A 576,716-nucleotide genomic window follows, 5' to 3' on the forward strand; every position below is an offset into this window, starting at 1 on the left:
GTTCTAGCAATGCATTACACTGGTGCAGATAATGGAGGATAGGGCCTGCTGTTGCAAGTTATACTATCTGGGTTCTAGCAGTGCATTCTGTTGGTTCAGTTAATGCAGGCGCGGCCTGCCGTTACAGATTATAACATACATGTTCTAGCAATGCATCACACTGGTGCAGATAATGCAGGATAGCGCTTGCAGTTGCAGATTATAATATACGGGCTCTAGCAATGCATCACACTGGTGCAGATAATGCAGGACAGGGCCCGCCGTTGCAGATTATAATATACGGGTTCTAGCAAGGCGTTATATTGCTGTAGATAATGCAGGATAGCGCCTGCCGTTACAGATTATAACATACAGGTTCTAGCAATGCATTACACTGGTGCAGATAATGCAGGACAGGACTTGCTGTTACAGATTATAACATACAGCTTCTAGCAATGCATTACACTGGTGCAGATAATGGAGGACGTGGCCTGCTGTTGCAGGTTATAATATCTGGGTTCTAGCAGTGCATTCTGTTGGTTCAGTTAATGCAGGCGCGGCCTGCCGTTACAGATTATAACATACAGCTTCTAGCAATGCATCACACTGGTGCAGATAATGCAGGATAGCGCCTGCCGTTGCAGATTATAATATACGGGTTCTAGCAATGCATTATATTGCTGCAGATAATGCAGGACAGGACTTGCTGTTACAGATTATAACATACAGCTTCTAGCAATGCATCACACTGGTGCAGATAATGCAGGACAGGGCCCGCCGTTGCAGATTATAATATACGGGTTCTAGCAATGCATTACACTGCTGCAGATAATGCAGGATGGGGCCTGCCGTTACAGATTATAGCATACAGGTTCTAGCAATGCATTACACTGGTGCAGATAATGCAGGGCGGGGCCTGCTGTTGCAGGTTATAATATACAGGTTCTAAAAATGCATTATATATCGGTGCAGATAATGCAGGATAGCGCCTGCCGTTGCAGATTATAATATACGGGTTCTAGCAATGCATTACACTGCTGCAGATAATGCAGGATAGCGCCTGCCGTTGCAGATTATAATATACGGGTTCTAGCAATGCATTATATTGGTGCAGTTAATGCAGGACGGGGCTTGCCGTTGCAGGTTATAATATACGGGTTCTAACAAGGCATTACACTGCTGCAGATAATGCAGGATAGAGCTTGCAGTTGCAGATTATAATATACGGGCTCTAGCAATGCATTATATTGGTGCAGTTAATGCAGGACGGGGCCTGCCGTTGCAGATTATAATATACGGGCTCTAGCAATGCATTACACTGGTGCAGATAATGCAGGACGGGGCCTGCCGTTGCAGATTATGATATACGGGTTCTAGCAATGCATTACACTGCTGCAGATAATGCAGGATAGCGCCTGCCGTTGCAGATTATAATATACGGGTTCTAGCAATTCATTACACTGCTGCAGATAATGCAGGATAGCGGCTGCCGTTGCAGATTATAATATACGGGTTCTACCAATGCATTATATTGGTGCAGTTAATGCAGGACGGGGCTTGACGTTGCAGGTTATAATATACGGGTTCTAGCAATGCATTACACTGCTGCAGATAATGCAGGATAGCGCTTGCAGTTGCAGATTATGATATACGGGCTCTAGCAATGCATTATATTGGTGCAGTTAATGCAGGACGGGGCCTGCCGTTGCAGATTATAACATACAGGTTCTAAAAATGCATTATATTGCTGCAGTTAATGCAGGACGGGGCTTGCTGTTGCAAATTATGATATACGGGTTCTAGCAATGATTATATTGGTGCAGTTGATGCAGGATGGGGCCTGCTATTGCAGATTATAACATATGGGTTTTAGAAATGCATTATATTTATTTATTTATTTATTTTGAAAGTTTTATAGAGCGCGAACAAGATCCTTGCGGATATCAGAGAGCTTTACACACAAGTGGGATAAAAACAGATAAAAAGCTAGACAAGATATAAAACAAAGTTGAACAAAAACAAATTGATCAAATGTAAACAAGGTGGGGTGGCAACAGTGTAAAGGAGGGCAACTGTACAGTAATAAAGGAATGAAAGCTAAACAAAATATATCAAGCAAACATGACCAAACAAATTAGGCAAATGTAAAAACTGGTGAGGTAGCAACGTTGTAAAGGTGGGCCGACGTTCAGAAAATATGTCCAGCATAGATGCGCAAAACAAATTAAGCAGCTGAAACAAGGTGAGGGTTGCATCGGTGTATGGGAGATCAACTCTGCAAAGTTTTCTGGAGGAAACATAATGAGAACGAAGGTATATGAGACTAAATTCATGTGAATTTAGCTAAGAGTAGGGATTTTACTTCTTTCTTGAAGGAAGCCGTGGATGGGATAAGTCTGATTTCTGGAGGAAGGGAATTCCATATCCTGGGGGCCATCCCAGAGAAGGAGCGTTTATATGTCTTCATCTTGTGGAACCTTTGGGGTTTCAGAAGAAGGTTCTTTGCGCTTCTTGTATCTCTTGTGCCACCCGAGATTGTCAGTTTCTGAGCGAGATAACTGGGCGAGTTGTGGTATATGGCCTTGTGAGTCATGCACGCTATTTTCAGGTGTATTCTAGCTTCGTATGGTAGCCAGTGTAGGGATCTGAGGTCAGGAGAGATGTGAGACCGTTTTTTTGAGCCTGTGATAAGTCTGGCTGCAGCATCGATAGAGGCTTTTAGTGGTGCGGTAGTCGAAAGGGGGAGGCCACAGAGGGCAACGCTTCCATAGTCCACTTGAGGGATTACTAGGGCTTGGACTGCAGTTCTGAGGTCATTAGCGGGTAGGAAAGGTTTCAGCTTTCTTAATGTGTTGATTTGGAAATTAGCACCTTTCGTAGCATTGCTGATGTGGTGATGCATATTGAGATTGCAGTCGCGGGTAATGCCTAATGATTTTGCTGAATCCACGATAGTAGGTTGGACGTTAAGTGCAGTGAGATGATTAAGCCAGGACTGAGTGATGGGGACTTTGGAAGGAGGGGCAATAAAGAGGAATTCTGTTTTTAGGGCGTTAAGTTTGAGATGATTCTCTGCTAGCCAAGACTGTGTGTTTCTGAGCGTTGTGTTGAGAAGTTTGATGTCTTCAAGGGTGTGAATTTTAAGGTAGATCTGGGTATCTTCCGCGTACATGTGAAATTGTACATTAGATGCTTGAAGCAGTGTGGTGAGTGGTTCCATGACTAGATTGAACAAGGTAGGGGAAAGGGAGGATCCTTGAGGGACACCTAGAGTTACAGGAACTGGGGTAGACATATTGTTGTTGATCTTGAATTTCTGAGTCCGGTTATGTAGAAAAGAGGTGAACCATTTGAGTTCTGTCCCTGAAATACCCATTCTGAGATTTAGCAAGTCGAGTAAGTTCTCATGTTTGACAGTATCGAATGCTGATGAGAGGTCGAGAAGGATGAGGAGGCAGGTGCCATTCCGATCAAGAATTTGCAGTGCATCATCAATTATATGTGTCATAGCTGATTCCGTGCTGTGACCTGCTCGGAAGCCTGATTGGTGTGAATTGAGGAGTTGAAAGTGCTCGATGTGTTTTGTCAGTTGGAGATGTACACATTTTTCTAGGAGTTTGGCCAAAGTAGGAATATTGGTGATAGGACGATAGTTAGACAATTCGGAGGGGTTCGCTGAAGGTTTCTTCAGTATGGGCGAAACCTGTCCTATTTTGAGGGGGTCCGGGATGCATCCTTGTTGCAGAGAGCTGTTTATGGTGCAGATAATGATGGATAGGTCCTACGGTTGCAGATTACAACATACAGGTTCTAGTAATGCTTCATAGTAGTGCAGATAATGCAGGTTAGGGCCTACGGTTGCAGATTATAATATATGGGTTCTAGCAATGCATTACACTGGTGCAGTTAATGCAGGATAGGGCTTGCAGCTGCAGATTATAATATACGGGTTCTAGCAATGCATTATATTTTTGCAGTTAATTGCTTTTCGTGTTTCCAGTGTGTGTGGATTACAGTACATGAAGTCTCCATATGCAGTTTACCCCATATCCAACCTTTTGTTGTACTTAGTGCAAATGTATTTCTGTCTATGCATGTTATAATATATGAGACAACTAACTGCAACAAATGGTGCAGTTAAGGCAGTTTCATAATCTGTTTATGCAGATTACACTGCATGGAGCCTGTCTCTGCATTTTATAGCATTCCAGATGTATTGTTGCAGGTAATGCAGACCCAAACCTGCCTGAACAGATTTTAATATATATGATCTACTCATTCAACATATTACAGCAGTCAATGCAGTTTCATCTCTACTTGTGCAGATTATATATTGTACGAAGAATGCCTATGCAATCTGTGCGTTATCAGGCCTCTTGTTGATGTTAAAGCAGTAACAGGTCTGCCTTTGTAGATTATAAAACACAGGCTCTACCGATGACGTGTATTGGTGCAGTTCATGCAGTTTAATTTATACGTGTGCAGATTATAATGTATGGGGTTACCTATACAGTGTATACCATATCCGTTCTGTGGCTGATGTCAATGCAGTAACCGGCCTGTCTTTGTAGATTTTAATATAAGGGTTTTTCTACTGCAGTATATTTGTGCAGTTAATGCAGTTTTATTGAATGCTGTGTGGACTATAATGCATGGGGGTTACACAGCCTCCCCTCCAGAGTTGCCTTTTGTAGTTATATCATTCAGAACACCCTCATACAAATACATCATGCATGCTCTTCTGAATGTGCAGTGTGTGTGTGTGTGTGTGTGTGTGTGCATATTGTGCTGTGTGTGCACAGGCAGCCTGGCAACAGCCTCTCTGGGACTTTCAGGTGCTGTCTGTTTAATTAGGTCTGAGTGGCAGACAGCAGGTAGGGCTGAGACATAATAACCAGCAATTAAGGTGCCTGGCCTCCTGCCAGCCCGCCTCCACTGCTCCACAAAGCAGGGTTTGCACACAGGAGCTTGCCTTAGCCCAGGGGGGAGGCAGCAGCCCTGGGGAGCTTTCTGGGCCTGGAATGAAGTCTTCCCTCGCTTCTGAAGCTCAGACTCAGACATTTTCGGTTGCATTTTTCTCCCCGTGCATGCACAGTCAGGCATTCCCTCGGTGATTATGGAAAGTATTTTCATGTTACTCTTTACCCCACTGACCTCTTGACCCCCATGTCTGAGGGTGTGGCACAGACGGAAGATCTGCAGTGGCCATCTCAGGCTGTGACTGCAAGAAGGGAAAGGCATTGCAGCTCCTCGAAGCCAATGCGGATTTAGGCAGCAGGCTAGGGTCGAATGCAAAGTTCTTTTTTTGTTGTTGTAGGACTGGTAGGAAATGTATTCCAAGAGCCCACAAATTAATTTCAAAATGCCCGCAGGAGGGCGACCCTGTGTCTTTCGGTCACGAGCTCAAATTCAGCCAAGCCCCACCCAGCCTGTTATCTTCCCTAGGCAGATAAATGCATCGAGGGACATTAAACTGAACAATACAACAATTGTTGTTCACACAGAAAACTGTTGCATTGAGCTTTATAAAAACAATTTATTTTGAAAATTCTCAGTGCCAAAGCGCAGAGTTCCTCAGTGATGCCTCGCGCCAGATGTAAGGACACTACCCTTTAACAGCCTGGTGATTCCAAGAATGTCTAACCCTAGCCCTAGCATGGAGTACGGCATCTCATTGGGTATCCCAGATAACCGTCCTCCAGGCTTGGATTGGGATTAAAAATCGGCCCGGGCACGCTAAAAAAAAGTGGCCCACATTTGCATATTGCCTTTCCGCAAAACACTGCTTCGAGGAAATTTTATTAAAAAAAAGGGGGGTTGGAGGTTTAACCCCTTCGATGCTGATGACGAGCTCAGCTCGTCATCAGCCACGGTGGTCGTATGCGGATGACGAGCTGAGCTGAACATTGGAATATTGAGCGCTCCATTGAAGACAATGGAGTAGCTCCGGGCTTATAATGTCTGGTAGAAGCCCGGAACTCCAACATTCCAATGTTTATTTTTCTCCTTTTTTAATTTAGAAAATTCTACCTGTCGTGTCCACGCAGTGGGCACCATGCAGCACAATGACCAACAGGACACAGGTTGGTGCACTTACAAATCTTTATTGTTTTCTATACGCAGCTGGCTATACACACGTCCGTCCCCCGTGGTCAAGTCAAGTCAAGTCAAGGAATTTATATAGCGCACTACATACCCAGAGGGTTTCAAGGCGCTTAGGAAGGGGAGGAGGATTACTTGTCAAATATCCATGTTTTAAGTTGCTTTCTGAATGCTAGGTGGTTCTGGGTAAGGCGAAGGTGAGTGGGGAGTGAGTTCCATGTTCTAGCAGCCAGGTATGAGAAGGATCTGCCTCCCATGGTGGTCTTGTTGATGCGAGGTACAGTGGCGAGGGCTTGGCTGGAAGAACGTAGTTGGCGGGCGGGGGTGTAGAAGGACAGTCGTGAGTTGAGGCATTCTGGTCCGATGTCGTAGAGTGATTTGTGTGCGTGGGTTAGCAGTCGGAAAGTGATTCTCTTATTGACGGGTAGCCAGTGGAGGTCTTTCAGGTGACCAGAGATGTGTTCGTTGCGTGGGATGTCTAATATGATCCTGGCTGAGGCGTTTTGGATTCGTTGGAGTTTTTTCTGGAGTTTAGCGGTGGTACCTGCGTAGAGGGTGTTTCCGTAGTCCAGTCGGCTCGTGACCAGAGCATGGGTGACAGTTTTCCTGGTTTCGGTGGGGATCCAGCGAAATGTTTTTTTTGAGCATGCGAAGAATGTTGAAGCAGGATGAGGATACGGCGCTGACTTGTCTGTTCATTGAGAGTGAAGAATCCAGGATGACGCCTAGGTTCCGTGCGTGGTCTGTCGGGATGGGTGCTTTTCCAAGGGCTTCCGGCCACCAAGAGTCATCCCATGCAGAGGGGGATGTACCTAAGATGTACCTAAGATGTACCTAAGATGAGGACTTCTGTTTTTTGGTCGTCCTGGTCAGATCTGTCCTCTTCCTGTCCCCTGACCGGATGTGGTGTCCGGTGACCTGGTCACCTCCCTCATGACCCACAGGGTCCTGGTGTCCTCGGTCCCTACTTGTCAGGTCACCACACTACCCTTAGTGGGTGGAAAGTTCTAATAGCCTTATAGCCCTTCTGCCTTGGTCTATACCAGTTGTTAAAGGCCTTCTCCCTCATTATAGGCCTTCACTTGCGGCTAAGGCATATAACTCAGAATCAGGGCCTTTAACAACCAGTATAGCCCTTGTTAGTGGTGTACAAGGCTGTAGTGTAGCCCTCCACCGAGAGATGCCTAAGTGAGATCACTGTCTGACCAAGTGATGTAACAAAAAATTATGGGGCCATCCAGCAGTTTGTGATGAGGGGTCCCCTGAGTCTCCCATATCTCTCAAATATTAATTAGTCAGTGGGGGCCCCTGTAACATGGAGGTTGAAAGGGCCTGCGCTAGTGTTACACCATTGGCCTGACCTAGACCTGTAGAAAACATCAGAGGACGTCAGCATAAACATGTGACATGCTCACGCCAGAGGTATCAGCCATTTTGAGTATCAGGAACAAAGTAATCCATGACCTTTATGGCTGTGTCAGGAGACACTGAGAAACCAGCCTTATGCGCATAGCTGCCATCATTTCAGACTGCTTATGTGTGACATTTTCAAAATTGCTGTGTAATTATGAGTGACGTTTCAATGACTATGAGTGACACTTTCTTTTTTTTTTTTTCTTTTTTTTTTAAAACCTTTATTATAAAAGAGCACACAGCTATTCAGCCTAACATCCCGGAGGCAAGGCAGCATAGAGAATCAGGAGGACAAAAGTGCAAGGCGATTAACATCAGAGCATTGAAGGTTGTTTTTTATTTTTTATGAAAGATAACTAGAACCAAGAAAAGAAACGCCAAGAGGCGCGAAAGAGTGGCAATGGAAGCAAAAGAGCTGTCAGGGTGTCGGCAGCGGGCAGAGAAGGACAGGGAGAGAATCAATAAGTAAGGATAAATGAGAGGATGGAAGGAGGGAGGAGGAAAGACAGGAGCAGTACAAACATCATAAAGCAGTTGGTGTCACAGGTTATGGTGATAGGTGTTCATCCAGAGAGACCGGTTCTGGCGGTAGGCACACATCGCCCCTGTATGCATTCCATGCCCCCCACACTTTATTCCATGTCTGGGGTCTCCCCCTGGCTACATAGACCGTCTTTTCCCGGAACATACACCAATCCATGTTGGCTTTCCATTGTACCACCAGGGGGGCCGCAGCCGCACCCCACTTTTGAGCAATGTCCCGCTTGGCCACCATATTGCCCAGGGTCACCCAACGGGTTTGCGCCGTGTTGTGATCAGTCGGTTCCCAAACGTTGAGGAGACACCTTCGAGCCTCTGCAGCCAACACCACTCCAGTCACCTCTCCCATAATTCGGTGCACCCTCGCCCAGTAGGGGGAAATGACGGGGCACTCCCACAGAATGTGCAAAAAAGTAGCGAGGGCACCACAACCCCGACGGCAAAGTCCGTCGGGCGAGTATCCCATATGCAGGAGTCGAGGGCCGGTGACATATACCCGGTGCAGAATCTTGAATTGCACCAGGCGGAGACGGGAGGAGATAGCGACCTCTTTAGGGGAGGACACTGCACTCTGCCAATCCTCATCGTCAAGTTCCAGGCCGTCTGCCACCCACTGATCCCGCAAGCCGAGGAGGAGGTCAGTGCGAACATGATCAGTTTTTTATAAGACAGGGAAATAGCGCTGTCAGGCATATGGCCATCCAATATCCTGTCCTCCAAGGGGGAGCTTTCGGGGATCTCTCCCTCTGTTGGCCTGGCAGAAAGCAACGCATGTCTCAGCTGGGCGTAGCGGAAAAACTCTGATCCGCCCAGCTGATATTCGGCCCGCAACTGAGGGAAGGTCTTGACTTCACCCTTAGTAATCATATCGTCCACCCTGGAGATGCCTATGAGGTCCCATTTGTCGAAGCCCTTGGTGTGCCACAGCTTGCCCAAGATATCGGAATCATACAGTGGGGTAAACCTGGTCAATCTGCCCTGCCAACCCTGCGCTTTAGTGATCGACCGCCAAATGTGGACCGCTGTCTTGGTTGGACCCGACATCCGCCGATCGAGGGATCTTGAGTATAGGGCCCGATAATAATTACCACCGCCTAGGAGCCACCTGTCCACAGCGTAGCCGGGACTATCCACAGGGCCATAGAAGCCGTGGTTAAGAGCAGTGAGCTGGGAGGACCAGTAGTACCGACGCACATCCGGTAGGGCTATGCCTCCGTCGTACCATGGTAACGTGAGCTTCTGGATGGCGACGCGAGGGCGACCATCCCAAAGCAAGGCCCGTTGTAGACTCTCAACCTCCCGAAAATAGCGGGCCGGAACCGGGTCCTGAGTGTTCTGTAAGGCATACAGGAACCTGGGCAAGGACATCATTTTGAACAATGCCGCTCGGCCAAGAAGGGAGAGCGGGAGTCTGCGCCAGCTGTCCACATCTCTCCGCAACCGCTGGAGAGGGGGGAGCAGGTTGTGGTCGTAGCGCGCTTTAGGACTCCCAGAAATGTATATCCCCAAGTACCGAAAGCCCTGTCCGGCCAACTGGATATTGCAGCCTCTAGGGAGGCGCGGTGTGTCCCCTTTTAGGACGTACAGGGAAGACTTGGCCCAGTTGATGACCAGGCCAGAGTGGCGGCCAAAAAGCCTTAGTACGTCGCAGGCCACAATGAGCGACTTGCAGGGGGAAGTGAGATAGAGCAGAATATCATCTGCGTACAGGGAAACTCTGTCTTCAAAGCCGGGGGCCCAGGTAATGCCATGTAAGTCTGGGTGTGTACGCAGCATGGCCGCAAGCGGCTCAAGAGCCAGGGCAAACAGGAGAGGGGACAGGGGGCAACCCTGCCGGGTACCTCGGTGAAGGGCAAATGACGCTGATACGCGGCCATTGACTGTGACATTAGCCAACGGACAAGCGTAAAGAAGTTTCACCCAACCCACAAAGACCGGTCCAAACCCAAGCTTCGCAAGCACAGCCCAAAGGTAACTCCACTCAAGAGAGTCAAAGGCCATCGTGGCGTCGAGAGAAGCAAGTACTGCCGGTTCCTCGAGGGTGTGGGCCCTGGCCAGAACACCATGGAGCCGACGCAGATTAAGGGCAGTGTTACGACGGGGAATGAAGCCCGACTGGTCCGGATGCACCAAATCACTAATGACTCCAACCAGTCGATTAGCAAGTAGTTTGGCAAGGATCTTAGGCTCCACGTTAAGGAGAGAAATAGGGCGATAGGATCGACACACGTCTCTCGGTTTTCCCTCCTTGTGGATAACTACAATGGTGGCTAGCCTCTGGTCCGGGGGAAGCATGCCCTCTTCTAAGGCTTCCAAAAACATAGTCCGCAGGTACGGGGATACCACGTCCGGTCGAATTTTATATAACTCGACCGGGATGCCATTGGGACCAGTAGCCTTACACGACCTTAGAGCGCGGATTGCTAGGGCGATCTCGTCAGCGGACACGTCTCGATCCAAGTCGGTACGATCCTCTTCGGAAAGACAGGGATGGTCAATCGTCGAGAGGAACGCCGCCGAGTCAGCCTCGGAGCGGTCTGAGTTAGAAGTATAGACACCCCGGAAGTAATCAGCAAAGGACTCGGCAATGGCACTCGGGTCCGTGACGGTAACCCCGTCCTCGCCCAAGATCTCAGGCACAACGCGGATGGCCATGTCGCGCCTGTCCAGCCAAGCCAGTAGCTTCCCTGCTTTGTCACCAACGTCGTAAATGCGACCTTGCTGCTCCTTGGCCAGGGTCAGGACAGGATTCATGGCAAGATCATGGTATTCCGCTTGTTTAAGGGAGAGGGCATGTAAAAGCGAGGGGTCGGGCTTCGGCCCCAGTCGGGACTCGAGGCGCAAGACCTCCTCTTCGATACATGTGAGGTCGGCATCTCTGACTCGTCTGGACTCCGCTATGAGAGCAAGAGCCTCCCCCCTCAGCACAGTCTTAAATGCCTCCCACAAGGTAACAGCTGAACCAACCGAGCCCATATTCTCAGAGAAGTAGAGGTCGATGGCCTTAGCAAGGAGGGTACGAGTTTTAAGATTGCGGAAATACCATGGGTTAACCGCCACTGGCCGGTCCGATAGGACGATGTTAAAATCAAACGAGACCCACAACGGGGAGTGATCGGAAATGCCCCGTGCCAAAAAACGGGCCTCAGACACGGCAGGCGCGTATGCAGCTAAGGTGAGGACGTAGTCTATACGAGAAAGGCTACTGTGAGCACTTGAAAGGAAGGAGAAATGACGGAGCGTGGGATGGAGAAGTCGCCAGCTATCCACTAAACCCATGGATTCAAGAAAGGAGGGCAGCCACAGTTGGGAACTGCGGAGATCCCTCGGCGGATGGCGGTCCAGGGAGCCAGAGCAGACTGAGTTAAAGTCACCCCCCATTATCAATAAACCAGCAGGCAAAGACAAAATGGCGCCACCAAGGTCCTGAAAAGTACCAGATTGTAGGCCTGGGGGAACGTAAACCGAAAGTAGCGTGAGGGAACGCCCCTCCCATCTCCCCGCCACTGCAGCAAAGCGTCCCCTCTCATCAATCACGGTGACGTCTATCTCAAAGGGAAGGGACGCACGCACTAGGATTCCCGCCCCCCGGGAGCCCGAGGAGAACCCAGAGTGGGCCACCATCTTGTAGCCCTTACGATTAAGAGCTTTGCACGAGTTACCAATCAAATGTGTCTCTTGTAGGAGCACAACATCGGGCATGTGCCTTTTAAGCAGTTGAATCACCACTCCTCTCTTGACACGGTCACCCAACCCATTAACATTCCAACTGATCACTTTCAGTTTCCTACCCCCCATCTTCCCGTAGTCCGCCCCATCCAGCCCCAACAAACCCAAACAGCAAGTAAAACTCAGCAGCAAACATGACCCATTGCCTAAAGGAAAGAAAAGAGAAAAAACGAACACACAAAGAAACTTGCATAATTGCACCCCCCACCCTGCACCCCTGCATCAGACTAAAAAGCCCCCCCAACCAGCAGTGTGCCTGTCACCCCATTAACTAGTCTACAAAAAGTCCCCAGAGGAGTAAGGAATCTCCACGAACACTTCCCGCCACCCTCCATGGAACGACAGGAAAGTCAATAGATTCACTCAAGAACAATACCGACAGTCACTTGAAGCGGGGTCACCAAACGCCAAAGTCTTCCAACAGAGCCAAGTCTCATTGATCCGAGCCACCAGCCGCACCTCCATCTTGTCCATCTTGAGCGTCCTGACGTGGCGACAAAGTGTCCAACCATTCACTCACGTTCTCGGCAAAGTCAAAGAACAGGGCATGGCCCTTGTGTTCAATCCGGAGCTTGGCAGGGAACATCATAGAGTACTTGTAGCCCATGTCTCGGAGTCACCGTTTTACACCTGCGTAGCTCTGGCGCTGTCGCTGAACAGCCCTAGTGAAGTCAGGATAGAAATGAATATCAGCATTCTGGTGCTTAAGCGGCCCATGCCGTCTGGAAGCCTGCAGGACCGCGTCCCGGTCTCGGAAGTTGAGAAGCCGTGCCACGATGGGTCTAGGCGCCACGCCCGACTTCGGCGGGCCGCCCGGCACCCGGTGGGCACGCTCCACAGAGAAAAAGTTACTGAGACCGGAGGGCGCTAAGTGAGTCTTTATGAGGTCCTCCACAAAGAGGTCTGTCGCAGCTTCCTCGGAGCCCTCCGGAACACCGACAATGCAGACGTTCTGCCGCCTGGCGCGTCCCTCAAAGTCCTCCAATCGCCTGGAGAAGTGTTCCGTAGTCATCCTCAGGTTCCGACCTCAGTTTGTAGTTCCGAGACGTCGGCCGTTAGGCTGGAGGTCTTAATATCCAGTGTCTTTACACGATCATTGGTCTTGCCCAGATCGGCTCTAATAAGAGTGAGATCAACAGCCATAGTGTCCACCTTGTGTGTCAAGATCTCATGTTGTTGCTGCATGTCGGCCGAAAACTGGTAATGGCCCCCATAATGTCGCTAAGGGTAGGCTCGGAGCCGTCAGGCGAGCCCGTCGATGGAAGGCCTTTAGCAGGAGCCCCCGTGGCAGGCGGTGTCCTCGGCTGAACATACCGCTCAATCCTGTTCTGTTGCGTCTGTGCTTTTCCGCGAACACCTTTGCTCGATGTCTTGTCGGGGTCCCCTCTGCCCGCCATGATGGACCCGATGAGAACAAAGGGGCGCGCCAACCAAGCCGAACCCAGCGAGCCAGGGAGAGAGTGCGAGCCAGACAAGCAGTCCAGGCCGATGGAAGTGAGCACTGTGGACACTAGCACTCCGCCACCAGGGACATCAGGCAGTCACTACGCAGTCCAATCATGCGGAGTGGCGGAGACCGGAGAGACAATGGCACAGCCCTGGCACGGAGTTCAACTCGACGTAGCTCAGCGTAGGAACCACCGATTCGAAGGCGGAAGGCAGTTCCCGCCTCAGTAGACCACCAGCAGCAAGAATCCACCCTCGTGGATCAGGATTTCGAGCAGGATGTATGCGGAGGATCGGAAGGTCCGCGGAGCTCCGAGCTTACGCGGCCATCTTGGTTGCCCGCGAAGCTCCTCCCCCGAGTGACACTTTCTTGAGAGAAAAATCAAATAGTGAAGACGAGGGCAACAAATAAGTATCAGAAGATACACCCATTTGAGCAACGGGGACCTCTAAGATGAGTCACATCATACATAGGTCACAGGCTGTATTATTTAAAATATTCCTTAGTCCTTAACAAGTGGGTTTCTCTGCATCAGCCGTATTGGACAAAAAATATATTGTAAACATTATAGAACTTTGGAAGATTACATTCATGAAGGAATCATTTCCTAAAAGCAAAAGGACATTCTGGGAAACAATGGGTCACAATTCGAAATAGAAATCTAGTGCCATCACACCAGCCGCAGCCTGTTCTACCAGGGGCGGCTCCTCCGGTATGGCGGAGGAGTGACGCCCCACTGCTTTTATGCAGTGAGAAACATAAAATGACAATAATTGTTTTGTGTACTGCTGCTTTGCGGCGGGCGGGCGGGTGGGCTGGGCTGCTCTGCTCTCCGAGCATGGGAGGAGTGGTTTGCCCACTCATAAAGTGCGCAATGTCTGAAATTCGTTTTATTAATTAAATTGTTTACTTACCTTCAATTATCCATACTCCATTTTTTAGCACCCCCCCACCCTGCCCCTCCCCCGCCCCGTCTCTCCGCCCCACCGAAACGCTCTCCACGAGCCGTGGCTGCACTCAACCGCTGTCGGCAGAGGGCTTGTGCTGCGCGTGGCAGGACGGATCCCGCCTATTAAAGTATGTCTCACAAACTGATGTCATGATCTCACCTGGCGGGCACTGACGCTTGACGTAATGCTGCGCACAGTGTTGCGTGTCATTATGTGTGACACTGTAGTAGAGTGCAGCTAGATCTGCAAGCAGCTGCGCCAACCTCTTGCCGGGAGCAGCGTGCACCACCACAGCTTTCACAGTCAGCATGGTGCATTACAGCAGCGCGCTGGCTTGAGAGCTGAATAGGCGCTATAATACGTGACTTTGCATTTCGGTGCAGTGATGCGGACCACCACACTGAAATGCGTTAGTCTAACGCATGATGCATAATTCTTGGCCGGCCTTTGTGCTGTGAAATGAAGACTGTGCAAACTTCTGCAAACTCGTACAGCAATCAACACTGGTGTCGAGAGGAAGCCATTGACAGTAGATTTTAATCTCACAAGTACGACAGCTCCTTGAAAATGAAAACTGCTCTTTGGTGGGGCTTTACCTAAATTCAGCACTTGGCCTTCCCTCCCCTATTATTTATTGTCCTTCCTCTATTTAGGCTCCTCAGTTCCCTGTTCCTTCTGCCAAGGTAAGGAAGGACTTTTTGCACTGTACCATCTGTGCTTCCTCCTTTTGCAGGTACTGGCTCTTGCTTAGTCTCCATTAGCTCCTGCTTAATCAAATTGGCTCTTCCTATTCTCCAGTGGTTTTTTGCTTACTCTCCATTGGCTCTTGTTTTCTCTCCATTGGCTCTTGCGTACTCCCATTGGCTATTACTTACTCTCCATTGGATCTTGCTTACTCCCATTGGCTCTTGCTTACTCTCCATTGGCTGTTGCTTACTCTCTATTGACTCTTGCTTACTTCCATTGGCTCTTGCTTACTCTCCGTTGGTTCTTACATACTCTCCATTGGCTCTTGCTTACTCTCTATTGACTCTTGCTTACTCCCATTGGCTCTTGCTTACTCTCCATTGGCTCTTGCTTACTCTCTATTGGCTCTTGCTTACTCTCCGTTGGCTCTTGCTTACTCCCATTGGCTCTTGCTTACTCCGCATTGGCTCTTGCTTACTCTCCATTGGCTCTTGCTTACTCTCATTGGCTCTTGCTTACTCTCCATTGGCTCTTGCTTACTCTCTGTTGGCTCTTGCTTACTCTTCGTTGGCTCTTGCTTACTGTCTGTTGGCTCTTGCTTACTCCCATTGGCTCTTGCTTACTCTCCATTGGCTCTTGCTTACTCCCATGGGCTCTTGCTTACTCTCTATTGGCTCTTGCTTACTCTCCGTTGGCTCTTGCTTACTCTCCATTGGCTCTTACATACTCTCCATTGGCTCTTGTTTACTCTCTGTTTCTCTGGTTGTTAGGGCTGTCTCCTGGACTTTGGTAACAATCATCATAGCCTCAGTAGCGGAGAACAACCAAGTGGGAACTTGTGTTACTCTTATGACCTCATACTGTTTTGCATTTATCTGTGATTCCCGTCTGAGTTTTACGGTGCTGGCTTCTATCCAGTACAATCTTACCTCTTGAACGCCATTTACCACAAGGGAGGTATCCTCTTACTATCACGTCAGAAGCCAAGACCTGGAGAGATGATGGAGCAGCTGTGCTTTCTAGTTCTCTCCCTGCTCCGTTCCACCCTGGCTATCCACCGTGCTTTAGCTGTTGATAAGCAACACCTACGACAGAGAAGGGGTTGTAGGGTTCGTCGAATTCGCAGACCACATTCACGTAATCCCTTTTACATGCATTAATGCGTGGTTCTTGGCTCCCTTTGATGCTTCTCTATATATGTTAACCTTGGTGTCCCTTTCCTGGATCCCTGGATGTGGCACACGTGCTCCTTTGCTAGGTAATGCACTGTGGAGCCTTCTCAAGCCAGGTCTGTGCTTTGCAAACAAGCGCGATGAAAAGAAATGCATTAATGAAAAACAAAATTCAAAGGAGTGTAGGGTAAGGGTGGATGAAGCTTAAAGTCTTTATGGAGAGGAACCATTGGCTTCAGATCTAGGGCCTTAATATCTGTATAAGCCTTCCTGCTGCACTGCCGTGCATCAAAATAAAGACCAAGAATGAAACATATCTACAAGGTACGGTGCATTCTTGTCCTTCTCGCCAGCACACAAACAGCAGCCGTGCTCCAACGCAGAGACCCTTGCGCCATGGTGCAAGGGAGCCTGTGTTGGAGGGATGATAGTTGTTGTCCAGGAAGGGACACCTTCCTGCACATAAACACTAAATAATTGCATTTTGATCTTTCTATGTGTGCTGCAGAATGTTGCGCACACAGAAAGAACAAAAATATGAGGAGAAATAAAAGTATTTCTTCTTGTTGCACCACTGCTAGGCCTCCTCTGGTGAGGTGTAGGAGGCTGACCCATTCACATGTTTATGACACTTTGAAAATATGGGAATGTGTCCGATTCAATTGATGTTGCGTGGGAACACCCACAGCAAGACCCATGGAATGCCCTTGTAAATATGAGCCAGCACACTGTGCCGTTGGAGCGTCAGAAAAAGGGACGCGCTGACAATGTGATAGGCTTGCAAATTAGGCACCCAGTGGGAGCAACTTTGAAGAAACTCACTCAAGGCAGCGTAAGTAAGGCCCAGTATTGGTTCAAAAGATGGTGCCCATTCATCTGGGCAGAAGGGTCTCTATTCCTGTGATGAAATTCAGCTGGACCGTGCCAGTGCACAGTAAAATAGGCCTCTGCCCTGTCACCGGTGCACTAAGGGAGTACCAAATACTGTTATATACCTTCAGTCATCCAGGTCGCCCGTCACTGCCCAGATTTAAACAGGTCAAACAAACACAGAAACAGATAGGGACTTTAATGAGGTAGGGTTCAAATAGCCATTTATTTTCAAATGCTTATGGCAACGAGCACTCTCTAAGGTTCTGGGGATTGATATATCAAATATAACCTTATTCAACTTTACACTAAGTGGCTGATTTAGATCTTGGCAGACAGAGTAATTGGCCATGGCGAAGTATCTTACTCTCGCCATGGTGACGGTACTCCACCGGCCGTATTTAGAGATGTACACCGACCCACTCAAAAGGAAGTGGGTGGACGTTCAGGTTTGCGGAAAGGGTTCTCCGTTGCTGTCGCAAAAAAGTACCTGTGTAATCTTACAGGGTTTTTATGTTTTTTTAAACAGAGAAGAGATTTTTGTTCCATTTGTTGCAAGGTTTTGTTCCTTGTGTGCGTAAGCCACCATGTGTTGCACGTTAGCTTTTGTCATAGTGGATGCTTTTCACTACCTTTCAACAGGGTTTCGGCCCATAGGGTTCCATATTTGGGGCAGGTATTTAGGTTTTAGACCTTTCTTTCCACATTTTGCCTGTTTGTTCTCAGTACATGGCAAGTATACAGATTATTCTTCCGTTTTAGTTTCTTTATTCAAGGAGGAGGATGGGTATGTATCCTATCCTTCCTCCTGGTGTGGTTTGTTTCCCTCTCGTGATGTGGTTTCTCCTTTTCATCCCTGGGTTATGGACCATTTACTTTTGTGTATATTGTTGTTTATAGTTTTAAAATGGGTAATTCTTATGTATCTTTCCTCCTGGTGTGGTTCTGTACCCTTTCGTGATGTGGTTTCTATTTTTCATCCCTGGGTTATGGACCATTTGCTTTTGTGCATATTGTTGTTTATAGTTTTAAAGTTTAGTTTCATTATTCTTCTATTTTATAGGAAGGAGAGGATGTAGTATCTTCATGTTGTGTTCTTATGTACTCTGTTATCTTGTTCCTAGCTGCTCAGCCAGTGTGAGTGTTCTGTGTGGAATGTTGGTGTGTGGGCCATGAGTGGAAGTCTTGAGTGACTGGTGTGAGTGGTGAAAGTTGGTGGAAGGGTTGAGCAGCAGGGAGGCTGCTCTACAAAGCTTAACTACTACTTGTTATCTACTTGAATAAACCTAAATAATCTATATCCTACCAGTGTGGACTACGTTACTACAGTACCCTTTCCACCAACAAATAAATCAGGCCCTAATTCCCCTAAGTTTAACGCGGAGGAAATAAGGACATTTTGCCTAGGGCTAGCCGTAACAAGGACGATTGTTGGAGCCGATACCCCAGTTTATTTTAGTATTACATATAGTTTAAAATATAGCAAACAGTGTATTAGTAAATGGGAACTGGTGTCTGGTAAATCAGTTAGGGGCACATGCATAATTGCTTTTTGCGGTCGCAAAGGGGCAGATTCTCAGAATCTGCCCCTTTGCGACCGCAAATTTTGCATTTGGATGCATCATCCCAAATGCAAAAATCTCTATTTAAGTAATCACTAAATTTGCGATTTTCTTAAATTGCGTTTGCTTTTAGGGAATTGCAAATTGCGATCCCTTAAATGCAATGCAACAACAACAACAAAAATAGCGATTTCGCTATTAAGAAATGCAAATTACCATCAACTTAAAGTTGATGGTAATTTGCTAAAACTTTGAAAAATTCACAAAAGTGCAATTTTCAAAGTTCTATGTTGCACTCACACATGCCATTGGGGCATGTGTGTGCGCAACATGGTTTTTAATTGCACTTTCAGGGGTGCATCAGGGTGTCCTTTTGGCCCCCCTATCACCCTTGACATTGCATGCGCAATTTGCGAGTACCTATTTGGTACTCGCAAATTGCACTTGCAATTCTCATTGATTCTTTTGGGCCTAGGGCCCTTAGGAATCAATGGGGAGCCATTCCTTACTTGCGACTCGCAATTAAGGAATTTTAAGGAATCACGTTTTCTTTGCAAATCCTTCATACATTGCATTTTGCGATTTCTAAATAGCGAATCTGTAAAATTCGCTATTTAGAAATCGCAAAATGCAGGATTGAAGCATGTGCCCCTAAATCTATTAAGTGAACACTGCATCTGAAAATTTAAAAAAATGATAGTAGGTTTAGGAGCTCACATTCCCTCAAGAAACCGAAGACAGCATCTTACACTACTGATGCATACCAGCGCCATTTTCTCAAAGTAACCTTTACAGCCACCTCCTACACATATATTGGGATTTTAACTCTGCACCTAGGCAGAACTCGTGTGCTTTGTTCTAAATTGCATCTGCTCCCTGAAAGGAGCAATTTCAGTTAATTATCTGAGCAATTGTTTGTCATAGTTTCACATTTCTTCAATAGCTTTAATAAGTTGAGAAAACCTGATGAACAGGTTTTCGTCTGCAGTGCCCCACATTTCTCAGTGTGCACATCTCATTGGTGCACATTATGTACTTAAAACACACAAAAATCTGATTGTCTTTTGGCACTTAATTAGCACGTGTTAAAATACAGAATAGAGGGCCTTCTCCCTGGAAGGCTTGCCAAGTCATTTCTTAAATCAGATGAGTTCTGCTCTAGCAATGCTCTTGCATCACGAAGAAAGGTCACTAGTTACTTGCAATGAGATTACAGCGAACAAGTTACATCACACTGTTAAGAACCAATGATGGACAGCCAAGTCACAGACACTGCACATGTCTTGACATTTCTTTTTATGGGGAGAGCTCCAGCTGGCAAACTTATATTTTGCTGGTAATCCTGAAGATGCTTGCTCCATCCTGCTTCGTCAGCCTCATCCATTCTCTCGTGCACTAAAAGTGAGGTGAGGGGCAGGTCTGCTGAGAGGTGAGGCACATTGTTTCAATCAGGATTACACTCACAAATTCAAAAAGCATTGACAAAATCAAGGCATGCATAGACAGAGACAATGTTTCAGAAACACATACAGAACATATATAAGGTACACGTGCCATCCTTAGAGACACACATGTACAAACAGGAAATATACATCAAACCTTCCAGATCCCCTCCAGCAATAATGTCTGTGCCACCTTGAGAGCTTGGCTCAACTTCTAAAATAACTCAGTGAGGGTTCATGGTGAGAGGAAAAGGAGTTGATGGATTGGTGAGGTGAGGTGTCCCCCAGGTACTCTGGTTTGAGCATTCCAAATAGACCCCCTAGGGTTCCCCATTTAATGATGTAATGGAGTTGTCTTTTCCCTCGGATTTCTCCCAGCCTGCATACCTTGATGACAGGATAAGGTAAAGGCAGGGCTCGAGTCGGGGTACCACGCGGGTGGACGGCGTCTCCCCACTTATTTTACCGGGAGCTCGTTAACTGGAGCAAATGGAGCCACACATTCACTCTTTGGCCTCTCTGGGGCGAGATCGGAGCTCAATCAGAATTCTGCTCATGCGCTGGCTTCTCTGATGCATGGCATCTAAGGGGTGAGCGAGGGGAGGCAATGCGTCTGATGGTACAAGCCACCTTTCGTGACAACACTTCCTGTCGTGACGTCAGTGTCCCCCCACTTCTTTTTATAGGACTTGTGCCCTGGGTACAGGGACACCTCCCTGTGGCAAGAGCAGTGGCGGCCTTGACTACTTTAAAAGTTACTTTACCTTAAGTTTACTTTAAGTTATTTTACCTTAATCTTGACTCCACGATTAATGTCCCCAGCCCCCACGTGCATGTTTTCGTTGAAACAGTTTTTTGTGACTGCAAAGGTGGGTTTGAGGGGTGGGACTTCGCAGGAGTGTCTCTGATGTGTGCGCTTACCCATCAACATTCGAATTCTGTTTATTTTTGTCCCTGGAGGGCCTGTTCAGTAAAGTGGGGTTTAGCCCCTTTTTCTCGAGCAGAGCAGTTTGGTCCACGGGAGACTCTATGCAGTTCCAATATTTCCTGGCCAATCATGGTTCAGTTTTTTCTCTCCTTTGTAACACTCTCTTGAGTTACACAGCATGTATAAACTCGTGCTTCAATGATTTTATGACAGTTATCCAGGGCAGTGCAGCGTACCTTAATGAATCCCCTTCTGGGCTAGGGAACAAAAAGATGGCGTACAGGTGTTGCACTGTGCACTGTCCAGCCAAGCACCCCCTGTAAAACTTTCTTTGTCCTTTGTTGATTTTTTGACTCCTTTGAATAATGAAATAAAAAGCAGTTCTAACCATACTTTTAAGAAGATTTTGCACATTTTAATTATTTTAACTTGCATGTCACTGTATTTTCTGCTGTTTCTCAGTACTTTGTTCATGGCAATAAAAATAATTGCTACAAAAAAATTAAGCAACAGATCCATGCGGAATGAAATTCAAACAGCTCAATGCGTTTCGGCTGAACCTGAGTCTACATCAGGAGACCATGGATTTTTTTTATACTGACAGCAATAAAGAGACAAACATTTCAAAATTCAATTCCTACCTCGAAATTACAAATGCTAGTAGTCCATGTGAGTGCTGAACCAGCGCGCTCATTTCATCTCCCTGGTGTCTGTATTTAGAGTTCGCCGTTTCATATAGGCTTGAGAATTGCCCATGTATGAATGGCCATTACCTGAATTTTCTGTTCCCCTATTTTTTTCTACATCTTGACGCAAATATGTGTGATAATCCGGCAATCCACTGTAAACATCTTTGCTCATCTTGGGCCCTATTTATGAGGCCTTGCAACACTTTTGCACCGCTGTTGTGTCACTTTTTGTGACACTGCAGTGGTGTGAAATGCACCATGTTGCACCTTATATACAAAGTGACGCATCTAAGCAGATGCGTCACTTTGTAAGGCCCTGCATCAGGTATAATATATGCAGGGTGGGTGTTCCCCAGCAAAAATCCTCGTAGAAGTGGCGAAGTGAAATCTGATAGATTTCACTGCACCCCTTCTAGGACGCAAATGCGTCAATATCTTATGCCTGCCTCACGGCAGACGTAAGACTGACGCAGACACATTTAACAAGGTTCTTGCCCATATGTAAGGACCCCTTCCTGGAGGTGCGTCACTTTTGTGACACACTCCAGCAATGCGTCATTACTGCGTCTACAGATACATCAGAAATACCGACATATCTGTAACTCCTTGCCCCATGGGGCGCCGTACATTAAATACGGGGCATCCATCGTGTCGCAAGGAGGGCGCAGTGAAAACTGTTGCATTGCTGTTTTCAGCCAGCGATGCTACAGTTTTCATAAACGAGGCCCTTTGTGCATAACACAAGTAAACAAAAAACAAAGAAAAAGACACTCATCCCTCTATGGATCTCAGCTGCGTCAATGAAATGGCTGTGTGCCTTAGTTCGATGGGAAAACCAGTGACGTCATTAATGACCTTTAGAATTAACCAGTGATTGATGTATGTGATGAAAGACAAAAGTAGCACAGCATGAAGTGATGACACCATTGAAGCTGTCTCAGCCACACCTAAAAAAACACTGGAAACATAATTACCCCAATTGAGAGAACCTGTATTGTACAAGATGCAGTTGCATTAACCAACCACCCTCTGCAGCCATCTGTTCCTTGTAACACTCACGTTTCCAAATTGGGTTTGCCTGAAGATGTCCTCCTGGTACCCGGGGTGTAAATATTCGAAAATAATTGAAAACAGTTTACCAGCAACACAGGCACCTAAGGTTCAAACATACTTGCAGACACGATCGGGTATCAACTTCAGCAAGGGTAGTTCTAATGTAGCATTTGGCTCGAAAAGCCTGCTCCATATATGCAAATGATGTTGTGAGCAATGGGTGACATCTTGTGTCGCTCCATGTCTGTTTGGCAACTCTCTGAATCACCTGTGGCATGCCCAGGGCTTTAAGTGGGCCGGGTCCTGCCGGTCCTAAACAGCGAGTGTTGAGAGGGGTCCCTACCGGACTCTCCATTTTCGACCACTCCCTCAGGGTGAAAAACAAATGTTAACTCTGCAGCAGCACCACCCTTCACTGCCTTTGATCTAACTTACAAGAGTCTTCTTTCACAGTCTCATAATTTCAGAACTGAAGCATTTTCAATATTATATACAACGGAGCCATATTTTTTATTTATCTTGTGCAACTAACAACCATTGGCAAAGCAAATAATCCTGGCTTCTTGTGGGTGTAATGCTACTTGTTGTACTATATATCAGGATGCAATGACAGAAAGAGGAAGAAATACACCAGTCGAGCAGCACATAGATTTTTACCTTCCGTGTTTTTAATCCACGCCCTTAATTACGTTGACCACGCCCCTTTGAGAGAACTCCCATTTTTTTCCTCCCACTTAAAGCCATAGGCATGCCTCAAGGTTCGACCTGATCTTGGACCCTTTTTCATAAACACCTGGTGCTCTTGCAAGGACCCTCGACTGATGGACACAGACACCTTTGTCGCACGCAGGGATCCTTTTCCTGTTGCTTCTGACTCAATGTACCGCAAAGGTCCATGTGGTGGACCACCCTTGTCTGAATTATTGTAATAACCAGCTCCTTGGCAAAACCCCAACCAAGCTGCTGAGAGAGCAAAACCTATTTTTTAGTCTAAAGCAGGGGTCTTCAAACTGGGGCGCAGGCGGGCCCCTCCTAGGGGGGCATCAAGTGATTCTGGGGGTGAGTGGGCGAAATAAGCATTGTGCTGATAACAATGTTTTGTTTTCAGCAGGATGAATGTCAGCAAACGCTCTGTAATGGGCCATCACTAACATCTTTTGTCCTTTATATTCTGGCTGGGAGAAGGAGTCAAAAGGGAAGGGACTCCAAATATTCTTCAATCCGCCCCCCTCCTCCCATTTCTAGTAATCACACCGTGGATACTGTAGTAAGGCCTGCCTGACCGGAATAGTATGTTTGGCATCCATGTATTTGATGGCATTTTTAAAAGGGTAACAGAACTTAAATTCAATTTTTAAATAAGTCTAGACATATTTAAACATTGCCAGTTTTATAGAACATTTCTGGGGTGGGGCCCGATGATTTTCTTTTCACTGGAGGATGCGGCATTAAAATGTTTGAAATCTACTGGTCTAAAGAAATCCAGCTGTTATCCCCAGTTAGGGTTGCTCCGCACAGCAGCATATTAACTCTTTAAGTGCTCCCGTCGGCCAACGGTCGTCACGAGCACTACCTCCCCAGTGCTGCGCACGACCGTTGGCTGACGAGCCAGCATTCGTTATCTGAACGTTCAGCACTGGGCGCTGAACGTTCGACGCTCGGAAGGTGTTAACAGATTGGTATATGATGCGGTATGAGCTTTTCTCTAATGGGCGCCATAGATAGAAATGGGGCAACTCCAACCAGCACCTCAACAGCATGAAGAGTAATAAGTGAACGCCATGCTACACAAAAACTGTGCAACACAAAAACATAGTGCTCCCTACTATTAAAGAACATTGGGACCGCAAGGCCCTCCGCTGGGAGCACACACACTCGCATGATCAGGTGTACAGGTACTTGACAAACCTGTTCGTTCCTTAGAAAAATCAACCGGATCTAAGGGCTTCTTAAAAAAATAAAATAACATGCCGTCACACCCAGGCGCACAGGTTTTGGAGAAAAGATTCCGGGCAGGGCACTCTATGTACAGGGCCACAGCATCATTAAGGCCACTGTTCGGAGCAGCCTATTGACACCACCACAAATGACCACATGAGGGCGCCACATTACAAAAATGTAATCAAAAAGACCTTTTAAATAGGGGGAAAATAGTGTTCTTATGGCACACAAACAAAACATTGCCTGAGGATGCATTGGAGCTGTTTTTTTAGCTGTAGTCTACTGAAAAAACGTACAAGAAGTTCTAGGGACCTACCTTCTTTCTTCTCCAAGCCTTGCTTACCTCCACTGGGGCTTCTGGGTGACCCCAAGGAGGCCTGACTTCAGTAGAAAACACCTACAATAGCAAATATTGCCCCGTCATCACGTTTTTGCCTGTATACAACATATGACTTGCAGAGACGTTTTAAGGCATAGGCAAAGTGAGCTCTGGCCCAGGGCCCCAAACTTTCAGGGGGCCACCTGCCAGCTCTGTGCTGCAATGAGTCTTGCGCTGATGACCTTGAATAATTCCTATTTGTTTTAAATACAATTTTCCTTTAATTAATTTTAATGTGGGAGTCTGTTACAGACATTTTGCAGAGAAATGTTGTGTTTATGTTTCATGCAACATCCATAAAAAAAAGTGTCTTTTAAATACAAACAGGACCTCACACTTGAGAAATGGGAGGGTGTCTCAGACATTATTTGCAGTAATTTTAGTGAGCTGCTGCTGTGTTAAAAGATTGAAAACACACCTCTCTATCACTGACTAGTAAACATAAAAACATTGAGGGTTTGGAGGAGTGTTCCTGTGCACTGTCAGTGACCTGGCCAAAGAGGGCAAGAAAGAGGTGAAATTGGATTATACATTCAAAGCTGGTCTGAACAGGGGCCCCCAAAATACATTTGGCCCAGGGCCCCCAAAATCCTTAAAATGTCCCTGATTACTCAGTATCACCTTCAGCCCAAATGCTGCAGGCCCAACCTTCACACTAAAATCTTCTCTCTGCTTCCAACATATTTCATATAGTTAAACAAAGAAACCTTTATTGTTTGCTGAGGGGAGAGCAAAGGTAAGACTATGAAGGGGTATATGTTTGGGGGCTACGAGGTACATTCCTCAACATCTGGGCTTTTTGAGAGAAAACATGAAAAAGCCATAAACAATTTCCCTACTTGGCTGCTAGTATATCATATCGAACATTATACTGCAGTCTAATTAAGTTGATCTTGGATAAATCTCCCCAAACCATGGGGTCTATAAAATGAAAACAACAGCTGCCATGCTTGTAAACCCTGTGCCTTGCTATCTTTTCACATTTCTTCTGGTGCTTGTTAAATTTTTAGAGTTAAATCTCTGTTGACCCTGCGGATGTCAGGATGAGGCCAGCACATGCACAGATGCGCTCTGTCTTATTAACCCCTGGAAGTTTACCCGAGCACATGCAATGTATACCTTCCTGTACAATCTGTCTGATACTAGGCATAATTTGTCTTAAAATAGTCCTAAAAATGCATGTGAATAAGCTACTTATTTTAACCCCTTGCGCTATGCGCGGATTTGCGCATTGTGCGGGCGAATTAAAGAGTGGGAGGAGTCCGGATGGCCCCCGGCCGTCCTCTGCAAACGCCCACCATGACATCAGACGGCCGGGGGTGGTCCGCAGCACGCAAGGGGTTAAAATCATGATTGGACCATGACAAATCTGTGAAAATGTACTGGGAATGTCAGTTTTTGAAAAAGATGGACGTATTTGGAGGCGGGCGAAAAACTTTGTACAGTCAATCAATCAATCGGGGGGTTTGAGAGCGCAGCTACTCACCATGAGTATCTCGAGGCGCGGGGGGGGGGTTCCGTTGGGAGCTGGTCTGAAGAGCCAGGTCTTGAGGTCCTTTCTGAACTGGAGCAGTGTAGGGCTTTTCCGGAGGGGGAGGTCGTTCCAGGTCTTGGCTGCGAGGTAGGAGAAGGAGTTTCCACCCGTTCTGGTCTTGTAGGTGCGTGGGATAGTGGCCAGGGAGAGGTCGACTGATCAGAAGTTTCTCTTGGGGGCGTGGAAGGCGAGGCGGATGTTTAGGTATGCAGTCGCCCTCATAAATTGGAGGCTGGTTTTTAGTCTTTGCGCTGGAATAGCCGGGAGTATTTATGAGAGCAGTGAGAGGCACTGGCAAAGTTGATTGTAAGGGAAAGTGTAGGAGGTCAGGTAAGAGGAGCACTGGGAGGGCTTTGTGTGGGGCACCGCACTGGAATAGCAGGCCGGTCATATTGTATGTCAGGATTCTGGCGCACGGTCAGAGGGTAGGTGTGGTGTGGACAGGGCCAGTACTGGGCATGGTCGAGCCGGGTCCAGGCCCGGGGCGCCAATGTTTCGAGGGGCGCAGCAGGGAGCTGCCTGACTTAATGTCGAGCAAACACCAGCTCGTCCGTCCCACTTGGTCTCTCAATCGGGTCCCATTAAATACTTTGTAATCAACCCACTTTTCCTCTTAAATCTGGAAATGCATCTGGTTCCATGGGTGTTGCGTGGGAACACTCACAGCAACACCCAAGGAATGCCCCTTTCACGAAAAGTGCTGCGTGTAAAGGGGCCATATTTACAAGGACAGGAAAAGCATGTCCTTTAAATATGGAGCAGTGTAATATGCCACCAGTACGTTACAAAAAGTGGCACACTAGTGGCGCAAGGGGCTTGTAAATCTGCCCACTTGTGTTCATTCTATTTCAGGATTAAGGAACAAAGTAGCTCCTTTGAATTTTCCGTGCAGCTGATGTGTATTTTAAAAAGAATTGTATTTTAGTTGGTAAAGTAATTATATTTCTTTTTTTAGAAGGGCGTTATTAAGCCTTTAATGTCATGTAACTTTCACACTTTCCTGGCCCTAGGTTCTTGTTAGTTGACCAAGAAAGGGAAAGTACAGACCAGTCTACAAGCTGAAATAATTCACAACAAAGTGGCAGACGAAATGTCCTCATATGTCACAGCTTGTCTTTGAAGGCAAAGTGAATGCTTTAAGAAACAAGCATTTTCAATGCAATAGGTCTTGATAATGCCTTTTATTTATGTGTTTTTTAAAGTAACGCATATATAAAAGTTAAAACTCTCCGAAATGCGACACCACTTTTATGGTGGCTGGGCCCCTTTGTTGAGACGTTGCTCGCTGTATTCAGGTTACAGTGAGCAGCGTCTAAAGAAAGGAGCGCAGCCAACATTAAGGCAAAAGCGTTTATGAGGCGCTTTTACACAAAGTGTAAAAATAAATAAACATAGCTTTTGTAGGGCAGCCGCTAAAGTGAAAGCGGTTGCGCTGTAAATTTATAAAAAATTAATAAGCGTTGCAGCTAAAGTGAATTACAGCCTGTGCTGTAAATTAAATAAATAAGTAAGCGCGTCCGCTAAAGTAAAAGCGGACCGAGCCGTAAATTAAATAATGAAATAAGCGCGGCTGATATAGTTAAAGCGGACTGTGCTGGAAATTAAAAAATACATGAATGATAACAATATAAAAGCGGGCGGCGTGCTGCGATGTCGTGGGTGGAATAGGAGATGATCGTTAAAGAATATAGTGCTCACCGACTAGATAAAGCTGACCATGCAACAACACAAGTAAAAAGTCCAGTCGTTATCTGGGGTTTCAAATGCAGACAAGGCGGTACCAGGGAGGGATTGCTAAGCCTATTCACAAATGAAAAGCAAAGATTTCAAAAGGACAGGAGCGAATTGAAAAGATGGGTGGGAAATATCGACATCGCAGCACGCCGCCCGCTTTTATATTGTTATCATTCATGTATTTTTTTATTTCCAGCACAGTCCGCTTTAACTATATCAGCCGCGCTTATTTAATACCCTCGGTAGCCAGGGTATGCTTCGGGCTGCTGAGAATGTTGCGAAACTTTCTCCCTTTGCTGTCCATCCCTTATAGGAAGACAGTGGTTCAGGCCTTAATAATATCCAGACTAGATTATGTGAATTCCTTGTATCTCGGCCTGCCTGAATATCTTTTAGGCCGGCTACAAGTGATTCAGAATGCAGCAGCTAGAGCCATCTTTTTGGTAGGCTCTAGAACTCATACCCCCCTGCTCCTGTCGTCACTACACTGGCTTCCAGTACGGAAAAGAATCCAGTTCAAAGCCCTGGTCCTGGTTTTTAAAGCCTTTCATAAGATTGGAGCAACCTATCTCAGGGACAGATTTCAGCCCTATTTCCCGAAGCGCAACCTGAGATCCTCATCACAACTTTTGATTGTCACCCCTAGGGTGAGATCGTCTCGGATTGGTGGGAGATCTTTTCATGTGGTTGCTTCACAGCAGTGGAACAGCCTCCCACTCCCCTATAGACAGAGTTCAGACCTTCTGACTTTTAGGAAAAGTCTTAAAAGATGGGTTTTTCAGCAATAAGCTGTTCGATCCTGGTCGGTGTGATCGATGACAGGTGACGAATGTCCAGCTCTCAGCGCCGGGACACTCCAGGGAGTAGCCGTCGCTTTATAAATATGCACTAACATAACATAACAAATGGGCGGAGCTTCTATGCCATACCTCAATACAGCATGCCTCGCAGAGCAGTGCTTGCGCTGCCCAGGTTCGACCTAAAAAGACACGATGTCCTCTTTATTGCTAATTTTGTCTTCTCTACTACTTCAGGGTATGAGTGGGTTCTGTAGCTATTCCCACAGCCCTAGTTCCGGTTTCAAGCTGATAGCACATTTTCAAGTTGGTGGAGTTTTGATGTTTACAAGCTGTTTAATCATAAACTGCAAATATATATTATATATTTTCCCACTCTGCACTCTGTGTAGCGTACGGAGTTCAGAAAAACAGAGCAGAGTTTTTTCCTCGCTTGTGCTTGCAAATGTTACGTTGGCGAGCGCAAGCAAGGCAAATCTTACTCCAGACCACCTCCTGGTGAGATTTTTCAAAGCGGAAGGTCACGGTGGCCGCTACGAGTTGTTTTGAGGAAGCTGCGCCCTCTTGCGCTGAGCATGATGTTGTTCGTGCTGATTTTTCCAAAGTGGGACAAACACTGAGTGCTAAAAATCAGCACGAACAGCACGCCCCAACGCACTCCACCGCTTGCAGGACTACGCATGGCGCGGTGGAGTATTTAGGTCACTGCGCGGAGGTCCGAGTAGCAGAGAGAGAGAGAGAGAGAGAGGGAGAGAGAGAGAGAGAGAGAGAGAGAGAGAGAGAGAGAGAGAGAGAGAGAGAGAGAGAGAGAGAGAGAGAGAGACTGGCCCTCGACAGTGAGGTGGGGTGACACACTCCTTCCAGTGCCTTGAATAAATGCTTGCACTCAAAGACAGACTGGCCTGGCAGAACACTTGGCAATCCCCCAGGGGCTGGGCCAAGAGTTTCCTTTAACACCATGAATGCGGGCAAACCCTCAGCCCATAGATCCCCGGGAGGGCCTTTCTGGCTGCACTCTCTGTCCACCCCCCCCCCTCACTCTGCTCACTCCCTCTCCGCCTATCCACTGGCTGATGGTAAGGTTAGAACCATGAGACCTGGCTTTGTTCTGATGCCATGTGGGCATCTCAGAAGCGCTGTGAGATCCGGAGGAATCCTGCCCCCCCTGTGCCTGCGAATATCACATGTGTTAATTAATATGTGAGTGCAAGTGCATAACATGCATCATATATAATGCGTTTAATGCATCGTTCCTTCATCTATGCAACATTCCACCTCCTCTGGTTTGCATTAAGAGCTTGTTACTGTGTAAGGGATTTCTTTTTTTTTTAGTTCAGTAATTTTTTATTGAAAATAAGACATATATACAAGGTACAGAGTAAAACACATGGGGGATGGGAAAAATAAAGATAGGAGAAAGGAGAGGTGTAGAGATATAGAGAGTGCAGAGAGCAATTGTGTCGCTGAGTAGGTGATGCATGTGGATTGTGCAGTGTTGCCTAGTCTGGACATTCAGGGAGGCTTATGGGAGGACAGGTAACTGTCTAGCAACATCCACATCTCGCTTTTTTTTCCTGAGTTCGGTAGGCTGTTGGTTGTTATGGTGTCGGCTGCCCGTAGGAAAGTGACCCAGTTGAACCAGGCTTTAAAAGTTGCCTTTGCTGTGTCTTTCCAGTTGGTCAACACCATCTTGACCGCCGCTGTGAGCAGGAGGTCAATCAGGTCCCTGTCATTCCCAGATGTTATGGATGGGTCAGTGTACCCCAGTACTAGATAGTGAAAGTCCAGTGTTAGTGTGGCGCCTGTTACGTCATTGATTAAAGTGTTTATTGCGTCCCAGAATTTCCTGGTCTTAGTGCAGTGGAAGAGTAGGTGTGCCAGGTCCCCCTTCTGCTTGTTGCAGTTCCAGCAGGAATCATTCTCTCTGATTCCCATGGAGGCCAGGTGTGCTGGGGTCCAGAAGGCTTTGTGTAACAGACAGAATTTTGTCTGGTCTAGCGCCGTTGTCACCTTCCTTCTTGATGATGAAGACCAGAGGTCTGCTCTTTCCTCCTCACTGAGCACTTTCCCGGCCACTGCCTCCCAGTCGGCTATAGTTTTGTTATTTAGTTTAGACGCTTTGGGCCTCAGAGCTCTGTATACAAAAGTTTAGTGCACAAACAAATACATTTTTCTGATACAATTATTCTGGGCAAAGATAGCAAGTTCTCTGTGAAATAAAGCTATGCATACTTTGGCGCCTCTCTACATGTGTACGTTTTAAGAATAATTGTAAATTGTATTTAAATAGCGTTTACTACCCGTTTATATAGCGCTAACTACCCCTGAGGAGGTGTTGAAGGCCTTTGCGTCAGGTATGACTCTACTCCGGCTCACAAGGCTAGAGGTAAGCAGGTGATAGGTTAGTTATATGTGTTTACGTTTCCAGTAGAATGGGTTGTGTAAAGGTTGTTAGGTTTGTGCTCTGGAGACCTCATGCATTTTCTCCAGTGTTTTGAATAGGGCTAGATTAATGGAAGTTGATTAATAAAGGGAAGATGTGAGATGATATTGTGAGTGGTGCACATGTGTGCCTGTTTTTTAAAATAAAAGCCTCTTTACTCTGTGGCGGATGCTGGCTGGGCTTAGGAGTGGGCCACCAACTCTCGAAGAAGGGGAGAAGCATGAAGGGCTGGTGGGCGTCAGTCTGTCCAGTGCTTCTTCATCTCACCCACTGCTTGGCGCGTGGCGTGGGGTAGATGCTCCCAGTTGCACCATCTGCAACAAGACCATGCAGACCCTCTCGGCTGCAGGCTCTGGTGCATACAAAGGGGCTGCAGAAACCATAGAACCTGGCTTGGCACTGGTGCTTTACATGCTGTGGAGACTGGCATTCAGTGTGACTTTACATGGTGGGGTAATGTGTAAACTGGCACGGGATTGCTTGCTTTTTATTTTAGGGAAAGTGGATCAAGGGGCCATGGCAGTATCCTTAACCCAAATCATATATTTTTTTTTGCAGACATGTGCACACCTCCTTTAGAAGGAGGTAATGTTGCATTGTATTACTTTTAATCCTATTCCATATATATTTTGGCCAAAAACACATTGCAGGCTTGTCAAGGCCAGATGTATTGGCTTTGCCAATGCTTGTTTCCCATTGGCCCACACTCGCCCATGTGATTTGCATGTGATACAAATATTTGGATCCTGCAAATCTAGTTCTTTTTATCAATTTGCTCAACATTTTCTTATAGGGACATGCATGGTGTGGTGCTAGTAAGAACTGATGTTCCATTGTACTGTTGATAACCCGTGTATGAAGAAGTAGAACAGTGCAGCTTATGCCTAGCAACATTGAGGTTTAGATATGTGAGCAAAGTGATGCCTCTGTTTTTTAACCAGAGATTGTTAAAAATATTAGGCAGTGCCCTTGTAAGAGAGGGATGAAATATTCATCAAGCCATTTATTGTTGGATTGTGTATTCTTCATTGAGGCAAGGAAAAAGATTCATCGGCCTGTGTTTAACACCATCGGTGCGGCGCATTTTCCCGCTGTGCGCTAAAGATTCGCAAATCCCGCGGTTCATGACGAGCTCAGCTCGTCATGAGCGTATGAGAGGTGTACTTCATGACGGGCTGTGCTCGTCAACAGCGTCAAAGGGGTTAAAAAATACAGGATTCAAGCTAGGGATGCTGGGCGAGAGCTGATTTATAATCTTAGATTCCAAGATGTAGCTATCGCCATTGGTCAATATTTGTGTAAAATCATAAAGTCTCACCTGGCATTGTCTTCCCCATAGGGTTTAAGATCTAGGTCCGTATAAATGCAATTACACTCAGCAAGGTGATAAGTAAATTAGTGCACCCCCAAATAGGAAGGTTGTGAAAAGCTGCATTGCATATTGCACCTTGGAATCCCAATTGGGATAAACATATGACTTGATATTGGCTAAACGCACATTTCACATTAGAATGTACTCGGACAGAATGAATTGTTCTTATATTGATCATTTTCCTATAATTTTTAGTGATAGGTTTTACATATATGTAATTGCAAATTGTATTGAGTCGGGTAGAATTTTTTAAAATGTTTATTTAGTTGAACTTGCATGATCTACAAGTAGTTGTGAAGTAGGTTACAATCATGCACTGTTTTTTAGATTACTATAATTGTATTCTCTGTTATGTTTCTTTCTTTTATGGATTACAAATGTGTGTAATATTTCTATAGGAATATATTTCTTGGAAATAGAGTACTTTTGACTTTTTTTTTGCTCTAATGTCAGCGGGGCCGATTGACGAAAAAAATCTATGACTACCGAGAGTGGTAGTACAGGAATATTTGTGTATGTCCCCCTTACATGCCTTTGCGAATAGACCCATGGAAAGAAGGACTCCATTGAAAAATACATTTTGAAGCACTAAACGAATCCTATTTTAAGATGTGCTTGAAAGATGTGTTGGCTTGCTGTGACATCTCCTATTCATTGACCAACAAATGTTCTCAGCTCTTCCACAGCTGCCTCTAAACTCTTCTTGTGGTCTCCAATTCCAGCATTCCAATAACATTAGTTGTCTTACTGACGTAAGCATACTTCATTTAATTTCTTAAAGTGTGAAGTATTTTGATTTGCATACATTGTGGGTAAAGTTGTGCAGTGAAGCAAATTTTCTGCTGATTTTAGCAATGACTGGAATTTCTTGAGTAAATCACACATAAGGCTGGAGTAAGACACATTACCCCTTCGTCTGTCCCCCTTCCTCTAGTGCTTAGTGAGTAGTAGTGCCTCTCTGATGTTACCCAATACATTGAGTAGAGGAGTTGGCCTAACGGCTAGGGCGGTCGACCTCAAATCTGGGGAACCGGGGTTGAGTCTCGGCAATGACGCTGAACATCCTGTGATTCTGGGCAAATCACTTATTCTCCCCGTGCCTAACAAAAATGAATGTGTCCTCATGTAACGTAACCCCCTCCCGTCAGCTGCGATCCTCCAACCTAGCCCTTGCCACTGTACCTCGCATCAACAAAACCACCATGGGAGGTAGATTCTTCTCCTACTTGGCAGCTAAAACCTGGAACTCACTTCCCACTCACCTTCGCCTTACTCAGAACCACCTAGCATTCAGAAAACAACTTAAAACTTGGATATTTGAGAAGTAATTTCCCCACCCTTCCTCTAGCGCCTTGAGACCCTATGGGTATGTAGCGCGCTATATAAATATCTTGACTTGACTTGACTTAACTAGTGCTCGTGTTAAGCGCTCTGATACCCGATACCTTTGGGTTAAGTTTGTGCTATATAAAACGAAGGCTTTTCTTCTATATGTCTATATTGTAGCTTGTCTTCCCTTTCCATACTAACATATTGCCTTGCCTCTTCCGTGCAAGGCCAATTAGCTGGTGGTGATGGAAGTAGGAACATGAAGGAGCATACATACTGCAGTAAAATGATTCCCTTTAATAAGGTAATGGACCACGATCTGAGAGTTTATGGGCTGGATGCAGAAACCATATTTGTTTGTTTAGTTTGAGTTTGATGTGAGTCGTAGAGAGTAATTAGACGCAGACAGGTTCTAAACATGCTATTTGTTTCTACTCATGGACACGGCACTGGTTGCAGGCGTGTCTCTACTAATGTTGGGTGACGTTTTAAAGTCAGCAACCTCACAATTTAGGATAAAAGAAAGCACCAGCTCCCCTATGACCTCATGTCCCATTTGTTTTGGACTGGATGTCCGGTTGCTGGGATGACTGATATAAAACTGCTCCGACTTCCAGCAAATTTGGTATTTTTCCTACTCCTTTGTGAAGAATGTGTCCAAATGGCTATCACGGTCGACCTTAAGGCTGGGGAACGGAGTTCGAGTCTCGGCAGGGACACTCAACATCATGTGATTCTGGGCAAATCACTTAATCTCTCCGTGCCTAACAAAATGAATGCGTCTGTCTGTAACGCAACTGGTGCTCATGTAAAGCGCTCTGATACCTTCAGGTGTTAGAATAGAAAAATGTGCTTTTGTAGTGTTCATATAAAGTTAGCATTTGCAGCACCATTTTATGTACGGCCGCCATTTTAAGCCATAATCAAAACTATTCCTTTGCCATTTCCCAGAAATGGCCTCCTCTAGGTTATGTTTCTTCAGAGCTGAGTTCTGCTACACTAATGAATGCACTGTTCTTATTAGCGCATAACTTTCCTGTTAGACGTAGGCCTTCTCCCACTTGTCTAGCAATGGGCACAGGCAGAATGACCTTGAACAGCAGATAATGTGTGGCCGGACCCAGAATCGAAACATACTCCTTTGTAATTTACTGTCCAGCTGCATCTGCTTGGAAAATTCCATGATGGGCGTGCCTTCATTGGTTCTGAAATGTACATCATGTATCTTTATGCTTGCTGATGTCAGTCCCTCTGCAGCACTTCTAGCGACTGGGCCTACTGGGCTATACTCTGAGTGTAATTGAATAAACAGATATCGGTTTGTGTTCTCTACTGTCTGACCGATTCTTCATTTAGTATGGAAGGCTGAGAGGTGGTCGTGATTGCCCTCTGTGACCCTATTTGGGCCATTTCCTTCACAGGTCAAGATTGCGCTCGCACTATATATAACTCCAATCTTTTTTTAAAGTGCACATTTCTCTAAATTTCCTTGTCTATAGTTAAAATATAGGGGGCCACTATTTATTATTTATTTAAGTGTTTTTCTATAGCGCAAACTTGACCTGATGTTGTGAGAGCGCTTTACAATAGAACCAGTTACAGGGGCGTAACACAGGCCCCCGCAGCCCACGCGGTGCGGGGGGGGGGGGGCCCTAGCTCCAAGAGGCCCCCTCGGCACTGAACTCTGGCTGGGAGAGCTCTTAATTGAGCCCGGAGGGGGCCCCCTTAAGCACCGTGCAGGGAGGCCCCCTCACTTTTCGTTACACCAGTGACCAGTTACATTACAAAAGGACTTTAGAGTACATGAATAACATAAAAGATACAAACAGATAAACTCTAAAATCACATAAAAATCAGAGTAACAACTCAAGTCTAGTACTGATACTAGTGGTTAGAGTTACATATATACAAGTTGCAAATTCACTCAAGATTACATTTTACGAAGAGTTGAAGCATTTAGGGTTGTACAATAATAATGTATTACTTATTTAAAGAGCATGATCTTCTCGCCCTTGCTGGGGTTCTTTAGGTGCTCGTTCAGCCAGGCCGTCTGCTGCTGTAGCACTCACAGGCGGTGATCTTGGACATGGAGGTGTCGCCAAGCTGGTGATGGCCTAGGGTCAGGCGGATCCATGCCACAACAGCCTCCTGCCGAGCTCCAGCCCCCACAGCACCACTAGGTCCCGACCTCCACGCCGCGCGGTCTGTCCTCGAGGCACCCCTGGGGGGGCTCACTCGCTATACCATCACTCCTGCCGCGACTCTCAGGCTCTGGGCCGCTGTGGGCAGCCGGTTTCCGGAGCGATGGCTCTCCTAGTCACAGCCCTCCTTTGTTTTTACATGAATTGGCTTTGCAAATATGTCTCACCTTTTGGTCTATTGGACCTGTTGGCTTTGCCAATGCTGTTTACAAATATATAACACCAGCAAATACATTATCTTGGGAAGCTGTACTATACCAGGAAAAACATTTTTAAAAAGGGTGATGTTGCCCCTCTCCATGTCATGTCATAGGCGTTTGCATGCGTGATGACATATGCACATGCAGCAATCACCACACGTGAGTGCACCTACAAAATAACATGGTAACTATCGGCGGGGAGCGGATTGTATAGATGGAACGGTGTTGCAGCACTTCTGATGAATGTGTGCCTACGAAGGCTACCACCCCTCCCTTTGACCGAATATGAGGTATGCCTTCTATCATGGCACAAGATGAGATACACTTAATATCGTCTCAGGTAGGCCTTATTCGGGCACTCCTTCGGTGTACCCCCTTTTCCCTGGAACTGTAGGACATAAGGGACACCACCTTTAACTTACTTTAGGGATCTGACAGCCCTGACGAATGCCCCAGACCTAAGTGGCTCTTTGAAAGGGCAGAAACATGTTGGCCATGGAATGGATGGATCAGAGACATTATTCTCTATAAGGTCTCTATAAGGTTCATTAACTGTTTTTGGTTTTAACGTACTTCAGGTCCTCACTAATAAAGGTGATAACCGAGGAACCCGAAGGCACTTTTAATTGAACTGGATCCCGTCTTATCCTCTTATATTTATTTAAGAACTCCCTCCTACCGCCTAAAAGCCTTCAAAGAGGTTGAGTCTGCCCTGGTGGTACCATCTTACCAGGGTGGGGAGAGAATGTCTATGATGACGCATGACACAATATTGTGTGTGAGACCTCCTCTTCCATTAAGGATGACCTTCTAGACCCCCTTCTTAGTCTCAGAAAAGACATTTTCTTTGGATCTTGGGTGGAAATCGTTTTTCTCTCTCTCCTTTTCTTTAGATTCTTGGCTACCTACTCTTATTGTGTTTACAAGTATGTAGCATCTGCAAAAACATTATCTTGTTGAAGCTGTACTGTACTAGGATTTTTTTTTAAAAAGTGTGATGATGCCCCTCTCCATGTCATGTCATAGGCGTTTGCATGCGTGATGACATATGCACGTGCATGCATCACCACACATGAGTGCACCTACAAAATAACATGCTAACAATTTTTTATAGACTGGAAAATAGAAAAGTGAAATATTGCTAGCGTGAAAGTGCTATTTGTAAGACGGAGGGGCAAGCAGCAATTTTCAGCCCGTCTCTCGCAAAGAATGCAATTTATAAAAAGAAGGCAGCGGTCAAGTGGGCAACGAAAAATGAGCAGTGGAAGGATACAAGTCAGCCAATCAAAAAGAGGGTTTATGAAGCTATATTCCAGAGCAGAGACAAACACAAGAAGAGGAAGGCAAGCCATTGAATAAGATGAAAGCAAATCGGAGGGACAATATAGGAAACCAGTGGTGAGCAGCGGGTGGGCTGTAACCTCCTGTAAATTCTAGTTAAACCCATAATAGGACTCAGTCTAGGTAGATAAGACCTAAAAATCACCCAGGCTTATACATATACAAATTTACCGCAATCTTAAGTCACAATACCATGAATGTGGACTTGACCTGTTCAGCAGACCTTACTATCATGCATTTTTATGAATTTTACTGGCTTTACACGGTAGTGCACCACCTCAAGTTGAGCAGGAAGATTTATAATTCACTTGGTTGTTTACAGCACAAAGTTGGGAGTTTTATGAATACGACCCACTGAACGGCCCAGACAGTCTTCCAATTAGAACAAGGTAGGCACACAGCTGCCTCGAGACACACAGAGATGGTTAGAGTCACGTTTGAATTGCATTTTTTAGGGAATAATGCATGTCCACATCTGGTACAGTGGGAGCACTACATGACAACTTCACGCTGTTGCACGAACACAGGGTGTAATCAAACATGCACACAAATATGGTAATACAGTTATGAGTATAACTTTGGGTACATCCTCATGAGTGGTGGTATCACTTGGATCATATTGTCATTAAGTGTGGTAAGCATGGTTATGATACTAGGTATGAGCATCAGCAGTATGCACAAAAGTATTGGTTATTGGTTTTTGTTCTACCCTTGTACTTCTTGAAAATGGTTTAAAATTAATGTTTTTTGTTTTAGGATTTCCCCTGAAGAAGGGACGCAATTGTCCCGAAATGTATTGGGCATGAACCTACCAGGATGATTATATGTATGATGTATAATTGTATATAACTGTATAATTGTGATGTAAACAGACTTGTTGAAAATTCATGCTTATGAATGAATTGCTATAGATGGTATATTATGTATTGAAAATTACGCAAGTACATAAAAGCATAGATAAATAGAGATTAAAACGTAATGTTTAATAGAGTAATTTGAATATTGTGGTTAATAAGAATGATAAATTAATTGCACACTGCATTCGAGTTGAATGGCTTGATATATCATACATTTGTTGTGGCCTGTCACATCCTACCCCATACATTAAACTAATGTATCAGACAGTCAAAAAGATGCAGGTGCAAGTGTGTCTGTGGCAGTGGTTGGGTTGTATGTTCCTGTGGGGTGCTGAGGGTGGATAGGCTCGCAGAAGGATGCTTGGTGGAGGTGCTGGGTGATACACTTGATTCTGGAGAAGCATCCTCAGGGTTTTCTTAATCACCGGATCACTGACAGAATATCAGAAATAAAAATATTGTGTGGACTAAATATTGTGTCAAAAAAATCGAGGATCAAAACATTGAGATGGGAAGTGCAAATAGATACGCATAGATTTACTATTCTTAACTCCACATCTAAATACCTTGACGATATGGATATCATCAAGGTATGTGTCTGTGGAGTTATATATATAGTAATACTTTGTTTACCTATAGAAACTTAACTTCAAGGACATTTTTTTCTCGATATTCTTGACACAATACTTTGTCCCAAGATTTTTTGTTTCTGACCTTCTATCTTAACACTCCAATTATTGTCTTACCTGTAGTTTGTAAAGTTCCCAATTTTCAGGTGGGCAATGGAAACATGAGGGGGAGAAGGGCATGGGGGCCTGTGGTAAAGCCTGACCCGCTCTAGTTTGAATGTACACCCGTGCCCTTCCAGTGCTGGTGGAGCTCCCGTCCTGGCACCTTTTCTGTGTTATGCAAAGTATACACTGTTCAAACTTCTTAAGAACCCCAATCTGACATCCTCTATGGCCAAATCTGCATTGCATAAATAAAAGTAAAATAAAATAACTAAATCAGTACAAAGTCTATGAGAAAAAAAAGCATTTAAAAGAGTGCTAAGGATAAAACTCAACATCCAGAAAATAAAAAAAATAGTTAATTTAATTATACTAACTTACCTTTCCTTTTGTACGGCTCAAGACTTCATGAGACTTCTTAAATGACATCACAAATGCCATTAACAATAAGATCATAACTGACAGCCCTAATTACGTCGCCAATCAATCCATCGATAATGTCACCTCACGGAAAAGTTTTTGCACTTGTAAAATTTTGATTTGGCTGTTTTCAAGATATTTCCTGAACAAATATTTAAACACTGAACACTTACAATCAGTGGCGACAGCTGCAGAATGGGGTGCGGGCGAGGGGGGGATGAAAAATACAAATAAAGATCACTTACCTCGTCATGCCGCACGTTTCTTACTCTTCTTTCCTTTTCCTCGCTCCCGAAGCAGGAAGCACCCAGGCTCCCCTAAGCCAATCACAAAGCTACTGTCACCATGACAGCAGCATCATGATTGGTCTGAGCGCCTCGTTCGGCGCTCAGCTGGGGACTGCAAGCCTGTGCATGATCTCCACCCAGGCTGTGCATTACAGCCGGGAGGAGAACATGTTAAGTGCGCATGACTGTTTGGTTCATATACCACTCTTCATCCTCCACTGTGACAGAATCTCAGCCCTGCCCCGCCCAACCTGGCCCCGTAGAGAAAAATAAAATGTGAATTACATCCTATTATTCTTTTATTGTTCCTTTGTTGCACTGCTCAGAAGCAGTGGCGCGACGATCATCAGCCTTAGGGGAGGAACCGCTGCTTGTTGCGATATCTATAGCTTGGGGTTCTAAACCTTAAAACGATCTTTGTCTAAATGAAAGCAGCAGAAAATATTTTCAAAGACATTTACCTTGGGCACTTATGAATGTTTGTATTTGTTTAAGAGCAGTAACAATTCGAACAGAAGTATTTTAGAGAATAACAGTAATGGTCCAAAGCATCGTGGGCGGAGGCGGTGGGTGGTTAGCACTCAGGGGCCAGATTGAGAGCTTGCGGTGAGAATGACTGGTGCCACTTCGAGAGTGTGAACAGCAAGAACAGACACAGGGTGAGCAGCGAGCACAGGGAAACTATAACTAAAAGAACAACAAAAAAGAGATTGAAATGTCCATACATGGAGAGTTTGAAGGAAGAAAATGACTCTTTCTTCAGGGCTGTAAGAAACGTGGGGTTGTAAGGCTATCAATCAATCAATCAATCAATCAATCAATCAATCAATAAATCAGGATCCTTATAAAGTGCTAGTACTCACCCGTAAGGGTCTCAAGACGCTATGGTAAGCAGATGTCTGATCAGTGCAGAAGATGTATTCCAGAGGAGGGACCTGCTATCGAAAAAGACTCCTGGAAGGACCTCGAAACCTGACTCTTCAGATGATCCCAGCACTCAACGTAGCCGCCCACCCCCCGCCCCCAGCTCCTTGAGACCCTCATGGGTGAGTAATTGCACTTTACCAACCCTGTTTGATTGCCTAACTTCAATACAGATGAGTACAGGGCTGGTTGCATGAGAACAGATGACCCCACCTGGCACAGCATAGCTCATGTCAGGATGACAGAACAGGGGTCAGCAGGTAAGCATTGGACAGCTTTACAAGTAAGTGTCAATAACTTGTTGAGGGTCCTATTTTGGCACGACAACGGTGACAACATGATGGGGTGAGAAGGTTGAAAAATGGTTTTCAAGTGAAACTTACGGCCTTGTCTAAACGGCAGAGGAGACTAACGCTCCCTCCTATTTTTGGCAATATTAAATAACAGATGCTTGGCCCAAGAGCACGGGAATAATTTATATCAGAACAAGACCATGGGCTTGATTTTGAGTATCACAGGCGGGTTACTCCGTCAAACACATGACAAATATCCCTTCCCCCGTACTACAAGTGCATTGCATCCAATGGCACTTGTAAAATGGCAGTCGGCATATCAGTCGGCATATCCGTCACGTTTGTGATGGAGCCACCCATCTGCCAAACTCTAAATCCGGACGCGTCTTACAAATTTCGGGCCAGATGTACTAAGAATGCATTCGGTAAAGGGGTCAAAATCGGCACACCGACTTTTATCGAATGCATTTATATTTTCAAACCAACCTATGTACTAATAGGTCAGTTCACAAAATATCAAATCGTAATGGGTTGCAATTGGGCCTACCTCATGAATATTAACGAGGCAGATCGCAAACGGTGACCCGCTATGATTCGCAGCCCTCAAAGGGACGGTGACCTTCTAGAGTTAGCACACCACCATGACTGTGATTATTTTTAAATAAAGCAATAACTGTTTAAGTTTAATTGCAGCTTGTGTTCCTTACAGAAAACCAGGATGCGTTTAAAAAAAAGAAAATCTCAAATTGTTTTTAGGAGGAAGCAGTGATACCATGGACCACTGCTTACTCCTAAAAAGTTTTTTACAACATTCCTTTTGCAAATGGGCTACCACCTCCTTGGGGTGTCGGTAATATGTTCATGTTTTAAGACTGAATTTTGGTTGTAAAACTTTATTTCTACCATCAGGAATTGGTATTATTTGGAAAGGACGCCTCAAACATGTCCCTTCCAAATACCAATTTGGTATTGTTTCCTAAACCTATTTAGTGATTTGGAAAACCTTTTCTGAATTGTTAAATGGGCTTAGAACATTTGACAAAGGGTTTTAGTATTTGCAAACCTTCTGAGTTACCAAATCAGAGGACTTGCAAATGCTAAACCCTTTGTACATCTGGCCCTTTGTTGTTTTTGGCACAGGAGGATTCAGTGATTCGACAGTACAGATAGAATTATGTGCAGTTCTTAAAGATATGGCAGACAAGGTTACAGTTCCAGGGACAGGAATGTGCTCCAATAGGTGCACGGGCCCTCACACACCCACAAGGGTGTCATGCTTCATCACTGGGCATGACGACGCTGCAATGCCCAACGTGCAACCACTAGGGGGCTCTTTGCCAGAGATATTTTTATAAAAGCCGTCAGGTGAGGTGAGGGTGTGTGGGCAATGATGTTATGTGTAGGGTGGTGTAAAAGGTGTTTTAAAATAGGTGTAGCGAAACTCAGTGTCAGAACTATTTTAATGATCGAGCTGATTGACAAGGAGGAAGCCCAAAATTGAAGCATTTCACCCTTTTGGGTGTGTGACGGCCCGGGAGCCCATTGGAGCACATTCCTGTTCCTGGAATGGTGACCTTGTCTGTCATATCTTTAGGAACTGCACATCCTTCTATCTGTACTTTACATATTTCTGAACATATTTACTGGACCTGACAAGTTCCTGGTTCTCTCTATATAAGAGATTTAGGGCCAGATGTAGGTAAATCTGGAATACCGATTTCTTAATACTGAATTTTACCGATTCGGTATTAAGAAATCGTTATTTGCTATGTAGGTAAAGATTCGGTAAAAAATACCGAATCCTTAATATTACTTATTACCGAATCGGTAATTGAGATTCAGTAATAAGGAATACCTACCCATTCATTCCTATGGGCTTGGAGGCCCATAGGAATGAATGTGAAGACATTCAGTATTAGCAATTCGGTATTACAGAATCAGTAATACTGGTAGGTATTTCAAGGGTGCCGACACCCTGTTGCACCCCTGAAATGTTTATGTGTGAACATGTGGTGCACCTTCATGCCCTAAGGGCATGGATGTGTGCCACATGGCACTTTTAAAAAAGCAAAAAAGTGATTTTTTGAAGGAAATCGGTACTTACCACCAACTTGAAGTTGGTGGTAATTACCGATTTCTTAAGGCTCAAAAGCACTCGTTAATGTGCTTCCTACATTGTATTTAAGGAATCGGTATTACTGATTCCTTAAATGCAGGAGCAATAAGGAATCGGTATTAAGGAATCAGTAATTACCGATTACTAACCTACATTATGAATGGCTAAATACCGGTTGGTAACGCTGAAATTTACCGAATTTCGGCGTTACCGACTGGTATTTAGACACCTACATCTGGCCCTAAGTGATTTGCCCAGAGCCCCAGAATGTCGAGGGGAGGCCAGGATTTGAACCTGGTTTCCAAGTTCTAAGGTTGGCAGCTCTGGCTGCTATGCCACATGTCACTAATGAACTGTTGCATTCATTTAGTTTAATTTAAGGTATTCATCAATGGTTTGATAGTGTGTATTGGCAAGAATGGCTCTATATTTTGCATATTTAATAGTTGATACTGAGCTGAATAACACAGGAAGTGATGAAAGATTCCATCCGCATGGTAGGACTAAAGAGGACACAGAGAGTTCTGGCTTAGGGGGCAAGGGTCAGGATATCAGAAGGTAGGCTGATTGGTCACGCTAAAGAGAAGAGGTTAGTAGTGAAATATTAAAGCCCCGACTTTGATAAGTTCATCATGAGGAACTATTAGGGATGATTGAAATTGCAATTTATTTTCCTTTTGTGATTTTGCAAAAATTATAACACATTACACCAAATATGCCTGGGTGGTAGTTAGAGTAAAAACTCTGCCTGGGGTTAGCCCTCGTGCACAAAAATCACTTGAGATCCTTGGGCAATTGTTTTTTCAAACAGTTTCCAAAAAGATGTCCTGAATGTGGCGGGTGTTAGGCTTGTGTCAGGGTGGACATCCATTTCAACAGTTGTCACAAGACATTTTCTGCTTGAACCAGTCTCCCATGAGAGAGTTATGCAAAACCGGAAGGGGAAGAAAAACAAAAATGTAGCCATATACACAAAACCCAATAATCGGAATTTACACGTTAATGCCCTTTGGCTAAATAATTTCCAGCATTATTAATCGCAATGCCATGCAATGACCGTGAGAGAATCTTTCTGCGGGAGTGGAGGAGAGTTTGGAAGATGGAATTAGAGAAAAACATGTTTGTGTTGTCAGAGAATGGGTGGAAGGACAGACACAATGAGGGTTTGAGGGCACTAGGTGAGTTGATGTACAGAGTGAACTGCAATGCACTCAGAACTGAGCCCTGGGGGACTCCAACAAGTAGTGCAGTGAGAGGATGTGGCCTAATGGCTGGGGCGGTCAATCTCAAATCTGGGAAACCTGGTTTGAGTCTCGGCAATAACGCTCAACATCCTGTGATTCTGGGCAAATCACTTAATCTCCCCGTGCCAAACAAAAATGAATGTGTCCTTCCGTAATGCAACTGGTGCTATGTAAAGCGCTCTGATACCTGATACCTTTGGGTCAAGTTTGCGCTATAGAAAACTCAGAGGAAAAAGAAAATCACACATGCGCATGCATGGAGCACAAGAAGAAAATTAACCCATATTTGTAAGGTTCCGGAACCTGCTTCTGATTCACAAACCAGTCCAACTTGCAGGGTAGAAGGAGTAAGGCAAGATTCTGGAAGGGTATCCGGATGCACAAATTCAGATTCAGTAAGACATACAGTATTGTAATATTAGTTCCCCGTCCTCTGCCTTTGATGGTTCTCAGGGGCGGCTCCTCCGTTTGAGCGGAGGAGCATCGCCCCACTGGTTAAAATGCCCCAGAATTAAAAAATGAAATGGTAATAAAGTTTGTTTCTCACAATTTTATTTTTCAATATAATCCCGTCCTGACACTTGCGTCAGGACGGGTGTGGTGCCGCTGCTGAGTGACAGCAGCATGGAGGAGGGTGGGCTCCCTCTGCACTTTTCAAAGTGTGTATGTCTTGTTGGCTGGCCGTGTTGCTACGGCCAGCCAGACATGCGCACTTTGAAAACTCTAACCCAGCTGCCTTAAGACAGCTGGGTTAGAGTAAATGCAGGGCCCCAGTGTCCTTGGGGGCGGTGAGTGAGGCTTCTCCCTCCAATCAGGGTGCTGTTCTCACAGCATGAAAGTAGCACCAGGATTGGTTAAGGCACTCCTCAAGGGTTCGCGATGCAGGGGGAAGAGATGCAGCATGGAAGAGGTCGGAGTCGGATGTGCCACAGGCAGCGGCTGCTGGCTCAGGTAAGCGCGGTAAGGCAGGGCAGGGCGTGGCATGGGTTAAGCGGATGGACGACGACATAGGTATGATTAAATAAGTAAATAATACTTCTTACGTCGGCTCCCCCCCCGCCGTACCTTGTCCCGCACGACCGCCTCACTGCACTTACCTGAGCCGGCTGCCGCTGGCCGCAGGCCGCAGGTAAGTGTTTTTTTATTTCTATCCACCACTCATCTGCCCGCTTACCACCACCCATAAATGCCAGCCGCCACTGGTTCTCTTAGTATGCAGATAAGCATATATCATTGCAAAGCTCATGAAATTCCCTGGCATAACTTACACATATGGCCATTAAAGTTACAAAATCTGAATTGTCCCAAGAAGATCAGGTAACTTTATTCCTCCGTGGAATTTTGAATAGCACTGGAATTTTGGTTTACTGTGTGGTTTGCAACCATAAACGACTGTTTCAGGGTGTGTTCAGATCGATAGGTAGGTGGATAGAAATGGTTGCTGGAGAAGGATGGGGTTCAATATTTTGTTACGGCAGGGAGAAGTGGTTGTGAATGGTTTGTTGCTGGCTGGAAGAGAGTTCCATGCCTTTGGGGTAATCATAGAGATTCTCCTCCCATCAGCCATGGTTTTTTTCTTGGCAGTGCAAGCAACAAACTGATTAGTCAAGCTGGAACCAGTGCTTGATTTGAACCGGTGGTTGCAGGTGTGGCCCCCCACACTCATTTTTGAAGACCGGCTCTTATTTTTCATCGTCAGAGTTTGACCCAGAGCAAGAGAGAGAAAAACACAAAAGGGGGGAATGAAGAAGAAAGAGAAAGTCAGAAAAACAGCGATATAGAAAGTACGCCAGGAGGGAAAACAAAACATGAAAGAGCGAGATAAAGATTCAGTGAGTTTCTGGTGTGGGATTAACTAGCCATGAGGACCGGGATTAAGACTATGTGGCCTTATTTTCAGTACACCTACATCCGAAAGCACCAGCGCAGGCTTCTTGGCAAAACCTTGGGCTCCGGCACTTATTCTTTTATAAATGAAGCACCGGCTGGATCTCGAGGCCTTAGCTAGACTGTGTCACTGGAAGCGAGAACTTAGATAGGTGCGACCTTGTTCCAAATCTAGATGTCGGCTGATTAGAGCATCACAGCCTGTATCCAGGACTCAATAGCAAGCCAGTGGTTAGATGTGATCCCACAGTTTCAGGTCAAACACTGACCTGGTCACTCAATAGTAGATAATCTATACCTGTGGCCTTCACACTGTCGGGCACTCTCAACCGTGCTGCATGTGACCGGGCGACAAGACTGGCTGAGGGAGACAACAATGACGTCTCCATTGACCTCCTGCTTTTATGTGCTCTGTGAGGGACCGTGCCAGCCCACACTTTAGCTTTAAATGGAAACACAAGCAACCTGAGACCAGTTTTGGTCCTATAAGACCTCATCACTGAGGTTGAGATATGAAAAGGATATTGGGGGTTGGTAGACGCCCTGGATTTGTTGGGTAGCTGGTGTTGCCAGACTGTGTGTGTAGACCAGAAAAATCAGAAGACTGACAAGTCTCATGGCTCAGCGGAAGGGATTGTCATCTCTAGAAGGCGAAGAAGGTGCAGACGGACTCTGGCTGGATGAGTGATTATCTGGAAGACTGAGTGTTGGTCCTTGCTGAATTGGTTCACACCTGATCCTCAGTGGAGGCGGCCGCCGATCTAAAGTGGTAGTGTGGCCGTGGGGGGAAGGTGGGGAGTTGGGGAGGGAGAAGAAATAATACAAAAAAATATAAGACTGACCTGCTGCTCCGCTCTGCTCTGTTCCCACTGATGGCCGCCTCGCTGCTGCTTTCGTCCGGCCAGAAGGGGATGGACCCTCAGGGCACAGACTCCATACCCAATCCCAACACTGCTCTCAAGCACCAGGATTGGTCTGAGCAGACTATTTGCTGCTCAGACAGTGCATTGGAGCATGTTGTTTTTCTTCATGCAGGACGTGTAACACAGCTGGGTTGGAGAAACATAAGTGCGCATGTGTGTTTGGCCAGCCTCGGACGGACGGCCAAACACACATGTGCACTTATAAGTTCACACTCCTCCTCTTCCCTAACATGCCTGACCCACCCTATACTTCTTGCGGGGATCAGACAGCATAAATAAAATTATAATAACATTGGGTTATTACCTTTTTATCTATCACCTGTGGCATGGGTTGTGGGGCGATGCTCCTCCGCCATTACAGGGAGCCGCCCCTGCTGAGCCTAATTGAAGATAAGTATTTTGTAGTTTTGTTGTGATTTTAATCTTTTTTGCAGTGTGATCGTGCAACTGCTCATAATGTTTAAAAATGTGCATGCTTCTTGTATTCTAGGTTCTTAGATTTATAGCAATATTTCAACTGAAGTTATCCTTCTCAAATGTCTTGTATTAACACATTGGGTGAGTTGTATTCTAGTGTGGAGGGTAAAACAGGTTCATAAAGTGGACGGGACTGCGATATAGAATCTGTTCTTGTCGTTTGGCAGTTTCCCTCCTCGCAACAGATGCCATTTGCGCTCTGTAAATAAGTACCTCTGTGCACCTCCAGCTGATACCATTGGGTATCCATCCGCCAGCCAATAGACAACCATCCCAACATGGATTCCAGTATGAATGGTGTGGATACATTGATGAAAAAAGTCACATTACTTTTGTCCTCCTTCAGGGTACAGTTGAGTGTCGTCAGCATACATCTGGAGTGAAGGTGAAATTCTCTTGTAACTGGTCGGTGGTGCAGATGTCAAAGGTGGTAGAGCAGAGACAGGAATCTTTGAGGGATTCAGGAAGGTCAAATTTCAAGGACCAGAAGGGTTTCCTTTTTCCCTGTGGTGGTTGTCCCAAGAGGAAGGTGGTGACCCATTGAAGGTCTTTGCTGGAGGCTCTGGAGTTTTCATACAGACACTTCAGAGGGTCTTGGTCATCAATGGCATTCAAGTCCAATGAGCGCTTAATCAAAGCATGTGCTGCTGGTCTGTCAAAAGCTCTTGGAGTCACTTGTGGACGTCCAGGAGGGCACGTGGGTGTCAGCAAATGGCGCACATTATTGACAATGAATATTTTTGTAGATTTACCAGGGAAGAGAAAGGTAGAAGGTTGGAAATGGGGAAGAGAGAGCCAGGAGGTTGGAAATGGGGAAGGTCTGAAGGGTCTGGCGGGGAGAAGTCACCCTTTTTTTCTAGAGGTGATGAGCTCATCATCATGCATCAATACATGTCTATTTTCCTCTTGGGAGGAATTTTTGAATGGTAGTTGGAATGGCAGATATGATTGTTTAGGGTTTCTGATGATTTCAGCAGAAGAAGGGTGTATATAAGAAGAGGAGTGCAAAAAGAACTATTGATGGACAGATTGCAAAATAAAGCCATACATTCACCCCAGTACAGAGATCCGGGCCTAAATCCATCGTCTTTTTGCTCACCATTCCAGTTTGGACCCAGCCATTTACAAATCAGTCTTGACCCTGTGCCTTATGGGAACAGTCCAGCCCGAACTGCCAGGCCAGGTCCTCCCTGGACTGGAAACAAGCATCCCGGGACCGGTAGAAGAGGTGTGACCTGTGTTTATGGTGGCTATCACGGTGTTAGGTGCCAGAGTGGTAGTAGAAAGAAGAATGGAAAGGGGTTTGGACGTTTTCTTTCCTGTGTAATCCTGGGACAAGGTTGAATACTTTGGATTTTGCTGCAGGACTCCATGATTTTGTCAATGAAAGGCAGCTGAGTTTTCTCAGTCCGGTTTTGTGTCTTTGGGATCCCCACATTACGCACTGCGGTATGGTCAATCTCTTAAAAGCTTGCAAACTCTCTACTACATCACTGCTGGCCATTTTGTAGAGATTGGAGAAGTCGAAGAGTCTTAGCTCTAATGATTGCTCTGCCTTGGAGTGTCTTTTATGGTTTTATGGCTGACTATCATGTACAGAAATATGACCTGATATAAATATTGTTCGTTAAATATTATTTACGCTGCTGGGTGTTGATTTTCCGTTATTAAATGTAATCTGGCGATACATATTTTTATAACTGCACTGTGTGGTTCTTTTACACTTCATTTTTATTTATTTATTTATTTATTTAAACTTATAAGGCGCACGGCTACCCGCAGTGGGTTTCCCGGCGCCAAGGGATAGACTGAAGAAGAATGAACTACCAGGCATCTGTAAATGAAGCTACTGAAGAAGACTATACCTATAAGATTATGTTCTGGTAAAACAAGCTACTTTACTCTCCTTCTGGACTAAGCCTGAAGGCTGCCCTCCACAGCTACCACTTAAAGAGCTTTCTAACGTTGTCTAAGGTCACTAAAATAACCATAAGGGCTGTCTGGATTAGTGCAGGGTGCTGCACTTACGTAAGTGTGCACTATATACTAAGCCAGCCTCCTACAAAGAGTATCTTGAAATGTTAAAATAAGATAATATTTTATTTCTGTCAGGGTTTTAGACTGACCTCAAAGGTGATGGTGGGCAGCTTTGAAGCAGGGGCAAATGTGTGGTGCAAGCTGCAAAGGCCTCCTGACGTGCGCTCTTTCACTTTTGTTTTTCTACAAATTAAGCACTGGTCCTGCATATAACGATCTACCCGTCCTTTTATAGGACTTCTAACAAAGACCTTCATATATTCTACAAGAAGACATAGTTCTCAGGGTGTGCACCAATATGAGACGAGCAAAAGAAGCATTTCACTATATAATACACTGGAAGTTTCTCTCATAGTAGTAACACATTGGATAGGCCGGCATTCTCATAGTTTATTTAAGCCGCCCAATGATGCATTGTACAAGAGAAGACGGGGACAGCTGAAAATGTCCTTGTCTGGGTTCAGTGAGGGAAAGTTTCTGGAAAAGTTCACTGGTAGGATGGCCAGGTGTGCCGGATTGTCAGGACGGTCCCGGTTTTTCACCAACTGTCCCGGCAGATTTCAGGAAATTTAGCTCATGTCCCGGTTTTTAGAGAGTCGACTGAAAAGGTTATTTTTTCTGTTTTACAAAGCAGGGATAATTAGCAGTTTTTCAAAAAAAGCAATTTAATTAACAGGCAAGCTACTTGGTGTAAAATTTTTATTTTATTTATGTTCTTACTGCCTGTTCTGTAATTCTCTGCTGAGGAGCGCTGTCATTCTGTGCGCTCGCTTGAAGTAAAGTTGCAGTCCTTCTTCTATTTTGGTGAAATCTCCCGATTTTTGGCTTTAAAAATCTAGTCACCCTATTCTCTGGTTATTTGTGTGATTCCTTCATTCTTTTATCTAGAACAAGAAGACAGCAGTGGTAACACGTGATGTATGGTGACGTTGCTGTAAAATGGCGGACAGCGTAAACACAGCTTGAGTTTGCGTAGTCTCTATTTATTATGATTAAGGATCCCTGTTTTCCGTTTTTACAGATTTTTACAGATAAATACAGACAGAAAACAATGTGTTTTCTGTATGCATTTATTTTTAAAAGCAGATTAATACAAAAATGGTACTTCTTTTAAGTGACTCCCCGTGCTGTCTTTCATGAATTATAGTCCAGGAGCTGAGCAGGTGGACAGCATGGGAAATTAAAAACACAGGATGACATTTCTTTAAGTAACGGCATATGTCAACATACATTTACGGTATAATGCTAGTATGTATTAGTTGCTGTATTGTTATGTAATATTTGGCAGCTTAAATAGCTAAAACACGACAGACATCAAAGTATGAGTGAGTGTCTATCAGTTAAATAGATATGGAAATGTACAGTTTTACAACTTCGTTTATACGCAAAACGCACAATAAATATAGATAAATACAGATAAAATGGCCCAAAAATAAATATGGATAAATGCAGACAGAAATGGCCAAAAAGTAAATACCATAAAACCTGGAGCCCTATTTATGATGCATTTTTTTTTGTTTTAATGCACAGGAAAAGCAACTTTCCCCAGACACAGAGCTCTAAACGCACTGGGACCTATAGTTTCACTTTTCCCGGCATGTTTAATGATGAAAACTCATAACTGCCGCAAACTCCCCGTGATGACGCGTGGCCAGCAAGCAGCCGCAGCCTTTTCTCAGCAGGCATGGGAGGGGCCTGGCAGGGGGCTTAGATAAGGCTGCAGGCGCTAGCATTCTCCCAGACAGGCTCAGAGATGAAAGTGCGGCCCGTGGTTTGTGTCTGCCTGCGTGTTTATGCCTCGGGCGGCGAGTTTGGGCGGGAAAGCGCAGAACTGCCTGCCTTGCAAGGCGGGCTTTGTTTGCTGGAATGCCGGGGCCTGGTGGATGGATGCCTCGCCCTCTCTGCCAGCCATGCTCGGGACTGCAGACAGCTGCGGAGGCAGACGTGTTTCTGCAGCAACAAAACTTACCCAGGAGGGCAGGGGGAGGGGTGTTCCCTCTTCCTGGTCCAACCCTTTCTGCTCAGACTTCCCTTATCTCCCCGTCGTAGTACAGTTCACTTTACCAATAAGAAAGATTGGTGGGTTGGACAAGCGTTCCACAGCTTTGTGTGTGCCAGGCCTAGTTCACCATTTCATCATTTTAAGGCTGATAAAATTAGTGGCAGCGAGATGCAGGCAATATTAGCGCACTTGTGTTGTCTTCGCACAGGTGAAAAACAGAAACAAACGTCTGCTGCGCGTGTAATCTTCCAAGGAACGCACATATTTTGCTCAGGTATAGCTCACAGAAATATTTTGGCACTAGAGTTGACAGAAACAGAAAGCAGAACTGAAAAATATAAAGTGTGCAAGGGATACATTCCGTGCAATAGCTGTACATTACGGAGGTCTATGGACTCCTGAAAAAAACGCTGGCCATATTTACAAGAAACAGACGCATCTGTATAGATGCATCAGTTTCCCTGCACCTGCGTAAGAATCCCTTGCGCCAACACGGATGGCCGTATTTACAATACGGTGCACAATGGCGCAAGGATTGACAGATGCGTCAGAAATTCTGATGCATCTGTTGGCGGAAAAGTCACGCATTGCTGGAGTCGTGTCGCAAGCACGACGCAACTCCAGCAATGCATGCTGTGGCCTATTCCCAATACACTGCGTCACTCCTTACGTCTGCTTCAAACAGGCGTAAGGTTTTGATGCAGTGGCGTCCTAGAATTGATGCAGTGAAATCTTGTAGATTTCACAGCGTCACTTTTACGAGGTTTTCCTGCGTGGGAACGCCCACTCTGCCTATATTATACCTGACACAGGTATAATGTGACGCAGGGCTTTACAACATGACGCATTTCCGTAGAAGCGTCACGTTGTAATTTTGACGCATTTTTTATGCCGCCGTTGCATCACAAAAGTGACGCGACTGCAGCGCAAATGTGCCCCAAGGGGCTTGTAAATCTGTCCGCTGTGCTTAAATACATCTTGAAGCTAAGTGACCAGCTGGTTCACGTCTCCCCACTCTCTGCGCTGCCTATGTCACATCTGGATGGGTCCAAGGGCCACATGTACGACCATTTCCTTTTTGCGACTCGTCGTTTGCGAATTTTAGCGACTCACAATATGCGATCGCAGAAGGAAATGTGTAGCGATTCCCAAATGGGTCGCAAGGGACAAGCCTCATGAATATTCATGAGGCCGGTCGCAATTTGTGACCCAATGGGAATGGGCAATAACACAGTGACAGGGGCCCGCTGGGCACAGCAGAACCCCATGGCTGCGTTTGTTTAATAAATAAAAAGAAAAAAGCATCCACAACGTGACCTACGTGTCCTGAGAGGGCCGGTCAAACGGTTATATGCCCACTATAGAGTAGAGCAGCCACTCCTCCTCCTGGCCCCTGCTCGGGCAGTCCAGCCCCGCCCACTCCAGGAAACGGAAAACGAAAATGATAATAACGCTGGGCATTTTAGTTTTCCTTTAACTACGGCTGCTTAGGAGTGGTTGCTCTATTCTGTAGTGCGCATAACAGTTTGGCCGGCCTTCTCAGGGCGACCATGACAGTCATGCGCATTTTGCATGTTCTTCACCCGGCTGCATTACAGCCTGGTTGCAGAACATGCCCAGGACCTCATTCCCTGTCTGAGCACCGAACCATGGAGCTCAGACGAATCACAACGCTGCTTTGCATCTTTGTGATTAACTAAGGGAGTTAAGAGCCTGAGTGCTTCCTGGCTCCTGCTTCCGAGGAGAAGAGGCAGCTGGGTCCCCGGCCTGAAGGTAAGTGTTTTTTTTTAAAATTGTTATTTATTATTTTAATTTACAAACCCCCCTCACCTCCTCCACCCCCCTCACCACCCTAGGTAAATAGCACCCGCCACAGGTGAGAAAGTGGTTTCAGAAGACACAGTTGCCTACAGTTCCCTTTCTCTGATGATTGTATTTCCACAATCTGAAAAAAATAATATCACAGAGCCTCCTGGCATAACACGCCGGAACCACAGCCAAACTACAGAAAAAACTCCAACGCATCCAAAACGCCTCAGCCAGACTCATACTGGACATCCCCCGTCAAGCTCACATTTCCGGTCATCTGAAAGACCCCCACTGGCTTCCCGTCAACAAAAGAATAACGTTCCGTCTCCTCACCCACGCACACAAAGCCCTCTACGACCTAGGACCCGAATGCCTCAACACGCGACTGTCCTTCTACACCCCCACCCGCCAACTACGATCGTCCAATCAAGCCCTCGCCACAATTCCGCGCATCCACAAATCCACCATAGGGGGAAGATTCTTCTCCTACTTAGCGGCCAAAACCTGGAATTCTCTCCCTACCCACCTCTGCCTTGTACAGAACCACCTCTCCTTCAGAAAGCAGCGAAAAACTTGGATATTCGATAAGTAAAGTACCCCCCCCCCCCAAGCGCCTTGAGACCCTCTAGGTGAGTCGTGCGCTATACAAATCTCTGAACTTGAACTTGAACTCCTTGCAGCACTGTGTATCCCTACTGCGCGTGTCACTACAACACCAATACTAATTATTAATCATTTTATTTATCCGGCCTCTAGGCTCTGATAACATGTGTTAATTACTAACCAACTCAGTGGTACCCTGTGGCTCACAACGGTACCCCTATGATTATCTTAACTCTGCTCCTCAGCGTTGGATGTTCTTTTAAACCCCTCTGTCACTAAGGCACCACCATATTTATTGATTAAATGCATCCATGAGCAGTAGGAACATAATGTGGGCTCACAAGTGGGGTTTGTGTCTTTTCAAAGGGATTTTGTTGCGGTGTGCCTGTCAGAACTGTAAATGTTTGCCAATAACCAGCTAGGCAGTGGTTTTAGCCAATGGCAGAACAGGTTCTCCAACCATACTCTTCCAACCAACCTGTGCCATTCTTTCAACATTTCTGCCAAGATGGTTTGGGGAATTTATGCATATGGGGATAGATGTATGTGCACTCTTTTCTCACAGGCTTGAATCAATATAAAATAGCTTACAGGATCAATAGGGCCGCTGCTGATCATTATGTAGGCAGCAGAATTGCATTCAATTCAACAACCTTGAGTTGGTTAGTGAGTTTCTTGCACAGATCCTGTGTAATCTGCAGGTCATGAGTTTCAATCAAACAAAAAGAACTTGGGCTAGATGTTCGAGGAAATAGAGACTCGCAAATCGGTCGCAAAGTGGTTTGCGAATAGAAAAATGTATTTTAGTGATGTACGAAAGCCAGTCACCAACCAAAAATAGCGATGCAGCTGTTTTGTGACTCTGTATTTCTTGCAACCCAAAATAGCGAGTCGCAATTACAGAATCCCAAATTGTAATTCGTAAACGGTATGATTGAGGCTGTCGCAAATAGTGACTAGTCGCAAAATGGAAGCCTGTTGCCCCCCACACTCATCAACTGCTTCTCCACCCTAGCCTCTGCCCACTCCACCTTTGCTCCCCGCCCCTTGATTCTGACACCATACCACCGCCCTCCTAAAATAAAAGGAGATACAACAGTGCACATCACCCACACCAGGACTGTGATTGAGCAGACATTCGGCCTGCTGAAGTAGTTTCCAGTGCCTACATAAGAGTGAGGGTGCATTACAATATGTACCTGAAATGGCGTGCACGATAATACCAAAGTGCGGCATCCTACACAATAATGCCACCAGGAGAGGCGTACACACCGCTGATTCTGAATCGTATTCAGAGGATGAAGCCACCCCCTACATACGAGTGGGGGTGCCTTACAACATGTACCTGAAATGGCGTGCACGATAATAGCAAAGTGCGTCATCCTGCTCAATAATGCCACCAGGAGAGGCGTACACACCGCTGATTCTGAATCGTTTTCAGAGGCTGAAGATCAGAGCACCAGTTCAGCAGACCACAGATGAGAGTCGAGCAGCGGAGGGGAGAAGGCATCACCCTCCTCCACCAATGGTGGCTGTGGGGAGAAGCGGCTCTGCCAGAGTGGCCATGAGGTGTAGTCGTCTCATTCTCCAATGAGATTGGAACTTCTTCCTCCAACATTTGTGCCTGTTTTTCTCCCTCAACACTTGTGACATCATTGCCTTCCTCAGGTGCATCTGTTTGAGGAATGAACGTACTAGCAACGTTATTACATGGGTGACATATTTGTATTTAGTTGGTGCAATTTCTTGGATAAATGTCTGACACTGAGCCACTTCTAAACTACATGTCCCATAATGCACAATTAAGGGTGATTTTGCTAAGGAAATAACCCATACTAATATGTCTGTATTAGGTTACATTATGCATGCATGTAGAAGACAGTTTTAAATTAAGAAATGTTCACATTACAAACAATGTACACTTAGTTTGCTATGTTGACTCTTCTAAGGTGTCAATATTGGCAAAACCAACTACCGCCTCTGGCTCCAAAGCTGTCTCCACCATTACCTCCAGTGTACTGGGTGGGGGTACCTCCCGTTGCCTGGGACTCACTCAGGCATGTTTCGACTTTTTCTTTCATGCGTGACAGGAAGACAAAAAAGTATAAAGCTCGTTAATTTTTCAAATTCAAGATTTCTTGATTGTTATCAAGTTGCAATGCATTCTGAAAATAATAACCCGTGACACACAGTTGATATCACCAGTGAACCTATCCTTTTGTGACACTTTGGGGACTATTTACAAAGACATTTTGGAGTACCTAAAGTATTAAAACATGCTTTTGTGAATTGGCCCCAAGACATCTAAAATGTGAATATTCAGGGAAATGAAATACACAATTAGTACAAATAGAAGGGACTGTGCCCTCCTTGAACTTTTACTATTAGGGAGTTGGTTGTTTCAGGGCGATTCACATACGCAGTTGAGAGTACGTAAGTCAGTGATTCTTCTAGTTTTGGTGCACTGAAGGATGGAACTTTTCCCAAAATGGCGATGTTCTCTGTAGTTCTCCCAGGCATTGGCGTGGTCACTTTTCACACATTTTCTCCCAAAGAGGTGACCTCCTCCTCATAATCATGAATGTGCTCGTAATTTGCAGGGACCATCGACTCTGAAGGAAGACTCAACCTCAGTGGACATCTTGCTGCTGGCCGGGCCTCCAATGGCAAATGGTGACTTCCTGCTAAAGAACGACACAATGTCGATGACATGGAATATGGGGAAGGCAAAGAAAATGTGTTCCTACCTTTGAAATAGTTGGAGATGATGATTGTGAATGGGTATATGGCCTCTAGGCTCATGGCATTCATGTTGTCCCAAGAAAGGACATTGAAGATGGCCCTACTGCCAACAGCTCCAAGGTTTAAATAGTAAACCATGCCGCAACCAGAGCCGCTACCTATGCGGCATCATAGGTTTACAGAATGGTGCACCTTCTTTGGGCAGATAGTGCCAATAAATGGCTTTTGTTTTTATGGAGAATCCCCCTTACCACAGTTTAACCTTTGAATTTTCTTGTCCATTTTAATTTTTCCTTTGACTGAGCAGCTACCCATTAATAATTCTTAGCCAGTCTCATGCTTCGCCTTCGTCGGCGTATAGAGCTTAAAGTGGAATCCAGTCTGCCTGGTTTTGTAGAGCTGCTGGCAGCATAAAATCATAATTACTGGAAAGAAGCAGTGCACACGTCATGTGTGGTGTCCTTAGATAAACTTGGACATTTTCTTTGCCACTGGTGTCTTGTGACAATTTTAAATACACACTAGGGGGGCTGGAGGAGATTTAAGGACCTGCGTGGGCACCCCCCCCCCAGAATCGAGAAAGAGCTATCAATCTGTCAATCCTTTCCGTGTCCGGGCTGGGTGAGGTATCCCCCTAGAGCCCATGGTTGACAAGGTCCTCTTGCACTTCGGACTTCCACCCTGGACCCATGGACTCTTTTTGTGTTAGTCTTGTGACAACTGGCATAAAGGTTCCTCTTGTCTGCTGTAATGAATTGAACAGACTGAATGAGGGATATGTGTACTTAGTAAAAGTGGTACGCTGAGATACATTGGGGCTTCCTTGTGTCTGTAACTCTCCAGAATGTTCCAAAAAGCCACATACCCAGTTCAAGACACCCTACTGTCCCTTGATAATGTAAGCACTCTTATGATCAGGTCTGCATTTGTAGTGGGAATGGATAATAGCCAAAATGTTGTTGTAGCCTGTTGGGTTCTTCGCTGGAGGCCTTAGACAGAGAAACCACCCTGGCCAAATGCACGCACCTGTTGACAGGCCTGCACGCTCCACATAAACTGAACCAATCCAAGATGGCTACTCTAGTCAAAAGACACTCTGTTCATCACCACCCCCTTTTCTGAATCGTTTTTGGCCATTATAGGTGTGGCAGGGTATACTCAGACATGAGTCCCTTTCTCACTGCTCCATCAGGATTCAAGCAAGCCGGGCCGACGACGGCTGAAATGCCAGAAACCGGTCCCCGGAATCTTGTCTCCTTTCTGGTGAAGAATTGGCTTGGTAGTTTGGTCTGCCCTGTTCCCATGATGCACTGGGCCAGGGACAGACTAATTTGCATATAGCCAGGTTCTGAGCTGGGATGGTGCAGTGAGCTAAATAACAGTGATGGATCAAGCCCTGATCTTTGGACTGGGTAAGAGTGGTCCGCTTAATTCAGACACTCTGTTCATCACCACCCCCTTTTCTGAATCGTTTTTGGCCACTATAGGTGTGGCAGTGTATACTCAGACATGAGTCCCTTGCTCACTGCACCATCAGGATTCAAGCAAGCCGGGCCGACGACGGCTGAAATGCCAGAAACCGGTCCCCGGAAGCTTGTCTCCTTTCTGGTGAAGAATTGGCTTGGTAGTTTGGTCTTCCCTGTTCCCATGATGCACTGGGCCAGGGACAGACTAATTTGCATATAGCCAGGTTCTGAACTGGGATGGTGCAGTGAGCTAAATAACGGTGATGGATCAAGCCCTGATCTTTGGACTGGGTAAGAGTGGTCTGCTTAATTCAGACACTCTGTTCATCACCACCCCCTTTTCTGAATCGTACTCTAGTCAAAAGGCACGAATGGAAAGATTTGAGTACAAAACTATCACTTCCAGCGTGAACGTTTGGCAAAAGTGATGTCAGAATGGCCCAGGTTTTAAAGTGAAATAGAGAAAGGACTAGTTGTCTTCATAGCGGATTGAAGCTGCTAAGAAACACCAAGACAGTTTTGCTGTATTTTGCTTGTTTTCTCTTCCTCGTTAAGTGGTGACTTATAACGATTATCGGTGAAGTCCATCTACCATCAATATCCTAATTTGTGAACCAGTGATACCCTCCATCATATATCATTGGTGCCCTGCATTATGTACAAGTGATACCCGAAGTAACATACTTGTGATGTCCTGCTTCATGTCCAAGTTGCTTCAAATACTCTCACGTCCTCCGGTCCACTGGGCGTGTCAGATACGCTGAGTCTGTGTCAATGCTGTGGTGAGTTTGTGTGCGACATCTCTTGTTGGTGTCAAACCAGATTAGAATGGATGCAGTCTTGTAATTGGCCTTTGTGTGTAAGATGCTGTGTGATTTCTTGTCTCTTGGCAAACTCGCCAGTGGTTGGTGCCTCATAAGACGTAACAAGGAGCGGTCCAGACTATTCCAACCGCCTCCTCGAATTCCTGTGTGCACGGGGGTCTGAAGGATGAGGTGTACGTTATTTAACACAACCGGTAATTTCTCGGTGCATCAAGAACCACAACCTCAGTTAAATTCCAGCAGCTCAACCCTGCTAGAATTAAAAATGGGTTAAGTATATCATATTTACCATAAGATGGTGGTTTTGATGCAGTAAGCACTAAAATCCATGTTATTCTCAAAAAGCACAGAGGGGCATATTATCAATGGGGTTTATCTCCACTTTTTTGGCTTTAAAAGCCAAGAAAGCGGAGATAAAATGATCTCCCTATTATCTAGCTGTCGCAAACACAAGTTAGCGACAGCTAGTAGGAGATAGCGACCATCTTGGGCCCCACTTTGCATCTCAGTGATATTTATCACTAATGACATGCAAAGTGGCCGTGCCAAGATGTTAGCATCTCCTATTACCAACTTTTGGAGATATTCGCGCTAAGCGCGAATATCTCCAAAAGCCAACACCTGCCCTGAGCAGTTCTTAGCCATGTTATCCAATGGGAGGTAGATAACATGGCTAAGAGTATTAGCTCGCTAATGCATGAATATCGCAGACTTTTCAGCGATATTCATGCATTGCGGCCGATTTTTATCGCATTTGCGATAAAACTTGGTAATACCAAGGTTTATCTGCGATAAAAATCGCCGCAGCTTGGCGATAATTTTTTCACACTAACCAAGCAATAGCGATATTTATCGCTATTGCTTGGTAATATGCCCCAGAGTATGATATAATTTGCACATCTTAATAATTCCATTCACCCAAGGTTCTGGATTTTTACTGAATGTGATCATTATTGCATTCGAACGTGGACCACCCATAACCAGGTCCTTAGTGAGCTTATGTTCGCTTACGAGACTTCTTACCTTTGGAGGTAAGGGCCTTCATGTCCTCTCTGGAAGATGGACGAGTGCGAACCACATCCTAGTCCAATCCGACATCCCTTTTCTAGGCGCCCTCATATAATGTCTCCTTACCATAAACCGAAATGTTTGGCGACATCAGAGTCTACTATGCAATTCCATGTATTCTTCTAAGTGCCTAGAGACTTAGTTTCCAATACTTTGACTCAGATGATCAGTATGCAAAGAAGCATTTCCCCAATCATTCGAGCTACAGACTGCAGAGGGAACCCAGAGATGCAGGGGCCTCTTTGAGGGCGTGGGTTCTGAATATCAAGCAGGGAATATTTTTATATCTGAATCTCATAGACAAAATATTGTGGACCTAAACACCAACAGGTAAGTACGTATAGATTTTCTATATGTAACTATACCTAGCTATATACATTATCAAGTTAGACAGATGCGCAGTTACGCATTGTAAATCTTTATGTTCTTATCTTTCGATGCTTTAATCCTCGAAGTATTGGAGACAATAGTAAGGCATCACAATATTCTCCTACTCAATCTTCTAGACTACAAACCTCTCTAAACACTTGTGGCGCGTCGCAGCCGCGGTTGGAGCAGGTAGGTGTGAACCTGAAGCAGCACGTGGCCGGAGAACCGAATCGGCAGCTGGACATTGTTCATATTTTAGGTTTAATGCTTGAGGCATTCATTGTTAGTATTCAAGTGTATGGCACTTGTGACTTACTTTGTGAACATATTGTATTCTAAACCTACTCCAAGGGACATTGGCATAGCCTCTTTGAGGTCATTGGCTTCTTTGGCTCATTAACATTCAACCATTGGCTTGAGACGTTGTCAATCACACCCTGGATCAGCCCATATGAGTATTTTAGTCTCACATTTCTATTGGCTGTTTCAGTGTATCATTGCGCCTCCACTGGAACGCATGAAGGACTATTTGAAATATGTGTATCACACAACAGTATTCTTTATCTCATATATGCTTTGTATGCACAAAACAATGCTTAAGCCAAGGTCTTTTGAGAACAATAATTTAAAATACAAAACATACATATATACAGGCTCATGGGCTTTTAGTCAGTTCTTTTCACCCATAGGTCTGTTGTAGTGCCGTTCAAAATCTAAACCCACCAGCCTTCTATACAGCATGGACAGCCCCCCTCAGCACTTGGCCCCTTCCTGTCTGAGGTCATTCTGCTTAAGCATAATGTGTCACTAAGATAGAAAACTGTCCAATTCAATGCCAGGGAATGGTGGTCGAATGTCTCCTTTTTTTAAAAAAAAACCTCTATTTGATTTAAACTTTTTTATTATTTTCCTAGGGCCTATAATGAAGCAAGGGACACGTTTACCATTCTGTGCCGTTCCTGCACGGAGAAGCTTTACTCTGAATCTCTTGAACATAGCCGTCTTCAGGAGCAGAAAGGGGTATCACGGGGTGAACAGAGTGTGGTGCTGCCTGGAAAGAGGCTTCCTTTGCGTCTCCCAGGGATGTTCGATATAAAATGTAAATGTAGTGTATTTTGTAAAGCGCATAGCTGCCCCAACGGGGGGTCCCGGTGCTGTATAACGCTGTGGAACCCTTCCTGGCTCTCCCTGTGAGATGCCCCTCCTGGGCAGGCATCCCAGTGTTGTAGGGGCCATTGTGGAGATTAAGCAAGCTATTGCCCAGAGTTGCAGCATGGGACCCATGGTTAGAGTGGGCGCTGAGGCGAGAATTATCGAGTCGCGGACATTGAGCCCAAGACCCTGCCGAGTCAGGACTTGAACCCTGGTCCCAGGCCTGATCTCTGCTTCAGAATCTGCCGCTCTAACCAGTGAGCCACACTTCTCGATGCTAAATACATGCAGGAAAACAAGGAGCAATAGAACTCACAAGACTTGTAAAAGTGAGTATAAAAGCAAAACTAAAATTCACATCTTGTCTTCATATATAATCACGCATGCAGTGCAATCAAACCCAGCTGTACAACCAGGTAGTGTGACAATATCCAGTGTCTCTGTTTCTCTCTCTTGTCCCATTCCCCTTGCCACTGGTCCACTTCTAATCACGTTGTCAGTGTATGATTGGTAGTGGATTCAGTGAAGTGTGGAAGTACAATCGCACTTAGTGGATCAGGATTGGATGGTTAGTGACCCTCGATAAGGCCTGAAGCTCCCCAATCACAGCTCAAGGGCCATCACTGCTGCTTGTAGTGTGATGTATCTGTGCGGGCACTGCAAGCGGTGGCCATCTTTCAATGGGCTCTAAAACGATTAAAAGGTGGAGGTCCATGCAGATGCAAGCACTTGCAGCGCATCCATCTTTGATTGTTTTTTGCTATACTTTAGTAAACTCCTTCTAAAGATGGCCACCCATGGGTTCACATGCATGTTGACAACTGGGCTGCCATCTTTGAATGATTTTTGTTAAACTCTATTCCATAATACATTCCAAAATGGCTGCCATTACATGTGCAATGGTATGCACACATTATTAACCATATTGGAATGATTTTGTAATGCATTCTAAAAAGTGTTTCCAAAGATAACCTAGCACTGGCAGAGCCAAACAATCTTCAGCCAATGCCAGACGTATTGGCTTTAACAATGCACTTTTCACATGCTTTTTATTGGAATAGGACATTTTTTATACCAGACTGACAACACACATCCCTTGGCAGGGTGTTCTTTTACTCCCACATCCTGAACTCTGCAAGCATCTGGGTGCCTACAAGGGTTTTCTCAATGGCCCATTACCTACTTGTTCAACTTTTTGATCTGGTCCTTCCATTCTGAGGTTTGACGTGTTCCGCAGACAGAAAAACACAGCTAGCATTTGACTCGGAGTAATGTAGATTACTGGTAAGTAATGAGTTTGGTACTTTCTGTGCTAAAAAGATGGCAGGGCACAAGGGCTTAACAACAGGGAGTTCTTTGGTGCCCATGCAGTAGTACTGACTAAGCATCCTTTCTTTTTAGGGCTCGCCCCTTTCCTATTCCGCAGGAATATTCCTATTTCCTATTCCGTAGGAATAGGAAAAGAGCCATAATGCAGCCAAACCATACTTTCTGCCAAGGGGCTCTCCAGCGGATTTTGAGAAGTGCACGTCTCGTGCACGAGCTTGCCGCCTGCCTCCACATCAAAGCCATCTGTTGCTTTGCGCTCGGCCTCAGGCCGGCATTTCTCCTCCCCTAATTATTCACTGCATGGCCGGCCGGCACATCAAAGGCTGCTGCTCCCCATGTGTCTCGTCACCCTTCCTCCATTGTTTTCACTTCTTTCACGGCCGCTCTCTGCTTTGGGCTGGATTCATAACCCGATGTGATGCTGGCCCCGTGAAGAACCTCTCTTGCCCCCCTTAAAACTTGCTTCCATTGTGCTTGCATACCTATCAGTCACTGTGGTTATTACTGTTAAGAGCATCTTGCCCCAATTTAAACTTGCTTCTGTTGTGCTTGCATGCCTATCAGTATACAATAAACAATAATTCCTGATACATTAAAAACAACCTGCACTTCTAAAAGCACCTTAGAAACGGAAAACACTTTTTTATTTACACCGTATGCTGCCATAGCAAGAATTAGCTGCTGTCTGCTCCAACGGAGAACATACTTCAACCCACTTGAACAAACGTTATCTGCTAAATACCGAGTACCGTGCGCCCTGTGAGTTGAACCGCCCCCTGTTTCACTCCTGCCTCGAACACCTCGCAGCAAACCCTGCGTGCTGCTGGAGCCGTGCTCATCGTGTTCTGGTTACAACAATAATTCTTGATACATTAAAAACAACCTGCACTTCTAAAAGCAACTTAGATACGGAAAACACTTTTTTATTATCACTGTATGCTGCCATAGCAAGAATTAGCTGCTGTCTGCTCCAACTGAGAACGTACTTCAACCCACTTGAACAAACGTTATCTGCTAAATTACCGAGTACCGTGCGCCCTGTGAGTTGAACCGCCTCCTGTTTCACTGCTGCCTCGAACACCTCGCAGCAAACCCTGCGCGCTGCTGGAGCCGTGCTCATCATGTTCTGGTTACAACAATAAAAGCTTAGCTACAATTCTCCTGTGGCACTATGTAACATGCTACATCGCCCTTACTAGACAAGGGGTTGCCGCCTCCTATGGTGGCCGTTTTATTGGGGGAGGGGGAACTTTCAGCTGTTTTTAACTCAACTCCACTCTTACCCCCGCGGTGTCGCGAAAATTAACATAGCAGCGTGGCCTTTATGCTCAACTATCCACAAAGAGACTTTCGCAATGAAGACACTTCCAGACGTGGTGCGCCGATTGATCCCTTTGCAAATGGGGGTGCCTGTAATTAAATCCCCTTGCATGTAAAGCCATATTTGATTAAGCTACATTGCACCCCCACCCTCTGTCCGCCTATGCTACCAGCAACATTCTGGATCCCGACCCGAGGTCAGCTCTATTCTCACACATCCGCCGTATCGGGGCACCGCCGCCCACACCTATACCCGCTGTGGCGATTTTGAGATCACGAGGACTGTATTCCAGGTATGCAGAGAAATCAGGAAAACTCATGGAAACTACAAGTCCCAGACTGCCCTGGGATTTCCTAGTGGGATATAAGCACTTCCTTTCCAAGGGGAAAGTGCTTGTCAATTAACCTGGAGGAGAATCGGAAGGGCGGATGGTGTTCCCCGCCGGATCCCAGCGTGAAGATTACAGCCTTTTTGGGAAGCCTGTTTATCCTGGAACCGAGTGCTTGCATGCCGGCTGGTATTGTAACCACTTACTAAATGTTTGTGAGAAAAGCGCGGGCTCGCCTTTTCTCTCCGTGTATAGAAATCTTGGAACTTCTGATACTTTGTTGCAGATCTTTAGTAATTGTAGCCGCGGTACACTGAGAGGCGCGAGACGCTTCTAACTCAACTTCGAGTTTGTAGAAAGATACATTGTGTGTATTTAGCAGGTACTGAACCCAGAAGCCTATCGCCTGCTCTTTTTTCACCGAGACTTTTGTAGTACAATTGAGGATACAGTATCTTATCTTTGTGCCGGAGCCAATTAATCCGGTTGTGGATCTTTCAGCCCCTGCATTGTGAAGGAAACAATCTTAGGGAGCACGAGGGACAGGAAAGTGCCTTTCTTGAAGGGGACTAGTGCTGAGGAGAGGCACGTGTTATTGATATTTAGCCTCCGGACCTGGCATTGTTTGGAGTTCCTGATTTTGGCATAAGTGATAAAAGACTGGGATTACACTGGATAATAAAGGAAGGGAAAAGAGGAATTCTGGTGAGTGAAGGAAAGGCCCTGTCATATATAAGAGAAGGAGGGGTCATTGAGTATATTAGTAATTGTGTGTTTTGTCATCCCACCTACAGCGTTGAAGGTATCCTAGACCCAGCCCAGAGAGTAAAGCAAGTCCCTGTGAGAAAAGGAGGGAACACACCTTCATCCTCTTTCCCTTTTTTCCTCTGTGGCGCGGAGTCTGACAGAGTTGTTTATATTCTCTGTTGGGTTTTTGTGTTGTAAGGAAATAAGGGGCTTAGCATCAGATATCGTCTCTGCTTGGCTACAGGACAAGGTTAGTGGTGTTCATGGTTCTTACACTACTGCCAATCACGACAGATTGACAAGCCCAAGTGTATGAGCCCGGCCCAGACGATGAATATAGAAAGTGTGTTGAACTCTGTAGTAGAGAGCCTTGCTGCTCTGCAACAGGAGGTCGCTACTTCTAGAACGGAGAATCAGGTGTTATATAAGGAAGTGGGGGTGCTTCGGACAGAAGTGGCAGGGTTAGCACGTAAACAAACAGGAGGGGCGTCTTACATCAAGCCAGCCACATTCCAACCCCCTGCATCTACGGTCTCTCAGGGAGCTGAAGGGGGGGGGGGTTTCTCTGTCCTCCTCAGACACTTCCTCACCTCCTGACACTGTACCCACCGTGCATGTGATACAAAGCACGGGTATTCCTCTTGCGCCCCCTGAAAGGTTCTATGGGGATCCCCGTAAGTTCGAGACCTTCCTGAACCAGTGTAGGTTACACTTTTTGTGTAAACCAGGGGTGTTCCAGGAGGATGGAGCAAAAACGGCGTTCATGATGTCGTATATGGGAGGCAATGCATTTAGTTGGTCGATTCCCTTGGTGGAGAGAAACGATCCTGTGCTGCACAATTTCGAGGACTTTTGTTTAGAACTCCGAAGACTTTTTGATAGGAAGCTACACATGCTGTCCTTGGATAGAGAGCTATTAACATTGCGCCAAGGGTCTCAAGACTTGCTTTCTTACATCACTTTGTTTAATCGACTAGTGGTTGAAACAGAGTGGCCCACGGCGAAAAGAATATCTATCTTCTATCAAGGACTAAGAGGGGAGCTTAAAGACGTGTTGGCACAAGTAGTGCAGCTCCCTTCTACCTGTGAAGAGTTGATCGACCTGACAGTCCAATTGGACCACCGACTTCTGGAAAGAAGGGGTGATAGGAACAGAGGAGAAGGACGTTTCTTCTATCCCCGGTTCAAGAATACCACAGAGGAGCATCCGAAATCGCCTGATGGGGTAGAGCCTATGCAGATCGGAGGTATAAGGGGACCCCTCTCAAAGGAAGAGAAGGAGAAGAGAAGAAGACTGAAGCAATGCCTGTATTGTGGCAAGGGAGGCCATTTCATTAAGGACTGTAGGGCGAGGAATGCCTTGCCGGGAAGATTCCAAGGGCCAAATACCCAAGCGATGATTCAATCAGGACGACCGGCGGAAAACTAGAACGCCCAAATCAGGAAGAGGTCTCTGCCTTGGGTTGTAAATTACAAACGATCTCACCAATACTTGCAAACACCTTGCATCCCGCAGTAGCTCATATGAACCTGAAGGTCACCCTTTGGGTTAATTCTCGTGAAGCTATGGAAATCGATGCATTACTGGATTCAGGTGCTACAGGCAACTACATCGATCAAGAATATGCGATGAAGATCGGAATCGTCTGCGAGAAGAAGGACAAACCGGAGTTAGTGAAAGCAGTCGATGGGACTGTCTTGTCATCGGGCCCTGTGTCCTATCATACACGTGCGTTATTGATGCAGACGAACCAGAATCATCAGGAACATATACAATTCGATCTGATTGACGCGCCACAGTTCCGGCTCATCCTTGGAATGCCGTGGTTGACCCTTCACGATCCTAAGGTTAGTTGGGCGGCGCGAACCATCACTCTATCATCGGATTTTTGTAAAGAGAATTGTAGGCAAGCTTTGCCTGACCTGGAAAAGAATAACATCACGCCCTCTGTGTGTTTGGCAACAGAGTGTACCCGAGGACACTATTGTTGCGCCACGGTTCTTCCTGAAGAATACAAGGCTTACCGATCATTGTTCGACAAACAGAAGGCAACGGAGTTACCTCCACATCGAGTGTATGATTGCCGTATTGATCTCGTTCCGGGAGCAGACATACCGTGTAGTCGAGTATATGCCTTGACTGAAAAAGAGACGCAGTATCTGAGGAATTACCTCGATGAGAATTTGGCTACGGGATTCATTCGGCATTCTACATCGCCTGCCTCATCCCCCATGTTTTTCATCCCGAAGAAGGACTGCGACGAGTTACGACCATGCATCGATTACAGATCCATCAATAGAATGACCATCAAGAATCGATATCCGCTCCCTCTTATACAGGTGCTGTTGGATCAATTGAAGGGTGCCCGTTTCTTTACCAAGCTCGATCTTAGAGGGGCGTATCATCTGGTCAGAGTCCAGAAGGGAGATGAGTGGAAGACGGCGTTTCGAACAAAGTTCGGGTTGTTCGAATATAGAGTGATGCCATTCGGGCTCTGTAACGCCCCTGCCGCCTTCCAATATTTCATGGATGAAGTATTGAGAGGTTGTCTAGAAACCTTTTGTATTGTGTATATCGATGACATTTTGATCTATTCGTCGACCCTTCATGAACATGTGGAGCATGTGAAGATCGTTCTCAGGAAGTTGCAACATCATTCCTTGTATGCCAAGCTTGAAAAATGCCTGTTTCATGTCACGGAGGTCGCATTTCTTGGATATGTCATCAACGCCAATGGATTCCAAATGGATACTAGTAAGATCGAGGCGATCATCGGATGGAGTACGCCTACAAATGTGAAATCCGTTCAAAGTTTCCTTGGCTTTGCCAATTACTATAGACGGTTCATCAAGGATTTTTCAAAGATAATCCATCCCATCTCCAGCTTGTTGAGAAAAAACACACCGTTTGTATGGAACCAAGAAGCGGCTATCTCCTTCCAGTATCTGAAAGATCAGTTTACCCAAGCTCCCATCCTTCGCCATCCGGATCCTCAAATACCCTTCGTGTTGGAAACGGATGCTTCGCAATATGCAATAGGGGGTATACTATCACAACGCCATCCTGACACTGGTCAACTGCATCCTGTTGCCTTTTTCTCCAAGAAATTGACGCCTTGCGAGATCAACTATTCCATCTCGGATAAAGAACTCCTGGCTATTAAAAGGGCATGTGAAGAATGGCGTCACTACCTATTGGGAGCTGTTCACACAGTTGAAATTTACACAGACCATCGAAATCTTCTGTTCTTGAAAACCGCGAAGGCGCTTACGCCTCGGCAGTTGAGATGGACATTGTTCTTCTCGGATTATGATTTTATTATCAAGTACAGACCTGGACCCCAGAATGGTAAAGCGGATGCCCTGTCTCGCATAGGTGAAACTGAAGACCAACATGCGGGAACCACGGAAGAACCCCCACTAATCCTGAAAGAAGCAAGTGGTTGTCTACCCGCTATAGCCTTGTTAGCTACACAGGACTTTCTGGACGACGTGAAGATAGCCCTGGCAGAGTCAGATGTACAAGCATGGATACAAGAAGATCCGGCACATCGAATGGAAAAAGATGATCTTGCTTACCATGGGTCCGCTATCTATGTACCCACTGAGATCTTACAGCTGCAAGTCCTGAAATGGGTACATGACTCCCCCCTAGGAGGCCATTTGGGAATCTACAAGACCATAGTAGGTGTGGAACGTGAGTTCTGGTGGTCCAACCTTAGAGTTGATGTGAGACAGTATGTCAAAAACTGTACTGTCTGCATGCAAGGGAAATCCGTCCATGTCAAACCCATGGGACTTCTGAGGCCTCTGCCTATTCCTCCAAAACCCTGGCACACATTGTCTATGGACTTCATCGTTGAAATGCCACCCTGTAATGAAAAGACCGTGATCCTGGTGGTCGTCGACCATTTGACAAAAATGGGTCATTTCATTCCGTTGACGAGTCTTCCTACTTCCGCTGAACTGGCGCAGGTGTTTCTGCAACATATCGTTAGAGCACATGGCATTCCTTGCGTGCTCATTACGGATCGAGGAACCCAATTTACTTCCCGATTCTGGAAGGCTCTTTGTAAGACCATGGACGTCGATGCTCGTCTCTCTTCCTCCTATCACCCCCAGACTGATGGCAAAACTGAACGTCTGAACCAGACGTTGGAACAGTATCTACGCTGCTTTGCTCTGCAAAATGATATGGACTGGACGATGTTAATTTGGATGGCTGAGTTTTCATATAATAATGCCATACACTCCACCTTGGGTTGTTCTCCTTTCTTTTGTTTGTATGGTTATCATCCCAATGCCCTTCCCTTTGAGGTACCCGTGCATTCCCCTGTGCCCAGCATTCATGAACATCATGCCCATCTCAAGGCGGTGTTGGTGGCAGCCCGTAACAGCTTGGCGAGTGCTCAGTCTTCCCAGAAACGCTCTGCTGATAGGAAGAGATCACCAGCACCTGAATCTGGGGTGGGTGACATGGTGTGGCTTTCCACTTGGCACATACATTTGAAAGGGGAAAACAAGCTGAAACCTAAGTATGTGGGGCCTTACAGCATAGTGGAGGTTATTAACCCTATGGCTATGAGATTGTCCCTCCCTAATTCCTGGAAGATACATCCCGTATTTCATGTTTCCCTACTCCTTCCTTGTCCTGATGGTGCAAGAATACTGGATAGGCCACTTCCTATTGACATTGATGGGCAGGAGGAATATGAGGTGCAGGCTATCCTTGACTCCCGTATGGTTAGGGGTAGGATCCAATACTTGGTTGGGTGGAAGGGTTACGGACCTGAGGAAAGAACGTGGGAGCCTTTGGCCAATCTGAATTGTCCTGAGTTGGTCGCGCAATTCCATGAGAAGTATCCTGGGAAGCCGGGACGACCGCCGGGACGGCAGTCCTCGAGAGGGGGTTCTGTGGCGATTTTGAGATCACGAGGACTGTATTCCAGGTATGCAGAGAAATCAGGAAAACTCATGGAAACTACAAGTCCCAGACTGCCCTGGGATTTCCTAGTGGGATATAAGCACTTCCTTTCCAAGGGGAAAGTGCTTGTCAATTAACCTGGAGGAGAATCGGAAGGGCGGATGGTGTTCCCCGCCGGATCCCAGCGTGAAGATTACAGCCTTTTTGGGAAGCCTGTTTATCCTGGAACCGAGTGCTTGCATGCCGGCTGGTATTGTAACCCCTTACTAAATGTTTGTGAGAAAAGCGCGGGCTCGCCTTTTCTCTCCGTGTATAGAAATCTTGGAACTTCTGATACTTTGTTGCAGATCTTTAGTAATTGTAGCCGCGGTACACTGAGAGGCGCGAGACGCTTCTAACTCAACTTCGAGTTTGTAGAAAGATACATTGTGTGTATTTAGCAGGTACTGAACCCAGAAGCCTATCGCCTGCTCTTTTTTCACCGAGACTTTTGTAGTACAATTGAGGATACAGTATCTTATCTTTGTGCCGGAGCCAATTAATCCGGTTGTGGATCTTTCAGCCCCTGCATTGTGAAGGAAACAATCTTAGGGAGCACGAGGGACAGGAAAGTGCCTTTCTTGAAGGGGACTAGTGCTGAGGAGAGGCACGTGTTATTGATATTTAGCCTCCGGACCTGGCATTGTTTGGAGTTCCTGATTTTGGCATAAGTGATAAAAGACTGGGATTACACTGGATAATAAAGGAAGGGAAAAGAGGAATTCTGGTGAGTGAAGGAAAGGCCCTGTCATATATAAGAGAAGGAGGGGTCATTGAGTATATTAGTAATTGTGTGTTTTGTCATCCCACCTACAGCGTTGAAGGTATCCTAGACCCAGCCCAGAGAGTAAAGCAAGTCCCTGTGAGAAAAGGAGGGAACACACCTTCATCCTCTTTCCCTTTTTTCCTCTGTGGCGCGGAGTCTGACAGAGTTGTTTATATTCTCTGTTGGGTTTTTGTGTTGTGAGGAAATAAGGGGCTTAGCATCAGATATCGTCTCTGCTTGGCTACAGGACAAGGTTAGTGGTGTTCATGGTTCTTACACTACTGCCAATCACGACACCCGCCTTGCGATGCATGACTGGATCGCTGGTCCTCGTAACTCCAGGCTGGGCCTCCTGCCTCAACCCAAGGCACTGCTGTATTGACTTCAAGTGCCCCGTAAGTCCTGAAAACTCTTCAGGTTGTCCCCCCTTGGTCTTTGTGAATCGCTGCCCTTGCACCTCCGGTCCTTGCGAATCGCACTTGCTCTGCTCCAACTCGCTGCTCACGGTCAGGTTTCAGGTCTTGTCCTCAGGTCAGTTGTTCATCTTCCCGGCGATTCCTCATTCTTTCTTCTCATTGCAAGGGGGGGTGGTAACTCAGGGCTTTGTGCCCTTATTTAAACCCTCCCCAGCTGCTTGCCAACTCGCCCCCCCCCCCCCGATTGGAGGGGGGCGCCCAGACTTGCATGCAGAAGACAGCATTATACTGGCCTGGGTTCTCATCAAGTATTTTACCAGAAAAGTCCCAGCAATGGCTCCGTTTTTCACCCTAATCGTGTCCTTTGTGCACAACCCTCACCCACCCTCAAACACCCTCACTCACCCACACACCCTCACTCACCCTCTCCCACCCTCACACATCCCACTCTCACACACCCTCACACCCCCTCAACCTCACACCCCCTCAACCTCACACACCCTCGCCCTCACTCACCCTCTCACCCTCACACACCCTCACACACCATCACACACCCTCTCACCCTCACACCCTCTCACCCTCACACCCCCTCACCTCACCCTATCACCCTCACACATCCTCACTCACCCTCACACCTCATCCCCTCACTCTCACACACCCTCACTCACCATCACACCCTCACACCCACATCCTCACACACCCTCACTCACCCTCACACCCGTACGCCTCTCACAACACTCACACCCTCAATCACCCTCACACCCTCACCCTCAGTCACCCTCACACACCCTCACACCCCCTCACCCTCACACCCCTTCACCCACACATCCCCACACCTTCACACACCGTCACACCCTCATCCTTACACGCCCTCACTCACCCTCACACCCTCACACTCACAATACTCAAACTCCACCCTACAACTCAACCCTCCAACTCCACCCTCCAAATACAACATCCAAATACACCCTCCAACTACAACATCCAAATCCACCCTACAAATCCAACCTCCAACTACAACTCCAGCCTCCAAATCCAGCCTCCAAATCCACACGCAAGACAACTACAGAACCCAAGTCCACCCTCAAATCAAACTCCACCCTACAAGTCCAACATACAAGTCCAACATACAAGTCCACCCTCCAACTCCACCCTCCATCTCCACCCTCCAACTCCACTCTCAAACTCCACCCTCAAACTCCACCCTCAAACTCCACCCTCCAACTCAACGCTCCAACTCAACGCTTCAACTCAGCGCTCCAACTCCACATTCCAACTCCACATTCCAACTCCACATTCCAACGCCACCCTCCAACTGAAACCCTCCAACTCCACCCTCCAACTCCAACCTCCAACTTCACCTTTAAACTCAACTCCAACCTCCAAATCTACCCCTCAATGCCGCTTCACCAATCAATGCCACAACACCTCTTAATGCCACAGCACCACTCAATGCCAAAGAACCCCACAACACAACAACACCACTCAACGTCACAGCACCACTCAACGCCACAGCACCACTCAACGCCACATGCACCACTCAACACCACAGCACCACTCAACACCACAGCACCACTCAACGCAACAGCACCACTCAACGCCACAGCACCACTCAATGCCACAGCACCACTCAACGCCACAGCACCACTTAACGCCACACCACCACTCAACGCCACAGCTCCACTCAACACCACAGCACCACTCAACACCACCGCATCACTCAACGCCACCGCATCACTCAACGCCACTCAACGCCACAGCAACACTCAACGCCACAGCACCACTCAACGCAACAGCACCACTGAAGGCCACAGCATCAATCAGCACCACTAAAGGCCACAGCATCACTGAAGGCCACAGCATCACTGAACCCCACAGCATCACTCTTTGCAACCAATCAACAACAACTGGTTCTAATATGTTCTCTCAATGTTTTAAGCTTTATTAGAAATGTTACAAAATAATGTTAATATTTCACTTCTGTTCTTGGATTTTCATCACAGTAAAATACACTGAACATAATCTTCCCATAAGTTATTTACAAAAGTTTAAGCTATTGCCATTATACATTACAATACATTTTATTTAAGTATTAATTATTAAAACAAATAAAAGCCATTGTTATTTGTAATATTAATACTTCAAAGTCATGTAAATACAACACATATTGCATTAGAATGCTATAGGTGTCACGTTTGCAAAAGCTAAACATATTGGCATTGTAGATGACAAAGCTAGTAATTTCCCTACTTTCAATACCAACACATAAATAAAATATTTGTCATTTGCAATACCAATACCTCAAACTTTCCTAATGCGAGACCTATTGCATTGCAAATGCTTGTTTTTCTGTGTTAGTTCTCTTGCTTTCCAGTGCAGTAACAAGCACACTTGTTCTCTTCTGTGCTGCCCTCTTGTGGCGAAGATTGTTTTGTTTAACAATAGAATGCACATTCTCCCCCTGAGGGTCTGTGCTCTTGTTCCCAACTAGTCAATACAAGTGTGTCAGCAAACAGAACCAACCACAGCTCTCAAACATGGTTGACTTTGCTGCGGCTTGCTGCGCTTGCAGTGAGTTCATTTTCTGCCGGAAGCCTTCAAACATCGCTATCCACTTTTTTCTCTTTCCATATAGGTTTGTGTTGAATACGGTTAATTGTCTTTTGTATAGTTACGCAAGATTTTAGGAAAATTATGTGATGCGAATCCGTCATTTAGCGCTGTATTTTAGCGTGAAATACGTCCTTGCATCAATTTTTCATGCTGGGAGGTACTTTGTGCTAAAAACAAAATTCAAAAAAACACGTGCAACAAACAACAGCCACCCTGGTTTTGGTTAATTGTGTTTTTCCTGCGTGCCCACGTTATAAGTTGTCCGCGAAAGGGGCGTAATTACGCAACTTAACATTTCGTGTAACAAGCGTAACCTGAGACTCCCAACATGGCGCTAATTACAAAGGAGTCATTTAAATTTCGCCTGGGCCTTGTCTACATCCCCCTATCGCACTCTTTCTCTCCATATCACTTTCCTCTTCCCACTTGCTTTGTTTTGCCCGTTTTCTACATTTCTTTTTTTGATAGTTTTCCTATATATTTAATTTTCTCCATCGCCTCTCAGTTCTCTCTCGCCTCGTCAACCTTTCTCAGCTTTCATTTATTTCCTTAATTTCTTTCCTCCACTCCTCCTGGGTACCCGTCGTTCGCCATAAGAAATGTTCTGTGCTGGAGAATAAAACAGCCAGATGTGTCATTTTCCCGTCAGCTGCACCGTGTCTGGGTTCCCAGGAAAGCACACTCCACCCCTTCTAGGCGGGAGAATCACCTTCAGCCAAGAATATTATTTGTCCGCTTTCTTTTTGTTTCTTCCTCCTTTCCAACACGAGTCACCGGGAAAGTGCATCACCCTGAAAACTGAACCAATCGGACCCTCTGAAATAGTATTTTGTGCAGCCTCTGCGTGCCTGCCTGCGCCCCCTGGCTCCCGCCAAGGAGCACGGCGAGATGCGGATGGAGGGGAGGGGGAGGGTGGGGGGGGGGGGGCAGGTTATTAATGGGCAGCTCATGCGCGCGCTAAAAATAAATATTTCATTGCATTCGGCGGCCGTGGCATTGGTCTGCTGCGCCGCCTCTGGTAGGCCTCGGTTACTGCCACTGAAGGAAGCAGCCGCGGATACATTGTTGGGGAAAGGACGGTCCCCACCCACATCCCAAACTCCCTTTCATGTCCCCAGAAACTGGAGCCATCGACATATTTTACCATTTTTTTTACCATGCACATCGTGCGACAAATAACATGTACACCAATGTACTAACGAGTTGACTTATACCAATTGTGATCTACCATGCAACAGTATTAAGGATTATATACAGTATATACAATATATATGTGTTTAAATTTATACGTAAATTAAAATTACGAAAATTTCACAAGACACAGCCTACTAATAAATCAAAAAACAAGGGTACACAAGAAGATCCACTGGCAGACAATGTAAATTTGGCAGCGGGAGATTACGAGCTGTTAACATCTGTCCAAGGAATAATAAATACCCGAATTGTTTCCCCAAATAACATGGAGTCACAGAATGTAGAAAGTTCCCAAGATTTTCCAGTTCTCAATTCGCAACAAATAAGGAGTCTGGCAAATAAGAAACCGGATACACCGTTTAAAAGAAAATCTAAGTTTGTACCAATTACAACTAAAGACACAATTGATGTTTTCAATGATACAGTAGTTGCGCAAATCAAGAAACTACACACTAAGATTCAAATGACCAAGAAAAGAAGGACAAAGGAACAGATTCAATATGACAATCTAATGGATAAATTAAAAAATGAAAATCAGGTGGTAATAAGAAATTCGGACAAGGGAGGAAATATTGTGCTGTGGCCTCTTGCACAATACCTCTCTGAAGCAAACAAACAGCTCAGCGACGTCCAGTGTTACCACCATAGCTCACCCATTAAATACAAACAGATGCAAGATGAATTGGCTAGTAAACTACTGGCATGGAAAAGTTTGGGACTTTTGGACATGGAGGAGTTCAAGTTCCTAAAAAAAGAATATCCACGAACGCCAGTAATTTATTTCATAGCCAAAATACATAAGAACAAAGAAACACCCCCAGGAAGACCAATCATCGCGGCATGTGATGGACCCCTTGAAAATCTCTCACAGTATATAGACTTTTTTTTACAAGAACACGTGCACCAACTAAAGTCATATGTGAAAGATACAGGGGACTTCCTATCAAAAATAGCCAAGGTCAAATGGGAAACAGGGTATCTCTTAATAACCCTGGATGTTTCCTCACTTTACACTTGTATCTGCAACAAGGATGGGGTGAAAGCTATACAATATTTTTTATCCAAAAGATCTATTGAATTTACAATGCACAACAAAATGTTAATGGATATGCTTTTGTTTTGTTTGGAACACAACTTTTTCCTCTTCAACAAGCAAATGTACCGTCAGGTTCAGGGTGTCGCCATGGGGGCCAGCTTCTCCCCCAGTTATGCCTGTTTGTTTATGGGCTGGTGGGAGGAGTTGGTCCTCAAGGAGAAATATCATGACATCTGCACAAACAATATAGTATCTTACCTACGGTACATCGATGATTTGATCATTGTGTGGAAGGGCAGTAAACAGGAGGCGCAGACCTTCATAGACAACATCAATGTCAATGACATCAACTTATGTTTTACATCTGACATAAGTGATAAGCAAGTTTCCTTCCTGGATGTCCTAGTTAAAACTGATGAAGGCAAGATAAAGACCACCTTGTATAGAAAACAGACTGCAGGGAACACCCTTTTACACGCTAGTAGTGCACATCCCATCCATCTAATCCACAGCATCCCCTATGGGGAAATGCTGCGGTTACGCAGAATATGCAGTGATGAAGGGGAACTCAGGAGGCATCAACAGGAGAGTAAGTGTAGGTTCCTGGCAAGGGGCTACAGTGCCAAGGTAATTGATGCGGCAATGGCCAAATCAAGATTAAAATCGAGAGAGGAACTCCTACAAAACGCAGAAATGTTGACGGTAGAAAAGACTAGTAGCACAACAATGTCTGACGAGGCACCTAGACTTATTATGAGCTACAACCGCCAGCATAGGGAACTGCGAAAAATTATCCAACACAACTGGCATCTTGTAAAAGAAGATCCGGTTATTGGAGACTCTCTTCCAGAGTACCCCTCTATTACTTACAGAAAAGCAACATCGATGGGGGACGTACTAATAAGATGTAGTCCAGAATATAAGGACAGTACAGGCTTGTCCCTAGCGCGCAAAGGGTTTTATAAGTGCTCCAGCTGTAAAGCCTGTTCCTTTGGAGTGAATAAAACTTCCTTCTTAACAGCTTTCAGCTCTAAACCACAACACATCAAGTTTCACTTGACATGTAAAAGTGAATTTGTGGTATACATACTTGAGTGCACTTGTAATTTAAAATATGTAGGCAGTACTAAGCTTCCAAGCCACAAGAGGATATTACAACACATCAGGGCGATCACCAACAACGACCCCAATTATCCCGTGGCAAGACACTTCCACGAAGTCCATGGTGGAAATCTGAAAGACCTAAGATATTACATCATAGACACAGTCCCCGCACAGAGAAGAGGAGGGGATAGGGAAGGCATGCTTCGTAGGCTGGAGACACATTACATCCTGTCTTTAGATACTAAGCAGCCAAAAGGTCTTAACATGACGGAAGATTTGTACACATTTTTAGAATGAGTACTGGACAGTATTAGCTTATAAGAAACAGCGCATTCTTGCACATTTTTCACCAGTTCAACATATTAGGATGTATATAGTTTGATTTTCCATTGGTTTCGGGTTGTAAATATCCAATGAATTGATTTTGTATTATAAATAATGAATTTTACATGATGATAAAGGCAAATGTAAATATATATATTTTTGATACTCCGAAAGGGATTTTAACTATTTATGCAATTTTAATGAAACCATGAGTGGATTGATCAAACACCATTGTATATTAACTCGGTAATTGTGATCAATTGTGGGAAGCACTAGTATGGACATTTGTATTGAGTTGCATTTATCTATTAGGTTAGAACCCTTGGAGAGTGAAAGACGTATATATGATATTTACCTAGTATTTGTCTTGCAATAACATAAGAAACAACTAAAAATTTTTTTTTCTGAACTGCTTTTTGGAAAGGTATCTATATGTGTTTATAATAAGTTTTTGAAAAAATATTTCCGTTATGCACATGGGTTATCAGTTTTTGTTTATTGAAAAAGAGTTTTTTCTTTCTATCACATTTTTGAAAAATGTTTTAGCATAAATTCTCTTTAGTTAGATTCACGGTGATGCACTACAGTATTAAGTGAATGGACATTTGAAAAATAGTATATTTTATCTTACTGTATTATACAGGATACACTTTGTAAGAATGAATTTTCATTCTTTTCAGCAAATGTATTTTACAATTATTTTCTGCATTTTGTATTTTACGTACCACACTATGATAATGATGAAGAAAGATGCAAAATAGTACTTTTTCTATGTCCATCTTTGCGCACTGGCACTTTAAAAGGAGGTGTATTCCACGACACTGTTGTCATGTGATCAAGGCAGGGATCTGCCGAAACGCGTCGTGGCTGACATGGTTGCACTTTTAAGCTAAATAAAAGAAGAAAGCACGAAAACTGGGTCTACCTCGTCTTTGCTGGTGTGTGGCGGCTGTTCTCTTGTAGAGACGGAGGCGAGCTCTTGCAGTATATATATATATATATATATAGTGATAGACTTTTCAAAATAAAAAAAAGTATTTCTTTAAAATGTGGAAGAGTTTCTCTTTAGTATATGAGCTCATTGCACTGAATGACTTTATTAGATGTAATTAATTTTGAAAACAAGCATTGGCAAAGCCAATATGTTTTTTATAGGTCTTGCTTATACAGGAGCGATTGTCTTTAGCAAAGTTTTTAGCCATTATGTACACTAGTGTGTCTGCGGTTCAGCATGGCTAAAAGGTAGGGGCGTGGTGTGGGATGGGGTAGATTGGGGTAAAGTGGAAAGGGTAGGTTGGCAGATAGTGGAGTGGGGTAGAATTGAGTGTGGGGATTGGGGTAGATTGAAGCTGGTGGAGTGGGATAGATTGGAGTGGGTTATATTGGATTGGGGGAGTTGGGTAGATCAGTGTGGTAGATTGAAGTGGGGTATATTGAACTGGGGTAGATAGGGGTGGAGTGGGGTAGATTGGGGAGGACTACATTGGGGTAGATTGAAGTTGGAGAGATTGGAGTGGGAAAAAGTGGGTAGACTGGAGTGGAGGGTAGAATCAAAAGAGTGGAGTAGGATGGACTTGGGTAGATTGGAGTGTAGTTCAGCAGATTGGAGTCGGGCAGACTGGAGTGGAGGGAAATGGTGTGGATTGGGTGGATTATAGGGGGTAGAATGGAATGGAGTGGGATAGATTGCAGTGGGCTGGAGTGAGCTAGATTGGAGTAGAGTGAGGTTGATAGCAGATGAATAGATTGGAGTGGAAAATATTGGGGTAGATGGCAGTGGGGTAGATTGAAGTAGGGGAGTAAAGTTGATTGTGGTGAAGTGGAGTGCACTGGCGTAAGGTGGGATAAATTGGAGTTGGGTAGATTGAGTGGAGTGGGGTAGATTGGAGTGGGGTAGGCCGGGTGTATTGGGGTAGATTGGGGTCGAGTGTGGTAAATTGGGGATGAGTTGAACTCAGTGGATTGGGGTAGATTGGAGTGGAGTGGGGTAGATTAGCTGGAGTGGGGTAGAGTGGAATTATATAGATTGGGTAGATTATGGTAGGGTAGATTGGAGTGACGGGGGATAGATTAGAGTGGAGTGGGGTGGATTGGAGGGAGATAGATAAGAGTGGTGTAGATTGGAGTGAAGTAGATTGAAGTAGATTTGGATAAAGTGGTGTGGCTTAGAATGGGATGGAGTGGAGTAGATTAGTGGAGTTGATTGGGGTGGATTGAAGTGGGGTAGATTAGAGTGGGGCGATTGGATGGGGTAGATTGGAGTGGGGTAGGCCGGGTGTATTGGGGTAGATTGGAGTGGAGTGTGGTAAATTGGGGATGAGTTGGACTCAGTGGATTGGGGTAGATTGGAGTGGAGTGGGGTAGATTAGCTGGAGTGGGGTAGAGTGGAGTGGGGTAGATTGGAATCATATAGATTGGGTAGATTATAGTAGGGTAGATTGGAGTGACGTTGGATAGATTAGAGTGGAGTGGGGTGGATTGGAGGGAGGTAGATAAGAGTGGTGTAGGTTGGAGTGAAGTAGATTGAAGTAGATTTGGATAAAGTGGTGTGGCTTAGAATGGGATGGAGTGGAGTAGATTAGTGGAGTTGATTGGGGTGGATTGAAGTGGAGTAGATTAGAGTGGGGCGATTGGATGGGGTAGATTGGAGTAGGATAGTTTGGGGTAGGATAGATTGGAGTGGGATGGATTGGGGTGGAGTGAGTGGAGTGGGTTAGATTATGCTTGAGTGGGGTAGATTTGAGTGGCATGTGGTAGATTGGAGTGGAGTGCAGTAGATTGGTTGAGTGGAATGGAGTGTTGCAGATTGGGTGAATTGGAGTAGGTATATTGGAATGGGGTAGATTGGGGTAGGGTGGAGTGGGGTGGATTGGAGTGGAATGGAGTGGAGTGGAGAAGGATAGATTGGAGTGGAGTGAGATGGATTGAGGAAGAGTGGAGTGGAGTAGATTCAATTGTAGTGGGGTGTGGTGTTGTGGGGAGGAGTGGGGTAGATTGGAGTGGAGAAGACTGGAGTGGAGTAGATGGGGTGGATTGGAATGGGGTAGATCTGGGTGGGGAAAGATTAGATAGGGGTAGATTGGAGAGGGGTAGATTGGAGTAGGGTAGATTGGGGTGGGTAGAATGGAGTGGGGTGCATTGGGGTGGAGTCGGTTAGATTGGAACGGAGTGGGGTAGATTTGACAAGAGTGTGGTAGACTGGAGTGGAGTAGATTGGAAGAAGTGGAGTAGGGTGGATTTAGGTATAGTGCAGTAGAGTGTGGTAGAGTGTAGGTTGGCATATTAGAGTGGAGTTGAATGGGGTAGATTGTGTGGATTGGGATGTGGCAGACTGGAGTGGCATAGATTGTGGTATATTGAAGTGGGGTAGATTGTGGCAGACTAAAGTTGGGTAGATTTTGAGGAGTGGGATAGATTGGAGTGGAGTGAGGTAGATTGGAGTGGAGTGGGTAGATTAGAGTGGAGAGAAGTTTGACAGATTACAGTGGAGTTTGGAGTGGAGTGGGGTAAACTGAAATGGAGTGGGGCACATTTGACTCCGGTAGATTGGAGTGTGGTGGAGTAGAGGGGAGTGGGATCGTTTGGAGTGGAGTGCAGTAGATTGGGGTGGAATGGGGTTGTTTGGAGTGGGACGGGTTTGATTGGGTTAGATTGAGTTGAGTGGGGTAGATTGGAGTGGATTGGATCGAGGTGAATTGGAGTGGATTGGGGTAGACTGAGATAGAGTGGAGTGGGGTAGATTGGAGTGGAGTAGATTGTAGTGGAATGGGGTAGACTGGATCGTAGTGGAGTGGATTGTGGTAGGCTGGAGTGAGGTAGATTGGTTTAGAGTGAGATAGATTGAAGTGGGGTAGATTTGAGTGGTATAGGGTAGATTGGGATGGGTATATTGGGGTGGGGTAGATTGGAGTGGGGTAGAGTTGAGAGGGGTAGATTGGAGTGGAGCAGATTGGAGTGGAGTACATTGGGGTAGATTGTAGAGAAGTGGAGGCATGTGGAGTAGATCGGGGCACATTGGAGTGGATTCGGCTAGATTGGAGTGGGGTAGATTGTTGTGAAGTAGAGTGGAGTGGGGTGTATGGTGTGGAGTAGAGGGGCGTACAGTGGAGTGGCATGTTGTGTCGTGGAGTGAGTGGCAGGGATTCCAGAGTTGTGGAGTTGAGTGGTATAGCGTGTTGTAGAGTGTCTTAGAGTGGAGATGGGTAGAGTGGAGTGGAGTGTCATAGAATGGAGTGGTGTTGCCCAGAGTAGAAGAGAGTGGCATAGTGTGGACGGTGCATGGTGTGGTAGTGCACTGCCATTACAAACAACACATTTTAGAAATGACAAATTACATTTGCACCAAAACAGAGTTTTACTGCAGACACATGATAATGTGTGCAAATGTCATCACCTAGTGTACGGTTTCCACCACATTTCAGAATTACAAAAAATGTGCTTCATTTGAACTAATTCTGATATATTCTGAAACATTAGCAGTGTTCATTTTTTTGTTGTGGGCAACAACAAAAATCCTGCACCCTATCCTCTTAACCCTTTGAATGCTCATGATGAGCTGAGCTCGTCATGAGCCACGGCGCTCCGGTGCTCATGACGAGCTCAGCTCGTCATGAGCCGTGGAACGCTCGCATGCAGGGATAATTCCCCTGCTGTGCTGAGAGTTCCATGGGAACGGGTGTGGCAGTGACGAGCTGAGCTCGTCATGAGCACAGGAGCGCCATAGCTCATGACGAGCTCAGCTCATCATGAGCATGGGGGCGCTGCGCGCGCCCCCCTCCCCCCCAGCACAGCGGGGGAATATCCCCCGCAGTGAAGGGGTTAAACGGTTATTCAGGAGGATTGTCACATATATTCTCTCACTTTGAAGTCAGAGAAAGAAGAGTAAACCCGAAACTCCCTCAAAAGAGAGAGCTTAACATTTGACCACAGTCACAGCAAATGTGACGAGATAAGAACAAGATTTAAATGCATGTTTACAGAAAGCGAGTTAGTGGAAGAATACAGTACACAATGTGCAGGAAACAGGAGGAGCCAGCTCCTGCTGGAAAGCCTAAAGCAAATAAAGCCAGCAAATAGAAAGCCAGAAAATGTAAGTTACAAGCCACAAAGCAAATGGTAAGCAACGGAAGGAATGCATTCCTAGGTCAGCTTTCTGAAAGTCCCCAAGATTTCTTTAGCAAACCAGACAGTGGCACTATCTGGCAGGCTATGACCTAAAAAATAATTCACGAGGTCAACTTTTTTCCTGAATTACAAAACAAATCAATGTTTAATGTGTAACAACAGAAGAAGGCAAAATGAAGGCAAACTATGTGGGACCAGTCACTCTTTCCTAAGAATTAGGTAAAAATTGGATTCTTTATTCCAAATATCAAGATGAGAACAGAACAATCCTTGGATCAGCTGTCACTGTGATTATGCTAGGGAAATTGCGATTAATCTTTTACAAACACATACTGAGGGTCGAATTTTAATGACAGCAGTTCTCTCTCTAGTGGTGTGCTCTACCGCAATAAGCGTGTTTATGCAACAAGCACTACAAACATGACCTTTTGGATTGTAACTTTATCAGGTGGTCAGTGAAGCAGGAGAGGAAAGCATAGGGAAACCTGCCTTCTTTATCATGGTTTTCACATTCATAGACACCATATAAAATGGCGGCACTGGTCATTTTACCAACTGCGGTTAATTCAGTGCGTTACACCATTTGCATCATGTGTGCAATTAAAATATTCAATTTTTTAAATGGAGGAAATATAGGGATAAATATATTTTGAAAGTAATATATTCACTGTCCAGGTAAAATTTTGTTAATACACGATAAATATAAATCCCTGCAATACCAGAAAACAAGAAATAATTGGTTGTCTTGGATTACATATACACTACAATCTGTCAAAAAAAGTAGAAAAAGCAGGAAGGAAAATGCCAAAGTTCAAGCTGGCAGTGTTATCCTCAGATGCTTGTAAATCAGTGCAATATCTTGATTGTTTAAGTGAAGGTTAAGTACTATTAAAACATGAACATTTTTCAATAACTCTTGCAGTTTATGAGTAAAGATGTGGGAGTATAGCATGAAATGCATGGTGAGGTCACACACTGGTAAAATGTGAATGCATTTGCAAAATCTGAGGCCTACATTCAATAACCCGCAAAATGATAAGCACATTATGTTTTCTCCCAATAAAACTAACATTGGAAATGGCTCTATGCCAAATTTTGAATAATAAAAAAAAGGGCGGATGGAGCTTATTTCCCATTGCCAAGTCTGTTTAGGTTTTTGATGAAGAAGAGACATATTCTAAGAGGATAACAGAAGAAAGCTTTACATTTAAATGAAACATGATTACAGTACGGGTGCCTTGTTCATTTCAACTGTCAGACATCGTCAGATTGGTAACGTGGGCACTCGGGCAATGCCCGAGGGGCCAGTATCTGAATTCCTGCTGTGGGCTGCTTTTTTGAGCAGCCTGGGGCCCAATCTGGGCGGTTTCTGTGTTGCGGGATGCTGCCCGCGGCTGAGTGAGTGACTGAGTGGCCTTTCTGGGGGCAGATGGGCGTCGATTAACCTCCCTTTTATCAATGGCAGAGGTGTCATTCCCTTTTTCTCGCTGGGCCGGCCCATTAATATATGCATATTGAGCTGGGGCAGGGGGCCTGAGCAGAAGTGGCCTCACTTTTTGTCATGTGTGTTTCACCAATGTAAACGGGAAACAACACTTACAACGCAACTTTTACAATGCACTACCTTTACAACAAAACTTTTACAACGCAACATCCATTACAACACATGCCATTACAACGCAACCATTACAACGCATGTCACTACAACGCATACCACTACAACGCATGTCATTACAACACAGTCATTAGAACGCATACCATTACAACGCATACCTACACTATCCAACACTTACCCTACTGTTGCACCCCCTGGAGTTAGAATAGTAATTTTTACCCCAACACTATCTAATACTTACCCTACTGTTGCACCCCCTGGAGTTAGAATAGTATTTTTTATCCCTACACTATCCAATACTTACCAGACATGCAATGAAATGGTATGCGTTGTAATGGTATGCGTTGTAAATGTAGTATGCGTTGTAGTGGAATGCGTTGTAAAGGTAGTTTCAAATAATTAGTTGTAATGGCATGCGTTGTAATGGAATGCGTTTTAATGGATGTTGCGGTGTAAAAAATGCGTTGTAAAGGTATGCGTTGTAAAAGTATGCGTTGTAACGACATACATCCGTGTAAACTAATCCAGGCGTTTTTTTAAACCCCCTCCCCCCCTTTTTATAAAATCTCGCAGAAGCAGTGTTTTGGGGAAAGGCAATATGCAAATGTGGGCCACTTTTTTTTAGTGTGCCCGGGCCGATTTGTAATCCCAATCCAAACCTGCGCTCAGACAGTTGGTATCTATGGAATCCATTCTTTGCTCAAATATGATAACAGAGGCGGACCATATCATCCCAAAACCAAAGCTTGCCCAAACATTAAAAAAACCATAAAAAAACCAAACCAGTAGAATGAAAAGTAGGTAAGACTAAAATTTGTAGAAGCCAGTGACAGAGAATTTGAATGACGGCATTCACCGACACAAAAGAAGGACTGCTGTGACACATATCATGGGCTTATTAAACACTCCGAAAATCAGAAGGAAGCAGAGCAACATGTCCTTAACCCTATTACGACATACATGAAAACGTGCCTGCTATGAAAAAAACACAATGAAAGTTTCTATTGATTCTCCCATTCAAAATGATCTTTATAGAATGAACAAACTATTTTAAAATGCATTGCTAACCTACCAATGAACCAGCATATGTTTTGCACTTTTACGTACTTCGGTAAAAGGGCAGACAAAAGTCATATTTTGTCTACAGATGCATTTTAGGCCACCGCTAAAGAGAACTGTAAAAGTAATTGGCTCAGGAGCGTGGTACCTAGCACAAGTAAGTTTGTGCAGCAAGTTAGCGCTCTAGTTTTACTGAACTCGCTGTAGACAGGTTTGTGGCTGTATATTTATTAGCAAGCAACGATGGGGCAAGCAAAACTAAAACAAGCAAAAGAAAAACAACAGGGGCTGCAGGTGGGGGAAGCAATGGATGGGGAAAGAGAAGCAAAAAGAATGAGGGAGAACGGGTGGGTGTAAGTACATGAGCAAGAGAGGGTGGAAGGAACATGGAAGGGGGAGTACAAAGCAACCAGCTGAGAATACAAGGAAACCAGCAGCGAAGTAGTGATGAGCGAATTGGAGCGATGGGTGGAGGGGGTGGGAACATGGAACAGGCACCCTCTAAAACAGTGTCTGACATTTGATCTCAGTCATTGAGTGCTTAGCAAATCTCATCTGATAAGAACAAGGTTACAGGCCTGTTTACAAAAACAGAACAGAGCAGAGTGAGTGAGAAAACAAGACCGAACAAGTAAATTGCTTTCCAAGAAAGAAAAAAGTAATTAGCAAAACACATGCTAAAATGGTGACCAGTATATTTAGTACTTTGCCCTTGCTCTGAAGGAGGTCTACACACAGCAAGAGGCATGGCAAATACACGCTAACGACAAATAGGGGAGAAAGAATAGAAGAGCGACGCTGAAGCCAGCAAATAGGAAAACTATGGGCGGGCTGAGGCCCACAAAGTATATACAACACGTCTCGCAGAGACAGCGCAAGTGCTGTCTAGCCGAGGCCTAATGAACTGTAGTTCGCCCGCAGACAGGCTTTCATACACAGCCTGTGCATTTTTTTTACATTTTTTCATTATCCCCATTAGCAGGGGGAGCAATTTACATGAGCTGAGCATCAAAACCCTGTAGAGTGCTGTGAAAGCGCTAGGAGAAGATGTAGCCCTAATGTTCGTGATTTGTCAAACTTCTACTATTGGTCATACTTCACTGGGATAAACCCATGCTGCCACTGTCCACAGAAAGGCAAAGAATGGGTCTGCTGGGGGCAGCTGGGTACGACCAGGGCTTTAAATGGGCAGGGACTGTCCGTTGCTGAGTAGCTAAGCTTCTTTAATGTGAAAGGAAAGGGACCGGTGCTTCTCACCACTGCTGCAATACATTTAATGGTCGAGTACAGGCACGTCTCAGGAGCAAACAGGGACTCTAGCCAGTACCTGCAATTTTATATTTCTGTTCAAAGCGCTGGGTAAATCCAGGCTACTCCCTCCCTGCTTTCACCTCCACTCTTCATGTGAGAAAGGCTCTCCAAGTCCCTTAGCCACCCCTGCCTGTGGTCATGTTCTCTGTTTTAAAAATAGTTGCCTTATGCAGACAGTAGAAGGCAATACAGCTTGTGTAAACACACAGAAAACAGACAGAACACAGTATTGCATCGCATACACCCAATAGTTGCATCGCGTGCAGTGCTTTACCCACAAAAAAACTGCTAGAACCTTTGCAATCACAGTGCAAAATTCAGACACACAGTCACACAGAAACATGCAACATACACACACAAATGCATAACATGTGTAGTAGTGTAGGTAACAAGAGTGCAAGCTTTTGTCACACTAGAATAGATACAGCCATGCGGGAGCAGTGCGGGATTCAGATAGTAACAAACACACACACACACACACGCACACTTTGTGTACTATATGAAGAACTAGGGCAAGCTTTCCTCACAAAATGGAATATGGCCTGCTCAGTAGCAATGCAAGCCTCCTTGTAAACACAATCAGTAACAAATGTAGCAGGGAGTGGTGTGGAGTTACACTCGGCAGATGAGAGGTGTATGTCACATCCACAATGGCTCCTGGAGTGCCCAGGGAAGGTGATTGCAAGAGAGTTGCTGGCAGCCACAGACATCCGCCTGAGCCCTGGACTAGCAATGGCACAAAGTGGAACCTAGCCCTAGGTCAGAGGTCAACACGAGAAAGGACGGAGGGGGCTGTAGGTGGTGACACAGGTACAAGTCGAGTGGATTCCAGCTGCAGATCGCACCGTTGAAGCAACTACCATACGTCACCATCCTTCTCACCCGTGTCGAGGCGGTGTGCATTGGCGGGCCTCCTCTGGCTTGGCTTACCTCCTTCCTGATGGACCGCACCCAGGCTGTTCATCTAGAAGGGTTTCCTGCTTCCCCCTGCAAGGTGCAGTGCGGAGTCCCTCAAGGTTCCTCCCTCTCTCCCCTTTTATTTAACCTGTACATTTTCCCTCTTATTTTTGCTTTACAACAACTGGAGTTCACTGTCTTTAACTATGCAGATGACCTCCAGTTGATTTTTAACCTTTCCTATTCCCCTGAGTCTGTCCATAATTTTCAATCAGTTATGATTTTTATCAGGGACTGGATGAACTTCAACCACCTTAAACTTAACCCAGATAAAACTGAGTTTGTTCTAACAGTTGGTGCATCCAGTGCCTGGACCCCCACGTTTTGGCCCTCCTCACTTGGTCCCCCCTTACCTTCCCATTCAGTTAAAACACTTGGGATCACATTAAACCAACATCTTACCGATCGCTTCCAGATTAGTATGGTGGTGACCTCTTGTTTCTTTACCCCCCGTACTATCAGGAAAATTTCCAGATTCTTTTCCCCTTCTGCTTTAAAACTTATCATGATGGCAATGGTGTTATCACGGTTAGACTATGGTAGCACCTTGTACAATAGTGTCCCGGCTTATGCCCTTCGACGCCTTCAGCTGGTTCAGAACCAAGCTGCCCGCCTCATTCATGGTCTCCCTAAACTGCACCATGCTACCCCTTTATTGAAGAACTTGTATTGGTTGCCCATTAGGGAGCGGGCCCTCTTTAAACTTGGCTGCACCACGTTTCAGGCCCGAGCCGGAACCGCCCCAATCTTTATAAACTCTGCAATCAAAAGTTACACTCCGCTCCTCCACCCAGTCTCTCCTTTTCGTTCCAGGTTTCAGGAAGAAGAGGATGGGGGGGGGGCGAAATTTGCTGTTCTTGGTCCCGTCTTCTGGAACTCCCTCCCCCCCACCCTCAGATCTACTCCCTTGTACCCTGACTTTCGCAAGGCACTTAAAACTTATTTCTTGCTGCAAGCCTTCTCCTTTTAAAATCTTTTGACCCCCTACCTAGGTTTTATTGCTTCCCAGCGCCAAGAAACCGCTAGGTATATGTGCGCTTAATAAATATTTTTAAATTCAAATTCACCATCGCCTTCCGACGGCCAACATCCTAAATGCTAGCTCAGTGAAATGGACAAGGGCTGTCCTCAAATAAAAAAGTTGAATTTGTATGCTCCTGTCACTGAAGCCCAACCAGTGACTGAAGGTAGGACATGCACTAATGTAATACCTTGCCAGGTGCACATGCACTGCCCAGGACCTCAGGGCAATGCACTCTGGGCTAGAGGTGTGTCGAATTCACCAAATTTGCTTTTGCGTAATTAAGCAAAATTTTGCCAAAATATATGCAAGATTGCATGTAGTTACATGAAATGCAAAACTGGCTTTTGGTGCTGAATTTTAGCATGAAAAGCGTCTTTGCATCCACTTTGGATATGAGGATACATTTTTAGGTGAAAACTTGTGCAAAAATCAAAATCACCATTTTCCTTGTTCACATGTATTAGTAGTATATTTTTTACTCCATACGGAGAATTAGTAGCAAGTGTTTACAGTGAATAATCCTGTGATGTGGTGTAAGAGTGGAATTTCAGGCTTTTTGTAGAACAACAGTAACATAAAAATTTCTGAAATTATGCTAATTACATGCGAAAGACACATTTCAATCAACCAGGGGTTTAAATAGCACACTACTCACCCGAGAGGGTCTCAAGGCGCTGGCAGGAAAGCTCCGGATAAGTCGAAGAGCCAGGTCTTGAGGTCCTTCCTGAAGGTGTGCAGGGTTGGGGAGCGTACGATGTTCACACGGTGCTCATTCCAGGTCTTGGCAGCGATGTAGGAGAAGGCTCTCCCGCCTGTTCTTTTTCTGCGGATGCGGGGTACCTTGGCCAGGGCGAGGTTGGCGGAGCAGAGGTTCCTCTTGGGCACATGGAAGGATAATTCCTCGTTGAGGTATTTGGGTCCGATGTTGTAGAGGGATTTGTAGGCGTGGGTGAGGAGTTTGAAGGTGAACCTTTTCTCGACTGGAAGCCAGTAGAGGTCTCGTAGGTGTTGGGTCATGTGTTCGTGATGCGGCGTTCTGAGGACGAGTCTGGCATTGGCGCTCTGGATGGTCTGTAGTCTGTGTAGTAGAGTTCTGTTGATTCCTGCATACAGGGCGTTGCCGTAGTGCAGTCTGATGGTTACGAGTACGTGGGGGGGATCCACTTGAACGTTTTGCGGAGGATGCGCAGGCAGTTGAAGCTAGTGGAGGCAACGGCGTTGATCTGGTCGTTCATGGAGAGGGAAGAGTTGAGGATGATGCCGAGGTTGCATGCGTGGTCAGTAGGAGTCGGTGGGTTCCCGAGGGCGGAGGGCCACCAGGTGTTGTCCCAAGCGGAGTTGCAGGATCCGAGGATGAGGACCTCGGTCTTCTCTGAGTTGAGCTTCAAGCAGCTGTGTTTCATGCAGGTTGCCAAGTTCTTCATTCCTTCCTGGAAGCAGAGTCTGGTGTCTGAGGGATTCTTCGTGAGTGAGAGGATGAGCTGGGTTTAGCTGCGTAGGATATGATGCTGAGCCCATGCTGTCTGATGATGGCGGCAAGGGGGGCCATGTAGATGTTGAAGAGCGTGGGGCTGAGAGATGAGCCTTGGGGTATTCCGCTGTTGATATCAGTGGGTTCGGAGTCCGATCCTCAGGGTTCTGCCGCAGAGAAAGGATCGGATCCAATCAAGGGCGGTTCTTTGTATTCCTGAGTCGTGGAGTCTGGCTGCAAGGGTGCCATGAGAAACGCTGTCGAAGGATGCAGAGAGGTCTAGAAGGATGACGGCCGCGGTGTAACCCTGGTCGAGTAACAAGCCTATTTAATCCTAGAGTATCACAGGCTCCAAACCCAATCAGCAAATGGAAAAAACTCTCTCATCCAATCCCGGTATAACAGTTCCCCCAACGTATCAGAGGTCAGCACACTGTGACACAACTATTGTAGTATCTTGACATCCAGCTGATTGGTTGTGAGCAACTTGGTGAAAGAAGCTTTTGCCATGCATACCATATTTATAAACTAAGAGATACGATCTAAAGGAGTTCATCCTCATAAAATCTTTATTCGGTTGACAAAAAAACCCATAAAAGAACACAATAAATATAATATAGAATCATCTCAATATTGCAATCTCACATAAAATACAAACACCCATGACAGTAAAATAGAGAGCAAGAAAATCAGTCCTGTCTAGATCTCATAGACGTCAATGCAGCACATAAAAAAACACAACACAAAACACAAGTTGATTGGAAAGCATCTGCAGGTAAACAAGGGCAGGACGTTCTTGTGAAAAGTTCAGAGATTTCAACAACGGTACTAAAACTGTTTCCTGGGCCTGCTAAAATAATCACAAAGCAATACAAAATGTAGGGTGTCCTGGGGAGACCTAATGTCGCAGCTGGCTCTATACCCTGGACAGTCTTTAGAAGCATGTGACCCCACACCAAGGGTTTCTGCAGCTCGAGCTGTTCTCTTGCTAGCTGAGCCCACTCGAGGAACAATCTTTGGATACCATTCAGCTCTTGAGAGGACAAAGAATAGGGACGCCGTGAAATACCTGATCTCCAAAGAGAGGCAAAAGCTGCCTTAACATACGATAACCAAGGGATTCTATGCGCTTGGTCAACGGCCAAGCAATCCGAGAGAATCAATCGATCATGCTTCAGTTCCTCTCTGGACAAGATCTTACTCCAGTAGAATAGTGGACTAAGAGCCACTGTGCCTGCTATGTGACTAAACCCAAGCTCCGCATGCACTGAGAATGCAGGGGTGCTACGCGGGATCTCCGATTATCGTCGTAAAAGTAGCTTTCGGCTACTTGCAGTTTGCCAGTCTTTACAAACCCCCAGACCTCGCTTCCATACGTAACTCGGACATACATTTTGCCTGATAAAGTTTTGGGAGGACGCTCGGAGACCAAGAGCCCAGATGGGGAGGCAAAACTAAACACCAGTGGATTTAAGGCACTCAGAACTCTTCCCCTCTATAAGGGGGACTCCAGTTGTTCTTTGTGTCAAATAGAATATCCAAATAGGGGAAGACAGAGGCTTTGCCAAGGGTGTGACAGGCCACTTTAAAGGTCTTGGGACTAGTAGATCACTGGCCAACAACCACAACATGGGACTTTGAAAAGTTAACAGATAAGTCCAAGCTTCCCATGAAAGAGACAAACATGTCCAAAAGTAGGTCCAGACCCCTGGCTGTGCGAGCCATGAGGACCGCATTGTCGGTATATAACAATACGGGTAGGGGGTCTGGTTCCCATCTTCAGGCAATCAGCCTGAGCAAATAGAAGGGCAAGCTCAAACCCGTTCACATATATAGTGAACCAGAATTGCACGAGGATACACCCATGTCATACACCTCTTCTTATAAAAAATTACAGTGTGCGAGTTGCACCCTGTGAGAAACGCACTGAGGCAGTACTATCAGGGTGCAGATTAGCTAAGAGGGCCACAATGTTCAGATCCACCTCTGTCTGTATAAGCAGGGCCAAGACTTTAACACGGTTTACCCTATCGAACGTGGACATTAGGTTAAGAGCAGGGAGTCCGACCGTGCAACTGTGTATTTTTTTATAATAAGGTGGAGGTTTAAACGTAAACCTACCAGGCCTGAAGCCGTATTGAACGTCACTCAAACTGTTGTTTTCATCAGACCATTCTAAAAGCCTGTTAAGGATAATCCTCCCCATAACCTTCACTATTGCTTCTATTTATGAGGGGCACTATCTCTGCTGTGAATCACGAGGGACCCATCCCATGCGGCCACATTTAAAACCTGAGTCAAAAGTGGTCCCCAGATCTCCACGTCAGACCGGAATAGGTCTGTGGGAATTCCATCCGGACCCAGGGCTTTGTTGCGGGATAACGCCAAAATGCCCTGAGTGACTTTCTCTAGGGCGAAAATCAAGGGGAGCACCCTGGCACCACTAATGTACTGTCCACACCCTCACCGCCTGCCCTCTGAGTATAAACAGCTTCGAAATGGTCGACCCATTGTCGTTCGGATATATGGTGGCATATTGCAGGACCAGACATCTCCACAGAGTAGGGCCTATTTACCCCCTTCCAAAAAAGGGAACTATCCCCACTCTCACTGGTCTGACAAAGATCCTCCCAAGCCATCTCCTGCAGAGTAGATTTACGGTTAGCAAGGGCCTGGTTGTAGGCCTGTTTACAACTGGCAACAAAGTTCCTACCCCAAGGTGATTGTTTGAGGGCTGCCTTCAAGTACTGAAGACACCTCACACAATCCCTATCAAACCATTTTGGATCCTGAATGCCCGTATGAGGGGTCGATGTTAACAATAGGTTGAGTACTACATTAGAAACCCCTTAACGAAGGTTTGCAAGATATCCCACCAGCTGCGCCTATGTCTAGGAAGGTAGCAAACTCCTGGGCACCCTTAGCAAAGAGGGAGGCTTTGAGGAGTGTGGGGTCCATCAGCACCCATTTGAGTCTTCCACCCTGGTCCACCAAGGTGATTACCCTGTCAAACCCCTCCTGTTACCCACTAGGGGTGGTAGGAACATCAAGAGCTAAGGACATGGGATTAACAAGCAAACAATCATGTCAAATTTAGGAACAGAAGAGCAGAAAGAAAGATAGATAAAATGAATGATTGACGTGCCGTCCCTCCCCTTGAAATGGATGTATGACGTTACAACGCATACATTCACAACGCATACCATCACAACGCAACTTTTACAACGCAGGATCCATTACAACGCATGCCATTACAACGCATGCCATTACAATGCAGATGCTATTACAACGTAAGTATAGGTACGTATATAATTTTATTAATATTAATTTAATTTTAATTTAATTACATTTTTTTAAATTATTTATTTAAATTAATTTTAATTTTTATTTAATAAAATGTAATTTACTATTCTAAATCCAGGGGGGTGTAATAGTAGGGTAAGTGTTGGATGGTGTAGGGGTAAAATTACTATTCTAACTCCAGGGGGGTGTAATAGTAGGGTAAGTGCTGGATAGTGTAGGGGTAAAAATTACTATTCTAACTCCAGAGGGGTGTAATAGTAGGGTAAGTGTTGGATAGTGAAGGGGTATAAAATACTATTCTAACTCCAGGGGTGTGTAATAGTAGGGTAAGTGCTGGATAGTTTAGGGGTAAAAATTACTATTCTAACTCCAGGGGGGTGTAATAGTAGGGTAAGTGCTGAATAGTGTAGGGGTAAAAATTACTATTCTAACTCCAGGTGGGTGTAATAGTAGGGTAAGTGCTGGATAGCGTAGGGGTAAAAATTACAATTCTAACTCCAGGGGGGTGTAAAAGTAGGGTAAGAGCTGTATAGTGTAGGGGTAAAAAATACTATTCTAACTCCAGGGGTTTTTATTGAGATAAATTTAATTTAATTAAATATTAATTTTAATTACTTAATTTAAATAAAATTAAATTAAAATGTTCAAATTTATTATAATAAATTAAAATATAATTATTTTTAGAAAATTAATAAATAAATTGTAATTAAATTAAAATGAAATTAATATTAATAAAATTATATACTTACCTATCCTTACGTTCTAATAGCATGCGTTGTAATAGCATCTGCGTTGTAATGGCATGCGTTGTAATGGCATGCGTTGTAATGGATCCTGCGTTGTAAAAGTTGCGTTGTGATGGTAGTGCGTTGTAAAAGTTGTGTTGTGATGGCTGTTTCCCCTTGAAAGTGGGATGAATGCGGCGGTCAAGTGAATTTACATGTTTGTCGGGGCAAGAACAAGATTCTGGTAGGCAAAAATGACACCAAGCTTGATACCCTCCTTGGAGTGGACAAAATAAAGGCCCTCCAAGCGCGTACATTTTGGTTTTGGAGCATCAGATGTCATGGGGTGATCACAGAGAAGTGTGGCTCAATGGTTAGAGCGGCAGACCCTGATGCAGAGGTCTAGCCCAGGACCAGGGTTCAATTCCCCGCCTCGGCGGATCTTGGGCTCAAAATTCCACGGACCTGATAATTCTCGCCTCGGTGCCTATTCCAATCATGGAGTCCCACTCTGCAACTCTGGGCAATAGCTTGCTTAATCTCCACAACGGCCCCCACAACGCTAAGGATGCCTGGCAGTCACCCTGGGGGTGCCCAGGAGTGGACGCCTCACAGGGAAAGCAAGGATTGGTTCCACAGCGGTATTCGTATAAGCGCCTTGAGACCCTTGCGGGTGAGTAGTGCGCTATACAAGTATCAATTTACATTTACAGAGATGACAATTGAAGTCCCCCACAAGAACTAATAGTTCCTCTCCTATGTTAATCGCCCACTGGTCATTCAGGGCAGAATTAAGAAGTGAAAGACAGGATATGCCGTCTTGGCTCGCCCTGGTAATATAAAAACTAACTAGGGCTCTTGGGAGGGTACCCGGTACTGAGATCAAAAACCCTTGCAAAATCTGAGCTTCCCAGGGCATGTTGTGGACATACCCACTCCGATCTAATGCTCTAAAGGTAGTCAGACCCCCACAGGACCCCCGCAGCCACCGAGGGAACTGCGGGGAGAAAATAAGCTTATAGTTTTCCAGGAAGATGGTATTCTTTACCTCCCACGTTTCCTGAAGGCAAATTATCCAATAAGAGTTAACAAGCCGCCACCAGTTAGGGTCAATGAACTTCGCAGGAAGTCCCACAATGTTCCATGACAAGAGGGTCCAACCCTTGGAGAGCTTTGGGGGTGACCTCTAGATGTATAGGGGAAGCAGGAGTGGGGGATAGAGCCATGAAAAGGCAGTCAGTCGCATAACTCAAGACCGCTGAAAGGGACATATCTATTTTGGGGTACTCAAAAGGGCGGACTGCCCTTGATCCAAGTGAATACTACCAGAAAAACCCTCGCCCTGTCCTGCCGGACACAGGAGAGGACAATAGACCCTTTCAGGCTTATAAAAGAAACCCAAAGGAATGCTGACTATACCCGATAAATCAGATAGGCTCCTCAAAGGTAGAGAGGTGGTTTCTTCATAGGAGTGTGAGGGCATTCCCCCCTTGTTTGTTTTGTTGCCCTGTTTCCCACATGTCCCATATTAAATGCTTACTTAGTGTGCGGCATGGCCCGGGCAAGGTTTACAGGAGAGTGACTAAAGGCAGGCTGATGTGAGTGGGGGGAGGATCCTGCTTGAGTGACTGACATTGAACGCTGGGCCTCCTTGTGCGCATGTCGGGCTGGAGGGGTGCCTTGTTCCAACCAACCTGACATGCGCACTAGCACCCTCGCCTACCTTCTCAATTTAGGAGCCCGGGGATTGCTGTCACTGCCCCCAAGGCTCCTAAGGAGCTCTGGCAGCGCCTGACCAAGACAATCCTCGCTCTGGTCTCTAGCATAAACAGCAAGGGAGCAGCTCGAAGATTGGCTCATGGGTCGTGCGGATGAAGACAGGGACTGGAGAGCCGAGCTGGGCTGGTGGTCACAATGCACGAGGCTCAGCTGGAAGTTCTCTGAAAGGCGGGGACCAGCAGTGAGTATTTTACCAGCAGCAGGAGTCTGGGGCTAAGCAGAAGCCTCTTCCCCAGCAGCGGGGTGTTGAACCACCATGCCTTTTCTTGCTCTGCTGGGCAGTCTCCCATTCCCTCTGGTAGAGCCCTCCTCCCCACCTTGTTGTCTCATGGTCAGCGGAGGAGTATAGAGCAGCAGAATGCCCGGAAGCAACACGGTCATTGCAGTGGACCGGACCTACTCGCACCGCGAGAGGCACCAGCGACCCAAGAGCAGAGTAAGCAGCGGAGCCGGGATTTATGCTCACTTGTGCGGGAAAAGCCGCGAGCGGCTTCGACGTTGCTATGAGGTTTGAATGTGGTATGTTTTCCACTACATCAAGAATTCTCAAATGCAAACTGGGGGGCTGATTTACAAGCCTCTTCTGCCACCCGTACGTCACTTTTCCCATGTTAAAAATGACGCAAAAGTTGCGCCAGGGTCTTGTAAATAAGCCCCTGGGAATTAACCACAAAAAAAAAAGATCCACAGTAGGCTTATTTTTTCGAGGCCACATTCTCACCAGGTTATATGAATCCTTTGTTCCCAGACGACTACAAAATATTTTATGGAAGGAAGTAATTTGTCACTCAGATTCAATAAATAGTGTCTAAACTTTTTGTTAATAAAAATTATCAGTCAAGTTTCGTGTAATTCTAGGGCTTGGCTGTTTTTGTTTCCTCCAAAGCATTTGTGATCGGCTTATTGAAAGGTAACTAACTAAGGCAACAAAAGGGACCATGAAGTGGTGCGATACAAACCTTTATGCCAGGGGCGTAACACAAGCCCCCCCAGCCCCCATGATGCGGGGGCCCCAAGCTGCAGGGGACCCCCTCAGCACAGTACTGAGGCCCAATAGGTCCGGATTGAATCCGGAGCGGGGCCCCCCGTGTACGTGGCAGAGGGGCTCCCTCAACTTTCGTTACGCCACTGCTCTGTGCGAGCCACAAAATGGGTAGGCCTGCGCAGTAAATTCTGTTCTGCTTGCGGAATTTGGGTAATATGCGTTCCGCGGAGAAAGCAAAATTGCCAAAAATTCTGCAATCCGCGGCTTTGCAGAATTTTTTGCTTGTTTGACCTCTCAAAAAGCGTGTTCGCAAGATATTTCCCCCTGAGCACGCAAAGAGCATTTGCGAACGGGAAAAAAGCATCGCGAAGAGGCGGAACAAGCAATTCCGCGTGTTAGTGGAACTTTTGAGTGCTCGCAGAGATTTTTTACCGTTTTGCGTAGCTTTGCGTAGCACGACTACGCAAATTCCGCCCACCCCTAAAAGTGGGACAAACGCAAGCAGAAGTCGCCCACGCCCTCCTCGAAGTGCTATTGGGGATGCCGTGATGTGTGTTCACCAGGTATTTAAACTCAACTAGACCTCAAATGTGAGACCTCTGAATGGCGAGAACAACCTGCACTTACGCTACTTTCTGGCCTCTGGACAAAAGACGACGTAATTGCATTGGCTTGTGGGATTGAACGGCTGCTAATCTTTGTTTGGGCTGTGTTTCCATGGCAACCTGTGCACTTTCAATTAATTAGTCAGTTTATTTCCGGCATATTTCTGATACTTTCTTTTCTTTTTTTAACCACTGGAAATTAATTTCAGGTTGTCAAGAAGAAACTTGCAGAGAGCAGGAATGAAGACGTGAGCTGTCTTTTGAAAATACACTACAGTACAACCCACACTTCTTGCGCTGGACTTGCAGCTAAAGTCTGTCATTATTAATAACGCGCTCTTAATTTCCTTTGCCTTTTCGGCGTAGCGGTGGGATTCAGCTGTTATAAATGGAGGCATGCACACGTACAGCACCAGTTGTTAAGGAGTGACCCTATGAAGCTAGTTCTAATCGCCTAGTTTGAAGGCTGGCTTGTTATTACCCCAGTGTAACATTTCATTCGTGCCATATCAATGTTATATGTTATGTTATGTTAACAGGATTTGTATAGCGCATTATTCCCCAGAGGCGTCCCGGAGGCAAAATGTGAAACATGTTCTGAACATCAGGCTCCATGCTATACACACTGCCTAATGAGAAATCTACACTACTTTGGTTATACACACTACCCCTATTGATGGATAAAACTTAAAAAGAAATCACAACAGGACTATAAACATGTTTCCAGGGGACATAGCGGGTATTCCAAACATTGTAGACTGTATTTCGTAGCTTTGGGTCCTATTACGGACAAAGTCCGCCCACCACTGTAACAGTGAACGGTACCGTCTGCCAGAGGTGCGGCGGTCCGGCTGTCGCCATTAGGATGCCACCGACACTGTGGCGATGGCATCCTCCATTCACAACATTGTGGCGGGCGGTGCTCACAGCACCGCCCGCCACAATGCTGTGAATGCACGTTGTGCATTGGCATGCACAAGGTGACAGGCACCACATGGTGCCAGCCACCTTGTCCATGCCAATGTAGAAGGGTACCATAGGTAACCCCCATGTGCACCCCCCAACACTCTGGGGGCCCGCAACGGGCCCCCAAAAGCAGAAACTGCATGCCTTTCCAAGGCGGAAACGCCACCATGGAAAGGCACATCTCCGCAATCATCATAATATGGATGGCGGTGTCTTGCACACACCGCCACTGTTTCATGCCCGTTTTCCGCCCGTTCGACGAGTAGACCGGCGGAAAAATGGCGGAAGGTCTTTCCTTCCGCCTCGGACCCCCCCAGCCATGCTAATATGGCGGGGGGTCATTCATGCATGGATGGCGGGTGGATAGCCCCCGCCGGGCCAGCGGTAGCTACCGCCAGCCCGGCGGGGGTGATCCGCCGGCCATCCTAATGAGCCCCTTTGTTATTTTGATGTAGCATGAAATAAATTGTTGCTTTGTGGTTTTAGGAATGGTTGAGCTGGTGCAGCTTAATGCAGAGTGCCTATTTTTAGGCACCTGCAGAGGTCAAAGTGAATTCACCCAACCCATTATTTCTCCAAGGTAGAGCTTGATTTTGAGAGAGTACAGGTCCGACACCTGAGGAAGGTTCTGCGCTGAACCATTGCATGTGTTGATAATATGGTTCTTGATGTGCAAATGTGTGAGGTCCCTGTGGGTGACATTATTCTGTAATGCTAACATTCTTTCATAGGTGGGAAATGGAAGAACTGAATACTTCTTCACTAGTGCTAAATTGTTGCAGCTCCAAATTGCAAAAAACTCCCTTAAAATCTTGTTGAAAAAACATTTCTTAGGCAGGCTGCCCAAGCTGGGGTCAGGTGGGGGACCTCATGGATAGCTATGTGTTCTTTGTATGTGGTGAGGAGGCATTTTGTGGCGAAGAGCTGTGTCCCACCAGCCCCGGGGGTTAGGATTAATTTAGTAGGGTGTGACCCAGGGGCATTTACTGTGCCCAGTAAGATGAGGGTAACGCGCTTTGTGGAGTCTGTCAAACTTTTCCTACACTGATAGGAACTGCCTTGACGATGGTTCCTGCCAATGTATACAGATGTCTGTGGAGCTGGCAAGCAGAATATCGGAATGGGGATAGACCTTAAATACAGGGCTTTAAGCGCTGAGCACCGGCAGTTTTTTTAAGGCGGCCTCGAAACGGGTCTCTATCGGGCTCTGCTTTGTGCCCGGCACAGGTGCTCTGATTTTCTTCCGGACTACAGTGACCGCAGTCACATCGATGTGCGCGTGCTCACATGGCTCACTACTCACTAGTGGAGAAGTTACGGCATGACGTCACGCCAGGTGAGCGTTGTAGGGGAAGGGAAATCCTTTAAAGAGTCGTTTTCTCTCTGGATTTCCCTTTCCTTTTTGAAACTCAGGAGTAGCAACATTGTCGTGGTGTCACCAGGGCTTTAAGTGGAAGCTTTTTCAATATTATGTACAACAAGCCATAGTTGCTGCTTATTTATCTTATGCAACTAACAAGCATTGACAAAGCCAATAGTCCTGACTTGTTGTAGGTATGATGTTACTTGTTGTATCATATATCTGGATGCAATGATAGAAACAGCAAAATACAAGTCGGGCGGCACACTATGCTAAGTTTTTAGCTTATGTGTTTTTAAGCCACACCCTTAATTATATTGGCCACGCCCCTTTGAGAGACCCCTCAGTTTTTTCATCCCACTCAAAGCCCTGCCAAAATCCACCACTGTGTCTGTCGCTGGCACAGTGGGAGAAAAATGATGGTTCGGAATGCTACTCCGAGGGATTGCCAGCGGTAAGCCTTCCTCCTCTTACCTTCTAGGTGTTTGACGGCAAGTGTTATGCCTGCACACTTGAGACTGGTGCAGCCTTCCTTGCCTATTATTACCGCTAATGGTTGTGAATTCTAAAAGTAGTAAATGTGCACCTATTCAAGGAGCACTTCTATAGTGCTACTTTTTGATAAAACAGTCATTATACATTTAGCTTCATGCTCCAAAAAATTACCAAATTAAAAACCTCTTAGTGACATCAAGACCACAAGAAAAACTTATGCAACATAAGACCCCGGACTCAGGGCCCCCAGACTCAAGTACCAAGTCAAGAATGCCTTTATCTTTGGAGAGTTACACCCAAAACACCCCCCCACCCCCCACCCCACCACCAAAACTACATCCCTGGTTACCGTCGTGTGATCACATAACTCACTCTCACAGGTCAGTGCCTCTCCACCCTAAGAAAGGTCCTAGCAAGGCCCAACTTTGATCTCAAGCCTCACCGCTTCTAGAGAAACCCAACACAGGTGCATGCGGTAAATGAACATACAGACTAAATTGCAGTAGTGTCACCACTAGGCTTCGGACCTCTTTGCACGTAATTCAGAATAAATCCATTCGGTACGATGAAGCACCTTTGTGGTGGCACAAAACGCCATTTAGAAAAAAACAAGTAGATATGTGAAAATAACAATATACAAATCATTTAGGCCAGTGGTGGCTTTCTTATGATTGTTGTCAAAGATATGCTTCACCACAGACCTTACATATTGACACACTCACTCTTGCAAAGCTTTTAATACAGGATCAAACAAGAGACACTGAGCAGATGTATCTGCTGTAGAGAGGGCGCTCCTCTTCCTTTTATTAATGATGAAATTTGAGCTCCACAGGAAAGCCCTTTTTGCCCAGCTTAAAACATTGGCCTCCTTTCAACACGCTACACCAAACGTTACAACAAAGTTACTTACCTTCGGTAACAATATTTCTGGTGGATACCACACCCTCCTGTATGTTCATCTCATGAATATGCTGTGTGTTCCAGCCTGGATACAGAAACTTTTTTTGCCTAGCAATAGCTCTCCAGCACCACCATATGGTGCAATGCAGTGGTGGCCGGTGCAGGTGAGTGCGGTGAGGCGGGGGCGGGGATGGGCACGGCAGTAAAGTCAACAGATAACGGAACAGAGAAAAAAAATCCAATTCCGTTGTCTTTCGACTCCTCCCCCGCTCCATCGCCCTGCCCCACCGCGGTTACCTGCACCGGCCGCGACTGGTGACATACAACTTCAGTAGTGACTTCTTCCACCTAGTAAATGATGAAATCAGGAGACAAAGCAGCAGCAGTCCCACTGGCGTCAGTTCCTGTTATTCCGCACCTCAATTTTCAAGTTTCTTTTCATTCAAGTGCAAGTTAATTAAACCTTTTGTAGTAAAGCACGTTCACTCAAAACTTTAAAAAGAATAACAACATTGTGAAAATATTGATATATAAGTGTAAACAGGTGCAATTGTGCAAAATAGTGTCAATTGAAAATACTTGGTAATCATCGATAATTGACACAGGCTGAGGCTGTGGGGCTTCTCTCTATCTGCTTCACTTCAGCTTTTGACAGTTCAGATGTTTGCTCCTATGTTTCAGAGTTTCAATCCTGTAGAAGGTGCTTTAAAAAGATGTCTTGTCGGATCCACTGTACATTTGCACGTGGGTGTCTCAGCTCCGACAATGATCCATCCATCAGAGAATGGGAGGCCAAGTTATTTTTAGCCAAGGCCTGTAGGGGCACAGCAGAGTGGCACTTGACCCCTTTAACTTTGCCTCTTGAAAAGTAATGAACTTTCAAGAGGTCTTGACACAGAAAAACCACAAAAGACGCCAAATGATGAAAAGGTCTTCCTAACTCAACCTGAACCCTTACAGAGACTTGAAGCTGCTCCCTGACACTCGTCTCTTGCTTGTCATTGAAGTAGGTTCCAATATTACAAAAGTTTAAGCTGTAGTTGTAGGCCCCCATTTCTGATCCTCCAGAGGTTGTGACCTCCCACTGTCCATGCTGGGCATATTTAGGACATTCTCTCTACCTACTACACGCCTCACCAAGAGAGGGCCCATTCTTGGGTATTTGGCGACTTCAGGAGTTCTGATCACCGTGTCTCCATACTCCACACTACTAAAGGCGCTGGCCTCATCATCGTTTCCAGAGATTCACATACATGTAAAGGTACCGAGCCCCCTACCTTCACCACCACCTGGGGCACCTTCTCCGGCACTACCTGTTGATTCAAATTCAACGTTGTTTCCTCCCTCAGAGTCGACATACCTAAACGAAATGGTGTCAGACAAGGTTATGTCTGAAAAAAAAACCACTCAGGGTAGATATCTTGCTTCAGTTAAAGTTCATTTGTGTATATCAAATTTTCACTCAAAACTGAAAAGCCAAGGGGAAACATCTGTTTTGGACTGAAATAATTCTGTTCATAAAGGCATTAATGGCCCCATCATATGTAATGGCAACAATGTTGTCACCTATGACATGGCGTGCAATTTTTCCACTAACCCAAGAGTTCAACAAAATAATTTTATCAGCTTAAGAAAACTAGTGTAGAAAGAATAGTAAGTGTCAAAGTGGGCAACTGTCATCCTGCCTGTGCAAAAAAACAGATCATTATGGGTTGAGGCCAAAACCAAGTTGAGGTCCTTCTTAGGACTTTGGTCCAGCTGTGACTCCAGCCAACTAAGTGACTTCTAATTGTAATTTTAATTGTAATTGCATTTATATAGCGCTTATTACCCCTGACGAGGCTTCAAAGCTCTCTTTTGTTGAGTAGCACGCTACTCTGAAACCCATAAAGGATAATTGGTGAATTAGTTTAGTGAAAATATGAAAGTAATTTGAGTGGTGGATATGTTAGTCCGTTATTTGGATTGAGAAGGATAGTGGAGGGATAGAGAAGGGAAAACGGTCTGCATTTATACAGCGCTTGCTACCCCTGAAGGGGTGTTCAAGTGCTTTTTGGTGAGTAGCACGCTACTCTGGAACCTATACAGTGTTAGTGGTGAATTAGTATCGTGAAATACAAAAGTAATTTGAGTGGTGGATAGGTTGGCCAGTTATTTGGATTGAGAAAGATAGCAAAGGGGTGGAAAAGGTCATAAACACAGGGGCTTCTCAAGGACCCAAGACTGTCAGGTTGTCTTCCAGAGTATGCCATCTGTGCAGCAGGGAAGTTACTGTCTAAAGGCCAGGCAATCCCTTTGATGGCTATGGATTGGCTGCCTAGAAATGGGCAGCCAATGAGAAGGATTGCTTTAGGCTCACTCTCTTTGGTACTCACCTTACAGTTCACACAGATCACTGAGCTCTGAAGGGGTTGATGGCAATGAAAGGGGAGTGCTGCAAGTTACATGGGGGAACCATAAGTGGCCAGGCCTAGGCTGTGGTTGTCACACTGCCACCTGCACATAAAAATACTGATGGGGCTTGGCTATTTGTGATTGAAAGAGAAGACCGACAAGGGCGAAGCTGTGCTTAATTAGTAAAATAATAAGTGCCAGAGCTCTGTCATGAGGCCACTGCAGCTTGCACCACACCTTGCCCCTGGCATGCCGCCAATGATAGTAACAACACAACTACTAACCATCACATCCCCACAAGTTTGACAATTCAGACTATTGCAGGCCCCCTGTGCTATAAGATTGGCTTGGGCAGCAGAAAATAGAATTTAAAAAAATATATTGAATTAATAATTAAAGGTTGCTGTGGTCACCTCTGAATTAGCCATGCAGCGCCACCTTGTGGCCAACTGTAACAAGTGCTGGTGCTGACAGTGAACTGCTGGTGTTGAGCACCGGCAACCACCAGCTTAAATTAAGCACTGGTGAACAACAAACATCTTGTTTGGGTTGTGTGGTAATCTTTGCATTGCTGCTGTTCCTCAGAGATGCTAGTGGTTTTTTTTCAGAAAACACAGATTCTGAACTTGATCACGTTTGGGCCTTCAGGTGTGGCCAAACTTCCATCCTTTTGTTTTGTGATTGCTCCAGAATTTTAGGAAAAAATACAAGGCTGAATTATTTTTAACAAATTTCAAAATGAGAGAAGCATAGACTCTAAAAGAACTCAGCAGCACAGAAAGCATTTTTGGAGTTAAAATCTTATTGCTAAAACATTAATTCTGACTATTATCTGGAAGATCTGGAGGAAAGAGAGACTGTTTTGCCTGATGAATGGGAAGGTGTAGGTAATGCCTCTATGAAAAGACTATCCTAGTCTTAAAAACTTCAGAGGCTGCCAATGTACAGGGAATTCCACTCTGAGCATCCATGAAGGGTCCAGAAGTTATCTCTTCAGGCGGAAGGGGTTTTATGTGCCTCCTCACAGAGACGAAAGGTGCAGCTCCCAGCAGGCCTTTGAACCAAAATGGAGTTCAGAAGCTAGAAAATGCATCAAGGGCTCCTGAAGTCCTGACTCCTAACCAGAGCTCTCCACCAGACCCTGTAAGAGCTGGAAGAATACAGGAGGAGGCGGCCTGCAGACAAGGTTGGTAAAATGCAATTACAGGCAGCCATGTCAGAGTCTAGTGTCCAGTGCGCATTGCTTGCCAAAGGCCATCAGTTAGAAAGAAGTGAAGGGAAAGTCATAGGGTACCAGAGATAAAACTGAACATTCCAGTTATAGGGTCTGTGGAAGGGTCTTTCCTCTGCTATGTTCAAAAGGACCATCCTCCTCTGCAAGCCGGCTAGGTTTCAGCCCAATGTCTTGGTCTGCAAATGTTATTACTGCTGACTGCATTCTGGGTCCGAATCACAAAGGTAAACTTGGACCTGAAGTCTCAGTTTAGACCTAAAGTCTGAGGGCCCGATTCACAAAGGTAAAGTTAAAGTTCAAGTCTAAGTTTACCTTTGTGAATCAGGCCCTCAGACTTCAGGTCGAACGTTAGACTTCAGGTCTAAGTTTACTTTTGTGAATTGGGCCCTTAGACTTCAGGTCGAAAGTTAGACTTCAGGTCTAAGTTTACTTTTGTGAATTGGGCCCTTAGAGTTCAGGTAGAAAGTCAGACTTCAGGTCTAAGTTTTATTTATTTTATTTATTTATTTATAGTCTTATAGCGCGCGTGAATCAGCCCCGAAGGGGTATCTCCGCGCGTGGCTTCTGAGTGGGTTAAACAAACTATAGGTAAGGGGAGGCAGAGGGAGGGCTAAATTAATCTTGTGTGAATAAGAGGGTTTTTAATTTCTTCCTGAAGTTGAGGAGGTTGGCAGTTTGTCTTAGCTGGGGGGGGAGGGAATTCCACAGCAATGGACCTTTAAGGGAGGGGGCTCGGCCACCCTGTCTCGCTCTTTTTACTTTAGGTACATATAGCAGCATAGTGTTGCTGGAGCGTAGAGTGCGTCCGGGAGAGTAGGGAAAGAAGATATCTTTCAGATATTTGGGACCAGACCCATGGATGCATTTGTGCATGATGCAGCAGAGTTTAAAATTTATCCGCTGTTGTACTGGGAGCCAGTGAAGGTGGGAAAGGAGGGGACGGGAGGGGGTACGGGGAGGGGCATTCAGGATAAGTCTTGCCGCGGTGTTCTGTACCACCTGCAGTCTGCGCAGTTGTTCCTGGTTGGCGGAAATGAGTAGACTATTACAATAGTCCACCCGTCCAAGGACTAGTGCCTGAACCAGCGTTTTCCTATGGGTGTTTGGTAGGAAAGGGAAGATACGCCGTAAAAGACCAATTGTACGGAAACACGTTCCCGTGACCTGGCTGACGTGATCTTTCATGATCAGAGTTTGGTCTAGGCGTACCCCCAGATTTTTGATGGTTTGTTTGGGCGCTGGGACAGGTCCAAGCTCAGGTGGCCACCATTCCGGGGACCAGAGCAGGGTGGCCCCTCCAAACAACATGACCTCCGTTTTGGTCACGTTGCATTGGAGGAAGTTCTGGGCCATCCAACCTGCCACCGCTCTCATGCCGTCTTGGAAAGATTGTATGACTGCAGGTGTAATGGTTTGAAAAGGGAATAGCAGCTGAGTATTGTCAGCGTAAGAGATAGGTGAGAACCCGTGAGATCTAATAATCTCTGCCAGGGGGGCCACATATACGTTGAATAACGTGGGGCTCAAAAATGAGCCCTGTGGCACCCCCTTGGTAAGCTTCCTGCAGACAGATTTATGGGTGCCTAATTTGACACCTTGTTGTCTGTCCTCAAGAAAGCTTTCCAGCCACGCAAGAGCGGTCCCCTCTACTCCAACTCCCTTCAGACGGCCGAGAAGAATTTTGTGCGACACCGTGTCGAAGGCAGCGGACAAATCCAATAGCACCAAAATCACTGAGCTCCCTCTGTCAAGTGACATTCTGATGTTATCTGTCACTGACAGAAGGGCTGATTTGGTGCTATGGTTGGGCCTAAAACCAGATTGCGAGTGGTCTAGGCCGCCTGCTGCCTCGATGTAATTGGACAGGTGTGCGTTGACATGTTTCTCGGCCATCTTGCTGTAGTAAGGTAGAAGGGAGATGGGACGGAGGTTGGAAAGCTCCGTCCATGAGAGAGCCGCATTCTTGCGGATGGGGTTCACCACTGCTCTTTTCCATTCAGTTGGTACTTTTCCTTCTTTAAGAGACTGGTTGATAATATCTTGAATGTAGGGGGCTAACAGAGTACGAAGGGGAGTTAAGGTTTTAACAGGAATAAGGTCATCCGGAGATCCAGATTTAACTTGGGTAATTATTGTATCAAGCTCTTCAGTGTTAATAGGAGGGAATGTAGTTAAAGTAAGGTTGGTATTTTCATTGGGGGAGGAGACATTTAGGGAGTCACCATTTGGTTGGGATGTTAAGATTTTTCCATAGATGGATTCTATTTTGTTTTCAAAGTAAGATGACACTTCTTCACATAGACTTTGTGAGAAGTCATCTGGACATATACATGCCGTGGGTTTTACAAAGGTTTCAAGAATCCTGTACAGTTCTCTGGGAGAATTATCGGCTTCCATGAGCTGTTGGGCAATGTTATTTTTACGGGCAGCCTTGATATGTTTATAGTAATTGGCTTGGGCTGCACGATGTGCCTTTTTATTATCCTCAGAGTGTGATTTCCTCCATCTCTTCTCTATCCTTCTACATTCTTGCTTCTCTTTCCTTAGAGCCTGGGTATACCATTTTTCCTGTTTAGCCACAGGAAACTGTCTCAATGTTTTCAAGGGGGCAATTTTATCAATGGCTGCCGTCAAAGTTTGCTGAAGCATAATTAACTTTTGTTCTACTTCGTCGGTGTCTCTAATCTCGGGTTTTTCCCACGCCTTTTCTAGCGCATCCAGTGAAAGTTTGTGCCACTGTCTACGTGTAGTGGAGGGAAGGGAGTTTTTTGGGGGGCCTTTATTAACTTTAAAAATAGTAAATTGTAATAAAAAATGATCTGACCAGTAGACTTGAATAGGTTTATGACACCGTATATTGTCGAAGTTGGTATATATCAGGTCAATGCAATGTCCACCTTCATGGGAGGGATCCTGATTCTTTTGTGTAAGACCGATGGTTGTCATATCAGTCGACAAACTTTTAGTCCCTGTGGATTCACATTGGTCAGTGTGGATATTAAAATCTCCAAGGAGAAGGAAATCTTCTTTGGCCCGCATATAAGGGCCAAGCATCTCTAAAAGAGATGTGGAGAAGTTTACCTTTGTGAATTGGGCCCTCAGACTTCAGGTCGAAAGTCAGACTTCAGGTCTAAGTTCACCTTTGTGAATTGAGCCCTTAGACTTCAGGTCGAAAGTCAGACTTCAGGTCTAAGTTTACTTTTGTGAATTGGGCCCTTAGACTTCAGGTCGAAAGTTAGACTTCAGGTCTAAGTTTACTTTTGTGAATTGGGCCCTTAGAGTTCAGGTAGAAAGTCAGACTTCAGGTCTAAGTTCACCATTGTGAATTGAGCCCTTAGACTTCAGGTCGAAAGTCAGACTTCAGGTCTAAGTTTACTTTTGTGAATTGGGCCCTTAGAGTTCAGGTAGACAGTCAGACTTCAGGTCTAAGTTTACCTTTGTGAGTTGGGCCCTCAGACTTCAGGTCGAAAGTCAGACTTCAGGTCTAAGTTCACCTTTGTGAATTGAGCCCTTAGACTTCAGGTCGAAAGTCAGACTTCAAGTCTAAGTTTACTTTTGTGAATTGGGCCCTTAGAGTTCAGGTAGAAAGTTAGACTTCAGGTCTAAGTTTACTTTTGTGAATTGGGCCCTTAGAGTTCAGGTAGAAAGTCAGACTTCAGGTCTAAGTTCACCATTGTGAATTGAGCCCTTAGACTTCAGGTCGAAAGTCAGACTTCAGGTCTAAGTTTACTTTTGTGAATTGGGCCCTTAGAGTTCAGGTAGAAAGTCAGACTTCAGGTCTAAGTTTACCTTTGTGAATTGGGCCCTCAGACTTCAGGTCGAAAGTCAGACTTCAGGTCTAAGTTCACCTTTGTGAATTGAGCCCTTAGACTTCAGGTCGAAAGTCAGACTTCAGGTCTAAGTTTACTTTTGTGAATTGGGCCCTTAGACTTCAGGTCGAAAGTTAGACTTCAGGTCTAAGTTTACTTTTGTGAATTGGGCCCTTAGAGTTCAGGTAGAAAGTCAGACTTCAGGTCTAAGTTTACCTTTGTGAATTGGGCCCTCAGACTTCAGGTCGAAAGTCAGACTTCAGGTCTAAGTTCACCTTTGTGAATTGAGCCCTTAGACTTCAGGTCGAAAGTCAGACTTCAGGTCTAAGTTTACTTTTGTGAATTGGGCCCTTAGACTTCAGGTCGAAAGTTAGACTTCAGGTCTAAGTTTACTTTTGTGAATTGGGCCCTTAGAGTTCAGGTAGAAAGTCAGACTTCAGGTCTAAGTTCACCATTGTGAATTGAGCCCTTAGACTTCAGGTCGAAAGTCAGACTTCAGGTCTAAGTTTACTTTTGTGAATTGGGCCCTTAGAGTTCAGGTAGAAAGTCAGACTTCAGGTCTAAGTTTACCTTTGTGAATTGGGCCCTTAGACTTCAGGTCGAAAGTTAGACTTCAGGTCTAAGTTTACTTTTGTGAATTGGGCCCTTAGAGTTCAGGTAGAAAGTCAGACTTCAGGTCTAAGTTCACCATTGTGAATTGAGCCCTTAGACTTCAGGTCGAAAGTCAGACTTCAGGTCTAAGTTTACTTTTGTGAATTGGGCCCTTAGAGTTCAGGTCGAAAGTTAGACTTCAGGTCTAAGTTCACCTTGGTGAATCTGGCCCTTAGACTTCAGGTTTAAATTTACCTATGTGTATTCGGCCCTCTGTGTTGAGTGATAATTTCCACCCGAAAAAAAAGGAGTGAGTGATATTTGAAAACATCTTCCCCACAGAGAGAACAGAAAGAAAGGAAAAAAAACAACAATCCATTTGCATTAGCTTGGACGATTTCTGCATTGCATTAGCTATACATATGTATGTAAGTGAAAATGGAATTCACAAGATTTTCCAGTGGTGCATCTAGACATCTGTGGCTTTTGCAGGCTTTCAGGGACACATCTACTAAATTTAGAAATCCATGAAAGTTAAAAATCTGTACAAAGGTGGGGTTGATGACTAGAGTGCTCAGCAGTGGCGGCCACCACAAAACTCAAGTGAGGGGGCAGGGGGTGCAGGGGGGACTGGGGATTAAGGAAACAATAATAATGAAAAAGAAACGTACCTGTCCTGCCACCGATGCAGCTGGCCGCCTCGGTGCTCCTGATGGTGTAGCAGCAGTCCCTGGGACACCAGCACAGGCTCTCCACCCAATCCCAGTGCTGCTGTCAATAGCATGAGCGCAGCACCAGCATTGGTCTGAGTGCCTGTTTTACTGCTCAGACAGTGCCTGTGAGTCTATGCTGTTTCTCCAACCTGGCTGTGCAACACAGCTGGGTTGGAGAAACCTAAGTGTGCATGTCGGTTTGGCCGGCCTAAGACTGCCGGCCAAACCTGCATACATATTTTACAGTGCACCTACCACCACTCCTCCCTGCCATGACCCGGCCTCGCCCCACCCAAGACTCCCTGGCTCAGTCAGTCAGCAGAAAAAAATGATAATATTGTTTTATTATCACTTTATTATTTGCTGACTGATTCAGTGGGGCGAGGCTCCTCCGCCATTACGGAGGGGCCGCCCCTGGTGCTCAGAATAGCAAATGTTACGTTTCAACGTAAAAAATACGATATAGAGAAACAAGCATTGACCAAACAAAAAGATAAATACACAAATGATTAAATATTTTATTTAATTCACAAACAATTATGAAAAAAGTCAAAACGTCAATTTAAATAGGAAGTTTTAGATGTTCTAAATTCAACTGAGGCCACTCGTTGTCCATACTCTAGTCTGTTTGATGCATTTGCACTGCTCCCACAAATCAATTTGAGGACATAAACTTATTTTTCAGCTTCCAATTGCAAATTCCTCACATTTACTTAACGTTTTACATTTTTAATTTTGCTTCTTTATTTACATACACTTTAAGAATGTGTTAATATTTAATCTTCCGAACAGTTGCAGAACCCTTGTGTAGGCATTGTGGATCCTCCAGGGTTCTTGGACGACAGGCTAAAAACCACTGGACTAATGCATGTTCTCTAGTTATCTGTGTTTGATCTCATAGCCATGGGTCAAATCTCAGCAGGTCCACTCAGCCTGTCATCAGGTAAAATGAGGACCTTTCAGTTGAATAACAATAAACAGCCATTATCTCCCAATAAGGCAAAGCGTCTGCTCATGGATTAAGGTGCACATACACCTGTTACGTTATTTTTGTCTTCGATTATAAGAGTTGTCGTTGGTACTGGCCAGCTCATGCGAACAGATATGCGTCTACATTTCTGGAATATCTTGTTGTATTGGTCGGATCTCATAATTCGATCTGGATCCGTGGTAGCTGGGTCAGTCAACAGTAAAACCGACTTTGAATTTCTCATTGATAAATTGTGTACGCTTGATGTCGGCCCATAATGCACCATTGAGTGTAGCTATCATTGTCATTACAAGAAGTAGCAACTTCCAACAAAAATGAAAATACCACCTACATGTTTACCACTGACAAACTTCAATACCGCCAAACAGCTCCCACCATCTCAAGGGAAAAAGCCATGGTGTTTGTTGGCGGATGTGTCGGATGGAATGCGGTAACTGGCCCCTCATTCACCAGGATACAAAGTTTCTAGACCTGGCCTTTCACTTAATAAACCAATAGTGTCTGGGATTTGTATTCTTGATCCGCAGTTGGACCAGCGCACCAGATAACGGTTGATAATTAGAGAAAAGCCCACGTTGCAGTCTTAGTTTTGGGGTAACATGGAGCCATCTGGTAACCCTAAACAAAGATGATATTTGCGTTTTTAATCTGACCCTAAAACCAGGAGTCTGGGTAAGGATAATGTCTAACCGATCATATGGAAAGTGTGTGCAGTGGAGGCCAGGGTACCCCAAGGCTTGACTCAGACACAGGGGCTTCTGACTTTGCTGCTGGCTGAGGCACCCACCGGGGGCCACTAGAGAGGTCAGCACTCTAGTGTTGTCGGGCATCCCACCCCCCCGCCCCCTTCAGGGGCAGGGACTCTCGTTGGAGTCTCCCCTCTTCAGTCTGATTGCGGCGCACAAGGGGCGTCACTTCCTGGGCGCCCAGGACTTATATATCCCTCCCCCACCATTTTGGCGACCTCTTTTGATTTCCGCACACGCTGTCTCGCTCCCTACCGCTTACGAGGCGTGGTGGTGGCAGAGAATATTGTAATGTTTTCCTTTTTTCGTTGCAGGTGGAGTTACCGGGTGATCTGGAAGCAACAGGGGTACAGAAGGGTTCTTCTGCGCGGCACCATGGTGGGTGCCAGAGCCAAATCCTAGGAGCCTCGTGGGAGGTTCCTGGAAAATCATGTTGGCGCTCCGCTAGTCCTTTGGACGGTTGTGGGCCTGAACAACCGGGGGGTTTGCTATGCGACGCTCCGCCCTGAAAGTCATGTCATCCGGGGAGAGGATCACTAGTAAGGGCAGCACAGGCGGGGTTCGCCCCAGTGCTGCCTAGCTCATCAAGCGGGCAAGCGGCCAAGATGGTTGCCTGCCCTTGGATCGCCCGCAAGATAACCCACCTATTACATAACGATGTATGTAATAAACCTGCAGCAACTTTACCCGAACAAAAAATTGTGTTGTGTGTTTATTTATGGGAAATGTATATTATGTTGGAGGAGTGGAAAAGGTGCCAATGACAATACTATGGAAACAGAGCTCTGGACTCAGCGGCGTAGCTACCCCTTTGGACTCTGCGTTTGCCGCCCACAGCAGTGGCGTAACAAAGGCCCCCGCACGAGCTGCAGGGGGCCCCCCCAGCACAGTACACTGGGCTGCGAGATCCCTGGTAAATCCGGAGGGGGCCCCTCCTTGCACTTTGCAGGGAGGCCCCCTCAAGTTTTGTTACGCCACTGGCCCACAGATGCAGTGCAGAGTGGGGGGGGGGTTGTTGGCGCTATTCCGCCGATTGCCACCCCAACGGCCACAGTGTAGTGCGGGGTGGGGGAGTTCGATTGATGCCCCAAGACAGCAGGTACAAGCGGGATGAGGCCGCGCCACTCCCAAAACTTGTGCCTCCCGGGGTGGACCACCTACCTTTGCTACACCACTGCCTGGACATGAAGCGGTGCATGCAGCCTGTTGCAGCTCCTAAGAAGGCCATCTGGCCCAGGCAGGGTCGGGGTGTGTTCAGGGCTAGTAAAGTGCTGGGCCAGGAAACACAGAGTACAGCACATACCATAGGCATCAAGGGGTCCCATGTGTTACACTTCCAGGGGTGTAGCTTAGTCAGTGAGATTTGCATGGCATTCTGGAACTTGTAGTTTCAATTCTAACATTGAAAGTGTGATTGTAAATGCCCCAGCATGCAAAGTAGGGTTGACAAAAAACTCAGCACTGGCTTTAGGTAACATGCCTGGCATGAGTCCACTAGGCGGCCATGAGTTTTGCCTACGTCTTGCTGTTACCACTGTGCTTTGAGTTGTGATTTACACCCAATGTGCCATGAGTGTGAAATGGTGGGATTATTCACCAGTCTCTGGTGCCAGGAAATACCACACAGCTACTGACTCACCCAAATGTTACCAGAGTACTCCGTGTCACCATGGAAACACACCTCATATTCTGTGCTGGGGCATGTGGTGTTGACGTTCACCAATGAAACCATTTGGGTGAGAGTACATACCTGCCAACTCACACTGTGCCACTGTGTGACACACGATATCCTATCCCATCACACGGTCTGCTAGTGAGGAGTTGAAATCACACAGTGGCAGAGAAAATGAAATGAAAAACACTGTAAATAGAGGCCTTCCAGCTCCTTTTCAAAGGGGTTGAACTGCCAATTTCCACTAAGGGGTGGGAAAACACCCCAGGATATCGGCACCAACCTCAGCAAGCTTTATTTTTTTTTGGGAGGGGTGGTCTTGTGGGTGGGGTGGGGTTCAAACTTGTGTGCTTCTCAGCTACTTCTTGGCAGGAGGCACTGTTTCCTCCAAGGCCCCGCCCTCTTGCCACATGGTGAGATTGTTCTTCAAGTTGGACGTTATGAAGCTATCAGAATACCAGGGTTTGTGGAAGGAACTCAGGGGACTAAAGCTGCATGGATGTCCTTCAGCCTCTCCTGACTCTTAGCCAACAACACATTGCATTCTGGGACTTGAAGTTTTTTAGTTACAAAGAGCAACTATCAGATCATTAATATTGACTGCAAAATGTTGTGTTCTATTAATCGGGGGCTGACGAAAGATGATGACACATGCCATGTGGTCACTAGAGGAAGTTATCTTGGCTTCTAATTTTCCTACCACATATAGATCAGTTTCAGCAAGCATCTTTTTTTAAGTCAAGCCCCGGGGTGTCCTAGAGGCTCGGGTGTGATCTCCGCTCCCTGCTTCCCAACAATTCCCCTTTGAATTTCCGCAGAAAGGGAGTTTCCTGCCATGTTGCCCCTGGCGCCTCGTGCTGAAATGCGCTGTAAACAAAGTCGGTTGTGCGGCAGAAACAGGACGAACAAGTCCAGGAAAGCAAAGTGCCTTTCTATGTACAGATCAGTGCACCTGCGAAATGTAGCGCCTCGAACACGCCGCGGCTTTACGCTACTGAGCTACACCTTGGGAGACACAGGACGAGCAGGCTCAAACGTCACACAACAGAGCTATGCTGAAGCGACACATATTTGTAGATTTGAGCTTTGTGAGATAGCGCTAAGAAGCAGGTTGCACAGTTCCTGTGGGATTTATCTTTAGACAGCAGAATTATCTCTCAAGTTGCACATAAGTTAAAGTAGCGCTATATATCGTTTCACAAACCTTACAGGCAGAGTCCTCAGACAGCACCTCTATCCTTCGGTGGCACAGGGCATACAAGCTTTGCTTTATGAAGACGAGATATTGCACACAGCCTAGAGATATTTGTCTTTGACTCAAGACCTGTCTCTAAGGTCACGAGGGCTCGACAGGTTCAGATCTTAGGAGAAGGAAGTTTGCTTCATGTCTCAGACTTTATAACATTGAATCTCAAACCCAAGCAGAGGTCTGATCCTCAGAAAGTAAGCTTTCGCTAAGTTTACACAACTTTGATAACTGAGTCTTAAGTCTTCATATTGCACTGATTAATAAATACAAGTTAGATTTTAATTGTATTATATTGATATAGCGTTTACTACCTCTGACGAGGCGTTACAGTCTGGGAACCCAATGTTAGTGGTTAGTAAGTTTTTTTGGGTTATAATTGGTAATATGATTTTATCTTGTGCTCTCAAGGAAGCCATTCTATGCATTTACATAAGTTTCTTTAAGTTGGAAGATGACATTGATAGGACTTAGGTGCGCTCATTAGTAGAGGTTGTGTGAGTTCATGCCGATGGCTGGTGGGATTAATAAATGAACTAGAGAGGGTGATAACTTACAAAGGAGTTTGTTATGATCTTTGAAAAGAGGTGTGGGCAATGTGTAGAAATCCAGTAATAGTGATTAGGCATAAAAAATGGTGTAAAAGATTTTACACAGTGTTGGATGCGCGCGTCCTCCAATTTCGCTCCGTATTCGACATAGCTAAGGGGTTATGTAATGTTAAGTATTTTTGTAAAGCGCTGGCTCGCCCTAAAGGGCGTCATGGCGCTAGCTCAGAGAAAAAAAATGGTCTGATATCCTTTGGGATCAAGTTTGCGCTATATAAAACTTTATATATAAATACATAAATAAATAAATAAATGGAGAAAGTCAGGAAACAGTTGATGTGTGGCAAAAAGCCAAGTTTTAAGAGCCTTTCTAAAAGCCAGGAGATTAGGCGGGGCTTTAATATATAGAGGAAGGGCACTCCTAGCTGTAGAGGCTCTTTCTCAAAATGTCACGGCCTGGTGTTATGATTGTGTTCTGCCGTTTGAAATGTAACTAGGAGTCAGACGGGTGAGTCTATGGCTAGATTGTAATTTATCACAGATTTAGATGCACCTCAGCATTTTCCAGTTCATAGGTGTTACACATTTTTGTAATAGGATTTGAGTCCTCATAATCACGAATTCTGATAATTTGGTAACTCTTCCATAATGCATGCAAGCCATATGTAATAAGATGGTTCGCCAACATTTAGAATAATAATATGATATACACTTGTATTTTAATTCTTTTTGGATTTTTTCCTTGATCTCCATCTTGATCGCCGACACAATTTTCGCCGTGATCAGGTACAGGTAAGGCTATTGTCGGAAGTATTTATGCATGCGTTCACATGCATGGCCCAGTCTACATGTTGTCTTCCTATACTTCCTAGGCGAAGCTTTGAGGATGAATTCTACTCTTCTATCCCATGCATAAGTTACAGTTTGGTGGTATGCTGGCATGAAATCGACATCAGTTTTATGCGTTTCAGGTATGCGGTCACTATTAATGCGTCTTATGGTTTATTTAACACTTATGGATGAGGTCTAACTTGATTCCATCCTCCACATTAGTAAGTTGCGTGAGTCACCACTATGTCGTTCGTACCTCGGACGTTTCCAAGGATATCAGTTTAATCATGGCGGTTTCTCTGCTTATGGCACCTTTGAGCTCTGATTCTTTGTGTGTTTCTGGAATGCACCGATTAGTTGTTGTTTATTAACGCAAATGTTTTTGAGTTTGTGGATTTCACTTCAAGGGTTTTGGATCCTTTGTCTTCCAAGTCCTGCGGAGACCTGGAATAGATATCGGCTGAAACGTGTCGACGTTTTTTCAAGTGGAGCCACATAAGATATAGTGTTAGATAAGTATAATAGTCATTAGGAGCTAAGCAAAAGGGCCGGAGCTCCGGACTCCTCTGGGTCAGTGGCTACCTCTGGATGGATTAAGAAAAGCTGGACTTTCCCCATAACCACCATCAACTACACAAAAAAGAAGGAAAAGGGAACTGCAGGACAATGTGTTCCCTTGAGGCGTGCAGACTTATGGCACAGGTTCCATGTTCAAGGCGTACAATATGTTGTATATAGTAGGGTTTTTAATTGTACTTATTTTTGCAATTTTATGTTGTGCTTCAGAGATTTAAATTAATAACACAGAGTGCATTTGGATCCATAGACAGGTTTTCATAATTAGATATAAGATGGGTAAGGAGATTAAATTCATTACCCAGTAAAAATGATTTGTTTCATTGTGGATCAAACATGTTGTGCTTGTATTTGTTCCTAAGGTACACCTTTTTTTTATGCTTAATCTCCATCATGATATTTCTTTGTTTCGTTGCCCCCTGGGGTCGAAATCGGCACACCCCCTTTTACTTTGTGCATAATGGAGATTAAGGCAAACACACATGACAGAGTAGGCTGTGCTCCGAGAAAGGATGAGTGTGGGGATGGGAAGTTGGAAAATGTGATTGAAGGAAAAAAAAGAGAGGCGAAAACCAGAAGTTTTAAATCACGGTCCATTTACTTGCAGGGTGTAGAAATGACTGGGCATCGATTAGGACATATCAAGAGATTTATGCAGCATTTGACAGAAGCTGTAACCTCACGATCATAACAATGTGAGAAAATCTAAGGGTAAATAATGCAAACATTGAAACTCAGCACGTGTTAAAGCAGATTTCTTTTGATGTCCGCCCTTAAAGTTTGGTTTACAGTATTAAAAGGATCCCTTTGGATGACCCTGGTTTAGCATGGCATAACTCGGGGGCGAGAAGGGACTTCACAGACAATGTATTCCCTGCATTCCTGTGGGTGGGGAGTGGTGATCCAGACGGGGAATGTGGAAGGGGTGGAGACTGGACTACCTTTAGATATTTCTTGTGGATTAGTTCTCCCTGAACACTGCCCTTTGGCTGATGGTAGGGGTGGGGCTGTAATTCTTGTTATTCAGGTGCAGAACTTTCTTGTGCCGGCTCCTTCCTTGTCTGTTTCCACCTGCTGTGTCAGGAAGGTTGGAGTGAAGAGATTTCACTTCTCCTTGTGCCTCTGTTGTGGGCGCTCCTGCTTGGAAAAAGGACAATTGATGGACAGAATGCAGAACAATGTCATACACTCACCCCAGTAGAAAGATCTGGGACTAAATATATTGTTTTGTTGCTCACCATGGCATTCCAGTTTGAACCCATCCATATGCAAATCAGTCTTGACCCTGTTCCTTGTAGTAACAGTCCAGCCTGAACTGCCAAGCAAGGTCCTACCTGGACTGGATACAAGCATCCTAGGACTGGTTTCTGGTTATCAGCTGTCTTCAGCCAGGATAGCTTGATTCCAGTGGTGTGGAGAGCACTGGACTCACGTCTGAGCATACCCATCCCACTCGGGGTGACAAATGCAAAATGAACAGTTGATGGATAGAATGAGGAACAATGTCACACATTCACCCCAGCACAGAGATCTGGGCCTAAATCCATCGTTTTTTTGCTCACCGTGCCATTCCAGTTTGGACCCAGCCATATGCAAATCAGTCTTGACCCGGCTCCCAATGGGAACAGTCCAGCCCGAACTGCCAGGCCAGGTCCTCCCTGGACGGAAACAAGCATCCTAGGACCGCTTTTGGGGTTTCACCCCTCATCAGCCTGCTTGGAGCCAGGCCCAGTACTACCTGCTGTAAGAACTATTCTTTACACAAAGGCTGTGTCCAGGAAGAAGGGAAAGGGTGCTCCTAAGAATGACAAATATCTCTACTGTTCCGTTTGCAGGATTGAGCAAGCACACAAAATCAGGACTACTCAGAGGATGATGATTCAGCAGACTGCCCACTAAAACTAGATCAATTGATTAAGATCATAATGGGAGTCAACAAGGAGCTGGGATCTCTGTGCTTGAAGGCCCACCCCATATTGCCTCTCTTTGCCACTTTTCGGTACACTGCTGGTTGATGTCTCAGGGATGTCCAGTACTCTGAGGTTACTACTTATATTAGTTTCCTTCTTTAAGTTATGCAGCAACCCTGGTCTGGGGCGCAGCCAACGTAAGTGCAGCAAATGCAGGGTGACCTACTGTTCGCTTACAGTTTGCTTAGAGCCCAAACATTGCTGCCATTGGTTGGTTTAGTGGTTAATTTGTTAAAAAACAGAAAGCAAGCCCCAGGGCCCAGGTTAAACCCACACTGATACTAATGCAGAATTTTTCTGTATTCCAGACCACCTCAAGATGTAAAGTTGGAGCAGACATAACAGTTTCAATTCATGGAGATACGAAACACTCTTCTGGTCTTATAAAATAGAGACAGCACCACCGTGTGGTGGACTGTCATACTTACAGTCGCCGGTGTTTAAAAATAAGTGCAAGTGCCGAGCACCAGCAAACAACAGCACAAATTAAGCACTGGCGATGGCTTCATTGTCACTCTCATTTGCTTGCTTCTTATTCGCTAGCAGATGTGGGCTGTCCTTCCTCTCTAGTTTGTTTCCCTTGTATGGAGCATGGAGACACTTCTGTGTTGTGACAGTGCTCACTGTTTCGGGCGAAAACACATCTGTGTCTTTTTGCAAGCATGCATATGCGTGCTACAAGCCTACAAAATGACGCAAGGCACTTGATCTATTTAGCCATGGGACTCACCATCTTCTGTTCTGCATAGCTAAAACAATTGAAAAATCTGATAAGTCCCAAAGGCCTGATCTGTTGGCTTTACAGTGCTTGTTTACTTTGCATTCTGAGCTTGTAGTTCTGTTTTTGTAATGTGCCAAACAGGATTGCAAAAGAAAAACCTGAACTGAATGAGATATTTAAGAACCTGGGAAATTTGAGCGCTCCACTGCAGAACCCAAGGACATCTGTCTGTTGTTACCCAGTAAGGTGGGTAGGGAAACATTTTCCTTCCTTCTATTGAGGCCGTAGCCTCTTTTGCCACACCATGAATCTGCCTCAGCACTGGTAACCAGTAAAAAAGAGAATTTTGTTCAAGACGTTGGTCTTAGCCCCTTGTGCTTTTTACAGGCAGGGCTTTAAGTGGGCCGGGTCCTGCCGATGCTCAGCTCTGGCAGTTCTAAAAAGCAGGTGCTGAGAAGGGTCCCCATTGGGCTCTCCATTTTTGCCCTCACTCTCTGAATGAAAAACAAAATCTTACCTCTGCAGCAGTGCCACCCTTCACTGCCTTTGATGTAACTTCAAAGAGACTCGTTATAGTTCTTTCACAGTCTCATTATTTCAGAACTGAAGCATTTTCATTATTATATACAATAAATCCATAGTTGCTGCTTATTTATCTTATTTATCCTCAGCAACTAACAACCATTGACAATGCCAATAGTCCTGGCTTGTTTTAGGTGTAATGTTACTTGCATTATATATCTGGATGCAATGACAGAAGCAGCAAAATACCAGTCAGGTGGCACCCTATAAGCACACATTTTTAGCTTATGTGTTTTTAAGCTAAGCCCTTAATTATATTGGCCACTCCCCTTTGATAGACCCCCCCCCCCAGGGTTTTCATCCCACTTAAAGCCCTGGGCACAGGGCCACAGCATTTCTCTGCCAGACTGCAGCGGTACCGTCCAGCTAGGATACTTGGCTCAAGTGAGGCTCTGCTGATGGTCGTATCTCGCTTTAGGTGATCAGAATAGGTGGGTTATCTTTTACGGTGCCAGCTGTGAAAACCTAGAATAGTTTACTGTTTCATCTTAGGGCCCGGCAGGACGAAACAAGCTTTCGGGAAAGGCTTACAACGCATCTCTTTAGGACATAATGAATTTTCTCCTCCTGAAATTACCTGTTGAATCAAAGCTGGGAGCCTCTCTGGGCAGCTGTGTGCTATAGAAGTCTTTTCATTCATTCATTCATTCATTCGAGCAGCTGCTGTGCAGCGGGCCATGTTGCATGTAAAGAAAGCGGGCCACCCCTGACCACTGGTTGGATACTAAAATACAGCAATGAGGGTTTAGTGAGCCCCACTAGCCTCTCGGGTACGGTGCCACTGCACCTGCTGCACCACTGACAGCCACGCCCTTTCCTGGAACTTTCATAGTGCCTTAACGCTCACCCTAAAGGCGCTATTTCTCATTGTCCGTCCGAGTCTCTGATTTCCTCAGCTCTGTTTGCTCTCCTCTCCCTCTCTCCCACACACTCTCCCTCTCACACTCGTATCTTCTCTTGTAATCAGGGCCGGTCCTAGAACTCCTGGGGCCCCGGGCGAAAGAGAAGATGTGAGGCCCCTCTAATTTGCATATATCTTCCAGTCGCAGCCGGCATGACTCGTGGGTGGAGGATCTCGCGGGAGTTCGGAAGGGGGGGGTGGGGAACAAGAAGCAGGCAGCCTCCCTCCCCTCCCCTAAGCCAATCATAATGCTGCAATGGCAGCGTTGTGATTGATCAGGAGGCCGACCAGCCAGGCGCCTATGGGGAGGCCATTTTCCCCATGTAGGCTGCATTGCAGCCTACATAGAGGAAGGCCAGAGTGCGCATGACTGGATTGGCCGAACAGTCAGCGCCCTTAGCAGTTGGCAAGGCAATCCCCTCCTGCCCTAAAACAGACCCGCCCGCCCCCAACGAAACACTTCTGCTCTCTCGCAGTGCTAGAAGCAGAAACATAAAATGGACATTTTAGCATTTTGCGTTTCTGCTTTTGCGAGAAAGTAGTGGGGCGTCGCTTCTCTGCCCTAGTGAAGGAACCGCCCTTGGTAACATCACAAGAAGTGACATCATAGAAAGTGACATCGCAGGACTATTGATCTTATTTGGCATCCCTGAAGAGACCTAACATGAATATCAGTAACATGGACAAAAAGATAAATATACAAATGAAATAAGTCCATATATTTTAAAACTGTTAAATGGATTACATTTGTCTCATTAGATGGAAAAGCTAGGTGCAGGTCTCACAAAGATGTATATTATTGATCACCGGAGTTTCATGACATTTTTGTTGCTGCCGAAAATTCCTGGAGACCAGGAAGGAGGCAGCAAGTGCTTTTAGAAAGATAATATATTCGCAAACATGACCCAAAGTCAGCGCTCAATGCGATCTCACCGTTTGCACCGCCCTAGACCCTCCCTGCTCAGGGGTCCTGTGACCTCAATGACAGAGTCACTGTTGCTCTAGGGTGTGCTGCTTCGTAGGCCTCCCCAAAAGACTTGCAGTGGGCTTCAATAGGGATTGTGGTAGACAGGCCTTCAAGGTTAACCCACACTTGCCACTGCTAGGGTTCACCTGCTGGTGCTAAGACACCAGGGCTTCTAAGGTCGTGTGGGTCCTTGCAAGGTCTAGCATGGAAATGTGCTCCCTCTGGTGGACTGGTCATGAAGGCTGAACCTGTCTCCCCAGTTCCAAATTCGGCAGCTCTGACCATAGTGCCACATCCGCTCTCCACTGAACACCATACTACCCCACTGAGAGAAACTCGCACTGCCTTCAACTACAACCCAATTGTACCCCGCTACTAACACCTAGAGGCGACTCATTTCAAATTACGCACTAGACAAGAGCAATATGCTGCCTAAAAAAAAAAGTGACAACATTCTGGAAAAAGCAAACTCTCATAAGGAATGTAAGATTAATTAAAGCATGTGAAATATAAGCAGGAACAACATGGTTACCTTGACGCTTTAGCACTTATTCAGAAATGAATGAGTGCTTTTGCATGAAAAGTTAAGGCCATGACTACAGGGCCGGAACGGACCTGCTTCAATGCCCATTGAATATATCCTTACAAAACAAAAGCAATATGGTTTAAAAAGACCACATTTGTGAATACAGAGCAGTGGTATGCACTTTATTTTCCAGTCCGCCCATCAAGGAGGTATTGCAGTACATCCAGAAATGGTGCACTTCCCCACCTGGGGAAAACAATGCTGTTTAGAGAAAGACAAGAAAACAAAAGTAGCGCTTCACTGGTAAACTCAGTGTAGTGGCACTAATGTGATTTAGGTGTGAATAAAATCAATCTGGCCCCTTTTCGACCCACTCTGTCTTGCTTTAGTTATTTTTTACGTTTGAATTTTTTATTTCTCTCTTTCCCAAGGCTGCACTTTGGAAGTGAGAAATGTCACTAAAAAGATGACCTTTCCAGCAAAAAAGTTTTTCTTTTTTGGATTCATTTCACAGGGGAACAAATAAAGGAAAGGAAAAGAAAGAGGGAGTAGTGGCTACAAGGTGCTGGGAAGGGGGCCCCTCACACCCTGACCTTGCAGATTTCTATAGTGCTTAGAGGCCCAGGGAAAGGGGGCCCTACACCTGGACCTTGCAGCTTGTTCTAGTGCTTCGAGGCCCAGGGAAAGGGGGCCCCCTCCCCAGGGCCTGAAGCAGTAACAAGGCCTTTCTTAAAACACTGCCCCAGCACCAGTTTCTCTGGCTGCTCCCTCCTCCCCTCACCCACTGCTCCTTACCTGTGTCAGGCTGGTCCTGAAAACAAAGGGGCCTTCTGTCACCTAGCAACAAAATGCAGACAGGGAATGGCTGGTACTTAAGAGAGGTGTTGCCTCGCCCCTGACACTCTGAGCCCTAATTGCTGGCCCTGCCGCTTTGACTTCCCCACTCTGTTTGTCCCTCCCCCCCACCCCTGCACCCCCAGGAATGCCACCTCACAATGTGTATTGTAATGTGTGGGGAGGGGGCCCTGGTGGAGCAGGGGGGCCCCCTGCCTCTCACCTGAGCGTGAGGCCCTGGGCGGCTGCCCATGCTGCCCATGCCAAGCGCCGGCCCTGCTTGTAATGTTCTCTTTTTTTCTGTCTCATGGACTCTACCACTCTGAAACAGCGTGTGGGGGGCGGACGCTTCTTGGCTCCTACAAAGTCCTCAAAATGACGAGCCTGTTAGAAGAGCTTTTGTGACACTCATGAAAGGAGGCTGGCGTGTTTGTTTTAATCCTCAGTGGTGGAACGAGGCCGCCATGGCACGGACGCATCTCCTAACCGTCCGCTTGGCCCGAGGCTCCGAGGTTTGACAATAAACCCCAGTGAGCAAATATCAATTCTACACTGTGTACCCTGTCCCTGCCGGAGGTAGCGCATTTTTGTCTGTGTGTGTGCATCCCTGCGTGGTGTACGCACATCTGTATGTGCCTGCGCACACATGTGCATGTCAGGGCCGGCTTTAGGGCAATGGGACTGGTGCGGCCGCTCTGGGCACTGACCTGTGGAGGGGGCGCTGACTTCAGGGGGGGTGCTGTGTTTAGCAATAACATATGACTGGAGAGATGAGGGGCACTTTTGCTCGGTGGTAGTGAGAGAATCCGAGGAGGGCGCCTCTAGTGCTAAAGCCAGCCCGACTCTTACTGCCCTGATTTGATTAAAGCAAAAGACACACAATTGATGGATGGAATGCAGAACAAATCAAAACATTCCCCCCCAGTCAAGAGATCTGGGTTAAATCCATAATACTTTTGCTCACAATGCCACCCCAGTACTGAGGTGAATGTATGACATTGTTCTGCATTCTGTCCATCTACTGTTGTTTTTGCATTTGTCACCCCGAGTGGGACGGGTATGCTCAGATGTGAGTCCCGTGCTCTCCATGCCACTGGAATCAAGCTATCCTGGCTGATGAGGGCTGAAAGCCCGAAACCAGTCCTAGGATGCTTGTTTCCAGTCCAGGGAGGACCTAGCATGGCAGTTCGGTCTGGACTGTTCCCATGGGGCACTGGGTCAAGACTGATTTGCATATGGATGGGTTCAAACTGGAATGGCATGGTGATCAAAAAAACGATAGATTTAGGCCCGGATCTCTGTACTGGGGTGAATGTATGACATTGTTCGGCATTCTATCCATCAACTGTTGTTTTTGCGTTTCTGATTTGATTAAAGGCGCATGCCCTCTTTACGCGTGGCACGTCATCATTACAAGTTGTACGGGGAGGCCGCTTTTCTCCTCAGTGAAAACCTGCCGAACTGCTAGGTCGGAGTGTGTTAAAAAAAGTGGGAATCGGAGTGGAAACACCGACTCTCAAAATTATTCCCCATTCCTGACACTGAAAATTGTAATCGGGAGAACAATTCTGCGCCCCGCAATGACTGATCCCGTCAGTTCTTGCGGGTAGTCCACACTTGTGGAGGCACGGGCAAACAAAAAGGGAGGTATGTGCATAATAGCACATGGGGTTTCTTCATGTGTGTATCTGATGAGGGATTTATATAGCATGAGTGACATAATCCCTGCAGTAACTGGGAAGTTTTTTGTTTTTTTTATGGAGTTTTATATAGCGTGAACTAGACCCGGTATCGGAGTGCTTTACATAGCACCAGTTGTGTTACATGAGGACACATTCATTTTTGTTATTCACGGGGAGATTAAGTGATTTGCTCAGAATCACAGGAAGTTCAGCGTCATTGCCAAGACTCAAACCTGATTCCCCAGATTCTAGGATGACCGCCCTAGCCGATAGGCCAACTCCTCTCCCCTACAAGTTATATGAAGGAAGGAGACATTTAATCATAGAAAGACAGAAGTTAGATGAAAGAAGGTAAACTGCGGTCTGACATTCAACAGCAGCCAATGTGAAATGTGGACAGGCCGTAAGCCCCAACACCTCTATAGTGGGAGTGGACGCGCATGGTTGGGGGACGGAACCACACATGTGGTTACCACGCATGCCGGTTCCACTCAGTCTTAGCCACGCAAGTATTAACCACTATGCATTGCAAAGGCATGTATGGCAAAGATATATGAGTGCTTAAGACTTTTCTGGTAAGTGTAACCACCCCAACCCTTGGTCCCTGCCGTAAGCTCTAAAACTACCCCTCTCCCTCCTGAAAACCAACCCCTCTCCCACAAGCAATAAAAACTTCCCTGCCCCCAGCCCTAAAAAGTATCCTGGTTCCTGCCGCCTCCATGGCCCTTGAAACAGCTCCCCATGCCCCCACCCTGAGACCTAAAACAACCCCCTACCTCCTGAAAAACAACCTGAGCCAAAAAAACTACACCAACCCTCCCCTAACCCCAAAAACTACCCCAAGCCCTACAAATTGCCTGACTCCCCAAGCCCTAAAACTACCTAACACCTTGAACCCTATAAACGTCCCCAACCCCACATCAGAACCCTCAAAACTACCCAACACTCCCCAGCCCAAAAAACCTCCTCCACCCTCCCAGCCCTGAAAACATCCCCAACCCCCCCCCCTGAAATCTACCCCAACCCTTAAAAACCCAGCCCCACTTACCTAACCGCGTTCCTCCGGATCATTCCTCTTCCTTCTTCTTCAGCCCGCCCATTCCAGCAGCCAGACCGCGCACTGCCTTAACCACTCATATGCCTGGTTAAGGCACGCATGGTTGTGCTTGGGACACGCGTGGCTGAGCCGAGGCGTCCTGAACGTTCTCCATCTTCCGACTTCCACTGGTTTTGTAATGCAAGGAATGCCGGGAGAAAGTGCTAAGTTTTAAAACAACAAGGGGCCCAAAGTCAATCAGCAAAGGACCTCAGGGAACAATCTTATGAAAACAACAGTGGTCCCATGCAACACAAGATAAACCAAGTAAATAAATACAGACACAATGGATTCCATATTTAGGTGACTTGTCCAGCCGGACAGTGGTCAGCATGTATTTTTCATAACAGAATATTTGAAAGAATATCCTTCAACAGTATCACAGTGTGGGGCACAAGCCTGTACCTCAAATACACATTGAGACTTTAGTACACTCAAAGTGAACAGAAAGGGCTTCTAGGCAAAAGCTAAATTGTTATTTTAAATCACAGTGTGAACAGATATTATCAGATGCGCCATTACATAAACATTGCACATAGTATACAGACTGTATATGGCACATGAATATGGTCGATGGCATTTCGATCCCACATTTAATTCACAGGGATCATCATCAGGACACTTCATAAATGCCTAATAATAACAAGCCTCTCAAACCCTGTAGTAAGCATTGCTTGGTTCAGGGCGATTGGGTAGGTAGGCGGGGGTCACCCAAGTGGGGACCGGTAGGCGGGAATCGAGAGTCCGATTATGCTTGTCACCAGGGGGTACCGGGTCAGTCGGTGTCGTCTCCTCCTCGTCAGTGCGAGCTGGAATGGGCTGGTGGAGAAAGTGCTAAGACATAGCAGACAGAGTTAGAAAGAAACACAGCTCTGTCAAGGAGGCAAAGACGGGAGGCAATGGGTGAACGGCATGAACGTCTTGATAATTCCATGTCAACCCATTTCATACAAAAGTGAAGTACAAGTGATTTAAGCAATCACAGGGATATAAAAGGCGCCAAATGAGGTGTAGCTGTACACTCGGTTTTATTCTTCCATTCAGTATTCTAGACCCTTCCCTCTTCTATCACTTCACTATTCCTTTTCGATCCAAATAACAGACTAACCTATCCACCACTCCAATGACTATCATATTTCACTATATTAATTCGACACTAATCCTTTTTGGGTTCCGGAGTAGCGTGCTACTCGCAGAAAAAGCCCTTTGACGCCTCGTCAGGGGTATTAAGCGCTTTATAAATGCAATTACAATACAATAGCAAGTGATTCTTTTGTGGCTAGCACTTTGAAGTCAGCCATGGAAAAGGCCCGGATATTGAGAAAAAAACAAAGAAGGAAATAAATCTTAGGCTATTTCTAGATAAACCTTACTAAAAATCCAAGTTCTTCTATGAGATTTTATGTCCAATAAACATTCAGGAGAGTTTAGAGTAATTCATCACCCTAAATATTGAAGGACAAAATAGGAAAAGATGAAGTACGCATAGATTTTCTATACCTAACTTCACATATACGTACCTTATTGATATATATCTTCAAGGTACAAAGATGTGAAGTTAAGATTAGTAAATCTATACCTCCCTCTGTTCGCTTACCTTTTAATATGTTGTCCATGATATTAGTGTGCCACAAAATTCTTGTACTCATTATTCAAGAGTGCAGTCATCTATGGATGGTCATACAGCAGCAGGAAAGTTAGATAATGTGAGAGGAAAGGCTGGCCTAGCTTTCATGATGTTGCTGGTTCTCTTGGACCACTACCATCTACTAGGCTTTGCAATTTACCTTTGGCAGTTGTTCACCTGTGGATTTTCCATTCCCCTGCCACAAGTTCTAGTATTTCAACAAGTTCCCAGAACTGTGCTGCAAAAAAGTAAGTGGTTTCCAAGGGCTATTCAATAATTTGCTAAAATGTTGGCTTGTGAGCAGGAGCTGCAGTGATGGAATGCAGTAGAATCAATAATCTCTGTGCCCTCAACGCCCAAAAATGTACGGGGCCTACCCAGTGCTTAATTTGTAAAAAAGAAAAAGTGCCAGGGCTCTCGGCAAGTGGCCACTGCAGCTTGCACCACACATTGCCCCTGCCAGCGCAGCCAATGATAGTAACAACACAACTACAAACCATCACACTCCTACAAGTGTAACAATTCAGACTATTCCAGGCTCCCAAAGCTATAAGAACGGTTTAGACGGCAGGTAATATTGAGTTTTAATGTATATTGAATTAATAATTAACTGTTGTTGTGGTCATCTGCAAATTAGCTGGCAGCGCCACCATGTGGCAGACTCTCATAAGCGTCGTTTTTGACAATTAAGTGCCGGTGCCGAGCACCGGAAACAACCAGCTTAAATTAAGCACTGGGCCTACCACCTAATTTGCCTTTTTCTGATTGAAATCCATACAGTCAAATAGGAATCTAGGGTGTCATTTCAAAAGGAGTTTGTAGACACAAAGCCTGAGAATAACTTTTTGGGATGCACAAATCCCCTATTGAGAATCAGTGAAGCCGTTCCAGTTCGCAAAAGGAATTTCTGAGTTTGGGTAGAACGTGATTCGCAAAGGAGAAGCTGCCCTTGGGAAATGTTACTGTTTCTTTAAAAGTGGAACCTTACATTTATGGGAGAGCGGGTAATTAAAAAACTAAATACATTTCTCCTACCAGGAAGGAGAATACAGGGCTGAAGGTTTGCTGCTCCTTGCATGCACCATCCCATGTGTTTATAGCCAATCTCAGTGGCTCGCAATTAGTCACTTACCTGATTAATATTCATTAGGCAGGTCGTTTGTGACCTGTTCAAATGGCCAATTTGCGATATAGCCTATTTGTACATAGGTCACATTGCAAAAGGACGGACGGGTCACACAAAATTGGTGCACAGTGTGCATCAACTGTGACCAGCTGTTGTTTATGGAGAATGTGGTGGCTTTCAGTTCAGGAGTGACATTTTACATTTTTGCCAAAAAATGCACTCCAACCAGTGGTTAATTTGTAAAAAAAAAAAAAAAAAAAAAGAGCCAGGGTACTCGTCAGGAGGCAGCTTGCACCAGCGCATTTCTCCTGTTAGCGCTACCTAAATTAGAACCAACTACTAATCATGAAAGTAGGGAGAGGATGTGGCATATTGACCAGAGCTGCTGACTTTGGAGCTGGGGAACCAGGTTCGGGTCTCAACGTCAGCTCAACATCCTGTGATTCTGGGCCAATCACTTATTCTCTCTGTGAAGACTATAAATGAATGTGAAGGTTCTGAGCACCGGAAACCAGCAGCTCAAATTAAGCACTGATTCCAACAACTGCGGTCCCCCTAGGGTAAACCGCTTGTGCAATGAAGACGATACCCTTGGGAAGGGTGTTCATAAAGTTGCATAGTAAAGCAACAGAGGGATTGTGCTGTGGTTCACATTTCACGCGTCTCATGGAGGGCGCGTAACAAGACCTGGAAGTGAGCACTCTAAGGAAATGATACTGACATGCTTACAAAAGAAGGCAGCCTTCAAAGCCAAGTTTGATCAAGCCTCCAAAACCAATGAGTTTTGGGTTCCCAAATTCGAAGATCGGGCACGGAGATCGGTAGCTCCTGAAATGCTGGGTATGTATGTGGTAAGCAAGGGCGACCACCTCCCTTCAGGTCATTGCTGTTTTCAGCCCTGGACTTTTGTGTGATAGCCTAATGCATTCTGGGTGTTGTGGTCTTGTTTTGCATCCATTGAATTAACTGCATTCACACAACATAAAATGATGATTTGTAGGATGAAAGTTGAGGACTAGAGTCGGTGTTTGTATTTACCTGGGGTGAAGTGGGCACCGAGAAGTCCTGGGACTGACTGGCAGTTCACCACAGGTTTGAAAGAAAAACTACAAATACTTACCTTCTCTGGTGATTTCATGAGATCAATTAGAACATTGGAATGTTGGGAGATCCATCGAAGACGATGGAGTGGCACAGGGCCAAAAAGGCTGGTATAGGTGTGCGACTCCAGCAATCCAATGTTTGTCTTTCTATTTCTCTCTTTTTAATTTAGAACATTCTATCCTCAGGTGGTGGAATGCTCCGATAGCCTATTGCCCTTCTGCCGCAGGCTATACCGGTTGTTAAAGGCCCTCTCTCTCGTTATAGGCCCTCGCTGGCAGCTCAGGCTTATAGCTCAGTTTAATGGCCTTTAGGAATTGGTGTAGCCCTCGGCAGAAAGCTATAAGTCTTGAAAGACCTCAAGACCTGAATCTTCGGATGACCCCAGCCCTCAACTGAGCCGCCACTCCTCATATCCTTGAGACACTCATGGATGAGTAGTTGCGCTATACAAACCCCTGATTGATTGATTGATGATGAAACACGTAGCCTAGTTTTCGTGTTTGTAACAATGGCAGGGCAGATTATAGCCTTATAGCCCGCCTTAGAGGGCTGTATGGGCTATTAAAGGCCCTCCCCAGCGTTAAAGGCCCGAGCTGAAGGTGAGGGCCTTTAACAAGGGAGAGGGACTTTATTAGCCAGTATAGCCCATCTACAAAGGGCTATAAGGCTAATGGAACATTCTGCCACCAGAGGGTAGAATGTTCTAACAAAAAAAAAAGCCTTATGGGAGTGTGGGAGGGATTGGAATCCCCTCAGGCTCCCTGAAACCTTTGTTCACAGCCAGAGCTGTGAACAAAGAAACATTGGAATGTTGGAGCTCCAGGCTTCTACCAGCCATTATAAGCCCGGAGCACTCCATTGTTTTCAATGGAGCTCCCAACATTTCAATGTTCTAATTAGGGTTATGTGGTGATATAAAGATGATCACACATGACATAACGAAGCGTGTGCTTCCATAAGGAAAGGTGGCTATCTCGACATCAGTACTAGAGAGAATAGTCGGGTCCCTGCCACTTGAAGGCACTACGCACTTCGAGTGTCACCTTTTCTCGAGGCACTATTGATCAGTGAAATAGCAGTGGTCAGGACGAACAGTGATGACAGCGAGGTGATAAAATTCAAGGATGTTTGGTGGAAGATGGCAAGATGTGCATCAGGTTTTCTAAATCTAAAAACAATCCACCAGAGAAGGGTGAGTCAGTGGGGCTGACAGCTGAAGCAAGGCGAATTCGGTGCCCCAGTGTGATCATTAATATAACTCTGAGGGTGCAGTTATGTGGAATGATAGCAGTATTTTTGCAAAAGGATGGGTCCCCATTAAAAGTGCATCAATTCAGTATAATGAAAAGGTTGTACTCCTGTGGTTTGAGACATGGGCAGAATGGTATACACTCATTTTAGGTCTGCCTTAGTAACAGATTTAGTTTTTTTACCAGCCTCATGTTTTAAAAAAAAAATCACAATAAAAAAGAAACATGTATTCAAACATACACGTGCACTTGATCAGCTCTCTGCATCCACTGGCCTATTCAAGTAATATTCATGTGCTATTTCAGCCCATTACAGCACCAGGCTTGCAGCAAAGGGTCCGCCCATTTCCGCCATTGGTAGTATTCCAAGATGAGTGACAACAATTTTCCTAATCACACATGTACATCCCCCGGAAAAGTGGTGCACTTCACTGCCCGACCTGGCGTTCTTACGGTGCTAGGCCACACCTTTATTTGTATACTTTTGCCATTTTTAAATTGAAAAAATCCATATATTTGTAAAAACTAAATAAATAAGAAACATTATTGCATGCTTAATAAGGCCAGACCTATTGGCTTTGCCAATGCTTCTTTATTCATTTACAAGGACACCAGCCTCAGAAGGGGCAGCAGAAGATTTTCCTCAAAGAAGGACAGCGATGCATTCTGGTAGCCCAGATATAAGGGAGTTTTGAGGAGGCGGGGCTAAAGATGCTCCGACACTGCTGGTGGTGGACCAATGCAGATTGATAGGGGGGGTGACAAGAGGTACAGCCCCCACCAAAGGTTCTATCTCTTGGATCGCCTTCTCCGGTGCCTCAAATGTCAGTGTTGGAAGGGGGAGGGGTGGTAGGGGAGTTATCAAATTGTCCTTTTAACCCAATGTTTTTTTAGCATATGTGGGGGCAGATTTACAAGCCCCTTGTGACACATTTGCGCTGCCGTTGCATCACTTCTGTGGCGCAGCGGCGGCGTAAACCATGCATCACGTTGCAACTTATTTACAACGTGACGCATCTAGGGAGATGCGTCATGTTGTAAAGCCCTGCGCCACATTAAACCTGCGTCAGGTTTAATATATGCAGGGTGGGCGTTCCGTCATAAGGAACCCCGTAAAAATGACGCAGTGAAATCTACAAGATTTCATGGAGTCACTTTTATGTCCATGCTGCGGCAAAACCCTGCCCCTGCTTGAAGTAGGCGTAAAGAGTGACGCAGTATGTTAGGCATAGGGCGCCCCTGAGCATTGCTGGAGTTGTGTCGTGCTTGCGACACGAGTCCAGCAATGCGCCGCCCTTACGCCATCAGATGCGACACGCATCTGTCTATCCCTGTGCCACAGTGTGCCGCATTGTAAATGCGACACATCCCTATGTGGCGCAATGGTAGAATTGCTTGTCGCATCTTTACTGGCGCATCCCTGCTGATATGCAGGGATGCGCCAGTCCTTGTAAATCTGCCCCCTTGTCTTTAATGAAAGATAATTAATTAGCTTAATTTGAACAATTTGCATTTAATGTGGAACAGGACATGCAAATGCCTTTGTGGTCCAGCCTCTATATTTAGCTGCTCTCTGCAAGGACGCTGCCCTCACCATCACACGTGTAGTAAGACATATGTGTTTCGTCACAATTTACTGCTAATATTCACATGAAACATGTACAGTCTCTCCCTTCATTTCATATGTAGCGGTAAAAGGGGTCTGTGCTTTGGGACTTGTTCACAAAGGTATACGAATGCTTTTGGTGTAAGTTTACTATTTTTTTTGCTCTTCTCAAGCTACGAGTGTAGTTTTACGTGTAGTATTTTTTGCTACTGCAGATACTATCCTATCTTTTAATGCGTGGAGTTCTCCGCAGTCGTAACGTAAAACTACATTTGCAGATTGTGAAGAACAAAAAAACAGTAAACTTACACCAAACGTGCAAGTTTACCTTTGTGACTAAGGACCTGTATGTTCAAGCGTTTTGCATTCCTTTTACAAGAACTGGCCTCTCCCAGCCTCTGAAGCATTCGCCTCTCTCTGCCTCTGAAGCATTCGCCTCTCTCTGTCTCTTTTGGCCTTTGATGCACTGGCCTCTTTTGGCCTCTGAAGCACTGGCCTTTGTCTGCCTCAGGAGCACTGACCACTCTTTGTCTCTGATGCTCTGACCTTTGTCTGCCTTTGGAGGACTGGCCTTTGTTTGCCTTTGTAGCACTGGGCTTTGTCTGCCTCTGATGCACTGGCCTTTGTCTGCCTTTGTAGGACTGGCCTTTGTATGCCTTTGTAGCACTGGCTTTTGTCTGCCTTTGTAGCACTGGCCTTTGTCTGCCTTTGTAGCACTGGCCTTTGTCTGCCTCTGATGCACTGGCCTTTGTCTGGCCTTTGTCTGCCTTTGTAGGACTGGCTTTTGTCTGCCTTTGTAGCACTGGCCTTTTTCTGCCTCTGATGCACTGGCCTTTGTCTGCCTCTGATGCACTGGCCTTTGTCTGCCTCTGATGCACTGGCCTTTGTCTGCCTTGTAGCACTGGCCTTTGTCTGCCTTTGTAGGACTGGCCTTTGTCTGCCTCTGATGCACTGGCCTTTGTCTGCCTTTGTAGCACTGGCCTTGTCTGCCTGTGTAGCACTGGCCTTTGTCTGCCTTTGTAGCACTAGCCTTTGTCTGCCTTTGTAGCACTGGCCTTTGTCTGCCTTTGTAGCACTGGCCTTTGTCTGCATTTGTAGCACTGGCCTTTGTCTGCCTCTGATGCACTGGCCTTTGTCTGCCTCTGTAGCATTGGCCTTTGTCTCCCTTTGTAGCACTGGCATTTGTCTGCCTTTGTAGCACTGGCCTTTGCCTGCCTGTGACACACTGGCTTGCCTTTGTCTGCCCTTGTAGCACTGGCCTTTGTCTGCCTCTGACACACTGACCTTTGACTGCCTTTGTAGTACTGACCTTTCTCTGCCTCTGGCACACTAGCCTTTGTCTGCCTCCGACACACTGGCCTTTGTCTGCCTCTAACACACTGGCCTTTGTCTGCCTCTGTGGTACTGGCCTTTGTCTGCCCTTGTAGCACTGGCCTTTGCCTGCCTGTGACACACTGGCTTGCCTTTGTCTGCCCTTGTAGCACTGGCCTTTGTCTGCCTCTGACACACTGACCTTTGACTGCCTTTGTAGTACTGACCTTTCTCTGCCTCTGGCACACTAGCCTTTGTCTGCCTCCGACACACTGGCCTTTGTCTGCCTCTAACACACTGGCCTTTGTCTGCCTCTGTGGTACTGGCCTTTGTCTGCCCTTGTAGCACTGGCCTTTGTCTGCCTCTGACACACTGGCCTTTGTCTGCCTCTGACACAGTGACCTTGGTCTGCCTTTGTAGCACTGGCCTCTTTGTGCCTAAAAAGTTGAATCTTGGAACGTGTTGTAAGTCGATAGATCTGAGGATGATCCTGTCTGCTGACTTCTGTGATTGATTGATCGATTGATTGATTGACCTCTTTTCTTTGGGAATTCTACATTCCACCCTTTCTGATTTGCCAGTGACGGGTGAAGAATTATCTCAGCCGACAGCAGCCATGATTTATGAAAAGAAGGAAGAAAATGTATCTCAGTTGTCAGCAGCCTATGCTGAAACAGAAATCCTAAAGATCATAAAAAGAAAAAGTCGGCTTGATAGTGCACCGGGCCCGAATGGTGTTCCACAGGCAATTTACAAAGAGGACCCCAACTTCTGGGCATGCAAGATCAGTAGTCTGTTCCAGATGATCGGCACTACCAGTAGAATCCCAGAAAGTTGGAGAGGTGCGATTATTAACCCGATATATAAAGCTGGTGAGCGCACGGACCCTGCAAACTATCGCCTGATTGCGTTGATAGATGCAGAGGCTAAATATTATGCATCCCTGATTCTAGCAGGACAGAATGACCTGGTAGTGCCACGGACTAGGCTGGTTAACTGGGGAGACAGACGTTTCCTAGCTGCCGCCCCAAGACTATGGAATACGCTTCCACAAACCATAAGGTCAAGCCCAAATCTAATGTCCTTTAGGAAGAAATTGAAAACCTGGCTATTTAACCTTTGAATAATTGCCAAGATCACATAGGAGGGTAACACAGTACAGCGCCGAGACGCCTGCGGGCAATTGTTCGCGCTTAATAAATGCTAAAAATAAAATAAATAAAATAAATAACCGACTTGATAACTTGGTCCGATGAAAACAAAAAAATTCCTATGAATCAGTCGGGCTTCAGACTGGCACAGGTACAATATCCAATATATTAGCGATAGGGCTGATTGCCGATAAAAGCCTAAGACAGCGACAGGCACTCCATCTATGCTTTGTGGATTTTAAAGCAGCCTTTGACCGCGTTAATCGCAACACACTAAGGGTCAAACTTAAGCACCAGGGTTTACCGGACACACTTCTAAACCCAATCATTGATTTTTACACCAACACCTGGATGCAGGTTAAGATTGCCGATGGACAAAGGCTAACACGGAGGATCCACACTAAGGAAGGGCTAAAACAAGGCTGCGTATTGGCCCCGTACCTTTTCAATCTATGTATGGCTGATTTAACACCAAGGTTAGACGGGGTCAATTCTCATCCATGCGGCTGGGTACACTGCCACTAACGCATCTATCCTACGCAGATGACGTACTACTTCTAAGCCACATGAGAATAGGACTGCAACGAACAATTCATGCGTTAGCAGATTACACCAAAACAAACCTAATGGAAATAAACATAAAAAAAACAAAGGTTATGATTATAACGCACTGTCAACCTAAACAGCCAACATTTATAATCAATAACACCAAGCTGGAAATAGTCGATAGCTATAAATATTTGGGTATAAATTTGGACCGAAGGTTTGTTACGCATCATGAAGCAATTTAAAAGAAGGGAACTGCGCTACTGTTTGCCTTCTGTAGTATCCTAAAACGGCTAAAAGGTCCATCGTTCTGCCCACTTCTTGCAGTCATCAAGGCAAAACTTCTACCAACTATTGCATATGGAAGTGCGATTCACTACGGGAAAAGCGCGCTATTATTAGACAAAATTCAAACCCGAGTCTACAAAAGAGTATTCCACTTGCCATGCGATGCCTCGCCTGCCCAAGTACGTCTCGAGTTTGGATTACAACAATCAATCAATCAATCAAGCATTTATATAGCGCACTACACACCCAGAGGGTCTCAAGGCGCTGGGGAGGGGGGTCCGCTACTGCTCGAACAGCCAGGTCTTGAGCTGCTTCCTGAAGGCGAGGTGGTCCTGGGTCAGGCGGAGGAGGGTCGGGAGGGAGTTCCAAGTCTTGGCGGCGAGGTAGGAGAAGGACCGTCCTCCTGTTGTAGCTCTTCGGATTCGGGGGATGGTGGCGAGGGCGTGGGCGGTCGATCGAAGCTGGCGTTTGGGAGCGTAGAAGTTGAGGTGGCTGTTGAGATATCCTGGTCCTTGGTTGTGTAGGGCTTTGTGAGCATGGGTGAGGAGACAGAAGGTGATTCTCTTGTTGACCGGGAGCCAGTGCAGGTCTCTCAGGTGTTCGGAGATGTGGCTGCGGCGGGGGATGTCCAGGATGAGTCGTGCTGAGGCGTTCTGGATCCACTGAAGTCTCTTCTGGAGTTTGGCGGTGGTTCCTGCGTAGAGGGAGTTGCCGTAGTCCAGACGGCTGGTGACGAGGGCCTGGGTGACCATCTTCCTGGTCTCGGTGGGGATCCACCGGAAGATCTTGCGTAGCATGCGCAGGATGTTGAAGCACGACGAGGAGACGGAGTTGACTTGTCTGGTCATGGAGAGGGAGGAGTCCAGAATGAAGCCTTGGTTGCGTGCGTGGTCTGTTGGTTTGGGTGCGCTGCCTAGGGCGGGGGGCCACCATGAGTCATCCCAGGCGGAGGGTGAGGATCCCAGGATGAGGACTTCCGTCTTGTCAGAGTTCAGTTTCAGGCGACTGTTCTTCATCCATTCGGCTACCTCTTTCATCCCTTCGTGGAGGTTGGCTCTGGCGGTGGCGGGGTCGTTGGTGAGGGAGAGGATCAGCTGGGTGTCGTCAGCGTAGGAGATGATGTTGAGGTTGTGCTGGCGTGCGATGGCTGCGAGGGGGCTCATGTAGACAACAATTACACAAAAGATATGACACAATTAAATTTTGGTACAAAACATGGCTGAATCGGGATCTAGATATCAACTCTGCACTCTGGGAAGGTCTGCAAAATGATCCAAAATCACACTACGCAAAGTATTTTAATACCTCACTGAAAATTACTAAGATGGAGGCCCTCTGGCAACGGAACCTACCATGGACATCTTTTCAATAGCTCATGAAGAAAGCTGCAAAAGCTCACTCATTAATTGAAGACAAAGCAATTCTAAGCCGACGTGCGCATGCATGGATGGTTTTACAAGAACATAAGAGTTCTCAGCCAGCAGCATATCTGGCCCTAACATTCCCGCCTCATCTGAAAACTAAGTATTTGGAGTTGCGCATGGGGAAACTGCTGTCCAATGCCGATCAACCGATCTGGAGGACCCCAGGCCGAAAACATTGCGATCTATGTGGAGCAGCCGTACAGGACTTTATGCATTTGACATGTATCTGCCCGGGGCTAGGGCGCAGCCGTCAGGATTTGCTCAAGAGGAAGTTTAATGAAAAAGGCATTCGTACCTGCAGATCGGCAATATTAATGATTATGGATTCAAAGAACCCACAATTAATTTGTCAAATAATAACATTTTTAACCCACCTTGAGAAATTGAAGAAAGAATAATGTCTCAACATCTGCGGATCCTGTTAAATCGCAAATTAACTTTTAAATTTGATATTTACTGTATATATTTCTTTTTTATAGCATTTGAAAGTAATATGTATTATATTATGCCTTAGAATATTGTAATGGTTTTAATTAACTACACAATAAACTATTTACTTACTTTACTTACAGTGACGGGTGATCTGAAGACAGCTGCTCAGGTCTGTGTTTCCGTGGGATGAACCGCTGTAACCCCTCCTGCTCCCTGCTCCAGTCCTTGCCAGGCAGTCGCCCGTCCCTTCAGAGCATGGCAGCGTGCCCAGCTCTTGGTCTACCACAGGCCTGCGACGCCGGAGCGCCAAGAAGCCACCGCTTCTGAGGCGGGAGCTGTGACAAGTGGCGGAACACGTAATTCTGGAGGGGACAGCGAGGGGACTGGGCTAGGTGTCTGTGAGTCTGTGGGCGGCCGGTCAGCAGCGCTGATTGGCAGATGTGGAGACTTAAGGTGTATTTTACTTCCAGGTACCAGGGTATTTTCCCGGTTTCTCGAATCAATCACAGCTGCTAAGATCCTCTTTGGTTCACACATCAGTGGAATTAAATTGCCCCGAGCAGTGATTTCCATGGACAGAGTACTGTCCGGTACTGAGGGGCATATTAGCAAGGGCCATATCGCCGCTTTAGCTGCACTTTTTTCCGCTAAAGCAGCAATATTTTTATCGCCCTATTAGCAAGCTGTTGCTAACAGCAGTTAGCAACAGCTTTTAGGCGATAGCGACCGATTTGGGGCCCGCTTTGCATGTCAGCTATATTTATCGCTAATAACATGCAAAGTGGGCGTACCCAAACTGTTAGCAACTGAAAGCAGTCACTAACACAGCTATCGCCTATTAGCAAGGCAGGCGAAGCGATAAAAAAAATCGTGCTAAGCGCAATTTTCACTATAGTCTAACGCCTGCTAAAACATGACTTACCTGTTTATCCAATGGGAGGTGGATTTTCAGGTTAAGTCCCCATTGGCGTTAAAGCCTGAATATCGCTGGATTTCCAGCTATATTCTCGCATTTCGCCACTATCGCTGGATATTTTAGCACAATGGAGAAAAACGTTGCTAATAGCATGTTTTCTCCGCTAACATATCCAGCGATAGGCAGCGATAAAAAAAAACTGTGAAGCGCATTTTGCGATAAATATTGCTATTCCTTGCTAATATGTCCCTGAGTTCCTGCACTTCTTAGCACTGCTGCAATAAAGTACTAGCACTTGTGAGGAGCAAACAGGAGCTCTGGACAGTAAGTACCTGCACTTCTATATTTCCATATAAAGCACAGGCCCTGAGTTGCCACTTTTAACTCTCCCCACAAATGTTGTATCACTGCTGCCCTTAATGTTCATACAAACCTTTCTATAGATTATGAACCTCCCAAAGTACCTCCTTTTAATTTAACTCTTAAAACCTTACCCCCCACTTCCACACCACTCAAGTTTCCCAACGTTGTCACCGACATTAAATGCAGACCAATCAGTGACCACTCATGGCCTAATCAGACAAGAAAGGTTTTGATATTCTGGTGAACGGTAATTACGATATAATATTATTTATACATTACTGAGACTTGGCTAAAATATAGGCCAGACTGCCAGACCCTAGATCTTGTTCCACAAGATGACTCCATTTTAAAACATGATCATCACCCAGAAACTAACCCTGGGCGGTGAACTTTGCTCCACTTGCGGAGTTTGCAGAGTTTCCCGCACTTGGCGTTACGCGGTGCTGCGCGAGTGAGGAAAATCCACCCCCCAGTGAGATTTTTCCTCGTTCACGGTCAGCAACATCAAGTTGGCAAACGCAAGCGTGGACAATAAACCCCCCAGCAAGATTTCTCAACGCATGGGGTCAGGTTTCTCATTGCGAGAGGTAACGTATGCTTGCGACCGCTCGCGTTGAGAAACTGCCCGTTCGCGTAAAAATCTACTTGAGCATCAGCAAAGATAAGCTTGCACTGTGCATGGTGCTGTTCGCAATGATTGCACAGTGCGGACAAGCATCCAGCACTGTAGAATCACTGCGAACTGCTTTTTTCTACTGGACTTCGCCGCTTGCGGAGCTCCGCGTAGTGCGGCAGAGTTTTTTTTGCACTTCGCGTAGCTCCGCTTAGTGTAACTCCGCAAACTCCGCCCAGGGTTACCAGAAACAAAGAGGGGTGGAGGAGTCACCATCAGATACAAACAATGCTTAATAGTTTTTAACAAACAAAAAATCTGAAGCAGAAATGTTAACTACCTCTCTTTCCACTTCACCCATCCACAGCAGTAAACTGATGCCAATATACCACCCACCTTATTTACACCAGGATTTAATATTTTAATACCCTGTCTTGTCTCCAACAATTAACACTGTACTATATTAATACATATGAACTTACATTTCCAAAACTAAGAGGGCACTGCCACTATTGATTCGTACTAGAGATTGTGTTTTACCCCAGCTAGGCCGGATGCCTACTCACATTGGTGGTCTAGGAACTCTGCTTATTCTTTTGAGGGAGTGACTACCCACCTCAAGAAACAATCACAGCCCTTCTCAGGGTGAACCCTCAAAGTCAGTATATTAGCCTGAACTACCTTAAATCCCTACTATTTTTAGTTTATGTGTTTTCATCCTGCTCTCTTCTTTGCCTGGTTTTATCAGAGCAGGGCACTATCCACTTTTCTCAGTGTCCTTGGTGAATTCTTGATTACTTTTTCACTTAAAGTACATGGAGTGTCATCAATTGATTATGTTGTCATCAATTGATTATGTTATAGTTTTTAAAATGTTCCACAAGGACCCCTTAACCATGTGACCATGTATGATCAATACAAAATCTCACCCTTGACCAGGATCGATCAATTGCTTAGTGACACGCGGACCTCCTGCTCTCCAAGCAAAGCTAATGCAGTCATTTTTTCTCTAAGGACCTGGTTTTGAGTGACTTTCATGTTTATCTTTACTTTGCTCTTATCACAACATTGCAAAAATCAATTCTTTCTGTCATTGGAGGATGGGCAACATACAGAGCAAAAGAGGTTACATTTAATTGATAGCAGACTGTTTGGTTTTGTCTACATTTACCTGGTCCAGCTGACGTCATGACCTCATGCATGTCGACAGGTCATATTGTGATTACAGATTTGAGGATGGTTCTCTTTTGGTGCCATAGAAGGATGGTTGTGGTCACAATGACTGCCTCAAGTAGGTATTTACCAGGCATTATTTATAGTAGTATGTGTAGGCAAGATACATGGTGGAGTTAGGATTGGTGTGTTCTAGGCTTTGTTCCAAAACTGCATCAAAAACGGCCTTGATCAGCCTAAGCCTCTTAGCATTTAATTTGACATATCAATGGACTATGAGATTTGTACCCTGAGACCATTGGAAACAATGCTTTGCTACAGGGGAGTCCAGAACTGTATACGCAGTGTCGTGGAGTCATCTCATAATCATACTGGTGGGAGGGCTTATGGTACGCATACTGGCTTATATATAAAATGGTCATCTGATCAAGTAAAATGTATATCCCTAGGCAATTTTCAGATTTATACACGTCATAGATCTTTATATCTGAATGCTTTTCAAATGCAATACAATGAAAACAACTGGAGTGTAACAATTAAAACGATAATTAGTTGCATGAATTTTAAAACATTATTTTATTAAAATACAAACAAATGTAAAAGTTCATGGCACATATAAATCTATTATTCTTTGTCTCATGTATACAATTGTATAGACATCAGTACTTCTTTATACATTTCTAAAAACAATTCTAAATAATAACAATGGGCTAGATGTAGGTAAATAGTATTTACAGATTCGTCAATGCCGAATTTTACCGATTCGGTATTCACGAATCGGTAAATGCTATGTAGCAAAAAATTCGGTTAAAATTACCGAATCGTTAAGATTTGGTAATTACCGAACCGGTATTTACCGATTCGGTAATTGCCATTCATTCCTATGGGCCTGGAGGCCCATAGGGATGAATGTCAATTACCGATCCGGTAAAAGGGGGAAAACAGTGAAGGGTGGCAGGGTTCACTTTGACACCCTGTTGCACCCCTCAATTGTTTATGGGTGCACATGTTGCAAACATAGATGCCCTAAGGGTCTGCAACATGGCACTGAAGCAATTTACATCAAATTGCTTTATGTTTTTTTTCGTTATTTACCACCAACTTGTAGTTGATGGTAAATAACGAATCCTAACATGGGATAAGAACTCATTTAAGTGCTCCCTACATCAGGAATTTGGTAATTTACCGAATCGGTATTTAAGAAATCGGTAATTTACCGATTCCTTAAATTACCGCTTCGGTAAATTACTGAATCCTTAATTTGGGCCCCCTACATGAGAAAAGCCAATTACTGTCGGTAACGACCGAAATTCGTTACTTTCGCCCATTACCGACCAGTAATGGGCCACCAACATCTGGCCCATAGTTCCTTGTGGCAAGGAGAATAAAATTCTTCGACGGGCGTTTTGACGCAATCTCATGCTTCGTCAGGAAGGCCACACAATAACTTGGTATTCTCACTTTTCTTTTTATAATTATGGCTGTTTTTCTTATAGGTGGATGTCCGATGAATGAGCTCCCAAATAACTGTTAGATAATATTTTTAAGCGTGTCACCAACAATGGTGTACGTAGGGAGTTCCTGAGGGATAATTTTCCTAAACTTAAAATGGCTTCTCTATTCTCTTGTATACACGTTTCTTTAAAGGCAGCCAAATTAAGGGAAAACATCATCTGATTCCATGCCAATAAGGACACCTGCAGAGAGACCCATGGCATTTGTTGAACAACCCAGCACATTCTCAGAGGTGTAGTGACATTTCACTCCAATTGGACTAAGTTTCCAGATTAGAAGGGTTTGCAGGAAGTGAAACTGGGCTGGAATATGATGTCCCTAATGCCAGGTAGATGTCAGATGGCCTTTATTACATGTAATCCCTACAGCTATGAGTTTAAATCTGAGGTAAATAAATTCCTATTGACTTACCGTACACAATTGCAAATTGTTGATAATTTTTACTGAAGGGTAAGCAATTCTATGCTTGTTGGTTGGAGAAGGACACACATCTCCTGAAACATTTGGTGGAAAAGCAACCAGCACGAGGAATCAATGAAGTGAGGTAGAAGGGACTGATCAAAGCAGAGCTTGCAAATGCAACTTCACATAATTAAAAGATTCTGTCGCTGAACGCAGAAAGGATCTCCTGCCCTGGGCGCGGGTGGAGCTCTCTGTGTCAACAACAAGCTGACAGACTTGTTTCAGTGGCCTTGCTTGATTCAACACCGGAGAACACAAGTATAACAACTTCACTAGTTTTATTATATGTTTGCTCAAAAATGGATGCCATAGTGGATGGTACCCCCCTGTGGTGATTGTGGGTCCATCGCATCATAATATTATGTCATTGGAATGTAGAATGTCCTGTGTGGGTTTCTAGTTAAGTGATTCTATGTTAGACAGTTACTCTGGGGCTGCTGCAGCTGTGGCTAATAAATACACGTCTTGAAGTATTTCTGGCAACCCTGTGAAACGCACAGGACTAGTGAATGGTGGATATGCGGCTGACGTGACCCCACGCATGTCGCCGTTGTGCTTCCTGCCTCACTCTGGCTCCACCCACGATGATGTCCGGCGTTGTGGAGCTCCTCGCTGCCTGGTTCTCTGTTTAGCCTACCACCTCCGGCGCTAATTCCCCGGTACACCTGTGTCGTTACAGAAGATACGGAGGACGGGCGACGATGGAGGAAGGATTCCAAGCTTTAGACACTTGCGGCGCACTTCTGCGTACGGGGTTGTCCACTCCCCCAAAACGCCCGGCTGCCGCCGCCGAAGACGCACCGCTCAGCGCGCTCATCTGGAAAGGATTTGTTTGTTTCCCCCATTTGCTGTGCGAACAGGAGGGACTTGAGCGACTGAAGGGTCGCAGCGCTAAATGCTGTGCCCACTGTGGCCATTGCTGAATCGTGGCACCAGGAGCATTAGGAGCACGTTCTGGCAGGCAGCGCGGCGTGGCGGAGTCAGGCTGAGCTGGGAGGCGGGCTGAGAGGTGGGTTGAACTGAGGTGAGCACTCTGAAGCGAGAGATTATTCCCATAACTTATCCCTCCTCAGTTTTTCTGCCCCACTTGCTACCTTTATTATACCTCACCTAACGCCACCTAAAACGCCACCTAAAACGCCTAAACATCATCTATGTCTCCTGAGTAATATTTGGGCAATACAGGCACTACAGGCATTACAGGAGAGGCTATCAGCTGGCTATATAGGAATATATCACTGAAGTGGGCTTTGGTTTTGGCTCTGCAGGAACTATTCTCCCACTCTCAATTCTGCTATTAACAGGATTACACACTCAGCAGCCTTTAACCCTCGTTTTTGCAACTATGGCGGCCAGAGCTAGGGACAAACAGGTTAAAATGGACCTACCAAGGGATTTGTTTAAATCACCACCAGTGACCATACCTCTACCCACAGCTAAAGGCGGGGAGAAAAAAGGCAGAAGAAAGACGCAACAAAGGAGTGCTTTGAAGCTCAAGGCCCTGGAAGCAGCAGAGAAATATAGACAAAATAAATTCAGCGTCTTAAACAAGCAGGCTGAGGAAGCAGAGGAAGAGGACCTTGAGGAAGAGGAGGGGGATGAAGATGAAGAAACGCTATCGGAACTTTCAGCCTAGTTGAGTCTGCTGGCGGATGAAGAAAAGGGCAAGCGAAATGGGGGAGACAAAGTGGATAGGGTAGAAAAGGCGTATAAGATGGAGAGTACGGCCAACGCTATTAACATTGTCAAAACTTCAGCCAAGAGGGTTGACAGTCAATCAAGCCCAAAGCAGTATCCTCTCTTCTCTAAACCGCTCTTTCAGCAGGGTCATTTTACAAGTACACCTACGCAGGAAGAGGGAAGTCAAAGGGGCACAAATGGCACTGCGGAGCAAGTGGTCTCTAATGAAAAAAGGAATATATTGAATACATCATCACTTTTGGCGGGGTCAGAGCCAGGCTCAGACGGAACGCCAGCAGCAGTACCAAGTGTCAGCTTGCTCCCCCCTATAATCATTTCACAATCTATCCAAAATCAGGTTTCTCCAGCCCCCTGCCCAAATTTGTTGCAGACCTCACCTCAGACCCTTCCAGGTTCCAATCTGCAATCCCAACAGCACCATAGCCCTGCCACAACCGAAAAGACTTCCAATTCTATAACAAAAGCACCGCCTTTGAATATCGATTTTTCTTCACCATCTCCTTCAGCCTTGGCGGAAGGTACATGTCCACACGAGACTCAAGAAGACGATCTTTCCATACCCTCCAATGTCCCAAAAGTGAATTCCGATGAGGTCATGCTTGCCACTATACTCCGTGAACTAATGGATTTCAAAATCTCTCAAGCTCATGAAGTATCACAGCTGCATATTAGGCTCACGAAAATGGAGGAGTGGTTTGGAAATCTCCCCACGAGGGTCTCGGAGGCTGAAACTCGTATCTCGAGCCTAGAGGATACCCTAATAACAATGCAGAAAGATCTTCAAGCATCAAATAGAGAGAAATTCAACTGGCGGAAAAAATGCAAGACTTGGAAAATTACAACAGGCGGTCCAATTTACGTCTAGTGGGCATCTCCGAGGGCCTGGAAGATAAGGATGTGGTAAAATGGTCAGAGTCCCTCCTAAAGAAAAAGCCATACCTGACTTGCAAGGTGACTTAACGATTAAAAGGGCACACAGAGTCCCTGCACACAAACCCAACAATCAGAAATATCCTCACACAATATTGCTTAACCTTTCGGACTATAGGATAAAAGAGAGAATCCTCAATACTGCTTTTTCGAAGCGAACATTTAACGTGGATGGAGTGAACAACTTTCGGATTTTCTCAGACATGTCAGGGGCATCTGCCCACAGATGCAGGGACTTTGTCAAGATGATTGATCCCTTCTAGGCTAAGGGGGCTCAAGCCATGATTGTACAACAGTCTAAATTGAAGGTATTAGTAAAAGGGAGACTTTTTATCTTTACAGATCTACAAGAAGCCCAGTCATTTCTTGAAGGACTTAGCGCATAATCACAGCCATACGCTGGATCTCTAAATAATTTCTGTTTGAGCAAGGAAGGGTGGGTCCATGGGGGGGACAGGAAGCACACAAGGATGCAACAAAATGGTATCCAAAAAGAAGAAAAAGACACAGAGAAGGACGGTAGTGGGACACGGGGGTCACCGTCCACTCTAGGGGGGGTGGGAGGGGGGGGGATGAAGGGGGATGTTGCAGGGGGAAAAAAGAGAGTTCATACACTAAGAAATTGTCTGGTCAAATACTGACACAGCCATGGCATGGAAAACTTTAAGAATAGCCTTGCAGTAGGAGTTTGTTATATGCTAATTTATTTTTCAACACAAGAGGATTTTAACGGAGGTATCTTATTATCATTAGTCTTGATCGTAACAATGTTCAAATCATGGTAGCTTGTCTCAAAGGAGAAAAGGATGTAAGGTCTGAGTTCTTTCTCAATTGCACTTTAATTGCTTATTTTGCACAATGGTCAGTTACACAAGGTTATAAATTCTCTCTCTCTATTAGCATTATTTCCATACTTTTGCTCGTTCTGACCCTCTATTTTAGGGTTTGTATAACCGGTACGTATTTGCACTTTAAGTATTGAAGTTCAATACCTGTTTTTTGCACTTGGAATATGAGAATTGCGTATTTTGCACAAAAGGGCGTTTTAATTTTTGTCTGCTCTAATTTCTCATCTCAATTGCGCATTTCGCACTTAAGGGCGTTGTATCTTCGGAATTGCAACCTTGTATTTTGCACTTTGCACTTTAATTGCTGCTCCTCCCTAATTGTCTGCCGCTATCGAAGTACTGCTTTGCGTATTTGCACAAGTTTCCATACTTTTTGTTTGCTTTGTCCTCTCATCTCGATTGCGTACTGTGCACACTAGGGCGTTGTGTCCTTTAAATTACATCCTTGTATTTTGCACTTTATATGTTGCTCTTTTCTATCTGTTTGCTGCTATCGTAGTATTGCTTTCCTTATTTGCTTATTTGCACAAGGAGAGGCTTAAATCTTTCCTGAATACATTTCATATTTATTCTTCTTCCAAGCATTTTAATCATTGAGCAACAAATAATATGTTGAAGTTTGTCTCTTTTAATGCAAATGGTTTGAACAACGTCCGCAAAAAAAATGCCATTGAGTGTTGGTTAAAAAGCCTCAGCCCGGATGTCATTTATTTACAAGAAACGCACTACAAAACCCAGGCTGAATCGGACAAACTTTTTAAGGGCTGGGTTGGTCATAAAACCTCTTCAGTAGCCGGGTTGGCACAGAGGGGAGCATGCATCCTAATAGGTAGACATGTAGGCTTCTCCCTGGAAGGGGCACTTACAGACCCCAGTGGTAGATGGGCACTTGCACATGTTAAATTAAATCATGCAAATATAATCTTTGCCACAATCTATTCACCAGTCATAGACGACCCTCTCCCAATCCTACAATTAAAACAAGCTTTAACAGGTTTACCCGGGCAAATAATATGGGGGGGGGATTTTAATTTTTTACAAAATCCTTTAGTTGATTCCTTAAAAAAAGATCGGCACCAGAACAAACCCCAAGTTGCTATTGCCATACGTCTTGAAGTATTTCTGTCTGCTGCCATTACTACATTATACTTCATTACAATTTGGCAACGATTTAGGCTCAGCAAAGAATCCACCCAGTAGGAAGCACTGCTTTCAAAAAGCAACAGGAAAGAAGACACTCTAATGAAGAATACATCGCAATCATAGAGAAAAAACAGGCTTGTATATTTTCATTTATATGCTGCAGTTACGCGCTGGACTATTACTATCAGAAATTGAAAGACGTATTCTTTTTAAAGATATACAGTCATCGCTTTTCATCGCGCTACGCTCCATCTAAAAAAAAAAAAGGTGGTCTTCTAAATTGTCTCAGCGAATTTCAGCATTTGCTGCACTTGGATCCCCTCAGAGGCTATCTCTAATCCTGTGAGGTTCATGGCCTTTCCTATGGGATCCTGGGATCGATTGCTAAATGAGTTGAAGGACTTGTCAATCTTTGATTTACATTGACAACTCTTTAAGGACCAGCCACCACTTCCCCAACCTGCAAAGCAACACTTAACCCCTGATTACACGCCATTTCACATGCCCCTTAATAATTAGGTTACATCAAAACAGATCACTTGGATTAGTGTTTTGGTTTTCACATTGTAGAAAATAATCGTACTTTCCTATATACTCGTCCTGAACTCTACAGTTGAAAATGGCCTCTGTCTCCTTCAAGCTCGAATCATGACTCTTTCTGCTATCGGCCACTCAGACCATCATGGGCTACTTCATCTACCGGTTGCCAATCACCAGCCCATCATTCATCTTGAAGATATTACAACCGCACCCCAGCTCCACCAACTACAAGAAGAGCATCTTTCTTGACAACCACAGTCGCCCAATTGGAACATCAACCTCGACAATGAAGAACGTTTCCTCAGTCTTTTGGGCATAACTGGTATCGCTCCCGTATCAAGGAAAAGACGATTGACTTCTTCTGCGCCGGCATAAAAATCAATATCAGCTACCATTCACAATGGAAAAAGGTCACAATTTAGACCCACAGACATATCACAACCTAAGTATTGACTCCTGAAAAATCCTCAAGGTAAGTGTAGATTAATTTTGATTAACTCCAAGGTGACAATATTTTGGGAGTCAATATTATGGTCAGGATATAACTGTAGGTCAATATTTCGACTACAAAATTATGATACTACACCTCAACAACGCGTTGGCTGGACTGGCACGGTGTGTTCTTCTCCTTGTATCTCCCAACCACTGAGTTCAATCGAATTCAACAAGCAAAATGAGCAGAGCCATCAAACACCTCCAAAGAAATACCTCCAAATCATAATGACATCCATGTCAGTCACATCTGATCCCGCAGCATGGATGTTGAAGCCTTGCTTCAAGACTTCGACCTAATCCTTGAGAAGATGGCAGATGCACCCGGTCTGCTCAAGTCTTGTTCCTGATGGTTTTCGCCATTGTGGTCCCACTGAAAGCCCCTGCGGGTCCCTGAGTATCTTTGTTGGTGAACATGATGAAACCTATCACCAGACAGAAAAACAAGGGGGGAAACAGGGAAGGGAGTGAGAGAGAGAAAGTCTGGACAAGAACCCACTTTCCGAGGTTTAGTCTGTTTCAAGAGAAGGCACAACTCTGGCTGGATGCTACGATTATAAGTAGAGCCGACCAGCAGGAACACAAAGGGCATATCATAATATACCAGCTGGAGGGCAAGAACACATACCAACTGAAAGAAGGCTTACCTGTCTTATGAGTGGATGGTGCCAGGGACATCTTAAGGATTTTGGGGGCCCTGGCCAAATGCATTTTGGGGTCCCCTATTTGGAACAGCTTTGAATTTATGATCCAGTTTCAGCACATTCAAGCAAGCCGGGCCGAAGAGGCTGAAATGCCAGAAACCGGTCCCCGGTAGCTTGTCTCCTTTCTGGTAAAGAATTGGCTTGGTAGTTTAGTCTGCCCTGTTCCCATGATGCACTGGGCCAGGGACAGACTGATTTGCATATAGCCAGGTTCTGAGCTGGGATGGGGCAGTGAGATAAATAACGGTGATGGATCAAGCCCTGATCTTTGGACTGGGTAAGAGTGGTCTGCTCAATTCAGACACTCTGTTCATCACCACCCCCTTTTGTAAATCAGTTTCAGCACTTTCATGCCCTTTTTGGCCAGGTACCTGACAGTGCACAGGCACACTTGTCCAAATTCTTAATGTGTTTACATCTAATATTCAGTGTGTGTTCACTCTTGTAACACAGCTGTAGCTCACTAATATTCCTGCAAATAATCTCTGTGACACCCTCGCATTTCTCATATGTGAGGTCCTGTTTTGATCTAAAATAAACTATTTTTTTTACAGATGTTGCATGAAACATAAACACATTTTTCTGCAAAACGTCTGCAATAGACTTTCACGCATCATCCACATTAAAAATAAATTAAAGGAAAACAGTATTTAAAACAATCTGTTTAAGAAATATTAAAATTCATCAGGACAAGACTCTGTGCAGCACAGAGCTGGCTCTATCAAGGGTCCTCCTGAAAGGATGGTGCCCTGGGCCAGAGCCCACGTTCCCATGCCTAAAAACATCTCTGGATGGTGCTATGATGAGCCAGAAGGCAACACAGATTCTGGTCAAGACCTCTGGACACACACAGGTAAGACTCTACAAGAAATGGGACAAGGGACAGCACAACTAACAATACAAGGCAGGTATGGGACAAGGGGAACTGCGGGTACCGAAAAGGGAAAAACAACAGTGACGTAACGCCAAAATGGTTGTGAACTAAAGTGAGAATCGAAGAGCCAACGCAACAACAAAATACACTGACAGGCACAGGAATACATTCTTAAAAGGACTTAAGATGCCTCTAGTTTCCATGATCCTAACCAACAAATTGAGTACATGCAAGTCACCAACAGTTAGCTGTCTAGTCTACCCAAATTAGCCTCCATCGGCCCGCTGTCCAGCACCTCCAGCTGTCTTGCGTCTGTCACCTTGCCTGAATCCTGATAGATGACCAGACACTTCACACCATATACATCTAGAGGCTCGTCGACAGCAAACACAACAGTAGAATACAAGACAAAAAACTATGGAGCACACACATCTGACGACTCTAAAAGTTACTGATCTGCCTTCAGGCAGCTCATCAGAGACTCAAAGTTCCCCTTCAGAACAAAAAAAATCCATCATGAGAAAAATCTCCTGAAAGATGAAAGTGATCTTCAAGCCCTGTGTCCACTTGCACCCACTCAAGAGCAAATGTACAACAATCAACAACTTATTGAAACCTAGATCAATAAAATTGGACAACACATTAACAACACAAGTGCAGCCAACAACATCACGACAATTGCGTCATCACACTGAAATGGACTACTTCCAAAGCCTTCATCACTGATAACATGGATAAAATCTTCCAATTCCTAAGAATGAACTATACAATGATGATGTCATCCAATCAGCCATAGCGAAAGAAAGAGCTGTGGTGGAACACCCAAAATTGTCCCCCCTAAGCCATAAACCTCCTCTAGCTACCCTAACCCTACCTTGCAGTCTTGGACCTGCCTCTTTTTGAAACCCCTTCCTCTCATAGTGTTTCTAATACCTTCAACCTCCTCCATCAGCATCCTCTGACACTCTTTCACCCTGCGTTGAGTTGGTGAGCGCAAGTGAAGAAAATCTCACTCCAGACCACCATCCTGCGAGATTTCTCAATGCGGGCAGTCACAGATGGCCGCTACCGCTTGCGTTGTGAAACCATCTGTTCGCATTGAGGAAGCTGCTGCTCGAGTAAAACATTTACTCGAGCGGCAGAAAGAAGCAGCGCTCTCTTGCGCTGCCCATGATGCAGTTCGCACTGGTTTTCCAGCGCAAGACTAACACCCAGTGCTAAAAATCAGCGCGAACGGCGTGACCTAACACAGTCTGCCACTTCCAGATCTCCACCTATCACAGCAGAGCTTTTTGGTCACTTCGGGAGATCCGCGTAGCAGAACTCTGCGAACTCCACCCAGGCCTAGTTTGTAGTCCCACCTCATAATTAGAACAAAAGGCTTGCTGAGGGTATATAACACCTATTTGTGGCCTCGTTAGCTGAATCAACAAAGCATAGCTCAGCCTTGCTTTGTTTTCATTTAAAACATTTTGTAACATAATCTCAGGGCCCCACAAAGTGTTGGGTATGGGGGCAAAGAGCCCCGGCTACTTTCTCCTTGTGACAGTCCTGAGACAATTCAGAATAATTCCAAAACAGACACTCCTAATTTTAGAAGGAATTCCTCATACAGTAAAGAATAGGTTAGTTATTAGCCAGAAAGGTTTCCCATTTCTAGTATATCAAGAGCAAAATATTAGCTGGAATACTTCTACGTCCCTTGGCAGAAAGGAAATTTTTACGTAACCCATTTTTGTCTTTGTTACACCTTTCAAGTTGCAAAGTTTATTAATGTTAGATTTGGTCTGCTCAAAAAACAATTCAAAAGGTTTAGCAAAAAACATAACACAAACCGCATTATCCAGTCATAACAGTCTATTTTTAAGTGTGACATTTGTTTTAATGTCTATTTAAATTCTCAGTGTACCTTATTGTTTAAATCAGATAACTTTATGGTGCTACTTTCAATCATGTTCTAGTATTTCGCAAAGTAGGTATCCCTTGCCCCTTATCTACATTCCACCAAAATATATGTCTGCAGCAACTTCGTTTCCACATTAAGAGGTTTAAGAATATAACATAAATTATCTCAAGTCCTTTTTGTAAAAAACACTTGAATAGAGAACAAATATATTTTTGGAGCGATCCTGGTATCATGGCCTACAGGGATACCTCTCATATGTCTTTACAGAATAAGGTTCATGGATTTTCCCCAAAAAGTCTTTCAGTTAAAGATGATCTTTTTTTGTAATTACTCTTGTGGCATTATTACCTAAAACCACTTTTGAAAATAGTGCATCAGATCACTGCACCATACTAAAAACAAATGACATTTTCAACATCATAAAGAGAAAATTAATGTTGCCGCTAAATTTCATTCATTCATTCATTTATATGTATAGGTGGCAAATAGCATATGTCATGTGTGGCGCTATAAGCACCTTATGCATATTTAACCAGCATTAAAGTTTGAGTTACTGGCATTGTATGACAATGCTTTGCATTACATTTTTTTTTTAATTTGCAATTGGTATATAAACATTGTTTGTGGTATCTTGATTAGTACCAAACTTAATAAAACCGTACCTGCCAGCATTTAGGAGAACATGCTCTCTGCTGAAATGGAAGGCGAGGTGCCTCTCACTGAAAAGAAGCGTCTCTCTCTTGTGAAACACGCACCAGAGGAGCCTTGATGCATGGTGTGCGGCGCTGGAAGTGTTTGCCAACACTGCCCGAAAGTACAGCGCATACAAACAGAAAACAAGCTGAAAGAGACGACGTGATCGTGCGAGCGTAGACCTAAAAAGACTCCCCAGGTTGGGGACTTCAGGATCTAAAGCACAGGGTGAGGGCGCACCACCTTTAGGGGTGGAGCGTCAGAGCGACAGACTGTAAAGGGGAGGGCGGGGATTGGGCTGGGGCAGTCTAGAAAGATGCTTTACACGGCATATTGTGTATTTGTTATTGGAGTGTTCTGGCTTTATTGTGAAGCGCCCCGATGCCTCTGGGACATGTTTGCGCTACATAAAATCACAGAAATATATAAGTAACCCTTTGCCCCGTGCTCCTCAGAGGTGCTCTCCCTAACCCGAAAAGGGCAAATGATCTAAGACACAGTGCCCATATAAACTCCTCGCCCCTGTGCAAACTCCAGCGCTTGAAGCTGCTCACTATAACCAGGCGCTGCGGCTTCAAGGCAGTCTGCATTTCACACAGGGCCATTCCTGGCAAGCGCCAATGCTTCATGAGAGTGAAATCGCACAGACACCTTCCGAACAGAAGAAACCGTTCTAGACTAACTCCTCGGCTATCAAACACTGATATGAAGCGCTATATAGACGCAGCTATATTGCAGTGCAGCGCTTTGCCATGTATGTATATTGTTGCAATCAATACAGGTCTGGCGCACACAGCCCAGTCCGCTAACGTGCCTCGCTGCCTCGCCAGGGGAATAAAGCGCTATAAAAAGCAGCAACACAGTAGCATGCTTTGCCAAGGCAGTTTGGTGCTCACGATACAGGCCTGACTGTGCATACTGATGCTACCAGCAGCCCCAAAGGCCCCACCCCCCCAGGCCTACCTCTCGTTAAGAAGTCTGCTTTTGAACACACCCCGCACGAAACGTGTTATCTGATGCAGTCCGGAGCCCCCCTGGTGAAGAACCGGGTTTTTAGAACCCAGCGGTGCCAGGGACACGCCCAAAGTCTTCGGGTTCTCCTGTCTTGGCAAACAGAGACACGGAATACTTCTAAGTGGCGTCAGAGATCAAATTTATTAGCTGCAGCTAGTAACAGTAATCCCAGCAATACAACACGGTGTACAACTCAAGAAACTGTTCAATTTTGTAGAGCAAGACATCAGTATTTATACACAATATTCACATTACAAATGGACACCCACTGCAGCAAATTCTGACCAATAGAAGCATATTTCTATACATTATCACATTCCAAAAGGCTCACTTTACATTGTACCAACCCCACAAGTTAATTATTAGGATGTCCTAAATTCAATTTCCACAAGCCGGACAAACCCATAATTGAAAGCACAATGCATGTAACGAAGGAACATAAAAAGGAAACAATGATAGATAATGAGCAAGATAAGGCATGTGTAGAAAAGCTAAAATTAACGATGTCCTGAACTTTGACTTGCAATCTCAGATAGCAATCAACCAAGGAAATTGGCCTCGCAAAGGGTCAGTTTCAGATAAAGAGGTCAGTTCCTTACAATGCACCTTAGAGTCAAGAAAAGGCTTAGCTAATAAGTGCATGAACAACTAAGCCCATGCAACTTCGTTCGTCTAGTTACCTCCATGGGCCTACATGATGGCAACACCAAAATGGAGGCACGAACAAAATGGAACCCATATTCGAGACAAAGTCTCTGAATACGTAATGAACTTGCTAGTTAACATGACGAATTCACTCCATATTAGCCATACTTGCTAAATACGGTACAACATCACCAAGATCGTGACGGAACCATAACGTCACAGGACAAGGCACAATTTTACAGAACCTCACTGGAAGCCCCCTTTCTGCAGACCTTACATCTGCGGCTCCCCCGGGGAGCTGCCGCCGACTCCAATCTTCCCAGACACATTTTCAGTTTTTTCATTTAAGATGAGCAGTGTGTACTGTGTGCAAGCTTGTGATCTACACCCCGCAAGACATTTGCATGTAAAAACAAGCCGCGCGACGTGAGCTGTGTACGGTACAAGCTCACGCGCGCGACCAAATCCCAAGGCGTGCGTCGACGCGCGTGACCCAATCCCAAGGCGCGCGTCGGAATCTGACTCTGCTATGCTCCTCAATGTGCGCGTGCCCAGCTCTCATTTGCATGTAAAAACAAGCCGCGTGATGTGAGCTGTGTACGGTACAAGCTCACGCGTGCGACCAAATCCCAAGGCATGCGTCGACGCGCGCGACCCACTCCCAAGGCGCGCGTCGGAATCCGACTCTGCCAAGCTCCTCAATGTACGCATGGCCAGCTCTTGTCTCCCCTCGTTGTCGGCTGAGCCGACAGCTATAGTCTCGCGGCGAGTGCACGCTTTTGCGCTTTCGCCAGGGCGAGACCTAAAAATTAGAGGGATCATTGGTCGGGCATAATCAACCCCCCACTTTAGCAGCTAGAGCATGGGTAGGCTTTTTGATGAGACTTTTCTGTCTGCAACCCTGCAGACAAAGGTGCATAATTAACATGTAAAGGTGGGAAGGTGAGTAAAAGGATTGTTGGATATCTGATTGAGGGAAATGGTGGATGGGTGGGTGAGCAACGGGGGATGATTAGATGCATGGATGAATGAGCGAAAGGATGGATGGATGAGTCATAGGGAGAACCTATGGATGGATGAAAGGATGGATTGATGTGTAAAGGGGTAGATGTATGATGAGTGAAAGGTTGGATTATGAGTGAAAGGGTAAATGGATGGTGAATGAGTAGATGGCTGGATGTCTGATAGTTGGCTGGAGTGAAAGGATGGATGGACAGGTTGAAGAGTGGATGGATGAGTGAAAGGATGGATGTAAGGATGGATGAGTGAAAGAATCGATGAATGAGTGAAAAGGTTTATATATGGATGGCTGGATAAGTGGATTGATGAATAAAAGGATGGATGGATGAGTGAAAGGGTAAATAGATGGATGTATGGATGTGTGAGTGAAATGGTAGATGGATAAGTGAGTGAAAAGGTGGATGGATAGATGCATGGATGAGTGAGTGGAAGGATGGATGTAAGGGTCGATTAGTGTAAAGGAGAAAGGATGGATGTGTGGAGGAGTGAAAGGTGGATGGAGATGAGGAGAGAAAGGGTGGATGGATGAGTGAGTGAAAGGTTAAATGGGTGGATCAATGAACGGATGGAAAGACTGAGCGAACGGGGTGGATGGGTGAGTGAAAGGGTGGATGGATGAGTGAAAGCATGGATGAATGAAAGAATGGATGGATGAGTGAAAGGGAGGGTAGATGGATGGCTGGGTAAAAGGGTAAATGAATGGATGAAAGGGTGAATGGATGGATGGATGAGTGAAAGGGTGAATGGATGGACGAGTGAGTGAAAGAATGAATGGATAAGTGAAAGGGTAATTGGATGGATGGATGAGTGGATGGGTAGGTCAAAAGGTGAATGGATGAGTGAAAGGATGGATGGCTGAGTGAAAGGGTGGCTGGAGGAATGAGTGAAAGTGAGGATGGATGATGGAGTAAAAGGATGAATGAGTGAAAGGGTGGATAGATGAGCAACTGGATGGATGGATGACTGAAAGGATGGATGGATGGATGGAAGGGTTATTAATAAGAGAAAGGATGGATGACTGAGTGACATGATGCATATGTTTGATGGATGGGTTTGAAGACAGATGGATGGGTTTGTATATGGATAGGCTGACGGATGGAAGGAATGGTGTCAGACTGAATGTTGGATCAAAGACTGAATGGATGACAGAATGAAACGGTGAAATAGTGCTTAATAGCAGGTGGATGGAAGGATGAAAAGATAAATGGCTAGATGCTTGGATAGATGAGACAAGCAAGCTCTTCTGCGAAGGCTGCAATGACTTGCTTTACTTGCTTGATGCCATAAGAGCTTTGGTTCAAAGTGGTGGGTATTTTAATTTTCTGGCTACTCCCTTAGGTGTAGTGGCACACTGTTGTACACTTTGGTGTGAGAACCCTGATCACATGCAGCTAACAAAGGGGTGCTGAAAAGATGGAAACCCACCTCAGATCCGGTCAGTGGTGAGTTATTTTAAATGAGTGACGGATAGCACACTGAAAGCCAATACTGTATCAAATTGAGATCCTTAGTTTCACATTTCTCTGCAAATTCTCAATGTGCCTTACAGGCAAAGTCCCGGCTTCCAGACCTCTTTATCCCTATGCATTTTATGCTAATGCTTTAAGTGATTCACTACATTGCCTGCTCTTTATGGCCCCACATTATGTCATTGGATGGTCAGTGGGATTTACTTAGCGGTGGATAGAACTCGTAGAGTTGTACTCCGTGGAATTGTGCGGCGTGTCATAAAAACTCGGTGAGATTCTGCAGAGTTCCGCCCACCCAGAGACACTGCAACAAAACCAGCCTGAGCTTGATGAGGCGGATGGGCCACTTGTGATAGGTGAGTACACGTGATGGACAGTCAAAATGCAGTCTGCAGTGAACGCAGCATCGAAAACGAGGCTGAGCTAGAGGAACAGAGGAGGTGCACAGGTAAAACCGACTACAGGAAGACCACAGGTATGCCTCATGCCCGGGCCTCACTTTAATCCATTTGCATAAGTTTGGGAGCGTTTTAAAAATGATAGGGCTTTCCGGATGTTCAAGGCCAGTAAGAAGATTAAATTGGGCTTGGTCACTTCCTTGGATTTCACGCACGGCCACGAAGGTTGGGTGGGCTGTGGGGGTGCACCTGTGGTGACAGAAATTATGTGGTTTTAAATAATCCCCAAAGCTTCACTTCAATTCTTTTACCTTCCTTACTGTACTTTTAAATGCCTGTTTTTTTAACTCAATGGCGGGTGGTCTACGCACACCTGTTTTAACAAAAGTTTTTCTTAATTTTATGCACAAGAATTCGATCAGTGTGCTGTGGCTAATGGTGTGTAGCTAATCACACCTAAAATGAACTGAAAAGGGGGGTGGGCAGCCTGCTTCACTGCCTGCTGGACCCAGGCACGCAAAACTATTAATGATATACAATTGTTTACTAGAATCAACAATAACATAATCAAACATTAATTCTCTAGTCTTTAATCTTTTATCTGAGACATGTGTTGCTCAAAAAGTTTTTTTTCAAAAAATCATGAAACATCAACTTCTTGATACATATTAAACTAAACTCAAAATAGTAGCCTTCTATGAACATGTACAATTATTACAGCTTCTTGTTTAAACAATGTAGATGTCTGTAGCCCAATGCATTTCGGGCCATGTATTGTCCCTTCTTCAGGGGAAACACTGTAAAGCAATAAACAAATAAATATCTATCAGTAATGAACACAGGGGCATATTACCAAGCAATAGCGATAATTATCGCTGTTGCTTGGTTAGAGACAAAAATTTACCGCTAAGCTGCAGCAATTTTTATCGCAAATAAACCTTGGTATTACCAAGGCTTATCGTAAATGCAATAAAAATCGTCCGCAATGCATGAATATCGCTGAAAAGTCCGCGATATTCATGCATTAGCGAGCTAATGCTCTTAGCCATGTTATCCACCTCCCATTGGATAACATGGCTAAGAACTGCTCAGGGCAGGTGTTAGCTTTTGGAGATATTCGCGCTTAGCGCGAATATCTCCAAAAGTTGGTAATAGGAGATGCTAACATCTTGGCACGCCCACTTTGCATGTCATTAGTGATAAATATCACTGACATGCAAAGCGGGGCCCAAGATGGTCGCTATCTCCTACTAGCTGTCGCTAACTGTTGTTAGCGACAGATAGGTAATAGGGAGATAATTTTATCTCCGCTTTCTTGGCTTTTAAAGCCAAAAAAGCGGAGATAAACCCCCTTGATAATATGCCCCACAGTTTTTTTAACTCGCCATAGTAAGAACATTAGGGCGAATTATGCCTGTTATTAAGAACTTTCAAGGCATCTCCCGCATCGTTAAGCACCCTCCACCACCTTAACACCGTCACCCTTCTGGCCCCTGACAGCATGCCCCCTATGCAAGGTGATCGCTGTGCTCCATGGTCCTTGGCAGCACTTAGCCCACTTCCTCCACTCTCCGGGGCACTCACCAGGAGTACTTCTGCTCGGCCATGGTGGCTCCTATGAATGATGCTCTTCCCTGGGCCACAGCTCACATTGCCTCACCCTGTCACTGGTGAAGCTACAGCTCAGATCCATGGTGACTTTGAGGCAAACAAGAGGCTGTGGACCACGAAGGTAAGTGGCCTCTGCACCGGTGAACTCTGCTCCGCTGCGTAGGCGGAGTTTTGGAAAACTTCGCACTCCAAGCGGAGTGCGGAGTTACTAAACCTCCGCAAACTTCGCTGGTGGAGCGGAGTCCACCGCCCACCCTTATTTTACAACAGAATCTTCTCTAATACCACCTAAGACTATCTGACTATTTTTTGTACTGTGGGCCTCCAAACATTTCCGTAGACCCCCACAACAAGTCTTCATATAGTCCAGCATGCAGAATTGCAAACACACCTTCACAGGTATGGATGGCCACGAAATACAGTTTATAAATGTTAATTATTTTAAGAGCTTGTTTTATAAAAATATTTCACGTTTCCCCACTTTTAAAAAACTTTTATATGATGAAATATGTTGACTCTCTGCCACTGTGTACACATACATCGCTTGCAGACAGACTGCAAATTAGTGTACAGTACCGCGTGCTCAAGAGGATTGAAGATGTTTTTCTGGAGTGAAAAGGGGTGAACCTATACAGTCATGGCATGCTTACCACGCAGGCACGAACTGAGGGGCATATTACCAACCTTTAGCGATATATCACTAACGATGCTTAGCAACAAATTTTTTAACGCTAAGCATCGCCAGCAATTATCGCAGAGATAACTTGCTATTAGCAAGGTTTATCTCAGAAGTGATAAAAATCCTTGAGATAACTGCCAATTGAGAGATTATCGCTGGAAAACCAACGATAATCTCTCAAAGTTTGGCGTTAGCTTGATGATAGGGGCTCACAAACTTAGCCATGATATTCACCTTCCATAGGGTATCATGGCTAAGTCAGGAAAATATCAGGTGTAAAAAAAGCAGTGCTAACCGCGGTGAGCGCTGCTTTTTTTTATCACTAACAGGGTTAGCGAAATCCTTGATAATAGGAGAAATGTCGCTTAACAACATTTCTCCTGTCATTTTTCTCTGGAACGCCCCCTTTGCATCTCATTAGAGATGCAAGGGGAAGCGTAGAGAAAAAGGGGGCTAACATGCGAATTTGCGTGTTAGCACCCTGTTGCTGATAGGGAGATAGTTTTATCTCAGCTTTCTTGGCTTTTAAAGACAAAAAAGCGGAGATAAATCCCTTGATAATATGCCCCTTAGATTGGCTCCTAACAAAGGCCAGCCTGAACTGCAACCAGCCCTAGCAGGTTGCTTATCGACCGTCCCTGGGGGTGGGGGAGTGGTGCTAGAGAAAGGCATTGATCTCTCTTTTCTTACAGGGGGTCGATTTTGCAGCACTGATGCAAAACTGGCCCGCAGTAAGAAAAGCACCCCCGGCAGGAACAAAACCAACCCCCACCCCTTCGTCCCAGCAGGGAAATGCCCAGTGCCCGCTACGGCCAGTCCGGCCCTGCTCCTAGCTCAGCTTGTCTATTAGAGGGATGGGGGCATGAAAAAGGCTTTGCTGGGAATATTCAAATTCAGTATAGTTTGCACTCTCATGTTTCCCACTTCATCCTCTCCTCTCAGGACCACCTCTGGAAGCACCGGAGAATCATTAGAGCAAGAAACATGCCAACCTCCAATTAGAACCTACGGTCCATTATTCACCCCTTTGCTTCACATATCATTTCAATCTTGGCCTTGGCTACCACTGGTATTAAAAATTGGCATTAGGCAACCCAAAGCCACTTTTAACCACAGCACTTTCCCAGTCTGCTACACCCTTTCAGAATTTAGTGAAGGGCATGAATCTATTGTCTGGCCAATACCGGACATAAAGATTTGAAGATGTCCGGCAAAGAGCCCCGAAGAGTGGCCTGCTGGGTATTACAGCGCCCACCCAGCGAGGAGCACGACACAATGACGAAGCGTGCCACCTCCGTGGGTGAGGTTCTGTGCGTGCGTCCTATAAAGGATGCCCTCGTTGACTGCTCAGGATCCCATTGACCTCAGTCTAGTATTGGCGGGTCAGCAGAACGGCACACCAGTTGTTTATTGACATGGTCACATAACATGTAACATGTCATGGTATAGCGACATGAATTTGCAATATTGCCGAACAAGCCCAAATGTAGATTCAGTAGTTATACTAAACAGTCATTCCTTTCTTCCACAATTATATCTATAATGATACCTATCAGATCATCATAAATTAGGTGTTTGTATAACATATCTGGGTTTCCCAATTAGTGAAGGACCTGTAGTCTTTCTTCAGTGTGTTCCTGTTTTATTTCTTTCACTTCTGTTCCTTCCATGTACACAGGCAGACAACATGTTTGGTGGTATCTCATGGTTTCAGAGATAACAATGGAGTCATAGTTCTGTGGAAAAACAGAAATCAGATATAACACTGCTAAATTATATACAAATGGATATTAATTCATATTATTTACATCTGATTTAATCTTTTTCCATAGAGATTCTGAACAATACTCTTGACTTAGGGAGAAACCTCATGGATTTATTTTTGGAAGGATAAAGTTCCACTACAAGCAAGGTGCTTCCTGATGAAATCTAACTGGGAGGATGAGTGCGCTGTTTGACATTTGTAAAAAAAAATGGAGGTATTCGAAAACTATAATGAACATTAAGAGCTTGAAGAGAAGGGTATAAAACCATCAATTAACACACTAGGGTTCTAATAATCCACATTTGTATAGCGCACAATCACCCGTAAGGGTCTCTAGGCGCTGGGGGCCGTCGGGAAGATTAAGTAAGCTATTGCCCAGAGCCACAAGGTGCTGGGCTAATCTGCCGCCGGCCCCGGGGATCGAACCGTGATCCCCAGATTCCGGAGTCAGTCGCCCTAGGTGGAAAGTGGAAACCCTCCTGATTTCCAAAGGAAACATTAGATGAGCTGAGAATCTACCAGTGGAATTTCCTCAACCGTATTATCCATGCGGTGTCGGGAATTCCTTCCGTGGATTTCAAAGTCTAAACCTGGCCACTTGAGTCTCCAGAACAGACACTCTAGTCTTCTGCACACCGGTATCAAATCCAGGGTATAGCATATAACTCTTTCCAATTTGCATAGGCAACTAAACTACAGCATTTTTCCCAAACACTAAATTAAACACTATTTAAAATTAGAAAGAAGTTTGAATTGTTTGAGTACAAGATCTAGGAATTTCCACCAGTGGAAATTCCACCAATGGATTCTCCACCAGATTATAAGTTTCCTTCGGAAAGTGTTGGATATTTCATTACCACATGACTTTAAATCATGCCCCTGGACATTATAGTGGTATCAGAAACAGAGCTTTCAAAACCTATGCCATCTTTCTAAGTGTGGTAAATTAGAATGTATTTAAATACCAGGAGTGGTCACAAAGGTATGTTGGTGTACATAAAGCAGAACTCCTGTTGAGATATTTTACATTCTTTCACATGTCGAAATAAATTAACTCTCAAACATCTGAATTGGGAATAAAATGTGAATATCTTTACCTAAAGCACAAACAGAAAGAACTGTGCACTCTTTGTACTTTCACTAACAGGTATTTGGACATTTCGGGGTAATTTACAAAGGCATGTGAGAGTATGTAAAAAAGTATTCCTGTGGTATTACTTCCTGTACTCATAAATGACTTGTGTTTCCTCTCCCCTTCTCTCCAGGGAGCCCCCGAAAATAAAGTTCTATATACTTTACAATCTGCTCTTAGCGCCAGTTTCACTCCATTATTACTAGATGGCGGGGTATGGTTTCCAGGCTCTCTGGGGGGAGCCTGCGGCCAAATAAATAGATTTTCCAAACTATGAGAAATACAAGTAATGGACAAAAAATAACATACTAGGCCAGAATGGAAGAGCAGCAGAAACAACGTGGGATTTAGTATCTATTATTAGAAACTGTCTAATGACAGCCCGAGGTCAGCCCTGTCCCACACATTTCAGGGCTTTCCGAATGTCCTGATGAGAAAACCATGACTTCAGGATTTACTTGGAACAAATTGCTGTACAATTGCCCCTGAAGACTTTGCCAACATGCACCTTATACTCTTCTATTTAGGTATATTCATTTGTAAAGTATTTCTCTCTCTTGAAGGAACTAGATGACATTACATTTCTTCAGCTAATTTATCTGTTTCCTTATAGTTTAATCTTTGAGTTGTATTGTTGCTTGTGAATTTATCTGTTGTGTTGAGCCTTTGTATGATGCGCCTTGAAGCTGATTTGCTTTCTGTCATTGTCTGCACTTTATAAATGAAATATATACAAGTAAATAAGTGTGAAGTAAGGAAAAAGGGGGACAATAAATCTTCTCTGTTACATTAATAAATTCCTCTAATGACTATTTTTGCGCATATTTCTTATGAGATGTGTAGATTAATGTTTAGGTACCTTTACCTTTCTTCTGGGAGAGCTCCTCCCCCCCATGTCAGTTGGGAAGAGGGGGTGGGCTTATGGCTAGAGCAGCCGACCTCGAAACTGGGGAACCGAGTTCGAGTCTCGGCAGGGACGCTCAACATCCTGTGATTCTGGGCAAATAACTTAATCTTCCCGTGCCTAACAAAATGAATGTGTATCTGTGACGTAACTGGGGCTCAATTAAAGCGATCTGATACCTTCAGGTCGAGTTCGCACTACATAAAACTCCCTCCCCCCCCCCAAAAAAAAAAAATGTACTATCATGCTGCACCTTTCCCCACACCTTCTTTTTCTTCTCCGCCCACTGCCTGTCTGCAGGATCTTACAATGCCAAGGAAGGCTACACTGAGGCTGGAGGGGCTGGGTGATGGCACTCGCCACCATGTTAAGGGAACAAAACCAGCCATTGCCCAGTTGAATGGTTTTCACCCAACAGACCTTGTTCAGTTAGAAAGCTGTGATGAGACTGGGCTGGGGGGGGGGGGGGGAACTGACCAGGGTCATCAGATGCAGGGTGAGGGGCAGAGAAGTCACCATTCCCCAGGTCTGCAGTTTCAGAATAGAGTGTCCTGTGCTGGTGCAGACATATTTATACATATAGACGTTAACCCCTTAACTGCTGAGGTTCCCTGTCCACCTCTATCCCCCCCCCCCCTCTTGCCCTGTGCCAAATCATTTTTTTTATGTTTAGGAAACTTCAGACTTAAGTCTTTATAACTCCCCTCCCCCCCAAAAAAAAGTTATACAGACTAAACTTGCATCCATTTTCACAACTGATGGGGATTCTAAAGATATGCGGGGTTTGTGAATTTCCCTAGGGGGAGAAAGTAGCCAAAATGTTTGTTTTGGAAAAATGAAAAAAAGTGCTGAGCAAGAAAGCATGTGTTTGTTTTCTGAAAATGACATCAACAAAAGGTTTGCTGTGCTGAGATCACCATCTTCCCAGAACAAGCAGAATTGTAAAACATATATGTTTACCACAGATGTTGCGGTTTTCTAAGGAGTAGTTTATTTTTTCCAATTTCTGTGATTTCCACCTACTTGCAATTTATGCTGAAACAGGTGGGTGATCCTGGAAAGCCATACAGTTATGAAAAGTAGATACATTTTGCAATTTAGCATGGGGTCATTTGTGTAGATTGCTCGTCATTTTCCCAACAAAATTAATCATTGAATTAAAAAATATGTTTAAAAAAATAGGAAAAAATAGAAATAGGTGAAAACGTTGTCATCTGTAGGTTTTTGCCCAGATGGCCAATTTTCAAAAGTAATATGCCTTTACAGCTGTTAGATCTTTCTGGTTGCTTGGATATATAATGTTTGTATTTTGTGCAAAAACAAGAGATACCCAGAGCCAACAACTGAGCTGCAGCTTATAATGATTTTTCATTCTGTAACGACCATGCAGCAATTCATATGGTAAAATCAAATGAATGAAAAATGGGTAAGAAGGGAACATATGCATTTTTAATCTGTACAAGATACTCTGTTTAGGAAATTGGGTATTTGTATAACTTTGAATTAGGGGTTTTCCATACAGTCATGAGATTCAGAGGGAATTTTGCAAAACGTGCTTCTTTTTCACACTGGCTTACTTTTAGAATCCAAAAATGGGGAGAAATCAAATTGATATATCCAATTAATAATAACAAATGTTCTACCATTGTGGATTCCCACAGTTCTATTGATAAAAACAGCACATCAACTGTGTGGCTGGGGCTATTGTCAATAACGTGAAACGGTTCAAATCACAACCTGAGACATCAAAACTTTTGTCTTGTATATTGAACCATGTTTGTGATGTGGGTAGCTGTGGTATATGGGCCTAGGATTGGTGGACACCCTGGAAAACTCTGGGAAACATTTTCCAAAAAAACTAGAGACCCAGGGGAACCAAAGGTGGTGTGACTTGCGTGGATCCCACAATGTTTTCTTTGCCGTAATGCCCTGTAAACTTCAACTTTGTTTTTATCTAAATCCTGTCATTTGCAGTGCATTATAGGTGAGAAAACCAGGTGCGATCCATGCAAGCCAGGCTGCCCAGCATTTGCCTGAGTCTCCAGTTATCAGAAATGCCTTGTGTTCTTCAAGTACCCCGGTTGCCGGCCTGCTCAGAGCCACAATAATGTGGTGCTTCATAGGCCGGTGAGTGGATTAGGAGTTGAGGGGGCATAAAAACTGTGGCAGTTTAACGGATATAACTGTGGCCTGATGTCAGAATGGTCCACCGGCACCCATCCACTCCTTTTTTTTTTTACTATCCCTGGCATCCAGTAGGCTTTCTGGCAGCATGAGTTTTTGCGGGATGGCCCCCATCCTTATTCTTTCGAATAAAACATTCCTAGGTGTAGTAGGGTTGTCTGCGCCGAGTGGACAATTGAGGGAACTGCCACCCCCTGAATCAAGAGGCTGCAAGACTGTCGGGACCGTAATGAGGTTGGACCACGGTCCGATATCTGGGTGGGCAGACATACGGACACAGACACACTGCTGGAAATGGCCCATTCTGCAGGGTCACACCAAACGTTTTGCCATCCCTCTCCTCTTTTGCTGACTTCTCTTTTGCTGTCTTTAGGAATCTGCGGTACAAAAGGGGGTGGTGATGGACGGAGCATCTGAATCAATTAAACACTCACACCCAGTCAAAAGATCTGGGTTTAATCCATCACGGTTCTTTAGCCCACTCTGCCACCACAGTTCAGACATGGCTATATGCAAATCAGTCTGACCCTGTGCCTCATGGGAACAGTCCAGCCCGAACTGCCAAGCCATGTCTTCCCTGGACCGGAAACAAGCTTCCGAGGACCGATTTCTGGCATTCCAGCCGTCTTCAGTCCAGCTTGCTTGAATCCAGTGGCAAAGTGAGCAAGGGACTCACGTCTGAGCATACCCTGCCACACTTATGGCGGCCAAAAGCGGTACAAAAGGGGGTGGTGATGAACGGAACATCTGAATCAATCAAACACTCACCCCCAGTCAAAAGATCTGGGTTTAATCCATCACCGTTCTTTAGCCCACTCTGCCACCCCAGTTCAGACATGGCTATATGCAAATCAGTCTGACCCTGTGCCTCATGGGAACAGTCCAGCCCGAACTGCCAAGCCATGTCTTCCCTGGACCGGAAAAAAGCTTTCGAGGACCGGTTTCTGGGATTCCAGCCGTCTTCAGCCCAGCTTGCTTGAATCCAGTGGCAAAGTGGGCAAGGGACTCACGTCTGAGCATACCCTGCCACACTTATGGTGGGCAAAAGCGGTACAAAAGGGGGTGATGATGGACGGAGCATCTGAATCAATCAAACACTCACACCCAGTCAAAAGATCTGGGTTTAATCCATCGCCGTTCTTTAGCCCACTCTGCCACCCCAGTTCAAACATGGCTATATGCATCCAGTGGCAAAGTGAACAAGGGACTCACGTCTGAGCATACCCTGCCACACTTATGGCGGCCAAAAGCGGTACAAAAGGGGGTGGTGATGGACGGAGCATCTGAATCAATCAAACACTCACACCCAGTCAAAAGATCTGGGTTTAATCATCACTGTTCTTTAGCCCACTCTGCCACCCCAGTTCAGACATGGCTATATGCAAATCAGTCTGACCCTGTGCCTCATGGGAACAGTCCAGCCCGAACTGCCAAGCCATGTCTTCCCTGGACCGGAAACAAGCTTCCGAGGACCAGTTTCTGGCATTCCAGCCGTCTTCAGTCCGGCTTGCTTGAATCCAGTGGCAAAGTGAGCAAAGGACTCATGTCTGAGCATACCCTGCCACACTTATGGCGGCCAAAAGCGGTACAAAATGGGGTGGTGATGGATGGAGCATCTGAATCAATCAAACACTCATACCCAGTCAAAAGATCTAGGTTTAATCCATCACCGTTCTTTAGCCCACTCTGCCACCCCAGTTCAGACATGGCTATATGCAAATCATCCTTGACCCTGTGCCTCATGGGAACAGTCCAGCCCAAACTGCCAAGCCATGTCTTTCCTGAACCGGAATCAAGCATTCTACGACCAATTTCTGGCTATCAGCCGTCTTCAGCCAGGATAGCTTGACTCCAGTGGAGTGGAGAGCATGGGACTCACGTCTGAGCATACCCATCCCACTCGGGTGACAAATGCAAAAACAACAGTTGATGGACAGAAGGCAGAACAATACATTCACTCCAGTACAGAGATCTGAGCCTAAATCCATAGTTTTTTTGCACTCCACACCACCCCAGTTTAGACATGGCCATATGTAAATCAGCCTTGACCCTGTGCCTCATGGGAACAGTCCAGCCCGAACTGCCATGCCATGTCTTTCCTGGACTGGAATCAAGCATCCAAGACCAATTTCTGGCTATCAGCCGTCTTCAGCCTGGATAGCTTGACTCCAGTGGTGTGGAGAGCATGGGACTCATGTCTGAGCATACCCATCCCACTCAGGTTGACAAATGCAAAAACAACAGTTGATGGACAGAATGCAGAACAATGTCATACATTCACCCCAGTACAGAGATCTGGGCCTAAATCTATCGTTTTTTTGCACTCCACACCACCCCAGTTCAGACATGGCCATATGCAAATCAGCCTTGACCCTGTGCCTCATGGTAACAGTCCAGCCCGAACTGCCAAACCATGTCTTTCCTGGACCGGAATCAAGCATCCTAGGGCCGGTTTCTGGCTATCAGCCGTCTTCAGCCAGGATAGCTTGACTCCAGTGGTGTGGAGAGCATAGGACTCACGTGGTGGGTCTACAGCACTGATTTTGCCACTAACTTACATAGCCCATTAAACATGTCTCAGATCTGCCACTGCAGAGTCTGTGTGTGCCATGTCGACCTAGCAGGTTAGCCAACTTATCAGGTACAAACCTTCCTTTTTATTACATATAGGTCACCCTGGACTGCCCCATAGGCAGGGTGCAGAGTATTTATAATGTTGGATACAGGTTCAGGTAGTGAAAAACTCTTAAATTCCTTTATCACTACTGCAAGGCCTATCTCTCCCACCGGTTAACATATAGATTACCTTATTACATTTTATAAGTGAAATTTCCAATTGTGAAAGATAGACTTTTTGAGTTTGATGTCTCCGGACTCACAATTTAAAAACACAACATATGGCAAAGTCTGAAAATGCCACTTTTAAAAAGTTGGCATTTTCTTTATTTAACCATTCAGTGCCTTCTGCCTGTCTCTGAATACACATCTGAGGTGGGTGACAACTGGACTATGTGCATTCCCTCCAGACAGTGACACACAATAGGAACTTAGGTATGCCAGATGAGCCATTGTTGGCAGGATAGGAGGGATGAGCTGACACTTACACTTGAATACCTACCCTTCTGTACTGAGTCTGGAGCCAGGGCAGGAAAGAAAGGGACTTTGTGCACGTCAAAACATCTCTTTGAGTTGAGTTGAGAGTTGAGATAAAATTTGTAGAGCGCTACTTTGCCCATAGGCGTCAAGGCGCTGAAGATGGAAAAGCTGTGTGAGAGGTGAGCGAGGTGAACCGGTTAATGGTAGGCCTCCCTGAAGAGCCAGGTCTTCAAAGCCTTTCGGAAGAGGGAGTGGGTGGTAAGTCCCTTGATCTCAGCCGGAAGGGTGTTCCAGATTCTAGGAGCACAGGAGCAAAAAGCTCTATCGCCCCATCTGACTTTGTTGCTTTTCGGTACAGAAATGAGATATTTATTGGCTGAGCGGAGTGCCCTGCCGGGGACATAAGGGGTGACCAGGGGTTTGATATCTTCCGAACCAAGCCTGTGCAAAGCACGGTGGGTGAGACACAGGACCTTAAACTCTATTCTGGCCTGGATGGGGAGCCAATGCAGATCCTTCCTAATAGAGGTGTCTAATGCGAGCCTCGGGCATCAACAACAAACTGGGCTGCTGCGTTTTGTACTGTTTGTAAGCGTTGTATCTGTAATTTATTAATTCCAAGGTACAATGCGTTACAGTAGTCTAACCTTGAGGAAACTAGAGCCACCGTAATCAGTTTGCGGGCATCGGTGGATAGATAGTGTACTAATTTCCTCAGGGTTCTAAGGACACCACAGCAGGTGGAGGTCGTCCTACTGACTTGCTTTTTGAAGGAGAGCTTGGTATCAAAAATAACACCCAAGTTACGAGTGGACTGAGAGGGCGTGGGACAGGCTCCAAGGGCGGATGGCCACCAGTCCATAGACCAAATCTCCTCCTTGCCTCCGAAAATCAGCACCTCCGTTTTTTCCCCATTTAATTTGAGGAAGTTCCTCACCATCCAATCCAGTCTTCCTTACTTCAAAGATCCAACTGGGTATAAGTACTAGACCTCTGAAACCACCAAATCAAGCACTTCTGAAACTGAGAAACCAGGAAGAAGTACTGCCGTGCTGCTGGGAGGGACTTCCACTTTCATGACCTGCTCTGCTGGGTTTACCTGCTGCCTGCTACCTCTTGCCTGGGAGTGACAAGGACTGGACCTGCATCTCTGCATCCCAGGACTAAAGTATCTCAAAGGGCTGGTTGGCTTACCTACTGTTTCTGAAGTCTCAGGGATATCAAAGACTTCACCCTGCAACCAGCACCTGGACTCTGTCTGCTGTGAGTCTTGCTCTACCAAGTGGTGCCAATCCAGTCCTAGGCCCTTGGAAGTGAGTTTTCAGTGCTGCAACCCAGAAAATTCATGCATCAAAGACGTTGCACTGATCAGAACTGACACATTTCCTTTGACACCAACACATTGCTACTGCTGCACGAACTTCAGACACTGTATCGCCGACTGCGCAACGCATCGTCCCCTGTTTTTGACACATGTCTGACTTTGTGTGGCTCGGCATCAATGGATTTCTTTGTGCTTCATGCATTGCCTGCAGCCTAGCAGTGCAACGACCACGCATCGCCCTGATGTTCATTGCATTTTGACTCTCGACTCATCCTCGACGTTGTGCAGCTCTGAACTGATGCATCACCCCCTCTGCACGATCAACATCGCCTCCTTTTCTCCATGCATCGTCCTCAATGTCAACGCATCCAAGGCATTGTTCAGCGGGCCAAGGCTGTTCCCTGTATCTGACAGGTGCTCCATCACGGCTGGCCTGAACTTTTCGATTCTTCCCAGTCAAGTGCGACCAGATAGCCCCGGTTGGCGTTATTAGTTACTAAGCACTACAAAACAGTTTATTCTTTAAAAATAAATATCTTGACTTCTGCTTATTGGATTTTTGTCGTTTTGGTCTTGTTATACTCATAGAAATGTTCTCTATTTTTTAATGGACATGGAGTCCTTTTGTGGTCTTTTCATTATAATACTGTGTGCTGTGTGCACGAATGCTTTACACATTGCCTTTTAGTTAAGCTTGACCACTGTGCCAAGCTACCAGAGGGTGAGCACAGGTAAATTTAGAGTGTGTATGTGACTTACCCTGACTAGGATTGCGGTTCCTGCTTAGACTGGGTGCACACCTCTACCAACCAGAACCCCAATTTCAAACACACACAGAGAAACTTTTGGAGGCCAACCTTACCCACCCCAGGGCTCTGTAAATGCATCACTGCCACCTAGAGGTACAGCCGAGTTGCGAAGAGTATTCTGAGTCAGACACACCAGTGACCTGGCACCGCGCGCAAAGACCAATCAGACTCACGCCGTCTCTCACTGCCTATAGGAGCTTTACACGAGTATCATGTGTGCATGTACAACATGAAATCAAACCCAAGCGCAGGTGTAAATGTAGACAGCGAGAGTGTTAGGGACCTGCTCATGCAACAAGAGAACATGTCCAGCATTTCTACCTTCGGTCAACCTATGGCGAAAGGAGCGAGGTAAACATGATATAGGAAACGGGACACTGCACAGGCATTGCTCTGTTTCCAAGGCAAACAATGAGATTCTCGCGTTACCCTGTTTTGTCGCGCAACTTCCTGTACCGCTATTGGTCCACTGGATAATAGGACACCTTGAGATATGGAAAAGTAGAAAGTGATTGTAACACAGACAGTATCCTCAACCTGCACAAAGGAGTGAGGAAAGGAAACATCTTTTACTTGGTGGTGGGTAAGACAGCAAATTTTACAGTGAGAGTCGAGCAAAAAGTGTGGCTACATCTTTCGAGTTTGTGCACAAGCTGAGCCATGGAAATATTTGGCATCTAAATCATGCAACAAGCATCATGTAAAAATATCATAAAGTTAAAATCAAGAGTGTATTTCTTTAACATGCTGAAGTGTTTCAGCACATTGGATGTTATCACTGATTTGAGGAGCATTTATTAACAGTGATAGTTTTTAAACATACATTTAGAAAAAAATCCTGCACCCCCACACTGACCACAATGCCATTAGTGAACTAAGAGGCAATCAGTTGTCATGTGCACTCTATGTATGGCCTACATTCTTATTACGATGGACAAACAATATAGTCTAAAAAATCAAACACAAGAGCTTTTGTGTAACTCACATCTTCTCAGAGCATGTACCGCAGGTGGGTGTTCACAACCAAAGCTGTAGGCTGCTCGTCTAGCACTCCAAGGTCAGCTGTTAGAGCATGCACCATGTCTGCTTGTAAGATGCCCTTTCCTATGGGTTTCTCCTTGGCCGCTCCGGGGTGGACCCCTCAAAGCATATAAAGGCCACTGGAAGGGTTTGCTAATCTGTCCGAGTGTCCATAAACCTTGACGTAAGGGAAGTTGCAAGGTATTGTGCGCCTCTTCCTACATCTACTCTGCTAAAGCCAACTAGAGCTGAAATGTAATTGAAGTACTTACAGGAACTGGGCCACTGGCAAATCTGTTACTTACTGTCCTACTCTGTGTTTAATCTACATTACCCACAAGGTTGGAGGTGTAATTAACTTGCCTCATCTGAGCTGCCCGCACTATCTGCTGCATCTTACTGCTTTCCTATTACTTTGCCTACACTGTAAAGGCCAAGTAGAACTGAAACCATATCTAAGCTACTTTCACTAACCAGATCACCTTAAATGTGTAATTTACTAACTACTCTTGATAACTCTTATCTACTATACTCTCTGGAGGTGAAATATCCCGTTTCTGTCCACCCCGTGCCTGACTGGCCATCCTCACTTTTGTAATAAGGTGTAAAACTCTTACTATGGCTGCTGTGTTAAGACCAACTGGAAATAAAACGAAACTACTTGCTTTAACTGAGCTACTGGAAAATGTGTAACTGTCAACACTACTCTTACTATGGGTCGTCCACTAAACCCACTATTGCTGAAGGCAACTAATTGAGTATTTTCCGAACTGCCCAGGCTGTTTGCCGTAACTTACTATCCCTACCCTGCTTAAGGACAACTTCAGTGGACCACCGGAAAATTTGTAACTCACTGTACTACTCATACTCTACCTAATCTACTAACCCCACTAGAAATGAAGTGTAATCAAACTGCCCATGTCCTCTCTGATCTGCCTCTGTTCCTTGATGAACAGGGCTGTACCCAGGGCCGGACTGGGGAAACAGAAGCAGCCCTAGAAAAATGCTTGAACCAACCCTGCTTCCTTCGTCTCCACTCATGAGCTCTCGCTTTCCATCCATCCATCCATCCATCCATCCATCCATCCATCCATCCACCCACCCATCCATCCATCCATCCATCCATCCATTCATCCATTCATCCATCCATCCATCTATCCATCCATTCATTCATTCTCTCTCTTTCTGATTGCTTTCTCTCTTCTTTCCCTCCCTCTCTTTCTCTCTCTGTTGAAGCCCCCCTGTGCACACTGCAGTTAACCTCGGGAGCTACAGAAAGTGACAGAGGCCTCAGGGGGGGACGCTGGGCTTTCAAAGCCGGCCTACAAGGGCTCCAGCACACTGGGGAAATGCCCAGTGGAATAAAAGGCCTGTCCGGCCCAGGCAGTGCCACTGTGTCACGATTGTGTTAGCAAATGGCAGATGATCCCTTGAAAGACTACTTGGAAGACCAAATAATAGTTTGCTTTTTTTGCAGTTTTATATAGCATAAACTTGACCCAAAGGTATTGGAGCGCTTTACATGAGCACAGGTTACATTACACAAGAACACATTCATTTTATTTTTTGTCGGCACAGAGAGATTAAGTGATTTGCCCAGAATCACAGGATACTGAGCTGACGCCGAGTCTCGAACCCGGATCCCCAGCGCTAAAGCCGGCATCTCTGGTTGTTACACCACATCCTCTCCCCTTCTAGACTTTTCCCTCCTTTGACTCATCCCAAACCTTATTTTACTACGTTGATCTCCAAAATAACCCTTTCTAGACCCTTCTATTCCTCCTGGCTCACTTCAAACTTCATTTTACTGCTAAGATCTCCCTAACACCTTTCTAGTGGCGCTACCCTCCTCCATCTCTCCGTTTACTCATCCCAAGCAACTCATTTTACTACTATGATCTCCCAAATAACACTTTCTAGACTCTTCCCTTTTCTATCCCTCCTTTACCCTATTCAATCCAACTAACTGACTAGCAAGTCCACCTTTCGCATTAACAAATTAAACTTCCCTCTATTAGTCACCATAATCCATTTTGGGTTCCGGAGTAGCGTGCTACTGGCTGAAAAGCGCTTCAATGTCTCGCCAGAGATAGTAAGCGCTATATAAATACAATTACAGTATCTCTTAGACGTATACGCGTACAATCACAATGCAAACATGGCAGTCGAAGCAGCATCATTATTTCACCATAACTTGCCCGTCAAGGTGGCAGCGACGGAAGGCGGGTTCAGCTGCGGGCGCCCCCTGCCCACAGCCTGGCACTCGACTCGACGTTATTGGTTTGTTCCACAACAAAGCGCGCAGCACGCGCCTAAAAGGTATTAATCTTTGATGCGGCTGGCCGGCCATGCATTAATAATGGAGCGAGCCGCTTTCTCTGCGAGCTGCGAGTGAGTGCGCGGTGCCCATCAGATGCCCGCGCGCTCTCACTGCTCGCACAGAACACTAAAGCCAGACATTTATAATTCACATTATGAAAAGATTAAGAACACGTTGAACGCTGGCGGCTCGGGGCGGTACGCCACAACCAGGCGCACGCTGGCCTGTGGAGGAGGAAATGGTGTGAAATGTGGAAAGTGTAGCAGCCGGCGATTGCTTAAAAGTGTCCAGGCGTCGACCCGAAGCACGAGCCAGGGGCATCTTTTCCTGGCTACTGGCCACGCCCCCGTTCTGCCACACCCCACCCAGGGCGTCCTTGCCTCGCTGCAGCCACCTTGCAAGGCGTCTGTGCACCAGTCAACCTACAGGAAGTAACCTGGAAATAACCGTGTGAGTGGAACCAGGAACGTCTCAGAGCACACGGGGTGTCTTCTGCAGGTGTTTCTAGTGGCCACTTCTGCAGGCCAGACCTGTCTGAATCCTGGTCTTGGACCACGAGCACTGACGAGATTGAGCAACGACTGTCTGTGCACTGCCTCGCTTCAGAGCGCTACATCCATACCTCATCAGTGAGATGAGCAAAAACTTTTCAGCTGATAGCAACGAAGCTACGAAAGTGGGCTGGGCCTTATTTTCCAGCTAAAGATGGAACAAAGAAAATGAAAATGAACAGACAAAAAAATACACCAATGTTCGAAGTGGCCCGGGTCCAACCTGCATTCCGCCCCATAAAAGCCAAAGAAAAGAGGGGGTTAACATCACCTCACCCTCGCAGGCAGAAGGACACCCCCTGGACCGCTACAGGCCCCCGAAGTCCGTATCTGCATTTTTTAACCTACCTGCGCTTGAATGGAGTTTCAACATCAACTTATTTCCAGCAATTCTGTATTAATGTTTTAATCGAGAAAGCAGTGCTCGTGGCACGTGGAAAGACTGGTTATTAATGCAATAAATTCGGCGAGAGTCCGAAGCCACTCTAACAATAGTCAAAGCGATACCAATGATCAATGAAAGCAAGCATTCCTTTGTTGTAACCTTTGACAGCTCTGGCGACAGCTCCCTGCGAGCTGGGTCACCTCTAAAATCGACCCGCAGCCGCCCTGAGAAGCGCTGTGTCCCTTTCAAGTCAAGGACCCCGCAGGCAAAACCCGTCTGTGGTTGTTGAAGATCTTTGAGACATGTCTGCTCCTGGTTAGCATTTAAGTGATACTGTGAACTAGTAGCATTGGCATAGCGCCTTGTCATGTGCTGAACCGACTCAAGGCGCTGTGCTACAATAGAGAGGTAAAATCGAACCCTGTTTTGCTTTTCTGAATATGACATGCCCCAAACTACGACTAATAGATCAGGACAGCCATGGCTGTCTCATCCAGAACAGGGAAGCCAGACTCGCCCCTCCAGTGCTGTCAGTCAGTATACACTTTACTGGTGTTCACACCGATGCGGCCTTCCACGGGGGTTTGCACTTGTATTTTGACCCATGGTAGCGTTATTTATAGATAATGATGCACCTGGAGTGTGAAAAAACCCTCAGAATCAGTGCCTTGGTGTTGGTTTCCTGTGCAGAGACGTTGTGTCCAGGGGAACTATGCTAAAACATGCAGGAAAAAAGTCTGCATACATTCTTCCAGGTGGCAGCTGGGTTACAGGGAAAATTGGCTCCTATGGAGTGAAAATAATAGTGCCATGTAGGGAAAAACTTTGTACAGGCGAAGGCAAAGATAAACCAGGAAACTCAGCAAAGGACAAACATAAAGTATTTTGAAGGTGAGAAAAATGCCTATAAGTAAAAAAAAAAAATAAATAAAAGAAAAAGGCATATCTCTAGTAACAGCCCCCAGATTATAAAAAAAAGTCCAGTTCAAGTTCCACTCTGGGTGGAAGAATCTAAAAAAAGCCAGCTATTTTAAATGTGAGGATGACTCTCTGAAGCACTTTTAAGTGGCATGCAGATGTGGTTGAGAAGAGAGACGAATATCTTCTGGGGTTCTAGGAAATTTAGCATTTTAGGGCGATTGTCCATGATTGTTGCTGATTTTAACAATCCATATTGTAGAAGTCGCTGTTGTTACTGGATATGCATAGTCAGGGCTTTAAGTGGGATGAAAAAACGGGGGGTCTCTAAAAGGGGCGTGGCCAGTGTGATTAGGGGCGTGGCTTTAAAACACTTACGCAAAAAAATCTGTGTTTAGCGTAGTGTGCCGCCCGACATATATTTTGCTGTTTCTGTCATTGCATCCAGGTATGTGATACAACAAGTACAACAAGTAAGTACTATTGGCTTTGTCAATGGTTATTAGTTGCATAAGATAAATAAGCTGCAACTATGTTTTGTTACATATAATATTGAAAAAGCTTCCAATTAAAGCTCTGGTGACCCTACCACAATGTTGCTTCTCTTTCAAAAAGGGAAGGGAAATCCATAAAGAAAATGACTCTCTAAAGGATTTCCCTTCCCCCACAATGCTCACCTGGCATGATGTCATCCCGTAACTTCTCCGCTAGTGAGAAGTGAGCAGTGCACATCAATGTGCTTGCTGTCTCGAAATGGGTCTCTATCCGGCTGTTTTGCGCCCTGGCACTTTTTTCCAGACTAAAGTGACAGCAAACGGCTGTCACTGCAGTCCGGAAAAAACACGGACCGCCTGTGTCAGGGCTCAAAACAGAGCCTGATAGAGACCCGTTTCGAGGCCTCCATAAAAAAACTGGCGGTGCTCAGACCCCTCGAGACCCGGCCCACTTAAAGCCCTGTGCATAGTTGTCCTGACTGCTCAGTATTTTGGAACTGAGACCTATGCTTGGATGCAAATAACAAAGACCAACAAACTAAACAGTAAGGGGCCCATTACGATGTGGCCCATAAAGACTCCGACCGATTGTTGCAGCCTTCCGGGCCACATCGTAATCGGCCCCTCAGTTTACTTACCGACAGCCACATTACAATGCTGGCGGTTGGAAATTAAACTGGCCGGTCATTCCGGCTGGCTTTCAAGGAGCCCGTCGGCCAGTGGGAACCAGCTTGTAATCACAAAGAGCGGGCCTTTTTCCACGATTGGGATTACGATGCACAGTTTCCGATATGGTTTCTAGGCGTCCTGTCTGACATGGAACCAATGTCGGAAAGCGTGCTTGGGGGTCGCCAGCAGGGCACCGTTGTGCGTGCAGCCTACGGTAGGGGGCTGAGGGGCACCTATGGTGCCCCCCTGTTGATCCCTGCCTTGTGGTGCAGGGATGAACAACAACTCCCATTTCTCAATGGGAGCTTGTGTTACGTCCGGTTGTAATTAGGAGGTCGGGACTGCCGACCGTAGGTCGGTCGGTCTCAGGACCGAGACGGTGTCTGGCAGACTTGACTCCGCCCAACCCCGTAAGTAGGCCCTTAATGTTAATAATGTGAATGTATTGCTCTTCTTAGATTTCACAAATACCTTTTCTAATGCATTATTTCCAATGTCCTAGGATAAGGGTGCTCTGCATAAACATATATATCTTAACACTTGTTGACTTCAGTAATATTCTCTAAAGGGAGGAAGACTCTGCCTCTCTATTTTCCAAGTATTCAATTCTGTTTTTTATGCAATATTTTTTAGTACCTTGAGTCTAACGAAATGACTACTGCGGGAACTATGGGGCACATGCATCAATATTTCTTTTTGCGATTCCTTAATTGCGAAAAATAAGGAATCGCAATTAAGGAATTGCAAACTGCAATGCATCAAGAAATTGCATAAAAATAGTGATTTCTTAAAATTCCTTAATCGCGATTCTCTAATTGAGAATCGCAATTAAGGAATACCTCCCCATTCATTCCTATGGGCCTAGAAGCCGATATGAATGAATGGGAAGACATTCTCAATTTGCGATTCTCCATTAGAGAATCGCAAATTGAGAATGCAATTTCAAGGGTGCAGGGGTGTCCAAAAGACACCCTGTTGCACCCCTGAAATATGCCTATAAGTACATCTTGCACACACACATGCCAAAGGGCATGCGTGTGCGTAAAATGGAACTTTGAAAAATGCACTTTAGTGCATTTTTCAAAGTTCTCGCAAATTACCATGAAGGCCAACTTCATGGTAATTTGCTCCCCTTATTAGCGAAATCGCAAATTTTTAAAGTTTGATGCATTGCATTTAAGGAATCTCAATTTGAGATTCCTTAAATGCATTTGCAATTTAAGAAATTGCAATTTTGCGATTTCTTAAATTGCGAAAAGTACAAAAATTATGATGCATCCCAAAAGTTGAAATTGCATTTGTAAACAGCAGAATTTTGCGATTCGCACAATTTGCGAATGCAATTTACAATGATGCATGTGCCCGTATGTACCTGCTGTGACTGAGAATGTTGCATTACCTCACTCTACAAGTTTCGTCCACAGGATGACTCTACAGCCAACATATTTTGGTAGGGAGAGCATTGATGCCCCACCAACATTACTGTCACACACAGCCCCTGGCACCATCACATGCACAACATGGTTCCATGTCATAGAGTTGATAAGTATATGCCACCTCACAGATCATTCAAATCATATGGTTTGGGCAGAGGGTAATACACAGGATGGTTGTTGAATCCTCAAGCATCGCCTTGACTGTACGTACGATTTTCCTCTATTTTCAGAGTTTTATTCCAGTTATTAAGAAGAAGGTAGTTAACTTGGCATTTATTCAGATCGCCTTACTTTTGGCAAAATAGAGAAAGGCGCTTTTGTGGCTTCAATAAAATATAGATTTAGTCGCATTATCCGAGATCGGCCATTGAAGAAGTGGCTATTGATGGACAAAAATATATTGACAATGTCAGGCATAGTGTCAAGTTTTGTTTGCAATCCATGACTATTGACTCTGACTGAATGTTATTTTGCATGAGTAGTTTTGTTATTGTGTTCACCTATCATGTTGATATGAAAGTGTATATTGCTAATTGTAAAGCAGTGTCATTGATGGCCACCCACGCAGTGCTTAATTTAAGACGGTGGTTGCAGGTGGGGCCCACCAGCACTTATTTTTGGAGACCAGCACTTACTTTTCCTCATCAGACGTTGACCCAGAGCAAGAGATAAAAAAAAGAAAAAGAGGAAAGAAGGAAGAAGAGAAAGACGGACAATACTGACAAATGGAAGAAAGCAGGGATGAAAAGAACCAGTGGCAATGAAATAAAGGGGAAAGAAGCGACTGGTGGTGGATGGAAGAGGAATGCAGTGTAATCAAGTCTAAATGGCATTGGTATCCGGTACGCTGACATTCAGTAGTGCCGGTCGCAGTCTTCTGAGAAAAACCTTCGGCACCATCCCTTATTCTTTCACAAGACAATCACGGCAACCATGTGACTTATTCTAGTAACACAGGCTGTACTGTTTTTGTTTGAAATAATACAAGAAATAACACTATAAACAATACACTAGTCAGTTCTAACACCCACAACTTACTAGCATGACTTGCTTCTAAACAATATCAACAACCACTGAATACAACCACAGCAGTATAATGTGACCGCAGTCCATGAGTAGTCTAGAACTGGAAAGGCACCCCGATTTCAAGAGTACTACGAGACCTTCCAAGTGGTAGCAAATAAGAAAATAAGGCACGTTAACATACATTGTTAGCTAATATTCTTAGCTGACTATGCCTCTTATAAGAGAGCTTCTTGGATCACCCACTTTTTAAAGATGGCAAAGTCAGAAACTTTGTTGAAGAAGCTATCTATAGGATCCAACACGAGTTTAAAAAAACAAAGGTTCTATCAGAAGGGTCTATAAAGGAATGCTGTCATCAGCTATACTCCTCATTGGGACAAAATGATTTATAATATTTTTAGGTAGAGGTAAACATGGACACACTATATTTTGTATATAATAATATATTGTGTAGACTTTGTATAAGTGGTGAAGAGCATATTGTCCACCTCTTATGTATCTGTCCTGAACTCCGTAATGAAAGATGCACACTACTTAAATTGCAATTTAATATACGTGGAATAAGGACATGCAGGCAGGCACTGAAAAACTGTCTTCTTTCAAATGATATAATCATGAACGCTGCCTTTGTAAGGTTCTTAAAGATAGTAACTACAAAACTGGGTGAATACATTAGGAAGAAAAAAAATGATTTTAGTGAAATTTTAACGAACTTTTTATGATATAATTGTTTTTACTGTATTGTTAATAGGTATATGTTTTTGTACTGGAAATATTGTAAGATTTTAAATAATCAAACAATAAAGAATTACTTATTTATATATATAGTAATATGACTAATTGTCATTCCAATATCACGAAGACATGTTAGACATGTTCCTTCATATGTATGAAAAATGTACTATTAAGAACAATAATATTGTAAAACCATTGGGAAATTGGATTCTGCGTTAACATGTTTAGTCTGGATTAATTTCTAAAATGGATTTAGTTTATCTTGATTTGTTCTGTGATAGATTTTGATTAGTGGGAGACATCAATTTCTTTCGTGAAGAAGGTGGTTTGGATCATTAAGAACCCATCGAAATGCGTCGATGCTGAAATGTTCTAACACTAAATCGACTCAACAGTGCTTAAAATAAGAGAACTTTTTATACATAGCTGTGGTTTAATCAACGATTTATTGTTCGATTAGTGTGTCTTAAATGACAAAAATGAGTGTCTACGGTATTTTACCTCATTGTGAAAATAATTTTTAATGTTGTTTTCAACTAGGTTCTTCAATTAGTACATGAAATGATTTTGATGTGTCTTGGAAGTCTCATATAGTCTTCAAAGAATACAGGACCCTATGTATAGCATATTTTGCACATATTTATTGTTATAATGAATGTGTTTTAAATAATTTCCCCCCATTTTTAGAATAACAATGTAATTTTTACTACTCATACAGTTTCACAGTGCTACTTGGTGATATTGGTTTTATTTGGATGAATGGTTGTGTTGTTTTTAACCAGTTCAGTTTTGTATTCAAGTGTTGATATCCTTTTATATCCAAAGGGAAACCTTTGATTTTGACTGATGGTAAGAGTGTAAGTAGACAGTGGGCTTTGTTGAAAAGGGATTTGAAATCTGTCAAACCTGAATTTCTACATCTGTAAACATACCTTGGAAGTGTCCTCATTGAGAGCCTGGGATCATTCTTGTGCACATTGCAAGGAGCAAGAGGAACCAGGTTATTGGTGGCTTGAATGCCTTATAGAAAAACCTGTTAAACCCTTTGATTTGGACTTTCATCTTTCTATGGACAAAATGGCGAAGGTGGAATTACTCCTAAAATAGTGTCTCACACAATTAGAACATGGGCAAAATGTTTGAAACAATCAAGATCATCATGTTAACTTTATTCGGTTTTATACAAACCATCATAGTATACATTAACAATAAATAACAATCAAATATTACAAAATACGCTTTCATAGATTCCAGATAAATTCCAGCATAAACATAAAACCTCCTAAGAACAATCTCAGAGAACCAAAGACAATATCATTCTCAGAAATAATGAAAGTGCTCTATGCATTATGTGAACAATTAGTCATGTAGAGAGTTGTCTCACATGGCAAACATCTGGTATATACTTGGCTGTATTAAAACCCTGATAATAAATAAAAAGAAACCTCTTTGCCAATCTAGGTCACAAACGTCTGTCGCCTAAACCAGATATTCAATAAAAAGCTGCTCACAGCAAAGACAATAGGATTTGATAATTAAGGTATAATTTTCACACTGCTGTAAAGGCTTCTGAAAAACTAAGAATGGAAAAACAACACAGTGTATATTCAATTTAGGGGTCTTCTCCGCACCCGGCGAAAACCGATACCGACAATACCCTTATCTCCCACGAACTAAGTGCTAAAAACACCGCTGCCAACAGACACGGCATTACCCGCCGCCTGCGCAGCATTGGATTACTCCGGAAATCTTGATTTGTAAACTTAACACGCACCGTTGAGTGCGATCGTTTGCTGTGACAAACCCGACCAGGACCGGGTTGGAATTATCACCGGTCCCCGATTCCTCCCTTCACGACCCGTCCACAGCCCTGAAGAGTCACGGGTTATCACCCTTCTTGACGAAACACGTGTCGGCTGGTCTCATGTTCCAACTATATGCATTCCAATAAAACGACACAATAAGAACACATTTGTACGACTCCATCCTTGCTACATGTTTGTGATCAATCATATCATACATACTTTGTTGTGTGCATCGGACCTTGCTTACAATTAACTACAAGGCAGGAATTTCTCCACCTTTGTTTTCAGAGTTTAGGGTTCTCTCTGATCCAGTTGCACCAACCACAATTAACATTTCTTTTGACTCAACCATTACCTGTTGTGCGCCATTCCATTTCTGAATACTCACAAACCCCTCGCAGAATTTATATTCAATTTAATATTCACACCAAGTTCACAACCAAAAAATATGAAAATGTTGCTGTGGCTTTTCAGTTGTTCAATCTCGGTAGGACCAATAGGATGCCAGCAACACATCTTTTAATCATTTCTCCTCCATTACATGGACCTTTTCAACACTTAGGGGGTCATTACGATCGCGGACGGACTTGAGTCCGTCCGCGACCCCAGAGCATGAGGGAACGTCCGCATGGGCTGCGGCGTTTCCTCTGTGCAGATTAGGATGTGACCGCCTGGGTGGCGGTCACATCCTCTATTTTAACATTGCGGCGGGTGGAGCTTCAAGCTGCACCCGCAGCAATGTTAAAAATGCATGCACAGCATTTGCGTGCACAAAGCGGCAGGCACCGCGCGGTGCCTGCTGCATTGTGCACGCAAATGCAGGGGGTACCTATGGTACCCCCCCATGTGCACCCCCCACCCCCCACTACACCTAGGGGGCCCGCAACGGGCCCCCGCAGTGCAGTTACACATGCTTTTCCACGGCGGAAAACCCGCTGCGGAAAAGCATGTTCCCAAGCACATCCTAATCTGGCTGACGGTGTCTGAGAGACACCGTCACCATTTTAGTGCTTTTCCGCCGCGGTTGTAAGCCAGCCGCAGCGGAAAAGCTGCGGACCTAAACCATGACCCACCAGCCATCCTAATGTGGCGGTGGGTCCTGGTGGGTCCGCAGAGGATTTTCCGCATCCTCCGGGCCGGCGGTGGCTTCCGCCGGCCCGGAGGATGCGGAAAATCCTCCATCGTAATGACCCCCAAAATGTGGAGACATTTTTGGAGGAACTCATAGCAGCACAGTGGGTTTCAATTTGAGTTTATCTCAGCAGAAAATTGTTTTCAGACACTATTAGTACCCAGTTTAAATGTGTCTGAAACAACAAACCCGGTATTGTATATTATTTAATGAAGAACGTTAAAAAGCTGCAAGGGTTCTGGGAAGCTACAATCAATTACACTAATATGATTCTTGGTGTCACTTTGAAAAGATCTTAATTTTTAGTAATTCTATTTTTTATGATTTTATACTTATCAGATGTCATTATGTACAAATGAAAAAAGTTATTGTCTGTTTGTATCTGTTGTGGTTATAGAGTGAAGAATAGTCACACCAGTGACTATCTGTTTTAGTTGCCTCCCCATGTGTCACATTTTTAGTAAAGTGGGTATCAAGGCATTCAGGTAAGAAGATAGTCTACACAATGTAACATTTTTATTATACACATTCATGTCCAGATCTTTTACATCCTACTCTGGAGAATCCCCTTTCAATTTTTATTTTAGCTACATATAATATAAATATATCGAATATACAACTATAATTCAAAATGTGAAATTTGAATACAATAGTTTTCAGCTCATCTAAACTAATAAACAGTAACAAGCCCATAATTATTTCTCCTCTAAGGTACATTTTCATGTTTTCGTAATTGCCTTTTTCATTTTCACAATTTTAGTCATTTCAATAAACCATGTATCAAACTTTAGTGTCACTTTCATGTTCCCCATTTAAATATCTCTATTTGATCATTTTTATAATCCCATAATTAAACATACACTCAATAGTATCATTCAAGAGGCCAATTATTTTTTGTTTAACACGCAACTCATATTTTTCGTACACTACTTTTTAAACAATTTCACCCTTGCAACTCCACACCTTTCTTATTACTACATATTGAATGAATAACAAAGTGTCGGCCAGACAGGATCTGAGGTGGTGGGGGTGGGGCTAGGGGGTAAGGAGGTATAATTGTAAAAAAAAAGAAAAATTCACTTACTTCCTCGCCGCTCTGCCCCACGTCGTCTCTCTTCTGCCGAAAAGGAAGCAGCCAGGCACCCCATGGTCAATCACAATGCTGCAAAGCAGTGTTGTGATTGGCTCCCCTAAACCAATCACAAAGCTGCAATGCAGCACTGTAATTGGTCTGAGCGCTATAGTTCGGCGCTCAGATGTAGACTGGGGGCTTGGGCATGTTCTCCATGCAGGCTGTAATGCAGCTTGCATGGAGAACATGTTGAAGTGCGCATGACGGTTTGGCTGGCCCGGGAAGGCCGGTCAAATCATCATCCTCACTTTAGTGTGCCAACCACTCCTCCCCTGCTCTGTTAGCGGAGCAGCCCTGCCAGTATGACGCCGCAGCAGGGAAGAATAAAATGACATTATTATCATTTTCATTTTCCTTTCTTTTACTGCTGCACAGCAGAAGTGAGGCGACGCTCCTCCGCCTTAGTTGAGGAGCCGCCACTGGAATAACAGTGTCATGTATCCATCTTGAACACAAAGTTTTTGCATTCAATGCAATGCTCCTCATGTACTTAACATAATCAAGACAAGACTCCCTACAGAGTAGTGTGACAGCCATTTTAAGTACCCCAGGGTTCCAGGGCTCAAAACACAGAGAGTTCTGGTGAGAGGCATGCTTGTCAAAGTGCTCTCTGACTGCGTATTTGGCATTTAATGCAGAATGTACCACTTTGAGAGACATCTAAAATAGCAAACATTTAAACTATCTGTAATTATGATGGCCATAGCAGGGACTTCGAAATTAAATTGAGGACATTTAAAGCTTGCAAATATATGTAGCTTTTTCAATGAAATAATAAACATATTAGCAGAGGCAAAGCAAATATTCTTGGAAGAGGAAGTGAACGCATTCAATCTCATGGGCTGAACCATTTCGATGTTACATTGAGCTCATCTGCCAACATAGGAATCAATATAATGTACAAGGAAGGTGGACAGAAGTATTTGGAATTGTTACCTCTGATGATTTAACTTAAAAATCTATAAAAAAAAGTAGGCAACTAAAACAGTGCATTTTCTCAGAAGATAAACAATTTCACCACAACCAACTAAAATGAGAAGAATATTAGGGAATATTACTGTGAAATCCAAGCTTGTGATTTTGAGATGTAAATGTCTTTATGTGAAAATGCAATGACATCCAAAGTGTCAACAAATTTTAGACCTGGCCTACTTGTTCATGTAGGCTCTGATGTAAACATATCAAAGAAAGTTATCAAATGTGTCTGATTTGAAGCTTATTATGGTCCAGCTGTAAGTATGTGGGGAATGTTGAGTCCAATCTAGTATCTGAGTGACTGTGTGTGTGGGTTTCCTCTTCGATTGAACAGAGGTCCTATCCTGATCTGAAGGTGTTGCTTGATAAAAACACAAAATGAGCGTAACTCAGCCATTCCTCGGGACACCTTTCCCAAATTAGACAATATTATAACATAAAATATATTATTATAAAATAAAACTTTTAATGGTTGATTTGTCAAGTCTGCAACACAGAAGAAAGCTCAGGCCAAGGATTCCTGATGAATAGAGACAAATGGACCCGGATGAAGACAAATATTCCATAGATTCAGAAGACGACAGATTAGTAGAAGGGATTAATTCTTTCATTCTGTGGGGTATTTCCTTCGATAATCGAGGACATGTCAGAAATATGTGAGTTTTCAGGAAGGTAAAACAGCGAAAGCTGTACACTACTCTCTTGTGGCAACACAACAATATTACATTGGAATTCACCATTCAGCAATCCACTAAATTATTTTACCCTAGCACAATTCAGCATCAGGTACTACCCTTAAGCACAAGATAGGACAGAATTGATATTTCTTTTCCATCTCTCAAAGTTCTCACCAGTTATATTAGAGCATCATGGCCGGAAGAATGGAGATAAGATAGAAGAGAAACCTGAAACACAATACTCCACACTCTGCCTCATCACTTTGGGGGTCAATGTAGGCTGAAGGTTGTAGCGGAACTCTACAAGACAAAGAGACACCTTAAGTAACTTGTCATTGGAACACTGTACATATGTTGCGTGGTTGGAATGATATACCAAAGCAATATCTCTGTAGAACCAGCTCTGTATGTTTTGGAAGGATACTCGTAATCCCTGAAAGGTAGGGTGTGTTGTGGGGTTATCAGCATTGCTTCCGGTGTGTGAGGTATGGTTTGCAAGGCTTTTGTGCGTGTTATGAACAGTGCTTTAAACCATAACTTGGACTTTTTTTTTAATTCATAGCTATAACTGACGTGTCACTGTGTTTTAGGTGAATTTGTGAAGGTTTTTAAACACATGTTGGGGTACCAGAACTTTACTTTAAACTTTGTTTTTTCAGTGAAATTGTGTTTTTTAAAATAAGAATATAGCACATTAAAGAGTTCCATGCACCCAACCCTCAGGAGGTGGCCAACCCTCTTTGGCGGCTGCCTTTAGCCCTGCTCAGCGAGGTCCAAGCCTTATCGTAAGCACCAATCAAAAAGGGGATGGAAATATATGACTTCATTGATTCAAATGAAAGAAAGCGGAGCATGAATAAACTACAGGCCCATGTGCAAGTTTGCTTACTTTTCACTTTTGGCACTATTAGCCTTTGATGCAGGTGCAAAACGGAAGGTGAGACAGAATCAAAGTACAAAAGAGTACAAAAGAGAGAAATGTATGTATGTGTTTAAGCTTCTAAAGCACCCAGCTACCCCCGACGGAGGTGTCCCGGCGCTAGTGGAGACAGATCGAATCGAGGGCGAGTTGGAGGTATTGAGCCTCAGTGAGCTAAGGGAGGCTGAAGAGCCAGGTCTTCAAGGTCTTCCGGAAGATTGCTTCTGATGTTGCTTTCCTGATGTGTTCAGGCGTGGAATTCCACAAGGTTGCTGGTTTAACAGAAAAAGGCCGTCCTCCTATTCTGGACTTTGAAAAGCGGGGGGTGTCAAGGCGCTCCAGATAGTTGAATCTTAGGGTCCTTGACTGATGGTATTTACGGACTCTTTTCCTTAGATATCGTGGATCAATATCATTGAGTGCCCTGTAGGCCAGGGTCAGAGCTTTGAATTCTATTCTCCTTCTGACGGGCAGCCAGTTTAGGCTGCGCAGATGTTTCGAATAAGCCTGGCAGCCGCCTTCTGTACAGTTTGCAATTTCCTATATAAGTATGTTGGCAGAACCAAATACAGACGGTTAGCATAGTCTAGCTGTGATGTAATCGTCGCATGGACTATTGTTTTTCTGCAGTCCATGGGTAGGATGTACAGGAATCTCCGTAGGGCCTTCATCTTCCAAAAGCAAGACGAGGAAACATGGCCTATCTGGCTCTTGTTCGACAAGGTGGTATCCAGTTTAAAATCCAGATTTCTTGCTGATGGAACTGGAGTGGAGGATTGTGTTCTATGGGCCACTAGAGGTCGGGTGATGGGGGGGGGGAATTGATTGAAGAACAGTACCTCTGTTTTATCCGTATTCAGGTTTAGGCAGTTGGCTGTCATCCATGCTGAGATGTCCAAAAGACACTGCCTAAAGTTTGAAAAAGCGGCTTCAGAGGAATCTTGGAAAGAAAACACGAGCTGCGTGTCATCAGCATATGAGATTACATCCACACCGGGTTGCTTTACCAAAGGGGCTAATGGGGCAATGTAGACATTGTAAAGGGTCGGGATAAGAGCTGAACCCTGAGGCATTCTACAAATCAGAGAACGAGACTTGGAAGTATAGGGATATATCCGAATTCTCTGGGAGCGGCCTTCTAGAAAGGAGCTGAACCAAGCTAAATTGGTCCCTATCACTCCCAACTGTCTAAGCCTGCCTAGGAGGATCTTGTGTGACACGGTGTCGAATGCCGCCGAAAGGTCCAATAGCACCAACATAGCATGGTGCCCCTTATCCAATGTCTCCCGGACAGTTTCTGCTACTTCTAGTAGTGCTGTCTCGGTACTATATCCCGCTCTGAATCCAGACACTTAATCATGAAGTAATTTATTGGATTCAAGATACTTAGATAGTTTTTTCTGCATCTCTTTTTCAAGAATATTAGCAGGTGCTGGCAGGAGGGAAATATGTCTAAAGTTTTTTAGTAAAGTAGGATCTGCATTCTCCTTATTGAGGATCGGTTGAACAATGGCGATTTTCCAGATAGATGGATAGGTGCCAGATTCCAAAGAGGTGTTCCAGAGCTGAGTTAAAGTAGGGTTGAGCAGAGGTGCTAAACTTTTGAAAAACCTGTCCGGGCAAGGATCAAATGCAGACCCGGATTTCGTTTTTTCCAATTGCTCAAGGGACGTAACCAGGTCAAGAGAGCTAAATTCGGACCATGTTTTTGTTGGGGTGGAGAGAGACAGTGGTGTACTTAATTGTTCCATCCCGGAAAAAGTGTTGTAGATGTCTTGGATCATCTCCTGAAACAAGACCAAGAGAAACATAAAACAAAGTCATTGTCATAACCTACAGAACACAAAAAAATTTAAAGGAACTTAATATTATCTAACTAGAGGGTGATGGAATTCCATTTTTGGAGTAGGCAAGGGAAGATGGTTCATGGTGTAAGGCATGGAAACATGGTGGAAAGGGAAATATCCCGAAACAGTTCTTTAGATGAGTTTGTGTAAAGGGGTGGTTTGCCACAAGAAAGTGCAATTTTCCCCTCTCCACATTGCTTTCTTTCCCTGTTCTGATTACTCAACTTCTATGTCTCTTATTACAAGAAATAATTGGCCTTTTTTACAATTTCTCTTTGCCATGTAGAATAGCATTTGCAGCTATGCGGCCAGTCTTTATTTGACTGTAATGAATAGGGGACCATGCTTTGACTGTTGAGTTAAATTCGAGCCTAAGAGAGCACCAAATCGGTAATCTCAGACCTCCTGCATTAGGGTGATGCTGCTACACTGATGCTTATTTTGCACATTTTCTCAACTTTTAATAACCAAAATCACATCCGAAGGCTGTTGGGAATTGAGACACTGGTTGGGTGTCAGGATGGCAGATTCATTCAGCTCTTTCCTAGGGTGCAGGACGAATAAGGTCACAGTGATGGATGTTTCTTGCATGCCTTCCGCTTGGAGCATTCCAAAGGATTCCTGCATTCTCCTTCCGCTGCTTTATATCTGTCTAGATCTATGAAACGTCATGGCTTTAATATCTCTTTATATATCTCTAAGCTGTTGTTGTGTAAGTCTACTATTATCACATACTTTTAAAATACATGCAGCGCTCCTTCTGAAAGTCGTACAGAACTGTTATTATCAGGGACAATATTTGTGCGAAACAAGCCTCTACTGATTGGAACATTCAAGATGTCTAGTTGAACTCCATGGTATCCAGAACACTGGTGCACGAGCCGTGTTTAATCTACCTTTAAGGAAGCACTTACTTGTCTTACCAAACCAGCATGGATTGGAAGGCTTATACACTGACTAATAAGCTAATTTATGGTGGGCCTCCTGACTATTTAAGAGGTAATTGACTGTTAACTGCTACTCACTCTGCAGACCGAGGACCAAAATCCTTTGGCCGATGTAGAGGGAGATGGAGGATTGTGCCCTCTCGATTTGTCAACGTTAGTACAAAAATGATTTTCAAACGTTCTTTGATGGTTTTACATGCGTGGTCTATATTTTTTATTCCATACACGAAAAAGACAGCCGGCACGTGTTTCGCCCTAGTGGCCTATTGGCCGTGCGCTTTTTTCAAGGCAGAATTTAGTTATGTAGGCAGGTAAAGTTTGTGATTCTCTAAATGGAAGGTATTCAGTCTCTGCGGTCCTGAAACATCTTTTGTCATGGAGTCACATATTGTTGTGTCATGTTCTGCTCCAAAGAATGAAAAACTGTTTAAATAAAGCAAGCAGTTGAGGACATAAGAACTTTGACTCAAGTTTTTAAAAATCCTCAAGAATCTTGGATTGAATCCAGATTAAGATATAACTTGATTGACCTTGATTTTCATGAAATTCTTGCAACACAAAAAATATAGCAATACCAGACAAGATGTTCGTTACAGTCTTGTTACGCAAGTCAGTTCTTTACGGATGTCCTCTCCACTTAGTCTTTGGAGACTAAGCCCTCTTATAGTTAGGAAGGAGAAAAAAGTGTTACCAGTCTAGCCCTTTTTGTCCATTTCTTTATCAGTTTTTGTTTTTAGCCTGTCTCTCTTGTTATTCTTGTGTAGGTTTGTATACCCTATATACATTTTGTCATGGTGCTCATGAAATTTCCACTCCTCGTGTTACCTTTCAGTGCTTTCTTCAAAGTGAAGGCAAGTGATTGATGACCAGTTTAAGTTGATGCGCCCTTGTCTTAAATTCTTACCTTAAGAAGGCAGTCAATTTTATTTCAATTTCTGATTTCTGGTCACTTACAAGGGGGTGGTAGTTCCACCTGCCTTTCTTCTTTCTTTCTCTTTTGTGAGTAATTTCACCACCACCTTCCTTGTTTTGTGATGTGTGGGGTATAGGGCATCAAGGTGATGGTTAGAAAAGTAGTACAGTTCAATGAAGTTTAAAATGAAAAGAAAGGACAGCACATTTTCCAAACGCAAAATTAACAAGTATTTCATAAATGTAAGCCCCAACGAAGAAGGAAAATTATAGTATCTCAAGGATTTAAAAATGAAAAACCTTTGCAGGTTGTGGCAATTGACAAGGACGATCCACCGGAAGTAATGCAAGCATGAGAACACGGACATTGCGATCAGGCCTGAGTGACATTGCAATTACACTGGAGTAATCAGAGTATTTTCATGAATTCTATGTTACTCTTCGACATGGAATAAGCAATATTAAGGCAATTTCCCCCGGTCATGTGATTAAGGGTAATTTGGGGGGGAAAAAACCCTACTGCGGAGCCCATTTAGCAGGCACGAGGGTCTGCTTATGCTGATTTTTGTGTTCTGTTGAATTCAGTACTATTGTCTTGGTGCTAAATGCTTCCTTGTGCCAATTTTGGATGCGAGGGTTATGTTCGCACAAGGAAAATAGCGCTACATGCAGAATTACTCTTTTGGCGTAGCTACGCATAATCTTTTTGGTCAATTCTGCATGATTACACTACAGAGAATTACAGACACTATACCCACCCTTAATTGAGGTCAATTACATCTTAGGACCTGATTACGATCTTGGCTGATGGGATACTCCGTCACAAAAGTGATGGGTACCCCATCCCCATATCACAAGTTGCATAAGATATAATGGAAATGTAATAAGGAGGTTGGGATATCCGTCACATTTGTGAAGGAGCAACCGTGTGTGCAAGATCGTAATCCGACCCTTAGTCATGCTTACATTTTTCGATTGAGCATGAAACCTGGAAAATCAGAACTAATCTCCAAGTTGGAGTGTTAACGTTGTTTACGTGCAACAAGATTTATTTATTTAAAGATGATCTCTGTGTTTTCAAGGTTGTATGACTAACTCAATCAATGGGGTTGTATGATGTTAAGAGTTCTAGGAAATTAATAGCCGGGCCTTTTGGGTCTTGCCAAGACATCCGTAACTGTCAGAGAATTCACATTACCAATACAGTACAACATACATACATACTGAAAGTGGGCTTTTGATTAGGTCCCTTTAGTCATTGGCTGTTGCAATTTTTCTGTGAGTTGCATTGGCTGGGTGGGCTATCTTTTAAGCCAAGGAATGTTGTTGAATGTTACCTAGGACTTTAAATTGTCCTCTGTGTAGGCCCCTTGCCTCCCATTGTTCTGCCCAAAGACTGCTTTAATTGTCTCTGTCCCACTGCTTCTCCATCCCCAGTGGTGCAGAATGTGTACCTCGCAACCATTTGCTACCTGCCAGTACCTTGTGCCTCAACCACCTCTGTGGCAAAAAAAAGAAGTAATTGCAAAGCCGATAGATCAGTGCCGAGTAGCACAGGAGAGATCTATTGGCTCTGCCAATGTTGCTTGTTTCTGATGCTAAATGTATAATCATTTTTTGCCTGAAACTTTTTATTGATTTATAAGAAGAAGAAAAAACAAGTATTCCTGCATATGATGACATCTGTTTGATATTACTGGGACAATTAAAAAATCCCTATTACTTATCAAGAACAAAAGATTTGCAAATGGGGGAGATTTTACCCACATTGAAAACCATTTGGTTTAATGATTATATTTGACCAGGAGATGAATTAAAAAGTGCCCCAGAGACATAATGGACTTTTTTGCACCCACTGAATACTTTGATATTACTGAAGTGACCACAGGCGCTTGTGCAACCCCTTCTGCAATATCAAGGCATGATTTTAGAAGCAAATGCTATCAAGGAATCATGTAATGGAACCTATAGCATATTCTTTAGTGTCTTGTGGGGACGGTTTGGCTAGAAGACCCAAGCAATGCCATGCCTGGTAGAGTAATGTCCTATAGTTGAAATGCTCTCTAATGAATATTGATCTTTTACTAGCATAGCTTTATCCTAAAACAATTGAACAGTGCACGCACCAGGATGCCTGTGGTGGGTCATTGATGACAGTAAGTATCAGAGTCTGAAAAGCCAGTTTTTTAATCACTTTATTTATATGTTTTAGCTTGTTTTTTCCAAGGTACATTTCAATTTGCAGACTACATGTTTGGTTTGGTAGTCATGAGTTTTTTAAGAGGGTTCTAGGGGATATTACAGAGTAAAATATAATATACCTAGAATGACAACTGTAGGTAGCAATTTTTATTGGAAGGAGGATTTGAGGACCTTTAATTCAAACTATAATATCAATATCTAAATTCAGAACTAGTTCTGGGATCCAGTGGTTTGATTGTGCTTATTAAGGGAGCGGAAACAGGAATTGGTATTGATTGTGCACTTGTAGACAATGTGTAGCGTTTGATGCCAAGGAGTGTTGGGAGTTAGAATAGGACCTGTGTTGTGTGCGAAAATGTTGGTTTTCAGAAGAAACGTTTAAAAAAAAATAATAATAATGTTATTGAGTTTTCAAAGACAAAACATAAAAATAAAGACTAAAAGCAATACACATCTGAAAGAAATAGACAAGACAATAAGCAAAAAAAGGCATGTGCATATCACCAAAATCAGCGCTCTCGGATCAATTAAACAATACTGATAAAGAGGGGATGGCGGGCAATGAGCATACAGGTAGGGCAAAAACGACTTAGGGTGTAAAGAGATTCGAGGGAGTGAGAAGGCAAGCCAGCACATAGTTGTAATAGGGTGCAGATCGTAGCATAGGCCGCTTATAACAAGGTAAGGGGGTCAGCAACAACGGACAACACCCACCAGCTCTCGCATGGAATGAAATCAACTTTAGCAGCGATTAGGCTTCAGAAGCGCCAGCATCAGACAGTTGGCGTGCAGCATATTGAGCATAAAGACCCCAGAAACTCTTCGGGCGATTATTCGGTGGTCTCATCTCATTGTAAACCTCTGATTGTGTGTGACAATACAATATATCTCGCTCCCATTCCACCAATGTGGGCAAAGGTCCCTTCAGCCATCTCATCGCCAGTCTGCGCTTGGCTAAGAGGAGGTCTTAACTTGTAAGAGGTTTAGTGTATCCTAGCAAATCTAACAATGGATCAGGGGATAAGGTTGAACCAACAATGTAATTTAGTTTATGAAAGATAGAAACCCAATACTGCGCTACTGGGGGGCAGAGCCAAGCCAGATGAAAAAAAACACCCGGGGGGCGTCACACCGCTCACAGCTGTCAGTTAACCGTAATCCGAACCTGCACAGGCGCAGTAGGGAATGATACACCCTATTCAGAAACTTAAAATGGGCAAGGCGATGTCTACCATTTATTGAAATTTGACGAGTAACTGTGCAACAGTAGAGCCAGACGTCAGAGATAGGGGCATCGATATCGGATTGCCATGCTTGTCTGGCTTTGTTTAGGGAGGGTATCTTAGTAGCCAGGGCAGAGGTGTACAATTTGGAAATCAGCTTGCTCGAGCTCTGGGCGCCCAGAAGGAACGTTTTGGGTTCCGAAAACTGCACAATTCAATACAGAGTTCCAACTACAATTTAGCAAATGATAAGGCTTGGGTTGAATTAAAAAAGTCATTAATAAACAGTACACTGACCTATATTAAAGAGTTCAAGTTAGTTACAGAGGATCCATCGATTTTTATCCTTCTATTTCTCCCTAGTGGAATGTTGTAATATGCTTGAATTGAGTCTTCAATGAATTATCTATGATTATTAGTGTTTCCACGTCATGTACAATCTTTAATGTAGTTATTTATGTTTGGATAATAAAAAGGAGTACATGATTTTATTAGGCCTCCCTCTGTCGCTAGCCTCACTGTACAGATCCTACAGCAGATATTTTCTTAACTACAAAAGATTTTGGTCACTCAGAATAAAGCTTGGTAGTAGGTTACGAGTCTCATTCCACTGGACTCCATGTACAGCTTTTATTTGACATTATCTTATGAGGCTCTTAAACTGGCCATAGAAATGTAATATTTAGATAGTTTATGATCCTAAAAAAATTGTTGGGACTCTCTGTAGAAGCATGGGAGACATCTTTTTTTGTGAATTTGATCCTTCCCTATCATGTTAAAGATGTGGCTGAAAATGTTTCAATCATGCCTGTAATTTTTTTTCATTTTGTTTTCAGCATTGATGTTTTTGCTTTCCTCCATGTCAATGAAGGCAAGCCATAAATATTTGAGAAAAACATTTTGCCATTTTTGTACACTGTGTGCTTAACTACTGAACTCATGCATTGTATGTGTAAACCACAGGTACTTTTAGAAATGAATTCTAACAATTGCAAAATCACCCAGGTTTCAATTTGTGGGGGGTAATAATTAGAGGCTTCTTACACGCCAAAACCTGTTTGGATAAGGGAAACAGCCAGTTTTTGCCAAAAAACAGAAATGGGGAAATGTGGCTTATTGGTGACTCTTTGTGGAAGTGGTGTGGCGCAGCGGCCAGGGCGACTGACGCCGGACGCTGGGGATCACGGTTCGATCACCGGCAGCAGGGGTCTGCCCAGCACCATGTGACTCTAGGCAATAGCTTGCTTCATTTTCCTGATGGCCCCTAGTGCCGTGAAACCTACTACAGGTAGCTGTGCGCTTTACAAATACAGGATTATTATTATTATTTGTGATACATTAAAATCTGAAGCAGCCCCTGTTGAACAGTACCGGGGTGTAATGTCAGCTCATACAGCATTTAGATGCCTCCATCTTCCTAGCGGTCCCATTCCACCTAAGATCTCTGCATTTTTGCGAGGTATGGAAGTCCTAGGTAACCCTGGGCATAGTTTGCGAAGTAGCGCGACGCGTAGCTACACGAAGTGCACTTCGCACTACGCGAGCTACGCGAACTGCACAGTGCACTGTGCAAGATGCTGTTCGCACTGATTGCACAGTGCCGGATGCTTGTTCGCACTGTGCAATCAGTGCAAACTGCATCTTGCACACTGCAATCGGTCGTTTTCTGCCGGTCGAGTAGATTTCTACTCGAGCAGCAGCTTTCTCAATGCAGACTGGTAGTTTCTCATCGCGAGCGGTCGCAAGCATACTCGACCACTCACAATGAGAAACCTGACCTCTCCACGTTGAGAAGCTCGCCGGGAGGTTTCTTTTCCATGCTCGCGATCAGCAACTTGATGTTGCTGATCGCGAAAAAGGAAAAAGTCTCGCCGGGATGTCATTTTGCTTGCTTGCTTGCGGTCGCCAACTTGACGTTGAGGACCGCGAGCAAGCAAAAAATGACCGCTGCACTACACTACGCATGTTTGCTACGTGCAATTCGCGTAGTGCGAAGTAGCGCAAACTTCGCAAACTACGCGAGCGTAGCGTAGTGCTTTGCCCAGGCTTAGTCCTAGGGGAACCTCACCACATTCTACACAGGGCCTTCATCATCATTTTACATTACACCACTGAACAGTACCTGGTAGATTTCCATGAACCAGGCTTAGGTTAAAGGAGAGGGTGTCTCGCCTGGCGATAATAAAAGTCATTGTTCCATAAAACTTGGCCTGGGTGTAAATGTCATTATGTCGGAGTTACTGGAGTAATTAGGCATTACTGTTATTAAAAGATTACTGAAATTATGCGATTACCCCAGTTTCAGTAACTAAGAGTAATTTGGGGCAAAAGTCCTACTGCAGGAGCACAGAAACAACAAACTAAGAGAGACCGAGCAGATGCCGGCTACTGCTTATTCTTGTCCTGTAGTATTTAGTGCTGTTTTCTTAGAGCAAAATCAAACTTTGGGCCTATTTTGGATGAGAGGGTACATTTTGAACTAAAAAAATAGCAGAAAATGCTGAATTACACTTCTCACACAATTACGCATAATTATCAGCAATTTTGTGGCAATTACAAGTGATTAAGCTAGAATGAATTGCACCAGTAAGGCCCATCCCTACAAAAATCTTATATACAGGCTGCTACCGACAGCTGCATTCATCCTATCTCTAGACAAGTAGAATCACTAGCAAGGAGGCCCTAGATCACAGGATCCGAATAGAGTACAATATTCTATCTTAGTGAGGCATGCCAGCATACATCTGTGGAAGAATACAACAAATCAGCTCTGAAAATGTGTAAACCACAACACAAATATGGCTCAGAAAACATGTTATACAAAAATTGAAAGACTGTTTTGAAGACTATCAGAGCCAGGTATTTCACAGTTTGTGCTGTGGAGGTTAGTAGTTTTACAGAGAATACAGTTTGACTGCATACAGTAAAGAATCCCAACAAAGAGTAGTTTGGTAATGCACCCTAACAGGTGTGAAGATTATGAATGGTGCCGGCACAATGGAGAGCTTGTTTATTGTTAATAGCATAGATATCCTGCCCATTTACGTAGATGAGTTGCAATTGAGGTGTAGTTGATGAAGGAGCTCTTGTTGTACAGATAATTCCATTGCCAATGGAATGCATCTAAATGGTGAACCTCTGAGTTGCCATTGTCTGTATGGGGGATGAGTCAGTATATAAATAATAAAATCGATACATCACCCGTACTGACCTGCATTTCTATTAGTTATAGGACACCTTTGTGCCCTTATGTATGTTCCTGCAAAAACATTTTACACAACCATCCTCCTTAATACCAGTCAAGTGTGGCATACTCTTGGTGCCATACTTTTTAGGCTGATCATTCTCTACATTTTTTGTATTTTTCTTTATTCTCCAGATACCAAGCGCTCTTGTCATGATGAAGACCATTCATTAAACTAGGATGGAAATGCTGCCGCCAACAGACCTATATAGACTCCAAGCATACTGTTAAAATAAACAGGAGTCATAGGTCTTTTTAATTGTGATGCAATTTGTTTTTAGCCTTCTCACTCCACTGCAAGTTCCTTCACTACAAGCATGAGTACTGGATCTTCTATAAGAGTAAATGTTTTCGCCATTACAAATATGCAATGAATAAATGAATTGCAAAATAAACTTGCCATTTTGTATGCTTCCGTATTGTATAAAGTAAGATATATTCCCGGTCTTCTACCAGGACAATTAGTCCCTCTTTGATTAGGTCTCTCCTAGGCAGCGCGCATGTGCTGCACTAGGAGGGCCTTTAGCCATCTGTCTTCACTTTTCAAGCACTCGCAAGTGTGCTTGTGGTGGCATCCACCTTGCGGCAGTGAGCAGCGGCGCGGCCACGTTAATTACAAACTTATGGCCACTGCTTGCTCCCGCAAGGTGGATGCCGCCACAAGCATGAGTGCGAGTGCTTGAAAAATTAAGACAGTGAAGACCGCTTGTTTACGTTGTGAACGCTTCCTCCAATCACTGTCTTTCTTCCATAGCTGCTTTGTAAGGTTTATTAAACCAGCGCGACAGCTGCACTAGCTGCACTTGCTAAGCCGAATGCTTTGCTTTTCTTCAGCACTTGTTTGTTTCTAATATTCTGCCTCTTTCTGCTCTCCCATGTGCCCCCTTAGAGATCCTCCTCTCCTTCCTCATTCTGCCAGCACCCTCCTACCCAATAGTTGTCCACGACCACCACCACCATGTCCACCACCACGTCAGCCACCACCATTTCCACCACCACCACCACATCCACCACTGCGTCCACCATCACCACCATGTCCACCATCACCACCACATCCACCACCAAGTCCACCACCACCACCACGTCCACCACCATGTCCACCACCACGTCCACCACCACATCCACCATCACCACGTCTACCCCCATGTCCATCACCACCACATCCACCACCATGTCCACTACCACATCCACCATCACATCCACCACCACCATATCCACCACCACCACCATGTCCACCACCACTGCATTCACCACCACCGTGTCCACCACCACCATGTCCACCACTGCCACCACCACGTCCACCACCACCATGTCCACCACATCCACCACCACGTCCACACCACCATTTCCATCACCACAACCACCACCACATCCTCCACCACCACCACATCCTCCACCACCACCACCTCCACCTCCACCACCACCACGTCCTCCACCACCACCACCACGTCCTCCACCACCACATCCTCCACCACCATGTCCACCACCACATACACCACTACGTCCACCACCACCATGTCATCACCATATCCACCACGTCCACCACCACCATGTCTACCAGCACCACGTCCACCACCATGTCGACCACATCCACCACGTCCATCACTTCCACCACCCTCACGTCCACCACCATCACGTCCAACACCACCACATCCACCACCACCACATCCACCACCATTACCACATCCCCCACATCCACCACCACCACGTCAACCACCACCACCACGTCCACCACCACCACGTCATCCACCACCACGTCATCCACCACCACTGCATCCACCACCACTGCATCCACCACCACCGCATCCACCACCACTGCATCCACCACCACTGCATCCACCACCACCACGTTCACCACATCCACCACCACGCCCACCACCAACATGTCCACCACCACATTGTCCACCACCACTTCCACCACCACCACCACCATGTCCACCACCACCACGTCCACCACCACCGGTGACGAGTAAAGTGTCACTGGAGTGCAGGGGTAATAGGAGTGTCAGCCCCGGCTGTACATGGGACATTTAAGGATGTATTCGGTGCGGGAATAGGGGCTATAAGTATTACACCAGACCCAAGATACATTTTGAAGAGGCGCAATGTCACAGGGGCTCCTGTAAAAGCACTTGCAACATCTCTACCTCACAGTGGCATACCTGCACAAGCCACTCACTCAAAACAAGCATTGACAAAGCCAATAAGTCTCGCCTTTGGGCCCTTATAAGTGTTTAGCCATGCAACACTTTATGTTGTTGCACCAAGGATATTGTGCTGGATAACTAAACACTTATAAGGTCCCAAAGGCGAGACCCATTGGCTATGACAATGCTTGTTTACTTTTTGGTGTCACACAGCCAGGAGTACAAATACACACCAGGTAGACAACCAAGTTAATCAATCTCTGAGACTCCTTACCCCTCAGGGGTAATAAACTCAAGTAATCAATAATTACTCTAGCGGGTAGCAAGATATACAGGCTGAGCATATTTCTGTTACGGTCACCTGGTTGCCATTCTAGGCTTAGCACAATGCTGAAAAGAGAGAAGGAAGTATGTCAGGTGTACTGAGGAATCTCTTTTTTTTAACAGAAACAGGTAATTTTCCTCATTCCATCAACTGCCTTTGGTTATAGGGTAGAACCCAGGGACAAAGTACATGCAGGTTGTCTGTAGCTTGAAGAGAAACAATCATCTTGCACTTAACCACAGAGAATCCCATATCAGTTCAGTGTAATCTGCCCTTAAATTCCTGGTCACACAGCCAACATATATCACCACACACTACAGAATGGACAGCTTAGAAGAGTAAAGAAACCCACTAAAGGTAAATTGTGTAAATTTTGAAAAGAAACTAAAAGGTTGATAAACCCATCTGAAGTGCAGGCAAAAATATAGGCATCTCTTTATTTCAATAGGCTTTGAAGAGGCGCTGGTATAACTACATATGCAGGGGAAGGGATAACCCTAAACAATGAGTGAGGCATTCTTTAGGTGTAAGTGTTAACCAGCAAAACAGATGTGAAATGTTGAATGTCAAGGAAAATCATGGAGCACCGCCAGTAGATTTACAGATAATCAACAACTGGAGAAAATAATAAGGCACAGCAAAAACATTAACAATATAAGATGGCACCGCTTTTCCAAGACATTAGGACACCCCTAATGCCAATGGCTGCCTGTGTGTCACGCCACTCAGATTGCATATTGGACAGGTCTGGCAAAACATGTCTTTACTCCCATGTTGGGCCAGAAGGTGAGATATAGTTGAACGCTTGATTTCTTGACCTCACGCTGTCCTACCAATCCTATCTCATGGCCTAATTACATCAAATATTTCTTGCACATATGACAACTAACTTCTTCCTAGTATCAGGATAAATATAGTATGACATTGAGCAGCTCATTTTCTTAAAGCAGCCAGCAGTTTCACTTTTGGTCTGTGCCTGTCATCTCGCCAAACCTACTATACAAGGACATTCTTCCTGAGCCCAACAAAACTCCTCCATATTGGACGTAACTTGAGCAACCATGGAAGGCTCCCACACGCTATCACCTGGTACCTTGAGGGCACACAGGACTCTGTGGTTGGCCTCATAAACTATATCAGTTTATACTGTGATGGTATTAAATAAAATTTCTTCTATGAGCAAAAATACAGCCAGGCTATCTATTAATTTGTGGAACACGGAGAGATGTCACGGTTGTGGTCCTTCTTGCTATACACAAAACAACTCACACTGGGTGAGAGAAGGGCACCCTCGCTGCACTGGAGTTCTGGTCCTGATGCAAGTACTCATTGTCCTGGGGAATTTGTCTAGGATGGGATCACTCAAGATTGCAACAGCAGTACTGACTATTTATGATGACAGCGACTCTTCGTCTGCAGATTCACACAGCAGTTGACCCTGCCCCTCCTGACTTATCCTATTTGCTAAACAAAAAAAAACACTTAGTATCCAGCTAGGTTTTGTTAGTCACGAGAATGTTAGCAAAGGTCTTTTTTAGCATTACTAAACAAAAGACAGAGAGATCTTATTTCAATTGGGAGTTGTACGAACATGCATAATCTGTTGCCTTCCTCCCTAAATTGGGGTTGGGATATTGTTACATTTGCATAGGTGCTAAGATGATGCTTGCAGTCTTGAAATCACTGGGCACTGACAAGCATTTTCTACTCTAAGGCTCCGTCCCTCTCTGCTGTCCTTCTAACCAGGCCCATGCCATATTTGGCTACTAAATCTTGGGCTTTCACCTCTCAAACAGACCTTCTATTTTTCAGCCACCTTTACTTTAAGGCGCAATCTTCTTGAGAAGATTAAAAGATGGATCAATCAGATTTGTAGAACGCTTGTGGTCACCTGTGAGGGTATCCAGGTACTGTCAGGGTTCAGTTGATTAGCCAAATAGCCAAGTCTTCAGGGACTTTCAGAACTCTGGAAGAGATGGGGAGGTCTGCAGATCATAGGGTAGCTTGTTCCATGTCTTCGCTGCTAGGAAGAACCAGGAGCGACCTCAGCATCTGCTACATAGTTTGAGTTTTATTTTATCAGCATAATTAATTAAAACCATTGCAGCAAGGCACTGTGTTAACCCCTTAACTGCTCTGAATGTTCCGCGCCAGTGCGGAACGTTCTACTGAACGGGCGGGCCACGACAGCCAACGTGCATGCGCAGCACTACAAAGGTAGTGCACGCGTTGGCCGTCAGAAGCAGGCATGAGGTTAAAGTTTGTAAAAGATGATAAAATATTGTTAAAATAAGTTTGTAATCCATTTTCATTACGGGTTGCGTTTTTAAGTTTTGTTTTTGTGCAACTTTAGGGATGTTGCCATCGGTGGGGAGAAAGTTTCAGCCGCAGGTTTGTTTAGTGTTGCTGTACTGTGCCGCAACTGCGTGGGGTAACCGTAAGATGTGATGTGGGTTCAATTATACCATCAAAAAAGCTTTAGGTTTGCTCGGTTGTTCTGGTTAAACGTCTCTTCATCAGTGTGTTGGCATATTTGGCCACCAATCTCAGAACTTTTACAAAACTGCAGTTCAGCTGTGGGTCCTTGGATGCGAAGCAGGCCAGCCCGACTTCCCTCCTTGTACGGATCCCTCGTTGATTGAAGTGAGTTTTCAATAGCAGTTTCCGTTCCGTTCCTTCAGAAGATGTGCAACAGGCCCACCGGTGCTGTGCCGCATAAGAAGCAGGTGGAGCCTGCTTGATCCTCAGGCCAATGTGGGAGGTGCTGTGTGCAAGGTAGCAGACCTAGTCGATACTACAGGAATTGAGTTTTGACAGTTTTGGTAAATCCTAAATTGAAGTATTTTGGGGTAGCCTGGGCCGTGTAAGTGCTCAGGGTCATCCAGCTGTGGGCCCTCTTTGATAGTGCAGCTTTGTCTTTGGTCAACAATAAACATTTTACTGTTTTCTATACAAGTTTTTTAATGCTATAATGTTGGTGGATGTGTCCCAGAACTGAGATAGCCTTGAATGACTCAGGGATCTTTTGAGATAGGATAAAGCAGGTGGTGAATGTGGCTCTTGTAATTCTAACCATAGGTAATGATTAAGTTTCTGGTGTAGCTTTCCGAACTTCATCCCAGGTCACGATATATGCTCCTTGTCTTGCCAGGGCCTGTTTTTGTAGTCCAAACTCCAACCTAATCTGTCCTGGTGAGTAAGTATGGGCTGAAAATTTGTTCCGCTCGCGGAATTTGCGGATTTTCTGCAATTTCACGATCCACAAATTTGCTGCAAAATCCACGAATCCACAAGCAGGACGAATTTTGTTCAGGAAGCACTTACAGGGCACAGCAGGTGCCCAAGTTTAAGCTAATTTCTTTGTAACCATTTAAAAAATGGTTACAAAGAAATTAACTTCAATTTGGGCACATGCTGGAACCCTGTAAGTGCTTCCTGAGCGGCGCCTCCTTGCAACTATTCTCTGACCCTGCTCTGACCCTCGAAGCAGGGTCAGAGAATAGTTACAAGTATGGCACGAAGATCCTGCAACAGGAAGCACTTACAGATATAAAACAGGGCCTTTGCATCCATGAGTTTCGCATGCACAACCCCTGTATAGTTCATGTCACCAGGAGGCTGCTTTCTCGTCACCTGATGCCCTGCTCGCTCTCTGACCCTTTATACACAAGAGGCATGTGAACACACATAGAAGCCCCGCCCGTTTGGCCACGCAGCACACACTAGCGGTATCAAACGCCTTCCCACCCTTTCCCAACTGTGATGGACAGCTCAATCAAGGGACCTCGGCGCCTTTTGGCGCGGTGGCAAAGTTACAGGCAGTGGAGACAAATTTTCTGGCCCTTTACGCAGCTGCAGGGTAGGAAAAGTACTGTACATTTACCCAACGAAGTAGCACTTACTGATTAGCCAGTAAAAATACTCCAGTTGAGTAGAGGTATTGCACAACACAGTGGCATCTTCGTTGATATCTATGCAGGACAGGATTCATTCTGGCACGAGGCTCCTGTCACAAAAATTAAACCTCAACAGGAAGCACTTCATATAAATAAAGCAGGTGCCCGAGTTGAAGCTCAAATTCAGTAACGTTTTAATCAGCCCAAAACATTAGTGAGCACGGCCGAGGCTGGGCAAGTGTGCTTTAACCCCATATCTGCTGTCAAAAATTAGCTGTAATACTCGAGGGAGGTCTTTGCATCCATGAGTTTCTCGAGCGCAATCCCCTTGTAGTTCCTGTGACCAGGAGGCTGCTTTCTCCTCATCTGCTGCCCTGCTCGCCCTCTGACCCTTTATACACAAGAGGCATGTGAACACGCATAGAAGCCCTGCCCGTTTGGCCCCGCACCACACACTAGCAGTATAAAACGTCTTCCTGCCCTTTCCCAACTATGATGGACAGCTCACTGCAATGTTACAGGCACACATGGTCACTGGGGACAAATCATCTGGCCCTTTACGCAGCTGCAGTGTAGGCAAAGCACTATACATTTACCCAATGAGGTAGCACTTACTGATTAGCCACTAGCAAGTACTCCAGTTAAGTATGGTGCAAATCGCAAAAAAAATCAGCAAATTTGCGGATTTTTTTGCGATTTCGCGCACCGCAGATCCGCAAAATTCACCCATATTTACTGGTGAGGTGTACTTGGGCAGGAAAAAATAATTCTGTACACTATTATAACAGTGATTTCCAAGATTTTTTAACCACTGGCCATCTGTAGTTCACTGCCATAGGCTATTGTTGGTAAAAGCATTTGTAACCTGAATTAAGGGGCGGAACGATGGACCGCTCAATTTTGAACTGAGATTCTTTACTGAGACTGCCAGGGCAAGGCCCTTCCTTCTGATTGAGTTCTTCTGGGCGACGAAGTGGCGTTCCTTGTCTATAATCACACCTAGGTATTTGTATTCTGTCACAGGTTCAATGTGTGTTTTGTCCCAGTGCCAGACAGGAGATTTCTTTAGGTTTTTCCTGATCATCATTTACCTTGTTTTCTCCAGGTTGATGATTAGGCCGTTTGGTTTGGAGAATTCCTGTGGGACGGTGAGAAGGTGCTGATCGCCCAACTGCGTGTGGCTTATCATTTCTATATCATCTGCATAGAGAAGGCCTGGTAGTACTAATCCTCCTATTCTTGGAGTGTGTGAGTTGCAGGCATTCAGTGCTGGTACTAGGTCTGCTAGGAAGATGTTAAATGGGGTTGGAGCCAGAACACACGACTGTTTAAGTCCCTTCTTGGTTAGTATATGCCTTGACTGAGAGAAAACATGGCCCAGCTTTATCTGGACCTAAGTATCTAGGTGCAAGTTGATTACCAAGTTTAGCAGAGTCTGTGGAATACCACATTTTGCCAGTTTGACCTAGAGTATGTTACGGTTAACGCAGCCTTATAGTCAACAAAGCATAGGTGTAACAGCATTTATGTTGGTTCCGCATTATCAAACAGCAGTGCCAGGGCCAAGATGTTTTTTGTTGTTCCGACAGACTTTCCAAAGCCTGTCTGATTATGAGGGATGATTGATTTTTCTTTGGCCCAGGACTGGAACTCTTCTAGGAGTGTTCTTGCAAAGTTTTTTGCCTTGTTGTCTAGGAGAGCTACTAAACCGTTTTTTGGCAAAGATTTGTGTCTTTACTTGAATATTGGGGGGATTATTGAACCCCACCAGGAGGATAAAAGTGCACCAATTTGCCTTAATATGGTAAAGAGAGGTCCGAGGGCCTTGGCCCAGAGTTCTGCTTCTAGTTTGAACAATACTGGACGAATCCCATTTGGACCTGGGGCCCCTTCTCTCCTTACTTTTCCTTTTTGTCTATTGATTGCCATTTTGCAACTTGAGCATGCAGTAATCGTTTTATTTCCCCCCTGCTGCCAAAGATTCTGTTGGCTCCTTTCCACATGATGGATTTCCAGCTGGGCTCTTCCTGTGTATGTTGTAGTTTTTTATCTGGTGGTATAACCTTGGTGGAAATGGCCCCCGATGTATATTGCCCAATCTTCTTCTGAGATGTTGGATGAAACGCCCCTGTGTGTGGGGCGAGTGAATTTATTTTGTTCCCCAGAATCTTGCTCTGTCTTTCTGCTTGATGTTGGCATGCACTTTTGGCCAGACCTCATCCTCCTTATTTTCTGTTGTCAGCCTATTTTAGTCTCTTGAGCTGATCTTTTTGCTTTCATGGCAGTGCTATTAGGCTTTGTCAGTTGGATAGTGACAGAGAGATCTTAGCATGCGGTAGATTAGGTTTTTGATGTTCTTGATTTGGGTCCTTTGCGCTTTTGGGATGTGCTTCATCCCGTTGTAGCTGTGATGTGCCTCTGGTTTAATTGGATCCGCAAAGGACTCTGCAATATTGTTGGAGAAGCTCTCCCATTTCTTAGTTTTGCTTGTTCCAGACCGTGACTCAAAGAGAAGTGTGGTTGTTTACAAGAGGCTCCCACTTGATGCATGTACAAAGTTGACTATTCTATAATTGATTGAGAGATTTGTTTCTGAAAAGCCAGAGACCGTTCAAACGTCGGCATGTTCGTTCAAATGAGGTTTTTTGAGGGCAATGGTCACTGTCAGCTTTGTAACCCGGGTGAAATGAGCCTGTTTGATTGAAGAGGGATAGAGAGACATAGGTGTAGTCTAGTATTGAACTTATGGTTGAGGAGTAATAAGTGACTGGTGGAGGGTTATTGTCCGCAAATATCCCGTTAGTGGCTCTAAGAATAAGATGTTCAAGATTCTCTAATAGGGGCCAGCCAGTTTTGGTTATGTGACCCAGTGTGCTTTTCCCCTGCTTTGGAATGTTCCAAAGCGAGGTTTGGGTGGACACTTCATCAGCAGTCGAGGAGCCTAATAGGTAAAGATTTAGATCGCCAGTGAGGATAGTATCTGCTGTATCCCATTCACTTATGCATGCCTCAAGGTGGTCTATCAGTTGCCGGGATGCCTTGTTTTTTCTTTTTGATGTATATAAGCATTAATTAATATGATGTCCGAGCTCCTGTTTTTTAGTTTTTGACTAGCAAATGCATGCGTACGAAGTACGCATGCGCTAGGAAAAATCTTATGATCTGTGTGTGGAGTCGGGTAACAGCCCCCTCCTCCCATTGGCTAGCTCCATAAATGGAGGCTAGCCATTGGGAGAGGGCTCTGTCTGTCAATCTCGGACCAGATTCGGGGGCGTTCCCGAGAATTTTTGGCTTTTGGCTACATCAGCCGAAAGCCTGAGTTCTCGGGAACGCCCCCGAATCTGGTCCGGCATTGAAGGCACCCGGAAGAAGTCCAGGTGAGTGCTTGCTTTTTTTTTTGCCGGTTCCCACCCCCTCTCCCGCTCTCCGTGTCTCCGGACCCCGTTCCCGCCCCCCTACCGCTGCCTCGCTCTCCGTGTCTCCCCGGCCCCGTTCCCGCCCCCCTACCGCTGCCTCGGCTCCCGTTCCCGTCCCCCTACCGCTGCCTCGCTCTCTGTGTCTCTGACCCCGTTCCCGCCCCCCTACCGAGCGTGTGTTCACGTACGAGTGCCTCCCTCAGAAGCGACCACTTGGCAGGAAAAGGTGAACTCTTGCAGCGCTCACATAAATATCCTTGCAAATAGGGGGCTCCTACTGTTTATAGCGTTGTTGTTCTCAGACGACCGTGTCCCCTGCAAGTGCTCATACTTTTTCCAGTCTTTTTAATTTTACCTCGAGGAGCCGTCCCTCGGTGGGCGCAGCCTTCCTTCCACAGGCGACGGCATTGTTTGCATTCTTTAGAGTCGCCGTCTGCACCAAGAGGTTTAAAATCAAAGTGCACGAAAGGAAACGTGTTCTCTAATGGAACATTCAGCGAGCGCTGTACCTTGTTAAATAATTGATAAAAGGAAAGGCGTGGAGGGAAGCTTGACACTGTACGGTATCGCTCTCATGCGATGTTTTTGTGGGCGCCTCGCAGCAAGGAAGGGGTTGAACACGCTTTTCGCTCGGTCTAAGCACGGGCATGACGAGGGTGAAGTGCTCAGGGGAGCGGAGGTTCTTTGTCACATCGACCAGAGCATCTTTTTCAGACCGAACGGAGCTAAATCTGCCAGAGTGCGGTGTCAGCATCCGGGCATGATCACTCAGGCGCTGGGTTTGAAGGGGATGTATAAATCTCCCCTGGAAGGCTTGTGCAGTCAAACCCCAGAACAACACATTTTTGTCTGGCTGATTTACTTCCTTTAGGTCGAGAGCATAAACGTCGTGATGTGGGGAGCGTGGCTCCCTCCCCAGCGTCATCACTGGAGCGTTGACAGGCTTCGAGGCTCTGCTCGTCTGTGTTTCAAAATGTCACCCTTCCTGTCCTGTCTGGCAGCTTTTATTTATCGCGTGTCCCACTTTTCCTATTGCACGGTCGATAAGCAGCAGGAAAAAGTGGCTTCTGGACAGAGCCCGAACAGTAGTTTAAGGGCAGTCTGTTATTTATTAATGTCTCCAGAAAGATGGGGACAACACGCCAATGGTAGCAGTGTCTTTTTCGGGAGGTAGAGAGCTTTTTTTCCATATCTTTCAGTGGGCGGGATCGGCGGAACACGGTGTGACCCTACTTCTTAAATTAAATAGATTCCGTTCCTATGCGGGAAACATCACTGTTCCGAAAAAGAAAGGTGTCCACAACATAGCTTCAGGTAAAGCAGAACTGCTGCTCGGGAGTGAGGTGATGGGTGCAGCGGGGGATGGGCAAGGCCAGGGGGACACGAGAAAATGGGTGAAAAAAAGCTTAAAAGACAGGAAAAATGGCACCGCATTTACATCTTTACAGTAAATGAGCTCGATTAGTTATTGCCCCCTGCAGAGATCTGTGCAGAACCTGCGGGCCACTGTTTGGATCACTGCAGGGATGACTTAGACTTTCATTCTCCGAATGTCAATAACACGTATAACGTAAAGGTTGGAAAGAACAGGGAAAGGACGGTTACCTCACCTGAGAAAGACTTTCTCCTTAAACCTTAGAAGAATCTCCACTATTAGAAATACCATTGTTATAATTTTAAAACTCTCATTTTTCCAAACCACCCCTGCTGATATTCTTCCATTAGAAACTGTCAGGGGGTGGTTTTGGCTGCAGTGTGAATACATACATTATTCATTCACTCACTCCTTGGCCATGAAGTGTCGGCAGTGAGCAAAAGGTCAAACTACACGGACAATTAGCAGCAACCTTTAATTCTACAGTGTTCGATGGAAATTGCTGCAGCCTGTCCTCTCGCAGCCTGTCCTCTTGCAGCCTGTCCTCTCGCAGCCTGTCTTCTCGCAGCCTGTCCTCTCGCAGCCTGTCATCTCGCAGCCTGCCCACTCCCAGCCTGCCCTCTCGCAGCCTGTCCTCTCGCAGCCTGTCCTCTCGCAGCCTGTCCTCTCCCTGCCTGTTGTCGTGTCCTGGTGGCAGCAGCCAGCAGGCAAGAGCGTGCACTGCGTCCCCGAAGTAACAGCCCTAAAGCAAGCAAGAAGTACGCCCCCCTCCCACCAATCCCTGTTAGGTAGTGGAAACTGTCCAAACTGGGGTGCAGACAGCCCCTCTCACCTTTCGGCCTGGTACCACTGCACCAGCCGCACTACTTCCCTACTGACCGTTCTCCACTTCAGCCCCGTCTAAATTACAATTCCTGCTTGTGACCCTTTTGCCTGCTTGTGCTTGTTTTCGTGACCCTGTTGCCTACTTGTGCCTCCGTGTGCCCCTGTTGCCTGCTTGTGCCTCCGTGTGCCCCTGTTGCCTGCTTGTGCCTCCGTGTGCCCCTGTTGCCTGCTTGTGCCTCCGTGTGCCCCTGTTGCCTGCTTGTGCCTCCGTTTTCGTGCCCCTGTCGCCTGCTTGTGCCTCAGTTTTCGTGCCCCTGTCGCCTGCTTGTGCCTCAGTTTTCGTGCCCCTGTCGCCTGCTTGTGCCTCAGTTTTCGTCCCCCCGTCGCCTGCTTGTGCCTGTTTTCGTGCCCCTGTTGCCTGCTTGTGCCTCCGTGTGCCCCTGTTGCCTGCTTGTGCCTCCGTGTGCCCCTGTTGCCTGCTTGTGCCTCCGTATGCCCCTGTTGCCTGCTTGTGCCTCCGTTTTCGTGCCCCTGTTGCCTGCTTGTGCTTCTGTGTGCCCCTGTTGCCTGCTTGTGCCTCCGTGTGCCCCTGTTGCCTGCTTGTGCCTCCGTGTGCCCCTGTTGCCTGCTTGTGCTGTGTGGGTGTCTGTGGAAGGCTCTGTGTGGGTGTGTGGAGGGCTCTGTGTGGCTGTGTGTGTGGGGTGCTTTGTGTGGCTGTGTGTGTGGGGGGCTTTGTGTGGCTGTGTGTGTGGGGGGCTGTGTGTGGCTGTGTGTGTGGGTGTGTGTGGGGGGGGCTCTGTGTGTGTCATTTGCGAGAGATAAAGCTAGTGGCATTGTAAATGACAATGCCATTTATTTATGTTTAAAAAAACATAAATAAAAATAATGTCAAGAGCAATGCCAATAGCTCTAACTTTAACAAAGGCAAAACCATTGCATTGTAAATGCTTGTTGATGTTGCAAATGGCATGGATATTTTTATTGCGATGGTTGCAGTAGAGGCTAGCCCACTGCGCAAGCTGAGATAGTACTTGTGATGGAGACATATATTGTGAATCTGCCTTGTAAGTGGCCATATTTTGTCCGCCCCCCCCCCCCCCCCCGACGGCTGGCATGAAGAATTGCAGATATCCTTGGAAGAGAGGTGGGTCTGCCAACCTGGGTTCCTGCAGTGCGATGATGTCAAACGACTTTTAGTAAATGCCAAAATCTGAGCTTGACATCTTGTTGGCGAGTCCGTTGATGTTCCATGAGCATATCTTTAGTAGACTGATGACTCAAGTTGGTGGTGGTTGGAAACTTATCAATTGTTGCTTACTTGACTGTTGAGTATCCTTTAGATTCATCTCAGGTCCTCCTACAGATGCTGCAAATGGGCAGGCTCCAGTCGACTACTGTGTGTGTCGTTGGAGGACTCTTTCCTAGTCAGTGAGAGCCCTTTTGATCCTCTGAGCAAGGATCTTGAGGTGTTTTTGGGCCCATTGGTGTAGCACCCTTGCTCTCTTTTATCAGTGGGGCTGGGTAGCCAGGGTTGGAAAAGGGAATGATGTTTATCCCTTAGTTCTTGAATGGGGAACATTCTGAGAGGACTTTTTTGTGAGATGGTTGAAGTTCTCCATGTGGTCTTTGTGTCTTCTCCCTCCAGTGGGTCTTAGCGTCAAATAACTTTTATTGAATCCCAATCTGTTGTTGATAGGTCTGTCAGAGTTGGTATGTGCGACAACAAAACGGAATAGGTTTCCTTGGTTCAGGGTGTCATGTGGTCCTCTTGATGTGTATCCAGAGATGAAGATAAGAGTGTTGGCATACCCCCATGGATTTATTTGGCAGGGTGACCTACTGCATTGTTGGGTTCGGGTAGCGGAAGCCTTTACTTTGTACTTCAGATGATGCTGGGGGTTCAGCGTCTGCCCTGCATCCTTCCATGTGATGGTTGTTTGAGTTGGATTCAGTTTTGGTTGGTTGGCCCTTGTTTCCAGGAGGGAGAATGCCAGTTTTGTACCGGTCTTGCTTGAGTCTGGCCGTCCACGGCTGTTTGGTGGTGTGATGAATGTGGTTGAAGTTTGGCGCTCCCTTGTTTAGTTTGGCTTCTTGATGTCAGGGTGCAAAGTAATCGAACGGTTGACGCTTGCTGGGGCAGCCTCGAAGACGATAACTGTTTGGTGGTCTGGTGATGGTGGTGAGAGACTCGATAGCTGTTGAAATGTGTTTGCTTTGGCCGCTGTCCTATTGATGCTTTTTCTGGGGCCTCTACATTTTTGGGGAAATTATTGATATCAATCAATCAATCATTTGTGAGGCGCACTACATACCCACGAGGGTCTCAAGGCGCTGGGGGGGGCTACTGATCGAACAACCAGGTCTTGAGTAATCTCCTGAAGGTCAGCAGGTCTTGGGTCTGTCGTAGGCTCAGTGGGAGGGTGTTCCATGTCTTGGCGGCGAGGTGGGAGAAGGATCGCCCACCGGTGGTTGTTCTTCGGATGCGTGGGACGGTGGCAAGTGAGAGGTGTGCAGAGCGTAGCTGGCGGTTGGGGATGTAGAAGGAGAGCCACCTGTTGAGGTAGGCTGGGCCGGTCTTGTGGAGTGCCTTGTGTGCGTGGGTGAAGAGCTTGAAGGATATCCTCTTGTTGATGGGGAGCCAGTGCAGGTTTCTCAGGTGGGGGGTGATGTGGCCGTGGCGTGGTACGTCGAGGATCTGTTTTGCTGTTGAAGTTGGTTGGGTTTCTGTCATTCTCCTCGGCATGCCTCAGTGGCCTCGGTAGATCTTGGCATGTAGTTTCTTTGGCATGGTTTTGATTTACAGCCATTGCAGGATCTGAGGGATGTTTGTGCCTCACTTCCGATGGAGTTGTGGTTTGTTGTAATGTTTGGCCTGGTGTTTGGACCTTTGTTAACCTGAACGGAAAGAGGGCATCTTCCTGATTCGGGCCGAGCTTTTGATTCCGGCCTTTCCTCTTTTGCGCTCCTCTTTGTTTTGCTTTTGTTCTTGGTTCCGAAGGGCCAGTTTCCATCCTGGGATATGAGTTGGGCCCGGTGTCCGATTTTGATGTTGCTGCTTTTGGCATCCATCATTAATGGGCTTAAGTTTAGCTGTAGTTTGAAACTTTTGGTCCTCGCTTGTTCGGTGGTGGGTGCCCATGATTCTTTGTATTGCTGGAGGAGCTGCTGTTCTGAGGGTGGCATGTTTGATCTTTGGGGTGCCATTTTGAGCTGAGTGAATAAGTTACTCTGCATTGAGGGGAGATAGGCTAGTTTGTCAACTATTGGGCTGCACCCGCAGCTGGATTTGTTGTCTTGTAATTTTTGCTGTGTATTTTGGAGAAATGGATTTAGAACTCCCAGTTTTTCCATCAATGGCCACCACAATGACTGCCAGAGTGTTCAGTAGGGTGAGCTGCGTGTCCGTTTTGTCCGATTGGTAGTGGAGGGCCGTTACCAAGAGTGGTACTGTTTTTAGGAAGCTTGCTCGAGCGCTATCGGACTTTGGTTTGTTCTTTTCCTCTGTTGGTCCTGTGTGCTCTAAGCCTGCCCTTGCCGTGTCTGTCTCCTATTATCCTCTTGCTTCCAGACGCTCCTGTTCTTTGGGCTCTCCCGGGCTGTTGCATATGTAATTTTCTTATGTGTCCTGTGTGTAGGCGACCAACATGTTCTCCCATTCTTGCGTGCTGAGGTATGAAAGCTGCTCAGCGTCTTTGGGCTGATGTCTTAGCGTTATCTCCTGTGTGGTTGGAAGTGATGATGTTAGGTGATCTGCTCCAATACCCAACACCGTTAAGTGGTACGGTGGATTTGGGCTTTGGTTCATTGATAGAGGTCTCTGTTGTTTTGAGTGGCGCCAGGCTTCCTAGCTCCGTTATTGTTATGGGCTCGATTATGATGCAGTTTCTCCCCCTCACTGGGGGGGGGGGGGGGGGGGCGGTGGCTTGTCTGGCTCCGGTCCGTACTCTTGGGTTGCTATTACCTCAGTCATGACCAACTGGACCATATGCTTTGGTTCCTGCAGCGGGAGTGCAGCTGGGTGCTGTGGTACTGATCCTAGGACTGCTACAGTGGGCTGGTGGGCCTCAGATCCTAGATCATGTTCTAGATCAGATTTAATGCTGCAGGTCCGGGGGCTTAATTCTTCCCTGAAGCAGACTGCCTTCGCCCCTACAGGGTCCCACACTGTCTCTTGCCTTCATCCCTCCAGCTCCTGCAGCCCTAGTTGTCAGATCGTTGTCAGTCTGTGTTAGTGGTGGAGGGGGAAGGTCGAGGTTGGCTCAGCCTCTAGGACCTTTCTGTTGTGAGCCTGTGGGGAGGAGGGCCTGAAGGTTGTGGGCTGCAGTTTGAGCTAAGGTTGAGGCAAGGTCAGTGAGGTAGGTACAGCAGGGGTTCACATGCCTGTTCTCCAGAGCAGGCACCAGAGTGGGGATGGACTAAGGCAGAGTAACAGGGTGAAGCTCTGCCTGGTTCACTTGTTTTTTCCTGCCAGGTCCCCTCCCCTTACACTACAGCTGGCCCAGGATGCTAAGCAAGCAGACGGGCTCGCTCCTACGCCACTAAGGACCCCCCCTGACCCTGCTTTATGCCTCTCTTCATCCTGTACCAACCAGCTGCAGGAGGCCAGGCGCATCAGTGTGAAATCAAAAGCAGCGAGGGATGGACTGCGGGCTGCTATTGTGACACTAGGGGCGGCCCCCGCATTACCATAGTGTAGGCCGCATTCCACTCATGGTCTGCTTCTGGCTTCGCCTCATCCTATGTCCACCCACCCACTGCGCCGCCGCAGCCTCGCCTTACTCTCCGTTCTCCTGCCACGGCCCTTGCAGCACACCGCAATGCTGTGGAATCCCAAATCTATCACAGGAAGAAAGCAGCAGCCATTGTCTTGTTCATCTGAGACCAATGTCCACAAAGTAGCCTAGCTCCTAAGATGAAGTACTGGCTCTTTCCGGCTAGACTCATGGCAAGGTGGCATCCTCAAGTAACTCCCAGAGATGATGCTCCACTCAGATCATTCTGTCTGCAGTTCACGTGACACACACCTTTTTCAGCACCACTTAGAAAGGTTCAGATTTTCTTCTCCAGTCACAGACACACTCACCTGGGACATAGGATGCTGAAAAGTGAGGATTAAAGAAAAGGACGAGGAGCGGAATTGTCTGGTGAGCTGATGGAAGTTCAGGTGGTGATTCAAGTAGGTGGGCCAACAGTTGTGCAGGGCCTTGTATGCATGGGTCTGGAGCTTAAACTGGCAACTTTTCCTTATAGGGAGCCAATGGAGTTTTCGGAGGTAGGGGGTGATGTGGGATAGTCTAGGGAGACCCAAGACAAATCAGGCTGTGGTATTCTGCATGGTCTTTAGTCATCTAAGGTGAGCTGCAATCCCTGCGTAGAGTGCTGCCATAGTCCAGTCGGCTGAAGATAAGGACCTGGGTGATGTGCAGGAGAAGCAGAAGCACAGAGAAGCAACAGGAGAGCTACTGCTAGACCTACTTTCTTTTAAGGTAAGCAAAATACTACTATCTTCCACTGAAGTGCCCAGAATAGGACAGATCTTTGAATCTAAATAACTCTATCCATCTGCGTTTAAGACCAGATTAGGGCAAAAAGGTGTCTCCTTCAATTAAACATGTGGCCTTCAACACCCGACCCTGCATATATATTTACTGGCACCCATTCAGTGAAATCCATCTGTGCAAACTCCCTCTAGTCGTGTTTACCTATTAAAAATTGTTAAGTGGTATTCAACATCCTCTGCAGAATTGAAAGTAGAAATCCTATTCTGCCACCAATCTAAGGAATGATCCATGGTGGATGGTGTAATCAGATGTTACTGGACAAAATTAGTTGTTGGTACCGCTGTTTAAGTCTGATCTCTAAGGGCTAAACAAACTTCTAAATTCTAGCTTGCACATCGAAGTTACTCCCTTTACGCTTCTGACTCTCCATGGTCATAGCAGTTGAGCAATCAAGGCACACTCAGTATTTAGTATATAGGGCTCAGATACTCTCATCCAGAATCACCTAATTGCTAGGTTATGCTACACACAAAACAAATAAGGGTAATGGTATGTTTTAAAGCAAAGGGGGAGACTTACCTAATAGGAAATCATGTGTATCCATCTTCACCCCGAGTAGTTACAGTTTTGCATAATGGACACAGGAAGAAAGAGCATACAAGTCCATGTAGGACAAAAGTAACATGGAGGAAAAATACCAATGTATGCAGATCCACATGTAGAATGTATGCTACAGTCACCACGCTGTTTCCTAGTCTCACACACACACCAAACAAATATGTACCAGAGCACAACACAAAGACTATAGGTAAGCTAAGGACTGGCAAGAATTAGGACAATGTAGGTCAGTTTAAGTAAAAAAACATGTTTATTGAGACAAATTTGGCACAATGTAGATACACAAGAACAGGACTGATCAGCAAGAATGTACATCAAAATGCCTCTACCTCAGTATAATCAGTCAGCTGCTACCATTAACCACTCCACCGACTGAAAATGGGCAGCATGGTCAGCCTCAATGATGAGTGGAGGAAGAGACTGGTTGCAGCCCCTACCAGTAGAGTTTAAAGTCTACTGTTGAATGTCAAACAAAATAATGAAGCATCTACAATAAACTCAGATTGTGGAGTCTACTGGGAAAAAAATATATCATATATATAAGCCCAAAAAGCAGGGCAGCACATCTTTACAGCCTCTGCTAATGCATGTGTTCCCACAGCTGTTGTCCAGACTTCAAAAATACAAGTTGCCTCAATGATTGGGAGCTAAAAGTAAAAAAGGTCATGTCAACAGACCAGCAAAGCAGCCTGCTGGGGAAGACAAAACAAAGCTTAAGCTTCTTTTGAACCATTCAGGGACAGGTGAAGATGACTGACCAATGTAATCCTAGCAATGCTCCTGGTGTAGAACTCGGTAGACAGGTTACTCTGTCACAACGGTGACATACGTCATTGACCGAAATAAAAATCCAATAGGACAGAAGGAGATTTATATTTCAGCAAACTGGATATCCGTCACCGTTGTGATGGAGTAACCCATCCGCCAAGGTCTAAATCAGGCCCTATTTCTTTAGGATTGTGAATTACAGCACAGGCTGGGTATCACCAACATACATTTTTTTTCATGCCTGAGGATCTTTATGTTTTCAGCTTGTGGCCTTGAGTATATATGGATGAAAACAGCAGCTGTAGTACCCCCGGCTCAGGCTGCAAATTAAGATCACAACGGCAAGAAGCCCATATGATTTGTGCAACCGCTTAAAGAAAAAGAGCTTTGGTTCCGGGCATATTCTTGCACTTTGGAGCTTTTCCTGCGTCAGTCAATCCAGCTGGGAGCCTTCCCCACGTACCTCGAGAGTCCTTTTTGGGGCATCCTTTCTGAACAATGTGGTCCTGGCTAAGTTCAACAGTGCAGGCTCCAAGACTTATTAGAATCAAATCATACTTTCACTATCAGTATTTTTCCAACTGTAGCTTTCTGCTGTAGAGATCTTTATACTGTATTGTGAATGAATTAACATTCTTGGCTCATCTTTCAGTCAATCCTCTGCTATTTTCTCTTTCCTCCGTCAAATGTTCTGGGGAAGCACTGAGAAGCTCTCACAGGAAGACACTGAAAAAATAAAAACATTTTCTTAACAAATCATGCCAAAGGACAGCAGGAAAATAGTACAACTTTTACCCATATTCGTCACTTTGAACATAATAGAAATGTTCCCTCCAGCAATCCAACTCCACAAATAAATAGATGGAGTGTAGCAATGAAGCTTGGTTATGCCTTCTCCTGAGAACTCCAAAGAAACATTTACAAAACAAAAATAAAATGAAATTTCTATTACTGTTGACTAAAAAAAAATAGTATTTAAAAAAAAAAACACAGGAACTAGCCATGGAGAAGTAACCACTTAAATAGAGCGGGAAGAGCTTGCAATCATTACTTCTCACTATTTAAATTAATGCTTCAAACATCCGCAATTAAAAGTCAAATTTAACACTGAAAGAAAGAAAGAAAAATACGCAGACAGTTGAATTACAACACTAATCTGCTGCTTCAAAAAAACACGACAGTCTCGCTACATTCGTTGTTATCTAGTAAAAGGCGCTACCGACAGAAACTGCACAGCACTAACGCCGTCCAACTCTAAAGCTGCAGAGCCACTCCCGGTTTTCCCTCTCACAAACCGTCAGTTTGAGAGCCAAGACTGACAGCTACATTAACAAACCAACAGCCGCAAAGCGTCAATCTGGTGTTCGTTGAGAGAGCTCGGCCAATCCGAGCCGAGAAGAAGGCGTTGCCTCGATCCCAGCGAGGCCTTCTAGGCCAATAGCCCTCGTGCGTTGTACCTGACGTCATTCCTTTCGTCTTCGACCGGTAGCCATGACGAGTGTGGCAAGTGCGTCTCTCGAAATCCTTGCAAACTGTCGATATTTGATCAGTTTTACGCCAGAAAAGGAGTTCATATCCACGCTGTTGCATGCCCTTGTTTCGCCACGCCTCACCATGGCAGAGCGGAGTATTTTCCCCGTTGTGGTCGTCTGATAAACGGACAAATCCGAGGAGAGGGTACACTCGGCGCCATTTTGGCGGCTGGAACGTTCTCCGCGAGTTTCGAGATCCGCCATCTCACGGGCGAAAGTATTTAATAACAACCTCCACCTTTGAGACAAAAGTCGATCTTAAAAAACACCACCATGTCATGGAACGCCACTGTCATGGAAGCGAAAACGACGTTATATCTATACGAAGAGAATACTTGGATTTACCAAGCAACCACGGAGCTGCGCAGAAAGAAGTGCTAATCCGATAAATTAATGCATGGAAAACTTCTATTTTTAAATAAAAAAACACGCGTACACTAGTAGTATCAATAGCACTTGATTGCGTGTTGGTTTAAGGATAATTTCACACAATTAGGCGGAGCTTTTAAATGCGGATCCGATTACCGAGAACAAAGTGAAAAAAATAATAAAACATTTTAAACTAAAATCACATTGCGGAGGAGACGCGCGTTACTACAAAAAAACTAAATAAAACCAATCAAAAGTTTCGACGGGATCAATTCACACGAGTGAGCTTTTGTGTTGCTTGCGATTGTTAAAAAAAGTAAATATGTTATTCCGAGTTATTAATAAAAACGTGTCGAATGATGGAGGCGCAAGGAGATATATTTCTGCGAAAAAAACATGGCGCCTTATCGCCGCGGAAGGATACGTCATTCCACCTCGTCCTACGCAGTTACAGATTTACGAATAAAAAGCTGCGCAATTCATAATGTTCTCCAGTTTTAGCACTCTGTTCACGATCTTTTTATGTCTCGTGTTCGAAAACTGACTGATATCTGCAGTTTTGGCTTTAGATTCGTCTGAAAAACCGTCACATTTGTGCTGTCGTCGTCTGCGGCGGAAGGATATCATGGCAGACTGCCGATAACTGCGCAATTCCCGCTCACTTTTCGTAAACCATGTCTGTGCTATATTAGGAACAACAATCGAGTGCCTCTGTATTTTATTATCTGGGGGGTGGGGGAGAAACGTGTCTTTTTTTCAACAAGCCAGAGGGAAATAGTACCGAGTTTTAAATGCGCACATTTTGCGCTGCGCGAATACAGCCCGCAAAGATATTTTAAACTGCGCAATGGCGCTTCGTTTTTTTTCTCGGCTTTGCACACGTCCCCGCGTGTTTTTTTTTTCTGCTCTGCACACGGCCCTCCGTCCAGCTTCCCCCGCTGGCCCCCACCGCCTCCAATGTTTGCGTTGGCTTGCGCGCTGAAGTCCTGACGCAAACTCCTCACGCATGCGCAGAGGGCGCTCGCCTTCCCCCTCCCCCCTCGCAGCCCCCTCCCTACCAGCTACCCCCTCCTCCTTTCAAACGAGGAGGTGCGGGGGCTGAGGAGAGAGGGGGGGCGGTGGACGGGCGAAGGCAGACGGGCACGCGCGCGCGCCGACTTCAGCTAAGAACCCTGGAGGAGGGAGGGAAAAGGAGCGGGCCACTGGCTCTTCCCCCATTGTTTGACGCGCCTGCCCATCATGCACAGTCCGTAGGCGGGGTTTCTCTGTTTCGGACCAATCAGGGCTCGCCGCCCGGCAGCAGGCCCCGCCCGCCGTCTATATTAAAGGTTCTGGCGGCGCGAGCGCTCTACTGGCAGCACACAAGAAAAGCCTTCTTTCCATTGTTCCTGCACCAGCTGCTGCAACAGGCGAATTATTTTTTTCGAGCCGATCCATTATTTTTTATATATATTTGTATATATTTTATTGTAGCACCTTCCCGTCCATCATGTCCGAAGCAGCACTGGATGCCAGCGTGGAGAAGACCACCAAGGTAAGAGTCGCGCTTGTTGGGCACTTTGGGAGAAACTGACAGCTCCCCTCTATGCCATATTTTTGGTTGCTTTGTTACAGCACCTGCGTCGCATCTCCGCTCCTGCCAGTTTCTTTCATGGGGACTCAACCATGATTAATGGTTATTTCCTTATTGACTAACCCATTCACCCGTACCTTTGAAAAATTCGCATTTTGGGTGAAATGTTGTGCTGGCAGAACTTCAGAGTTGGTGTGTTGAGTTTTTGAGTGTGATTTCTGCGGTGATGGGTAAAGGTCAAATCTTGGCACCAGATTGCCACCTCCGGACGCGGTCTGTTTTTGGGCCGGTTCGGTGCGGGTGATGGGCAGAGCTGGGCATGAGCGGTGCCAGTGCGCGCAGCGCCGCGGGGGCTCTTTGTTTACTGAGATTGGAGGCACCACTCTTGCTCTGTGACCTCAGAGGGTGTGATGCCCTGACCTAGGGTACGGAGGGTAGGAGGGGGCTAAAGTGAGAGGTGGGGGCACTGATCTCAGCTGGAGCCCCCTCTGGGAGGCAGAGGGGACCCGACCTCAAAGGATAAGCTTGCTGATTTGACCTTGTGCTTAAGGGGTACATGGGGTTTTCGTCTGTGACCCCAAATAATGCTACCAAGGAGGTTAGAGCGCGCACTCCCACTCGATTGCTAGTGGGGCGGGCGAGGGTGGCATTTAATTGGTCATCAAAGCATGGCGGGATCTTTCTTATTTCTGTTGTTTATTTGGTTTCTGATAGTTTATTGCCCTCTGCCACTATGGGTACATGTGGTCGACTTTCTTTCCCTGCTGTTTTGGGGTCACGGGGGGCGTTCCTGATGTCTTCTTTTGGATTCGGGGCCAAGTGGTCTGTTTAGTAAAGTGGCTGTGCCGGGCAGGTGAGGGGGCACCGCGATCTAGGGCAGGAAGTGCGGTGCCCTCCCGCCGCTGCCCACCAGTGGTGCCAGGGGAGCGCCATTGTGAAGCCCACGCCTCCCTCCGAGTGAGTGCAGGCTGGCAGTGACAGGGGGCGGATGAGTGACAGCCATCGTCGCCCTGCCAGGGGAGAGGTCGGAGCGCATCCCCCTCGGGAGGATAACGGAGGATGCAGGCAGACCTGGTCGGGGGAGGGGTGAAGGAGTTAAAAAAAAAAGTGGGGGGGGGGGTGCTTTAGGGCAAGGCGCTGCCGGGAGCGGCCTCCAGGGGCCAAGATCCGTTTGATTGTTAATTAGAGCGTGGTCCCATGTACATGTAAATAAATACAACCCCTTCCACGCGCACACGGTGATGCCACGATCAGGGCAAGATGCTGGGACTGTGGCGGGCCGGGTGCTGGCACAGGGTACATTGTGGGAAGTCCCTTTGTATCGGAAGCGGAGCGGCCCGTGGCTCGGGGTGCACGGTGACAGGTCTTAAGAAGGGTAAAGTGAACCGTGTTCTATCGAGGATGCATTGTGTCCGGGCCGGGTCACAATGGGTACCGGGTCCATCGGTTGAGGGATACATTGTGGCTGGTTCTCGTGTGCAGCAAGTAACTGGGGTTCTACGGTGGGGTGGGCATACATAGTATCGTGTCTCCGTGTTTAAGGGCATCGTGTGCTGTTGATGGATACACAGTGGCGGGTCCGAGCGTATCGGGATACATAGTGGCGGAACAAGTGATGCGGTTCTACCTTGGGATACATAGTATCGTGTCTCCATGAGTGAGAAGGGGATCGTGTTCTGCTGGCGGACACATAGTGGGCAGTCCTGGTGGGCATCAAGTGAATGGGGGGGCGGGGGGGGAGTTCTACCGAGGGATAATTAGTATCATGTCTCCGTGTGCAGGAAGTGGATCGTGTTCGGCTGAGGGATACATAGTGGCGGATCTTAGTCTCCATGGAGTGTACGGGATACATTATACCCACCCTTATGCCCCTGGGGCGCCTGGCACACACGCCCCAGGTGCACGGGTGGGGTGCACTGGTGCCTGTACTTGGGCGCGCAGGTGAGGTGGGGGAGGGGCCGCGCCATCAATCTTTGATGCTTCTCCGGCGGGGGAGGGGGGTGCCAGGTGTTCCTCATAGCCGGGGGGCGTTTGCCTCTGACACCCCTGCATTCCGCTTCGCCTCCCCCCTACAAGGAGCAGCTCCTGTCCCTCCTCTCCAGGTGCCCTCTCCGCAGTCCCTCCCACCCCAGCCGCGGGAGCTCCGCCCCCCGCTCGTCACCAGGTGAAGAAAGGGAACATGGTCACGTGGGGCGGGACGACCAATCGGATGGCGTCCTCGCTGTGGCGCCAGCTTTGAACAGATGTTGGCAGCGTGCGGAGGTGTTGCACGCACGGGCAGTCCTAACTGCGCATGCGGGCTACGGCCCATCCCTCCAGGGCCGTCAATCAACTCCTGCGCCTCCTGTATAGGCCTGTTGTGTTACCGGGGGGGATAGCTAGTTGACCCTTGATTGTACACTTTAATGCCTGCTTTACACCACAGTCGCCAAAGATTATTATACCTTTTGAAGATTACCTTTTCAAGATTTTCTTTGGCTCGGTAACACAATATAGACAACTTAACTGGTAGACAGGTACACAATTACCTTTCTGTCTTTCGGTCTCATTATAGTAACTCAATTCTCACAGTGCACCTTCTTCATAGGGACTGTTGACTGCTTTTTTTTTTTTTTTTTTTTTACTACCACAGTTTTATTATTAAATGTTTATTTTTTGTTATTTTAAATTTTTCTTTACGTTAACCGAACTATCTTTTATTCCTCCAGGATTTAAAAGCAAAGGGCAAAGAAGTAGAAACAGAAGAAAAGGACAAGGCAGCAAACGGGAAGGCAGTGAGTATTTTCGCCATGTTTCCTTGGGAGCGTAGGTGGTTTTCAGGGTGGGCGCAGTGGCTTCCCCTGTATCCGCATCACTGCACCTGGTAGCAGGAATGGTGCCAGGTGACATCTTTATTCTTTTAGTCCTGCAATGCCCGTGCTTCCAAGCGCTGACTAAACCTTGCACGTTCACTAGTGTTCACTTTGCAATGCCCGTGCTTCCAGGCGCTGAATAAACCTTGCACGTTCACTAGTGTTCACTTGTGGCAGCCGTTACACAATCACTTCACTAGCAGTCGAAGGGCCCAGCAACTAGCATGTGCATTTATTTCACACTGTACACCCCGAGCAGGGTCCAATCATCGCATGCGGGCTGGAGGTCAAGGGTGCATCCTAACCTGTTTGCAGACTAGTTGCCCACTGGTGATCAGCGCTAATCCTATGCCCTTTCCACCCAGGAAAACGAGGAAAACGGTGAACAGGAAGCAGACGAGGTAGACGATGATGAGGAAGCTGGGGAAGAGGACGAGGAAGAAGACGAAGTAGAAGGTAAGCCTAATTTCCTCTCCATTTTACCTTGTTTCCACCTGGGCTCTCATGCGCACAAGGTCACACGTACGACAACAGCGCACACTACCGGAAACAGCAGGCGGCCCGTGGTCTGTTGCCGTGCCATTCAGATTAGTGCAGCAGGTGCATTGACACCGGGACTTGGTGCACCCTAATTAAATCTCCCCCTTTGCAAAGTCCGTGATGTGAACTTGCATTCACAAATCACCTCTAACAACCATGAACCAGTCACTAGTTGGAGTACACCTTGCCCGGGTGCAAAATGGGTGAGTTCTACTTTGAAGCTGCCAGTGTTGGGGGACTGGTGTTCGTTGAGGCCCCTGTTCTGCATTCTGAAGTCTCCCTCGCGCTCTTGTAGTGTCCGAGCGCTGCACTATTTGGTGCTAATGCACGTGTGAGGCAGGCCGTGTCATCCAGGTAAGTTTCGGGGGGTGGGGGGGGGGGGGGGGGCATCCTTCTTGCAGTCACGTGGACTGTCTTCTGGGTGATGCGCGGCAGAATAAACGGAAGGGATTGTCACTTGCACTTTGACACCCGTGCCTGTGTGAACGCGCCGACGCAGATCAGCCCCTGGGTGTGATCATTGAAGTGCCGATCTGGAGGTGAGAACAGTAAATGCCGGTGTATTCTTTGCCAGGCTCTGTGATGGCAGCATTATTAGGAGACCTCCTTACGGCTGCACTGAAGAGCACACGATCAAACTTAAAACCCCCGAATCTGCTGAATCTTCGAGTTGCTACCTGCAGCTGCCAGGGCAGGATTTTAGGGTTTTCATTCTCTGTAGTGCAGGGACTGGTGCACCCCGGCGGAGGCCCGTAATTTGGGAGCCTTTAATCGTCACTTTAGTGAGATCGTGGCGCCACGGGCATGTTTTGACAGTTGGGCTGCCCCTCCCACTGGGCCCCTCCCAGCCACACACCCTGCCAAGCCGCCCTGGCCTTCAGTCCGGGGTGAGGCGCCGAGTGGGCGTGGTCCTTTCCAAGTGCGTGGGCGGGGTCCGTGTGCCACTGATGCTGGCTTGTCGCGGGAAGGGTTTAATCTCTTGCACACGAGGATGTTTGGCGAGTAAATCTCTCCCTTTCCAGGGGTTGAATTGGGAAATGACTTTGCACGAAGTTCCTGCTTTCCTGGGTGAGCTTTGCCTGGCGCTGAGAGTCTGTACTTTAAGATCACACCAGGGCACACATGTTTAAGGGATGAGGCATATTCCCAAACCACCTATGTAGGACACCAGTACCATGCCCCTGGTACAAGGAGGACAAATATAAACAGGCAGCCATGAAGATATGCATGTGTGTGTGCGCGTGTGGATGTGTGCGCGTGTGGATGTGTGCGCGTGTGGATGCGTGTGCGTGTGGATGCGTGGGTATGTATGTGTGGATGTGTTGGGGTGTGTGGATGTGTTGGGGTGTGTGGATGTGTTGGGGTGTGTGGATGTGTTGGGGGGTGTGTGTGTGGATGTGTTGGGGGTGTGTGTGTGTGGATGTGTTGGGGGGTGTGTGTGTGGATGTGTTGGGGGTGTGTGTGTGGATGTGTTGGGGGTGTGTGTGTGGATGTGTTGGGGGGTGTGTGTGTGGATGTGTTGGGGGGTGTGGATGTGTTGGGGTGTGTGTGTGTGGATGTGTTGGGGGTGTGTGTGTGGATGTGTTGGGGGTGTGTGTGGATGTGTTGGGGGGTGTGTATGGGTGTATGTGTTGGGGGGTGTGTATGGGTGTGTTGGGGGTGTGTGTGTGGGGGATGGGTGTGTATGTATATGTGGTGTGTGGGATGTATGTATGGGGTGTGTTTAGGTATAATTTAGCGTCCATTCCTGGAGCCTTCTGCCCCTCGCTAGAACATTCCTTAAGCAGGATTTAGAGGTTAGTTTTAGTAGATGAGCTTCACTCCAGTGGTTTACCATGCAACTATTTTCAGGGGGAGGCGCTTGTATGTAATCTGATTTGCCACTGAACGCTACATGTTGGGTTTGAGCACACTTTGCCCCTTTGCCCTCTGGCAACCCTGGCCATGACCTGGTGATCCCTGCGTGGATTATGCAGGATCCCCCTTCAGTAGGTTTCCAGAGAAGCCATGTTTAGGGTGACCTAATCCAAGGCTTACGGTGGGGAAGGCCAGCACTGCATAAGGGATTAAAGTACATCTCTTCATGGCGGGATGTGTCCAAATCCCGGGTGATGGGTCCGGTCTTTATCCAGTCTGTCACCGTTCTGAAAGACCTCACTTGTAGGATGTCTGTCCATTTGCTGCCTGATCATTTTATTCAGAGGGGCTCTGATCTGGCCTTGAGGTGTCCCGGCCTTGGGGTGTCCCGTTTGTGAACCCACCTCAACTGTGCACACGTTTCTGATGTCCATCGATTGTCCCCACCAAAACTGACAATGCATCTTTTGAATTACAGGAGAAGATGAGGATGATGATGAAGACGATGAACCCACATGCAAGAGGGCGGCTGAAGATGATGAGGTGGGTCTTGTGGGCGACACGTTGTGGGTGGCTTATGGGTTAGCATCAGCTGGTCTTGTATGCAGCGCTCTGGTAGCTGGCAGCAGTTCTGGTGATACAGAGTTGGTTATGCCTGCCCCTGGGCTTGTCCTGTTATTAACTTGCCCCGAGCTGGCAGAATATTAGTTGTTTCCTGTGCCTTGCACCAATGATTGCACAGGCGTTAATGCACGGTGCTCGGGCACTAGCTACATAAAGCCTTTAGTTCAGGTCCTATGAGGGTTTATCAAGTGTTTCTGGCTTTTTAGGGTCCTGGTCTGGCAGTCAATGGCTACATTTTATGCAGTGATTACTTAAAAAAAAAAGTAGCAAGGCCTTGTAAGGAGGCGATAGCCATCAATCTCCTACATGTGTCAATTCAGACTATAGATATATATATATATATATATATATATATATTAAAATGACTAATACATGCCATCAACGCTATTATAGCTTTGGGCGGCAACTGTTTAACACATGTCAACTATTAAGCAGCTGTGGTGCTTCTCAAAAAATAAAGCCAACAGCGCCACCATGTGGCAGGCTGTCAGAAGACCCGGTATTGACAATAAAGTGACAGGGCCCAGCACTGGAAACTACTGGCACAAATTAAGGACTGATTTTATGGGAAGTTTACACCTTAATCTGCTGTCAAGACCTTTATGGTTTGGATTGGGGGGATCTTCTTCAGAACAATTGGTAATCTGAATAACATTGATTTTGTAAATATTATAAATAGTAAGATAGAACCTACTCGCCTGTAGCACTGTTTCTCAGAAAATGATTTAAACTGCCACACAATTCTATGCTGGAGAGTGGTTGCTTGAATTATAAAAAAAAGTTTTTTAGTGTGACTTGAACTAAAGTCTATCCTTTTTCCACCAGGATGATGAGGTTGAACACAAGAAAAAGAAGACGGCCGATGATGACTAGGCGACCCCCTTCTTATCCTGGCTGCTGTCCTTTTCACCCTCTTCCTGTCAAAAAGTGGTCACCCTTCTTCCTCCCCTGAAGTAGAGCAGCGAACCCATGCCTGTCCCCTTCGAGACCCCCCTAGTCCCTTTGTGGACATGGCTTCGCCGCACGCGCACACAGACCATAGCGGGTGCGAACATTTTTACAAAAAAAACGGAGCGGGAAGGGAAGTAGCGAAACTTCAAAGCTCCACTTTTCTTCTGAAAGTACTTAAAAAAAAGAATTTGTTTGTATTTTTTATTTACATTTTATATTTTTGTACATATTGTTAGGGGGTTGGGGGTCAGTCATTTTTAAGTGATCTCTAGGTGACCAAAAGTGAGCTTTGAAGTGTCTGTGTTGGGGGGCGGCAGGGTGGGCTATGAATAGGGGAGGGGGCTTTCCCTCCGCCCCTCCCGTCCCTGTTCTAGGTGTAACTATTATTCGTGGTGTGACCAGGTCGTGAGTTCTACACAAGGAAAAATAAACCGCGGAGGGGGAGGAGGGGAAACTTGTTAAAAAATATAAAAAATAAAAAAATCTATAAAATAAAATGCAAAAAGACCCGATCTGAGCATTCCAGTAACCTTTTTGTTTGTGTACGTACCTTGATGTACCATACGTAGTTTGGGTTGTATGAGCTGGCAAGGCCAAAGATGGACTTTTTTTGTTGTTTTTTTAAATTTTATTTGTGTATGAAGTTGCTGTTTTTTTTTTTTTTCATTTCTTGGCCGGTTTGATGTATGTGTGAACTGATGTCCAACAATAAAACAGGAATTTTATTTTGCCGAGTTGTTCTAAGGCGACTGACTCAGAGCTGTTCTTTTCCTGTGTTTCATGCAAATTAATACCCTGTTCCCCTTTGTAGTTCAGGGGAGGGGGCGTAGTGAGGGGGTAATTAAGATTTCAGCTCAGAAGTCCCTTCCCAAGCAAGTTAACCCCAAAGTTCTCTCCCCATCTGAAGGGCGGCCCTCGTGAGCATCCAGTAATCTCACTGTGCCTGTAATGCTACCCACAAAGATGCCCTCCAGATGCCAATGGATAGTACACCTTCAGAGCTCCGCTTTTTTTTTTTTACTACGGATGAATGCCAAGCTAAGGGAGTCCAAAGTACCAGTTCAATAAATCAAATGTGCTCTGATGCCCCTGCCCTGATCCACCGTGGCCCTGGGTCTAATGCCTGCCAATTACGAATCTGTTAAAAGTTCTATTCTGCTAAAGCACGATAAAGGTTTGAGACAAACGCTGTGTCGACAAGCATTGGTAAACACAATAGCTCTGGTGTTTGGAAGCGGTGTTCTTGCCTTGCAAAACAAGTTCTTGGAAGCCACTTACCTAAACACTTACAAATGACCAACTGTGCTATCAAAGTACAGACGGTTACATTGATAGTGTATGTATGTATGTATGTGTGTGTGTGTATATATATATATATATATATATATATATATATATATATATCGTTGTTGCAATAATACTTGAGATGGCCACCCGTGTATATGCACAGATAAGAACATGACCATAAGTAAAAAAAAAAAAAAAAAAAAATATATATATATATATATATATACTATTGCTTCGGTTTTTTTTAATAAACTTTTGGGATAAAGGTATACAATGCCTCTCAAATCCCTACTCTAGAGAGGACTACTTTCTGTGAGCGGCCATATTTTTTTTCGACTGAATGACGTCACTCGCTTAGGATAAAACCTATGGCTACAGTGGGCTTTCCCCCCCCCGTGTTGGTGGGTTGCTGCAAAACAAATGCAATCTAATGTTTAAAGAGGGCTGCTTGAAAGAATGTGTGCAGACTTTTAGTAAAAATCAATAGGTCTTTGCTAATGCCAGACATTGCCCACACATATCGACTGGTACAAAGTGCTATAGAAGTAACTGCTTCAGGGCGCTACTAGGTTCCGTCTGTTAGTGTCTAGGAAGCGCTGGGGGAACAGCAGTTGAGGAGAACCTTTCTGGAGAGCCCCAGGTGCCTAGTAACACTTTTAGGTGACAAGGGCACTCTGGTAGCAGTGCGTCACTTTACCCACTAGTAACCAGTCACGTTTAGGCAGCGCCATTGGGAGACAGGGCAGCACTAGATTATGCGGCAGAGCTGGCTACATTTTGCGGCATAAAAAGGTAAATTATTCGGCATAATGTATTAATTATTTTGTCATTTTTTACACCAGTAAATACTGTCTCCGCTAAGGTTTCACCTACTTAGTTTAACAACTCCATATAGAAGAAAGCCCATTAAAATGACAAGGTAACTGTTTCTAAAAGGGCCTTCCCCAGCGCTGCGTTTTTAGTAACGTTTGAGCGAGAAACTGTTTTTTTGTGTTAATCTGCAGATTGTGCAGCCAGCAGATGCTGGATTATGTGGCAAAAAGCCATAATTATGCGATAGAATCGGATAATTTCAGTGGCCCTGCCTGTAGGTTAAAAAAAGGAAACGCGGTGGCGGTGCCCATGATGCTGGTACACAGGGGCTACATAGAACCCAGGTGGATCTCGCCCCTTCGACTCGCCACACCCAGGACCATGGAATGTTTAGGGTTTGGTTCTGGCTAGCACGCCTCTTGGCTCCCGATCGTTTGCTCCCTGGACCTCCATGCAGGCTTCGATCCACCGCATCGTGCTGTTGTTCAGGCCAACAGTGCTGGCTTCTTGTGCCAAACTGCATTTATGCATGAAAGCAGTGTATGTGAATTGATGAGTTTACACCTCACATCAAAGTGAGGCCTGTTGGCTTTGCCAATGCTTGTTTTTATCTTGGCAGACCCAGAACATGTTTTCGGGTGGGGCGGCAGGCTGCTGCAGGTACTAGAGCTGTATGCATGGGCACCGGGTGTGGCATGTGGGTGTGTGCTGCATAGAGCATCGGCCACGCAACATCCGGTGTCAATGCATACAGCACGTGCAAGGGAGCATACATGACGCAAACATGCAACAGTCTCAGGTGTTGAGGTAGGTCTCACCCGAGGGTAGGTGTTTCCTAGGTCAAGCCGGCACTGGTGAAAATGCAACCAACGAGCACCGCACAATAACTAGGCTTGAGGGCAGGTCCCCCACCCTACACTGCGGGTAGAGCAGGCTTTGGGGGGCCCCTTGCTGCAGAACCTCGAGCTCTTCCGGATGGCACGAGGAATGGGTGTCTCGCCTTCAGTGGGTTCCAGGGTGTGCTCAAGGAGGTGCTGTGCGCGCACTCCTGGGTGCACGAGCATATGTGTTCTAGCACTTGACCCCCCCCCCCCTCTTGTGGGGTACCTGGCACAGTGATATTGGTTCCATGAGTGGGGGGCGGCAGGGGACAGGGACTGGCTCTGTTTAGACCACCACCATCTCTAGGGCCTGGAAGAATTAATTTAATTTGGAATACAGTCCCCAAAAAACTTCGTGCCATTTCCTTGTTTTGCCATCCACGAGATGGCCGGTGAAGTTCCCAGGGCAGAGACTTGTTGGGTCCTTCAAAATCAGTGGAAGTAAAGAGCGCGTCCACTGCGCTTCAGTCTCGCACAGATGGGTTTCCATGCGCTGTATTTCGGCTGAATGCCTCGCGTATGACTGGACCGTGTTTGTCACTGTCCAAGCACGTGGATACCTGGACAAAGATACCGACATAGGATGAGCGCCAACACTAGGGCAGTGACCCTGGACGGGGGGAGAGCGACTGAGGTGAGACTCTTACCACAGGCAAGAGATGCAAGCACCACACCGGGCAGACTCGGCCTGATATCACACTGGGACAGTGAGAATCTGGGGATACACTGACACTGGGGCACTGAGAGTGTGGGGATACACTGACACTGGGGCAGAGAGAGTGTGGGCATATACTGACACTGGGGCACTGAGAGTCTGGGTATACACTGACACTGGGGCAGTGAGAGCTGGCATATACTGACACTAGGGCAGTGAGAGTGTGGGGATACACTGACACTGGGGCAGTGAGAGTGGGCATATACCGACACTCGGGCAGAGAGAGTGGGCATACACAGACACTGGGGCAGTGAGAGTGTGGGCATATACTGACACTGGGGCAGAGAGAGGGGGCATACACTGACACTGGGGCAGTGAGAGTGGGCATACACTGACACTGGGGCAATGAGAGTCTGGGCATACACAGACACTGGGGCAGTGAGAGTGGGCATACACTGACACTGGGGCAGAGAGAGACCCTCTGGGTATGCAGTGCGCTATATAAATTCTTTGACTTGACTTGACACTGACACTGGGGCAGTGAGAGTGGGCATACACTGACACTGGGGCAGTGAGAGTGTGGGGATACACTGACACTGGGACGGTGAGAGTCTGGGGATACACTGACGCTGGGGCAGTGAGAGTGGGCATACACTGACACTGGGGCAGTGAGAGTCTGGGCATACACTGACACTGGGGCAGTGAGGGTGGGCATACACTGACACTGGGGCAGTGAGGGTGGGCATACACTGACACTGGGGCAGAGAGAGTGGGCATATACTGACACTGGGGCAGAGAGAGTGGGCATACACTCACACTGGGGCACTGAGAGTGTGGGGATACACTGACACTGGGGCAGAGAGAGTGTGGGCATATACTGACACTGGGGCACTGAGAGTCTGGGCATACACTGACACTGGGGCAGTGAGAGCTGGCATATACTGACACTAGGGCAGTGAGAGTGTGGGGATACACTGACACTGGGGCAGTGAGAGTGGGCATATACCGACACTCGGGCAGAGAGAGTGGGCATACACAGACACTGGGGCAGTGAGAGTGTGGGCATATACTGACACTGGGGCATTGAGAGTCTGGGCATACACTGACACTGGGGCAGTGAGAGTGGGCATACACTGACACTGGGGCAGAGAGAGTGGGCATACACTGACACTGAGGCAGTGAGAGTCTGGGCATACACAGACACTGGGGCAGTGAGAGTGTGGGCATAATCTGACATTGGGGCAGTGAGAGTGTGGGGATACACTGACACTGAGGCAGTGAGAGTGGGCATACACTGACACTGGGGCAGTGAGAGTCTGGGCATACACTGACACTGGGGCAGTGAGGGTGGGCATACACTGACACTGGGGCAGTGAGGGTGGGCATACACTGACACTGGGGCAGAGAGAGTGGGCATATACTGACACTGGGGCAGAGAGAGTGGGCATACACTCACACTGGGGCACAGAGTGTGGGGATACACTGACACTGGGGCAGAGAGAGTGTGGGCATATACTGACACTGGGGCACTGAGAGTCTGGGTATACACTGACACTGGGGCAGTGAGAGCTGGCATATACTGACACTAGGGCAGTGAGAGTGTGGGGATACACTGACACTGGGGCAGTGAGAGTGGGCATATACCGACACTCGGGCAGAGAGAGTGGGCATACACAGACACTGGGGCAGTGAGAGTGTGGGCATATACTGACACTGGGGCATTGAGAGTCTGGGCATACACTGACACTGGGGCAGTGAGAGTGGGCATATACCGGCACTGGGGCAGAGAGAGTGGGCATACACTGACACTGGGGCAGAGAGAGTGGGCATACACTGACACTGGGGCAGAGAGAGTGGGCATATACCGACACTGGGGCAGTGAGAGTGGGCATACACTGACACTGGGGCAGAGAGAGTGGGCATACACTGACACTGGGGCAGAGAGAGTGGGCATACACTGACACTGGGGCATTGAGAGTCTGGGCATACACTGACACTGGGGCAGTGAGAGTGGGCATATACCGGCACTGGGGCAGAGAGAGTGGGCATACACATCAAGCAGTGAGAGTCTGGGGATACACTGACACTGGGGCAGTGAGAGTGGACATGCACTGACACTAGGGCAGTGAGAGTGGGCATGCACTGACACTGGGGCAGTGAGAGTGGGCATATACCAACACTGGGGCAGTGAGAGTGGGCATACACTGACACTGGGGCAGAGAGAGTGGGCATACACTGACACTGAGGCAGTGAGAGTCTGGGCATACACAGACACTGGGGCAGTGAGAGTGTGGGCATACACTGACATTGGGGCAGTGAGAGTGTGGGGATACACTGACACTGGGACAGTGAGAGTCTGGGGATACACTGACGCTGGGGCAGTGAGAGTCTGGGCATACACTGACACTGGGGCAGTGAGGGTGGGCATATACCAACACTGGGGCAGAGAGAGTGGGCATACACTGACACTGGGGCAGAGAGAGTGGGCATACACTGACACTGGGGCAGAGAGAGTGGGCATACACTGACACTGGGGCAGAGAGAGTGGGCATACACTGACACTAGGGCAGTGAGAGTGGGCATGCACTCACACTGAGGCAGTGAGAGTGGGCATATCCTGACACTAAGGCTGTGAGAGTGGGCACACACTGACTGGGCAGTGACTCTGGAGATACATTAATCACCCGGGTGGCGAAAGTGGGCATACACTGACGCTGGGGCAGTGAGAGCTGGCATATACTGACACTAGGGCAGTGAGAGTCTGGGGATATACTGACACTGGGGCACTGAGAGTCTGGGCATACACTGACACTGGGGCAGTGAGAGCTGGCATATACTGACACTAGGGCAGTGAGAGTGTGGGGATACACTGACACTGGGGCAGTGAGAGTGGGCATATACCGACACTCGGGCAGAGAGAGTGGGCATACACAGACACTGGGGCAGTGAGAGTGTGGGCATATACTGACACTGGGGATTTGAGAGTCTGGGCATACACTGACACTGGGGCAGTGAGAGTGGGCATATACCGGCACTGGGGCAGAGAGAGTGGGCATACACTGACACTGGGGCAGAGAGAGTGGGCATACACTGACACTGGGGCAGAGAGAGTGGGCATATACCGACACTGGGGCAGTGAGTGGGCATACACTGACACTGGGGCAGAGAGAGTGGGCATACACTGACACTGGGGCAGAGAGAGTGGGCATACACTGACACTGGGGCAGAGAGAGTGGGCATACACTGACACTGGGGCATTGAGAGTCTGGGCATACACTGACACTGGGGCAGTGAGAGTGGGCATATACCGGCACTGGGGCAGAGAGAGTGGGCATACACATCAAGCAGTGAGAGTCTGGGGATACACTGACACTGGGGCAGTGAGAGTGGACATGCACTGACACTAGGGCAGTGAGAGTGGGCATGCACTGACACTGGGGCAGTGAGAGTGGGCATATACCGACACTGGGGCAGTGAGAGTGGGCATACACTGACACTGGGGCAGAGAGAGTGGGCATACACTGACACTGAGGCAGTGAGAGTCTGGGCATACACAGACACTGGGGCAGTGAGAGTGTGGGCATACACTGACATTGGGGCAGTGAGAGTGTGGGGATACACTGACACTGGGACAGTGAGAGTCTGGGTATACACTGACGCTGGGGCAGTGAGAGTCTGGGCATACACTGACACTGGGGCAGTGAGGGTGGGCATATACCAACACTGGGGCAGAGAGAGTGGGCATACACTGACACTGGGGCAGAGAGAGTGGGCATACACTCACACTGGGGCAGAGAGAGTGGGCATACACTGACACTGGGGCAGAGAGAGTGGGCATACACTGACACTAGGGCAGTGAGAGTGGGCATGCACTCACACTGAGGCAGTGAGAGTGGGCATATCCTGACACTAAGGCGGTGAGAGTGGGCACACACTGACTGGGCAGTGACTCTGGAGATACATTAATCACCCGGGTGGCGAAAGTGGGCATACACTGACGCTGGGGCAGTGAGAGCTGGCATATACTGACACTAGGGCAGTGAGAGTCTGGGGATATACTGACACTAGGGCAGTGAGAGTGGGCATGCACTGACACTGGGGCAGTGAGAGTGGGCATATACCCACACTGGAGCAGCAAGAGTGGGTATATCCTGACACTAGGGCAGTGAGAGTGGGCATATCCTGACACTGGGGCAGTGAGAGGGGGCATATACTGACACTAAAGCAGTGAGAGTGGGCATATCCTGAAACTAAGGCAGTGAGAGCTTGGATACACTGACACTAGGGCAGTGAGAGTCTGGGGATATACTGACGTTGGTGCAGTGTGAGTCTGGGGATATACTGACACTAGGGCAGTGAGAGTGGGCATACACTGACACTTGGGCAGTGAGAGTGGGCATATACGGGCACTAGGGCAGTCAGAGTGGGAATACACAGACACTAGGGCAGTGAGAGTGAAGAACCGGTGTTTAACCCAGCGGCGTCAGGGGCACGCCTAAGATCTTCGAGTTCACCTGTCTTGGTATACATAGACACGAAATACTTCTGGATGGCATCAGAGACCAAGTTTATTAGCTGCAGCTAGTAACAGTGATCCTAGAAATACATCACGGTGTAAATTCTCAGGAGACTGCTCATTTTACTAAGGCGAGACGTCTCCTTTTATACCCAATATTCACATTATAAATGTACACCCACAGCACAAAATTCTAGTCAATAAGGTACATTTTCAAACAAAGTATCACATATCAAAAACTCAATTTACAGTATCCCAACCCAAAAGTTAATTATTAGGAATGTCCCAAATTCAATCTCCACAAGCCGGACAAACCTATAATTGAAAGCATAACCCATGTAATGAAGAAACATAAAAAAGAAACAGTAACAGATGCTGAACAAGATAAGGCATGTGCAAGGAAACTAAAAGTTAACAATGTCCTGAACATTAATTGGCAATCTCAGACAAAGATCGATCAGGGAAATTGGCTTTGTGAGGTCAGTTTCAGGTGAAGATGTCAGTTTCTTATAGTTCATTTCAGAGTCAAAAAGAAACCTAGTTAATGTATACATGAACTAAGAAGGCCAGGCCACTTTGTTCGCCAGGTGACCTTCACAGGCCTACGTGAGGGCAACACAAAATGGTGGCACAAAACAAAATGGAGTCAGACTCGAGAATTACAAAACCTCAGACCCTCCTTTTGCCATTACGTAGGCAATAACTTAAGACTCATGTTAATCTGAATCTAGGTCTATATCGATATTCATTAGGTCATCAAGGTGTTGCTGTAGCATCATCTTATTATTCCCTACTTCTCTCGGGACAGACATAGTAGCACAAAGACTACAAATGGCGGGACCACACTGGATGCAAAGACAACAAGAGAAAAGGATGGTTAAAACCATACCAAGGAATGTCAGAGTCTTCCATCCCCATTTGGACAGCAGTCCCCAAAACCATCCCGTCAATAACCAGTCTCCTTCATCTACATGGATAGACTCAGAGATTTTATACAACCTAGAGATGGCTTGGTACACTGTAGGGGCATTATCTGGTATGTAAACACAGCAACTGGATCCAATCAATTTACATACTCCTCCTCGATATGCAAGTATGATGTCTAATACCATACGGTTCTGCAAAGTCATAAGGCGGTCCGCTTGAAGCTCAGCTGTAACATTACTAAGAGCACCTGCTGTCTCATTAATAGTAGCTTCAACAACGCGGACAAGCTGTCGAATATGCCTACTATTGATCATAGAACCCCAAAAGGGCAGGAAGCCCTTGAAGAAATCTCCTACTTCGTGTGCTGCAGTATCTTCCTGATTGAAGACACCTCTACCATATCTCGTTCTGATAGTCTGAAGCAGTAGTGTATGTAGCGGGAAGCAGAAACGCCACATAACACGTTCCTGAAAAATCAGGGTGCAACCATGTGTAGGCTCTGTCATGACAAACAAAATACGTGCCTTTAGCTGGCACAAACGGTGGAGAAGTCCGAGATGAATAGACATAGGTTTGAGCACACACACTCTTACCTAGCTGAGCTTTCGGATTCCGACCATTACCTTGCAAACAAAAATGGCCTCGGTAGGGTACAATCCAAATAGGGGGAGACCTTTTTCGTCCCTCCTTCTCTGTCAAGCTGGTACTATATCCAGTCACGTTCCAACCAATGTAAGCCTGCACCTCATCCTTAGGGATAGCATTATATACATCAATATCTCGGATCATAGCTACTATTCCCCTTATCAAGGCACTATTGCTCGAGTTATCTTTAAGGAAACGTAAGGGGCGTACCTCATTTGCATAGATAAACATGGTCTGAAAAGCCCACACAGACCCATTAAAAGAAAAAGGCAAAACCAAATATGGCATACCTTTATATGTCGTATGAGGCATAAGACCACAAACCCAACAAATAGTGATATTTACTACTAACTGATGCTGATGTAACAACTGTATGAACGAGTTGTTGACAAATTCTGATCTCCTTGTCTGTTCATGTTCAGGCAACGTATAAAACTGGTGCAAAGAAACAGTAGTGAGGTTGGGAGGTGGGTGCAGATGTCTGTTGTGTAGCATAGACAGTCCAACCCACACAAGCTAACGTGATACTTAAAAACGCACAATAACATTTGCTATGTATCAATGTACAAAATCTTGTCTTAAGATCTATTCTCTCAACCTCTCTTTCAGTTACAACAGACTCCATCCTTTAACGTGCTGCTCGCGGCAATTTTCCTTCTTCACTCAAGTGTGTGTCCTGGCGTCCTTGACGTCCCTAGAACCGCACACCTTTCGTCAATACGCGGGCCACCCCTTAAGTCTTATACTGCGACCCTGCAGCTGAACCCGAATGGTGGTTCGAAAAAGAAAAAAGAAAAACAGTCTCTTGTCTGAAAGAGTGTAATTCACAAAAAAATTCGGATTTTATTTGTCCTTTTTAGACCTTAATTTGTAGCGTTCTTTACCAGGCATAGTTCGGTCCTGAAAGAGTGTCTCTGGGTGCGTAGTATCAAGTCTCAAACACGGCGGCACAGCTTCTTGCAAGACTTCATCATCCGCACGTTCTGACTGAGTCCATTCCAGATGTCCATCGCTAAAAGGTACAAATCCCGGAACCCTTTCACTCTCTGAATCGGCAACACCTTCCCGGACCCACTTATCGTACGGTAAGGGCAAAGGTATCTTCTTGCAATGGGTACCATGTACCCAGTTTTTCTTGCCGAACAACTTAATAGCAGTCCGAGTTGATGACAGGACTTGGTTTGGACCGGTTCATCTTGGCTCCAAGTTCTTTGACCTCTGGAAATTCTTGGTTAGAATCCAGTCGCCAAGTCGAATCGTGTGGCCTGCGTCTGCATAAACTGAAGGCAGAGTATCATGGACCTGTTGGTGAAAAACACACAATTTAGCAGTCAAATCATGTAAGTCGTCAACCAACATAGGGTACTCAATATCACTGTACTTCTTAGGCCTCGGCACACCCAGACATTCTCCGGACGTCCAAAAACAATCTCGTATGGGCTAAGTCCCACGCGAGAATGTACTGTCGTTCTCGTGGACAAAAGTGCCAATGGTAAGGCATCGGGCCATGTAAGACCAGAGCTCGCTTGCACCATGGCCAACTTCAGCTTCAGAGTGCCATTATAGCACTCGACCAGACCTGCTGACTGGGGTGATTCGCAGCGTGAAATTTCTGTTTAATACCCAGACCCGCACATACTTTCTTCATAATCTGACCCACAAATTCACTTCCATTATCACTCCATACCATCCTCGGCAAGCCATATCTGGGAAAGAATTCTTTGAGCAAAACCGTGGCTGTAGACAAGGCAGTATTATCCTTTAGGGGGTAGGCCTCTATCCATCTGGAAAAGGCACAAACAACCACAAGGATATACTTCAAGTTATTGCATCTTTTCATATGAATGTAAAATATCTGCAGCACCTCGAACGCATACGTTGGAGGAGCAAAATGACCCGCTGGAGTTGGGGTTTCCTTTCCAGGATTATGCATCAAGCAAATCTTGCAGTGTTTAACCAAATTCTCAGCACACCTAGGAATTCCACCATTCTGCCATACCGGAGCCAAAAACTTACATATCCCTTTTGAACTAATGTGAGCCAACCCATGAGCCATAGTAACCACCGGAAGAACATATGCATCTGGCAACAACCATCGCTGGTGCTCTGACAACTCAACCCAACAGCCTGTTGAATCCAACATTCCCGTACTCTCTCTCCACATACTCAATTGTTTCTCAGTAGCTTCTGCCTGAATCATCATCACGCTTTCTGTTGTATCTTCACACATTTCTTCTTCCACAACCCATCTGGCAGGACCTGCAACATACATCCGACTCGTCACATCTTTCGCCGTTTCTCTCGCTACTTCATCTGCAAACGCATTCCCTCGACCCACATCATCCGTAACCTTCTTATGCGCACTACACTCCACTATCGCAATTTGGGTCGGCAAAGTAAGTGATTCAAGAAGTTCACTCACTAATTGTCCATGCTGAATTTTCGTACCATGGGAAGTAAGAAATCCTCTCTCTTTCCACAAGCGACCAAAACTGTGAACCACACCAAATGCGTATTGGCTATCAGTATAAACATTCACTCTCTTTCCTTTTGACAACACACGCGCTCTAGTCAATGCTATCAACTCTGCTGCTTGCGCTGAATTCTGTGCAATACGTGCTGTTTTAACAATCGTGTGCAAAGTTGTGACAGCATATGCTGCAGTCGTCTCTCCATTCGGAAGCTTAAAGCATGAACCATCTACCCATAGGGTACCATCAGGATTCGAAAAAGGAGTATCTTTCAGATCAACTCTACCCTTCGTTTCCTCCTCTGTCCGGAGAAAACAGTCATGCTGTTCCTGAGCATCTATCTCTACAAAAATAGGCAACAATGTAGCTGGATTCAATGTGTTGCACTGCTTGATGTGCACATGACTAGCCAAAAGCGTCAACTCATAACCTGACAAACGCGCACTGGTAAGATGTTGAGTCTTCGTTCTATTCAATAGGGTATCCACTGCATGTGGGACCATCACAATCAATGTATTATCGAATACCAAACCAGCAGACTGTCGGATAGAAACAGCCGCTGCCGCTGTAGCTCTTAGACAACCAGGCAACGCCCTAGCTACCGGATCTAAAGTGGCAGAAAAATACGCACATGGGCGCTGCTTGTCTCCAAATTGTTGCGTCAACACTGACAACGCACAACCTTCTCTCTCGTGTACATAAAGTGTAAAAGGTTTACTGTAGTCGGGGGTACCCAACACCGGAGCAGAACACAATGCATCACGCAATTCAGAAAAACTCTTCTGACATTCGTCAGACCAAGGAAGAGGGTGTGGTGTGTCCTTAAGAGTAAGTTCAACAAAGGTTTCGCTAGCAAAGAAAAATTCGGAATCCACTGTCTACAATACGAGGTGATACCTAAGAAGGCACGCACCTCTCTCTGTGTGCATGGCACAGTCATTTGGGCAATCGCCTTCCCTCCTTCGACAAGAGATGACCTAAGTAGGTCACTTCTTGGCGGCAATTCTGCAACTTAGAAGGTGACACTTTATGATGAAGGTCAGACAGATGTCGCAACAAAGAAAGAGTAACTTCTTTACAAATCTCTTCATCATCAGCAGCAACCAACAGATCATCAACATACTGGATAAGAGTAGCGCCAGAAGGCAATGTAAGAGTATCAAGTTGAGTTTTCAAAGCCTGACTATAAATGGAGGGACTCTCACAATAACCTTGAGGAGCGCGCTTAAACCGAAAACTGCGGCCTCCTAAAGAGAAGCCAAAAATATCCCTACTTTCCTCAGCAATCGGAATACTGAAGAAAGCGTTCTTCAGATCAATAACAGAAAACCAAGCAGCTGAGGCAGGGATCATAGTCAATAAAGCAGTAATGTCCGGGACAACAGGAAACTGTGGCACAACGATCTTATTGACCTCTCGAAGGTCGATCACAAACCGATAAACAGGTGGCTGAGAAGAGTCAGTACGCTTAAGGACAGGCAGAACAGGACTGTTACACACATTACCTCTCGTTTCTTCAACCACACCTTTCTCAACCAAATCATAGATAATCGCAAAAAGAGCTCTTTCCCCTTCACTGGAAATTTTGTACTGAGGAATGCGAGGTAATTTAGCATTCAACTTAAGGGTAACAACGTAGGGTGGAATTTGCAAGAGACCAACATCATTGGGACCTGTAGACCAAAGTGTATCAGGAAGAGAACGCAGTTCCAGTGGAAGGCGATCCTTAGACAGATACATCGAAGAAATCACTTTCTTACCCACCGTAAGATGTACTCCCGAAGGAGAACAATGTAATGTTGCATGCAATCTTTTCAACAAGTCCAAACCCAACAGATTCTCACCACAGCCAGTCGTTAGAATAAGGGGAGCCTCCAATTCATAGGGACCAATAGAAAGGGGCAACGGACAACAAACCGGGTTACGAACTGGGGCGCCAGAAAATCCTACTGAAATATTGGTCAAGCCAGACAAATGTGCGCCAGGGAGTTTAGAGTGCATGATAGAACTCTTTGCTGCACCAGTATCCAAAAGAAAAGGTTCTGCCACACCTGATGTAATCACTTTAACATACGGTCCACTCTGGTCTACTGTAACTGACACTACTCCCTCCCTTTGTCCATGGCTGTCCTAACTATCATTAAAACCAGCACTCTCACTTCCAACATAATATTCATCAGTGTAGTACTGAGCGGACTGGACGGTCGGAACATTCAATTGGTCAAAATAATTCATAGAATTCTGAGGGGAAAAGGAACGCTCATTCTGGGGAAACGTACCATGTCCCCTACCCCTAGTTACTTGTTGGGAACCACCACACATACCATTCGCACGCTGTAGCAAGATCGGGCAACTATTCTTGAAGTGACCTTCTTCTTTACAATAAGCACACTGATTAGGGCCTAGCGGGAGTCGCGAAGCAAAAGACTCTGACTTCTGCAACAGTTTCTGAAACTGTGGGTTTTCTGAAACTGGGAAGGTTGCTGAAACTGACGCTGATTAGGGCGAGGCGGATAAGCCTGCTGCAGAAGAACTTTCGTTTTTAATTTTCTAGTCTTCTTCTCTACTTTATCCTTCTCATCTTTATCTCTATTCTCATAGTATTGTGCACTAGCCAATATCTGGGCCGAAGAAGAAACAGCCCATGAACTCTCAGAGTCATTTAACTTATTAGAAAGTTCAGGAAGTAAATTAAAAACAAACTTTTCTACAAACAACCTCTGACCACCTTCTGTACTCATGTCCTGACCACTATGATCAATGAATGTTTCCTCAAACCTAGTGAAGAAATCAGACACACTCTTGTCTTTCTTTTGTTTGCATGCTGCTAACTTGTCCCAATTCACCCGCAGAGGAGGCATCATAGTTTTCCTTAAATTAATAATCCTACCAGGTAGTTCTGCAACTAAGGGTTCAGGTTTGGCACCTCCTACCTGCCGACCATCTGCAGCAGTAATATTAACCCACGTATCTCCTCACTCTGGCACGTGATCCTCGTGACGGATCTTCGCCCACAAGGGTTGAGGAACTACATTACCCATCAACATATCTATGTCAGCTAAATTCATAACACACGCATCAACTGTCTGAGAACCAGCAGAATTTTTACGGGGGTCAGGCAAGGTCTGCTTAAGAGCCAGGACCTTAGCTCTCTTCCAAGGGACATGCACCCACACTCGCTGAAAATGAGCCGGTACAGCCGCAATACCATGAGCGGCATCAGCCACAATTGCCTCTCTCCATACAGGGGGAACCTCTCTCATAGGATACTGCTTCACTTTTCTCCTAACAGAAGGGTCAGGTTCGAACAATGTCTGAGGTGGAAGTCTAGACCTAAAAGTGAGTAGTGTCTCTACCGCTTCCTCAACATCGGAACCCACTATCGTCCCTTTAGCAAATTCAGACTGAACATTAAGCAATTCCAATGGAATTGAACCCAACTCATTATCTTCCCACTCCTGATGAAGGAAGGTACACATGACATCAAAAACATACCTTTGTTTTGGTGCCTCCCACTGCGGACTGCACTTGGAGGTATTCGAAACCCATCTACGAGCAAGGAGATCTAACACTGCCCGCTCTTCGGGACCAGGGAGCTGACTACGTCTCTGCTTACGTTCAGAAACAGGGGTCATATTCAGTGACCCAAAGAAAGGAGACAAAAGACTAGTGACAGTCTCAGTCATTCGTTGCGGAGCAGAAGGAGAAGAAGTTGACATGAGGACAGGAGACAAAGTGTTTTGAGGCAACAGAGATGTAGGGGCAGAAATAAGAGAAGTCGAAGATAAAGGAGTGTAAGGCAAAGGAGTTTGAGGCAAGGCTGGTGGCAAGGCTGGCGGCCCTGGGGGGGCTGCGCCGGGGGAGGAAGAACCACCTGTGAAGCAACGGGTGGCTGAACAACAACAGGGGGTTGCACGACAACAAGGGGTGCAACAACTGGAGGTAACGGAGGTGCAGTAGCACCCTGCACATAAGGGGGTGGTAATCTCAGTAAATGTGACAACAAAGGATCCTTTTCAGGGTCTTCAGTCACATTTGAAAGGGGGGGTGGCAAAGCCGGATAACATATGTCAATGGCCATGCAATGTTGTCTATCTGACACTTCAATCGCACGATCTTCTTCATCTTCCTTAAACTGCCTAGCAGCTTGCATTACCGATATATTCCTTTCCTTCCTATCTCTCTTAACTTGCTTAATTTCTCGCTGTTTGGCTTCCTTACGCCAAAGGCGGAAAGAGTCAAACATTACCGGCCGGGCTGTCTTCTTAAATAGCGCAACTTCTAGGTTATCTAAAACATCTGATTCAAAACTACCATGTTGGGGCCATCGTAAAACACCATCTTTCCTTGTATAACGGACCCATACTTCATTAAAGGTAATGGGACCTACACCATGCTTTGAATAGAGTTCATAAGTTGGAGTTCCAACCGGAGGTATCGGACACGAGTCCTCCAATCGGGAATCCCTATTTCAACTACAACAAAACCATTTCCTAAATTTGCTAAAACCAGGCATCTTTTAGCTCACTAGTCTTGCTTCAAACTTCAAGGGGTTATCAAAAATGATACACTCGCAAATATACAAACCTCTCGGCTTCGACTATTGCAATGGCCGAATCAAAACCAAGAAACAAAACAAAGTCGTGGGAGCGACCCACTTATACTTAACCAAAATGTCTGTCACGCCACCAGAAGATCGTCTAACGTCTCGCCTTACAAATCATCACAAGAGGGTCCAAGACAGGGCCCCAGTCAGGGCAGCTGTCCTTCGCAGCCGTCGGAAAGGGGAAGCCTCGCAGAAAAAAAACCTTCGGTCCACGTCGACATGCAGGGGTCGATGAAGTGGCGGCCGTCCTCCAGAATTTCCCCACGGGGCTCCTCACAATCTTCAGGCTTGGACCAGTACCGCTGAAGTCGCCCCACTTTGGGCGCCAGTTGAAGAACCGGGGTTTAACCCAGCGGCGTCAGGGGCACGCCTAAGATCTTCGAGTTCACCTGTCTTGGTATACAGAGACACGGAATACTTCTGGATGGCATCAGAGACCAAGTTTATTAGCTGCAGCTAGTAACAGTGATCCTATAAATACATCACAGTGTAAATTCTCAGGAGACTGCTCAATTTTAAGCATGGGCGGAAAATCCGTTCCGCTCGCGGATTTTGCGGATTTTCGGTAAATTCGCGATCCGCGAACGCTCGCGAATTTACCAAAAATCCGCAAATTCGTTCGCAGCGGATTTTTTTTTCTTGGTGATGCAATTTTGCGGCGTGCGGCGTAAGTTCGCAATTGCGAACATGTAGGTGCGGCGGGCAGCAACAATCTCGCACTCGCGAAATTACAAAATTTGCAATTCTGCACAAGAAATCCACTAGGAAGCAGCATAGACCTTCTGAGAATGATAATTTTTATCAGAATAACTCCTCAGGTTGACATTTGCCTGCACTTTCTTGGATTTGAGGCCTTTTGACTTTCTTTGGATCACTTTTGGATTAGAAATCAACTTTCACAAGTAAGCTTGTTTGGGGCATTACAGTTGCTGTAATGCTGTTCTGCAGAAAACCGAGTTTTGCAAAAATGAAAGCATTCAGCAGGTGCAAAAGTTCAAACTCATCATTAGTAACCATTCCCTGTAGTGCTTCCTGACTGGGGCCCCTCCAGAGTTCAGTTGCTAGTTGCAACAATTGTATGACCCTGCTCTGACCCTCACAGCAGGCTCATAGAATAGCTACAAGTAGGCCACAAAGGTCCTGGAAAAAAATTTGCACTGCAACAGAAAGCAAATTACAGATAAGGAAGCAGGTGCCAGACTGGAATTTTAAAACAGTGACACATTAATAAATCAGCCCCAAATTAATTCATGTCAGTTGAAGCAGGGCAGGTGTGCTTGCTTTTTCCCCCCATAATCTACAGTGATGATGAACCAGAGGGTGGCATTGATGTACCAGAGGGTGGCATGGGTGAAACAGAGGGTGGCAGTGGTGAAACAGAGGGTGCTGGCAACCTGTGATGATGAACCAGACATAGAAACAACATAATCGCGACCGTTGCGAGCCGACATGTAAGTTCGCAATTGCGAACTGGTACAAAACCCTCGCGAACTGTCAGAAATCCCTGCGAACACAAAAAAAATCCGCAAATTCGCGAGAATTCGCGGATTTTGCGGATTGCGAGTTCGCAAATCCGCAAATTTGCGAATGCCAGATTCACAAAATTCACCCATGCTTACTCAATTTACTAAGGCGAGACGTCTCCTTTTATACCCAATATTCACTTTATAAATGTACACCCACTGCACAAAATTCTAGCCAATAAGGTACATTTTCAAACAAAGTATCACATAACAAAAACTCAATTTACAGTATCCCAACCCAAAAGTTAATTATTAGGAATGTCCCAAATTCAATCTCCACACGCCGGACAAACCTATAATTGAAAGCATAACCCTTGTAATGAAGAAACGTAAAAAAGAAACAGTAACAGATGCTGAACAAGATAAGGCATGTGCAAGGAAACTAAAAGTTAACGATGTTCTGAACATTGATTTGCAATCTCAAACAAAGATCGATCAGGGAAATTGGCTTTGCGAGGTCAGTTTCAGGTGAAGAGGTCAGTTTCTTACAGTTCATTTCAAAGTCAAAAAGAAATCTAGTTAATGTATACATGAACTAAGAAGGCCAGGTCACTTTGTTCGCCAGGCTACCTTCACAGGCCTACCTGAGGGCAACACAAAATGGTGGCACAGAACAAAATGGAGTCAGACTCGAGAATTACAAAACCTCAAGAGGGGGCATACACTGACACTGGGGCAGTGAGAGTGGGCATATACTGACACACATTGTGTCCAGTTTGTCAACTTATTGCTTCCTGATGACCTCTACGCAGCAATGAAGCAAGAAAAGGTACAACAGCTTTAGAAGGTCAGATCTGTCTCTTCACCAGTACCTGGGGTACTAAACCCCTAACGGCAAACACTGAGAAGAACAATACACACCGAACTCCCAAAGCACCAGAAGCAAGCACCCATCGAGAGACGTCAAAGACTAAGGGTGGGCGGGCGGCTACGCTCCGTGCACGGAGTGTGCGTAGTGCCGGCTTCTACGCATTTTGCGTAGCAGGCGTAGAATTCGGCACTACGCGCGCTCCGCAGACGGAGCGTAGCTGGCCGCCACCCGCCTCCCTCCCGCCCGCCCTAAATACTTTAAATTACATATGTAAATGAATTAAAAGGCACTTACCTTGCCCGCCGCTGCCCGCCGCGTCCCCGGGGCTCGCTCTCTTCGTCGCTTCCGTCTTGGGTAATAATGCGCATGCGCATTTCTCACGAGAAATGCGCATGTGCGGCCGCCCGCGCATGCGCATTATTACCCAAGACGGCGGCGATGAAGAGAGGGTGCCGAGGAGACGCGGCGGGCAGCGGCGGGCAAGGTAAGTGCCTTTTAATTCATTTACAGATGTAATTTAAAGTATTTAGGGAGGGCGGGAGGGAGGCCTGTGGTGCGTAGTGGGGCTACGCGGAGTGCGGAGGTGGGCGTAGTTTCTCGCCCACTTCCCGTAGCTCCGCGAAGCCCCACTACGCCCACTACGCCCAGGGTTAGTCAAGACACCCGACATCCACTTACAGAGTGGCCAGCTGTCCAGAGACAACCTCCCTAAGTTCCCTACTCATGACTGCAAGGACTTGAAGATGCACGATGCCCGTCTGACTTGTTTACTCTGCACCCAAACCCACTGGCCCCGGGGACTGACTAACCAGCTGTGCTCCCATGGTCCCCAAGCCATTGTGACGTCTTCCCTACAAGGAGATCCCCGGTACTTACCTGTAAGTCTGCCTGTGCAGTGTGTTTTCATGCGGCCCTCTTCGTCTTTGTGTACCAGCTTCCAAGACCCTCAGAACTCTGCTCCCGGCCAAACCAAGATGCTCCTGAACATCAGTGGATACACCAACCCTGGGCAAGGAAGAAGTATACAATCTTGAATTACACTGACAATGTGGCAGGGACAGTGAGAGTGATGGATGCACTGACCCTGGGGCAGGAACACGTACAGTGATAGTCAGGGAATACACTGACCCTGGGGCAGGAACAGTGAGAGTCAGGAAATACAATGACACTGGGGCAGGAAGAATGGCAGAGGATACACTGACAATGGGAAGGGACAGTGAGGACCAGGGAATACACTGACGCTGGGGCAGGAAGAATGTCAGAGGATACACTGACAATGGGCAGGGACAGTGAGGACCAGGGAATACACTGACTCTGGGGCAGGAAGAATGTCAGAGGATACACTGACAATGGGCAGGGACAGTGAGGACCAGGGAATACACTGACTCTGGGGTAGGGCAGGGACAGTCAGTTAATACACTGATACCGCGGCAGGATGAAGCACACAGTGAGTCTGGGAATGCACTGATATTCCGACAGGGGCAGGCACAGTGTGACTCAGGGTGTACACTGGCACTGTGGCAGGGACAGTATAAACCAGGGAATACGCTGACATTGGGGCACGAAGAAGCACAGAGTGAGTCTGGGATTACACTGAAACTGGGTCAGGGACAGTGAGAGTCAGGGAATGCACTGACCTGGGACAGTGACAGGAACTGGGATAGTCAGGGAATACACTGACACTGAGAAACTGATGACGCACGCACACGTACCTTGAACGCACCTCGGACGCCAAGCGCACTGCAGCTGCCTGCCGCTCCCTGTCCCCGGCCCAGCACCCAGCTCAGGGGTGTAACACAGGCCCCTGCAGCCCCCGTGGTGTGGGGGGATCCCCCAAGCTCCAGGGGGGCCCCTCAGCACACCACTCTGGCTGCAGAGCTCCTGATTGAGCCCAGAGGGGGCCCCTTCACGTGCCTTGCAGGGAGGCCCCCTCGAGTTTCGTTACGCCAGTGCCCCAGCTCCTCCAACATGATTGCAGATTGCCGGCAGTGATGCTGGAGACGACAAGGTGATTCCCTGGCAGCCGGTGGACAACCGAGTTCACGGCTCGTCACGACTCAAGGAGTGCACAGACTAGTTTCAACCAGGCTTGTGGAGGGCTCAGACGAGGACCAGGTTTCCAGGCATCCAGGCGGGAGAGTCCTGTGCGAACCCTAAGGGAGCAACCCGGTGGCCCCGGTGTCAGAGGATCTTTGCGGTGTCCTTTTGGGCCTGACAATCAGGCTGCGGAGTGACTGGGGACGGAAAGGGGTCGAGCGAGCCTAGTGGCCTTAGAGTGCTGCACTGAGTGCGTGCCCCAGTAAGCCCCACAAAGGCGGCCCAGATGGTCTGGGTGCGGCTTGTGGAGCCCAGAGTGTCCCAATTTGCTCCACCATGTACTCCACCTACATTTCCCTCTGGCTATCTCAAAGAGGCAGCAGGATCAGCCGGAAACATTGGAGGGAGTTTTTGGTCCTTTGCCTGAATTGGAAAACCTGCCTACCTCACTAGTCGCGGTACAGATGCCTAAAAGGCGCAAGTAACTACACAGCAGCCACCGTAGCCATCCCAAAGGTGTCTATTTTGCTGCACAGGCACGGGGGGGCATGAAGGCGGAAAGAATGAAGGAGGTGGACACAAGGAAGCAAAGATTGACCAGCAGGAGTGCCAAGGTGAGCCTTGTTGCCAATAACATCAAGAGCAATCTACTTTAGGCTCACATTTTAAAAGGCCAAGCGCTGCTCCTGCACCTGGTCACCACCCAATTTTTTACAACATTTCTCTGTTCCTTCCCCGATTAACAAGGCGCTTAAAAAGAAGACTTCTCGACCCAAAGGAATCGACACTGGCGATAACTAAATCACTGAGCACACACAAAAAAGGGTTACAAGGAGCACTGTCCTGTCATTCAAGCAAGAAGAACCCCCAGTGAATGCACCCCCAACAAGGGCTCATAACACAATACTTCAAAACACCTGGTAGTCAAGTAACAATCCTGGGTAGTCCCTTGGTGGGGGGTGAAGATGCAACAATACATACAATCTTAAGCCTAGGCTCTAGCCAAAGCATTGAGGACTCCCATTTTCTTAGCAATCCCGCCTCCAGACGCAGGCCACACTCATGCCCCAGGGAATGGGAATGGGATGCGCATGACCAGGACCAAGGGGCGAATGAGGGTAACAGCTGCATCACCCACCATGAAAAGGACGACTTGACACCACCCAGGAAGATCTCACCTAACCCAGAGATTACCAGGGAGACACCAAACAAGGTAAACGGTCTCCACTCCACTAAAGCTCTGATTCACTGGCGAAGCGAGCAAGACCCTAAAGTCTAAGTATGAGCGAAATTTGTGAATTCGCGGTCCGCGAATTTGTGCAAAATGGCAAAAAAAAGAAGTCCCAATTAAGGATTAAAAGCTATCTACCCCAAATTCCACTTTAACTACCTCTCCAGCAAACAGCCAAAAGGTCGATACCTAAGAGGCAGAAGATCTTACTTCCTCCTTTTTACAAACACTGGAATTAACAATCGAAAGAGCCCTAGAAATCACCCCAAAAGTATTTAGAAAGATCGAAGAAGCAAAGGAACCTAGTAGAGAGACTCGGCCAACTTAATCTGAAAGCCATAAGAGATGCTCAAAACTCATTAGCCAGGGCTCTGCTATGACAGTCAACAAAAAAGGAGGTGCCCATTGACCTTCTGCAATCAATCGCCCAGCGCCTCGCGAACCAGGGTAATAGGTTCGGAAATATGGAAGCAAACATCCTCAGCAATCAAGCCATGAAAGCCTGTTGTGCTCATGGGCACCCACCATATACAAGTGTCCCGAACTGCCAAAGGTGCTAGGCGATATGGTAGTGACATCTAGGGGCAAGGGGGAAGCATTGATAGCAACCAGTGAATTCTGCAGACCTACATTAGGGAGCAAACTCCCACCAGATCTAAAAGGCAAAGGCAAACCTGCCCCAAGTCATGAAATAAAGATAATAAAGGAATAGCAAAGAAGTGATATGATCAAGGAAATCCAGAGAAGCAGGGAAGGGACTGGAGTATTTGCTAGCCCACCAGTGGCTGGTACATATGAAGGGGAAGAGCTTAATAAGAACACCCAGGGGCAGCAGGATCGACAGAACTTTCTCTTGCAGAAGCCCCCTAAGAAGCCGAAAAAACAACTGAAATAAACGAAAGCCAAAAGAAGATCAATCTTGCCGGCAACATTGCACAGTCGCAGTCTTGCTCATAATGGCAAATTAAGGCCATTGTTGATGGGATACATCTTTACTGCCAAACTGCAGAATAAACCACGGGCACCAATGGAAGGAAACTCCGAAGGGAGCGAGACCCCGTTGCATCACAGCAAGCTTCCTGTTCTCCAGCCACTAACTGGGCCAACATTAGCCTCTGTACTTCAACAAAGAACTGGTGGTAAGCCCAGAGAAGTGGACGCTGGTACTCAGATTTGTGCATCTAACCAACCAAGTTCCGAGATGCAGAGTGGGCTGGAGGGGTGCAACACACTCTCCCAGAAGGAACAGCAGATAAAAGAAAGTCTAGCAAGCACCTCAAGAGGAGTACCCGGTCAACAGCAGCACAGAACTACTCACAACCCTCCCTTAAATCCAGGCCCCCAATCCTTCTTACAAGTAAAGGACAGGAGCACAATGAATGCACCAATCCTAAAAGATACGCCTTGAATTCAGGAGGTAGTGAGTCTGAGAATACACTGACACCGGGGCAGGGAGAGTAAACACTGATACCGGGGCAGGGAGATGCGGCTATAGATCAAAAAGACCGTGAAGCAGAAAGCAGAGGTATTCTTTGAATGCACAAAAAGGGTGAGACGCTCATGGTTTTAATCATGGAGGCACACAGAGTGGCAGTAGCACATTAACACTGGATCAAGAAGGCACACATTCAGGGTGTTCGCACAACACACACAACAGGACAGCAGCAACCCATCACCCATGTGTCTGAAATATGGGCCTAAATAAAAATCTGACAGAAACACTGAAACTGGGGCAACAAACTCCTGTCATGGTGCATGGGACAGGGTAACCGGATATGAGGTAAGAGAGTATTCACGTCTGGGTGATGAGCTTTTGATTTATTGTGATCGGTGGTCACTTGATTTCCAGATTGTATCCCCTCTTGCTGCAGCGTGTATCCAAGGCACGGCACCAGTTCTTCAGAGTTTGTGCCAGAGCTGTGGACTCTGGGGCTCTGTGGATGAAGGGTCCCCACTGCTAGGCTGAATAAAGGGTGGCACCAGAGAACTTCTTCCAATAGATAGGCCCCCAAAGCCAAACACGACGAGATGCTCACCACCAGAAATATTTAATATACCACTCTTCCCAGCCAACTAGTCCTGTCGCTGCGCTTTCCAACTCCCCGCTCACCAGCCCCCAAAGCCAATCAGGACTCTTGTTAGGCTTCTCTTCTTCCATGACGTAGGGGTCCCAATGCCTGGGCATTTTCAACAGAGGGTGGACAATGACATAGGTATCTTACTTTTGCCGTGAAGGCCAAACGTGCGCTATTAAAATCAATAAAAACATTTAAACGAGAAAAAAAAAGAATTCATCCTAACACAGGCATAGCGGTGTGCACACTCCTCGGGTTGATGCATTGTATATTCCTATCCCAAGATGGCCCTAGCACACTAGTGCTTCATGTCCATAGTCCTTTGTTCGTGTTAATCAGGCATTAACAAGTGTATTCTGGTATTGTGAATTTGTTAATTTGTTTACTAAAAAAATGCTGTTCATTATGGATATCTGCATGATTTTGAATGCATGACATAAAATATGTTGAGTACATTTTTGTTAGGTACACGAGCATGTGCCCAATATTGCATACCTCAATTTACACTCAAACCCCGCAAATGACATATAGAGAAACACTAATGTAAGTCAATAAAGACAGGTTTTCGCCCATGATGCTTTGACACAACATATAAGCGCAACTTTCACAATCCGGCCTCAATAATTGCTTTAACGTATTGAGAAGTTGTAAATTAATAATAAATAATACATTAAAAAAAAGAACCGGTGCTAGCATTCCTGCAGCTCAGCTTGCAGCATCGCCTGAGCCTGCAACCACCCCACTGCTGTGTCTGACTCCGCCCACGTTTCTATGCACCTCACCCTAACCAAGTCCGTCCGGCGTCTCTGTATCAATGCTGAGATGTGCACTTACCATGCTATGCTGCAGCGTACCTGCTGCTACAATTCATGCTCTCATGCTGACCTGCATTCTAAATCTGCTGAAGGTCCACTGATCCCAGCAAAGGACATGGTTGTCCCAGCATCCACTCTGGCGACCTTCTCCATCCTTCAGGCATGGCTCTCCCATCATGTCCAACAGAGGCTGTGAAAGACATGATGGCAGTGCTTAATTTGTAAAACAATAAGTGCCTGGGCCCTTATCAGAAGGGCAATGCAGTTTGCATCACCGCCCAGACCAGCGCGGCCAGTGACAGTACCAACACAATTACTAAGCATCATACTCCTAAGAGTGTGACAAATCAGAATATTCCAGTCCTCAAAAGCCATAAAAATGGCTTGGGTGACAGGTATTACTGTTTTTAATGTATATTAAGTTAATAAACAACTTTTCTTGTGTTCATCTGTAAATTAGACAAGCAGCGCCACCATATGGCAGACTTCCATAAGTGCTGGTGTTAGCTATTAATATGCAGGTGCTGAGCATCTGAAACCACTGGTTCAAATTAAGGACTGCATTCTGGATGGTCAACTCCAAAGGTAGAAAAGTAGGGAAGGCTAATTAGAATTATAGCAGTACTTCACATTCTGTCCTCAAACCCAGGTAATGCAAACCCACACCAATTGGCCAAACAAATACCAACAACCTCATGCACACACCGCTCACACACGCTCCACCAACACACTCCCTGAAAGACCTCAAACTCATGCTGATGAACACACACAATGCAGCCACCCACACTCCTGTCATTGCACAATTCCACCTCTATGCAATTCTTTATCTTGAAACTTTGTTCTCATCTACTTTCATAATCCTTTCATGTCCTCCTCACCTCTGCGGTGTAGGAACATCCAATGCACAATTCAATACGTGAGGGGGTCTAGCCAACATCAACTAGTCCACTAGGGCTTTGGGAGGGGCGGCCGACCAGCGGGAGGCCTGCCCCTCCCGGGGGGGGTTTTGGGCCGGGGGCAGCCAGTACCTCAGTTTGGGCTGGTTGGGCTATTTTGGGCTTCCTTTGGGCGCCTTGGGCTCCGGTTGGGCTGGCTTTGGGCCTTTATAACCGGCCATCTCAGGGAGCAAGCCACCATTTTGGTGGTAGTGACCCAACAGCCGGTTGCGGGGTGATCTCAGGGGTTTTTGCCTTTTGGTTTGCCTTTCCTGTGGTGGCCTGTATCGTGCTGTTAAGACCGTCCTGCTAGCGACGTTTGTGTTGTGGGTTGTGGTGAAATCTTACTGCTCCAGTGCCTTCACTGTGCTGATGGCGCATTTGGAGGATCTGCGAGTGTTGGAGGCCCTCTGCCTCCTCGAGGACGCTGGCCGTATGGATATTGTGCAGTCTGACGTGAAGGCGAGGCCGCCGCGGCACGCGGCAAGCGACGCCGCAGTGGCAGTGATTGTGGACCCGGCGGCGAGGGGGGAGGTGGGGAGCGGCTCCGAGGCCCACATTGTTGTTTAAGGAGGGTGCTGGGGGGGGCGACACAGGTGGGAGACAGGCCCACACTGCGGGAGTCGCAGCGGGAGGGGGACGGTGCACGGAGGTGGTGGCGGGTCCATAGAGGGCGCGAGGCAGTACTGAGGTGGGGGCAGATGGGGGGACGGCGACCAGGCTCGGGGGGGTTGCCGGACGGCCGGGGCAGCCGGGGGCCAGCCGGGAGGGTATTGGAGAGACTGTGAGAGTGCTTAGGGTGGGGGGGCCCGGGGGTTTTGGGGAAGGGGGAGAGGGCGGATCCGTGCACCGGTAGTTGGAGTCCCTAGTGTGGAGTGACAAGGAGGATGAGGTGGGCGGCTGTGGGGATAGAGGGTGGGGCTCTCTGGGCACGGGAGGGGAACTGGGGGCATGGCGGTCCACCCCGTCGCGTCAGGAGGGGTCATTCGTCAGGGGGGAGGGGTACTGGGGGAGCGCGATGGGACATGGGTGGATCTGGCGGAGTGGGGGGCCATTTTAACCCCGGCATGTTGGACTCCGCTTATTTCTTCCAACAGGAACGTATGGTGAGGTGCTCGGGGCGCAGCATGCGGCTCCAATCCACTGGGACGATGGGCCGGCTCTGCCTTATGCGGGCAGTCACGCTCCCATGAGGGACCAGACGATGGCGTCCTACGGGAGGTGGGCGGTAAGTCCCCGCCAGCCCCATCCTGAAGGGTCGAGACAGCCGCCGGGGGACGGGGGTGGAGGTCCGTCAGTGGAGATCAGGAACCCGAAGAGTACCATGCGGAGAGGAGGAGGGAGAGTGTGGATTAGAGGGAACTGCTTCATACTTGTAGGGAATGGGCAGGACTGAGCAGGCTGGAGCCCGCGGCAGTGCCGGATGGGTCTTGCAGGGTTGGACCATGAGGAGGGAGAGATGTCCCAGCTAGACTATGATGAAGACAGCACGGAGGAGGGGGAAATATGGGAGGAATGGGGGAGGGACTGGATGGGGGGATCGGAGTAATACTGTCCCTAGTCTTTTGCAGGCACAAGAGAGGTGCAGAGCAGATAGAGTGGTGGCCCCCCTGCTTCACTGGCTAGGCGGTGGGATCTGCTGAGGAAGTCGACCTTGACGCCAGGTAAGGAACGGTGCGAAGAAGGGAGCAGGTTGGGCCGGGACCAACGGGACAAGGTGTCGGTCGGCACAGATGCTAAAGGGGAGGAAGAAGGAGTGCGCCTAAATAAAGGAACGTATGTTCGGGACACGGGGGTGGGACCGGATGAGGCGTTTACCAGCGGGGGCGGGTCCACGGACACAAAGAAGGATGGGGGACGCCCAAGGAGGGGAAGCAGGGGAAGGAGAGTCATGATATACCGGTGCGCAAGCTGCCGTATATGGGAATCACGAAACCCCTGGGGGCGCACTTGTCGCTGGCCACCAAGGAGAAGATTTGGAAAGGGGAATATGTGGATATCTTAAAGCTCCTGCACCGTGAGCTGACGGCGAAGGAGGGGTTGAAGGAGGAGGAGCAGGAATTGTCCAAGCGGCCGAAGGTTCCTCTGAACATAGAAAATTGGTAAGCGGGTTTTTTGATTTTCACCAGCGTGTACTTCGAGAAGTACCCGGACCGGTCGGTCGCGCTTATTAAATATATTGATGTGATTTGGTGGGCGCAGGTCACATACGGGGGTTACGCGTGGTCGCATTATGATGAGGAGTTTTGAGCACGCTTGGCGGCGGACCCAAAGACGCAGTGTGGGGAACTTGACCCGGATCTGAATCAGCAGACCATATGGGGGGCGAAGTTTGGAAAAACGATCTACATGGCCAGTGGTTTACCGCTCATGCCCCACCCCTTTCCTACCCACCCACCCGTGCGGGGGTGGGGCAGGGAGAGAGCACCACTGGTGCCACAGTGGGAGCATGTTGGGATTGCAGCAAAGGCGCGTGTGCCAGACAGTTTTGTAGATTTCGACATGAGTGCTCTAAATTAGGGAAATGACACCCAGTGGTGCAATGCTGGAGAGTTGGGGGCGGCAGTCAGGGGCAACAGTCAGCGACGACAGGACCACAGACCGGGGGCAGGGGAGGAAAGGGGGTCAGGGGCATTGGGAAAAGGCTCATACACCAGTTAAACAGGACCGGCTGGAGACCCTTATAGCGTCTTATCCACGGACCGAAGATGCAGTTTTGTTACGACGGGGGTTTCGGGAGGGTTTCCGGCTTGGGTGCGAGGGTCGGAGAATTGCCAGGTGGGCCAAAAATCTAAAATCAGTCAATACGCACAAGACGGTGGTACGGGACAAATTGGGCAAGGAGGTGCGGGAAGGGCAGATGGCGGGCCCCTTTCGGGAGGCCCCCATTCGGGATCTGATTATCTCTTCTATCGGATTGGTGCCGAAGAAGGAGCCGGGTCAATATCGCCTGATTGAACATCTGTCGTGGCCGGAAGGGACATCGATAAATGACTATATATCGGCGGAAATATCATCGGTATCCTACCCTTCCGTAGATGTGGCACGACGGTTGGTGGCATCGGTGGGGGCGGGCGCCCTCATGGCAAAATGCGACATCAAGTCGGCCTTCCGGCTTCTACCAGTACACCAGGATGACTACCAGCTGTTGGGGATCCAGTTTGACGGTGCCATATTTGTAGACAAAGCATTGCCCATGGGGTGTTCGATCTCGTGTTCGTTGTTTAAGCGTTTTAGTACCTTCTTGCAGTGGGCTTTTTCCTGGCATACAAGCAAAGAGACGGTGACGCATTACCTGGATGACTTTTTCTTGGTGGGACGGCCTGGTTTGGCAGACTGCCAGCAGCAGCTGGACAGTTTTACGGAACTCATGGGCTACCTGGGTGTGCCCCTGGCACCAGAGAAGACGCAGGATCCCAGCACAGTGCTGTCATTTCTGGGAATACAGCTCGACTCCATGGCCATGGAAGCATGCCTGCCAGGGGACAAGAAGGTACACATGATATCGTTGGTGGACAGCATGTTGAGGAAACAGAAGGTGACAGTTCGTGAGGTGCAGATTCTTCTGGGGCATTTGAACTTTGCATGCCGAGTCCTACGGGCGGGTCGTACATTTTTCAGACGGCTGGGCCTGGCGCTGTCTGGACTGATGCTGCCACATCATCACCTGCGCTTGTGGGCGGGGACGAAGGAGGACCTGCGAATGTGGCAGGCCTTTTTGGAGCGCTTCAATGGTATACCCATAGTGCCTCCCGAGGACTGGGAATGGGACGTGACCATCTCATCGGATACGGCGGGTGTGGGCAGTTTCGGTTTGAACTGGCGGGGGAAGTGGTGCGTAGAGGCATGGCCGGCACAATGGCAGGGCGGGGGAAGAGCATTGCATTCTTGGAACTTTTCCCGCTGGTGGTGGCGGTAACTGTGTGGGCACGAGAGCTGGCACACAAACGGGTGATCTTCAAAGTGGACAACATGTCGGTAGTGCAGGTCGTCAAGAGGCAGTCGGCCAGGGACCCACAGGGCTCAAGTTGATGAGGGTGTTTATACTACGATGTTTGGAACACAACATTTTGTTTCAAGCCCAACATGTGCCAGGGGTGGACAATGACATTGCGGATGCTTTGTCTTGGGTCACAGTGGCAGAGGTTCTATGGGCTAGCCACGGAGGCGGACGAGCGCAAGACGCTGGTGCCGTTGGGACTGTTGTCAGTAGGAGAGACCGGGTCGTAAGAGCGTTGGTGGCCATTTCTACATGGAAAGTGTTCGAGCAGGCATGATTGAAATTTTTGGAAGGAGGGCAGTGCGGCAGGACAATCGCTGGATGCAGAGCGAATAGGTAGTACAGTTTATGCTGCAGATGATGGACAAGGGGATGTCGAAAGCAACGATTGCCAGCAAGTTGTCAGCCATCGCCTTCATGGGTAAGTATTGGTGGGGTTACGCGCTGTCAGCGGGGGAATTGGGCACGCGTCTATTGGAATGTTGGATGCGGGAGAGGGGTGCGAAGGTTAGTCAGCTCCGGCCCATCACGGCGGGTATGCTTGTCGGCTTAATACTGCTTTTGCCGACAATTTGCCGCATCCAGGAGGAGACCATTCTGTTTTCCACTCTCATGTCGTGGATGTATTTTGGGCCTTTCGAGTGTCAGAACTGGTATGGCCCAGAGGGAGGCCTGGGTCCGTTGGAGGGAGGTGGAATTGAGGTCTCGGGAGGTGGCGGTTCTGTTAAGGCGATCGAAGACCGACCAAAGGGGAGTGGGGAAGTGGGTCGTCATGGGTCATGTAGTGGACAGTACGGTGTGCCCAACAGGGTGGGGGGAGGTTTTGGCATCCGGCAGGAGAGCAGCCGCAGGGTAAGTTTTTTGCCAGGTCGATGGGGAAGGGTGACGGCGGCTCAGTTGCTATGGGTCCCTGCACGCCATGGGTGAGGACCCCAGGGTTTTTAGGACACATTCTTTCCGCATAGGTGCGGCGACGAATGCAGCAAGAAATGGGTGGGGGAGGGAGAAGCTCATGCGCTTGGGGTGTTTTAAATCGGACTGCTACAGGACATACATCAGGTTGAGGGGTGTCGGGATGGAGGATCAAGTTTGATTTGCGGTTCCCTTACCTTACATGTGTGTCTTTTCCGGTGCGGTGGTGGGCCGGACGAAGCAGTCCTGTCTATCCTCATTGTGGGACACTCCTTTGTGAAACGAGCGGAGCGTGCTGAGTGGGCTAAGAACAGGAGTCTTAATCTGGAATTGGACCCAAGGCTTTTCACATGTCATTGGCAGGGGAAAGGGGGCATGAGGTGGCATGAGCAAGTGCCAGCCTTGAATAAGGTGGTCAGGAGGAGAGTTTGTCCGGATGTTTTGGTCATTCACCTGGGTAGAACGATCTAGTACAATGCAAGGGCCTAGCGTTCGTGAAGCAAATGAAGCAGGATTTGCTGGAGGTCCGGCGGCAGTGGTCAGGTTGCCATATATTATGGTCGGAGTTTATACCCTGGAGAATTTGGAGAGGAGCGGAGGGGCCGGCAGCCATAGATAGGGCGCGTAGGAAGATCAATAGGGATATGAGTATTTTCTGCGATAAGGAAGGTTTTGGTAGGATGGAACACCCAGAACTGCGCTATGCGACAGTTTACTTTTTTTGAGAGGACGTGAAGAACCGGGTTTTAGAACCCAGCGGCGCCAGGGATAACGCCCGATGTCTTCGGATTCCCCTGCCTCGGCAAACAGAGACACGGGACACTTCTTGATGACGTCAAAGACCAAGTTTATTGGCTGCAACCAGGAACAGAGGTCTACGAAGCACAACACGGGTGGTTCGCTAGAGACTGCACGAATTCATAGAGAGGAGCATCGTCTTTTATGCCAAAAATCACATTCCAGGCTAGCATCAATTACATACAAACTGACCAATGGAGAAACGACATTTCAAACATATCGCATGACGACAATCCCACTTTCCGTTGTCCAGCTCACCAGAAATGACCAAGCAAAATCCAACATTCCTGTTCGAACAGGCCGGGCAAACCCATCATAAAGACCTTAACCCAAATCAATGATTAAGCCATAAAGGAAGGAACAGAAGCAGATGAGAAGCAAGATAGAAGGGTGTGTGCATGTACCATAAACTCAGCAATGTCCTGCTCTTTGATCTTTATCTGACCAGCTGCTTAACAAGGAACTGGCTCAACGAGGTCAGCCTCGGGCAAGGGAGTCAGTTCGGCCAGGTCACACAGAAGTCAGTTAAGGTGTACGTGTCCCAAAGACTCGTTCGGCCATAGTCATCGGCCTATGTGAGGGCAACCACACAAAATGGCTGCCGCACACAAAATGGAACCCAAGGGTTCAAACGAAATCCCTAAATACGTAGTGTTCTCATTGATCGGTTATGACAAAAACACTCGTACACACCGCACTCGTCATTTGCGGTCCGCTGATACCAAAATCGTCTATATCCGACGGCCTTCATTGAACGGGTTCAGAATCTCCGAACCACAAACCCTGAGAGTCACAGAACCACAGAACCACAGACGGGGTCCACCTCTCTCGGTATGGGATGAAATTGTACATAGTGCAACTGAAGGAGGCTCTGGACAAAGTCATAGGGGTACGCAGATATCCGAAACGTCAGGAGGTCTGGGGGGGGCGGGGGTGGAAAGTCGTCAGGATGACTTTCGAGTGGTGTTATTTCCTAGGTTCTCGGGATTTAGTGAGGTTGGTTTACAGTTGTGATAAATATAAGAAGTTACCTAGTTAGGTAGGTAGGAAAGTTAGGAATTGCAAGTTTGTGTTTATAATTGTTGCAGGGGGAAACATGTTTAGGGGGTATGTTAGGAGGACTATTTTTAGAGAGGTTTAGTTTTGTACGGCCCAGCCCAAGGGGAGGTATTTGTAAGGTGCACCTGTTTCCAATAAAGCAGCCTTTTTCACAGCAACAAGCTGGCCTGTGATCTGTGCTGCCCCCCCCTTGTGGACCCAAAGCAAACCACAAGCATCTAGCTATTCGAATGCCTCTCTACCGCGTACAACAACCACAGTGTCTCAGAAAGCCTCCTTCAATCAGATCCAAAGATCCCCTAGAACCTAAAAATATCTTTATACCATGCTCTCTTCATCAATAACAGAAACAATGCCTGTTTCTGATCCGTTCCACCTCTTGGCAGGTTTTGTTTCAATCGAACTCAAGCGTTGTTCCCTCAACTAGAAACTGATATGGTTTTCTCCGGCAAGTCATGATATGGTTCATCTCCTGCATTGTCCACCGCTACCTGCTCAGAAGGGTTGGATCTACAAGAACCCAGGAGCTCTGTACCTCCCCGAAGGAGGTGGGAATTGTTCAGGGGTTCTTTCTCTTCTGCGTCATCTTCAGCCTCCACTTGGAACCTCTCAGGTTCACAGCTAGCCCTCAATATGATGACCCCATTCAACTCTACCTTACAATCTCCGCATACAAGGACATTTTAAGTCCCAAAACCTTCTCCAAACTATTTCAGAATTAGGTGTCAATCCTACTTAAAGCTTAACTCTACAAAGGCCGATGTTTTCTTGCTCACCCATATCTCCAAACAAATTCAGATTCAATCTGGTAATCCTATCTGTGCTGAGACCGCGACACTGCCCCAACTGACAGCCAACACAAATCGTTCAACCAAGACACATTCCTCACCCTTAAGAATACATTTCCAGGAAAACCAAGACAGCATAATACCAGCTCTCCCTTTTGGAAAGAAAACCAATTTCAGAATGATAGTACAAGCTCTTGTCCTCTCGAATGTGGTTTTAGTCATTGTTCTCCTCAATGGGCTTCCCCAGTGCCACTCTGGGCCTGTCAAAGATGTCTTTCAAACTGCAGTCTTTCTTATAAAAGACTTGGCCACTTCACTCAAAGGCTGCCAGACTACTTTGACTTTCTTTCTAGACCTGTATCATCTTCAGGAGCAGAGCATCGCCTACAGGGCCATCAGAAAGAATACTCAGACATGCCTGGCCAAGAAACAAACTACATCAGCAAGACAGAGTCACTCCTGGAGCCAGGAGGAGAACCCCACACTGGAGATGAAGAAGTGCAGAAAAGGGAAAAACAGACGGTAGGTCGTCTAAATCTACTCCTAGGACATCAACATAACCCAACCCTCATATAATGCAGAAAGAAACTGAAGACGTATCTCTTTAAGGAGAAGCCTCCATCCCCTCAAAAAATTAATCCATTTGTTACTCGGTCATTTATAAAATTATTGTGTATTTTACCCCTGGGCTCTTGCCAACTGCTTAGTCCTCAGTTGCTTCCCAGCTAGGTTTGCCGTATACAAATGCCATTAAGCATATATACCATCACACATCCAATCCTTCCTCCGATGATCACAAGGCCGGCTTTTGCTCCTGCTCTTCTGTGCTGCGGCCATTCATAGCCCACCGAAAGAAGTTAGCTATTGCTTTCTCCTGCTCACGTCTCCCGCTCCCCGCACTACACCACCAAGGTCATGGGGAGCTAGTGGCGGCCTGAGAAATCGGGGTGAAAAGTAAAGGTGCAACTGTTTAGTCCAATTGTTAATTTGTAAAAAAGTAAGTGCCAGGGCCCTTCCCAGGAGGCCACTGCAGCCTTCACAACCCATTGCTTCTGGCAGCATTGCTGATGACAATGCCAATACATCTACCAACCATCGCACCCCTACAAATGCGACAGTTCAGACTATTCTAGGCCTACAAATATATAAGAATGATGTGAAGTTCTTAGAATTTTCATTTTTAATGTATATTGATTTATTAAGCACTGTTGTTGTGCTCACCTCAAAATTAGACAGACAGCACCACCATGTGGTAGACTGTCATTTATGTATTTATTTATTTATGCGATTTGTATAGCGCGCACAAATGCCCGAGGGCGTCTCGGCGCTGTGGACAGAGCAGAATATGAATTGAGAGGGAGGAGATTTATTGGTTGAAAAGCCAGGTTTTCACTTTTTTCCTAAAGATAGTCAAGGTAGGGGCTGATCTGATGTCGGGGTCAAAGGAGTTCCAGAGTTTAGCTGTTGATACTGTGAAACTGCGATCGCCCCAAGTGACAGTTCTGGTTCGAGGGACCGTCATGATGGATGCATTCATTGATCGAAGTGATCGTTTGGGGACGTGAAATACAAGGGGATTTAGAAGAAATTGCGAGCCCTGTTTTTGCGCGGCTTTAAAGGCGATGCAGAGGGCTTTGAATTTCATTCTGTTCTTTACTGCTAGCCAGTGAAAGCCTTTGATGATGTGGGCGATAGGTTGAAACTTGGGAGTGCCAGAGAGCATCCTGGGTGCAGCGTTTTGTCTGGACTGTAGTCTTTTGATGACTTTGCGTTGGGCGTTGACCAACAGTCCATTACAATGATCCATGGAGGAGATTACAAAAGCGGTGAACAGGGTCTTGCCAGAGTTGGGGGGAAGAAAAGAGAGAATCTTTTTTATGGTTTTTAGCTTGAAGAAAGAGGAGGAGACGATGGAGTTAACATGTGCGGAAAAAGTGAGTTTGTCGTCGATGAGAACACCCAGATTTTTTACCTTAGTGACTGGGAGGGGAGGAGGGCCTAGGTATGTGGGCCACCATGCATCAGGCCAGGTAGGGGTGAGCTTGCCGAATGTGATGACCTCCGTTTTGTTGGAGTTAAGTTTGAGACAGTTTATTGACATCCAGTTGCTGATGGCCAGCATGCCCACTTGGAAGTTGGCGGCAATTTTGTCTTCAATGTCTTTGATGGTGAGAACCAATTGGGTGTCGTCTGCGTAGGATGTTTGGCTCATCCCACAGTCCTTAATGACCTTAGACAAGTCTGTTACGTAGATATTAAAAAGGATTGGACTGAGGGATGAGCCTTGAGGGACACCACAGAGTAACGTAATTTGTTCAGATTGGAAGGTTCCTAGCTGGACCGTCTGAGGACGGTAAGCTAAAAAGGATGACAGAAGATATTTTGCTTTAGCTTGGATGCCTATGGAGTTGACACGGTCGATCAAGATTTTGTGATCAACCATGTCGAAGGCCGCAGTAAGGTCCAGAAGGATGAGCACCGCCGCTCCTCCTTGATCGAGGGCCGCTCTTATCTCATCTGTGGCTTTGATGAGGGCGGTTTCGGTGCTGTGGTATTTCCGGAAACCAAACTGGGTGTCATCGAGTAGGGAGTGCTCTTCAATAAATTGGGAGATTTGGTGATTCATCAGTTTTTCAACGATTTTGGCAGGGAACGGCAGACTGGCTATGGGTCGCTAGTTGTTGGAGTCGTCTGCATCAAGATGTTTTTTTTTTAAAAGAGGTTTGAGGAGGATGTCTTTCCAGATTCGGGTATATACCGGAATTAAGCATAGCATTGAAAATGTTGGTGAGTTGAGGTGCTATGATGTCTGAGATCGGGAGAAGTATGGCTGATGGGCAAGTGTCCTTGGCTGACCCTGATTTGATGGCGTTCATTGTTTTGGCAACCTGAGTGGGATTGGTGTTGTCACACTGCAGAAAAGTAGGGTGGTTTTTAGTGGTCGCAGTGGAAGGGGAGTCTGTGTTGGTTTTGTCAGAAAATTGGGTGTAGATGTTATTTACTTTATCGGAAAAAAATGTGGCTAGGTTGTTACAGAATGATTGGGAGGGTTTAGGGATGGATTGTGGGGGTAGGTGGGATAGTTTGGTTACAACCTGGTAGAGTTGTTTGTTAGAGTTTTTGGCTTGCTCAATTTGGGATGAGTAGTAACTACTTTTTGCTTGCAGGATTAAGAATTTGTATTGGGTAAGCTCTTTTTTGTATGTTTCCTTCTCTTCACTTCAGTTGGTCTTTCTCCAGTGTCTTTCTTTATTCCTGCATATTTGTTTCTGCTGTCTGAGAACCTCATTAAACCAGGGCGTTGAGGGTGTACTATGATTTTTAGATGTAGATTTGGTGGGGACTAATTTGTTCAAGGCCGTGGTGAGCCATTCGGAGTACTCTCCGGCTGCTATGTTAGGATTGTGGGAGAGCGCAGTTATTGAGGAGGGCAGTAGGTCGCTGAGTTGCTAGTAGTCCAGATTTTTCCATGACCTAAAAGTATGTGAAGAACGAGTGGTATGGTTGGGGTGTGGAGGAGAGTCGGATAAAATCGTGAACATGACCACATGGTGGTCTGTCCACCCTAAGGGGAAGATCTTAGTGATGTTTATATTTTTGTCATTTGTGAATAAGCCATCTAGGGTGTGACCTGCTTCATGAGTGCTACTAGGAACCAGTTGCTTGAGACCGAGGGTTTCTAGGTCAGTTATGAGGTTTTTGGTATTGTTATTTGCAAAATTTTCTAGGGGAAAGTTGAAGTCACCTAAGATGGTAGTGGAATTGTCTGTGGCAAGGGACTCCATCATTTCCGAAAAGGTGGCCAGAAATTGTGTTTTTCTGCCTGGTGGTCGGTATAAAACGATACCTTTAAAACGTTGGTAGGGACCTAGGGTGACAGAGAATTGCAGTGCTTCACATGTGGGAAGTGGAACTGAGCTAATGGTAGTTTTTAGTAGATTTCAGTTGATTATGGCGATTCCTCTCCCCGTTTTTAGCTTTCTGTCCTGTCTGAGTATGTTATAGCCTTCTGGGGTGGCTATCAGGAGGTCAGGTTCTGACGAGGGGTTAGTCTTAGTTTCGGTTATGAAAAGTAGGTCAAGTTTGTGAGCACTGATAAACTCAGCGATTTCATCCTTGTGTTTACTTAGGGATCGGGCGTTAATGAGTGCGGCTTGGATTTGTTTCATGCTCGTTAAAGGAGAGGGTGGGGTGCATGCATGTGTTCGTTGTGGGGCCCCTAGTTTGTAATGGCAGCTTTGGCAGATGTTATGGTAATAAAGAGGGTTTATAAGATTAAAACAGAAGTCAGGGCAATTGGTCGGTGGACGTAAGTTGAGGAGGGCTTGGCGATTGTAAACCAGGGTGGAGTCTGATGTGGAAGGACTATGAGTTGAAGCCCTGGGCCCGGTACAGGCGCGGACGGGCGCAGATGGGCTTGCCTTTGGCGCGCCGCTGGCACTCCCGCTGCGCGCGTCCGCTGCGCTTGTGCTTGCTCTCTGCCCTAAGTAGTCTGGGGCCTTCGAGAGACTGGAGCGCTGCTTGCGGCATCCGCCGGAAGTTGGGGTGTGTCTGCTCCCGGTGTAGCCCTCCAATCAAACGGCACAGGCCGGGCTGGAACGGGGCCTCGGGGTACAGAGGAGTACGTGGGTTGAAGTATGAGCAATTTGTGCACCACAATACAATTTTTAAAGTTAAAGTGCAAGTGACAGTTTTTTAAAACGTTATTTCAATAAAGCGGCACCTCATTCATCAGGCTGCACGCGTTCTGGCGAAGCGATACAATTTTAAAATCTAAAGTGCAAGTGACAGTTTTAAAAAACGCTAATTCAGCGAAGCGGCACCTCGTTCATCAGGCTGCACGCATCATTAGTGCTGGTGTTAAGAATTGAGTGCCGATACTGAGCACCGGAACCCACCTGCTCAAATTAAGCACTCATTTGGTCAACATTTCATAACAGAAAAAGTTATTGTCAGTGTAGAAATGTTGTAATCTAGTTTGTTGCTGCATAGTCAGCTCTCTGGTCTTTAGATCAACAATATTTTACCTGCTGATGTTTTTGCTGGTGAATCTGGGAACATACAAAATCCAAAACAGCCTCAGGGGATGCCATTTGTAAACATATACAACCAGTACAAAACCAGCCAGCTGACCATTCAAGGACATTTTTGTTTCTGGATATGTTGCTGCAACAATAAAGGCCAATGTATTGAATTTAAGATTCTCAGTTTGCCGTAGGCTCTTTATTAGCATAAATAGGTTACATTGCCAAGGATATGGAACATTGCCACCACTCTTAGGGCCCGATTCGCAGAACTAACTTAAGACAAAATCCTAAACTTCCTACTTTTGGTATTCACAGATGTTAGGATTTTGTCTTAAGTTTGTCTTCAGAAAAACTTAAGACAGACTTAAGACAGAATTTTGTCTTAAGTCTGTCTTAAGTTTGTCTTAAGACAAAATTAAGACAAAATCCTAACTTCTGTGAATACCAAAAGTAGTAAGTTTAGGATTTTGTCTTAATTTAGTTCTGTGAATCTGGCCCCTTCACACAGTCGTGATGCAAGGGCTAGTCTCAACATCGCACCCCATCAGCCAAGATTACCTCCTCGCCCGACCTCCCCGTCACAGTCATTACCCTTTGAGCGAATGCTCTTCCTGCCCAAAAATAACCAAGTGGAAACAGAACAAATTTTCTCACTCCTCCTGGGACATCACGCCACCATCCTATCACCTGATGTAAATAGAACCTTCACATACCTGACCTCCTGTTTTGCCTTTTGTGCTCCAGGTGGGTCGCCAGGTGGAAGGTAAGCGCGATTATAGCTTTTGGATATTTCACGATGACTTGCTCTAGCAGACACTCTGCCAAGTGTAAGCGCTGGCAGTCGTGCAGGGCCCAGTTCTGGTCTATGAGGTATGAAGTAGGTAAGTACACATTGCTAGAGGTGTCCAGTTAGGTGATTTCACAAATAGGGACATAAAATGTCCTATATCTGAGAAGATGGGCCTAGAGTGTTGGGATGGCCGAATGTATTAATGGATATTCTATAGGACCTTTTGCACCCTTATTGTCCATTTGATTTGTCCTATGGATTTGGTTCTATTATTTTTAAACCTTAAGGGAGAGGACCTGCCCCTGCAAGACCTGGTGCCCCCTCTGTTATTGGTTACAGCACCCTAAAAGGGTGGGGAGGGTGTTCAATGCCCACCATGCATGTCCATTAAGGTAAAGGATATTAGCTTGCGCTGGATAAATACAGAATGAGAAAAAAGTACTTTTTTTTAGGACATTTCACTGTTAATCAGGAGAGGCTAAACAATAAGGCCAAATCCATAAATACCTCTGATTTTAGAGATCTCCATATTGAGGTTTTGAGGTCAGGCATTATACAATAGTACTTGCTGTGTTCACAAGGTTAATGAATAAGTTGTTCGGGGTGTTGGGAATAAAAGTGTGAAGACCGTCTGCCGAAATATAAATTCCATAGACACTAGTCCTTGACTCCATCGCATTCAAGAAGAGATCAATTTCCATCTAAAATACCGTACCGACCCCAACTCAGACGCACTCGTAGACAGCCTCAGTAACCTGGGACACACCCAAAGCATCGCTGATCCTAACCACATCACCAGTCACATCCCATACCCACCACTGAACAGAGGCTGACAAGAGAGTAAGGTTGCCTTGAAAGGAGGGACTTTAAAAGAGCGATGGAGACCACGAGTAGGAGAGAGGAAGTGGTACAGAGGACAGGTCCATTGTAGCAACAACCAGAGAGAAGGGAAGAGAGGGACATAAACATGACTTCAAAAGGGGAAGAAATAGAGAAAAAGAGGATGCACCTTAAGAGAAGAGGGAGATAATACTACCAACAGAATGAAAAGTGAGCGACCAACGGGGAAAGAGGCAGGTTCCTGGGGTGGGAGCCATGTGTTTAGTGGTCATTGGGTTTTACTTGTAAAGCACATATTCGCTAGAGCTTCTTGGAACTGAAAAGAAAGAAAAAGTTAGAAGATGACCATAGAAGAATGTCAATCTGGCTAAGCAGCTAGGACTTGAGAAGTTTTCTGAATTGTTGAAGGTTAGGTTCAGAGCGGAGGCAGACAGGGAGAGGGTTCCGTGTCTTGACCATGGTCACTGAGAAAGCTCTGTCCACACCTTTTACTCTTGTGATCTTGGGAATTAGACTACACGTGAGTGGGCAGAGAGCAGAGTAGGCTTAGGTGAGCACCATTTACTTTTTGCCATAAAGTCCTTAAGATACTGGAACACTCCTCCGTGAACTTTCCCCATTGTTTTAAAAATGACTTGATGTTTAAAGCAGGCCTGGTGCAAAATGAGAGTAATATGTTAGAATTTGGGGTCATACGCAATACGGATGTATGACGTTACAACGCATACTTTTACAACGCCTACCTTTACAACACATTTTTTACACTGCAACATCCATTAGAACGCATACCATTACAACACATGCCATTACAACAAATTCTTTGAAACTACCTTTACAACGCATTCCACTACAACGCATTCTACATTTACAACGCATACCATTACAACTCATAACATTACATTGCATGTAAGGTAAGTATTGGATAGTGTAGGGGTAAAAATTACTATTCTAACTCCAGGGGGTGCAACAGTAGGGTAAGTGTTGGATAGTGTAGGGGTAAACAGTACTATTCTAACTCCAGGGGGTGCAACAGTAGGGTAAGTGTTGGATGGTGTAGGGGTAAACATTACTATTCTAACTCTAGGGGGTGCAACAGTAGGGTAAGTGTTGGATAGTGTAAGGGTAATATGTGTTGTAATGCTATGCGTTGTAATGGTATACGTTGTAATGACTGTGTTGTAATGGCATGCGTTGTAGTGGTGTGCGTTGTAGTGTCATGCGTTGTAATGCATGCGTTGTAATGGATGTTGCGTTGTAAAAGTTCTGTTGTAATGGTAGTGCGTTGTAAAAGTTGCGTTGTAAAGGTTGTTTCCCACGCATTACATCAAGAAGCTAATTTCCATCATTTAAAGGAATTGGATAAGGGCATTATGACTGGAATGGGAAACATTGCATCAAGGAAAGGACGTAAGCAGGGCCGGACTGGAAACAGCAACCAGCCCTTGCAGATTAATGCTTGACCGGCGCTGAAAGCAGAGGGGTGGTGCTAGTAAAAAGCACTTTTCCCATGTTTGTTACAGGGGCCAATATTGTAGGACTGCTGCAAAACCAGCCCCCAGTGATAAAACTGGCCTACACCGCTCCAGCCCACCTGGGAAACGCCCAGTGTCAGCTATGGCCAGTCCGGCCCGGGACGTAAGGACTACTAGTTTTTAATTGCCAAAATAGAATTTGGCTGTATTGGCTGCCTGGGTCTTCAATGATAATTCTGCCCTGATAGGAGTACTAAGGTTTCGGTCTGAAGTTGGCTGCTCTGTTTTTTACCACATAACTGGCGGCCAGTCCAGGAAGGTCCCCTCAGATGGCTCCGTTGGATTCAAGAGGAGTTCATTGTAGACTAAATTTAATGTTTTGGCCATGTATCATTGGGTAACCAATATGCAAATCACTCATAGGAGCCAGGGAAGCCTACTTTACCATTGGGTAAACCAATAGGCAACCAGTCGTAGAAGCTTGAGGGAAGCTCGCCTCGACCATTTAAGAGAGAATGTGGCCTAGCGGCTAGGGCGGTCGACCTCGGAGCTGGGGAACCGGATTTGAGTCTTGTCAGGACTCTCTTGTCCACTCTTGTGTGAGGGGTATTTTAAAAACACATAGTGCTTGCCTTTGCCATCAGCAAAGTATAACTTTTCTCACCTTTCTAGATAAAATCACAATATCAAAATAAAATTCACTTTCCTGTTCACATTGATAGAATCCAATTGTTTACATATACAGCCAAGGAGGGTGATTCTATCACCAATACCTCTACACTTCCTCTTTGTTTATTTTGAATACTGCCTGTCTTCACCAGAAGTTCTATCATGTTTCTTTTTCCTGTCTCGAATAAGACCAGTGTAACTGAAAGGTGTTCCCATGTCAGTCTTGTTATGCGCAATGTTTATATAGCACATGATTACCTTTTCAAGCTTATCTGAATTAGGCCCCAGCTAAATGTGGTTTAAACTGCTCTAATCTTGTGTAAATTCCGTAATTTTGCGTTCTGACTGCCAAATGAAATGTCAGGGATTCATAGGACTGGGTGAAATTTTAATTACGCTGGAGTAATTAGAGACATTCCAGTAATTACACATTAGTTTTCTGCTGCGAAATTACAAAATGTATGCAATTACTCCACCTTGAGGAATGTAGAGTAATTTGGGGCAAAAATCCCACCGCAGGAGCACAGGAACTGAGGGAGTGACGCAGTGCAGTGTTAGCAATTTTGGAGCTAACCAGCGCTCCGCCACTTGCTTGTTAATATGCCTCTATGAGAGAATAAGCGGCTGCTGTCTACTGCTGTTCGTGTCCTGTAGCATGAAGTGCTATTTTTTGTTGCGCAAGATGTATCATCTGTCACATTTTAGAAGAAAATAGTGCTAAAACGCTGGATTACGTTTCTCCTACAATTACAAATAATTACGAGTAATTTTGCAGTAATTACAAGAAATTATGCTAGAGAGAATTACATCAGTTACGTTCACCGTTGGAGATTAAAGCATTAGACAATGTCACGCCAATGAGACTTAGCTCAACTAAAAACCATATCACAGGAGCATGGCATGTGAATGCAAACAAACTGAACACGAGTGGTGGTTTGTGTCGCATGCAATTTTGTGCTTTTTTTTGCATTGAGTGCTTCCTCGTGCTAATATTGGACACAAGGATGCCTTTATGCACAAAAAAACAACGCAAAAAGTTCCAGACGGGAATTTAGTGTAATAACTCATAAATCTGGAGGTACCTATCCAAATATTTGAAGCGTATTTTGTGGCATTGTTGTTTCATGGCAATAAAGTGGCATGCACAGGAGATTCCTGATTTTGATCCCAAAAGCCCCTTTTATGGTTATTCCTTCTTTGTTTTTCTGTCCATGTAGTTTGTCCTACAGAAAGCCATATGGGTTTTTTATAATGTAAATTAAAAACGTAGTATCAAAAGCATCCTCCTCTCATACTCTAATCTTCTTCCTAGTTTGTGGATTGTTCCTTTTGATCACAGTTCACACAGGAAAGGTATGAGGATGTTCCTTTCTTCATAATAGTTTACTCTATTTTTTTTTACACAATTTGTTATTCTGCCCATATTAGAATGTCCTTAACGTTACCTAATTACATGTATAAAAACAACAGTTCTAGCTTGATTATATTGAACAAAGTTTTACCAACTTTGATAGTATCATAAAGTTTCAAATTGTTGAAATATATCCTTTGCTGCTGTAGAAAATTTTGTAATAAACTTTCTTTTCCCAGAATCTTGCAGTGTATCCTTCTTTTGAAACACATTATCTAAATTGGCATTGTCTATTTTGTATTTTTACTTGTTGTAATGAATATAGCACCTCTTTCTAAATTTATTCAATAGCCTCTCTTCCTCTTGTGCATTAATGTTGCAGTCTAAAATTATTATTCACTAGAGCAGCAGATCTTAACCTTTTGACTTTTGTGGACCCCACTAAATTATTACTGTAAACCGGGGACCCAACTAAGTCATTATTGGTGTTGCAGGGATTCTGCTCAGGAACACAACTATGCATGGGGCCATAGAACGTTAGTAGGGAGGGACTGAGTCACCCATACACCTCCGTAACAATGAGCCAGAGTCTGACTAGCAATAGTGTCTCACTTGCCCTCCTAACAATATTTAGAGAAACAAGTGAATTGACAGCCCAGAACTCAACCCTCCTGACCCTCTCAGGGATCTCCATTTGGCTCTCATACTCGTAATCAATAAGATATAACTGAGACATGAAGTAAGTTTGAAATGTTTCTTTTCACCATCGTGCTCTAGAATGCAGTATACGTGCCACACTTACAAAACAAATGCCTAAGGAAAATACAATCAGCATAGTCAGTAAACCATGTAGTATGAAAAGCCTTGTCATATTATAAGGCAGATTAGCCTAACCTCCCTCTCCTTCTACAGAAGTGGAATGATTATTCAATAGAGATCTCTGGGATAAGTATTGAACCCCGTACCTTAGTATAGACAGGTGGGAGTTCTACATCTCAGGTACAGCCATGATCTCCTCTCAAAAAGTCTCTCTCTCTATGTATTGTATTGTATTGTAATGGCATTTATATAGCGCTTATTACCCCTGACGAGGCATCAAAGCGCTTTTTCGGTGAGTAGGACGCTACTCTGGGACCTATAGATAGAGGATTAGTGTTGAATTAGTATAGTGAAATAGGCAAGTACATTTTAAGTGGTGGATAGGTTAGTCAGTTATTTGGATTTGGAATGATAGAAGAAGGATAGAGGAGGAAAAAGGTTTCTATTTATATAGCGCTTGTTAGCCCTGATGGGGTGTTGACGCACGCTATTCAGATGTAGGTTACATTACTGGGCATACCTATATAACAATGCTCACGTGCTCACAAACAACAGCTGCACTCAAGTGCTGTGTCTAGGTGCTAGTGCCTGCCAAGAACAAAATAATAAGGGAGATTGTTGTTTGACCATGTCTGCTGTTCAGACCAAATCCCAGGAAAGAACAGAATGAGAAAACAGCTTCAAGTTTTGTGAGAAAGTACAATGTGGCACAAAGATAAGTGTGTTTATATAGTAGTGTGCACAAAGCAAATGCGGCCTGTATCGTGCACAGTTAGACTAGCATAGGGAAAACTACAATGGGCCAGGCACTGAACACACAACATTGGAAGCCGGGACCCCTAGGCACTGCAGTTTCTATGATTTGAAAATCAAAACAATACACACAAATTGAGACACAAGTATACATCAAGCAAATACACAAATATTGAAATATTTTATTTAAGTCACAATCTAACATAGAAAAATCTGCATTTTTTACAATATTGCAATAGTTGGCTTAAATGCTTAAAGACAAAGTAGTATGCACAATTCTAGCTTATCACAGTCTTTTTTGCTCCTCGTGTATGCTGTCTTTTTGTCTTTGCTTTTTTTTAGTCCACATTTGTGTATATTGTATTTTCTGCACTTGTCCTGTTCTAACTTATCAAGCCACTGCAGCGGTCGCATCAGGCAATTTTACATTGCGGCGGGTGCTGCTGGCTGCAGCACCCACCGCAATGTCCAATGGCCATGTTGTGCATTTCCATGCACAAGTGGCAGGCACCACGCGGTGCCTGCCACCCTGTGCATGAAAATGGAGGGGAGTACCATGGGTACCCCCCAGTACACAAGTATCCCTCCCACCGAGGGGGTCCATAACAGTCCCCCCGAAGCCGGCCTCTGCCAGTCTTTCCATGGCGTTTCCACTGCCCTGGAACGGGTGGAGGAGGCCAGCATCGTAATCGTTCTGGTGGTGCCTTCAAGGCACCGCCCCCATAACCATGGCCATATCCACACTGCCAGTTATACGATTGCCTGTGGCGGAAGCGTGTCGGGCAGCCTTCGAGCCTGCCACACTTGCGGAACGATTCCCCCCGCCATCCTGATCTGGTGGAGGTAAATGGGCATGCAGATGGCGGAGGGACTGCCACTGCCGGTGGCAATACCTCCGCCATTGTAATTGGGCTCTAAGAGTCGTAAACCCCAGGGGTCGATGGACCACAGCTTAAAAAACACAGCTCTAGAGCTATCAATTGTCCACATGGCAATCCCTCAATGAGACTTCTGATGTGAAAACTTGTTGGACTTAGAAATGTATTTCTGTCTGTTAGTCTACTGTACGAAGTTGCATTTAGCATGCATTTAATGTACCTTTACGTTTTGTTTCCCAATATTCAGAAAATGTATGTTGGATGGTATTTTTGTTATTCGGAACCACTGAAATTGTGCTCAAATAATTTTATGATATTTTTAATCAGAACAACCCCGTGTATACGCTGAACATGGACTTCCAGGTGGTGTGCCACCCCGCTGATCGTATATTAGCGGAATAGTAACAGTACGCAGCGATTAGTCGTTTTTAAGTTTAAACCTAGCCAGCAGGCATTAGCTGTTGCTCCAAAAAGAGGGCCACCATAGTCTATTAAGATTATGGAGTGAAGAGTGTATCCTGAGGTCAATAATTAGAGTTGGCAGGAGGAAGAGAGTAAGGTTAGGGGAACCTGAAATGATTAGGCAATTCAGGAGGAGATGCACCTCTGTCTACTATCTCAACCCCACCATTGGGAGCATGAAATGTGTCAGGATACTGTTGCAAACCCTTGGAGCATTGAGCAGTAAAGCTCGATCCCTTGGAATTTCTTAAATCCAATTCTTGATTCATTTCAAGTCTGGCCATGTCTTGGCACTTTGTGTTCCATTAATCACTTTATTTAGCAAGAGCTGTAGCCAGGGATGTTGGGGCGCCTGTTCGGTTGCAGATCTAGCAATAGCTTTTAAGGATGACACAAGTTTAGGTGATATTTGGTCATATTTTCCTCATTCCTGTACTGGTCCAGATGATGATTACATTGTGCTGTGAGTTCAGTTTCCAAAGACTGAACACTGAAAAGTGTTATTGAGTTCCATTCTTGATTGCCCAAGTAATGGGTGACTCCTCCCAGTTGCCATAGTGCCACCCTGCACGTAATAGTACACTTGAAACTTTGAGTCTCCTCAAGAGGGCCCTACTAGGGAGAAAACAAAAAGACACAAAGCGTAAAAAACATTCTTGTTAAATTTAGAGTGCTTGATACTCGTTACAGGCATCATTAGCAAGGTTCCAAACAGGAGCAAAGACCCAAGCAAGAATATCCAGAAGTAATTCAAGTAGTAATGGGTGGAGAACACAAAAAGAAATAATGAACATATGTGTTATGGCACATCCATTACCTAAAAATGCCTCCTTGTTTAAGATTAAACTGAAATTGACATCATAAGAAAAGACTCTATTCCATCTTGGATTGGGAACATAAAATAGATTTTGACAGGGACACGCCATCTTGGAAAGGGCAGCTTATACAACTTGTCAGTGACCTTTCCTGACACCCATGGATTTGGTTTGGCACACAAAGAAGAATTCCAAATGAATTCAGCACATCATTCTTCATCTCTGCTGCCACCTTTGCTACACCCATTCTGCAGTACGCTTTTCTGGATGATTATGGGACTGTCAATGATGTTTCGGCAGAGAGAATGCTTATCCGTGTGAGGAGAGTGGTACCCAGCACCATGCTGCCTGGGTGTGTGAGGAGTACCCTGTCGCCTCATGATCTCTTGAAGTTCATGGTAAGCTCTCATCACAGCTGTTGGCACAGATATAGCAGTATGCCCTCCTCCAGATGCTCAAGGCTTATTGGGGTGCTGTTGAAGGAGATGACAGACTATCAGGTGAGCATAAACTGATGAAGCACCTTTCCACTAGAATGGTAATCTTTCAAGTGGATCAGAAATTGAAAATGGCCTTAAATCTTTAGAGAATCACATGTTTCTTGAACCTTATATTCTGGTTCCTCTTGTGCTAAACACAGGATCAGATAAAAGCCAATGATAAAGTACCGAAACACATCGCTGCAGGTGAGGTGACTAAAAACAAAGTGACTTCCAAGCGTGGTGCACTACTAACTGAAATGCAATAGGATTGAGCTGATGAGTTATCACAAATTGATCAAAAAATGTGGTTTAATTTTAAATGGCAATGTAGTAACAGGAAGAAAATTAGATTACAGCAAAACCTTCCCACTGGCAGAAAAAGCAGAAGTTACTCTTAATTTATCATATTTTTTCATTTTTGCTTTAAAATTATGTAATTATTTAGAAACACATTGCCCATGCCTCTGTAACTTATTCAAATAATCAGTATTTGCTGGAACCAAAGGATCAATATGAGGAAAAAACAACAACTATTTGGTGAATTACTTTTTCAAAACATTTATTTATTTTTATTAAGCTTTGTAAGCCAGTTCACATTAATACACGGTACAAGATAAACAGCATACATGAGATAGTCGATTAGTCAGCAACAACAATTTGCATATTGCACAGTAGTAGTGGTTCATCACCAAGAGTCCAGACAAAAAAAAGGGGGGACATTATACTCTGACGTTCCGATGCTACAGCCTGGGGAACCTGCCAACCTAGTTACAACCAGCATCCATATTTGGTAAACAACTGGCATATTCAGAGATAATGTAGTGACTATAAGGCATATGCATCAAGGTAGGTGTTTTCGATTTCTTAATTGCGAATTTTAAGGAATCACAATTAAGGACTCGCAAAAGCCTATGCATGTAGAAATCGGTAAATAATTGCAATTCCGATACATTCCTTAATTGTGACTTGCTAATTGTGAGTAGCAATTAAGGAATAGCTTCCCATTCATTCCTATGGGCCTATGGGCCTACAGGAATGAATTGGAAATTGCATGCGCAATTTGCGAGCACCAAAGGGTACTCGCAAATTGTGCATGCAATTTCAAGGGTGCAAGGGTGCCAAAAGGACACCCTGTAACACCCCTGACATTGTGGTGTGCACCCATGTTGCGCACACACATGCCCCAAGGGCATGTGTGTGTCTGTAACATGGAACTTTGAAAAATGCACTTTAGTGCATTTTACAAAGTTTTTGCAAATTGCCAACCTGTTTAATTCCTCGGTTATTTGCGGCCCCAAATAGCAAATTAGCTATTTGAAAATGCTTCAAAAAAATGTTGGTGGCACTGTGAGATGTAATAGTAGAAAAAAAAAGATTGCAATTGGTTGGTAGGAAGCCCAATTATCTCGAACTGTATTACAGCAACAACATAGATATTTCGCCAGACTTTAATTTGTTCATTATGTTTGTCTAATTGACTGGGGATGGTAATCCCAAAAATGATCTTGCTTAACTACTAGTGCTTAACAAACAGTTCTCCAAAAACATGCAAGACATTGAGTACATTTGTTAAGGTTTTTTTAATGTGCAATTTCGACTGACAACTAATTTTGAATGTTAATGAGTTTAATGATGAGTTTTAGATGTATCTGATTAATTATTAACATTGTGCTTAAAACTACTTAAATCAGACATTTAAATGTGTGTTTATTAATCTATTTTAGTTGTGCGACATTTTCACAAATTCATAATTTTTATTGATACGGTTGCAGTTCTGATGTACTGTTTATTCTGCAACTGTTCTTTACCCATCACCAATAATGTCCCCCTGCAAATCGTAAATCATACGTTCATATATAGCACCTTTCACCGTAAGGTCTCAAGGCACTTTCTTTGGGAACCTGTCCTGGTCTTTCCCTGCGAGATTACCCCTACTGGGCATCCCCAAGGTGAAGACCAGGCATCCCATCGCGGTGGGGCCATGGTGGAGATTAAGCAAGCTATTGCCCAGAGTTGCAGAGTGTGAACCCACAATTCGAGTAGGCACTGAGGCGAGAATTATCGAGTCCGTGGTTATTTTGAGCTCAAGGCCCTGCCGCGTCGGGGATTGAACCCTGGTCCCTGGTCTGACCTCTGCATCAGGGACTGCCTCCTCTAACCGGTGAGCCACACTTCTCCACTTCTTCTGCATGGCTTCTTGATTTACAGTCTTCTCAGAGCACAGGACACTGTGACGTAGCTAGTTATTTTCCATAGAGAACGTGTATTGTGAATTGAATTCCCTTCATCCCAAATGTCTCTGAGGGTCCATGGTCACTTCCGATGAAGGTCCTCTGTGAGCCTGGCAGAATTCATTGTGTGAATCAATTGTTTAAAAAAAATCATAATGTTATACACAGTGCTTAATTTGAGCAAGTGGTTTCTGTTGCACGGCACCAGCACTTATTTGTCAGCACCTGCATTTGTGACAGTCTGCCTCAAGGTGGCATTATCTGGCTAATTTAGAGATGACCACAACAACAGGGAATTAGTAATTCAATAAAATTTAAAAATGACTAATACCTGCCGCCCCAGTCATTCTTATGGCTTTGAGGCATGGAATAGTCTGAATTGTCACACTTGTAGGAGTGTGATGGTTAGTAATTGTGTTTGTGGTGCCATTGGTTGCACAGGCAGAGGTGATAGGTGGTGCAAGCTGCAGTGGCCTCCTGACGAGAGCCATGGCACTTATTTTTTTACAAATTAAGCGCTGGTTATACATCTCCCAGTGGCATAGCAACGGCAGGTGGTACCCGATGTGGAAAATTTCTTGTCACCCCCCGCCCCCATACAAACTGCAGAGACAGACTTCGGCGGAAAGAAACATCCCCCCCTTCCTTATCCATATGTTCTCCACCATTTTGTCACCCCCCTCAGTGAAGAGACCCGGAGCGGCCCACACTCACCGCACCCCCCTTCCTACGCCGCTGACATCTCCAAACAGCAACACTGCAGAAGTTGCTGGAGTCTGATGTAGAACGGGGATTAGTAGCTTTGCCATAGAGTTCATGACGTTTTAGTTTGTAATTTCTTCATATTGTGCTACCTGCAACAGTATTATGCTGAGACAATTGCTTTTCATTACTTTGTATGCTTCGAAAGTGTACTACAAAACCCCCTGACTTTGAGAGTGAGCCAGAAACTTTCCCCTCGCTACTATAGGTGTCAGTGTCCTTGTGATTCTCAAAGAGACTTTTCTTTTTCACTAGAAATGCTGTCCATTTTTTCAGAGATTATTATGTCCATTTCTCTAATAATTTTGCCGTTCATATGGGAATTAAAATTATTTTGATTTCTGATTATGTACTCTGCATTTTTTTCCTCATGGCGTTTCACTTTTATTCTGTACCACCTGATTTTTGAGATTCTGTAATAATAAAACCCTTTCAATCAATCAATCAATCAAGAAATTTGTATAGCGCGCTACTCACCCGGAGGGTCTCAAGGCGCTTGGGGGAGAGAGGTCCGCTACTGCTCGAACAAACAGGTCTTAAGTTGCTTCCTGAAGGAGAGGTGGTCTTGGGTAAGATGGGGGTGGATGGGGAGGGAGTTCCAGGTCTTGGCTGCCAGGTAGGAGAAGGATCTTCCTCCCATGGTGGCTCTTCGAATGCGTGGAACGGCGGCGAGGGCGTGGCTGGTCGATCGTAGCTGGCGGGTGGGAGTGTAGAAGGTCAGGCGGTTGTTGAGATACCTGGGGCCCAGGTCGTGGAGGGCTTTGTGTGCGTGGGTGAGGAGACGGAACGTGATTCTCTTGCTGACGGGGAGCCAGTGCAGGTCTCTCAGGTGTCCTGATATGTGGCTGTGTTGGGGGATGTCCAGTATGAGTCGTGCGGAGGCGATCTGGATGCGTTGGAGTCTTTTCTGCAGTTTGGCTGTGGTTCCGGTGTAGAGGGTTCTTTCCGTAGTCGAGTCGGTTGGTGACGAGTGCCTGGGTGACTGTCTTCCTGGTTTCGGTGGGGATCCAACGGAAGATCTTCCAGAGTATGCGTAGGATGTTTAAACACGATGATGAGACGGCGTTGACTTGTCTGGTCATCGAGAGGGATGAGTCCAGGATGAAGCCCAGGTTGCATGCGTGGTCCATTGGTTTGGGTGTGCTGCCCAGGGCAGGGGGCCACCAGGAGTCTTCCCAGGCAGAGGGTAATGATCCCAGGATGAGGACTTCCGTCTTGTCTGAGTTCAGTTTCAGGCGGCTGTTCTTTATCCACTTGGCTACGTCTTTCATCCCTTTGTGTAGGTTGGTTTTGGCGGTGGCGGGGTCGTTGGTGAGGGAGAGGATCAGCTGGGTGTCGTCGGCGTAAGAGATGATGTTGAGGTTGTGTTGGCATGCGATGGCCGCGAGGGGGCTCATGTAGACGTTGAAGAGGGTGGGGCTGAGTGATGATCCTTGTGGTACGCCGCAGATGACTTCCGTGGCTTCGGATCTGAACGGGGGGAGGCGGACTCTCTGGGTTCCTACGGCGAGGAACGAGATGATCCACTCCAGTGCCTTCTCTTGGATTCTGACGTTGCTGAGGTGTTGTACTAGGTGCGATGGCAGACAGTATTGAACGCTGCGGATAGTTCCAGGAGGATGAGGGCCGCTGTTTCCCCGTTGTCGAGCAGGGTTCGGATGTCGTCAGTGGCTGCGATGAGGGCGGTCTCGGTGCTGTGGTTGGCTCGGAAGCCGGACTGTGAGTGGTCGAGGGATCCGTTCATCTCGAGGAAGGCGGCAAGCTGTCTGTTGACGGTCTTCTCGATAACTTTGGCAGGAAACGGGGGGGCATGGGTCGGTTGGCGATCCGTAGTGGATGGTGTTCATCGTGCGGATGGTGTCTTCGGTGCTGACCGGGGACCAGGCGCGGAGGGTGGTGGTGGGGGGCATTGGTTCTGTGGTTGAGTGCATGGTCTGTTCGTCGAAGCTGTTGTGTATGTCTGCGATCTTGCTGTGGAAAAAAGAGGCGAGTGAGTCGCAGAGGTCTTGTGAGGGAGTGATGTTGTTGTTTCCGGCGCTGGGGTTGGAGAGCTCTTTGACAATGCTGAAGAGTTCCTTGCTGTTGTGTGCGTTGTACAGTGGCGTCACTAGGGGGTGTGGTGGGTGCGGACCGCACCGGGTGACACCATGACATGGGGTGACACCGTCCCCATCAGCTCTTGGGCTCTGCCCTTGTGCAGCCGCACAGCAGCGCCACCTGGCCTCTGCACAGGAGAGGGGCGCGCGCGGAGGGAAGTCATGATTAAATGTTCAAATTTCCTCTGGGCTTTATTCCGGGCGGAGAAGCAGGCGTCCGATGAATCAATTTAATGTTCTGATCCTGGGAGCAGCCAAGCTACACTCACGTCAGGGGTCACATTTTTGAACAATTTACAAAGTAAACATGTATATTATTTCAAATAATACCTCCTCTGTTTACAAAAACGTAAATGTGAAAAAGAGGTGCGTGTGCTTGGCACTGGTTGTATGATGGTTTGAGGTATTTCAGTCATGGTTTTGTGTGGTTCACTTTGTGATCTCACCCTTAGAGCGATGTGAAATTAAGTAAGTCTTGCCTTTAAGTACAAGAGTGCATAGCATAGACTCAACGGAACGTAATGTATGCTTTGCAATGTATTATTTAAAATGCTGGTGTTTTTTTGTGAACATTAGAAGTGGTGCACCCCAAGAAAGGGTGTTTGTTCACGGATATGTATGAGCGCACTAGTGGGAATACGGGAAGGGGTATTCTTTGCTGTGTTTTCCGAAATGTCATTTCCTGCTCATACAACTGAAAGCTGCCTTAGATTCAAAAGCCTTGGAGCCACAAAACTGCCTTACCCGGGACTGAGCCTACCTTACTCAGTGCTACTCTACAACCCTGACACAACCATACTTGGCACTGCCCAAGCACCAGGAGGCCACGGTACTCAGTATCATTCTGGCCCTTGTGACTAACACATCAGTCTTCTCCAAAGGCACAAAGGACTCTTGTGAAAGGTATGATTTCCAACCCTGGTCAATTCCTAGCTAATTATTTTTACTGAAACACTCCGACAAATCCCTACTCTCTAATATGCCATGGGGTACAGATACACAAATGTTTTTGCACTACCAAAGAACTAATAGACAGGCATTATGCAGCGCATTAACTCATGCCAAACATTTAGGAGTAACCCAGGTTTCCATCTGCGCCCACACTGCTCCTTTTTGAGAGTTCAGGTACTGCAGTTGTCTAATGTTGAAAGATTTTGAAGTTATCCATACATAAAATCTTATTGTGCGAGCAATTTAGCCACTTCTTAATGTTATCAGGGTGAAAAGGTTGAAGTCACTCCCACTGAGATATCTGAAGAGTCAGGCGGCATGTTATGTCAATCAATGGGGCACTATGATTTTGCTGCAATGATACCTGTGCTGTGCTTTGCTTATCTGTACCTTTATAAGATGTATATTTACAAAGAGATATGGTTGTCCTGTGGATATGACTGAAGGATTGGGTAGAATTGGAAATGGAATGTGATGAAGGAGTCGGCAATCTTTCCTTCTTGTTTAAGAATGTATGTTTTAGAGTAATATTAAAAGTAGAGAAAGAGGACATAAGCTCAAGGGAGTGGGGAGTTAGTTCAAGTGATGAGATCCAAGTAAGAGTACCCATAGGACCCTTTGCCACTGGATTCAAGCTAGACTGGCTGATAGAGGTTGTTACCCAGAAACCGGTCCCAGGATGGTTGGTATCCGGTTCAGGGAAGACCTGGCTTGGCAGTAAGCATGAGCGGATTTTGCGGATTGGCAATCCGCGAATTTGCGGATTTGCAAACTCGCAATCCGCAAAATCCGCGAATTCCCGCGAATTTGCGGATTTTTTTTTTTTTTGTGTTCGCCCGTGTTTCTGCCAGTTCGCGAGGGTTTTTACAATTTCGCAATTTGCGAACTTACCTGTCGGGTCGCAAGTTTTGCGAACTTGTTGTTTCTACGTGTCCAACCTGTTTGGGACACTCTTCTTCATCACTGCCACTCTCTGTCACCACTGCCACTCTCTGACTACTCATGCCACCCTCTGGCCCACCCATGCCACCCTCTGTTTCATCACCACACCCTCTGGTTGTCCAGTGTACATTATTTTTGGCAAAGCAAAGCACACCTTCCCTGCCTCAAGTGACCTGAATTAATTTGGGGCTGATTAATGTGTCACAGAATATTTTTTTAGCTGGCACCTGCTTCCTTAGTGCGCCCTGATTAGTGATCTTTTGCACTTGCTAAGTGCTTTCATTGTTGCAAAATTAGTTACAACACCTGCCCTGCCCCAACTGACAATAATGAATTAGGGGCTGATTAATGGATTTTAACTTCCAGCCTGGCTCCTGCTTGTCTCCCTTAGCTGTAATTCAGGACCTTTGTGGCATATGTGTAACTATTCTGAGGTTCAGAGCAGGGTCACATAATAGTTGCAACTGGCAACTGAACTCTGGAGGGGCCCCTCAGGAAGCACTACAGGAAATGGCTACTAATGATGAGCCTGAACTTTTGAACCTGGTAAGTAGTTACTTTCAGTTTTGCTAAAATCGTATTTCTGCAATTTCGCACTTATTCGCGGGGCGCGAACTCACGCGAACAGTGCGAGCAGTGCGAGCAAAATCCGCTGCTCGCGGATTTGCGGATTTTTCAGGAAATTCGCAAATCTCGCGGATTGCGGATTTCCCGAAAATCCGCAAAATCCGCGAGCGGAACGGATTTTCCGCCCATGCCTACTTGGCAGTTCGGGCGCCTGTTCCCATGAGGCACAGGGTCAGACTGATTTGCGTATAACTGGATCTGAACTGAGGTGGCTAAGTGAGCTAAAGAATGATGATGGATTTAACCCAGATCTGTGACTGGGGGTGAGTGTCTGAAAAGTATCAGCGCTCCGTACATCATCTCCTTGAGTTTGCTCTGGATTTATATTGTGCCCGTTCTGTATGACGTGTGAAAGAAAACTACATGTCCCATTGCAATAAACGTGTTCAGGGATAACAAGTTATCCACAGAAAGTGCTACAAATGACATGAACGTATTAGGCAGTGACTTACCATAAGGGCTGGAGTATCCTCTTTTGATAAAGCATAGGTCTCAACTGCCAGGACTTGCATGGTGACTTAGCGATGCTTGCTGTGCTCTTGCGTTGCACTGTAGGTTGGGTCCTAGGCTCTGAGTGGTTTTGGGCTACTGCAAGTATTGTCTAGAGTTTGAGATGTCATTGCAGTGCTTGGAGTACCCATTTGAGGCTTTAGTTAATGGGGCTCTGCTGCTAGCGTCTAAGTAGGTAGCAGGGGCTCCTCTCAAGACTTGGCCTGGGGCTCAGGGGAGAGTGCACTGACTGGTGCCCTCTGCGACGCCAGTCTATGGTCATCAATGGAGTCTTTTAAAGACAGTGCGACACTGCTGGAATCAGGCGACAAGTGTGGGCAGGTCAGCTGATCATGTCATGTGGGCTCTTGGACTGCCCACATGAGAGCAGAATCCCACCAAGATGATTCTCCGGCGATCATATTTTGCCAGACAGTGGCTGCGGCCCCTAGTATCCATGTAACATCTCCTCCTCTTTACGCCTAAAAGTCTGTGTGGTGCTAAAAGTCATGAGGGGGTGACACCATGAGTTACCCGCACTGGGTGACACCAACCCTAGTGACGCCACTGGCATTGTTGTCTAGTCGATCCTTGAATGCTGACTTCTTGGTAGTGTGTATCAGCTGGTGGTGTTTGCGGGTGGCGTGCTTGAGGGAGGTCATGTTGTCGGTAGACGGGTTTTTTCGCCAGGCTTTCTCGAGGGTACGGCAGTTCTTCTTGGAGTTCTTGAGGTCGTCGTTGAACCAGGGGGCTTTCTTGCTTCCGGGCCTGCTGGGATGGTTTTTCAGGGGTGCGAGGTCGTCAGAGCAGTTGGTGATCCACTGTGTGAGGTTGTTGGCTGCTTGGTTGGGGTCCGTTGATCTGGCTGGAGGGTTCTGGTTCAGTGATGTGGTGAGCTGGTCGTGGTGATCTTATTTCAGCTCCTGCGGGGAACCTGTTGTGGGTGGAGGTGAGTCGTGGTCTTTCTGAAGCTGAAGTGGATGCAGCTGTGGTCTGTCCAGTGGAGTCCAGTGGAGTGGCTGAAGGAGATGTACTTGCTGGAGGAGAAGACTGGGTCAAGCATGTGTCCGGCATAGTGGGTGGGTGTGTTCACCAGTTGCTTGAGTCTGAGGTTGGCGAGGTTGTCCAGCAGGGTGGTGGTGTTGTTGTTGTTGTTGTTGTTCTCCAGGTGGAAGTTGAGGTCCCCTAGGAGATGTAGTCAGCGGAGGGGAGGGCTTGTGGGCTGATGAAGTCTGCAATGTCTTCGCTGAATTGTGTGCGGGTCCTGGGTGTCTGTAGATGAGGGTGCCTCTGCGTGTGGTCTTGGGGTCGGTGTGTATCTGGAAGTGAAGATGTTCGGCGGTTGTGAGGGTGTCGTCGGAGTTGGTCGTGATGCGGATGGTGTTCTTGTGGACGATGGCGATGCCTCCTCCTGTCTGGTTGACGCGGTCCCTCCGGGTGATCTTGTATCCGCCCGGGATGGCGATGGCGATGTCGGGTGCTGAGGAGGCGTTCATCCAGGTTTCCGTGAGGAAGGCGACGTCTGGAGATGTGGTGTCGAGCAGGTTCCATAGTTCCACGGCATGTCTGTGGACGGAGCGGGTGTTAAGCAGGATGCACTTCAGGTGGTTGCTGTTGGTGCTCGGATTGGCGGATGCGGGTGCGGTGCCGGTCCGGATGCAGGAGAACTTGCAGGATTGGCAGGTGAAGAGTCCGTGGGTGCGTCCTGGGGTGGCTCGGTGGCAGCCGGGGATCCGGCCGGTGTTGAGTGCGATGAGCGTGGCGGCGTCGTACGTCCGGCGGGTGGGATGGCATCTGCGGGGGCCAGGGGGTCTGGCGCTGGGCACGGGCCAGGCACGAACGGGCGCAGACGGGCTTGCCTTTGGCGCGCCTTCGGCGCACAATCGGCGTGCCCGCTGCGCGTGGACGCTGCGCGCACGCGCGAGCTCTGCCAGAAATGGAGAGTGGGGGGGCGGAGCGAGGGAGGAGCAGCTGGGAGGCGGGAGCGGGGTGGCGAGTGGGGAGGGGAGCAGATCGGTGATGCTGGAGGGAACGGGGGTGGGGCCACGGGGGAGCAGCGGCAGGGAGCGGGGAGCAGGGTGGAGGGGCACAACAGTTGGCGAGAACACAAAAATACAATTTACTGGCACAACATACAATGCGGGCAAAACATACAAATTACTGGCACAACAGGGCAGATACAATACGGTTTAAGGCGAGATCAGGGACACAACAGAGGCATAACGGGCAGCGGCGGCGGCAAGCGGAGACCGGGCACACCAAGGATGGGCCACGCGGCGGGTGGAGCGACCGGCTTTGACCAGGTCTGGTCAGGTCACAGCTCCCCGCCTCGCGGACACAACCCTATGTTTTCAGTGGGAGGGAGGAGCAGCTGGGAGGCGGGAGGGGGTGGCGAGTGGGGAGGGGAGCGGATCGGTGATGTTGGAGGGAACGGGGGTGGGGCCGCGGGGGAGCAGCGGCAGGGAGCGGGGAGCGGGGTGGAGGGGTACAACAGTTGGTGAGAACACCAGAATACAATTTACTGGCACAACATACAATGCGGGCAAAACATACAAATTACTGCCACAACAGGGCAGATACAATACGGTTTAAGACGAGATCAGGGGCACAACAGAGGCACAACGGGGAGCAGCGGCGGCAAGCGGAGACCGGGTACACCAAGGATGGGCCACGCGGCGGGTGGAGCGACCGGCTCTGACCAGGTCAGGTCAGGTCACATCTTTATCTTTATCTTTCCCTGATCTAGAACTCAGTTATTGATTTGTCTCAGTTACTTGTTCTGCTAATGTTATGTTAGGCCAGTTGTTGAGGAGGGTGGTTCCTCTTATTGCAAGATCAATGGTGTTGAATCAGGACCACTGAAGGTCAATTTTGGGGAGCTGAGAATTCTGGGGTGCATTAAAATATGGGATTCTGCTTCCACGCCTAAATCAGAAATGGCAGTATGAGGCAAAAAAATACCATTAAAATGCCTTGGGACATTTCATCAGCTGGAATATATGACATTACAACACAAACATTTACAACACATGCTTTTACAATGCAGTTTTTACATCGCAACGACCATTACATCACATGATTGTACAATGCATGCCATTACAACATTTTTTTTAAAACTACCATTACAACGCATTCCATTATAACGAATACCATTACAACGCAAAGTACTTTTAGGGTAACAGTAGGGTAAGTGTTTGATAGTGTAGGGGTGAAAATTACTATTCCCACTCCAGTGAGTACACCAGTAGGGTAAGTGTTGGATATTGTTGGGGTAAAAATGAGTAGTCCCATCCTACCCAAAACCCATACCCACCCTAAAACAAAAACAAACACCAATAATTACCTTATAATGCATTTTAACGCCATGCTTTGTAATGGTATGCATTGTAATGGCATGCATTGTAGTGGCAGGCGTTGTAGTGCATGCGTTGTAATGGCATTCAATGTAAAGGCAGCTGCGTTGTAACAGCTGCATTGAAAAAGCGGTGCGATGTAATGACTGCGTTGTAATGGATGTTTCCCATCAGTTGTTGGTAACGTGGACAAAGTAAAAAATGGACCATCTTGGAAAAATTCTATACCGTAACAAGTATAACACTGAATCCTTCGAAAAGAGGAAGATCCATATTACAATCTGTAGAGGTCGTATGCTAAGGACCACTGTAAACATCTGTATGAAGCCAAAAGGCACAGAACGTAACAATTTATTCTAATCACAAATGTCAGGAGCTGAGAAGTCAGAACCACCGAGAACTCCTGATATCCCTAAATCCCTGTGCATAGGTATTGGGTGGGTGAAATGCCCATAGGAGGTCCTGGGATAAAAGAGTAAGAGAAAATCAGGACCGGTCTAACCCTCTAAGTGATTTTGTCTCAAGCGGTAGAGCCGTCTCAGGACATTCATAGGTAATATCTGTAACGTCAATGGATTATGTACAGACTGAAAGGTAAGAAGAATACAACCTTTGTAAATATGGAAGGATAGAAAGAGGCATATCCGTTGTATTGGTGAAAGTCCAGAAAGCTGTCGCCCGGATGCTACTGAACATCCCAAGGCGAACTCCGGTTGGAGCAGCCCTGAGAGAACTGCATAGGCTACCAGTGCAGTACAGAGTAATTTTTAAAGCTCTGTGTTTCTGCCGTAGGATTCTGAATGAGAAAGGACCTAGCTATCTGCGGCCCTTACTCACTCCCTACAGACCTCTCCAGAGTCTTAGGTCTGCAGGCACTGCTAAGCTGACAGTGCCAAAAATTCATACGGCACGCTTAAGAGGCAGATACTTAGGGGTCCTGGTTTTATGGTATTTATTTTTTTAACATTTCCGTCTGTATTTATCCATATCTATTTTTTGGCCATTTTATCTGTATTTATCCATATTTATTTAGTATTTTTCGGATAAATGAATTTGTAAAACTGTACATTTCCATATTTATTTAACTAATGGGCATGCAGTCATACTTTGATGTCTGTCGTGTTGTAGCTTTTTAAGCTGCCAAATATTACTTAACAACACATCCATTGGTAAATATTAGCATTATACCACAAATATATGTTGGCATATGCCGTTATTTAAATTAATTTCATCCTGTTTTTTAACTTCCCATGCTGTCCTTCTGCTCAGCTGTTGGGCTATAATTCGATCTCCTTTGGGGGATTGATGCTAACTTTCGCATTCTTAGATTGGGCCTCGTTTTTCTCTAATACAGGGATGTCTTAGCGCAGGGACACTCCATTGGAGTAATCATGCGCTTCATAAGCTTGTAATCTAATCTAAGGCGCTGGAACGAGTTCAGGCAGACCAGGAGACCAGATGGGAATCATTAAACACCAAAAGACAGCCAGGTAGCAAGCTGAAAATGAAAATAGTCAGCAGAAAAAAGATAGGGGCTAATAAACCATAAAGGGGACTCAAGAGAAATCCTAACTGTGGGGAACAGGCAAGGGAGAAAATTAAAAAGGTGTATGGACTGGTAAGCAAGTGTGAACTAAAGTGCAGCAAAGAACCACAGGAAATACACAACACATTGGCAGGCATCTGCTCCATCTTGAAGGTGCCTTGCATAATGATTTTACAATGAAAAACTATAGACTAAGCTAGAAGTGAGGATGCCAAGTGAAATTGTGTTGTGCCGGCTAGTGTTTTCCTAAGCCCACTTTCCACTGCACTACCTTCCATACTCTCCAAACCTTTCCAACCCCAGTAATGACTTGATGTCTGAGATGTTTCTCAATGTTTGTGGAGGTGCCCTCAAGTCTGGAGACAAGAGAGATTGGGTGAACGTTGTCATGGCTTGTCACAGGTGCACTCCCATCTACCTCTAGTCGTGGGCATTACTTGGCTGCTCCTTCCACCCCTTGCTTAGGGCATTGCCACTCATCCATGCTGGTGTGCCAGGAGTCCTACCAATATGGATTGAGGCGGTTATGTGTGCTGCCCAGTTGTGACACCCCCATCACCAGCACAGTCAATCCTAGCCCTATCAGGAAAACCAAAAAGCTATACCTAGATGCCTCAGCTTAGTTGTTGGTTACAGCAGAATTCAAAAATCTACTGCAGGGTTTAGGAATCACAGGATTTGATTATCTACTGCAGGATTTGAGATCCTCGGATTTGTAGACCTAGAGCAGGACGTGAGGATCCTGCAGTCTTCAAAAGCCAACAGGAAGTCCCATGTTGGGCTTTTCTCTTTTCTGTGTCAAGTCAAGATTATCTTCAAGGCAGATGTCAAGAACATCTTCCCACAAGATTTCTGTTTTTTTATGCTTTTTAAAATTCCTTCTGTAGTAAGACCTCAAACACTTTCCTTGAGTCCTTAGAATTATTCGGGTTCTCTTCAAACCGAATAAATCTTTCGCCTTTTACTAAAGATTTCCGTGGAGAGGAACATTAAAGAATTATATACTACATTTCCCAGCACTGTCTTCGGAGGCCTCCGGTTAGCGATTTCACGAGAACATTAGATGTTGCTTGTTTGGATTGTGGGACTCCAGTTGGACCTCTGTATGATCCCTCCACCTACATTATGGGATTCTGCCCCACTCTCAAAGTTGTGCTCTAACAACTGTCTCTTTGACCCTGTAGTGTTATATGCAGATCTTGTGCGAACCTGTGTTTCTGATCCGAGTCACATGTTGTGGGTCATCAAAAACATCTATAGGATATCAGAAAATACCTCACATACCGTTCAATGGAATGATTTGGGTCGTCCGTTTGACCATCTCTGCAAGGATGGCAACTGGTGGAATTCAAGTGTTTAGTGCATATTCTTATCATAGTTCTTTTCCCGATTAAAGCTGTGAATTGAAATTGAGTGCCTCTTCCAGTAAAACTTTTGTATGTCGTCCATGCTAACGAAAGATCAGAACTAGAAATATTCCTGCTATTTTCGCCACTTTTTGAGTGATATGAAGTGACTCATCACAGTGAAATAATGTACCGTGACCAGTAATGTGGTAAATTTATTTCATAGTGAGGGTCCCTCAATAAAATCTATAGATATGATGCAGAATGCTTGAGAAAAAGTCGGTAATCGCTGTTTTAATCCAGCTGGAAGGCGATGGGAGGTTTTTGCATATATTATAAATGTACCAAGCATTGCTGAACATATTTCTGGACTGACTGTTTTAAGTGAGATCCCCGAAAGTGTCTACTAATGACCTACGAGATCTTCCTTAGTCCCAGATGTCCAATTGCAGGAGAATTGTGGCACTACTTCATAGGTTGTTGGATGCCAGTTTTGGGAATGCATAGGTCTTACGGATACATTAATTGGTTTTGCACAGTTCTGTAATCAGTTTTTTTTCTGAATCCATTGCATGCTATCAATAGTGTGTTATGCCTGTTTAACTCACTCCATGAAAGTGTTCAATTCATTTGATTGTTTTCTACTAGAAGAAAGGATTTTCGGGCGGAAACTATAATGTCTGTGCCTTCGATATATTGTGAGAGAGCATCTGCCTTGCCACATCTACTAAGTAGTTGAACCTTGTGAAGAATAATGGACTTCAAGAATGCCTCACATTAGCACATTCTATGTAGGGGTGAGCAGAGCTCGTGGAGTTTCACACCACAGAATTCTCTGGAGTAACCTAAAAAACTTTGCGAGATTCCCCAGTGGTCCACGAGTGGTAGAATTTGGGCACATTGTGCTGCTCATGCAAATGTTTTGCACAAGGAGCTTGATCGACAGTGTAAAATAAGTGCAAATGGCACCACAAGGTGTGCCAAAGAGTGCTGCTACTTTGCTGTCGCTTGAGTCAATTTTCTACATGTTTTCGTCACTGCGAGCAGCAGCTTTATCAATGCGAACGACAGCGACCTGCTGCAACTGCCTGAGTTGAAAATTCTTGCAGTGAGGTATTCTGATGCTCAAAAGATGCACTGGAGGATGCAAATTCGTACTTGCCAACTTTTAATGGTAGTGAGCTGCGCACAAGGTAAAACTACGAATTCCACCCATGGAGCTGGATTTTTTGCCCAACTGCAATTCTATGAATGTGTGATACAAAAGATATTTATGATCTGTCGAGACTTTGATTCGGTGACTTGCCACTTCCAAATAATATCTCCATTGGAAGAATGTCTCTTTTATAGCCAGGTATTCTCTACCATAGTTAAAATCATTCTTCTATCTTTTAGAGACTCTTTAAGCAATAGGCTACGGGAGGCCAGTCTTGAGTTTGAACATCTCAGGGAGACAATGCTGTCCCAATGGCAAATGAGTATGCATTTATCTTTACTGCAAAAGTTAACATTACATCAAGGTGCCCCAAGATAGGTGCTGTAGTAAATGCAACTTTAAATCTCTGGGAAGCCTGTTCCTTTTCTAGTACATATATATGTGTGTATGTATGTATGTATATGTTATTTCTATAGCTCAAACCTAGCCAAAAGGCAGCAGAGCATTGTACACAGTTAAAGACAAGCATATAAAGTATTAGGAGAGGAAGCTGCGCTTTGGATGGTTAATGCATTGTGATGTAGTGTTTTTTAAAGATGCGAGTCGACTCTTTCATAAATTGGAGCAGCTGGACCTCTTCTCAAAGGTTTAGTACCACAATATTGTCAATTTTGTGATGGGTTGGAATATTGTTAAGAAGTCTTGGGGATTGTGAAAACCATTTCAAAACTGCTTTTACCTTAGATGCATCCATACTCATCACACCCCCTTAGATCTCAAACCTTAAAAAGGGTATACTTGATACTTGTAACAGATATGTTTCTGCCTTTGCATTTAAAGCATTATTTAGAACATGAGAGAGAACCCCTCAAATAAGACTACTATGCTTTTGCATGGTATCAGAGTACAGAAATATGACATCCAGAGATACAGCATGAAGCAGCATCTATTAAATCACAAATTATACCATTGACAAAATGCTGCAAGACAGCAGGGGCATTACAGAGCACAAAGAGCCTGACAAGGTATTGAAAATATCCATACTGTGTATTAAATGAGGTCTTTCTCTCACCCCCCTCTCATAATCTCACCATATGATATACTACCATCAAATAAAGCTTTGCAGAAATTTTAGCAGCCTTGACTTGAAAATGAAGGGGTAGAGGGCTTCTCTTTCAGATAGGGATGGCATTGAAGTTTTGATAGTCATTACATTGTCATCATTCCTATTTTGATTTGGGTGCAAAGAAAATGGAATCCCCTTCTGGTGATGTAGAATACCGTATTAAAACCATGTCAAGATTTTCCCCAAGACTGATGCAACACCTCATTTTCTTTCACTGTTAGTGGGTATATTATTCATGGGTTTTGAGTTCTTGGGGATGAAGTTGATAATGCAATCATACTCACAATTTTGAGGAAGCATATCTTCTTCCTTCTTACCAAACACATTGACAAAGTCTTCATAGGGTGTGGGCATTGGGGCTTCTTTGGAATTTCTGAGATGACAGCTTCAACTAGTGTAGAACAAAACATGATGACTGCCGAGTCTCCTGCGTAACTATAGATGTAAGGAAATGTTCTTTACAATAGGAAGAATCAAACCCGATGGAAGCAATCTCCCAATTGATTCATGAGTTGTAAATCCTAAATCAGGTTGTGCCAAACACAATAGGAGAATACAGAGCAACTATAAGATTAAACTTAATCTGTATAACATATCCAACTGGAGTGGCCAGGAAAAGAGGAAGAGTTTTTGCAAGATCTCTCCAGAAGACAGGGTTGTAGCATCAATCCCCCTTATCTTTTCAGGTACTTTTTTGATGTGGAACGTTAAATTAGGGTACACCCTACTATGTGGAATCCGCATGTCATCATAGAAGGTATAATTCTGGATTACCTGGATGCTCCAGAATCCACTAATGTGAGGACTGTAAGGGGGGCAGGCATTGGGGGCTGGTGATTTACACTTGTAGAAGGAAATGAGCCTTGTTTTTAGTGTACACTTCAGTTATTACCTTGCTCTTTTCTCATCCATTTCCTAGGATCAAGCAAGCAGCTGTTGACAGGGACAGGTTTCTATATAAGTTCACATCTTAATGCACTATAAGCATAGCCCCACTTTTCTCCTTCACTCATTCTATTATCTAGTGACAGATTTCTATACGTTCCCAATGAGCATGGGTTGTTCTGATGTAGGCTTACTCGCAGGAGTTTCTGTTACTTTAGATTAAAAGGACATTGAAAATAACCTTTCTGTTCACTGTGTTGGGCTTTCTGCGGAACATACCTATCTGCAGTGCAAAAACAATTAAAGCTGTCTAGGTAGCAGGACAGTTAACAACCTAGGACAAGGGGGTCTATTCCAATGTTGTTCGGACGGGCTCCAAATTGGATTTATGTTTGCCAAGTCTGATCCAAAGCCCTTGTTCACAACCGAAGCGTACACACTTCCTAAAAACAGGGTACGATGCCTGGAAACTGCTAGGGCTGTCTTAATCAGTTCCAAAAGGCATTCTGACAATTCATGTCTTTTGGAGCCGAATCGTACAGCTCTACGGACTAGGTTTTCGAGCGAGCTGGTACGATGACCGATTCGAACAGCTGCTCTGATTTGGTTTCTTCAGAATAAATCTACTGCCAGAATCTTTCTTTGGGGGCCTGTAGCAGGCCCCCCCTCACCAGGGGCCCACCGAATCGGGCCCATGGGGGTACCCAAGGGACCCCACTTTCCAACCATGCACAATGTGGCAGGTCCCATGGGGTGCCCGCCACAGGGCGTGCAATTTTCCCCAGCCACCTCTTTCTTCAATGGTAGCCTGTGTTCTCGTTCGGAACACAGACTCCCATTGAAAGTCAATGGGAGTCCGACCGAATCTTATCTGGAAGCATCCAGATACATCCAAATCGCTCGGTCGGACTCCGCCGAACCAAGTCATTTGGAAAGCATTCCGGGACCGATTTGGTAGGAATGTTTTCCGAACGAGATCAGAATCGGGCCCAAGGTGTTTTTAACTCATCTTGTAACCCTTGGTAAAAGGTAGCTGATGGTGCCTCATAGGTCCAAGCTGCCTCCGAGGCCAGTTGTTGGAAACAACTGATATATGTCCCAAAATATTTATTTCTTTGCATCACTGTCACCAGCCTCAAGTGTGCAGACTGCTTTGTCCGGCATTTATCAAATACCACTCTAAACTGAGTAAGGAACTTACCACAATTTGTAAGCCATGGCCTCTGGTTCCAAATTAAGGGGGTCATTATAATAGCGGATTTTCCGCATCCTCTGGGCCGGCGGAAGCCACCGCCGGCCCCGAGGATGCTGAAAATCCGCAGCGGACTGACCAAAGACCCACCGCCAGATTAGGATGGCTGGTGGGTCCTGGTTTCCGTCCGCAGCTTTTCCGCCGCGGTCGGATTACAACCGCGGCGGAAAAGCTCTAATATGGTTACGGTGTCTTCCAGACACCGTCCACCATATTAGGATGGCCAGTAAAGTATGCTTTTCCGCGGCGGGTTTTCCACCACGGAAAAGCATACGGAACTTCACTGCGGGGGCCCGTTGCGGGCCCCCTAGGTGAAGGGGGGGTGGGGGGGTGCACATGGGGGGTACCTATGGTACCCCCCTGCATTTGCATGCAGAAAGCGGCAGGCACCGCGCGGTGCCTGCCTCTTTCTGCATGCAAATGCAATGCGGGCCTTTTGAACATTGCCGCGGGTGCAGCTTGAAGCTGCACCCGCGGCAATGTTAAAAATAGAGGATGTGACCGCCAGGGTGGCGGTCACATCCTAATTGCACAGGAGGGAACTCCGCATGCCATGCGGAGGTTCCCTCCTGCTCTGGGGTCGCGGACGGACGCAAGTCCGTCCGCGATCGTAATCGACCCCTAAGTTGGTAGCCAAGCCATTGCATCTTTAGTCAAATAAGAGAGAACACAGGCCACCTTGGATTTAGCAGGTGCATAGACCTATCTCCCCTTGGACTTACCTGTGACCAGTCCTTTGACCGGTCAAGGCTTTTTTGGACCTGGCTCCAATCCCTTGAGACACCAGCCTCATCTCTCTTGCTCTCATGCTCTCATGCTCTCTCTCACCTTCTTCTCTCTCTCCCTGTAACTATTTTTCTCGCTCTTTTTATAACCTTTGTGTGAGAAGTTGGCCTGATATGTAGTGTTTCCAATTCTGGAACCACTGGGTATCAGTCCAAACAAACCCCAAAGATGTCAGGTTGTAAGTCAACCTTGTAGACAAGCTATCCTAGTGGTAGCATGGACTAAGCAGCCTTAAAGGCTTAACTTAAGAGGTCGTGTTAAGCGAGCTTGTTTTACCACATACAATCCTGTAATCAAATGAAAGGACACCACACAAGTATATATTGTAAAAATATATGTATTTATTTCTAAATTACTCCCCAGTACTCTTTATGAGGAAAGGGGCACAAGCGTTAAATCAAAAGCACTGTTAAACATATAAAGTTGGCACAATTATGGCTGAGGGCGGGGGGCCACTCAGACCATATACTAAAAAAATGGTATAAGTAACACTTATCGAGCAATGGTTAGGCCTAGGGCCTAGAGATTCGCTGGGAGCAGTCAGGACAAGCAATGAAGAAGTCGGGAGTAGCCCACAGGATACGGGTGCAGCACGGAAAGTGCGGCGCGCACCAATGTAAAGTCAATGGTGCGTAAGAGTTAGTTAAAGTGAATTAAATGATACTTCCGCTGAACCTAGGAACACAAAACTTCAGACACAGACCCTAGAGGTGTGTACCAGTGTAAGGACACCGGCGTTGCAAAGTTACCTCACCCACAGGCCGTGGGTGCACAGGGTCGAAGTGGCGTCGGGTTCTGTCACGCAGGTTCTTGGTGCTTGGAGCTGTTGCAGCTGCAGGCGCTGTGAAGCAGAAGTGTCCGGTGCGATCCAAGGGTGGATCGAAGTAGAAAAGTACCTGAAAGCAGAGGGGACAGAGTCTGGGTCACTCAGCAGTGACCAGGGTGGAACCAGGACGGAACCAGGCAATGTCGGGCGCAATCAGGCGGTTGTCGATAGGCTTCTCTCCGCTGTCACGTGGGCTCTGGGGCACCTGCGACGTCCAGGAGCAGGTCACGATCTGTCCCACGTAGGCTCTCGCCGTCAGCACCGTCGGCTTCAAGATTGCAGCAAACAGCACTTGGCAAAAGCAATCCACGCGGAACCGGGAGATTGCTTATCACTCGAACCAGGAGGGTCAGAGTGGGTGCTCCTTTTTACAGGAGCTGGTGCAGATCTGGAGCAACCAGAAAAGCAAGTCGGATTTCAAGTTTCGTCGGCACAGGGGCCACAAGCCAGCTGGCAAGTGACCGGGCCAACGCGTCGAGCGCACACCAGCAGAAGGGCCCCACGCAGCACTCGTCGAGTGTGGAGGGGTGAGCTTTGGTGCAAGTGGAGCTCGGGGCTGGGGCTTCTCAAACCCCGGTGCACAGCTTCGAGGATCACTCGTGGGCTGCACGGTCAGCGTCTCGTGGCCTTTTCAAGATGGCGTGCCCCACGCTTCCGGTCGCCTCCACGGGTCTCAGCTCTGCAGGGACTGTGGATCGGGCAGGTAGAAGGCAGGCAAGCTTGATCTCGTCGATCTCTGTCGCTCGAGTTCCGGCGGGAACTGCAACAAAGCAAGGGTCGAGGGCTGGATGGTGCCTGTTTGCACAGGGTGGTCACTCCTTGACCACAAGGGAGATTCTTCAGTCTTCTCACGTCGTGTAGAAAGTCGAAGGGTCCAGATTTCGTTTCTTATGTTTCTTCAGGATGATCTGAAGTCCGTTGGGACTGCTCCCCCTCTTATTCGAATCTAGGGGGTTGGACATCCTGCTAGGTCCCCTCCTATGGGTGGGACCCAGGAAGGGGGTGGTTACACCCCTCTCCTTTGATCCTGGCCGCGCTGGGACAGGGGCTGGGAGGCCCCAGAACCGGTTTGGCCGGATCCTGCAAGGGGCAGCCTTGTGCTCCCCAGGCAGTGTCTGGTTTCTTTGAAACCTCCCTACTCCAATCCACTATCTCCTGTCTGGGGTGGTTTGACACCGCCCTGTGACAGGAAACTCTTTGTCCAGGCCTCCTCTGCCGGGTTTCGGTCAGCAGCAGGAGGTCAGACCCGTGTCTGTGGCAGGGGCATCCATTTTGTGGATCTGAGGCTCATTTTAAATCAACCGCGTTTCAGTAAAGTAACATGTCTTCTCCCTCTAGAAGGGTGGAATGCTACCCCCGTCGCCAGAACTGGCGAGGGGGTAGTATTCCAATTCGTATGACACCTTACACGACATGTTTTGATAAAGCCAAACCAAAGTTGCTATATAACCGCGAGGATTATAAGGCGCTTAAGAGTATATGGTATGGCATTATCCCGGATCAGCTTAGGGAGTTGTTCCCGACAGCTGCAGACAGGCTCAGCTCATGCCAGAGCACCATCTCACATAAAACCACGCACTCTGCCTCCAGGATTGATGAGGCCTTCCATAGGAGTGGCTTACAGGCTATATATGTGTCCAGATATAGGTTTAGATATAGGTATACTATATCTAAGCAAGGGGTGATTACACCCACTTGCCCCAGCTGAGTGATCAGCCAGTTGTGTCAATTTAGATAGCCAGCCAGGGGTGGCAAAAGATATGCTGCAGCCCCTGGTAGGCCTTGGATGCACCTATGCCCTGGGCACCTATAGTGCTCTGTACAGGGGCTGATAAGGTGACCCAAGCCAATCTAGTTATGCACCTAGGGTACATGGAATCCATTTTACAGAGAGAGCAGATAGCCTGGGGCCCTGATTAGCAGGGAACCAGGCCAACTAAGTCGAAAACCAGCTAAACACAGGGCAAAAAATCTGGGGTAACCATAGTCAGGTAGCCACCTTCCTACATAACCCCCCCCCCAAACGAAAGGAGATAAGGCTATCCTTGGCCAGGTAAGCCTTTATTGCCTGAGTGGCCATATAAGGAAGTACCTGCACTAGCATGGGTACCCCCTGTCTCATGGTCCACTAAGCAGTCCCTCACCCTAGGGGTATTAGAGGGTCTCCACCATAGGGAATCACTACCTTGGGTGTGTTTATGCAAAGTTAAAGGCTGGTTTGGATATGGAGTATTGAAGTGAGGCTCCACTATTTTTGGGCTCAACTTCCTCCAATTATCTTCCACCATGTGTGCCTTTCTTTCTTCAACTGAGTTGCACTGAGCTCTCAGGGTCAACCTCTGGCTACCTAAAGCTGGAGGCTGGGTCCCTCTGTTTGGCTTGCTGGAGGGACAGTTCAGGTTTGGGCCCTTTGGGTCCCAGGTTTGGCTGTGCCCAACAGAATCCATCTGTGGGAGGTCCCTAACTGTTTTTAAGGGGGCTCCCTCAGGAGTTTTTAAAGTTTTCACCTTACTAGGCCTACTAGTTTTGGTGCCCCTAATCTGTTGATGGGGGTGCTTTATTTGACAGGGGGCCCTCTGGGTCTCACTGTCCTTCTTGTCCTCTGCAGCCCTGGGCTGACTAAGGCAAGGTAGAGAGGGGCAGGTTACCTGCTCCAGACTGGATCCCACCTGAGAAGGGTCCACTGCCATCAGAGGCTCTGTCAGGCCAGGCCTAACAACCTCTGGGGCAGTACCTTCATCAGGGGTAAGATCAGGTCCCTGAGGAGGCTGATCCTGTCCTAATGTCTGGTGAGGGGGAGATTTCTCTTCCTCCTCCATGCTCTCAGTTTGGGTGGAGTGATCCATCATTTCAGGCTTCACAACACACATATCTGTTTGAGTTTGGGCTGTGGCCATCACAGCCCCACCAACCTTTTCAGGAGGAGACTCAGTTTGGGTTTCTGCTGTTATCATAACAGCTTTGCTACTCTGTCTTGGAAGAGCTTCTGGAAAAGATGGGGCAGAGAGTTGCTCAGCCCTACCAACCTTTTCAGGAAGGACATCTTGAATTGGGGCTATAGCCAGTACAGCCCCACTAACCTTTCCATTGGAATTTACCATTCTAGAATGGATTTCCTGTTCAACCTCAGCCCAGGCTGAGATTTCCAAATCATTACCCAGTAGACAGTCTACAGGCAAGTTTGGTGACACTGCCACTCTCTTTGGGCCAATGACACCTCCCCAGCTGAGACTTACTACTGCCATGGGATGATTTGTTTGGATACCATCAATGTTTGTTACCTGGTATGTGGCACCTGGTAAAAGTTGCTTAGAGGGGACTATACAGTCAGCCACCATGGTGATGCTAGCCCCTGTGTCTCTAAAAGCTTCAACTTTCAAACCATTGATGATGGGTTCTTGTCTATATTTGCTCAAGGTATTTGGGCAAACAGAGAAGTTGGCAAACCCCATGCCAGTCTCATAGACAAGATCATTTGGGGATGGAGACCTGGATAGGCCAGGGTCCCCTTGGGCTCCAAAAGTAAACCCACCCAGATTCCTGGGTGTGCTCCCACTTCCTGGGGGATTACTGCTGAAAGTAACAGGAGGTGTTGGAGCTGGCTTTGGAGGTATGTTTTCTTTATTGCCATTCTTGGGACAACAGTTGTCTGTTTTGTAATGCCCAACCTGTTTACAGGCATGGCAATAAGGCTTTTTCTCTGTCGAAGAAGTGTCTTGGGACCCACCCCCCTTCTTGGAGTTTTGGGGCCCTGGGGAAGTGTTTTCTTTACTTTTATCCCCACCCTTATCTTGAGGCTTGGTAGACTCCTTCTTCTGGTTATTGTCCTGATTCTTAGGCCTAATCCTGGTTCTGACCCACTTATCTGCCCTCTTTCCCAATTCTTGGGGAGAGGTCAAATCTGAGTCCACCAGGTGCTGGTGTAAGAGCTGGTTCTGACAATTACTAAGGATCTGCTCCCTCATAATCAAATTATACAATCCTGTGAAGTCATGTACTTTGCTGCCATTCAGCCAACCCTCCAGAGCCTTAGTTGCACAATCAACAAAATCAGTCCAGTCCTGAGTCTGTGTCTTCTGGGTATCTCTGAACTTTAACCTGTACTGTTCAGTGGTTAAGCCAAACCCATCTATCAGAACACTCTTCAGGACTTTGTAATTGCTGGCATCCTCATGTCTGACAGTGAGGAGCCTATCTCTCCCTTTCTCTGAAAAGGAGTACCATAAGATTGCTGCCCACTGTTCCTCAGGAACCTGCTGTACCATGCAGGCTCTCTCCAGAGCAGTCATCCATTTGTGGATGTCATCCCCTTCCTGATAGGGGGGCACAATCTTTGTCAGGTTTCTACTATCATAGGACCTGGGTTTTTCTTTAGGAACTTTGCTGCCACCAGTGGCATCTAAGCCACACAATTTTCTTTCTCTTGCTAAAGCAAGTTTAGCTTGAGCCAAGGCTACCTCTTCCCTTTCTATTTGGAGTTGGACAGCCCTCATCCTGGCCCTATGCTCTTTTCTCTGGGAGGAAGTCATTCCTCTTTGAGATTCTCTTGAGGCACTAGAAAGGTGAGAGTCCCTAGATAGAGATCTCTCCCTTCTATTGCCTGGGAGAATTAGGTTATGAGATCTGGGGTGGTGCTGGCCTCCTCCATTCCCATGTAGGTCCAAGTTGGCCTGGTTAAGGCTGGCAACCTGTACCTGGTTTCCCTGCTGATCCTGATCTTCAGGCTCTTCTACATCAGAGCCTTCCTCTTCCTCTTCCTCCTCCTCTTCTTCTTCTGGAAGATTCTCATTCTCAGGGGAGTGTATCCCTTCACCTGATTCTAAGGGAGCCTGACTCACCTTATCTAGGTCATCCTTTTCTAGGAGAGCTATTAGGGAAGGAATGGTAGGGCCTCTGCCCTTTTTTAGCCCCCTGGCTGTGCACAAGGCACTCAGGTCTTTGTGGCTAAGGTTGTCATATCTGGATGTTGTCCCTATAGGATCAACTTCTACAGGAGCAGAACCTGAGGGTCTACCTGTATCAGACATGACTGCTAGTGAGGTGTAAGTGGTGCACTTACCTACACTAAGTGGTTTCCTACTGTACCTTGCTAGTGAGTTGTAGTCAGGGTGTGCTAATCCCTTTAATCTACAACTACTAAGTTCAGTAGAACTTAATATGCTAAGCTTTTGATTTATATGTACCTAGAGGTACTTGATGTGATCTTTCAATTTGATAAAGATTGCAATGGTAAAACAAACAGCAAGCTCAAATCCGCACCGCTGCACACCAATGTGAGAAGTTGGCCTGATATGTAGTGTTTCCAATTCTGGAACCACTGGGTATCAGTCCAAACAAACCCCAAAGATGTCAGGTTGTAAGTCAACCTTGTAGACAAGCTATCCTAGTGGTAGCATGGACTAAGCAGCCTTAAAGGCTTAACTTAAGAGGTCGTGTTAAGCGAGCTTGTTTTACCACATACAATCCTGTAATCAAATGAAAGGACACCACACAAGTATATATTGTAAAAATATATGTATTTATTTCTAAATTACTCCCCAGTACTCTTTATGAGGAAAGGGGCACAAGCGTTAAATCAAAAGCACTGTTAAACATATAAAGTTGGCACAATTATGGCTGAGGGCGGGGGGCCACTCAGACCATATACTAAAAAAATGGTATAAGTAACACTTATCGAGCAATGGTTAGGCCTAGGGCCTAGAGATTCGCTGGGAGCAGTCAGGACAAGCAATGAAGAAGTCGGGAGTAGCCCACAGGATACGGGTGCAGCACGGAAAGTGCGGCGCGCACCAATGTAAAGTCAATGGTGCGTAAGAGTTAGTTAAAGTGAATTAAATGATACTTCCGCTGAACCTAGGAACACAAAACTTCAGACACAGACCCTAGAGGTGTGTACCAGTGTAAGGACACCGGCGTTGCAAAGTTACCTCACCCACAGGCCGTGGGTGCACAGGGTCGAAGTGGAGTCGGGTTCTGTCACGCAGGTTCTTGGTGCTTGGAGCTGTTGCAGCTGCAGGCGCTGTGAAGCAGAAGTGTCCGGTGCGATCCAAGGGTGGATCGAAGTAGAAAAGTACCTGAAAGCAGAGGGGACAGAGTCTGGGTCACTCAGCAGTGACCAGGGTGGAACCAGGACGGAACCAGGCAATGTCGGGCGCAATCAGGCGGTTGTCGATAGGCTTCTCTCCGCTGTCACGTGGGCTCTGGGGCATCTGCGACGTCCAGGAGCAGGTCACGATCTGTCCCACGTAGGCTCTCGCCGTCAGCACCGTCGGCTTCAAGATTGCAGCAAACAGCACTTGGCAAAAGCAATCCACGCGGAACCGGGAGATTGCTTATCACTCAAACCAGGAGGGTCAGAGTGGGTGCTCCTTTTTACAGGAGCTGGTGCAGATCTGGAGCAACCAGAAAAGCAAGTCGGATTTCAAGTTTCGTCGGCACAGGGGCCACAAGCCAGCTGGCAAGTGACCGGGCCAACGCGTCAAGCGCACACCAGCAGAAGAGCCCCACGCAGCACTCGTCAAGTGTGGAGGGGTGAGCTTTGGTGCAAGTGGAGCTCGGGGCTGGGGCTTCTCAAACCCCGGTGCACAGCTTCGAGGATCACTCGTGGGCTGCACGGTCAGCGTCTCGTGGCCTTTTCAAGATGGCGTGCCCCACGCTTCCGGTCGCCTCCACGGGTCTCAGCTCTGCAGGGACTGTGGATCGGGCAGGTAGAAGGCAGGCAAGCTTGATCTCGTCGATCTCTGTCGCTCGAGTTCCGGCGGGAACTGCAACAAAGCAAGGGTCGAGGGCTGGATGGTGCCTGTTTGCACAGGGTGGTCACTCCTTGACCACAAGGGAGATTCTTCAGTCTTCTCACGTCGTGTAGAAAGTCGAAGGGTCCAGATTTCGTTTCTTATGTTTCTTCAGGATGATCTGAAGTCCGTTGGGACTGCTCCCCCTCTTATTCGAATCTAGGGGGTTGGACATCCTGCTAGGTCCCCTCCTATGGGTGGGACCCAGGAAGGGGGTGGTTACACCCCTCTCCTTTGATCCTGGCCGCGCTGGGACAGGGGCTGGGAGGCCCCAGAACCGGTTTGGCCGGATCCTGCAAGGGGCAGCCTTGTGCTCCCCAGGCAGTGTCTGGTTTCTTTGAAACCTCCCTACTCCAATCCACTATCTCCTGTCTGGGGTGGTTTGACACCGCCCTGTGACAGGAAACTCTTTGTCCAGGCCTCCTCTGCCGGGTTTCGGTCAGCAGCAGGAGGTCAGACCCGTGTCTGTGGCAGGGGCATCCATTTTGTGGATCTGAGGCTCATTTTAAATCAACCGCGTTTCAGTAAAGTAACATGTCTTCTCCCTCTAGAAGGGTGGAATGCTACCCCCGTCGCCAGAACTGGCGAGGGGGTAGTATTCCAATTCGTATGACACCTTACACGACATGTTTTGATAAAGCCAAACCAACGTTGCTATATAACCGCGAGGATTATAAGGCGCTTAAGAGTATATGGTATGGCATTATCCCGGATCAGCTTAGGGAGTTGTTCCCGACAGCTGCAGACAGGCTCAGCTCATGCCAGAGCACCATCTCACATAAAACCACGCACTCTGCCTCCAGGATTGATGAGGCCTTCCATAGGAGTGGCTTACAGGCTATATATGTGTCCAGATATAGGTTTAGATATAGGTATACTATATCTAAGCAAGGGGTGATTACACCCACTTGCCCCAGCTGAGTGATCAGCCAGTTGTGTCAATTTAGATAGCCAGCCAGGGGTGGCAAAAGATATGCTGCAGCCCCTGGTAGGCCTTGGATGCACCTATGCCCTGGGCACCTATAGTGCTCTGTACAGGGGCTGATAAGGTGACCCAAGCCAATCTAGTTATGCACCTAGGGTACATGGAATCCATTTTACAGAGAGAGCAGATAGCCTGGGGCCCTGATTAGCAGGGAACCAGGCCAACTAAGTCGAAAACCAGCTAAACACAGGGCAAAAAATCTGGGGTAACCATAGTCAGGTAGCCACCTTCCTACACTTTGTGACATTTTCTCGATCTAATTTTGACACTTGCACAATTTTCTTAATCTCATTATGACCTTTGCTACGTTTATCACCCTCTGTGACCTTTTTGTACTGTCTCTCTCTCCCGTTCCCTTTGTGACCTCTGTGCCACTTTTTTCGCAACCTCTTTTGTGATCTTTGTGCAGTTTTTCTCTATCTCTTGGTAACTTTTGAGCCATTTATCCCCCTCTCTCTGTGAACTCTTTGTCCTGTTTTTAGGTCTCACCTAGCGACATAGCGCATGCGCTGCTCGCTCTGTGAGATCTGTTGCCGATTTAGCTTACGAAGGGGGACAGGAGATGTGCGTGCGCCCGGACAGGCGATGTTCACGTGTATGGTTTCCATCATTTGAGCACAATGCGTGCATGGCACGCTTTCGCTTTCCCTCCCTCTCCCAAGGGGCCCCTGCGAAGTACTATCACTGCACACCAGAATGTCAGAATACGGCATCTCTGCTAGTACAAACTGACCATTGTAATTTTACCTGTGTTTGTTTCTCTGTCGTTCTAATCTTCAAGTGTGCTAAGCAACGGCTTCAGCTACAGGTGAGTGCATAGGAAGTGCATTTTTCAGAAGAAAGTGGGTAGCGTACAGCTGCACAGTTTGGACTAAGTACAGCTTGTCGTTTGCAGTTTTATATAATGCGAACTCGACACGAAGAAGGTATTGGAGCACTTTACATATGCACCAGTTACCACAAGGTGTTTGCTTTATAACTGCCATTACGGGTTGTGTGGCGGTTGGCCCCCTGACTCTGCAGCTCTGCTTCCTTACCCACCTTGTCCCTTCCAGGAAGCTTATACTTCACATCGCTTCGGTGAGAGCCCGTCCCAGTGAGCAGTCCGAACTTTCTGAAAAGATCCTCGGCAGATAGAATGGGGAGCTTGCAGCAACATGCTCCTCAGCACATCACCGCTAGCCCCGCCCCCTGTATCAGCTACATACTTCCCCAGAAATATCAATTCTCTATCTGCGCCTGTGGCCTCAGGAAAGTTAAATCTTTTTGGGTTCAGCGCTGCTAATGAAGTTACATTAGAACATCTGGCTGCTTCCCGCTCGTTCAAGGTGGCACTTCAGACTCCAACCTATCAAGCTGGTTTCGTAATGACTTACCACTCCCATGTCCCTCCGAGGTACATTATCCATTATAATCTGTTTTAAATGCCTCCCTCAATGTGTCAACAGAGACCCATGGTTCAAATCAAAACCGCAATTTATTGCTCGGCAGATCTCTGCTCTAACTGAGCCGAGTACATTTCTTTACAACCTTCCTGGTCATGCAGATGTGGGCACATTAAGCCCAACAGAGCCTGGCAGGCAGGAAACAGATTCCACCCATCCCATCACATTCACAGAGTCCAACCAGAAGTTGATACTAGAGTGAGATCCATGGACTGCCGAGAAAATCTCTAGCTGGCAGATATAACTCGAATAGTTCAAACTGTCTGATAATGTTTCGTAACTTATCAAATGCTCAGCTGGGCCTGCTGGTGCCAGAGCCAATGCTGAATAATTTGGGTAAACATCACTTACAACGCATTTTTTACAACGCACTACCATTACATCGCAACCATTACAACGCAAACCATTACAACGCATTGCGCTGGGGGGCGCTCTAGGATAGGGAATATATTTAATTTACTATCCAACACCTTCCCTGCTATCCACGGGGACTGGAGTTGGAATAGTAAATTAAATAATTCACTATCCAGCGCCTAAAAGCATTATGCGTTGTAATGGACTGCGTGGTAAAAACCGCGTTGTAAAGGCATGCGATGTAAAAGCATGCGTTGTAGTGACACCAATCCAATAATTTGACCTGTAATGTGGTATTGAATTCTCTTCCTCACATAATAGTGTGAGGGGCAGTGTTGGCGGTCAGATCCCCAACCTCAGAGAAAAAATGAGGGACGTCCAAATTCAGGCCATAGATACTTATCAATGGAATGGTCCCGTGCCGGGATCAGCAGAAAGCGTCCATAGCCATCTAATTTGACTTTTAAAGGTTTGAAGTGAACCCATGCCTAATCTATACAGCAACTCTCCTGGAGAAGGTGGAGAAAGAGGACAACTAATGGTCTGAGCTTCCGCTGGAAGCAAATTTACTAATACCAGAGTCCGCAATTTGTGTTACGTGAATTATGAATTAGCCCATTATATATCATATGTGGGCTAAGATATGCCAACAGTAGGTGGGTTTTCCGATGATTGTTTTATTTTGTATGTCACCTGAGTATCAAACGCCTGGAAGGGCTTGAAGGGCCGCTTCCATCCTGCTCCGATCCGTTCACGTCCAAAGGATTTGTTTATCGTGGTGTGTGAGTGCTGCTCGGTTTGTATCCTGTTCAAAGTCGCTTCAGTAAGTCCCCCCTCAGCACCTCCCATATCGTGCCCCAATTGCTCGATGAACATCCCCTAAATAACATCAATACTTTAGAAACATAATGCAAACAGTAACATCAGTTCTATAACAATTAGAATGGTTAATGTCGGCTCTGTGGGGTGCCCAGCAATGCAATATTAGACAAGCATTTGCAATGCAATAGGTCTTGCATTTATGCGGGTTTGAGCTATTGACATTGCAAATGACAATGCCTTTTATTAATGTTTTAAAAACGAAATAAAAAAGTAAAAAACATTGTCATTTGCAATGTCAATAGCTCAAACTCGTGTAAATGCGAGACCTATTGCATTGCAATGCTTGTTCTCTCTCCTGTGATCTCTGACCTGCTTTTCCTTCTTTCTTTGTGACATTTGTGCCATGAATGTCTATCTCTTTGGGATCTGTCTGTTTGTGCCTGCTTTTTCTGCCTCTGTGTGCCCCTTCCTGCGCCCATTTCTCACCCTCTCTGCGCCCCTCCCTCCTCCCCCTCTTCTTACAGGCGAATTCATTTCCAGACAACCCTGCTCTGCCGGACTCTCACTAGCAGACCCCGCGCATGCGCAAAAGCAGGGCAGGGCATCGCGCCTTCTCAGACTTGGCTCCTAAAGCCTGGAACAGCCCCCACCACACAAAGCCTCCTCCTCTCTTCTTGACTTCCGCAAGAAGCTGAAGGCCTGTCTTTTCGAGTAGCCTACCAGGCTAGCCCCACACACTTACTACAAGCACCGGGATACCCTCATGGGTGAATAGCACGCTATACAATTACAAAAAACACAGCATAATATAACTTGGGTGGAATCCCAATCAAAGTAGAGTGGTAGTGCTAAAAGATGTAGTTGACAATTCTTTTGGGGTGCTAAAATTAAGGAACTATCCGGATATTACTCCTGTATCCACGATGTTTGCCACTCACAGTGGTGCTGCTTGTCCTTGTAGCTCTGGCGATGGGGAACATCCTTTACAATGCGAATTTTACTCTGCAGTGCTTTTACGACGCGTCTGTTACAACGCAAGTCGTAACCACGACTTGCGCTGGAGGGCGCTAGAGGATTAAGAATAGTATATTTACTATTCCAACACCTTCCCTAGTGTCCACGGAGACTGGTGTTAGATTAGTAAATTATACTATTCTCAATCCGCGCCCCCAACGCAAGTCGTGGTAACGACTTGCGTTGTAAGAGACGCGTTGTAAAAGCACGCGTTGTGACGGTACGCGTCGTACCGTCATACATCCTCTGGCGATGGTAGTTTAAAAAGTGGACGGCTGATTCCTATGAGTTAACAGGATATGCGTTAACTTATTCATGGCTTGTAACTCTTCGATTCTAAGCCTGTTGTACATTTCTATGTCTCCTGTAAAGCGCTCTGATACCCTAACGGGTCACGTTCGCACTCTAAAAAACATACAAATAAATAAATAAATAAACAGAGACAGAAGCAGGCTTTCAGATGAGGACTGACAAACTGCCAGGTTCTTAGAATTGAGACCCTGATCTTCCTAAATCCTTGCATGGAGGTATCAGTTTGATGATGCACACCTCAGCGGGACTGTGAGAAAGCAAGGTAAAAGCAGGAAAAGAAAACCAGTACTGGAATCTCTATCTAGGTGAGCTTGACTCAATTGTTGAAGCCTTCTGAGGACTTTCACTGGATACCGCCTTGACTGCATGGGGAACTGCGTTTACCACGCAACTTTTACCACGCAGTACCTTTACCACGCAACTTTTACAACGCAAGTCGTTACAACGACTTGCGCTGGGGGGCGCTGTAGGATAGGGAATAGTTTAATTTACTATCCAAAACCTTCCCTACTGTCCACAGGGACTGGAGTTGGAATAGTAAATTAAACTATTCACTATCCAGCGCCCCCCAACGCAAGTCGGTTGCAAAACCTGCGTGGTAAAGGCATGCGTTGTAAAAGCATGCGTAGTATCAACATACATCCGCCTTCAGTGGATTATGGACTGACTAAAAAGTAAGTAGAATAGACCAATTCCGAATATGAAAGGTGGCATGGTGACAAGACCTGAAAAACTAGGCCGATGGGAAAAATGATTGTCACCAGTCGTACTGGTAGAAGGTGCTGTTATAAGTTCACATTAAACCAGGACAACAGGCAAAAAGCTTATTATGTTCGAAGACAGACAGGTGGCAAACTGAAAATCAAAATTGTAAGCAAGAAAGCAGACAGGATCATACTCATTTGTAGTTGCAACTGTGAGAGAGAGAAAGAGAGAGAGAGAGAAAGAGAGAGAGAGAGAGAGAGAGAGAGAGAGAGAGAGGGGGACTTATCATTCTTGATGGGGAGTTGAAGTGCTTCAGGGCGGGTAGCATGCTACTCTGGAACGGAAGGTTAGAGTCAGATTAGATTACTAATATGTTCTTCTTTTCCTTGTAGAATTAGATGTGTTAAATGTGTGCTCTCAGGATCTCATGCATTTACTTAGTGTTTTGAATAGAGATAGACTCATTGAAACAAGGACTATCACACCCTGAAAGGGACTCAAGGGGCATCATAACGAGGGGAGCTGGGAATGGAGAAAACTAGGCCTGGGCCGAGTTCATAGAGTTTTACTCCGCGGAACTCTGCGGAAGTTCAGGAAAAACTCCGCCATCCTCTACAGAATTCGGTCAGCGTTGAAGTCTGCTAAGTCGCGCTGCTCGCACTTATTTTTAATGTCAGGAGTTTGTCCCGCACTGTAAAATCAGCACGAACGGCAGTATGTGTCATGCCAGAGGGCACTCCTGATTTTTGCCCCTCTGATAGACATTCTGTTCGAGCAGCAGCTTCCTCTAAACGAGCGGTTGTGACCTACCGCGACCGCCCACTTTGAGAAATCTCACCAGGAGGAGGTATAGCGCACAATATGTTTGTGAGTGCTCAAGAGAAAAACCTCTACTCAGCATCACTTTGCGTAGTTTTTCAGAACTCTGCGCTGAGCATGGAGTGGGCATAAGTCAGTGAACTCCGCCAACAGAGTTAAATTCTTCGACCACACCTAGAGAAAACAACAAAGTGAAAGGACAGATAAATGAGTATGAACTAAAGCAAGCATTGAGCCACAACAAACTACACAACATGTTGCCAGGTGTTTGTTCCATCTTGACTTTTCACTAAAACTGTGTTGCGCGATCTAGTCCTAGATGTAGGTATTTTTATTTTACCACTTCTTAAATACCGAATTTTACCGATTCGGTATTTAAGAAGTGGTAAAATAGAGGGGGGGATGTAGGTATTACAGAATCGGTAAATACCGAATCGTTAAGATTCGGTATTTAGCGATTCTGTAAATACTGATTCGGTAATGCCCATTGATTCCTATGGGCATTGAAGCCCATAGGAATCAATGGGCTTTACCGAATCGGTATTTACCGATTCGGTAAATAGCGATTCCAGCAAGGGTGCAGGGGGTGTCACTTTGACACCATCTAGCACCCCAAATACAGGCATGTGTGCCATGTGGCACACAGACATGCCCTAAGGGCATGTCTGTCTGTCACATGGCATAGGTGTGCATGCACACATGTGCATGCACACCTGGATTTGGTATTTTACCACCCAATTGGATTGGGTGGTAAAATACCGAACCTGAAAGGCCTTTGGGACTCAGAAGAGTCCCACCTACATCTAGAAGTTACCGAATCGGTAAAAATACCGATTCGGTATTTTACCGATTCTGTAAATTTACCGATTCTGTAAATTTACCGAATCGGTAAAATTGGCCCCCTACATCCCAAAAACCCATTTACCAGTCGGTAACAGACGAAATCAGCCGTTACCGGCCGGTAAATGGCCACCTACATCTGGCCCCTAATGTTTGTGCAAACCCAATTTCTATTGCCCTATCTTTCTTGCTCTCCATGTCCTCCCAACCCTGTGAGTGGGTTGCTGTCTTCAATGTTTCTGAATCCTGACACTGAATAGGACAATCAAGAACATATTCTTGAACATGAGAATGAAGAGTTGTCCACCCAAAAGATCATAAACCTGAATCCAATCTAGTCCCAACATCCCTACGACCAGAAATCCTCGTCAATTCCAAACTGCAGCTCCTCAGGTGGCACAAAGATAACTTGTTGATTGAAATCCAATATATTTAATTGAAGGGGTCTTTACATGAAGATCTAATGCTGTTGAATCCATCTTGTTCTTAAGCCATCTTCACTTTGTATAGGAAAGCTGAATTATGCTGGACACATGTTGAGAGAGAAGTAAAGGCTAGTAGACATAGAGCTTCCACCAACATATTTTTTGAACCGGAAATATAAGTGATAGTGAAATCAGTGTGCACAAAAAAATCCCCATCAAGCCTGAGAAATCTTCCTGCATTGAAGGTTTTTCAAACATTGTTAATCCTGTTGATCAGTTCATATTTCAGATTGTCTTCTAGTGCTCATCAAACTATATCTCCATTCAGTACAAAACCATCTTCATGGCTAAACCTTCTCTTTCAAGAACTGAATAGTTCCACTCAGACTTTGACTAAACATGAGATAATAAAAGACGGGATGGTCTTGTCCACCATCTTTTTGTTCTTGTCATTTCATGAAAAGTTCTTTCAATGTGGTTATCGCAGTAAATATCTCTCTTTATATTTTCATCTTTTTTCTGCAAATTAATTGATGAGTTAATGTTAGCAAATCTAAGGAAACTTTGAATGTCCTTAACACTAGTAGATGAAGTCCAATCCAGCAGAGCTTAAACTTTAATTAGATATATAGAAATCAGTGGCGGCTCCTCCACGTGGGCGGAAGAGCTTCACCCCACTGCTTTCTGACACTACGAGAAGCAGAAACATAAAATGGTATTATAAATACCATTTTATGTTTCTGCTTCTCGCACTGCGAGAAAGCAGAAGGGTTTGGTTGGGGGTGGGCGGGCGGGTGGGTGTTCCTGCTCGAGGGCAGGGTAAGTGTGGCTTGCCCACTGTTGTGGGCGCTGACTGTTTGGTCGAAAACCAGTCATGAGCACTCTGCCTTTGTCTTCATGTAGGCTTGCATGCAGCCTACATGGAGAAAATGGCCGCCCCATAGGCGCTTGGCTGGGCGCCGTCTCGACCAATCACAACACTGCCATTGCAGTGTTGTGATTGGTTTAGGGGAGGGAAGCTGCCTGCGGCTGCTTCCTGTTGCAGAAAAGATGACGCGGGACCAACGACACAGGACCGGGCTGGCAAAGGTAAGTTATTTTTTTTATTTTAAATGAAATCCCCCCGTGCGACCTTCTGCCCCACCCGCGAGTCATGCCGGCCGCGACTGATAGAGATACCAAAAGAATTCAATCTAAATGGAAAGTACTCAGCTTCTTTCTTCTCAAAATTACACTTCTGAGTTTGTAAAAAAAGTTATTTTGCTGAAGTCATGAATGATAGAACAAAACTCACATGTCGCTGATGTTCCACAGGCCTCTTGGAAAACACTTGAACATCATCCAAATACAACAATACAAATTGATTCGAGCCATCCTAAACTATTGAATCCTTAAATTGCTGAGAAATTGCAGGAGCAGTATACAATCCAAAAGGCATTACATGAAATCCAAATGCACGAATGGGGTGTTGAAAGCCATTTTTCCACGGGCTGGATTTGTTTAGACGAAACAGATCATAATCACCTTGTAAATCAAGTTTAATTAAGACTTGTGCTTTACGAATTGACTTAAATGTGTCCTTTATAAGAAGTAAAATAGATCCATCATTGATTATGATCTGATTTACATCTGTTTAATCAATGCAACGTTGAAGATCTTTTCTTATTTGATGTCGAAAGCAAAATTGGCCAAGCATGAGGCTTTTTAACTCTCTTAAGAATAGTGTTCCAGTCGTCCAGACCTTAGTGTTTCAATCTGTTCAAGGCTGGATGCTGAGAATGTCAGCTGAGCTGCCTTCTTGATTGTTCGTGGAAAGGGTGACTCTGTCTAGTAGCCACTGTGACACTCTGTACTTAATAGTACACATGAAAGGTGTAAAATGTCTCCTTAAGAGGGTCCCAGGTATGGGGAAAAACAGAGACTTTCAGCCACATGCATCATTGTAAGGTTTTGCGATTCCTTATTTGCGATTTTTAGGGAATCGCAAATAAGGAATCGCAAAATAGGATGCATGATTTTATTCGCATAATATTTGCGATTCGGTAAAAATTGCGATTTTTACCGAATCGCAAATATTATGCGAATTCCTAATTGCGATTTCGCAAATCCCATTGATTCCTATGGGCCAAAAAGCCCATAGGAGTCATTCCAAGAGTGCAGAGGGGGGTCCAAAGGACCCCCCGCACCCCTGAAATGTATTTTAAAGTGCATGTTTCACACACACATGTCCTAAGGACATGTGTGTCTGTAACATGAAAGTTTAAAAAATGCATTTTTGAGCATTTTCATAACTTTTCGCAAATTACCACGAGGTTCAACCTCGTGGTAATTTGCACCCCCTAATTGCTAATTCGCAATTTGAAAAACAATCATGCATTGCTTTGAAGGAATCGCAAATTTGCGATTCCTTAAAAGCAATCGCATTTTTGGAAATCGCAACAAATAGCGAATTTCACAAAAATGTATGATGCATCCCAAAAACTTATTTAGGAATCGCAAACGGCCGAATTTATCGATTCGCACCGTTTGCACTTCCTAAATAGGTTGATGCATGTGGCCGTTAAAAACACCCCTTGGCAACCTTGTAGCCCTTCAGTGAAGATTAACGCAAAAGTATTAGCAAATAACCAAACTTCCAATGTCAATAGTGGGGGTGGGCAAAATATTCCGTCCCACCGGCGGAATTGGTGGAATTTTTGCAACTCTGCATTACTCTTGTAACGCGGAGTTCCGGACAAATTCCGGTAATCACTGTGTGGCAGAATTGTGAACTTCAGTCTGTTTGCATCCGTCATCACGGTGGCACAATGTATCCGTTTAAGGGCATGTCGCCTATCCGCTATCACCGCGCATCACTACTTGTCGTTAACAAGGCAAGACCTCATCCACGTAATGAATTTGAACCAGTGTGATAGAATTCCGTGGCTGGCATTTGTAAAGAAAGAACTGTACCGGCTGAGTCTTCATGAGCTATGGGAGGCCCCTGAGTTAGGCTTCCAAAAAGTCTCTAGAAAAAGACTGGTGGAGATTCATAAGGAGAGAAGTCTTGCTTCCCTTGTGCTTGCACCCCACAAGGGGATTTTAACTGAATGATTCCTGGACTCCAAGAATTCTTATTACTTTGAAAGTTTTATGGATATCATTTTCCCGATATTGGCAAGAAAACTGTTCATCTAATGGAGGCTAGGTACACTGCCCATCAATTCTTTTACATGTAAATGGGCAAAGGGGGATGATAAAACCTGCCCTGGGTGTAGCAACTGTGATGAGGAGGAAATTCATGTCCTGTTCTTTTGCCCAGCCTACAATAGACCAAGGAAATATTGGCTAGTGCCTCTATGTAGGAATTTGGGCGTAAGGAGCCTTGCGATTTCATACAGAATATTGAAAACAAATACTTCCCCTCATATAGTATTTGCAGTTGCTAAATTTTTAATGGCCATGTGGCACATCAGGAGAAAACTATTAAAAGCCTGACTACTGAAGGACGGAACTTTTATATAACTGTAATGCCAATCCGCCTCCTGATTACCAAAGGGAACTGATTCTTTTTTCCCTTTTTTCCCCTTTCAAAGTAATGTTTTAACATAATGTTTCAATAAAATGTGGATGTTTTATGATGTATGTTTTTATACGTATCTTTTATGGCCTAAATGGCCGAAATAAAGAATTTTTGGATTGGATTGTATTGGACTTGCTGTTAACACTTTGTTAGCATTCTCAACTACCTACATATCTATGGGAGAGTTCCCCTTTACTTTACTCTGTTGGTCAAGTTGGATTGAGCTAGCCGGGCTGAAGACGGCTGGAATGCCAGAAACCGGTCCTCGGAAGCTTGTTTCCGGTCCAGGGAAGGCATGGCTTGGCAGTTCGGGCTGGACTGTTCCCATGAGGCACTGGGTCAGACTGATTTGCATATAGCCAGTGTCTGACCCAGGGTGGTGTGGAATGCAAAAAAACGATGGATTTAGGCTCAGATCTCTGTACTGGGGTGAATGCATGACATTGTTCTGCATTCTGTCCATCAACTGTGTTTTTTGCACTTCTTAATGGGTTCACCTGCACCACCTCCCCTTTATCTAGATACATACCTTGTTAATTCAGTGTTGGTAAGTGGTAACCTAGCCATTTTCGCGCTTCATTTTCATGGATTTTGAACATTTCCCTGATGAAGGGCCATGGAGCCCGAAATGCATTGGGACTGATTAATTGGTGCCCTAACGATTATGTTATCCAATGAAAAGTTTTTCCACTGTAGAATGTACATGAGGTTCGCTTATAAAGCATTGAAAAAAGAATTTATGAAAAAAGAATACATTCGATTGATGGAATACACACGCCTGAAAGTGTTTTGAATGGAATCACTCCACTAATCTGGGATATTGCTGTGCACTGAGGGGATGTCTCCCCTGGGGGGACGCTTTTGTGATACATAGAGATGCTCGTGGACCAATGAGTGATACAGGATCTGCTCGCAGAACTTTTTGAATTCGATAAACTTCCCCTTCCTAACCACATCGCTGCGGCGGCTATTCCGCCGCAGCGCTAAGAGGGCGGGGCGGCCGCGCGGCGGCCGCATGCTGGTGAGGGACTCGCTTCGTCACCAGCCGCGGTTGGGCTGTGCTTGTGACGGAGCGGTTCCGTCATGGCCCACCCCGCTCAATAGAACGCGGGCCATGACGGAACCGCTCCTTCATCAGCACAGCCCTACTGCAGCTGATGACGGAGCGGTCCCGTCATCAGCATCGAACCGGCTAATACCGGAGTGCATGTACCACATTGATAGAATTGTTTCTCACAGGCGGCTCCAGAATTGGCAAGTGCGAGCGAGATGTGGCTCCTCTAGCGCAATTTCCAGTCGCTAGGAGGACTCTGGCATCCGCGGTAAATAGGCTGCCACTCGAGTAGAAAATCTACTCGAGTGGCAGCCAAATCAACGCCAGTAGGTTCACTCTCTGACACACTGTGTGGTGCCAATTGTGCTGATTTTTCAGAGCCAAACGTGATCCTGGCGCTAAATCACAGCGTGAGCAGCGCTTTGTGCCTATTTCTGCCGATTGACAGAACTCCGTGGACTTTTATGTAACTCTGCGGAATTCCGCTGAGTCTTAATTCTGCGAGTTCCGCTCACCCCGAGTCAATAGGAAAAAGTCAACGAGAATATGCAGAAATAGACCCAGTTCCAACTGCTAAAAGCAACAAAAACATATTGGACAGAACTAGCATCAAGGGGGTGAAGATCACAATGGTTTTTAATGCAACAATGCTTGGACCTGTGCCACTTACCAAGGTGCCAATATTGTAAGGGGTGCTGAACACAAATGTTATTACCGTGATCGGGCCAGCAAGAGGGAAAATAATGAATCTGAACGCAAGTCTTATAAGGTCCTGAATATGACGAGGAATCATAAAGAAAAAAACACTCAAGGTGATGGACGGAATGTTGCACATTGGGAAGGGTATGCCCAGACGTGGGTCCCGTGCTCACTATGCCACTGGAGTCAAGCTATGCTGGCTGATGACGACTGATTAGCCAGAAACCAGCCCCAGAATGCTTGATTCCGGTCCAGGGAGGTCATGGCTTGGCAGTTCGGGCTGGACTGTTCCCATGAGGCACAGGGTCAAGACTGATTTGCATATGGCCATGTCTGAACTGGGGTGGCGTGATGAGCAAAATAACAATGGATTAAACCCAGATCTGTGACTGGGGGTGAATGTTTTTCCAATGTGCAACATTCCGTCCATCACCTTGTGTGTTTTTAGGAATCATAAAGAGTCATTGCTGGCAGAAGCACCTTTCAACAAGTGTGAGCCTAATGGTAGCCAACCGATGATGTTTCGTGGTGGCCACCGGTCAGGCGGATTGTAGCCACCTGCCCATTTGAGGCAAATCATTGTCCCACTCACCTTTTCACCTTGTGGTGTGGGCAGGGCTAGGGCTGTCATTAAACAGAAATCAATTCACCGTTTTAACCAAGAAACTATAAATACAATGGCTACCTCTGCTCACATCAGCAGCACTTTACAGATAACACAGGTATTAAAATGGCACTTAAACATACACATTAATTCCAGTGTGCTTGAATGCTAAACTAGCAGCTTATTTATATAAATCAAGATGTTGTGGACAACTGGACGCCCAAAAAATCCACCAGGAAAGTGTCTACCTAAAGATAACAAGTTCATGGGTGAAAGAGGTTGGCTTTACGCAGTTGCAAGTATGTGATTCAAGCTTAATGGTGAACACAGGGAGCTAAGACTGCCAATCTTGCAATGTGTCTCCACCTGCCCTCTGCCTCTAGCATACTAGCTTCAAATCAGAGTGTATGCACTTTTGTGGAGGTAACCCCTACCTTTGTTTCAGGAGCAAAAGCTCATGGTGCGTATTTGAAAACGAATTCTGCAGGAAATACAGCAGCTTCCGCTCTTCCTAGAAATATGTTTTCTCGTATTTGCATATCTTTAAAAAGGATTGTATGCATCTTCACAATTTTTGTCGTGGCAATAATTATGTTTTTTTCCCTCCTTTATGTTGGTCCCAAATATATGTTTTTTGCTCTGCCATGCTTACTTTTGCACATGTCTCCCAGTGCCAGTTGCAGTATGAAAAATCCCCCCACACCCCTCTCTCCCAGTTAAAACATGGCACCACTTGTATGTTGAGCAAAGCTCTGTAACGGAGCATTTTCACAGTCAGTTGGGCTCACATTTCCCCATAGCTCCCTCCCCTGTATTGAACTCGCCCTACAGTAGGGGTGGGCGGAATTTGTGGGATCGCGTTACTCAAATCTCCACAAAACGGTAAAATATCTCCGCAAACATGCAGAAATTCCGCAAACGCGCATAATTGTTTGCTCGTGATGCTTTTTTACTGTTCGCAATCGCTGTTTGCGTGCTCGAGGGGAAATGTCTCGCAAACATGCATTTTGAGAACGCGAACAAGCAAAAAATTTCGCGAAGTGGCGGAATGCAGCCTTTTGGGCAATTTCGCGTTCTCTGCGGAGCGTGAACTTACCCAAATTCCGCAAATTCCGTGAGCGGAATGGAATTTACCGCCCAGGCCTACTCTACAGAACCTCTCCAGCCAGGTTCATACCACAAGTCACCAGTGCATGGGTGTTGTTGTCCACGAAGTTTATTATTTGTATCTACTTATTTGTACTAAGTGATCCCCTTGACTGCAGGGGGGTGTCTTGGGAATCTCCAGTGCTTTATGGAACACAAGAATGCACATTTCACCTTTAAAATGTAATCCAAGTAAAAAGGCGAAGCCTCTGTTTAGGACTTCTTCAGTTTTGAGCCCCACCCGGCCATGCCCAAGAGTGGGAGGGAATGAAATGCCCCTTCTTACCCAAAGGAGGTGAGATATTTGTTAGTATTACCCCCATTTACAAAGGATGGTGGTTATTTTATTCCAGACCCACTTGCCTTGGCCAGATGTGGGGACCTAATCCTTGTCCATGGATGGAGTGTGTGTATTTAGGTCCCTCTCTCACCTTGCCTGTGTCTGGATGGCTATTCAGTGCCCCCGCTTTGCCCAAGGGCAGAAGAGGTATTTTGTAGCTCCCTCCCATGCCCAATGCCAAAGGGATTTAGGGCCATATTATCAAGCCTGGGCGATAAAATTATCGCTGCTTTATCGGCAGGAAACTGCCGATAAAGTGGCGATAATGGGCTTGATAATATGCTCTATGGAACTCCAATCGAATCTCATGTTAGATGAGAAGGACATCTAACATAGGCTTCGATTGGAATTCATAGCGCATATTATCAAGCCCTATTATCGCCGCTTTATCGGCAGTTTCCTGCCGATAAAGCAGCGATAATTTGATCGCCCAGGCTTGATAATATGCCCCTTAGTCCCTCGGCTCACCCCAAAGCATGGGGATTGATACACTACAACATGTTGCAATCCCACAAGAGTTTTTGTAAAGTGTCACACAACAGCAACTGTTGTGCAATGCATAAGTGCCTCCAACAAAGATAAGTGCCAGGGTGACTGACTGATTTCTCAGTGCTCTCTTCCCACAGATGGAACTTTAAATAGAGCACCTGTCATCTTGTCAAGCCTCTATCTATCTATCTATCTATCTATCTATCTATCTATCTATCTATCTATCTATCTATCTATCTATCTATCTATCTATCTATCTATCTATCTATCTATCTATCTATCTATCTATCTATCTATCTATCTATCTACCTACCTACCTACCTACCTACCTACCTACCTACCTACCTACCTACCTACCTATCTATCTATCTTTCTATCTATCTATCTATCTATCTATCTATCTATCTATCTATCTATCTATCTATCTATCTATCTATCTATCTATCTATCTATCTATCTATCTATCTATACATATATATATATTTTATAAACTAAAAATCTTATTATCTGGCGGATAGTTGACGTCCAGCATTCCATACTCTTGGGCAAGCTCAACCGGACCTCAGACACCGAGGGAGCCTAAAATTAACATGTGCCAGTGACTCCCGGGCTAAATCTAGTAGCCACTATTCAATTTGCTTTTCCAACATTCCAGATTTGATTGATGTTCAGTGGTTATGATGCGCAAGCGCTGCACAGTTAATCGCTTCTAGACGCATGCGTAGCTTTGCATAATGGAGACGGACGCTCCTGTCATTGGTTGATTGCAGGTAGAGTTGCTGGGCAGTAGCAAAGGACGCGGGAGACTGGGGCTTCCATCATTAGAAGCCATGAAAAGCGCCTCTTATCTGGGGTTTGAAGCTCTTTACTAATAGTTTTCACGTGCCGCGCGTGAGCGTCCTTTACGATAGCGCCCAGAAAACCATCTGTCAGTGTGCCGAGGCTCCTTAAGAGGCGGCAGTGTTACTCTGAGAAGACACGCCCCCGGGTACTTTTTCAAGATAACCGCTGACTATGTAAACGCTATGTGGGCGAGCCAGGCTCGCGCCTGAAACCTGGCCCTGGCTCGGCTCAGGTCCTCGAGCCCACAACGAGCCGGGCTTTTATGTGGCTTTTGCCTACCATCCTTTCCCTACCTACCCCGGATGTAGCATTATGGCCAGAGCTGCCGACATATGAACTGGGGAAGGTTGAGTCTCGGCATCAGCTCACCGTCCTGCGATTCACAAATCACTTAATGTCCCAGTGCATTATAAATATGACATATTAATGTCAAACCGTCCGCATGCCAATATAATTTTTTACTTTTACATTTTGTAGAGACTTTAACGTGATGTCTGTTGTTTTATTTGCAAAGCAAACAATTTCAGGGCAGGGCTCGTGCACGGCCTCTAAGATCATCCAAGCGACCAAGCCAGACCCGTGGCTCGTCTCTGGCTCACTGTCTAGTAAACGATTCCCGTTTGAATCCATTGTGTGTGGTTGTGTAGAGACGGACCTGCGGGCGTGTTAAGTGTGCGAGTCAAGGGACTAACACGTCGTGCGGACGCACATGTCAGTGTCTAGCGCCATCTAGTGCTCTATGTTATGTTAGCTTCCGTGAATCACACAGGCTCGCTTGGCAGCACAAGCGAGACTTAAGAACAATTTCACGCCACCTTCAGCCTTGTTGTGTGTATGTGTAACCAACCTGGATTGGGGGTGGGGGTGGACGAGGTTAGCTTGCTAAAAAGGGAAGCACAAGGTTGGAATATTTTTCCACGTTTTATTTGTTGCCAGAAACTTGAGGTTTGGTACCCACGGCACACATTGCACGGGAGGAAAGACCATGTGGGCAGATTTACAATTACTGGCGCATCCGAGCAAATCAGCAGGGATACGTCAGTAATTGTGCGCCGCATCTCCGCCACCCTTGAGGCGTCGCATTTACAATGCGGCGCACCATGGGGCAAAAACGGCACAGATGCGTCACGCATCTGTGCCGTAAAAGCGGAGCATTGCTTGAGTTGCGTCGCAAGCGCGACGCAGCTCCAGCAATGATCAGGGGGGCCCTATGTGCACAATGCTGCGTCAATCCTTACGCCTGCTTCAAGCAGGCGCAGTGTTTTGACGCAGCATGGGCCCAAAAGTGACTGAGTGAAATCTTGTAAATTTCACTCAGCCACTTTTGGGAGGCGTTCCTGCGCCGGAACGCCTCCCCCTGCCATGGTACGCCTCTTCTGGCGCAGGGCTTTACAACGTGACGCATCTGGGAGATGCGTCACGTTGTAAATACCCCGCACCACAGAGTATGTTTTGCGCCGCCGCTGCGTCACAAAAGTGACGCAACAGTGGCGTAAAAGCGGCGCAAGGGGCTTGTAAATATGCCCCCATGTTTGATGGAGGACATGTTTTTGTAACAGGAACAGGTTCAGAGGTTGCATTGCGGGCACGCAGGGTACGCTGGTACAACTAGGCAGAACTGGGAAATGCTGAGGCACCCGAAGGCAAGGTAAACCTTGACACCATGAGTGAGGCCAGGGAAGGGCGCGCGAGGCAGATCTTTAGTTTGGCCCCTAATGTGTCGAGGTCATGGCAAGAAAGGAAAGGACATGGGAACGTCCGAAGAAAAAGATGATTTGTGGGCAGGATAATGTAGGAGTGTAGCTGGTGTGGTGAGGGGTAAAGTCCAGAGCTGCTGACTTTGGAGGTTTGAGTCTCAGCGTCAGCTCAACATCCTGTGATTCTGGGCAAATCACTTAATCACCCCGTACTCATCAAAAAGGAAGGTGTCCTTGTGTAATGTAACTGGCGCTCGTGTAAAGCGCTCTAATAACTTCGGATCGAGTTCACGCTGTATAAAACTGCAGAAAAAAAAGGAGACACGAACTATGGACGCTCCAAACAAGACACAAGGAAGCCACTGTCCCAGGGGAAGTTAAGAGGGATCCAGTCTCCTCTTATGGTAAGGAGTGGATCTGAAACAGAGGGTGGGACATCCAGTGGGGACCCAGGGGCTAAATAGGGCCTTCGAGAAGTTACCAAAGGAGGAGGAGGAAGTCAGCTCTCTAGTCAAAGGTTTTACCTAAAGACTTGTAACCCATACAATGGGCCCACAGAGGTGGCATGGACAATCATGTGAAACCAGCTAGTGACATGCCGAGATGTTAATGGAGATGACGCAGAAGGAGTGTGACGTGGGGGGGTGTTGGGGGGGGGGGGAGGGTAGCGGGTCTGCTCTCAGCCCCTCCATTGCTGCATTTCAAGGTGTGTTGAGCGCGGTGCCCAAAAAGCAGAGTGTTGAATTCCGCATGATTCAGCATTTGCCATTCCATGAAGGGGGTTCATTGAACGACTAGTTCAACAGTGAGGCTGCCTGGTGATATATGCTTCGTTAGGCCAGCGGAGCTGCGTCCACTACCTGAGGTTAAGAACCTGGGCATTTGGTTGGACAGTAAGCTGTCTTAAGACAGCCAAATTAAAAATGCTTTGGAATTCTGAAAATGCTAAGAAAGATTCTCTTTCTCTTGCCAAAGTCAGCTAGAAACACAGTGGTTCAGGCTCTGATTGTGTCGAGGCTCGATTACTGTACGTGCTGTACCTGGGGGGTCACACAGGGTCCGATCAAGAGACTCCCGAGGGTACAGAATGCTGCGGCACGTCTTCTGAATCTTCCTAGGAGTGCGTAGAAGGGAGACACACTCAAGAAGCTGCACTGACTGCCGGTTAAGCATAGGTCCTCTTTTAAAGCCTTGTGCTATTGTCACAAGAAACCTACAAAAAAAAGGACGACAGCACCTCCAAACTATGCTCAGGCCATTTATACCAGCCAGAAATGTAAGATCAGCTGGGGTAAGGCTGGTGTCTGTACCTAATATCAAGAGATCATGCTTAGCTGGATGCCACTCTGGCTACGGAAACTATGGAACTCTCTGCCTTTGTCGATTCGTCAAATCCAGTCGGAGGCTGCCTCTAGGAATCAACTTAAAACTTGGCTGTTCAAGGGTGGGAGCTAGGGAAGCTCATTGTTGCATCTGGAACTGTGGAGACCTGTACCTAGCTCTGGGACACCTCATCGAGGTAGCTATGCACTTTATAAAATGAAATATTATTTTTAGACAATGCAGAGGGCTTACTGTGGGATGTATGTTGTTACAACCCATGCTTTTTCCACGCATGCCTTTACAACGCAGGTTTTACAACGCAATTTGTTACAACGACTTGCGTTGGGGGGCGCTGGATAGTGAATAGCTTAATTTACTATTCCAACTCCAGTCTCCGTGGATAGTAGGGAAGGTTTGGATAGTAAATTACACTATTCCCTATCCTACAGCGCCCTCCAGAGCAAGTCGTTGTAACGACTTGCGTTGTAATTCCTGCATTGTAAAGGGTACTGCATGGAAAAAGTTTTGTTGTAAGGGATGTTTCCCCTTACTGTGAGAGATGGGCAAGTCGACATTGTTGGGCAAAGCAGACAAGAGGTGCAAGAGCTGCAGAGCTGGCAACATTTAGATTGCTGCCAGCCCCTCTGCACAGCAGTCCCCTTTAGACATTTGGAGATGTGGGTTAATTCATCATTGACAGATGCTAACTGATGGGGTACTCTACCATCTGTGGCTCCTTTGAGCATCTCATCACATTCTTGAGTGCAGGTGCAAGCATGAGCGTGGTTTACTGCATGTATGATTTCTTGTTTTCGGTGAGGCCTGGGACAGACGATGCAGCCAGCTCTTGAACACACGTGTGGTGCTGACACAGAGTTTGGAATTATCCCTGGCAGTGGGAAAGAGTGAGGGCCTAGAGTGAGGGCTTTTCCTTCTCAGGGACAGCGATGCACACCATGAGATAAGAATCTAGGGGCATATTAACAACAGCCAGCGATAATCATTGCTGGCCGTGCTTAGCGATAATTATATTATCGCAGGCTATCTCTGGTATTCATTGCCCTGGTAGCGTAAAATCAACAACATGTTACTCCAGGGCGATAAAAATTCCAGAGAAAGCGAGGGCATCGCCCTTTTGTAGGGATCATCGCTGGTTTTCCAGCGATGTTCCCTGCAAAAGGGCAATAACCTTGCTGATACGACCCACAGGGTCGTATCAGCATAATCCACCCCAATGTTAGGGATGGCTAAGTCAGGATTTTAGCAAAAATCTAATGTGTGCTAAAATTATGTGGGCTGCCTTGTAAATATCGCGATGTAAACATCAGCGATATTGGCAAGGTAGTCCATCTGGGGTACGCCCAGTAACACCCACTTTGCATCTCATTGGAGATGCAAAGGGAAGCGTTTGGAAAAAGGGTGCTAACATGCGATTATGCATGTTAGCACCCTCTTGTATATAGGGCGCTTGTTTTATCTCTGTTTTTTTGGCTTTGTAAGCCAAAAAGGCGGAGATAAAGCCCTTGTAAATATGCCTCAAATAGTACTTAGGGAGAAAGGAGAAGCGTTCAGAGAAGCAGAGAGAGGTTGTATCCTGAGAAGAAAGGTCACACTGATGCAGTTACCATCACTAAAGGGCCATTGCACCAGGGCTGTCCAGTTTCCAGGTGTCTGGCCCCAGCTACAGTGGGCCCGAGGGAGAATCACAACTTCAAAAGGCTCAGAAAAGAGGTAAAGGAGTACCTGAAGGTCTGGGACGAATTCCTGAATGATTTGAAGGGAGTGTCTATATGGAGAGGACGGAGAGTTTCTAGCAATGCCTTGGAGCGCTACATGGACGCATCAGGCAGTTTTGGATTTGAAGTTTTTTTTGTAAGTGGCAGGTGGTGTGTCGGACAATAACTGCAGGAATCAAGGGCCCGATTCACAGAACTAACTTAAGACAAAATCCTAAACTTACTACTTTTGGTATTCACAGAAGTTAGGATTTTGTCTTAAGTTTGTCTTAAGACAAACTTAAGACAGACTTAAGACAGACTTAAGTTAGGATTTTGTCTTAAGTCTGTTTTAAGTCTGTCTTAAGTTTGTCTTAAGACAAAATCCTAACTTCTGTGAATACCAAAAGTAGTACGTTTAGCATTTTGTCTTAAGTTAGTTCTGTGAATCGGGCCCTAAGAGAAAAATATATTGGAAGAACATGCATTTCTTTGAAATGTACCCGCTTGGTGGTGGCCGAGAGATTTGAGGCTTGTGGAGAACAAAGGTGTTGTCTTTTACTCTGGCAGCTGGTCAATAGTGTAAATGCTTAAGAAGTATTCAGAGAGACCTTTGCACATCTTTAGGTTGCTTAGAGCCCTGACCCTTCGTTCGTAGAAGAGTACAGAAATGACATAGCAGATTTTCTTTCTCATTTCAAATGGAAGGCTTCCAGAAGAATGGTGTCTAAGGGAATGAATGCCAATATTTCAGCAAGTTTGTTGAAAAGATAGATACAAGGGTTGGACAAGCTAGTGGTAAGGTCATTGTCTCTAGGAGTAGGTGAAACACGTAGAATTTCACTCTGCAGATTTCTGCGGAGTTACATGAAAACTCCACGAGAATCCGCGGAGATCCAAAAGTGGGCAGAATCGGCACGTCGCACTGACTTTTAGTGCCAGGAGGCAATTCTGAGCTGCAAAATCAGTGCAAACGGCACCATGCAACAGGGCAGAGGGCGCTGCTTCTTTGCTGGCACTCGAGTAGATTTTCTATTCGAGCGGCAGCTTTCTCAGCGCGAACAGTCGCAACCCTCATGACCTCGCATGTTGAGAAAATATCATTGGGTGCCCTCCTAGCAGCCAAAAATCACGCTATGGGCTAGGGGATGCCAAGTCTCACTTGCACTTGCCAACTTACCATTGGCGAGCAGTGTGCGAGAAAAAACTCTGCAATGCAGTGGTTGGTGGAGTTTTGTCGGAACTCCGCGTTATGGTAGAGTGGGCAAAACTCCACCGGCAGAGCAGAATTTATCGCCCACCCCTAATTGTCACATGGGCGAGGCGTAATTCAGGAGGTGGCATATAATGGTCTCCAAAGGTACAGAGCCATGCAGGTCTAACAACTCGACAGCGGGGTTTGTGCGGTATACATGGAAGAATGGCAAATTAAGCTCATGACTGAGGGAGTCAGCTTTAGCAATTATAGCTAATCCGAGGGAAAAGGGTGAGATCATAATGGCTTCAAGGTAAGGAAGATGTTGGCTGGGTAGAGCAGATCTGTAACCAAGCTGAGCATCAGGAGTGAAGGAGTTATGAGTTATGATTCAGATCCCGGTTCAGATCTGAAGGGGGCCTGTGAAATGTATGTCCTGATCTATTTAGGAATCTTTGCTGAAGCTGCGAGTCCCCACTCAAGGGCTCCCACTGACCTTGGTTTGATCCGTTCCTGTCACGGGCACAAGGCCCAGCCACACATGTAAGGCAGCATTTTTATCAACTAAAGTGGTGTATTGCTGGGTAGTAAGAATTTTGTGGATTCCTGTGAGTTCAGGAAGTTTTGATCATATAAGTTTAAGGAAAATGCGTGATTTCAGGCAATGTTTAAGGTTTGAAGAACCGGGTTTTAGAACCCAGCAGCGCCAGGGATAACGCCCAATGTCTTCGGATTCCCCTGCCTCGGCAAACAGAGACACGGGACACTTCTTGATGACGTCAAAGAGCAAATTTATTGGCTGCAACCAGGAACAGAGATCTACGAAGCACAACACGGGTGGTTCGCTAGAGACTGAACAAATTCAATGAGCGGAGCATGGTCTTTTATGCCAAAAATCACATTCCAGGCTAGCATCAATTACGTACAAACTGACCAATGGAGAAACGACATTTCAAACATATCGCATGACGACAATCCCACTTTCCGTTGTCCAGCCCACCAGAAATGACCAAGCACATTCCAATATCCTGTTCGATCAGGCCGGACAAACCCATCATAAAACCTCAACCCAAATCAGTGATTAGGCAATAAAGGAAGGAACAGAAACAGATGAGAAGCGAGATAGAAGGGTGGGTGCAGTGTACCATAAACTCAGCAATGTCCTGCTCTTTGATCTCTATCTGATCAGCTGTTTAACAAGGAACTGGCTCAGCGAGGTCAGCCTCGGGCAAGGGAGTCAGTTCGGCCAGGTCAAACAAGAGTCAGCTAAGGTGTACGTGTCCCAAGGACTCGTTCGGCCGCAGTCATCGGCCTATGTGAGGGCAACCACAAAAATGGCTGCCGCACACAAAATGGAACCCGAGGGTTCAAACGAAATCCCTGAATACGTAGTGTTCTCATCGATCGATTATGACGAAAACACTCGTACACACCGCACTCGTGATTTGCGGTCCGCTGATACCAAAATCGTCTATATCCGACGACCTTTATTGCACGGGTTCAGAATCTACGAACCACGGACCCTCGAACTACGGAACCACAGGTTTGCAGGGCATTGTGTGTAAAACTATCTCATGTGATCCATGCAAGTCATCCCATCCTATATTCCCTGAGGTTCCTAGTTTGCAGCTAGATTTCATCCACATGGAGAGGCTCCTTACACATGCCTTATCTTGCTCACTATCAGACATTGTTTCCTTTTCTATGCTCTTCATTACATGCATTGTGCTTTTCAATTATGGGTTTGTCCTGCTTGTAAATATTGGATTTGGGACATTCCCAATGATTAACTTTGGGTTGGGATATTGCAAACTGAGCTTTTCGTCATGTGATACTTTGTTTGAGAATGTACTTCATTAGTTAACTTTTTGCGCAGTCGGAGTGTATGTTTGTAAATGTGAATATTGTGTATAAAAGGAGATGTCTTGCTCTACGAATTTGAGCAGTCTCCTGAAATACCCCCATGCTGTATTTCGAGGACCACTGCTACTGGCTGCAGCTAATAAACTTGGTCTCTGACGCCACCCAGAAGTATTCCGTGTCTCTGTAAACCAAGACAGGTGAATCCGAAGACTTTGGGCGTGCCCCCGGCGCCGCTGGGTTCTAAAAAGCCCAGTTCTACATTCTGGAGTTCTTGGAGAACCTACAAACCCTATATATCCCCAAAAACACAAGGGTCTAGCAAATATAATGGTACGTTGCTTTTGTAAATCAGCCATAGCAGCACAAAGTTACAGATGAAAATATTGTCACAAATGGCTGTTTTCTCCTGCCCCTATAAGAGCCAGAATAGACCAAAATATCTGTACTTTCCCTTCTTGGAGAACTGCAATGTTGCTCTCAGCATTCCAAGTTCCCAGTGGGGGAAAATATAGATATTTGCTGTGGGGGATTCCACTAGAGATGAACGGTTTTAGGAAAGGTGAAGTCTTGCATGGAGACTGCACTAATGCAAGTCCAGGACAAGCAATCAGCTGGGTCTGAAGAAAGTCAAAAACAGACTCTTACTGGCCACTGGCCATACCATCTTGAAAGTTGTCCTCCTCCAGGGGCCCCCTTAGTGTCCTATGAGTTCTTTATGCAATCCCCCCAAAAGACTGTTAAGGGGATAACTCTGGAAGTTACTAAGATGTGACCCTGGAAGTGTAGCTGTCAAGTGGTTCCATGTCATGAGTGGCACCTTCAGCCTGTCCTGGGTTTTCAAAATGTTAATGATTGAATGTATGAGACTACATTTCTAGAGTTGAAAGTGAAACTACAAGTCCCAGAATTCAACTTGTTGTTGGCTAAAAATACAGAGCTGTCTGATGGTTTGATTGAAGTTATGACGCCACTTGGCAGCTGTAAAGAGGTTTAGACTGGCCATCGAACAACACGATACCTGATGTTAATAATTTGTCAGTTAATACTCTGCAGATCTAGAGATTCTAAAACCTCTCCTCCCTCTGCTCCCAGATGCGCTTCCTGCATTCTCGTTTATGATGCCCTAGGTTTCCCGGAAGTGCAGCACCCAGGCGAGCCAATCAGAATAAGTTTGGGAACCTTTGACTTCCTTTCTGTTGACGAGGACATTTAATGAGCGTTGTCACCAAGCAACCAACTTTACTGCTGACCAATGGGATTGCAGACAAATGATGTATATTACAGGCAGGGCGATGCAGCCGGTGCCACCGCACCGGGCTCTGACTTGGGGTGGGGGCGCCATGTTTGCAAGTATATTATGGCTTTAAAAGCTCCTGTTGCCACTTTTTTTTCCTCCAGCAATTTCCAGACAACAATAAAAATGTCAAGATAACTCCGGAGATTAATGTTCTTCCTGGAGAGAGATTGGAGGTTTGTCTATTGGAAATGTATTCCACTCATCATAAGGTAGCGCAGAGGGTTAATATGCCTTCTGCACAGAATGTGTACTGTGTTTATTACGAAAATAGGTCAGTGGGTTACTGCTTTTGTCAGTGAGATCCTTTTGTTACCTGTAGTTTATAAGTTCAAATCCTAATATAGAACAGTGAGCTATGAACTGCCATCAAAGAGCTAGAGGTGTAGGTTAGAGCGTTATGATTTTTTCCCGCTTCATTATCCTAATGTTGCAAGAGGGGTTCATTTGGGTAGAAATCAATTTTTATTATGAAAGAGAACCCCTAACCATGGTTCTGAATTATGAGTATGTGCTTCTCCAGACCAAGCCCTCTTAACCCCTTAATTGCTGCTGTCGGTCAATGGCCGACGGCAGCACTACCTCGCCAGTGCTGCCGTCGGCCATTGGCCGACGGCTCCCCACCCGCGCAAGAAAACGCCCGCACCGTGGCGGAATTACCGCCGTGGTTAACGGGTTAAACTATACTGCGTAGCAGTATCGATGACACGACTCCTCCACAACATAGTCCTCTGTCTTATGTTCCATTTCCTATACACTGATTTTCAAATGTATGATTTATTGTCTCTGTGTAATGTGTGTGATGTAAAGTGCTCTGACTCCCAACACTGGTATGAGTGGCGCTATAAAACAAAAGAAATGCATCTGAGAGAGAGTGCTTATGGAGACTTGAGGGGCGATGCTAAAGAATGGTAGTGAGGGAATCCGTGGCGGTTGGTGGTCATTAGGGACATCAACAAACATTGTCGCATTGGGCGCCACCAGTGCTAAAGCCGGCCCCGATTACAGGTGCTGTTTTTATTCTAATGCAGGGCACGACATATTGCAACAGATTTTTACTGTGTTAATATTCATTCAATTCTGAGACAAAAGGCTAATAAATACACTTTTATTGAAACTACATTGTAACCATGATAATAATTATGCAAAGTGAAAACCTAGACTGTTTAATTCTTTGTAGCAATAGTTTTGCTTGTTTCTTGGAAGTGTATATCTGCCAATTTAACCCTTAGGAAATGGTTTAATTTCAGCATGTGTATTTAATTTAGATAAGTAAGGTGAGAGGCGCATCACCAACCTGCATGTATTAATATCAGCCTACCAGGAGTATATCTAGATAGTCTGGTTTTAATGTACCTGGGCGCGTTACCATAAAGTGTCTTGTGTGTGATGCACAATCCTTTGAACAGTGCCCTCTGTCTAACAGGGAGCCAATGTAACTGACGCAGGAGAGGTGAAGCATGTGTTTTCCTAGGCTTCTTAAAAATCAGTCTCACTGCATCGTTCATTACTGTCTAAAGCCTCGTAAGTTGTCGCTGAGGCAGCCCTATATACAGCGCATTGCGGTAGTCCAAATATCCCAAAATCATAGCTGACACAGCACTTCTTAGAGTAGAAAACGACAGCAGATGAGAGATCTTGCGAAGCTGTCTTAGAAGACCAACACATGTGCCTACCACCATAGACACCTGTTTCTTCATAGACAGATTGCTGTCAATATGGATTCCCAGGCTTTTCACCACGGTTGCTGGTTCCGGCATCCTGCCCAACTCCTTGGTCCAAAACCCATCGTTCCAAGGGCTGCCCGAGATGGTAATAGGCAGCACCTCGGTTTTATCCGGATTAATCTTCAAGGAGTTGGCGGATATCCAATTTACCGTGAGCCTTAAGATGTTATGCAGCCTGGATTGTGCTCCTGGAGAATCCTCTATTTGGATGACAATCTGCGTGTCGTCAGCATAGTTAAAAATCTGACATTCCATCTGATTGAGGGCTGAGATCAAAGGCTGCAGGTAGATGTTAAAAAGGAGCGGTGAGAGAGCCGAGCCTTGCGGCACTCCACAGGCGATGGCCGCTGATGTTGATACTAGGTCGGACAGCTGCACCTTCTGCGATCTATCTTGCAAGAAAGAGGTAAGCCAACCTAGTGCAGGCCCCCCGATGCACAAGTCTCTCACACGCGACAACATTGACGATGACATACCGTGTCAAACGCCGCGGAGAGATCGAGAAGCACCAGGGCCCCAGGAATCTTCTTATCAGCTCTACACCTCAGTTCATCTAGGATGGACACCATCACCAGCTCCGTGCTGTGGTGAGCCCGGAATCCAGCCTGGTTTTGCTCTAGCAGATCATTGATCTCCAGATGCTTTGAAAGGTATGTCAGTACATGCTGTTCCAGAACCTTTGCTAAGAAGGGTAGTTGGGAAATGGGTCTGAAATTCTTTAGAATTTTTGTGTCCGCCCCTGGATTCTTAAGCAGTGGAATCAACCGGGCCTCCTTGAACATAGCCGGAACTTGTCCAGTTTCCAGAGATTTATTTAAAAGGTTGAGAACATCCTCTTCCATTCCTGGCATGGCTAGCTTAAAAACCCTCGGGGCAGGGATCCACTTGGGAGCCTGATTTTACCCTCCCTACCAGGCTAGCTAGCATCTCCTTTGTAATCAAGGGGAAAGTATTCAGGGGGATAGCAGCTTTATGACTAAGAGGCGTAACTTTTATCGGGCATTCTAAAACGGAAGAGCAAGAGATTTCCAACAGGAGATCTTCAATTTTGTTGATGAAAAAATTCTGAAATCTTTGGCAGTCCTCCTGCGTAAAATCAGGCTTCTGTTCCTTATTTTTTCTCAATTCCGAAATCACCCTGAAAACCTCTTTCTGCGGGTGTCGGGCTGTTGCAATCCGAGTCTCAAAAAACTCGGATTTTCGTGCTAGTATAGCCTTTTTATACGTGGCCAGCTCTTGCTGATATAGGCTCTGTGCCTTCGTATTGTAGTCCCTCCTCCAGGCTCTCTCAGCCTTCCAAGGGCCTTTTTCCTCAACCTTAGCGCTTCATTGAACCAGAGCGCTCCTGCTCCTTTGTCCAACAATTTCACCTTTCTGACCGGTGCCACTACTTCAATGGTGGATTTTAGTTTGTCCACTTCCATCCTACAAGTGACCTCTATGTTGTCGTCACATGTGGTTAGTGCATGTGGTTATTGCGGCAGAATTTAGTAAGTTTCCCACCAACTCTTCCCCGTTTATGGAGTTCCATCGCCTCACCATTTTCCATGCTGGTCTAGGTTTCTCTCCATATTTTGGTGCCATCTTCTGTCCCCTAATCAGGTAATGGTCAGACCATGCACATGGACTGTTAACTACCGGCCTGGTGGTGGGGATCTGCTGCTCAGATCAATGCATTGACTTTTGGTGGATACTTTATGTTACGGGTCCTCAAAAACTTCCCCCCCTTCATTCCAACGGACCTTCAGAAGAGTGTAATGCTGGCCCTCATAGGCTCTAAACTGGACTACTGCAATGCCCTTTACCTTGGCACCTCGAAATACCTGGTAAAAAAATTGCAGTCCCTACAGAATGTGGTAGCCAGAACCCTTCTGAAAATCCCTAAGTTTAAACCAGTATCACATTTGTTATACAGCCTTCATGGGCTACCGGTGGAGAAAAGAATCTCATTTAAAACTCTGTGCCTAATGCACAAGGCTCTTCACGGTACTGGCCGTCTCTATTTCCAGGAGCGTTCCACCTGGTATGCACCCAGTAGAACACTCAGATCTAGTTTGGCGCATATGGTCCAGATTCCCAGAATTAAACAAGCAAACTGGGGTGGTAGAACACTGACCTTCCAGGGGGGAAAGTTATGGAACTCCCTTCCTCTTGCCCTCCAGGTCCCAACACAGCCTGCAGCTGTTCAGAAAGCAGATAAAGACCTGGCTATTTACGCCTGTAAACAACAAAGTCACTCAGACCTAATTCGGTTTGATGCTCCTTCCTCAGTCCTTGATTCGCCTAGCGCTAAGACACCTTTGGGAAATGCGCGCTAAAAATACTTCATTCATTCATTCAACACATTAACTTCCAGCTCTGTACTGATCTCAAACCCACCATCAAACGCACCCTCACATTCAGGCCTCCAGGACCATGAACCAGCCTCAGCGACACCATCACTGAATTAATCTCCCCGCTCCCCATCAAATCTGAACACTACGTCTTCCTGGGAGACCTCAACTTTCACGTGGATGACTCCACTGACTCCAACTCCTCTGACCTCCTGGAAAGATTGGATAAAATCGGCCTCAAACAGCTAGTCACTGACCCCACGCACAAAGCAGTACACATGCTGGACCGCATTTTCACATCCAGCAACAGAATCAGATAAAGCAATGCCTTGGATCTCACCTGGTTGGGCCACCTTTCCGAACACCTGGAAACACGTGGAGGTGAAACCACCTCCTCAGAAAACCTCTGCCAGACCCCAGTGAGCTCCAGAAATACCGTCCCACCTCTCTACTCCTGTTCCCCACCAATGTCTGGGAGAAGGCCATCAACCTCCAATTCACCGAACACCTGGAGATAAACAACCTACTGGACCCATCCCAAACAGTTTTCAGAGCCAATCACAGCACAAATACAGCCCTGATCACAGCAACAGATAACATCCACACCCTATTTGACAGAGGAGAATCAGCCGCCCTGATTCTGCTTGACCTCTCCGTGGCCTTCAACATCATCTCCCACCACACACTCATTGATCGACTACACCAGATCAGAATCATAGACGATGCACTCAGATGGATGGCATCCTTTCTGACGGGTCTCACCTAGAGAGTCCGCCTCCCTTCCTTCACCTCACAACCCAAGCACACCATCTGCGGCATCTCTAAAGGCTTATCCCTCAGTCCAACCCTCTTCAACATCTACACGATTCCACTCTCAGACATTGTCAGATTGCACAACATCAACATCATCTCCTACGCTGACGATAGTCACGATACCCAGCTTGTCCTCTCGCTCTCAGCGGACTCCACCTCGACAAAGACCAACTTCCACAAGTTGGTGAAGAACATCTCGGCCTGCACGTAGGACAACTGCCTGAAGCTTAACACAGACAAAACTGAAGTTCTGATCTTCAGTAGACACACCACCCTCTGGAATGACTCCTGGTGACCGGCGGAGGTCAGACCCAGCCCCACGATGAAATACCACGCCCGCAAACTCAGCACCATCCTGGACAGTGAACTCTCCATGAAAAGTCAGGCCAACACCGTCCCCTGAGTCTCCTTCCACACGTGCCACAAAGTTTTCAAGTGGCTCCCCATCAGCACCAGGAAAATGGTGATGTAGTCCCTCATCGCCAGCTGACTGGACTACGACAACAAACTCTACTCAGGCACCACCACGAACTCATGCAAAGACTCCAGACGATCCAGAACGCAGCCACCAGACTGATCCTCAACCAGCCCAAGAGAACCCACATCAACCCAGCACCTGAAGGACCTCCACTTGCTCCCCGCCCAGAAGGGATGCCATTTCAAGCTTCTGACCCACACCTACAAAGCCCTCGATGACCAAACATCCGTCTACATGAACCACCGCATGCACTTCCACAGACCTCCCAGGGATCTCTGCTTCACATACCTTGCCATCGCACAGGTACCAAGCATCTGCCACCGCCACCCCGAAGGATGGTATTTCTCCTACCTCGCCTCCAAAGCCTGGAACACTCTCCACCCTCTCCGACCCACTTCAGGAAGAGACTCAAGATCTGGCTCTTCGACTGATACCTGCTGGATACCCTCTCGGGTGATAAGCCGTCCTATACAAGTTCGACCTGATTGAAGTGGAGCCAAGTGCTTGCTTTTGCCTTCTATCTCAACCCCTGGACTGCTCACATCAGGGCTGGGTTGGGGGTGAAGGTGGGTCTGCTGGTGGCTTTGCCTCTACCTCTACCCTGGCACGCTTACATCATGGTGTCGCTGTTTGCCGGCAGAGCTGTGACCAGGCGTCATCACGAGTGTCTCTCCCTGGTAATTTGTTGTCAATTTTGTAAATTACAGACATGCCACAATGTAAGGAATATAATGCACGTGATGATTATCTTTTGACTTTGATGTTAGAAAAAGGAAGATATTAGCTATGTTGTTGTGACGTCAAACTGTGCAAAATGTGTTATCACCTCCATCTGGTCCTAACATCTTTCATGGCTTATTCATCCAATGTCAAAGCACACAGCCAGGGCACTGTGTGCAAGTATTGTAATTGTATTGTAATTGCATTTATATAGTGCTTACTACCCCTGACGAAGCGTCGAAGCGCTTTTTCGGCGGGTAGCACGCTACTCCGGGACCCACAGAGGATTAGTGTTGAGCTCTCCCTTGTTTTACCTGATGCTTCAGAGGTTTACGTCTGATGTAATAAAATGAGCTCTGGCTGCTTAATACTAAACGGCAGTGGTGTGTTACACGTGTGAAAGAATACCTGAACGTGCGTGCTATTGTTGGGTGCACATCTCCACTGCAGAGCATACATGTGCAGAGTATACACGTGCAGAGCACATATGTGTTAGGTAGGCAAAGGCAGCATGTGCTGATGAGTGTCCTTACAGACAGCTAATTGGAACATTTGGGCCTAGAGTTGTCTGTGATCAGAGCTGCATGCATGTCTTTGCATTTAGATGTAACGAGGTATATAGAATGCATTAGTGACAAGTGTTACTGCCTGCAAGTTGATATGTGGCTGTGTTGTGTGCTTCTGCTGTATTGCTTGTATCTTACTGTAGGTTGAAGATGACAACATCCCTTTTTATGCTACGACTCATTGACTAAACTGCAGTAATAGGATCATCTGTGCTCGCCCGAGGCTCCCAAAAAACCTGAAAGACAGATTACATAAGGCCAAAATAAATTGACCATGAGAACTGAGCCTTGAAGGCTATACAGCGGCACCTAGTGGAGGCAAGGCTGAATTAAAAAAGCGAAGCGTGGAATCATCTGTACACTGTACAGCAAAGGGTACACAGTCCCCTGTTTAAAACAAGCACTGGCAAAGCCAATCCATCTTGCGTTTGGGAGCTATTGGCTTTGGCAGTGGGTTTTAACAATTCTGTAAAGCACCCCCATGCGCACCACGCGTACACTCACCTACAAAATGATGTAGTTGCTCTCTTTTCTTCTTAACTTACCAATTCGAGAAGTATACGTTCATAAAAATAGTAGGACAGAAGCATTTTCTCCTTAAGCCGGTGTGCGAAAGAAATACAAGGGCTGTTGGGGTGAAAGCAACACAAAGGGCGCAAGTAAAGCAGAGGACGTGGATGGGGGAATCAACAGGGGGAGAAGTACGCAACACAGAGGGGCATATCAACAAGCGGCAGCGATAATTATCGCTGGCCGCCCTTAGCGGGAGGAATTTTATCGCCGGCTATCTCAGATAATTATCGCCATGCTAGCGCTGTATTACCAACGTATAGCGCAATGGCGATAATTATTCCTAACATAGGGATGCTTTCCATGGAAAAGGGCGATATCCTTGTTGATAGGGCTGGGTGGTATCAGCCCTATAATCCACCACCCATGGGCTAACATTGTTTAGTCAAAGGAAAAGCAGGCGTAAGGAAAGTAGCGCTAACCAAGGTTAGTGCTATTTTTCTTATCGCTCTGCTTGTTAGTATTCATTAATAATGGGAGAATTGTCGCTTAGCGACATTTCTCCAGTTATTTTGAGCTGGAACGCCCACTTCGCATCTCATTAAAGATGCAAAGGTGGACGTTACAGGAAAGAAAGGGCGCTAAAGCAAGGATTCACGCAGTAGCGTGACCTTGCTAATATTGCGATAAAATTATTGCTGCTTTTCGGCCGAAAACGTCCGCAAAAGCAGCAATAATTTTTTTTCGCCGCCTTGTTGACATGCCCCAGAGAGAGCAACGTGGAGAGTGGTGGAGAGAAGAGAATAGAAGCACACAGGCGAGAGACAGCAACAAAGAGCTGGGGGGGGGGGGGGGGGGGTGGAGAAGCACACAGGAGAGAAAGGAATGCGGGGAGAAGCACACATGGAAAAGTGCATCATGGCGGGGGATGGGAGTAGCACACGCGTGAGAGAGAGTAACATAGAGTGCAGCGGAGGGGGCAAGGCAGGTACAAGAGGTAGACAGCTGTAAAACACATTTCTTCTCAAGGAGTGCTTAACCAAAATGATAAAAGTAGTGCTTGAAAAGTAAGCAATTTATTAATTTACTAGCAGCCCGCCCGACGTTGTCCGGGGGCAATCAGGCTTGCTGGTATTCCACCCGCTGACATGTAATTGCACTGGTCCCGTACTTTTAAGCAGAGTTTTGTGCGCTGGTACTTATTCTTAACTCTGCTTAACCCCAGGCTCACTTCCATTCCCACGTTGTCCTGGGGCAATCAGGCTTGCTCCCAGTCGCCGAAACCCAGGCCCCAAACCACCTCCTCAGCCCAAGTTCACCGCCACCTTTCAGTGCCCCCAATCACCCGCACACGCCCTGCTCCCTAACACTGTGGCCACCCATCCGACGCTGAAAACGAACAAAGCCAGTATACACGCCCCGCTGCAGCACTAAAGTTTACCTGTCATCCTGCTCCAGTCCGCCTTACTTCACCGCTCCTCCCTGCGGTTCACGTACCTCAGGCCACTCCAGTGTGGCTAAGTTCTCTGCTCCTCCCCACGCTGTTGTCCGCCGCCGCTGCAGTCCAGTCCTCCTTACTTCACCGCTCCTCCCCGCAGTTCACGTACCTCAAGCCGCTCCAGTGTGGCTCCAGTGTGGCTAAGTTCTCCGCTCCTCCCCGCGCTGTTGTCCCCCGCTCCTCCCCGCGGTCCTGTCCGCCGCTCCTCCTCGCACTCCCGTCCTCCGATGATGATGTCTGCACGTATGTGGTTAGCCCACACAGCCGGCGCTACTTCAAAGGGACTACTTTTTTTTACTGTAAATTTTTTAAATAACGTATATATATTTTTTTTATATAGCCTATGACCATCTACTGGACCTCTCCTTTCCAACGCTGTATTGGGTGTTACGATTGGTAGTGTACTTTTCGAGTTTACCTGGCTCAAAGGACACAGTTCTCTCTTTACAATAGTAGTATAGATTTATTTATTTATAAAGTTTTATATAGCGCGAACAAGATCCCGAAGGATATCAGAGCGCTTTACAATATGATGGGAGGAAGAACATAAATGCAGTGTCACTTGAAGTTGCTGATTGTAGTTTATTACTCTGGGCTTTAAGTGTTACAGTTAGACTGCGATATCTAGGGTTTCAAGTTTCAAGTTTCTTTATTTCTTGCATAGTTACTTAAAACCACTGCAATGTTAGTGCATAAAATACAAAATTAGAACATAGAAAACATCTGTATATATAAAATTTCCACAAGGTATAAGCGATTACCTCCATTTTCGCTGCCTTTTTTTTAAATTATGATAGCAATCTTCAAAATAAAACCAGAATAAAACCAATTGTTGAATTAGTCTTTACAAATATAAACAAACTTGTATTTTGGTCACGGTATATGTCCTTGTATAGCTAGAAGCTATATATTGCAATGGAAGGACAAAAGTATTGAGGCCATGCTGTAGGTGAGGGACCAACACAAGAACAGGAAGGAAAGCCCACACAAGCTAATGAATAAAAGGCAGGTAAATAATAGTTATAGTAAAACCAACCAATGGTAAGCAGTGGATGGGTTCTATGCCAACTCTAAGCATATAATAGCCTTAGGTCATTTTGCAAACAGGCCACTTGCGCTGTCCGAGATATAAATAGCATTGGAATTTAGTAGGCAGGAACACAATTTTTAATTATGCCACTGCAATTGGCATCATTTTGATATTTTTGCCTAACCAAATGAACGCAAAAATACTGAGCCTACACCACATTGCATCATTTTGGGAAGAAATTTTAACGCACAATGTGTCTTTCAGGTACTTTTTTTAAACATGAGCACTATTTCCGGTTGATTTTTTTTTTCCTGAGTGGGCCATTTGGTAATTTGTCAGCACAAAACTACAAATCAGAAAAGGAGCAGAGTGGTTTGAATGCGAGACACCAGAAATCTATTCTAAGTTACATTTTTTATTAGAATTTTTATCAGAATGGCCCATTCAAGCAATATTTTGAGCACAAGAAGCATTTGGCGTAATTTCGCTTAATGTAATTTCATGTAGTTTTGCAGTTATGTCTTGTAACTATACCACAGCAAATTACACAAGTGTGCACACACTTGGAATTGAGCCCCATCTTTGTCAAGCATTGGCAAAGCCAATAGGTCTTTCCTTTGGAATCTGCTGACTTTGCCAAAGCTTTTCGGCGATTCTAAACAGGATTGGTATAAAGCACAATGCTTAAGGGGCAGGAGAGAGCGGGAGCAAGTGGGAGGTGGTGGATGGATACATTAAAAATGACAGTGGAAGGACAGGGCAACAAGGAGAGGCAGCAACACAGAGTACAGGGTTGGTGGGGGGGATCTTATGGGATTGGAGGGGAAACGCACAGTAGAGTCAACATGATGAGTGGGGTGACGTTGAGAAAAGAAGCAAAAGAGGGAGAGACCTGGAAAACAGATGCACTTAGATAGAGTACGTAGCCAACAAGAAAAAAGAAGTTCCCCGAAAGTGAGCAGTGGAACGACACAAGTCAGTCGGCTAAGAGGATGGTAAAGAGTTATGCTCCAGGGACGGGACATATTAAGAACAACATCGGGACCAAATTAAGTCGAAAGGGACCTTGGGAGAAATGCTATTCAAACAACAGTGGTGTCTTAAGGAGAAATATATACAGTGAATGAATATAGACTCAGTCGTAGCTATATTGGTTAGGACTTGTCCAGCCGGAAAGAGGTCTAGTATTTACGTATAGTTGAATATGAGGAATGTTACACAACAATTCACTCCAGACACCACAATTGTGCAGCTGCTCCCCTCCTTCAGCCCAGCTATCACGCCGAAAGCAACCCGCCCTGAATCATTCCCGTCCGCATTGCCTGCCTCCTGCCTCCCTTGATCTTATTAGGCCATCATCACCCCTTGACACATCGCTCTAGTTGTAGGGCTAACCAGACCTCAACTACGGGCCGCCCCCCGGCACCTGAGGCCAAAATTGTTAGGCATATTATTAAGTCCTGATGATGATCCTTGTATTAAGATAATGGATCGAAATGCAGTCGACTTCTCATAACACCTTATACAAAGTTCAAAATCGTATATGTATTACTAATGTAAAGGTGTTGATCATGCTCTGATGTACCATGACATAGTGCAATTACTGGTACCTCAAACCTCTTCCTTTTTGCCTACACGCCCTTGTGTTCCTGTTTTGTCATTGAATGCTTGTTGAACATGTGTTAAGTAGGGTGCAGGCTTTTGCCCCACTTTGTGAATTGTTGTGTAACATTCCTCATATTGAACTATAAGTAAATACTAGACCTCTGTCCGGCTGGACAAGTCCTAACCAATATAGCTACGACTGTGTCTATATTCATTCACTGTATATATTTCTCCTTAAGGGCCCACTGTTTGAATACCAGGGACGGGACAAACACAAGATGGACAAGGAAGCCTATCCAACAAGAAGCGAGCAAATGAGAGTGACAATAAAACCAGCCAATAGTAAACTTTGCTCTGAGACCCTGTAGGTTTTTTGATAAGCTCACAATAGGTCTTTTGCAACCAGACTGCTTGCACTGTCTGGAAGTCTGTACCTAAAATAGCAAAAGGACATACTTCAGCTTTAGAACTAATAAGTGCATGCAGCTGTTTTTTTTTTTAATAAAAAGCAAGTAATAGCATTCCCCTCTTCAGTTATAGAAAGGGAGGCGCAGTCCACTCTTTAAAAAGGCAGGTGGATGCAGTCTTCGAAAACAGAATTACAAATAGCAGAGAGAAGCTGCCCTCTATTTAATTATAAGAATTGGACACAGCTGCTGCCACATAAATAGAAATCAGATGGAGTTTGCTTGCTAAAAATATCATCAGATTTCAGCCACCATTTAAAAAATAATCATGAGCAGCAATACCTCCCAAAAATAGCACGTTGCAGACCCATCTTACAAATTGTGAGGAGATGCAACCCTCTATTTAGAAATAGCAAGAGAATGGAATGCAGGCGGCCCTCCTATAGAAATACCATTGTCATGCAGTCGGTTCTTTAGAAAGCTCGAGTTGTAGCCGCCTCCTATTTTATACATTTGGGGCTTATTTATAAGTCCCTTGAACCGCAGGCGGTTAAAACATTTTGACGTTCCGTAGCGCAGGAGCCTCCTCCATATTTTCGAGGCAGCACTAAGCCACTTTTTTGGGCTCAATGCTGCCTTGTAACTATTGTTCCATTTAACGTTTTCTGCATTAAAGGGGGCGTGCAGTGGGTGTTGCTGAGGCCTTTCCCTGCGGCATCCATGGCTTTTTGACACTATGCCCGATGTACGAGATATCGTAACTCTGAGGCAGGGCCAAAACTTACACCTCCCCAGGGGAGGGGTGAGGGAGGTACGCTGGGGAGAAATATGTTTATTTCTCCTGGCTTTTCCATTTTCTATGTGTGCTGCGGAGGTAAAAGCCTCTTGTGATTGCTTTTTTGCAGGAAGGCGTGTCTTGAGAGCTTCTGGGGAGATGCTTTGAATGAGAGAGGCATAAACAACGTTGAGTAGGGGTGAGAGCGTGTCTCCAGAGAGAGGTTTGATAAAGGTCAAGTGGCTTTAAGGGACTTAAGTATGTTGGTAAGATCAGTAAACGATAGGGCTCTGAAGGTTGACAATTGTGGGTTTCTCCGGGGTGGGTTTAGGAAATGAAGCAAATATGGTGTTGTCAATGTGCTGTCGGATCTTCTGTTTTTCATTTCAAGAAGAAGAGGATGAGGGCATTGTATTTTTATGTGGAGAGAGTAGTAGTTGGTTATGGTGGGGGTTGGGGCAGTGCTTGATTCTCTTGAAAAACATGCTTCTTCTGTTGCTGGCTTCATGGAAGGTCTTATTATTGTACTTTGCTTTGGCTGTTGTGATGAGCTGTGTGCATGTTGCACAAAGGGTCATCTGGAGTTCTGTTTTTCTTCCATTTTTTCCTGTCTGTGTATGCATTGCTTTTTGCCCACAATGTCTTTAGAGTACCAGTAGATACAGTGAGAGAAAGGTTCAAGCATTAAGTCATATCCGGAGAAGGCTTTGATGGATCTGAAGATTTGTTCTTTTTTGTGTTGCCCTTGGTTTGTTGGTAGGAGGGTGAACATGGAGATAGGGATTTTTTTTTTTTTTGAAGACCAATGGTCCCAAACTTTATTTAGTTTCACAGATGAGTTAAACAGCAGTCACACAGTATCATAACAATAAACCACTACTACAAGCGGTACTCGGCTATCAGTACATAATGACATGTCAATTAAATACGAGTGAAAATAAACAGTAGCCAGTGGTAATGCATTAGTTCACAAGTAGCGGTGCTAGGAAATGTCTTGTGCCGCAGCGCTTGCGGCTCATAGCACTGCTCTAGGGCCAGGGTGCTGTAAGAAATCCGACAGTCATTGCATTAAGTTATGTTCCCTGTTCAGTACAGTAGCGAGCTGGAGCAGGATCATATCCCCCGTCGTCACATGGATCGCTGGGCTTCCGCTGCCTGTACATGAAAACACCCCAGTTGCCATTGTATGATACGGAAACAGGGAGGGGGGGGTCGAGCATTAGCTCGTGTACAAAATCAACAGTCTCTGCGTCAACCAAAAGGTATAACTGGGAATTAAAGGAGGAGGGGGAGGGAGAAACATTTCAACAACTGCTGGACTAGTGTATGTGCGTGTGGTAGTGTGTCTTGAATCCTAGCTGTGTGTGGTGCACCCTGTATGGGCTGCGCAGGGGCGGGGGTGATCGAGGATGTGGTGTCGCCGCGGCCGCTGGGCGGAGGCTGGGGGGGGAGGAGGCAGCGGGGGGGGGAAGGGCAGCGGCGGGGAGCGGCAGGGGACATCGCTCGTTGTGCAAGATCTCGGTAGTCGGGGCTGGCGGCGGGGGGGGAATGAGGGGGGGGAGGGGGGGGCGCGGCAGTGGGGGGGGAGGGGGGGGACGCAGCAGCGGGGGGGGGCAAATACCGTGTCCTATATGGACAGCGAGTGACAGGGCCCCTTCTATTCCGCGTCAGGTTGGCATTCTATACCGGCCCGGGCGCATGCCCTGTGGTACGCGATCAGGGTGGCATCCCAGTCTTGGGCGATCGGTTATTTCCGTAGGCCAGTGGTCTCCTCTCTGTGTAGTGACACACTCTCCGCACTGGCCCAGTTGCCAAAAGAGCGACGCCAGTCTGCAGGGCGCGGTGGGTTGGCGTTTTTCCACCGTTTCGTAATGAGGCGTTTAGCCGTAATGAGGCCTAAGTCCCAAAAGCGTGCCCGCAGCTTGGTCTGCTTGGTTCTCCTGTAGAGCCCCAGTAGGCACACTTCCCACGTCTTGGGGAGAGTTTCGCCCGAGGCCGCCGTCAGCGTGTCAGTGACCGCTGACCAGTACGAGGCGAGGTGGGCGCAGTTCCAGAGTGCGTGCAGGAAGTCTGAGTCTAGGAGGCCGCATCTGGGACATGCCGACGAAGTGAGTCCGAAATAGCGATTCAGTTTGTCAGGAGACAAATATGCTCGATGAATGATATAATATTGGATGGTTTTAAATCGCGCGTTGCGGGGAATATTTCTAGCGCCCGTTAATATTGCGGTCCATTGTTTGTCCGTCCAGTCGGAGCCCCGGTCGGTCGTCCACTTCCCCCTCAGGCTTTGGGAGGAGAATTGAGTAAGGGTGTGTAGTGCCTGTGCTAGCCAGTGCACTATATGAGACCCATTGCCCATCACGTGCAGGTACTGGATGAGAAGATGAGTGGGCGGTTCTTGGCTCATGTCACCCCATGCCTTCGTCAGTTCATGTAGGAGTCCTGCGTGTGCCAGGAATTGACCCACTGGTAGCTCGGTGTCCGTGGTCAGGGTCTCGAAGGGCAGCAGCACTCCGTCGCTATATAGGCCGCTCAGGTCGTCCAGGTCTGCCGCCGTCCAGCTGCGTAGCGCAGTCGAGGACAGTATGCTAGTGCCCAAGGGAGTTCCCAGTAGTGGTAGGTTCGGAGCGTAGGGCACTGTACCTTTGGTAAGTCTGAGGGCCCGCGCAAAGCACCGCTTCGCGATCGCCACATGGACTTGTGTGGGGTGTCGCCCCTGCGTTAGGGGGTGGAAGAGTGTGAGCACCTGCACGGGGGACAGAGTGGTATCAGCCGTGGCCGTGTCTATCAGGTTCTTGCCGCTCAGCCAGTAAGCGACCCATTGTAGCTGGGCTGCTAAGTAATATAGCTCCTGGTTGGGGACGGCTAAGCTTCCAGCGTCCGTGGCCGCATATAGAGTCTTTAACGCTACCCGGGGTCTCCCTTTGTTCCAAATAAGGCGCCTGGTGAGAGTTTCCAGCCCTCTGAATATGCGCGCTGGCACATACACTGGCAGGTTAGCATAATAATAGAGGAGCCGGGGGAGCATAATAATTTTGGTCAGTGCCACTCTGGCCGGCACATTCAGCGGGAGGGAGTTCCAGAACGTGACCTGGGCCGTGAGTGAGGATATAGCTCTCACCAGGTTACCCTCCAGGAGATCCACGGGGTCTCGATATATCAAGACCCCTAGGTACCTGAATACCGTCGGGTGCCATCGGAGCGTCTCCCCCATCATGCGCACCTCACATTGCGGCATCTCGCTACTGAATGCGTAGGTTCCCGATTTGGCCCAGTTAACGCGGAGCCCCGACATATCTCCGAATGTACGGAAGATGTCCGCGATTGCCTCAGGTATGCATGTGAGATCTCTGACATACAGTAGTAGATCATCGGCATATAGAGACACCGAGTGTATGCCGTCCGCTAGTGGGATGCCCCATGCGGCGCCGGAGGTGCGGAGCAGCTCCGCCAATGGCTCCATCGCCAGGGCGAATATCATAGGGGAGAGGGGGCAGCCCTGTCTGGTACCCCGCCCAATGCGGATCCTGTCGGAAAACAACCGCCCAGTCCGGACACGCACATCGGGCGCCTGATAGAGGAGCCCCACCATCTGGATATAGGCGTCGCCTAGTTCGTATTTCTCAAGGACTCGGAGGAGATACGGCCATTCCACCGAGTCAAACGCTTTTTCCAGATCGAGCACGATGCACCCTGAACGCGGCCAGGTAGGGGTTGCATACCGTTGGATCTTAAAAAACCGGCGTAGGTTGTAGGACGTGCTCCGGGTGGGCACAAAGCCATTTTGATCAGCGTGCACCAGCGTGGGGACCAGCGGTGCAAGTCTCCGGGCGAGCGTCGCGGCCAATATTTTGTAATCGGTGTTGAGGAGTGCCAATGGTCTGTATGAGCCAAGTTCGGTCGCCTCCCTACCTGGTTTCAGCAGAGAGACCACGTTAGCTTCGTTTAGGGACGCCAGGAGCTCAGCATCTTCCAATGCCGCCTTATACATTCTCAGCAGTTCTGGTATTAGCACCAGTGAGTAGGCTTTATAGAACTCTGCCGGGAGCCCGTCAGGGCCCGGCGCTTTGCTATTGGAAAGGGAGAAAATCACGTCCCGTAATTCCTCACCGGTAATTGCAGCACCCAACTCCGCCTGGTGGGCAGCAGTAGCTGTTGGGAGCTGTAGGGTCGTTAGATAGTCCACGATCTCCACCACGGTGGCCCGCAGCCATGTGCTATACAGGGACTTGTAATGTGACGTGAACGCCTCGTGGATCTGTGTCTGGGTGTAGACCTCGACGCCTTGGGTCGTACGGATCGACAGGACCGGCGCAGACTGCGTGTCTTGCCGTATCAGCCACGATAGCAGTCTGCCAGGTTTGTCCCCCGCGTTGTGAGTGCGCGCGGAGTGGGCCGCGAAGTTAATGTTCTTTAGGCGCTCCATCAACGCAGCGTGATCTGCCCTGGCCGAGATCAGCTGGGAATCATCGCCTCCCGTTCTTTATCCAGTAGCGCCTCCTCCGCCCTTATCAGATCCCTCTCCACCTGGCCTCGTAGGCCCGCCTGCACACTAAGGCAGCCTCCCCGGGTGACTGCCTTGAAGGCGTCCCACTCAATTCTCGGGGAGGAGGTCGAGTCGGTGTTGTCTTCAAAATATTGTATGATTCTCCTGGACATCTCCTCCCGGAATGGCGGGTCGAGTAGGAGGTCCGGCTGTAAGCGCCATGTGGGTACGGGCGGACGTGGGCACCGCCATCCATAGACCAGTGTGTGCGGGTTATGGTCCGAGTGCGTCCGTCCCAGATAGTCAGCGTCAGTCACGGAGGAAATCAGGTCGCGGGACAGCATGTAGCGGTCCAACCTAACATGCAGAGAATGGGCTCCCGAGTAATAGGAATACACCCGGGCGGTGGGATTCCTGACTCGCCAGGCATCGTGCAGGTTCCATTGCGTCGCCCAATCGGTCAGGGCCCTGGAAGTCGCTTGCGCTGGGGCGATTGCTGCTGGGGGGGACGAGCGGTCAAGGGAAACATCTAGTACGCAGTTGTAATCCCCACCCACCATCAAGGGTACGTCTGGCCAGGGCGCAATTACTGCCGACAAGCGCGTGAAGAATTTCCCCTGTTCCACATTGGGTGCGTATATGGAGGCTATGACAATTTGCTGCCCGTCTAGTCTGCCCTGTATGAAGACGTAGCGTCCCTCGGTGTCGATATTGCTGTGTGTTAGTGCGAATGGAACCCCAGGTCTGACCCAGATCAGGGTCCCCCGCGCGAACGCTGAAAAGGTCGTGGCGTATATCTGCCCCCTCCACCTACGGCGAAGTGCGGCCACCTCAGCGGCGACTAGGTGTGTCTCCTGTAGTAGTGCAATCTGGACCTGATGTCGCCTAAGGTATGAGTACACCTGGTATCTACGTGAGGGTGTGTGCATGCCCCTGACATTCCAGGTACAAAATTTAACCGTAGCCATCACAGTATACATCGCGCTCAAACACCCGCCCCCCCCCCCCAACCCCCAGCCCACCCCACCCACACACACACAGCGGCCGCGGACAGTGGCTATTGTTACCCCTCGCCCACTCCCACAGTCCCAGGGATGCACGTTGTAGCATTGCAATGTCCACACTAGTCTCAAAAGGAAGAACTTTAACAGAAACATAATACCAAAAGGGCAACGACAGAATGAGTCGCCGCCCAAACGCTCTATCGAGCTTAATCAATCCGTGAGTTCAATGGGGGGATGACGAAGTTCAGCACGTGAGTAAAGCAAGTTAGTTCAAGTCGCCAAGAGAGCTGTGGCGGCTCCCCACCACGGGCAGCGTGTCTAGGGGCACCAAATGTCAGTGGCAGTGTCCGCAGACAGGTCAGGGTTCCCAATGTCGCTGGTCTCGGATAGTCCACCCCTGGGGGGGGGATCCCATCTGCTACTTCCTCAGGGGGGGCCACTAACCTCTAGGGGTCCGTCCACCCCACCAGATGCTTGCTCCCAGTGACGTGCCAATGGGACCGCTCCAACCCCTCTCTCGGTGTCACGGCGGGCCGTGCCGGGCCGGTAGGCGGGGGGATCAGGAGTGGAGCTCAGATCACGGAGATGGGGCTGTATGTAGCTGCTGTGGGTCTCGGAAGTGCTGTTGTGGACTTCCGGACAGGTCAGCCTTGAAAGTGACCAAACTGTCCCAGGATGCCAATCGCAATGCCCAGGCCTGGGCTAGGTTGAGGAGGGTCGTTTATGCTATCAGATCCGATGTTTGGGGTGTGACATCCGGTAAGCCCTCAGTGTTTGAGTCATCTGGCAGTCCGTACATGAAATCGTCGTCCTCGCTCCCGCGTGATCTTGGGCTTGCGTTGGAGATCAGAATGGGCGATTGTGATCCACTGATCTCAGCCGTTCTCCGGATGGCCTCTCGATGTTCAATCAGTATTTGCTCTGGGGTGGGTCCGATTTCTGCCTCTGTGGTCGGCGACCCGGGCCTCGAGGCGTGTCGTTGTCTCCGCCTGCGGGTACCTCGATTTCGGCGCTGCTCCTTCGGCGCAGGTACGTAGTTCGCATCCACTCCTGAATCCAGCCAGGCCGCCGCCGCCTCTGGAGTATCGAAGAAGTGGGTTTTGTCCTGCGCCACCACTCTGAGATGTGCTGGGAACAGCAAGGAGTACTTGAGAGCCAGGCGCCTGAGCCGTTGTTTCACCTCGAGGAACGATTGACGCCGGCGCTGGACCTGAATGGTGTAATCAGGGAAGAACATCACCTTGGCGTTGTCCACCTGTATGTCCGACAGTTTCCGCGTTTCGCGGAGAATGGCGCCCCGGTCACGGTAGTTCAGCACCCGCATGAGCATTGGCCTCGGGCTGGAGCCCTCCGGGGGTGGACGGGATGGTACTCTGTGCGCTCTTTCCACCACAAAATGTGGTGACAGTGTGCCTTCTGGTAGGAGCTCTCTGAGCCAGATCTCCATATGTTCCGCAGTCTCCCTCCGTTCCCATCGTTCCGGCAGGCCTACTATGCGTACATTGTTTCTTCTGGCCCGTCCTTCAGCATCCTCCGCTCTATCCTCGAGGAACTCCACCCGGTTGAGTAGGTCACGGACGTGCTTATCTGTCTGCGTCAGCTTGGGTGTGGTCTCCGCCATCGTTTGCTCCAAGGCCGTGGTGCGGTCGGACAGTTTCTTGTGGTCCGCTCGAAGGAGCGTTAAGTCCACAGCCACTTTATCGATCCTGTTCTCCAGTGACGTACGGGTGAGCTGCATGGATTCCTCCAGGCGTTCCATGGCCGCCAGTATAGTGTCCAGTTTGGAGGCGGTTTGGTCAGCCTCTGTGTTCTTCACCATCTTTCCTTTGCTCAGTGTCCCACCGGTGCTGGTCTTTGCTCTGGTCCTCCCTGACATGTGGGTGGTCGTCACGGGTAGGCAGCCGGTCAGGCAGGCTTTCACGGTGAACACTGTTGGGGCCTGTGCGTACTAGCCTCTCCTGGTCAGGCCGTCAGCTCAGCCCGTGCCGGGCGGTGTGCGGGATCCTGGATGCCACCTGACGTTGCGTGGGGCACCGTGGAGCTCAGTGCCGGATTGGCTGAGGTGGAGAATGCGGAGCTGTTCTGGGTTCTCACCTGCGTGGGCCTGGGCAGGTCCCCTGGTGTAAGGCCGATTGTTAGATGGGCTGTCTCGACGTGGCCACGGTCCGTGTGTCGCGCGGGCCGGGCTCTTCAGTATTGGATGGGTCCGACGTTGACCAGCGGCTGTATCTGTACAGCGGGTGGGTTCTGGTGTCCAGGAGGTGGGGCCACCCAGCTACCATCGCCGATCATTCAGGCCCAGGGGCGACGTCGATAGTGCGGGTCTCCAAGCAGTGGAGTGCGATCGTCCTCCGGCTCCCGCTAGTTTTGGCGGGAAGTCCCCAGCGCCGGTAGGCAGGGCGGGTCAGCAGTGCAGGGCGCCGTGGGTCAGTGTGGCGTGCCTGCTTGTAGCCTCTGGGGTCCCCGCGCCGTGGGTTCACCGGGGGTACCGGGCGCTGTGGTGCTGTCTCGTCCCCCTTGCTGGGCCAGTGACAAGGCGGCGGGCGAGTGTGAGGGTCCAGGGGGCAGAGCGGGTCAGTTCTCGCTGTGGCCTGCCGGGAGCCAGGGGCAACGCCGACCAAATGGACCCCCAGGTGTCCGAGTGTTCCCCCTCTCCGGTGCTCACAGGGCCTGGCAGGATGCCTCCAGGGTCGGTCGGCAGGGCGGGCCGATTTCACCGCCTGTCGTGGGCCAGGGTTGTATGCCTTGCAGTTGAATCTGGGGCCCCTGCACGGCTGGAGCGCTGGTGGGCGGCCGGCGTTGCGGCGCGGTCTCCTTCCCCTCCGGATCGCGCCGGGGAGTGCACACGTGTTGCGGCCTACCTCGTTGGGCCGGATCCCCGGTCTTGGGTAGATGGGGCCGCCGACCGGAAGTGAGCCCTGGGCGGGCAGGTGCAGCGGCAGCTGACGGTCGGAGGGTCCGGTACTCCGATCCTCCTGAAATTTCTAGGGATGGCTGGGCAGGTCCCCGGGTGCACTCGGTCCGAGTTTGGGCCCGAATGCACAGGAATTGGAGGAGAAATCGCCCGTGGAAGGGGAGCTTCGCTCGGAGCTCTACCCGGGCACGTCTTCTTACATCGCGCTCTTGGCCACGCCCCCAACATGGAGATAGGGATGGCAAGGTGGTTGCTCCAGTCCTAGAGTATGGGTGATTTGCACTTGTTTGTTGTTGATGTTGAGTAGACAAAATCAAGGATGTGACCTTTGGAGGATGTTGGTTGTGTCACACACTGTACAGAGTTAAGTGTGTCAATGTAAATGTGTGTATACTTGTAAAGCGCACTGCCGCCCCATCTCGGGGCATCCTGGTGCTGTATACCGCTGTGGAACCCGTCCTGGCTTTCCCTGTGAGATGCTCCCTCCTGGGCACCCCCAAGGTGAAGCCAGGCATCCAACGCTGCTGGGTCCGTTGTGGAGATTAAGCAAGCTATTGCCCAGAGTTGCAGCATGGGACCCATGATTAGAGTTGGCACCGAGGCGAGAATTATCGAGTCCGCGGACATTGAGCCCAAGACCCTGCCGTGACGGGAATTGAACCCTGGTCCCCGGCCAGACCTCTGCATCAGGGTCTGCCGCTTCTAACCAGTGAGCCACACTTCTACACAATGAGGTTGAAGTGGATGTCTCTTGCTTTTAGCTTGTGTAAACTGAGAGGTTGAAGTCATCCATGAGAGTGGTGTGGGCATTTTGGATAGGCAAGGTGGTGAGGAGATCAGAAAATTCACCAATTAAGCCATTGTTTTGCCCGAGAGGCTTGTAGATGAGAGGAAGGTGGGGGTCTGAGTTACAGCGAGTGTGAAATGTTAAGTTAGCAGCTCCGTGGAGATGAGTGTTACTTGCTTGCCTAGGATGCAGGACTAGGAGGACTTATGATTGACAGCGAGGCCTCCTCCCTTCTTATGTGAGTGGTCCACACGATGGATGCTGCAGCCTGTAGGAAGAAAGATATCTAGGATGTGCGGGAATGTGGGGGTGAAACCTCATGGTAGGGGATAAGGTCTGTAATGTCTGGGGCTTGGAGTACCTCAGGGTAAGCATTAGTGAGCCTGAAGTGGAATGTGAGTTCTGTAGTTTGAGGCTGTTTGGTGGTTCGTGGGATTCGTACCAGGTTGTATCTATCCGTTGTGTGAATGCTGTGTTTGTGTCTGGATTGTCAAGTTCTGGGTGTGATTTTGGGAATTGGTAATTTGAGGTGCTGGGTGAAGTACATGATTTTGTCTTGCCATGTATGTGTCAGCAGAACAAGGGTTGACTCCCCAGCTCCTTCCTAACAGGTCTACAAAAGGTGATGCCCTTGTCGAACCATTGCAGGAGACTCCAAGGTGATGGAATGCCTGAAGAGTGGGCTGAAGTAGGGAGAAAGCAGGAAGTGATGTCACTTTCTGTCAAGATGCAGACGAAATCCAGTAATGTTACTTCCTGTGCAGATGGATGGTGGGAAATTAAAACCTCTTGCTTGGCCTCTTTTTTTTAAAGATGGTTTTGGAGGAAAACCAGTGATGTCACTTCCTGTTTGGAAAAATGTGGGGAAATTAAGTCCTCTCTTTTGGCTCCTTCTTTTTAAAGCAAGGTTTGTCAGGAAGTCATGATGTCACTTCCAGTGCACAGGGATGATGGTAAATTCAGCGTTGTCACTTCACTTGCAGATCTACCTCAGGCCCTGGTGAGACGTGATACAGCGTGTAGTATAATGTGTGCTGGTGTTGAGCCTGGGATGCCATGGTGCAGGGCGTAACCACCATCAGGTTGCGTGAGGGCTTGAGCAGCGTGTCGAAATTCCTTTTCCGGAAGAAGCAGTTTCACTTTCTACAGATGAATGATGAGAAACGAGGACCTCTTTCCTGGGTTCTTCTTTTTTATGATGGTTTTAGCTGGAAATCAGTGATGTCACGTCCTGTGATGAGAAATGAAGTAAACACAAATTAAGTGTAAGGGCTTGCTACTCTGCATGCAGAAAAGTGAAAAAATAAGCACTTTGAGGAAGGCAACACAAACACACCACAGACCCCCACAGCCATTTATCTTCAGTTTTAGGCTTTCAATGGTGCACATCTGTGAAGATCAGCACAGCTGGGGTTTGTGTAGCATTGGATCCAACAATAGGTATCAACGGCGCAGCATGTGCAGTGGCAACATGACCCATGGGCCCGATGGGGACCGGAACTCATATTTTGGGTGTTTTTACCATGAAACTAGGGCTAAGTGAAGTCCATTTTGATTGACTGCACAGGGCCCAGGGCTGTGCCTATGGATTCAACTCTCAATTCACAGGATGTTCTTTAGTTCCATGGTTTTATTAAGAGGAGCTAAATAGAATAATACCAGAGACGTCTGCCCCGCTCTAATGTGGCGCAGTAGCCCCAGATACAATGGTCCCTAGCAAGTCCTGAAACTTATTTATCTCATAGCATGAGGCCCTATTCACAAAGGTAAATTTACACATGTAGATTTACTGACTTGCAGATGATCTCTTAGGTGCAAATCTACACTTTTGTGCAACTTTTCTGTACCATGACTTTTCTTAAATTTCAAAGTGTTTTTATTTATTTATATGCAAAAACATTAGCATTTCTGTACCATGACTTTTTATATTGTTTACTACCAACTCAGGTGGATGAGAAAGCTACTTGTGGTCCTAAAATCCACTTCCAGATTCATGCAATCAGGTTTTGTGGAATTTGGTTAACTCATAGTGCACCTACAAAGGAAGGAAATCAGCCAATATTGTGGATAGTCCAGTGTTGTAAATATATAGTTAAGGGGGAAAAATGGGGCGTTTCAGGTAGATAATCTGCAGAAGTAGCTGAGAAGTAGCTTAGCACCCCCAAACTCATACATTTGTGAGCATTCAGATACCTCTTGCAGCCAGTTGCTCGCCCTGGAAATGCAAAGACACTTGCTTCTGCGAACGGCAGTTTTTTTTCCAATTTAGGAAGGGAGAGGGATCACTTCTAGGTTTAGTTGGATAGTAAGTGTTTAGGGGAATGGATCTTAAGACAGGGACCTTTATTTTCCACAAATGTAGCCAACTCTTACACGCTGCCCCCTTTTTGCTTTTCTTCCTAGCTCTGCTTTTTTACTCTCCCTCAAAAATCCTCCTACCTCAATGCAGATATTTCCTTACCTTTCAAGAATGTTTGGAATGGTGCATTGGGGCCAGATTGGAAAAGGCCTCATGGCAGGCCGGAATTGCATGGTTATTCATATTTACATCATGAACACACCCGTGCTGGGCACATTTTAATCAAAAGGGGCCCAGAAGTCTGTAGACCAGCATGGCGTGGGTTTGGGTGCAGGGCCTGACCACAGACCCGCTACGCTTGTTATGGAGTTGCACGTTAAACTCCAATTTTAGGTCTCGCTGAATCAATGCGTAAGCATTGTTCGGCGAGATTGTAGTAGGCTTCCAAAAAGTCTCCCCAAACTGCGGATTTGGTACAGTTCATGTGAGCCAGTCACGTGCATATCAAACATCATCTGCCTCAGCATCAGACTTCAAAGGAATGTGCTCCCCTGCCGCCAACAGCAATGCCAAGAGCTTGTTGCTTTATTGCTCTCACTTGAGACCTTGTTCTGGCAAGTTTAAAACGTAATTAAGAAAATACAATACATTTACTCCATTTGCGTCCCGTCTAAGTTAAACACACTATTTTATTTTTCTAATTAAACGTCCCCGCAGCCATATGCAAATCTGTATTGGTCCTGCTTCAGTATGAACAGCACCCATGGAAGGCTGGGCCGCCTTAGCCCTCACCCACCCTCTCACCCTCACCCACCCTCTCACCCACACACCTTTTCACCCTCACATACCCTCTAACCCTCACCCTCACATACCCTCTCACCCTCACACACCCTCTCACCCATTCTCACCCACCCTCACACTCATACCCTTTCACCCTTTCACCCTCACACCCCTCACCCTCACATCACTCACCCTCACACACCCTCACCCTCACATACCCCCTCACCCTCACACCCCCTCACAATCACACCCCCTCACCTTCACCCCCTCACACCCCCTCACCCTCACACCCCTCACCCTCACACACCCCTCACCCTCACACCCCCTCACTCTCACACACCCTCACACACCCTCACCCTCACACACCCTCTCACCCTCACACACCCTCTGCCCCACAAACACCCTCTCACCCTCACACCCCCTCACCCTCTCACCCCCTCACCCTCACACCCCTCACATCCCTCCACCCTCACATCCCCTCACCCTCCCTTACACCCTCACCTTCACACCCCCTCACACCCCCTCCCCCTCACACCCCCTCCCCCTGAAGATAGGATTTTTCTCAGTTTAGTAGTAGTAAAATTAGGACTTCTAACTTTAGGACTCCTAAACTGAGAAAAATCCAACTTTAAGACTTTTGGTATTCACAGAAGGCATTTAGGAGTCCTAAAGTTTGGAGTCCTAACTTTACTACTCCTAAACTGAGAAAAAGTCCTAACTTTAAGACTTTCGGTATTCACAGAAGGCATGTAGGAGTCCTAAAGTTAGGACTCCAAACTTCTGTGAATACCGAAATGAGTAAGTGCCTTCTGTGAATACCAAAATGAGTAAGTGCCTTCTGTGAATACCAAAATGGTAGTAAGTTTAGGATATTGTCTTAAGTTAGTTCGGTGAATTGGGCCCAGAGTCTTTGGTAAGCTGGGGTTGGGAGCGCTGTGATCAAAGACAGGAGAAGCAGGTGCGACTCCATGGGAACACTGGAGCAAACATTGGCATGTTTTCCGCCAGCCAGAAAGCATTTGCTTGTAAAATATAAACATATCAAATGTGTGGAATGCTGTGCGCAGTGCTTAATTTGTGAAAGAAAGAGTACTCGTGGCTGAAACTGCGTTTAGAAATCCTCAGCAGGTGCAGATAAATGTCTGTGCACCAAATTCCAAGGTTTAGAGCCTTAAATCCACCTTGTGCCTCATTAATCCACTATTGACACTCCCTGCCCATTTATCTAATGCTTGCATGTTTCTGACTTCTCTGTTTGTGCTGGTTTTGTCGTCTTTCTCTTCCAGCGTCTTTCTGATCTGTGTATTTTTCCATCTCAAGCACACATTAAACATCTGATGTAGAAAAAGAAACATCTGGGGGCAGATTTATAAGAAACTGTTGCATCTGTGGAGACGCGTCAGTTTCCTTGCACCAGTCTGCGAAACTCTTGCGTCACCATTGATGCGCCGTATTGTAAACACCATGGCACAAGGAATGACAGATGCATCAGAAATTCAGACTAATCTGGTAGCGCAAAAGTCACGCATTACTGGAGTCGTGATGTAAGAATGACGCAACTCCAGGAAGGCACGGGAGGCCTATTCCCAATACACCGTGTCACTCCTTACGCCTGCTTCAAGGAGGCGTATGGTTTTGACGCAGTTGCGTCCTTGAAGTGACGCAGTGACATCTTGTAGGTTTCACTGCGTCACTTTTATGAGGCTTTTTCTGCGTGGGAACGCCCACCCTGCATACAGTATACCTGATGCAGGTATAATGTGACGCAGGGCTTTACAGCCTGACGCATCTCCCTAGATGCATCACGTTGTAGATTGGCTGCATTCTTTACACCGCAGCTGCATCAAAAAAGTGACGCAACAGGGGTGCAAAAGTGTTGCAAGGGGCTTGTAAATCTGCCCCCTGAAGGGAAAGAAGGAACTCAAGCATCTAGTATGGATGTGGCTGAGCCAGAGGCTAGTGTAGGAAATTGAGCAGGTGAGTGGCACTGGGAGATAAGGGTAAGGGCCCATTTGGACTAGTTTTCTGGTGAAGTTTGCCCCATGGACTAAACCCTTCCAACGGGCCAGGCCCTTCTGGTTTAGGTGCCTTGGTATAGTTACACCCTTGGTAGGCTCTGGTTGTGCCTGCACTTGTGCACCAATCGGACAGCAGATTGCACTGTGCTATTTGAAGTAAAGGCACCACCAAAGTGATGTAACAAAACCTCAGGCCCCCCTCTCCAGAAGGTAAGGTGAGGGAGCACCCAGTACCCTTTCCCTAAATGTCTTGATGCTTCTGAGTGATTTATTTGTTTGCAGCTGGCCTGCCTGAGGGGGGCACATTGTAGGTGAATGGAGTGGAGTCCCGCCCCCATGCCGAGGGGGCCTCCGGGGCCTCCGTTACTTTCTGCATGCACACTGCACTGGTCCTGGCTGGCACATACTAACTTATATGCTGCCTGCTATTACTCTGCTTGTACTTGGAGGGGCATATGTACAAGCCCCTATCGCCACCACAACGTCTTGTATAGTGACGTTGTTGTGACGATAGGGGCTGAGCCTTATATACAAGTCAGCGTTAAGCCACTTAACGTGGCTTAACGCTGCCTTGTAGATAAGGCCCCCTCCCACGCTATGGTTAGCGTGAAAGGGGTGGGCAGTGGGTGTTGCGTAGGTGTTCCACAGCAACACCCATTCATTTTTATGCTCCCCCTATGTACAAGGGTTGCGTACATAGGAGGCAGCTCTAAAATTAAGACCAGGAAAAAACTGGCCTTAAATGGTGAAAGGAGGAGAAATGCATTATTTCTCATCGTTTTTGCTTTTCCATCTGTGCTGCCTTGTACAGCACACATGAAAAAAAGCAAAATGCCATTGTTTGTTTATGTGCAGGAAGGTGTCCCTTCCAATGCATAAACAAACCTTTTTAAAAATGCAATTTTGTCACTTTCATGTGTGCTGCATGAGACAGCATGCATGAAAGTGACAGAATGGCATTTCTAGGATTGTTTATGTGCAGGAAAGGCCACCTTTCTACACATAAACAACTCTCCCCTGCACGCAGACACCCTCGCACTCTTTTGCAAGGGTGCCTGCATTGGCACTAAGTTGTTAAACTTAGCGCCATCGCAAGTGGGAAACGCAAGGCTGCACCACATTCTTGTAAATATGCTGCATGGTGCAGCCTTGCGTTTCAGAGGTGGAAGAGAGAGAGGCGTTAAGCCAGAAAGGCAAACATCTCTCTCCTCCGCTTCCTTGTACATATCCCCGGAGTGTGTAAACTCTGTCATGCTTGGGAGCGATTGGTCTCTGGGCAAATCCTCCCTTATGATTCAATTCTGTAGCATTCAGGCCAGTGCTTCTTGGAACAGGTGAGTTGTGGAGGGCAGGATAAATGTGGGTGCGAGGGAATGAACACCCCCCCGCCCCCTCCCATCCGCCTCCATTTTTTAAGCAGGGCCCTGATCAGACACTGGGGTAAAGAGAGAAAGAGCAGAGGGAAAGGCAGGTCAGAGATAGATGGAAAGAAGGCAGGAGGCAGTAAGATGGGAACTGAACAGTAGAGGCATAGCAAGGGATACAGGTCAGGAAGGAATCAGAGACAGAAAGGGGAAGCTGGGAGGGGAAATGGTGAGACATGGGAGAGAAGAAGGAGCAAGTAAAAGGAGAGACTGGGCATAGAAGGAGAGGGGAGGGACAGGGCGAGTGAAATATAGTGGAAAGACCAGGTGATACAGGCTCAGGGAGAGAGAGAACAAGAAACAAGGCAAATGGTGAGCAGAAAATTGACAATGGGGGTGATACAGACTGAGGAAGAGGAAAAGAGTTAAATAAAAATCAGAGAGAATAGCACCAAAGTTGATATTATCACGGACATCCTTTGGCAAAAGCCAGTTTACAATCAGACACATTATCCTGTACACTCTTCCATACTGAGATGGACATCCGCATTCTGTAACAATCCTACATTTATCCCATTCCAAAATAAGTGGCAATTGTCCTAGCACTTTAGATTTGATACAATTGTGGACATAGGGCCAGATGTATCAAGGCTTTTGCGACTCGCAAAGACCGAAATTCGCAGAATTTCGGCCTTTGCGACTCGCAAACGGCCTTTTTGAATTTTTTATATGTATGAAAAAAGCGCAATTTAAGGAATCGCAAAAATTTGCGATTCCTTATTTTGCCATAGCATTTAAGGAATCGCAAATTTTGCGATTCCTTAAATGATATGTATGAAACATTTTGAAATTGCGATTTTGTGTTAAGAAATCGCAAATTACCACCAACTTGTAGTTGGTGGTAATTTGCGATTTCTTTTAAAAATGCCCTATTTGGCATTTGTGAGGGTGGCATGTGACACACATACATGCCCATAGGGCATGTATGTGTGCCACAGGCACACACATGTAAATTTCAGGGATGCAGCAGGGTGTCTTTGAGACACCCCTGCACCCTTGAAATAATTCACAAATTGCGATTAGCAAATTGCGAATTCGCAATTTGAGAATTATTGCACTATCATTCCTATGGGCCTCCTGGCCCATAGGAATGCATTGGAAATTATTCTTTATTTGCGAATTCGCAAAATGCGAATTCGCAAATAAAGAATAATAAGGAATCGCTAAAAAATAGCGAATTTGTACATACATTCCATTTTGCTAATTCAAAATAGCGATTCGCAAAAAATCGCTATTTAGGATTCGCACAACGGAATCTTGATACATCTGCCCCATAGTCCCTACTAGTAAGATGCACTTTATTTCCTCTGCTTTTTATCTATAGCACTTACATTCATAGTTCTACATCTAAGCGCTGTAAACAACAGATGTTACTTTCACCCCGTTTTGATGGTGCTCAATTTACTGGTTTTCTGCCTGGATCTGATTAAATGCTTACATTGTAAGCCTGCCCCAGGCCCGCCGCACACTCCAAGGCTCACTTGCAGGAGTACCTGCACTTTTTAAAATCACATTTAAAGAACTGATTATCACTAATATTGGCCTTCACTTTTTGGCAAGCAAATTTTGTGATACTCGTCTCTTTGTCTTTTGGATATTACACATGCATCGAAAATGAAAAGAAAACACAAAGAGTAGTAAGACACAGAGACTGAGAGAGGAAAGGGGAAACTGAATGTCAGCGGCGGCTCCTACTCAATGGCGAAGGAGTGTTGCCCCACTGCCTTGCTCAGAGCCATCAAACGAAAAAGAAACTAATGTCATCATTTTATTTTTCGATTGCCGGCTCTGAGCCAGCTTGCGCAGGGAGGGGCGGGGCATGACGAGCAGGAGTGCTGTGTGCACTCCCTACGTATGCATATGTGTTTGGCCAGCCGACTCAGGCCGACCAAAACACACATGCACGCTTAGGTTTCTCAAGCCCGGCTGCACTGGAGAAACCACCACTGACTCCCTAGTCTGAGCGGAACATCTTTCCACTCAGACCAATCCCCATGCTGTTTTCGCATAAGAACAGCGTGACGATTGCAGGGAGTCCGTGACGCGGCCCCATTCAGGACGAGCTCAATGCGGGAGCCAGCTCCAGGTAAGTGTTTTTTTTTATTATTAACTCCCCTGCATGCTCCCCCGAGTCCCCTTCACCCTCCCTAACACCTCTTTATTTTGGCTGCCGCCACTGCAGAAGGTAGAAACATGGGGACAGGGGTTTGACAAGTAGAGCATAAAGGAGTTGAGCATAAAACAATAAAGTAAGAGCAAATAAATGACAATAGAAATGTTCAGTCAGAAACTCAGTGGGTAAATGCACATACTTCAGATCCTTTCATTTATCCTGCCAACCACACGTTTTCATCAAATGACAAAGCTCAGTGGGTTAAGACTAGGGGTGGGCGAAATTTGCGAAATCGCATTACCCAAATCTCTGCCAAACAGTAAAAAATCTCCGCAAACACGCAGAAATTCCGCAAACATGCTGAATTGCTTGTTCGCGATGCTTTTTTACTGTTTGCAATCGCTGTTTGCGTGCTCGGGGAGAAATATCTCGCGAACATGCATTTGAGAACGCGAACAAGCAAAACATTTCGTGAAGTCACGGAACGCACGATTCGGGGCAATTTTGCATTGTGCGCGGAACGCGAAATTACCCAAATTCCACAAATTCCGCTAACTCATCTCTTTCCTGCATAATCGGTCACCTGTGCTTCTCTTACAGTGCCTATATCAGCCGCGTCCGGTAGTGAGAGTACCTGCCGGGCGGTGACGTGGGGAGGGGGAGGGGCAGGGTGGGGGGTAGTAATTTATGGATTACTGACCTTAACAGGTAAGTAACCATATAAATAAATAAAATAATTTTGTTGCACTCACTGCATCACATTTGGTAATGCAGTGCACGCAACAAAATCCTTTTTATTAATTTATATGTTTACTTACCTGTTAAGGTCCATAATCCATAAATTACTACCCCCACCCTGCCCCTCCCCCTCCCCACGTCACCGCCCGGCAGGTACTCTCACTACCGGCCGCGGCTAGCCTGTATCAGTTTGCAGTTTTAGCGCTGGGATGCCCCTTTGCTGGCGCAGCTGCGCGCTCTACAAAACCTATAACATAACACACATAACAGTTGATAGAAATGGGAATGAAGGCTGGATGAGTGAATGCATGAGATGGATGAACGTGTGAAAAGATGGGTTGGTGAAAGGATGGGTGGGTAAAAGGATGGATGGATGAGTGGATGAGTCGGTGGCTGGATGGATGATGAGTGTGTGAGAGGATATAGATAGATGGGTGGATGAAAGGGTGACAGACTAAATGAAAATCTGCAGACGTGGATGGATGGATGGCAGATTAAATGGAAATTTGAAGTTGGTGGATGCACTCATGCGTGGGTGAAGGATGAGAGCGTAAATGGAGATCTGGAAGAATGGATGGATGGATAAATGGGTGAAAATAAAGCAGAGGAAAGGCAACTCTGAGAGGATGGATGATAGATGGGTGAACGGATGTCAGAGTACATGGAAATCTGAGAGGATAGATGAATTATGGATGGATGGATTGATGGATGAATCGAAGTATCAATTGCTGGATAAAAGGCTTTATTGATCGATGGATTAGTTAAATGATGGATGTATGGGTGGATATATGTATGAATGGATACATGCATAGATGATGGACGTGTGAACAAATGGATGGAATCACCAATGGATGGATAGAAAGGTGAAAGATGAACAGATGAATGAAAGACTGAATGAGTGACTGAGTGTAAAGGTGAAATGGTGGATATCAAGGGGGTGAATGGAAGGGTGAAAGGATGAGTGGATAGATGCTTCAATGGAAGACACACCGGGACTCTTTTTTAGGGCGGCTCAGACTCACTTGCTTGGTGCCATCAGAGCTTAGGTTGTAAGTGGGTGTATTTTAATTTTCTGGCTACTTCCTTGGTGGGTTTCCAATTCTGTTGTGGACACCGCTCACAAATGATGTCCATGGGAGGTTATTTAGCGACTACAGCTCTACCAGAGGGAGGGAGTTTCTCTCTACCGTTAAGCCACACCCCCTTTCCATGCCTCTCCTCCTCAGATTGCCCATCCATGCTCGTAAAACACCAGATGGCTATAGACCCCGCCCCCTAAGAGGCCCCGCCCACACTACGGCCCCTCTACCACCTTACAAGGTGAGAATGTATTACTGTCGGAATGCCTACAGTTCCTGCACATTCTTTAATTCTCTCCAACCTCTGGGTTCATAAAACAAGCTAAACCTTCATGTTTTTTTAACAGTTTTTTTCTTCTTTTGGACATAGACATTAATATCTAGAAAGTGTTTACGGCCTCAAACAGGGTAAGAAAGCGATCTGCAAAATCTAAAACAATAAAATACAACCATAAACCTGTTCAAATAGGATATGAAAAAACATGCCTGACATAATAAACCACTTCTTTTGCTCGTTCGATCCCGCTTTCTACCGTCCTTTGCTGCCACCTAGTGTCAAAGTTGAGAAACATCGCCTAAACAGTTGAGTTAATGCCACTTCCGGAGCGATGGCAGCCTAGGTTTGAGAAGTGGGAGATTTTTGAGTTCACATCTTTTTAGGCCGCGCCCACAAACTGCTTTTGCGATCTGACAAGGCCTCTCGTCACCACACAACTCACCACACAGATCAATCGCACAACACAAACATGCACAAACTGCAGCCTTACACACAGAACAGAAAAAGAGCAGAACCTTTCAGCCTATCGTGGTTGAGCTGACTTTACCCATTGCGATACCAAAGAGGATGATGGACGGAGCGCTTGAGCAAATCAAACACTCACCCCCAGTCAACTGATCTGGGTTTAATCCATCATCATTCTTTAGCCCACTCTGCCACCCCAGTTCAGACATGGCTATATGCAAATCAGTCTGACCCTGTGCCTCATGGGAACAGTCCAGCCCGAACTGCTAAGCCATGTCTTCCCTGGACCAGAAACAAGCACCCTGGGAATGGTTTCGGGTTCATAACCCTCATCAGCCAGGCTATCTTGAATCCAGTGGCAAAGTGAGCAAGGGACCCACGTCTGGGCATACCCTGCCAACTAAGGGCGAACAAAGCGATACCAAAGGGGATGCACTCGCAAACAGAGCAGAGCCTGTGGAACTACGTGCAACTTTAGCACAAAGAGGTAATGCGCAAGTGAGTGCTATAATATGACCAACTGAGAGTAAAGCACTCTGTAGAGCGTTGCAAATGGATAGACAGAAAATTGATTCTACTATTGTGCAACAGTCAGGGCCTGTGTACAGTCTGTTCCAGGTCCTTTAGACAGTCGAAAATGAATCACCACTATTACCCTAGAAATTTTGAGGCAGAACATTTGTCTAGAAGGCGTTTCCCTTCTCCAAACTCAAGTGAAGCCGTCCTTCCTCCTGTGTTGAGGGGACTATCTCCCTGCTGGTGATAACGTTACAGCCCACTCCCTTGGACACCATATGATGTAATAATTATTAAAAAACAATCCGCTAATGTCAGAGAAAACACTAGTCTGTTCTGAAAGGAACTGCAAAGTGTGTTTGAAGTATACAGAGAAAACGAGGAGGATGTGAATCATTTATTGCGATTGGTGGTTTTAGGCGAAGCAAAAGAAAGACTGTTGGAGAAGTTGACTTATCCGAGATTTGTATCTGGCAAGGACGAAAAGCTGAGTGGAGCGAAAAGTGCATTGTTGAATGAGATTGTCGGTATGTGCCTGGTGAAAACTGATTAGATTTCAAACTGTAAACAAAATAAGGGTAAAGAACCGGCTGATTATTTGGGAAGACTTAAGGATGTGTTTGAAAGGTACTCGGTGTAGCCTGTCTGACAGAGATAAGTCAAGGACTGCTTTTATACAGGAATTATTACCAAAATCTAACCAAATGTTAAAAACCAATTAACTGTAATCCTGGGCGGGGTTTGCGCAGTTGCACTACGCTGAACTCCGCGAAATGCAAAAAAGAACTTTGTCGGACTACGCGGAGCTCCGCAAGCAGAGGAGTAGAATAGAAAAATGCAGTTTGCGGTGATTGCACAGTGGTGGATGCTTGTCTGCACTCTGCAATCATTGTGAACGGCACCATGCCGAGCGCAAGCGGTCCCTGCTTTCCTTTTCTGCTGCTCGAGTAGATTTTTACTCGAGCTGCAGCTTTCTCAATGCGAATGGGCAGTCTCACAATGCGAGCGGTCGCAAGCATTTGCGTTCACTCTCAATGAGAAACTTGACCCCCAGGCATTGAGAAATCTCATCGGGAGGTTGATTTTCCATGCTCGCGCTCGCAAACTTGACAATGGCGAAAACGAGTGAGGAAAAAACTCTTCCGCAATGTAAAGCAGAGTTTTTCGGAAAACCCTACAAACTCTGTGAGCGGAGCAGAGATAACCGCCCATAGTCAATTAATTGCCATCAGTAACAGATGACAGGCTAAGAAGTGAGCCAAGTTTGTGAAATACACTAACAAGTTCATAGTTTTTCAATAGAGCGACCAGGGGAGTGGAAGGATCATGTTTTGCAGATTGGTTGTTTGGGCTTTGGAAATGGATCTGTCCCCCATGCCTAATGCAACAGTTCTACCCGATCAATCTGGATGTCATCAGATTACGCAAACCTCACATGCTGAATTTTAGGACAACCCGAGAGATTCTGACTGTGCCATGTATACCTTAAACTCAGTAGATCAACAGGGCCCATCGGTAACAGGGGCATTGATGGTAAATGCACAACGTGTCGTATTGACATAGGCACAAGTCACCCGACTCTATATTTCCTCTGAATTCCCCACTTTACCTTGCTTGGGCATTTCCAACCAACAAGTTCTTCACCCTATTTCTGACCCTGTGTCTATCTCCTTGGACCAATTAGCAATAAACATTTCTTTGTGCTTAGCCTAACTTTTCCAGCTAATCTGATAGGTGGAGTTCTATTTTGCAAACTAAACTGTATTGTGTTTTTTACTCTGGAAGGTATGTTTTCAAATATATCTTGTCAATAAGAAAATTAATTACTCACATGGTTGTGTGAGAGCACAAATTGGCAAAGCGTTGTGAATAAAAACTGCCATGTCTACCGACTTAACTGAATTGATTTCACAGGTACTTTCTACATACATTGTGGTCCACTAGGGCAAATTCAGGGCCCGATTCACAGAACTAACTTAAGACAAAATCCTAAACTTACTACTTTTGGTATTCACAGAAGTTAGGATTTTGTCTTAAATTTGTCTTAAGACAGACTTAAGACAGACTTGAGTTAGGATTTTGTCTTAAGTCTGTCTTAAGTCTGTCTTAAGACAAACTGAAGACAAAATCCTAACTTCTGTGAATACCAAAAGTAGTAAGTTTAGGATTTTGTCTTAAGTTAGTTCTGTGAATCGGGCCCGATGTGAGGTTCATATCATTGGCAGAACCAGAAACATTGAGTAAGAAAATACCTAGAATACTTTGGTACCTGATAAAAACTGAAGCAAAGGAAGGGATCTGCCTTGCAGTAGCAGATTTGATTAAGCACGGGGTCTTGGGGGCAAATTTACAAGCCCCTTGCGCCACCGGTGCGTTGCTTTTTGTGATGCACCGGCGGCGCATTTTAGTGTCCCATATTTACAAGCACAGGAAAAACCACCCTCTGTGACTTTTCCTGTTCTAGTAAATGAGGCCCCTTTGCTCGCAGCACTTTGCGTGAAATGGGCATTCAATGGGTGTTGCTGTGGGTGTTCCCGCGCAACACCCATGGAACCAGACGCATTTCCATATTTACAAGAAATCACAAACACAAAAATGCATCTGAATGCTATGCCTCCCCATTTCTTCTCATTTTTTTCCTATCCTGTTCCTATTCCTGTACGTATGACATAGAAGTTTGTAGAGACCATGGCGAGGAGGAGGAGGGCAGCACCGGAGACGCTGTATATACAGGTAAGCATATTTATTTTAAATCTTATTTCTTTAAAAAAAAATATTTATTAGGGGTGGTGGAGGCTCTCAGCCGAGCGGAGTTCCACTGAGTTTTTGTCCAACTTTATGGTACTCCACATAGAGCAACTCGGCCCGGAGTTATAAGAAATCAGGAGCCAACCCCAGTACAAAGGAATACACATACACAGGTGAGGAAAAAATGACACACTTACCAAACACAAAAAGCCAAAAGGAGAACGCAGAGCAAGCACTAGAAAGGAATCGAAGAGCTGTAGCTAATAGCAAGGAGCAGGACATACAAGGAAAAACTGGAGAGCAAAGGGTGAGTAAATCCCAAGTATTCTAGGAACTCTGAGAAGCAAGAGACTGCAACTTCAAGGGAATAGTAGAGAGTGTGAGAGAAACACTGAGAACGGGGACATACATAAACTGCAAAATCTAGGAGACTGCAAGGAAAATACAAGAGCTATGACAAACAAAGGAATAAGCAAAATGAATTAATAGCAGAAAAAGGAAGAACACACTGGGAAAGGAGAAAGGGAGCAGCCCAGGGGCTGCACCTGATTGTAGAAAACAAGGCAGGCATAAGACTGAAGCAGACCAATGCAGTGCTGAGAGAAACCTGCAGGAAGCTGCACTGGAACTGGACATAGGCTCTGGCTGAAGCAAGGCAGGAACTTGACAGGAAAACAGGCCCCTAGGGGTCCAGTACACAGAGGTTCATGCTTCAATGCATGAACCAGGCCTGTACAAGTCTGTGTTTGTGTGTCAGTACAAGACTCTTCAAAGGTGTGTGCTATTTCAATCTCTCACAAGTCCTGCAGTAGAGAATATAGTGCTGAGGATCTGCAGTGCTGTCACCATTGACAGCAAAGCACAGTAGATGCCGGGTCTCTGTGAATACTTGGCAGTGCATTCTGGGTCCAGTAGTCTTTGGAAGCAAACAGGGAGTCTTCAATATGTCCATGACTAAAATCCTCAAACAATCCAACATCTCCTACCATATGCACGCTGATGATATGCAATTGCACATGAAGATTACCTCCCCTAACAACATCAGCACTCTCAATAACATCTTGAACAAACCTCAATACTGGTTAACACTTAACCACCTCAAACTCAACTCCCTCAACACCGAATTCCTATTAATCTCACCTCCCAACTCCACATCTATCAACAAAGACTGGCTCCCACTACTCACCGCCTTGAACTGTACCCCACATATCGTTGAATCAGCAAAATCCATAGGAATAACACTAGACAACAACCTCTCCATGTGGAACCACATCAGCTCCACAGCCAGAGGGGCCAATTTCCATCTCCATTTCTTAAGAAAACTAACGCCTTTCCTGCCCAGTGCAGATCTGAAGATGGCGGTTCAGGCTCCTGTGATCTCCAAACTTGACTATGGGAATGCTATCCTGGTTGGCCTACCAAAAATAAAACTAGCACTGCTGAGGGCTACCCTCAATGCGGATGCACGGCTCATCACAGGCATAAAGAAAAAAAATAATCCCATAACCCCAGCCCTCCACTCTCTGAACTGGCTATCCTACAAGACTAGGATCCACCTAAAAATAGCAAGGATGACGTACAAAGCCATCCACCACAACACTCCTCGCTACCTGACTCAGAAAATGGTTCTATCCGCAAGGAATAGAGCTTCTCGTATAACATGCTCCCAACTGCTGGAACCCGAAAAGTGTCATAAAAAGAAAGCCTATAAGAGATCTTTCTCTGGAATTGCCCCAATAATTTGGAACTCCCCCCCCCTCCCAGAGAACAGAACCATCCATTCATTCGCTCTTTTAGAAAACAAAGTAAAAATGAGACTACTGCATAATCTCCTTCCCATCTGAGGTGACTATCCAAGCCAATTTGATTTCATTGCTGGTGTTTTCACTATGTCTCTTTGTATTATCCTTTCATGCTGTATATTTTATATTTTGCTCCTTGTATATTTGATGGTATTTATTAGGTTGTACCATGCTCTGACACCAAAACATTGGTCATGTTCGTGCTTTGTAAAATGTCATAAATAAATACGTATGAAATGTAACTGTTATCCGCTTTACATATCACCCTGACCTGTTGTCCAGGCCTCAACCTTGCCTCTTTAATACCCACCCATGAGGAAGGGGAACCCCATGATTGCATCCTTGTCACTGTCCATGATATAACAAAACCCACTGTTGATTTCACTGACTTCCCCATTTTTAACAGTGATTTAACATATTTTGTGGATGAGTCATGGCTCAGTAATACTGATGGGGTCCTGGTTTCTGGCTACGATGTATGAACCGTTAATGAAATTGTGCAAAGTTATCATTTGTAAAATGTGAGATCTGCTCAAGTTGCTGAGCTTACTGCGCTCACCAGAGCCTGGATTTTAGCCTAGGGAAAAATTGTGGCTGTGCACACAGACTCAACGTATATGTCTGGAGAAACGTGCGGCTTTATTCTCCTGCGGATTGAAAGGCTGTGACCCCTGCTGAACATGTACAGTATATTCAAAACATTTTAAATGCCTTATAGTTACTGAAAAAGTCAGTGGTGGTAAGGTGTGCCAGGCGCTAGCATCCTTACAATGTTATCTCAAACGTCAACATTGAGCTGAATCAGCCATTAAAAATAATGCGTTGCCTAATACCACTGAAGACGCTATGTATAAGAATGGTCCTATTCCCCGTATCATATGGATTTTAGGCGTGCTAACTACTCATATGTCTTAGTTATCATATTTATGTTTTTAGGATGGATGCAGGCATACTCCTCTGCCTGAGCAGATGCCACTGGAGTACCATACTGGATTACAAGTGACCGCGGAGCTCACTTTGGGTCAGCAGCAGTATTACAGGCAGGTTGCAAGGCTCTGGGAATAGACCAACATTTTCATTGTGCATATGTCAGAGAATCAGCGAGGAATGCAGAAAGGAACAATGGTGCCCTCAAGAGTAAGATTGCTTGGATAAACTTGGAAAGTAAATTGAAATGGGCTGATGCCCTGCCACCAGCACTATTGTCCCTGAGAGCAATACCTTCATGGAAAACAAAATTGAGGTTATACTATGTGCGGCAGCAGGTCTCGTACGATTCCCTTCCCCTCTTTTGCTTTAGTTGTTCTCTTTTTGTTGTACCCTATGTCCACAGTTTGGCCTAAAATGCACAATGTTCGAAACGTGCCCAAGTTGTCTAGTGCTCAGACTATTGGGCTCCGCCACGCCCTCCAAACAGACACTGTCATGAGTCTCCTTTTAATACCTGTTGAACAACTCATCTGTGTTTTTTACAGTTTGATACTGGATATTGTAACATTAGCAAGCAACTGTACATGGTACATATGCATTGTTCTGGCTGTATGCTTAAAATGCGAAAAATATCAATAAAAACGATTTAAATAAAAAAATGGAAAATAAAATTGAGTTACATACGAAATAGACATGATCCAACCCCATGTTGACCTAAAGCAACACAAAGGATGTGGGAAATAATGGTGGAAGAGTACCTGTTGAAGGATGGACACAGCAGAGGTCTTCGCAGTTTTAACATTTGACCCCGAGGTATGGGCGATTCCGTCCTACAGCCCCTGTATCGGCTGATGGTGGAGTGAAAAGCAACAGGTAAGTATCCAAAGAAAGACACCACTGCTGAGGAGGGAAATAGCTGAAGCAAAAAATATCAGAAATGACTGCAGGGTCCCAAACTCCAGAGCAACATCAGACGAACCTGAACTAGAAGAAAGTAGCAATACAGAGCATCAAAAACATTATTAAGAATAGCAGGAGCTCTGCGACACAAAAATCAATCCCCACACTCCACTTAATACCTGTAAGTAACAAATCCTATGTTTAAACTGTGAAAATATCAAGTTCCAAAGCAGCAAGTGGCGATGCACGTTTCATCCCTGCCATCGAGCCTTGGATCAAACAACATAACATGCATCATCACTTGCTGGAACTTTTTATTTTCACAATTTAAATGCCAGATTATTCATCCTCAGAAAATGCTAAGAATTCGGCTACCGCCAACAAATACGTATGTGACTTAACCTTCTGCAAGCCTAATTGAGGCAATCTCTAATTATTCAGGGTTGTACCCTTACTTTCCTGATGATGATCCTACTGTTTTTTAAATAGGATCGAAACGTCGTCGACGAATGTACAGTTTGCACACTAATCAAATCTGATAAAAAAGAATATTTACTGTTTCCTCAAGCTCGTTAGAAATTGTGTTCAATATTCCACAAGCTACTCTTTCTTGCCTGATATGGTCCTGTCCGAAGGTGTACTTATCATGTGATTTTGTAGGATGCAGGATTGTGTCCCACTGTATTGATGTGTTTATACTTTTGCTTTTGACATTTTTGAATGATTAAATTGACTGTTCGGCTGGACACTCTTAATATAGCACTGATTGGAGTCTATATTTACCCTGATGGCCATACTGTTCTTTTTAAGGACCATTGTTCTAATACTAAACTGTTACCCAAGGTCCTTATCTACATTTCGGGTTCCCTTGTGTTTTTGAAAATAAGTATTACTGGTATAGCAGATGAAAAGTGTAGGAGGCTAGGCATGATTAACATTTTGGAGATAGCCACTCTTCCCATCGATGCAATGGGCAGGGACGTCCAGAACAGGAGGGAGGATGTCAGACCTGTGATGGCTCTGCCCACGTTGGCCTCTACGAGATCTTTCTCGGAATGATATACCTTGACACTTAGATATTCAGTGGTTCTCCCCAAATCTTCGTAGAAGGTCCATGACCTAAGCCAGCACCACAACATTGTTTCTCAGGTAAACTAGTATATCATCGGTATACCACAATACTCTATGCCAGTGCCCGTCAGCCTGAATTCCCCATTGCGGGGCACGCACTCTGAGTGCACATGCAAGAGGTTCCATCACCTATGTGAATGTAGTGGGCAACCTTGATGTGTGCTGTATTCTGTCCCCAATGGGTCTCGTATAATATGCCCTGTTTTAACCCGGGCTAGCGGTGTGTTATAGAGTAGAGCTACCCAGCAGAGGAACTTGGGGCCTATCCCAATCACCGTCAGGATCGCCCCTAAAAGTTCCCAACTCAGGGTGTCAAATGCCTTCTCTATGTCCAGCGATGCTACCCAGGGGGTTGTGTCAGTGGAGTGTGCCCAGTCCATCAGCATGAATAGGTGGCATAAGTTCTGGAAAGTATTTCTCCCAGGTATAAACTTGCAGAGGCTCCTACACTTTTTCTCTGCTATACCAGTAATACTACGGGGTATCACAGAAGACAGATTTGGAAGCCCCTTTAACTGAAACCGAGATTGCGGATGCGATTAAGCAAATGGCACGGGGCAAGATCCCTGGAGTGGATGGCTGGCTGGCAGAATTGTATGTAAGATGGGACTGCATAGCCCCATAACCTTTCGCACAGCTTCATGCTGCCTTTGACGTGCATGTTTTTTTCGAAATATTTTTAATCCATTCTTTTAGTTTCCATCTTTTGACCATTCTTTTAAATCTTCTTCAACCATTTTCTCTCATTTTAATCCAAGGTCCACAACAGAAGTGTAATGCCATTTTTCAATTTTCTTATATTCAAGCTGTGCCAATCCAGGCCTCTTGAAAGAATATGAATAGTGCAAAAGTTCATCACAAGCAGTCTTTATTTTGTGTGAAAACCCAATGAATTTCGGGCAATTTGGTGCCCTTCTTCGGGGGTCACTACAATTAAAAGCAACACAATAATTAATACTGCTGAGTCATAAGTAAATGCATCTTTGCAACATAATTTCATAAATGTATCATATTTGAAAAAAATTACCACTTCGTACATTATGTCATCCTGTGTTTTTACATTATCGCACACCAATCCTTTCTACTCCAACCATGGGATAACATTCCCCCTACTTCCCATTCCGACCCACTACTCTTCCTAAATCGTCTCGGAATCTCTCCCTCCCTTCGGGACATTTTGAAGTAGAGGCCCTACTATAGCAGTGTGAGAACAAAGCAGCATTACATGCGTTTCGAAGCATATAAAGGGTTTTATATAGGAACAAACTCCGAGTAAGGACAGTACAAAAGTGGTTTTTTGCAGTTTTGATCAGAGGATTTTAGCACGAGAACGGTGAAGGGAGGGAGAGATTCCGAGACGATTTAGGAAGAGTAGTGGGTCGGAATGGGAAGTAGGGGGAATGTTATCCCATGGTTGGAGTAGAAAGGATTGGTGTGCGATAATGTAAAAACACAGGATGACATAATGTACGAAGTGGTAATTTTTTTCAAAAATGATACATTTATGAAATTATGTTGCAAAGATGCATTTACTTATGACTCAGCAGTATTAATTATTGTGTTGCTTTTAATTGTAGTGACCCCCGAAGAAGGGCACCAAGTTGCCCGAAATACATTGGGTTTTCACACGAAATAAAGACTGCTTGTGATGAACTTTTGCACTATTCATATTCTTTCAAGAGGCCTGGATTGGCACAGCTTGAATATAAGAAAAATGAAAAATGGCATTACACTTCTGTTGTGGACCTTGGATTAAAATGAGAGAAAATGGTTGAAGAAGATTTAAAAGAATGGTCAAAAGATGGAAAACTAAAAGAATGGATTAAAAATATTTCGAAAAAAACATGCACTTCAAAGGCAGCATGAAGCTGTGCGAAAGGTTATGGGGCTATGCAGTCCCATCTTACATAAACTTCCTGACTTATGGCAGTTGGGCATGCCTATCACCGATCTGCACGCAATTATACGAAGGAGAGATAAAAAAATGGAGAAATAAAACAATGTGGTTAAATAGGTGTGCATCCCTATATCAATGTGAAATGGTATCGTTGTATGCCACCTTCAGATCCAAACTTGCCCCCGACCTGCTTAAACTGTACAATGCACCCTTCTCAAAAGAAATTCTCCCGTACTCACGGAGGCAATACTAGTTGTTCTACCTAAACCTGACAGAGATCCCCTGCTGATAGGGTCATATAGACCACTCTCCTTATTGAACACTGACTATAAAATATTAGGGAAGGTGCTAGCTAACCTATTGATCCCCATATTGCAATCCATAGTGCACCAAGACCAAAACAGGCTGATACCCGCAGGCGCGGCAGCTGTATTGCATCTAGTAACGAGTTGGTCTGAGTGGCATCTGCTTGTTATGGCGCTGTGTAGAGCTCGGCATAAAAGGAGCGAAATGCTGCATCAATACTTATAACCTCTTTGTGTATTGAGAATGGTGCCCAACCTATCACGGATTGCGGTAATGGCGACACTTGGGGACTCAGAGCGTAGAATCTAGGCCAGAAGAATACCTGCCTTGTCTCCATGCACGTGTTTCCAGGTTTGGTATTCTTTATTGTCTAATCTGCATAATTGTTCCAATGTCGTTTGGTGTGTCAACTGCGCCATCGTCAATGGCCCAGTGGCCATCTGATCTTCTGGTAACCTCCGCTCGAGTCTGCGAATATCTATTTCTAGTGTGTGCAGTTCCCTGCGCAATACTACCTTAGTACCCTATACTGTCTTGAGAGCATGCCCGGGCTGTAAGAAAATGTTAAAGGCATCCCACTCTATATCAGGGTCAGATGTTGTCCCCTCGTTTGTAAAGTAGGGGTGGGTGGAAGTCGCGTAATGGACTTTCGCGGAGAGGCACGGAAATTGGACCAATTTCGGTGCCTCTCTGCAAATTTCCGTTACGAAACACCCACCCGCCGCCCGCCCGCAATATTAAAAAGCTTAAAGCCTGAAATAAGATTTAAAACACTTACACTATCGCGGGGACATCTCTTCCTGGTCTATCGCGCCTTCTTCTTGAAACTGCGCATGCTCTGGAGCCTGCGCTTGCGCATTCCTCGCCACGTATCATTGCTTAGTATAGTATGGCATGGCCTGACTTTGTATGGTATAGTATGGTTTGGCTTTTCATTGCTTTGTATGATATGATAATGCATGACTGCTCATATGGTAAGGTATGGTATGGCGTCTTATTGTAAGGAATGGACTGCCATTGTATAGTATGGTATGGTACGGACTGTCATGGCATGGTAAAGTCCACAAGCAGGAAGTTATGTAGCATTCCCAAACATTGTGAAACTCATGCTCCGGCTGAGTCGAGCACCTGAGTTTGATCAGAATATAGAATACATATGTTGCGCAGAAAATGAGCTGTAGCACATGAATCCGCACATTGACAAAAAGAGCACTGAAAGTGAAGTTGGGAGAAAACAAAGGGGCATATTATCAAGCAGGGCGATAAAATTATTGCCGTTTTAGCGGCAGAAAACTGCAGCTAAAGCGGCAATAATGGGCTTGATAATATGCCCTTGAGAATTCCAATAGAAGCCAAGGTTCACAACAGAACATGAGTTTCTATTGGAATTCACAAGGCCATATTATTAAGCCCATTATCGCTGTTTTAGCGGCAGTTTTCTGCTGCTAAAACGGCGATAATTTTAACGCCCCGCTTGATAATATGCCCCATAGAGAGTTAAATGTTGGGTTGAGGAATTTTCCCACCTCTGCTTGTGCTTGTGATGCATTGTTTACAAAATAAATATGTAGAGTTTGAAAAACAAGAGTAGGTAAACATGTTGTGCAAATATCGGTCATGCAGTTGCGCTGTGCATACATTACACTAATCACCTGGATGGAAATCAGCATGAACTTGCTCAAGGGTATAAATTACATGTGTAATCTTAATTTACACTATGCATAACGTGGGCTTCAGGGCAGGCCTCGTTACTTCAGCGACTGAAAGTAATTCAGACAAATTTATTGCTGGGTGTGCATTTGAATGTGGCCACTTTTTTTTTTATTTTAACAACTGCAATGTTCATGTAGAAGAGGTGCGAACAGATTCCAGCTGTGCAGTGGAAACAGCCACATGCTTGGATCAAAATCATCAACTTCAAAGCACGAAGACTTCTTAGAAATGTGGGGGCATATTACCAGGACAGGCGATAAAATTATCGCCGCTTTACCGGCAGAAAACTGCCGCTAAAGCGGAGATCATGGGCTTGAAAATATGCCCTATGGAATTCCAATCGAAGCCCATGTTAAATATCTTCACATCTAACACGGGCTTCGATTGGAATTCCATAGAGCATGTTATCAAGACCATTATCGCCGCTTTAGCGGCAGTTTTCTGCCGATAAAGCGGCGATAATTTTATCGCCTGTCTTGATAATATGCCCACTGGTTGTTTGACACAGCTAAGCAGGGCCCTCTCATCCATTGATAAATGTGTGTGTGACCCCTTTAACTGCACAGCAGAGTCAGAGGGAGATCAAGTCATACATTTTACGTTGTTTTATTAAGCCCTGTTTTACAATCGTGAACTGAAAACCACAAACCTCTGCAATCCTGGAACGCTTCTAGCCACTCACAGCAAGAGCAGATTAATGCTCCGAGCCAGGGATGGCTTCGAGAAAGATGAAAAGTTTTACTGTTGACCTGAACGTCGCACCCTGAAACAAGCATTTGCAAAGCCAGAATCTCTTGCCTATTAGAACGAATGAATATGTAAATTTTTTTATCCAGGTTGCAGAGCAGCACAGCTGTGCAACATAGCCAAAGTCATTGACAAAGCCAATAGCTCTTGTAGGTGAAATGTGTCAATATTTTAGCCTTGTTGCAAACCAGCACTGCTGTGCAACATGGCTAAAACATTGACAAAGCCATTAGCTCAGTGTGTGCACTGGTGAAAACTTTGTTTCCGATTTATACTCCTGCGGGGGGAATCTTGGGCCATATTATCAAGAAAGGGCAATACATTATCGCCGCTTTTATCGGCAGGAAACTGCCGCTAAAGCGGCGATAATGGGCTTGACAATATGGCCTTGTGAATACCCATAGAAGCCCATGTTCTGGTGTTAACCTGGGCTTCTATGGGAATTCACAAGGCCATATTATCAAGCCCATCATCGCCGCTTTAGCAGCAGTTTTTCTGCCGCTAAAACGGCGATAATTTTAACGCCCTGCTTGATAATATGCCCCCTATTGCGGTAGAATGCAATAAGTCGTTGTCAACTGAAGATCATACTTCTTTGGGATTTTGTAATTTCTGTAAATAGTAGCAATTTTTATCTGAGTGTTATTTTAATGGTATTTATTGGATTGATTACAACCAAGTAGAGACGTATTATTAAAGTAAATAAAAAAACATACATTTTCATGACGGGCAGTGGTCATGAATTGAAAGGCTTCGCACACAATGCATGACATCTTTGCAATTTGTGGCCTAGAACAAATGGAATGAATTGCAATTATCTTGTCACCCAGCAGGTGGCAGTGTAACCACATGAATGAAAACATCCTTGAATTCGTGCATTCACAAGAAGTCTCTGAGATGGGAAGGTGCACGAACAACGATGTGTCGTTTTCATCCATTCATCAGGATTTGGAACAACATCCTAAAATCAGGACATTTCCAATGCTTCTCCAGTTTAGGGAATCACAAGACATCAACAGTCCATAAACCAGCCACCTCGCCTATCACTCGTTGACTTTACGCTTGTCTTTGACCCTGTACTGTGCTCTGCTGCCTTTTAGCTAGTTTCATGTTACATTTATGTTTTTTACAGAGTTTTTATATAGCGTGAACTTGACCCGAATCGGGTATCAGAGCTTTCATAGAACCAGTTGCGTTACATGAGGACACATTCATTTTTTTGTTAGGCACGGGGAGATTAAGTGATTTGCCCAGAATCACAGGATGTTCAGCGTCATTGCCGAGACTTGAACCCAGTTCCCCAGATTCGAGGTCAATCGCCCTAGCCGTTAGGCCAACTCCTCTTCACTTAAAATACCACACACATACATGAGTGCGTACACTTTGCCTTCACCCCCATCTGACATTCCTTAGCCATATTTAGATCTAATATCTTTATTCTGACAGTGATGATTTACTTAATCCCATTTGTTTTCGAGTTCCTTGCGTGGCTGCCTTGCTGCTTTTTCAGTGATCACTTAGGGGCAGATGTTTCAAAGACTTTACCCATTCTATGTCTATATAAAAATATTTTAGTACATGTGGCCTTTAGGTTCAAACTTGCATTCTTTACTTGCCTTAACCATTCAGCGCGTGCATGCTCAACTAATTGTGAATAATTGGGATCCTAAGATGCTGCTGTTTCAACCTACCTCTATGAAGTTTCGCTTTGCTCTTGAGTGTATAGTGCTCTGAAGTCCCATCCTATAGTGCTCTGATGACCCATCCTTTTATTGGCAAATTGAACTTTTATAAGATGTTATAATATGGAGCTTGTGTTCTGTTTTGCTGAACAGCTATTCATACTGCAGGCCTCCTATTTCCACCTCACATTGTACAGAGCAGTAAAACATATCCCAGGTGCAGTTTGAGGTGTATAAAATGAAATATAAATAACATAAATAATCATCACTACTGTGAAATAATGTAGAGGTGAAACATAGGAATACAGATTGTATTTTTTAACGAGTGTGTTTACATTGATTTCTCTTGTACAGCGGTGAGTTCACCAGGCAACCTGTTGTGAAAATGTAAATAGAGTACCAAAACTGTCAGGAACTGAAGACATATTGACCGTTCACTTAAAGTCTGGCCTAGAGATAACTTTAGCTATCTCTTCAGTCTCATGTTGTCAAAAACAAATAATAAATAAAAAATATGTACATAGAAACCTACAGAGAGGGGTTTAGGGTCTGCCTTCTTTGTCCATTGGTCTGCTCAACTGTCATTCACATTTTGCTTCCACCTACTACAGCGTACAGCATGAGACAATGGGCCAGCCTACTTTAGCTCTCTTGCACTGTGAGGGACAGCATTTTTCCCAATTGCATGTGCACAAACACTAACACCTAAAAAGAAGTTGGGTCGGGTTGGCCCATACATTACTTTTCCAATGATTGTTCTTTCCATTTTTATTACTTTTTTTAGTAATCCTTCAGTGTTTAAGTATCCAGGATACATTATTTCAAAGCTAATAGTACTTATTCTTTACACTAGTAATGCATATTTAATATGCAATTAAACTAAAAGGGTTTCTTTCTCGGTGCTAAGTACACCTGTATGCTAGGAAGCACACAGTCTGTTCTATTAAAATGATATGCCATTGTTAATTTATTTTTCAATGTAAATATTTTCATTCAATGCATATAGTTGCCACCTCTAGGCATTTTGTTTCAAATGTTTGGATATGCATGCATTTTTGACTAATCTCACCAACTTTCATGAAAACATTTTCATGAAAACACGCAAACAAAAAACTGCGGCACGGTCCTTCGACGGAAACGCACGTCAAATCTGGAACGCCATCCAAGTCGGTATCAGGACTATCCCGTCCTTCACAAAATTTAAAAAACAACTTAAAGTCCTTTTCCTCAACCGCTCCCCCCCCCCCCGTATGGATAGCTGCCATCGAAACGCTATCCCCTGCTCGTCGTCTCTTCCTTACATTGTTGCTCTAAGACTTACCTCCTCCCTGCTATTCGACCCCCAGCTGCTCGTCCCCTCCTCAATTGGTTCAATCCCAAGACAACGTGCACTCTATGAGGTTATCTCTGGACTCATGTACCACCTCAATGCTGCTCAGCACACTTTGACTGCCGAACTTATATGCTGAATACTGCTTATTGTATGAATCTTGCTCAAATACTGTTGTGAAGCACTCTGATACCCTCGGGTCAAGCTAGCGCTATATAAAACTCCTTAATAAATAAATAAATAAATATTGGCTTTCCAAAACGTGTTTGTTTTTTTGGGACCCACTACTCTCCCTGGGCTCAAGGCACTTCTAGGAACATAGGAACCGTGGACTTGCTATGATAACATATTGGTTGCAAAAATATGTTTCAAATAGCACACTGACTTTTTGTGACCAATGTTTCATTTTGTGATGAGATATATATACTATTTGGTCGAGTCACAAAATCTCCAATCATGGGGGAGCTGCCACAGATCAACCTGCCTAATGAATATTAATTTGGCATGCTGCTTTTTGTGACCCTTGTGATTGACTGCAAATACAGTAATGGTGGCCTGCATGGGCCATTAGACCAAACAGAACTTTTTTTCTTTTAAAGCGGTCTGTGTTCCTTAAAGGAAACAGTGCTGCTTTAAAAAACTACAACAACAAAAACAAACATAAATCAGGTTTGGAAACACACTGGAGTAGAGATAGGGGTGTGCTGGATCACCCGGCATGATTCCTAAAGAGGAACTGTCCAATGGGGGGCAGTTTTTCCTTTGATTATCAGGTAACACTGTCTTAGAGAAGTCTGTAGCTGTTTATGACAGCGATTGAGATACATATAGCCAGGCGCACAGAGACCATAGAGCTCAAAGAGCTTCAGCACCCCCCACCCCCGCCCCGTTGTATGTGTCAGCCCGGGCCGAGAGCTTCCCCCCCCCCCCCCCCCCCCCCACACAGGCATTTCTTGGAGCCCCTGCATCTCCACTTTGCCTATTCCTTAAAGTTACACATTACTTTTGCTGCCACCGTGTGAGATGCATTTCCTGAAAAGTAACCTTATGCTTTGTTCTTTTGCAGTTTTCTACAGCTCGAATTCCACCCGAAGGTGCACTTTGCATGCGCACCAGTTACATTATACAAGGACATATTGCTGGGAGTATTAACCCCCCACCCCTCGAAATATGGCTCTGCATTGCTGAAAGTATTAGCCTCCGCCGATATTTGGCTCTAGTTACCCCTGAATAAGGCAAATTCAATTTGGCGGGTGAACGTTACATCCACACTACTTCCTGTTTATAATTAGGTATGGTTCGGGTAATCCAATTTCGAGGATCACAAACGCTTCTTTAACTGACAACATTGGTCTAGCACATACCAAAAGTCCTTTTTGCTGTCGCACAGCTAGCGATTTTGCGAACTGCTGGATTTGCGACTGCAAAATGGCTTGGCCTTTATGGCCCTGCATGTGTTTTCTTGAAGGCCTTAACCACCGCGACTATCTAAAGACTGGCCACAAGATGTCACTATTGCTCCATAGTAAACCAAGTGTAAGCCTACACTTCTCATCGACGGGAAGACTGGCATGGCAGCATGTTTACGACATTCCTCATTTGCTTTATACAACTCGTATTCAGGGGGGGAGGGGGGAAGGGGGGGGGGGGGGGGGGCTCTTGCTTCCAGAAACTACCCATCCCTGGGGCAGCCGTCATTCCTAAGTGCAATTAAGTTAGCAGCAATGGCCGACTTAAGGGTGAACATATGTACCGTACCCCCTTATGAGCGAGTCACATCTATGTGCATTACTGTGGTAAGGTATATGTTGTGAATAAACCTCAGAGTATGGCACAAATATTTCTTAGAGTGGGTTTTTGTTGAAAAATGGTCGTCATTACCCCAGGATGCATAAGGACCCCCCCCCCCCCCCCCAAAAGATCCTTTAAAGTGACATAAAAATGTGCAGGAACCCCCATGTGGCATCATCACAGATCTCCGAGAGGGGCACCCCTTGCCATTCTGGCCAAGAAGCCTCCTTGCCTTGTGTGTGGTGACCCTGCCTCAGCCATGAAACCAGATCTCTTGACTGGGGGTGAATGTTTTGATGTGTTCTGCATTCCATCCATCAATTGTGTGTCTTTTGCTTTCTCGCCCTAAGTGTGCCAGGTATGCCCAGACGTGGATCCCGGGCTCACTGTGCCACTGGATTCAAGCTAGCCTGGCTGATGAGGGCTGAAAGCCTGAAACCGGTCCTAGGATGCTTGTTTCCGGTCCAGGGAGCATCTGACTTGGCATTTTGGGCTGGACTGTTCCCATGAGTCACAGGGTCAAGACTGATTTGCATACGGCCAGGTCTCAACTGGGGTGGCATGGTGAGCAAATGATTTCTTGACTGGGGGTGAATGTTTTGATTTGTTCTGCATTCCGTCCATCAATTGTGTGTCCAGGCATCACATTTACATCTGCTCTGGTATCTTAAACAACAGCATGTAATGAACTTCATATAAGGAGGGAAGGTGGACAAGTCACCCAGAGAGTCTTCCCTGGTAGGTCAAATGTGACAATCTGGAGAATCTGTGAGACTAGTGAAGGCTCTCTGGAGGGAATCCAGGCATGCTTAAGTGGGCACTGATTCCAAATGCATGGGAATGAGAATGGAAACATAATGCATCTCCGATATTATTTCACACTTTGCAATGTATTGGGGGGGCAGATCTACATCGAAGTGCTGCAGCGCGGCAACGCAAGCCCTTTGGCTGCGCCATGCTGCGGCACTTCCGAAACACAGGGAGGTGACATATTTACAACAATATGTCACATCTCTCTGCTTCCCCCTGCGCTGGAGCCCAAACTGCAGCCATGCGCAGGCGCAGGCACCCTTGCACCACGGTGCAAGGATGCCTGCGTCGTGGGGAGATTGTTTTTGTGCAGGAAGGGGCACCTTCCTGCACAAAAACAATCACTACAGGCATTTTCCTCTTTCAATGTGTGCTGTAGTATGCAGCATGAACTAAAAGAGGAAAAACGAGGAGAAATGAAAACATTTCTCCTTGTTGTGCCTGGCTACGCTACCCCTTGGGTGGCGTAGCAAACTGATGCATTTCCAGGTTTATGATTCCTCGTAAATCTGGAAATGTGTCTGGTTCCATGGGTGTTGTGTGGGAACACCCACAGCAACACCCATGGAACGCCCCTTTCACGCAAAATGCTGCATGTAAAGGGGCCATATTTACAAGGAGAGGAAAAGGCATGCAGGGTGGCTTTTCCTCTCCTTGTAAATATGAAGAAGTGAAATGCGACTCCAGTACATCACAGAAAGTGATGTACTGTTGGCGCAAGCGGCTTGTAGATCTGCCCCTATGTGTCTTTATCACTGGAATATAATATAATTGATTGGCCGAATCGGTTCAACTATGTTCCATGCACAATCCAAAACATTTTATAGTTCCTTTTTGTAATGATTTTTTATTAATCAACAATAAAGTATTTTCTTCTTCCACTGCCTCAGCAGCTGAGAAAACAACATAACACTTTCAAAGGCCTGGGTGGCAGCTCCTTGTGAATGAAAAGGGAGGACAGTAAACTCTGCCCCTGTGGAGAACCCTTGACCCGCCGAACCCTAAAGGGAGCACTGATGAGAAGATCTGCCTCTATGCCATGAGTCTGGGGATGAGTTGAAAGGCTTCCATGATCTTTCATCATCAGCACAGCCTCTCTGGGTATCCTTCTATCTGAAGTTCTATCCGCACACAGTCAACAGTGACAGGCGACAATGCAACAGTGGCATTGGCAGAAGTGGAGAGAAGTGGATTGGAGAGGGAAAAGGGTTAAAGCGACCAACTTGGACTCCAAATCACCTTCAACAATGAGGGTACCAAATCTTGTAGTCCCATAAGTTGATTGCCCTATCCAGTCCTGTACCCCCTCCCCCACTTTTTGGTCTGGCTGCAGGCAATTTTAACCATCTGCCTGGGCTGATTTCAACACAACATATAACTTGCAACATGCATATTAGACCATTAGCTTTTTTTGTGAGCCCCTTTCAGGCACTGGTTCATAGAGAGTCGGTTGCACTTTAAATCAGTCCCTGGCACTTTGTAGATATTTACATCTTCTCTGTACCAAAAAACAGAGGCCTTCATTTAGAGTTTGGTGGGGGGCCTGCAGTCCGCCAGAGTTGGGAAGCCATTACCTCTGCCACCCGGGTGGACAACCAGTACACCCACCATGTTTAAAGATCTCCGCTAACCCGGTGGCGGGGAACATCCTTTACAACGCGGATGTTACCCCGCAGTGCAGTTACGATGCGTCTTTTACAACGCAAGTCGTAACCACGACTTGCGCTGGAGGGAGCTCTAGGCTAAGGAATAGTAGATTTACTATTCCAACACCTTCCCTACTGTACGTAGGCTGGTGTTGGAATAGTAAATCTTACTATTCCTAAGTCCAGCACCCTACAGCGCAAGTCATGATAACGACTTGCGTTGTAAAAGATGCGTTGTAAAGTACCGCGATGTACATCCCCGGTGGCAATGTCTGTGCCTTCAAAGATGCCACCCCACACCGGCAAACTCCGAAGGCAGGTTTTTGCTTTTGCAAAACAAAATGCTAATGACCCCGGCACCCTGGTTATTTTCTCCCGAGGTGTGTGGGTCGTTTATCTTTTATTTTGCTCATACCAGCCATGCTTTCTTTGTCAATCCAGAATAGAAAAAGGACAGAAAAAATGACATCAGACCATCTGCGCTAAGTAGGGCACAGTGTGATGTACTTACACCAATGTGCTGTCAGTGTAAAGTTTCCACCTGGGGAACAGTCTGGCAGCAATATCATGGTCCACGTGACTCTAAATGGGGCAGGCAGACCATCAGCTTGGCAGACGGTGTACTCGACTACATTGTGCAACCCACAATGTCTACCCATTTCTTAAAATGGTTGTGGTATAAGGGCCTGTTTTCTTCTGGTTGCTGTGAAGTGGGGGTAGTTGTGGCACTGCACACATTGTGTGACATTGCTTAGCATTTGAGAGCTCCCATAAGTCTTCAAATGTGATTTTCCGGTCACACCGGACCTGGACAAAATCACAAGTTCAGGTTGAGCACAATGGAGCGTGGGCCAGCTATAGGGACAAAGTTAGGCCAGCTGAACAAAGTACCTTAAATCCTGGTTGCGGACAATTGTTAGGTCCTACGTCAAGGATGCATCATGCAGCAGCGGTTCCAAGGAATTGCAAGGATATGATGGAAAGTTATGCGCCAAAGATATGTAATTCACCTGCGGTTCTGAAGAAGCGGTGGGGATGCGATGATGAGGCCTCCGTCGCTGAGGAGGCTGCTAACTAAGGGCGTGTGATGCGAAGGTCTTTGCTGAGAAAGTATTGCGAAGTGGCAGTTCTGAGGAGACAGCAGGCTGCAATGCGTAATCCAATGTGTAAGATGAATGGAACTGCAGTGGTTCCAAAGTGGAGTTGAGTGGAGAGGAGATGCATTGATGCATTGCACTGCATCGATTCCAAACACTGGACCACAGCTGGGCTAGCAGAGCAAATTCAGACCCACGTCCAAGGGTCCAGGACTGCGGTGGCACCACTAGGGTGTAGGATTCCCAGCAGACAGAGTCCAGGTGCTGGGTTCAAGGTGGTTGGAGCCTTTTTTATTTTTGAGGCTCGGATCAGGAGGCCAGCAAACTAGCCCTTGGAGTCAGTCTGGTAGTTCTGGGTCCAAAATGCAGGTCCACTTTTTTCGCTCAGACAGCTGGCCAACAGGGCTGCAGGGCAGAAGAGTAGAAGTACTTCTTGCAGAGCAACACCGTAGTCCTTCTATGTCTTTCACTCATCCAGAGATATACTGAAGAGTTGGATATGAGGGTTCAATATTTATACCTGGTGCTCACTCTGATATTCTGGAGGTTCCCCCCTCCTCAGAGGTGTTTTAAATTTCCTGCCTCACTGCCTATGGCCCAGCTTGTCTGGGGTCACAAAATACTAGTGTCAAACCCTTTGTGAGTCTCCTCAGGCAGAGGCTTTGTGATGTGCAAGTGTGATAGATGACAGCTCCCCCCCCTTGTCGAGTCAGAAATGGCCCATCCTACCAACACCTATTCTCCTTTTTCTCAGTTTGAAAGCAATACACAAAGACCAATTGCCATCTACACCTAGGCATATGACCCAGGATATAGGCAGCTGCCATCAAATGGCTGGGGCAAGAAAATGCCAACTCTCCACAAGTGGGATTTTCAGAAATGTGTAAACCAAGGAGAGAGCTAGTAAATTAAGGGGTATGTCCCTGTCCCCAATTCAGGTATAAGCAAACAATGTGGACGGACCCACTGAAAAGAAGGTTGTCTAGACTCACTGATGTGATAAGCAGTGCCAAGGAACCATTGGGTTTTCTTAAAAGACCTCTCACACGCCAACCTGGTTGGTGTCATGCTTCATCATTGGGGTCCAAACCGGGCGTCCGAATGCCCCCCACTTCTGCTACAATGCCTGATTACAGTGGAGCTGGTGTAGTCTAATTGTGTGAAGTAGTGTAGTGCAGATTAAAAATATGTTTGGGAATCCTTACCAATTTTTTTTATTGTTGGCAGCCCGGGATATAGTTAAAACCAGAAAGCACAACTAATGGAGCGGTTTACTCCTAGTTGTCAAAAAATGGTCTATATTTTTCAGCCTAAGGTAAAAATGAGTGGGCTTTTGCCAGGACCAGGTGAAAAGTGCGTGAGTGGCAAAAATTATGCCACATGAAAGTGAATTTCCAACACACGCGCTAAGGTGTGTTGTAGTGTTAGGTGGTGTCGGTATACTTATGAACCCACTTAGAAAACACTAGATTTGTGTGTCTGACAGAAATTCAGGGCCTGGGAGAGGTTCCATCTGTAGTCACACTTTTTTCAAGGCGGAAACCCCCCTGAGACATATTTCGGTCCCGTGGTCCTGGCAGCTTTCAGAAATGTGATTCAAAATTCGACTTTACTGTTATAGAGAGAGCTTTAAATTGCAATTTGTAAATAGGGGTGGGCGGAACTTGTGGAGTTTCACTTTGCGGAATTCCATAGAGTTGCATGAAAGCTCTGTGAGATTCCATAGAGTTCCGCAAGGGGGTGGAAATCAGCACTTTGCGCTGATCGCACTGATTTTTAGCATGGAGAGCTTGTTCCACGCTGCAAAAGCGGCATAAATGGCACCTAGCAGAGCACCAGAGGGTGCAGCTTCTTTGCTGCCACTCGAATAGATTTTCTACTTGAGCAGCAGCTTTCTCAACGTGAATGGTTGTGACCACCGACATTGAGAAAATCTTGCTGGGTGCCCTTCTGGTGCCCAAAAATCTCGCTAGGGGAATGCCAATTCTGGCTCGTGCTTGCCAACTTACTGTTGGCTAACCATGTGTGAGAAAATACTCCTCCATGCGGTGGTTGGCGGAACTTGTTGCCGATCCTTATTCCTAAGACACCAAACTTGACATTCAGACCTGCTCTCTTTTGACAGTTATCAGTTCTTAAATGTAATCCTATCAGAGAGGCAGGCCTTGCAGTAGTGAAAAATTTAATTAAGAGTTTTTCACTACCAGGACATGCAAACGTTAAAAGTACATATCCAACTTTTTTTATACACTGCACCCTGCCCTAAGGGCTGTTTAGGGCCTACTGTAGTGGTAACACATATGCATTGAATAGAAAGGTTTAATCATGGCAAAAGGTTTCTTTTCCGAGGTCGAAATGGCAGTTTAAACTGTGCTCTCTGCTGTTGCAGACCTGAGATGTGTCTAAAGGGGTATTTCAGTGAGTGGCACAATCATTTAATTTACAGGCCCTGGGTACATGTAGCACCACTTTACTAGGGACTTACACATAAATTAAATGTGCCAATTGGGTGTAAGACAATGTTACCATGTTTAACGTAGTAAGCACATAGACTTTAGCACTGGTTTGTAGTAGTGGGAAAGTGCAAAGATTCCTATGGTCAGCGAAATCGATATCTGCTAAAATGGAATAGTAAGGCAAAATGATTATGTTGAGACCACCCTGAGGATGTCAGGCTGTACAAGCGCTACCTAGTGGCGGCCCAGAATTACTGCATATGGCCCAAAACACTTAGGGGCAGATTTACAAGCCCCATGCGCCGTCGATGCGCCACGCAACATGATGCACCGGTGGCGCATGGTGTGACGCAGCCTGCTAAGGGATATTTACAAGCACAGATAAAGTCACCCTGCATGTCTTAACCTGTGCTTGTAAATATTTCCCCAATTCACCCAACACTTTGTGCATTAGGGGCGGGACATGGGTGTTGCTGTGGGTGTTCCCACGCAACACCCATATCTACTGATGCATTTCCAGATTTACGAGAAATCGTAAACCTGGAAGTTTTAGGGGTGGCGTAGCCAAGCGAAACGAGGAGAAATGTTTTGATTTCTCCTTGTTATTTTCCTCTTTTAATGCGTGCTGCATTCTACAGTATGCTTTTGTGCAGGAAGGGGCCCCCTCCTTCACAAAAGCAATCTCCCCATTGCGCAGGCAGCTGTTTCTGCACCAGCGCAGGGGAGAGCAAAGGAATGCAACATATCATTGTAGCAATGTTGCATTCCTGTGCTCAGAAAATACTGCAGCGTGGCGCAGCCATAGGGCTTGCGGTGCCGCGCTGCAGCACTTTATTGTAGATCTGCCACTTATGTTTTTGGTTTATAGAGAGCAGTGATGGACTGGACATTCTACCTCTCTGGCACTTACTCAGGGCTGCAGGTTAAAAAAACAGCTACGAAGCAACCGTAAAATCCTCCATGGTCCCATTGTAGTCAAACCCCTACAGGGAGGAGCAGGTAACAACATTTGTGGCAGGATTGTTGTTTGTTTGAAGACCAGTTCTCATGGAGAGAACTCCTTCATTTATGTCTCTTGAATAAATGATAATGGTCATAATCGAAAAACATAGATGGTCAGGACAACATTCAAAGAGGAGCCAGTACCCGGTATGGAGCCTCTCACACCACCTGCCATTTCCTTTCCTCTGCCCTCTCCACCCTCACTCCCATCTCCTCAATTTGTGCCTGTCAATGCCCTGCTTACCAGGGCATTCAAACCCTGAAGGGAAGGACACGCAGAGTGTTTTAGTTTGCACCTATACAGGTGAAGGTATTCCTGTGCTTATTTGCATAAAAGGTGGGCCCAACTGATTCTGTGCAAGTACTGTTGGTTCGATTTGCATAGGGTGGGCTGATAGTTATGTGTTATCGTTTTTGAGAAAGCCCTTGTTCTGTAATTATGCATAAGCAGAGGTTAGCCTTATTACTGACTAAGTACTGGCAGTGGTCTGCTGCATGTATTTTTTTTATCTGCAAGTGCAAATAAGGGATCTTTGAAGAGACTGGAATTTGAATAGTTAGGGGGTAATTTGTGGAGAAGTGTGGCTCAATGGTTAGAGCGGCAAACCCTGATGCAGAGGTCTGGCCAGGGACCAGGGTTCAATTCCCGCCTCGACGGGTCTTGGGGCTCAATTTCCTCAGACCTGATAACTCTCGCCTCGGTGCCTATTCCAATCATGGGTCCCACTCTGCAACTCTGGGCAATAGCTTGCTTAATCTCCACAACGGCCCCCACAGCGCAAGGATGCCTGTCTGCACCTTGGGGGTGCCCAATAGTGGGCGCCTCACAAGGAAAAATCCAGGAAGGGTTCCACAGCGGTATGCGTACAAGCGCCGGAGAGACCCCATGTGGGGTGATTCGGGCGCTATACAACATTTACATTTACATTTATTAAGATGGCCGGTGGACTTTGTCCGCCTGCCATCCTCCCGTGGAAAATGACCGCCCACCATAGATACAGGGGTCCCGTTGCAGAGATTAGGATGCACCCGCCACACTGGCGGGTGCATCCTGCATTCCTGACATTGCAGCGGGCGAAGCACTCAGCACCGTCTGCCACAATGCCAGGAAGGCATGTCGTGCACTTCCATGCACAATATTGCAGGCACCGTGCGGTGCCTGCTATGTTGTGCATGGAACTGCAGGGGGGGTACAATAGGTACCCCCATGTGCACCCCTAACCCCCCGGTGTCCTTGGGGGACCGCAACAGGCCCACGCAGGCAGACTCCGCATGTCTTTCCGTGGCAGCGATGCCACCATGGAAAGGCATGTCCCAGCACACATACTAAAATGGCTGGTGGTGCCAAACAGACACCACCACCATATTGAAGCCTTTTCCGCCCGGTCGACTTGTCGACCGGGTGGAAAAGCGGAGGATGGTCTTTCCATCCGCCGTGGACCCCCTAGGCAATGTAATATGGCGGGGGGTCTTTGATGCGAAGATGGTGGGCGGATTGCCCCCACCGGGTTGGCGGTAACTACCGCCGGCCCGGCAGGGGCAATCCGCCCGCCATCCTAAAGGGGCCCTCAGTGTGCAAACCCAGTTTGGGCTGATTTTCTTTATCTGGTTTTGGAACAGTATGTCTTTGTTTTTGTGCAGATGTTGATTGGCCGCGCTGATGCCCTTTTTTTTTACTATAAAGACTGCGCTGATTTACACACTCTGGGTTTGTGAATGCATGTAGTTGTTCCTCTGAAGTAGGGGTGGGTGTAACTCCCTTAATTCCGCAAGTAGCGTTGTCAGCCAGAACAACCTAACAATTTTGCAAGATAATGCTGAATTATGGGAGGGGAGGGGAGTAATTCTGAGTTCAGTGCTATGTCTTAGTGCAAAAATGCCCCCTCGCGTCCAAAATGGATGCCAGGTATATTTTTTGCTAAGAAATACTGGTAAATGCGACAGAACATGAATAGCCAGAATAAGCAGGTGCTCACACTCACTAAATATGCTTTTGAGGTAAGATTTTTCTCCGCTAAATTACTCTTAATTGCACAAGCAGAAGTAATTGCATAATTATCAGTAATCCTGTATCAAAGAGTAGCGCAGAATTCCCTACATTACTTCAATTGCTCAGGCGTAATAGAAATTCTAACCAGGCCTAGTCTGGAGGTACTTACTGTCTGAGTTATTTTGCCCTGCAGCATCACCTTAGTCACCGTTTTACTTTTGTAGTAAACAGCATAGAGCTGAGTATAAATATATTTTTGAAAAAAATCTGCAATAAAGTAGCAAAAACTAATTCAAAAACTAAATACCAAAACCGATTTTGGTACTGGGCCGATTTTGCACCCTGTAACAAAAACGGCCCCCAGGGGCCCAAAATCGGCCCCCACCCATGCGGCACACCTGGGGATTGCCCGGTGCCCGCTTTGGCCCGTCTGACCTTGCAAAAGGCACATGTTTTTAGGTATACTTAGCAGCTCACCTTAGTGCCCCTTACAGTAGAACTCCTGTGTTCCAATACGAAACGTGCACCTTCCACTGAGGGAATACCTGCAAGTCAGCATTTTCCCCTATAGGTTTGAATTCCGATCTAAAAATCATCTTTTCGTCGCCATAATAGTTTGTAGAGTACGTTGGAAATGCAGCAATTCTCTTTAAATCCTGCAGGTGGCGCCGCAGCACCAACAATAATCCACCTTGCCCTTAACTAAACGTTTCTGCACCGCTGAGTACCGCACAAACTCAGTTTATTTTATTTTATTTTATTTTATTTTATTTAATGCGATTTTATATAGCGCGAACTAACAGAAAAAATTGCAAATGTACAAGATGTAAATTCACACAAGAAAGAGATACAAACAGAAAGAAAAATTGCAAATGTACAAGTAGTAAAGTGACTCAAGGAAGAGATACAAATGGATATACTCTAAGAGTCTCATAGGAATGGTAGAGAGTACAAAGGTCTACTGCATATACTAGTGAATAGAGTTATCTCTATATACATATATATACACATAGTAGATTTTCTCAGGTCAAGACCCAAAAAAAAAAACAGGAGAGCAGAGTTCCATTAAGTGGGGTCGGAGGGGGGATGCAGTCACAGCTCCAAAGGAGGGTGGGAGGGATACAAGGGTATGGAGAAAAGGCAAAACAGAAAAGGGAAGAAACATTTGAGGATCGTCAAGGGGGAAACGAGGGAAAAGGGTAAAAGACGAGGGAATGGACAAGTTGGCGGGTCCAGAGAAAAGCGGCCGAGAACAGCAGCAAAATGACGGTCAGGACAAAAGAAAAAGTAAAGAAGTCCATGAGAGTCCGTGGTGGGATGGAGACCATCTCCAAAAATGGCGGGATGCACAAAAGTCACCAAAGTCAAGAATCCAGAAGAGGAACCCAGAGAGCAGGATTCCGTTGAGTAGAGTCAGACGGGGGATGCAGCCACAAAACCAAAGGTGAACGGAAGGTAATAAGATGCGTGCACAGGCTCTGGACCACTGGGGTATTGGTGTTGAGGATCCGCAAGAAGAAGGTCCGGGGAAGTGCCCTGGCGTGGAAGAGCAGGAGCGCCTGGAATGCGCCTCGTATCCATGAGGCGCTCGTTACACTGCGAGAGGGCATGGTGTGCTGCTCCCGGGCAGGGGGAGGGGTCTCCACACTCGAGGGGTCCGACTCCTGCTGGTCCCGGGGAGGGCGATGCCCTGGAGTCGGAGAGCAGGAGCGCCTGGAATACGCCCCGTGTCAATGAGGCGCTCATTACACTGCCAGGGGGCATAGTGTGTGGCTCCTGGGCAGGAGGAAGGGGTCTCTGCACTCGAGGGGTCCGACTCCTGCTGGTCCCGGGGAGGGCGATACCCTGGAGTCGGGAGTCCCTGAAGGGAGTTGGCGGGTGATGTTCTTTCAAATAGCTGACTTGTAAATATCAAATTGCAACAAAGGCAGTGGTGTAGCAAGGATGCTGTGTCCTCCAGGGCAAGCAATGACGATGGCCCGCTACCTGTGGGTTAGACGGTTAATATCACATTAGCTGCCAAGGTTTTAGATTGCCATGTGTGCCATTTTCATAATTTCAGTGTAATTATGAGTGACATTTAAAAGACCGGGCAGATTTACAAGCCCTGTGCGACATTTGTGCGCCGCCATTGCGTCACTTTTGTGACGCTGTGGCGGTGTAAACATTATGCCACGTTGCATCACATTTACAATGTGACGCATCTAGAGAGATGCGTCGCGATGTAAAGCTCTGAATCCCATTATACCTGCGTCAGGTATAATGTATGCAGGGTGGGCATTCCGACGCAAGAAACCCTTGTAAAAGTGATGCAGTGAAATCTACAAGATTTCACTTAGCCACTTCTAGGGCGCCACTGCATTAAAACCTTATGCCTGCTTGAAGCAGATGAAAGGAGTGAAGCAGTACAATAGATATAGGCCTTCCTGAGCATTGCTAGAGTTGCGTCGTGCTTGCGACACGACTCTAGCAATGCGTGTCCTTTGCGCCAACAGATGCGTGGCGTATCTGTCAATCCTTGGTCCATGGTGCGCTGCATTGTAAATGCGACAAATCCACGCTGGTGCAAGGGTTTTTTTATGTGACGCAAGTAAACTGATGCATCTCTGCTATGATGCAGAAATGTGTCAGTTTCTTGTGAATCTGCCCCAAAGAGTGACACTTTCTCGCAAGCAAAATCAAGCAATGAAGAAGAGGGAAACATATAAATATCAGAAATTACACCCACATGAGCAACGAGACACTCTAAGTCGTTTACTGCTGCAAAGTACCAGAAACTTGCGTATGGTGCAAATAGAGGAGGACTCCGAACAGCGGAAAGCTGCCATTTAGAGGTGGCAGGTAATGGGACACCCACCGAAAACTGATGGCTATAAATTCTGTCTACCTCTCGGCACCCCCCCAGTCCCACCCCTCCTCATTCAGGGGTTGGGTACATCTGTGCGTTCGATGCTGATTCTACAGTAGCTCCACCGTCATAGAAGCCTTGCAGGAGTGGTCTGGGTCATCAGCTGCTACAAATTGGCATGGCATTACATAAGAGGGCCACCCAAATCTGCTATGTTTTTTTTCCTGCATTCACGATGCAGAACATGGTTGTGCTGGTCATGGAAAAATGATCAATGGCCGACTTTGGCACTGGGAACCAGGTTCGAGTCTCGACGAAGCTGGCTCAACATCCTGTGATCATGGGCAAATCAGTTAATTTCCACGTGTCCAACTAAAAAAGAATTTGTCCTTGTAATGTAACTGTGGTGCAAGTAAAGCCCTCTAATACCATTGGGCCACGTTCGCGCTATATAAAAAACTGCAAAAGAAAGCACGCCCTGGGAGAAAAGTCCCAGTGTGTTTGGAAAACAAGCTGATTAGCGTCCACTAAATAAGGCCCTGCCTGAAATCTCCTTTGCTCTGGGGGTCTTGTGAAAAAGCCAACTGAATCTCCAGCGTAACCCCCTGGCACAGTAGTTTGGGGAACACTGATGAAAGTACTCCAGTCATTTGATAGATGAAGGCTAAGTTGGGACTCCGTGTGGAAGGTACCGGGGTTTCCGGCGGACAGCTATTTCGAGAAAAATTACTCTCGTAGAAGGCCCCCCCACGGAATCCGTGGGGCATAATTACAATTAGTTACAAATTTGTTCTTACTCAGAATGCTGTAAGCTCGCCAATCCGTATGTACACGGTCTGGCTTCCAGCTGAGTCTGGGACGGGTGCGCCTTAGTGTGCGCATACCTCTCGGCTCATCGCACATTGGTCCTGACAAAAACCTACTAATTTGTCTAAAGGTTGAAACATGTTGACCATATTCACTTAGCACTGATACTTTCTGGTCACATTACGCCAGCATAAGTATCCCATTTGTACCTTTTAACCGTGTCACATGACTCTAGAATAAATTGAATAAGTGTACATGTTGAACACCTTTTTATAAATCACTAAATCACTCCTGTCACACTTCACAAAAAACCCAGCTCCGCTGCAGTTGCAGGCGTCGCAGCACACCTGAGTGACACTCGGTCACTCAGGTGGACCCCGATGATGAAGCATGTCACCAACCAGGTTGGTGAGTGAGGGGTTTTTATAAAGAAAGATTTCTTTCTTTATCTGCATCCTTTCTCCCGCCTTTGTAATCACTGGGACCCTGTGTCCTGGGGATACTCCTCTCTTTGTTTTAGAAAATATAGCCCCAGGGGATAAGGAGTATTACCCTACTTATAATACCCTCCCTCTCCCTTTGTTTATTACAAAAACGACGCATATTGCCAGGGTCTAAATGCCGCGGATGTGCTGCCCCTGGGGCAGATAGATTTCGAGCACTTGTTGGGCTCCTGCCCTGCCCAACAGCTGCAACATCTCAGTCCCAGGTAATTCACAGGCTAGAGCTAATGACAGATCAAATAATTCCTATGTCTCCCATGATGGCACTGCTGGGTGTAGCCTGGTTACCCCTAAACAATGCAAGAAACTGTTGGCAAGGACGACCCTGCTAGGTCGGAGGCGGGTGGCCTTGATGTGGGTTGGCAGGGGGGCAACCAAATTTAAAAGCTAGCCAAATGACATGATAATGTGAAGCGAACTGGTGGATCTCTTTGCCAACATGTTGCCGCCTACTTTTAGGTCAACAGACTTAAGGGGGCTTCTCCGTGACTACGTGGCTAGCTTGGACATGATTGGATAGCGTGACAGCTAGCCTGGTAGGATATTGGGGCACTCTACAACGCACAGACTGCGGGGTGATGGTGATGCTTATTCTGCATAATGTGTAATTGTGTACACAACAAACTGCAATTCCAGTCTGCTGACGTGTGCTTCTATGTAGTTGAACAACTGTCCGTTATGGTTGTAAAAGCGAAAATTCAATATAAAAAATGTAGCATCAATCAGAGTACCGAGGACCAACATTAGACAAATGGGCATGATAAGACTATGGAACAAACGACACAGAGTAATCTGGGATTTAATTGCGTATGGACGGAGGTCAAGCTACGAATGAATTGGAACAAATCATTACTGGTTCCCCTCGAGGACGCCACAAGGCACCCGGAGCTCAAATTCACCTGGAGCAGCCCGAGTTTAAGAAACACTAGCCTTGGCCTACTGCACATATTGTTTCCGAGCCTTTAACTTCAACCCTCATTTTGTCTCAGGGGTTGTAATCTGACTCTGAGACAGGCGTAAGATATTGACACATTTGAGTCATAGAAGTGACGGAGTGAAATCTCATAGATTTCACGGCGTCACTTCTACGAGGCTTACTTGCGTCAGAACGCCCACCCTGCATATATTATACCTGGTGCAGGTATAATGTGGTGCAGGGGTTTACAAAGTGATGCATCTACCTAGATGCGTCACTTTGTAAATATGACGCAACATGGCGCATTTTTTACCCTGCTGGTGTGTAACAAAAAATGACGCACCGGTGGCGAAAGAGTAACGCAAGGGCTCATAAATAAGCCCCTGAGAATGCATCTCATAAAGCATTCATGGGCATCATGGCGCCGGCGGAGAAATAGAAATAGAAAGACAACAAAACGTCTAGCTCCAGCAATAGTTAAAGAGAATAAGTGCATGAGTGTCCATGTCATGAGGGAGTCAGTGTGAGACATTAGCAACACTCCGAAGGGCTTCTGTACTCTCAACAGGTTAATAGCAACGGCAATTAAAACTTTGATGAGACGGTGCAGCCCTTCTCAACAGGGCTATGAAGTATCGGTTTTAGACTATCATTTCCCAGAGGGGCTGCTACACTTTTAATGGCACGGTCCCACCTTGGGGTACTACAGCTACCAGTGCTCTCAACACCTTCATGACCTCTCCCTTGCCTGACCTATTGCTGACACTCTCCCAGCCCTAATGGCCTATCAGAAGGAGTATCGGGCAGAGAATTTCCAGTTTCCGGCAGAGACAGTAAAGGGTCAGTCACATGAAACGTAATTTGAAATGAGTTGATTGCGATCCCATTCTGAAAGGCTCCGAATCGGATTTGCATTTGCCAAATCCGATTTGGAGCCCTTGTTTCCAACCGAATCGAACCCAGGTCTGAACAACCATTTCCGAGGCCCGGAAACTTTGTGGGCCATCCTAATCGGTTCCGAAAGACCTTCGTACAGGTCGAGCCTATTGAAGCCGATTTGTACAGCTCCATGGTCATGGTTTCCGAACGAGCGATTATGATGACCGATTCAGACAGCTATTCCAATTTGGTTTGCCCGGAACGAAACGGATGTTAGAATCTGTCTTTGGGGGCCTGTAGCAGGCCCCCTTCACCCGGGGAGCCATGGGGCGCCTGCCACAGCGTGCACGATTTTCCCTAGCCACCCCTTTCTTCCGTGGGAGCCTGTGTTCTTGTTCGGAACACAGGCTCCCATTGAAATCAATGGGAGTCCGACTGATTTGTATCCGGAAGCAGACGGATGCATACAAATCACTCTGTCGGACTTCCCCGATCCGAGTCATCCGGAAAGCATTCCAGAACCAATTTGGGGGCATATCATCAACGGCCGGCAAAAATTATTGCTGGTTGCCTGTAGCATGTGAAATCGTAACGCTGCCTATCGCCGGATTCTATCGCCGGTGAGCGCACTATCAGCAGCGCGCATCACCGAGGCGATAAAAAATCCAGGCAATATCGGCGATAAGGGACAAAAATGCAGGAATTCCTTTGCTAAATAAAAGAGTAAGTGATAAACATTGCTGATAGGGAGATGTGGCCTCAGCATAATGATCCACCTCCCATTATGAACATAGCCAAGTCGGAAAAATTGCAGGCGCAAGAAACCTGCGATACAGCCGGTTAGCGCTAGTTTTAATGTCGCTAAGCCGGTTAGCGATTGCCTTGCTGATAGGGAGAACCTTTGTTAGCGATGAGAATCGCAGTATTTCACTAGGGAACGCCTACCTCGCACCTCATTAGCGGTGCGAGGCGATAAGTTTATGTGCGCTAAGGCATGGATTCACACGTTAGCGTGTCCATGCTGATAGGCCGTTAAAATTATCGCCGCTTTTCGTCCGAAAACGGACGCAAAAGCGGCGATAATTTTACCTCCGGCCCTTGATGATATGCCCCTTGGTCAGAATGCTTTCCGGACGAGATTGTAACCGGACCCATAGTGTTAATGCGACAAGACTAACCCTTCTTATAAGAGTCACTAATGGCACAGTAACAAAGTATTCCTGTCCAGGCACTTCTTAGCAGGGCTGTTCTACTTTAAAGGGGATATGCAGTTATGCCGGAAATCGGGTAAGTAACAGCTCTCTGCAGGAGTTCTGCGTCACTCAGGGGCGTAACAAACACCCCCGCAGACCACGCATTGCGGGGGGCCCCCAGGGTCCAGTACATGAAGGGGGCCCCCCGGCCCCCTCAGCTCATCTACAGAGAGCTGTGAGAGAGACAGGCTCTAAAGCAGCAGCTGCTGTGCGCAGCCTGCTCCGACCTCCTAGCGCTGACCCAGGACTGAAGAGAAAACAATGTTTCTCTTCAGTCAGAGCGCGCCAGAACACCGGAAAAGGGATGGGGGTGGGGGCCCACGGAAAAGGGATGGGGTGGGGGCCCACGGAAAAGGGATGGGGGTGGGGGCCCCACCCGGCCCCGCCCCAGAGAAAGCATTTTCCAGAGAGAGCATTTTCCATAGGGTAATGCCTATATGTGAAAGGACGAGGCAGCAAAATGGTCGGTGCCCTCAGGTAAGCACAATTGCTAGAAGGCACACTACTTTGCGCCTGCCTTCAGGCCTGTTTAATAATTGAGCTCAGTGTGCCAAGTTGTGTTTATGCTGCTCTGCTTGCAGATGGGAGGCGCTGCTCGGGGATTGGGATTTATGATTAAGAATTTAACGAATTCTGCAGAAATTACCATCTAACGCAAAGACTTTGGGGCGATTTAAAAAAAAAAAGTTGTCGAGTGTAATGTGTAGTTCCCCCACAGGTACACGCTGAGGCAGGGTAGTATGTGTAATTAAGGTTTATTCAGCAATACAAGAGGTATCCGAGCTAAAGGGCGCCGAGCGTCTAACTATCTCTCGCTCCGGTCGCCAACTGCCGCTTCTAGCGTTCGCGCCTTTACTTTTTCCTCATTTGCGCATGCGCGCCGATCCGCTCTAGTCTATGGCGTAACGCGTCATCGCGTATACGCGCATAGACTAGAGCGCATACCACATATCTCCCCCCTTTAATAAAACAAGGATAAACATTCCCTCCCAACATGTTGAGTGTCCTCCAGCTGTGAAAAGTGTCTATGTGGGGCACCACGGGGGGCGGCGCCAAGCTAGCGTCCATCCATCACAAAGTCTCTATAACGAGAGGGCACGATAACTGCCCTTCCGCTGCGGGTGTGTCTTACCGGCACGTTCTCTCCCGCTTCAGTCTCTCCTTGGGACATCCCAGCTTCTCTCACTTCTGCTCTCTGCTCTGCACTCGCCTGTACACCACCTCCGTCGGTAGGCCTAGCTCCCAGGATATCCGCTTCACTGTCATCACCTGCACCTTCTCCATGGTTGTCTGGGCCGTGCTCAGAGAGGGGTCTAGCCTCCTGGTGATTCATGCATCTCTCGCCCTCCTCAGCCTTGGGCCAGACTAGTATTTTGTTGACTCTGGCCATGCGATCTTGTGACCAGACCTTTCCGTCACTGAGGAGAGCCGCCCTGCCACGCACCTCCTTGACTTGTAGCGGCTGGCTGAATTTACTTTCACCTTTCTTTTGTAGGGTGGGGAGTTTGATCCTAACCCACTCCCCTTCTTCCAACGCCGTTTCCTTCGTGCTGCGTCGCTTGTCATAGTGCGCTGCATAGATCTTCTGGGCCTTCTCCAGATTGTGCTGCACCACCGCTGGAGACCACTTGCTGGTGATGGTCTTCTCCCTCCATGCTACGTTGTCCCGGGTGAAGGGATGCCGTCCCCTTAGCACTTGGAACGGACTATACCCCACTACAGAGGGCGTTATCCGGTATGCCCATAGCATGTTCATTACTTCCACCTCCCAGTCTTTTCCTTGCGATATGGCTGCCTGAATTGAGCCCATGAGCACCCTGTTGAACCTTTCGACCTGGCCGTTGCAAGCTGGATGGTACACGGCTGTGTGTTTCACATCGATCCCATTCCTCTTCATGTATCTCCCCCACTTGTCCGACACGAATTGTGGTCCATTGTCGCTGAGAATGGATTTGGGTATGCCCTCTCTAAGGAACACCGATGTTAGGAACTTCAAGATCGTGTCCGTGTCCATCGACTCTTGTATGTCCACTTCCGGCCATTTGGAATATTTGTCTATTATCACGCATATGTACTTATTCACACCTCTACTGTCCAGAACGGGCCCCAGAATGTCAATGGCCACATCTTCCCAGGGGCCTTGCGGGGTGTCGAACTTCCCCAGGGCTGGTCTGAGTGGGCGGAGCACCTTGTCCGCTCCTTGGCACTGCCCGCACTCCCGCACTTGTCTCTCGATGTGGGCATCCATTCCTGGCCACCAATACATCTGCTTGACCAACGCCTTGGTTTTCACTATGCCCAAATGCCCCTCATGGAGTAATTTCAGCAGCCTGGGTATCAGTGTCACTGGGGGCACAACTCTCTCTCCTCTGTACAAGAATATCCCCGAGTCACTCAGGGACAATTCTTCTCTCATTTCGTAGAATCGTCGCACTCCCTCCGTGAGCTTCTTCTTGTCCGGCCACCCCAACGTGAGGTGTTTCTTTACATCCATCTTTTCCTCATCAAGCTCGTAAGCCGCCTGCCATTCCTGTGCACTGATCGACATTTCGTGATCCTCCATGCTGGCCACCATCTCCTCTGTGTCCGGGGTCTCTCCCGGCGCCTCCTCCATTGCTGCTGCCCGGCTGAGGTAATCAGCTACCTTGTTCTGCGTACCTGGGAGATATTCTACATCATAGGTATAATCCAGCAACTTCAAGGTCATTTTTGCTATTCTCGGGGTGGCAGTGTCATGGCCCGATGACGTCAACACCTTGATGAGTGGCTTGTGATCCGTTTGGAGCCTGAATCTCGTGCCCCATATAAACTGACGAAACTTGTTTAACGCCCACGTGACCGCCAGCATCTCCTTTTCAATTACGCTGTACCTTTGTTCCGTCGGGGATAGCGCCCGGGATGCAAAACTGATCGTTTCCTTAGCTCCATCCTCCCTTTCCTGCGCCAAGACAGCCCCCAAGCCCTTGTCGCTTGCATCTGTTGTCACAATGGTCTTACCCGGGGGGACAAACCCTTGCAATGGAATGGCGTGGCTGATACAGTCTTTAATGGACTCAAATTCAGATTGAGCCTCTGCGTCCCATTCGAATTTTGCATTGTTTCTGATTAGTTGTCTCATCCTGTACGTTCTAGTGGCGAAATGTCTTACAAACTTGCTGTAATACTCGGCCATTCCCAGGAATGACCGCACTTCCTCCTTGGTTGTTGGGGCTTTGGCGTCCCTTATTGCCTTCACGTTTTGCTCCTTCGGCGAGATGCCATGCGTTCCTATCTCATGCCCTAGGTAGGTCACTGAGCGAGACCCAATTCTACACTTGCTCCATTCCGCCGTTAAGCCCTTGCCTTGTAGCACTCCCAGCACTCAATGTAGTTTCTTGTCGTGCTCACCTTTGTCGGAGCCCATCACTAGGATGTCGTCTTGGAAATATTGCACTCCCGAGATGTCCTTAAACAACCTGTGCATCAACTTCTGGAAAACGGCCGCAGCGGATGCTAGGCCGAAGGGCATCCTCCGGAATTGGTAGCATCCAAAGGGCGTTATGAAGGCTGTGTACTTCCTACTCGACGGATGCAGTTCTATCTGGTAGTATGCAGACGTGAGGTCTATGGTGGAGAAGTGGTTGATGCCTTTTGTCCTTGCTAGCATCTCCTCTATTCTGGGGAGCGGGAACCTCTCCACTATGAGGTTTTTGTTGAGCTCCCTTAGGTCCACGCAGAGCCTGACCTTGCCGTTGGGTTTCTTGACCACTACCAAGGGCGATAGCCATTCCGCACTATCCACTGGCTCGATGATGTCTTGCTCTTCCAACTTCAGTAGTTCCTGGCGCACCGCCTCACTCGTGGATATAGGTATGTTCCGGACCTTATGCACAACTGGTACTGCTCCCTCCTTAAGGACCATTTTATGCACGAATTTGTCCAGTTTACCAACCGTGCCCTCAAAGACCTTGGGGTATGCTGCCTTCCAGTCTTCCTCCTTCGAGAGGGGCCATTCATCTGTTAATAAAATCTGTTCTTTCCCTCCAGGATTGAGTATGATGCCGAGATCACCTGCGTCTCTCCATCCCAGTACCGATGGGCCCTTCTCCGCTACATACAGGGTGCACGTGGCAGACCGTCCTCTGAATTCGAACTCAAGGTCCCTGCACCCTACTAGGGGGATGGAATTCTCGGTATACGAGATGGGTCTGATGTCCGGCGGCATTAGGTCGGGCCCTATGACTGGCGCGAAGTCCTCTTCCCATATCGATCTTTGCACGATGGTCCAGGGGGACCCTGAGTCTACGGCCACATGTACTTTGACGCCCCCGATGAGCATGTCGGTGCGGGGCTTATCTCTTCGCTTCCCGGCTATGTCCAGCACTTGATCCTCTATGCACAGAACCAGATCATCCTCTTCCGGATCGTCTTCCTCACTTACGTTGGCCGTGGCCGTGTCGATGCACTTGACTGTGGACTTCGCCCCTTTCTTCCGGCAGACCTTTTCGAAGTGACCTGTCAACCCACAGAACGAGCACCTCGTGCGGAACGCGGGACAACGCCTGTCCTGGGCCGCGTGCGCTGCACTGCCGCATCTGTAGCAAGCGAATTTTGTCCCCGGGCTGGAGCGGGCCATCTGTTTTCCAGACCCTCTTGTGTCCTTCCTCGGGTCTCCATAAGCGCTTTTGGGCTTGCTGGATAGTGGTGCCTCATCAATCTTGTTGATCATCTGTTTCGGCCCACTTTCCCTTTTCGCAGCGTCTGCGCCTCTCTTCGACATTTCCGCCTTCTTGACCATCGCCACAACTTCTTTTAGGGTTGTCTCATTCATCGCCCATAGCTTGTCTTGAACTGCTCTGCTGGTGGTGTGCATTACAATTTGGTCTTTAATGTATTCATCCTGCAAAGTCCCGTACCGACACGTGATTGCTAGTCGTCGAAGAGCTGCCACATAGTCATCAATGGATTCTCCCGCCTCTTGTTTTCTCTGTTGGAAGTTATAGCGGTCTATCGAGACGCAAACTGCTGGGCGGTAATGGCTGTCCAGGTCGTCCAGTGCATTCACAAAGACATCCGTCTCCGCAGCACCCCTCTCCTTGGGCACTAGATTCTTAAACACCCTCACCCCTTCTGGGCCTAAGTTGTGGAGTAATAGTCTCTTTTTTCTTTCCGGCGTGTATTCACTTTCACTTTCATCCCCGAGAGCCTCAATGTAATTGAGGAAATATTCTTTCCAGTCTTCCCATTTTAGTTGGGGTTCTCCTGGTCTGGGGAGGAACGGGACGGGTGCCATTAGGGCTGACGCTTGATTCGCCATCCTGACTTCGCCTCTAGGCTCTCCTTCCTGGGCCCTTCGTTGGGTAGGCTCACCGGACGCTCCTGCGCTCTCTGCCGTGTCGCCTTGGCCCCTTGGGCTGCCTGGGGTATTATCCCTCGCACTTTGCGCAGTCTGTACAATCTTCCCCCCTTCCTCTAGCTTGGGGGTGTCTCCCTTGGTTGCCAGGTTGCTGCCTGGGGGCTCCTGGAGTCTTGGGCCACACTAACCTGACTTGTAAGGTTGGTGTTTGGCTCCGTGCCGTGTTGCTGCGCTGCTGCCACGCCCTTTGCTCTTCCTTGCAAGTGACCTGCCTTGCTGGCTCGTGATTGTGGCTTGTGGGGGCTTTCCGTCGTCCACTGCACCGGGTGGTGTTCAGATCTCAGCCTCGTCGCCACTGTAATGTGTAGTTCCCCCACAGGTACACGCTGAGGCAGGGTAGTATGTGTAATTAAGGTTTATTCAGCAATACAAGAGGTATCCGAGCTAAAGGGCGCCGAGCGTCTAACTATCTCTCGCTCCGGTCGCCAACTGCCGCTTCTAGCGTTCGCGCCTTTACTTTTTCCTCATTTGCGCATGCGCGCCGATCCGCTCTAGTCTATGGCGTAACGCGTCATCGCGTATACGCGCATAGACTAGAGCGCATACCACATCGAGGTGTCAGAAGGCTGTGCCCTGCTCTGCACAGATATTTAAAGTTATGCAGCAGGATTGTCCCCATAAAGACTCCTTAAATGTGTCCTTTCCCTGTGTTGGCGTTATCCCTGAAAGAGCATTGGAAGGATCCCAGGTGCCTTGAGGCTTCATTCCTGCTGCGGAGAGGTTTGGGGGGCGCCTGAACTTTACGCGGTCCTGCACTCGGCCAGCGGCAGATGCTGAGCACGGCTAGTCCTGCGGTGACCTGGCGCAGAGCGGGGATTTACCCTGTGGTGCCCCTGGTAGAGGGAGTGGGTTTACCCTGTGGTGCCCTAGCACAGGGTGGGGGTTTACGCCTCTGGTGGCCTGGCACAGAGGGTGAGTTTACCCCTCTGGGGGCCTGGCGCAGGGGGGAGGGGGTTACCTCTCTTCTGGAAGCGCTGGCCTGGTGCATGATTCCCTCCTGGGTCCCTTCACATGGCCAGCGTCAGATGATGAGCGCGGCTCGAGTCTCCTCCTTTCCTTGAGAGGCCGACAGTAGCTCACACGGAGTGCATTCAAAACTGTGAACTGTAAGCTTCGAGGAAGTCCCCGCAGTGCAGTGCGGTGACTTCGAAGAATAACTTTAGTTTACCTTCCCTGGACCGGGGCTGCGGAGGGGCCGCTCGGGCCTGCTGGGGCCTGGTCCTGCCTGGACGGCAGGCAGCGGAGCGCGTGAATTGCGAAGGTTGCGGACTGTTCTGGATGCCTGGGCTCTTCAATCCGGTTCAGTATGGTTCTTATTTCATTTCGCCGTGGAATTATAGGCTGAGACACAGCCTTTCCGTCCCTCCAGGGCACAGATCGGGGAAAGGGTAAAAACGCCAGACATATAAAACTTGTGTCACTGAAGTGACAATTTTAAACTGAGCGCACGAATAAAAACGTCAACAAATAAATGTAAGCAACTCCGAGAGGATGTGCGATGGATGGATGGATTGTTCGATCTATATGTGAAGAATGTCCGTGTAACAGTCTTTCAATGAATTCTGCACCATGTACCGAATCCATAGGCATGCAATCTTGGTAAAACAGCATTGCAGAAACAAAATAAGGTGCATATGTACATCGGGGAGCGCGGGAGGAAGGAGCTATGTGGGGTAAATAGGCGTGAATGTATTCCCTGGTCTGTGTACTGTGTAAATCGGGGATGCTAAAACCAGTCGAGCGTGTTGCGATACTACAAGTAACCCTCATAGTAAGTGCTCTAGCTTAGTGTGTCCTTCAGTTCCCTATTGGAATTTGCACACTGTGACCTTGAAGTCTGCATGGCTGCTTCGTCTAACTGTGCCTCCTCATCAGCTGGAATTGACCCGTTTAGGAAGTGTGAACAAACACTTGTGTTTATTATTTGCTCGTGTAGCAGATATTGTGTGGAGTTAGTATTTGATGGGCGGCCACAGTGGTCTGCACACGCATTACAATGTCCAGCATATGTAAAGCATTTCAAAATACCCTGATAGCTGCAGTTGAAAAACCCTGGTGTGGTAAAGTGTTTACAGTTGGTGTCCTGACCACCCCTAACCTTGAGCTATATAGCACATGCACATGACTTTCGACCGGGTAGAATAATTAATACAAGCTTAATTTGTGTGTGTTTCAGAGCCTGTGGCTTCCATGCTCTCTGCTCCTTATTGATTGAACCCTGATGGTGCCTTTTCACAACCCTAGTGAAAATCCCCGTTGGCCGATTGCAAAGAGTTTCTGCTAGACGTAGTAGCTACCATATTGGTTTTTTGACACCTGATGTTTACCTGGGGAACACTGCAATCCTGCAACTGGTTATTGGGTTTGTATTTTCCAGTGTACTCCCTTTTAAATCTCAGGCTCTGTAACTGACCCGAGTAAAAACATTAGTAGGTAGCCAGATGGATTTCCCATCAGGGATTTTCCATCTGAGAATACATAGATATTTGTGAGGTATTGTATTATGCCTACGAATTTAAAATGTTTCCAGACGACAGTGTGCTTCCAAAAAGTTATTTATATAAGAACAATGCTGCCTTTTGAGTCACTGTTACTCAACATTGCTTTTGATAGTTATATTTATAAAGGGTTTTACAAAAAGTGAGTGTTCAAAAATGAATCACATGCCTGAATGATATATATATATATATTGAAAAATGTCTATTATCTCATTTAGCAAGCAATGGTTTAGGTGATTGAAGTCCTAAAATTATCATATTTACGCAACAACTGTTGTTCCTCTAAACATTATAATTAACCAGAACGAGGGTGCAACATAATGGCCTGCGTACCTTGCCGGTAATTTGCCCATGCCCCCCAGAGCGCGAGAGAGTGAGAGTGGAGAGAGAGAGAGGCAAGCGGAGAGACAGAAAGTGGAGAGAGAGAGAATGGAGAGAGAGAGTGGAGGGGGTGGAGAGAGAGAGTGGAGAGATTGGAGAGAGAGAGACAGTGGAGACAGTGGAGAGAGAGTGGAGAGAGAGTGGAGGGAGACAGTGGAAGGAGACAGTTGAGAGAGAGTGGAGAGAGAGTGGGGGGGAGAGTGGAGAGACAGTGAAGAGAGAGTGGAGAGAGACAGTGGAGAGATGGAGAGAGAGTAGAGAGAGAGAGAGAGAGAGTAGAGAGAGAGAGAGAGGAAGGAGACAGTGGAGAGAGAGAGTGGAGAGAGAGAGTGGAGAGAGAGAGTGGAGGGAGAGAGTGGAGAGATGGAGTGGAGAGAGAGAGAGAGTGGAGAGAGAGAGTGGGGAGACAGTGGAGAGAGAGAGTGGAGAGAGAGTGGAGAGAGAGTGGAGGGAGAGAGTGGAGGGAGAGAGTGGAGGGAGAGAGTGGAGGGAGAGGGTGGAGAGAGAGTGGGGAGAGAGTGGGGAGAGACAGTGGAGAGAGAGTCGAGAGAGTAGAGAGAGAGAGTGGAGGGAGTGTGTGGAGGGAGACAGTGGAGAGAGTGGAGAGAGAGAGTGCAGGGACTGTGGAGAGACTGTGGAGAGTGAGTGAGTGGAGAGAGATCGGAGGGAGGGAGAAAGTAGAGAGTGGAGAGAGAGAGAGAGAGTGGAGAGATTGTGGAGAAAGTGGAGAGAGAGTAGAGAGAGAAAGAGTGGAGTGAGAGTGGAGAGACAGAAAGTGGAGAGAGACACTAAAGAGAGAGATAGTGGAGATACAGTGGAGAGAGAGAGAGTGGAGGGTGACAGTGGAGAGAGAGAGTGGAGAGACGGTGGAGAGAGTGGAGAGAGAGTAGAGAAAGAGTGGAGTCTGGAGAGAGATAATGGAGAGAGAGAGACATATGGAGAGAGAGTAGATAGAAAGAGGATAGAGAGAGAGACAGAGTGGAGAGACAGAGTGGAGAGACAGAGTGGAGAGAGAGAGTGGAGAGAGCGAGTGGAGAGATTGGAGAGGTCGGAAAGAGAGAGTGGAGAGACAGAAAGTGGAGAGAGACAGTGGAGAGAGAGAGGAGAGGTTGGAGAGAGAGAGACAGTGGAGAGAAAGTGTAGAGACAGTATAGAGAGAGTCGAGAGACAGTAGAGAGACAGGAGAGAGAGACAGTGGATCGAGAGTGAGACAGTGGAGATAGAGTGGACAGAGTAGAGAGAGAGAGAGAGAGAGTGGAGAGAGAGTAGGGAGACTGACTCAGAGACTGAATACTGACTGACGGAGACTGCCTGCCTGCCTGACTGACTGAGGTAGAGAGATACTGACTGACAGAGAGAAACAGAGACTGACAGAGAGAGACTGATTGACTGCAAGGGAGACCGACTGAGAGAGAGACTGACAGAGAGAGAGAGATTGACTGACTGAGAGAGACTGACACAGAGAGAGAGACTGACAGGGAGAGAGAGAGACTGACAGAGACTGACTGACAGAGAGAGAGAGACTGAGAGAGAGAGAGAGATAGAGGCTTACTGACGGAGAGAGACTGACTGACAGAGAGAAAGAGAGACTGACTGAGGTAGAGAGAGAATTACTGACTGAGAGAGACTGACAGAGAGAGAGAGACTGACAGGGAGAGAGAGAGACTGACAGAGACTGACTGACAGAGAGTGAGAGACTGACAGAGAGAGAGAGAGACTGACTGACAGAGAGAGTCACTGACGGAGAGAGGGAGAAACTGACTGAGAGAGACTGACAGAGGGAGAGAGAGAGACTGTCTGGAAGACTGACTGACTGAGAGAGACTGACTGACTGATTTAGAGAGAGGGGCTGACAGAGAGAGGGACTGACAGAGAGAGAGAGACTGACTGACAGAGAGAGAGAGACTGACTGACAGAGAGAGAGAGAGAATGAGAGAGAGACTGACCGAGAGAGATGGACTGACAGAGAGAGTGAGACTGACTGACTGAATGAGAGAGAGAGACTGACAGAGAGAGATAGAGACTGACTGAGAGAGAGACTGGCTGAGAGAGAGAGAGGCTAAAAGAGAGAGAGAGACTGACAGAAAGAGTGGAGAGAGAGTAGAGAGAGAGTGGATGGAGAGAGAGAGTGGAGAGAGACAGTGGAGAGACTGACAGAGGGAGAGAGAGAGACTGTCTGGAAGACTGACTGACTGAGAGAGACTGACTGACTAAGAGAGACAGAGAGAGAGACTGACAGAGAGAGAGAGACTGAGAGAGAGACTGACCGAGAGAGATGGACTGACAGAGAGAGTGAGACTGACTGACTGAGAGAGAGAGACTGACAGAGAGAGATAGAGACTGACTGAGAGAGAGACTGGCTGAGAGAGAGAGAGGCTAAAAGAGAGAGAGAGACTGACAGAAAGAGTGGAGAGAGAGTAGAGAGAGAGAGAGAGTGGATGGAGAGAGAGAGTGGAGAGAGACAGTGGAGAGACTGACAGAGGGAGAGAGAGAGACTGTCTGGAAGACTGACTGACTGAGAGAGACTGACTGACTAAGAGAGACAGAGAGAGAGACTGACAGAGAGAGAGAGACTGAGAGAGAGACTGACCGAGAGAGATGGACTGACAGAGAGAGTGAGACTGACTGACTGAGAGAGAGAGACTGACAGAGAGAGATAGAGACTGACTGAGAGAGAGACTGGCTGAGAGAGAGAGAGGCTAAAAGAGAGAGAGAGACTGACAGAAAGAGTGGAGAGAGAGTAGATGGAGAGAGAGAGAGAGAGGATGGAGAGAGAGAGTGAAGAGAGACAGTGGAGAGACTGACAGAGGGAGAGAGAGAGACTGTCTGGAAGACTGACTGACTGACTGAGGGAGACAGAGAGAGGGACTGACAGAGAGAGGGACTGACAGAGAGAGAGACTGACAGAGAGAGAGAGAGACTGAGAGAGAGACTGACCGAGAGAGATGGACTGACAGAGAGAGTGAGACTGACTGACTGACTGACTGAGAGAGAGAGACTGACAGAGAGAGATAGAGACTGACTGAGAGAGATAGAGACTGACTGAGAGAGAGACTGGCTGAGAGAGAGAGAGGCTAAAAGAGAGAGAGACTGACAGAGAGAGTGGAGAGAGAGCAGAGAGAGTGGATGGAGAGAGGGAGTGGAGAGAGACAGTGGAGAGACAGTGGAGAGAGAGTGAAGAGCAAGTGAGACAGTGGAGATAGAGTGGACAGAGTAGAGAGAGAGTGGAGAGGGAGTAGGGAGACTGACTGACTGACTCAGAGACTGAATACTGACTGACTGCGAGACTGACTGGCCGAGAGACTGACTGAGGTAGAGAGATACTGACTGACAGAGAGAGAGAGAATGACAGGGAGAGGCAGAGACTGACTGAGAGAGAGAGGCCGACTGAAAGAGAGAGACTGACAGAGAGAGAGAGACTGACAGAGAGAGAGACTGACAGAGAGAGACTGCCTGACGGAGAGAGGCTGACAGAGAGAGAACCTGACCACCAGCGAGAGAGACTGACTGACTGATAGAGACTGACTGAAGAGAGAGACTGACTGAGAGAGTGAGACTGACTCACTGAAAGAGAGAGAGAGAGAGACTGTGATGGAATTGGGGTCACAGTGTGTATGAAGCTATACAATGCATCTTAAGATTGCTATTGTCTACTAATAAAAATGTATTAGCAAAATGTGCTCTTTGTAGTTACATCTCCTTTTGAAATACTGCAAAGTCGCATTGTCTAATGTTTTAAAACGGAAACGCGAAGGAGCAGTTGATGCACTTTTGTCAAAACTGAACGATGAGTGGGCCCGATGTTGTATATCATGACTGGAGTTTGCAGCAGGAAACCCACCTAAAAATGGGAAAACTTCCCCGGCCTACTGATGGCAGGGACCCTGTAATGAATGGACCACCACCTTTGATAGCCTTCAAGCAGACTAAGCCCAACCTTTAACTCCACCATCCAGTGTTAGTTATAACAACTGTATTGGTGACAGTGGCGCAACAACAACCCGCATCCCCTGCAGGATGGCGGGTCGCTGGCCTGAGAGCTCTAGACTGGCACGGATGATGGGAGGGGGGCCCCCTCCATGTAGTTTGCAGGGGGGCCCCCTCAAGTTTCGTTACGCCACTGGCGTCACTAACAAGCTTCAACAAGATGCATTCGAAGAGAGTGCATGTCCTCTGATGACGTCTGCTTGGGCTTTGGGAGTATTATCAGGGCCGGACTGGTGCTTTAGGGCACCGGGCAATCCCCCGGTAGGCTGGAGGGGGTGGGGGCCGGTTTTGTGGCTGGGGGGCCGATTTCAGTCCGACATTCACAGCGTCACTCACTCAGTCACAGAGAAGTCACCAGGTGTCGTGTGACTCGTGTCTGAGAGACTCTAAGTCTCAAACTTACAAGTAGGCCTGATTCTGAATACTAAAGTACTACTAGCGCCAGCAGCAAGCCTGATTGACCCGTGTGTAGTATACTGAAAGTATGCGTGCAGTGCAACCTAAACAAAGTTTCAGGAGGAGGAGGAGGGAGGTGCCTGTGCGCAGCGCGCGCAGAATTATGCCCTGTCTCCTCCTACGCCGCTTATGCGCGCCTCTCTTGGGTGCGGCTGATGTAATTTCCGCATGCGCATTGGGCAATTACTGCGCGTGACTGCGGTGACGAGAGGAGCAAAGACCGGAGCGGCCATAATTTAGTTATCCTACTGGCTAGCCCGCCGATGTAGACCCCCTGTGTCTGCCAGTGCTGCAACCAACAACAGCAGGAGGTGAGTATGTTTTTCCGCCCCTGCAATTAATGGGGATTGTCATTTCTCACAAACAGTTGCAGCGTCGCGCAGTGGTGGTGGTCTGGACTCCAGAGATTCCACCCATTTCCAGTCCGACCGTTACCACTGACCGTATATGCATAGCAGCAGCTCTGTTTGTTACATGTTACATCATGCTAATAGACGTCTGCGATACCGACAATAGTAGGGGCCTGCCCAGGGCGCATGAATACCCAGAGAAAACTAAAAGTGGCCCCTTTGCAGGGGGCGATGGGACGACAACACTTTCCCTTTATCTAGGGTACCATACATCTGTGCGCCAGGCGCGATATTGGTGCATTATATTTACATCTCCAGCTAAGAACGATATTATGATCTGCGCTCATGCCTGGGCCTGAGGCTGTTGCATCAGAAATACTGTGATGTCATCACCTGCAGGAACTGAGGAGTTCGAGAGAAGGTGGTGGTGGTGGGCGAAGGGAGGGCATTAGTGGCGTGACCCCTCATAGCTCACAAATATTCATTGTCATGGTGCTGAATGGGTCCCCCGAAGGGTTGCCTTCCCCGCCCTCCCCCACACTGTAGGAGACGCAGAGGTCTGCGTACAGCCCCAGATGGGCATGCCAGGGCCCTGGTGCGGAGGGTTGTCTTGTCTGCCAAGTGGTAGTTGGAGTAAACGAAACATTCCCCATGCGAGTGATTTCGAGGTCACTTTGCAAGACTGGTGATGCGGCTGGGATAACACACAGCACAATGATATTACAGTGGGTGTGATTGACACTTTCCCTGCTTTAGCGTCCTCTAGTGTCCTCCAGTTACTGTTCCTCTCTCTTGTGGGGTGACAGATGCTTTGGGGAGTGTGAGTACGATGTGTAGTTGTGTTGGTAGGTTGCAGTGTCTTGTTTTGTGTCTGTGATGGGATAGAGTTTTTTGGCACTGTGGATGCCCTGTACAAAGAAGAGATTTTATGTAAATTATGTTCTGTTATACTTACCATAGGGTGTGTAGTCATTGTATATAGGTAGAGGTGTGTTATACTCATGTGTGTTGTCACTGGCTGCTGCTTGCTGTGCTGTGCTGTGATGTCATGGAATGGGGTGACCTGGTATCCAGCTGTCAGCAGCTGGGCAACTGGCAAACGGAGAAGCTGCTGTGAGTGGGTGCCAGCTCATGAAGGCGCAAATTGTGCCAACCGGTCAACTGAATAGTTGAGCATCATTTGTACGAGTACTGAAGAAAACCCTTCCCTTGTATTAAATTAACAGCTTTGGTTGACCTCCGGAATAGACGTCATTGCTCATAAAAAAGCATATGTGAGGCCTTCAAAAGCTGGGGAAAATGCCTTCCTATCACAAACCCTGCTGCTCTAGAGCGAAGGCTTGAAGTGTGTTTAATGTGAAAGTGTGATTGTTCCTCGTGGCGGGGGGTAAGTGACCAAGAGGAGTGATAAATGATATGGGACTGGGGATTCATTAGAAGTATAAGAAGTGGCATGTTATGGCCTTTGTATCATGTTCTATTATTGATTTACTTTATGCGGGCCACTGGAACTATGCAGCAGGGGAGAACAAAATGATGCAGTAGGTTTCACTAAATGATGGGGCAAGATCAGGCAAATTTTGAAGCATAATGCAGCATGCATTATTGTGCGGAAAAAAACAGCCATAGAATCGCATAATTCCTGTGGCCCTGACTTTCTGTATTACAAGTACAAACTTGTCGTAATGTGTTTGGTTGTCATGGCATTTCTGGCTCCAGATTCCATATCTGTTGATAGTGTAGATTCAGTCCAACATGGTGGAACATCCGTTGCTTGGCTCTTCTTAGTTACATAATTAAATCTACAAATTACTGATTTATATTCTGCAACCATTGTCAACTCCATGCATCAGTCTGGAAAAGTTAGGATACTTGTATAGTGTTGTGATGCGCTTTTTAAAAAATCACCATAGTTAACAAATGTATTTCACAACTTCTGAGATTCAGAGTTTACTTTTTAGGTCTGGCTGCACATCGCAGCAGTCACCTGACCATATGTAATCAACAGGAAAAGAGCTTTGAGAAGCACACCTATGAAAGTGGCTTTGTCTCCCCCCACATGTTGGTTACCTCGGGTACAATATTTGATTCAGCAGAAGGTGTGTGCTGCCATTGAGAAACAGTGCTGGTCGAACTCCTGTTGGCTCCTTAGGCCTCTCGCCGACTCCTGCTAGCTCTTTGTTCAGCGTTGCTTGCTCCAATTATCTTAGTTACCCGTAACCCTACCCATTCCTGTCTGAGCTGAGCGCACATCCTCTGGATCAGGCAATGCTCCCATTGTCTTCGCTGGGCCGTACGGGTCTTACCCAGTCTGATGAAGTATGGTTCTCCGGCTCCGCTCCACTAACAGTAACTGGGTACCCGCAAGTCACATCGCCCCAATTTGGTTCTGAAAGTGCTCTCCTAAGTCCTAAGGAGTATAACTAGGGACCCTAGTTAAGTCCTTAGGACTTAGGAGAGCACTTTCAGAACCGAATTGGGGCGATGTGACTTCTAGGGATAGGACGTGCTTGCCTCTGATTGCTTGATAATGAACGTAGGCAAAACACACGGACAAACAAAACAGTAACCCTCAGATATCGCCACTCGCACAATACAACCCCTCAATACATCTGTGCCAAACCATCGCCATCAGTATTCACTATTCACACCAGTCCCATCCCCTGCACTCAAGCCGCGCCAGCCTCCTTCATGTCATGCTACCAATCTGACTTACAGCTGAAGACTGCCTAATGCAATGTTTAGCCATGTCACACAGCAGCGCGGCTGCAGGCAGGGCAGCATGACTGAAAGTAAAAAGAAAATAAAGCAATTCGACATTGTGCTTTTATTTTTGTGAGAGGTAGGGCGGGAAGAGAGACAACACGAGGGAGGAAGGATAGGCCTGGAGAGCAGCACAGACAATGCAGGGTGTGATAAAAAAGTGATCTGATGCGGCCAGCAGCGCCAGCGTTATAGTGCTTTTTTGTTATTGTGGGTGGAGGAGCATAACAGACTACGGAAGAACAATCACAACATGGACAATGGAGGTAGAGCGGGCTATGGCTAACATGTGCAACAGAGAGAGGGCAGGTGAGGGGTTGAGACATGGACAACAGAGTGCAGTGGCAACACAGAAAATTGATAGGCAACACAACCATCAGAGTGGAGGGTGCGTTGGGGGTCAGTATGGAGAACAAGGGGGTGGTGGGTGGAGGGCAACACAGACAACTGAGGAAGGTTGGATTGGCGCAGCATGGACAATGAAGGGAGAGCAGGTGGGGTGAACATTGACATTGGCGGGCAAGCGGCTTAGGGCAACATAGGCAGTGGACAGAGGGCGGGTGGGAGGTCAACAGGAATAATGGAGGAAGGGTATGTGCAGTGGGGACATGAACAAAGGAGAGAGAGCCAGTAGGGGGGACATGAACAAAGTAGGTAAAGGGAGTGAGAATTCAAGGCATATGCAAACTATACAGTGCCCAGACTTCTCTTGTTTAGGATATCGAAAGAACACATGGTGAGGATGGACAGTTTTGTGAATCAGTTCAATAGTCGTCACACAACTATGTGGAAACATATGCTCATATGCTTTTTCTGAATTCCTAGTGGCGGTCAGGCTCGCTCGCTACGCGCCGGACGGGGGCTGGTCTGGCAAAATTTGCCAGGGCTGGTTTCAGTTCCCAGTCCGGCCCTGAGTATTATGACATCATTCACCGAAAGCTCTCTTTAACAGAACTGCGCATGTCTTCTCGGAAGGTCCGTAATTCATTTAAAGCGACAGTGTCGCACTTCTGAGCAGCGCTGTTGTACCTTTAATGGAACAGCGCCCGTACTGCTCAGGGTTACGAGATTCCTTTAATGGGAAGACATAAACGTATGCAGATTTGTTCCATTGGCGTTAAAATCCTTTCTTGGCTTCACCTTGAAAATTGAAAATCCAACATTCTTGTCCAAAGGGATCGACATTTATTTGATAGATCAAAACAAAGAGATGAAAGTTAAACTCAGCAAAGCCTCTTGCAGTTGCCTTTGCCGCCTGCGGCGCCTGATCAAGCCTCTGATTTACATTTATATTAAAAATTAGTCATGTGACCCAGGCCCCATCAATAATTTTGTGAATCTGGCGCCCATGCTTGACAGCTGGTGCTCATTCATCTGTTTGAGGGGTTTGGGGGAAGCGCGCCGAGCTGCCTGTGAACAGAACCCATGCACCTGATGGCTGCGTCTGCTCTGTGCTCACCAACGCGTGAGCGAGGACAGACAGGGAACCAACATTAACCCGGGCAAACCTCTCCTGCCAGCCCCGACTGGCACCACGTGAGCGGTGGCAAGCAAGCCCAGCTCTCTGTTGCCAGGTTCAGGGGGAAGAGATGTGGCCTAACTATCGGAGCTGCCTACTCTGGAACTTGGGGACCGGAGTCTAGTCCCGGCGTCTCTTCAACATCCTGTGATTCTGGGCAAATCCCTTCGTCTCCCTGTGCCTAAAAAAAATCCGATCTTGTGTAATGTAAGTGGTGCTAATGAAAAGAGCTCCGATGCCTTTGGGAAATTCGCGATATATAAACATACACCGAAAACAAACAAACAAAAAAATTCTTCTCAAAGAAATGACTGGAAAAAACGGACACAATGGTGAATTTTAAACCACATTTGAACAGTGTTCAACAATTCTGGCCATCAGATTAACATGCAATTCTTAACTTGCACTAAAGTAATATTCCAGTACTCGCTAGTCTTCATGTGCCTATATGTGAAAACTACAAAAATAGGCGCAGAGCGGAAATAGGGTAACAATTGGATACAATGTGTTCCACTAAATAAATGCTGATACAAAGTTCTATGCTGAGAGGAATCACAGGACATTATGCCCATCACCGGTCCCGTGTCCCCAAAAACGTCTGAGCTGCTGCCAGGGTCGTCCCTCAAGAATTTCAGAGCAATTCTCTAAGTCCATGTCTAATGGGGCGAACAATGATGCTGAAATAGGCCAGGGTGGTGCCCTGTGACACTGTGCTGTGGCAAGTGGCATCTCTGGTTGCCATGTCTGCCATTCAGGGGGCTAAGTAGTGGTGGGAGGAATTTGCATAGTCACGCTATACAAAGCTCCGCGAAATGGTAAAAAATCTGTGAACATGCGGAATTGCTTGTTCTCCCCTTTCGTGATGCTTTTTTCCTGTTCGGGAACGCTGCTTGCGTGCTCGGGGGGGAAATATCTTGTGAACAAGCATTTTGAAAGCGCGAACAAGCAAAAAATTCCACGAAGCCGCGGATCGCTGAATTTTTGACAAATCCACGTTCTCTGCAAAACTCCAAATTACCCATATGCCGCAAATTCTGCCAATTCCACATATTCCGCGAGCGGGATGGAATTTGCCACACCGGCCTAGTGCTAAGCTTAGGGATGGTTCCTTTTTATAGACGCCCTGGTGCCAAACATTAGAATTCGGGGTCGAGGGGTTCTAATGCAAATAACGAAAATGGCCCCCTTACAACTTTGCGTGTAGTAAAAAAAATGATATATCTTTATACAAAAACTCTGGGTGCAGTGTACTGCGGTGCTTCTGCTCCTGCTGTATCATTGGTAGCTTCTCCCTTGAGGTACAGCCGCTCTGCCAGTGTCCGCAATACCCCACTATGAAACTTACTCACTGCAGTGGGAGTTTCTACAATTCCTCAGCTTATGACACTGCTATTTAACCTTAAATAGGGCTAAATCAGTGTGTGGTCAACATGTTTCAAGCTCCCGGTCCGGAGGGGAACGAGTAGGTAACATGGTGCGGTTTCGCCGATAAGGAACAATGTTTCCATGAGGTGATCCTGCCCCCACCAGAGACCATGTAGTGCTATTAAGCACCAATACATAAACAACGAGAAAGTACAATTGTATGTATAACACGCATGTTTAAAAATTAACAGCGTTAGAAGTAGTATGGTAATTTTATTCATCCTATTCATTTGAATATAGGAGTGGTATATACAGGGCTGGTCCTTGTATGGTCCTGACGAAAAGCCTGGGGAGCTTGAAACATGTTGACCACACACTGATTTAGCCCTATTTAAGGTTAAATAGCAGAGTCACCCCCATTTTAATATACCAAACTAGGAGCGAAATAAATTTGTTGAGGCCCACTAGCACGGTATTTTTAATTCACTTACACCCACTCCACCTCCTCATCACTTTACACCACACATAGTCTATTCACAATAAAAGTGCTCCTGCGTAGTTCGCTAGTCGCAGCACGCCCCTTTTCGTAGAGAACGCGGATGGCCCCAATGATGAAGCATGTCACCGTGGGGAAACCCCAGTGAGTGAGAGGACTCTAGAAAGAAATTTTTCTTTCTTCTTCTGGTATGTACTGACATAATTTGTGCAGTGACCATAACATACAAACTAGGTCTCTGAATCCAGTACTTTGGGTTCCTGATTTTTTGATGCTTTAAGTTCACCAGGGCTATCTGTATATAGAAGGGGGGGCACAAGCACCTGCACCCCCTTCTATAATACCAAAGTGCCCCGGGGGCACACAAAGAGGGTGCAAATGCCGGTTGTGGCCCCAGGGCAACTTTTGTAAGACCACCCCAGGTTGGCCTCCTCATGGGGTAGATCGCTTCCCCTGTATTCATTGTAAGACATAATAGCAGTGACAAGCAGGTGGCACAGTACAGCGAGCTGGACAACCATCATTCGTGCTGGTAGAGATTGGGGCACACTTGACGGGGTGGAAGGGGGTGGGAGAAAGTTAGGCCAGGTGTTGTTCCAAGAGAAGGGCTTTGAGGTCCTTTTTGAAGGGGACATGACATGTGGTGAGGAGGCGGAGTCTTAGCAGCAGAGCGTTCCATAATCGCAGAAGGATTGTCTCATGTGTCAATCATGCTTCAAGGTGGGGGTTAAGGTGTGGGATTGAGTAGAAGGAACATTGTTGTCCGGTGGGGATGTGGAGTGAAGCTCATGCTGCTTGCTGTATATAGTAGTAAAGAACCAACATGGGCATTACTCGTTCTAGAACCGTGAAATATCCAATTTAAAGGATGCTATTCAATAAGCTGGTGATTTTGTAATCAATGAGAGCCACCGGGTGGAACCCACTCTCTGGTAAAATCATTGAAGTCTAGATATCTCTACGATTTTACACAACTCAATGTGTTTCTACTTGGAGGTTCTCCAGCTACCTTCATTATTCCTACATGGAATGTTAGTGTCAGCGATGAAAGTAAATCTATGTTCAAAGTGTATCGGAGAGCAGGTGAGTTGGTAGGTGGAAAGAGTGGGACTTTTAAATTCTCTACGTGGGAGAATGACCAATTATCTCCAAATGCAGCCGGCAAATGCACCTCAAATCAATGCTGACTTGCACTGCTTCTGGTGCATGGGAGTGCAAAGGAACGATGGTGCACCAACCAATCCCTGCAGAGGACACACACCACCACTCCATCCGTTCTCAGAGCCGCGGGTGAAGGCGCGGCCTAGCTCAGGATCCGCTCCAGCATTAGACTTGTCTGACATAGCCCATCTCATCCATTATAACACCATGCTCTTGGCAGGTGGATCATCAGGACTGGATCTTAACATCTTGAAGCAGAGCTAAGGCAACTTTGTGCATCAGGTTTCCAAAGAAAAACTACTCCCCTTGCAAGGGAGGTTGTGGTTTTTCATATCCCACCGTGATTTGCATATTGAACTCTGTTTTCTGAGTGCAGAGATGGAACCCTAACTCTAATGTTGGTATCTTCTTACTTTTGTTACACATGATCAGATTAAAGATTAGACTAAATCACTGCTAATTCCCTGTACTCCAAAATACCCCCTTTGCATTAACTCCAGAAGACTGATTGGTAGGCACGGCCAGCTTTAGGGCGGTGTGACTGGCGCAGCCGCACCTGGCGCAGAGCTAAGGAGCAGGTGAGGGTCTCTGTGTTTAGAAATAGCTTTTGGGTTTAAAAGTACCTGCTGCAGAGTTCCTTGTGTGTCCAGCAGTTCTCATGCAGCAATAAGAACGTCAAGGATAACTCTGGAGGAGATTAGAGTTTTGTCGAGTGTCAGTTTTGACTTATGATAAAGTAGCACAGGGGGTTAATACGCCTGCTGCAAAGAAAGAGTACCATGCAGATCAGAGGGCTGTACTTTATGTGGATAGCTCAGTGGGTTACTGCTTTTGTCACAGAGATCCTTTTTTCTACTTTCAGTTCATAAGGTATGAGAGAGCGCAAACTGAACGAAATGTATGAGTACGTCAGAATTACGAGTAGTATGCACAAATCATAAGGAGAAATGCTATGAGTGCTGAAATTATATTCACATATACTTCGAAATGTGTAGTTAATCTAGAGATTTCATATAGAAGTGGAACTAATGCAGAAATGAGCGAAAAATGTATAACCTTATTAGACGTGATAAATCATAGTCCATGTTATGTAGCTGCTAATGGAAAGAATGTCATGCTGCAAGGCACAGAAAAGGACAGGCCGCATGGCCAGGCTAGAAGGGATTAGAAAGGTACACATTTCATTAACATGGACTGCACTAATGTTACAATGATTTGTTTATTTGTTAGATTTATATTCCATAGAGGTGTTTTCTTATTATTCAAGAAATGATGCTAACATGTTATTTTAGTTTATGTGCTGCAAGAAGGGTTGTAGGCCTGAAATGATAGAAGGGGTTTAATCTGCACGTACTGGTACAGGCTGACTTGTGTCAGGGAAAAAGTTGCAAACTTCTGTTAGAAGTCTATGAAATTGGGGATTCAGCTACGGATGTCTGTCTGCAAATGTGAGGGGGTTCCAATTAATAATTGGATGAATAGAGTTCTGTTCAAGAGACTGATGCAGACATGTAGGAGGATTCCGGAATGTTTGGGGGTATCGGCGGGCCGGAGAAGAGTCTGAGAAGCAAGGTCAACGCTAACGCACGAGGCCCAGAGGAAAAACATCATGGAAAGAGCCAGATTTGACACCACGTGATGGGCGTCTCACGAGGGGCGTCTCGAATGTTGTTGTGTTTTGTATTAGGGACAGCACCCCTGGGTGGAGTTAGAGCAGATGCCGGAGGACCCTTTAGAGAGCGGATGGGTAGGCAGAGAGGGGTCATGACTGGAGATCATAGGTTTTCACCAAGAGACTAAGAGTGGGTGACCTCCCTAGGAAGTCATTCACAGCTGACACCTTTTGATGGGTTGGGATTCTGTTAAGTAGGGATACCATCCAGAGCAGGGTAGGGACAGCCTAACCTGAATTTTGATTCCTGCTGTAAATGACGGAGAGATCACAATACGTGTCTATGCTTGCAGCCCTTTTGATTTTAGAACTAGTCCTTGTTGTTTTCTTTGCCCGTCTGAGGGCTTTCAGAGAGCACATGTATGTAGTGGTGCCCGTATATCTTTTGAATCTCATCTTGAGATGCCTGTACTTGCAATTAACCTTAACCTTATAATAAATCTTTGAACTTAGAAGTAGTTTGTGGTTTTTCCGAGCCGAGTCCATTACTGATTGAACTAACCTGGTAAGAGATGCACTTTCTTCCCTCAATGACAGGCAATAAAGGTTCAGTCGACCAGAACGGGGTTTAGATCAAGAGTGATAAGATAGCGATCAAAATCCCGCCCCCGCAGTTGGTAGCTATAGAGGATGGTTGCCTTCTTGAGGAAGGTGATCTAGGCCAGGTTAGATTACCCCGAGGGCCCCTAGAGATCGATGATCGGAAGAACCGCCCGCCGAAGAAGGTCCGGATGACGTGAGACAGAAAAGCAGCAGTATCGGTCGAGAGTGAGTATAAAGGGTCATGCGTGTTAGATTGCGGTGTTTTTGTGTTGTATCTATGTTGTAAATGTCTGGCGGAGTTGAATGCCTGTAGAGTGACTGTGGAACAGGTTGTGAGCGCGCGCAACCGGTGCAAATCTTAAGTTCAAAGAGAGCTTAAGTGGTTCGGGTGTATCGGACATCCAGAGTAATTGTCAACCAGTGTGAAGGGGGTCATGAGGTACCATTGATCGCCCGCAGGACCGAGATAGGGGGAACGTAAGAGTGAGTGCGTGAGTAACGGACGCTGGTCGGAAGTTACTGTGTGTAAGCAACCTATCAGAGAGACGATAGACATTTCGTCAGTTGTGGTGACAATTACAGATAGACTGTGGACGTACAGTCGAGAGAAGTGACCGCTTGGTCGGAATTAGTCATTTTTCGGTGTATGAATGGGACGCATGCATGACCGGGAGACGAGCTGAGAAAGGAGGGGTGCTGCTGCGAAGCGGAGACGAGTGACGTCAGAGAGTGCCGCGCTTGGATTGGCCGGCCGGAGCAGGACCGCGCTGTGATAGGCCAGCTAGCAAAGCCGCGCTAGGATTGGTGGATTGTCATCAGGAAGTAAACAGAATAGCGAGGCTGGAAATTGTGCGTATAATCATGAAATGTTTTAAATGGTTAAGAGCGGCTTTTAAAAGAGAGAGGCGGAGATCTTATGAAGGGGAAGAAGCCCCGCCAGAGGGTACGCCGGCTTATTATATGGCGGCAAATGTTGGGTTAGACACAATAATGTGGATTACAGAGTGGAGTAAGACTACAGAAGGAAATGAGGAACTGACGTTCCCAAAGTACGGGACGTTCAGATTAGAGGTGCTACACCGATTAAAAGCAGTCATGACCTCAATGAGACCTATGCCTAGACCGACCCAGTTTGAAGCTCTCAATGCATGGATTAGGGCAGCCCACGAGAGGAACCTGAATAGATGCCAAGAAAGAGCAGTGCAGGATGCAAAATGGGATGCGGATGCTAAAAGATGGAGAGTGCATAACATTGAAGTAAACAAACTGTACCCAGTGTTAGAAGCGCCCGGAAACAAAAGCCCATTAGAAGAAGATGATGAGAGCGAGACAGAGGACAGCCTGATAAATAGGTTACTAACAGATAGGCCACCCCCGTACAACAAAGAGACAGGTAAAGATGAGCCAAACAGAGAAGGGGGGGCTAGCATAGGGGAGTATGGACCGCTTCCCATTACAGATTGGGATCCCACTGCAAAGAAGGAACCGTCCCAACCTAGTCCGGTGCAGCAGGTAGTCGGAAGGTTTGTGGTACAAAGGGTGCCAGAAACAGAGTGTGCCACATCCTACGCACTGCCAGATGCCTTGCAGGTACCTGTTACTATAGGCCCTATAGTATCGATTTATGACCCGGAAAGAGCTCGAGGGGAAGAACAGGTACGAAGGGACAGGGAGAGAGCAGAGATGGCAAGGAGGAACGATACAATTAATTCCCCAAGTCAGATGTCAGGACCGAGAGATTGGAGCACCCCAGTACATACTGCAGTAGATCCAACAGGAGATCCGGGGGGCCCCAGATGGCCGATGGATCTGAGGGGGGCAAGACCGAAATCCTTCCAGGAGTTAAATGAGTACATGAAGAAATGGGATGAGGCAGTGGAGGCTCACAAGAGCATCATAGCAGCAGAAGCTGGAAGGGAAAGCCAGGATAGCAGGACCCGGACTCACTGCGGGGCTGATGAAAGCAGTCCGGAGTGGGACGGGAGGGGTCAGGACAGTAGGGGAGACACCCATCACACCAGGAGTGGAGGTAGACCCGACCTGGAAAGCAGGAGCCCTGAGTGTGGGGGGGTGTCCCGCCCAATACACAGTGAAGGAGACAGGAGAACGCAAGAGTACAGAAACAGCTTTAAGTGCACCTACCATGAGACTGGTAATATTAGACAAGATGGGAGTTGCGAGAGACCTCGCCATAACCCCTGTGATTACGGACCAGAAAACAGTCCGGGGGAGATGGGGAGCCGAGAGGGAACATACCGAATCCTGAGTGACACTAGACAACGAGAGAATAGCGATAGGAGGGAGAACAGCAGAGAATCCTGCCACGAAGTAAGGGAGGCCAGAGAGAATGGACAAAATGGGATTGGGGGAAACAGGCCCGTGTTTCATCACCTCCCCAGGCAGGATGGCCGAGCATGGGATTTAGAGAGATGGGAGCAAGGGAGGACTCTCCTTAACTCCCCTGAGCCCAAGCGTAGGGCCCGGAGCTGGGACGGAAGAGAGACCAGCGAACCCCCTAAGAAAGACATACTGAGAGCCGAGATAAAAGCTAAAAGGCTCGATGTCGCCAGCTTAAAGTCAGATCTGGATGACATGGTGGATGGTACCTTGCCTCTAGAAAGAATGGAGATGTATGAACAGGATGAGATACTGTTCATGGCAAAGGACATCACTCGGAAAGCGAGAACAGCACACGAGAAATTAGTCGAACTGGCGGGAAAATATATGGTAGACCTGTCGAGGGCCAAAGCATTACAGGGTAACCATAGGCTACATTATTCAGATCAGGACCTAGATGAGAGAAGAACAATAGGGTTAAAAACACACATAAGGGAACTGATCACAGGAATAAGGACATGGAGGGCACTGGATAAATGGGAAGAAAGGTGGTCCAAGAAAGGGACCGTCAGGAGAAGCATGCTTGGAATGACACCAGAGGGAGGATTGCAGAGAATAGAGGCATACCCTTTGCGTGAGGTCGCCAACGGGAACTATGTGCATGTGCCATGGAGTAGGGGGGATTTAGCAGCCTTTACTAATTCCTTCCCCAAATTGAGGGAGAACCCAGTCGAGTGGTATAAGCAAGTGGAGAGGTTCGTAAAAATCTCCAAAGTACTATGGATAGATCTGAACACACTGTTTGACATTGTGGTACCAGGAGATTTGTGGACCGCATGTAAGGTTAGTGCTGAGTGGCCCACATCAGAGCCTGAGAGAGATGCACGGACCAATGGACCGTCCGAGATAGTCATGGCGAAATATGAAAGAGTGATGACTTGGCTGAAAGACAAGGTGCCAATGCAGGACATAGATTGGGTCAAAATAGATCGAACTAGACAGGAACCCAAAGAGACAGTCCATGAATATTATGAGAGATTGCTGAAGGCATTTAAACAATATAGCGGGTTGGACGTAATGGATCCTAAAGACATAGGGCAGTTTGTGTCCAAATTTGTTTTGGGTTTAAGACCGGATATTAGTTTAATGATTCAGCAACATTTGATTTGTTGGCAAAATAAACCGCTGGATGAAATTCTGAGATATGCTAGGTACTGCTGTGATGAGATAGACTCAAAAGCAAAGAAGCTAAAAGAAAAATTGATGGTGGTGCAGATGCAGTCAGCTGGTAAGGGTGGACAACAGCAACAGCAGCAGGGAACAGGGACTGGGGGCAGGAAACAGAATAACCAGAACAGAGGTGGCGAGGAGAATGCCAACTTAAGACCTAGGGTAGATATAGCCGCATTGAAAAAGACGACTCGGTGCCACCAGTGTAACGAGGTGGGGCATTGGAAACGCGAGTGTCCCTACAACGTTGAAATTGGAGAACAAGAAGTAGAGGAGGAAGAGGTTCAAAGCACTCCAGGAAGAGGGGTAACGCCATACCAAGGAAAGGTGCTCAAAGGGGGGACCCCACCTCCACGAGCCCAGTTCCCTCAGCCACCCAGAGTAGGGACAATGGGAAAGACATATAGACAGATGCCTCTGTTTGTAGGAGGAGAGGAATGCTATTACGTTGATCCACTAACAGGACAGAGAGTGGAGAGAGAAGACTGTACCCTCGGGGCAGCCTTAGAAGTGGACCAAAGGGGACCCTATGTTGAGGCTGAAGTGGCAGGGTGCCCCACGACATTCCTAGTGGACACAGGAGCCACTCGATCCACGATAAGATCAGCAGCAGTTCCAGGCTTGCCCATGTCTGGAGAGACAATTCAAGTGGTGGGGGTCGCAAACAGGAGAATAACTAGCCCATTGACAGAACCAGTGCAGGTGAAAATAGGGAAATACAGCGATGAGCATCAGTTTGTGGTTTGCGAGTCTAGTCCTGTATGTCTATTGGGAAGAGACCTTTTGTGTAAATTAAATTGTACCATATACTGCACCCCGCAGGGAGTGGAGGTATTGACCAATGATGATGACGCCGACTTCAAAGTCGCAAACTCAAGAATATGTGTGGAGCTGTATCCCACTTTGACAGTGGATGAGCTCCCATGGGACCTAAGAGAGACCGTGGCACCAGAAGTGTGGGATTTCACTGGGGAAGAGATTGGATTGGTCAAAGGAGTGGACCCAGTGAAAATCATAGTAAAACCGCATGCTGAGTTTCCAAGAACACCCCAATATAAATTGACTCCAGAAACGATTGCAGGCATAAAGCCCGTGATCGAGTCCATGATCAGGCAGGGAATATTGAAAGAAATCGTGGGTAGTCCATGTAACTCCCCGATTATGGGTTTGCAGAAACCAAAGGGAAAGTTCAGAATAGTGCAGGACCTTCGAAAGATTAATAACATAGTCGTCTCATGTTGTCCAGTGGTACCGAATCCATCAGTGATATTGTTTCAGATACCGTTCCAAGCTGAATGGTTTACCGTGATAGACCTGTGCCAGGCTTTCTTTTCGATCCCATTGGACGAGGATAGCCATTTCCTTTTCGCTTTTAAGCTGGAAGGTCGCGTATTAACATGGTGTCGTATCCCACAGGGGTATACAGAGAGCCCATCGATCTTTAATCAGCTGTTGAAGAAAAATCTTGAAAGTCTAGTGCTGCCCCAGAAATCGGTTCTGGTCCAGTACATAGACGACCTGCTTGTGGCGTCAGAAACTGAGGAAGCTTGCAGGGAGGACTCCATTGCTTTGTTAAATCACTTAGCTACAAATGGCCATAAGGTGTCCCCGGGAAAATTGCAGTACTGCCTGACAGAAGTGCAGTACTTGGGGCACAGAATTGAGAAAGGGAAACGGAAGGTGTCCCCAGACAGAATAGAGGCGATCATGAAGATGAATGCGCCCAAAACACAGAGAGAAGTCAGGATGTTCCTAGGGATGGTGGGGTATTGCCGACAGTGGATAGCGAACTTTTCACTGAAAGCAAAACCCTTGCAAAAACTGACGCACAAGGAGGTGAGTGATCCGGTACCATGGGACAAAGACTGTTTGATGGCGTTCCTGCAGCTGAGAGAGGACCTGTGTCGTGCTCCTGCTCTGGGAATGCCTGATTACGATAAAATATTCTTGCTTTACTGTTGTGAAAGAGAGGGTTGTGCTTTGTCTGTTTTGGTCCAAATTCACGGAAATGCCCGTAGACCAGTTGCCTACTTTTCGGCTACCTTAGATCCAGTAGCCGCAGCGTTGCCCGGATGTCTCAAATCCGTTGCTGCAACGGGTGTCAGCATCGAGCGTTGCGAGAATATTGTGATGGGGCACCCGTTAGAGGTGTATGTGCCACATTCTGTTGAACTGTTAATGACCAGGACCAAAACACAGCATCTGACCAATAGCAGGCTCACGCGCTATGAACAAGTCATTCTTGCTGCAGAGAACGTGACCCTCAAGACATGCTCTGTTTTGAACCCTGCTACCTTAATGCCACTCCCAGGTGACATTGATGATGATGTATGTACAGACCATGATTGCCTTGATGTGACTGAACTATGCACCAAACCGAGACCTGACATCGTTGATGAGCCACTGACTGACCCCGATGACGTTTTCTTTGTCGATGGCTCATGTGTAAGAGACGAAGTTGGGCAGTTAAGAGCAGCTTACGCTGTTTGTACAATTACTGGAGTTGTGGAAGCTGGATGCCTGGAAGGAGTACACTCCGCTCAGGTAGCTGAGATTATTGCATTGAAGCGTGCCTGCCTGGCAAGCAACCAAATTCGAGTCACCATATACACCGACAGCCAATACGGTTACGGGGTAGTTCATGATTACGGGCAGTTATGGTCTCAAAGAGGTTACATGACCTCTTCAGGTTCTCCCATTCGCAATGGCGAGTTTGTACGTCTGCTGTTAGAAGCTTTGCAATGTCCAGCAGGTATCGCAGTTGTAAAATGTACCGCCCATACCAGGAATATGGACTTCGTGTCACAAGGCAATAGATATGCCGACGAAGTCACGAGGTACTGTGCAGAACAAGGGTACTCTTTCACAGCGGTGGAAGTGGGCGGAATAAACGTCAGAACAGAATTGGCCATGATTTTGGAAACTGTGGACACTTGGGACGAGTTAAAATGTATGCAAGAAAATGCACCCGATTTTGAAAAGCAAACATGGGAAACTGCAGGATGTGTGATGGGTGAGGCTCATTTCTGGGTTTCAGCAGATGGAAGGGCAGTGTTACCCAATGAGATGGTGAGCCCAATGGCTAGACAAATCCATGGTCCAGTACACTTAGGGAGAGATGCTATGCTGAGAGTATTCAGACAAACCTGGTATAACCCTAAGTTTAGAGTAGCAGCAGAAGCAGTGTGCCAGCGTTGTGTGACCTGTCAGCAGCTGAACGTAGGAAAAAGAACACGAGTTGCATTGAGTCACATAGGGAGGTCTGGAGGTCCCTTCAATAGGATGCAAATCGATTTTATCGAAATGCCAAGGTGCAACCGCCTTCGTTATGTCCTGGTGGTTGTTTGCGTATTTTCCAGATGGGTCGAGGCATACCCTACACGTAGGTGTGACACCCTCACAGTAGCCAAGTTACTGCTTAGGGAACTCATCCCGCGATTCGGGGTGCCGGCCTCTTTGGAATCAGATAGGGGAACCCATTTCAACAGCGAGCTTGTGAAGATGATTTGTGCGGCCCTGAACATAGATCAGAAATTGCATTGTAGTTATCGACCAGAAGCATCAGGAATTGTGGAGCAGATAAACAGTACCATCAAGGCCCGAATTGCAAAAATGTGTTCATCAACGTCTCTGAGTTGGCCTGATGCTCTGCCACTGGTCCTTATGAGCATCCGTAGTACCCCAGACAGAAGAACGGGACTATCACCGCACGAGGTGTTAATGGGAAGAGCAATGAGATTACCGTCTGTACCGACGGCTGCACTGTTAAACATCACAGATGATATGATCCTGGACTATTGTAAGGGGCTGTCAGACGCCATTCATTCTGTGTCCCTTCAGGTGCAGGCTGCCGAGGTCCCGTCGTGCCAGGATTTGTGCCACGACCTGTGCCCTGGAGATTGGGTACTCGTAAAGAAGCACGTAAGGAGAAGCTGCCTAGATGTTCGTTGGCGTGGGCCCTACCAGATCATCCTGATCACGAACACAGCTGTAAAGGTGGGAGGCCTGCCCAATTGGATCCACGCGTCTCATACGCGGAGGGTTCCAGCACCTCTGGAAGAAACAGCTCCTCTCTCGGATGTAAGTCCAGCTGCGGACGGAGAAGCCATAGAGGGGGCCAGCCAAGCTGTAGAGGTGCCAGAAGAAGCTGGGAACGTGTCTGACCAGGCTGAGGATGGTCAGTACAACAGTGAAACAGACGACTCTACAGAAGGAGAAAGTAGCTGGGAGTACGAATCAGACTCTGACCAAGCTGAAAGAGAGCGAGAGCAAACAAGAAGGACACGGAGCAGAAGGGTAAGGCGTGGAGAAGCCAGTTGGCCGCAAAGAAGGAGTTCAAGCCTGAGGTCAGCTCCGGAGAGAACCCTTGCTCCGATATCTGAAGACTCAGACCCGGAAGAAGGTGCTCAGGGCTCTGAAGCACCAGACCTAAGAAGATCAAGGAGAGTACGTGTGCCTAACAGAAGATACGCCACCCCTGAGTGGACATATCTGGCGACAGATGTCTTGGGAACGAGCGACAGGGAGGATCAGAGCGGTGCTGGTGTCCAGCTCTGAACCCATCATCACAGTGGAAGTACAGATGTTAGTGCCTGGAGTCGAAGCAGAAGGGTCACTAACGTTCACACTCCCCAACCCTCCCCGCTTAAGCAAGTTAAAGCACATGTTTTTCACTGAATTGCAATTCCCCGACTTTGGAACAAAGATAACAAGTCATGAAGAGCACATTCTTCGTCTGGAAATATTGAATTATGCTGTTCAAGCCGCAGGCCCAAGCCTCATCGTAGATGCTTAAAGACTTTGTAAATAAGCAAGAAAAAGAAGATTACCTAGCGCCTAGGAAGCAGAGAATCCTAGGGACCTTCCTATAAGTTGACGGAGAAGGGCTAGGGTTGTCTGTGTCAGAACTTAAAGAGACTTTGCAAAAGGAGTTTGCCAGCTTCCAAAGTGTGGTTCTAAAGACTGAAGGAGCAAAAGAGAGACTGTAAAGGAACAAAGAGGCAAAAGAACTTTGTGTTGGAATAAGGGGAGAGAATTACACTGTCTGACGAAATGGAGGCCGGTAGCCCAAATCGTAGAGCCAAATGTATAATAGGCACACTAATAGCAGGAGTGATATTTCTTATAGCTTTAGTAGTTACGGTATCATATGTAATGGGACATGAGAGTGAGGCAAAGGTAACAGATGATAAATCTGTAGTGACACCAAAACCCACTGTTGCTGGTAAGAAAGTAGAAAACATACAGGAGAAGGCATTATTAGCAGCAGAAGCCCGTAGGTTACACATGGATGAGTCCCAAGGCGACTTTAGGTCAAATGCTTATGCTAAACTTTTGTATGAATACGTGGATGCCATGGAGGTCAAAGACTGCTACGTCTGCATGCAGTTGCCGGCGTCTGTAGATGAAGGCATTAGATATCATCACCTCCCGTTGACACATGGCATTACATGTAGCTTATTGCTTAGTATATTTTATGGGAGAGATAGTTTTGAATACTATTTCTCCAATTATGATTCAGTGTTACCAGAAGTCCCAAATTACAAGCAGATGAATAAGTGGGACTACTGGAAGAGTGAAGACAGATTGGCCAAATTCTTCATTCCTTGGGATACTTTAGATACTTCACATGCCCGCAGAAATGACCTGACTTGCAAAGTGTCAGAAGTCGAGAAGAAGTTTATAGGGCAAGTGGATGATCGATACAGAAGGCAAAAGATTCTGAAAAAATCAGGACAATGGAAAACAGATTGGACCGAGGAAGAGAAGGCACACAAGAGAAAGGGTAGTAGTGGTCCAATAGCTTTGGATAAAACGCAGAGAGGGAAGTTATGCCTTCACAGAAGCAAAACGTACTACGAAAATGTATTCGTGGGGGAGGTCAGTTGTGAACATGCTTTCAGATTAGAATATTACACAAAGGACTTCTTGAAAGGGATGCAAGTGATTCGTAATGTGTATTTTGTATGTGGAAGAAATGCGTACGTGAGACTACCTGACAATTGGTATGGATCATGTTACCTGGCAATTGTCTTCCCCAAAATATACCATGCCCAAGACTTAGAGATCATTGAGGGCAAGGCCTCAGCAAGGGGGAGAAGAGACCTAGGAGATGCAGAAATGGTTGGAGACGTATTTGGAGCTGCATTTCCTCTTTTAGGACTGATCCTGAATGATATCAAAATCAGGAGACTGGCCACAGTCGTAGACAGATTGTCTGCCAGCACTGCTAGGTCCTTAATGCTGGTGGAAGGAGAGATGCAATCGATAAAGGCCATGGTGCTTCAGAACCGTCTTGCATTAGACGTCCTGCTAGCAAAAGAGGGCAGAGTCTGTAAGGCTTTGAAGGTCCAGGAATGTTGCACTTACATTCCAGACAATTCAAAACCTCTTGAGAAGGTCATTATGAATATAACTAATATTCACAAAGAGATCGAAGACTTATCAAAAGAAAATGTTTGGGAAAAAGTGGGTCATGGAATGGGAAATGTTGGAGGTTGGTTCGCCAACATAGGGAGGAGTTTTGTTTGGTATATACTGAAACCTATCATCATAATAGTGATCTGTGTGATCATGTTGTGGGGATTGGTGAGGTCATACCAATGGTATAGATCAGGAAGAATGGAGAGATCCAGGAGAGAGCAGTTACAGAGATTGGCTGCAATACAAGACAATCAGTACAGGAGCCTGAGGGCTCTAGAAACGCAGAAACGAGGAGCATTGGCAATAAGTTCAGTTTAAATTTTGGTGATGACCCCGAGAGGTCATCAAAGGGGGGAACTGAGAGAGCGCAAACTGAACGAAATGTATGAGTACGTCAGAATTACGAGTAGTATGCACAAATCATAAGGAGAAATGCTATGAGTGCTGAAATTATATTCACATATACTTCGAAATGTGTAGTTAATCTAGAGATTTCATATAGAAGTGGAACTAATGCAGAAATGAGCGAAAAATGTATAACCTTATTAGACGTGATAAATCATAGTCCATGTTATGTAGCTGCTAATGGAAAGAATGTCATGCTGCAAGGCACAGAAAAGGACAGGCCGCATGGCCAGGCTAGAAGGGATTAGAAAGGTACACATTTCATTAACATGGACTGCACTAATGTTACAATGATTTGTTTATTTGTTAGATTTATATTCCATAGAGGTGTTTTCTTATTATTCAAGAAATGATGCTAACATGTTATTTTAGTTTATGTGCTGCAAGAAGGGTTGTAGGCCTGAAATGATAGAAGGGGTTTAATCTGCACGTACTGGTACAGGCTGACTTGTGTCAGGGAAAAAGTTGCAAACTTCTGTTAGAAGTCTATGAAATTGGGGATTCAGCTACGGATGTCTGTCTGCAAATGTGAGGGGGTTCCAATTAATAATTGGATGAATAGAGTTCTGTTCAAGAGACTGATGCAGACATGTAGGAGGATTCCGGAATGTTTGGGGGTATCGGCGGGCCGGAGAAGAGTCTGAGAAGCAAGGTCAACGCTAACGCACGAGGCCCAGGGGAAAAACATCATGGAAAGAGCCAGATTTGACACCACGTGATGGGCGTCTCACAAGGGGCGTCTCGAATGTTGTTGTGTTTTGTATTAGGGACAGCACCCCTGGGTGGAGTTAGAGCAGATGCCGGAGGACCCTTTAGAGAGCGGATGGGTAGGCAGAGAGGGGTCATGACTGGAGATCATAGGTTTTCACCAAGAGACTAAGAGTGGGTGACCTCCCTAGGAAGTCATTCACAGCTGACACCTTTTGATAGGTTGGGATTCTGTTAAGTAGGGATGCCATCCAGAGCAGGGTAGGGACAGCCTAACCTGAATTTTGATTCCTGCTGTAAATGACGGAGAGATCACAATACGTGTCTATGCTTGCAGCCCTTTTGATTTTAGAACTAGTCCTTGTTGTTTTCTTTGCCCGTCTGAGGGCTTTCAGAGAGCACATGTATGTAGTGGTGCCCGTATATCTTTTGAATCTCATCTTGAGATGCCTGTACTTGCAATTGACCTTAACCTTATAATAAATCTTTGAACTTAGAAGTAGTTTGTGGTTTTTCCGAGCCGAGTCCATTACTGATTGAACTAACCTGGTAAGAGATGCACTTTCTTCCCTCAATGACAGGCAATAAAGGTTCAGTCGACTAGAACGGGGTTTAGATCAAGAGTGATAAGATAGCGATCAAAATCCCGCCCCCGCAGGTACAATCCCCACACATAGCACAATGCGCTGTGAACTGTCATCAAAAAGCTGCATGCAAAATGCATGGTGGAGGTTCGAACTTTATGTTTCTCATGATCCTAATATTGCTAAAATGGCTGTGTTTGGGCATAAATGCATTCTTATTAGTAAAGCCAACCCCAACTACTGTGGTAAATCTTAAATCCTGAGTTTGTGTTGCCCCAGTCCAAACACTCTTAAAAAATATTGCCTATTTGTATGGATTACATATGATTATAACACCTTGTAATCCTCACTGTTTTATGTAACATTTCCTATAGACTGATTTACACACGTATGATTAATTGGCTCTGTATAATGTGTGTGTGGTGTAAAGTGCTTTGATACCTTACATTGATTTGAGTAGAGCTATAAAACACATAAAAAGCATGCGAGGGAGGGGCTATGGAGAGATGATGGGCACTGCTGGAGGGTGGTAGTGAGGGAATCCGTGGAGAAGGAGGTCATGAGGAGGGGGTGCCAAAAAAGATTGTCCATCAGGCGCCACCAGCTCTAAAGAAGGCCCTGTTGGTAGGAGTTGAAATTACCATTAGCTCTTGTCTAAACTATGCCAACCTGTGGCCAAACTAGAGTACTGCAGGCCACCTTCAAACTAGGAAACTAGATAACTGCCCACCAACCCACAGGCATCTATTAAACTATGAAGCCATAACTGGAGTGCAGTGACTCTATCACACACCTGGGAATAGGTGTCACTGCTGCTACTACTTGTTGGGTTATTATGTGTCCACACAAAGTGGCAGCACTTTAAAAAAAAAGATTGAGCTACCCTTATTACCAGACAATGACACTACTAAGCGTTGGTTGTTGCTGATTATCGCAGTGCCGTACAGGCCACTTTGTCTGCTCCTATGGGGAGACTTCATACAGGTCAGTGAAATAAGCTCTCAACATTGATACCTGCTCTCAAAGCAGATATCAAACCCCAACAAGGTTTACTGAGACATACTTCCTTTCTAAGTCATTAAATTTTAAACAGCCATATGGTCACTTCAAAGAGCAGTAGGAAGTGATGTAGGGAACAGGGAAGTAATGTAGATAACATTTCAAAGCTGGTAATGTTAGATAGAAAGATCAAGCACTTGAATATTGTATAGTGCTTACTACACCTGACTAGGCGTTGAAGCGCTTTTGGTGTATTGGTTTCTTTTTGCGCGTCTAGGGTGTCAGCAGAGCAATTGATAGAGCAGAGAGTTGGCAAGCAAGAGATGGCCAGGAAATGCCTGTAAAGCCGTTGATTTATTGGCGCAATACAGTCGCATAATAGAGGGCCAAAAAAATGCTTAATTTGCTTGTCCACCTGTAATTGTTGCCTTGTACTGCTTGGAGTGATTGGCTCGAGGGCTTCGAACGTCCATTTTCCTGCCATATGCTCCACTGCTGTAGTGATTGATTCTCAGCCTCAGAGGTTGTGTTGGGCCTGTGCCCTTCACTCCTGTTTATGATCAATGTGTGCTCAAGGTTGCATGTGGCAGTGATCCCAAACGTTCTCGACAACAGCACAATTAACTTTGCAGAAGTGCTATGTAAATTATTTTTCTTTGGCATGGTCCATTCATCCAGTGGATGTCAGCGTTATTATTTACAATACTTTAAGGGAAGGCCTGTGCGTATTTCAATGTTAACACTGTCTCGGACTAATTTATCAATAATAGGGGGAGCAGCAAGAGGCAGGCGGCAGCATGCCGGTAAACTCTGCTCCACCAGAGGTAGGTGGACTTTTTTTGCCGAACTTCGTGCTCCAAGCGGAGTGCAGAGTTGCAAAAACTCCTCAAACTCTGCTGGCGGAGCAGAGTTTGCCACCCACCCTGACTCTCTACTCTATTCTGCACCACTCTACTCTATGCCAGTGCACTCTATCCCACTCTACTATGCACCACCACACTCTCTATTGCTGGGACTACTGTACTCTACGCCACTGCACTCTGCACCACTCTACTCTATGCCACTGCACTCTTTGTCACTCTGCTCTAAATTTCTGCACTCTACCTTGCACCACTCCACTCTACTCCACTTCACTCCACTCTGAAACAATCTATTCTATGCCACTGCACTCTATGCCACTCTACTACACTCTGCACCACTGCACTCTAAACCATTGTAATCTATGCCTCTGCAAGCTACTCTGCACCACTCTACTCTATGTCACTGCACTCTATGCCAATGGACTCTACACCACTGTACTCAAAAGCACTCTACATCAATCAACTCTGCACCACTTTCCTTTATGCCACTTTACTCTAGTCCACTCTACAATAGTCCACTCCACGATACTCCACTCTAAAATGCTCTATTCCAATAAACTCTACTCCACTCTTTGACACTCTGTGTCACTCCACTCTACTCTACACCACTGGACTCTACAACACTCTACGCCATTCTACTCTCTAACACTACTCTGTGCCTTTCTACTCTATGATAATCTACTCCGCTCTACGACACTCTTCTTTACAACACTCTACTCAACTATACGCCATTCTACTCATTTACACTACTATGTGCCTTTCTACTCTACGACAATCTACACTATCCACTATCCACTCTACGCAACACCCTCTACGCCAATCCACTCTGCTCTACGCCACTCCACAACACTATCCAATCTACAACACTCTACTCCACTCTACGTGACTCAACTCTACTCCACTCTACGCCACTGTACTCGCTCCACGACACTACTCGCGCCACGACACTCCACAACTCTCTAGACCACTCCAGTCTATGCCTCCACAAGACACTTCACTCTACTCTACACCACTCTTTGCCACTCCATAACACTCTACTTTACTCCATTTTACAACACTCTACTCTCCTTTACCTCTCTAACTTTTAGCCATGCTGAACAGCAGCCACACGGCGCACAACATGGCTAAAACATATTGGCAAAGCCGATAGCTCATGCATAGGTGGACCTATTGACTTTGCCAATGCTTGTAAGTACAGTGGACACCTGGCTATCTACTAGCAGTATCTGCCTCCCTCCTATACGAAGACAGCAGGGTGAGGCCCTTGGGTTTAATGACAGTGGGGTTCTGGCCGACTGTCAGTGACTGGAGCCCTGAGAGCTATTGGGAATTACTCTGGGGTCCTCAGTTTTATTTGCAAATGCTTGTTGCTAATATGTCTTTCTATCAATACTCGAATTGCAGCCAGCAAGGGTCTAGAAGCCTCGCTTTTAACAACACTCCAGTCTTGGCCTTCTTAATGCCAGTGAGTTTTAGGGCCACGGGAGTTATGGCCGACAGGGTGTGGCCTGCACATGGTCTGGGGCGCTCATTTTTTTGGTCCATTACCTTCCCTCGATGTATTTCTAAATCTCCCTCTTGGCTGTTCCCAAACGCTGGCATGTGTGCAGTAGCTGTGCCACGTTACCACAAGAGCTCTGAAAAGTTTTTGTTTTTTTAAGTGGTATGGGGAGCGCTCCACCTGGCAAAATACTGTTTTGCTTGGAGCACGGCACATCTCTGCACCGTGCCTGCCTACCCCACACGCTGACTCTGGGATATTTTCCACACACCCCACCACCCCCCTTTCCGGATTCGATCTCGAGCCCCAGAGATATCTCATTAATATCTCATTTACTTCAACCGCCGCCAGCGGCTTGGCTCCCAGCGCTTCCGAGAGCGCGACGGCTGATTATCTGCTGTCCACAAGCCTTTCTCCCGTGCTTAGGTAGCGTTTCATTAAACGAGACAACAAGGCCACCTCCTTAGGTCGGAGGGTGCTGGCAGGCGCTAATGAATTATCGATCCAGCGGCGAGGATGGGGGAGGGAGAGGATGGAGAGGCCCGGGCGCCCACACACACTCCTTGTACAAGCCACAGCACATCCAAGCTCCGAGCACGGCCACAGATGCCAACTTTGAAAGTGTGGACTCAGGTTCGCATCTCGGCGCCCTCTTACCTTCCTGTGATTCTAGGCAAATCCCGTAATCTCCGCGTGCCTGCCAAAAATGAATGTATCGTTTTGTAACGTAACTGATGCTCATGTAAAGCGCTTCAATACCTTAGGGTCGAGTTCGCGCTATATAATACTGCAAAAAAATATAAAAAATCACGGATTCCACATAACCACTCGAGTGCAAAGGGAGACCGCCCCTCCATTCATGACCCACCACCTCCAAGTGGTGACGCTCCTTCCACCCCCACTCCTGGGAGGGTGTTCGCACGGTCAATATTTCACTGACATGGACAGTTCTTTACTTAGCAAACGTTTGTATTTAACTCAATTTTAAAATACAAACTGATCAGTTGGTTTACCTTTGCATTTTCTATTTTGGTTTTCTTGGACATACGAGTTAGCTTCTGAGAACCGCTTGGAATGTTTAACTTCCTGGCGCTAGGGGGCGCTCGCGGACAGCCTTACAGACGCACTTGGCTTTTGGAAAACCTGTCACGGTTCATGAAGTTAAACAAATGCGCTCTTCTAGCCGGGGGATAATTACCTCTCTGTGGTCCGCTTCCCCGAGCTTGACCTTTCCGTGTTCGCTGACTCCACTGTGATCTCCGACTGTTATCCACCGCGAACTCCCTGTCTTTCTCTATCCATCCTGTCTTACCTATACACTCTCTGAGGGGCGCCTTGAGGCCCGCACGGGCGAGTAGTCGCGCTTTAAAAGATTACTGGTTGATTGACTGACACTCGGTGGCAGATCACTCAAGGAACAAGGGCCTCTTCTACTCCAGTTCGACAGTAAAAGGCAGTCATTATTGGGGGTCACCTGTCTAGTGCTTAATTTGTAAAAAAAAAATATATATATATATATATAGAAGTGCTGAGGCCATTGTCAGGAGGCCACGGCAGCTTGCACCATCCATTGCCCCTGCCAGCACTAATGATGACAGTACCAACACAACTATTAACCATCACACTCCTACACGTGTGACAATTCCGAATACTCTAGGACCTCAAAGCTATGATTAAATTAATAAATAAGCGTAATCTACTCGTCTCTTCATTAGACAACAGTGGCACCTTGTGGCAGAATGTCATAAGTGTCGGTGTTGACAATTAAGTGCCAGTGCCGGGCACCGGAAACCACTGGCTCACATTAAGCACTGCATATCCCTTTTTAATGTGACCATTTATGCAAGCCTACTTGTGCGCTTTTTGACTAAATGTGTGTTTTGTGCCATCTTGAGGATTTTTGGGATCCCTGGCAAAATGCAGTCTCCCTGGAATAACTTTGAATTTATTTCCCATTTTCAGCTCCTTGAAGCCAGTGTGAGAACAAATAATATTGAATTGTGAGCTAAAGTTTTTAAGAGAAAGCCCAAGGGCCCTGGAGTCCACCAGCCGACTAGCAAGAGCATATATCTTGATCAGTCATTATTAAAGCAATTTCCTTTTGCTGTTGGATATAGATTATTTTTTGGCTGGGAGGGACAATATTTTACTTTGAATTCTGCGTCTAATCAGTCTTTTCCTCCCGTTGTTGGGAAGGCACACTAGGGGTGATTTGGTTCCAGCAGATTTTTAGTTAACATGTGCCTAATATCAAAATAAGTCATATGCACACATACCTTCAAACTGTAGATTAAATTGGTGCATTTTCAAAATCATAAAAAAATACACCTTGAGATCTGTTCATCGCACTCCACCAAAAATATCAAAGCATTGCTTCAAGGATTCTCACCATTCCATGTGATGACGTCTGGTAGTTTTGTACTTAATTCTACCCCCCCCCCCCCCCCCCCCCGGCTTGTCCCACCTACCATCTTTATATGTGTACAGTTCACTGCCTACAGAATGGCCTCTGGCTATATTGAGTAAGGGAAATGGGAGGGTGCGGAAGACAGAAGGACAGAGTGGGAAAAGAATAGCACAGTGACGGAGGTGACTTATAGGGAGAAGGGAGGTTGACATAGTGGTGAGGGAGGGACTTTAGGTAGAAAGAGAAATGCGAACAGGCAGAAAGAAAGCTACAGAAAGAGATAGGTTGAGAAAAAAGAGTTACAGAGATAGGTAAAGATTATATAGGAACATAGACAGCCAGCCAGCCAGACAGACAGACAGACAGACAGACAGACAGACAGACAGACAGATAGATAGATAGATAGATAGATAGATAGATAGATAGATAGATAGATATGGAATTGTAGTGGGTGAGAGTGGTGTGGTAGAGAGAGTGGTAAAGCAGACAGGTAAAAGAATTAGATAGAGTGTGACACGTTAGTTGGAGGGGCGTAACTTTGAATGGTGCAGCAGGTGCAGTGGCACTGGGTGCCAGGGGCCTCTGGGTCCCACTGACCCCTGATTATTGCTGTATGTCACAGTTTAAACAGTGACCGAGCGGGGCATTTCCTTTCTTGCACTAGGGCACATGAGCCACAGCCTACACCCTTGCTTACTTAGTGAGAGAAGCATAGAAAGATGCAAGGAAGAAAGAGTGGTAAAATGAGAAGAGATGGAGAAAGATAGGTCAGGTGGGAAGAGTAATGAAGCAGGGAGCAAGATAGAGAACAGGGGTGAAGGATAGAAAAATAGATGAGATGAAATAAAGCGGAGGTACAGAAAGAGATCTTAGCTTGATACTGAGGAAGAAAGAGAGAGGGTTGTATGTCAGCACAATGCGGACTTTTACTCTGCGTGCCATTACAACGCAGGCTTTACAACACAAGTCGTTACCACGACTTGCGCTGTAGGGTGCTGGACTTAGGAATAGTAAGATTTACTATTCCAACACCAGCCTACGTACAGTAGGGAAGGTGTTGGAATAGTAAATCTACTATTCCTTAGCCTAGAACGCCCTCCAGCGCAAGTCGTGGTAACGACTTGCGTTGTAAAGCCCGCATTGTAATGGTAGTGCGGTGTAAAAACCGCGTGATAAAGGGGTGAATTGAAATAGAGAAAGAGATACGAAGAGAGACAGGAAAGAGAGAAGATAAAGATAGAGCGGTAGAAAAAAAAGGAGTAACGTAATGAGAGAGAGGAGAAAGTAGAGGTAACAAGCATTTACAATGCAATAGGTCTCGCAACTGCGAGTTTTGGAGTTATTGGCATTGTAAGTGGCAATGCCTTTTGCCATTGTTATTTACAATACCAAAAGCAACACCTATTACTTTGCATAGCACGGTGTCCGTGAAGACGGCCCCGCGCTCATTAAAGTAAAAAGAAGAAAGAAAAACAAGTATTCTTTGATGCAAAGCTATTTGCTGTAACACTGTTTATATAAGAGCAACTCCTCCATCAACCTGCACAGTCTATGGTGTTATACAGACACAAAAAAAACAATAACATCAGAAAAAATGCCAATTCTATACAAGATGACCGGACCCAGAGGCTTAAAATCGGAGTTATCTCCTCAAACGTCGGGGGGAGTGGGGACGTTAGCATGTGTTCACTGGTGTGAGAGAAACACAAAATACTCTTTCACATTTTGCCTTTAAAACCTGGAAGAAAACCTTACAGCTGAGGAAACTCCATGCTTTTCACGGAGGTGTGCAAATGACCCATTTACATTGCTATGGACCAAGATGAAAGGGAGTCGTTTAAACAGAGGTTGCTGGCTTTACAGCAGAACAGAAGTGTGGAAGGGCCCCTGCTCAGCTGTTCTGGTTGGATATGTGCTTTTTCCACGTGGCAGCTTTACAAACCCACCTGAGAGGACAGCGCTTGACCCATGACCTTATGGCTCTGGCTCTAGAGCAGCTCTGCTGACCTTGTTCTCTGGCTCTACAATGGCTCTGCTGACCGGGTTCTCTGGCTCTACAACGGCTCTGCTGACCTGGTTCTCTGGCTCTAAAGCAGCTCTGCTTACTTGGTTCTCTGGCTCTACAGCGGCTCTGTTGACCTGGTTCTGTGGCTCTAAAGCAGCTCTGCTTACTTGGTTCTCTGGCTCTACAGCGGCTCTGTTGACCTGGTTCTGTGGCTCTAAAGCAGCTCTGCTGACCTGGTTCTGTGGCTCTAGAGTGGCTCTTCTGACCTGGTTCTGTGGCTCTAAAGCAGCTCTGCTGACCTGTTTCTGTGGCTCTAGAGTGGCTCTTCTGACCTGGTTCTCTGGCTCTAGAGCAGCTCTGCTAGCCAACCAGACAGGAGGAGGCATCGCCATCATCCACAGGAACACCATCCGCATCACGACCAACACCGACGACACCCTCGCACCCGCCGAACACCTGCACTTCCAGATCCACATCAACCCCAAGACCACCCTCAGAGGCACCCTCATCTACAGACCCCCGGGACCACGCACACAATTCAGCAAAGACATCGCCGACTTCATCAGCCCGCACGCCCTCCCCTCCGCTGACTACATCCTCCTCGTGGACCTCAACTTCCACCTGGAGAACAACAACGACCGCAACACCACCACCCTGCTGGACAACCTCGCCAACCTCGGTCTCAAGCAGCTGGTGACCGCCCCCACCCACTACGCCAGACACACACTCGACCCGGTCTTCTCATCCAGCAAGGACATCGCCATCAGCCACGCCACCGGACTCCACGGGACGGACCACAGCTGCGTCCACTTCAACTTCAATAGGACCACGATCCACCATCACCAGCAACAGGTTGCACGCAGAAACTGGAACAAGATCACAGCCGACCAGCTCGCGACTTCCCTGAGCATGAACCCTCCCACCAGCGCAAGGAACCCAAGCCAGGCGGCCACCAACCTCGCGAAGTGGATCAGCAACTGCGCAGATGACCTCGCCCCTCTGAAGACCCCACCAAGCAGACCCGGCAGCAAGAAAGCCCCATGGTTCACCGACGAACTCAAGAGCTCCAAGAAGAACTGCCGAGCACTCGAGAAAGCCTGGCGCAGAGACCCAACACCGAACAACATGACTGCCCTCAAGCTCGCCACCCGAAAACACCACCAACTGATCCACTCCACCAAGAAAACTGCATTCAAGGAACCACTGGACAACAACACACACAACAGCAAGGAACTCTTCAACATCGTTAAAGAGCTCTCCAACCCCAACGCCGGAAACAACGACATCACCCCTTTGCAAGACCTCTGCAACTCCCTTGCCTCCTACTTCCACAACAAGATCACAAACATACACAACAGCTTCAGCACTCAACCAACGCACGCCACGACTGAACCACTGCCCCCCACCAACACCCTCCGCGCCTGGACCCCGATCAGCACCGAAGACACCATCCGCACGATGAACTCCATCCACTCCGGATCTCCGGCCGACCCCTGCCCTCACCACGTCTTCAACAAGGCCAACGCTGTCATCGCAGCCCACCTGCGGGACATCATCAACACCTCCTTCGACACCGTTACCTTCCCGGAGAGCTGGAAGCACGCCGAACTCACCGCTCTACTAAAGAAGCCATCAGCCAACCCCACCGACCTCAAGAACTACCGCCCCATCTCGCTGCTCCCGTTTCCTGCAAAAGTCATCGAGAAGACCGTCAACAAGCAGCTGGCCACCTTCCTCGAGACGAACGGATCCCTCGACCTCTCGCAGTCTGGCTTCCGGGCCAACCACAGCACTGAGACCGCCCTGATCGCAGCCACCGATGACATCCGAGCCCTGCTGGACAACGGAGAAACAGCGGCCCTCATCCTCCTAGACCTCTCCGCGGCCTTTGACACCATCTGCCACCGTACCCTAGTGCGGCGCCTCAGCAACGTCGGAATCCAGGAGAAGGCACTGGAATGGATCATCTCGTTCCTCGCCGGCAGGACACAGAGAGTCCGCCTCCCCCCGTTCAGATCAGATGCCACCGAAGTCATCTGCGGCGTTCCTCAAGGCTCCTCGCTCAGTCTAACCCTCTTCAACGTCTACATGAGCCCCCTCGCAGCCATCGCACGCCAACACAACCTCAACATCATCTCCTATGCCGACGACACCCAGCTGATCCTCTCCCTCACCAACGACCCCGCCACCGCCAGAGCCAACCTACACGAAGGGATGACAGACGTAGCCAAGTGGATGACGAACAGCCGCCTGAAACTGAACTCGGACAAGATGGAAGTCCTCCTTCTGGGATCTTCACCCTCCGCCTGGGACGACTCCTGGTGGCCCCCCGCCCTGGGCAGCGCACCCAAACCGACAGACCACGCACGCAACCTGGGCTTCATCCTGGACTCCTCCCTCTCCATGACCAGACAAGTCAACGCCGTCTCCTCGTCGTGCTTCAACATCCTGCGCATGCTACGTAAGATGTTCCGGTGGATCCCCACTGAGACCAGGAAGATGGTCACCCAGGCCCTCGTCACCAGCCGTCTGGACTACGGCAACTCCCTCTAGGCCGGAACCACCGCCAAACTCCAGAAGAGACTCCAGCGGATTCAGAGCGCCTCAGCACGACTCATCCTGGACATCCCCCGTCGCAGCCACATCTCCGGACACCTGAGAGATCTGCACTGGCTCCCGGTCAACAAGAGAATCACCTTCCGTCTCCTCACCCACGCACACAAAGCCCTACACAACCAAGGCCCAGGATACCTCAACAGCCGCCTCAACTTCTACGCTCCCACACGCCAGCTTCGATCGACTGGCCACGCCCTTGCCACCGTCCCCCGCATCCGAAGAGCCACCACAGGAGGAAGGTCCTTCTCCTACCTGGCCGCCAAGACCTGGAACTCCCTCCCGACCCACCTCCGCCTGACCCAGGACCACCTTGCCTTCAGGAAGCAGCTCAAGACCTGGCTGTTCGAGCAGTAGCGGACCCCCCCTCCCCTAGCGCCTTGAGACCCTCCGGGTGAGTAGTGCGCTATATAAATGCTTTGATTGATTGATTGATTGATTGATTGGTTCTCTGGTTCTACAGCAGCTCTGCTGACCTGGTTCTCTGGCTCTACAGCAGCTCTGTTGACCTGGTTCTCTGGCTCTACAGCGGCTCTGCTGACCTGGTTTTCTGACTCTACAACAGCTCTGCTGGCCTGGTTTTCTGGCTCTAGAGCAGCTCTACTGACCTGGTTCTCTGGCTCTAGAGCGGCTCTGCTGACCTGGTTCTCTGGCTCTACAACCGCTCTGCTGACCTGGTTCTCTGGCTCTACAGCAGCTCTGCTGACCTGGTTCTCTAGCTCTAAAGCAGCTCTGCTGACCTGGTTCTCTGGCTCTGAAGCAGCTCTGCTGACCTGGTTCTCTGGCTCTGAAGCAGCTCTGCTGACCTGGTTCTCTGCCTCTAGAGCAGCTCTGCTGACCTTGTACTATGGCTCTACAACAGCGCTGCTGACCTGGTTCTCTGGCTCTAAAGCAGCTCTGCTGACCTGGTTCTCTGGCTCTGAAGCAGCTCTGCTGACCTGGTTCTCTGGCTCTGAAGCAGCTGTGCTGACCTGGTTCTCTCCTTCTAAAGCGGCTCTGCTGACCTGGTTCCTCTGGCTCTACAGCAGCTCTGCTGACCTGGTTCACTGGCTCTACGGCAGCTCCGCTGATCTGATTCACTGGCTCTAGAGCAGCTCTACTGACCTGGTTCTTAGGCTCTAAAGCAGATCTAGAGCGGGCAGACCCTGAAGCAGAGGTCAGACCCGGGACCAGGGTTCAATTCCCGACGCGGCAGGGTCTTGAGCTCAAATGTCCACGGACTCGATAATTCTCGCTTCGGTGCCTGACCTAATCATGGGTTCACACTCTGCAACTCTGGGCATTAAGCTTGCTTAATCTCCACAACGGCCCCCCGCGGCGGGATGCCTGGCTTTCACCTTGGGGATGCCCTGTAGGGGCTATCTCACAGGGAAAAGCCAGGACGGGTTCCCAAGGCAAGCGCTTAGAGACCCCTGGGTGATAAGCGCTATATAAATCCAATATACAATACAATACAATACAATCTGCTGACCTGGTGCTCTGGCTCTGCTGACCTGGTGCTCTGGCCCTACAGCAGCTCTGCTGACCTGTTTCTGTGACTCTGGAGCAGCTCTGCTGACCTGGTTTTCTGGCTCTAAAGCAGCTCTGCTGACCTGGTTCTCTGGCTCTAAAGCAGCTCTGCTGACCTGGTTCTCTCCCTCTAAAGCAGCTCTTCTGACCTTGTACTATGGCTCTACAATGGCTCTGCTGACCTGGTTCTCTGCCTCTAGAGCAGCTCTGTTGACCTTGTACTATGGCTCTACAATGGCTCTGCTGACCTGGTTCTCTGGCTCTACAGCGGCTCTGTTGACCTGGTTCACTGACTCTAGAGCAGCTCTGTTGACCTTGTACTATGGCTCTACAATGGCTCTGCTGACCTGGTTCTCTGGCTCTACAGCAGCTCTGCTGACCTGGTTCTCTGGCTCTACAGCGGCTCTGTTGACCTGGTTCACTGACTCTACAGCAGCTCTGTTGGCCTGAGTTTCTGGCTCTAGAGCAGCTCTGCTAACCTGGTTCTCTGGCTCTAGAGCGGCTCTGCTGACCTGGTTCTCTGTAATTGCTTCCTTGATAGTGCTTTTTTTTGGGGTGGGCTTATATAGCACAAACTAGACCCGAAGGTTTCAGATCGCTTTACATGAGCACCAGTTGCATTGCAGACGGACACATTGATTTGTAGGCACGGGGAGATGAAGTAATTTTCCCAGAATCACAGGATATTGATACCCCTCGGTGGGTAACTCTGCTCTGCCAGCAGAGTTTGCAGAGATTTGCCTACTCCGCGCTCCGTAGCGAACACAGAGTAGGTAACAACTCTGCCTCCATGGCGTAGTGCAGTTAGCCGTTCCCTCCCTTCTCCCAAATGCTTTAAAAAGATATAAAGAAGGTACTTACCCGTGTTTCTGTCACCTCCCATGCCTGGCCACTCTCCTTCCTGCTCCTCTCGCTTCCTCGTCGTTTCTTCATAAAAAAAAAACACTACGTTGTACGTCTTACGAGTGGGTATGCGCACGTGCAAGACTTACAATGTAGTGTTATTTTTATGAAGAAGGATGTCGAGGACGCGAGAGGAGCAGGAAGGAGAGCGGCCAGGCTTGGCAAGTGACAGAAACACAGGTAAGTGCCCTCTTTATATCTTTTTAAAGCATTTGGGAGATGGGAGGGAGCGGGGAGGGAGGGAAGTGGAGCTACAGGTATCTCCACAGAGTTTTTTCAAACTCCGTGGAGCTTTGCATAGAGGCGCTATGCCAGCTCAGCCAAGGCCTAGATATTGAGCATCGCTGCCCAGACTCGGTTCCCCAGATCTGAGGCAGACGGCTCTAGCCATAAGCTTAGGGCTGTAAGTGGGCAAGGTCGTGCCGGGGCTGAGTACTGGCAGTTCTATAAAGCAGGCGCCGAAACGGGTCTCTATCGGTTCGGCACTCGAGGTGAAAAAAAAATCGTACCTCAGCAGCAGTACCACCTTTTATTGCTTTTGATGTAACTTCAAAGAGACTTTCACAATCTCATCATTTCAGAACTGAAGCATTTTCAATGTTTAGTTCAATGAAGCATTAGTTGTTGCTGATTTATCTTACACAAACAACAACCATTGGCAAAGCCAATAGCCCTCGCTTGTTAGAGGTGTATTATTACTTGTTGCTTGTTGCAGGGGCGGCTCTAGGCTCATGGCGGCCCTGGGCAGGGAGCGTTGGTAGGGGGCCCCGGAAGAAGGGGTATGGGCAGGGTGGAGCGTGGAGGCCAGTGAAGAGGGGGGGTGCCAGGGTGTTTGGAAGTGGAACAGAGCCGGAGGCCACCAAACCCCGGCCAGGGGCCACCACGCAAATATGTATCCATCCTCAGAGGATTATTATATTAAGGATTTATATTGGCGTGGTGGCCCCTGGGGTTTGGTGGCCCTGTGCAGGTGCACAGCTTGCACATGCCTAAGGCCGCCCCTGCTTGTTGCATCAGTATTATATACTTGGATGCAATGACAGAAGCAGCAAAATACCAGTTGGGCTGCACACTATTGTAAGCACAGATATTTAGCTTGAGTATTATTAAGCCACGCCCTTAATCACATCGACCACGCCCCTTTGAGAGACCCCTTAGTTTTTTCATTCCACTTAAAGCCCTGCCTGAGCTTGAGCAAGCAGGGCATGCCCAGCTGCTGAAATATAATGGAATCCGCAAGTGTGATCTGCAGCAGTCCGGGTACGGATAGCCTGTGACTCCACATGCACCGTACAAACCCCAAACCTCTTTCCTTTGTCAGCATTTCTCTGCTGCACCTCCACTGGGTCTACCCCCCACCTCCACACGTTCCTGATGGCCACATGTGTTTTTTTTTCCTATGGCATCAGAGTAGTCCCCCTGGGGCACCGGGCCAGGGTTGAGCTAATGATGTTTTATGAGCCTCCCTTTACATCTACCTCACCATCCTATAGCTTTGTAGACAAAGTAATTGGAAACGTTTACATTAAAATGCACTCTTTCGGTCTATATTTCTTGGTGACTCTAAGGACCTCCTGCTATGCCTTTGAGGGGCGCTAGCGCACCCCGCCCCACCTTAGCGCCCCTCCCCCTTCCCCAGCATTCTTCTGCGATGCATACATCATTGGCTGATTTACGCACAGGGTCCACTCGCCAGGCAGTGAATTCGTTTTACACCCAGTTTGCTTTAACAATCGCTGCAGGAAGCAGCTGAAGGGCGGCGGAGGGTGGGGGGGAGGAGAGGGGACGTTAGTGTGATTTCTTCTTTTCTTCCCCCCACCGGGAGCCTTCAAAAAGAACGAGCGACAAAACACTCATTATTGGATGCTGAAGAGAGGCCAGACACACAGAAGCCTCCTACGGTTGCATTGATTCTCAGCGTTAGGGAAATAAACTGAATAAATGAAGTCTGGGGTGGAATAAAGGAAACTTTTATGAAGAAATGCCATTATGGAGAACTTACTGTGAAGAATCCTCAAAAACGTACATTTCAATGAAAATTCGTTGGACTAGAGGAATGAAGCATTTATAACAACCATTCATTGGACTAGAGGAATGAAGCATTTATAACAAATTCATACTATTCAGGCTCCCACAACTTACATGTCAGGCTAGACAGATACATGCTAACAAGCGACCTGCTCCCTCATTTCACGGACACTTACTACCTGGGCCGTACCCATTCTGATCATAACCGCCACATCTTAGACCTGGCATTGGAGCGCCCACACCCGTCGGTGCCCACTTGGAGGCTCCAAACGATGTACTACTGGATGCCCCATTCAGAAACGCGCTCTCGACACGCCTCTTACAATATTTCGAAGAAAATAACCTCACTGCCTCTACCCCGCAACTAGAATCGGACGCTTTTAAAGTTGTTGTAAGAGGTCACTGTCTAGGCATGCAGGCGGGCATGCGGAAATGAATAGAGGGGGAACTGACACGCGTTGAATCTGACCTGCTTAACGGGGAGCAAGAGGGCCGGAGATTCTTGTTCCCCCGGACAGACCGTGAGGCTGTCTTCAGTAGAGATTGACTCTCAACTAGCCGTCCACGTTAGGGATCGGCGCCTTGGAAACTATCTTGTTACACGATCGGGAGTTACTTCTACACCTCTGACCCCGGTCTTCATAACTAATTGAGAACGTGTGTGTTGGGCCACACTGCTGCCAATCCCGCACTTGGGATAGCATCGGGTCGCAATCACTCGCACCCGGACCAAGTAGTCCAAGTGCAGCCCGGAACTAAGCGCTTGCTGTCTACACAATCCGGCGATTGAGAACCATAAATCGACCACCAGCACTGCCCACGACCCAGTCCTGATGAAGATCCTAGAGTAATCTGGATCGAAACGCCGTCGACCTTTCAGCGCAAACATTGGCGCAAAATACGAAGCGGTTGAACATTTGAATACTTGTAAAATGAATTTCTAATCCATCTTGAACCGCCGTATACTAAGGAATACACTGTACATTTATTCACCAGTCACCTTGCGCCACTCACGCTGTCTCACATTGTCACCTGTGTCGCTATATTGGTTTTTACTGTCACACCTAGAGCACCACATACAATTTGGGTTTCTTCAGTTGTTGTGATTTATATACTGCAGTGCTGCTATAACTGTTAACTATAATTTTGTTCCTTTTTCTAAAAATCTTTTATACATAAAATGATGCTTTTAGCACCTGTCAGAATTATATAGAGACTTCTTGTTTTCCATTCAGATAATGTATTTACATATCTTTACTAATTGTCTTTAACTAATACCAGTTGGGACATTGTTGTTCTTATACTATTAAGCCCCAATCCCAACACGGTTGATGGGTACCCTACTCCTGTTTTATCTACAAAAACCCTGGGAGGACGGCGCGCTTACGGATACGGCCCTGGGCAGTTGGACATGGGCTGAGCTGGATGCTGTGGGGGACCTATTTGCAGAGGGTGCCTTAATCCCATTTGAGACGCTGGCCACAGACACGGGGCTACCAGCAGGACAGTTCCTAACACATGCATTAATAATATGAACGCTGACGCAGGCTTGGGGCGACCTCTCTGAAGAACCATCGACCCACTTGCTGATCCAATACTTACATGTGATGGGGAATGGATCCCATGTGGTGCACTGGCTCGCACAGGCCCTACACACACACACACACGCAGTTTTCTTCCCAGCGCTTACGTGACAAGTGGACAGAGGACAGGGGTCGGGAAAGGACCTACAAAGAATGGGTGGTGATATTGGCTGGCGCACTTAACATCCCTCGTAATTCTCGCTTCAAAATCATCCAATACTACATTATACACCGTGCATACTTGTCCCCGGACAAGGTAAACCGTTATTTTGGACTTACCACATCTGTATGCCCGAAGGGCAGGCTGGTGGATGCAGGTTTCTTGCATATGCTCTGGCTTTGACCCTCCCTACAAGACTACTGGAAAGTGGTATCGACCACCCTGGCTGCGGGGGTAGGAGGTGGGTTACAGCATACGTGGGAGGCATGCCTGCTGGGTCTTTACAAACGGACAAAACAGCCGAAATTTTCCACCAGATTTTGGGACCTAGGTTTAATAACAGCGAAAAGGCTCATTACTAAGCGCTGGAAGAACAGTGAACCCCCAGGCGATGCACTGGCATGACTCCTTTGACAACTGGGCTAGAGCCGAGAGCGGAGCCTTACACAGGGAAGAAACTGCGGGGCTCCGCACGTATCCTATAGCTCAGGCCTGGGATGACGCCCTGACCGCCTTTCACCGGGTGTACCTACAGGGAGGCATCACTTAAACATATTCCCTTTCGATCACTTCCCCGACAGCAACACTAGTGTTAGGGGCTGTCCAATATGGTGATCCTTCATTTGCCCCCCAGCGGGAAGGTAGAATCTATCGGAACACACTAAACGGGCCCACCTGCCCTGACCCGACAAACACGACTCCCGCAGCACCACAGCGGAAACCATAGCCGCTCCCCCTAGCTCCCACTCTGTGACTCCACCCCCCGATCACACATTTCCCTCTTCTGCCCCCACTGGGTCGTGACACTTGCAGTTCCCCCTTGGCCCCCCCCCCCCTGAAACAACTACACTCCACATTAGACACCTTACATCGTTGACAGCGCGACACACACACCCACCCTCATCCATGCCCCTTTTCATTTGAATTGTTTTTATTTTGTGTTCCCAGTTCCTATTTTATAAGTTACTGTTCTATGTTTAATATAATGAATATGACGTATTGAATATCGAATAATACGCATATCCCTTTGGGCCTACCCTAACGACCGCAGACACGGATTTGAGTATGTTGACACTGTAGTCCCAAAGGATGATCGAGTTTCCCTCAGGAGCGTGGCGGGAGACACACCCTAGAAACGTGGCCACTAACAAACGACACGCATAACCAGACACACCGCAGCACTTTCCATGTCCTGAATTTCACTTGCATTATATGCCTTCCAAATGTGATGGCACCCATTTGCCGAAATGCAACTGTTTTTGTTTGATTAATGTACTCCTCGCTGTTTACAAGTGATCCCAATCATTCCTAGCCTGTTCGATTATTGGAATATGTGCCTTACACCGGATCCCTGATCTGCAGGAGATGTACGGCAAGCAATGCTAATATAGCGAACTGTTGTTGATTGCACATATCTTTGTACACCTGCTGTTTAATTTTATTTAAATTTTTATTTTCTCCTCTCTTATTATGTGAAAAACAAGCTTCTCCTGTACGAATCATTGCTTTGTCATGCAAGTCCCAACTAAGAAATGCCATAAAAGATATTTAAAAAAAAATGATTTACAGGTGGATGGCTGGCTATAACAGGGTATTATTATTCCTTGGCAAACATTTCATAATGTATTTTGAGGACATTACAGAACAATTATGCAACATTTTGTGTGATAACGATTCAGCATTTTGCACAACTTTTTTTAGCACAAAATATGTCCATTTTGACCTTGAGTAGTTCAGAATTGCATGTGATGTGAACAACGGCTGCTCGTTTGCATTGCTGCTGTTCTCCTGTGCAGTGGCATAGCTAGATGTAGTCTGACTGTCCACAGGGGGTGGGGCTGCTGGTGATTCCTGCACCGCGCCTCATGTAAGAGTGGGGGTGCTCGCGATTCCGGCGACGGACGCAGGTAAGAGGGGGCAGGCCACCACCATCAAAACTCACCACCCTCCTAGGGGGTCCCAAAGAACATAATGGGATTTATATTTCTGCAGATGTGATATTCGTCATCGTTGTGTCGGAGTAACCCATCCGCCGAAATCTAAATCAGACCTGTAGTCTTGGGCATATTGCATAACATGCATAGCTTGAGAGAATGGAAATTATGAAATTAAGCAAGATTATAGCGGCATAATCTAAATTTCACCCATGCCTAGGCTCTTTTTTTTATTGAGAGGTTACAAGTGGAATTATAGACAACACAGTGAAACTTTTCATGATGTCACTTGGATCACAAATTGGGGAAAGCCATGTTGTTGACAGCTACCAATATACAATGTTATGTTGTGCGTAGCTTCCCTAAATCCTCCATCCCTGCTTGTTTGAGGAGTTAGATGTGCCAGGATGCTATAAGCTTGCATAACCCACCCTCAACTCACTCAGGTCCCCCACTAGCGGTCCATTAAAAATAATATGAATCTAGGACCGTATTACGAATGCAGTGCATTTTACGGGTTAGCGTTGGGCGCCCCTTTCAAAAGGTACGCCCTGCGCTAACCAGGAAAACGCGCTGCATTATAGTGAATGCGCTGCCCTCAGGGCAGTGCGTTCATGCGAAAAGCTGGAGCTACTGCTCTGAAGCTGCTCTGTGTTTTCACAATGCAGGCGGTAACCCACCTGCACTTTGAAGTGGGATTAGAGATCCCCTTACAAGCAAATGAAGTGCTCAACTTTGGTCCCTTACTGGACAGAAATCTTAGCCAAACTAAAAGAAGCCACGGGATGGGTGATCCCTAGGGAGGTCCGTATGGTTCTGTTGGGATTACTCCCTGCTCCTAAGCGTAAAAGACTGTGTAGGAAATTCGTGATGTTGGGGGTTGGTCCTTGCAAAGCGCCATTAGTCATATCCTTGATGAGCCAACCCCGCCGAGAGTAGTAATGTGGGTGAAGGATGTTTACGAATGGGCAACAGCAGAGGCAGTTTGGATGAAACAAGTACGGCACGATGAGAAAATTGAGGATGATGTACGGGGCCTGGGAAGCAATGATCGAAGACCTAAGGGAAACACAACCATCTGGAGCTTCACTGCCCCCGAACTCCGTCACTGGGAACAATTGATAAAGAATAGAGTAGTGACGAACACACCCCGACGAACCAGGAGTAGGACAGAATTGGAGCCGGAGCCAGGAATCAAACCTAGACTGTAACATGGAGGAGGGAGGGTGGGTGGGGGCATGTAGGGGAGCTAAGTGGTTATGTTGACAAGAGGGTATTCTCTAAGAATGTCATGTGGTACACGTGTTGGGAATAGGCAAAAGGATTGGGTATGGGCGGATGACCATCCCATAAGAGATTAGAAATGTATAATTACTATCCAAATGTTCCAATATATGTATTGAAATGCCCTCCACATGATTGAATGCCAATAAAAACATTCAATTAAAAAAATAAAAAAAGCAGATGAAGTAAGTGACTGCACCAACTTGCAAGTGAATGTCTGGGGGTCATGGGACCCCCCCCCTCCAGAGGGCTACCATCACGGGATGCACTGACAGTACGCCACTTTTTAGGCAATGCACTGTTAGTGCGCCTCCTGACAGCTTTTTTGCTTCTACGAGCGGGTCTGTAATATGGCACGGCGCAGAGGCAAAGGGAATCCCTCATTTGCATGGGGCCACACCCCCATGCAAATGAGGTAATGCTCTCTGATGATAGCGTTGGTGCTTTGTGTGCACCAGTGCTATCGGTATTACAGAAGGGGTCGTACAAGCGTTTGAGGCCCCTTATGTAATACAATAGAGCCCCGGGGGTGCAAAAAGCAGGTGCTCACACCCGTTACGCCCGCCAGTGCACTCTGGTAATATGGCTACTGGTGTTCTCTACCCACAACCACCACCTCTGCACATCTTCCCTCTGTCAATATTATTTTTATAAAACAGGTGTGTTGCCACCCTCACTCAGCCCCCATACCAGTACCCTCCCCTCTCTTACCCCGAGTGCAAAAATTACCGGCCGGCTGCCCTTTCTATTGCCCTCCCTTGTTCCATCCCATCATTGAAAAACATGTCAGGCATCCTGTTACCCCCCCCCCCCCCCCCTACACACACACACACAGCATCATCAGCCATTTAACCCTCCCAATACTATAAAAATCAATATATTGGATCCTGCTACCACACCCCACCATCCACTGCACCTATGGAGAAACAGAGAGCTGGTGCCACGCGGCACCAGAGAGTCGCTGTGGGCGTGGCCTGAACCCTCTGTCGGCCATGGGTCTGCACTGATCTGCACTTAACAGTGGAGACGGTGATTGGCCTGTACCTGGCTCCCATGCATCTGCATAGAGCTCACAGATGAGGGAGGGATGGTGGACCATCCAACATCATCCCACCGCATCCCGCTCGTCTTTGAGGACCAGAGGGAGGTGGTAGATCACCGTCTGCCGCAGCGCCAGCTATAAAATGTGTAGTGCTCTAATGTCAGAGCAGTAAACGACCTGGTTATGAAGCCCAGGGGCATGATAAGGGCTGGAAGCCATACTCAGCAATAACATTAATTATAACTACTTTTCTCTGTAGTAGTTTTTTATAATGATGTTTCTTTCTAAGTATATTCTTTGTGACCTACGGCCCATTGTTGCCGTACGGCTCAAGATGCAGCTGGCTCGCTGCATGTAAACATTTGGGTCCAGATATACTAAGATTTTATTGCTGGGTTGTGTCACTTTTGTGGTGCAGCCCCAACACAAAATCAATGTTGGCATTTACTAAGCCCCGCGAAGTCAATTTGCGTGGCTTTGTGTGGTTTAGTAACTCCAAAGTAATGCAACGCAGCGCGTTGTGCGTTGCGTTACTTTATGGTGGGTGGGCATTACATGAGTAGAGCATGTGCATTCCTATGCGTTCACCAATTATTTTGATGCAGACCTAAATTTACAAAGACACCATTTTAAACCTGGGTTCACTGCAAGATAGTGTACATACCGACAGAGGCGCAAGAAGGAGAAATATCTTCTTTTCTCCTCGTTTCTTCCTCTTCTCCAGCACACATAGAAAGAGGAATATGCCTCTAAGGACTGTTTTCTGCAGAAAAACGATTCGACCCGTAAAGCAAGCACTCTGACACCATGACGTAAGGCTGAGTGTGTTAGTGCCAGGAAGCCACAAGTACGCCAGCGCACAGAGGGGCATAATATCAACGCCAGCGATAATTATCACTGGCCGTACATAGCAATAGAAATATTATCGCCGGCTATTGCTGAATATTATCACAATGATAACGCTATATTTACAACGCATAGCGCTATGGCGATAATATTTCAGCGATATCGGTGTTTTCAATGGAACATCGCTGGTTTTTCAGCGATGTTCCATTGAAAACAGCGATAACATTGCTAATACTACCCTGTGGTCGTATCAGCATAATCTTCTATCTTCGCGGAGGACGAGTCCCCACACGACGGAGCACGGAGCAGCAACATCTTGCTGTCTGTCCCTGATTACTCGAATCCCGAGTACATTATATTTTATCCATGACAAGGCGCTATCCTGAGTCGACCTGCCTGAAGTGTGCATAGCACAAGCACTACTTTATTATCACACCAAGAGCCCATTTTTGAACCTCACCATAAGGCGCCAGCATCAGTTTACCTGTTCCTAGCGTCAAGTCCATTAACCGCCATAGTGTTTCAATTTAAGGATCCCCTTCATCTATTAATTATACCTCCACCCATAACTACTGCATGAAGAGTTCACCTTGAATGTCTTTGCTACATGGATAGAGCATCTATTATTGAATTAAACTGTGTCTCCTGAAGAAGGCGGTCCACTGCCGAAACGCGCGTCGAGTTTTAATGTCTGTTTCATTAATTTTGTGATTATTCCTATGTTTTTGTCAATATATTCTTTTACTTTGTGGAGTATGATTTTTATGCTAATTTGTTATTGTAATTGTATATAATTTTGACAGAATTTTTTTTAATATCCATCATATTGTTTGGCCCTTTGGTCATTTCTGATATGACTTTTAAACATACTGAATAAAATATACTTTTTATCTAATTTTGACAACCTTTTTCAATTGTTCCTTCTTGATAACTGGTCTGACCTAATTGTTCACTCAAAAAACCTAGATGTCCTAGGATTTTTTCTCGCACCTGTCGTATCAGCATAATCCATCTCCCCTTAAAAGTATGCCTCAGTCAGGAATTTAACTTCCTGAGTTAAGGCTGAGGTAGAGCAATTTTTCTTATCGCTGCACCTCCTTGTTAATATTGCGAAGCTGCCTTCACGATATTAGCATGTGTTGTTTTCACAGCAACGCCTTCTTTGCATCTCATTAGCAAAGCGAGGCGAGGCTGTGAAAAAAACGGGCTCTACATCAAGGAAACACGCACTAGCGTGTCCTTGATGATATTGCAATATAATTATAGCCGCTTTTCGCCCAAAACCGGACGCTAAAGCGGTGATAATTATATTTCCAGCACTTGCTAATATGCCCCAGAGGGAGCTGAACATCGCCATAACTCGGTAAATATGGTGCAGTTCAGCTCCCTCCCATCCATGCATGCAGCACAAGAACTTGCCTTGCAGGGCTGCGTTGTGTGAACCATTTTGAACAGGCCCCTCAACATTTGACTTGTTGCATTTAAACCTCACTCCCATGTTGATGGCCTCTTTCACCAAAGTGGATCGGCCTGCACGAAGGAAGCCACTTTGGGATAAATGATACAGTGTTGTAGTAGGTCCAGTGCTTAATTTGAGCCGGAGGTTTCCGGTGCTCGGCAACAGCACTTAAGTGTTGGCACCGGGCATAGTGACAGTACACCACATGGTGGCGCTGTCTTTTTAATTTTGAGATGAACCCAACCATGTTTATTAAGTCAATATGCATTGAAAAAAAATACCAGCCTCTCATGCCATTATTATAGCTTTGAGTGGACTGAAATAGTCAGAATTGTCACACTTGTAGGAATAGATGTTGGTCCTGTCATTGGCAGCATGCCAGAGGCAAAGGGTGGTGTGGGCTGCAGTGACCTTCCAAGAAGGGCCCTGGCACTTAATTTTTTACAAATGAAGCACTGAGTAGGTCCCCCTCGAACACCTGAAAAGGTGCTTGAAGGAATACGTGCAAATAGTGTAACCACCGCCAATTGCTCTGGCTATCATATCATATCATTGAGTGCCAAGACACTCCTCGGAGTAGCAGCGCGCTATGGAAGTGCCCTTTCATTCATTAATTGAGTCCAATACATCTTTTTTTTTTTTGCCCGCTATGTCAAGATTGACCGAACACAGCATAGGTCTGGTAACCAGTAACCAATTATTTATTGTTTTCGACATGTATATGTAGTTTATACCTGGAATAAATTTGGAATGTATACATTCACATATTACATCTGAAAGGACAAAAGCAAAAACTTGGAACACAAGTGTGTTAGGAAGACCTGTGTAAGTGCTGTTCATAATCATAACCCATAAATACTGTTGGCACATGACAGTATGTTTCCACTTCCATTCACAGGCAAATGTACAGTTATTTGCAGGTCAATTTAAAGGAAAGGGGTTTTAAATGCATCAGCAACCATAACAAACACACCTGAGCATAAATTAAGTCTTGCATAGTTCCTGCATTATGAATTGGACCCAGAGCCTTTATGGATATAGCTCTTACTCCACCAAAGCATAGCTATTGTCAGTGCAGTGAGTGCGGTGTCTCCGTGGCACAGAGGCTTAAGTGCAGGGGGAAACAGCTGTTACATTGCATGCCTTACAGCGCATGCAATTACAACGCAGTCATTACAATGACCGTGTTGTTACATCGCAGTACATTACAACACAAGTCGTTACATCAACTTGCTGTAGGGGGCGCGCTAACATAAGGAATGATATAATTTGCTATTCCAACACCTTTGCTACTGTTGCGCACACTGGAGTTGGAATAGTAAATTATACTATTCCTAAGCCCAGTGCGCCCCCTACAGCAAGTCGATGTAACGACTTGCGTTGTAATGTACTGCGATGTAACAACGCGGTTGTTGTAACGACCGCGTTGTAATCACATGCGTTGTAAACGCATGCAATGTAAAGTGTCCTATTCCTGCATGGACGTCTTAACAGTATTATAGCCCCAGGCAAAGCAGTGCACTGGCCCGGCGTACACAACCACTCACAGGAATAAAAATGTTTAACTGTAATTTAGTGTTAAATTCAGATCTGCATGGGGCCCTATGCATTAAGACGGCACTGCTTAAGTGGTCCAGTGTTACCCAATTATGACTGTGTTTTACTACTGAATTAGGGGCAGTGGGGCCGTTGTGTTTACTTGCGTAACTGCGCAGAGCATTCGGGCTAGCCCACTGTCTGACAAATGGTAAAAAATGCTTGTGCAATTGATGTCAGGGGAAGGACTCCTTCAATTTGTGTAAATGCTCCTGAAAAAGCAACATGTTGGTAACCACTGACAACAGTAGCGCTGTAATTGGCGAGCGAACATTCCCTATTTTGTCAAATGGCGATTGATGGGGCTAATGGTTGCCATGGGTTACTGTGTTAGTCCATTTGCGGCAGAACCTCGAAAAAATTATCCTAAGAATAGCCTTGAATTTGGGGTGCAGGGAAATGTTACGAACAGTAAAGTTATCCAGGCACTGTGAGATGGGCCGTCTTGGTTCAAAGGTCGTCTTCACGCAACACCTTCTCTGAGGCTCACAATCAACAAGCACATTTAGGGGCATATTATCAAGCACAGTGTTAAAATGATCCCCGCTTTAGCGGCAGAAAACTGTCCCTAAAGCGGCGATGATGGGCTTGATAATATGCCATTGAGAATTCCAATAGAAGCCCAGGTTGACACCAGAAAAGGGCTTATTATCAAGCGCATTGTCACCGCTTTAGCAACAGTTTTCTGCCGCTAAAGCGGCGATAATTTTAACGCGGTTTCTTGATAATATGCCCCTTATTAATCAATGTATTCATTGTGCTGTAAGGCCCTGGATTGTTGGCATTGACTGCTTCGCAGTGCTTGGCTGTTAGGAGCCTGAGACCTCCCCAAAGGCTTTCAGTCTCGCGAGGTGCAGAAGTAGCGCTTCGACTATATCAGAGAACGGTGCATCAGGAGGGGTCATAAGTGCTTTGCTGGTCGGCCTGTTGCTAATGTGAAATTGATTCGGGGCTTTCTTAGACTTGGGAATGGTTCCCAGGGCTTTAAGTGGGATGAAAAAACTTGGGGGAAAGGTCTTTTAAAGGGGCGTGGCCGATGCAATTAAAGGCGACTTAAAAACACATAGGTAAGAAATATGTGCTTAGCATAGTGTGCCGCCCGATTGGTATTTTGCTGCTTGTTTCATTGCATCCAGATATATAATGCAACAAGTAACATTGAAGTGCTCACACTCTCGGATCATATCGCCCCATAACTCTGATTAACTGCGATTCAAAAATCTATTCTAAGATGTTAGCCACCCGAATAGCCCCGATCATCCATAAAATCGTATCGGTACGACAACATGGATTTGTCCCCGGTCGCTCAACTACAGATCACATACAAAGGGTGATTACACTCTTCGATATAACAGAAGTCACAGGAGACCCTATGGCACTTATATTATTGGATGCAGAAAAAGCATTTGATAGGGTCTCCTGGCAATATCTTTGGACAGCCATGACAAAGAGTGGAATCGGAGATCAATTCATTAACGCTATTCAGAGCTTATATTATAAACCAGAAGCCGTTGTGATGATAAATGGCGGAATGACGGGTAAGATCAAAGTAACTAGGGGAAACAGACAAGGATGTCCATGCTCACCCTTATTATTTGCAATATTTATTGATCCCTTTATCAGTAAACTAGAATGTAATCAAAATATCTTACCAATAATAACACCGAACGGAAATACGAAAACACTAGCTTACGCCGACGACATCGCGATCACCACAAGCAATCCCTATGTAACAATAAAGCTGTTAGAAGAAGAGGCCTTACGTTTTGGAGAAATCTCTCGATATAAATTAAATGAAACTAAAACTCAGATAATAATCAACAAAAATATCAACTTAAGCGATGAAAGAATAGTGGGAAATGCTACATATCTCGGCGTTAATATTACCTCTAATTTAGATGAACTTGTTAAAATCAACAAAGATCCGCTTCTAAAATAATCATCGGACAGCCTCAGCAGACTAAACAATTTACATCTAACTCTTATAGGGAGATGCAATGTTATCAAAATGATTTATTTACTGAAATTTTTATATTTTTTTCGCACCATATGCTTAAATTTTGATCCACTAATATTTAAACAAATCGATACGTTTTTTTCTCGATTCATATGGGGATATAAAAAAACACGCCGAGCATATAAGCACATCTCACTTCCAAGAATGAGAGGGGGTCTTGCAGCCCCAAATCTTAAAATATATTGGTGGGCTACATTGATGAATTACAGCAAAGGCTTACTCATGTTGGACGATTCTCCGATTGTTGAAGGGGACGTCCCTACTCCGTGTAGACTTATTCTGGGAGCAGAAACTGGTGATCATTTGTGGTGACTAACATACGACAACCACTTAAAAAAAGTCAGATTTAAAACACTGTTAGGTACTTACAACGCTTGGTCTAACATCCGTAAAATACTAGGAATCGGTAGATACTCTCATTACACCAGTCTCATCCGAAATCATAACCTCCCAGGAATATTTCAGGATACGTGCATGATCAGATGGATCAATACTGGGATTACACATTTGGGGGTATTTTTTTCACCATTGGCCATTAAATCCTTCGAGGAATTAAAGATGGAATTTGGGCTTGAACATAGGGATTTTTTCAAATACCTCCAAATTAGAGATTTCATAATAAAGAAAAGGGGGAAGAAGGGCTGAGTTTCAGAAAGTCCCGATAATAGAAGCTATTATAGGCAAGATTCCTATCAAAATAGGAGATATTTATAAAACTTTAATCTCACTGCTACCAGATGATCTGGATAGACATAGTCTCAAATGGCAAAACAAACTAAATATCACTATAGACGGCGTACAATCAGCATTTCAATTCTCTCAAACATCACTAATATCTACGAAATTACAGGCTCAATATTATAAGACTTCCTTTCAATTATATTACACACCATCTCAGATTGCCAAATGGAGTATGGGTAAAGGCACGAATTGTCCAAGATGTGCTACACATGCCGCCGGTATAGTACACATATTTGCCACATGCAATTCACCAACTATTATCAGATCAGAAATTTCTAAATTTCTTTCTGAAATTTTTCAAATTCCAGTTGTCATCACGACAACAGAAATAATGTTGGGACTAGAACAAGGTCTAAGATCCAGGGAAACACAGGGCCTGATATCCATATCTATGGCCATCTTCAGGATTTGTCTGGCAACTGGATGGCTGGATCCAACTCCTCCACTATTCCAACAGTGGCAATCAAGACTGCTAGCTAGCTATAGCCTAGAAATAGCTATATACAGGAGAAAGGGGACACACAGGAAAAAAAGGGTCTCGAGATATGGGGTCCCCTAATTAACTGGCTGCAAGATAATGAACATTGATAGGCAGTAAGTAACCTATAAGTCGTGTGAAACTACCATGACCTAATAACTTGCAAACGAATGGACGAGCGAGTATGGAAATAGAGAATAAATATCTCTAACTTTTATAATTTATTTATCTAATTATCTAGCTACTTTACTCTTTTTCTCCTCTCCCTCTTGTTTATGACTATGTGCTAGTATGTCCTCCATTATATGTTACCATATCTTAGCAAGATCTAAGGAAATAAGTGTATATACTTATGCTTCTGTAATGGAATTCTTGACCAAAAAAGTTTAAAAAGCTGGATGGGCATGGGTTGGGGAGGGACAAAGGGTGGGAAGGGACTAAATTCAAAATGTACTGAATAAAGAATTGTTTAAAAAAAAAATGAAATGCTCACACTCTAACGTGCCCCCCCTGGCAACAAGTTTGCGTCTTTTAAATGTTCAAAATTAAAGCTCTGCCTCTTTGAAATGTTCAAAATAAATGAATGCCATGCCATAGTGCATCAGGCGATTGTAGCCAAAATACAGCTTGGAGTTAAGCCATTAAATGTTGCCTTGTGTTGTAATATAATTTACATATATGCTTCATTTTTAAATCATCATGAACATGATGTATGTTATGTTAATTTAATTTCGTATGCGCAACGGTTACCCTGGGGTGTCCTGGCGCTGGTCACGGCCTATCGAATTGCTGAGGTGAAAAGAGGCTATATGGTGAAAAGCCACGTTTTCAGACCTTTCCTGAACGAGAGGAGCTCGGTTGAGTTTCTGAGGTGGAATGGAAGTTCGTTCCAGGCCCTTGGGGCACCTGTAATTAAACTCCTGCCACCCCAGTTTGCTTTTATGACTGGGGGTCCGATCACTCTTTTTGCTCCCATGGAGCGAAGGGTCCTTCTGGGAACATACCAATGAAAACACTGTTTCAGATGGTCGGGGCCAACTCCCAGGAGGGCCTTAAAACAGTGCAAAAGGGCTTTAAATTGAGTCCGTTGTTTGACTGGGAGCCAATGAAGCTGTTTTAGTTCTTTCTTAACCAAGACAAACTTGGGTGTCCCAGTCAGCAATCTGGCTGCCGCATTTTGCACGAGTTGGAGTCTGTTTAGGTTTTTTAATGGGATATTTAGATAAAGACTGTTGCAGTAATCCAACCGTGACATCATATGGGCCGTGACCACTGACCTGAGACTGTCTGCTGGTATAAATGACTTTATCTTCCTTATAATTCTGAGAAGGTAAAAACTCGCTAGAATAACCCCATTTACTTGGTCCCCGAAGGAGAGTCTGTTGTCCATTATAACCCTCAGGTTCTTTGCTTTCTTAGTCGGCTTGGGGCGGGTTCCTAATTCTTCCGACCACCAGTCTGGCGTCCAGCGGTTCATGTTATTGCCAAATATATTGACCTTCGTTTTGATCTAATTGAATTTCAAGCAGTTGATGACAAACATGACCTGACCGCTTTCATACAATCATGGAATCTTTTTCCTGTTTCAACCTCTTTCCCATTCCCGAGTGTCAACACTATTTGCGTGCCATCTGCGTAGGAAGTCAATTGGAACCCAAAAGATCTTATCAGGGGCGCCAAATGTGTCACATAAACATAAAAAAGTGTGGGACTGAGGGACGAGTCCTGAGGTATTCCACATGGAGGGGAAAAAATCTGATACCCGATACCGGGTCAAGTTCGCCCTATATAAAACTCAGTTAAAAAAAAAAGTTTAGAGCAGTCTTCTTCTAGGTCCACCGTATGAACTCTCTGTTAGGAAAGATTTCAGGAGGTTCCAAGCACTGCTTTTTACCCCGCCTTCTGATAACCGGTCCATCAGAACATTATGATGGACCGTGTCGAAGGCCGCTGAGAGATCTAACATAATCAATACAGCGTTCCCTCCTTGGTCCAAGGCCTCTCTTATTTCCTCTATGGATTTTATTAAGGCCAGCTCTGTGCTGTGCTCTGTTCTAAATCCATATTGTGTTGGATCTAGTGTCTTATTTGTTTGGAAGATCATGCTAAGTTGAGCATTCATGGCTTTTTTGATCATTTTAGCCGGTAGGGAGAGGCGAGAGATAGGTCTGTAATTATTTGGGCCTTTGGGATCAAGACTTTGTTTTTGAAGCAACGGAAGGACGGATGCTATCTTCCATCTTTCAGGAAACTGGCCGGATTCGAATATGGCATTGAACAGTGGGGTAGTGGAGCACCAATGAGCTCTAGGACTAGTTTGATCACGGACACTGGGCAGGGATCAAGAGGAGATCCTGATCGAATGGAAGCCAGGAGTTTAATGGAGTCTTGCTCCTCCAGTGATGAGAAACGGTCTAAAGTCGATGTTGACTTGGTTTCACTGGGCATGTGCCCAGCTGAAACCCCTGTTTCCCCTGTCAGGGTGGGCGTGATTGAGGAAAAAATTGCTCCCACCTTCTGCTGAAAGAAGGTGGCTAAGTTTGCACATAATTCAGGATTGCTCTGATTTATGGAAGCATCGGGGGAAGTTAGTTTTGTTATTGTTTTAAAAAGTTCTTTAGAGGAAGATTTTGCCTGAGTGATTTGCTCAGTAAAGAACATCCTTTTAGTATTAAATAATGTTTTTTTATAAAGGGTAAGGCTTAGTTTATAAAACTCATTATCTGCGGTGTTATAGCCTCTTCTCCAGGCGCGCTCTAACCATTTCCAAGTGTGTTTTTGCTTTCTCAATTCTTCAGCGTACCAAGGGACTGATGGCTGGGAGTGCTTGGGGGTCCATAGTTTCGCTGGAGCTAATTTATTGCATGCAGTTTCTATCCACCCAATGTAGGCAGAGGTGGCATCCTTTACTATTGAGGGAAAAGGGCGGGACTTTTTATTAAGTAGATCTCTTAATTCTGTTTTTCATATCCTTCCATGCTCTTACTTCTATCTCTTTTTTGGGCGCTAACATGTGTTGATAGGGGTTGGCGTATGTCAGTTCAAACTAAATGGTGGCGTGGTCTGTCCAGACGGGAAACATCCTTTACGGCGCAACTTTCACTACGCAGTACCTTTACAACGCAGGTTTAACAACAAAAGTCATTACAACGAATTGCGCTGGGGGGGCGCTGCAGGATAGGGAAAACATTAATTTACCATCCAAAACCTTCCCTACCATCCACGGGGACTGGAGTTGGAATAGTAAATTAAACTATTCCACTATCCATCGCACCCCCAACGCAAGTCGTTGTAACGACTTGCGTTGTAAAACCTGTGTTGTAAAGGCATGCGTAGTAAAAGCATGCGTTATGATGACATACATCCGTCCAGGCAAGTGGTAGCGTCTCAGTGCATGTCAAATTAGGGTTGTTGGTGAAAATCCAAATGAAGGTGTGCCCTGCTATATGGGTAGTGCCTTCTACGCGTTGCCCAAGTTCCTCCCATCCATCACATGTCCCAGGCTAATTGTGTCGGGGTCGGTGAGAGGTTCCAGATGGAAGTAGAAATCCTCCAAAACCGTAAATGAGTCCGAGCAAAGTCCATCCTCTAATAAAGTTCCGATGGACTCTAAAAAAAACCTAAACAAAATGGACATTTTAATTTTCATGCATTTTCTGTTGTGTCAATTCGATTCTTCTGTATTGATGGTCCCAAATATTCACATACATTTTCAGTCTGTTATTAGTCATTTCTTTTTTAATTGTACCAGGCACGCGCTGGTGGAACATTTCTCCCTTCCTTTCTCTAACCACATATTTTGTTAGTTTCAGTATTTCCATGCACGAGACGATTTTGTAGGGCATTTTCTTTCTAGTTAAAATACGATGACAGTAGGACTTCTACCGACAGCCCGTCGGTGGCGGTCCCAACGCCATCGGACCGCAGATGTCCGCCCGCCACATTACAATGGTGGGCGGATGGTTGGCGGTCGGAGAGACCGACTGCTACGTATCCGATGGGCTCAAGGAGACCGTCAGTGCGTCGGAGGGAGTGGTATCTCTACAACAGTGCCCGTGCCAGCTCAGGCACTGCTGTAGGGATTATGATGTGTCTTCCAGCCGGCCGTTTCATGGCGGTTAGCCCGCCATGAAAAGGCTGGCAGAAAAGGACTTTGGTGGCCTGTAGCGGGCTCCCCTTCCCCCCCGGCCCTCCGATATGGGCCCTGAGAGGCAACTATGGTGCCCCCTACATATCCCTGTAGGATATAGTGCATAGTGCAGGGATATGCAAAATGTGTTTTTTTTTGCTCTGCGGCGCGTGCAGCAGCCGGCAGGAGACACCGCAATACAAAGAATACACATTATGACCGCCTTGAAAGCGATCGCATTGTAATTCCTATGGTGGTACCGCCGACAACCAGTCGGGCACTCCCATCCCCGATCGTCCGACCGCCATCATAATCAGGCCCTATGTACCATCTTTTTAAAAACATCATTTTTCATGTCATTGAAATGAGTTTAATTATGCAAATGTGCTCTGCTTTTATATTTATTCATCAGTCATTTCACGATTTATACAAATGATTTCTCCGTTGTTGCAACTGAAAAAAACCTCTCATCACTATATTAACACATTTTGGAGTGCAGCCTGTTCTCTGTTTTCATGTTGATCTCAGGAGGCAGCAGGCAGACCTTCTGACGGGCACTGTCACTTTTTATATTAGGAACCCTGAGGGTGAGGGCAAAAATGGAGAGTCCGATAGGGACCCGTCTAGCACCAGCTGTTTAGAACTGCTGGTGTTGGGCACCAGCAAGACCCGGCCTACTTAAAGCTTGGTTGGTTCCTCAGTTGAGGGGTCAAGGTGCACTTGACTTGAGCTGAATGGCCTAGAACCCTGCTTCTTTTGGTTGAATCTTATCTTAGAGATTACTCCAGCGTCCCCACACTTTAGATTGCAGTGGGCGTTTATTAATAATATTAAGTGGAGAAGTGTGGCTCACTGATTAGAGCTGCTGACAGCCAGAGGAGAGCCAGGAAACAGACTAGCGCTACGGACAGAGACACAAGGTGTTCCACCACGGACCGGCCGGTCCAGTGAACGACGGAACCCCACAAGTTTGAACTACGTTGAGACAAGCTACCAATTTTACGCATCACCAAAGAACCTTTGAAGGTCCCCAGGCTGCAGGCCCAAACGGGCCGCATGCGAAGCGCTCCTGTTCTAACCCAACGTCCTGATGAAGACCCCAACCTGAGGTTCTGAATCACCCGCACCATTCAGGGGTCGAAACGTCGACTAGCATTTCTCCTCATATTTCCAAACATAGGACTAAACAATGAATGATTACGTAACCTATGTTTGAGAATGTTTTTTGGAACCTTCTGATCGATATAGGCTGTAAAGGCTTCTCATTTTTTACTGTGATTTCTACTCAGTCACAACACCTTTACCCGGTCCCCACCTTCACCCCCACTTACCCATCCCTTCTAATTAACCCTTTTCCTCTATGCACCTTGAGCGCGTTGACATGTTTTTGAGTGTATTCAAGAACTTAGAAATGTGTTGATTCTAAATTTATATTGCCAATGCATTAATTGCAATATCACCTACCCTCTGGGTTGAATATTCATGTAGTTTATAAGTACAAGATGTGCTAAATAAACATGCACCGAATGTACTGAATCTTTTCTCTGTTTTTTGAGCTACATTGATGCCTTTGATACGAATGAAAGCATTTTTACTGAGAGAACAAGTACTACTTTGAGATTTCTTTCCTATTTTGTTGATATCAGACTCCGACCCTTCATATATGTACTCACTGATTAGAGCGGCAGACCCTAATGCAGAGGTCTGACCCGGGACCAGGGTTCAATTCCCGATGCAGCAGGGTCCTGAACCCAAAAATGTCCACGGACTCGATAATTCTTGCCTCGGTGCCTATTCTAATCATGGGGTCCCACGATGCAACTCTGGGCAATAGCTGCTTAATCTCCACTACGGCGGCCCACCCGCTGCGGGATGCCTGGCTTTCACCTTGGGGATGCCCAGTAGGGGTTATCTCACAGAGAAAAGCCAGGACGGGTTCCCAAGGCAAGCGCCTTGATGCCTTCGGGTGATACGTGCGCTATATAAGTCGCAATACATTTACATTAATAGTTAATTATCATATTCTGATGTGTTTTTGGGCCTGTGCCCTCTGATGACATGCTGACTATCTTAAATTGCATTCTCAAGGTCACCACTGAGCTAGTGCGGCTCCTTGCATGCCATGGTGATATGATCAAACTGACCCTTGGCCTTTTAAGATAGCACTCGTCCATCACTCGCTCTCCCTCGCTGACCTGCTGAGTTAGACATCTCCCAATACTAAGACGTCACAGGTGCACCAAAAATGCTGTAAATGTTTTAGAAATACCTCAAAATACAACCCCTGTGTGTCTGAGGCTTTCCGGTCTATGAGCTTCAGTGTTTGGTGGGGTGCCCGCACTCTAATCACGGCGTTCTACTTTGTCAAATTCTGTGATCCTCGGTAAGTCACTTTATCTCTCTGTATTTTTTCTCCTGTATGTATTTAAAATAAAATATTCTGAGGCAGTACACTAGGGGCTGACGTAACTGGTGTAATTCTCTCCAGCGTAATTGCTGCACAATCAGTCATAATTATGCGTATTTACTTGAGAAGCGTAATCCAGATTTACTCAAGCTGGCGTAATCATGTAATTTGGCATCACAAGAGTAATTCGTAATTACTGTAATTACGTTGATTACTCTGGCATAATTAAAATTTCATCCAGGCCTAGTATATATTCCTGATTTAAATGATATAACACATGCGGTGATTATATTCAGAATAACAGGTTTCATTCAATTCTTGTTGGTTGTTGCGCTGAAGAAAGCTCATCCTTACACGCTTAGAACATAGGGGCATATTAGCAAGCGGCAGCGATAATTACCGCTGACCGCTGCTAGCGTGAGGAAATGTATCACCCGCGATAGCGGTAATCTCCATGTTAGCGTTGTATTAACAACGCTTAACGCCATGGAGATAAAAATCCCAGCGCTCGCGGGAATTATCGTCCTTTTAAATGGAATATCGCTGGTCTTCCAGCGTTATTCCATTGAAAATGGCGATAACCTTGCTGGTAGGGCAGGGCAATCTTAGCCATGTAATCCACCTCCCGTTGGATTACATGGCTAAATCAGGTCTCAAGCAGGCATCAGGAAAGCAGCGTTAACTGTGGTTAGTGCTACTTTTCCTAACGCTCTGCTTGTGAGCGTGCAGCTTGATAATAGGAGAAATGTTGCTTAGCAACATTTCTCCTATTATTCTGCCCTGAAACGCCCACTTTGCATCTCATTAGCGATGCAGAGCAGGGCGCTGTGGAAAAGGGTGCAAAATCTGCAAAACACGCGATAGCGTTTCTTTGCTGATAAGGCAATGAAATTATCGCCGCTTTTCAGCCGAAAACGTCCGCAAAAGCGGCGATAATTTCATATCGTCCGCCTTGCTAATATGCCCCATAGATATTTGCAGGGAGGTGGGAAGGCAGGGCTTTGACTAGCCCATTCTGTGACAAGCCTACATTCTCTTTTGAAAAAAAAGATTTTTTTTTAGACATGTATGACTCCTGCGGAAGCACAGTCGTCCTGCAGAAGCATCACGGAACCACACAGGGGTCATGCAGGCTCCTGCAGGGATTGCGACTAACCAATTTTTTTCTCTATGTTGTGCCCAGGGACAGGGCTGGACTGGCCGTAGCGGGCACCGGGCATTTCCCCGGTGGGCCGCCAGGTTTGGGGGCCTGTTTTGAGCTCCTGGGGGCCGATTTTGTTACAGTGCCGTTTTTGCACCATAGCTGCAATATAAGCCGCTGTAATGAAACCGCCCGAAACCGGCCGTGGCAAACGGCTCGACCGCACCTCCAACCCCCGGCGGGGGGGGGGGGGGGGCAGCCGAGCCCTTTGCCAGGGCCGGTTTTGGTTCCCAGTACATCATTTCAATTTTCTCTTGGTATCTCAACACTTTGTGTTAATCATCTCAATGCATTTCGGGTCGGGGACCCTTCGTCAGGGGACTGTGTGTCCTGTAAGTGAACGATCGAAATCAAATTCAAGAATTTGGAGCCTTCCGATATGTACAGGCTGAAGGTCAAAAGATACAAATGAAAATAAATATGAATGCGAGAGAGTGTGAAGGAACCACAGTCCCTAATGTTTGGTGGTAATCCAAAGTACTATGTGATCATAAAGAAATACATGCTGAGAAATTTACTATAGGTTGTGCGCTCGTGGTAAGTTTTTAAAAAGTGTTGAGATACCAAGAAAAAACTGAAATGATGTACAGTCATATATGAGAAGTATCATAATGATGGTATAAAGAACAATAAACAAGATCCCTTTCAGAACTGAAATATCATGAACTGATGGTGGACCTTGGTTTAATTTCTAAAAAGGTTATCTTAACCTTAACCAAAACGGAGTGCAACAGAGGGACACTAAGTAGTCTAACTTGGTGCTTTATCTTGTGGAAATGACCCCAGGAGAGGGTAATGTTCTTATTCTGCACTTTCAGAGCTGGGGATTTTGCTCTGGGCCTCTGGAGTATGAACGGTCCTAAGGCTGCATTATGTGGCCTAATGTATAAAAGAAAAACTGTAACGCTTGTGGTTCCTTAAATATCAAATGCTTTATCTGAAATGTTTTATCAACAATGATTATTGGAATACATGGCAATGTTTATATCAATAAAGGATTCATTTAAATATGATTATTGATGTTTCTTCTATCTCATAAGGTCCATCAGGGGAACCAGATTTCAGAACAAGAGAGGGACCCTCCCTGCTGTTAAACAGATAAGTGCTATGCAAACAAATGATGGACGGAATGCTGAATAAATCATACATTCACCCCCAGTCAACAGATCTGGGTTAAATCCATCGTTATTTTGCTCACCATGCCAACCCAGTTTAGACCCAGCCATATGCAAATCAGTCTTGACCCTGTGCCTCATGGGAACAGTCCAGACCGAACTGGCAAGCCAGGTCCCCCGTGGACCGGAAACAAGCTTCCTGGGACCGGTTTCTGGGTATCACCCTTCATCAGCCAGGATAGCTTGACTCCAGTGGCAAAGAGAGCATGGGACCCACGTCTGGGCACACCCTGCCAACGTAGGGAGAAAAGTGCTACGCAAACAGATGATGGACGAAATGCTGAATAAATCAAACAGATAAGTATCATCCCTGGCTGCTAGCACGCAGCAGTGCAGCATCACAGTGTGTGCAGTCTTCCAACACAAACTCATCTGAGGTGTCTTTCTGAGTGTAAAGGGTTCCCTTCCAAGAAAGACAAATGGTGTTTAAGCAGTGTTTGCCCTGCAAAGCCCCAGGTTCTTACCACAGCTACACCATCCTTCACCATCTTTGTTTTTGTTCCTGATGTTTGAAGCCTGGGCAGAGCAATTACTGGTTGGACATTCATACTTGACTGCATCTTCACATCAGCCATGGAGGCCACAAAGAGCCCTGAGAAATGGCAGTAGCTAACGCTTGCATGGGGAGACCTCCTGCACTGTTGTGGGACATGACCTGCATGCACACGGCTAGCCAGTGCTGCTAGCTGCTACTCTGGTCTCAGTGGTAATTCCTCATTCTTAGTCCTCTAGCCAGTGCTGCTAGCTTCTTCTCTGGTCCCATTGTTAATTCCTCCTTCTTAGTCCTCTAGACAGTGCTGCTAGCTGCTTCTTTGGTCCAGTCCGAAATACCTCATTCTAAGTCCTCACACAGTGCTGCAGCTGCTTTTCTGGTCTCTTTGGTAATTCCTCGTGTTAAGGCACCTAGACAGTGCTGCAGTTGTGTCTCTGTTCCCAGTGGTAATTCCTCATTCCTAGTCCTCTAGACAGCGATGCAGTTGCTTCTCTAGTCCCAGTGGTAATTCCTCATTCTAAGTCCTCTAGGCAGTGTTGCTTGCTGCTTCTCTGGTCTCATCCGTTACTCCTCATTCCAAGTTCTCTACGCAGTGCTGCAGCTGCTTCTTTAGTCCTGTCAGTAATTCCTCGATTCTAAGTCCTCTAGACAGTGCTACGGCTGTGTCTCTGTTTCCAGTGGTAGTTCCCCATTCTTAATTCTCTAGGCAGTGCTGCAGCTGCGTCTCTGTTCCCAGTGGTAATTCCTCATTCTTAGTCTTCTAGCTAGTGCTGCAGCTGCTTCTTTAGTCCTGTCAGTAATTCCTCGATTCTAAGTCCTCTAGACAGTGCTACGGCTGTGTCTCTGTTTCCAGTGGTAGTTCCCCATTCTTAATTCTCTAGGCAGTGCTGCAGCTGCGTCTCTGTTCTCAGTGGTAATTCCTCATTCTTAGTCTTCTCGCTAGTGCTGCTAGCTGCCTCTCTGGTCCCGTCGGTAATTCCTCATTCTTAGTCCTCTAGAGACTGCTGCAGCTGCTTCTCTAGTCTAGTCTAGTCTCTACCCAGTGGTAATTGACGCCACTCGCCAACATCATCAGATCCCATGGACTCAAATAATATCCTACGCAAATGACACTCGACTTATCATGTCAGTCTCCGACGATCCGACCACCACCAAAGCCAACTTCCACAAATGCATGACAGATGTTGCCACCTGGATGAGGAACACTTGCCTGAAGATAGACACAGACATAATGGAAATACTGATCTTTGGCAATAACAACAACAACCCTTGGTGCAATGCATGGTGGCCCTCAGACCTGGGTCTTACACCTATTCCCACTGACCAAGCCAGAAACCTCAGAATCATCATAGATAGCAAGTCCACCATGACATTAAAGATCAATGCCATGCCCTCCTACTGCTTCTTCACCCTGCGCATACTAAGAAAGATCTTCAGGTGGCTATCACTGCACACCAGACGCACATTGATACAGGCCCTCATCACCGCATGCTGGGCTATGCCAACACCCTCTACGTGGAAATCACTGCACACCTTTGCCACAGACTTTAAACCATACAGAACGCGACAAGACTCATACTCAACCTCCCACAATGAACCCACATCACCCCCACCTCAAACAACTCCACTGGCTCCCAGTACAGAAGAGACGGCAATTCAAGATGCTGGCCCACGCACAGAAGGCCTTGCACAACCAAGGTTACTCCTACATCAACCACCACCTGAACTTCCATCAGCCATCAACAAACCTACATTCCGTCCCCCTTGCACTCTCATTCTTCCTCACCACATCTAGCATAGCAGAAGCTGAGGACGCTCTTCCTCTTACATCAGGCCGCTAGCTGAGGTTGTCAAACAATGGGGTATGACCATGGTGTCATATGCCGATGACACCCAGCTAGCGGTCACGATCAGCGGGGATGCTGAAGTCGACGCTCCCAGGTTTCAACAAGGACTGAGGGCGGTCGCTAGCTGGATGACGCTCAATTGTCTCCAGCTAAACGCTAGTAAGACCGAGGTGATGGTATTTGGTAGACAACCGGAACTGTGGGGAGAGAGATGGTGGCCGGAGGAGTTGGGTTCTGCTCCCATCCCAGTCGCCGAGCTTAAGAACCTCGGGGTCTGGTTGGACCCTTCCCTTACGTTTGCATGCCACACTAAACGCACGGCTGCTTGTTGCTTCGGCATCTTGCGTGGGCTCCGTCCTGTGCTAAAGTTCTTCGATGCCCCCACTCGGCAACTCATGATCCAAGCTACCGTCATCTCCAGGCTGGATTATGCGAGTTCTTTGCTGGCCGGGTTGAACGTAGCTGAGATCGGGCGCCTGCAACGGATCCAGAATGCCGCAGCGAGAGCGGTGGTAGGCCTTCCAAGATTCTGTCCTACCTCCAGCACCATACGAGCGCTGCATTGGCTTCCGGTGGCGCAGCGGATTCAGTTTAAGGTCCTCTGCGTCGCCTATAAGATCTTGAAGGGGTCCCCGGCAACGATCCTTACGACCCTCATGGCCAACTACATCCCAGCACGACCCTTAAGATCGGCAGACCTCGAATTGGCCGTGGTACCGCGCTTTAAGCGAAGCAGGACCGGTGGACGCTCATTTCGAGTGCGGGCCGCTGCTTTGTGGAACTCCTTACCCCCGGCAATTTGCGCTATGAGCGATTTGCTTTCTTTTCGTCGCGCCGTGAAAACATTTTTATTCCCTTAGTCATTTGCTTGTGCTGTTTTTATTAGTTGTGTTGTGTGGCTGCCTTGTCGGGCGCCAGGACGCTCCTTGGCTGGAGCATCTGTGCGCCTAATAAAAACCACATAACATAACATAACATAACATAACATCACAGCAAAGACCTGGAACAGCCTCCCCATGCAGCTTTGCACCATCGCCTCTCTCCCCAACTTCTGCGGTTCGAATGAGCCCCTGAGACTTGTAAGTGCCTGGATACCCTAACGGGTTATTAGAAGCACTATATAAATCTAGTTGATTGACAAAGGAGAAGCAACAGGTTTTTTTTATATTAAAGCAAAAAATTTGATATCAGTTCTGAACTTAGAGCTGGAAGCAAACAGAAGTGCCGTCGACGAGAGAGAGTGAAAGCTCTTTGAAGTGCTCATTGCATAGCAGATATAGGCCCAGAGGCGCGTAGCATCATGTGATCCCTTTCAATAGCAATTAATGCCCAGAAAGATGCTTCAGCGGATACCGAATGCAAGCCCTGATTAATGTCAAAGCACAGCTCTCTAAGATGATGCCAATTAAATGCTTCAACAGTCTTTTCAAATCAATTAAGAAATGATGAGGCTATTTAAAAGAATTTCCATCCACCATTTCCAAGCACAATATGAGGCAATAAGCAAAGCAGTACCACTTTATTTTAATCATTATAAAAATTAATGAAAAAAATTGAAGAATGAATATATTTGACTTATTTTTGGAGGAAGACCAGTGGCGGCTCCTCGGCTTAGGCGGAGGATCGTCACCCCACTGCTCAAAAGGATAAAATAAAATGATAGTAACTTAACTTTATTATCATTTTATTTTTCCTATTGCAGTCAGTGGTGGAGAGGGGCGGGCCAGAACAGGGAGAGGAGTGGTTTACCCTCTCTAAGTGCTCATGACGGTTTGACCGACCCTCTTGGGCTAGCCAAACAGTCAAGCACACTTTGCATGTTCCCCATCAAGCTGCATTACACACCGTCGTGAGGAACATGCACAGGCTCCCTGTTCCCGTCTGAGCGCAAAACAATATTGCTTAGCTTGATCACTAAGCCGGGTGGCGTACTCCGCTCTGCCAGCGGAGTTTGCATAGTTTTACCAACTCCGTGCACCGCTGAAAACGCGAAGAGGGGGCAAAACTCCGACTCTGTGGCAGAGCGGAGTACGTTCAACACCGTGCCCGAAAAAAGGGTTAAAAACCCATCTACCTTCCCTCTCGCGTCTGCGGGTCACCCTCCTTCTCCCCATGGTGTCTCCTCGTTGCCGCCGTCCACCTCGTTGCCTAACTCGCAAACCCCTACTTTTTAGGTTTTACGTCTTGCAGGAACTGCGCATATCTAGGGCAACATGCGTGTTGGCTTCTAAGACGTGCAGAAAATAATGTGAAAAAAAACGACATTTAAGCTAACAGTGTGATTCAAATGTCATGGGATTGTTAAAAAAGGATCTTAGAAATACCGATGAGACATTAGAAATATTTGCAGCAGGCCTACAAGGCTGCAATAAATGAGAAAGGTATATCTTGGGACGAGTAGGTTCCTTTGTCCCTGATGAGGATTCCCAACTAGACCCCACTATGAATGGAAGTAAACTTAGGGTGCATCCTATGTACAGGCCAGATATGCTGGACCAATTAACAACCCTACAGCGCCCCCTACGTGCTTGAGACATCCCACCCACCAGGGAAAAACACGGGGTAGAGAGAAGAGTCAAAGAGGGCCAGAATGAAGTGCCTTCCACAAGCTCCAAGGGCCAGACGGGAAATCGGCCCGTTTGCGACCTCAAAATAGGTCTGGCCCATGTACAAACCATATTCTGCTAATCAGTAACCTATTTCCGACACGCAAAATAGGGTTTGCAACTCGCTATTAGGAAGGTGCGTGCCAAGGGCATCCCTTTCTAATAGCAAGTCCCAAAGGTATGTTCCATTGTTTTGCAACCGCAATTGTGGTAGCAAAACACTCGCAGTTTACCACCTACTTCAAGTGGGTGGTAAGCCGCTCGCAAAAGGTAAGGGGTCCCCAGGGGAACCCCTCCCCCTTTGTGACTGGCATTCAAAATATTTTTAAGAGCAGGCAGTGGTCCCACGGACCACTGCCTACTCTTAAAAAATGAAACTGAAACGTTTCATTTTTCTTTTTTAAATTCATCCCATTTTCATTTAAGGAAAACAGACAGAATTAAAAAAAACTGCTTTATTTAAAAAAACAGTCACAGACGTGGTGGTCTGCTGACCCCAGCAGGCCACCATCCCTGGGAGTGCTAGCCATTCCTAATGGTGCCGCAAATTGCACCTGCCTCATGAATATTAATGAGGCAGGCAATTTACGACCTCATTAGGACTCGCAAACAGTGTCTGAGACACTGTTGTACATTCCTATTTGCGAGTCGCAAAAAGACGCATTTTGCGACTCGCAAATTGGTAGGGTCGTACATCTGGCCCCAAGAGCGTTGCTTCCGATAGCCAGGCATACTTGTGGATTTTAACTCGATATTTTAGCAAATTAATTATATTTAAAATACCCGACACATTTAATAATAGGTGCAGAACAATGTGTAAAATGGAACGCACTGTAAACTGAAGAACATTAAGACACAAGGCTCGTTTGATTTAATCTCAGCTCCAATGTTGACCTGCTTGCTATATTGAACCCCTTCGCTCCGGCGGCAATTCTGCCGCAGCGCTAAGGGGGGGGTGAGCGGCGGGCGCATGCTCGTGACGGAGCCGCTCCGTCACGAGCTGCGGTTGAGCTGTGCTCGTGACGGAGCGGTTCCGTCATGGCCCCGCCCGCTCAATAGAACGCGCCGCGCAGGCGCGAAATCAGGGCCGCGCAGGCGCGGCGGCAGGGCCATGACGGAACCGCTCCGTCATGAGCACAGCTCAGCCGATGCTCATAACGGAGCGGCTCCGTCATGAGCATGGGAGGGGTTAAATGTACTTGGCTATCCTAGAACGTTCCAGGAAATCAGTAAAATAATTAAAATGCGCAGTTTCCTTCAATGTTCAGAATTATGCACTTGAGTTTATCTGAAGGCTGATATATTAACCTTTTGTGAAAATAATTGGATTTAGGCATTTGATTATAAAATGTTAATGCAATTATTAGGGTTTTTCAAACGCTTCTAAATAGGGTCACCCCTAGGACGGATTGACCATATATATTTAATGTACAGCTTTAATTTATCTCCAAAACCTTATGGAGTCAATTTTCGTAGCAATTTTATAAACTATAGTGCAAGACCAAAGAGCGCAGATCTAATCGAGAAATATGAACAATGTCACCGCCTGACTGCAGGCACGAGGAAGAGTGAGGTCACGGGTCGTGGGTGGAAGGGAAGCTCTTAGAAAGAATTAAAATCTTCCCAAAAGTTTATATCTGCATTTTCTAGAGTTTGTCCACAATCGGCACTTCTCATCTTCTGTGGAGGAAGCTGCCGCAGTCCTAATGAATATATGACATTACAATGCAAACAATTACAACTCATGCTTTTACAGCGCAGTTTTTACATCGCAACTACCATTACGCATGATTTTACAATGCATGCCAGTACAACGCATTTTTTAAAACTACCATTACAACGCATTCCATTACAACTCATTCCATTACAATGCATTCCATTACAACACATACCGTTACAATACATAATACTTTTAGGGCAACAGTAGAGTTAGTGTTGAATAGTATAGGTGTTAAAATTACTATTCCCACTCCAGTGAGTGCAACAGTAGGGAAAGTGTTGGATAGTGTAGGGGTAGAAATTACTATTCTCATGTACCCCAAAACCCATACCCTCCTTAAAACTATAAAAATCTCCATTACTTAAGTTATAATGCGTTGTAATGGTATGTCTTGTAATGGCATGCGTTGTAGTGACATGCATTGTAATGGCATGCGTTGTAATGGCATGCAATGTAAAAGCAATTGTGTTGTAACAGTTGCGTTGTAAAAGCAGTGCATCCTAATGACTGCGTTGTAATGGATGTTTCCCTTCCTAATGCCAGGAGGCTGGTTTAACATTTTACAAGAGGTGTTCTTTGCGGTGGCTTGTAAGTGTCTGAGAGATAAACTCTAGAAGAAGTGTCCTCAAAGGTGTTTTTACAGTGTCTGATTTTGGAAAATATGTTCTCATACATGGGATTTTTGTGTTCCTGTGAATGATGTCCGAAGTAGTTTACTCCTCAATTGTTTTTTAGCATCTAAGGGACAGATGTATCAAAGGGTTTTACCCATTCTGTGTCTATGGGAAAATGTGTTCCTACAAATGGCCCTAAATGAGTTACTTCAAAGACTTGTCCTTTGTGGTGAATTTTCAACACTGAGAAGCATTTCTTAGGTGATGTTCTCCGAAATGGTTTCAGTACTGGAGTGAGAAACCTCAGAAGAGGTATCCTATGAGGTGGGTTTTGAGTTTCTGAGTAAGTGACTTCAGACGGGTTGTCCTCTGATGTGGGCTTTCCAGTGCTTAATTTGTGCCAGGACCCAAGGCACCTCATAGGAGTCCTCTCCAGCTGGCCCCATAAACAGCGCTGCCACTGCTGATGAATGCCAGTGCTAACCTTATGTATGTGCTGGATTTACCAGTTCTAGATAAACACTGCCCTGATAAAGTAAACTGGAGAATGGACACACAGCACCACCAAGTGGTGTAATCCCATAACAGGTGCCGGAGTTTAGAAATAAGTGCTGGTGTTGAGCACCGGAAAATACTGGCACAAATTAAGTACTGGGGCTTTCAGAATTGCCACAACAGAATTCCAATGAAGTGGACTTTTACTTGGTTTTTCACTGCCTGAGTGAATGACATCAAAAAAAGTATCCCTGAAGGTTATTTAATAGCGCAAAATAGAGACTTTGAAGGAAACACCTTGTGTCCTCTCTTCAGTGTTCTAGTGAGAGTCTTCAAAAGAAGTGTCCTCTCAGGGAGACTGCCCATCATCTGAGGGAGAGATTCAGAAGTGGTGTACTTTCAAGTGGTTCTACCGTGTCTGAGTGACAGAGTCTAAAAGCGGTGCTACCAAGGGTGGGTTTTCTGTGACATCATGACGGGCTCCAAAAGAGGGGTTCTCCAAGGTGGCTTTTCACCGTTCGTTGGTAAGAGAGTAATCAGGCGTGGAGGTGGGGCATACCGACTGGAGGTGGAGAGGTAACCAAGGGACCACAAACTGAGGCAAACTCAGGGATAGCGTGGCACATCTCCAAGGTCTGGCAGCTACTGGAGGAAACTCATGGGACCAAAATAAGGGGTCGATAAGAAACCTGGAGCCAGAATAGAGGCAGCTGAGTGATGCCCATCCTATATGTGAGGGTGCATCCCTCAAAGCCCCTGGAGGGCGAATACCTGAGCCAAGGCATCCCAGGATTAAACTGAGGGGCAGATTTACAAGAAAGTGATGCATCTGTCACCAAGGATGCGCCATATTTACAATACAGATGCATCAGAAATTCTTACGTATCTGTTGATGGAAAAGTCACGCATTGCTGGAGTCATGTCACAAGCACGACGCAACTCCAGCAACGCGTGTTGCGACCTATTCCCAATACACTGCGTCACTCCTTACGCCTGCTTGAAGCAGGCGTAAGGTTTTGACGCAGTGGCGTCCTAAAAGTCACGCAGTGAAATCCTGTAGATTTCACTGCGTTACTTTTACCAGGCTTTCCTGCGTGGGAACCCCTACCCTGCATACATTATACCTGACGCAGGTATAATGCCACACAGGGCTTTACAACGTGACGCATCTTCCTAGATGCGTCACGTTGTAAATTGGCAGCAACTTGTACGGCGCCGCTGCATCATAAAAGTGACACAACGACGGCGCAAAAGTGACGCAAGGGGCTTGTAAATCTACCCCTAAATATTTAATCACTGGATTGGTTGCCACGATGTAAGTACATTGAGTACCACCGACATCTGCCCTCTTATCTAAAGTTGCCTGTACCCCCTTCCCTCCTGACTCCATGGCGTCCATCTCCCCTTTATGGGAAAACGCCCCCTCTTTGATCTTTCACCTTCTGCCCTGCTTCAGTTGCCCCCAAATAGTTTCTATTTTCTTCCTCTACCACCTTTGCCTAACCTGTTCCTATTTAGGTTTATGGTCCTATATTTGAAGCTCAGAGCCCCACTGCACATGAGTGATTTATGCATCTTGTTTATTTGTGCGGGAGCATGCCAGGATGTGGCATGGGATATACTTACCTTTATGCGCTGGTTCCACATGATGCACCACAATGAGACTCCTGAATGCGCATGTTTTCTGGAGCAGAAGAGGATGGAAGGGTGTCCAAGGTCTGGAAGCTTTTTGGAAGGAAGCCTCAGGTCTCAGAAGAAAGCGTTTCATGAAACACCGAAGTAAGGGCAAGAAGGGCTATATGCCCCATGGCCCTATAGGGCAAGATGATGAAGACCACCCTTACGGGTAGATTAGGATTGCGGTTTTCCCGCATCCTCCGGGCCGGCGGAAGCCACCCCCCGGTACGGAGGATGCGGGAAAACCGCTGCTGAGCCACAAAAGACCCACTGTCATATGAGGATGGCGGTGGGTCTTGAAATCTATCCGCAGGTTTTCCGCCGCGGTCGCTTTCTGACAGCAGCAGAAAAGCATTAACATGGCATGCGGTGTCTATCAGACACCGCCAGCCATATTATGATGGAGTTAAAAGTATGCTTTTCCACAGCGGCTTTTCCGCCGTGGAAAAGCATACAGACCTTCACTTCGGGGGCCCGTTGCGGGCCCCCTGGGTGAAGGGGGGTGGGGGGTGCACATGGGGGGTACCTATGGTACCCCCTTGCATTTGCGTGAACAAAGCGGCAGGCACTGCGCGGTGCCTGCCGCTTTGTGCACGCAAATGCCGTGCATGCATTTTTAACACAGCTGCACCCGCCGCAATGTTACAAATAGAGGATGTGACCGCCACCCTGGCGGTCACATCCTAATCTGCACAGAGGGACCGCCGCTGCCCCTGCGGACGGTCCCTCCTACTCTATGGCGGCAGACGGACTCAGGTCCGTCCGCCATCATAATCGGCCCCTTAATGCGTATGGTGTAAAATCCCTATGATCTACAGTATCCTTCTTAAGTAATCAAGATACACAGTTTCTGCAGCCTTCTTGTTGAATCCCTGACTTCAGTTCTTTTGTGAATTTGAGGAAAGACATCCCAGATCCAGAAAATTATCTCAAAAGGATAATGAAGTATAATTTTATTTTCACAAAGAGTCAGACATTAGGATTACAAACACTAAAGCACTTGTTTGACATTTCCTAATATTGAAGGTAATTATTTTTGCAAACTATCTCTTATCAGCCGCGTGTGAGTCACAGTTACTATATCTGCCTTCAGCGCAGAAGAAAGCAAATTTTAATTAATAATAGACAGTAGAATGGCGGAGCTTATTAGCAGATATATCACACGCAATATCAGAAGTAGACTCCAAACACTGTATTATATTTATGTCAAAGATTAGTTTTTTAATTTTAAGATGACAAGGGTCCTGCAGCGCTGATGAAGGGCCTGATTACGAGTTTGGCGGTCTTGGAGCGCGCCGCCACGCCAGCACCCCCCTCGAAGACTGCCAAACCCATAGTCAGTCACCTGCCTGATTACGAGTTTGGCAGTCTTGGAGCGGGCCGCCACGCCAGCACCCCCTCGAAGACTGCCAAACCCATAGTCAGTCCACCCGCCTGATTACCAGTTTGGCGGTCTTGGAGCGCGCCGCCACGCCAGCACCCCCCTCGAAGACTGCCAAACCCATAGTCAGTCCACCCGCCTGATTACGAGTTTGGCGGTCTTGCAGCACGCCACCACGCCAGCACCCCCCTCGAAGACTGCCAAACCCACAGTCAGTCCACCCGCCTGATTACGAGTTTGGCGGTCTTGGAGCGGGCCGCCACGCCAGCACCCCCCTCGAAGACTGCCAAACCCGTAGTCAGTCCACCCGCCGGATTACAAGTCTGGCGGTCTTGGAGCGGGCCGCCATGCCAGCACCCCCCTCGAAGACTGCCAAACCCATAGTCAGTCCACCCGCCAGATTACGAGTTGCACTCCTGATGTGCAGTCCTGCGACGGCGGTCCCACGGCCGTGCCTTTCTAAGGATCATAGGAGAGCCTTAGAAAATCATCACCGTAGAAGCGACGCAGCCCGTTTCTGCACAGACAAAAACACACAATGTTGTGCATTTCTGTCCGTGCAGGAACAGGGGTTAAAAAATACTGAACACCCGTGCACAGAGGCAACAGGAGGCATTGTAGGGCCCCCTTTGTTTCCTCACTGAGGTAGGTCTGGGAATTTTGTAAAAGATTGTCAGACTAAATTTAAGGTTTCGAGGAGTAAAACTGTAGCAAATTCACAGTGAGGAAAGGTCTAATTGCAGGAAACTGGATTTATAAAAAATGAAGACAACTGCCTTGTCAAGTGAAGACCTAAAGTAAATTCCAAATTAAATGATGAATGAAGCCTTCAGTTGCTCATACAATAATTCCAATGAGAATGACATTGCTTAATGGATAGGAAAATATTTTATCAGAACTTGCAGATTCAGGTGCCTCAAGACAGTAAATTTGCTCAATCCTTAGATTTATTGGTCATTAAGAAAAAAAATTCTCTGGCAGAGTTCAAGGCAGGTGATGGTTCAATGTTTGTCTTCAAGGCCTGTCCATTTCCATAAGCATGATTCCTTTGTATCGCTTTGTTTCACCATGAAAAGATTTGTTTTAGTTTGATTGGTATGCCTAAGTTTATCGTGACCTTGGGCATGCCTTGATTGACCTTACATTACTCTTATATGATTGATCAGCTGGCCTACAATTTAATTTGGATCTGTGAGTCAACCGTTGTTTATCAAATAAAAAATGGATCTTTAATCTCCCCTCTAATGCAATAGTAGGCATTGAAAAATCTCATTAATCAAATTGTTTAACCTTCTTACTTAACTGCTTATAAAGTATATGATAAAAAGAAATCAAAAATACTATGTCCACATAATGACTATAATTGGAAGATTAGTTAGGTACCTTGATCGGCAATATTCTACAATTGATCAATTGATTGAACGAGCGTTCAGTTCCTGAGACAGGACATCTTAGGCAGTATAAGGGGGGAAATACACGAATTAGTATTACCAGACCATCACAGCGCCCTGCTTCTTTACTCCTATTTTTGGGAGGGGTGCTATTCATTTTAGGGCAATCTACAGAGTTGCTGTAATGGAAATCTATCTGTTTTCTTTGATATTTCACATTTTAGATGAGATCAAATAAAAATATTTTTTACTAAACTGGATCTCGTTTTGTTGGAGTCCCTCAAGATGATGGGCCCGATTCACAGAACTAACTTAAGACAAGATCCTAAACTTACTACTTTTGGTATTCACAGAAGTTAGGATTTTGTCTTAAGTTTGTCTTAAGACAGACTTAAGACAGACTTAAGTTAGGATTTTGTCTTAAGTCTGTCTTAAGACAAACTTAAGACAAAATCCTAACTTCTGTGAATACCAAAAGTAGTAAGTTTAGGATTTTGTCTTAAGTTAGTTCTGTGAATCGGGCCCGATGAGTGGAAAATGCATTCTACAATACATTTGGTTTATTTGATAACTTTCAAACTCTGTATAGTGTACGTTTGAGTTTAAAAAATGAGTTTAAAATTACTTGTAAAGCGCGCATACACCAGCGGTTTCTTGGCGCTACAGCTAACAAGATCCGGGGCTAGAAGACAGGGGAAGCTGCTGAGGTTTTAGTGAAAGGACTTCGTGAACAGGTGGGCCTTGAGGTGTTTACGAAATTGTGGGTGCAGAGTGATGGTTCGGAGTTCAAGGGGAAGGGAGTTCCAAAGGATCGGGGCAAGGGTGGCAAATTTCGAGCCTCCCCACTTCTTTCTCCGGTAGCGTGGGATGGTGAGGAGGGACTGGGAGGACGAGCGTAGTTCCCTGGTGGGAACGTGTGGGGTGATCCCGGAGGAGATGAACGCTGGTGCCAAGCCCAGTCGGGCCAAGAAGGTGATGGAGGCGAGCTTGAATTGGACCCGGGCTCGCACAGGTAGCCAGTGTAAAGATTTCAAGAGGGGGGTGGAGTGGTGGAATTTCGGAAGTTTGAAGACCAGGCGGGCCGCCTGGTTTTGTATCTGCTGCAAACGCCGTAAGCTATATGCAGGAATCCCTGCATATAGGGCGTTGCCGTAATCCAGGCGGGACACCACCATGGCCAAGATGATAAGTTTGAGAGCAGAGAAAGTAAAGAAACGGGACACCCTGCGTATAGTGCGCAGTGAAAGGAAAGAAGAAGATATCACAGAGCTAAGGGTTTTGACAGAGGTAGAGGGTACAGGAGAGGGGCCAAGAGAGGGGGGGGGGCAGAAAAGAGAGGACCAGGGGCTGGATGAACCACCCGTCAACACCAGCTCGGTCTTATCGGGGTTGAGTTTCAAGTGATTGTGGTTCATCCAGTCCCGGATATGGAGCATGACAGATTGGAAGTTTAGAACAGAAGAGGGGGAAGAGGACAGATTGAAAACAAGCTGGAGGTCATCCGCATAATTAAATACGGCGACCTCCATTTGTTGAAGAGAAAAGATAAGAGGGGCGACATACAGATTAAACAGGAGGGGGGAACCCCGCACTGAACTTTCCGGACGTCCGCTGTGAAATCACCCAGGCGGACGGCCTGGGTGCGGTCGCTCAGGAAGGAGGATAGCCAGACCAGAGCGGTCCCCCCGATCCCCGCCGCCTTGACACGGGAAAGTAAGATGGTATGATCCACCGTGTCAAAGGCGGCTGAGAGATCGAGGAGCACTAGGGCCTGGCGCTGGTTGGTATCCATACCCTCCCTGAGGTTGTCCAAGACCGAGATGACAACGGACTCCGTAGAGTGTGCGGGGCGGTAGCCGGCCTGGCGGGGGGCAAGAGCTCCTTGCATCTCCACAAAGGAGCTCAGGGCGCAGGTGACATGGCGCTCGAGCACCTTTGCCAGAAATGGCAAGAGGGAGATGGGGCGGAAATTGGCAGGGACAGAGGGGTCTGCCCCGGGGTTTTTCAGGATAGGCACAATAACTGCCGACTTCAAGGGGGTCGGTACCACACCTTGAGCCAGAGAGCTGTTGAGGAGATGAAGGGGGGGGTCTGGGCAGGTGACAAAAATATGGCGGAGAATGTGGGCAGGGCAGGGGTCAAGTGGAGAGCCAGATTTGACCAAGGGTACTAAGGAGGTCAGAGATTCCTTAGTTATGGGGGGGAGGGTGGTGAGTTCTCCCTTGGGAGGGGGACATTGGGGATCAACAAAGGAAGGGGAAGGGGGAGGGATGTTGGCTTTAATGGTAGCAATTTTGTGAATAAAGTAGTTATTGAGGGAGTGGCAGAGTTCTTCGGACGGGGCGGGCTTAAGGGTTGTTCTATCCGAGAACGCCAGGTTGTGAACAATCGTAATTATCTCCTTAGACTGGTTTTCTGCAGCAAGGATTTTGGAGGAGAAGTAGGTGGTTTTGGCCTCCAAGATGTCTGGTGACATTTTGATTTACTCTGATTGATTTTCTCTGTTTCTACACATTTGAAATGCTCTGTGTGTTTGGAGACAGATGTACAACATGTCAAAGCAGTTAGGAGAATGTTCAGAAAATATCACCCTTTTGCTAAAAATGGATGTGTTTTTCACTCTACTTAACGTATATGCTTGTTGTATTTAAGCAGTATACATGACTTTCAAATCAAATACACCTTTTAAAGTATTCCCAAAGTTTCCTCAGCTTCTATAATATTTATAAAATGTTTATTACTCGATTTTCTGGCATTCTTCATTAAGGAGTTAGTTTTCTATGACCTAAAGAAGCAGATCGTACTTTTGTTTTTTGAAGAATTGACTGTCTAGTGCTCCTGTTTTGCAGCATCCTGATAGGGACCTCCTATTTATTGCACAAACTGATGCATCACACCATGCAATATGTGTGTGGGGGGAGGGGCGTAATCCCAGGGCATTCCTGCAATTGGACTGAAGCATCGCTGAACTCCCTATTTCTAGAAATGTTCCCCAGCAGAATCAAGTTATACAATCACAGACAAATAACTATTAGCAATAAAAAGATTTTTGGAGGAGTGGATACTTTATTTATTAGGAGCCAAACACAGTAGAGGACCACACTGACCACAGAAACGTTCAATTCTAAAGAAGAACAGGGTGCTAATTCCTAGAACATATAGGTAAACATTGTTCTTTTCTGCTCATGAATTTGTGAAGAATTAATATCTTGGTCCAAAGAAGGGTACACAAGAGCAACCTGAAATTTAAAATGCAAGACTTAGTAGACCTCCAGTTGTGCTGCCACATAAAAAACATAAACAGCCCTTTAAACATGTCCCAGGCCTGCACTTTTTTTTAAAGAGTTTTATATAGCGCAAACTAGACCCGAAGATATCCGGTATCAGAGCGCTTTACATAGCACCAGTTTCGTTACACAAGGACACATTAATTTTTGTTAGGCTCGAGGAGATTAAGTGATGTGCCCAGAATCACAGGATGTTGAGTGTCGTTGCCGAGGCTCGAAACGGTTCCCCAGCTTCATGGTGGACCGCTCTAGCTGTAAGGCTACATCCTCTCCCACTTTAAACTACCATTTCACTCTGCCATTTGGGCAAAGGTTTATGCAAAGATATTAGATAATTGAAATGATTGGGTGGTCGGAAAAAAGTCTTAGGGGTAGATTTTTCAAACATTTTGCGCTGGGTTAGCATCACAAAAGTGACACTAACCAGCACAAAATGTTTTTTTTACCAATTTATGTTGGAAAGTACCCTCCAAGTTACGTAAAGCAGTGCACATCATTGCTTTGCATTACTTAGCACCAAGGGGGTGTTAAATTGGTGGTGCATGGAACCCATGCAACCCCCATGCCTTTTGACGAAAAACGATATCTACAAACAATTGCAGACAGGGTTTAGCGTCATAAGCTAACACCATTTGAAAGGAGGCGTTGAAGTGAGAGTTTTTATTTCTCCTTTTTCTTCCTACTTTGCATGTGTGATGCACTGTGCAGCACACTACAAAGTGTGAAAAGTGTTTGAACTTGTCTAGGCATAGTATTTTGTACAGGAAGGGTCTCTTCCTGTACAGAGCCTCTGCTAGACTCAGGCAGGCATCCTAGCGCTAAGGTGCTAAGGTGTGTGCCTGGTGCACAGCAGCTGAATCAACGCCAGTGCAAGGAAATGGGGAGGTGAGAGCCATATCTCTGTAGATACAGCGCTCTCCTGCTCTCGCCCTGTCATGCAACGCAGCACAGCCTCTTTCTGCGTTGCAGGACTTTTTTGAAAATCTGGACCCAAATTTGCATTGACAGAGCAGCTTCATCGAGAGCCAGTCGACAATCTGTCATTGTTTTATTTTACGGACACAGACTCGTAATTCAACTGAACAAGTGAGTAATCTTTACTGCTGTTGTGTTGACTTCCAGGCAGCCTTCAATATGGTCGACAGAGAAATACTGCAGCTGAAACTGAAAGGCCTGAATATTGCTTCACCCCTTCCCTCAATTCTGAGAGTAATCCACTCTCAGACCTGAAAGTTGAAATTAAAAGGACTACTGTAAGAAATGTTGTAACACAAGGCTGAGTTGTAAGAATGTTCTAAGACAGGGATGAGTTGCATCTCCAACCCTGTTTTCACTTCATTTAGCTGACTTACCCGAGACTCACTTTAACAGGTCATTTTGATCTTCCCCATGGAGGGTGGAGAAATGTTTCATGTATACTATACTCTGGTGATTTAGTGGTCATTGATGCACTTCCATTGGTTTACAGAGCCAACTATTATCCGTTCAAGATTAGTATTTGGAATATGTTCTTATAAAAATGTGGGTTTTTGGTAAGAAATCTAAGGGTCTGATTACAAGTTTGCCGGTATGGCATCGGGCAGCCACGCCAGCTCCCCGCTGCCACACTGCCAAACCTGTAGTCTGACCACCTGCCGTATTCAGACAGGAATACAGGTCGAGCGGTTGTCTGGTGGCTGTCCCACGGTGGTGCCTTTCTAAGGCTCATAGGAGTGCCGTAGAGAGGCATCGTCATGCCAGCACCGCAGCCCACTCCTGAACAGCATGGATTGTGAAGCCCATGCCGTGCAGGAACTGGGGGGTGCATGCAAACACGAGGGCACACCATGTGCCCCCCTGCATGCATTCCCTGGCTCCGGTGCAACAGGGGGCACTGTAGGGCTCCCTTAGTTTCCTTACAGCCACACTTTGCACGGCGAGCTCACTGCCATTAAAACGAGGGTGGTGAGAACACTCCAAATGTGCTTGGCGGTGCCGCAGCAGCGCCACCAGCATATGTGAGCCTCTGACTGCTGCAAGACCGCCTAGGGATGGAGTTTCCCCGGTAGCAGCAATGGGAATTTGTGGAAGTCAATCCACCCAAATCGTAATACGGCAGTCGTACAGCCAGTGCAGTGCGTGCCACACCGCCACTGTGGGTTTGGCGGTCCATCAGACTGCCAAACTAAGAATCAGGCCCTATGTGTTGTGCTTGGTTTATGGGCAAGAAACATTTGCTAGAAGTTGAATCCTTTAAATATTTAGAGCTATTGTTTCATAAATCACTGAGGTGGTCTCTCCACCTCAAGGAAATAGCTATGAAGGCGCAGGTATATACAGGGGAACCAAAACAAGCTGGGGGAGGCGGAAATGCTGGTATCATTTAAAATTAAAATACATTACATCTTCAGAGCTACTCACTTAAAAGAATTAGGGCCCCATTACGATGTCAGGCGGAAGGCCGTCAGACAGCTTGTTGGGCATCGGTTCAACCGTCGTATTAGGATGCAGGCAGTCCGACTGATGCCTGTTGGGGGAATCTGCTCCACCTCCGACAGACTCATGGAGCCCGTCGGGGCAGAGGGCGGATCGTAATCCCCAAACTGGAGACGTGCCAGCTCAGGCAGTGCCGTGGGTGATTACGATGCGAGTTTGTGACAGCCTCTCTATAGGGGTCTGACTGCCATAGAAAGGCTGTCGGAAACGGACAATGAAGGCCCCAAGCAGGGCCTCCATCCCCCGGTGGCCTCCGCTATGAGGCCATTGTGTGCCAGGCACCGCATGGTGTCTGCCACAAGGCGCATGGATGTTTCAAAAGTGTATATTTCCTATTGCGGCCTGTGCTGTAGTCCGCACCACCAGCCATATTAGGAAAGATACACTTTCTGATATCTGTGAAGGTGGTCGCATCCTGGTTTGGGAAGCAGGATCACCGACTCCTTGTCGGGCAGTCCAGTTTTCGACACAATGCCAATGGGACACTCATCCGACCAGCATCTTAATAGGGCCCTAAGTGGTCAATTAAACCTGTGGTTTAGATAGCATTTGCATCACTTCCTGCCATTCGGGGACTTCAATTCTAATTTCTCTGGTTTTTGCTCATGCATTTTCCATCATCTTGTGACTTAAGGCAAGTTAATCTTGCAAAATAGTGCAGAAGACGTGATAACACGAGTAAAGTTGGAGCAAAAAATATGATCTCAAGTTATTGCTCATTACTTACCACTGATGCCATGACCAGGTAAAAACACCTAGTATTGTTATTTTCACCAGGGTCTATTTACATCTGTTGTTATCCTATGGTTCTAAATGACCCATGACCCCACCAACATGTGGGATCTCGGACCCACACACATCTGCTGTGGAATGTTTAAATCCTACAGGCATTGACGCCATGGTCCAGACTCAAGATAAACCCAAACCTCTGTTGGCCTCTCTTAGCTGCACGTTTGAGATGAAATGACAAATTGTGCATTAATGCTTTTTTCGTGTTGCTTACCTTTCAGTTCTTTCAAAAATGTTTCTTGCTGCAAAGCATACAAAAGGGGGTGGTGATGGATGGAGCATCTGAACCAATCAAACACTCACACCCAGTCAACAGATCTGGGTTTAATCCATCATCATTCTTTAGCCCACTCTGCCACCCCGGTTCAGACATGGCCATATTCAAATCAGTATGACCCAGTGCCTCATGGGAACAGTCCAGCCCGAACTGCCAAGCCAGGTTCTCCCTGGACCGGAAACAAGCTTTCTAGGACCGGTTTCTGGCATTTCAGCCGTCATCAGCCAGGCTAGCTTGAATCCAGTGGCAAAGTGAGCAAGAGACAAACAATTTGAGATGCATGAAATTTCCATTTTTACCTGCCGTTAAGACCCGGCAGCGCATGAAAGTGACAGATCCGAGTGATGAACTAGGATGAAAATGGGAACGGAAGACAAACAACGCATTCATTCTGATTTTATTGTTTCGACATACGCTTCTACGTCTTCTGCAATAATATATGAAAATGTGGTCGTATCCATTTTCAGCAGTATGAGCAAGGCCGCAAGCAATATATTGTGATAGGCAGAGATAAACAAATTGAATAATCAAATTGATAAAGGAACCTGGAAAGTCTTATCTAAAACCCTCCTTCAATGGAAGCACGAGGCGACAAAGAACCACTGGCTGGATTTCAGGCTTATGTTGAAGATTTAGGAATGAACTGAAAAGGTAATGAAAAAGGTCTATGGGGATGCAAATATCTTGTAGTTGTCCTGCTGATGGAATGAAATGCTAGTTCCTTCGCCGTTCAACCACCTCTGTCTGCTCACGGCATGCCACCACAACACCAGATCCAGTCCACCCCAGCCATCTTGTTGTCAGTGATCACACAACCATCTCACATCACCAAATGACACATCTGAACTCTGGACTACTTGTGATCCAAGTGTCACATGAGGATAGCTTCAAGAAACCTGCCGTGCTAGTGTGCAATGCTAACATCGAGTAACAGAAGCGCAACATTAAAAGTGGCTTCTAAATCCTCATAACTTGGTGGGAAAGTTGCTAATTTGCGTGATAGGTAGCAAAAGGCTCAACAATTGTCAGTTGTGAACCATGCATAACAACAAAGCAAGACCATAAAGAATTCCATGAATTTAATATGATATCTTTAGTAACCCTTTCTCCAGAAGCACAGGAGATATTTAAGTAAGATTAGGTGCAAAGGTATTACACGTTTTTAAAAGCCAGTCTCTGGGTACCTTTTCTTCATGTATCAGGATGTTGACCCTCCCACAAAACCCTATTGAAAAAAGGAATAAGTAGATTTATTTAACCTTCAGTAGTCAACTTTAAAATACGTTAAACTGCACCTCCATTCTTGCTTGCCTGACCTCAAAATGGCGGTCGAAATAAAACCTGGGTGATTGCTCCCTTTCCTACCATAGGAGATTGGGCTTTGCTTCCTACAGAGACTTTCCACCTTGCCTCATTCCACCCGCAGCCTTATAGGGTGTGCTGATACAGTCACATGACTGGAGTCACATGTGATTACCCACTATTGTTTAGTCAGAATCCCAGCAACACATCTGAGGAATACTGGAAAAAGTGCCAAAGCAGACAATGGTGATTTCCTGAGACACAATCCTTCTTCAACTCCAGTCGAACTTTGGAATGATGAGGCCTATAGCCACAGCTATTTGCCTGCCTTCATCACTATAATTTCCTTTGAGCCATGATCAGAAGCAATGTCTTCACAAATGTGCACTCGTCAAACACAACTGTATGCATCCGACAATGAAAGTGCTCAAAACTTAAAGCTAAACAGACCTGCAAGCTAGCTGAAGGACTCCTTCACAAATGTCTTCTCCACTCGGCCACCTGTGGTGAATCTGCTTGCTTACATAATTCTGACACGTACCTAATTCACTTGGATTCTGTTCCATGACAATAGTCTCTGTCTACATATTCTGCTTCCACTCTCTTCTAATGTCAAACAAATGCTTCCCACTGTCTCTCCCAAACCAATGACACACATCCCACATAGACCCAAACATAAACACACCTGCAAACATTCACAGTCTGACATTATACATGTAGCCGCTCACAAAACTCACCCTAAAATCCTCCACTTAACACATTTATCAATTCTCATCAATGCTTACTCAGCAGAAAAATACCCAACCAACACTGTTGACTTCCTGACCGTTCATGACCTAGACATCCTCTCCATCAGAGACACCTGGAACACCCCACCTCTTCCCCCATATTCGACAGAATCATCCCAGATGGCTGGAAAATTAGTTACCAGACACCCCCATAACATCTGGGAAAGGTTATGCGATCAGACAAAAAGCTTCTCTGAACACTATGAGCTTCCTTCTCTACATTCTTGATGGAGCGCGATGGTGCTCTTTCATTTGTAGGGGTGCATTATAATCACGAGTAGTTTGCACCTACATTTATTCTTTTGTTGTGTTAACATTTGGTTAGCAGAACGAACTTGGTAATAACAATTTGAAAGATAAATGTTAGAATTATTGCGTGCCATGTAAAGAAATAAATCTGGCAGTTGTGTTTTGAATAATGTTACCTTTAGCTTTGTTGTAATTGATTAATGAAGTTGCTCATGTATAATGTAACGCATAGATTCAAACGTGCACCATACTAAAGTTGCACATGGATGTGGTTGAGATTTATTGCATGGAATATTATAGGTTGCTCATAATGATTTCTGCATTCATGTGTTCGTGTAGCATGATAGTTTGGAAATGCATACATAAAATGTTCACTCATGTGTGATTCGTAGGCTCTTCGTGCCTTATCCTTATCTCCCTAGATGCGCCACGTTGTAAATAGGCCGCATTGTTTGCAACCCCGTTGCTTGAAAAAAAGTGATGCAATGACAGCACAAGGAGGCACAAGGGGCTTGTAAATCTGCCCCTAAGTGTTTTATCAAGCAATTTAAGATCCTGAAAATGTCCAGAGCTAAGGAAGGGCCGTCAGCTCTCAAACTTGTATGCTTGGCTATAGAAGGAACATCCTGTCTGCTAAGTCAGTGCAGTATACCAATACTGCTGCAGGAGCTGACAAGAAAATAAAAGTGCTCTTTAGAGATGTCAATCACAGAACAAATCTTCAGCTACGACCCTCCCTTCCCCATTCAGATGAGAAGTAAACCAAAAAACGATTTCTCCCTCAAGAACATCAGCACTGACTGCAGCAAGAGAGAACTACCCAACAATCAGGCACCACTTAGGGCTGCCCTCTGCACCCCTCCATTAAATATTCCCTCCTTTTTCTTCAATGACAATTGCACCTTCTCCATCATCAAATCCCTACTCTCCGCAGCTCTCCTTCCCCTACCTGAACATCAACGCTTCCTTCCAAAGAAAGCTCTTCCCATTCACCCTGGAAACTCTCCAATCCTCCCCTTGCTAACTGAACCTCACCTGGAGTCCATCACCTACCGAGACTTCCTTGTCAAGATCCTCCAAACAGCCTTAACTCATCTGCTTCAAAGCCAAATTGATAGTTGCAACCTGCTGAAAGGATGCCAGTGAAGTTTCAGCCCATGATGGGGCATCAAAGCTATCTCATGGTCTGACTCCAAATACTGGTGGCCTTTGAATTGCATGTCAACCATCACTAGGTTTAAGTTCACGCCGTCCTGCTCTAGCATGGTCGCATCGAAACCTGTCTTCTGTTTCATGGCACACACACATTGCTAAATATTCAATTGGAAATTGCAAATCTCCCACCACTTCCTCTTGAACACATTTGAACACCCTTAGAATTCAATCTGTAGAGAAAACCTCTTGACATCTGCGTAGACCGACAATCCATGGCAAATGTCGATGATGGGTAGCTACCTCTTTAAGGCTCTTTCACAGCTGATTCTTTACACCACTAAGTCCTCAATAGCATCAGTGACTTAAAACTGACCCCTAACACTGAGTACACCCCACCAATCAAGGTGGGCTTCAAGCTGAGATTGAGAGCTGGCCCCACACATTACATGGCAAGGAATTCTCACCCATCCCCCTACTTAACACATTTTTTCAAAGCAACAATGGTTCACATTGGTGTCACCAACTACCATCTTAGAATTTACCAGCAACAGACACTGTTTTCAATTAATGCAAAGAATCAATAAAACAACCCTCACTCCATTTCACAGTCATCATAGTAGTATATACTTTTAAATCCAACCCAACCAATGTGTACCAAGTGAAGAGAACCACCAGTGACCGGACAACAATAAATACAATTAGAAGAAGGTGACAAGAACAGGTGTATGTGTTTCAACAACAAACACTGAATGTGTAAGTCCAGATGCCTGGTGTGCTTTAGCCTTTAACACAATCAGCCTCTTAAGGCTTGTTTGTTTGTATTGTGTCGATTGCGCTTTGACCTCTTCTTCTAAATGTAGGGTCTCATCAGGACAAGAAGATGTAGGGACATCTTCGTAGGGCAGCAAGCCAATAATGCTGTTCCTTAGTAGATGGGGTTGCTTAAGGAAAATCTCACCTAGTGTGAAAACACACAAAAAACAAAAAGATTAAGTAAAAGTTCTCACTCAGGGAGAAACCAAGAGTGGTTACAAGAAACTGATGCATAGAAAATTCAGATTCCATGCTCTTGCACCAAATGTCCTTGTGAAACCTTGGTGCGCTGTATTTACAATACAGGGTTCCATGACGCAAGGATTAACAGATTCGTCAGAAATTCTGACACATCTGTTGGTGCAAAAGTCACACATTGCTAGAGTTGGTCGTAAAACTGATGCAACGCTAGGAATGCGTCAGAAGACATAGGCAAATTCCATTGTAAAAGTCCTGCCTTATTCCGTATGCCTGGTCTGAGCAGGCATAAGTATTTTGACGCAGTGAAGTGATAGAGTGACGCAGTGAAATGTTGTAAATATCACTTGCCCAGTTCTATGTGGCTGTTTTGTGTGGAATGGCCTACCCAGCATACATTATACCTGGCGTTGGTATATTGTGATTTGGGCTCTACAAACTGATGCATTGGACCCAATGCGCCAGTTTGTAGATATGGTGCAGTGTGGCACACTGATTGCGCCCCCGACTACATCAAAAAAATGAATGCGGCGCAGCAAGAGGCTTATGAATGAGGCCCCTACTTCAATGCGAGGAGTAGTATTATGACTCACTCTGCGAGCAGTTTAATGGATTAGAGAATGTGCTAGGAGACTGTACAGTCGAGCCTACTCCGCCAGGTCAGCGATCATCAGGGTCAAGGAGCCGCCTCCTTGACCAGCGGCGGCTTCTCCTCTAAGGAGGAGGAGTGTCACCCACACTACTCTGCGAGCAGCTTAACCTGTTTACTGCGTCGGACATTCCTCTGCGGTGCGAGCATTTGACCCTGTGAGCGGGGCTGCGTCGGCTGAGGAGCACGTTGGCCGACGCGAGCACGCAATGGGTTAAAATTGAAAACTAAAATGATAACAACCAATGTTACTATCATTTTAAATTTCCGTTCCTGCTTAGGTGCGGGTGCGCAGGGCTGGGTTGGCCAGAGCAGGGGGTGAAACGGTAAGCACACTCTAAGTGCGCATGACGAGTTGGCTGGCTGACTTGGGACAGCCAAATACGCATGCGCACTTTGCAAATTCTCCACCGGCTGTATTGCACAGCGTGGGTGGAGAATATGCACAGCCTCCCAGTCCCTCTCTGAGCGCGGAACCACGGGTGCTCAGACCAGCCACTACGCTGCTGTAAGGCAGCGTTGTGATTGGATAGGGTAGTCTGGAAGCCTATGTGCCTCCTGGTTCCTTCTGTCGACCGGGAAGCTGAAGAGGACCGAAAGGCAGCGGACGGCCTGCAGGTAGGTGCTTTTATTTTTTTAAATTTCATTTGCCCCCTGCTCCCCCGCCCACCACCCCCGTTAAGTAGCTGCAGCCACTGTGCTTAACACAAGCACAAATTCTCAAGGCTTCCAAATTGATTCCACCAATTACTTCAAAAAACACTCACTAAAAGAGTTCCAACTGCTATGTTATCAGATGAGACTGCTATGACATATTAAACCCTTCCTACCCTCACACACTTTACACTCAGTTGTGCACGACCTGGCCTTCAATCAGGGTGAAGAAAGTCATAGGGGCATATTAGCAACAACCTAGTTAAAATTATCGCTGTTTTAGCGGCAGGAAACTGCGATAAATGGGCTTGCTAATATGCGTTATAGAATTCCAATAAAAGCCCAGGTTAGATGTGCTTGCTAATATGCCCCATACTGGGCTCCTGCCCCTGCAAGCCCTTTCCAGATTGATGCGCAGTGACACACTTCATGAAAAGGCGAAGCAAATTTGGTGATATGCCCAGCCGGCTGAGATCTCCACTGGCCCCCTGGCAAAGCCAGCATCAAATTCAAACCTTTATGCATCGTCTGCAAAGCATTACACCCCAAAGAACCAGGAAGTCTGCAAGAAAAAGTCATATGAAATATGTCTGAACTTTGATCAACTTTAGCACCAACCAACCTATTCCTCGAACCCCTAGAAGAAAAAATTGGAAAAGAGAAGAAGGAATTGTGGCATTCTTTTGAGTTTCTATTTGGAATGTACTCATTCGTCCCCTCCCTCCTTGCGTTCAGGAAAATATCTGAGGACCCCCGTCTTCCCCATTTCTGTAAGACTTGCAAATAACTGCCTACAGGTCTGTTGCCTGTAGGGGGCAGGTGATATTTAAGGGTGGGTCAAGTTGCAAAACTTTTTTGTGCATCTCTGCAATGGTCACTGGAAAGCTTACCAATATTCAAATAGTTGGTCACTGGAAAGCTTACCAATATTCAAATAGTTGTTCGCTCTGCACATCCTTGAAAAAACTCTGCAATCACATGGCCATATCTTTCCTCTTTGGGAAGCAACTCTGGAGACCTCTTATCGGGGTCACAACTATCCAAACACCCCAAAAACATAAAAGAGCGTGGCATGAAGGTGTAATGTTTTATCCCTGAATTTTGTCACGTTTTATTCAAATGTTTACAATCTTCATCAGTTTTTAATGTCTTTTTCATGTTATAAAAATAATCAAATAGATTACGAAAACATCCTCTAAAAGTAGCTTTCAACGCGAAACTCCTCAAAAAACACACCTGGGAAGTCAGGAAACTTTACAAGCTGCGAGAAGGGCAGGTTTTGACAACCTTAACCAGCACCCTAGTGTATTATTAATACCTCTTAGAAGCAGTAGGATTCATATGTGAAACTTTCATACAGAGACGATTAAGAAAGGGAATTATATTTAACCATCCTTATCATTAACCACTTTTGGTGGCTCGCGAGGTGACTGGGTCAGTGGGAAGCCCGTCTCTGCCAGCAGAAGACCGACAGATGCTCTTGAGAGACAATCTCCGCTCTGTCTGCTCAGGATCACACTGCGGAGCACTTTGATGAGAAGTGAATGCTGAGCGCAACTCGGTATTCTAATCTGTTTTTCAGCAACTAACCATTAAAATCTCATCCCAATAAGCCAGTCCAACCCTACTGGCCCACATCAAAAGTTCATCAGCCTCCAAATGGGGCGTGTTTTGGGGGTAGTGAGAGCAGTGCTTAATTTGAGCCTGTGGTTTCCGGTGCTTGGCACTGGCACTTAATTGTCAACACTGGCACTTATGACGGTCTGCCACATGGTGGCGCTGTATGTCTAATTTAGGGATGAGCAGAATCACAGTTGTTTATTGATTCAATATACTTTGAAAATTACTAATACATGTCACACAAGCCATTCTTATCGCTTTGGGGCCTGGGATAGCCTGAATTGTCACTCTTGTAGGAGCGTGATGGTTTGTAGTTGTGTTGGTACTGACACTGGCAGCGCTGTCAGGGGAAATGGGTGGTGCAAGCTTTAGCAGACTCTGGTACATATTTTTTTTTTACAAATTAAGCACTGAGTGAGGCCCGTTGATTTGTGACTTGGCTCCCACCCCTGGCAAACCCTGAGTTAACCCTAAGGCCTCAACTTTCACCTAGACTCCTAAAATGCTCATTTTCATTAAAAATGAACATGTACAAACTGCCTGGGTCTTTCTGGTGAATTCAGTTCTTGCTAATTTTAAAGAAACCTGCACTGAATTTATTTGTTTATAAGGCTTGGAAGGATGAGGAATGTGACAACATACCCAGAACTCAAACAAGACTCCTACCAAGCCCTGAAGGTCCAACCTCAAATTAGCAGCTTTGCAGTTCCCCATGATGCTTTGTCCGGCCAGCCAAAGTGTCATGCGCACTTTGCATGCTCTCCTCCCAGGCTACATTACAGCTTGGGTGGAGAACATACCCAGGCCCACCGCCCCTGGTTGAGCGCCAAACCACGGCGCTCAGAACAATCACAACTCTGCATTGAAGTACTGTGATTGGCTCAGGGGAGCCTGAGTGCCTACCAATCACAACGCTGCATTGCAGCATTATGGTTGGCTGTGGGGACCCTGGGTGCTTCCTGGAAGAGACACGACATGTGAGAGAGGAAGGAGAGGCGTGGCTTGATCAGGTAAGTGAATTAAAAAAATGTTTTCAACTCAGACCCCCTCATCCCCCATTGCCACTCGAGACACCCACCCCCACCCTGCCACCACAGTTCTGTACCGGCCACCACTGATTTATAGTACAAATCCCAGGTGGCAGCCCTTACAGGGACCTGTTTCGGCATCCTCAGGATGCTTCAAAAGTTTTTTCCTTTGTTGTCCGAGGAACATCGGAGAATAACTGTACAGGCCCTTATCGGATCCAGATTGGATTACGCGAACATTCTGTATCTGGGTCTCCCAGAATACCTTTTACAGCGTATGCAGGTGACCCAGAATGCCGCAGCACGAGCTATTTTCGGCCTGCATCGTCGAGCCAGTGCCTCTAACCTGCTGCAATCCCTCCATTGGCTCCCCATTCGGAAGAGGATAATGTTCAAGGCCTTGACATTAGCCCACAAAGCACTACACGCCACAGGTGCAAAATACCTACAGAAGAGGCTGGCTTTTTACCGGCCGACACAATCTCTAAGATTGGAGTCCTTAGCACTTGCTGTAGTGCCACGTATAAAGAGGACACGTTTGGGAGGTCGGTCCTTCAGATTCCTGGCCCCTCAGTTGTGGAATTCTTTACCTTTGTCCTTACGGTCCACATCCAATCTGCTTGCCTTTAGGAAGGGTCTTAAGACCTGGTTATTTTCTGGTTAGAGCTCTGTTATCCTGTTCTCTGTTTTTTAACTTTTTTGCTGTTATGTTTCTCAGTCTGTTTTCCGGGTCTGTAGCACAAAGCGCCGGGACACTCCTTTGGACTAGCCGTTGCGCTATACAAGACCCATAAATAACATAACATAACATAACATAACATAACATAACATAACATAACATAACATAACAAATTGGAGCAACATTTACAGTACGCATTGAGAGCTCGCCACTCGGTTCTGAAAAGAGCCATGCAGCCCTTCAGTTCATTCCTTATAGATTGGTTACATAATAGGCTTAGCTGTTAAAAAATGTTGTAAACTCCAATGTACAGGGGTAAATGTGCATCTTTTGAGAAGTCACAAACGTCCCCTGTATGACGTTTGGAATGAATTGCGCATCAGCTGCACCTTTCCAGTTGTAGTGTTGAGAATGTGATGTAACATCTGCTGTTTCCGGGAAACAGCCTTTATTTCGAATGCGCTACAATGCATTCCATTATAATGCGGTTGTTACAACGACCACGTTGCTACAGCGCGAACCATTACATCGCAAGTCGTTTCAACGACTTGCTGTAAGGGACACACTGGTGTTGGATTTACAATACAATACCTTCCCTGCTGTTGCACAAACTGGAGTAGGAATAGTAAATAATACTATTCCTAAGTCCAGCGCGCCCCCTACAGCAAGTTGTTGTAATGACTTGCGATGTAATGGTTCACGTTGAAACAACGCAGTCGTTGTAATGACCACATTGTAATGGAATAGGTGAAAAACACATTTGTTGTAATGAGTCATATTCATTATTTCCACAATGTAGAAGTATTACATGCAAGATATAACTCCGCCTTGAGACGCTCGCTGTCCAACTGTGCACTTTTTTTCTTCACTCATTTTTTCCTGGAGGCAGAATTTTGCTCCATGGAGAACCTCTTCCACAATACCACTACACAGTTTGGGGTTGTTCGGTTCCCCTTTCCGCCCTGTAGGAGACTTACGCCAGCCATTTGCAAAAGTAAATTTCAAACACCTTCCAGGGTTGGAAGAGTCAAAAGAATTTGTGAATGGAAATAACTCACATGTTTTAGGTTTCACAAACTTTCAAGGCAAGCCCGCAGTGGTGTCACCAGACTCATAATAATGCCCTAAGTGTTTCTTAAATGTCCCATTGCAGTATTCCGGGACTCAGGACGAACAATGAATCGTTCCTACGGGAGAGCAGGACAGCAGACATCTTCTGGCGGTACGTGGACCGCCAGACTCATAATATTGCCCTAAGTGTTTCTTAAATGTCCCATTGCAGTATTCCGGGACTCAGGGTGATGAATGAACTGTTCTTAGCTGAGAGCAGGATGTCAAACATCTGGCGGTACGTGGATTACCAGATTCATAATAATGCCCTAAGTGTTTCTTAAATGTCCCATTTCAGTATTCCGGGACTCAGGGCGATGAATGAATCTGTCTCAGCAGAGAGCAGGGCAGCAGACATCTTCTGGAGGTACGTGGACTGCCAGACTCATAATAATGCCCTAAGTGTTTCTTAAATGTCCCATTGCAGTATTCCGGGACTCAGGGCGAAGAATGAATCATTCCTACGGGAAAGCAGGACAGCAGACATCTTCTGGCGGTACGTGCACTGCCAGACTCATAATAATGCCCTAAGTGTTTCTGAAATGTCCCATTGCAGTATTTCGGGACTCTGGGCGAAGAATGAATCGTTCTTACGGGAGAGCAGGACAGCAGACATCTTCTGGCAGTACATGGACCACCAGACTCATAATAATGCCCTAAGTGTTTCTTAAATGTCCCATTGCAGTATTCCGGGACTTAGGGCGAAGAATGAATCGTTCTTACGGGAGAGCAGGACAGCAGACATCTTCTGGCGGGATGTGGACCGCCAGACTCATAATAATGCCCTAAGTGTTTCTTAAATGTCCCATTGCAGTATTCCGGGGCTCAGGGCGAAGAATGAATCGTTCTTAGCGGAGGGCAGGACAGCAGACATTTTCTGGCGGGACGTGGACCACCAGACTCATAATAATGCCCTAAGTGTTTCTTAAATGTCCCATTGCAGTATTCCGGGACTCAGGGCGAAGAATGAATCGTTCCTACGGGAGAGCAGGACAGCAGACATCTTCTGGCGGTACGTGGACCGCCAGACTCATAATATTGCCCTAAGTGTTTCTTAAATGTCCCATTGCAGTATTCCGGGACTCAGGGTGATGAATGAACTGTTCTTAGCTGAGAGCAGGATGTCAAACATCTGGCGGTACGTGGATCACCAGACTCATAATAATGCCCTAAGTGTTTCTTAAATGTCCCATTGCAGTATTCCGGGACTCAGGGCGAAGAATGAATCGTTCCTACGGGAGAGCAGGACAGCAGACATCTTCTGGCGGTACGTGGACCGCCAGACTCATAATATTGCCCTAAGTGTTTCTTAAATGTCCCATTGCAGTATTCCGGGACTCAGGGTGATGAATGAACTGTTCTTAGCTGAGAGCAGGATGTCAAACATCTGGCGGTACGTGGATCACCAGACTCATAATAATGCCCTAAGTGTTTCTTAAATGTCCCATTGCAGTATTCCGGGACTCAGGGCGAAGAATGAATCGTTCTTACGGGAGAGCAGGGCAGTAGACACCATCAGCCAATGGGCCTAGGTGACTTGCATTATAAATTCCTGTGAGAAACCATAGTCCAAGGCTTGCTGGAGGGGGGAGGGGAGGGACCAGGAAGTGGGAGGCCTGTTGCCCTAGTACGTGACTAAGACGGTGTCACGCTTGCTTTTTCAGATGCAGGGTTGCATGCTGTGGGTGCACGTATCGTGCAGTTAACACGTGCACCACTGTTTTATGTGAAAATCTCTACCCCTAACAGTAATGATCGTGAGAAAATTAGCAAGAAAGCCACAACCACAAAATAGGGAGAGGGGAAGGATTACTAAGAAGTGACCTGCACAGGGATGTGAGGGGTGAAGTGGCTGGTGTTATCCCCAAAATTAAAGAAGCAAAGGTGAAAAACATTACAAAAAATGGCGTGATAATGGTTTTGTGGAAATGTTGTAATGAAAGAGATGTCAAGGTAATGCGTTTCTTTATCTTGACATAGCTTCTTGCCACTTGCTGTAGCTGCAATGAGGCTCAGTGAGTTACCTGCCTGCTTCGTGAATAGGTGTGTGACATACAAGTAATATGTCTGAATCCTGGCAGGGCATGCACAGCCTTTTATCCTTGCGATGTTGATAAATGAATACCATTCAATTTCGCACCAGTAAGACATTTTGGGTCAGATTTTTAAAGAAGTCACGCAACGCAGCGCAGCAGCCAAACATGCTGCTCTGCGTTGTGTGACAGGGAGGGAGCAGGAGATTTCCATCTCTATAGAGATATGGCTCTCTCATCCCCTCTTCCTAGCACCAGCGCTCATTTCAGCTGCCGTGCACCAGGCACATACCTTAGTACAACAGTGCTAGGGTGCGTGCCTGAGCCTAGCATAGATTTTGTACAGTAAGGGTACCCTTTCTGTACAAAATACCATGCCTAGACAAGTACAAGCACTTTTTTCACTTTTTATGAGAGCAGCACATGTTCAAAGTAGGAAAAGAAAGGAGAAATTAAAACATTTCTCCTCTTAAGGCCTAATTTTAAATGGAGTTAATTTTTGGCGCTAAACTCTGTCTGCAATTGTTTGAAGATAGGGCTTTGCGTCGAAAGACATGGGTGGTTGTGATGGAGCGAGGTACAGAAGATTTTGTGTGTACCCCATTCAGATCATTCACCCCCATAACAAAGTAAATATATTAATTTTGATAGCTGTGTATTAACTAAAAACACACAAATTACATGTGGGAAATGCTTTGCACTAACAGGTTTGATTAACATATTAATTAATGATGTAAATGCATATTTAATCTATTTTGTGCATTTAAGTGGTATAATAATGCATGTTGTAATATACATTGTGCATTGCATGCTGCTTTTTTGCTTCATTTTAATGGCTTGCAGTGTGATGCTTTTCTGCTAGGTAACAGTTTTAAAGGATAAATATTAGCACTGGTGGGTGGGGGGACAGAAAACACTTATATTCTGTGTATTTACATTTTCTTTTTGTATTTATCGTAGTTTTGGCTGGTTGCCAATTCCAAAATGGCTTTGCTTTTCCCGGTTCTGCGCAGTTGAAAAAGCTTACATCATCTGGCTGAGAGAAACTCGTGCATGCTCTGTGCTTCACTGAAAACTTTGCAACTTTAGCAGACTATGTTCGAGGCCATTTGGTATGAATGCCGGTGAGTGGCTGAGAGCCAAAATGATAAACACGAGAACAGCTGAATGTCTGCCAAGGAGAAAAGTCAAATGCCTTCCAAAAATGACCACGTGGAAACAGCTGAATCACTGACAATGAACATTTAAATGCCTGATGATGAACAGGGAGAGTCGAACTTGTATCTATCAGTTTGTCAAACAAAGTTATTTCACGGACATCCTGGAAGTTGAGAAATGCATGGACAGTCGAATTTGTATCTGTCAACTTTTTAATCAGGAAGCTATTCACGGACATCCTTAAAGTGAAAAAAAAATACATTGTCAATTAACGGACATCCTGAGAGCTTAGAACTGCAATGTCATGACCAATCAGAGAAAAGGAAATGGCAAGAGTTGAAACATTTGAGGGTAGAGAGCCAGCAAATTCAGTATAAATATCAGACCAAAATTGGGGTTTGGGGTCAGAGAAGCTGATCGCAGAGAGAAGCTGATTGCACGGCAGCTGTTTGCAGAGATGCTGGGAGCCTGAAACTATGCCAGAATGCTTGTTGATAACCCCTGTAGGTACAAGATCGTTGCGGGACACTAGCCTGTGTGAGAGATGTCGCAGAGGAAGCCAAGGGTTAATTAAGTAAGTTTGGGTTTTAGTGCTGAGTAGGAAGGTTTTAGTGTAGAAATCTTTAGAACTAAATGCATGTGTTTTTAACCATGGTTCTCTGATCTTTTCATGAAGAATTCTCTTTCAGGTATATGACCAAGGATTGATTGATTTTTATTTAGAGAATAATGGAATTAATGTGTACCTGATTTTTCTCTACATGGCTTTTATTAACAATTTCTTGATTTATTTCTTGAATAAATGGCAATGCTCAGTGAGAATTAACAATGACAGAATAAATGATACATGTCTTTTATGCAAATTAATTATATCAAATCTTTTAAATGATTTCAGGTGTTCTTGATTCTTTCTGAGTCAATTAATTATGCAAATCAATGTATTGTTGTAGTGAGGTTAAACTGGTCTTGACAATCACCATCAACTTGCTCAACTACTTGGCGGGGTACATTGATGCATAGATTAGTTAGTAACATTTTTGATGAACACAAAATGTTGGTGTTAAAATCTGTGCTTAAAGGTATCCTGTCATAGGAGAGAATTCACCCAACCCATTTTTTATATATATATTTAAAAGGGTCTGGGGTAAAAGTGTGTGTGACTAGGTGTGTTGTACTTTGGTGTTATGGGCCCCTCCGGAGTGACCTGGACCCTGGGTTGGTGATATTTCTGGGTGAGCGCTGCATCATTTGCATGGAAAAGCCCATGTACCACCCATCTAACATCCTCTTGAAGCTGAGTAACGCAAAGTAATGGTTTGTGCTGGTTTGGGTTACAAGTAGGGTACTTTCCAACACAAAACAAGTATTGCGCAAGAAAGTAAATTGGTGAAAAACATTTTGTGCTGGTTAACATAACATTTGTGACGCTAACCCAGCGCAAAATATTTCAAAATCTACTCCTTTATTTATAGAGTTTAAAAGGGTAAACACATGTTAATAAGTTCTGTACAGTGCAAGAAATGAGGGCGATCCAGCAGAATCCCGGTTCCAGGAGCTATTATTGACAGGATCTGGGATCCAGTAAAATATTCAGATTTTGTCCCTGTGTAATTTGTTAACGCCGGAACTGATTCAGCAGTGCCCACAAATTGTCTGCTTTTTGTTCGGAGCAGAACCAGCAGGCAGTGAGGGGGCTTTCTTGTTTTGTTTCACTTCCATCTGGACCCAAAACAAATGCCTGATTCAAAAGGTCATCAACCCTGATTTTGTTTGAATATCCTCCTGGCTGTGAGCGATCTGGAGCCCAGCATTCAGATGCCAATGCTATGAAGGGAAGGAAAGGCACACCGGTTTTTATTACTCCACAAGTACTTGTTCTGCCCCTGTTAAAAACATAAAAGATATGCCTACACTGTTAGAATGTCAGATGTGTCTGCATGAGTAATTATGTAAATAAAGATTTAAATGACATCTTATTCTGTTTTTTTTTTACTTTTATTTTTATAGTGCTTCTCATTCGCAAGGAGTCATAGAGCTTTACATCACACACACATTAGAAATAAATCATGCAAATGTGTAAACTAATGTACAGAATATGTTACATAAGACAATGGTTTCAACTTCACATTTGGTCCCCATTGGTAGGCATTGTATGTTAAGAGTGAGTGGTCGAGAAAAACAAAGGATTCAAAATGTATCATAGAGAAATATGGTTTGTGTTAGTACTCAAAAGAACCCTTTGCAGCAACCGTAGAATAATGACTGATTACAAAAAAACATTAAGGCCCTAAAGTCATGCCTTACTCTTTGCATAAAGCTCCTTGATGTCCTTTCATAGCTCACTGTACTATATTGGAAGGGTTGCAACTTACAAACTGCAAGAAACAAAAAAAATCTCTGTTTCAAAAGCAGTAACCTACTCTCCGAGCTACTTAAAATACAAGTCTGTGATCTGTGTATTACACAGTGACTGTTGCATCGGCTAGTTAACTCTCTATGTTACTTTGAGTCAAAACTGAGTAGACAAACCTCATCTCTTCAGCAAGTGCATTAACCACCACAGTTATCTTACCATTATTGCAAGGGCTTCTATTCACCCAAATGCCAGGTGTAGCGGAAGTGACATCACATAACCCCTTTTGACCCAATAAAAACATCGGAAGTGGCATCATGTGTGATCTTTGACCCCGAACCCTCTCAGGAAGTGATGTCACTTGATGTTAATCCTGATGGCACCAAAGTAACCAACATGGCTGAACTTAAGGTGCTCGTAAATGCACAATTATATAACAACAGAACAGTTACTAGCAAAGACAAAAGTTAATTTTATATACTACTTGCATTTTAAGTAGGGTGCCTACATGATAGGAACATTACACATTTATTTTGCATTTGCCTTTTCTTGCAGCATAATTTAGTCAACCCTGCCGCAGAATTTAGTGCTCCCTTACCACATAGTTCCAGTGGCCCTGAGTAATGTTAAAAAAAAGTAATGATATGCTTAGCCTGGATTTTTTCTCCATATATAGTATTTTAGCCACAATATTTTGACCATGATATTAAAGTCAAACAATACTTTGGAGTCGATATTCAGGCCCCATAGGGCTATGGGATTTTTATAAGAGTGAATAAAACGTTGACTCGGATCATTACTCACCACCCATCTTTAATCAGTTGGGGCCTGATATAGATCCGGGCGGATGGGTTACTCTATCACAACGGTGAGGGATATCCCTTCTGTTGAACTATAAATCACATAGGTTATAATGGGATTTGTATTTCGGATGGGATATCAGTCACCATTGTGATGGAGTAACCCGTCCGCCAAGATCTAAATCAGTTCCTTAGTCTAAAACTTTCTGCTTGCCTTGCGGTATAATATTATCATTCAGTTTGTTGCCAAGACATGTACTGCCCCTGCATACCTGTACACCGAATGGTTTTCAGTTTAATGTCCTGACAGGTAGACTGTCCTTCAGTCACACTTCTCTTTCTCATCCTCTCTTACTGAGGATGGTTTATATACATCTTCCTCTGTAGGTTTTCAATGGGGCTGGTGTTGACTTACTTACTCAGAACATCAACCTGAAAACTATAAAGTATAAAAGTATTGGCTTTAAAAAAAAAATTGCAGTCTGTTAACAGGGAAACTGACACTTTCAACAGTGTCATCCTGCAGAGAAAGCTTCACCTGCTAGTCACAGCCAAAGCTAATGTCCTGCAAGAGAATGTAAAACTACCATTTGTCTGAAGCAACATAGAACATTCAATTTGGCAGTTTTACAAACTCCATCAGCTTGCATAAAATAGAGCCATAAAACCTACAAGGCCTTTTATTCAAACCTAGTGGACCTACGCTAATGCAAAATTTACACAAATGGGCTATTTTAAAATTCACAAAGTTTACTTGTGAGAGTACTTATATTGTCAAACACATATAGGAGAGTGCAGCACAGCAGCTGTTGGTTGCCATTATAAAACCCGGCATAATGGTGTCATATAATCATAAAATCCAGGTCCATCAGTCACAACACACACTACTGTTCCAGTGCAAACAAAAGAGAATTCAGCACCACAATATTAGCAACAAAACTTCGTCTTACTACCCCCCTTCCCTCTTTCCATTCCCCCGCCCCTGCCTGTAGCATCTCTATGGTTGATACATTTTTCGAGCGCTGTTTCCCAGACCAAATAAATTAATTGAAAGGCCCCTGAAATTGTGTGGCGAGCACCAGGGGCCATATTACAAAAAGTGCCCCGGCGGCTCAACGGGCATGTGCACCAGCTGTGTGCGCTCCCCGGGGAATTTTGGTATTACAGAAAGGGCCACAGACGCTTGTGCAGCCTCCTCCTTAGAACGGATAGCGCTGGCAAACATGTAGCCCCAGCGATATCTCAGCAGGGTGTTCCCACATTTGCATGGGGGTGCAGCTTCATGAAAATGTGGGATCTCTTTACCTCTCCGCCTGTGCCGTTTTGTGGACACTGATGTAAAGGCAAAGAGGCTATCAGGAGGTGCACTTGAAGTGCGCCACAAAAAAGGTGATGCACCGTCAGTGCGCCCCCTGATGGCAGCCCTCTGGAGGGAGGGGGAAAGGGGAAAGGGAAAGGGGAAAGAGGTCCTACGGACCCCGCAGACCTCCCTTTGAGTGAGCGACTGCACCCCTTCAATGGGATCTCTAATCCTTCTTTAAAGTGCAGGCGGGTTGTGCCTACATAGAGAAACACAGAGCGGCTTTGAAGCCGCCACTCCTTATTTGAATAGAAAGCGCTGCCCCCAGGGCAGCACGAGTTCACTGTAATAGGGTGCACTTTCCCTGTTTGCACAGCTGCACCTATTTTTTGTGTTGCTATGGCGCAAACACAAAAATTGCTCTCTATGTGTAATAGGGTGCCAGGTGTGGTAACATCCATGGTCCACCTGAATGGATAGCAAGTTTTCAGTATCTCCAACTAATTTGTCTAACTTAACCTTGAACACAGAGACCTCTCCAAATCATCCGTCTCCCTCCAGAAGTGATGGAAGAGATGGTCCAAGCTCAGTCATCATGAGAAGGACGTGATCCACATAAATATTCACTTCAAGAGAGCTCTCACTTATATGAATTATTTTAATGTTGTTCCTGTAGAATTGCACCATAAAAGGCTCCCTCACTTGGGTGAAAAAAAGTTGGGATGCACGCCTGTCTGATTCACTTTTTGATTCAGCAGGCAGGTGACAGACCTATGGTTATCGCAACCTGTACTGAAGGGATTCAATAGTTTACTATAACCCGCCTCATGTACCTGGGACCAGACCAAATGTCGTCAGTCTATCGCGTATAATATCCCAGGTGACCCAGTCAAGTGAATTTTTTGCATTTAACAATAACGTGATATCCTTTTTGTGCGTCTATATATATAGCCAAGCACCTGTAAGCTCTTCTTTGTGGTATCCTCACAATGACTCTCATGGATGAATCTGCACCGGTCTGGGTCAACTATTCCTTGAGGGTTGAACCCAACCCAGCTGTTAAAATGGTAATGAAAATGTTTGCCTTTAGGCTGAGAATTGGAATGAGTTTGTCTGAGTTGCAGAGTAGAATGTCTTTTCTAATCTTGGGTATAGCTATGTCTATTGCCTTGGACATAAAGATTGCGATGGACTTGAAGGTCTACTGCACATACTAGTTAGATGCAAAACAGAGGGTCACTTTTACTTGCTGGCCATTAGGCCAGTGGCACCTCTGCCAAGGATGCGCAATTAGCCGGATAAAGAATTAGAGTCTTATTACAAGTACGGCGGACCTTAGGACTGAAGTACTCGCAGTGGTGGTCTGACCACTGACAAACTGCGGGACCACCTGCAGTATCATGAGTGTGGTGGTCAGACCGCCACAGGACTGCTGCATATGCTAGTATCCAGGACCCTACAGCACACACGCTGTGGTCAGGAGCAACAACATGCTAATGGTGCCACTGCGGCCAAGCCGAGCATATTATGAGTTGGCTTTCCATCGCCCCTGCGGTGAGCCTGCCATGAAAAGTGTGGTGGAGAGGCAATGGAAACCTGCTGCTCCTAGGCCTGGGGTGCATGCAGGGGTCTACATGTTGTGGCACCTGGATTTGCACCCCCAGTTCCTGCATGGTGTGGCGGCAATGCCACACCATGCAGGAACATGCAGCCGGTAGTCTCACAGTGGCGGTCTGCATGTTTAGCTCTCCCATGAGCGTAACAGACCATCGCCATCAGACTAAAGATGCACCGCCCGCCACGGATTTCAGTTGTAATCCGGGAGGTGGCCGCACCATGGTCATCTTTCAGCGGATGACGCAGTGTCAGTGCCGCTGGAGGACCGCCAAAGTCGTAACAAGGCCCTTAGGCACAATTGAACATTGGAATGTTGTGAGCTCCATTGAAAACAATGGAGTGCTCCTGGCTTCTAACGGTTGGTAGAAGCCCGGAGCTCCAACATTCCAATGATGTCATTCACAGCTGTTGCTGTGAACAAAGGCCTCAAAGTGCCCAGGTGATTTCAATCCCCTCGGGCTCTGTGATGCCTTTGTTTTATTTGTTAGAACATTCTGCCCTCTAGTGGCTGAATCTTCGAATATCCTTATAGCCTCCCGTCCTGGGCTATACTGGCATTAACGTCCCACTCCCTTCGCCTCGGGCCTTTAACAGTGAAGGGGGCCTTTAATAGCCGGTGTAGCCAGAGATGGCGTGTATAATGCTATATTATACATTGGTAGGCAGGGCAGAAAAGCAACGGGACAAGCGCACCTTACGTTTTCAGTCTATGGAGCCACGGTTGCTTTTCTGTCAATTCAAAACATCCTCTGACAGCCTGACGGAGTACAGGCTGGTGGAGAAAAGACACTAAATTGCTTGCCCTATTTAGGGTTGACAGTGCAATGTAATTTTTACTGTGTGTCATTACCATAACAAAACGTACAAAAAGAAAGAGAAAAAAAACGACTGACCCCCAACTCCCTAGCAGAAAGCTCCCGCTTTGGGCGTTTATTTCAGAAAAACAAAAAAACTTTTGAAAATTTGGTGAACAGCATTCAAAACCAGCTGCAGCCAACAACCAAATATTTTGTACATTGAAAGACACTGCCATGATGGTGGTACAGAGAGGACCGCTGGCCATCTCTAAATATGGCAGCGGTAATGTCCTCCCCACCCCGACAGCTGTCAAATCCTACATCAGGCCCTAAAGTTGGCATCAGCATTCTTCTACCACTGACTACAATTTGAAAATAACTAATATGTTCCCTTCCCGGCTACCATTACTCAGGGGTAACTGCACATTAAGCTGGTGATTTGTCAGTGTGTACACAAAGTACAGGCTGCCAGGGCAGCTGCCCAGACAGAGTGTTAATGCTTTGCCTCTGGAAATAAATGCACCTCTTAATGTGATTTTCATGCAGATGTGTCTCTCTCTTCTGGGCGCCCTTGAAGAACAAGGGCCTTTATTTCTTACAGTGAACAGGCTCCCCTTCATGTTTTTTAATCACAGATCATACAGGTGCAGGACAACTTTCAAACTATTGGAAGAGCCAAGCATAGGTAAAGGAAGGGTAATGTTACCCCACAGCCCCTTACTCCCTTTTCACATATTTATTGATGTGTAGTTTTATTTAATGCAAACAAGACGACCAGGGAATAAAGATCATATTTCATAGGAGCACCAGTATAACCCGAGTCCTTTAGAAAATGGCACATAGTGACCCACACAAGGAAAGGACTATAGTAAATAGAATCTCCACATGCATCTGTCTTGTAGATAGAACAGTCAAGTTAGATAGGCTAGAGCATCAGCTAAGGCTCCATATTGTCTGTGTGTCCCACTTGTGAAATCTTTCTTGATCCTAATCAAAGATGGAGGCTGTAGAGAGGTAGTGATGAACAGTGAAGAAATGGTATAAGAATGACAGAGAGGTGAAGAGCGGGTTTGATACCAGGATTATTTTGGGAGAGAAACAAGGACTGGAAGTTACGATGGAATTGGGCAAGGGATATCACTGTACGCCGCAATCATGACTTTGCCGTTCTTAAAAATTGAAATTGACACCTTCAATCAAATGAGCAAAAAGCAGACAAACATCGCGGCTTATTTACAAGCCCCTTACGCTGCCGGTGCGTCACTTTTTCCCATATAAAAAGCTTATAAATAGGCCCCATTGTTTCTTGGTAGGTGGGATGCGTCTCACATTTGAGACTTACAGGTCTTTAGTGGGGGCACCTTCCCATCAGAGAGAGGTTATGGTAGATAAAGAGAATGTCCACTTTAATGCATCCTTTTCTTCCACAGCGACATTGGTCTGTAAAAATAGTTTCTGGAACACTCATCACTCTGAGTTTGTTTAAAGTTTTTGAAGCCTTTTTTGGAAAGTCAGGAGGATTAATAATTGAATGTAAGTTGGTCCTGGCCTGGTCAGTTCTGGTATAGAAGATGTGGCTCTTTGAGCCTGGAAGAAATCGAACCTAATAAGAACGGAAAATATTATGGGTGGAACCCAATATGGGTTGAGAATCTTATCGAATAGCAGAGGTCTTCAAACGTTTTTGCTCTGAACCCCCATACCCAAAATGTTTTGAAGGTGGGCTCCCCTCCAAATCTTTATGGAAAGACTTGGAGGAGTCGAAGGGCAAGGGTTGAGCCAAGGGGATGAGGCTTATGAGATAATTTCTGGGGTACTTTTTCAGTAGCTCCTAATCATAAATGTGAGACTTTTAAAAAGAGGAAACACATTAAAATCTGAAGCAGTCAAAAAACACACACTGCTCACATTCATATGAATCTTTTGAGCCCCTCACACTCCTGGCCCCAGTGCAACTGCACAATCTGCTCTAATGATAGCTGTACAAAAGGGGATGACAATACAAAAGGGGATGATGGATGGAGCGTTTGAGCAAATCAAACACTCACCCCCAGTCAACTGATCTGGGTTTAATCCATCACCATTCTTTAGCTCACGCAGCCACCCCAGTTCAGACATGGCTATATGCAAATCAGTCTGACCCTGTGCCTCATGGGAACAGTCCAGCCCGAACTGCCAAGCCATGTCTTCCCTGGACCGGAAACAAGCATCCTGGGACCGGTTTCTGATTCATAATCCTCATCAGCCAGGCTATCTTGAATCCAGTGGTCAAGTGAGCAAGGGACTCACGTCTGAGCATACCCTGCCAACTATTGATAGCTGTGGCACTGAATAGCAGGCTGTCACCTCTGCCTCTTTCACCCCTTCCCCATCAAACCTGGCCTTCACTCCATTCTGGAAACAGACTCTCTGTCCCTTTCAGAATAAACGAGGTCCCACGCATTGCACTCCTTTGTGTAGCTAGGGTACCCTCATCCTAATACTCTCCCCATGTCTCTATTGTAAAGTAAGACAGGTACAATTATGATGCAGTGGGGCCTCGCACTCCCGAGTCCCAGTGCCACTGCACCCGCCTTACTAATGAGAGCTACTGCCTTGCAAAGCGGGCAGTCTCCTCTGCCCCTTGTGAACCCCCCTACATTTCAGCCACCTCTCTGAGGCCAAAGCTAAGGTGTTACCGCTGTTTCAATGTTCCCCTCTCTTGGGCTGTTTGTCTGATGCCCAAAGCAACACTGGCACATGGAGGTATGTAAACAGCAGTGTGGGCAACAGGGGTTCCACCAGTATATTTAGTATTCATATATCTATCTCTCTCTCTCTATATATATACAAGCCAAGGGATGCCCCAAATGAGGATGTCACACCCGGAGGGGTTAACGCACACAGCTGCAGGCAGCAACAGGCTTCTCTCCTTCCTGCCTCCAATAACAAAATAGCCAGAGGCGTTTCAAGCGGTTGTTGCCCTTCTTCAGTGGCTGAATAAACACAGAAGCAGCTGCGTGTAGTGGAAGCCTTTTTATTTCAATATACAGTCCCGCCCATTTGGGTATATATATATATATATATATATATATATATATAAATATATATATATATATATATATATATATATATATATATATATATGTATATATATATATATATATATATATAATAGATATATAGTGCGGATGATCCACTTCCCGTGACCCCACTGCTAAGAAGTCACAAATATAAGAGAAAAGACTTTCTCTCAAGGTAGTCAGACTCTGAACAGGAGCCTACAATTGAACGTCATTCCTTCATTATTTATGCACAATTAATGAAGGGATTACGTTCAATTGTATCCTCCTTTTCTGAATCTGGCAACACTGGCACAGCAAAGGGTGCACTGAGCCCTAATGCAAGCAAAGAATGATAGAACAGCATCCAGAATAGGACTGTTGGGCCTGATTACGATCTTGGCGGATGGGATTCTCCATCACAAACGTGACGGATACGCCGTCCGCAGTATTACAGGTTCCATAGGATATAATGGAGCTGTCATTTGGTGGACAGTATATCTGTCCCATTTGTGACAGAGTAGTCCTGTCCGCCAAGATCAGTCCCTTAGTTGTGCCCTCACAGCCCTGGTGCCACTGCACCTCCGGCCTTATGCACATAGCAGACTGTTTTCCCCTTTGTGCCAAAAAAAAGGGAAAAATACCCACATCTCGCCCCTTTGTTGCTTGGCATCTCTTCTCTGAGCAGCAAGGGTGATCTGGACTCCAGTGCTAACAAAAGAACTGGCTCCCCACTCCCTTTGTGCTATTAACACATCCATAATCGAGGTAAAGCGGGTCCCCCACCACTGTCCCACTGTCCATGCACTAGTCACAGTAATGGCCCTTTAAAAACAAACAATTCTCATACCCTTCTTCGGGGCACCTCTCTGAGGAAGTGGGGAAGTGTCTCTTTCCATTTTAAATGAAAACATTAGAGTCCACATCGCACCCTCTTCTCTGGGCCATCTCTTTGAGGCTATCCATTGATTTTGCTCCTTTCCTCTTTCTCTTGGGCCATTATTCTGAGACCCCAGTGGTCGGGACCATCAGGGCTCTGAATATGACTCCTTTTGGCCTCCTCCCTCCCTCCCGCTCAACTCACCTGAAAGCCACCTGCATGTAAACAGAGCTCGAAGTTGGCTGGGTAAATGTGGACCACAATGCCTATATGTGGTTTTTTTCACAACAGTTCCCACGCCTTTAGCTAAAATCAAACAACTATCCTTGAATTGTCAATTTGTTTCTGGAAGTACCTCTGTGTGAGAGTGAAAGGAGGTTGGGTCTAAAGCACTTTAAATTATAGAGTCACTTGAAGCATCATGATGACACAGGGCCTTATTCACAGAACTAACTTAAGATAAAATCCTAAACTTACTACTTTTGGTATTCACAGAAGTTAGGATTTTGTCTTAAGTTTGTCTTCTGTCTTAAGTTTGTCTTAAGACAAAATCCTAACTTCTATGAATACCAAAAGTAGTAAGTTTAGGATTTTATCTTAAGTTAGTTCTGTGAATCGGCCCCAAAGATTTATTATATTTACGAGATAATGTAAGGATGCTAAGTTTTGGAAAGCGTCCTTTTTACGGACTTATAAAAATGTCTGCACTGGGAACAGTTTATTTACCTTTAACTATTATGTATTCTTTGAAAGTACTTGTTTTATCATATACACTAAATCACTGTGTGGCAGCCTATTTTATACTGTGTGTAATACAATTCTTAAAAAATGACTACCATAATAAAAGTTCTCTGTGTTACATACTGGGACCTCAAAGCACTATTAATATATGTCAATATTCCGCATTGCGCCAGCCAGAATTCAATTCTGTAACTCTCTGGTCTAATAAAGCGACTTCTGCAGTGTTCACATTAACCAACTGATGTTTAATAATGTAAAAGTGTGCATTTTCATGCAATTAGTTTAATTTGCATTTATTTTTCATTTGAAGGATATGCATTATTTCATATGCAGTTGCTAGGAAGGTGAAAATCAACAAAATACTTATAGAATATTTAGTTGTTTTTAGCAATGTCTTTGTCGCCGCCACCACAGAGCACAGGATCACAGTTGTCATAATTCTGTTATGCATTTTAATGGCTTCATGTAAATGAAGACAACCTGGAAATACGAAAAAATAAATAAAGTTGCAAATTCCAGGTCATATTCATTTACAAGTATTTACTCATGCATTTGAGCTCCACTGGGAAGACCGATACAAACCCCAGGGGGCGGGACCCCCAGTTTGAAGACCTCTGGCATATGGTTTAATCCACTCCTATTGTCCCCTTCAGCAAACAGGCGCAGCAGGTATTTCACCTTTGCGTACGACTGTAGCAAATTATGCAAATTAATGATTACTGAGTCCCAGTTGGTCTCAACTAGGCAGTGGCGAAATTTTAATTATGCTGCAGAATTTCATGTATTTTGCATTATGCTTGTTATGCGAAATTTCCCAAATTATGACATTAACACCTTTGCTGCATGCGATATCCCCCTGCTGTGCTGAAGGTCAAAAGAAACGGGTGTGGTCATGACGAGCTCAGCTCGTCATGAGCATGGAAGGGGTTAAACCACAAAATTACGCACCTTTAATTGCAACATTTTACCGTCAGCGCTTGCACATTACGCAAATGGCCAAAATACGAGTGACTGTTGTTCATGTCACTTGCGTTTTTCACTCTATTTATTTTTACAGTTTAAAGCATCCTTGAATAAAAAATGTACACAAGGGTGCATTTTGCGCTTAAACGTAGCGCTAAAGGATGCATTTGAATTTCACATAAGTTTACTAAAATGTTGCATAATTACATAAAAGCAAATTGTGCAAATTTTGCACACCTCTCGTCTCAACTGCTCTGCAGTTCTATGAACACCTGTGTTCCTCTGAAAACTCGGTCTCTGCAATGCTCTGGTTCAGTGTCCCTATTGAATCACCCTTTTTGTCCTCTGCACTGGTTACTACAAAGTTTGGAACCCCAATCACAAAGGGGCCGATTCACAGAACTAATCTGAGACAAAATCCTAAACCTACTACTTTTGAAAATTCACAGAATGTATTTAGTAGTAGTAAAGTTAGGATTCCAAACTTTACTACTACTAAATCCCTTTTGTGAATACCGAAAGTCGTAAAGTTAGGATTTTGTCTCAGTTTAGTAGTAGTAAAGTTAGGATTCCTAACTTTACTGCTACTAAATCCCTTTTGTGAATACTGAAAGTCGTAAAGTTAGGATTTTGTCTCAGTTTAGTAGTAGACTAGTAAAGTTAGGACTCCTAACTTTACTACTACTAAATCCCTTTTGTGAATACCAAAAGTCATAAAGTTAGGATTTTGTCTCAGTTTAGTAGTAGACTAGCAAAGTTAGGACTCCTAACTTTACTACTACTAAATCCCTTTTGTGGATACCAAAAGTCGTAAAGTTAGGATTTTGTCTCAGTTTAGTAGTAGACTAGTAAAGTTAGGACTCCTAACTTTACTACTACTAAATCCCTTTTGTGAATACCAAAAGTCGTAAAGTTAGGATTTTGTCTCAGTTTAGTAGTAGTAAAGTTAGGACTCCTAACTTTACTACTACTAAATCCCTTTTGTGAATACCAAAAGTCGTAAAGTTAGGATTTTGTCTCAGTTTAGTAGTAGTAAAGTTAGGACTCCTAACTTTACTACTACTAAATCCCTTTTGTGGATACCAAAAGTCGTAAAGTTAGGATTTTAGAGTGAACATTTCTTAAATGCAGGCACACCTGTTAGCTAGATATTCAAGTGAAAATGCAAAATGTATTAATGTTGAGTCAGAGTTCACATAGACCAGATATTTTGTAAATCATATATGAAAAATTAAAATCATCAATTATTTCTTTTAGATTCATTTTGTAATCTATTTCACTGTCAACTAGGAAAAATAGTTTCATAGGATCCCTCCCTAAAACAACAGTTTTGATATTCTCCTTGATTAAGCCTTGGCTGCTCGACTATACTACTCCTGCAGATCTCTGGCACAGATTTAATGAGCTGTGGCTAATGCAGGTAAGAGCTGTAGGGCCGGGTTGGGGTGGGATTCGACAGACGACCACCAGAGAAAAATAAATAAATAATTTGTTTTCCCTCATCATCGTCTGTCGAAATACCCCCCACCCGGACCCACCGCCCCACTGCTCTTACCTGCACGGGCCGCAGATGGATTTTATAACATTTTGCATCAGAGTTGTGTCACGTGGTTGACGCAGTTCTGATGTAAAATCTATTTTGGTTTTTACTAAGTTATTCAAAACCTGATTTGCATGGTTTTGCCTGGTGTAACACAGCATATAGCACTGCCTTGGATTACTGTGTGTTAGGTAGGTGTTACACGTGTGGAGCAGGGGTGTTGCCGTGCATTCATCCAATTATTCTGAAGCAAACGCATATTTGAGACTCGAACACACATGTTAGCTCGAAATTGGTGTGCGTACCCGAGGCTGGCGTAACAAAGAGGAATATCCCTTATTGCACCCTGCAGCACATATACAAAGAGGAATAAGCCTCAATGGATACTACCACTTCCTGCACCAAAACTATACTGACCTTAATGGTGGCACCGTTGCTATGTGAGGCAAGGGTACCCGTGTTATAGCTAAGTGGCCGCAAGTGTGCCAGCGATACTGAGAGCAGAACTGCGACATATCTTGGTAAATATGGCACAGTTCTGCTCTTTCCTATCCGCACAACACAATGCAGCAACCTGACATGCTGTGCGCTGTGTGAACTTTTAGTAAATCTGGGCCCATTGTCTTGTCATTAGAACACACCTGGCATTGGACAACCGTTCATGTGCAAGACAACCTGGAAAGTCAGAGACACATTGAAACTCAGTGTGGGATGCAACGTCACGCTGCCTCGCACCTCAGAGGAAATCAGACACACCAAGACAATAATTAATATGCCCATGCTATAGGCCAAATGATCACCACATAGTAAAGGTAACACACAAAGTAATCAATGTGCAGAGTGGTGACAGTGACAACCTCTGCATGCATACAACACACCAGCACATTCACCGACACTGTGGTGTAGACAAGTGGCAACACCCTTGTACTTGCAAGTAACACCATGGCACTATATCAACCTCAGGGTGCACGTGGGGGTGACACATAGATTACACACAGGGAACAATATGTGTTCTTGCTTGACCACACTAAAGGTACAAATTATTTATTTCCAACATCTAAATCCAAATCCAAATCCAGTATTTGTAAAGCGCACAGCTACCCGGAGGCATCCCGGCGCTGGGGGCCATCGGGAAGATTAACCAAGCTATTGCCCAGAGTCACATGGTGCTGGGCTGACCTGCCGCCGGTGATCGAACTGTGAACCTCAGCATCCGGTGTCAGTCGCCCTGGCCGCAGCGCCACACCTCTTCCCGTATCTTTTTTCTTTTTATCTATCTATCTATCTATCTATCTATCAAGTCAGCCAATCCCTGGCATCTTGGCATTCAGGACAGGCTGAGCCACGCTGCCCAAGAGTGTGTGATCCTTTCTCACTCTCACCATGTTTTTCATCTCTGTGTCTCTGTCTCCCGCTAACCGTCTTCCTATCCCACCATGGAAACCTCATAGTTATTCAAAGAATTGACGTTGAACTCCTGTCCATCTTGGTTCAATGCTTCATCATCGGGTTCCCTCCTCACCTTGGCCAACAATCGAGTCACCAAGAGCTCCTGCATTGATTTTCTGTTCCACATAGAAAGGTATTCAATGCAGAGCAAAAGGGAAGGGCAAGGACGGATGATTTACCAGCGGGTCATTAATTGACCACATCTTCTCAGAGGCTGGATCTCTAATGGGAGTATCCGATCCACATGAGTTTGGCTGCATGGTTTTCAGTAGGAAGCCACTTGAAAAGAGTAAGGGCCACAAAGGCAACATTGTGGAGGGGGGGTCCATCCTGTCCTTGAATACATGCATCCTCAAAGAGGGCATCCTTCCCCCACAAAGAACCAGAAGTCAGTAGTCGTGATTCACAAAGGACCTCTGCACTTGTGGCAGTGGCCCCGCAGTTGCGGGGGAGTCTCCATACCCATAGCAGACACCCCACAGTCATAGGGGAGTCTACGCACTTGAGCGGAATCTCCGCAAAGAGAATTCTCATTGTGGAGATTCTGCCACGAGTGTGGAGACTTCCACGCGACTGCCTGGCCTCCACCACCATCCCACCCACAACTGCGGGGCCTCTGCTACCACCCCCCAACGACTGCGGGGCCTCCGTCATGAGTGCAGAAACACTTTGTGAATCAGGCCCAGTGTGTGCAAGCATACTACAAAGAAGCCACATACTACACAACTCAACCTAACTATCTTCAAACTACTATAAAAATGTCTGCAGATGCAAAACATCATAGCAGAGACCTCCCCAGACTTGACTCTAAAGATCTGAAAAACAAGTTAGCTAATTCTCAGTCCTTCGCTTCCTACTGAAATGCACCGCCAAAAAGATCTGCTTATAATCTGCAAGCTTCTAAAACTTTCATCTTCAATTATGCCTAGGGCCCAGTACTTCACACATGTTGCATTGCAATCACCATAACACGTTGAACATCTGTCCTGCAAATAACTCCTCAAGCATTCTATAATGTAAAACTCAGGTGCAGTGCCAGAGGACACATAAGGCACACATATGCAATTTTTTCTCTTGGTGCAACTCATGACAGTTACATCTGGCATCAGCAGTTGTTGTACATTTTCATGCATGAGATAAAGGAAAGAAAGTTGATGCATTCTATCAACATCTGCGCCATCCTATTATTTCTCGCTTTTTAATTTCCGTCATCGCTGCGGTCAATGAGGGAACTATATATTTTGTTGCTCCAGATGTTCCATGAGATCCTCAATCACTGGGTCCTTGTGATGAATATGGAGTGCAGGGTCACAGCATCCATTTTATGAATTCCTGGGAGACAGGCTGCCATGACTCCATTTTGTATCTGTTCAGGTCTATATAAATGTGTTCCTTCCCTTGGGTTGGATTTCTGTCCCTGATATCAACAACATTTCTATTCTCAAATTAAATAAGAAATCAGCATCACACTCTGGCAACCCCTGAATCTCAGACAATCTTTTTCAGGAAAGAAAAAACATTGAAAGTGAGTGCAGAATGGACAACACACCTCATTCCTGCTGCACTTACTTTAAAGGTCACTTGATTCAAGCTAGCCTGGCTGATGAGGGGTGATACCTCGAAACCGGTCCCAGGATGCTTGTTTCCGGTCCAGGGAAAGACTTGGCATGGCAGTTTGGGCTGGACTGTTCCCATGAGGCACAGGGTCAAGACTGATTTGCATATGGCTGGGTCTCAACTGGGATGGCAGGGGGAGCAAAAGAACGAGGGATTTAAACCAGATCCGGTAAATGTTTGATTTGTTCCTTATTCCACACATCATTTGTGTGTCTTTTTCACTTTAAAGGCAGCCAGGAAAAAGAGAAAACCGACATTATCACTGAAAACAGTCTTTTTACAAGAGAAAATACACAACTCTCTACAAACAGCTTTTCACCTTATCAAACTAAACCTGAAACCTCAGTCCAATTCTCACCTTAAACAAACTCAGGGTGAAATGTGAATGAATTCAAGAATTCTTCTTCAACCAAACCAACTCCTTAAGATCATCTACACCCTCCCATCTAGAACATCAGGTTCTCAATCATTATTTCTATAAATAACTCCACATTTCCTGCTGAATTCAACTTCATCTCTGAAGACATCCAACTCAAAATCGCCCCAAAACACCACCTACTACCATGATAACAGCATCCCAGTGAATATCATTAAAAGGACTTCCAATTCTTCATTGAGACTTTGTGCCATCTAATCAATACATCCCTGTAGGAAGGCATCTTCTCTGATTGTCTAAAAACGGGTCGAATTAAACCCTCTTAAAGAAAGCAGACGCAGACCCTGACAACCTATATAACTGCACTCCTACCTTCAACCAGTGGCTTAACACAGGCCCCCGCAGACCTGGCGGTGTGGTGGGTCTCAAGCTCCAGGGGGCCCCCTCAGCACAGTACTCTGGCCAGAGAGCCCCAGATTTAGTCCGGAGGGGGCCCCTCCACATACCTTGCAGGGGGACCCCTCAAGTTTTGTTACACCAGTCCCACCACCCTCCCACGACTAGGCAAAGCCATCAAGAAATGTGTTGCAGCACAATAATCTTCACAAATCACCAATAATGAGCTCCTAGCCCTCTAGCAATCTAGATTCTATGAAAGGTTCTAGCATAGACACTGCCACCCTAAAATACTTGATGAAATCCACTGCATAATGGGCCGAGGAAACGCATGTCAACAGCTTTTTATGCTATTGATCGCCTATGGCTCATCGCGATATTCAAGATCATTAAGTGTTTCTACAGAAAAGTTCTCAACTGGTTTGCCGCCTCCTCAATGATCAAAAACAGATTGCGAAATTCAGTGCCACTCGTTCAACTTGTTTGGTCCCCAGGGTTCCATCCTCTCTCCCATAATATTTAACATGTACATGGAGCAGCTGAAAACCCTAGTGAAGGACACAGGTGTCAAGATCCACCCTAAACTCCAACCATCGGCAACTCTCCCAGTCTTTGGAAAAATCTTAACCTGGATGGCTTATTGCAGTCTTAAGCTGAATGGTGATAAAACCGAGCTTATGATCCTGGCCAGCAATTTTAACCGTCGCTTAGAGATCCCCCGGCCAGCAAACTAGGGCCATCCCCCCCACTCCGGACTGCTCCATAAAAAACCTGGGGATGTGGCTCGATCAGAACTTAACTATGGAGACACAAGTCAAAGGACTGGCGGGTACATGCTTTGGTATGCTCCGGATGCTCAGGAAAATACTTGGCCTTCTCCCAGAGAACTCAAAAGGATAGTGGTACAAGCCCTGCTGGTCTCGAGGCTTGATTATGGATACTCGCTATACCTTGGCTCACCTAAATACGTCACTGATAGGTTACAGGTTATACAGAACGTGGCAGCTCGACTACTTCTTAATAGTTGTTGTAAAGCTTTCTTTTGACAAATAATGTCATGAAAGCTAACAAGATACATTAAAAAAAGGTAAAAATACAATTGCTCAATGCCATGGACAACATATAAACAGACAGTACAACATAATAGTCTAATTAGTCCTGGCCATATTGAAACAGTTATTGTATTCAAGTGTTTAAAATATAAATTAATTGGACAAAAAAAGTAGTTAATATAGCAAATGGGAATATACAATAACAGCAGGTTAAAAACGAATAGCATTTTGTTGGGTTACCAAACCATCCAAATGTTGTTGACGTTTAGTATTATGCTTGGGGTCATAAGTTGCCCTAAGGTGATGTTAAAAGTACACAATAAAGTGCTTGTGCATGGAAGAGGATTATTGACTGGGCCAAGCGGAGTTAAGATTATTGCACATATGTTTTGCGTCCTCAAGTTCTGGCTGTGCTACTCTCGAGAGGACCTTCCACCTAATAAGCCACGCCTGGCCTAGAAACTTTGCTATGCAGCAAGCAGAGAGAGGTCTTGAATCAGACCTAAGGATGCACAGGGCTGTATGGTATTCCTGCGTACTTATTTGCTGGCAAATCGATCTCATCCAATTTGCCCGGTGGTTTTGTATATGCCGGGCAGGCAAACATTAGGTGTGCAACACTTTCTATCTGGGCGTTACAGCATGGACAATCTCTTAACACCTTCGCTGCTAAGGCAATTTCCCTCCTGTGCTGGAAATTGCTATTTTACATTGTTTTATGACGAGCTGGGCTCGTCATCAGCACACGACCACTGTGCACCATGACGAGCCCAGCTCGTCATCAGCATCGAAAGGGTTAAGGTCTCATTGCAGGAATGCCACTTAGCAGTAACCTCATGAACAGGGAGAGTTCCATACCTGAAGTGTATATACAACTTTCTGTCCCTAGGGACCTGGACTATATCAAGAAAGGGCTCGAGGTATCTAGTTTGTTTATGCATGAGAAACTCTTTAGTTAACTTTCCCACATTAGAATTGCTACTCTCCCGATGATCTACCCATTCCCAATAGAGTCGTTTGAGGTTGTCTCTCCATAGGGGTTCCTGGCAATCCCAATAGGTTTGAAGGCCGATGGATGTTAATTTTTTTTTGACATTTGTGATCCATCCTATCTTGCCGCCAGCAGCCCAACAAACTATTTGGAGAAGGCTTCGGCGTAAGGAAGCGGTGTGCCTGATAGGTGCCCAAAATAGCAGTGGGTGCAATCTTGCTATATCTCCAATAGACCCCCTACCCATATCCAGCATTAGGGGAGTAAGGGGGACATTTTTGGATAACATCACCAGGTCTCTAAAAAATTTGTGCTCAGATCCACAGAGGTCATCGAGTTTGTCGAATCCCCAAATTTCTGCTTCTTAGAGAGCGGCACGAACTGCCTTGGCATCATAGAATTGGAGGGCAGGGGTAACGGCCTGGTGTGCGAAAGGCGATGTTCTTTTCCTGTTACTCCAGCTGCCCGTTTATGTCCCAGGTGCATCTTTGCTAGGTGAGGCTTCCACAACATTTTATCAGAATGCATGGCACCTAAGTAGTCGAAGGTGTCAACCCTTTCCAAGGGTGCTCCACCCAGCTGGGGGATGCCCCTGTATGACGTGTGACATTTAAAGACCATACATTTGGTTTTCATGCTATTTATGACCAACCCCCAATTATCAAAAAAAGTTGGAATCTGTTAAGCAGACACTGTAACCCCGCTGGTGTCTTAGACATCAGCAGGGTATCGTCTGCAAACATCAAGGTTGGTACCCTGATTCTCCCCAGGGAAGGTGAGTCTGAGGAAATCTCATGGAGAAAGCTGACCACCCCTTTCACATATAGGGAAAATAGGGTTGGTGGTAGAACGCAACCCTGCCGAACTCCTGTATTGACAGGGATGCGCTCTGTGAGTTGTCCTTGCGGCCCCCATCTGACCTGTGAGTAGTTGCCCTCATGTAATCGTATCAACAATTTGAGGATGAGGTGGGGAATACACAGCTCTCCAAGTGTCGTCCACAGCTTAGATCTAGGGACCAAGTCAAAGGCAGTCCTCAGGTCGATAAACGTGAGATAAAGACTGCCCTTGTCCATTACCACTACCTTCCAGTACATAAGGAGGAGTCTGAACACCTGATCCATCGTCCCAGTCTTGGATCTAAACCCAGCCTGGTACTGGGAGAGGATTGCTTCGTCCTGAGTCCATGCCTGTATCCTATACAGAAGGACTCGATCAAAGACCTTCTGCATTGCATCAATCAAGCTGATTGGTCTTTAATTAGAGGGGTGGTCCCGGCCACCCTTTTTGTAAATTGGTACCACCTCTGCCGCATTCCACGACTCTGGTACCGGAGCACCATTAGATATTGCGTTTGCTAAAAGTAAGATGTAACGTGCCCAGTTGGCTGGTTCAGCCAAAAAAAGATCGCCAGGCAAGCCGTCTGGGCCCGCTGCTTTAGAGGGTCCTATTTTGCTGATCGCAGCTTCTATCTCGGGCAGGTTAAAGCACTCGTTTTCAACAGGGGTCTCGTGAAAACTATCTAGTTCCACAGACTGGGTGACCAATGGTGCTGAATAAACCTGTCTAAAGTGGTCATACCACACCTGGCCAGTGATGTAATTTGCTGGTGGGCTTGCACCTGATCTCCTTCCCCAGGTTCACAACCTCCAGAACAAGTTACTATTTTTAGATAAGCAGGCATCTTGGAGAGCTTGCCAGCACGATTCTTAATATACCTAGGGATCAGTCAGCTTCAGCGGCATTGAAAGAGTTACACTGGTTACCAGTCCAGACCAGGATTAAGTTCAAAATTCTCTGCTTGGCACATGGAACCATGTATGGGAGAGACCCAGCTATGCTACGAACTCTGATCTGCCCCTACTTACCTCGCCGCTGTCTCAGATCAGGCTCGAATTTTTTGATGACCACTACAAGAATAAAGAGGTCAAGGCGGGGAGGAAGGTAGTTTGCACATCTGGTGCTCAAACTCTGGAATAGTATGGACCCAGAGTTGCGACTGACTGAAAACAAACTGTCCTTTAGAAAAAAATGTGAAACCTGGCTGTTCCGCTAAATGCTCACTTCAGACAGATGTCCTTACCTGTTATAGCGCTGGGATGTCTGCGGGTAGCCATGCGCTCTATAAAACCCTAAACTCTATATATCCCTAAACTAAATATGTAAACAACACCCAGATTTTTATTAATATTGACTAAATTTATGATATCACGCTTAAAAACTGCTACGAAAAGCTGCAAGAACGAATAGCAACCTACATCCTCAGACTTCGACCACAGGAAATGGAATTTACCCTCTGACACAAACAAAGTAATTGAACATTAATAAAAAATTGCTTAATAAACTTCAATCCTCTGGCTTCAACCCACATCTCGCAAGAGAATTAAAACTTGTAAGCATTTGGATTGGCCACTCCCTTTCCATGACATTCCCAGTTACCCACATTGCCAAACCAGCTAGACTATCTATGCTCTCCCAAAAAATACAACCTTTTCTCCCACCTATTGACTTCTGCCTGTTGGCCTATCCATGGTTAACTCCTGTATCAACTATGAAAACACAACTTTCATTGGAGTTCATAATTACTCTCTCCCACCTCTTAAGGCTGTCCTCTTCTCTGTCGCCCACTTAATCTCTGGCACCAGCAAATTCAATCAAATCACTCCAATACTAAAAGTCCTACGTTGACTCCAAATTGAGGCTTGCATAACCTTGAAATTATCCTTCATAACTTTTCCAAGCTACCTGTAACAGTGATCCTACATTCTTAAAGTTTTTGTGATTGATAGAGTAGGAATTAAGCTACATATACTTCATAGACTGGAATCAATCAGAATAAATAATTATAGGTTCAACAGAATTGTTTTGAAAAGCACTTTTAGGCACAAAGCTCTTTTGGTTTATGTCACAGATAGATTCTTATATTACAGGTTATTGAAGGGGAGACTTTCATTGCCCACTTAGGATAGATGTTAAACTGCAGAGACTTGATTGCGTTCAATGTGAACAGAGACCAAACTGAAACTATATGGCTGTATACACTTTAAAGAAGTTTTTAGAGAAATATAACTCCACTGTCTAGGCAATCCAGTTTAAAGTGCTTATGTTAAACTGAAATGGACACTCATAAGGTTTAACAATCCTACAGAGGCTATACAGCAAATGCTAATTAAGTTTGGGATCTGAAGATGAATTTATGAAATTCATTAAGAAAAGTAAAGATGAATTACAAATGTATTGGCCTTTGTTGCACAGTACAAATGGCGTAGAGACATAATATCGAATTTTGTATGTTGACCTACATAAATATCAGGTTTTGAATATCGTAGGGACAGAATATCGACATCAAGAATATCGGTGACTAGAACATCGACCTGAAGGTAAGAAATATCGTTTTTGTTAATATTGATGTTAGTAACATTGATAGCAAAAATATTGATGTTTATGTTAGTATTATGTATTTTAGTATGTATTTTATATGTATGTGTTTCACATGTTTTGTTATGTTTTCTATTTTTTTGAAAAAATATGTATTAAATGTTTAGAAGTTAGTATTTTTTTTTAAAGTAAGCGGGTTGTGGGTTTATAGGGGAATAGGGTGGGAAGTAATTTAATTGTAATTAAGTACTGATTAATTTTTATTTATTGTGATTAATATTGAACTTATTGTTAAATAATTATTTTAGTACAGTAGTTATTAATTAAATTTTATTGGTATTTATAAATAATTTATTGATAATTTATTATTAATTCATTATTTAATTTTGAAAATTAATTACCTGATAAGTATGTTATTTTTAACCTCAACGCTATCCAACTCTTTCCCTACTGTTGCACTCACTGGAGTGGGAAAAGCAATTTTAACCTTTTCACTGTTCAACACTTTCCCTACTGTTGCACTCTCTGGAGTGGGAATAGTAATTTTAACCCTTTCACTGTTCAACACTTTCCCTACTGTAGCACTCTGTGGAGTTGGAATAGCCATTTTTACCTCTACGCTATCAAACACTTTCCCTACTAGAATTTTAATAGATTGCCAATATGGTTTTAGAAAAGGTAGAAGTACAATAGATCAATGACTAAACCTGCACCTTTTGGTAGAGAAATATACAGTGGCGAAACAAGGTATGCTGCAGCTGGCTTTTATGGACCTGTCTTCGGCCTTTGACCTGGTAAATAGAACAAAGTTATGGTGAATATTGATGGACATGGGGATGGACCGCTGTCTAGTCTATTTTTTAGCAGATCTTCACAAGGATCTTTATGCTAGGGTCAGAGTTAACCAAGATGGTAAATGCACGAAGCACTTTAAAATAGACAAATGGGTTCGTCAGGGTTGTATTTTAGCCCCACTGCTTTTTTTAATATATATATGAATAATTTAAATACCTCCCTTAGCACTGCCACTTTAGATATCTCACGTATAGGGGACAGGGTTATTCCTGCTCTCCTATATGCGGATGATGCGGTTCTTTTGGCCCGCACTGCAGTTGGTCTGCAGAAACTTTTGGATTCCTTTGGATCTTTTATGTAATCCCTGGACCTTATTGTCAACAAAAACAAATCGCATACGATGACAATGGAGCATGTAAAGCGTTTTATTATGAAGGAGTCCAGCTGTCACGGGTTTCCTCCTTCCCCTATTTGGGAGTTTTATTTGATGAAAGAGGCTACTGGATTCCCCAGCTAAGGGCAAAAAACTTGTTATGTCAAGGTCCATAGCTGCTATTCAAGGTTTTGCTTCCCGATTGGGAGCGACACCTTTTGAAGCCTTGCTTAAAATGTATGGCTCAAAAAGCATTGCAATTGCATCATATGGGTCTGTGATTTGGGGATATAAATCCGCAATGGTACTTCAGCAAGTTGAAAATACATGTATGAAATATCTCCTGGCAGTTCCCAAATCTACCTCTACTTTTGCTATTCACCAAGAGCTAGGCTGTGGCTTTGTTAAGGATCAAATTGGCATGGGTCCTGTGATCTGTTGGCTAAAGAGATGGATTAATTCCGAACTGGGGCTGAATAGAGAAATCATGAGGGACTGCTTAGCGTTGGATAACGTGGGTAAAATCCAATGGTTACAACATGTCAAGTCAATGCTTGGAAAATTGGGGCGACCGGAACTCTTTGCTACTACAGAAAAAAATAGTGAAAGAGGATGTGGCATGGGCTAAAGCCCAATTTTTTAATATGTTGTCTGCTGAGAGAGAGGCATTGGAAATTGTTAAACCCACGGCGAGAGCACATTTGCTGTTAAAGACAGTCCCACGGATTGAACCGTATTTGTTAATCGTTACAAAACCTTTTCATCAATTTCTTCTAACTAAGGGCTAGATGTAGGTAATTCTATTTTACCACTTCTAAAATACCGAATTTTACCGATTCGGTATTTAAGAAGTGGTAAAAAAGAAGGGGGCACATGTAGGTATTTCAGAATCGGTAAATACCGAATCTGGCACCCCAATTCCGGACTTGTGTGCCATGGCACACAGACATGCCCTAAGGGCATGTCTGTGTGTCACATTGCACAGGTGTGCATGCACAGATGTGCATGCACACCTGGATTCGGTATTTTACCACCCAATTGGATTGGGTGGTAAAATACCGAATCTGAAAGAGCTGCGGCACTCAAAGATGTGCTACCTACATGTGCTTTTACAGAATCGGTATTTTTACCGAGTCTGTATTTACCGATTCGGTAATTTTACCGAATCTGTAAATACAGATTCGGTAAAATACCGATTCTGTAAAGCATGCTCCTACATTAGAAAACCCTAATACTGGTCGGAAACGGCCGAAATCGGCCGTTTCCGACCGGTATTAGGGCTCCTACATCGGGCCCAAAGTTCCTTTTTAATTTTATCCAATGTCTTTTAGCAGATGTGCAGGGCTGGAGCAGGGTAAAAGACCTAGGTCCCTGTACATGTGATAATTTTTCTTTGCAGGACACTATGCACTTTACAACGTTTTGTTAACATTAGCCCTATGAGGAGAATGTTTTTAAGACCCATTTTTAGGGGGAAGGGATTTGTGCAAGTTAGACCTGCCCTGCTATATCTGCAGTTGTTAAACAATCCATGGGAGATGTTTAATGTTGCAAACTTCTCGGTGGCGGCAGTCAGACATAGGAAGAAACAAGGCTAAATATTATAAAGTGCAGATTGATTTTATATATAGATATAATTGCTTTTACTGTATGATTAATTGAACTATAAGTCATATGTTTTTAATGGCATTATTTTATTGTTTGTATATGGTATATTCTAAGGAACCCCGAATGTACAAATATGTTTTTAATAAGTTTTCCTTTTTTATGTACTGTTCTCTGTGGTGAACTTTTATGGCTTTGGTTAGCCGAATAAAGTGGTTTGACTTGGCTTGACTTTCCCTACTGTTAACCTCACTGGAGTTGGAATAGTCATTTTTACCCCTACACTATCCAACATTTTCCCTATTGTTGAATTCTCTGGAGTTGGAATAGTAATTTTATTCCCTCCGCTATCCAATATTTTTCTGTATTATTTTAATTAATGTTGTGTATAATTTATTTTATAAATATTAAAAATATTGTAGTATTTTAATTTGTTATACATTTTATATTTTAATGTATATTATTTTTGAATGTGTATATATGTATTTATAATTTATAAACAGTTTTAACAATTTATGAGTTATTAAAATAATTATTTACAAATATTATTAAGTATATATATATATATATTATGTTTTATATGCAGACTGCAAGATACAAACAGCAGAGGGGACGCATTACTCTCCGTCGAAAACAGCGGCTCACAGCTGCAAAATACCAAACCATTATATTGGTTTCCACAATAATAAGAAGATTTCCGTATATCCAAGACATCCTAACAAGAACCCCTTCGAGGGTTGGAATTATCACCTCGTAAAATAACAATACGACACATTGGAGAATAGCCTTGAAAAAGTCGGGGGTTACATTCCCCACAACGACGAAACACGTGTCGGCTGTGACGTCTCCTGAAATAAAACTTCAACCACCCTGAATAAAAGGACTGAAATTCAGTTTTATGTGTCAAATGTATGGTGGAAACACATGTGTATACGTGCATTATCTTATAAAAAGTGTGTGCTAAGGAGAATCAAGCAGCTTGTGGCATCTGCCTAACCAGAAGAGGATAGTGGTTCTCTTCCCCTTTTAGCACCACTGAAAAAACATAACCGCAGTACCTACAACTAGGCAAGGTGTACACTCCTCTATAGCGCCAGTACCTAGTAACATTACCACTAGCCTAGCAGTAAAACAATATTTTAGACATCAATATTTATTTTCTCAATATTTTTGTACTTACCATGCTGTAGATAGGATGTCGATATTCTTGACTTCGATATTTTTGTCACAATATTTTTATACCTCGATATTGTGGTACTTGATATTTTGTCAGTGATTCAGTACAAATATTTAAAGTGAAGGAGGACACTTGTAAATGCATTTAATGCAAACATTAATAGATGGAGCCCATATTACCGCTAGATAATACCAGTTTGCTGATTTCTATGCAAAAGTCGTAGGGGTCTATTAGGATAACGGTTGGAAAATCAATCCGACCCCCATGGTAGCGGGAAAACACCTCCCTCTAGGACCGCGGGAAAACCGCCGGTGCAATTAGTATGCTCCGCAGTCGACATCCGACTGCCGCAGTCCGTTTGCGGCATTTAACATTGCAGCGGTTTCTGCTGCCATCAGCACTGCTGCAATGTCTAAAAAAGCATGTCCTTCATGTCCCTGCACTGCGTGGCAGGCACAGCACAGTGCCTGCCACCTGGTACAGGGACATGTAGGGGGGTACCATGGGTACTCCTCCAGTGCACCCACACATCCCCAACACATTGGGGGCTTGCAATGGGCCCCCAAAACATTATCTGCATGCTTTTCCATGGCAGTCCCACGCCATGGAAAGGCTGGCTACCTCCGGCAACATGATCATGCCAGCAGAGCCTGGCTCTGCACCGGCACCATTGTGGTGGCCCAGTTCCGTCTGCTAGGCTGGCATGCAGACTGCAACCGGCCATGCTAATGGGTCCGGCGGTTTTCCGGGTTGCGATCACGGGAAGATGTCCACCGCCGGTCCAGCGGTTGCTACCACCGGCCCGGCGGCGGCCATTGGTCCGCCATCCTAATAGACCCCATGGTGTTTGTTTGAAAAAACATGACACCATGTCATTGTACCTAATATAGTAAACAAGCCATAAGGATGCTAAAACCTGTGGATGCCGGCAGCAATGAATGTTGTTTAAATAAACCCGCATTGGAGCAAGTACGCAAATACGCCATTGAGAGCCTGCCTCACTTTTTCTAAACTGTAATACCAAAGGCTTTCCCTGTCCTAAGAGACGCCATCTACGTCCAGACAGCTCTCTTGAGAAAACTGTCTAGGTCCAGATGAATGCAATGCGGGTCGTGGGGTTGGCAGTAGGGTCTGACCTGTGGCTAGGCACTGCACCCAACTCCCCAAGAGCAGCCAAGCCCCGCCACATATGACCTTTGGCCGTTGCGTGGCATAGGGTTGGCCGCAGTGCCAGGTCTGTAGCCAGGGCCTGTGCCCAACACCCATCGGCGGCCACTACCGCTGCAATTGCCCTTTGGCTGTGCGTGGCATGCATTAGCCACAGGGCTGGCCATTTGCATGTGGCCAACACTCCACAGACATTTATGAACCCCTTTTTATCAATTTGGTGTTCTGCTCCTGCCGGACTCTTGCAGAAGCCAGCCTGGCCCCTGTGTTTCTGTGGACACTCACAGGAGCTAAGGGGTCCTGTTAGCTCCCACAGTAACTCCCCAATTTATTCAATTTATTTTGGTCCCAGGTAGGTTCCTCCTGACCAGGGCATTAAGGTACCCCTACCCTGCCCAGTTATACCTTATTTTTATCATGAAATGACGGTCACAACATTTCTCCTCATGTTGCGGCCCGCATATCAGAGTGGTCTCCTGCAAAATTTGCTGGAGCTTCTCGCTACCGCAGAATGAGACGGTCGATAGGAAAAGAGGCTGTTGCAGCAGTCAGATTGCTCTATTACTCAAAGTTGCATGCTCAACCTTCATCTCTCAAAAGCTAACAATAGATTCACTTAAAGCACACTTTCTGAGTAAAGATCTAGCTTTCTGTCTAATTTGATGTACTTTCGTTCAGCCATTTAGGCTATTCAAACATCTCTATGGAAACTGCATGAGGAAACTGCATTTTGGGACCCCTTTTTCTATGTCCCTGCCTGATGGATCACTCTGAAACTTTCAAAAAAGAAGCTGAGGTGGATAAACCTTTTTTTGGAAAGTTTTGTGAAGATTCATCAAAAATCATTAGCAAACTAAAAAACACTCTTCCTATATTAACTTGCTATTAACCTGTTTGCTTTGCCTGTTGGCCAACGGGTGTTGCGAGCACTACATCGGTAGTGCTGTGCATGTCCGTTAGCCGACGCTGCCCCGCCCGCGCAATTAATCACCCGCACCATGGTGGAATTTACGCAGTGGTTAACGGGTTAACTGTAACTACACAGTGGCAAAATATTTTTGGGGGGAGACCCCCCAACCCCTTTTTTAAACCCACTGCTTTTTTGGGAGAGAGGAGACCCCCTAAATTCCCCCCCCCTTTTTTTTTACCTTTAGCACACATGCCTTTACTACGTATCTCATAGCAAAGGTATTCGTGGTAAAGGCTATTCGTGGTAATCATGCATGCGTTATAAGGCATGCGTGGTTATGGTTATGCGTAGTGGCTGTTTCCCGTCTCTCATTGCAGACCTTTTATGCTCACTTTAGAGAGCCTGTAACGCTTGGCCTAGCAAGTATGGTAATACAATATTACTGTGGGTTAATAGAAAGTCAAGTCTCTGGCTCAGCATGCAGCATCCAGGCAAGCTAAAGATGCAGACACTGCCTGCAGATCACTGGGTGTTCTTTTGGCTTTTTCCCAGCCTCCTCATCCGCAGTCAGCCCTTATAGCTCTGTCTCAGCTTACTTCTAATAGCAAGAGATTGTATATTAGTCTGGGCCACTCCTCTCAATTAATGATGGACACTCCCAGGCCTCCTATTGGTACAGATTCAATTACAATGGCCTTACCTTCAGATCTGAACAAATCAGAAATGTCATGAATTCATATGAAACAATGATGAATTCTTTTTGTTTTCATGGTGGATGAGAGATAGTGTGGAAGTAAACTGTTTCATCCTATGAGTTGTGTCTTGAAAGTTGACGGATGGAGTTGTGAGTGTTTTTCAGGAGAGGAGCCGTGGTGAGATATAGAGGCACCATTTCCTACACCTTTGGTGGAGTACATCGGATGATGTGTTTCCTCGCTCGAGCCATCCGGGAGGCCAAGAAAGCTTCACTACGCCTTATCCCAGAGACTTATAGCGTTGGTATTATTATGGATGACCAGCCCATGACATACACATTAGCAGCGCCTGTATTACATCCTTCACTTTTTTCTTACGTATTCTCGTGTCTGTAAGATTCTTTTTTTCATCGGGACCTCGGCCAGGTTGGGCACCTTTTTAACTACAGGAAATAGCCTCCTAGTGGTGTTCTCTTTGTCCACTGGTACTATATTTGTGGGGATTGTGAAGCCCACCATCTTCAGCATTGATCATCTGATTTATGACCTTTGGGATTCGAGCTTGCGTGGATTGTTAAATTACAGAATCGGTTACATTTGAATGATATGTTACAAAGACCCCTTACCACCATCCTATGATACATTGTTTCTGATCCTTTGACGGAAATTTGATTGTATAATATTACTGTATCAGTTGCGCCCTGACGAAGGACAGGTGGACAAGGTTCCACTCCGAAACGCGCGTCGGCACTGTTCTCAGTCTCATAATTTGTTCTTGTGTTCTGTATATGATTATTTGTATAATGTTTATGTAATAGTTTTTTGTCTTTTGAAAGTTATTGTGTTATTCACATTTTGTGTTTTGTTCTGTTGGGTTGTATGGTATGACTGGAGGTTGTGTGATGAGTGGTATTCAATTTTTTCCAATTTCTTGAATTTGTGTATTATTCACATGCTGGGGTCTCTCTGTGCTTATATTAGAATGATTGTTATTTTTACATAATGTATTTACGTATATTTTAATAAAATGATATATTTTCATACAACAAGAATAATAAAAAAACCTTTATAAATAACTGAACTGTGGGACAATGATAATGTCTCTGTTTCTAGGATCTATGACCTATTGAGTGATTTCTAGTTAGGGAGAGGTTTTTGTGTTTGTCTCTGGCACCATTTCCTACACCTGAGTCTTGTTCCAGGCTGAGTGATAAAATATCTGTCAGGGCTACTAAACCAAGGATGGACCTTTGACCTAGGTTTCCAACAGGAATGGCAACTCAACTTCAGCTCAGGGATTTTATTGGCAATCAAACTATTTTGGACAATAGCTAATTTGCAGTTCTGTAAAGTACCTTTGATAATGTAGTTAGAATCTTCCATGAAGTGAATGTAGTGTGACTGCCATAGCGAGACATTTCTGATGAAGTGAGTGTAAGCTTTATGAGGTGTAGAAGTAAAGGAGAACATAGCTGTTATTGGAAGGAATCCCATTGAGTGGTGTTATGAAAAGAAGGTCAAAGTTCACAAGTAGGAGGGAAAGAGGATAGACTCAGAAGATTTAATTAGCAACTGACTAGAGGAAAAGAGGACTGAGTCAAAACTGTAGTTGGGAATAGAGGAAGGTGAACGGTGCAGAAGGTGCAGGAGCGGCCACGACTTGCCCGTGGTGGTGCCTCCAGTGGATCATGATTTCCCTGTCTTTCTTAAAAATAGTAATAAATAGCAAATTACTTCCTGCACATCTACATTTATGGTTTATGCCAGGGCTTTAAGTGGGCCAGGTCTCTTTAGGTCTCAGACCTGGTAGTAATGAAAAATGAACATTGAAACAGGTCCAATCCTATCAGGCCCTATATGCATGCCCTTACCTTTGTAGGTAAAAACATTGATTTCTGATCTATGAATGTAAAAAAGTTAAGGTAATCCATGTCAATGTTTTAATTCCTTTTTGTATGTCACAGGTTTAACTTAAACTTGCAGTCCCTAAGACCTGGCTTTATGATTAGTCCCTCCCACCTCCCCAGGCGAGGCTAGTCTCACACCTGCTCAGTGCCAGGATTCCCTAAAGGGTGACAGCGGGCTCAAAAGAATATGCTTAACGTAACATAAATAGTACATTACGCCCCGCACATTGGCACTTCAGCCTATATATTATATTTCGACCCATTGTGAAGAAATGTGGCTGATCTTAGGAAAATAACCCTGCACCCTTAGATCCTGAGATTGGACTGAAGACCCTAGGTTCCTAGCCCACCTCTTAGTATCCCCAGGTAGAGCCCGCTCTCATCTCTTCAGGGGAAGCTCCGGCCCATCATCAGCCTCTTCGCGCACGCGGCAGCAGTAGCTAACGTTCCAATCAATAGCATCCTTAGAAGATATTGATTCCCTCTACATGAAGGCCTCTATTGATCTTTCACTGGCCCTAGTGCCCTGGCAACCACACGACCCACAGGTTCCAGTGTCAATGATCCACTGTGGAGGCGAAGATGTCATGGGTCTCTCGAGTGATGACGCACAGAGTGCGTAAGGTGTTAAAACAACGCATCAGGATGTGGGAAGAGAGGTCTTATGGCAATAATCCATAAATGAATGAGAAAAGGTCCTGTAGTTCCAAATGCTGTAACTGAACAAGTAAAGACAGTTCTGATGTACCTGCAAGACACAGAGGGATTTTTGGAGGGTCTAAACTCCAGGGTGTTGGCTTTGGCAGCTGGGTTGACCCCACCCTCTCATCCCTGACAATCCTCTCCTCCCTGGATCCACCATCATTGCACCTCCACTGGTCTCCTCTCCTCAGCCATCTCAATGTTTATTCCCTAAAGCAACATAGAGCTTTGGGGAGATGTTTATGTGTGACCCATTCATTTTTGCAAAACAAATATCCAGAACTGAGAAAGTACAGGGGATAGTGAAAATATCAATTAACAAGAACTTTATAAGTGGAGGTATGGATTTTAACAAAGAAATATGCACATACAAATCAAACATAACAAAAAAATATATAAATAAATAAAAGTTACATTCAACATTGATAAATGGATTACTCACTTTTATGAAGAATGCCCAAATATTTGTGATAAAGTGGATTCAGAGCAGGGTAAGACTTTATCAGGCATGCATTTAAAAAAAACTTATAGTGAGGGGTAAAATGTGCTCCCCCAACTGAGAAAGGAGACCTGAGAGCAGTGGAAGGGCTGGGGGAAAATGCAAATGGCGAGCTAGGATTTATCCTCATTTAAACTTAGTGGGTGGGAAATGGCCAGCGGGCAAAGGAAAACGAGATGGGTGCTCCTTGCTGCAGATCACTGAGAGAATTAGGGATGCGCTGGAATCTGAATCTCCCACACCAATGGCTCGCCACAAGAGTGCACAACCTTTGCGGGAGACATGTGAGCAAATTAGGAGCCCTGTTACAAATGGGGCAAACTATTCCTGTTTGTGCCACAGGGCTCCTTCAAATAGGACCCTGAGGGCAGCGCATTTAAGTGAAAAATGGATCAGCCCGTCTGCCCTTTCAAGGGGGATTAGAGGTCTCCTTGCAGGCGGATGTAGTGAGTGACTGCACCCGGCTGCAGAGGGATGTCTGGGGGGAATGTCTGACATAATATCGACATACAGAATATCGAAATACAAAAATATCGGCACAAAAATATCGACATCAAAAATATCGGAGTCATATCTTCATAAAGGTAAGTACAAAAATATCGAAAAAATAATATCGTAGTACAAAAATATCGAAATTAAAAATATCGTTTTTTTAAATGTATTAATAATAATGTAAAAATAATTTTAAAATACATATAATTTTACGAATATTAAATAAAAATATTAAAACAAAATTAAAACTAATACATATACATTTAAAATAAATAAAACACTTAATAATTTAATGTAATTTTCTTTTTTTTTAATTTCATTTCATTGATTTAATGTAAAAAAAAATATTTTTACCCTGTACGCCTGTACCCCAAAAACCCAAACCTGACCCTGAACCCTAAAAATATCCCTGTACCCCAAAAACCCAAAACTGACCCTGAACCCTAAAAATACCCCTTTACTCAAAAACTGAAAACTGACCCTGAACCCTAAAAATACCCCTTTACCCAAAAACTGAAAACTGACCCTGAACCCTAAAAATACCCCTTTGTCCCAAGAACTGAAAACTGACCCTGAACCCTAAAAATACCCCTTTACCCAAAAACTGAAAACTGACCCTGAACCCTAAAAATACCCCTTTACCCAAGAACTGAAAACTGACCCTGAACCCTAAAAATACCCATTTACCCAAAAACTGAAAACTGACCCTGAACCCTAAAAATACCCCTTTACCCAAAAACTGAAAACTGAACCTGAACCCTAAAAATACCCCTTTACCCAAAAACTGAAAACTGACCCTGAACCCTAAAAATACTCCTTTACCCAAAATTAATTAATATTATTTAATTACCAATAATTATTAATTAACAATAACAATAAAGTAAATATATTAGCACATTAGCTGTAATTAATTTAATTTAATACTTAATATTATTTTTCCCAATTAATTAATTAAGAATAACAAAAAATTATATATAAAAAAATATTTTTACCCTGTACGCCTGTACCCCAAAAACCCCAAACTGACCCTGAACCCTAAAAATATCCCTGTACTCCAAAAACCCAAAACTGACCCTGAACCCTAAAATACCCCTTTACTCAAAAACTGAAAACTGACCCTGAACCCTAAAAATACCCCTTTACCCAAGAACTGAAAACTGACCCTGAACCCTAAAAATACCCCTTTACCCAAAAACTGAAAACTGACCCTGAACCCTAAAAATACCCCTTTACCCAAGAACTGAAAACTGACCCTGAACCCTAAAAATACCCCTTTACCCAAAAACTGAAAACTGACCCTGAACCCTAAAAATACCCCTTTACCCAAAAACTGAAAACTGAACCTGAACCCTAAAAATACCCCTTTACCCAAAAACTGAAAACTGACCCTGAACCCTAAAAATACTCCTTTACCCAAAATTAATTAATATTATTTAATTACCAATAATTATTAATTAACAATAACAATAAAGTAAATATATTAGCACATTAGCTGTAATTAATTTAATTTAATACTTAATATTATTTTTCCCAATTAATTAATTAAGAATAACAAAACATTATATATAAAAAATTACTCTAATTAATGTAATTAACTAATTAATATTAATTAATTACCAACTAATTAATAATTAAAAATATGTACAAAATTATATTAATTAATTAACTAATTAATATAAATTAATTACCAATTAATTATTAATTAAAATATGTACAAACATATATTAATTAATTAATTATTATTAAATTACTTCCCACCCTATTCCCCTATAAACCCATAACCCGCTACAGAACATATTTATCAATTAATCAATTAATTAAAATTAATTAAAATTAATTCTCAATTAATTAATTAATAATTCCTACTAATTAATAATTAATTTAACATAATTAAATTACTTCCCACCCTATTCCCCTATAAACCCACAACCCGCTACAGTAGTAAAAGACAATATTTAATTAAATTACATTAAAAATAAATAATAAAACATAATAAATACAATATAATATACACTAAATTTATTTAAAAATTGATGTTAGTAACATCGAAGTTATTTATTTCGATATTATTGACATCGATATTTAAAACTTCGATATTACTGATATCATACTAATATCGATATTAAGACTGTCGATATTACTTACCTTCGATATTTTGTCCCATCGATATTTAAACTTCGATATAATTGTATATCGAAATTTAAAACTCGATATTTTGTCTGTGTACCGTCTGGGGGGTACATAGGACCCCCACATCACCCCCTCACCCCAGAGCACTACAATCAGCGTGCACAGTGACAGTGCAACACCTTTTTGTAGCACACTTTCTGTGCACCTCCAGACAGCTTCTTTGCCCTTGCACCTGCATCCATGATACGGTGCGTGCACAGAGGTAAAGTGATTCCCTTATTTGCAGGGGAACACATTGAGATAGCACCGGTGTTACATGTGAGCCAGCGCTGTCTCTATTACAGAAGGTGCCGCACAACCATCTGCAGCCCCCTCTGTAAATCCAAAGGGCCCTGGAGGCACGCAAAGCGGGCAGGGCATTCCAGCCAAATATAGAGTCGCTGGTTAGAAGATTCTCTGTCTTTCACAGTGCAGTGAATCCCGCCTGCACTTTCAAGGGGGGGTTAGAGATCCCCTTACAGACTGGTGCAGTGAGTGACTGCACCGCCTGCAAGGAGATGTTCTAGGGGGGCCATGGAACCCCTTTTCTCCCCTCCAGATGGCTGCCTTTAGGAGGCACACTGAAAGTGCACCACCTTTTTGTGGTGCCCTTTCAGTGCACCCCCTGAAAGCATTTTATGCCCCCGCACCCGCGTTGTTAATACAGCCCGGGTGCAGACTCACAGTGAGTTCTTTATTGGCAGGGGGTCGCAGCCTCGTGCAAATGAGAGAACGCCCCTCCTGAGAGTGCTGGCTCTACATGTGGGCCAGTGCTATAGGTATTACAGAAGGGGCTTCACCACCGTCTGCGGCCCTTCTGTAATACCACTGTTCCCTGAGGCAGTGGTGTAGCGGGGGGGCGGTCATCTTTTTGGGGGTGGTGGAGGTGAGCCAGTTGTGTCTGTCGACTACCACCATACCCCCCCAAGAACAAGTTGTCTGTCATATACCAACCCCACCCTCCGCTGAGCAAGTCGTCCAGCACCCCTCGCTCTTACCTGCAGCAGGCGGCAAACTTAGGGGGCCACCCCAGGTGGCTGGCAGTAGTTCTAGCTACACCACAGCCCTGGGGGCACCCAAAGCGTGCACATTTGCCTGTTGCACTCCCGTGGCACAATACATAATACAGCCCCAAGTTGTGCACAGGCATTGCATTTTCCGCTAGTGCAAGTTTCCTTAGTGAAGCTGCGCATGCGCACAACACATAAACCGAGAAGGACATTTGTGAATTGGAGCTTTTGTTCTTAATCAGCCTTGGCAATAATGCTCACGCCAGCCCCGCTCTCCCTGATCTATCTCTCTGTCCATCCATCCATTCGCTATTTGTCCTTGCTTCCTCTGTCTCTCTTCCAGCACTCTGATCCCTTTCTTTCTATTTCCCCAGTCACTCTTATCCCTTTCCTTCTATTTCCCCAGTCACTCTGATCCCTTTCTTTCTATTTCCCCAGTCACTCTGATCCCTTTCTTTCTATTTCCCCAGTCACTCTTATCCCTTTCCTTCTATTTCCCCAGTCACTCTGATCCCTTTCTTTCTATTTCCCCAGTCTCTCTGATCCCTTTCTTTCTATTTCCCCAGTCACTCTTATCCCTTTCCTTCTATTTCCCCAGTCACTCTGATCCCTTTCTTTCTATTTCCCCAGTCTCTCTGATCCCTTTCTTTCTATTTCCCCAGTCACTCTGATCCCTTTCTTTCTATTTCCCCAGTCACTCTGATCCTTTTTCTTTCTATTTCCCCAGTCACTCTGATCCCTTTCTTTCTATTTCCCCAGTCACTCTGAACCCTTTCTTTCTATTTCCCCAGTCACTCTGATCCCTTTCTTTCTATTTCCCCAGTCACTGATCCCTTTCTTTCTATTTCCCCAGTCACTCTGAACCCTTTCTTTCTATTTCCCCAGTCACTCTGATCCCTTTCTTTCTATTTCCCCAGTCACTCTGAACCCTTTCTTTCTATTTCCCCAGTCACTCTGATCCCTTTCTTTCTATTTCCCCAGTCACTCTGAACCCTTTCTTTCTATTTCCCCAGTCACTCTGACCCCTTTCTTTCTATTTCCCCAGTCACTCTGATCCCTTTCTTTCTATTTCCCCAGTCACTCTGATCCCTTTCTTTCTATTTCCCCAGTCACTCTGAACCCTTTCTTTCTATTTCCCCAGTCTCTTTGATCCCTTTCTTTCTATTTCCCCAGTCACTCTGATCCCTTTCTTTCTATTTCCCCAGTCACTCTGATCCCTTTCTTTCTATTTCCCCAGTCACTCTTATCCCTTTCCTTCTATTTCCCCAGTCACTCTGATCCCTTTCTTTCTATTTCCCCAGTCTCTCTGATCCCTTTCTTTCTATTTCCCCAGTCACTCTTATCCCTTTCCTTCTATTTCCCCAGTCACTCTGATCCCTTTCTTTCTATTTCCCCAGTCTCTCTGATCCCTTTCTTTCTATTTCCCCAGTCACTCTGATCCCTTTCTTTCTATTTCCCCAGTCACTCTGATCCTTTTTCTTTCTATTTCCCCAGTCACTCTGATCCCTTTCTTTCTATTTCCCCAGTCACTCTGAACCCTTTCTTTCTATTTCCCCAGTCACTGATCCCTTTCTTTCTATTTCCCCAGTCACTCTGAACCCTTTCTTTCTATTTCCCCAGTCACTCTGATCCCTTTCTTTCTATTTCCCCAGTCACTCTGAACCCTTTCTTTCTATTTCCCCAGTCACTCTGATCCCTTTCTTTCTATTTCCCCAGTCACTCTGAACCCTTTCTTTCTATTTCCCCAGTCACTCTGACCCCTTTCTTTCTATTTCCCCAGTCACTCTGATCCCTTTCTTTCTATTTCCCCAGTCACTCTGATCCCTTTCTTTCTATTTCCCCAGTCACTCTGAACCCTTTCTTTCTATTTCCCCAGTCACTCTGATCCCTTTCTTTCTATTTCCCCAGTCACTCTGATCCCTTTCTTTCTATTTCCCCAGTCACTCTGATCCCTTTCTTTCTATTTCCCCAGTCACTCTGATCCCTTTCTTTCTATTTCCCCAGTCACTCTGATCCCTTTCTTTCTATTTCCCCAGTCACTCTTATCCCTTTCCTTCTATTTCCCCAGTCACTCTGATCCCTTTCTTTCTATTTCCCCAGTCTCTCTGATCCCTTTCTTTCTATTTCCCCAGTCACTCTTATCCCTTTCTTTCTATTTCCCCAGTCTCTCTGATCCCTTTCTTTCTATTTCCCCAGTCACTCTGAACCCTTTCTTTCTATTTCCCCAGTCACTCTGATCCCTTTCTTTCTATTTCCCCAGTCACTCTGATCCCTTTCTTTCTATTTCCCCAGTCACTCTGATCCCTTTCTTTCTATTTCCCCAGTCACTCTGAACCCTTTCTTTCTATTTCCCCAGTCACTCTGATCCCTTTCTTTCTATTTCCCCAGTCACTCTGATCCCTTTCTTTCTATTTCCCCAGTCACTCTGATCCCTTTCTTTCTATTTCCCCAGTCACTCTGATCCCTTTCTTTCTATATCCCCAGTCACTCTGATCCCTTTCTTTCTATTTTAACAGTCACTCTGATCCCTTTCTTTCTATTTCCCCAGTCACTCTGATCCCTTTCTTTCTATTTCCCCAGTCACTCTGATCCTTTTTCTTTCTATTTCCCCAGTCTCTCTGATCCCTTTCTTTCTATTTCCCCAGTCACTCTGATCCCTTTCTTTCTATTTCCCCAGTCACTCTGATCCCTTTCTTTCTATTTCCCCAGTCACTCTGATCCCTTTCTTTCTATTTCCCCAGTCACTCTGAACCCTTTCTTTCTATTTCCCCAGTCACTCTGACCCCTTTCTTTCTATTTCCCCAGTCAGTCTGATCCCTTTCTTTCTATTTCCCCAGTCACTCTGATCCCTTTCTTTCTATTTCCCCAGTCACTCTGATCCCTTTCTTTCTATTTCCCCAGTCACTCTTATCCATTTCTTTCTATTTCCCCAGTCTCTCTTATCCCTTTCTTTCTATTTCCCCAGTCACTCTGATCCCTTTCTTTCTATTTCCCCAGTCACTCTTATCCATTTCTTTCTATTTCCCCAGTCTCTCTTATCCCTTTCTTTCTATTTCCCCAGTCTCTTTGATCCCTTTCTTTCTATTTCCCCAGTCACTCTGATCCCTTTCTTTCTATTTCCCCAGTCACTCTGATCCCTTTCTTTCTATTTCCCCAGTCACTCTGATCCCTTTCTTTCTATTTCCCCAGTCACTCTGATCCCTTTCTTTCTATTTCCCCAGTCACTCTGATCCTTTTTCTTTCTATTTCCCCAGTCACTCTGATCCTTTTTCTTTCTATTTCCCCAGTCACTCTGATCCCTTTCTTTCTATTTCCCCAGTCTCTCTGATCCCTTTCTTTCTATTTCCCCAGTCACTCTGATCCCTTTCTTTCTATTTCCCCAGTCACTCTGATCCCTTTCTTTCTATTTCCCCAGTCTCTCTGATCCCTTTCTTTCTATTTCCCCAGTCTCTCTGATCCCTTTCTTTCTATTTCCCCAGTCACTCTGATCCCTTTCTTTCTATTTCCACAGTCACTCTGATCCCTTTCTTTCTATTTCCACAGTCACTCTGATCCCTTTCTTTCTATTTCCACAGTCACTCTGATCCCTTTCTTTCTATTTCCCCAGTCACTCTGATCCCTTTCTTTCTATTTCCCCAGTCACTCTGATCCCTTTCTTTCTATTTCCACAGTCACTCTGATCCCTTTCTTTCTATTTCCCCAGTCACTCTGATCCTTTTTCTTTCCATTTCCACAGTCACTCTGATCCCTTTCTTTCTATTTCCCCAGTCACTCTGAACCCTTTCTTTCTATTTCCCCAGTCTCTTTGATCCCTTTCTTTCTATTTCCCCAGTCACTCTGATCCCTTTCTTTCTATTTCCCCAGTCACTCTGATCCCTTTCTTTCTATTTCCCCAGTCACTCTGATCCCTTTCTTTCTATTTCCCCAGTCACTCTGATCCCTTTCTTTCTATTTCCCCAGTCACTCTGATCCCCTTCTTTCTATTTCCCCAGTCACTCTGATCCCTTTCTTTCTATTTCCCCAGTCACTCTGATCCCTTTCTTTCTATTTCTACAGTCACTCTGATCCCTTTCTTTCTATTTCCCCAGTCACTCTGATCCCTTTCTTTCTATTTCCCCAGTCACTCTGATCCTTTTTCTTTCTATTTCCCCAGTCACTCTGATCCCTTTCTTTCTATTTCCCCAGTCACTCTGATCCTTTTTCTTTCTATTTCCCCAGTCACTCTGACCCCTTTCTTTCTATTTCCCCAGTCACTCTGATCCCTTTCTTTCTATTTCCCCAGTCACTCTGATCCTTTTTCTTTCTATTTCCCCAGTCTCTCTGATCCCTTTCTTTCTATTTCCCCAGTCACTCTGATCCCTTTCTTTCTATTTCCCCAGTCACTCTGATCCCTTTCTTTCTATTTCTCCAGTCACTCTGATCCTTTTTCTTTCTATTTCCCCAGTCACTCTGATCCTTTTCTTTCTATTTCCCCAGTCACTCTGATCCCTTTCTTTCTATTTCCCCAGTCTCTCTGATCCCTTTCTTTCTATTTCCCCAGTCACTCTGATCCCTTTCTTTCTATTTCCCCAGTCACTCTGATCCCTTTCTTTCTATTTCCCCAGTCACTCTGATCCCTTTCTTTCTATTTCCCCAGTCACTCTGATCCCTTTCTTTCTATTTCCCCAGTCACTCTGATCCTTTTTCTTTCTATTTCCCCAGTCTCTCTGATCCCTTTCTTTCTATTTCCCCAGTCACTCTGATCCCTTTCTTTCTATTTCCCCAGTCACTCTGATCCCTTTCTTTCTATTTCCCCAGTCACTCTGATCCCTTTCTTTCTATTTCCCCAGTCACTCTGAACCCTTTCTTTCTATTTCCCCAGTCACTCTGACCCCTTTCTTTCTATTTCCCCAGTCAGTCTGATCCCTTTCTTTCTATTTCCCCAGTCACTCTGATCCCTTTCTTTCTATTTCCCCAGTCACTCTGATCCCTTTCTTTCTATTTCCCCAGTCACTCTTATCCATTTCTTTCTATTTCCCCAGTCTCTCTTATCCCTTTCTTTCTATTTCCCCAGTCACTCTGATCCCTTTCTTTCTATTTCCCCAGTCTCTTTGATCCCTTTCTTTCTATTTCCCCAGTCACTCTGATCCCTTTCTTTCTATTTCCCCAGTCACTCTGATCCCTTTCTTTCTATTTCCCCAGTCACTCTGATCCCTTTCTTTCTATTTCCCCAGTCACTCTGATCCCTTTCTTTCTATTTCCCCAGTCACTCTGATCCCTTTCTTTCTATTTCCCCAGTCACTCTTATCCCTTTCCTTCTATTTCCCCAGTCACTCTGATCCCTTTCTTTCTATTTCCCCAGTCTCTCTGATCCCTTTCTTTCTATTTCCCCAGTCACTCTGATCCCTTTCTTTCTATTTCCACAGTCACTCTGATCCCTTTCTTTCTATTTCCCCAGTCACTCTGATCCTTTTTCTTTCTATTTCCCCAGTCACTCTGATCCTTTTTCTTTCTATTTCCCCAGTCACTCTGATCCCTTTCTTTCTATTTCCCCAGTCTCTCTGATCCCTTTCTTTCTATTTCCCCAGTCTCTCTGATCCCTTTCTTTCTATTTCCCCAGTCACTCTGATCCCTTTCTTTCTATTTCCCCAGTCACTCTGATCCCTTTCTTTCTATTTCCCCAGTCTCTCTGATCCCTTTCTTTCTATTTCCCCAGTCACTCTGATCCCTTTCTTTCTATTTCCCCAGTCACTCTGATCCCTTTCTTTCTATTTCCCCAGTCACTCTTATCCCTTTCCTTCTATTTCCCCAGTCACTCTGATCCCTTTCTTTCTATTTCCCCAGTCTCTCTGATCCCTTTCTTTCTATTTCCCCAGTCACTCTGATCCTTTTTCTTTCTATTTCCCCAGTCACTCTGATCCTTTTTCTTTCTATTTCCCCAGTCACTCTGATCCCTTTCTTTCTATTTCCCCAGTCTCTCTGATCCCTTTCTTTCTATTTCCCCAGTCTCTCTGATCCCTTTCTTTCTATTTCCCCAGTCACTCTGATCCCTTTCTTTCTATTTCCCCAGTCTCTCTGATCCCTTTCTTTCTATTTCCCCAGTCACTCTGATCCCTTTCTTTCTATTTCCCCAGTCACTCTGATCCCTTTCTTTCTATTTCCCCAGTCACTCTTATCCCTTTCCTTCTATTTCCCCAGTCACTCTGATCCCTTTCTTTCTATTTCCCCAGTCTCTCTGATCCCTTTCTTTCTATTTCCCCAGTCACTCTGATCCCTTTCTTTCTATTTCCCCAGTCACTCTGATCCCTTTCTTTCTATTTCCCCAGTCACTCTGATCCCTTTCTTTCTATTTCCACAGTCACTCTGATCCCTTTCTTTCTATTTCCCCAGTCACTCTGATCCTTTTTCTTTCTATTTCCCCAGTCACTCTGATCCTTTTTCTTTCTATTTCCCCAGTCACTCTGATCCCTTTCTTTCTATTTCCCCAGTCTCTCTGATCCCTTTCTTTCTATTTCCCCAGTCTCTCTGATCCCTTTCTTTCTATTTCCCAAGTCACTCTGATCCCTTTCCTTCTATTTCCCCAGTCACTCTGATCCCTTTCTTTCTATTTCCCCAGTCTCTCTGATCCCTTTCTTTCTATTTCCCCAGTCACTCTGATCCCTTTCTTTCTATTTCCCCAGTCACTCTGATCCCTTTCTTTCTATTTCCACAGTCACTCTGATCCCTTTCTTTCTATTTCCCCAGTCTCTCTGATCCCTTTCTTTCTATTTCCCCAGTCAGTCTGATCCCTTTCTTTCTATTTCCCCAGTCTCTTTGATCCCTTTCTTTCTATTTCCCCAGTCACTCTGATCCCTTTCTTTCTATTTCCCCAGTCTCTCTGATCCCTTTCTTTCTATTTCCCCAGTCACTCTGATCCCTTTCTTTCTATTTCCCCAGTCACTCTGATCCCTTTCTTTCTATTTCCACAGTCACTCTGATCCCTTTCTTTCTATTTCCCCAGTCTCTCTGATCCCTTTCTTTCTATTTCCCCAGTCACTCTGATCCCTTTCTTTCTATTTCCCCAGTCTCTTTGATCCCTTTCTTTCTATTTCCCCAGTCACTCTGATCCCTTTCTTTCTATTTCCCCAGTCACTCTGATCCCTTTCTTTCTATTTCCCCAGTCACTCTGATCCTTTTTCTTTCTATTTCCCCAGTCACTCTGATCCCTTTCTTTCTATTTCCCCAGTCACTCTGATCCTTTTTCTTTCTATTTCCCCAGTCACTCTGATCCCTTTCTTTCTATTTCCCCAGTCACTCTGATCCCTTTCTTTCTATTTCCACAGTCACTCTGATCCCTTTCTTTCTATTTCCACAGTCACTCTGATCCCTTTCTTTCTATTTCCCCAGTCACTCTGATCCTTTTTCTTTCCATTTCCACAGTCACTCTGATCCCTTTCTTTCTATTTTCCCAGTCACTCTGAACCCTTTCTTTCTATTTCCCCAGTCTCTTTGATCCCTTTCTTTCTATTTCCCCAGTCACTCTGATCCCTTTCTTTCTATTTCCCCAGTCACTCTGATCCCTTTCTTTCTATTTCCCCAGTCACTCTGATCCCTTTCTTTCTATTTCCCCAGTCACTCTGATCCCCTTCTTTCTATTTCCCCAGTCACTCTGATCCCTTTTTTTCTATTTCCCCAGTCACTCTGATCCCTTTCTTTCTATTTCCCCAGTCTCTTTGATCCCTTTCTTTCTATTTCCCCAGTCACTCTGATCCCTTTCTTTCTATTTCCCCAGTCACTCTGATCCCTTTCTTTCTATTTCCCCAGTCACTCTGATCCTTTTTCTTTCTATTTCCCCAGTCACTCTGATCCCTTTCTTTCTATTTCCCCAGTCACTCTGATCCTTTTTCTTTCTATTTCCCCAGTCACTCTGATCCCTTTCTTTCTATTTCCCCAGTCACTCTGATCCTTTTTCTTTCTATTTCCCCAGTCACTCTGACCCCTTTCTTTCTATTTCCCCAGTCACTCTGATCCCTTTCTTTCTATTTCCCCAGTCACTCTGATCCTTTTTCTTTCTATTTCCCCAGTCTCTCTGATCCCTTTCTTTCTATTTCCCCAGTCACTCTGATCCCTTTCTTTCTATTTCCCCAGTCACTCTGATCCCTTTCTTTCTATTTCCCCAGTCACTCTGATCCTTTTTCTTTCTATTTCCCCAGTCACTCTGATCCTTTTTCTTTCTATTTCCCCAGTCACTCTGATCCCTTTCTTTCTATTTCCCCAGTCTCTCTGATCCCTTTCTTTCTATTTCCCCAGTCACTCTGATCCCTTTCTTTCTATTTCCCCAGTCACTCTGATCCCTTTCTTTCTATTTCCCCAGTCACTCTGATCCCTTTCTTTCTATTTCCCCAGTCACTCTGATCCCTTTCTTTCTATGTCCCCAGTCTCTTTCTCTCCTCTCTTTCTTGAAGCCTCTCCTACCTGCCTGCTGCAAATAACCTGGGCGACAGAGGCACCAGGGGAGGCCCTGGGCTTTCAAAACCAGCCTCAAATGACCCCAGTCCACCGGGGAAATGCCCAGTGGAATAAAAGGCCAGTCTGGTCCTGAATCTGGATACAAAAAGCAGGTGTGAAAAAGAACATGCAAGAGTGTAAAGGGGCAGGGAGGTGGCAACCATTGGGGCATTTGGTGCAGCGCTCTGGGGCCCAAAGGTGGCAGGGGGCCAGTCTGGCCTGCACCAGCTGATGCCATTTCAGAGGCTGCCTGCTCTGACTTTCTTTTAAACTCAGTGCATACCTGGGGCTTAGCTGCATATAATTTCTGGGGAGAAGGGGGGGGTATAGAGGGCTAGAGAATAATGGAACGATAAGGAAGAGAGAGGAAACAGATGAAAGTTAGAATAGAGGAGTGTGCCCACCACTACAGGCAGTCCCCTGGATGAGATGATGCCAGGGAAGGGATTCATCATTGGGAGAGCTAGCTTAGCCTGATTTTTATTGCTGGGAGCTTGTTCCGCGATGTAAAATCGGCGCGAACTGCACCACATGGCTTGCCAGAGGACGCTGCTTCTTTCTGCAGCTCAAGTAGATTTTCTACTGAAGCGGCAGCTTTCCCAATGCAGGCAGTATCGTTGCGAAATCTCACCGGGAGGCGTTCGAGCACTCGAAAATCATGTTAGAGCATGCAAGTTCTCGCTCACGCTCGCCAACTTAACATTGACAGCTGAATAGGAGGGAAAACTCTGCCACATGGCATTTGGCGGAGTTTTATCAGAACTCCACGTTCCAAGTGGAGCACAAGTGGGTAAAACTTTGTGAATTTTGCCATCAGAGCGGGATGTTTCGCCAACCCTTAAATATAAGACATTGAGCACTAACCATTGTCCTCAAAACAAATTTCCCCAACATTAACCACACAACTACATCAGGATTTCCCACTACAGCATTCATCCTTCAACTCAACTTCCCATCAGCAGTAAACACTGACTAATGAGAAGCTGGCACCATCAATAACCACTCCACTAGCAGAAATCACCACAAGCAGGAGTTGTACCAGCTGTGTACTCTACACCAAGGTTGTCATCGTTGGCCACAACAAGAATAGTTTCGGCTAGCAAGGCCAACTGTATCCTCCTGGGGCTAGTAAAATAGTGCCATTGAACCAGATAAAACCACCTGTTATTTACTTTGTTAAGAATTAGTATGTGTGGTATGGAGCACTGTATAAAAACACATTTTTATCGTTTTGTATGACTTTAATAAACAATGGCAACGCTGAGGGTGGAAGTGCACGTCACTTTAAATACACAGCAGGCGGAAGGCTGAGGAGGGTGGGCTTATAATTTATGGTTTACATAGAGCAGAGGTTGAGGGGACGAGGGGTATGGTTTGCACGACTTCCCCATGAGTACCCTCCTGCTGCTGTCTTGAGCAGACAAATGGGATTGGGTGGGCCATAAATGAAAAATTGAATAAAGAGGGTGTTCCACAACTAGGCGGTGTGTGCGACATCTTAGATAAAACCAGCCTCGCCCATCTGTTTGAGGTCACTCAGAATCCACCAGTCTAAACAAAGTGTTATTCACCCATCTATAATTCTACATATTGTTACTCTATCAACTTTTCTCATTTGTTGTTTACAACTTTAAGTCCTTGTCTGCTCCTATTGTGTGCATTTGTTTGCAGACACTACAAGCGGACGCCACTTCCTGCCAAACTAGAGTGTAAGTGTGTGTGCGCGTGCGCACCTATGAGGGGACCAGGGCTAACAGGCCTCAAGAGCCCCAGAACACATGGGCATTGAGGAGGAGTAAGGGAGCATGGGGTGTGGAAGCAGAGAGCATACGCACCTACCCCTTTCCCTTTGGTGTTTGCAGATCGCCATACCTTGACGCGGGAAAACCCACACACATGATTGGCCAGGGTCCTTTTAAAGGAACCAATACCAGGAGGAGGGTGTGACCCCCCCCCCTGAAGCCAAAAGGCTTGACAAAATTAAGGCAAACAGGGTAGTTTGGTGACAGCAACCCCCTTCTCAAGAGCACATGGTTCGGGAAAAAGTAATAGCACAATATTCACAGGGAGTGCATCAGCGGGTTTGCGAGAATGCACCTGAATCAAGGCCACTGGATGTAGGCCATTCAGTAGCCGGGCCCTTTACCACGTAATATTGAAGTTCCTGCATCTGCCACATAATTTTATCTTCTGCATAAGAGTTTTCTAGCTGATAATCACTAAAGTGTTCATGCACAATGGCAGGTCATTTCTGGGCCTGGGTAGTGAATTTATCAAAATGGGCGTTGCTGATGGTAGCAACCCCTCGTGTTGAGAAACCTTCTGTTTGTGTTGAGAAAGCTGGCGCACAGGTAGAAAATCTACTCGAGTGGCAAGAAAAAAAGCAGCACCCTCTTGCACTGCACATGGTGCAGTTTGCGCTGATTTTGCAGCACGGGACAAACACCCAACTCTGAAAATCAACGTGAACGGCATGACCAAACGAACTCCGCATAGCGCAGAAGAGTTTTCTGGTCACTTCGCAGAGTTCCACATCGCGGATCTCTGTGAACTCCACCCAGGCCTAATTATTTCTAACGTGTCAACCGAACGCCCTCAAGACTTTGATAGCGGCATTTAAGTACTGTACTGATATTATTGACATGAAGCCTTTGGGCAGACTGGATTAATACTTGCAAGATGGTGACAAATCAAGCAATATGGCTGCAAAACTGGTCACATCATGCTGCATAGGTGCTATTTTCTTGCTGCCCAATACCAGTGGCACTGCCCGTATCATACTACTGCTGCACTCTTTTTACTCTCTGTGTAGGGTTGGTCCTGATGCATGCAATTAAAATGTACTACATTTAACCCCTTCGCTGCGGGGGTTATTTTCCCGCTATGCTGGGGGGTAGGGGGCGCGCACGGCGCCCGCATGCTCATGACGCGCTCAGCTCGTCATGAGGCAGGGCGCTCCTGTGCTCATGACGAGCTCAGCTCGTCACGGCCACACCCGTTCCCGTGGAACGCTCAGCACTGCAGGGGAATTATCCCCGCATGCGAGCGTTCCATGCTCATGACGTGAGCTCGTCATGAGCACTGGAGCGCCGTGGCTCATGACGAGCTCAGCTCGTCATGAGCATGGAAGGAGTTAAAAGTCACCATATATGAAACTCAGGGCCTCTGGTGTGTTTTTTTTCCTCCAAAGTAAATATACAAAACTCCCCATCCTTTGGATGGACACTCTGCCTTACAGTCCTGGGTTGACACTCCACCTTACACGTGTTAGGGACCTATAAGTAAGTCATATCCTGCTGATCAGGGAGAGATAATTCAACATATACTTTGAAACAGGTTGGAACATGGGTGCTGAGGCCTAGTTAGCAGGCTTCAGTGCACCCCCAAAGTCAATAAACCATCAGCATTGGTTCAAATTGTGGGGGTGAACATGCAAAAAGAGCATTTCCTGAAATGACCCCCCCTTTCAGGAGGCAGCAGCATTAAGCGACTTGAAAGAACATCATATAGATCAGATCAGTTCATAATCTTTATTTCGATCGCACAGATCATAAAAGACATTCACAATATTACATTAAAAGAAAGTCATTTTGTTAAAAGTAAGAGATCCATTTTGACCTCAGCCCTTGTCAATATATTAATAACATGAAAAGAGATATCAATGCAAAATCATAAAAAGTAGAAAAATTGTTAATAAAACGGGAACCCATAAAACCTTTATATACTTTGTCTTCACTTGTTTCTACAAATTTACAGATATCTCAGTTTTGTATAAAGTGCAATAATGATAAGAAGAAGTACTGTATTTTCTGGCGTATAAGACGACTGGGAGTACAAGACGACCCCCTACTTTTTCTTTTAAAATGAAGGGTTTGGGCAATATTCGCTTGCTTATAAAATGACCCTGGCGTATAAGACGAGCCCCAACTTTTGAAAAGATTTTCAAGGGTTAAAAAGTCGTCTTTTACGCCAGACAATATGGTAGTACTCTGGCCAGTAGGGTGAGGGGAAGGGTACATATATGGATCTATGTGATCATACTATCAAAAACATATATTCCTATACAGGACTAGGTCGCTATTCATAATTTTGACTGGGCAATAATCCAACTTTAGCCAGTTGGTTGTCTGAGGCCTATCAGAACAGTGCCAACTTATTCTTACTGTGGCTACTAGTTTGGGTTAACACCAACATCTTTAGCATTTTGTGGCTGATTTGCCACATCCAACTTAGAAATTTGGCGATGGATATCACACATAGCTCATTAGTGTTGGACTTCAATATTCTTAGCGCTATGGCGCTAGACCTTCTGCCCAGATGATTACATAAAGGTTTAAGCCATTTATCCTGAGGGGCCTTGTATGCAGGACAAGCAAAAAGGATGTGAGGGACCATGTCCTCCTGCTCTATGCAAAGATGGCATCCACTGTCCTTGGTATTGTGCCATTTATAAGTAAAAGATTTAACAGGGAGCGTGCCGACCCGGAATTGGAAGATTATCCTCCTATCTCTAGGCTTGATTATGACATTCCAGTAAGGTTCGTACATGGGACTGGGCTTGAAATCTATGAAGATGCCGGACAATGAAGTGTTCTCGATGGTACGTGTACTATTTGTGGTGACCATGGACCAATAAAGCTCCTTTATTTCTCTTTTAGAATAAAGCCGATGGCCCGCTGGATCTTCCCATAAGTGGCTCAAACCCATATTGGCCAATGTGCTCTTCACCTTTTGTAGCCACATCACATAATGAATATGAGTAAATGAACCATTAAATGTCTGGAAGACCTGAAGACCTAAGGAATAATAAGGTTGCAAAACTGGTGGGCCTTGGGATGCCTGGTGGCAGGGAATCCAAGATGGAGCAACAGAGAAAGCAAAGAGGTAGTTGCTGACTTACAGCCACTCACAAACTGGTGGAATGCCCTGGAGCAAAATAAAGGCCTAGCGATAAAAGGGGGGAGCTACCATTGGTTGTGAAACCCATAGCAGCATGGCAGAGACAGCACAGTTAAATTCCGTCAATAACACATAAGGGCAGCCAGGAGGCCGGTGGAAAGGAAAGAGTTGCCTTAACGGTGGGCCTTGAGAGGGATGACGGCTGGGACACTGGGGGGCAACAAAGCAAGCCAGAGGGGACAGTCACAAAAGCAGACACAGCACTTGCAGCCCAGGCACGGACGGAAATGGCCTCGGATGTGATTACGCTAAATTTAGTTCTTGCCTTCCCTACTAAATTCAGCACTGATGGTCTTTTATTTGCCTGCTGAAAGTGGTTAAGGGTAGTAAACAATTCAAAATTGTACTTACAATTGTTAAAGGACCACAGACTCTGAATTACAGTTTATGGATTTATTATAATGCCAAAATTAACTGAATATAAACACACCTTAAAATCAGAGAATATAGGTACATAAAAATCAATACAGAGCCAAACCTATGAATATAAATAATTCGGCATAAAACGCATAATGTGATGAACTCCAAAATCAAAATGCAACCCAGAATTGAAGCTGAGTCCAAATCCTTTTTCATGAGGAAGGAAAACAAAGGTTATCTTTCCCTGCACTGCTCTCTCTGAGGGTCCTGCCTATTTCCCTTATATCATACCCTAAAGGTGTCAGCACGTTTCAACCTCCTAAGAAATACTCAGATCAAATTGGTCAGGTAGCTTAAAGCTATGGAGCTCGTTCGAAGAGGCTCCTTCTCCTCCGAAAAATGCAGAAGTCTCTTTTTCTGTCCCTGCACATCATACAAAAAGACAAAGTTCAGCCCCCCTCAAATGTATCACATGGTGAACTGTTCACTTGTAATACTCTCTAGTAGATTTCCATGGACACTTTAATTAAGTCCTTCTTGTCTTCTAGTGGCCTTGAGGTTCAGATAGGCCAGGCACGGAAGGCATCCTCCCTTCTCGCCTTTCAGACTCTTCAAAGACATTCCGGTTATCTCCTTAAACTAAGAATAATGAAGTTGAATTCCTGCACCTGCAGAAGGATGAGAACATACTGTCCTGGCACACAAAAAGGATTCATTTAATTATTTCTTGAGCAACCAAGGATTCTAACCCAACAACAACCCGTAGTTCTGGGCCTACACTGCAGGCAACTTAAATGACACACAGTTACATTATATGGTTATAATGTCATCATGCACATTATGCATACAGGGATTATAATGGCCTCTAATACATGTGAAATCCTATTTGAATGTGTACACTACATTTCAATACTTATATATCGTGAATAAATGCATCTAATAAGCATAAAACACTGCAACGATAAAAGTATATGTGAGTGCTTTTAAACCATGAGTATAATGCACCCCTACAATTTAGAGGGCGGTAAGCGCTCTATCAGATGTCACACATTGGTAGCAAGGGAAGCTTAGAAGCCGCTGCACGCACCCCGAGGGGCTTCACACCTAGCGCTTGGGGGCTCGGACAGGAACCTGTGTTGGATGGTGCTGTCAGAGATGATTCACGGTGGTGCCAAAGTGGCTTAAGGCTGGCGATCAATAATTTAGGACTATTGACTGATTTATGATGTTTTTGAAGGATTTACTGTGTGTGTCAATGATCGATTACTCTCATGATAATTCATGACCTTCTCATGATTTATGAATTAATGTTAATAAATTGCAACCTTTACCTCCACCCAGGGTCTCGAACTGTTATTGAATGGAGGGCCGGTGGAGGGGGGTTTATATCAAAGGCGCGCTAGAACCGAGTAGCCTGTCTGGAGCGGGTTAGATAGACAGATAGAGGTAACAAGCGACAGAGAAGCCAAAAAGAGAATGAGCAGGGACCCAGCCGAAAAGTGTAATCGCCTAGAAGAGACATTGAGAGCAATGAAGCGAAATTGACTCCCAAAGTCTCATATGTAATCTAGAAGTGTTGCCGACTTGGTGATTATGATTCTGCACAGAGTCTGATGCTTGCACGAGCAAATTCCAGACGTGGCAAGGAAGGCGAATGCCATCTTTCAGACATTAGTGCAGGGACGTGCTCACTATTGGAACGCATTTAAGAATGCGTGCACTTATTGAGGTGCACACATTTGCATTTCAGAAGATCATTACATTTTCAATATTTACAATTGTTTTTTCACGCATATGAACAATTTTAGTCCGAGGGGAGAAAGGGATTTTCTAATAAGACTGTTGTGCATTGCTCCATTTGAGTTCAAGTGTCATGTGTGTGCTGGGCTCTTACGTCACTCCTGAGCCTGGTCACTGCTCTCATAAGAGGTACAAGTTCTGACTCTATCGCTAGAGGGGCGTGCACCGCGTGGTAAGTAAGAAACATTGTAAGCGCATGAGGTCGGGAGAGAGTGCATGGTCTCAGCCCCAATCGGAGGAGCCAGAGGATATTGCGCTACACTTGCTAGCGCCATACCAGGCACTAACACCAACCAGGCACACAGGACCCTCCAAAGGCTTGGACCAGCCTGTGCCACAGTTACCTTTATTGGGAAGTCATACTCTGCACTTACCAATGCTTCTTCATATGTCCTCATCACCAGTGAATGTATTGCTCCCTGAAGCTCTGTGGGTAATTTCAGAGTTATGTGTCCTGTAAAGGACATTTCGTGCCTCACTGCACCGTCTCTACAGGACTTTCTGCACATCACTGTCTCAACAACACTATCCCCACAGTGCTGGCCTAAGAACACTTTCTACTTGGCGTTGCAAATACACTTAACACTACGCACTGGGACACTTCGCCTTAATAACTCCCATCAGCAGGCGCCTTGTCCATGCCAGACCTTGCCCACCCTCCCCACTGGGCTCCTCCTGCCCGGCAGCTTGGGCTGACACCACTTGCCAGTGGATTTATTTTGAGCAGGCAGCCCTAAATAAATCCCCCATGGTCACAGGGTCATCTTCCCTCTAACAGGCCTCCTCCTTTGCCATAAATGGCTCCAAGCTACCACCAAAGTCTTCCTGCAGTTTTAAGCAGGTTTGTACCAACTCATCATCAAAATGTTTAATTCTGAGACAAGGACTACATACTAGAGTCTTGAGCCGTTCAAGTAGGGGGTACCTTCCTAATTTCACTTTGGGTCCTAAGGATGCAGCAACAGCAGGTAGGTCCTGTCGGGGTTCCATCCTCCCTCCAGCTAGAACCATCTCCAAGTGCCCCCTACACGCCACCCACCAACATCCGATTACGTCATCCCCTCTCAGCATTCCAGACACCAGCTCAGACATACAGCATTGTGAATACTACACCAAGGTTACAGAGCTACCTTTGGAGTTACATCTTAGACAGAAGTGCTGTACTTACATACATGATTCAGACCTCCACCTTACATACCAAAGCTATCACCTAGATGGCACACACCTTTCTAATGAGTGCTTTCAATAGCAGAACTGCAACAGAAAACACAGTGATGGAACAAATGCTTGGGGCAATCTCAGCCACTTGTAGTCACTCTGAGCCACATTCCCGACTATCGTTGTTTTTCAACGACTGCGTTATTCTAGACAGAGACCAGCCATATGCAAATGAGCCCTGTCCCTGCTTTTGTAGGAGCCATCCACCCCGAACTGCCAGGGCAGGTCCCCTCAAGGTGGGAAAACTAGCAACCCTGGTTTGCTTCTGTTGACTTGTTTTGACTTGCTTAGGTGTCATCCTGAGGTATAAATTAACTCCTGCGGCACAGTGAGCACTGGACCCATGACTGGGATCTGATAAAGGAGCAGATCTACAAGAAACGAATGCAGCGCGGTGCCGCAAGTCATTTTGCTGTGCAGCTTAGTTTCAAAGCACAGGGATGTGACATGTTTACAACAATATGTCGCATCTCTGTGCTTCCCCCTGCGCTGGCGCACAAACTGCAGCCAAGTGCCGGCGCAGGCACCCTTGCACCATGGTGCAAGGAGGCCTGCACCGTGGGGAGATTGTTTTTGTGCAGGGAGGGACACCTTCCTGCACAAAAACAATCACTTGAGGGGATTTCCCCTTCCAATGTGAGCTGTAGAATGCAGCCAGCTTTGAAAGAGGAAAAAAACTAGGAGAAATGAAAACATTTCTCCTTGTTGCACCTCGCAACGCCACCCCAGGGTGGCGTAGCATTCTGATGCATTTCTAGATTTACTATTTCTCGTAAATCTGGAAATGCATCAGTAGACATGGGTGTTGCGTGGGAACGCCCACAGCAACACCCTTGTCACACCCCAACACGCAAAGTGTTGCATGAACAGTTGCGATATTTACAAGCACAGGTGAAGTCACGCATGGTGACTTTACCTGTGCTTGTAAAAATCATGGCCAGGTCTAAACTGGGGCAGCATGGTGAGCAAAAGAATGATGGATTTAACCCAGCTCTCTTGACTGGGGGTGAAGGTTTTGATTTGTTCTGCATTCCGCCCATCAATTGAGTGTCTTTTGTAAATATCACTCAGCAGGCTGCGCCACTGGTGCATCACGCAACGTGATGCACCGGCGGTGCAAGGGGCTTGTAAATCTTCCCCTAGGACTTCAGGCTGAAATGTCCCTAGTGGGGTAAAACCAAGGCTGACTTACACTCGATTGGTTCCTTTCTGAGGTGGCATGGTGGGCAAAAAAAATGGACTGGAATGTGTGCCAAGTAATTACCACTGGCTGAGTTTTATTCAAGGATTCCATCATATTTTTTTTTTATTTTCTTCAGGGTGACAACCTAAGTGGAAGGTGCATGGCCAAGCATGGGTCTCATGCTCACTGTGCCACTGGAATCAATCTGCTTCCTATTGACGAGGCTCCAATAGGCCAAAGCCCTCTGCTGTTCCTTGCGTTCCAGTTCAGAGAGGATAATGGCTGGCAGTTCGGGCAGGCCTGTGCCGATTGGAGAAGGACCCCTTTGTGCAGGACTCTTATCTGGCATGGTGGACACAAAAATGATGGACTGGAATGTGTCCTCCAGTAATTACTAGTGGCTGAGATTAATGCAAGCATTCCACTGCTTCTTTTTTGTTTTCCTCAATTTGACAACAGAACTGTCACTCAGGTCAGACATACTTTCGGACTTCTACCGTAGAAACTGAAGTCCTCTCTCAGTTTACACATACCATACAGGTTTTACATTGTTTAATATTTACATAGCAGAGCTATCTATCAGATTACACATGACTTTCAACCTTCCGCCTTACATAGCTACGGTATTCCTCACATCCTACGGCCCTGTCGGACTTCAACCAGCCGGAGAAGCACCCTGGGGCAGATTTACAAGTCCCTTGCACCCCTTTTACGTCGCAGTTGCGTCACTTTTGTGATGCAGCGGTGGTGCAAAAGATGCGCCATGCTGGGGGGTATTTACAACGTGACGCATCTGGGAGATGCGTCACGTTGTAAAGCCCTGCGCCAGAAGGAGGCGTTCCTGCGCATCGGGGGGGGGGGGGCGTTCCGGCGCAGGAACGCCTCCTAAAAGTGGCTGAGTGAAATCTACAAGATTTCACTCAGTCACTTTTGGGCCCATGCTGCGTCAAAACCCTGCGCCTGCTTGAAGCAGGCGTGAGGATTCACGCAGCATTGTAAGAATAGGGCACCCCAGAGCATTGCTGGAGCTGCGTTGCGCTTGCGACGCAACTCAGGCAATGCGCCGCCTTTACGGCACAGATGCGTCACGCATCTGTCCATTTATGCCCCATGGTGCGCCGCATTGTATGGTGGCGGAGGCATGACGCACACAATCCCTGCTGATATGCAGAGATGCGCCAGTTATTGTAAATCTGCCCCCCCCCCCCCCGTACCTTAGACAGCAGAGCTATCCCTCGGTTGTGATGATCCGTACTGAGTCTGCTTTGGACAGCAGAGCTGCTTCTCTTGCTCCGCGAATCTCCCCTCATCTCCTCGGATCCCCCCTTCCTCCTCGTCTGTGGGGCTGAGTGCACCCAGGGAGACAGCATGCTAATTGAGCCCGCCTGTGATATTAAAGACGAGAATGTCTCTAAATTGATGACAGGTGCACTCCACCACACGCCACCCCTGGACTGACATTTAGAAATCACTTACACAAATCCATCAAGATGACAGCGAGGTTCTCCAGAGGACCCTCGACAAATGTGGAATTAACAAGTGTGTTCCTCGAGCACGAGATCTGCTCGCATCCTTCATTAAAGGAAAAATATAAACAAAAAATATGGTATTGGCGTAGGCTCTGTTCAGGGCGTATCATGTGTTTTAGTTTGGTTTCCTTTTCTGTCCGTTTCTTATATTATTTTGCATTCCCTCCATTTTTCATTTTTTCTAGAGAAACATTTGTGCTCTCAGTCCACTTTTACAACCTCTAAGTAGCTGCTTTTGGCCAATGATCTCTTACATTTTTCATATTAATTCTTTAACAGACTCACATGTCCACCGCTAAAATTAATTTCATATTTCCCCATACATATTGACCACTAATCCTGTTTAGGTTCCGGGAGTAGCGTGCTACTTGTCGAAAAGCGCTTTGATGCCTCAAGAGGGGTATGGAGCGCTATATAAATGCAAACCCCTCCTTCTTCTATTCATCCACTATCGCTTTCAACCCAAAGAACAGGCTCACATGTCCGTCGCTCAAATTATTTTCATATTTCACTATAATAATTCACCACTAATCCTTTTTGTGTTCCGGAGCATCATGCTACTCCCCTAAAAAGCGATTTGACGCCTCGTCAGGGGTAGTAAGTGTTATATGAATGCAATTACAATTACATTTACACCCTTTTCTCTCTAAGATGCTTGAATGCATCATCTTCTCCCAACTTTCCTTCTTTCCTCACACAAATGATCTTCTTTCCCCAGTTCAGTCAGGATGCCGCCATGGTCATTCTTCGGAGACCTCTTCTTTCGGACAATAACACTCAGCTTTATGCTCGCCATAGCAAGCACTCGCCATTTTCATCCTTCTGGATCTCTCTGCGGCTTCTGACGTACAGTTGTTAATGCAAGACATGAAAAACAGACTAGTTTCTGATAGCTAGATTGCCGCAAAGCAGTGCTTAATTTCAGCCTGTGGATTCCAGTGCTTGGCACCGGCGCCAAATTGTCAACACTGGCACTTGTGACCGTCTGCCACAAGGTGGCACTGTCTGTCTAATTTAGAGCTGACCACAAGAACAGGTCATTATTAATTTAATTTAAGCCATTCTTATGGCTTTGTAGGGTTGAAATGGACTTAGTCAGAATTGTCACGCTTCTAGGAGTGTAATGGTTAGTAGTTGTGCTGTTACAATCATTAGCAGCGCTTTCAGGGGCAATGGGTGATGTAATGTAAGCTGCAGAGGCCTCCTGACGATAGCTCGGGCCCTTATTTGTTTACAAATTAAGCACTGCTGTAAAGATGCACATTAGGAGAGGTGTGCAAATGCCTCTACGGGACATTGGTGCACGCAGTATGTGCAGGACAAATGGGCACTCATTGAGCTTTATGGATGACTGAATATGCTGGAAGTCCTATCCGTGTCTCAGAAATGGGATATCAGTGTTTGTACCTCTTTCTAAAATATATGAATGTATTAAAACTGGATACATACCTTGAGGACAAGATGCCGCAGACTACACATGACTTTGGGTTTTCAATTCCCTAAAGTTGGATTTAGAGGTTCCTACTTCCCTGATTAGATCACCCACACCCAGGGTAATTTAGGGAATAGGCTGGCCCTGGTGGTCCTGGAACTCTTCATGGTCATACTCCACTCTGCCATGAATGCCAGTCAGTAACAGACTGTTTTTGCCCTCGTGATGCTTGCAGGCAGAACCCAGCACTGCACATTAAGATGAGGTCACCAGTTTTTTTTTTAAGTTTAAAGTTTATTGAAAGAAAAGCCATAACATACAATATGAAACATAATATTGTGCGGTAAAATAGCAAAAAATATAATCTGATAAGCAATGAAAAAGAGAGGGGAAAGGGGGGGAAGGGTATCATAATAAAACAGTACAAATAAGAAAATAACCTGAATCATAGAATTCAATATAAGCACAGGAAAACAATAGCAAATATACAATAATGCATACAAAATTCAAAATTGTAGGAATGAGAAAAGAAAAAGAAAAAGAATAAGAACAAGGAGTACATCTTAAAAAGAACAAAATAAAGACAACAAAGAAGTCAGGGAGGTTTCCGAACTTCATCAGGGTGAGCAGACAAACTGGCTACGGATGAAGCAATGTTTGTTAAGTAGGAAGATAAGGGGAGCCATAAAAAATCCCTTTTAATGGATAAAGAAATAGGAGTAACATTGCTCGTGTCCAATCTATGATGAAAACAAACAGCATTCCACTAGGCCTTGAAAGTAACCTTATCAGCTTGTTTCCAATTTGAAGTAATTAAATGAAGGGCAATGGCAAGCAACAAGTCAATTAATGAGGGAGTAGACGTTGGGGATGGCCAGGAAGGTGATAGGGAACCTAAAAATATGTTGGAAATGGAAAAAGGGATGTGGGTATTAAACATTTTATTAATCTGAAACCAGACCAATAGCCAAGAGTTTGAAAGAGATGGACAGTCAAAAAGCATGTGTTTTAGATCAGCTGAGGGTTGTTTGCAAGACCAGCAAGTGGGGGAAAGAACAGAGGAAAAAGAAGCTAATTTCATTGGGGTAAAAAGGAGGCGCTTATAGATAAAATAAAGAGTCTGAGAGGTATTAGCTGCTCTTGACGTTTTATGAATTTCTAACCACAATTTGTCCCAAAAAGAAGAGGACCAGCATTCAGAAAGATCTTTTTCCCAAGCCAATTCAGATTTCACCTTGACCCTGTCAGATGAGGAGGAAAAAAAATGAAGACTTATATAGGGAAGAAGCCAATGTAGCAATAGATAATAAAGGAAAAAGAGAAGAACTTCTGGCAGGTAAGTCGGGCACAGGTGGTAAGGAAGAAAGATATTGAGAAAGAGAAGGAAGAAGGGAGTCATATTGGGATTTACAGGAATAAGGTAACGAGAATTGTAATTGAAGATCAGAAAAAGACAAAGGTGTATTATTAAAAAGCAATTGTGAAATCCAGAGTAAACGGTTACGTCTCCAAGTTTTCCAATAAATAGTCCAACCTTTGATGAGTAATAAGCGATTGTGCCAGATAGGTTGCTGATCCAACGAGATAGAGGAAGGATAAGAGGATGGAAGAAGAGGGGTCAATAATTTAAGAGTATAAGAGATCACTGAAGAGCGGAGAGAAGAGATATTATTAGTAAAAGCAAGAACTTCGTTAAAATGAAAAGGGGCTATAAAGTGTCATTTAATATCCAACCAAAGAGGAGGATGAGCAGATTGATCTACAGAAAGCCAACGAGAGGACTGTCTCAGAGAAAACGCATAATGATATGACTTAAAATCCGGAAATTTGAGACCACCAGAACTTTTATCTACTTTAAGAACATTAAGAGCTATGCGAGGAGATTTATTCTTCCAAAGAAATTTGTTTAAGATTGAATCAATTCTCTCAAAATAAAAACAAGGAATGTGAACCAGGATCATAGACAAGAGATAAAGTATTAGTGGAGAGAGCAACATCTTAATAGAGTCTAGGCGACCCCACCAGGAGAGGAAAAGTGGATGCCATCTATCTATAGAAGCGGAAAGATTCTTGGAAAGAAAATCAAAGTTTTCTTTTAAGATTTCTGGGATAGTAGGGGAAAACCATAATCCCAAATATTTAATCTTAGCAGATTTTCAAGAGAAACCAGTCGAAGTAAAGTCCTGTTTCAAACAATGAACATTCAAAGGGAGAATTTCACATTTATCCGAGTTCAAAGGATATCCAGCTAATAACGAAAATGTATCAACTTGAGAAAGAAAAGCTGGGAGAGATATAGAGGGATTAGAGCAGTATAAAAGTATGTCATCGGCGTAAACAGACATCTTAACATGAGAGGTATCAAGTTTAAAACCAGTAATTCTGTCATCTAACCGAATGTTTGTTAAAAAAGGTTCTAAAGCAATACTAAATAAAAGAGGAGAGAGGGGACAACATTGACGAACTCCTCTAAAAAGAGGAAAATAATCAGAAGTTTTCCCATTAACAAAAATAGAAGCTTTGGGACCAGAATATAATAGTGAAATAAGAAAAATTAACTTAGCAGGAAAACTAATCCATTTGAGCGCCTGAAACATAAAATCCCACCTAATCCTGTCAAAAGCCTTTTCAGCATCCAACGCTATCGTGGCAATGGGATAGTCAAGAGAAAAAGCTTTACTTAAGACATTAAAGAAAACCCTGGAATTGTCTGAGGATAAGCGACCCTTTACAAATCCCGATTGTTCAGGACCAATAATATTGGGCAAAATGGGGTCAATACGGAGAGCCAGGATCTTCGCAAATATTTTATAGTCTAAATTAACTAATGAGATTGGACGATAATTTTTACAAAAAGAGTGGTCTTTATTCTCCTTGGGAATTAAACAGATACTGGCGTCCTGAAAAGAACCTGAAGAAGATTTTTCTGAAATAAAAAATTTGTAGAGTGATAACAAATGGGGCAATAGTAGAGGAGCGAAATGAGAATAAAATTCAATGGTAGATCCTTCCGGGCCTGGTGCCTTACCTCTTTTCAGGACTGATACTGCATGCTTAATTTCAGACAAAGTAATATCCAGGTCAAGTGAAGTAAAATCCGTGTCAGAAGTGGGGGGAGAATTTATCGATTGAAAGAAAGAGGATAGATCAGCAGGGGAAGGTTGTTGCTCCAGCGTGTATACATTTTTATAAAAAGAAACAAATTCATTTAAAATATATTTGTCCTTAAAGAGCGATTCTCCAACAGAATTATGAATGGACTCGATTTTAGTTTGTTCCCGACTGATTTTTAAATAATTTGCAAGGAGTTTACCCATCTTATTCTGGCCTCCATAGTAAGGAGGACTGCTTTTTAGCAGATAAGCAGATGCAGCTTCCGTAGAGGATTTATTAAAAAATATTTTTGCTTCAATAAGACTTTTTAAAGATGATTCAGAAGAGGAGCGATAATAATAACATTCAAGTTTTTTGAATATGTTTGGCCTCAAAAAATGTCTTCTTTTGTGAAACAAAGTTGATGATAAAGCCTCTAGCTGCCGCTTTAAAAGAGTTCCAAATCATCACTGGAGAGGAATCTGGAGAGGAATTAATAGAGAAGATTTCAGAGGCGAAAGAGGAGAATTGGCTTGTGAAATTAGGATCTGATAATGAGGTCACCAGTTTAATTCACCATAACAATTGTGACTGGTTAATGTGCCTGCTGCAGAGCCATTCATGTAACATGAAGCCACAAGTGTATGTGTTCTAATAAGACATTGCAGTATACCCATAATATGATTCAGTGACCATTCTGCAGCCTGCTGCCCACAGCTTCCCAAACTTCTGTTCACATGTTAATGCCACAACAATTAGTTTATTGGGTGATTCAACTGCCCTAAACATCTGTATGGAACAGACAGGACAAACATTTAAATCCTCACTGGATGGCTGAGCCCTTCTTTGATTTTTCAAAAATATTAGTACTTTACCTATGCTTGCTTTATCTGCATGTGCTATTGCCATGGCCACTGGAATTATGTGAATCTGCCACTGTGGTGATTTTTGCATAATTTGAAATTTACCCCATTTGCCACATAATTGATCATCTGCCACATAATCTGCAGATTTTAACAACAACAAAAACATTTTTGTCTAGCTCAATTGGTTCAAAAGTTACCAAAAATGCAGCGACTCATGTTGCAGTGCAGTGGAAGGCCGTATGCAAAGCTGGGCTGGTCACCTTTCTGTTGCTTATTACTATATGTGAGCATTCAACTGGTACTGATGAGGTGCATCACATTCCCAGTCAATGTTAACAAGATTAAAAATGATGAAATAGTGAAGTAATACTATTACAAAATGTGCTACATTATTCGGCATTATTTGGCTTTTCTTGCCACATAATTTACTCATCACTGCTGCATAATTTGACCCTCTCCTGCATAATTCCAGAGGCCCAGGCTATTACCGATTTATGTAAATCCTCATTTACTGTTTCTTGTCTATATAACCTAAATAAAAACACATTTCGAATGAACTGAATCCTTGCATGGCTAAATCAAAAATATATTCTTTTGAGGGTGATAAAATTAGGACACTTGAGTATAGTTGTAAATATCAATTATTATTACACACTGGGGATAATTTTGTATACATTGTGTACAACTCAAATGGCCAATATTGATATAATCCTGAGCAAAAATGCAGTGCTTAATTTGTGAAAAAATAAGTGCCAGTCCCCTAGTCCGGAGACCACTGCAACTTGCATCACACATTACCCCTGACAGCGCTGCCAATATTAGCACCAACCAAGTACTAACCCTCACAGTCCTACATGTGAGACAATTCAGACTATTCCAGGCCCCCAAGGCTACAAGAATGGCTTGGGCGGCAGGTAAAAATCATATTCTATCTATATTGAATTAATAAACAACTGTTTTTGAGCTCCTCTCTAAATTAGCCAGACAGTGCCACCTTGTGGCAGGTTGCCAAATGTACTGGTGTTGACACACGCCAGTGCCCAGCCTTGGAAACCACTTGCTCAAATTAAGCCCTGCCAACATGTGAGTATATGCAATATTTTAGCCTTTAACATATGTCTATGTGTGAAAGATTGATGCATTTACACCTGCAAAGCATTCATACAAAGATTCCTAGCAGGTATAAATGTTTTTACTACTACTTGTATGCCATGTCTGTCTACAACTATGCGGTAGCAACTGCCATGCAATAGAGGCAGGGTAACAGGTCAAGTAGTGCATTCCTTTTAAATTTGGGAACATTCTCAAACTCTTCAGCAACTCTTTCCCACCCTGGAAAGGGTCAAAGATTTGTTCCATCAATGGGTTGGAGTAAATCCTCTTCCAAGAGGAATGTAACACCCTCACACCTGAGGATGGTACAAGGGAGGGGATTTCTGCATGGGGTAAACATTATTTCATGTTGATGATTTTTGTTTTAAAATCATGTCATTGCAAATCAGGAATGACTTTTATCAATGCGGAATTATTTTGTGTGCACAATTTCCTTTGACTTTTGTAGTACGCCTGGACCCCTGCTACCGACAAAGCTTTCCTGAGTACCTCGGGAAAGGTTTGCAAAATGCAACAAAAAAATATTAAATCTGCACCCATTCTTAGGAGTAGTTCTGTTAAGGGAGATTTACTTCTGTTTTATGACCATATCATATCATTTTCTTTATCTAATAAGAAAGGGTCAGGAGGATTAAAGACAGTCAGTGCAGGCTCCTATTAACTGCATCTGTCAACAAAAGAACTACCTGTCACTGTGTAGGGAAAGGCCCAAGAAGAAGAGGGTACCCTAAATGAGAAACCCTTCCCTCTTTAAGGATGAAAGCCCTCGCCCACCTGTGGATGTTCTGCTTCATCAGCCGGCCCATCCGGGCACCTCTCCAAGGGAGTAAGGTGCAAACAACTACCCATATACCGGGAAACTTTGGAGGGAATTAGTGATAGATAGCAGTGGCGGTTGGTGACCAACAAAAATGGGGGGTCGACATAAACATAATTCAAAAACATACAAATAATTAAACATTTAAATATATAAAAAAAGTTTCACTTACCTGAGCCTCCAAACTCCTCCGAGCACAAGGTCCCACAGCTCCCACAAGTCCTTGTCTAATGTTGGAGAGGTTGAATTACGCATGTCGGTTTAGCCGTACCAAGGTATCTGGCCAAACTGACATGCGCAATTCACACTGAAAGGGACCCACGTCATTGCTACCAATCAGCAGCAATAATGCACTGCCCTGCCCTGCCTTCTCCATTCGGCAGAAAGCTGATAAATAAAATGGTAATAAAATCATTGGATTGCCAGTTTTTTTTCCCAGCTTTCCGCGCAACAGTGTGGCGAGGCGACGCTCCTCCGCTACCATGGTGGGACCGCCGTTGATAGATAGTTTACTATGCCACTGGTCTGTTGTGTCAAGGTCTGTGCAGAGGGGACGATAAGTATACAGGTCAGAAACATGATGCATTAGAGATGTTTGCTGCCACAGCTGGCACATTGATTTACTGGAAATGCAGAAGTAGTGGTAAACTTTTACATTCTCTGTGAACTTCCAAGACCAGCTGGCCCCTCCCCAGGATGGCCTTGGCTGCAGGGCCGATGTTATAAAAATCTATGGCTAATGGAGAAATGCTTTAAATAAAGACATACTTCTCTGACTGGAAACTTTATTTGTTGCATTGACTGAGCCATTTGCATGTGTGGAGTTTGTGACCTCTATCGCCTCCTATAGTAAGCACTGCTCTTCTGCACTACCCCTGCACAACGGTGGCGGCCCCTCCATTAAGGCGGAGGAGCGTCTCCCCACCACTCTCTGAGCAGTGTAAAAAGTAAAAATAAAATGATTATATCACAATGTTCTATCACTTTATTTTTCAGTGCTGAGCCAGAGCGGGGAGGGGCTGTGCTATCCTGACAGACAGCAGCAGCCAGCAGGGAGCAGGAGTGGGGGGCACCATAAGTGCGCATGATTGTTTGGCCGGCCAATCCCGGCGTTGCTCTCATAGCATGAGAGCAGCGTCTGGATTGTTTGGGGACTTTGTCCCAGGGACTGTCGGGAGCAGAAAGCGAGAAGGAGCAACGAAGCACGATGCGGGCGCAGGATCAGGTAAGCTTTATTTTTTCTTCAACCCTCCCTCCCCCCACTGCCGCTACTCCCCTCCCCAGGCACAGGGATATTGGCAGCAACCACAACTGCTATGGAACCTTACCTCACGTTCTCACTCTCCCAAGCACAACGATTTTACTTAATTAGATGTTGTTTTGGCACTTCTTTCCTAACCCTGCATACCAAGACTCCCTCCTAGAGCCCTGCCCTTGTGACTCAGGAAAGAGTAAGTCCCTCCTACATTTCATCTTTTTTCACAAGCTATATATTAATCCCCTTATTGAAGAATCTGACTATTAAAAAAATGCAGACCAGCCTTATTTTCTTTACAGCTCCTCCAAACAGAAGACATCTGCCTGATGGTTCATAAGTATATATCCACAGCTGTTGGACTCAGAGAATGAATGGGGAATTAAACCTCCCCCCTGCTTACCTGCGGCACCAAGCAGGAGTGATACAGGGGCTGTTTTGTACTTTGCACAAGACACTTTAATTTCCACCTGTGTTTACAATGGTACAAACCAGTTTGTGGACTATTATGATCTCGGTTGGAAAGCCACCGACCTGAGAATGGAGGCTTTCCGACCTAGATGGTCGGTTTCTATTCCGAACGCCGAATTACAATTTAGGCAGTCGGAAATTAAACCAGCCCCGCTGTTCATACCTGCACCGCGTGGCAGGCAACTTGAGGTGCGTGACATGCGGTGCTGGGATAAATACGACCTCCCATTTCCCTATGGGAGCTTGTGATGGAGCCGGTTTACAAATGTAGCACAAGCTCCCATGGGAAAATGTGAGTGCGGGACCGCACTATGGGGCCGATTAGGATGACGGACGGATCGCCACCGCCATGGAGGCGGTGGCGATCCGTCCGCCATCCGTGCCCGTCCGCAGCCTATTTCCCCCACCCACCATATTACAATGACGGGGGGACCGCGGCGGACGGGAAGACCGTCCGCCGCTTTTCTGCCAACGTCGCCTTGCGACCGCGGCGGAAAAGGTCTAATATGGTGGCGGTGTCTGTCAGACACCGCCAACCATATTAGGATGTGCTGTGGGCAATGCCGCCACAAAAAGGCATACGGTCTTTGCTTCGGGGGCCCGTTGTGGGCCCCCAGGGTGAAGGGGGGTGGGGGTGCACATGGGGGGTATCTATGGTACCCCCTGTGTTTCAAAATACAACATGGCAGACACCGCGCAGTGCCTGTCATGTTGTGCTTTGAAACGCACAACATGCATTTTTAGCATTGGGGCGGGTGGTGCTTTCAGCACCGCCCGCCGCAATGTTAAAAATGCGGGATGCACCCGCCACTGTGGCGGGTGCATCCTAATTCGAGGCACCGGACCTCCACCCCTGTGGCGGACGGTCCCGTCCCCCGATAGGATGGCGAACGGACTTTGTCCGTCCACCATCCTAATTGACCTCCAAGTGCAGTCGCATCGTAATTAGGCGTTGGGGACTGCCGACTGGAGGTCAGTAGGTCTCAATTCCGCGATGATGTCGGTTGGATGCAAGTCCGACGGAAAACATAATCGGCCCTTTATTGAGAGACCTAGACTATTGTGTATTCTAACCATACTCTATAATTATACAAGTTACAGACACTATCACACCCTGAAACCAAGTTAAGCTGGGATGGAGCCTTTTAGTTTCAGCTGCTTTGTTTTTACTTATTGGTGTAATATCTTGTATTTATCTATTATTTTTACTAGCATTGCTATGTCTGGAGGATTTTTTGCGCTAGGACTTTGCGGGTATTTTGCCAACAGGTAAAATCCCTGAATTGTGATGTGTTTGTTTAGATCACATGATTATACTTAATAGAACTGCTTGATTTTACATTAATTTTTATTTGATGTTGTTTTTATTGATATTGTTTTTTATATGATGTTATATTTACTGTAGCTTTTATGATTATACTTCTTGTAAACCAAACAAAGATTTTTTAAAGTCAAAGGCAAAGTATTTATTTTAAGTGTTCATTTATAAACATTATGCTTATTTTACCCCCTAAAAAGGAAAATATATTTTTTGTGACTGTCAGTCATACTGTATTTTTCAAGATCTTTGAGACCAGAGAGGTTGGCCGCAGTGTAGTTTACACATCAGCCTTTTCTCAAACAGTGCTTGTTTACTCATGGCATTCAGTTTTGATCATTATATTTTACCATGTTATCTACTTCAATCCCTTTTACTCTGTTGGTAAATTAATCAGAAATCCTGTGTGTTCTCCTGCATTGGTGTGTGTGTGCACAAGATAGTGATTACACAAGCTCTGAGTTTTCAATTGAGGACATGCAAAGGTGGTTGGGTGGGGGTGGCATTGAAGCAGTGGTTAATTTGTAAAAATAATAAGTGCCAGGGATCTCGTCAGGAGGCAGCTTGCACCTGCCCATTTCTCCTGTTAAGGTCGCCTAAAACAGAACCAACTACTAACATTGAAAGTGGGGTGAGAATGTGGTGTAATGGGCAGAGTTGCTGACTTCGGATCTAGGGAACCAGCTTCGCGTCTTGGCGTCGGCTCACCATCCTGTGATTCTCGGCAAATCCCTTAATTCCCATAAAAGACTGTATCCTTAACTTGTGCTCATGAAAAGCACCGGTGTTGACGATTAAATGCTGGTGCTGAGTACCGGAAGCCACCAACTCACCGGCTGCATGGAAGGGGTGTGTGGAATGGTGTCCTCAGATGAGCCATCCGTTGCCAAGATAGGTCTTCTTGAAATAAGGGGGAGGCGGCCAGTGTACAAGGCCGGTGGGAAGGTGTATATGGCCGGGCGGAGCTCTGTATTTTGAAGCTACCTTTTGCGTGTGCTGAGCACACAGATGCACTACAAGCATGCACGCCACCATGCTTGCATTTTTACTCTTTTTGTCCCAACAACCCCATTCCTGTCGCGGCATATTAAGACCACGGCTATGACATTTGAAAGTATATTTTCCTTAAACATTCAAAGACTGGATATAGAATAGTGAATACCACACCCTTGAAAGTGTTGGTGGTTTTCTGAGCCCCCTCTCCTTTTTTTTGATGGGCAGGGTAGATATATGGTACGCCCGGGAGGTCTGCAAATACGGTTACAGCATTGGTTAGAACATCAGCTCAAGTGGGTTTGTAAACCAGTATCCTATAAAATAAGGGCCACATGGCCAATGGTTACTGCCAACACAGGTACACTTCCAAGAGTTGGTAGCTGGCCATAAAGGCCACCGCTGATCTAGTGACCCAACCACAGTCAGTGCCAGAGGCACGCGGTGTGTAGGCCTCTAGCCTGAGCCTGGCCCATGATTGTGTAGGGCAGATCCTTAGAGAAGACCACACAGGACTTTACACCAGAGTCAGACCACCTTGGATCACCTTGGATAATCTGGAGTTGTCCCATTGTTTACTGTGGGGGGGATGTAGTCTAATAAATGGCCGTGGATACCCCTGGCACGCTGCATTCATAGTTACTACCCAAAACGTGGCTACACATACTTGCATGCTGTACGTAGAGCAGGGATACTCAAAGTATGGCCCGGGGGCCGCATGTGCCCCACCTGACCGTTAATTGCGGCCCCCTGGTCAACAGCAGCGCTGGGCTGCTGTTTACTTGACACAGCAGAAACATTCAGAAAACTGTGAAACAAACGTACACATTAACTGAAGTAAAGGTAAAGATGGCGTCCTAGACAACTTATCTTTAGGAATGCTTTTATTTTTTAAGACATCTTGCATTAAACATGTAACAACTTGATAAACTCTCTTCAAACTTCAAAAAAGTATATTTTATTAACATGCATGAGCGTTTTACCTTAGTAGTTCTGATTATATCACTGCATTGCAAGGCTTTTTTTACCAGTGATAGTTTTCAAACATGATCTTGGAGACATTCATGCCGCCCCCATTCTGAAAACAATATCATTGGTGAACCAAGAGGCAAGTCAATTGTCAGGTGCACCTTGTCTGTAGTCTTGGTTGTGATATAATTGGAACATTATAGTTTATTAAATAAAACACAAGACAAGGTTTTCTACAGCATACATCCTGAACTCGTGTATTTTAAGTGGCTCTCATTTGTGCTAATGAAGAAATAGGAGGCAAAGTGAAATTAGCAAACTGCCTAGGATCACACAGTTTCGTCAAGTGGGTAAGCCAGGACTGATACCAGGTTTTCTGGTTTCACACTTTGCAATTCAGCCACCAGATGAGTGTCTCTTTCCCTCTAGTCCTATTAGAAGTTAATGCATGGACTTTATTCTTGGTGCATGAGAATAAAACGTTGGAAGCTGACAGAAGTCATGTGAAGGCTCGGTTTGGTGTCCACACCATGCATCTGTTTCACATCGCCCTATGCCCACCTTTTATCCCACCGACCCTTCCATTGCTGGAATCGGTGTGACCCTCGGGCATGTAACAGACAGTACTTTGCGGCACCCGGGCAATGCTTGCGAGTACCCATGACTTAGAGCATACATATTGCACCATTAAAAGTGAAACAAGTCCCAGGACCTCAGAGCATCTTTAATTGCAACATTAAAAGTGTAACAAGTCCCAAGACCTATCAGGATTATGCTCTGTGCATAGGCGCGGAACCTTCAATATCCGGCCTCCAGAGAGCAACATTATGTTGGCTAAAAAGTTTGGACTGAAAGCATAACCCATCAGTAGGGGTGTGCAAAGTATGAATTAATGGAGCAAAATGTCTTGGTAAACCCATAATTCCGGCTCCCACACACTTAGTGGGTTTCATGCTTTTTAGGTCGAGGATTCGAGACCTCTTGTATATACTTTAGTATATACTTATTATATACTTATATGTGTATGTACTTTGTGGGCTCTGGAGATAGCCCTAGGACTTGTCTACTTCCGCTTAGGGACTTTTTTCTGTTCAACTGCTTCTATTTATCTGTCTTGATAGAAAACGACCAGCAGAGGTCAGTAAAATACCAGAATCACTTTAGCATTCTCTAGATTACAGTCCATAGAAATTCTCCCACAAGCACCTGTAGACAATAATACTTTTTTAAAATCTTGTATTTTCATAGATATGACCACCGATTTTATATTAAAAACAGAGGTTTGGACTATACCATTTCCCGCTGAAAGGCAATATTTCTCTCCATGTGTTCCCATACCTGGCGTGTCACCAGTGCTTGAAATGGAAAAATAGAAGTGCAGCTACTCTGTAGCAGAGTAGTACCTGCTTGTTTCTGGAAAGTGCCGGTTCTCTCCATTTAAAAGTATTGCATTTCTCTTGAGAAGTGCAGGTACTCTCCCTCTCAAGATAAAAAAGTGCTGGTACTCTGTACTGTATTGTATTGTATTGTAATTGCATTTATATAGCGCTTACTACCCCTGACGAAGCGTCGAAGCGCTTTTTCGGCGGGTAGCACGCTACTCAGGGACCCATAGAGGATTAGTGTTGAATTAGTATAGTGGAACATGCAAGTACATTTTAACTGGTGAATAGGTTAGTCAGTTATTTGGATTTGGAATGATAGCAGAAGGAAAGAGGAGGACGAAGGTTTGAATTTATTTATCACTGGTTGACGGATTCAGGAAGCCTTTTAAGGATTAGTGGTGAATTAATATGGTGAAATATGAGGTAATTTCAGTGTTGGATATTAGTCTGTTACTTGGAGTGAGAAGGATAGCGGAGGGATAAAAGGGGAAGAAAGATTTGCATTCATATGGCACTTGTTACCCCTGATGGGTGTTGAAGCGCTTTTCTGGCGAGTAGCACGCCACTCCGTAACCAAAGCACTGCGTTTGGTGCTTACTTTCCCTCCATGTTAAAGAACAGTAGATGTTTCTGCACCCAGGCTAATGTGCTGCATAGCTAAATACATATAAGGTCCCAAAGGTGAGACCGATTGTATTGCAAATGCTTGTTATATATTTTTGTAGAGTTTTACCTCTTTCAAACTTTCCTCGCACATGTAAGTTTGCGCTGAATATATATGAGCTGCTTTCTCACCAGATCACTTTAAAAGTTTTCCTTGGGACTGAGAAACTGGATGAAGGTGACTTTGTGCAAAGGTTTCGATTTTAACATGAAAGTACTTTTCGAACAACTGCACTTGCAAGAATTTTCGCGCAATAACCAATCCAACGCTGAATGTTAGCGTAAAAGGTAATTTAGTAGGACAGGATTGATAACAACAATTAACCAAAGCATCAATAACTTTTCAACAATCCCCAACGTCATGTCTTTCATCCATCATCCATTCCCATACTCCAGTTACTTTCTCCCGCTTCACTCAGCGATCTCCTCACTTACTCCATTCGCTTCCACACTTATCTTTCAACCTCCTTCAGCATCTCCAGCCATCACACTCTTGCATCCCGTACCCCTATCATGCACCTGTATCCCCCTCCCCAGGAGGGGGTGAGTATGCCCGTCATAGACTCCCCACCCCTCCACAGTCCTGCTAACCCAACTTCAACCCTCCTAAAACTGTCACACTATTCCGGGTCTTCAACCCGTTTCCCAATCCTGTAATATTTAGGTTGGGAGGGTGGATCGATTTAAACTGTGACCCTTCCCTAATGGCACTGAGGGCAGGAAGAGGCTGAAAACTCCTCCCCTGCCTTCCTTATACCCTACTCCTAACCCCACCCTAACCTAACCCCCTTAACTCAGCCCTCTCCTTGGTCTCACGCAAACACCCTGGGGTAAGACTGGTCTGCCGACCCTACTACACCCATGGGCCGCATACGGAAAATCTTGCACCGTCGCACACCCACACCCATGACATGGGGCCAACACCCACCTATAGCTCCGACAGCAATGCAGGGTAAAGCGGGGACGCACAAATGGTTAATTTTTGTTTGACTCTGGCGGACTATATTCAAACAGCTCTGTTTATTCATAAGACGAAATATCAGGCGCTTTAACCCGTTCCCAGCGTCGAACGTTCAGCGCCCAGTGCTGAACGTTCGGAGAACGAATGCTGACCGGACGGCCAACGGTCGTGCGCAGCACTGGGGAGGTAGCGCTCGTGACGACCGTTGGCCGACGGCAGCAATTAAAGGGTTGAAGCCCGGCCTCAGCGCTGCGACTTTGAAATGTAAATAGAGCGACAGTTTCCACTCGCTCCCTCCACACACTGTGTGTTTTTTCACACAAAACAACAGCAAGATGATTTGTTGACAATCTTTTCTCTTCATAGCGCAGCATCTCAGCCCCTTTCTGGGCCCAGGCGCTGGGAGCCCCGGGGCTACCTGCTGCACAACAAAGGCACTTCCGGTCTCGGCTGTCACGCGAGGCCTGACGGGACAAAATGATCAAGGTCGGCACGTGGTGTCTGATCTCTGGTGTCAGGATGTGAGGTAGGGCCTCGTGCGGGGAAAGTGGGTCTGCAACAGGAAAATAGTGCTGAGTTTACATGGGAGCACGAAAGTGAAAGCAGTGCTTAATTTGTAAAAAAAACTAAGTGCCAGGGCTCTCTGTAGAAGGCCACTGCAGTTTGCCCCACACATTGCCCCTACCAACGCAGCCAGTGACAGCACCAACAAAACTACTAATCATCACATAGTTACAAGTGTGACATTTTAGACAATTCAGGCCCTCAAAGCTATAATAATTGCTTGGGTGGCAGATATTACTATTTTTTAAAGTATTTTGAATTAATAAACAACTGCTGTTGGGCAGATCTGTAAATTAGACAAAAGATGACACCATGTTGCAGACTGTCATAAGTGCTGGTACTGACAATTAAGTGCTGGGGCTGAGCACCTGAAACCACCGGCTCAAATTAAGTACTGAAGTGAAGTGATGGGGGGCAGGATGCAAGAGCAGGGAGAGGATAGAGAAAACCTTCCTGTTTATGGGTCCTCTTTGAATCAATTACTTCGAAGGGAAGTAGGGGTGTTGACAGGCGAAAACCGCCCCCACCCCCCAGAATAAATTAGTGAAATGGATTAGGCTAGGACAGGGCGTAGGGCAGGGTTAGAGGAAAGGAGCTAGGGAAAGTACAAAAGCGACAGGAAGGGCAAAGACCAGTAGCGGCTGGTGACATTTGAAAGTGGTGTGCCTGGTGGCCTGATAGCTCGACCGGCGTAAGGGGGATTCAGAAAGATATCAGGGCTTTCATTGAGCCTATGACTTAAAAGGACTCTTATTCTGCCTCATAGGTATGGGTAAGGTGGGGAAACATGGCAACTTGTCACCGGCGGGCCCCCAGCATTGTGACCTATGTGCTGCTCATCTGTCCTGCCTATGAGGCAGAATAGGAGTCCTCTCGAGTCATAGCTCTATGAAAGCCCAGATATCTTTCCGATAGAGTGTATTGGTATGAAGACACGTGAGTAATAGACTCGTGAATCTACAGAAAACTAACAATAAGGGGCCTGTTAAATTTAGAAATAAGTCCTGACGAATGCTCAGACCCTGACGGGCAATACAGGCTGAAACATGTTGACCTCTCACTTGTGATGTTTAAGACACTTTACACGTTCATAGAACGTCACCATTTACTTCACCCGTATTAAAGTAATTATTTTGAGATACAGGAGGTAATGTTATACATCGCTAGACGGATCCCATCAGTACTTTCCCTTGGAAGGAGGTGGTTCTCACCTAGGGCAGCGAGTAGCTAGGTACGAAACCCAATGATGACGCCACCCAACGGCCTACCATAATAGTGCTACCTTACACCACCACTGGTTATGATTGGTTGAGGGTTTCGGATCAACACTGGAGAAATCCAGACCCCACAAAACTCACAGAGCTCACTTTCCTTTCATTATGAATAAGATGAATGAGTAACAATAATTTTGATGTAAATAATGGTATACAGTCAAAATATCGAATAAAAATTATCGACTGGCCAAAATATCAAGTTAAAAATATAGAATGGACACAATATCGAATGGACAGAATATAGACTACAAAAATATCCAATAGAATATAAAAATATCGAATAGAATAGCATTAATATTGAATCCAAAATATAGAATGGACAAAATATCGAATGGACAGAATATAGACAACAAAACTATCGAATTTGAGGTAAGTAAGTTAATATGAAGTTTTTAAAGTGTTTTCTATGTTACTATATGTGTGAAAAGTGTATATTTATTTTATAATTCATTTTAATTAATTAATTTAATTGTATTTAATTTTTGCGTAATATAATTCTGTAGCGGGTTGTGGGTTTATAGGGGAATAGGGTGGGAAGTAATTTAAATATAATTAATTAAATATGTTAATGTATTAATTGGTATTTATGTTGAATTAATTGGTAATTAATTATAAATTGGTAATTAATTAAAATATAATTGGTAATTAATTTTAAATGATTGATTAATTGATAATTAAGGTAATTAAATTAATGTAATTTCTGCAGCGGGTTGTGGGTTTATAGGGGAATAGGGTGGGAAGTAATCCAACGCTTTCCCTACTGTTGCACTCTCTGGAGTGGGAATAGTAATTTTTACCCCTACGGTATCCAACGCTTTCCATACTGTTGCACTCATTGGAGTGGGAATAGTAATTTTTACTCTCCCGCTATCCAATGCTTTCCCTACTGTTGCACTCATTGGAGTGGGAATAGTAATTTTTACCCTCCCGCTATCCAACGCTTTCCCTACTGTTGCACTCACTGTAGTGGGAATAGTAATTTTTACCCCTACGCTATCCAACGCTTTCCCTACTGTTGCACTCTCTGGAGTGGGAATAGTAATTTTTACTCTACGCTACCCAATGCCTTCCCTACTGTTGCACTCTCTGGGGTTGGAATAGTAATTTTTAATCTACCGCTATCCAACGCTTTCCCTACTGTTGCACTCATTGGAGTGGGAAAAGTAATTTTTACCCCACGCTATCCAACGCTTTCCCTACTGATGCACTCTCTGGAGTGGGAATAGTAATTTTTACCCCTACTCTATCCAACGCTTTCCCTACTGTTGCACTCTCTGGAGTGGGAATAGTAATTTTTACCCCTACACTATACAATGTTTTCTCTACTGTTGCACTCACTGGAGTGGTAATAGTAAATGTAACCCTCTTGCTATCCTACGTTGAAAATATTGTACATGTTTTGTTAATATTATGTATATATATATATATATATATCACAGCTCCAAATCCTAAAAATACCCAGCCGGGTTTTAGGACAAATAAGCACTCTCGAGCACTGCAATAACTTTTAGCAGGGCGGTTTATTTCATAGACAATAGACGCGTTTCGGGAGAGCCCTCCCTTTCTCAATGTTCACATCTGAAATGCAGTGCGCGGTGTCAATTTCAATGTTTGCAAAAAATAAATGAAAACAAACAAAGGACTGATATATTTACACAGCTTTGGGCGCCATCTTATAGTGTATGTTTTTAACACGAATTCACTTGAATTGCTATCGAATTCACAACACCAAAATACTGCCGTGTATCGGCAAAAGCAAAGTCTTATAAACCAAACCGAAATATGGTACACAATCTTAATACATATCATGGTTAGGATAACAATGCATAGGTGAGAAAAACTCAACTCCCGAACAGAACACAAAACTATAATGTGATAAAGTCGGACAAGATCTTGCCGTGGATCGGCAATTGCAGCCCAATAGGACTGCCACAACTTCGGTGTAGTTAAAAACTGAAGCAATTCATCAAACTGAATGTTGCTAATAGTAGCGTCATCCATCAACAAAAACAAAAGACAAAGGCAAAAACAAAAGACACTCGGAACATAACTGAAGGCATATCATAGGCGTTTCCCTCAGTCTTGGAAACTCAGTATTCAACAACAATGGATTACATGACACAGAAATACACATTATTAACCCAAATGTGAGGCCAGTTCTTCTCCCATATTTAGGCCTCCAGGTGCTTTAGTCTCCAGGTCTATGATATAGTGAGACTCTAGTCTATATATATGAAAGCAAAGTCCTGCAAGGGTGGCTCCCCACACGTTCCTCAGGTACAGATCTCTCGACACCAGATGATTGTATCAAAGTGGTATTATTCTTCCCTCGCCATCGGCATGACGCGTTTCGTCCGTCAAAAACGGCCTTGATCACATGGCTTCAAATGACCAATGGGGGTGTTTATATACTGTGCTCAACAAAAATAACATCCGATCACATGGGTAATAGATATAAAGAAAATACTATACACAGATATACATTAAGTACAAACAAATGTCTAAAACATTCAGTATATTCAGGAACTTATATGAAACAATGACATAAACAATTTATCATACTCATAGAGTTCATGTTTGATAACCATTATTTCTTAAAATGCAATCGGTTCAATGTACCAATTATCATAAAGTGCAAGTGCGTGATTAAGTTCCATAATTGATTTATGGTGTTAATATTGGAGTTTGTACATAAGGTAAATAATAAACTCTGTGCAAAACATTGGTATATTCAAATTCATAATACCATGTCCCAAAATGTGAGACAAACCCTTAGGATGTTATTCAAAACCCGTGCTAAAGTGCTTAAAAGTGCGCAATATACTCGCAGTATGTACATACTCATAGTGTTTCAAATATTATGACCAATTAATGTCACATTCTCAAGTCGTTGTACCTGCGCAAGTGATTATGACTAAACACAGTTAAAAAACATGTTAAGCATTACTGCTGATGCTGTGAACCAACTATAGCCTTAGTGACTAAATATAATCAATTGAATTCATAATGAGAAGTTGTTATATCGGATCACACAAATATACAGAAAAATGATATACACAGTCCTAATGTGCAATGTACACTGGAGAAAAGGAACTTAATGAATGAGATTTCACAATACAGAGGACAGGGAGGCAATAATCGATATACTGCCATAGAGACTTTTTGAAAGTATACTCTAATCTGAGTTTAGAGGAAGACCTGTAAATCTTCCCCCCTATTCAGCCCATTGGGTATTCTGGTGTTCAAGAGTACAATATATTTACTTTCAAGTTGTCTCAAAAGCTTCTCTAGATCCCCACCACGGATGTTTTTAGGTACGGAATCGATGACAAAATAAGTGAGATGGTTCAGGTTCTTGGCATGCACTAGTTCAAAATGTCGGGCAACAGGATAATTAGCATCAGAATTGACTATTGCCCTAAGGTGCTGAAATATTCTATTGAATACCTGTAACTTAGTACTGCCCACATACTTCAACATACATGAGCATTCTAATACATATACAGCATGATCTGTACGGCAGGTATATAGCTCTCTGATGGGTGTTGGGATAAGGTTGAAGGGTGATAAAAATTCAACAGTGTTAACCCCGAACTTGCATGCCCTGCATGAGATACACTTATGGAAGCCTTTTTTGTTGGAAACCCACACTTTGCTGTCATTCACTTCTGGACTAGTTATAACTAGAGAATCTCTCATGGAGGGTCCTCTCCTGAAAATAATAGAGGGTTCAGTCGGCAGTAGTGGCGACAAATTGATATCAGTGTGGAGTATGGGCCAATGTTTTTTAAGGATGCCCCTTATCTTCCTTTCCTCTGTATTGTAGGTGGTAATTAAGCTGACGGTATTGATGTCATGTCTAGGGGGAGTTTCTGCCTCTGTGCTCACAACTTCACTAGATCTGTCTAAAAATTCATCTCTATTTGTGCTGTTGGCCTTATCTTTAGCTACCAAAAGATCTTCAATAAGGTAGCCTCGTTTTAAGAATCTTTGAATGGCTTCATTCTGGCAGATGATAAGATCAGATTCAGAGCTGCATATTCTGCGCATCCGTATGAATTCCCCATAGGGGATACTCTTTATGAGGTGTTTTGGATGAGCACTGGAGGCGTGCAAGATAGAATTGCCAGCCGTGCTCTTCCTGTGAAGTCTAGTGGCAAGGGCATTGTTTCGGACGTAGATGTCAACATCCAAAAATTGTATATTAGTTTTACTAATCTGACAGGTGAATGAAAGATTGAGGTTATTGACATTCATGGCTTCGACAAAATCTTTAGCTGATCTTTTATCTCCCTTCCAAATCAGACAAATATCATCGATAAATCTCCAGTAATGGATGATGTTACTGGAATAACCAGGGATATGCCTGAGGACATGCTCCTCCCACCACCCTACGTGGAGACACGCGTAGGTGGGAGAGAAACATGCCCCCATGGCAACCCCTCTTTGCTGCTGATAAATATCTTTGTTGAACAAGAAATAATTGTTCGTCAAACATAACCTGATCATAGTTATTAACATGTCATTATGATTTTTAAAACTGAGATTACGTTGATTCAAAACATATTTTACAGCATTAAGGCCATCCGTGTGTTCTATACTGGTGTACAGGGAGCAAATGTCAAGAGCCACCAGAATATACTCTTCTCTCCATTCCACCTCTTTCAACTTAGTAAGGAAATGCCCCGTGTCCTTAATGTATGAGGGTAGATCAACCACAAAGTTCTGCAAAAAGAAATCAACATATTTTGAAATAGCCTCCATGACGCTTCCCTGAGCTGAAATAATTGGTCGACCTGGAACTGGAGAGACCAATTTATGAATTTTAGGTATGAAATATAGAGTTGGTGTCAGCGGATTGTCAATTTTCAAATACCCAAGTTCTTGCTTAGTTAAGAGGCCTTCCCTCTTCCACTGATTCAGTTCTTTTGTGAATACGATCTTTAAGATTGCGAATTTCACAAAAATTGCCCTTCCTATAACAAGAGACATCAGAGAGATGCCGATGTGCTTCTTCCATGTAGAGGTTCTTAGGCCAGATCACGATATTACCTCCTTTATCGGCCTTGTTTATTATCAGATTGGAATTGCTCCTTAGTTTTTTCATCAAATTGAAGTATTGTTTCTCCATATACTTGTATCTTTTAACTTTCCTGG

The 576,716-nt window shown here is 45.8% G+C and overlaps 1 protein-coding gene, 1 long non-coding RNA gene and 1 other non-coding gene across 3 annotated transcripts; 2 read left to right on the top strand and 1 right to left on the bottom strand.

The window, feature by feature from the left end:
• Window positions 1-216,206: 216,206 nt before the first annotated feature.
• On the bottom strand, window positions 216,207-218,061 carry LOC147684164 (uncharacterized). Its single transcript, XR_015301079.1, has 2 exons — window positions 217,963-218,061; window positions 216,207-217,469 (listed from the first exon to the last, which is right to left on the bottom strand). It is a non-coding gene; the product is annotated as an uncharacterized LOC147684164 (long non-coding RNA).
• Window positions 218,062-219,994: 1,933 nt separating this feature from the next.
• PTMA (prothymosin alpha) lies at window positions 219,995-227,771 on the top strand. The gene is made up of 5 exons (XM_086944556.1): window positions 219,995-220,178; window positions 222,926-222,991; window positions 223,435-223,525; window positions 225,945-226,009; window positions 226,916-227,771. Exons 1-5 carry the CDS (start codon window positions 220,134-220,136, stop codon window positions 226,961-226,963), a joined length of 315 nt encoding a protein of 104 aa, XP_086800682.1. The 5' UTR covers window positions 219,995-220,133; the 3' UTR covers window positions 226,964-227,771.
• A 61,331-nt stretch (window positions 227,772-289,102) lies between these two features.
• Window positions 289,103-289,214, top strand: LOC147684166 (U5 spliceosomal RNA). Its single transcript, XR_015301610.1, has one exon. It is a non-coding gene; the product is annotated as a U5 spliceosomal RNA (small nuclear RNA).
• Window positions 289,215-576,716: the final 287,502 nt, after the last annotated feature.

Source organism: Lissotriton vulgaris, chromosome 11, assembly GCF_964263255.1.
Source record: "Lissotriton vulgaris chromosome 11, aLisVul1.2, whole genome shotgun sequence".
NCBI classification, from domain to species: Eukaryota; Metazoa; Chordata; class Amphibia; order Caudata; family Salamandridae; genus Lissotriton; species Lissotriton vulgaris.

Bases quoted from the DNA above. Each gene is read 5' to 3' on its own strand.
- PTMA (XM_086944556.1), top strand. From the start codon at position 220,134: ATGTCCGAAGCAGCACTGGATGCCAGCGTGGAGAAGACCACCAAG. The intron at 222,992-223,434 runs GTGAGTATTTTC...CTTTCCACCCAG, and splicing joins AGGCAGCAAACGGGAAGGCA to GAAAACGAGGAAAACGGTGA. The intron at 226,010-226,915 runs GTGGGTCTTGTG...TTTTTCCACCAG, and splicing joins GGGCGGCTGAAGATGATGAG to GATGATGAGGTTGAACACAA.